The following is a 572,951-nucleotide window of genomic DNA, read 5'->3' as shown; positions in this document are numbered from 1 at the left end:
ACCCTAACAAACAAGCCATACTACCCAGGACTGAAAACAAAACAGTTTTGCGGTACAACCTGTTGGTAAAAAATGAGGTTGTTAATTTAGTGTGTGCACGTCCATCCCAGGAATATTTCTGAGCTGCCATTAGTTTATTTGCTTATGTGAAGCTCCGCTTACTTGTCATTAATAGACTGAAACGTGTTTTCAGTGGTTAGTCATTGCGAAAGGATGCAAGTTACATTTATTTTTTTCTTGCGCAAAATAGAAAGTATTTTGCAGTGTATGCGTATATCTAGATGAATTTGGATTTAGAATTTTGTATACAGGGAAAGAATTTGGTACTTCTGAGTTTCTGAATAATTCTGCAAGCTCTTTTGGTCTGCAAGCACTTTTCCTGACTTTAAATATACTTTGGTTTCTTTAGAACAAGAAATGTCATCTTTTATACATATATATGTAGGCACTACAAATATATAATTACAGTTACTCTTTTATTTAGATTTGTTTTTATATAGTGTTTAAAGGATTCTTGTGTATTCATGAAATATTTGATCAAACTTCAGGTACCTGAAAAAAATAGCACTGTTCTATCCTAGGTTGCTTTTTCCTCATCTTTTTGGCAATCTCCTTTTTACTTTGTCACTCAAGACCACGATCCCGTGACTCATGAGCTCACCTCCTCGGTACCAGATCACTCAGCCACGCAGAGGCACGGGCAGACACAGTTGCACTTCCAAGCTATCCAGAAAAACAGTCAGAGTTTATGCTGATAAGTGTTAGCAGACAGCTGGCCTCTGAACTCTGGCTGGTGCAGATATACCTGCTCTGACATCAAGCCCACCAGTACAAAACCTTTTAAAAACAAATTTGAGCTCGAAGAGAGTTTGCACCAGCTCAGCCTGTGCATGATGTTGCTGCCGCATTGTCAGTCTGGCAGCAAAGTTTTGGAGACGATGTCCTGTTTTGTTAGACTGTGGCACAAGAGTGAGCTTTCACCTTCCAAGGGAGCTGGTTTAATCACTTAGCTTTTGGCAAAAGGAGTAATGCCAGACTGCACAAGGGGCACGGGGGAGAGAGAAGTCGGACCATCCTGTTGGCAACTTAGATCAACGTAGCCGTAATATGAAACTTCACCGTCATCCATCAGTAGTTTCATTTTTAAAAAGGAATATATCTTGCATTATGAATGCTCTTCACTTCCTACCGTTCTAATCTATCCAGAAGATTGTCTGGTTGAGCACTGAAAGAACTAGCAAAGCCTACCTGACAGCACCCCAGCTACGTGTTTAGTGTAGCTCATACCAAGGTTGGCAGGAGCTGCTCTTCTTTACCGGAACGTCACTGGGAGCTGCATTTGCTTCGTCAAAATAAAATCTCAGCCTGGGATTCAAAAGTATCTTGTGAAATACATGTGCACTGTAAGACCCCACAGTACAATAAAGAAGCAATTTTGCTCATTTGATTAAACAGCTGCAATTTTGTCACCTGAGCACACAATATTTAGTGTGTATGTTAGGAACATTTTATTACCACATTCCAAGATATTTTGTTTTGTCAAATTCACCTAACGATGTAACTCTTAACGCCAAACTAATCACTTAGCTTGTCATAAGGAGAACACAGGTGATGGCACATCTCTCGGGACATCGGCAGCTGAAGCCAAATTCACCTCCATACAAGCAGAAGTAGTTTCACTGCAACATACAGATGGTACTCCACTGAGTTGTCTGCACTGTCCCCGAATCCTTAACTTCTCCAGGAAATCCTCATGCCATAAATCTAGCAGTTATCCTGCAAGGACATCTCTAGCAAATTCTTAAGTTAGCATCTTGAATGATATCATACGTTGAACGATAGTGGCCAACTCACTGTTGTTATTTTTACTAAAAGAGAGACTTTTTCTTTGTAACAGAGTATTTTAGGCTGTATTACAAGTTGGGTTGGGTTTTTTTTTTTCTGGTATGTACTGTTGTAAAATATATTCAAGACATTGCTTAGACACGGCATTTATCATAGGCTTACACTAATGTATACTGACATTACACCTTCTCTTTGTAGACCAAGCCACCCTACTAGAGCAAGTGAAACGAGTAAAAGAAATTGAAGCTATTGAAAGTGACTCCTTTGTTCCACAGACATTCAGATCAAGTAAAGAAGTCAAAAAGGTAAGTTTTCAATATCCTTTCTTGGTGCATAATCCTTTCAAAGTCAGGTGGAAGCTGCGCTATTAATACAGTTTCCACTGATGAAAGAGCATCAATGTTGACAATCTTAAATCCCACTGACTCTCCTATGTTCTTGGTGTGGTGTTCAAAGAAGAACACATTTAAATGTGTAAGAATTTCAATGAAATCAGCTGTTTTGACAGTATATTCTACCTATGCTGAGCAACTCCAATTTTTAAAAATTCTTTTAAAACCGCGAAGAATTTTTTTTAGGAAAAGCAGAAGAATTAAATCCAAAAGTAGTCAGGCATTTACACTGTAATTAAAGGTAGAGAGCACTATTTTTAATTCTGCTTAACTGAAGCCAGACTTTAAGACCATATTTACTCCCTGAAACAGACCAGCATTGTTTTCAGACAGCTTTCCAAACACTGAACGGGAGACATCCAGGTTTCCGAATTTTAGCTGCGTTCCGGCTGCCAAGTCTTCTAGGGAACTTGGATACTTTTGTCTTTGGAAGTATGCAAGCAAAGGTTTTGTTCTGTCTTTCCCCCTAACAGTGAGGTGCTTTGAATTATCATTTTGTTTCCCCAAGAACATGCATTTTCTTGCCTTTTCAGAAGTCTCTGAGAAGTTCATGCAGCTTCTTCAGAAAGTGATCCAAAACCCCAAAGCTACAGTTTTGCAAGCTCTCTCATGGCCTTTGGCAATACCTTTTTTTTTCACTTCATGTGTTTAGTCTGGACCTTAGTCCATGTCCAGTGTGTCCTGCTAAGCACGCTGAGAGGGATTTGCATGAGGATCCTTTCATGGGCACGTGTTGCAATGGGAAGAAAGCGGAGCGCTCAGTTAAGATACTGCCATGTTTGGGAGTTTGAGGATAAAATACTTAGATGTGTTTCTTTCTTTTTAGTCAGTAGAGCCTACTGAACTACAATATGAACCTGTAACTATCGGAGCAGGAACTGCTGATGCATCTGCTCCTGAAAAAGAACCACCACCTGCCAATATTCCTACTGCCATCAAATATCAAGATGATAATTCTTTAGCACATCCAAATGTAAGTGTGCCCGTATTTACTTTCCCTTTAGAACAAGACAGCCCGTTGAATGAGAGCAGGTTCATGTGACCTAACAACCATTTTGCTGCGCTGCTCATCAAATAATCCGTGGTCTGAAGACCGTTAGCTAATGGGCCACTCACTGGCTCAAAAAGGGTCACACTCCTTGCATCATCCAACAGAATAATTACAAAAGAAGAAGTTCACCAGTGATGTGGGTTTAGAGTTACAAACAAATTTTATAACAAAGTAGCATACTAATTTAATGCAGGGGAATTTAAGATCCTGTTCGTATAAAAATCCCTGTTCAAAAAAAATTCAGGAAAAATTGCTTTTGGTTTGTGTAGTGGGAAACCTGGTGGAAGACTCGGAATTTGCCCGCCTTGCCAAATCATACAGCTTTAAATACATGTCAAACTTAAGATAATTTTAAATCATTGTGGCTAAACTTATGCAAATTCCTTTGTGAGCACTTGTAAGTAGAAATAGGAGTACTTACAGTAGAGTTTTTTTAAGAATTAGGAAGTTAAAAATATCTTGCAGTAAATAAACTAATGCACGTCCTGTAAAATGAACATTGCTAACAAAGATCAAGACCCATACAATATGACAAAGTTGCTGTTTCAGGAGGAGACTGAAATTGAAATGTCTTGGCTTTCCAATTATTAAAAGTCTCTACCTTTACTAATGTATTTATATCACCTTTGTATTTTAACACCCCTACGCAGCTGGGCTTTTTCTTTGGCCACTGAAATAGTCGCCACATATTTCAACAGATTATAACAAATAAAGAGGAAGTTAATGAGTTGTGCCTGCTTTTCTTCCTCTCCTCCTTGTCTCTCAGCTGTTTATTGAGAAGGCAGAAGCAGAAGAGAAGTGGTTTCAGAGGCTGATTGCTCTTCGACAAGAAAGGCTGATGGGCAGTCCGGTGGCCTGAGCGAACTGCTGTGACCATCGCATACCAGTTCTCCACGAATGCTAAGAAATCCTACCATTAAATTGTTTTATTTTTCTTTTTTGAGGGGATTTTAATACTCAGTATGAGTTGCACAGAGAATAAATATTTCATCTGAATAAACAAGAATGTTCTATCCTCCATTTTTCTCCTGAACTTATTGCTGGGTGACTTGTATCGCTGAGCTACCTGCTGTAGATGGGAAGGCTATCAGAGCAGTGTAATTTTCATTTTTTGTACTGAATTCCTCTGGGGTGCAAAAAACCTGACAGCCCAAGGAGACTTAATTTTATATCTCCCAATCAAAAAAATATATATAACCATGTAGCAGTTTAAAGATAAATGTAAAAATAAGACTGTCAAAGTTCAGATTTACCAGCGCTCAGACAGTAGGAGCACAAGCGATACCACCCTGGGCCATTACATCTGCTGCAGCTGGAGGAGGATTCAGTGCAAATGATATCGCTGTTATCTCTTCTTCCCTCCATTCTGCGTTGCAGGAGCAGCTTTTGAATCCCGAACATCTGTGGACAGTCTCTTTGCTGAGGGGCTCTTCTAAATTGGTGTGTTCGTCCGTCTGCTCCAGCCTTAGCCTGGTTCCTCACTTCTGGTGGGCTTGAGTGGAAAGAAATGTTTTACATTTCCTCGAACACCTACCCACTACTGTTAGCACCTGGGAGCAGATGTAAGGAAAAACTTAGGTTACCCTTTTAAAGAAAATTATAAAGTTTTCAGCAGGTTTCAAGAAATATTATTTTCTGACCAATTTTAAGCACATTAAAATGTTCAATAATCTGGAAAAGACAGCTTTCTTTGAACTCTTAATGGGAAATAATATAAATATTATTATGTGTAATGCTACAGACCTTTGTCGAACAAGACTAATGGCATTCCTATTTCTGTATAGAGCGATTGTTTTCAGGCTATGAAGCTTCCATTTGTCCAGGTGTGACTTTAAAATAATGAAAGATTAGTCCTATTTGAACATATCAAATTTAGCCTGAGTATACTTAAAAAAAAAAAATCTGTCCATCATCCAACTAAATGCCAGAGATCAAGCAAATTAAACACAAAAGTATTTCTTCTGAGGTATCTAGCAAATCTGTGAGAAAACTGTTACATCAGTAGAAGACTAAACTGAGCCCTCCCACCTCTGGACATACCTCACTGGAAATTACCTGCATCAGCTTTCCCGTGTGAGTGAAAAAATTCATAAGGCTTTTTTTCAGTGTTATTTTTCCTTATTCTCAGATCTGTGGTGGAAAAAAAAATGGAGGATGATTCTGGAAATGTACTTTGATGTCTTTTTTTTTTTTTTTTTTAGATCACTGATGTAAAAGGAAAATCTATTAAATTTGCATTCTAACACATTTTTCTTTTTCTTTATGAACAGTGTTAGTTTTACTTGGTCCTGCATTAAAATGGCTATCTGTGTTTCAAGACTGCCTTGTCTGCAACAAAAAATGGGAAAAAAAATTGTTTCCCTTGTTTCATTTCAGCGTTTTCAAATGGTAAATATTTGTCATTGTTCTGTCTCCTAATCTCCTTCTGTGTTTCTTTCATACTAAATAAAAACTACTTGATCTCCATGTAAGGTACAGGTATAAATTCCTCTTTTTCACACATTATGTTGGATTATTTTGGTATTTTTATTGGATACAAACCAATTCCTTTTATGTAATTCACAACCCTATAGGATATTAAAAAATTCAGCAAACTGGTCTGTTATAAGTAAGTAAGAATTTGTGGTAGTAATAGGGCGTACCTGCTATTGCTCATCAATCAACAACTAAATTTGTCCAGCAAGTCCGTGCTGGATGAGAATTGTGAGCAGGATTCGTAAAGAAAATGGAAATAGCATTTAGATAATCTGAACTGAATAGAAATACGTACTGAAATATGCCAAACATAAGTTGAAACACAGAGCAAATCATTATAGAGTTTATTTTTATAGTTCCAGTTGCAGATTAGTGATCAGCATAACCAATAAATGATTACTCAGAACTCTGTAGTTTTCATAAAATACGTGACTTGTTTATTGCCCCGGTGCCTCTGTGGAGACAGTTCCTTGAAGAAGAGGTTTTTTCTGTTTTAGGCCCTATATGCTGTCACCCTATCTCAATTCCTACTTTGAACAGTCCTTATGCATACTTGAAGTTTATGAAGTTACTGGGTGTGGGAGATGAAGGAATTGTCAGGATGGAGTTTTTATCTAGATACCATCTGTTACAAATTAGGAAACTTGCTGTCCTTGTTGTTACAAACCTGCGATTCACGCAATACAGATTCCTGAAGATGCCTACAGCAAGTCAGTGATGCTGAAGTGTGTGTCCTGGAGGTGAGGGATCACGTGGAGCTGACTAGCAACCTTAGCAATGCCAGATGTTGTGTCTTGCGAGTGAATTTTAATCCTACTGTGGATCCCTTGTTGGGTATGGCTAGGCTGGATATTCAAAACGCCGATCATCGAGATGTGAGTGGCCTTTTGCATGATTCACTGCCAGGGCGGCTCAGTGCTTTCCGAAGCTGAGCCTTATCGAAGGGGCGCTGAATCAGTGCTCTGCCTTGCCGAGAACCTGCCGCCGCTGATTCCGCAGCTTAAGCCTTCAGCAAAAATAGATGCTGTTCCACTGTGTTTGCCCCTGTAGAGTAAAATAAAGGTTGTATAAGGCCAACCCATAGGGTTGTAAGTGTAAATGTTTAGACTGCAGCACTCTTGATTCAAGTTCTATAAACTACTTCCTTATTTTGCTTTTACTCGAATAGCATCCTGTGATATTCATTTTTCTGTCAAAGGTAGGCAGGTATTTGAGTATCAGAAATAAAATACGGAAGAAGGCAGCAACATCACAAATAAACTTCACTCTGTAACCAGCTATGCACAACTACAGAGAATTTTGACAAACTTACTGCTTAAAATTATTCTACAAGGTTGGGACACATTATAAATGCGTTGTAGTCAAATACATGTGCACTCCACCATTCCATGTGTGGGGCCTTTTTGCTTGCGGAAAAGATAGCATGTGTTGCCTAATCAGCCAGATACAAATTTAATTAACTATGTCGTAACGTGGACATGAAACCCCTATCAGTGTGTGCAAATTAATCACTGCTAACCTGGAAAAATGCACTGCTGACTCTCAATCCACGCTTCTCCTGATCCAAAAAAGAGTGACACCTTTCAACAATAATCCTACTTTCTTAGTTACTTTGCTTCTAAGGTCTTCTGATGTTCTCATATTTAGCATTTAGGAATCTTGCCTATGGAAAGTTTTTGTTGTTGCTGTTTTATTTTCCACTTTTTCTGTGCTCCTGGTGAAAGGGAATGGATTCCTAGTTAAGAAAGGGAAAGAAACAGCTGTTTGTTAGTTATCCAACTAAAACACAAGACTTTTAGCTGTGTTTTGCAGTCTGTAGAGACAGCAGTGACGTGGTTTTGTCATTCAGGACTCATGATGGGGCGTCTCTGATACAATTGGCTCTAACACAAAGTTCCTTCTAATGCCAAACTACCTTAAATCTGACTCAGGCGAATGGCGTGTAGGAGTGAAAAGATAATGCTGTAACTTGAGCCATTCAGAGTTCTGGTAGTCAGCAAAGACCTCTACCCCTAGAAATTACATTAGCAAACTCATTTCACTTAGCCTGCTGAACAGCCACCGTCAATTAAAATCAAACCAGGCTGATTTTGATCTGATAACTTTTAGGTAAAATGTTCACTAGCCTTTTCTGATTTCTTGAGTCATCCAGCATCTCCGCAACTATTTTTTATTATGACAATTGCTTGAAAAGGAGCTGTGTTTAGTTTTAAAATTATTATTATTATTGTTATTATTACTGTTCTTGTTACAACATTTTAGAACAACTTTTGCTACTAAAAGAACGGTATCTAAGAAAACACTGCCAACCAAGAGATCAAATTTTGCTGCTTCTGCTTCAGTTGCTCTGATATGCACAGGACTGGATGATCCCGAAGGCCATTTTCCCATCAGTAACCCAAAACCAACCTTCTCAATGATTACAGTTTTCCATTTGTCACGTTACAAGAAGGAAGTTATTTTTAGTGGAGATCCTTGAACTCTAGAAACCTGTTTCAGGAGAGATCAGCTTGAACCCATGACTTAATCCACATATGACTCAGGGCCGCGGCAACTCTTCAGCTTGCAGCAGTAATAAAAAGCAATGCTAGAAGTATTCTTACTCCAGAATTTAAAATATTCACCATATGTAATTTTGACTTTGTACAGCATTGCCTAATTTCTTTTTTCCTGACCGTTCCCTCCCCTCGTCTCCCTCCTTTGCTAAGGCCTAGGAAAAAAGAGTGGCAGTGGCTGGGCCGGATTACGTGACGCTGGGGAGCAAGACTTAGACACTGAGTCACTCTGGAATTGCCGCTCCAGGGTGAGATGTGACACGATATGTCTACTCTTTCTGGAAGGAAGCAGGAGTTGAAGCTGAGCCCAGAGAGGGGAGGAGGGAGCTCAGTGCTAACACCAGTGCTGAGCCGTGCTTCGTTTCCAGCCAGGCTCTCCCCCCATCGAGGTGTGCACCTCGTCAGCTGGAAATGGTTATGCCACCATTAAAACCCAGGTGAAAATGAAGATAGCTGCTTGGCTATCGTTTTGCTTCTTCAGAAATATGATATAGACTGGGGCTGCATGGTTGCAGGGATAGTAATGACACGAGAAGCCTTTCGGCCCTTGGGCAGCATTTTTGAATGCACTATTTGTAAAAGGCTGTAGTTTAAAAGGTGTCATCTCTGCTGAGCTGCCATGGTAAAAATCTCATTCCCACTAGATGTCTCTGCCGTTCCAGAGCAGTTGTCACACTGAACATCAGTGGCTGTCTAGAAAGGCCGTAGAAATGAGATGCATGTAGTCTGAATTTGCCTTTTTACTTCCTAACCAGAGCTGGAGTCAGGGCAACAAGACAGAGCAGTTTGTCTCATAGTTTCCTGTTGCCTTACAATCTACATCTTTTCAAATAAAAAATACCACTGGAAAAGGTAAGCTCCAAATATTTACTGTCTGTGTGGTGCAGTCCCCGGGGGAGTTTATAGGAAGGAAAAGTGGACTCTTCCCTTCCGTCCTCAACAAAATTGGCTGCCCAAGGGCATGCTGCCCCTCGCTCACCCGCAGAGCCATGACGGGAGGGACGGGCACCTTCCTCTGGACACTGCAGGTCTCCACATCTCTGGAGGCAGCGGCTGGATTTCCATGTTATGGTTCTGAAAAGAAGGCGTAAACAAATCTCATTAATTATTATTAATGGAAACCAAGTACGGCTAACATTTGTAAAAATGTTGAATTGCATTTTTGGGTACCTTTTCAGTGAATTTCAGAGGGGGTTTTTTGTAAATTATTGTCGTCTTATTTCAGTATTCATACAAGTTACAGAGCTGGGCGACTATGTGAATTGAATATATATATTTAAATAAAATATTAATGTAAATGTTATTACACGTCTACCTCTAGTTGCTTGCAGTAGAATGATGCTTTTATCTGACATTTACGAACAATTTATAACAAACCGCCTTTGCAAAAGACTCTGCACTGGGCCAACGTTACAGACGGAATGTAATCAGCTTTGTAACAACATTGTCAAAAGGCCACTTCCACTAAAAATACGCTTAAGCCTCTGGAAATTGCACTGCATTTTTAAGCCTTCCTGTAAAAGAACTTAACTGTAAGAAGTAAGGATACCTCATTTATGCCAATACATTTTAAATGTAAATAGTAACTGCTGATCCTTACAGAACTGACTGGGGATTGAGCACTGATTGTCTGAGTCCTCTCAAATTACCTTCAACCTTGCTTCTGACATTGCTCGGCAGTACATGGAAACGCATGGCGCAGAACTGATCAGAGCCCCCAAGTGCTCTGTTACTAGTTTTTTCCAAAATAGTTCAGGAGAAGGACCTAGTTTTAATACACTGTGCTGGTTCTCAATAGTTAGGTAAACAGAGCTAAACATTTTCCTACGCTTTTGGAAGTTAGGGGCTGCAACAAATGTAATTAAAAAGTAATTGTGTAATAAAAGCTGGGATTTTTTTTCTTTAGGTGAACAGTGAAAACTCTTCTTGACAATTAAAACTGACAATTAATTCTTGCCTTACCTGCAGAACTAGTCACACTCTGAGCTGTCTAAACTTGATGTTGCGATGACTTGTGCATTTAATATTCTTGTTTTCTACAGGACTAATTTAAATATGGCTTTAATAATGTCTGCTCAACTAGCAAGATTCATTTTTAGTTTTAGAGACAAACAGCCTAAGGGAGGCAAGACCTTTCGAATTAGTTCAATTACTTGAACAAACACAGTACTGTCCGAACTGTGGTCACAAATTTTAAGCAGTGGAGAAATCTGGCTTCACCTGGTGCAAACCACTTGAAACAGGAAAGCTTGTTTTTTAGTTTCCTATGGAAATTGGCTTTTGCAGGCGCTGGGTAAATCAAGCAGCTCTTGCTGCCTAGCTGATTTATAGCCCTGGGTGTGTGTTGCTATACATTTTGCATTTTTCTTTGTCTGATTGTACAGCTTGAGGCCATGGCCAAATTCTGAGCTCAATTTTGGCAATCTTCACCATTAACCTGATAAAGATTTTGCCCCAGGAATACATTTGCTGCATTTACTCCTGGTGCCAGCCGTTTGTTACTCTCTCTCCCTGGTTCTAAGAGAAATGCCCCCAGCGGGCAGCCCAGTAGAACAGGGTCTCTTCTCTTGGTGCACTGGTTTGTTGTAGAGGCGTCAGTCATGTCCCGCACGTAGTGCTGTAGCCAGATGCACTGCTGAAGGAAGCATCAAAGCAAGTGCCAAGTGGCTTTGCCCCAATCATCAAAAAAAAAAACAACCTCTTGGATGCCATGGTGTTGACACTAGAGTATGATTTTTTTCTCTCCCTTCCAGTGACAGAGAGAAGTTGCTAGGATTTAAGAAATAAATACATCATCTCAAGGAAGACTGTTAAAGTTCAGCATCTTCAGCGTGTATTTTTTGGTCGTTTGGCCATTGGGAATGGCAAAATGAGATAGCTGCAAATTACTGAAGTAACTCAGGAACAAAACTCCCTCTGCTCCCTAATAGTTTAACGTGCGCTGCCAAAGTTTTTATAAATCAATAGTTACTGTACATGATGGCAATGTAGCCCATTTAAACAAATATTATTTTTGGATCAAATCCTGGAATCAATGATAAACGCTCCCACTGGGGCCAGGTCTTGACTGTTTTTTGGTATGTTGTTTTTATAAGAATGAGAATATGTGTATTTATATGCCTCAGTTTTCATTCTGCTAAACAAAAACAAGAAGAGAAGATAAAGGTTGCAAAGTTAGGGCTGATTAAAAGAAGTGCTGTTTCATGTGATGAAAAATTAAACTCAAGAATTCATTGCTACAAGAAGTAATTAAAGCCAAAAACTTAGAAACTCTCAAATGGATTATTGCTTGGATAGATGATTCAAAAAGTAACATCCAAATACTTTTAGAAAGAAACAAAAGCTTATCCTGCAGGTCTTGGAAAGGCATTTGTATTACAACGATGAGACAGGCCAAGGGCAGGCTGTGTCACACAGAGCTGTTGGGCACTTCCCAGTAGTTTCTTACAAAACATCTAGCCCAGGTAACTCATAAATAAGACACTGGACACCACGCAGACTTACCAGTTAATCCAGTCTGGCAATTCCTACATTGCCTAAATTGGTATTTTGTAAACAGCTATTAAATAAGTAAACAAAATAAAATATTGATTTTTTTTTTAAAGGGAGCAGATCGCTCATGTTTCTGTGAATCTAACAGAATATACTTCACCAGTTCTTTCAGCTGCCTCAAAGAAACACAAAAAAATCTCATTCTTTTACTTCGCTAAAGCCTTACAGATGTGGAAGACTTCAAATATACTTGACACAACATGAGGATCTCTCTTGCAGTCTAAATGATATTTGTTGCCCTGACAACGGCACGCAAGCATTATTTATTAGTTCATACATTATTGATAATCCTCTAATTTGTGTGTGATGGGAGGAAGTTGGTCTGCGAGTAAGTTATAAATGGAAGGTTATCAACAACTTGTAGAAGTCGGTGACAATTCTATATATAGCTAGTCCCAGCGCATGCTCTGCTGATGCCACAAAACATGTTTCTTACCCGCTAGTGGTGCAAGTACAGGGTGAGGAGTCTCCTGCAGCCATGAGTTTCTACTGCAGTTGATGTATAACAGTCTGGTTGCTTTTTTTTTTATCAACTTCAAAGACAGAACAGTAGATTTTAAGGATATTTCCTAATTATATGCAGAGTCCAAAGAGAGTCTCAGAGTGTACACAGAAATGTTTTCCGTCACACATTCTTGGGTGGGAGAATGGAAAATCTTGGAATAACAGTAAAAGACAGAACTCTTTCCCTATAAAAAGCAGGAATTAATCTTCCTCAGTTTGCATCTTACATAAAACATGGTTCAACTTACCTACTTAACACTGACGACATACTTCTGAAGAAGTATTCTATGTTTCACCAGAGACAAGAACAAAAACACCTCTGGTCAACACCGAGAGATAGTTTTACTTCTGTCTTGTTCCATTTACTTCATAAGAGCAATTACCGCACTTTTAAACCATCTGACGTTTCATCAGTGTCAGACCCAGCATCTTCGAGCACCGATGAAGAGACTGAGAGGATGTCTCATGATCCAGATTAGATTTCAATAGAAAAGTCGCCTGATAATGAACTAAGGAGCATTTATTCTTTCTTTTTTCTTGGTGTCTTCTTTGTATATGCAAACCAGGTATTTCTTTTTAATGTTACTTTTTAATTTTGATATGTATTTATTTTTAAAACAAGGGAACCTTGTAATTTAGTTATATAATTACGTATTTTAAAAATCTAGCTAGCAATATTGTCCTTTGGTTTACAATCTTAAAATGGGTTCTGGCTCTCATTCTCACAAACCAGTTGCTGGCTGGCACTTTGCCTATTTAAACATGTATGCAGGAATGCAATTTTCACCTCCAAGTGTTAAGCATCCCTATTGGTTAAAAATAATCCCCGTAGAGAAACTGTAGCTGATGACTACCCAGATATAAAGGCAGAAATATTCCTGTATTTCTCAGCAACTGCACCAAATGTTTTCCACATATTTTAGTACATTTTACATAGCTGTGCTATTCTAAATAAGTTGATCACAATCAGGATCTTTTTTCAGCGCCACTATAATTGATTTGTACTCTGGATGGAACAGAAAATATAAGCCAAAGTGAAATAGCTGTGGAAAAGAGCCACTCAGCATGAAGAGTTAAGATGAACAGAAGTGTTAGTAGAAAATGTTTGGGGCAGGAACCTAAACACCCATCTTTGGAATCAAGAGAGAACAGAGAATTATAAATACCAACAAAACGTCAATATGGCAAAATGACCTTTTGTTCTAGATGAATATGTTCAACAAAGCTCTGAAGTCTGAATCAGATTTAAATAGTCATATCACCAAAATGAATAAGAATTAAGAAGGTAAATTAATTCCTAAGGGAAATCACTGTAGATCTCATTAGTTCAGGAACAAGATACCTTAAAACTTTTAATTAAAGATAATATTTACTGCAAATGAATAAGAGTTGGCAGGTTTCAGCAGAAACCATAATCTCATTTATGCAAAGTTTTCTTATATTAAGGCAGACATCATTAATCTCATTGGAGATGCCCTCCAGACTGACAGTGCTGTAGCACCGAGGTGATTTCTTACAGAAGTCTTTTTATCTACACAAAAGAAATCTAACTCAAGCAGACACAAACCATAAGAAGGCCTGAGCAATTAGAGATATCACTCTGTGCAAATAGAGTACTGACTTTATCGTGTTAGTGAGCCTCTCATAATGAGCTCACTTCTAACGGGGCCCATCTTCCCACTAGCAGCCGAAAAATTAACAGTAACTGGAACTCATATTGCTTAGTTATCTGCACAGTAATCCAGCTCTGAATCTCCTCTAACTTGGAAAGAAATTTCATCATTTGGAGTTGGAGTCCACATAAAATTAAATAGCAAACTCTCGATGATATGATGTACTCTGAACAGCTGTTGGAAAGCTCCATGTTTCTGTTTCATTGTTTTACAGAAGAGGTTTCTTTTTACAAGGCTGAATTCATACAAAGGCTACACAGTGCTAACTGAACTTGTAGTCTGGTTTGTATTCGTGTTCAGAAACTGTAAATAAATTCTGTAAAAAAATACTTAGTCAGGTTTTGGTAGAAGGCTGCAAACAAGTTAACCATACCGAAACAAACATTTTGAGAAGATAAAGCTCCAGGACGATAAGAATTTGCAGGATTTTGTATCTGATGCGCTAATTATGTTAAAGAAAATTCACCTTGCTGGCTTGTAGCAAGTAGTAAGTGAACATTTTAGCATACTATGTCATGGATATTAATGAACTGCTATAATAGCAAAAACCAAAGTGATCCAGGGCACCTGTCTATGAATCAAAATATAATGACAAGTGATTAATAAATGAGCACTGTATATGACCTAATCACTATGGTAAAGCTACTGCTTGTCGCGTTTCTAGTATGAATACACCCTAGCTTCAGAGGAGTTTTAGTGAGCTTTAAAATCTGCGGATTGAAAGACTAGCTACAGTGCACAGGATGGTATTACTATAACGTTTGTAATATTTTTGTGTGTGGTTTGAAACAAAGCTTGAGTTCTGTCTCTGAGCAATAAAAAAGTTCTTTGATAACATCATAACTGGCACAAGATATCGTTATAAAAAGCCCCAAAGCGGCAGAGTTCGCTTCCATGACTACTGCCTGATTTGTTTTATTTGCTAATCTTTCATCAGAAATGTACAAACAGTTCACAGACTTCACCTGGATAATCAATGGGTAACCCTTTTTCTGTCATGCTTCCCTGCCCACCAGTCAGTCAGTATAAACGTTTTCACAGTAACAACCGCTCAAACTTGGAGTGCATCTTAAGGCTGCAATATCACCACTTGCTAGGATCTAAAGAGAAGTCTACATCAGTAGACAGCAAAATCAATGCTCACCCGATTACTGATATTTTTCAAAAATATTGCAGGCTCAGTTCATTCATCTTTTATGGCGGTTTTCCACTTTGGGCCAAATACCAGCAGAGCTGCTTCTGCGGCTTGATGGATCTTAGTGGAACAAAGGATCTACTTTCATAAATACTCTGATGCTCTCTAATCCCACCTGGTTATCCGGGGCACATTTTCTGTCTTTCCCGTAAAAACTGGGATATTGAAAGAAATGTGAGGAGAGGAGGGAAGAGCCTTCACCTGCCTCTCGACAGCAGATGCAAGAGAAGAAAAAACCCCCAGGCTCACAGCTCTGAGAAACTTTGCCGTATAGACCAGGAGAATTTTTCCAAATGCACGAACATTCTTCTCCACAATTCTCCCATTTTATGAAGAATGAAGGTGACGTTCCTATACCTCTGTTTTTTTCAAACTGTCCTCCTTCAGAAGGATGTTTATATGTAGCCACGGTTCTTATACGCACCTCTGCATGTTCACACCCACTCTGCTCTTCAGCAAACCTAGATAACTCTCCCCGTGTATTTGCTCCATTCTTTTACTGAAACCTTCCTTTCACGACCATGCCCAGCAACAGGGCTCTCTGAGGGGTTTCTCCTTTACAGCTGGCCACGGGGCTGCTTCTTCCTGCCAAGAAGACAAAGAGCTCTTTTTCCCTTTCTGTTTAACTAGTAATCCTAACCATTCTCGCTCCCAAAGCCGGTACAGTTAAGCAATACAGAATGAACTGCTGGCCAGAAGGTAACTACCGTAAAGCCTCAGAAATCGAATATGCCTTCTAAGTGCTTAGCGGGTGTGGAGCGAAAGGCCATCCTCATCCACAGACGGCTGCGACGGCCACCCGCAGTCCGAGCAGCAACTGAGGCCGAATACTCTTCCTCCACCCCTTCCTCGGTTCTCCCTCATTGCTACATTTTGCTCGAACAGCTATTTATGGCTGCTTTTAGCACAGGCCGTAGATGCTTTCCACTGAGGTGCCACCGCTCAGGCAAGCTCCTGCTTCCCAGCCGCCTGGAAAGGGGACTCGGCCCGCCTCGCACGCCACGGTCGCTTTATTTTACTGCCACCTACCGGAAAAAAACCACAATTATTTTTAAAATTGCTAACCACAGGGCAAGCGGCCTGAGCACCGACCCGCAAACGCCTGACAGGAGCTGAGGTGAAGGCCGGGCCTGCTCCCCGCCGGGGCCCGCACACCCCTCCCCAAGCCGGGCCGGGCCGGATAAGGGGCCTCGCCGGGCAAAAACGGGGCTTCGGGAGAGGCAGCCCGAGGGGCGGCGTGCGGAGGGGCGGCGTGGGGCCCCACGCGTGGGGCTGCTCCCCGCGGGGAACCGCGCCGGGACCCGGCCCGAACCTTCTGGAGCGGGGCCGCTCGGCGGGCGCCGCCGGTTGCCGCGGCAACGGCGGCGCCCGCCGAGCCCCGCCCCGCCGCGTTCGTCACGGCCGCGGGCGACCAGTGGAGGCGCTGGGAGGTGTCACGTGGGGCAGCGGGCGCCGCCGTGAGGGGCCGGCGGGGCTGGTAGGGCGCTCACAGCGCCGGGGAGCCGCGGCCATGTTCGGGGGCCTGGGGCGATGCTTCGAGGAGGATCCCTTCTTCCGGTGAGGGGCCCGGCCGGGGCCCCCCCCCTGTGCCGCGGGGTGCCGGGTCAGGCCGGCGGGAGGCGGCCACTGGGGCCCCAGCGCTGGGGGGGGAGGTGTCGGGTCGGGGTCTGAGGTGGCGGGTCGGATCTGAGGTGACGGGTCTGAGGTGGCGGGTCGGGGTCTGAGGTGGCGGGTGGGGTCTGAGGTGACGGGTCTGAGGTGGCGGGTCGGGGTCTGAGGTGACGGGTCTGAGATGGCGGGTCGGGGTCTGAGGTGACGGGTCTGAGGTGGCGGGTCGGGTCTGAGGTGACGGGTCTGAGATGGCGGGTCTGAGATGGCGGGTCGGGGTCTGAGGTGACGGGTCTGAGGTGGCGGGTGGGGTCTGAGGTGGCGGGTCGGGGTCTGAGGTGGCGGGTCGGGTCTGAGGTGGCGGGTCTGAGGTGGCGGGTCGGGTCTGAGGTGGCGGGTCTGGGGTGGCGGGTCGGGGTCTGAGGTGGCCGCCTGAAGAAGCGCTTCGAGGTTCTCGTCGCCCTGGAGGACGCGTGTCAGTGCGGGGTTAACGGCCGGGGTGGTTCACAGCCGTGCTCTTCTCGTTACCTGAAACAAAACGACCGTGCGCAGCGTCCTCTAAAACTACGTAGAGGTTTAAGTTGTTGCCAGTGATCTTTTTTTATATACCAGAGTCTTGTCTCTTACTCCCCTCTTCAGCAATGCTTGTAATTTTTACTGTCTCATAGCGCAGGGAAGAACTTAATCATCATTTCATAGCGACATTGACTCAGAAGAAATCTTCACCTCCATTGGTTTGAGTTTCTTGATTTTGTTTTTTCTTCAGGTTCTTAAAAAGTGGGCAGGTGCTGGATGTTCTAGCTTTTCTGGGTTTATTTGGTGGGTTTTTGCTGTAGACCATTTCCGAGCTCCTGTTGTTGATGCATATGCTAAAGGCAACACCAGGTATTCTTGCATTAAAACTTTGCAAACCTGTGTGTGAGATCAGTAAAGGCAAACTGTCTGTCTCCTTGTACTGATTTCCAGAGTGGATGCTGATGCTTTAGCTCAGCAAACATGGTTTTTTGGTTTCTATACCATGAGCACAATGGTAGCGCTTGGGGTAGAGCATGTCTATGTACTGAACTCTGAAATTGGTTTATTTCCTGTGGGAATCTTTTTTTGCCCCTGGAACCTAAAAGTAAGTAGTGTGTCATGCAAATGCTCTCCCAGAGTGCTGGGACAGCCAAAACTGCTGAAGTATCTAGTCTGGCCCCAATTTATGTCTTTTGTCAGAAACTGTAATCTGTAGCAGGTAAGAATGGGATCAGGGAACTCAGAGGAGCCTGAATGATCTTAGTTTTTCTAAAGACATGGTACCTGCTATGTGGAGCTTCATTACAAGCAAAGATAAGGGATAATGCTGGTGAGTGGACGAGGAAGGGTAACACATGAGGCCTTGTGATGTGGGTTTGTTGACTGTATCTCCTAGTTACAGGATATTCTAGCTGAGGTTGCGTTTGTACCTCTTAAAGGAGAATCTACTGCTTAGCTGCAAAAGCACGTTCCTAGCGCTGGGACAGTTTCTAGAGCTGTGCAAGGTGGATTAGTACACTTGGTTTCTAGGAATGTGCGCACCATTGTAACAACTGATCAGTTATTTGCAGGATACACTGTGCAGAAAACTTCACTATGCAAATCCTCTGCATGAAATTAAAATAATAATGGAAATTAAGTCTTTTTCCTAGTAATTTGTAGTGTGCTTTTGAAATGCCAGTTGCTTTCCTCTTATTTACTCATTTTATTTATCCATTTTTATTGTAGCCACTGATGCAGTTTAAAATTGTAGGGGAAAAAAAGATTGCAGAAGATAGAGGAAGGGAGTGTGTGTGAAAGAGATGAGAGAGAGACTGATATTGAGATTCATTTTCCTGGCACTGTCCTTGTAAATCTCTTTTGCATATAGTTAAGGAAATGAGCTTATTACTTCAGATAAGATTAGCTTCCAAAATAGTGTAATAATAGGCTTCTGTTGCCTCACAAGGAGAGATTTTGACTGCTGAACTGGAAATAGTGCCTGGGTTACAAGAAATATCTCCATCTGTGAGCAGCTGTCCTGGGGAAGCACCAGTCAGTCAGCCAGCCAAAGTGCTGCCCAGGCCCAGCTGAGTTTCATCCCTAATAGCCTGGACAGGTGCAGAAGCTGCATCTCCTCTGCCAAGTGCAGTTGGCCTCTGTTTTTAATTCACCAGTACACAGCTTTTGTTTTATTGTTCCAGGTGTTATCGCCAGTGTGATTCTGCAACTTCAGGCTTACATAACTTCCGAAGTAAAAAGAAGTGTATATCATACAGTTTTCAAAAATAATAAACTGAATGTATTGTTCTAGGACACTGACCAAAAATGTACACTGAAATAAGAAGTAACATTGTACTTTTACTATAACACTGTGAAAGGTTTCAGCTGGAACACTGAGCCTTAAACTTTGGAGCTTAAGCCTGAATCATACAAGAACTTCCCAAGTGAGATGCATCTTAGTGAAAATCTTTGCTTGCATATGTGTTAGCAGCATCCGCCTTTTTAATGTCTCTTTCTCCATACAGTAGACATACTTGTTTAAGACTAACAGTCTCAGAGGCTGAACATTTTTGTTCCCTTTATTGATCCCTGCAAACACCTGAATGTCAGATGAAGGTCAAATTAGCTACCTAAGCAAAATTTTGTTACTGCAGAATAGTGGATGGACAAGTATATAAATTGTTTGTCTCCAGGACTTAATCTTGAAGATAACTTAACGGTGCTTAACACGTGAAGGGCACAAATTCTGTGTGCAGAACCCTTATAGAGCCCCCTTTCTTTTTCCTCATCACTTTTATGGTATAATAGTGCAAAGTGTGCAAAAATCATGTCTGTCTCATCAAAAGTATCTTTTTTCCTCCCTGAGAAAGGTCAGATTTTAAGTCAGATGTGATCAATGGTAATTAAACTAGAGTGTTCTACACCTGTTGCCATCCTATAAAATCTGTGATTTGAGCAAAGATCTTGCATCCTCTACTGGAGAGACTTTGACTTGGTTTTTATATATATATATATATATTTTTATATTTCGTAAGGGTGACATACTCCTTCTGTAGTTATGGTTTGAGTTTCAGTCATCAGAGCCATCGAGGTAGATTTAATTCCTTGGAAGCCTTGTCTTCAGACAGATTCTCTGTTGACTTTCCATTGTTTTTGCCCTACTCAGAGCATACCGAAATTGTATGCTGAGGCTTGACAACACTAGATCTTTTTATGAATGGCTCCCTAAAATGTCCCTAGGGAATTCGGAGACTTCACTTTTGTTCCTAACTCTGTCACTCCACAGTATATATCTTGCTTCCCTGTCTCTGATAATGAGAAGCTGTATTTCTGAACTGTTTCGCAGACCTTTCATTTTTTTAAAAAACAACAACAAAACCCCACAGTTTTAGATGCAGGTATGAGTGTATCAGATAGATGTAGTGGAGGGTGAATGGCCAAGAGAAGTTGCCAAAGAAACTGAAATAAGGCAAAAAGGACGCTTTCACAAGGTATGAAGCATTATTTTATGTCAGGTGAGACATATTACAGCATGTTATGCGCACTAAATTCAACCCATTTTTCTTAGCTACATGAAATCTATGGAATCTTGTTTTGCTTAAGATGTGTTGCAGATAACTTATTTTATGAGTGTCCTACTTCTTTTGAACTGGAAGGGACCAGGGAGAAATTTTGTTATGCATAAGTTACTGATGGAATACAATTCATATTTGTGTTTTGATAACCAAACCTATCTGAAGTTTGTGGTGTCAAAATAGATTTGATGGAAGTATGCATATACGGGGGTAGTGCTTGTGTGCTCCCCTCATCTTGGCTTGTGCAGTGACTTTTTCCATCTGTTCTTCATCCTGTGAGAAGTGAGGGGACACTAGCTGTGTGTGAGCTGCTTATCACATTAGGACTGAAGTTAAAGCTAGCAGTCATGTGAGTGGGGTAGATTAGGGTCTGCTTAATGACAGTGGTAAAACTACTTCTAAACTATAAAGCTCTCTTTGCACTGGAGTGAGTTAAGTCTGTGCGTAGCTTAAAGGGATATTGTTGTGTTAAAAAATCTTGTTTGAAAATTAATCCAGCGTTATGTTTGTAACCTTATTTCTTTATCACGTAAAAGGAAAAAAAAAAAATTAAATGCAACTGTGGCACAGGAGAGTACAAAGCGAAGAGATCAAAGTGGCCACGTGGTGTGGAAACTAGTTTTCATGGGACTGGAGATAAGGGGTGGGGAGAATAGAAAAGCTGTTCAGGAAACTTTCAAGAGGTGATTGGGTATGGAAGAAGTCAGAGGAACAACCTGAAGCTTTTCTTCATGGACGCATGAGATGTCACGGGAAAGGCTGCGGTGTCCTGGAGAGAATGAGGGTGTGATGTGTCTGGGGAGTGCCAGGAAATTGATAGGAAGGAAGACAAGGTGCTATTAAGTCAAAGTAAACATACCTGGGAAATGACTGTTAATGTTAATAAAGTGGCTTTCAGCGGAATAGCAAAGGGGAAAATTAGACAGGAGATGAAGGGTGGAAATGAAGCATGTTTTTTGTATGAAGTAATAATTTGTAGCCTTGGACCACAGGCAACAGTACTGATCATATATTGTGCTTCTGACAAAATCGTATTTTGCTCTTCTTTTGGCCTCAGAAATATTTAGTTCTTGTCCAAATTAGAGAATGCAAAGAATTAAGTAAGTAGTAATGGAGAGCAACTTGAGCAATGTTTTACTTGCAAGTCAAGCTTTGGGGTTACTGGTGGGATTCTGTATGTTTTTGGAAACAGAGGCTGAGTGTTTAGAAAGAGGGGAGAAAAGGGAGAAAACTAACAGGAAAGCACAAAAGCAGTAAGAATCTTTCTTCCTAAGCAGAGAAAAGGGATGCGAGAACACGGTTTGTGGAAGGGGAGGAAAGGGAAGGCAAAGATGGAATAGTGGATGACTAAAGGAGATGGAGCTGGCTTGAATTTAGATGATAGTATACGTTTTTAGAGCATGTGGGTCAAGGAGGATGAAAAGTAGAATGGGAGTGGCCAGCAAAATAAATTTGAGGGATGTGGGGGGGAAATCTAGTGGGACATGATGAGTTCAGTGAGTAGTACCATGCTAAGCTTCGGAAGATGAAAGTGAAAAAAGGAGAGAATATAAATAAATAAATAAATAATTCTTTTAATATCAGGGGTTGGAGGTAGAAGTAGGGATAAATAAAATATAGGTTAATTTTATAGTTCTTGGCAGATAGTAAACATAGGCTGGAGTGAAAGATGGCTGCAAAAGATGGAATATTTTTTGAAAAGATGAGGAAAGAGAAAAAGCAATATGGACACCCAAGAGCATAGGAGAGCTGAGACGACGAAAGAACTAAAACACCCAGCCAACTTGAGAGATGGAAAGAAAAGTGAAAGAAGTGAGAGTTTGTAAGGAACAGGAGATTGCCCAGTTGGGTCCTATTAAAATAAAGAATTTGAATAAGGAACCATATGGAACGATTTAAAAAATTGAGTTTTAAAAATTTTAGAGCCATTTTACATAGCTTGGAATAAAACCCAATGACTTTCTATGCAAAATACCTCTTTTTCAGCGATCCTTTTGCTGCACACCATGAATATATGCGGCAGATGATGAGAAGCTTTTCTGATCCTTTTGGACGAGATCCATTTCTCAGTATAACAGATGGTGGGGAGAGAACAGTAGATCGAAGAGCACGCCAGGACTCTCAGGTTGCTCTAAGAGGAAATCACAGAGTAAGTATTTTCTTAATCTCTAAGGGTTGCTACATGGAATTTACATTTACTGGTAATATAGTTGGCTTCACATTTCCATTTCTGTTAAATTTGGTCCGGTGGAAACGGAGGCCTGGCTCAGCTATTGCAACCTTGGTCAGATTGTTTCATCGCTGAGTAAAACGTGAATAATACCTCTCTTGGTTCCTTAATGGCCTATTACCTAGCACTGACAAACTTCTCTTAGGACTAATAACAAGTCTGTGTGTTACTGAACATTGAATATACAATATTTAATGAAATAAACTAAACATATTTATCAAATGTTTGGCTTAATAAATATTATGTATTAAATGTTTCTATTGCAGAAAAGCATTAAAAGTGTCCAGTGACAGAGCCTTCTCTGAACACTTACTACTTCCTTTTTATGCTAACTTTACTTAAAAAGGTACTTTGAAATATTTATGCCTTCACTCTGCACTTTAGTATCTTGTGTCTAGTTATTTATGTTAGTTTGATTTAACACAAAGCTGTGTTTCAGCCACCTAAATAGTATCTACACAGATATTTTTAATCCCTGTTTCAACTTTGCAGCTGTGAATAAAGGCTTCACATTCTGTGTTTGGTCTGATTCTTAGTGTTTCCTCTAAATATAAGACTGGGAGAATTAAAGATCAGGGAAATTGATATGAAACCTAGAATTTCTGTAAATTACCACCTGAAACCGAGAAGTTGGCCATGATCTATGCTTTACATAAAGTATCTTTTCAACTCTCTGGGCATGCAGAACAATTAACAACTTATGCTTCTGTAGCTAAACCGTATCCAATTGCTGCATTCAGAAAGGATATATGTTTGAAGTTGGTTCCTTTTGCTCCACCAGGCAAAATATTTTGCAGCTGAACGATCTCTTACTTTGATGAATCGCATTTGATTTTAAAAAACAGTTGGAAGACAAGACAAGATTACAAGGGCTTGTGGAACTCAGCCAGATTTGGTGGTGGTTGTTTAAACCTAGATATTTAGAGCTTAATAAACATAGCTGAAACACAGACTATCACCTACAAGTCAAAAGGGTAACTGTCAGATTCTTTCCTCTGTGCTCATACATTGCCAGTTAGTTTCAAATATAGATGCTGCTGAATCTAATTAGGGCGTGATCTTTCCTCTACTGAAGCAGATTCTTAGGCCTTGGTTCAGGAGGTGCCTAAAACCAGATCAGACTTCTTTTTCCTTTAGAAAAAGAATATGTCAAACCTCACCCTAATAGCTTAGGAGTTGCGTCCCTTGTTCTTGGCAGTGAGGAATAAATGTGAGGCATAGAAAACCTTTATCTGTGGTTACAGAAAGAAGTTAAAGGTACAAGAGCGCTGCGTTATTTTGATAAGCACAAAAGAATTCCACACCTGCTAAAATCTTTCCAGTGTCTTTTGATGTTCCTCATGTTTCACCTAAGAGTTGTCAGATGTCAAAGACTCAACACTGATTACTTGAGCCTTGTAATAATCTCAAACTGCTTTTACTGGTTTCCCTCCAGAAATTATTCAAACACTTAAAATAATTAGATTTTTATGTAGGAAAAGATGGATATCTTTACTACCCTGTAAAATACACTTTGTTAAAATTACCCATACTGATTACTGATACTGTAATTCTATGTTTAAGTAAACTGTAGCATGCCTAAAACCGTTTTACAAGGAACAATTTGTTGTAACAACTTAATGTGTGTCAATACAGCATTCACATTTGAAAATGCTTTTCCTTTCTCAAGCAGGTTTGCAGTGTCAGTTTTTAGCCTCTTGGAGGGAGGGGAGGGGAGGAAATTATATGAGCAGGAGGAAAGGGGTAAAACATGAGATACTGTCATTCAGTTTTGTTCAGATATCTGATTGTCCTATATATTAGCTTTTAGTATCTATTGTAAAACAAAGAGTTTATAAACTTTATGACTAACAACTTTATTTCCGAGGATATCCTTTTGCACTTGATATATATATATATATAAAAAAAAAAAGTATTATTCTTTTCTGTCACTACATATCAGACAGAACTGCAGTTTGAAAGAGTTCATAAAGGTATTCAAGAATCAGATGATTCCTTCTCTTTGCACTTAGTTATTGTAAAGTGCTTGGTGCTTCTGTCTAACCAGCCTCTCTTTAGGTAGGCTTCTATATAACTCTCCAATCTTAGTTTCCTGGAAACATCAATGTGTTTTCCAGCATCTCATTGCCCTGTCATATAGGGATATTCAATATCAGTTGGTCAAACAGGAACTGTACTTGCCAGTGTTTATAGCTACATCTATTTATACAACTGCAGAAGAATATAATTTGCTTATGGGGGATTTGTCTTCGGTTGGTTCTGTATATGATGATAGATTTACCTAGAACTTCTTTGCAGTGACCTTTGAAACTGCTGACAAGTTAGACTTCATTTTGTTTATCGCAAGGGATGTATGGATATTTTAGAGAAATATCTTTTATATTTACATTAATCTCTTGTTCACAAGCACTCTATGTACTACAAGTCAGCTGCATCACTTAATTTTTTTTACGCTCTAAAATTGTATGCCAGCCTTCTGAAATTTAATTACATAAATTTACATTAAAGGGACTATTGATTTGTTGATTTTAATCAACTTTCAGCGATGGGGTTCTGTTGCATGAGTAGAATGAAGTGTTTTCAGAGAAGTTGGTGATCTCTGAAGCACTGTGCCATGTTTTAAATAATTTTGGTACTAAGGTTGCTATGGTATACAAATGTTTCTCAACTTCTAGCTTTAAGCGCTTCTAGTACATACATATGAACATGACTTATTAAATGTGGTGACAGCTATTGCTTTCCAATATCATTAGTATAAATATATTACTTCTATATACCCAGAGACTACTTTGTATTATATTGTTGTAGCACACTATAAATTACCAAAGTCCTCTTGAGTGACTGTTTTTATTTGATCAGAGATGTTTAATATCACCTGCTGTGTATGAAAGTGCTGTATATGAAAGTTACTTCTGCTGTGTCTGGTAACAGGTATAATAACTAAAAGATGCTGATCCTTTTTTCTTCCAGGCAACAAGCTGCTCCCTCATGCCCTTTGCAGGCTTTGGTAGAGTGGTTAGTATCCCAGGAGCAATAATCCTTGTAGCTCTTGCTAGTATGTGCATACTGTCTGCATAACTAAAGCATGGACAAAGGCTAGTCTTAGTGTGCTTGCAAACTGCTTTCGTTGGTATTTAGATAGATAGAACAATGTAATTCAAGAAAGATTCCCCCCACCACCACCTTATTAAATGAAAATGCCGGGGTAGACTAAATACACTGTTATCAAGATTGGAAAAGTTACTACTTAGCAGCTGGCTTTTCTACCTGGCAATGTATCCCTTGGTGCTTGATCTCTGATGGATATGAATGAAATAATCCATGGAGAGAGACTCCAAACTGAGTGCTGCCTGTAGACGGACACTAGCGGCTTGGAGTGTGTGTGTGTGTCTGTGATACCCACAAGACCTGTAACACTGGTCACAGCTAAGACAAGCCAGCTTCTGGAGACAGAATTTTCACTGGAACTGGGCTTGCAGTGGTTTTCAGCTTCAGTTTTTTGGGGGTCTGGAATATCTTGTAAAAGATCTGTTAAAAGTACCTAAGGAAAAAGGAGTTTATTGTTACGACCCTCATGGAGCTTTTTGCTGCCTTTGGAAGGTTTTAAAGAGTCCTCAGATTGAAAACCAGTAGCTTAGAGAGTGGCTCTCACTTGCAGAACAGATAAAAATAAGCATGGGTCTTTGAATTTTCAGATCTAAAAGTATAACTTGTTTAATTATCTCTTCCAGAGGCACAAATTGGCAACTTGCTGTATGCAAAAAGTGTATTAGCTAATCAAAGGTCTTTTGCTATTAACTGCACAGGCTATGGTTTTACTCCCCTGCCACAATCTATGGCATGTAATTCCATACATACAGCTGATTACTATGTAATGTCATTGGTCAATGTCTAGATTTCTACCTGTAGAAAGCAGTTTTTTGGAGTTACTGACACCTGCAATTATTTGATACCCTAAATTGTCTATAATTATATAGTCCAGAGGTTTTGATAGCCCTTAAGGATTCACATTTCTTGCTACTCAAGAAAAAAACTGAAGATTTTCTATATTTGAATTTTACTTAGTTTTGTGCTTGAACTGCAGATTTTGTTTTTAAACTTTTAAATACATAGCCAATTCTGATGTTCCCAGTAGTTGGAGGAACATGGGATGTTCGCTATTCTAATTAGCATCCTGGTGTTTCATAGCACCTTGAGTAGTAGTGCAAAGGGCTGCTATGTGCAACCCAGCAGCCTGCCTCTTGCCAAAGCTGCTGGGTTTCACAGAGCCCCTGGGAGCTCTTTTCCTTGCTATTCTCACAGCCTCGTACCTGTGGACCAGAGCGTGGTGGTGGCATAGTAGCTTTCCTGGGAAGCTGCTAGGCATGCGCGTGTCTAGAAGCTCACCAACCACCAGCGCGTGGTGTTTGCTCTTAACTAGCTTACTCCAACCAGAGCTGCTCATGTCAGAAACCAGGCAGCCTGGTAGGGAGTTTGAATGGGTCCTGAGGAAAAGCTCCTAGTAGGAGAGGAAAGGCATGGTGAAAATCATCTTTATCATCACCACCTGCTGCACTGGAGAGGAGCCCAGAGGAGGATGCTCATTTGGGACAGCATTGCTGTCTTCCCAGATGGTCATTTAGGAGAGCTCACCCTTTCCCTACTTTCTGTCTCCCTGTCTTTCTATTTTTTTGTTTTGTTTTCTTCCAAAGGTAGCTTTCATCAGTATGGTCAGTATATGCCATCAGCTACAGATCCTATTAATAAAATTCTGTGCATGTAAACCTGTCTTAGTATCTATCCTCTGTGCAACACTGGATCTTCTGCTTTCATGTAAAAATAACAAATGAATGTTCTGTTGAATACATCTATAGCATCAAGTAATTAAGCTGCCATTAAAATACCAAGTTATGGTTCTCTGATTTTTCCATGCTGCCCTTTTACAAGTAATGTATGCTGCTTTTGCAAAGGAACAGCTCTCTCTGCTGGGATGCATTTTCAATGTGATTCCATATGCATTAAAGGATTTGCATAATAGAGATAATTTGATCTTCAATAGATTATGAGGCATGGAGGGTCATCTAGTACTTTTTACAGCAGAAGCTAGTTAGGTTAGATGGTATATGAAAATAGTTCTTGTAAATTGGCCACAGTGTGAGCTTATTTTGACATTTGAGTGTCAAATCTTTCAATTCTGTCTTTCCAGTATCTCCAACTTAATAATCAAGCTCCCCGCGATAGCTTTCAATTTTTCATTTGAAAAGATGCATTTTTGGCTTGTCTATGTCTATGAATTGCAGTCTGTGGAAACCTTTTTGATGGTCTGATTTGCATTAAATAATGCATGTAAAAGAACAGCTTCAGAACTTGAAGAGTCAGAAGACTGTGTTTTAATTTTAATGTCTTTTCTTTTAGCAGGATGCAGATTTTGGGGAACCTTTTTTTGCAATGGACAGGATGATGTCAAATATGAGAAACAGTATGCTGGAAATGCAAAGAAAATTTGTAAGTTTTTAAAAATTTGTTCTAAAATTAATTATATTGGAGAATGACAGTTGTTTAAAATATTACTTAGAAAGTCCTGCTAAGAAACAGGTTACTAGTCTCAAGTAGATAGTAAGAATTTATTCCCCCCCCCCCCCCCCCCCGACTATATCGTGGTTGTAATTCTCTATGCTGTCACTGATTATTTGCAAACAACAGTACTTTGAACATATGCTTGATTCTGTGGGGGTTAGAACTGCTGCAAGTTATCTGGTCTCTGGCTCTTGCCAGAGCTGGCACCTTAAGGGGAGGAGCAGTTTAAAGTGTTACTGTACACTTAAAACCAACAAACCCACAAACACCTAAATGCCACCCTCCATATAACTTCCCTCTGGTTTTATTTTCAGTGCTGCTTCTTTCTTCTTTCTTCACAGCCTTTGAAGATAACGCTAGTATCTATTAAGTGTTGCTGAGTATATGTATGTACTGTGTTTTACTGGCCTTTTAAAATGGCTTGTAACCACTGTTGCTCAAGTCCTATTTCACCTGAACTCTTTACACACCTTATTATATACTGTATGTGGCAAGACTGATGTTACAGGTTCATCTTCATTACTAAACTATGCCAGGGCAAAAAACTGCTGCACATGCTTTTTACTTGTTATTGTGTTTCCTGGCATGGGGAGACCTGTGGCCGGACAAGGCTAGGACAAGAGTGAGGGCATATCACAAATGCCAAGATCTCTTCCCAACAGGCCATATCTATGGTGCCAGGACTGAGGGTTAATTTGTCAGAGGGGTATTCTATTTCATAATGATAAGATAGTCTCAGAATGTAAGTAGTACCTTTTATCTGCAAGTTTTAACTTTTATTAATAAAAGAAGTCTACATTGCTTGTAGGATGACCTGTCCATCCATCCAGATGCACACACATTCAGCTCCTCCTCTGTGATGACATACTCCAAAATAGGGGATGAACCACCAAAAGTTTTCCAAGCTTCAGCTCAGACACGCACAGCTCCAGGAGGTGTAAGTAGTCCTGAGATGCAGCAAAAAGGTGGTATGTAATTATTGGAATTTTATGTTCATCTATACCAAACCACAGCTTCCTTCAGGTTCTTTTTACTGGAGACAGTTACGCTTATAATTTAGAAAAATATATGCCTGTTTAAATATTGCTCTATATTAAAGGCTTCTTAAGCTAAAGTGCTGTTTTCTTCCTTGTAATTTGTATGCTTCTAAGTATACATCTAAATAAATTGTATGCCTATCAAAGACTGGAAAAATGGAGTGCCAGAACAGCTGATTCTTCAAGATGGTTTCCAATGTCTTTCTCTTTGCTATAATTAATCCTCTTCTTGTACATTTAAAATTCTGTCTAAAATATAAGATAGCAAGAGGCAGTCTATTTATGCAAAACATGGCTTCAAATCATCCCCTTTACTCATGCACTTGTAAATGCTTACGTAACGTTTCAGATGAAGATGCCCTTTCATTGACTTCCTTGCAGCTGTTGCATCTAATTCTGCTAAGAAATTTGAATTTGAATTTGAACCCTGAAGCGAGGTTCATGAAAGACTATATGCGAGCAGTAAAGGCCGTTGAGCATGATTGGCTGTGGGATATGTTCAAGCTCAAGCAGACACTCAGTTATCAAAAAGGTTCTAATAATATACCTATGAACACAGTGTTAAGTGGTTGCCTGGGTTTCAAGCTAGTCAACATGACAACCTAGTAATTAGTTGTCCCTTCATGCTGAGAATATTGGCATCGGCTGTTACTCATTCTGTTGTCAAGGAGAATGTTGAAGACTTGTCTGCATGTAGTATATTTAGACTAGGCTTTTTTCCCCCAACAATTAATATCCAGTATGTACGTTACTTAAGGAGCTTTAGGTGTTCTTGTTTAACCCTCCTGTCTGTTGGCAGAAAGAAAATAGACTTGATCTGTGCTTTGTTGGTGTATTTTCAGCCAACACAGTAAATGAGACAACTGGAAAAGCCTGTAAAACTTAACTTTTTCAAAAGAAAGATACAAAACCTTTGGGGAAGAAAATTGGATTTTTTTTTTTTTTTTGTAACTTTTCTTAACTTCTTTTTTTGGTTGGAGGGACATTTACTGCCCTTTTTTGTATAGGTTAAGGAGACAAGAAAAGCACTTAAGGATTCTGAAAGTGGACTGGAAAAAATGGCTATTGGTCATCATATTAACGATCGTGCCCATGTCATTAAAAAGTCAAAGAACAGCAAGACTGGTGATGAAGAAATGAACCAAGAATTCATCAACCTGGATGAAAGTATGTCTTTTTGTGCAGTTTTCTAATGGGCTTTACACCGTTGTTTCACATACCAATTTTGAAGTTCCAGCTTGAGACATCTTAAAAGGGACTGTTTTTCAGACAGTCTGAAAGTCTACAAATCAAGTTTCCTTAGTTGATATAAATTAGGACAACCTAAGTTAAAGTAACCAGTTAGATGTGAAAATGTTGTGTTATAATGCAGTTGGTACTGTTTGCTTGTACAATAGCTGCTCATATTTGAAAATACTTTTAATTATACTTTATGGTTTCAAACAAACTTTTAACAGAATTTTACTATTTGCTGTTGTTTGTTTGTGGCTAATATATAAAATACATATGTAAGAGATCCGTGGTTAAAACCTGCATATACTTTTACAACACAGTGACTTTCAGGGTTTTTTATTTTTATCTTCCAAACATAAGCCTACTGGCACTAAGCTTTTAGTTGTCTCTTACAGATCCCCTGTAAAAAAACTACAGAAATAGTTTGCAGGCCATGTGGAGAATCATGGACCACAAGTTTAAAAAATACCGTTCAAAAAGCCCGATTTTTGTTACATGTTTTTTCCTGTCTCGTTTGCATTTATTAAAAAGTAAACTTCAACTGTTTTTCAGCTGATGCCCAGACCTTTGATGAAGAGTGGCAGAAAGAGATTATGAAGTTCAAGCCATCTAGAACTAGATTCACTTTAGAAGCTCCAAAATACAGAAGTATTCATCACATACCCAAGGAAGTAAGGAGGTAAAAATAGTTTCCTACCAGAATAAAGAAATACTAGCAGCAGAATGAAAATTCAATTCTGAAGCAATCTGTTCATGAACAAACAATGCTTACTGGCAATCTGAGGAGAAATTGCATGGTTTATTCCTCCTTTCCTCATGATGCTACAGTGTAAGGCAGTATTTTTGTTAGACTAAACTTCTTCAGAATTTAGGTTTTTTACTTTGAAAATTACTTAATTAATCAATAGGCTAAAACGGTGAGTGTTTTTTCTAGAGAAATATGCCAGTGCTTTTAGCTCAACTATGTACAAATGTTGTCGCTGCTCCCACAGTCATTAAACTGGGTTAGTTGCATTAAGGTACAATCCTTAATGAAGAGTAGGTTGATCTGTTTTCTTGGGTAAAAGGAAATGCACCTTCCATATAGCTGGAGATGGACACACCCCTCTTTTCAGGGTTAGATTGCAAATGAGACCTCTTCTAATCTTAAAATCAGGAAGTCTGTGTAGGAATGAGGAGTTAATCTGTAAACGCAGGAGCTCCCCTGCACAGACTGCCATCTGCGAAGCTTCAGGTTTTTTCCTCTCCTGTTTACATCGTTTCAGTGGAAGTTGTGACACCTTTATCAGTGGCATGTTTGGTAGAGAATGCTACAGAAGGGAAATACTCCTCTTCTGTAAACTACACAGTGCACTTTCCCTCCAGCACTTCTTCAGTTCTAGAGGTTTATTACAGAAGCTACTTCACCTTCAATTTCAGTTTTCAAACTAAACTGTTTCTTTCTCCTCATCGAGTGTGCAAGATAACGAAACAGTCCAACTCTATGGTGGTAACAATGGAAGTAGTTTTGGAGGGAGAGTCTCATCTGTCTTACAACTAAAATAACTATACCTCCACGTAAGCAATTAACAAAATGTATATTCCCCCACCCCCATATCGTATGGTGGTTGTGATTTTTGTTGTTCTTTGTTTCAGAGAGAAACCACTTGCGGTTGCAGGTTCCAGGGAGCCCAGAGTTTCTTTGGAGAATCTCAATGTGAAAGGAACACATGTCCCCATCAAAAGCAGCAAAAAATAAATTGCTTTCATTCTCCATTTGAATGGAGTTTCTTCAGAGAACATAATGGTGCTGCATTGCTTATGTTATAAGTATACACGTATATATGACCAATTTCTGTTCTTTGTTTTAGTAAGTATTAGCGTGGCTTGCTACTCCCATCTCTTGACAACTGAATGTTCTTTAAAACTTCAGACCCTTGGTTAAACCATCTAGTTTCAGTAAATTAAAAAAACAGCAACTTTCCAACTTTCCACTTAAAAGCACTTTAATGGATAATCACTAATTCTGTTTAAAAAAAAAAAAAAAAGCTTTCATTTGCAAGATTTTTCTGCTACAACTGCACCAGTCTCAGTTACAAGACTTCTTATTAAGCCTTGTAATGCAACTACTTTTTCCCACACTCTGTAACTTGCACAGAAAGTAAATTATCTTTTTATTTTGTGTGGCTGAAATAATTATTAATTTTCTAGGTGCTACTGCAATTAATAGAAATTAAAGAGCCATTATATATAATCTTGCTTTAAAATCATACTGTAAATTGTTACACAATCCCGAGATTCACCTTGCTTTAACATGACGAAAAGTGAGAGGAAATACTAAAATGGCAGATACTTCAAATAAATTTTAGTTTATTAGCGTTGTTATGTTCATAAGCTGTGCTTGCATCTCTTATTTTCTGTGCCTAGACTGTCAATTTTGTATGTTTTGATCCTTTGGATATTTCCTTTGGAGGTGGCCCATTATTTTTAATTCTTGAAGATTCTCTGTAGTAGCTTTTAATTATTCTGTAATAATACCACTGTGTCCTCAAACTCAGCCGTAACTATTAATCAGAAAAATATGTGGGAGAAATTGGTTGAGTAGGCAGTAGTTTAACTGGATAACAAATGATTACACCGTTCTTCTGCTCTAAAAAGCTAGAAGAGCCCTGCATACAGGAAACCATTTCCCCCCTTAGCTGAGATGAGATGTGTTTGTATTCTTTTGTGTCCTGTTTTTAGTGGATGTAGAATGATCTGAAATCCAACACTTGATCTCCCTTGGTGGTGGTGGTGTTTGGTTAAAGAGTCTGGTGTTATAGAGAAAAGCCAATTGTGTGACTGAGAACAGGAAAGGTCTTTGTTTTAGAAGCATTAAGTTTGTATGCTGTTTTGTTATGCAGAACTGATCCCCACGTCGTAGTGTAAGTGATTTCTGTAGACTATAACACTAGCATTAGCACTATAGCATATATTTCAAGGCTAAAACATAATAGCGCAGCCTTAAAAAAAAAAAAGGCACTATTTATAAAAGAAAATAGGTTTGGTAAGTTAAGATTAATACTTGTTCGGCTAAAAAGGCAATGGCCTTTAAATCACTTCTTTCTGCAGATGCCCCAGATTATTTAATTCTATGTTTATTAATGTGCAGAAGTAATCAAAAGTACTTCTGTTGAACTCTGACAAGGGAAAGACAATTGTTTCTTTGCTCGTTTAATGCAGTGGTCTCTTTCTATTACTGGAGCAAATACTAGTGGCAATAAGTTTGTGCTATTGAACCATTCTACGAGCAGCCAAGGTAAGAGATGGTTTACTTTTTAATAGGCAGGGTGTGTTCTAGAGCAGACATGTGCACGCATCCCTTCTGCCACCCCTGATACAGGGGTAGCAACCTCCGACAGAAGGACAGGCTGAAACAGCGTGATATCAGTCAAGCCTGCCAGAGGATGTCTGCCAGAACCCCGAGTCTAAAGCATGCTTTTGCTCTCCTTAAAAAGTAAGAGTACAACTCTAGGGCCTGATCTTCTGTACCCTGAAGGCAACATCCATTTTGCAATAAATGTCATTGAGAATGTAAGGCCGTGGAGGCATTTTCCAGGTATGGCACTTAAACCTCCCAGTAATAGAACACGAAAAACTTTCCTGCTGTTTAACTTCAGAAATCCTTGATTTGAGAAACACTGCTATTTAACAGAAAATAGTATTTACCTGACAACTCGGATTTTTGTCTATGCTTTACTGAGATAAAAAACCATGATACGTACATGTAATCAATGAAACAAGTACATACTATGGTTTTAAAATTATAGTGGAAAGAGGCTAATATTCACTACAGACTACTTTGTTATGCAAAACAATGTTCTAAAATGCAAAAGAAACTGTTCTATGTAGAAGCATCTGAAACTGTAATTCTTTAATAAAGTTATTTATTATTTATGGTTATTGTTTGGCTTACTCTACACTACAAAATGACTTGCGCGCTACTTATTTTGGGCTGCTTTGAAACATTCTTATATGTGACACCACTAGCACCACAATGGGGGCAAGTATGCCCCTCTGTTTCCAGAAGGAAAACATGCATTTACCACAAAAAAAAAGTTTGCTAGAAATGAATGGATGGGGGTGGGACTTGACTATGGTGATGGCCAGGCCCTTTCTCTGCTGCAGAACTGCTCTTGGAGTCTCCCCTGGAACTGTTCCTGCTGCGATCCTAGTAGTGGGGGATTTTTTTTTTTTTTTTTTTTCTCATATATTTGAGACTATAGGTACACACTATAGCTTCCCTGAGCTCTGACATGAACCTCTGTATGCCATCTCTTCTACCAGCCACGGTATGGATGCTCTTACCTGATTCTAAATGCGAGAATCTCCTCTTTCAGAAGTGGTGGTTACAAGAGAGAAGTCGTGCAGAGCAACGGCATCGACTTCGCCTCCTGGCCTAAGCCGGGCTGCTGCGTTTGTGTATCTGCAACGCCGACTTGACGGAACCTTCCTTGCCGCTGCAACCCAACATTGACAGCGTTCTAGATCGCTGCCTCCGCTCCACGCAGCATCCTACGTACCATGAGATTTTATTTTTTTTTCCCCCTTCCTTTTTCATGCAGTGCTGCCGTACAGTTGTTTTTCTGACACGGAGCCCAGCTCTGTAGCTGTTGCTAATTAGGGTGAGCACGCCTGCGAGCGGTACCCCTGCACTCGAGACCAGGCTTTTTTTTTGTAAAATCGGCTAATCCTGCTCTGCACTTACAGCATTGCTCTGATGACTGTGTCTTCAAGCGCTGCCAGCAGCAGCACAAAATCCTCACCGCTGCGTCAAGGCGGCTAATTAAAATGCTCAGGGGGCTCCGTCCCAAGAACCGCCGTCGCCCCCCCCGGCCCCGCGGCGGGCTGACCCCGGGGAGGGCGGCCCGTTCCCCCGCTCCGCATGCGCGGTGCCCCGGAAACAACGGCGGCGGCGGCGGGGCCGGCAGGAGGGAGCCATGCTGCGGGTTCTGCGGACCGGCCTGGCGCCGAGGCTCCTGCAGCAACAGCAGCAGCAACGGCGGCGGCGGCAGGTAACCGGCGGCGGCCATTTCGTGAGGGGCGGCGGGGCGGGAGAAGCGCGGGCGCCTCTGCGGAGGAGGCGCGGGGACGCGGCCTGTCAGGGCCCGGCGAAGCCCGTGTGAGGGCCGAGCTGACCGCGGGGAGGTCGGACGCAAGATGTCGGGTGTCCGGGCGGGACTCCCGTTACCGAGGCGGCGGCGGGAGGCAGGGGAGCTGAGGAGAAGGGGATGGTGGCGGGGAGAGGGCAGGCCCGCCCGAAAGCACCCCGTCAGCTGCAGGAAAACGCGCGGCCGCTCGGTCAAAGGAATCATAGAATCATAGAATCATTTCGGTTGGAAAAGACCTTCAAGATCATCAAGTCCAACCATTAACCATGCCCCCTAAACCATGCCCTGGAGTACCCTATCCACTCGCTTTTTGAATACCTCCAGGGATGGTGACTCAACCACTTCCCTGGGCAGCCCATTCCAATGTTTGACAACCCTCTCAGTAAAAAAATTTTTCCTAATATCTAACCTAAATCTCCCTTGCCTCAACTTGAGGCCATTTCCTCTTGTCCTATCTCCAGCCACCTGACAGAAGAGACCAACACCCACCTCACTACAACCCCCTTTCAGGTAGTTGTAGAGAGTGATAAGGTCTCCCCTCAGCCTCCTCTTTTCTAGACTGAACAACCCCAGATCCCTCAGCCGCTCCTCATAAGACTTGTGCTCCAGGCCCCTCACCAACTTGGTTGCCCTAAATAGGAGGGGAAAAAGAGTAGAGTGGGAACATAACGGCGGGGTTTGAAAAGCGGGACTGGCAAAGCCGGACTTAGCCTGGAGGGGTTGCCTGCGTTCTTCCGAGTGCAGCGCAAAGCTTTGGGGTGACCCTGTGGGTGCTTGGAAAAGGGTGTTTTGCTATAAATGACCCATTTGCCACAGAAAAGCTGACCCACTGGACGTTTGTCAGCACAGTGAGCCGCGTTCGATCTGCTCCTAACTAAAACGGCGATCTTCTCTTGCCTTTCAGTTTCTCCTGAACTCCTGCAGGCATTGTTCTTCAGGAGTCCTTCCCAATGAGAGGATCCGCAACATTGGGATCTCGGCCCACATCGACTCGGGGAAGACGACGTTAACGGAGCGAATCCTCTTCTATACGGGCAGGATAGCACAAATGCACGAGGTCGGGTTTTCAGAGGGTTCCAGAGAAGAGCTGCTCTTTGTGGGCTGAGCGTGCTGGGTGCCATTGAAACGTTGCTGGGACTTGTTCATCTGCATGGTGTAATGCGTGGGGTGAGGGAGCTACGCTCGGTGGGCCCAGCGCGGCTCTTCTGGTCAAGCTGGAGAAGGAATCCTAAAAATCTGCTGGTTTCCCTGATACCCCGTTAAAAATAAGTGGAGGGCAAAGGGATAGAAAGTAATCCCTGCTTCACTGCAGTGTTCTCCCTCTTTCAGAACACTTCAAATCTTATTTGAAGACTTACTGCTCCCTTACCATCTCCATGGTAAACATACATGGAAGATACATGTTTCTTTTGATGTACTCAAAGATGACTGAGAAACAGAGAACACAGGGATGTAATTTTTAGCTTCGGGTATGTTATCTTGTTAAATTCACAGTGAAGCATAATTTCCAGCAGATTTCTGATAACCTTTTTCAGGAATGATCCTCAGGAGAGCAAAATACATTAAACTTGCAGGCGCAGCTGCAAAAAAATCAAACTTGCTTGTAGTCCAAAAATTATAAGCGATTCTGCCATGTCTGCTTTTCTTCACTGCATGAAAGATGATGCTCAGTATATAAAGCATCACTCCTGCACATGCAAAATTCTTAGTAAACTCCCTTGGACTAAATTTTTTTCTTTTTATTTTCTCCTAAGGTGAAAGGTAAGGATGGAGTTGGAGCTGTCATGGATTCAATGGAGCTAGAACGACAGCGTGGAATCACAATTCAGTCTGCAGCAACATACACCATGTGGAAAGACACCAACATCAACATCATAGACACGCCAGGTAACAACAGTTCTGAACACATTACGATTGCTGTTCCTTTGTGTATACAAAGAACACGGTGTCATCTTCTTGTTTGTTAATCACTTAAGTTGAGCTAATGTGGCTCTTTCTGTATAGCTGGAGACTGATTCTGTTGGCTGTTGCTTTTTTCTGCATGTATGAGAAAACAATTTCTCATTACCTTTTGTCATCTGTGAATAACTGGGGCGTTTGTTATTCAGGACATGTGGACTTCACAATTGAAGTGGAGAGATCTTTGAGAGTTCTTGATGGAGCTATTCTGGTTCTCTGTGCTGTTGGAGGAGTTCAGTGCCAGACAATAACTGTGAACAGGCAAATGAAACGTTACAGTGTGCCATTTTTAACATTCATCAATAAACTGGACAGACTGGGCTCTAGTCCAACCAGAGCAGTACAACAATTGAGGTATTTATAATTTTAAATTATTTGTGGGATAATTCTGAACTACTCACATAGCGGGTTAATACTAAGAATATTGAAAGGCATTCTCTCATGGGGTCTGTAGTTGCAGTTTTGGAGGATAATACCTGACTTGAGGTTAAATCTTAATCTGACCTATAGCAAGTGTCCATTTTATCAAGAAAAACAAATGTTAATGTCAGCCCAGGCTTGCAGTGACCGAGAATTGGGGTTTTGATATTTATTTTGTTGATGGAACTATATTTGGAGCCACTTTGAGAACAGCGTTTTAATTTTTCCTAGGTCCTGGTAGGAAATGTGCTGTAGCTTACAGCAGGAAAATGACATAGGGTTGGACAGTTTCTAGTTTGGATACCAGAAGTCCTGCTTGTTCCTTACCTGCAGTCTTTCTGTGCCTGATTTGATGTGTGAGATACGTGCATTAATACGCATTAAGGGAGAAGCAACTCCCATAATCAAGTAATTAATCTGAAGCCAGTTTGCACCGCCTTCTTTCCCATGAAAGTTGCTCACTGTAGCTGTTGGGATATAGAGGGCTGGCAGTCACTCAGGTTAAAATGCAACTAGGCATTTTTCATCAGTATTGTTAGATTTTTTGGCACTGTCCAAAGAACAAAAGGTGGTGATTTTGTAGGAGTGGGATGTTCAAAGACCATCTGGAGCACATATATAGAAATGACTTTTTTCTTGAACTAATTTATATTTGCTCACTTTTTCAGATCCAAGTTAAAACACAATGCAGCTTTTGTTCAGATTCCAATTGGGCTGGAGGGAAACTTTAAAGGAGTTATAGATCTTATTGAAGAAAAAGCTATATATTTTGATGGTGCACTTGGGTAAGTTTTGAAACTTGCATATTTCTTAGCTGGAGCTAGTCCTCGTATGAGGAACTACCTATATTTTCTCTTCAGAGATGAAAAAGCCTGCTATTTGGAAAGTTAGGGATGTGGCTTGTGCTAGGGCTGAGGTATCACCCTTCAGCTCTCCAAGTTACAGCAAAATGATTCTGCAACGTCAGGTTTAGTGATGGGTAGCTGCAGCATGAATTGTTTGCTAACTGCAATAGTGCGGAGAGGTGGTAGCCACACTTGCCACCCTGAGAAATAAGAGACTTGCTTCATAACGGGAACTGATAGTGTATGTTTGGCGTGAGCTTACTGGGGTGAAGATAAGATGTGGGTGAGGTTGTTGAACAGGTTATCCCGCATCCTTGCAAGCTCCTACTATGAGTGGGAAGAAACCCTCTCCTGCTCAAGCATGTTGATGTTTTCATGTGATTTTTTTTTTTCCTCAATATCCATGTCAACGGTGAATTTTTCTTGGTCGCACTGGTCACAACAATGATTAGTGATTGAAAGGTTGACTCGTGGTATTCCTTTAGAGTGGTTATGTTATTTATGTATGTGTAGCCAGACTCTTCGGTATGATGAAATTCCAGCTGAATTTAGAGCTGAGGCTGCAGAAAGACGTCGGGAATTGATCGAATGTGTTGCTAACTTGGATGATCAACTTGGGGAGCTGTTTTTGGAAGAAAAGATTCCTACAGCAGCTGAGTTAAAGGTAACTTTTTATTGTGGTGGTTCTTCCTGTAGCACTGTTATCTCACTTTTTTGTGTCCCTATTCTACCCCTCCCCCCAATAAAAAATTTCTTGAAGTCTTGAAGAAATTTTGTTTGCTTGAGTTCTCTGGTATGAGTGTCACCTCCCACAGGTGGACTCCCACTTCACTCCTTGTTGAGGGCCCATTCCAAATTTGTTTTTTGATTTGCATTGGAAAGACTGAGCTTGTGTGTGCCCTTTAGGGACCAGCAAATGGCTGAAAGGTTCACCTAGTCATTTTTGTCATTCTATTGCCTTGCCCATGTTACAGCTTGATGGCTATGACTTGCTTCGTGTCCCACAGCAAGTCAGTTGTTGACATGCTGTAAGTCGTCTTTGCGCCTAGGAAATCCTGCCTTGTTTTTTATTTGCACTGATTATATTCGAAGTGAAAAGAGCAGTACACTAGAAGGGAACTGCAATGACTTTACTTGGAGACTCAGAGGAAAAGAATCCAGGTCAAAACACAGTTTTCCAAAAAAAAAGAGAATTGCCTTTCTTGAAAGAGGGGAAAAAATTGATACATGATTTATTTTATGAAATACTTCAGATATCAAATGGCAAACGTGCCAACATAAAAGGATGCTCACAGAAGTAATCAGATGGCCATGGACTGAAAATTACTTGTTTTCATGACAGTTTGGTATCACTGTTTCTTCAAGCACATATCTACATAATAAAAGGTGGTCGGGAGGCCTAGGAAGATCAGCTGCAGTTGTACAGTCTTTATCCAAGTACTGCCACTGTTCACTCCAGGGTGAGATCTGCTTGTGCAGTTCCGTGGAGGCTGGACAGCAGACTAACGTGTATTCCTTCTTTTAGACTGTTTTATGTCAGACTTGGCAATCGACACGTACCATAGCGGATTGTTACGTGGGATGGCAGTCCCTTTAAGGTTTGTAGTTGACTAATGATGCCTCTTGAGTTACTGTGGTATTAGCTTTAGTCAGGACAGGTGCAAAAGCTTGGCTATCCTGGCATAGGCATAAGAGAGCCTGCGCCACACGTGGACCTGCTTCTGCTGTGCTGTGAGCGTAAAGGTAATCTGAGGACACGTACCCTTAGAGAAGAAGTGCTAAGCTGGTTTGCATTTACCGCACAGCCCCATGGGGTAGGTGTGTAACTCAAGACAACGACATGTAGCTGTTGACACACAGCAGTCTGCGAGGCTTTGTGTCTTGGCAGACGGTAGCGTAAGGGAACCGAACTGAGGGCTGTATGGTTTGCAGGCCTGATCTCAGCATGGTTGGTTTTTGCCCTTTATGCACGCTCGATGCAAGGATTTGTGTGATGCATCTTGCTGTCGGCCACCACCTCTTGCTAGTGTTGGAAGTTAACTTGAGCAGTAATCTTCTAGTGCCTGCTGTTAATAGTTATTAATGAGTCAAAAATTGAAACTGCTACAGGAAACCAGTTGCTTAATGTGATTAAATAAAAAAGTGAGGTCTGAAGAGCCCGTTGCACTGGGAGAAGCCTTGCAGACAGACTGCTTTTTCGGAGAGAGCTGCTTTTGGAGCTAGAACAGTTTGTCTTTGAGCAGTGGTGTTGTACGGAGTCTCCCTGGGGCCTGGAGCCTGCCTGACATGGCGCTTGCTACCTCCTTTTGCTTTTCTTTGCCTGCAGCTGTGTGCTTCAGTTGGTAGCTGAAGAAGACAAGCTGAATTGAGACATATATGTTATAAGCAGGAGTTGTTAACTCTGAGTGGAGCCTGCTAGGCCAGCTGAGTTCGAATCAGATGTGATCCCTGAGGTTGCTACTTTAAACATAGCTTTGATATTTAAGTCCTATTCTAAGTATTTGGCCCATTAGCAGTGCCTGGTTGCCTCTGTGCAGTAGCCCATTCCCTGTTACGGTTTGCAGTGCTTGCTTTCCTGGAAGTTGTCCGCTCTATCTGTTGGGATATAGAGGACTGGCAGACCCTTGGAGCTGATGAGTGTTGCAAGGCCCCTTAAGGTTTATTTATTTGAATTTTCCTGACCCCTAAATTTTGCTTGCTTTTAACTTTGCTACAAACCTTCGGTTTGGAGGTGGTTTTTGGTTTTGGTTTTTTTTGGTTTTGGTTTTGGTTTTTTTTTTTTAAATTGGTTTGGCTGTATGGGTGACTTACTGGTGATTAATGTCTCTAGGAAGAATATGCAAGAATCTGTATATCCCAGCTTGGCTTGAGACAAAAGCACAAGGGTTTTTTTGAAAGTACCATGCAAATATATATCTTATTGATAACCAGGCATTTAGTTATTCCAGTAATTAAATACTATTTTACAAAGCCTGAGCTATTCCTGTTACAAAGCAGCCCTTCTCACTTTGATAAAGACAGAAATGTAATAGCAGTTTTAGAGACCTGTAAGGATCTGTCCTTCACCTGGCAGAGGGAGTGGTACTGATGTGAATACACTGTGTTGCTGTAAGAGGTGAGAGATTTTTACCAGGAAGCTATTTTTGATAGCTCCTGCTGGGAGGGAAACCTGTTACCAAGATAAATTTGTCTGTTCAGCATGCCTCTGCTTCCCACTTCTGAAAGCCAATTAATTACAGCTCTAATGGCTATAGTATTGCAGATGCAGGTTAATTTGTACTAATATGTCCCTGAAGATGGATTTTCTTTCAGTGGCCAGCAGCCAAGTTTCCACTGAAAATAATCTTTTTGTGGAAATGATGCTAAGTATCACTCCTGGATGCCACAGTCATAGCATATGATGTTTGCTGAAGATCAGCTGCTTAAACATCACCTAATTTGCTGCTATCCCTAATGCTACATTCAACTGATGTGCCCCAGGTACTCAGTGGGGCACTTAGTGACAATAATCTTTATGGGAAAATAAAATTACTTTTTTCCCCAAGGTACTTGTTGATGAGGATAAATTGCAGTCATGTTGCTTCATTTGAAAACCTGTGGCTGAATAAAAACACAGGGCATCAGTACAGCCATATTTCCAGTGCTCTGGTATATGAGAACAGACATGGGCTAGATGAGCAGAATTGTTGATGTAGGATTTTTAACTTGTGTTATTTTTGTGAAGTCATTACATCAACAAATTTAAGGAACTACTGTTCTCTCTGTTAATTATGAAGATATCTTAACCATCTGTCTTTGGGTACTCCAAATAACTCCCAGATTAGATGATGTGGTTAACTATCTTGGTCTATCAAGGAGAATTCATTTCTTTTAGTTTATGAAAGAAGACAGGAGCTGCTTTCAGTTGGAGTGAGGGCCTGGAAGTGTAGGGAGATGGCATCCTCTAGTGGCAGGGAGAGGTGGGACCAAGGTGGCAATCTCGGCTTCAGTAATTAATTGCAGGATGGGAGGGGGGCAGATAGCTTCTGTCCACCTTTATGGAAGACGGCTATGATCACTGTTACGGAAGTTGTTGGTGCTCAGTTATGCTTTGTAACGTCGTGTGATGCTTGAGTGAAAGGCACTGAATAAGCATGAGATTACTGTGCAGTTAGTTTATCTTTCTTAGTTTACCAGGACATCCTGGAAAGATTCCCAAGACAGTTGGTGCAACTTCAGCAGGTCTGTAGATGAATGTAAATAGGTTCTTCTGTTGCACTTTTAAGCCATTCTTCAAAAAATGATGATTCACTGAGCATGGCACTTAGCCAAATATCCCTTCCCTACCTAACTTCCTCTTTCAGAAGAGTTTTCCGTAAAGATATGAAGCATCTCATCTTACTTCCACCAATTTAAATGTGTATTATTTCCCAACATAACTAAATAGGGGGAACAAGACATCTAAATCAGAAATGAAGAGTCCTGACTTTACCAGCAGAGAAATCAAGAAACTTTCTGAGTATTTTGGGGTTATCATTATGTTTATCTTGGGCATTTTCATTTTTAAGTTGAATTTAAGATAAGGGGGGGAAAAAACCCTCACGCTTCTAGAATTCTGGTGAGTAAGTTTTATGTGCAGGGGGTTGTACGGGAGACTGTGTGGGAGCAGCTACTTTACTCCAGTAGAGATGACCAGCAAAGAGAGAGAGTCTAGACTGCTGCTTGGTTGGTACTGTGTCAGACTCCTGAAGTTGTTGCAGGAGGAGAATAATGCACAGATATTTTTCAGCTTGCAATCAGAAGAGCAACACTGAAGAAGTCCTTTACCCCAGTACTTGTGGGAAGTGCTTTAAAGAACAAAGGAGTACAGCCGTTGCTGGATGCCGTCCTGGAATACCTCCCCAATCCTTCAGAGGTTGAGAACTATGCTATTATTAACCAGGGGTAAGTATATTCATGAGCATATGGAGTGGTCTTGGAATTGGGTTTCAAAGCAGTGTAATATGTAGCAGGAAATATTACTAACAAAATATATGATCATTTACCATCCATATTAAATAGTGCCACCATAATTTTGCACAAACTTCCAAAACTAAGAAAGCTTATCTCTCATTTGAGGGTTACTCTTTATACTGGTATTTTTAACACACATTAAATATTAGATTTGAAAAATTACTATCTGATGAGATAATTCCTTAGAAATTAACAGCAACCCTTAAAACCATGCCTACAGTAGAGGAGAGAGCATATCTGAAATGTATAAACAACATTTTATTCTTTGGACGTGTTTGTTGATGTGCCTTCACAATTAAGAAGCATGAAACCCAACATTAGAGCCAGTAAATAGCCTTTAACATTCCAGTCATGGCTTAGGGGTGGTCCTCACACACTTAATGTGTTTGAGTTGTTCAGACAATATAATGATAGCTAAATAGAAATGATGCTAATAAATAGAGTTTATGGCTTTTTCTCCCAGTGGTTACCTGACTCTTTTGAGTCCTCACTGCTGCTGTGCCTCTCCCTGCCTCTAAGATCTGCCTACTAGGATGGACTAAAACTTCTCACATGGCTCATGAGCATTGTCAGAGCATTGTGCAATGTTTCTTTCTTCACTCTAAAACTGGACTTGCTCATGAGTTGTGTCTGAGTGTATGATTAATTGCTTTCATGGAAAAATAGTTGGATGATATGAAGGACTAGTGATATTTGTCATAGTTTCGACCTTTTGGGGATCTGCAGTTTCTCTGAGGCACTTTCTGAGCACATGGGAGCTACGTATGTGAGCATCTTTAAGTCTCAGTTACAAACCTGAAACTGAAGGCCCTTGGGACTTTCTGAGGTTCGGCTTATGTTTAGAGGAGGCTGCCATGTTTGATTCGTAACATAAACTCCCTCTCCATCCCTGTTTTTAAGGGATTCTGAGGACAAAACCAAGTTCCTATTGAACTCTGCTCGAGACGATTCCCAGCCTTTTATAGGCCTTGCTTTTAAACTGGAGGTAAGCTGTTACTGTTTTCCTTTCTGATGCAGCAAAACCAGTAGAGAAGCAGGGCATTTTCTGCAAGAGTTCGTGGTGTACGCAAGTCTTCCTTGCACTGAGTTATTGGTGGCTTGTCATTAATGCCTGGGAAGTACCTTTTGTTTGGGGGGGAAAAGCACATGTTTAAAGCTCTGTATTTTCAGTGTATCTCTTTGTGTGTGTGATGGCTTTTTTACTTGGTCGCTGTGTATATGGTAAAGCTAAACAGAAAGTTTCTAGAGAATGGATGCCCAGGACATTATCTAGCTGACTTTATTCAATTGCTTGCAAGTTTCCCACGCTACCACTATCTGACCTCTGCGGAGCAAAAGTTGTACTCGCGTTGTGTTAACCCTGAAGAAGCAAGCAAGGTTTCCAGATTTGAGAGAAAACAGAGCGAGTCCAAATAGATGGTACTGCCAAAACTTATGTAGAACAAATTTTAAAATAAGTTTATGTTTAAATTCAATTTAAATTTAACTTCTTTTAAAAAACTGGTTTCCACCATAAAATCCACAAATGTATCAAACACTGCCAATTTGGAAGTTTTAAAAGGGGTTATGTGCCTCAAATACTTCATGATTTTCTTAGTTAAAACCTGAACATTTGGGGGGTTTATGGGCTTATTTCAAATGCTTTCAGAGAAAAATCCTGGTTTCTTTTGAAGTTGAAAACAATGGAACACGAGAGAGTTGGAGAGGAAAAAGTACAAAGTCTTAACCAAACAAGTTTTTTGCTACCTAGAGAGTAGCAGTTCAGATTTCATATGGAAAGTGGCTGGCCAAATTGCTAGTTAATGTATGCCTCTGTTGGGAAAGTTTAGGAGTGGTAAAATTGGTGAAGTAAAGAAAATTGCCAGGAGATGCCAGGTTCTATTCCAGAGCCAAGTGAAAGCTGAGACTACGTTAATAAAAGTTTCATTTACGTGTCTAGTGTGTAAAATCAAAACAGAAACATTTAGTCAGTTAGTGCAAATGATGCTGTGAATAGTAGCGGTCTTGACTTCCAGAATGATTATATCTGATTTTTAATGAATTTTGATTCCAGGCTGGCCGTTTTGGGCAATTAACTTATATTCGAGTTTATCAGGGGATGCTGAAGAAATCTGATTATATATATAACACTAGGACTGGGAAGAGAGTGCGTGTGCAAAGACTTGTCCGTATGCATTCAGACAACGTGGAGGTGAGCGTGAGAGGTACAATCCACACAGATTGCCTTTTGAGCCACTTTTACTAAACAAGCTTCTCGCTTTTCAGCTATCTCTGAATGATGCAATATGTCAAATTTCTGCTTTTGTTGTTGTTAATTGATACTTGCCTGTAGCACTTACTAGAGCTCTACAAGAAACTGGAACTGATCTCTAATGTATTGTTTCCACTGAAGTGGAAGAATCTTTGCCCAAGAAGCACTATAAAATGGCTTTTATGGCCAGCTGTGGTATTATCCCCATATTCTGTACTTCTGGGAGAGGGGAAATAGGACTGGCAAAATACACAAGTTTTCTTCCATGTGATCACTGAACACAATTCTTGAACTGAAAATTGATTCTCAAGCTGCTGCAAATCCTACCCTTTCCTGTTTAAAACTCCTGAACTCTATAGCTGGGTCAGGATTGCCTAAAACATAGTGTGTTCACATCCTTAAACTAGAACAAATCAGCATCCAAGCTCAGGTCTCCTTTTTGTGCTTTCAATAAAGAGAGAGAAGATTTACAGAGCATTTTATCAAAGCTGGAATTTTCAAAGGAGCTTAACTTCAAGCTTTTAAACACAGTATTTATATATCTTCTTAAAACCAGGTGTAGTTTGTAATGTATCTTTCAGTGTTATCTAAATAGTAAACTTTTCTTTCCTAAGGATGTAAGTGAAGTTTACGCGGGAGACATATGTGCGCTGTTTGGAATTGATTGTGCTAGTGGGGACACGTTCACTGATAAAACCAGTACTGACATTTCCATGGTGAGTACACCTTTCGATCTGTATGCCTCATGCATTGGAATTCACCGGGATTTTGTTGTGAAAGTTTGTAATCATTTGTTCAATTTAAATATTTTTTTGATGTATACGCAACCACAAATATTTTTTGTGGTTATTTCTTATACCTTAAGGAGCCTGAATATATAGAAGTATGCTGTGTGCAAGAGAGATGCATACCTGTTTACTATGCTTGACATCAAATACTACTTCAGTGTTAGCAAACTGTTCTGGGCTGTTCGAAGTGGATGCTGTTACTCAGAACTATTAAGCTGTGTATTTGTAAATGTATTTAAATGCATCAGTTTTATTTTTACATATATATATATTTACAAAATCTGATAGGAAGCAGAGTCTTCTAACTAGCGTGAAACCAAATTATCTTAAATCTAGGAAACGGTGTTAGAAATACTGTGGTTGGCAGTACGGCACGCATTGCGTTACAGCCTTGTAGTAATCCTCAGGAGAGTTACATAATTTTGTTATGCTATGATAATAGATACGAGCTAGATAAGTAAAACAGTCATCCCTGTTTGTAACCGTGAGTTTTTGTGACCAAACTTTTCTGGAGAAATTACATCACCAGGTGTAGTGGAACTCGACTGCATGATCTCTTCCTTTATGGTCGTTGCAGGAATCAATTCACATCCCTGATCCTGTCATTTCAGTAGCTATGAAGCCTTCCAACAAGGTAGGAGCCTATGAATCAAGCTTTTTCTGACTGAGTTATCTTTCCTCTGCTGCTTTTATAATTTTATGCAGGTTAGCCATTAAATATGGAACCACAGACTAAAATGAGCAGTGTAATAAAATCTTCAAAGTACGTAAGAAGGTATCATTCAGATAACTCAGCATGTGATTGCGTTAGATGGTATCACTTAGCCATAAAGAAGATGCATGTCTTTGACCTGGGTAAACATGGACTTGAAGTAACTGGAGGGATAAATACAGTTATAAATGTATGGCTGTGTTTCAGAAAATAACCTCATGAGAGTAGAAGTGCTAAGCAGTTGATAGAAAAATTTGAGGCCTTTTTGTTGTGTGACTTCTGGATGTTCATGTTTTCTTGTGTGTGTGTAATTGTTTTTCAGAATGACTTTGATAAATTTTCAAAAGGCCTGAACCGCTTTACAAGGGAAGATCCCACCTTTAGAATCCATTTTGATGATGAGAGCAAAGAGACCATTGTTTCTGGAATGGGGGAACTGCACTTGGAAATCTATGCCCAGGTGATTTGGAAAGCACATTCCACGGACTCTGGTTTTGATTGTTTTCCCAACCAAGAATTCTCCTTCCTTTCTGGCTAAGACATTGCATTGCTGTACCAAAAACTATCTGCAGAGGGGCTAGCTGATGCCAGCCTTTAGGCCTGATTTTGTAATTGGGTGCCTAAGCTGATGTCACGTTTACAGGATGTTTGGAGGTGCACAATTCCACTTGCTTTAGTGTAAATCAGGGTTATCGTGTGACAACTATTTTGAGACCTTCCCCACAGAAAGCACTGTGGCATTAATGTGAACAATACTAGCTGCTTAGGGAAGAGTTTAACTTCTTAGTCAACTTTTGAAGAATCTCTCTCTCCAGTGGTTCCATTTTGAGGGTTGTAAACTCTTTAAATGACATTTCTGCCTGGAATATTTTTACCTTTTGGTTCAAATCCATAAAAAATGCTGTATTAAGCACTACGCTTTGCTTTAGCAGCCTTTGCTTATAAAAAATTTTACCGTTAGCGATTTCCTACAGGACACAGAAATATTCTATAATAAGAGATGATGCAGGCAGGAGGGAATAGTTACTTAGTGATTTATTTGTTTCTTTCAAGTCGATGTCTATACTTTATTTGAGTCTAACACAATAGATGTATCTGAATTGTTGACAGAATGAAGAAAAGATAGCTTTTGTCTTGGAAAACTTAAATTTGAGTAAAATAATTAATGCTGTTCCCTTTTCCTGTATCTAAAGCTATAGCCCCTGAACAAGGATGACTGCAGAATGACAGTGAATAATTCGTAACATTGAAAAAAAAAAAAAACCCACCAAGACCCCAAAAATCAATCCAACCCCAGACCAAAAAAATGGTTAACCCTGATTAAGTTTCTCATTTCAGAAAGATCTGTAAATAAAATAATTTCCAATGTATTGTTCCAATGGAACAACTCTGTATTTCATTCTGCTTTTTTTTCTGCAGCGAATGGAAAGAGAATACGGTTGCCCTTGCACCATGGGAAAGCCAAAAGTTGCCTTCAGGGAGAACATCTCCGCACCTGTGTCGTAAGTATTCTTTCTGGCAACAGAGGTTTTTTAATTTATTTTGATGCAGAATTTGATTACGTAGCAGAGAAAGTGCCTTTTGGATTATCAGATTAAAGCACAATGTACAGGAAAAGTTTAATTGAGGAAGGACTTTTTTTCTTCGTACCTTGATTGCATACCCACCCTCGTCAACTTATCTGCCCTCCCTTCAAATGCTTATTGTAGCATTTGAGCTTCTTCCCCTGCGGTATGAGGTGGTCCGTTATTCCGATGCATGTTTTGGCTGACGGCTGTCCTGTGTTACTTTAACGCCATGCTGTGGGTGCCAGAGAACTGTCATTTGCCAGGGAATGATCTCCTGTAGAAAGTGAGAAGGTATGTTCTTTGAACAATACTGAACGGGAATTGACTGCTGTAACACAGCCATACCTGGGCTGATTATAAGTAGGTTGATCAAGCACCAGTAACAGTGCAGGGTAAGCACTGTAACGTGCAGTCCTGTGACCTGTCCAAATATCTGAAGTTCTCCTGCAAGCTTTTTTCAGCCTGTGTTGTGCTCCATGCTGCTGCAACTACGTTTTTCTTTATCTAGGCAAGTTTTGCAGCTCAGGCATGTCTGTGTTGGATTACCCCTCTTACTGTTAGTGCTGTTGATATTTTGGCATACCTGCCCTTCACGAAACCAAGCACAATGAAGAACCTATGCTTTTGTTCTGCAGTTAGTTAGCTACTACTTCTCATGAGTTTTTCTTCATAGAAAACTTAGGAACTAAAAACACTACAGATGCCCCAAGTTACCTGAGAGTGCAGTGGGGTAGGAGGCAGTGAAGCTAGAAGTGGGAGTGAGATCTCGTGATTGTTATCAGTGGATGATTTATTACAGGAGGTTGCACAATCGAGAACTTCCCTTTCAAAATTTCTGCATTTTCCTTATGAAAACACTTGCTCAGATCGCAAAATTAGGATGGAGAATAACGTAGAATGTAAATACTGTTCTGGGAACCAAAGTTTCTGTTGCTTTCTTCTGAGAGCTACTCTGTCTACTGGTCCACCACTGCTGTCCTCTAGCATAGAAGCACTCTGCAGCTCCAGCTGGAATGCAGCTAAGCAGTCCAGGATGCTGGCAGCTGCTTCTTCTCTTTATCCCTGGCCCGTTTAGCAATAATATCTCCCAAGAGGAGAAAGCTGTGTGAATGACCAGTATATTAAACCTCTGCTGTTCCCAAGAAGGGCCCAGAAATAGCTGAAAATTACTGTCTGCTGACACAAGTTGGAGACCTGTTGTCTCCTGCCTGCATAGTGGGCAGAAGCCGATAACGCTGAGACCGACAGCGATCGTTGCCCTAATCTCACCCTGTTTGCTAACTGGCCTGCAGGCATCAGATCTGCAACCGCCCCACCATCTGCATGTCTGAGTTGGAGGTTACACAGTTGGCAGTCTTAAAACAAAAAAAGGCTTTTTAGAAATAAAGACTTTACCTGGGACACCATTTCGTGAAGTAGAATCATGTAGTCAAATTCAAGATATTCATCACTTCTTTTCTGGAAAGACAAGATGAAAAGGGTTGAATTTGGGGCTTCCCCCCACCTTGAAAGTAGTGAATCAGTTTTCTTTAGTTAGCATAAAAACTCTCTGATATATTTCGGATAAAACTGGCAGCTCGCGTATAACAAATAAAGCAGATGGAGCTTAGTCACTATAACAAAACGATACTGTTTTGTATTTCTGTGAACTCCAAAATTACATTTGAGAGACTGTGAAACTTAAAACCATGCTAATTCCTCCCTTAGAGAAGCTAGATATATCTCAACTTCAGGAACTCATTTGGGAAGGGAACACTTGATTCTATAAAGTGTCAATTTAGCCCAAATAAAATTTAGCCTAAATAAAATTGTCAGTAGGATAAGAATTGGAGGGAACTCCAGAGGCCTTACAGTGGATAACAAGTTATCAGTGATTGTGTGAGTGACAGAATACCCACTGGCCTTTGGAACATACTCTTTACATACCTATTCTTCAGGGAAGAGGATCAAAATTACTAGAGAGAGATGACAGCTGGTTTAGTTTAATAGTCTTCTGTCTGCCTTGTCCTTAAATTCATCTGGTTTGTTAAAGAGGGTTTTAAAATCTTGCTTGTGCACAGCCCTGCAGCGTCTGTGAATTGCTTTCAGATAGCCATCAGAGGGAGCAAAATGTTAACAAATCGCACTCCAAGAACGAGTTTCTGCCTTTCCTTCATACCCAGAACTTCACGGGAATTCACTGGCTGTTCTGAGTGCCAAAACATTTGGCCTCTGAAAGCCTGTTCTGAAGACTCCTGATATATTGGGTTTTCTAAACACGAAGTCCTGCTTCTTTATCCTAGCTTACACACTAAATTTCCTTGAATTTAAAGTTGACCATCCCTTTAGGAGTTATTCCTAACTCACAGGATATTTTCTCCAAATGGAACAGAGAAGAACTGGGAGAATCTATAGAGTTCTATTAATTTAAAAGCAAAATCAAAAATTTTGCTCTGTTAAAAACTTTTCTGAAAGCAAGTTGCTTTATCAGTTAAGCCTGTTCCACGCAAGAGGTCTACAAGGCTTGTTGGTGGTGGTAGCTAATGACTCAATTAATTTGAATAGCTATAGTGAGATTTGCCAGTCATTTTTATTTCTTAGCTTAGGGCAGATCCAGATCTGCTCAAGATAAACACATCACTTGTAACCACTCAGAAATAAGTGAAAATAGAAAATATTTTGTCCTGAAGTATTCCATTCCCTTTCTGTCTTGTGACGCATCTTCCTGAATTCAATTTTCTTATCATAAACTTAATTGATGCTCATCATGCTAATGTAAGTCTAAGACCTCAACTAAAAATTAATTTTAGGTTTTCTCCCCCCCCCCCCCAAATAATTAAAAATTAGTAAAAGTAAGTTTGGGAAGAACAAAATAAAAAAGCTAGTAGTGAGAGTGGAATTAGATCAATATTTTCTTTCTTGATTAGCATTTTGAGTTGAACTAGCAAATGGATGGAGACTGCAATACTGCGAACAAAAGCAATGTAGATTGTGTTTTATTGAAATTGAGGTGCAGCCCATTGCTATTTGCCTAGACATGGCTATCGCAGAGATGTCAAGCAGTATTACTGTGACTGATTGCTAGATCATGGTGTAGATCAAGAGATGAAGGACAGTATTCCAATGCATGTTATGCAGATGCAAGAATACTGTCAGCTGGGCCTGCATTACAGATGAAAGGCAGGGAAGTAATACAAAACTGTAATCAACATGATGACCTCCAGGTGGAAGAGTCCATTTTCTTAACTAAACAAGGGTAGAATACTGCTCTTGCCAGGAAGACACAGCTTCTATAAACAAAATTTATGAAGAGAAGGAGTGATCTAAATAAACGCTCAAGCCATCAGTAAAAGCCTTCATGATTTGCTAGAGGAATGGGAAAGGGGTAGGTGGAACAAAACTAAACACTGGCTTAAAAACGAACCTGACCAAGAAGTTCAGACACAGTTGAGGTTTCTTAAGAACTTAGCTTCAGCTGTACTCTAGTACATGCCACAACTGCTTAGCTCTTAAATGCTATTTTTCTTGCAAGGCATTGATGGTAACTTACCACTTGCTTCACACGTTTAATTTGGGCAAACTGGAACTTAGTGTTTTCAGTTGAGTTCTGCCACATCACATAGCCAGAGGCAACCCACGCTAGCAGGCGGATGGGCTCCATTTCTGGGGACACGTGGCCGTGGCTGTCTGGCAAACAAAATGAAAAATATACATTAAGCTAAGATTCATGGAGCTGCAGCCATTAGCAGAACCTTATCACCTAATAGTAGGGTTTGGTGCTAAAGTCACTTCCTTATGTTCCTTGCTGTGTCACAGGTCTTCCATATAATCTTGGAAGAGCTGCTATATCACCACTGTGTTTTCTTCCCAATTCTTTCTCTTAACATACATTCTGTAACGTCTTCAAGGCAGGGGTTGCCCTAAAGTAAGAGCAGACCCCGGTACTACAGCTGGGGTGTCTGATGTACTATGCGAAGGACAGCCACCAACAGTGAGCAGGATGCTCGTAAAGGGAGAGGTAACAGTAGCAGGTGGTTTTCAAGAACAGTCACGTGCAAATCACGTATCGGTTCTGGATTTCAGAAATGATGAAAGAATTTAGTAGTGTTGTGATTGACACACCACCCCGAATAAGAGAAAGTGAAGCAGCATGTCTTCAGAGTAGGGCTAATGGCCTGATCCCCCTCGCTCCTGGCTTCTATAGTAGGGGCTCCCATATGGATTGTGGACCACCACCAGCTGAGCTCAGGTTTGCTTCTGGCCGTGGAGGACATTGTCTCAAAAACCTCCTTCTCGCCCAAACCCCTTCTTTGTACCTGGTATGTTTTCTGCCACAAGCTCTTTTTCCAGGCTCTTGATTTGACTGTAGAATATGTTATCTGCTTCATCTGTGTTCTTAAGTTCTCCTTCAATTGTGAATTGCACATCTGGAGCAATGTTTTTGTTGCCCAGATGGTAAAGAACCTCAGCAGTGCAGTTAACAGTACTGTCCTGTTAGAGAGTTAATTATGTGTATTAATATTTCATTAAATACAAATATTGGTAATTTGCACTTCTAAAACGTAGTTTTTTTCTTTAGGTAGTTGCTGTTTTCCCTGAGTCTGGCCCATAGAGATTTGTGATTATTTAAGACAAGGTTAAATTCATAGTATTTCCGTGACTATACTATAAGGGCAGTTTTCTTTCTGCAGTGAAAGGGCAGTGTTTGTGATGCAGAATGTCACTTGTGCTATTCAGTTGGAGTAATGGGTTCAAGTAACTTCAATTTGAAATTGAATATTGAATGACACTGAAGTGTCCTTGTCATCCCTCAAGCATTTTCTTGTGTCATAGCGGTAGGTACCAGATGTTTGTTTGGGGCTTTTATGGTGTAAAAAATGGGGGTTCCCTTTTGGTAAAGTTAAGCCTTTTTTTTTTTTTTTTTTTTTTCTTCCTGATTTGCAGTAGAGAAAAGTCTGAAACACGATACCAAGTATTATTAACTGGTGTGTCCGCTGGCCTCAGCTAGGATCAGCAGCATAAAGCACTGGCTTTTCATTACATGTCAGTAGTGCCAATTTCTGCCCACAGAACGTATTTATTAAATAAATCTGAACTCACTTCGTCAACGATGTCTTCTAACACCAAATCCAGATGGTACTTGGGCCCAACACCATCGATGTCCTAAATAAGGAAAACACGAAGAACGTTTATTTTGTTAAATGAATCACTTTGCATTGTGGAAAAGAGTCTAGTTATAGCGAAACATGCTGCAGCAGTGCCATTCTCTGCAGGGCCCGTACGGAACTAGGGTATTGTTTTATTTCCTCCTGCTGCGTTAAGCTTGCTCATTTAATATGCAGCTGGTGTAGCGTCCGATTAGTACCTCCTCGTCCATCTCTAGTCTCGTATGCTACTTAATTGCCGTATTTGGGCTCCCTGTATGATTATGTGCGATAACGAGCTACTTGGTTAAACGCTGAGGCGAGAGCCTTAATTGGGTTCCTTGTTTTAAGTCCGTTCTGCACTTTGTTGTGACCTGTATCGTGTCATGTATTTTGGGGATATCTACAGTAATGACTTAAGCAAGCGGGTTAGTTTTGCCCTAACCCCCGTTCTAGCAGGTTCACCAGCACATCCCCCACGGGTCGGCGGTGAGAGTTTGGTCTCTCAGGAAAGGAGCATCCTCTCCTCGGGCCCGAGTCCCCCCGCGAGGTTCGGTAGGGACGGCCGCCGCCACGAAACACCCCGGGCCCGGTCCCCGCCGCCGCCGTGAGCCGGCCTCGCCCCCTCCTCGCAGCCTGCCCGCTTCGTCCCGACGAGGAGAGGCTGCGAAGCCGGCCGCCCCGCGGTTCGTGGAGCGGCTCCCCGGACCGCAGCCGGCCCCTCCTGGCCGCTGCCTTCCCCGGCCCTCACCCTCCTGCCGGCGCGGCGGACGGTCCGCAGCCGCAGGCCGCGGCCGGGGCTGCCCCGGCGGTAGCAGGCGTAGCCGGCGGCCAGCGCCGCCGCCCGGTCGGCGCGGTGGTGGCTCGGCGGCAGCTCCATGGCGGAGGGGAGGCCGGCTTCCTCCTCCCGCAGGAAGACACCGGCGCCGGGGCCGCCCTCTCCCGGCCCGGCCCGCGGGGAGCAGCCGGGACGGGGCCCGTTCTCCGCCCCAGCCCGGTGGGACGGGGCGGGGGGGGGGGGGGGCTGGTGTTCGAGGGAGACCTGGGATCCCTCCGGTTTTCGCTTCGAAAATATTTCAGCTGTTGGCCTTCGCGCGTTTTCTTCCCGGTTAAGCCCTCGTTCGGTGTCTGCGCTTCAGGTCTAAAGTGCTCTGTGGGTGGGAACTGCAGGTACGTGCAGAAAGAACAAAACCTTGTTACTCAGCTCAAGAAAAAGCAGGAGCCTAAAGGTAAGCAGGTTTTATTAGCGTCGCTTGCCACACAGAAGCAGCTGGTTTTTCGCGGTGGTTTTTTTGAGAGAGATGACTCGTCACGATCTCGCAGCTTCCCGCTGGCGAGACGAACCGCCGTGGTGCTCCCTCTTTGGGCATTAAATATCCTCAGCTGTTGTTTCAGCCGCTGTCGTGGCATTTAGCCGTTTTGGTTAAACGTAACCAAATGGAATAAAGTAAAACGCAGACTGGGAACTTTCTCCTTAGAAAACTGTGGTTCGAGCGTGGTTTGCGTAATGAGTAATGTGATATTCTGCGGGGATGTGTTTGTTCTTAGGTTTGAGTATACACACAAGAAACAGACGGGTGGAGCTGGCCAGTATGGCAAAGTTATAGGCGTTCTGGAGCCCCTGGATCCAGAGGACTACACAAAATTAGAGTTTGAAGACAGAACCGTTGGCACAAATATTCCAAAACAATTCGTGCCCGCTGTTGAAAAGGTACCAAGCGTTTTGTGTGTGTATATAATATAAGAAATACTGACTCCTGTTGTTTTCCTGCTATACCGTGCATATTTACTGTGACTGTCTTGCCCCAGGCAAGGAGGCTTTTCTCATTACTTCGGTGGGAGCAGAATCAAATTTGTGTGGCTTTGCTTAATATCTTACATTCCTAGGTTTTCCACTTAATTTAGAAGCTGCTGTTTGTTTTCTTTGGTGGTGTGCGCTTGCTCTATTTCCATAGCAGTGCCGCAGAGCAGAAGGTAGGCTGTCCTTTCTTGCAGTCAAACAAGCCTCCTTCTGTTGAATCTGCTTTTGAATGGCCCTCTTCTGCTTTTGATCGTGGCCTTGCGATTCTCATCTCTAGCCCTGAAATATGTAACTTTTGTGACTTCTCTGAGGCCGGTTATGTAGGAAACTATAATTAAGCTGGATTTCCTGCATGAATTACCAAATATTCTTTCTTTTTCATCTCCTCTGCGGACTTCTGTGTGTGTGTCTCTCTATAGCTGTACAATTTATCACGTACTACTTTTAAGTAGTACCTACCATGATCTTTGAATTCCTACAACAACGGATCAACATAAGATAATTCCTTCATTATTCCATGATGCAGCATTTAAAGGTTTTTGCCAAATCCTGGAAAAAGCATGCAGTCTTAAAAGAATCTTGGTCTTCAGTCAAGTGGTTAGAGTAGTTCTTTCCACATAGAGCATTCTTTTGGCTTTTGATCATACAGTCCCTTAACAAAGCAAAATCCTGAGTACGCTTCTTCTTCTTGTCCTTAGCTTGTTACATGATTTCTATTTTAAAAAAATATCAGTATCAAACTGAGGTGCTGAAGAATGATACTACAAAGTTTTCAGGCACTTGGGAATGAAAAGTTTTCCCCTCTGTTATGTTCTTCCATTATCTTATCAAGCAAGAGGGTCCGTTGGGTAGATACAGGATTGCTGTTAAAAATTGTGAAAGGTGGGGGGGGGGGGGTTGTTACTGTTGTTTTGGTTTTTAAGCTTAATGTCTTTTATAGGCTGCTGTTAACACAACTCTTTTTTAAGCTTCATTTTGGTCTACAAACTGCTAATTTTGAGATGTTATTTGACAGGGATTCCGAGAAGCGTGTGAAAAAGGTCTAGTGTCAGGGCACAGGATATCTGGAGTCCGGTTCGTCCTAGAGGATGGTGCACATCACATGGTGGACTCCAATGAAATCTCTTTCATCAGAGCAGGAGAAGGAGCCCTAAAGCAAGGTATGAAGCCAGTCATTTGAATGTGTAGTCCTGCTGGCTTCTTTACTGTATGAGCTAAATTTAACAACCTCCTTTCTTTAGGTTTGTTTGTTGCCTGGTGTATCCATACACACACTTAAAGTTTGGCCGGTTGTGTAGAGCAGAATATATGCGAGAGTTTATAGAAATTTTGAGGGAGGCCCAATAATTCCTTTAGTTGTATGAAGGAAATCCTGTTTTCCTAGAATACAGTAAAGAAACACCAACAGCTTCATCCTTACACAGGTATGAAAAGAACTTTTTATCAAACTGTGTGCCTCCCAGCATTACGGTCTCCGTAATAAAAGGCAGGGGAGCTGGAATTCCACGTTGTTGATTATTGTTTTCCCCCACTGATGTAAGAAACGCTTAGCATCAACCATAAAACACTTCCTTGCTATACATAGCAGTATCTTGAATTATGCCAGGCTTGCTCTTTGATGTTTGATTATTTAGTTAAGTTTTTTTCTCCAGCTATGGAAAATGCCACTGTGCGTATACTCGAACCCATTATGGCAGTGGAGGTGATGGCACCCACCGAATTCCAAGGAACAGTGATAGCTGGAATTAATCGCCGTCATGGAGTGATCACAGGACAAGACGGCACAGAGGGTTACTTTACTCTCTATGCTGAGGTTTGTGTTGTTCGCTGGTTCCTGACCTTTTCCTGCCTTGCCTTTTGACTCCATTACTGTTTTACTTATTGGCTAGTACGTGTAAACTCGTAGCCGGGTTTTTCAGTGGATAAACATAATGTTAGTTTTTCAGTGGCTAAGCGTTAATTTTCAACTCGTGGCAGTGTATTGTGCAGTACTAGTGAACCTATCATAAATCTGTCTTGCTCCGGAGAAGCCAACTGACTAACCTAAAATCATACGGTGGCAGAGAAAGGAACAGAACTGGGGTTTCTTGAGATGGGCAGACTGTGCTACCTCAGAGTGAAGGGAACCTGTGCAGCAATACAGGTGCACAGAGTTCAGAGGGAAGATCTTATTGTCAGCTGTCTTCCTTCAGCTGTTACCTGCATTAACTGTAATAATTGCAGTTAAATGCAAATGACTTGCCTTCAATGTTCCTTCTTTTATGTCCCTTCTAAAAACATAGATGTTCTCACGTTAGGTCATATAGAAGCGTACATCTAACAGTGGTGGTAGGGTAAATCATCTCAGCAAAGCCTTGGCTACTGACAAACCACACGCTGCGTCACTCCTGCGTCGTAAATTGTGTTTGGAGCTGCAGTCTTGAGATATTTCAGACATTATGATCTCTTGCTGGGTGACACAGATTACTGAATTCGGGATATTCCAGTACCTGGTACATTCAACCTCTGAGATTTTTGGGGTTTCCTGCTGAAAACGTTGTGAATATAAATTGGTTGAAATAAGGCACTTTACAAAAATGGGTAATTAGATCAGTACTGTTTACAAAGAGCACCAGACTTTACTGACTCTTTATATCATAATTGAGATTAACTGGATGGTAATCCACAGTTGATGGAAAAGATCTTGCTTTTACAAGAATAGTATGCTTGCATTTTAGGTGCCACTGAATGATATGTTTGGATATGCCACTGAGCTGAGGTCTGCCACAGAGGTAAGTACTCTTGGTTATTAATAGCGTGATCATTTTCAGTTTTTAAGCAGAATTGTCACACTGCTGAGATGGGTACCACAGGCAATCTTACGGTCTTGTGTCAAAGAGACAATGTTTAGATACTGTTTGTATGGTTTTGTATCTCACACGTACAGTACACCGTGTCTGTATACTTCATTGTAAATGGTCATTGCATGTTATTGCACAGATTAGGGTGTGGCCTGCTGCTAAATAGGATTACCCATTTAGCATCCTCACTTTGACTATTCTTTTTCCAACTCTGCAGGGAAAGGGTGAATATACAATGGAATACTGTAAATATCAACCATGTTCGCCCAGCAGTCAGGAAGAAATAATTAACAAACACCTTGAAGCAACAGGGCGACTTCCTGCAAAAAAGGGCAAAGCCAAGAGCTGACTCTTTTCCTCCTGAGTACATGGAACAGTTTTTCACAATCTTCTCTAAAAGCTCACTTGCCCAAGCCATAGAAGCAATCAAGGCTGGCTGGACAAGCGCAGGCTGCAGCGGGACTTGGACTTGTAATTTCAGCATAATATCCTTCCTTTGTGGTATTCTCAGGAACCACCAGGAAATTACAATGGAATTGTTCACATGTAAATGCTACTCATTAACAAAATATATAAATGTTAAACCACTGATGATAACTTGTCTCGAAATTTGTCGTAATCCCATTTGTATTAAAATAATTTTATTTTTTTACTTGCTACATCATTCTTTTGTAATTAGGCTAGTTAATGTTTCTCTGTTTTTGAAAGTTTAAAAATTTTGATTTCGGAGACTCCACTAACTGTTAGCTGCTGGACAGGCACGGGGGAGGAGTCGGCATCCAATACTGAGCAGTTTTCACATAGGTGCTCCAGGCACAGATCCGTTCCCTCTTGCACTTACAGCATCCAGCCCAGAGAACCAATGTCCGTTTTCCCTCCGCATCCTTCAGAAAGAACACAAGGAGCCTCCAAAGTCCTAACGAACTGAGTCGCCGTTCAGTGCAGCTCACTCGTCACCAGGTCCGTTTATCGCTGATGGTACCAGGCATTTGGAAAGAGTTGGTAATAATATACACAGAAGTCAACTCTTTCCAAAAATATGAACAACATGGATTTATTTTACGGGCTTGCTTTCTGGGCTCTTTGTTAGAAAACCAAACAAAAGATGCCTTTTCCCAGAATGTCACAATCAAGAGAGTATGTTGCTGATGATGCTTGGCTTGAGAATCGGTTGAATAGAGCTTGCTTGCTCATAGAAGAGAGATCAAACAAGGGTGTTGGTGTTAGGTGAGAAAGAGAAGATATTATCATCTTTTTTGTTTGGGGTTTTTTTTTTTTTTAATTACTACAAGAAGATCCACGCTGAATTTTCTTTGTGTGCTCTCTCTTCCCAACCTACTCAGCTTAACAGCATTTTTGCAGACTTCCAGTAAACAGAGAATGCAATTCCAGTTCAAAACCAGCTACATTCCTGGCACAGGATTGTGGTTGATGTCTACCAGACGCAGACAGAACTGTAATGTCCGGGCTGCTTTTCCTCAGCCTTCACAGAAAGACAGTGAAAATTATTTATGTTAACCTTGAAAAAAGTACAGTGTCGGGGGCGTGTAGATGCTAACTGAACACAGGCATGATGTTGTGTGCGAGTATGGCGTTGCTTTGGGCCAAATCCTTCTTGATTCCGTTACATTCGCAGCTTTGTTTTTGTGAAAATACTCAGCTGGAACTCGTTTCAAGAAAAGCCCTGCAGGTTCTCTGACGCTTGGAGATTTTCTTAAGCAAATACAGCACATTCACCAAGATTCAAAGATGTCTTATAAAAGCAGTATGAATGCAAGAAAGAAATGGGGTGGTTATTATTTTATTTATATTTTTGGCTTTTATATTATGCTTAGTAGAGGCCAGTCATGATGTGAACTCCTGGCTAACAGATTCTGCCAGATGCGTGCTGGTTCTCCACAAATGGAGCGCGGCCTTGGGTAGCACAGCGTAGGGACGGCTGAGGCGCAGCTCCAGGACTGCTGAACTTCCACGCGAGGGGGAAAATCTGCAGGTAGGGGGAAGGCTAATGGATAGTGGGGGGCAGTGGAAGAAGGACAGAAGCACTAGCAAGAGCCTTATTTGGGGCACCCTGGATTGTGTTTCTTTGTGTGTGATGGTTTTTTTTTTTTTCTTTAATCAAATTTACATAGCACTCGTAGTATATCTGATGTAGTTGAAGTCTTCCTAGCAGCAAAGGTGGAAGAGAGCTATTCCAATTCTCTTGTCTATACCTCTTACAGATGGGCTCTGCGTGGGTTTTTTTAGCGTGAAGAATTCACTGTGAACCCATCACGAGCCTCAACTCAGATGTTTACATCGATGTAACCGAGAATTTTGCTTGAGTGAAAACTATGATTTTAGGTTCTGATCCACTGACTGAAATCTTGGCCCTAAAGAAGCTGGTGGAAATTTTGCCTTTGAATTCCAACAGGTTTGCTACTTGTCCAGAAGTTACTGTGCGGTTTCTTAACTGACATTAAGTTTGTGTTGCTGATTAGTATTCAAGTTACACCCATCTGGCAAGTTGGAAGTGCCTGGTCCTCTGTTCCAGGTCTGGAGAGCAGTGGTAAAAACAAGGTAAGGAGACTAAACTTGTGATTAAGAGCATTGCTAAAGTAGAGCCCCAAAGTGCAAAATCCATACTACTTTCTTGTTTTAATTCTAAAACATATTTTCATCACCGATTTCTTTAAGAAATGTTGCCATTATAAGCTCTGATTTCATGGGTTTGATGATGGGTAATGTTTTACCAGCACAAAAGAAAACCAAGAGTATGTGAAATGCTGCTTCCCTGAATTTATTGTAATGCCTGTTATGTGCTGATACTAAAAGCTTCAGTCAGTAAAAATATATTAGACTCTAATACATTTGTGTAAAATTCCTGAATTCGGGGGGTTAACAGATCACCCAGCCTAAATACCCCCCAGTTAAAGCTTTCATGTTAAAAACCTTAATCATCATTATCAATTACAGATCAATGATAGCACAATATACCATGAGTTATAAAGAACATAACCATCCCAGAAGGCAGAGACCATCGCCTGTTTTCCTAAAGCAGGTGTACTTACTGATACGGAGTTAATTTAACCTGGCAGAAATCTTGCTAATTGGGTTAAAAACCGGCGAACTCGAGACGGTTTGGCACAATCTTGGGGAACGAAGGCGGGACAGCGGGTCTGCTGTAAACCCAAATGGAGAATTTGGTGTGAAAGGACAGGAATGTGTTCTTGCGATAGGGCTTTGTTGTATTTAGGATGGGGACGTGACATGGCAGTCATGAATGTAAGAGCTGTTTGACGCGGTATTCTAGCAGTGGGCTGTTCCCCCAGCAAACAAACCCAAATGGGGAAATTCGTCTGTTCAGAGCCCTCCTGTCTTTGCAGTTCTGTTTTCGTTCAAAGTAATAGCAAGAACTGCAAATAGACAAAGAAAACGTCCTCAGTTTCCATCTGAGAAACGCTGCTGTGCAGTGTTCTGGACTGGTGACAGATGTGGGGAGACAGCAAACCATCTTTTCCTTCTATCAATATTTTCTGAGTTGCCTTCACAAATATAAGAAACTTTCTTTTTACGTCAGCTCACGCTGCAGGGAGCAGCAGTGCATCAGCAGGACTAGGGCCACGCAGGTGCTGGTCACCGGCTTCCGTAGGGCCTTGCAGGGAGACGTTCCGCTGCCTACGCTCGTCCACGTCCTTTTAAAGGCCAGACACCAGGAGAAGATGGAAAGCTGGGGTCAAACAGCAGCATCGTGAAAGAAAACCCAACCTCGACCCTGCGTAATGGTATTTGTTTTATTGGAGATGCAAGTTACAAATCAGCACATATCTAACCCAAAAAATGAAAAAAAAAAAAAAGAGTAGACAAATATTTCTTAGTGACAGATTAATACTTTTCCCAAGATTTTTATCCAAATATATTAACTTTGTTTACAAACAAACTATGTTACTCTAAGTAACAGTAAGTTAGTGACATAAAATCAACTTGTGTATGTTTATCTGTGTATATATAATATAGTAGCAAAGTTTTTAGGTAGAACTCCAGAACATGAGTCTCGCGGTTTAAGAAATGACAGGAATTAATTTTGGAATAAAACAGACTAGTGAAAGCATTCAAATTCACTGTTGTGCAGCTGGTATAGAAAAATTATCACAACTCCAGGTCTATTAACACAAGGATTTTCTCATTTAACACATATACATAAAACTGACAATCTCTTAAAAATTTGCTCCCCTTTCATGTAAAATCCCAGCAGCTGATCCAGATTCCATTCCAGATCCATCTTCGAGCCCCTGATTCTCTGAAGCACAGAAGTATTTCACTTTCAGAGGGTGACCAGGAAGCCAAGTGAGGCGCATGTGACACGAAATAATTTCCTGGAGAACAGATTTTAAAATACACATCTTTTATGATCTTTATACTGTTCCTCTGTTGATGAAAGGAGGCGTTCTACATATAGGCTTTCTTACCTGTGTTGGAATTTCATGGAGTAGAACAGTGTAGTCAAATTCAATAAAATCATCTTTCCTTATCTGGGCATGTATCAAAGAGAAAAAAAAAAAAAGAGATCAAGAACACAAGTTACGTTGCTGAAGTTTAGAGTCTACTCTGATTGACTTGACTGCTTTTAGCTTGCTTAGGGAGCGAGATGAATAGGGCTCGAGATGGCTGTGGTCGTTGGCTGGAGTGAGACAGGTTTTGTACGTGGAGAGACAGGGAATTGGGAGCGCTTCCTGCGTAAAAGCTTTGAAGGCACTAACTACAGCATGGCTCTGCAGTCTGACTGCTCTCTGACATGAAACTAGGCTGACTCAGATGCTAATTAATTGAGATTAACCCTCAAATAAATTTGAGAATCTTACCTGACTATTAATCTCTCCTTCAGAGAAATCTCATTCTAAATAACTAGGGAGTAAAACCCGAACACTGTCTATCGATCACAGATGACTGAGGGAGACAAAGCTCTGGGAACTCCGATACGCTACAGGTGTAAGATATGTTCCCCAGAGAACGTATGCCAGGTACTAGACTGGTGCTACCTTTGAGCTTGGCTAGGAGGGCAAAGAGTACGAGGAGCGACTTAGTGTGGGGCTGATGAACTGCAGGACACTGTGTTCAAATCTCCTCATTAAACCTGCAGAAGCCAACAGATCCACTCATGCAAAGAAGGAAAGTCAAATTTTGTCCAAATGAGTAGAATTTTTCCACCAAAGCCTGGACAAAATACTTGTCCAGAGGTGGAGATACTTGTATGGTAGAAGCCCCTGGGATTTTGGGAGAATCGTGGCCATCACAGAGAGTGTGAGCTGTTGATGGCCATTTTATTCTCTGCTGCTTGGTAGGGTCTGTTAGCTTCTGTAGCACAGACGTGTCATTTCCACTTCACTTACCCACTGCTTCACAGACTTGACTTGTGCCATGAAGTAACCCAAGTTCTCTGTTGACTTTTCCCACATGATGTAACTGCTGCCAGCAACAGCCAAAGCCCACACTGGCTCCAGGGCAGGTTCAATATTGCCATAGCTGTCTGCAAGGGAGAAAGAGCAATATAAAAATGATTAATTCTGGCTGTTCAGCAGCAAAATGATAAACCACAGAGCACTTTTGTCTGACATAGCGCTATTCCTGGGAAGCGACCCTTCCCTCCGATGTGTTATAATCTTGAACAGGGAGGAGGAGGAAGCGAAACCTGCAGTCACAGTGAAAGTATGAAAGCATGACAGAACTGAAATTGCCAAGAGATGCTGTTCGCAGGGTCCCCCCCCGGAGGTGAGAAACCCAATATCCACAATAACGGAGGTCCTTACCTAGCTGGGAGGAAAAGAGGGACCGGGGTGCTCTGCTTCCAGGATGGAAAAATTCTGTTAGTCATCCCTTGTGAATTTCCACCCGCAGCCGGGGAAGGTGTGTGGGTTAAGGGAGTTGTTATTACTTGAGGACAGTTTGCATTTACTTGAATATAAAATTGCGTAAGCTTGCTTTTAAATCCAAAACACCTTCGCAATGTTGTGCTGACTACCATTGTTGTGAAACACAGGAGGTTTTTTTTCTCCCCAAGACTTGCTGGCAAGGTGGAATTGTTGATGGTTAGCTCTGTGGTTTTAGGGTGTTACCATAAATATATGTGTCTCCTTTTTAAAATGCGTGTGCGTTTGCTTGTGTTCTTACAAGTGCCCAGGCTCTTTAAGATAAAATTAAATACAGTTGATTATTTAGAGGAATATACCTGGAATATTGTTTCCCATTATTGGTTTGGTTTGGTGCCTAATTTTTTGGTAAAGTCTGTTGTCCTCTTCTTGGATATGCTTCTGGTCTTTGGTAGGCATGCACTTGATATTGACAACAGGCGGAGACTTTGTCTTCCGATACAGCACTGTAGCAAGGCAGCTCCCAGCGTTTTCCTGTAAAGGTAGAATTTAAAACTGTTCTTTAATCAAGACCTTATTTACCAGCAACACACTATTTAAAAAGCTCTTGGTATTAACAAGTGAGGTATACATATGGAGTACGTATATGTCTTTGTGAGACGCTTTGTATGAAGCTGTACAGGGGTCAAGAAAGTCTTTAGAAGAATGTAATTTTTTTTCAAAAAAAGTAAATAAGTTAAAACCACAAGGCTAAAGTGATTTAACAGAAGTTTTTAATTAAAGTGTAGCAGAAATGCACTCAGTCGTCTTGGAAATATGTTTGAGAGTTCTCAAGAAATAACTTTAATTGCTAACAGGGACTTTCATTGTATGATACTTCAGCCTTGAAACAAAAATAATCTAAGGCTTCATATTAAATTCTGAAAATAATTCGAATTTCATAAAATGTGTGTGTAATGGAAAAGCAGACGCTTACAGTAAAATTGCTGATGACAACTGTCTGACAGAATGAATGGAGAGGGGGGGCTATAATTAAAAAGAACACACAACTGTCAACTCTTTATTCTCGTTTTGGTGTGTGGACACAGCAGGAGCTACAACTGGATAATGAGGACCATACTGCGACACTGAGTTTGGACCATTGCAAAGTTTCACTCAGGTGCTGGGTTGCCTGATGTGACTCGAAACAAGACAATCGCTTCAGGCACTGAGCGAAGCAGGTACTACGGTGCTCTGACCACTTGGACCCCGGCAGAGGCAGAGGACTGATTGGATTTGATGCTCGGGTGATCCTAAGAGCAAACCGTGCCCCATGCTGCACAGGCAGGTAGAAGCATAAAGGTAAGTCTTCCCATTGTGAAAGATCCATTTATGACAGCACTTAAATGTACCCTGTTTTGGAGATGTTGAAATTCATTTAACGCACAGTGTCAGCAGAAACGCGGAGGACCATAAACTCACCCCGCTCCTGTAGTCTTCAGTAGTGAACTGCAGGTAATACTTGTGACCAGAGTCTGGGATGCTCTGGAAGAGAGAAGGATTCAGCCATCAGTGTAACTGTAGCCTTACGTACTGCAACTTGCTGAGGTGCTGCCATGAGCGCTGAGGAGGGAAAACGAGGGTGCCGTGGCTGCCTCACGGCCTTGTAGCATCAGGGAGTTGGTCAGATGAGATGTGCTGAGATGATCTTAGCAGCAAACACGAAGGGTCTTAACAACAACAATAAAAAACCCTTATATTAAGGGATGTTTTAAAGCCTTTCCCTCACAGAAATATGCAAGAAGAAAAATGCAGCTCAAAGTCCTTCACAGGACAGATTGATACTGAGTAACTTTAATAAAATTACGAATCATTGTTCAGCTTCCGAGGAGGTAATTTTTTGCACAGGTTATCAGAGTGCCCTTGAATATATAAATGAATCAAATCTTGCAGACTGATTCACAGCTGAACAGCAATGACAAAGGCTAATTTAATCTTAGGGATGCGAACCTTTCTAGTTTTTTCTGCTGTGACTGGAAAGAGACTAATTTCGCTACACAGCACGTCAGAGCAGGATTCTGATCTGTCTGCTCTATTTTGCCCTGAAAATACCAGTCATTAAGGTGCCCAATCAACTATCCGAGATTCCACTTATTAAGGAAAAATAAAAGAATACTCCTTGCTGATGGGAAGCAGCCAGTAGCACCTTTTGTAGTACAAAGCATCAGAAAAGCCTTAGAAATGTACACCTTTGAAATATGTAATTTTCTTGGATTTGTTTTTTGTTTGTTTTGGGTTTTGTTTTCCCTGTTGCTGACAGAAATGGTTCAGTTAACAAATTGTATTTTTGGTGTGGGATATCACAGACCGTCCTGGCCCCAAGCATGCTGAAACAGAAACTAGCTTTTAATGTTGGCAATAAAAAATATTAATTACCCTGAAATGGGATCAATGCCTCATTCAATAGTGTCAGAGCAGAGCCTCATTAAAAGTATTTGCATTATCTGCTCTTTACTTAATTAGTCAGTCTCTAATTTTCCTACCAACTTGTATATTCACTTTTGAAATTTCTATATTTATTTTTGAATGGGGAGTTCCACAAACAGTGTGGAAAACTTTATATATATTCAACTAATTCCTTGTAAAATGACATTATGTGTCATTTAACTGTTTGGTACATTTTCAAGCCTTTCTTTAGATTAAATCAGCCAGAAATAAATGAAAGAAAATAAGTCTTTTTGGATGCTATACTGTGATTTATTAGACAAGCTTTTTGATATACAAGCCAGGTCACTTCTGCGTCTGAAAGTTTATTCCTTTTGCATATATTACCTGGTTTATTCTTGCTTCTGTTTGCTACTGGTGTAGGATATATTGTTACACAGGCTTTCCTTTGTGCAGCATGTGTGAGGTAGTACGCAGAAAACACATTTTACTGGAGAATGCGAGCTGCCTTCTAAAGTGTACATTTAAGTCAAATTACTGTATTCCAGCAACAGCACTGATTTATTAAGTTTTTTAAATACAGTACTCTTCAGATAAAACAGGAGGGGAATTCTGGCTGTTTGCATCATTTTGAAGATTAGAACCCAAAGCAAACGTGTATTTTATGTAAACACAGGCCTTTGTGTTCCCATCATACTTTCTTCCAGGAAGCCACTAATAGCATAACGTTAGCAAAGTTTCATTCCCAGGGCAAGGCTGTCAGGCCAGCCACCTGGCTTTAGTACATACATGGAGTTATACGCTGCAGATAAGAGGACAGATTGGTTTAGTCACTTGCTCTGCTTTTATAAAATCCCCTCTTGAAGCTTTACGATGAGGCAAGTGTGGAGCTGGACCCAGGTCACACCGTGAAGGGAATGGAGGAAACGGAGAGAGGATGAGTTCAGACTTTTACATCCTCGTTCTCCCCTTCTCCTGCCCCCGTTTTGTGTATTGGCTAAAACGTTGTCCTCAAAACGACAGAGAATGTGACATGCCGAGACACTCTTAGCATAGCAAAATTGTAAAAACTAGCTTTCTGAAATGCAGGTTTACAAAAGAATCAGTAATTTGTGGTGCTGAAAGAAGGGTCTAATCTCTCATGATAATCACTGCAGCTAAGTCTAAGTTTCTAGTTATTGTAAAGCTACCCAAGAGCTGTTACTGCTATTGCTTCTAACATTCTTCATTTGATCCAAGTATGGGTATTTTTTAAGCACAGTGACCTAGGCTTATTCCTTTTCTTGTCATCAGTAGCGCAGATGAGAGAACCTGAAATAGAGTCAGTTGGACTACAACACTTCTGAAGCAGGAGAAACTTAGCTCTGATTTAACTGATGATAGTGAAGAGGGTTTCCTGCTGAACCTTTTCCTCAAGGGGCACAGTACAGCAGCCTGACGGCGCGCTCCCAGTTACAACATCAGGGTCTTAAAGTCTGTAATGGAAGCTCTTTTATAGTTAGGCTGGATCTTTTCTGTCCAGCTTATTCAGTCCCTTAAAATATGTTTGACTATTCTTCCAATGTTATTTGTTCTTGCATAGGTGTCACCTGTTCTCTCTGCTAAAGAAAAAAATCATTTTTACAGCTGTGATAACTTTGAGAATAATAATCAGATTCTGACAAAATATCTGAGCAGTTTCATTGCATTTGCTTGATATCGAGCACTAATGAAGAAAACAAAATCAATTGGGACTTCATTATTTTCATTATTCAGCCTCTGATTCTTCTCAGTAGAAGGCTATAGAAAAGCTTCATGACTAATGACTTAGTAAATACTCTCTTTAAAAAGAACACATAATTCTGCACTTAGGCAGTTTTTGAAGTAGGTATTCTCTCTTCATTTGCAACAACTCCACCACAGCAGTACTCCTCGCCTGGAAAGCTTTCAAATGGCGCTACACAGCTAAAATACATAGTCAATCTGGGTATGCGTGCCAGAGGGCTTCTTTGATCTTACCAGGGAGAGGGAGAAGGTACATCTGGCATGAAATAATTTTAACTTTTATAAAAGTATTTCTAGTTTCGAAGAAAAACATCACTGTTATTTCCACTATTATTTTCCACTATCAGCCCAAAACGCGTCACTGTAAACCATCATGTAGTGTGAGTTAAATCAGAGCTGAGGAATATTTGACATCACACAATGATGGCTGGCTGAAAGCAGCCAAAGATAAAAGTGTCCAGAAGAGAAGAAAACAAGTGAGTAATTCATTTTTCCACTGAATATCTGGGTCACGGGATTGTTTTATTTCCGGGCTCAAAATTAATGCAACTTTCATGGCAGATTTTTAGTACTGTGAAGGCCAGAATAGCAGTTTTAAGACCAGTTTCATTCCAGGTCTCAAAGGAGGTGGTTTTACAATTGGTTTACACTGCTCCAACTCCCCACTGGCACAGAAAGGGGTGATCCCTCTCTCACCCCTTGCTGCAGGTTTCCATCTCTTCTCCTGTGTATTTCCCCACCAGTAATTCTTCCCCAGGACCAGTTTTTGGTCGCTGGATCAGAGGGCGGACCTGATCACTAAGCATGGAGACGCTGGCACTGCTGAGAGCAGAGCAAGAGGTGTCCTTCGGGGGCTTGCCCAGGGGGATTTCCACCTCACAGCCCTGCCACTGTCCCTGCAAGCCAGCTCAGGTAGCCTGTGGCTTCTAGAGGTGCTGGAGACGTCCGATCCACAAGTAGCCGGGTGAGCTCTTGGGCTGCCCCAGGCAGGAGGGAAAAGCCAACAGAGATGGTTATTTTCTCGACCTCTCTGCATCTGTCTTTCCCTAGACAATTTACCTACCCTGTCACTGATTCTACCTTTCCCACCCTAACGTGGGGTCCTGACTGTCAGAAATAAGTAGAAATCTTTTAATTGACTTCTACTATTAGGACCATGGTTCTGGTATTACACTGTTTTGTGTCAAGGTGAGCTTGTGAAGAGAAATACCCATCTGTAAAATTGTATTTTGTAGTCCAATTTAAGCAAAAGTTGCAGTTTAGCTAAGAGATTATCTAGCTTTACCTTTATACCTCACCTCCTGGTTCACCTACCTACTGCTCAGTTATGACTTCCAGGACAGTTTGATATGGGAGACTGCTACATCAGTGTTTTGAAAGTTTCTCTCTTGAATTCTAGGATCTTCAGCTGGCACACACTAATGCTTCTCTTCTCAAAAATGTATTTTAAAGTGCAAGCTGTCAACAATTCTGTGAGATGCACGCTGCTGTTTCCTAGAAGATACTTAAGAAAAAACCTGCATCAATGAGAAGGGACAACAAAAAGAAAACTGCAGCCAGTGGCAAGGTAGGAATTATTATATGTTTGGCATATCTCTACTCTTCATTGCTAGGAGAGAAAAGCACTGAAGTCTTATTTTACCTGAACTTGAAAAATCCTTCACATCTAATGGAGTTACTATACTGGTGACCATCTCCAGTCCTGTTTCTAATTACCACAGTTTCACTGGCTAGTGGGCTAATAATGTTAGTTTTAAAATACAGTGCTCATGATTAAATTCCATTATAAAATTATCCTATTTTTAATAGATCCAGTAATATACTAACCAATAGGAAACAAGCCTTCTTAAAAAAAAACTAAAAGAACAAAAGCCAACCAAAGAAACACCACCACCCCCGCAAAACCCAACATTTCTGTCTCTTGCATTCACATAATATAGCACACTCCTTCCAGGAAATTCTTTTCATTTTTTTACAGTGGAGGACAGGAAAGAAGGAAGTGACCATGACTAGTACATTTCTCCTCTTGTTTTCACAGAGTGTGCAAAGAAAAAGGGGAAATAAACTGCAGAAAGTGGTTACAGCGAGCTCCTACAGCATTGAGTACTGTGAGGAAATAATGAGGCATTTCACTTCTCTATAATGAACCAATTTTTTTCTTTCCTATATGAAAAGGCAGGTGGCTCATAGTGGGTAGAAAAGATCCCTTTCCGTCCCCGCAACCAAAACTACCTTGCAAATATTCACTTACACTGGGGTTGGAAAGAGGATCTGCACCAACTCCTTCCGATATGTCTCTTTACTAGACAAGTGCATTGCTTCCAGCAGCACACCCTGCTGCCAGAGGCCACATTGTTGCTCTTAAAAGAGGCACAAGCATTTGTGTATGTAAATATATACATATGCACACTACCCAGTAAAGTGCTCAGTAGATACAGAAGGAGCACTTGTATGTTTCGAGAAAAGTATCAAATACCATAGTAAATTTCTGTCATAGGTGTCTGCAGCAATTTCATAGGAAGAATCAAATGTCACATTAGCACATCCATCCTCAGCACCTATTAAACTGTATGTTTACTGATGTGTTTGGGAATGATGATGAGACCAGTGTTACCTAACGGGCATGGTCTCAGATAAATCTATAGCAGGACATCATGTTTGCATTCCCACACAGGTTGCACGACCAATGCTATCTTTCAGCCTTCTGTTACACAAAGTAATACACAAATTCTGAGTCGTTATGCAGTAGTTTGTGTTTTGTGAAATTTAATTGGAAATTATCCTGGTCTGTTAAATATTGTGTGCAACTCAAACCAGCTTCAAATTGTTTTGGAACCAGAGTCAACTGGGATATATGTGAAAGATTGAGGCTCACGTTCAATGTTGTAAGGACTGCAATAGTACATCCCAAATGTTTTAGGCTGGCTTGGAACTTTTTTCTTGAAAGGGAAGATTTTACACTACACCATCTTATTCTCAATTTTCAGAGTGAGGGCCTGAATTGAATAAGCTGAAGGACAAATATTGTAAGATCTCCTTTTCAGATGCCAGAGCCATGAAAAGGATCCAGTGGAATCCAGTGCTGCATTTGGCACCTCAGACTGGGAATCCAAAACGACCGGCCCTTGCTTTAGGGAACTGCCCAGCCGTAGCCTGGAGAGGAAGATAGATGAGAGGACTGGTTTTAAATCCCATCCACTGCGATAGCTTAGACCCTCCTCAGCTCTCCGGGAAGGTAGTGCTTTCCTTCCAGGATCTACAGCCTTGGACAAATGTTCCCCAACAGTTTTTGCCTGTTCTCTAACTTTCAGAAACTGAGTAAGCTGCAAAAAAAAAACCCAGACCGGTGGCCGGAGGAAGAGAAAGGCTGCGTGGCACAGTGCTTGCAGGCAGTGGCCCTGCATTTCAGTGTGCAGGGCACGGGTGCCCTGGGCACCGCCTCGAGCATCCCTGACAAGCTCTGGGTGATGTGAAAGCTCTGCCCCTGTAGCTGCTCCTATCTAGGACTCCCACCCCTTTCTGTCACCTCGGTTTGACGTGGTTTTTGGAAGATAAAGGCATGTTTTCCGACGGGAGCTGCACCGCCTTTAGTTGAAGTTCTCGGTCTCCAGAGATAGAAAGCGAAGTCCTTTCCGTCCCTACTCACACAAAGTAGATGGTCGCTCCAGAAGCAATTCTGCTGCAAATGTTTCCTCACCCAACTGTTTTCTTTCCAGTACGTGCCCGCAGCGTGCCTCGGTTTCCTCTTTTCCCCTCATCTGCGCTACCCTGCTTTTGATTCCAGGACAGGGCACTCTGAGACAACCTCAACCAACTGGCTGGGCTTGGGTTTGGGGGGGGGGGGGGGGGATATTTAAATCATCAATCAATTAACGACCTGGCGAGGTGGCTCCCCGCTGAGGAGACCCCGAGCCCCCTGAGGGAAGGGGCGGCGCGGGACGGCAGCCCCCGCCGCGGGAGGCGGGAAGGCGCCCGGCCGCGGGGCCGCGCCACCCTCAGGGCGGCTCAGCTCCGCACCGCTGCCCCGCTCTTTCGTTATAATAATTATTATTAATTGTCCTCTCCCCAGCGGCGCTTCAAAACCCGCGCCTGCCCGCCTGGGGAGCTCACCGCGCTCCCCCGGAGCGCTCCCCCGGAGCCCTCCCCGCCGGCTTCCCCTACCTTCACCGTGGCTTTGCGGACCTGCCCCAGCGCCTGCAGCGCTCCGGGGGACGCCGTCTGGAAGTTGAGGTAATGCAATGCCACCCGCGCCGCCCCGGCGGCCAGGCGGCTGCTGGGATTCAGCTCCCGCTCGGCGACCGGCACCGCGGCCACCGGCAGCAGCAGCAGCGAGCTGAGGCGGAGGAGGAGGAGGAGGAGGAGGAAGGCGGCGGGTGGCGCGGAGCTGGGACCCTGCATGGTGCTGAGAGACGGTGAGTGACCGGCACGGCTCCGCACTGAGGCGGGCTGCGCTGAGGGCCGGTACTAATAGCGGGGGGGGGGCCCGGCCCGCTACCTCCCGCCCTCCCACCGCCCGCTGTCAGTGCCGGGAAAGCGCTGGGGGAAACTCCTGTCTCTTCGGCTACTCCCCTTCCCCTCATCCTTCCCCCCCCCGCCTCGCTTCAGCCCGGCCGGGGTCTTGAGGGGGGCCGGGGAGAGTCTGAGAGGGGCTGGGGGTCGTCTGAGGGGAGCCGGGGGGCCGGCAGGCCCCCCGGCTCCCCTCAGACGACCCCCAGCCCCAGGAGCCTGTGTGAGGTGAGAGACTGCCGCTCGGAGACAGATGTGCAGTTATAACAACGCCTATCAGACCAAATACAGGTAATTATGTGGAAAAAAACAGTTATCTCCTCCTCAGCGTTACGACAACGCAACGCTTCCCAAAACTAAACGAACTCCCTTAGAGAGAGACAGGCTTTCCCTAGGACGCAGCTGAAATAGTCCAAAACCTGTGCACAAGAAAGCAGAAGGAAGCGTTCCTCCCCGGAATAAATCTCACAAAGTGAAGTTTTTTGGAAGCAGTATGGTCATATCTCTTGTAGCGTGAAGAAAATGAACTGAGGCAGCAGCCCGGCAGACAGGTTCCCTTAAGGTGATTTTTTAGGATGCAAGTGGGCTTGCTGCCTTGCTACTCCTGGAAGCATCTCTTTCGGAGAGACTGAACGTGGTATAACGTAAAAGACTGCAATACTTCCTGGGTTAAAAATGCTGGGTTTTTAATGACCTACTCTGTTACCATTCGAGCAGATGGGTATTAGTATGCGCAGCTGGGAATTTATTTTTATGCTTCTCCATGTGTATTGGGGCATGCTTCTGGGCTGGGTTGTCAAAGTAGTAAATCAGAACTCTGGTTAAAGACTCAAACTGTCTCTCATGGAGCATCAAGTTGCCTTTATTACTGTAACGCTTTTTCACAGAACTTGAAATTGAGTGTTTTTGAGGCTTTCCTAAGTGAGGGAAAGAATTATTACAATAAAGGCATAATAAAATTCTTTACTACACTGTTTGCTCTGCCACCCAACTCATTTAATTGCCCTGACTTTGTTGGTGATTATGATTTTGCTTTCTGAGATATTTTCAATAAATAATAGTTTGTATCTTCACATTCTCTGGCATGCTGTTTTCTTTCTTTACATTGGGTAGCAGATGCAAATGTAGTTTCACTCTTTTTTCCTTTTGCTCCCAGAAACCCTGTGCTGTTCCTGTTTCATCCCTTCTGCAGCTTGCTCTGTTCCTTTTTTTTTTGCTTGTTAACAAATTCTTTGTTACAAATTCTGAAGTACCTCAACAGAAATGGGCTGTGTTTTGAGTGAAAATGTAAGACGGAGACAGCCATATCAGGTCAAGCCAAGAGCTTATCTAACCTGGCATCCTTTCACAGTGCCTTTGCTTTGCGAAGACTGTAAGAACAAGGCAAGAAGAGGTGATGCTTCCCAGGAATAGTCTCCCAGGTTTCCTCCACTTACGGGTCCGTGATTTCCTGAGACGGCAGAGGTATTTTCTTGGTGGTTAGTAACCTTCAGTAGATTTCTCTTCTGCAAACTAGTCCAGTTTCCCCACGAGCCCATGTCAGGCACAGGCAGGCAAGGCTCTGAACACTACTTACTTTCATCTATTTTTTTGCTGACTGTACTCCTACCCTGGTCTAATGATTGTTTTTTCTGTAATATGCTATGATTGGTTCCAGACAGAAGTAGAAACATGTTCTTTTCACATCCGTTTCTTTGACGTTATTTAGCTTTCTGTCTTCATACTCAGAGAGTCTGTGTAACCTGTGTGGCAGTTTCCTCCAGGACCTGTATTAGGAAAAAAAAAAAAAAAAAAAAAAATTCTCTGATACCAATCGTACTAGAAGACGTTAAAGTTTTAGTAAATTCAATTTCCATCAGTTCAGCATCCAAGAGAAAGTGTGCAGCTATACAGTTTGGGGTTTTTTGCCTTCAGTCTTAATTGACACTGTCAATAACTTATGCAGCAAATTAAGTTTCTTTTATCTAATTTAGGGGCCACACTTCTCATCTGAACCTGAGTTATATCCCATATAGAAAGGTTAACTTTGATTAATTTGACATCTCTCCCAGTTTTACAATGCACTGCTTTACTTAACATCATATCTGGAGTCACACAGCTGCTTATTAGAGGGTAATGGCATTTTTCATATATTTGGGGGGAGAAGTGTTTATAAAATTTTGCAGAGGGAGCAGGCTAAATTTTTCCATATTGGAACACTTGCCATGTTTGTCTCCAACATTTTCTGTTTAGCTGGAAGAAACCAAGATCCAGTCTTTTCTCATTTATCCTCGCTGTGATGGCAGCTCCAATGTTACTTTTAAATTGAAATACAAAGCATGATTCTCCTTAGCTGATGCTGGAGGTCTGAGCAGCACCAATTGTTTCCTGACGCTACCAGTTTGCTTCACGCACTTCATTTCTCACAGCAGCGCTCTGGAGGTAGGACGAGCGGCTGAGGACGTCATGGGAGCGGAGGAAGCACAGGCCATGGAAGGGCAAGCAGCGAGGTGAAGCAGGGATCGCTGGTGAGAAAAGCTTTGGTGTGGGATGCGTAACAGAGGGTGGGGAGGGAGGAGGGGAGGACTGCAAAGGACCAGCTTCTCCCACTCACGACATGAGTGTATTTGTGTGCTGCCGCTGTCCCTGTTCAAGGAATGAAGTGAGAACCACCCTGCACCGAGGTTTCACACTCACGGTTTTGATGCCTTAGGTTTTGTGGGAGTTCAGAGGCTTAAATGAGAGGTAAGAGCTTGTAAATCTGGCTCTTTGTCACTCACACTGGCAAAGCCTGCAAACCCCTGATGTCTGAGCTGTGAAGCTTTGACCCCATCCATGACTTTCTATGTACTTCCCTTCTATGTTCTCCTCCTTTTCCTGCTTTCTCGGTCAGCATCGCGGTCAGTGATATGGTTGTTTCCTTCCTCCCAAGTGCAACAAAGAGGTTGTGAGTAACCAAGACCCGAGGGTCACTATGACAAGGATGGAGAACCTGTATCACAAAGCAGGGACAATTCCATGGCAGTTTCCTAAATTGCTGCCGAGATTATGTTGCTATAATTTGCAGTTGATCAAACGTGACTCTGAATTTACAAAGCATTTTGACTTGGGAAAGTAAAAGCTCAAATGCTGAACAGGTCCAGGTCAGGGCTGGGGGGATGTTCCTAAATATGTACAAACACAGGTATTAGCTGCTTCCACAACATTTAGAAAATGTATTTACTTTAAGCCCTGATTTTATGGGGCCCTTAAAAGCTGAAAGTGCATCCTCTGACAGCCAGGCCTCAAGCTAGGCTCCGCTCATTTGCTTCGGACTTTTTGGTGACAGTACAAACGAAGCTCTACAGCATGTAACACCTGAACAAAAGGAACCAAAGTGAGTGATCTAACTTGAAGTGACATATATATTCTAGTTAGCTAGAATGCGGTGCATGTAGGTTTTGTCCTTCTATAATATCTTTTTACCTCTCATCCCAGTTAACTTGGTCCAGACTCAAAGAGGACGGTGGTAGTGTAAGTTACATGTCAATAAGCCTCTCTCACTCTTCCCTCCTCTGTTCTTCTTTAACAAACTGTACATGATGGCAAATTTTCCAATGTTAAGATTGTGCGGCAGTGTGCCTCACGCTTATGTCACAGCTGACTTGGGTTCTTTAGAAATGGAAATGAGGGTTGTTTCGGGCAGCTGGTCTAAAAAGCATTCTGAGGTTTTCGTTTTCTTACCATCTTTTTTCATACATCAAATGCTTGTTTAGAGGCCAGTTATTCCTAATTTGTTTCATATTTGAAGACTATTTCCATATCCTTTGTAAGCATTTTACAACAGACCTCACTGGCTCATAATCACTAACAGATGACTGTAATATAACACAATGAATTTGGACAAACTTCAGTATATTTTGTTTTGCAACTTTTCCAGTTCTAACTTCAGCATCTTGCTGTAGTAAAAAACAAGGTCTGTTACTTGATTTTAAGTGAATTGTTTATGGCTTTCCCCCCCCCCCCCTTAATAATTATGGCTTGATTTTATTCCCAGTAATTAATCACATGAGCTTATTTTCTGTGTAATTAGTCTCCACATTTTTTGCTGGATAAATCAAGCTTTAAATAGGTGATATAATGCATTGCTGGGCTGACCTTGCCTATGGTTAAGCATAGGCACAAAAATATGTATGTTGATTTAGTGTGGCCCATTTTTTCAGGGAAATTTGGTTTTGAAGGCTTCTGACTATTTTTAAATCTTTCTGGTTATGGGTAGGATTTCTTTTAAAAGACAAACTTATATGTTCAGTGTCAGCAGCAAAAGATGCCGTTCTTGCACACCCAGGTAACAGAATTTTCCCAATGGATCATACATATGTGGCTCAACACAGACTGTGTTTCCTGCAGGTGTTAGTGCTCAAAACGTATGCTATGTTGCATTTTTACAAAAGGACAGGCTGCGTTAAAGCCAAAATGAAGTCTCTTACATTTTGAGTCAGTGTACAGTAGACAAGTTTTCTAAAAACCCGTGTATCATACGTGTCGATTGGCCTATGGGGAAGTTTGCTGTGTAGCTGTAATAGTTCCATAGGGAACTAACAGAAAAATAAACAAGAAGAGAGAAAGCAGTTGAAGCCAATAAATACTCACTGTGACATGAATTACCTTCAAGGCCTTTGACTTAGTCTCCTGTTAAACTTATTGGATTGGTTTTGACCGGAATTGATAGAGCCAGGAAATGAAGAAAAGTGAAAGGACTTGAAAGCCATCACTTAAATGCAAGTTATTTGGGTCAGTACAGGAATACCCCTTGACATGTAAGAGACTGCGATATCTATGTCAGTCAAGAAGGTCCAGTAAGCCCTTCTGGCCAAAAAAATGCAAATTGATTGATGCTATCTGTTTCCATTATTTTGTATACTTTTATATTGCTTTTAAAATGCATGCCAATGTCCTGTAAAAGTGAAACAGTCACCAGTAAGGTTTGGAGTTCTCTCTTAACTGCTCCTGAGCTGTTGGCAAACTTTTCCAGTGAACTATCCATCAGGACTTCTGGTCTTGTTGCTTGGAGGCTCCTCCAGTTCAGAAGTGATGTTTGATGGTGTCAGTCACCTTTAATTTCCCATTGTACTCTCTTTCCCTTAGGTGGTTAAAGCCAAGTGTCATCTCATTCAATCTACTGTAGCTTTAGTTTATCAAATCAATACCTTCTACAGTGTCAAACATTTAAGTGCAGAAAAATCTTTGTGAAACAGAGAAGCAGCACAGAAATTCTCAAGGACATGAGCATTTACAGGATCCTCTTTCATTGTACTTCCCTAAATATTAACAGTGATTGCAGTATAAATGCGCTAGCATGAATTCTAATAACACAAAGCACGTGCAATTTGGATCCTCTCTCTTTAATGGTGGTATGGTATGTACCTAGGGAATTCAGTGTGAAACTGTGTCACTGGGCTGCATCTTCAACTGTTTCAAGCAACTAATGCAGTACACACCACTGATTCTTTGGGGTTTTCTTGAGAATGTATTTCATAGTAGGACTACATTTAAAGTCATCTACCTTGGAGAATAGTCACAGAGCTAAGATTTACTGCATTTACAGCTATTTTTAGCTTCTCAACCTTTATCAGGTTAAAAGACCAGTGCCACATGTGTTGCACTGCCAGCATCTCTGGAGTCTGTCTGGCAGAAAAGCAAGCTGCTCAGCCTGTCAGTATGAAAGGTTTGGAGGGTATTCCCTGGGATGGACTTTGCTTGGGGGTTGCTGGGCTTGAGAAATGAGATGGGCTTATAGCACATTTCTAAATTTAAGAAATAAATAATGGAATCAGAAATGATATTTTGCTAGAAAAGTGGAATATATATGAAATGACCTAAACCCAAGAAAAGTGAAAGGCCATATATTATAACCAGGTGGAGTAAATCATTGCAGATTATTATCACTGTTATTCTAACATTAAAAGGAGACACAGAACGTTTTGCTAACCTATTTGGATAATTTTCTTTTGATTATAGAACAGGTATGAAACAGAGAAATCTTAATTTATAGACTGGCCCCAGAAAACAAATCCCTTACAATGCCCAGTGAGATACAGTCACACAGAGCCAAGAATAAACACAAGCAATAAATAATACCTATTGATAAACTGAAATCACAATTCTGCCTTGTAAAACTGTAACAAATGGATCTTGGACACATGCTCAGGCCTGTTTAAAAATAAACAGAAATAAAAGCAGCCATTTAAAGATGAAATGGTGATGGGAATACACACCTATTTGAGTATTTTGTACCACTGATGGCTGTCATAGAGGAACTCAGCTGAAAGGTTAGGCAGAGCTGTGATGTTTGGTTAGAGTCTCTCCTTCCTTTGTACAGCTCTTACAGCCGTACTGCCTCTCCACAGATGTTTGGACAGTGCTCCAGATCTCTAAAAGATGGGGTCTAAAATGAAGCCTTTAAAGTACTGTTCATATTAAATTCCTCCTGGCATATCCAGATGGATGCTAAGTCACGACCCCTCAAACTGTTTTAATTTGTTTGAAGCTAACATTTACTCATAGCTGATAGCAATAAAAATCCCCTTGAAATACTGGTTTTATAAAGATTCAATGTATGTCACTATTAAATAACTATTGCAACAGAACAATAATTTTGAAGTGTTTAGTTGCACAATGTTTAAACAAGGCATTAAATATTTGCACAATAAGGGAATGACGGCTCAGTGTTTTAAATAAGGTGGGGACAAATAAGTGAATTCTTATGTGAAATTCCACAACGTTGTATCACAAACCATCTTTATCGCAAGGTGTCATGTTTGAAAGGATCCAGCGGAAGTAACAATTGAGAGGAAACAGGTTTTCCATGTCTTGCTCACTATACCTTCCCATTTGTCCTCTCTTTTGTGACCGCTGTTCTCTCTGTCCTTTTCAGCGACCAGGTCCAGGGGTCTGCTCTCCCCAGGAGCCGTGGATGCTGAGCTGTAAGGTCCCTGGCTCGTATAATCAAAAGCTAAAACGGGCAAAACACTGGTAGAAGCACAGCTGGGGACAGTCCTATGCTGTCACTCCTGAATAGACCATTCTGGGCAGACAGACCTAAAAGGTGATCCTCATTTTTTTTTTTTTTTCATAATTTCTGTCATCTCTCAGACAAAAGATGAAGCACTCACACAAAAAAAAAAAAAATTCCTTATTGAAGGGTTCTCTTGATTAGCTAGGGATGTTATTTAGGCTGGAAAATAGGTAGAATTTATTGTTAATTCTCTGGTAAGAAGTTTTGTTGCAGGGAGACATTTCAGAGATTAATTGATTTATGTGTGGCATTTTATCTTCACATACTGAATTTTGTACTTACTTCTTTTTTAAGATTTGCTCAAAGTTAAATACTGTAATCTGTATTTATGTTAGTAGATATCTTACCCAGTTTTCAGCTCACACCTATAAAATGGTGTGATGACAATTTGCAGGTCGCTACTTTTACTCTTCTGCAGGGTTTCCTATACCACCAGATGATACAGTCCTGAAGCAGATTGACCACCTTGACAGCAATAAAGGCAGGTTACTCTTCAGGAGCTTCTAAAACCATCTCACAGAACAAATCAAAATCCATGTTATGATTTTTTTTTCATTGCAAGGTTCATATTTGGTTATTGTAGATACTACTTATGTGACTTAAAAAATAAACTGGAACTATATTTTTACTCTGAGCATTAGATGAATATGGAATAAAATTGTTAGAGTAATTCATATATATATATTATCCCCTTTACATACTAATGAATGGTTTGTTTTCCCAGCATGTCTCTCATTGGTCAATGACAGTTTTCTTATCATTGCTCCATCTCATGATAATCTCATTTTCTCAGTTCCGATTAGGAATAATTCCTTCTTTGTCCTTTTCTGCATCACCATTTGTTCCCAGAACTTCTGAGAAAATTATCTTTTTTTCTTGATTAGTCATAGTGTTTGACAAATATGTACTTGTTGCCTCATGTAAACGTTCAAGAACTATTGTGTTTATGTCATGGTTTAACCCCAGCCGGCGACTAACATCAGCCAATTTAATTTCTCCGCATTGCATAGTTGGCCTTAATCAGCAGGATGAAAATCTCTGTTAGGTTTAAGGATTAAAGAAAATATGGACAAATAACATTGCTTAAAAAAGCGCAGACTTCAGCGTGGCCAGTGTGGTACTTTTTCATGAGTATTCTAGTCACTGAAACACTGTTTATATTGAAAAAAATCCAAGTGACAACTGAAAGCTATGATCTCAGCAGCAGCTTTGATCCCATAATAAGACAGACTAAAAGACTTTCAGCCATTTAAAGCTCAAGGAAAAAACAGTTTGTGAAGAACAGTAGAGAAGCACTAAACAGTAATTTTCAGTGACATTAATTCCAGTTGGAGAGACTACAAGGAGAAAGTTCTTCACCTTTCATTGCCATTAAATTTAAGTGCGCTTGTGTAATCTGGCGAAGCTCCACTGCCACGAGCTGAACACTGCACAACTGCACCACGCTACAACAGAGAGTGAGCTGACCACTTGTGCAGTCACCTCTCACTACATGCTGTTGTAAAAATGGGTTTTATGCGTTTGGTCAAAAATGCTGAAATGGGCATTAATGTTTAGTATTTTTCCTTTACATGAAGAGTTTCTATGAGAAATAGAGCAAGTGAAAACAGGAAATGTTTAATGTCATGTATAGTCTAAATGGTAGTTCTGGTCTGGGAAAATAAGCCTTTGGTATATTAAAATGTGCAATATATTTTATCAGATTTTTTTTTTTTTTAATCTACACCCTGGTCTTTAATTTTACACATCAGCAGATTGGTAGTCAAGATCTAAGAATTTTATGGATTTTTACTGCTATTTTACTGGTGGGGAATGTGATATTAAATTAGTTTCCCTGGAAATGATTGGCGTATTAGTATAGTTTAGGAGATGTTTATGCCTAGCTCCAGCACAAACCACAGACTTGTTTTTTGGGTTTGAGTTGGGGGTTTTTTTGCATATCTAGATCTGGACATAATGGCATTGAGCAGTCACCAGCTTTGTCCTGCAATTTGTAGAACACATTATTTTTCACCTGGTGACCAGCGTTTCCAGCACTGTGTGTGTTACCACCAGCAAAATGCACCTAACTCATTAGCTAAGCTGCTTCTGACCGGGAATACAATGTGATCTGCAAAATTATTCTGCTGTTTCACTAAATCAAACGGAAATGTCAGGGATTTGGGTTTGATACCCTCCCAAGTCTTTAAGAAAATGCAATTTATGGCAGAAACCAGATTAATATTTTATATTTTACAGATGCAAATTTGACATTTTCTGCTGGAAGATCTCTGGTTCTCCTGCTGACACTAATACATTAGCAATGAAAGCCTGGGATAGGGCAAGTTCTGATCAGAAGTTGTATGTGATGCATCAAACAAAACTCTATGCCATTCTCCTCATTTGGGGGAATTGCTTTTTAATGTCAGCCTCACTGTACTGAATCAATGTTAGCATGAAATGGGGGGTTTGGGTTACAATGTAAAACTATGTTCAGGATGGTTTTGCTAATTTTTTGTAAAGAAAAAATGCGTTCACAGTTGTAGAATTTTATTCTTCCTGATACCATTGTTATTAGGTGTTATTATTATGTGCTGAAGTATTTGTATTGACATCTCAGGTGAAATGGTTTGCTGCCAGTTTAAGAGCCTGATGCTATAATCTTCTGTTAGGTAGGACTGGGCTTCAGATCTGTAATATGTTCACCAACAAAACATACTGTCACAAGTATAGGAAGCAAAAATATATATATATTGACAGAGGTGTAACACACATCATTGAAGTATTGCTGTGAATATTGTGGTTAAGATTTCCTTCCTGAATCCCTGATAGCATCCGCCCTTTCCTTTTGGAAGAATTTTTAATTGAGGGTAGTATTCCGTTCTTGGTCTTATCCAAACAAATCTGGAAGATTTAAGGGAAATTATTGTGTAAAAGAAAAAGGGGGAGAACTTTTACTTTTTTCTCTGTAAGACATGATGATTATTGCAGAGTTTTCCACGCAGATAGCTCAAACCCATACTGACATCTTGATTTGACTTTTTTTAAATAGTCCTGGCTGACCTTGCTTCCAAAGGTGAATGTGAAAAACAATAGCATGGGAGTGAACGCTGAGCATATTTAAAGCACAATAATGGGAAATGCTGATGACCTCCCATTGCCACTGAGTCCTTTTCCTTCTCCTGGCAAAACCTATGGCTCGTCCCCACCACTGCGCTACTGGGCCCTGTTTCCATGAGCCTCTTCAATAAAGTAACTGTTATCAACATTAAAAGTATATATATACTAGTGGTAACATTTTAAGGGTACAATAAAATCTCACCACAACAGGCCCAAGATAAACTTTTTAAAATGATGCATAATTTGCTGCTTATGATAGACACAGGCTAATTTTTAATAGCAGATTTCTCTCAGTAGCATCTTCCAGTTCAATTTCTAATGAATGCTTGGTTAAGTACTATTAATGCTCATTTTGAATAAAACCATTGCTGATTGTATATTTCTTGAATTTTTCCTCTTCACATTTTTGGGAAGCAAGAGATTAGGTTCAAGAAGTCTGCTATATATTGGCTTCTATACAATAATAGATCAATTTTAATTTTAATAACTGGACTTTTTTACTGCTCTAAGTTAAAGTGTTTTCCAAAGTAACTTGATGTAGCAGAGCCATGATTTAAGTTGAGAAGTTGAATACAAGTTCCTTTATTGCTCTTGCTTCTGTATATTCTGCTATGCCATAGTCTAGAGGCTTTCTTCAGAAGGTTAAACATGTATTTTTAACTGTTGTAACTTTGCCATAATGCACAAACTGCAGACAGAGATGGAGAAGAATAAAGTACTTCCATAGCAGCTGAGTATTTTCAGCAGTCAGTGCTTGACCCTGTGCAGATTGCAATCGCAAGGTTGCATGGTTAAAGCACAGGCAAGGCAAAATGTGTTAATGGACAGAGAGGAAAAGGCCAGGGATTTTATAAAGCACTTGTAAGGGCAATGTGGTTTTGCCGAGTGATACATCACTAGAGACAGCAAAAGCAGGGAGGATGGCACTTTTAGCCCACGTTTCCCCATGGGCATAAATGCAATCCCCATTTTGTGCTCTGAACATTTGTCAGCGCAGAAGACTACAGATTTAACCTCGTAGTACTCATGCAGAGCTTTCATTCAGCCTTCTAGGTGAGGCCAGGGTAATTATGTGGTTTTGTAGTATTAAATTGGTGAAGTGTGACCTTGTTAAAAAAAAGAAGTCTCAGTTGTGCCAGTGCCTCATTGTGAACGCTGGCACTGCTCAGGGGTCTGGTTGTAGTGCCAAATTTTCGAATCTGCATGTGTTTTACTGTAACTGAGGAATTAGGAATAAAAAGGCACAAAGAAATAGGATGCATACAAAGGTAGAAGGAAACACCTCTAGCTGGGTTTCACAAGCGATCTTACAAACTAGGCACCCTTACGAACTTCTGGTGTAGACATTTTGCTGTATGCAACCTTGCAACTATAAAGAGAACCAAAATCCACTTGAATAGATTAGTTTTTGCTGAGATTTTGCAGCTGTTATGATTTAGGTATTTATTTTTAATGAATTTTTTTCTAGCCTTCTGGATTCTAATAAACTTTGTGTATTTGTAGTGAATGCAGTATTTTAGGAGCTGAACAAATTTGTTTTAGGCATAAAAACTTGTTTCTTAACAAGACACTTAAAATGGAGGGGGGGTGATATTAATGTTGCACTTATGAAGGCAGCCTATTGATCCAAAGAGGAAATGCCTGGCAATCCCAGTGAACGAGTCACAAGCACCTGCTCTTAACTCAAACAGATTTTTGGCAGGAATGACCTAACTGCTCATGGTAAGTGTGGTAGAAAACATTTTCTTATGCAAATAATGAAGGTACCTGAAAATAGAAGACCGTATCATGGCATCACTGAAATTTAAGAAAGTTTTAAATGAGCTAGAGAAGGTAAGAGAAATCTGCTGTTCTGTTAAGAAAAATATTGGATGGTGGAAGACCAACACCAAAAATCACAGACAGTGGGATGGGAATGGACCTGGGGAAGTCACGTAGCCCGTCTCTCACTGATTGACTCTCCTGAGAATAAAGTTTATTGCTTATCACAGGAAAAACCATGGTTTTGTCAGGGTAAAAGTTATAAAAACCTTAACTCATGATATAGCACCTGATCTTGGCTCACAATTTGTGTGACTGATGTGGGCTGCGTATATGTGTTTGTGCATTTTTGTAGACCTATATATACGTATATATCGGATACTACAGCTATTGTCAAGTCTGTAGGTAGCTATATCTGTTTATATTCTTTATTAGACACTGTATAATTATACCTGCCAATACAATTCCTCTCTGTTTTGTTCATGAGCTTTGTGCTGTGAGGATTTAGTGTGACAATGTCATTTTCTAAAAGCTCGCTTTCAGTCATGAGGTCATCAGAGAGCTTGAGAAGGGAACAAAATTTTAGATATGAAAACAAAGGTACGATCTAACCTATTGAGATATTTATAATCCATCTTGAATATTAGCATATTATACTTTCCACTAGTTCTGTGAAGTGTTAAGAAAATGACTTTTTTTTTCCCCTTCAGTAATTTTTGCTGTGTTTCCATCTGTCAGCAAGGTAAAGAGGGAGCATGGGTTTAGGACAGGTCTTGCTGACACTTGAAGCAATTCAGGTTTCCCCAATCAATCTGTCTGATTAAATAAAAACATAGAATTGAAAAAGATGTTGGATATTTTTATGTTTTTCTGAAGTAGGCTGCGGTGGACTTTTCTCAGACTAAAACAAAGATGACCTGTTTATGAAGCAGCTTTGCAGCTGTTGATCAGAAAAGGAATTGCAGACATTAACTCCTCGGTTTTACCCCTGTTTTTTCTTGCTCAGCTGAGAAGCGATGAGAAAAACCAGCAGACCCTCGGGTGGGAGTGCACGAGCATCTGACAAGCCTTAGGAGTGAGTTGCTGTTTGGGAGCTGGACTTCTGATGAACCGTTGTTGGGCTCTACGGCTTCTCCTAAGACAACAGCATCAACAGTAAATTGTCACTTCGGGGCCAACGTTTAGTGCTGACTCAGAGAAACTGCAGGATTGCTGCAGCAGATATTAATAGTAAGCATACAAAATAAATCTTGAAGGAGGAACATATCTTAGTTTAACAATGCCTGGTTGTTAAATCTATTTGCTGGTTACCTGGTGCACACATAAATGAGAAAAGTATTGCAACAGCACAAAGATATTCTCACAGATTCAACATATTGTGCTGCGTCAGCAAGACCATTTACTGTCGGATGCTGTTTCTTTTTCTTACAGACCCCGCTGCCCAAACTCTGACTAAGCCAGTTGCTGTGTACATCAAGATCGGAGTGGTATGGTTGTAGGCAGAAACATGGTTGTAGGCTTCAGCAAAGGGTCCCCCTTGGCCCCCAGGGAGCCAATCACGACATTTGGAGCTCGTTTATTTTTCTGACTTTCTTGAAGACATGTTTTGCGAGCAGTGATTCATCCACCAGTTCTTCCCAGTCCCGTGGGACCTGTGAAAGGATTGTTAAAATTGCTGTGTTTCTTTTCCATTTCCTGGAAGCACTCGCTGTTTGGGGCAGGTTGCTGGGCTACACGCCGCTGCTGGACACCTTCCATGGCCGCACCGGGGCCAGGGCTGGCTGCCGAAATGTTATCTCCTGGGCGTAACGGCCGTGACATTATCTCCCTGAAAATCCCAGCCGTTCAGTTTTGTAGGAAAAAGGACTTTTCCTATGGGGGACACAGGGTGTGAGGCCATCTGTGGGAAATATTCCCAGGGAATAAAGGCTGGGAATATGCTGAGGGCAGCATTGCTCTTTCAGGTGCCAGTATAAGAAACTTATAAAAAAACTTCATCCTTGCTTGTTGAGCAGAAAGTGCAGTAAAATGGCAGCCAGGGCTAGGAAAAACTGAACTAGAAGCTGAAATGATGTTGGGACAGCTAGGGATGGAGGCAGGAGGGTCCTTTATGGAAGATCCCTATGAAGAGTCACACTTGAGTGAAAGCTTATATTGAGGTGTTTTGTTTTGCTATTGTTTACATTCATGAAAAAGCAAAGTCTGGAAAGCATGGAAGCCTAAACCTGGAGGCTGTGTTTTCTGCTAAAGCCTCTTTTGCAGACTCCTTCTCGCAGGGTTATTATTAGGAATGCAGGGTTCCTCGCTTTGCTTTCTTTTTCTGTGGGACAAAGTAATTTTCAGCAGCAAGTAAGTAATGCTCACTTCACCTATGCCCAGGCTGTACACAAGTGCTGTCTGTCATGTACGTCTTGTCTAAAGTATCGCTGCTGCCCAGGGATCAGTACTCCATCCCACCCCTCACCCCAGGGGATTTTTGATGCTGCAGCTCTGCCTGGGCTGATGCGCTTCCTAGTAATTACCAAATTACCGATCTGGTAGTGGAAATAACCACCAATGTAACTTTATTTGGGGCCAATTCTTCACAAGGCTTACAGCAGATAGGGATCTCAGGGTGCTGGAAATGTTTTTCACTTTGTCACTCAAAATATTTTGGCATGTGTAATAGTTTTAATAACCATAATGGCTTTGTTTGAGCATACTAATATACCGAGAAGAATTTGATCAATGCTCAGCAAGAACAGCAGAGCTGGGCATAGTAACAGGCAGCCTTTAAAGGAAGAGAAGACTTGAAAATGTAGATTCTAGGCAAAAATTTATACAAAGATGAAGAATTATGATTAGTTTGCAGTGTGACTTCGATACATGTGAACCAACTTTGGAAAATGAGATTTTTGACTCCTGAGCGGTGCAGATTTTGAAAACCTGACTATCAAAGCTATGTTTTTGCCCAGTGTGAACGGTTGTGGCATTTGTTCACTAAATCACCTAAATCTAAACAGTACAACTTCTAAATCTTGTATTCAGACATACAGGTCTAGATCCTCAGTCACACTGAGGTGCCTTTCAGGATCCAGGACTAAATCATTGGAGAAAAATGTTATCTTTGGGAAGTATATAAATGCTACTCTGGGCTGAGGAATGACCAAGAACAATGCCACTTTTTATGACATCTAGTGACATTAAAAATGTCATTGCAAAATGTTCCTTTTTTTAAAAAAACCCATATGATCCTGCCTCCTTTGTGAGGTTAGCCCTGTGTCTGCAGCTTGAGTGCAAGAGGAGAAGGAAGCACGGACGCTTTGTGCTTGCTGGTGCCACCCCTCCTCCACAGCATGTACCACAGCAGGGTTTAGACGTGAGTGCCTTGTTCCACCCCTCTCACCTCCAATGAATCTACTGACTCTCTAATTCCCTGGAACAATCAGATTTTAAGAAGTTATAAAAGCACTAATTGTTTGTTTCTTCTCTTTTTGTAGTGATGTAAACACTCCCATGGAGCACAGAAAGCCATCCAAAATAACACAGTTGTTACCAGTGCTTGGAAAGACTCCGAGGGACACATTCCCCAAAGAAATTAAGAGTCAGTTCTTGTTCACCAGCGGGTTATATGTAAATTGGATAGGAGGGCATTTAACTGGAGATCTTGGAGCCTAAGTCTGCCCCAAAGAACTTATTGTTTAGAGTGTAACTATAAGCTGGGAGAAGTGTGATTTTTTTACAGTTTACCAAGGGAAGCAAACACTCCAGATCTTGCGCTGGGGCCAGGATGGGATGTTATTACTTGGTGTCATTCTCAAAGGCAGGATTTTTATCTGTTCCCTTCCCTGAGTTCAGTTTTCTCTTTCCATTTTACATTCTCTGTAATTTTACAAAGCAGTATGCTTGGCATTTGTTGTTAGATGTTAGATACTTGGAAGTGTCACAGCAGTTCACTGCCTTGTTGTATTTCATTTGAATGCTTTGTGGTTGCAATCTCATTGTAGATATGTCACATGAACTGACTGCTCAAGTTTCCAGAAAAAACTTTGCATTTGCTTTCCAGATAAGAGAAAAGAAGAAAACTTCCTATTTTTTTCTCTTCAATTTCTTCTGAACTAAGACTTCATCTGTTAGTTACCATGCAGACCCTGGGCTAGATCTGTGTGAGCAAAGCATTGGATGTCCAAGGGAACTCTGAACAGAGTGCTGGTGTTCACCCAAGCTCTGTGCAGGGTGCAGAGCATACAGGCAGGGCAGGAAAGGAAGCTGAAGCTGTTACTCATGGAGCATGCAGTCATTTACACGTGGAGCATCTGAGACGGAAGGAATTCCAGCAGCTCAGGATAGGTGAAGCCAGTACAAGCCCTTTCCAAGCTATCCCTCCTAGGCCAATGGGGAACACCAGGGATGTTCAGGGGACAAAGAGAAGTGCTCAGAAGTTTCTCACACAGGCGACTGCATGGTGTCAGCTCTCCTCTGAAGGTTAGCTTTCTCTTCAGTTTTGGCCTCTGCTTAAAAAAAAGCAAACAACTTATTGCAGCTTGGAAGGGTATCTGCACGCCTGAATGATGTGTAATCAAAACAGAGTCTACAGACATCCAAAGCCAGTTCAGCGTAGTGTGATTTCCCTTGCTCATCCAAGTGAGATCACGGTTTATATGTCCAGTTACGGTAATTTAAATCATAAGGTTATTGGGAATTTCATTCCTGATGGAAGGAGGAAGAGGTAAGGGCGCAGCCTTCCCATGTCACTAGGATCGGTTTCTTGTTGTGTTGCCCTACTGCTGGTGTTAAGAAGTGGATGTAATTTAGGGTTTGCCTAAGTAGAAGAAGTTAATATGTAAATAAAACAAGTTGTAAGAGAAAGGTTATACAAGCAAAGCGTAATTTCTGATAAGAACCATCTCAGAACTTCTGCTTCACCCATTTGCTTACACTCGAGGTTATTTTCAAAGAAGTCTTTGTTCTTTTTCTCCTTTCCGAAAAGAATCACCCAGAGCCCAGGAACAAATGTGCTTTGCTGCATGTAGGTCTGACTCAGGTTGCAAACCGGTGACGTGCGCAGCACGATTTTCCCTACCTGCGTGAGTCAAGGAAGGAACACCTTGCTTGGCAGGAGCATAAGGAAGGAACACCTTGCTTGGCAGGAGCATAAGGAAGGAACACCTTGCTCGGCAGGAGCATGTGCCCTCTCTGCTCGGCGCTGACCCTGGACAGTGCCCGGGCAGTTCCCCAGCTCTGGCCGCGTCTTTCCGCCAGCTGGCGTACAGGGCCCTGGGGGCTATGGCGTTTGCTTCTCCAGGCACTCACGCGTATGAACTCATGTCTCCAACATAGAACAAGAGTATTTAAAAACTTCAGGCAGAAATATATGCAATATACACATTTTACATGCCATCTATGGGCATACACATGACAATATATTCTATCTATACAAAGCATACAGTATATACAACAAAAGGATGCATGCGTGCCACTAAATCATCCTCTCCGCCTGTCCCTACATTGTAGAAAGAAGGTGAGTCCTGTAGGTCTAATAAGAAACAAAGTGTCTTAACATAAGGTAAAATTTTTCACGCTAACAAAGCTAGAATGACCCTTCATTGAAACTCTGGCCTAGGGATAATGTTAACTTTAACACGTGTTTACTCAGTATTGATTACCTCCATGTAGAGCAATCGTGATATGCCTATAGTGCCAGGAAACGTTAGTGTAATATTTCAGTTAGTCACTCATATAACTTGCATTTATTCACTTGTCATTTATGTGGAAGAACATGAACCTACTTGATTTTTTTTCTAATGCTATGAATAATATTTATGAAGTTGTTTGTACTTCAAAACCACAAGGTGGTGAACTCAGAGATATAAAAATGCAAAGAATTGTAATCTCTAAGGAATGAAGATATGAAATCAAGTGTTGAGCAAGATGCTTCCAAAGGAAACAATATATTTTTTGAATTATATTACAAGTTATTTTCTTGCTGTGCAGAATAATTTTTCATTCACTCTTTGAAGGAAAGTAAAAAAGAAAACTGTGCATTTCATCCCCCTGTCCAGCCCCTTACTTTAACAAATGCTTAGGCAGAATATCTTGTCCTCATTTTATTTTTGATTATCAGTTTGTGAGATTTTTTCCTCCCCTCTCCAGGTAGATAAAGTGCTAGTTTCCAATTCTTTGCCAATGAGGAAAGGATTATGCTCTCCCCTCCCTTTTCTTTTTTCCTTCTAAATGAGAGCTTTTTGTGATTTTTTTCCCATGGTATCACTTTCTTGGGGTCATGAAACAGCAAAGCCTCATACTCTCAGAGATAACGCTGGATATGTGGAGATGGCTCAGAATTATTGGAATGATACTGATTTTGCATTTCGTGGTCTATTTTGAAAGATCTCAATCCAGTAAGAATATTTAACATAACCATGTTAACTACAGGTATAGAATTTTTTTTTTTTTTTTAAGAAACTAATAGGTAAAACTACATCACACTTGTCTTGATTATTTGCTGCTCTCTGTGGATGATCATGTAAGATCACCGAATTTTGAGAATTCCTGCAGTGGATGAAATATCTACTTACGCTGTGCCACCTGCTAAAGGTGTTGCAGCTAGAATAAGAATTCATGTAAATGCTGGAGCAATGGAGCAAAGGGGAAGTGACCATAAATCAGGAAACTAAAAATTGATGGCAGGGTGTCTCCTGGAATAACAATTGCTGGATAAGAGTGCGTGTAAAGTGGGGCAGTAGTTATCAGGACATTGTCAGGAAAGAGCTCGTACTCTGAAGCAAGTTGTACCTAGATAAATAGGACCCCAAGTAGAAGGTTGCACAGCGGAAGAGATGTTTCAAACACACACTTGCAGGTCAAAAGTGGAAAGCAGTTCCTCAGATTTGGGGCCTAAGAAAGATGGTGAGAAACACTGCACAAAGGTGAGAGGATTCAATTGCAAGGAAAGGAGTAATCAGGTGTCTCAGCAAAGGAATTAATCACAAAGGTCAGGAAACAACGGTGCCACTGAATAAAGCTCCTTGGAAAGTTCTGCTCAACTCTGGGCTGCAGCCTAGAGAGAGAAGGAAAGAAAAACAACCCACCTTACCCATGTCTTGGAACCTCTCCAGAAAAGTTCAATAACTTGAGGGCGGAGGAAATGCCTGATGAGGAACTGCTTGATGTGCATAAAATACTCAGCCTTGGGGGGAAAAAAAAAAAAAAGTTTGACAGGAGATCTGCTTTTGGAATACAAGTAACTAAGGGAGATAAATACAGCGCTAGGTGGGGACACCATGAGGCTTTATGCTGCAGTTTGAAAGGAGAGGTTCTTGTTGGAGACTTAGAATGTATGACAGCCTGCTAGCCAAATTACTAGGTGGTAGTAATATGCATCAGTTTAAGAACAGAATGATATCTGTGCAGTGACCTATGCACATTATGTATTTACAGGGCTATTAAGGGTAGACTGCAAGGTCTGCAATGGAGTCAGTGGGAAACAATTTCTTTCTCCCATCCATTTCTGCGTTTCTACATGCTTTCATTTCAAAAGAATGAAAACTCTAGCCCTGGTGACAAAGAGCGCCTTTGCACCGCTTTCACTTGGTCTTCAGCCAGAGGGAGGGAAACAAAGCCCTTGTCAAGGGTGTGAACTTCCTTCATTCCCAGGGCAGCCGGGCCAGCGAGCGGTGGTGGTGTGTCGCACCAACCGTTGAGCGTTTTATTCAAAATCAAGGCTTCCTTCCGAAATTGCTGGGCTTAGTTATAAAATACTTCATGTCCATCCTGCTGAAAGAAACAGTAGGCTTTTAAAAATGTTTAAATGTTATGAGAATGCCTATTTTCACTGATGGAATATCCAGGAAATGCTTCGGTCATTTTGGACGCTTTATATTTGGCTCTAGACTCATACGTGTGTGCTAAGCAGCTTCTGATAATTTTTTTCCTTAGAAGGCTTGTTAGACATTATAGCTGTTTCCAAAGTGAAAAACACTTTGAACTTCTCTAGGTTATGCCTAGGAAAGCAACAAGACGAGAGAGCTGAATTAAGCTCTGGAGTACACATGCAGTGCCCTGCTCACATTTCTGCTCGCTCCTGTCTCTGCTGGAATGCACAGAGAAAGTGGGAAGCGATCTCTCAGCAATGCAATAAAACAACCAAACCTAGCAGCTGGGAAAGGGGCCAGCTTCAAAATTACACCTATGTGGACAAGCCCATGCAAAACAGCAGAAAAACTATGCAGAAATGGTGATTTCTGAGGAAAGGTGATCGATCCAGAGGCCTTTTATAGGGAGAAGTCATTATGCATGTGCGCTGTGGCCACCACGCTTAGAGTTACACCACTCTGCTATGTGTGTCCTCCCTGGAAGCCGGGCACCAGGATCCACCCGTGTTTCTGCCTGCCCCTGGGGCTCAGGCAGCGAGACAGCCCTGCGGTCAGTGCCCCTTGCTTTGGTCTGCGTGGGTACAATAACGCCCGCGGACACGCAGGCACCGAGCACCCACCTCTTTATGTAGGGTCAGTGTTGGCAACAAGAGCGAACGGGTTCCCAGGGGTCGAAATTGGGCGGTTAGGGCAACGCAGTCCAGAAAGGAAACGGCACGTGAATGTTTAGAGGTCTCCTGTGACGCATTATTTCAAGCGATAGCCTGTTCACAGGAAGATAAATACAGTTAATTAGCAGGGATTTTAGCAGTCTGCTCTGATTCTTTTTTTTTTTACATCCTGCTAGGTCAAAGTACCCAGATAGTAATACTAAAAAAAAGTCTCCTGAAAGTACTGGTTTGGCTGAGAAGCTACACATCATTAATGATGCTCTTATACTCTCACTGCAGTTGGTTTTTTTACACATTACCTGAGCAGGTTTAGCTGTTAGAGATAAAGCCTGGTATCCACTGGCCTTAGAGAACAGCTAGGGCTTCAAGGAATTTTGGGAAATACGAAGAGCAATCTTTCTTGATGACTGTACTTAGAAAAAGCAGCAATAAACCCACGACGCTCAGTGCTGTGGTCTGTTGTCTGACTCAGCTGAGAGGGGAGGAGGTGTTTGCTTTGGCAGAGTATCCTTTCGAACCTCAGGAGGTTCCTTAGGCCAAGATCTTTGGTCTCAGACAGATTTATAGTGCAAAAATGCTTCCTCAGTCTTTTTCCAGCTGTTTACAGAAATTAGACATGTCTTAAGGAGATTGTACACAAGTCCAATAATATTTGAGTGAGACAGGAAGAGTACAGGACACGGAGAGCTTTATAATAACACACTCCTTACCACATGAAGTGATTAAAAAAAATGTTTGCATGCCTATGTGTGACATCTTTCATAATAGGTTCCTAATTCATGTTGGAGGCAAAGCAGAAGATTCTTCTTTCAGAGAATGGATAATAGTCTAATGATGGTGAAGTAAATATAATCATGTTAAATGCGGTTCCTGCTTCTTTGCAAGTTTGTCATATTTTGAAGCATCTTCACTGAAGACAGTAATAACTTAGAAGAACTAAACTCTGAAAGCTAATCGTTGTTTCACATGAGTATTTACTGTCCAGAGTGTTCAGTGGACTTGATTGATCTGGGCAATGCAAAGAGGTGAGGCCACAAGCACAAGAATTTTATAGCACCTATAAAGTACTGTATACAGTTTTTGCTCAATTTTATGCTGTTAAACTAAGCATTTGGTATCATATGGCACTTTAAGTACTTTGATTTATGTTAAGACAGAAATTGCATCTGTAATAAACATTCTAAAGTATGAGTTTAGGAGCAATCTACTGTATTTATTTGTGACATAAACACTCACCTGCAATGCATTTGAGAATCATCTTGGACTTAACTCACACTGCACATTGCAGCCATTAAGCTTCAGGCACAGCAAGGTCATATCCAAGGTGAAGACGGAAGTGACTGGGAAGAAAGGGGTGGCATGGCAAATATTTTGAAATAGCAAATGGAAAAATATTCTTTTTCTCCTGTTAAATATTCTGGACACATGACTGTAATTTCTTACTCTACTGTAAAGAGTCCTATATTATACCGAACAAGATAAAGTACAAATCCAGTCTTGTTTAATATGAAATATTTAAGCACACAGCCATGAAAAGAACATGAAAAACTCACTGACATCTTTGAAAATAAATATAATAAAATTGCATGTGTTTCAGGTTTATGGAAACTCCCTCAAGGATGAATGAAAGCACAGAAACCCTTTGTTGTACTGGAACCTGCCATGGCTGTGCTCCATTGGAAGAATCCTCCCACCATTACTTTTGCTATTTTGGTATTGAATTAATTATGCTCAGTGGAACCTGCTTAAGCGTAACATAAAGTACTAATTTTTAAATGATTTAGGTAGCTTTTAAAATAGCTTAAACAGCTTAATCCTTCCATCTTTGCATATATTTATTGTGATAGTAATAGAGTGTGGGAGACTGACAATAATGTAATTGATGTTATTAGGAATGAATGACAAGGCTTCAGTGGCAGAGTGGGATGTTAACACTCACTCATTTATTTCTTAGAAAATCACAGAATAAGTGAATTCAGATGGATCTCTGGTCTCCCAACAGCAGGCAGAAGAGAGGTCAAGAAAAAGCAACACACATTATGAAATCATGAAGTTTTCAGGGTAACACAGCTCATTTGGGTAATGACGTAAATAAAAAAGACAAATCCAGGATTCTTTAGTTCAAATAATAAAATTAGAGAGAGATTACGAAATGGTATTCAACCCTTGAGGTTGTGTGTGCTGACCTAGCCTCGTCTCACTGTTTTTACAAGAAAAGCAATGAGACTTAGTCTTTTTATGTTTGTTACATATTGATGCAACAGTGGCGCACTGAATTTCTTATAGTAAGGAAGACTTGACCTGTAATGCTACAGAGATTTACATAAACTAAAATGGGACAAGAAGATGGGAAACCAGTGCTTAAAATCCTACTGCTAAGTTTGCAGAGAGTCAGGATGATATTCTTTGCCGAGTATTTATTTTTCCAGAAATCCTTTGTCATCGTACTTGGCAGAGACAATCTGCCATGGTTGTCAGAAGCTCTCAAAAATACTTTTGCAGAGTGCATTTTTTTTGTCTTTAGTATACAAAACACTGTAACAAATGTACCAGGATGAAATCCTGATCCACAAGTCAGCTTGAAAGATTGCAGAATTTTTTGTGGTAGTTAATTGATTAATTGAAGTCAACCAAACAAGACCTTTGGTGAGGATATCCCTAGAGCCTCTGAAAGCTGTTCAATTCCATTCTTCCCATTGGCATACACAGCTGAATCCAGGCCATAATATTATCATCCTACATCAGAAATTTCAGTTTCATATGTTTACTCACTATGTATTTTCACCTATTACCTTGATTATGGGGCTAGAAAGCCTTTCTGAGACTTACAAGATAAAATCTGTTTTTCTAGATCTTCCTTTAAATATCCTTGCTGATAAAAATTGATCAAAAGTTAAAGGAGACATTTTCTGTGGGATCCTTTTGTCAAAGTGCTGGTGTCATGTCACTGCTCATATGACTTACACATTAGGTTGATTTGAAACTGATATGAGAGTATTATAGTTTCAAGCATAAAATTGAAATATTACTGCTTAAGACAATGATAAAGCATTAAAACGGCATCTCTGAGTGTGTGCTGGTTACCTCTCTTTCAGCTTTAACTACCACTTCTCTATATTTACCTGTACCTTCTGAACTGACATTTAAAGATAGTTACAGGGACATCTTTTTGACGATAACACTCTACAGATTTGTTAAGTTTAACTTTGCTGGGTACAACAGCCTGGAATTGGTACTTATCATTTTAAGGAGTAGGCTGTGCAGTTCATTTCTTGTTGGTGAGGGTTATCTTCCTTGACCCACAATATAATGTCTCTGAAATTGCTGTAGTTAAGATTATGCTTGAAATGGAGCAGGAGGGTCTTGGGGAAGGAGCTGTGAGCCATAGAGAAGTCAGTTCTGTTCACTCTGGCTCTGTACATCATGGTCGGAGTGGGCTGGGGCTCCCTTCACCCTTACCAGCGATGGATCCAGCTGTGTCCTGAGGTTTCTCAGCATCTTCTTTCTGAGAATGATGGTGGGAGAGTAGTCTGGGGACTCTGTCCTTTTGCAACAGCCCTATCTGTGTCCTGGAGGGAAACTAGAGTGTGTGCGTGAACAAAAACCATTTTCTGTGGATCAGAGAGACCGAGAAAAGTACTGGGTGGTATGACAATGGTCTCCTGGAATAATTGGGCTAGTTAGCTAGGAAAAAGACAACATTTATCTTCCATACACAAGCTTTCGCTAGATATTACCTTTGCTTTCCAAAGTTATCCCTTTTATCTGTGTGTATAAACTCTCTCCCTTTAATCATGCCCCCTGTGAAACTCGAGGTGACCTGCATGGGCACCACGCATTACCTTTGAGCTCCCTCAAGCGGCGAAGAAACCCGCAGGTTTGTTGCACGGGTGCTTTTGCAAGGAAGCCTTGCAGTTTAAGACTGTGTTTTTAAGAGCAACTATAGTAAACTGACAGAGCCGCTCTAATTTCAAGAAATCTTGACGAGTTTCGGGCCGTTAAAATGTGACCCCATAATTTCATGACATAGTTCTCTTTTGGCAGATCTGTTAAAAGACACGTGGCGAGGGAAAAGCAAGCATTTTATGTGCAATGGTCTTTTTACAGCAAATGAGTAGCTTGTTCAAGGGTTTGTCCAATATGGGAAGACCTTTTTGGACCAGACATCTCAAGTAAAATGACTTTAATAGCCAAAAGGAGGATAATGGAGAAATTTTACAAACTTTCACATTTCCCTGTGTACTTATCGTAGGGTTTATTGCAGCCTACACCTTTAACTTTCTTTTTTTCTAGGTTGCAATTGCTTAGGAGAGATTTGTTCCTCTCGAATGTCTCAAGCAAACTACTAATATAAAAAATTGAAGCCTAGCCACGTGAGGAGAAAGCCCAGTGAAGCTGTGGAGGAGGCAGGGACCCGTCAGGGCCGAAATGCTGGCTGCCATTGCTCCTTGGCCCCTCCAGCTCCAGGCAGGGAGCACCTGGACTGGGCAAACCTGCCTGCAGGAAAACCAAAAGTAAAACCTCCCGGGTTTTATGTTTTAAATCGACCGGAGGCAAGAGAGGCACCCTTCCTCTGGGGAGCTCGCTCGCCGTTTGGCCACGACAGGCCTGCCTTTTGATTCAAAGAAACTAACTCAATAGCGTGATTAACTATTAAGCAGGTATTCTTTATTGGCAGCGCTGGGTGCACAGGGGATCGCTCCACCTATTGTGCACACCGTTGGGCCTAACTGTGCAGGTTAAGTACATATTCTACATACATATTCACTAGATTCCCGAGAAATGTTATACATATTAATTAGTTTTCCAGGAAACTATTAGCATATGCAAATGTCCTTTACGCAGGCGCATTGAAGGTCTCTGGTGGTCTTCCATAGTCTTCCTCACTTGACCTTCCTCAGGCGATTCTGTGCAGTATGGTCCATTACATGTTTTGATACATCAATGCTTGTTAGTGCTCTTATTATCTAAGTTTTCATTAGTGATGTAAAACCATATCGGTTAGTTTAAGCTTAATTATCTACAAGGACGAGAACAAAGGCAGGAGTTCTTATCTTTTCCGGCCCTATCTATTCAAGCAAGGCCTCTGCTTGTGCCTTCTCAACAAGATCGTAAATTCATCAAACATTTAATTAAGTTTTGTGATTGCTCATGGCTCCCTCTTGCTCATCACTCCCAAGTACCAGTCCCTGACAGGGTTAATCCTTGACAATCACAATCCTTGACAAACACCAGTCCTTGGTATGTAAAGTTACAGAGAGATAAGACTAGCTAGATCATTAATAAGCAGTTTGTTCTCTGTATCACTTTAGAATCCCTTTACGTAGAACAGGCGGCTCTAGGTGCTAAAATGTGAGGTAACGTCCCGCCAGCTGCGTGCCTACGACAGAGTTTTGTCGTTGCTGCAATGCCGGGCGCGTTTGATGCAGGCGATGCCCTCCCCAGACCACGACGTCAGTTGAGGGGTACGTTTCGGGGGGATTTTAAGGCGTTTTTTTTGCCGCTGTTACGTTCCTGTTTTAACCCGGCAAGCCTCGTTAGTTGTAGCACGTAAAGGCTCGGGATTTTACACTCCTCGTTTTAGTGACCTCCTCATTTCTCACAGAGGCGGCGGGTTTGAGGCCCGCTGTCATGGCGGCCATGGCAACGAGCCGCGGTGCATTGTGGGGCCGCCCCCCCTCCCGCCGCCAGCTCACGTGACGCCCGCGGGAGGGGAGGAGACCACGTGACGGCCGCTCACGTGACGGCGGCGGCAGCGATGGCGGAGGACGAGCGGGCGCTGCTGGGCTCCGCCGCCGCCGGCGAGGAGGAGGAGGAGGAGGATGGCGGCGGTTCTCCGCGTCCTCTCCGTGCCCTGCCCGCCGTCTGCGATCCGCGGCGTTTGCCGCACCGCCTCCTTGTCCTGGCGCTCATGTGCTTCCTGGGCTTCGGTGGGTGGTGGTGGTGGTGGTGGTGGCGGCGGGGGTAGGGCCGGGGGTGTGGGGTGCTGAGGGCAGAGCTCTGAGGCGGTCCCCTTCTCCTTGCAGGCAGCTACTTCTGCTATGATAACCCGGCGGCTCTCCAAACGCAGGTTCAACGGGTGAGTAGCTGCCGGGGGCGGGGAGTGGGGGAGTGCGGGCAGTGGCCAGGTCAGGCAGTGTTTGCTTCAGAGTAGTTCTGCTCGGGTACTTATTCCGTGTCTCTGTAATTACCTTAGGAGTACGTGACGGAAAAGGACTTAACTGCCAGGTTCAAGCAAAGGACTTGAACTTCACTCGCAGGCTTAACTGCAAGGTTCAAGCAAATGATTTATTTGAACTTCACTTACAGACTTAACACGCCACTATTGCAGGTTCTGCAGATACAATGGAGGAATGCACTATTGCGGTTTTTAAAGACAAGAGTAGTACATTATTATAACCACAAGCGATTCACAGACAACCACAAGCACACACACGTTTACAAACTTAAAGCATAAACAATATTCACTTACCCCTCCAGGTAAGGGCTTTCAATCCCAGGGAAGTTACCTCGACCGGTGTCCCAATCAAAGGCGGGGGGAAGGGTTTCCTTCACAAGCCAACTGTATAGTTGGAGAAGTGACTCCCCCATTCCAACCTGAATCGTAGAGTTTTTATCCCTTGACTTATGGAATGGCGTGTATGACTATGTCTGAGTGGATTATGATATATGCCTAAATGGATTATGTATATCTGAGTGGAGTTTCCCCTTATCTTTCCTTTGTTGGTCTGTGATTGTTTGAATACACAAGGTTGTCATTTGAAACTGAAGCTGAAACCCTCCAGGCTTTGGGTTTTTTTACCTTGCTTCCTCAGCAACTGAATAGTGGTTGGACTGAAACTCAGGGCATGCTATTTGTTAAGGGATTTCAAGGCTCAGTTCAGGTTTTGGTTCTTTGAATGGTGCAGCCACTGCCCTGTTTACTTTAGGGTTTATCAGACAACCCAGGGCTGAGCTGTCTACACAGCTCCCCGTGAGTTGTCTCTGCAGAGAGACAGGGCCTCAAGGCAACCCAAGGCTGGGTCCATTTTGTAACCCCCCATGAGTCGCCTGTGTGCACTAGACACGGTGAAACTTGTTTGTGAACTATAAGCCGGACAATCCACACGGAGTAATTACTTTTTTTTTTAATTCTCCCCTCTACATAGGATATGAAGGTGAACACAGCTCAGTTCATGGCACTCTATGCGTGGTATTCCTGGCCCAACGTGGTTCTTTGCTTCTTCGGAGGTTTTCTGATAGACAGAGTGTTTGGAATACGGTAAGTGGGATGTTAGTGTCGCTCCTGTTCAACAGGTGGTAGACTTAAAGTGCACACGAAGTATAGGCTTTATAATACAAAGTTTTTTTCAAGTTATAATAAGCTTTTTCCAATTTTTTTTTTTCATGTGATCTAGGAACTTCCACTAGTATAAATGAGCTTCTTTCCCTTTATGGCTTAAGTAAAGTGGCTTCAGAAATGCCAGTCTGTACTACCTTTTTTTTAAGGAGGCTGTCACATTTGTTACAGAGATATTTTATTGCATATCAACCTCCCCTTGTTTCCTTGCTGTAGGTCTAATACAGTTTTTTTAAAGGAAAAAAGAGTCTACCTGTATGTTAAGTGATTTTGTTTGTCTTGCAGGTTGGGGACTATAATATTTAGTATCTTTGTTTGTGTCGGGCAGGTAAGTGCAAATGAGAGGGTGAAGGATGATATGTGTCTGAAGCTTCTCTGCTGGGGTGGGGTGGGGAAAAAAGTCCAAATGGCTTCTCGTGTACTAGAAAAGTGTGTATTTCAGATGGGAGTAGGCAGGTGAAGAGAACTGAAATGGGAGAACCATGAATTTTATTGGGGTAACTGGGAACTGAGGACCTCAAAGGATGAGTGAAATAAGAATGTGAAGGAACCAAATGTTATATCCATTTGATGTGAAACTAGTATGTAGGTGTATTTTGCTAGGGTATGATGATAAAGGTGAAGCATGACTTAAGCCTCTGGAGGTGTTTTCTGAGTGCAGTTTCAGGGTGGGCCAGGTTGGATATTGTATAGCCAGCAGGATGATGTGTAAGCGATGCAGAGGGAGCAAAGGCAAAAAATTAGGAGTAGGAATTGGGTGTGAAGTATTTCTGCAGGTCTGGGAAGGGAAAAAAGCATTTTTGTTTCTGTTTTGAGATGATTCTAGTTTGTTTCATACTTCAAACACAAAATTATTATTTTTCCTTAAATGTTTATTTGGCAGGTGATCTTTGCTTTGGGAGCACTACTTAATACTTTCTGGCTGATGGACATGGGCAGATTCGTATTTGGGTAAGTCTAGAAGAGAATAGTATGTGCTGTCTGAGGTAAGGGCCTGCTTTCTGTGTCCTAGAAAACTGCTACCATGTTTACACTGAGAGATAAAATTGTTGGATTTTGAGGCACTTATAAAGGTGAGGCATGCAAGATCTTAAGTCGCAATCCTGGTCTAACTTAAAGTTAGAAAACAAAAACCAGGACTTTGCGGGTCTTACTGAATTCAGAAATAAATGAAACTACCCAAATACAGACATTCAGTAAACTGATAAAACTGTATTAGTCCTCCTTTTCTGTTAATTCTTACTTTCCTGAGTAAAAAGGATTCTTAGCAACAACAAATACAACAGAGCTCCTAGGGTGGCAAAAAATGAGAGCAAATGTCAGAAGAAATACCTCCAAGTTGTGAATGTGCCACAGCGTAAAAATGTTAGAAAATCTGACCAACTGTATTGGGGGGTGGGCGGAAGACTCCCTTAAATTCTGATTACGGGTAAGATGCCTGCTTTTTGGTTTCATTTGGGTCAGGATCTGCAGCACTTGGTTCTTTAATGCAGAAGAGAAATGAGAAGCTGCTGCCCATTGCTTTAATGTCTGTAAATGACCAAAGGCAATTATAATTGCTCCTAGACTACTTAAGATACTTTGTACTCTTCATTATTCTTAAGACCCGGCAATTCCCTTTTGAATTGTCTTTAAGACTTCTATTGCCTTGCAGGTATGCATTAGATCTACCTGTACATAGATAAATTTCTCTGAAATACTGTCATCTTGGTATTGCCAGCAATTGATGGACTGCTTCCTTGTTGCTTTGCATGCTGCAATTAATGTGTTTTCTTCTGTGCCTGCCTTCTTTTTAGAATAGGTGGAGAGTCCTTAGCGGTGGCACAAAACACGTATGCAGTCAGTTGGTTTAAAGGCAAGGAGTTAAATCTTGTGTTTGGATTACAGCTAAGCATGGCCAGAATTGTAAGTGTAAAACTGTACAGCTTTAATTCATAGACTTTAAGGTGTGTGGCTTCTCTTGGCAGAGACAGGTGGAAAACAGCATTTCTAATCCTCCCCAGTGAGTTTTAGTTAAAAATGGATGTGGAATTTAAAATGTTAAAAATCTGTAGTAAGTAGATAAAGGATACACAAGGAAATGGTTAATAAGGTTTCTTAGAACCTGTCGAACTTCTAAAGAAGTCTGGTGGTGTTATTAGTGTAGATTACTGGGTGGGACACAGTGCTGCATTCCATCAGACTTACTGATTCTTGGCATATCATAAAATGTTAGCTTAACTGAGTGTATCTTGGGGACTAAGTGCAGTCTCTGATAAATGAGTGGAGATGGCTGCTTTAGGAAACTCCCAGCCTTATCTGCTATTGTAAGATGTTTTTGTCCCTGTTGCTGGTTCTGATAAGAACTGTGTGACTGCATCTCAGCTGTGCCATTTTGGTTTGATATAATCACTTAAACTGCTGCTAGAGGTGGGTTTATGCTAATATACCAGGCTGTGAATGAAGAGTGGAGACATGCCTCTCCTGTTAGGGGTCCTCTTCAGCAGCCTGTGGTATCTTAAACCGCTGCAGGTATTTACCTCGGTAAAAGAGTTAACTGGTCACAGCTGGGTCTGGCTTGATGTTCAGGCTGTTGCTAATTAGCAGTTGCCTCATCTCAGCTGAACTGCAGTTAAACTGTCTGTTGTTAGCCTTGGGATTGCAGCCATGGATCCCTTCTCTAGGGGGAGAAGGGGAGGAAAAAAGTACTTCTTCCTGATGCCTCTCAGGTGGGAATCCTGTTTACTTTAACATGTGGTATTGAATTCAGCTCAGTTTATGAGCTAATGCAGTGTGATGTAGATTTTATGGCACTGTTAATGTCTCCGTTGAAACACTGTTAGAGTTGTATACAATTTCAGTTTGTGATGATATATTATTGTTGTGATGGTTGATTTATTACAAACACTGACCAAGCCAGCAGGGAATAATTTTATCATTGTTGCTGGTGGTTCATGTTCCCTCAGATGATGTTTAATCTTACTTGTTTGTTTTAAACACTGTTCAATAAGCAGTCTGCCTTACGTTCCTTTTGAATTCATACAATTGTGAAATACGTTATTCTTCATGTGAGTCTGTTCTGCCTAGGGGAGCACAGTGAACATGAATATCATGGGATGGATATATTCTAGAGTTCAAGATCTTCTGGGGTATACTGGTCCCAGTACTCTTGGGTTAACTCTCATGATAGGTCAGTAATATTTTGAATTGATGTCACTTGCTATTTCAGGCTTCTGAATTTGAACAGCATGCATATATGTTAATGATTTCTTACTAACTTCAAAGTAGGACAAATATATTTGAGACTTGGAAGAGAAATTCAAATACTGTTTGTATCAATGGCTAATATTCTTGTGCAGAGTGTACGATTACTGCACCTGATAAAATGCTGTGTGATTTTTGTGGTTGCCAAATTCAAGTTTTTATCTCATGGAGATGAAACATTTAACATACTTTGAGTAAAGGACAGACTTGAAAAATTTTTTGAAGGGTATCATATCAAAGCTTGCTTGTAGTTGTCTGGTGTGTAAAAATGAAATTTCAGCTGCCTTTGGATCTGTGTTCCTTTCCTTCAGAGCCACGGGTATTAAGGCCCTGGTGTTGGTAACAAGGCCCAGGCTTTGTTTCTGTTATTACGAGCTACAGCCAAGAAGCTTGGCTGTGCTGAGTGGGAGTGGTGGTAATGTTTTAAATAAAATAGATGTAGCTACATGTTTGTACTCCAGTTCAAGGCAGATGTCTCTCATGTGTCAGGCTTCAGTATTTACACCTTACTCTGAGTTGTACAGCTATTGAGCCTTACACATAAGGCAAGCTGGTGTTAAACTTAGTTTGTATTAGATATGTAAAGGTACACGACACTACTTGTGCTTAAAAGCCAAACTACTGCTTGAGTCAACAACTAAACATGTTGCATTGCCTTCTTGCAGGTGGTATAACATGTCTCTTTTCACTGACCTGTGCTTTAATCCTTGCTTATCTGGACAAGAGAGCAGAGAAGCTCCTTTGTAAAGAGCAAGGGAAAACGGGTGAGTGGTGTGGGAGCCTGAGCTTCATTCTTTCATTCTGGAGCAGACCCTTCCAGTTACTCTGTGCACTATGCAGGTTTGCATTTTAGGTAATTCAGTAGCTGCTGCCTAAAATGTTTTTCACAGTTACAGCTTTAGTCATAATTTTTAGTTCATTTTTATATCAGTAGGAAGTTTTACAGTTTTAAACACCAGTTTACAGGCAGATGTGCTGTTGTCTGCTTTATCTGTAAAGCATGTGGAGAGCCTCCCAGTTCATACCAATTTGATCTGTGTCATTGCTCCTGGTACTTCTTTTTGTTGGAATTGGTCTTATTTCCTTTAATAGGTGTGCAAAACCATGCAGCTCTTCTCCATCGATGTGAGGTGTTTTGAGTTTTCCGTGTGGGAGAGTTTAGACCAATTAAAAATAAACTAAATTTGAGAGCCAAATAAGAGCATATAACATGAGGCTTCAGACATGAATTTTGCTAGCTGATTAAATATTTCCTGGAAAAAGTGGTTTGTATTTAATTCTGTATAAGACTTTCAGAGGCTTTAGAGAACTTGCGCATGCAGCTTAATGTGGGAGAGACAATTTGTTCTTGACTTTGGCACTGTTGATTTAGCACTTGTATATTCTTAACCAACTCTCACTGTGTAAACTTTTAAATGAGAGAGTAGACAGTGGCAGAAATACATGCTTTAGTTGTGACTTGTGATCACCTTAATGTTTATTCAGTGTGAATGAATTTCAGATGTGCTTATGCTGACTGAAACAATATTGTCTCTTGCCCTATTCCAGGTGAAGTGATTAAGCTAACTGATGTGAAGGACTTCTCTTTCTCCTTGTGGCTTATATTTGTAATCTGTGTCTGTTACTATGCAGCAGTTTTTCCTTTCATTGGACTTGGAAAGTAAGTGTGTCTCGTGTACCTGTTCCCCTTGAATTTGGCTAGGGTCTTAACTAGCTGCTTACAAAGGGAGAGGTGCAGGGTAATATTTAAGAATCTCAGATGGCTACAGAACCACTGGTCTCCCAGCAAGTCTGTGCCGTGGTTTGTCTTTTCTGTGGCGTTGTTCGCTATGCTTGCGGTACAAATAAACACAACTCTTATAGTTTCCTTATCAGCTGAGCTTTGTGAGAAATACCGTTGCTTAACATAGGCTGAGTTGTCAGAACTCAAAAGCGTAATGCATGCTCCATTTCCTGATTAAAGCTTGATACAGATTTAAAGCATGGCATGAGTTTTGGTGTGGAAAGCTGTGGACAGCTGTCATGTAGAATTCCTTCCATACTTGAAGGAAGTTATTGACTGAGCGTGAGGTGGGGGCTTAAATTTAGTTACAACTTTGGATTGAAGTTCTCTTACTGTGCTGGCTTTAGTATATATCAAGTTGAAACTTGAGGCATTCATATGTAGGTTTCCCTTTTGAACCACATGACTCGATTGAATAGGTCAATCAAATGGGTTTTGAATATACTTGGGATTAGAAACAGATCTCTTGAGCTCAATGCATGTTTTATGTTGAGTGAGATGGAAAAGTCTGAGATGACTTGAAGAGACCTTGCAGTCAGCAATGTAAGAAGGACATGGACCTGCTCAAGTGGGTCCAAAGGAGGGCCACGAAGATGATGAGAGGGCTGGAGCACCTCTCCTATGAGGAGAGGCTGAGAGAGTTGGGGTTGTTCAGCCTGGAGAAGAAAAGACTCCGGGGAGACCTTACAGCAGCTTGCCAGTACCTAAAGGGGGCCTACAAGAAAGCTGGAGAGGGACTTTTTACAAGGGTGGGTAGGGATAGGACAAGGGGTCATGGCTTTAAACTGGAAGAGGGTAGATTTAGAGTAGATGGAAGGAAGAAGTTCTTCCCTGTGAGGGTGGTGAGACACTGGGACAGGTTGCCCAGAGGAGTTGTGGATGCCCCATCCCTGGCAGTGTTCCAGGCCAGGTTGGACGGGGCTTTGAGCAACCTGGTCTAGTGGAAGGTGTCCCTGCCCGTGGTGATGGGGTTGGAACTAGATGACCTTCTAATCCAAATCATTCTATGATGCCTATTTTTTGCTTGTGCATGTATTCTGAAAATTGTCACTTCGGTGTCTTACAGTATGCTCATTGCTAATGTCTCATTATTGGGTTACATGTTGGTTATGTGCTTTGGATGTTTTCCCCAAAGTGTAATTTGAATAGTCCTTAGACAAAAATGTGTAGAGTCTGATAATAAGCTCCTAAATGCATTATAACTGAGGATCTGTGATGGGATGTTTATGTCAAAGCTATATAGATATATTTAAAAGCTTCCTGTAAACTAGGTTCTTGTGTCTTTACTTTGTCTAGCTTTATTTTTCTTTCATGTCATAAAAGTATGCATTTTTCTAAATCTGCTTTTTTTTCTTTAGGGTTTTCTTTATTGAGAAATTCAGATTCTCATCTCAAGAAGCAAGTGCAATTAACAGGTATATTGTGGTTGATTTAATAAGTAAATGTGCTACTGCTGTGTTCTAGGGGTGTTTGTATCTTTGGGCTCTGACCAGGTGGGATGAGGTTTGGGATCTACTGTTGCAGGTGGTGACTTGCATTTAAGTGGCTAGATAGATTTCACATGGCTGAAGGAATAATTGGGAGGTGTGGGTATTATTATTTTTTTTAAATAAAAATGTCTTAGATGTTCACACTGAGGAATTGGAAAGAAAAAGCTCTGTCTGAGGGTATTATTTTGGTATTCAGTGATTCTCTTCTGAGTTATGGAAGAAGTTTAATAGCAACACTAAATGAACTTAATTTTCCTAGTTTGAAGATGAATTTGTGATGTGGCAAAAGAACAAAAAAATAAAAAAATAAAAACCAACAACAAAACACTTGCTGGTTTATGATTCCAAGAGCTCCAAGTATGTCACTGTTTCCTTGGATGTTGAGTGTTTTCGTGTCCTCAGACCATTTGGGAATTTTGAGTTTTGGTGTCTGTTGTTCAGGGTGGGGTTTTTTTGTGTAGTTTTGGGTATGGCCTTACAGGTAACAAGGGAATATGGTATTTTATCTGGAGACACTTGTACTGTGCAACACCTAAAGCTGTCCATGGCTCGATAGTGTTCAGTTCTCTTATTTTTATTCTTTTGTAGTATTGTGTATATCATATCGGCACCCATGTCCCCAGTCTTTGGACTCCTGGTGGATAAACTTGGGAAGAATATTATCTGGGTTTTATGTGCTGTGATAACTACACTTGCTTCTCATATTATGTTGGCTTTTACCTTCTGGAACCCCTGGATAGCAATGGTAACTAATTCTCTGAGACTTATAGCTAAATATGATAAAATAAGAAATGAAGTTGATGCTGAATTATTCTGCATAAGTTGCCACTGTCTTCTGACTGTTTAGGTAGTCCTCAAAACCTATTTTTATATCCCTGACTTTAAGAAGGATACGCTAGGTGAAACTGAGCTTAAAACTAAAGACGGTGAAAACGCAAAGAATGCACAAGACAGGCAAAACTAACATGAGCTATCTGTGGCCTAAAGATAACACTTCAAGTTTTGGTGTTTCGTGGAGGGAGGCAGTAGTTATGCATGTGTGTTTTGAGGTGGAAAAGACTGGCTGCTGCTGTCTGTAGCAGTAATTCTGTAGTTGTTTAGTGCAAAAGGGTGTTCAACTTCTCAGGAAGAATGAGATTAGTCCGGAGGGCTGTATGGAGTGACAACTCCTTGTCCCTTCAGAGAAGGACTCAATTCATCACAGTATCTGCGGTTCGGTGGTGCTCTGTTGCAGAGTTCTGCTCTCATGCTTCATGGATGCTCCTTATGCTAGCTATTACTAGATTACTTGTGCTAGGTGCTTGCTTTTCTCCTAAAACTTGTTCTTTTGGTGTAGTTCTGAAGCTTATGACTATTACTTAAACTGTCTCTAATGTGCTGTATTGGATAGTGGTAAAGCTCAATAAAGAATTTTGTTACTGATTTTCCCCTTCCTAGGGCAGATTCCCTGAGAAATTGCTTTTGAACTAAGGTTTACAGGCTTAAATACAGTGCTCACCAGTGTATCGGGGTTTAAAAATAGGGTCCTTGTTTTTCAGGTATTTTTCTAGTGAGTTGCAGCATTGATCTTTTCCTCTGGGTATTCAAGTCAGGCTCTTTACTTGGTGCTAACTAGATAGGGTTTAGTTCGTGGGTCACTCCTGGAAAAAGTTCTCTCTCCTTCTAGATGTGTGTATTTATTTAGAATGATATTGCCAAAAGTGTTACTTCAGCTGGGTGGTTTCTTCCTCTTTTGGGAGAAGAGGAAAACCAGTATGTTCATTTATTGGAACTTTACAGCAAAAATGCATCTCACCTAACATCTGTTTACTTGTTCTTATTTCACCAGTGTTTGCTAGGACTGGCCTACTCGCTGCTTGCCTGTGCCCTGTGGCCCATGGTGGCCTTTGTTGTTCCAGAACACCAGCTGGGAACTGCTTACGGCTTGTAAGTACTTAAATCTGTCTGTCTGCTGCACTACAATGACCATGTCCTGGTGCTATTAAACCACTGAATATCGAGCGGTTCTAACACGTTAATGGTTCCTAATTCCTCCAAATTCAGTCTAGCAGGAAGTCTCATGTAGTTTCAGGATGTATATGTGTGGTAGAGCATGTGGTTGTGGTAGATGCACAGAAACTTCCGCAAAAATGCGGAGTCGCAACTCTGTCACATGCTGTCACAAATGGGGAGAAGTTAAACTCATTGTTTGTTCAGTGTCACTAATGATGTTTTCTTTAAAAATAAATTTCTACACGGTAATCCTTTGTTTCTGTGTTAGTATGCAGTCTATCCAGAATCTTGGTCTGGCAATTATTGCTATAGCAGCTGGGATGATTCTGGACACAAGAGGATACTTATTTCTTGAAGTCTTCTTCAGTGCTTGTGTTTGCTGTAAGTATTACGAACATTGAAAATGGATTCTGTACATTCAGGAAGCTTTATTAGGCTTTTTTCTTAATATGTTCTGTAAAACAGTAATACCTTCTTTCTTACAGTTAGATAGGGGGTTTCAACTGGGGCAATATTGAAAGTAATTCAAACCTAGTGAAGTGTTCTGTGGTTTTCTTGAAGCAATTTAGTGTAAGTAGTTTCAGTGTTTTGAAAAAAATGAAGAGCAAGTAAAAGGGTGGGTGAATGATACTCTTAAAGGCTATGTTTGAGGGCTGTTATTAATATAACTAAAACTAGAATAACCTTTTTTGAGTTACCATGCTACTATTTGCATAGTGGAATTTTCAAAAGCAGTTAAGAGATGCTGCTGGCAAAAATCTCCCCTCAGTTGCAACTATTGTGAAAAATCTTAGTTGTTGCTTGGTTGTATGTTACAGCTGTTCTTCTGTTGTTGTAAATTTATTGTCAGCTAAAACTGTTCCTTTTTTTTAGTGTCACTAGTTGCTGTTGTCATGCTGTACTTTGTCAATCACCTCACAGGTAAGCAAGTATTTTCAGCTTCTCTTGATATTTGTTTTTATCGTAATTCTTGAAGTTATCAAGCTGAACTCTTTACAGGTGGTGTTGTACGGTCTTGTGTTGGGTGCTGTAGCTCATGGCTTTGGTACCAGGAGCATCTATTGATGAGGCCTGTCCTTGTAACATCGTCTTTGTAGATGCTGTAGTGTGTCATTCCCTGAACCTTGCTGTGATGTTAAATCTCATCAGCAGGGCAGTGGTACCTATCCCTTCAGCTGACTTGAACAAACACGTAGGATATTCTGCAGCTTTTTCTGAACTGCATATCAAACTTGACTGTATATGTATCTGCAAATATAAAAACTTAATTCTGAAGACTTTGCTTCAAATAGCAGTGTTCTTTCTCAACCGTTTTTTGAAGCAGTAACTACTGAAAGATCTGGAAGGGATATTAATTTGTTTCTTTTAAAGTTGCTTCCACTTTAGTTTTATGGGATGTTATGGTGAGTTGTAGAGAAACTTAATTGTTACTCCACATAAAACTGGATCAGGCTTGAGAGCTTAGTTTGGGTCCTGATTTTGCTTGCTTGGATGATTATGAACACATTGCTCGTTCTTTACCTCAGTTTCTACTTTTGAGAATTACTCCACTGATTTCTTTTGTCAAGATATAATACAAAAAGACAAATTTTAAAAGTTTCAAAGTGTATATTACTTCTGTTGCAGGTGGTGATCTCAACTGGTCTGCAAAGAAAAGGGAAGAACTGCAAAAAGTAGCTGCAACTGAGTAAGTATAAAGAACAATAAAGAACAGTGTCCTTATGAAATGTTTAACCTGAAGTAATTGAGTAGATTACTGTCTGAAGTCAGTCTCTTTTGTAGGTCTGCCATTTGTATTGAATGTTATTTTCTTTCTTACTTTTTACTAGTAGGAGTTCCTATTCCTGCCTCCTGTGAATGAATAATTAGAGGAATTAGCAATTAACCAGGTGTCCTTTCCTGGCACTCTTCATTGCTATTTTTCTTTATTTCAGTGGCCTTAAAAAATGTTGTATCGCTTATTTAAAAATGTGCTTGACTTATATGGTGCGTACCTGACACAGTCAGTAGCAAACGTTACCTGGGTTTAATGTCATGTAATGCATGGACCAATTTTTTTTAAGTGTCGTTAAAAGCTAGATCTGTCTTCAGAAGAAACTACACTCCAGTCCCTTTCCCTTTAGTTTCAGCTTGCTCCTCTTGCTATTTTATTTAGAAGTCTTAATTCAACTTGTCTCTGAAAACCGAGGCTTGAGTCTAAATTGCAGTGCTAATGTGAAACTCGATTTGTGGTCAGATCTGTGTCATAAATGTTATTGATTACAGTGAAAAGTTTCCATTTTCAGAAAGAAAAAGGGGGCAGGGATATTTCAATAAAGTGGAATCCACTTCTTCCTTTAAAAGGAAACGGAGCACTTGGGGTGGGCTTAGGGCAGAAATTGTTGAAATAAGCAAATTTTGACAGTTCATCCAATGAAGCAAACTTCATTCTTTGGGAGACTTGCATGTCCTGCTTCCCTCTCTACAGAAAATAAGGACAGCGATGCTCTTCAGAATAGTAACTTAAAAAATTCTCTTGGTCTTGACAAAACATTGGTGACATGTTAAGGGTCTATCACTGTGCATAGCCTAGCAGCTGGAATCAGGTACTCTTGTGCTTTAAGAGTGTTGTTTGATCAAACATGAAGGTATGTTACCTGCTATTGGGATATTCCCTGAGTTCTACGGCACTGGCTTTATCCCCTCTGCACAGTAGAAATTTTATTTGCCTTATTGTTTGCTATCCGAGAATGCTAAATGAGGGGTAAAGCTCTCAATGGATATGGAATGCTGTACAAGGGAGTCAAACACTGTGTTAGTCTTAACTTTCAAAATGCCTGCCTCGTGTTGGGGGAAGAGGAGAGAAAAAGCATTGTATGGCAAAGTCCATTAAGAGATGTCACCTTAAAGGCAAAACAAAAGACACTTCCACTCCAGCTTCTCCATTATCTACTTAACTGTCTAGAAAAATTGCTTTTTTTAAGTAGACATAATGTAAAGTCTGTCCATCAGACTGAGTTTGGGTAGCTTAGTTTGTCCTGATGATCTTGTTGAAGATGCGTCTTCTAGTAGTGTCTCAGCACCCAGAAACTGTGTTAACTTTTCCTAGTTCTAATTAGTGCTGTGAGGATTAAAAATATGTGCATTGGAGAATGTCATGTCAATGGGGATGAAGTCTTGGCTAATTTACTGATTTTTATTTTTTTAATATATTTAAAGCAAATGTTTAATTTACTTAAGGGTAGAACAAGTTTAAGAAATTTGAGGTTCTGTTCCTCCAATCTGAATTTGTTTTGGTGAGATTGTGATTGAGAACTGTTGGACAGGGCACAGTATATGCGTTTCATGACTCTAGTCATAGTTTAATCTTTGTCATGTGAAAGAGTAAGTCAATATGTAGCAAGTCACACCTTTCAAAATAACATCGGTAGAATTCAAACTGCTTGTGTGTGAACAACACAGAATTTTTCTTGTGAAATACTTTCTGTTCTGACCTAATTCAGCTCAGCGAGTCTCTTCAGATCTTGAAGTTCATTTGCCTGTTCATTTACTTTTTAATAGGTAACTACATTCCACCTGCAGATATTGTACATCTCACAGCTTATAAGTTTGTTCCAGATAAATACTTGACTATAACAAGACATCTCTTATAAATGGACTTTATGGACTTCTCTAAAACGGGACTGTGTAACTGTCCATATGATGATACTTAAGTTAGTCTTGAAAAAACCAAAACGCTTGTCAACAAGGTCTAGCCAGGTGACTTGTGGGGTTCAACATGGTTTTGTTTCTTGTGTAAAAAGCCCACAAATTGGGACATCAGTCTTGAGGAAAGCTCAGGGAAACTAAAACCTCACCAGACGTGGTGAGCTGGCTAGCTTAGTTGTAATGAGAATCATCCTCGAGCTGAAAGGTCACGGCCAGTTTTTAATACAAATGCAACAAAACCCCCCAAACCTTGTACCCAGGAGCAAAGGAATTCTGTGTCCAAATAGAGTTGCATTTCAATCTGCCTGGCCCATGTGGGATGTGTGTAACACTTCCAGTACTTACTGTGAAAGATGGCTTTGTATTAGTGTATGCTGTGGGATATAGTGCCTTAGAACAATTATTTTCAGTAATTTTTATTACAATGTTTTTTTCAGAAAAGAAATTTGAATAGCAAATATCATCCAGAAGTGGGGGAGCATTTGATGATCAGCATGTCAACTCGAAGAATTATAGTGGTGTTTAGTTTGGTCACTCTGCACAGTAGTTCTTTGGAAAAGAAACTAACAAGCTGGGGTTTTTACAGTAAATGGCTAAATTTTATGCTTTGTAACTGGTTTGAACTAATGGCAAATCATCTCTTAATTTGAACAGAATGGGTTTTTATAGCATTTTGCACTGTGTTTAGGCTCTGTCATTGGAGAGGGTACTCTGCAACCTGAGACAAACATGTTCAGCGTAAGATAAAGACTAGTTAGTACAGAGTGTCTTTTATGTGCAGTGCTACCATCTTGGTGGGGGTGGAGGTTTCTTAACATAATGGCACTTTATGTTCTGTAATAAGGCTCATTGCCTTACAGAGCTTAGAAACGGGTCACTGTTACTGCCTTTGTCACTGTCTTAATGCAAACCACTGTCTTAAGCTAAGTGTATTTAGAGCTTGCTTTGGTTCTGTTTCTCTTTTAAGACTTATATGAAAAAAGAGCGACAATGCTCTGGTTAAATATTGACTGTCTTGTAGGAGACTGCTATTAATTCTGAAGACTGCTGAGCAGTCTTTTATTTGCTTTTTTGACAACTGATTCCTTTTGTATTGTAATCTTTATTTTAAGGAGTGAAAGCTTGTTTAATAAAGAGATAGTAAAAATTGTTACAAAAGCTCACTGAACGTGTTGTTATCTGTGAAAACCAAAAGGTTTATCTTTCTATCGAAGTCTTGCAATCTAAATAAAAGGAAACTGCAGAAAACAGCCTCTCTCTTTCTTTACACTGAATTAGAGTAATCCGTACACATCTCTTAGTCTCTTTTAATCTGATATCCAGTATTCATCTATAAACATTACAAGCATTTTCTAGTTATTAAAAATAAAACTGCATACACAAGATAAAGTTGCTTGGGTTTGCACTCCTCAGTGCAAATGTCTTAAACCAATTTTCTTTTCCAGAGCGGAAGAACAAGAGAGACTCAGACGTCAAAATGAAGATGACTTGGCTAAATTACGGCCAAAGGCTGATGAATTTAGTTTAAGGAATAAGTACCTCTCCAAACTAGGCGCTCAGGTATTAGTAACAAAGTAGGGGGTTTAATAACTAAGAATAGAACAATGAGATGTTTATTTTAAGAACTTGGGCTTATTGTTTCAAATAGCCAGCAAATCAACCTCTGATTTAAAATGCTAAATATATGCTTGTTCTCAGAAATGAAGACTCACCAATGGTAGTTAAAAATCTAATGAAGAAAATGAGAATGAATCAATGGCTGGTGAACCAAGTAAGTTGAGGAGCAGGCTTATTATGATGCATGATTTTTTAAAATTATTTTTTTTGCAGCTACCAGATAATTACTCTTCCTATTTATCGACAATGGCACACAGAAGCGTCTTGAAATAGCATCTTGCACCACTTGCAAAAGCAGAAATACAGTGAAGTTCCTGGTAGACAAAACTTTGTTTCCAGTCCTGACAACTACCGCAGCAAAAGCAGAATGATGCACCATACTTTTCTGCAAGTGTAGATACTATTTTTAAAGTACTTGGCTTAAGCTCCCCCTCTACACTGTGGGTAAATAACACAGATACTGATGAAGAACCGTCTGGCTGTTTATTTGAACCCATGAGCTATGTACTACGCCCTCCTGTCTAAACTACTCCGTGAGTAGCTCGAGTCAATAGCTAAGACTTGATCTTTTCTCACTACACAATGATGTTTGAAATGGGAAAACTTTGTTTCAGTAATAAAATTGCTGTGAAATGAGCCTTGATGTCGGTATGGGTTATATAGCCTCTGAAGTTGGACAACTCTGTTTCCATGTTGGAAGTGGTCTGTTTCATTTTTCTTATAGAAAAAACGTGAGAAAAGAGTACCTTTCTATTTTGATCCAAGTAAGTATTTCAGGGGAAACTAAACTATACAATTTCAGTGTTAGCTCAAAAAGTGCTAGCCCTGGAACTTGATACTAAATCACAGGCTTAGCAATAAACCTCATGTAAGTCCTGATTAATGAGAAAATTTGTGTATTTTTAAGATGTTGTGACTAAAAATGATGAAGAGAGTTAAATGCAGGAACTGAAGTTTGGTGTTCAGTGGAAAAATGTTCAATTTCATAATGAAACTTAACACTTTCCTGTAATTTCAGTGAAAGGCCTGTTGCTGAATAGCTGGTTACTAGCAACTCCTGCAGAGTGCGTTGTTCTTTGTGTTGCGTTAATGATAGAGGCTTGCTTACATAATTGGACAAACTATTCCTAAACTAAGCTAATCTTACTTTAAAAGGCAAGAGCATCTGGCTTTCTGGAGCACTAGGTGCACCAAACAAAAAGCTGCTATGGAGGTAGAGGATAAGGTGCACGGGGTGAGTGAGCTTTCCTTGGCTGACTTCAGGGAGTCCTTGTGTGCCACGAAAGGGTTCAGAGCCTTTGCTGAATTGCTTGACTGCAGAGAAAGTAGTTTGTTTTAATAAAAATGTTGTTATATTATACCTGTAATAATTTTTTTTGCCTGCAGTAATTTAAGCAGACCTTCTGGAACTCATGGTCTTAAGGATTTTTTAAAGCTACTTTTCAGTGGAGATTTCTTTCTTGTTCCTGAAGCACTAAGGTCATCTTCCTGAAAGACTAAGCCGGGACTATTTTTGTTGATAGTTCTGTAGTCTGGAGAACAATCTGGGAAGATAAAGTATCAGGTTGTGAACTCTGCTGAGCTTACTGCTGAAGGGGAGTAGTACACTGACCTGTGATCATTTTTATTGGTGCTCTCTGTGCTCCCTTTGAGAACCAAATGCTCTCAGCTCTGACACTGGTTGATGCAAGTTGGTTTATGTTTCCTTGTTGACTTGTGAATTCTGGGTCTTTTTAATAAAAGCTTTAAATGGATCCTGGCACCTGTATTTTTCTTACCTGACTGTTTAGTGATGTGTTGTTGCCCTTCGTGGTTGTTGAGACTTACATATGTATTTTTTTTAAACAAGCATGACTTCTGCTTTCCCTTGAGAAATATGTAGAGTTTCTGGGGAAGTGTATCTTTGAGGATCCAAAGGCAAAGTTTCCCCCAGTTCTCCCCCCCCGATGGGTTGATGCTTTTTTTTTTTTCTTTCTTGGGGAGGGAGGGAATTAGATTATTGTTCTTCTGTTGCTCTTCATTTCCAACTACCTGCTTCTCCTCTAATTCTGATGTGTTATAGTTGTAGGTAACTACTGCTGTTACCCATAGGTCGGCATTTCGCGTGTGACATGACAGACAGTAACTGTGAAGTTAACGTCTTCTTGAAACTTTATTTTCGGTTCCTAAACTCTCTGTACCCTTGAGCATCTTGCTAAAGTACGGTGGTGGACTTCTGCAAATGGTGTAACCTCACGTGTCAGCTCAACTCCAAACACCCTAGCTTTTCCTTTCCGAGGGTTTTCAGCCCAGCGATTTTTACCTTGTTTTTTCATTTGTGGATATGGAGCATGGGAGCCATCTGGTTTTTGTTCCCCTATCCCCCATTCCTTTGTCTTTCTATTGCCAGCCCTTTTGCTTCCAGCCCTGTGTTAGAAAGTCTCCTGCTGTGTTTGCCCTTCAGACCTTCAATGCATACTTCATCGGCTGGGGTTGATCATCAAGAGGAAAACGGGAAAAGGGATTTTTTAATTCTGAAATGCAATTTATTTTTGATAGAGGAAATCTGGTTGTGATCATTGTGGGAGGAATAAGGCCAGCAGCTACAGCACCCAGCGGGCTGCCTGCCTTGGCCAGGGAGGGACTGTTTGAGCATGGGCTGCTGGAGTGTTATTTGGCAATGTCTGCACGAGTCCTGTTTGCAACGAATTTGGAATGGCTTGAGCTGAAAGCTGCTTATCTTTATAAGACTGCCTTTTTTTTCCCCTGCAAAGCTTCCCTTAACGGCTTCTACCCCCACCAGCTTAAGAAGCTGTTGGTACAGTATGGCTTTCCTGACTTTTTTATTGTTAAATACGGAGTTTATGGGTTGGGCTCTGCTTCTGGACTGCAGTGGTCTGACTAAATTCTGCTAGCAGATATGCACGCTTGTCTGGAGATGTTTATAGAGGAGTTAGCAAATACGGTAGTAAACAGTAGTTCAACGGAGTATTTTATTAAAATTATCTAGGGAAATTTCAGAGGGAGGTGTAACTTACAAAGGATATAAATGGTGTTACCCATCTCTCTGCTATTACTTCTGCTGCTCACGTGGGGTACCCCCAAGGCACAGGGGACTCGCAGAGCTGCTCTGGCTTTTGGGTGGTTCTGTTCCTTTCCGTTGGGGGTGTATGTGTTTTGTTTTGTTTCTTTTTTTTTGCTTCTCCTTTGACATGTCTTTTCTTCAGGGGCTATCGCTGGGTGTTCCAATAGGCTTTCTCATTCTTATTTAAAAAATTGGTTAATATTCCATTGCTTATCTTACCACTGTAGATGCTGTGCTCTCTTACTGATTCTTCTGTTGTGCAGATCGTCAAGCAGAGAGGCAAAGCAGAGCTGTTCAAATGAGCTGCGTCCCTGAATAATGTGAAAATCTTTATTCCTGATATGTTCACGCTGTGTTCTGTTGGATGGGACAGATGTGCATTGGCGTGAATGGGAAGCCAGAAAGCCCTAGATTTAAGTACGCAGAGTGTACTGTTTCATGCAGACCTCTTCAAAAGGAAATGTTTAAAGCATAGAAATACTCTGTAAATATTTAAACTTTCCATGCATATGAATCATGAAATATCTCTTTCAGACATTCAGTAATGGAGTAGCTGCGTGAGTGACACTGCGGTGCTTCAGATCTCGCGGTGTTCTCCAAGTACGCAAATGTTTTTGCACATTTGAGATTTTTTCATAAATACTGGTCACTAAGAACAACAAAAGCATTTGTGCCATAAAGATAGTACTTATGACCAAGCTTCTTCTCATCCAGGACCTTGGGATTTTTATAACAGCAACGGTAGTGAACTCTCCTTCATCCTGAACTTCCCAAGAAGCCTGTTTTTGAGGTGGCCCCAGAGCAAGACAGCAGGAATGGTTTTGTTTGTCATTACCCACGAGGAACTGTGCTGAAACCAGCTTGCGTGGCCTTCTAAACAGCTGTCAGAAGTGGTGGGTTTCAGTTGTTACCAACCTCGGCTGAATTTGAATCAACAGATTGGAAATTCAAGCTGCTCTGTCTTATCGCCAAGCCTCCATCTGCTGAATGTTAGAGAAAGAAATAGAAGCAGCCTTGGCTGACTGGGTGGCTTAATCTGGATTCCCTGGTTGAGTTTGCCCATGTTACTGTGGTTACACCAACCGTGCTCGGGTGGGGAGAAAGCAAATGCACTTCTGTCCAGAGTTCGATGCAGGTGATCTGGAACACCTGAAGTAACGGGTTTGGATTTTGCTTTATTTAAATAAGGAAAAAAATCTTGATAAAATAAGACAAAGTAGTTCTGTTTAGTCTGGGCTCTGGCTTGTGTCAGCATATGTAAAATTGGATAGCTGAAGCAGTTACCATGTCCTGGCCATCTGGTCTGCCCTTCTGAGAGAAGCTGCCACTGCTGTTGCAGAGGTGACTTGAAAAACATTACTTTTTTTTTTTTTTTCTAATTTTGGGTTCTTTTTTGCCGAGTTCCTTAAAGTTGAGTATTACGAAAAGGTTATGAACAAACAGGACCCAGTTTCTTGGCTTTTACTAAGCTTGCTTTCTGCTACCATGTCTCTGCTGCTTCTTGGGCATATACTGTGAGTGCTTTTCTGCTGTTTTTTGATTCTGATGCTTGTGTGGATGTGGTCAGGCAGTGTCCCAGCTCGATCATTTGTTGTCAGCCTCTGAGACAATTCCTCTTACTCTTGTAATGTTTTCTAGGTCCCCTGTGGCTGGCAGCTCCTGTTGTCTTACCTTGCTTCCTCTCTGAATAATTGCTGCTCCCAGCTGGCTTGAAGGAAGGGGTGCGACTCAAATATTGTGGGCAGCAATGGGTCTACAGTTGCCTGTAGCTCAAATACGGGTTTGGAAGCAATTAGCACTTTCTAAGAGCAACAACTCAAATTATATTTCTGTTACGGTACTTGCCGAGGTCCTTATCAGGTCCTTGCACGTTAAGTTTTGTACAGATAGTCAAAGCTTGCTCCTATCTCATTGTGCCCATGGCATTTAAACAACATGTAATGGGGTTTGACATTGTGGGAGGGAAGAAATCGGAAGTTCCCCATTCCTCCGAGCACCGGCTTGGCTGTTTTATTGAGCTGCCTTTGCAGAGAGAACAGGTTTCCGAGCCAGACCGTTACTGCAGTGACAGCGAATGTGCCGTAGATGAGACCACAGGAACAGCGTGTTCACATTTCTAATTGCCTTATGTTAGGTAAACCCCCGCTTCTTGGCTAGTGAACTCCCCAAAACCTTTGGCTCCTGCTGGCGTTATGATCTGCAGGACACCCAAGCATCATCTGATGATGCTGTGGAGAATAATTCTGTTACCTTTTCTGAAATGCACTATATGTAAGGTAAAAGCCTCTCTTCATAGTGCATTTATTCACACAATAAATTCACGCTATTCGCACAATAGTCTTGGCAAGCAACAGAAGGGGTTGCTACCCTTTAGCGAAGGTGCTGATGTGATGGACCCTGCCAAGGAAATAGTAGCTAGGTGGTAATCATCCTTGAAGTAGCTTTTTGAAATATGCTCATAGCATTTTAAAAATCTGTTACCTAACTAATGGCTGGAGATGACTGCTTACCTCTGCTCTGGTGTCTTCCTCAGTTATTCACTATCATTTTTCTTTACAGCCCTCTTTACAACTAGAAGCAGTAGATGTGCCTTTTGGAAAGGGTGTTTTTCAGCTTTATTTAGTCACAGCTGGCCCAGGTAATGATGACAACTTGCCTCTTGGTCCTTATAAAAATACCTCCTGTGTTCTTCACCCAAATTTGACCTCACTACAGTTTGCCCTCACTCTGGGGGAATCGTAATTATACTTTTTTTTTTTTTTTTATTGTGCAGGTGAGTTTTATGGCTCTTCTCCAAGCCTCACACCCAGCGAAGTGGAACAAATCTGCAGCGCTACGCGAGGGCAGCAGGGATGTGCTTCCTCAGCAAGGGGCAAGTCTTGTTGGGGCGTCCGTCCCCTCTGCGTTCGTGGCAGGCCTGGCAAGAGGACCTGCCTTGGGCAGTCTCAGCTCCAAAGCCAGCCTGGCTCTGTTAGTTTGACCAGAAAGAAAGTAGAGGAGGGGGTTGATGCAGCTGTTGAGGCTCACCAGTGGCCTCCAGATCTTGTAAAGCAAACTCCAGCGCTGTAGGAGTTGGCAGTCGGCTACCCGGTACACGCGGATGAAGAGGTAAATGCTGCGGGTGACGTGGAATGGCAGTAAACAGACCGCAAAAAGCCCACAGACGAGGAGAATGGTTCGGATCGACTTGGCTCGGGCAGCGCTCCCGGCGGGGTTGGTGTCTCCAGCGTGTCGCATGAGGCTTCTGATCATCAGACAATAGCAGGCTAAAATGACGAGGAAAGGAAAGACGAAACCAGACGCGGTTAGAGCCACGCCGTAGGGGAAATAGCTGCTGAGGTTCTCGGGGCTCGTCATGTCGTAGCAGACGGTGCGGTTATTGATAACGCCGGTGCGGGCGTAGATCAAGGTGGGCAGGAGCTGGAGGAACACCAGTGCCCAGGACATAGCTGTGCCGGCAGCGGCCAGGCGCCGGGTCCGGTAGGGTAGGGATCGGATGGGATAGCAGATGCCTAGAAAGCGATGGATGCTGATGCAAGTCAGCAGCAGGATGCTGCCGTACAGGTTGGCGTAAAACAAGAAGCGTACCAGTTTGCAGAGCAGCTCTCCGAAAGGCCACGTGTCCCGCAGGACGTAGTTGACGACGAGCAAGGGCAAGGAGAAGAGGTAGAGCAGGTCGGCCATGGCCAGGTTCACCAGGTAGATGGTGGTGCAGGTCCAGTCCTTGGCGCGGCAGCAGCTGAGCCGCAGCATGGCTCCGTTGAGGAGCAGCCCCAGCACGAAGACGGAGCTGTACGTAAGGGGTAACAAGATGTATTTATAGCTTTCCACGAGAGGGCACAGAGCCTTCCCGGAGGTGCTGTTCTCGGTTCCCTTCGGCCCCTCCATTGCTGGGTGCAGCTTTAGGCACCATGCGCCGCTTTTCTGTTGCTTTAAAGCTCTCCCCGCCAGGAATAGAAACACGAACACCCGACAGTCATTCGTTACTGTTGGCCCTTGGCTCTCGCCACCTCAAAGAAACGTGTAGAATCCTAATTAAAGCACACCAAATCCTCTGAAGAGACGAAACCGCGATGGAAATGGTGCGTCACTGTTACCTCTTGAATTCCACCAAAGCAGCGACTGCTGCAAACGCTTGCTGGTGTGCCCTTGGGCACCGGCACTGTATTGCAAGGGCAGTTAAATGAAGTTTATTGCAAATGCGGGCTCTGCCACGGGCTGGAATTCCTCTGAGCTTCAGTTACTTTAGGGGGGCAGTTGAGGGAAGGGCTGAAGCGAGCACACGTTTTGCAAGAGGCAGTGCCTGGAACTGCGGCTAGTTTGGCATTGCACGCAGGTTGGTTGGGAAGAGGTGAATTTACAGCTTGTCCATAGCAGCAACAAGAAAAACAAACTTGATGGATAGCCGCAGGCGGCCTCGCTCGCCGGGGTGGAGGCAGAGCCAGGCTGGGGAGGGGTTTGCTCAAAATGTATGTTCGCTGCAATCCGAGAAAATATGGATGTCATTTCCCTTTTCCCAAAGGAGTGGAGAAGGGATGTTTTTCTGCTTTCTGGTGTCCTCTTAGGTCCATTTAGAAAATATTAATATAAATTGTATAGACTAAATCTTTTTTTTTTTTAAGTTTGTACCCAATATATTTTCTGAATCTCCCAGAAAAGCAAGGGAACCAGGAGGGGTTCATTAGCAGGCATCCTGTTCTAAAGCGGGCAAGGATCAAACTAAACCGAGAAATGACTGAATGCCTTTTTGTTCTTCATTTAGGGGAAAGCTTGGTAACTTCTGCGTGTGGTCACCTCAGCTAGAACTGTTGAAGAGTCTTCTCCTGGCAGGAACGATGACGTGCGTGTTCTGGTGAGCCTCCCTGATTTTTATCTACCTGGGATGCTCGTTTCGCACTCTCACGTCAGGCCTTATTTGGGTTTGTCTCCTGTTGTAAATCAACAACGTGACCCCCTCAGAGCATCTCTGTCTGAGCTGCGGCTCCTGGGTTCTTACATTGCTCCCGAGACCTTCCCTTGCCGCGGTCCTGCGGTGAATCGGGCGGTGGAGGGTCCTGGCTCTTCTCTGCCCAGCTTCTGCCTGGTCATCGACCTTACTGCAAAACCCCTCCAGGCACACGCTGGCCCCTGAGTATGGAAAAGGGTTTTAACCCACACTAGGTAGTGATGCAAATAACTTCCTTAACTTAAATATCTTAAAATCAGTACCGTACCGCTTGGCTTTTGAATTATTGTACCAATTTCTTCATAATCTGCTTTACGCAGCTTGAGCAGCAAACCTTCACTCAGGTGTGTCTTTAATATTTTGATCCTCTGAAAAACTGTTTTGTGTGATAAGTATGCGATGTTGGCGGTATTACCCGGGAATGAGTGCCCGGGGTGTCTGGGGGCTGCTCACCCTCTGAAGGTAGGGGACATGGGTCTGGGATGGTGGAGGAGATCAGGAGGGAAGAGGCGAGACGTGAGGTTTATCCCAAGAAATGCTCCTGTTTTCTGGGTTATCTGTCACTAGAGGTCAGCACTGCAACGTTAATAGACAAGAAATGTTTTCTGTATTAGGACGAAAAGTCTTATTTCAAGGCTGCAACTCCTGTCATTCATTTCTGTCACTTATTTACATGACTTTGGAGGTTGGTTTCCAAAGACAAATATTAATACCAACAGTCTTCAGCAGGAAGAGGTCGCTTTTATTTCTTCTCATGCAACTAAAACGGGGTAGGGTAATAAAACTTGCCTTTTTTTAAAGCTGAATCACAGAATGGTTGAGGTTGGAAGGGACCTCTGGAGATTACCTAGTCCTCCTCGAGCGATTGTAAAAGTGTGCGGCTAACTTTCTGAAATACTGGCCCATCTGTGTCCCCTGCCAGCTGCCCGAGGCTGCCGTGGTTTGGCTGCTCCGACGCTGCTACGACTGCCTTCGCTCCGATTTTTGGAAAAAGCACCTGTTCCCCACAGCTCTGTTGGATAATCTGGTGGAGATGCCGGTTAACTCCGATCCAGCCCAGGGCAGAATTAACCGAAGCTGTTGCCATCCCACCTGATAGGAATGCAGCGATGGCTGCGGCCGCTGTCTCGTCTCTTTGGTGGACGTGCAGCAAACCTGGTTCACGGGACGGGACGGGTCCCACCGCAGCCCCCTCCCCAAACCGGAGCTGTCGACTGGCAGCGTTGGCATCCTCAGCAAAAATCTTTTTGACCCCCAATCGGATGAGTTTTGTGAAGCCTGAAGTTGCATAAAATGATGTAGGTTTAAATTCTAGCTGGAGCGATCCCTGTTGTCATCCATTACGTATACGAAGCGAAGGTATTTAAAACAACCCTCAGAAAAATCCAACCCTCTGGATTGGATGGAAAAGGAAGGATTGGTCAAAAAAGTCCTCGAATTTTGCAGTCTAAGACGTAAACTGTGTGCTCCATAGAGAAGTATTATGTGTGCTCAGTGGTTCCTTATATAGCTCTGTGTGTGTTCAGGCACAGGGTGTGCTGCTGACCCCTTTCACAATCAGGCCTTGGTGTTCCCATCACAAAACCCTCTTGTTTTCCGTAACTTCACTTCTGTCAAGAGCTCATTCTGTTAGTACAGTTTTGGAGGGTTGCAGCAGGACAGAGAAGCTTCTGCTGCATGGAGTTGTGGTCCAACCAGGTAGTTGCATCTCCCAAACCCCTCAGTTCTCTTAAATTGAATTTGTTTTCAAGCTGGGTGAATTCTTGGTCTTCTCCATTTCCTTGGGAGTGATTCAGTCCACGTCGTGCAGGCTGCTGGCCTGGGAATAGTTTGTGTTGGAGACCGGCCCGTTCTTCAGTGTGTTACTGAGCGGTTTTGTCTGATCTGGGTGGAAAGGTGCCACTGGTTTCGGCTAGGTCCTGTAGCTGGACCTGACCTTTGGAGGAAAACCTATGTATCTGTGGATTTAGGGCTGAAACCTCTTTGTTCTGCAAGCAAAAGGTGGGGCCTTCCATCAAACAGAAGGGAGGAAATAGTTCCTGTTCAGTTTCCTCTGAACAAGCAATTTCTGCTTTTTCTGGTATTTTTATATAGCATCTGTGGATCTGTGAACATCAGGCTATTCCTCAAATTATTAAAATCTGTGTTACTATAGTATCTTAATTGACTTGTTTACAAAGCTCTGTCTGTAGATATAAAACAGCTGTTAATGTCAGTAATTCAGAAATAGTGGAGTTGGTGTCCTGAATTTCTCTTGTCAGCTGCAATGATGATTGAACATAACTGGCCACTTCAAATTAAGGTAAGTGAAGTAACTGCCTTATGGCAGCTGGGGTGAAATGGCTCACTTATGGCTGTTGCAAATGGATGAAAAAATCTCAGATGTCACTTACTTATGGGAAATTGGTTAACCTACTTAATATTAGAAGACTTTAGGGCTTTTTTTTAAGTTCCACTTTATTCATAGAGCCAGTGAATGTCTACAGGTGATAATTACATTTTTTTTAAATATTATTTTATAGTTTTAGATACGTATATTTTGGTGTTTATTTTATAGCGTAGCAGGGAACAAATCAGCTTAGATCTGTTGGTGAAGATGAGGTCTGTTGGGGAACTGTCTCTTAAAATGCCTTCACGGTGTCTCCCCATTGGCATCTTCCACGCTGGATGGTTTTGCATGGGTGTTGGGCAGTCTCTTGCAGTCAGTATTTCTGGGTAAATCAACCTGCTAACCCGTGTTTAAAACCATCTTGCTTTAATGTGAGCAGGCTGACTTGGGGTGACCCTCGTTTATTGTCCTGCATTTCAGACCTACCTTGAATATGAGGTTAAGTGTAAAACTTCACTTGTGACGCTTAGGCTATCAGAAACTATATTGCTAATAAGAAGAGCTCCCAAAAGCAGATTTTTCCAGTCTTTGTGTATAAAATTCACTTAAAATAGTTTTTAGTGAGACTAGAGGTGATATCCCAGTGTATGAAATCTGTCAGAAATGATTGATACACATATGAGGAGCTGAGTGAAAATTGAAGGGAAGACGTGGCATTGCCAGGCTTCATTTAAATACAAGAGCTATGCATTTAGATTGATTTATTTTTATGCCAATAGATTCTGACATAAATATAGTGATATATAATGTATTGACTATAATGTCAACATTATTTTAAAGCTGACTCGAGGAAAAATATCTCATTGTTAGTGCTGAAATATAATGCTTTGTTCTGCTGAAGGGGAAAGCGTATGATCAAATAACCTCTTTCTTAAGACCTCTTTTTGTAATGGCTTTTAAAATGAGTGAGTAACAGCAGAGGTGACCTGTCTCAGGGCGCTCTGTGTCCTGAAATTGTTTAGGGACTTTCAGGGCAATAGCAGACTGAGCAGGAGAAGCACGTCCTATGGTGCTGAGGCTGTGGCTGTGCCTTTGCACGCTGTTTTGAAGTATCCTAAACTTGCATCCACACTACACAGTAGGCTGGCCCTTAGGCTGGCCCTTAGTTTTTAATGATAATCACAGTTTTATAGCATGCACTCTGCATGTTGTACTATATTAAACTAATGGGTTACAAGTCTGTTGGCAATGTGCTATTGCCCTGAGCCCATGCTAAGATGTCAAGTGACCTTATTTGAATTTTGCTTTGAGGTCTTTTAATTTTTTTTTGACTTGTTTTGGAGCTAACCTTGCTAGAGGTGGAGGAACTACTAGATGTTTGAGGGTGAAAGAATAGCTATTCGTTGACTGAACAGTCCAGTGCAAATGGGATTCACTCTTTTTCTTTACTGCCTCTTCTCTTTACCTTCTGTTCTGAATTTTCCAGGTCAAATCTCTGGATGTTCAGTGAAACAACAGGACCAGGTTAACTGGTGTTGGCTGTAGCCATTGGAAGTCAGTGGAAACTGCAGGCCCAGGAGGAATCTTCCAGCCCGCTTGTGACTTACATCCACTTCTTCCAAATCCTTCTGTATTTGCTTTATTTGCTTTGTTTAAAGAAAAACCCAACCAATACAAAACAAACCCACAAGCAAAAAAAACAAAACAAAACCCAAACAACAAAAAAAACCCCTGAAAAGTTTCTTTTCCATTAAAAACATTTTGCAGCATTCAGCTGATGGATGCCTTTGCATTCATTCAGTGTAGGTTTGAGAGCTTGGCTGTGCAAAGAGTGGCGATGCTGGCACAAGGGTGGCTGCTGCACGCTGGGCTTGTGGTGTGGTCCTGCTGTAGCCCATGAACCGTAATGGCAGGTTAACTGAAGGCTTTTCTTCTATCGAGTATATTGTACCTGCAGGGCACCTAGATACATATATTTTGGTGTTTATTTTATAGTGTAGGTGCCTTAGGTGCCCTGTGGGTGCAGATGTGCCGAGCACCTGCAGCTCAAGGAGGGGTCGGTAGAAGCTCCACCTGATTATCACCTCTGCAAATCACCGCTAGGTAACTTCATCCCAGCCCCCACAACTCACGTCTTGGTTTTGGGTTGGTCACTTCCATAACGTGATACCTATACGTTTTGGTGCATCAGGTACTGTGACGTTTCTATTCACATATGAATGATTTTAAAAGTGTCAGATGGAGAGTGCTATACATAGGTGCAAGTTTTTCCCTTTGCATGAAATTATTTTTTTTTTCTTTCTCATTTTCTCCTGCGATTTTTACTTCCACTTTGTACAGGCTGCTGATATAAAAGGTTTATTCATGAGGTTAACCTAATTACTGTCTTCAGAAACAAAGCCTGTTTCTACAGTGAATATCCTTTTGATATCCATCATCTGAATATTGCCTAATAAAGTTAGCAAATGGCCTCCAAATGAACCAAAATGATTCAGTATCTCATCTAGCAATGAATGTATTGTGGTTTTACCGATACTGACAGAAATGTTTAAAATTCTCAATGCATTGCTCTTGCTGGTGGATTAATATGCATTTTTCTGTCTTGAGATGAAAAACACCGTCTGGATTTAATGCAACACTTACAAAATTGCTGATGTGAGTCTCTGTTAAAGCTATTTTATATACACACTGGAGAGTTTACCGGAGACAACTGGAAAGTTCACTTTGAGTAGCTCCCATACTTGTAATCAGTAACTAAAATGTATTCATGGAGCTGCAAGACTAAAAGGCATGAATTTAAGTGCCTTCATGTATTTTCCTTGCTTGGAACAAAGGTGATACATTTTTCATGTAAGCAAAGCTCCTTGGAGTAGAATATGCTCTGGGGAGATAATTAAGAAAGATCAATATATACTGATTGATTGAGTTTTGACCTGAGCATATGCTCGCTGTCCACATATGGTGATGGCCAGGCTTTAGAGTGTGCGGCTGGTGGCTGGGTCCCTGGGCTGGCTTAGCTGCTGCTGGAGTCATCTCGTAAGATCTCAACGTTGGGTTGACGTGGGGAATGGTTAGTATTTGGTCAGACTTTTCTGGCTTTCTTGTGAGTGTTGGTTTAAGAACCTGACATAAAAGGCGGTTTCAGCCCTTTCTGGTACTTGTCTCAAGACAAATATTGCTTGGTCTCCTCTTTCATTTGTCTTTTTTGGGGGTGGGGGGAGAAACAGAAGTGGTAAGTGAAGACAAAAATGACCTTTTTTCCCTCTAAAGATCATCATTCTATTAAGTGAATTCCTGGACAACAAAATTTAGATTTAGCTTGCCTTCTCTGAAGCAGAAACCCAGCTAATCCTGTTAAAAAGAGTGTAACCAGCAGATTTCAATGTTCTCGCTGCTGCCTACCTGCTTGATTCTTGCAGGTATTCGTGAAGAAGACTGAGGCAGTCTTTATGTTCTTAATTTTCCGTCTTTACTTGGACTGCAACTTTTATAAATAATTGAACTTAATTGTAATATATCTTTATTGGAAAGTATTAATTTACAGGGGAACATTTCAGAAAGCATACTGATGAACTGCCTTGTTCCACTGAGTGCAAAAATCCAGCATTAAGCGATGATGATGTTCAACGCGTCCAAAGGAAAAATCATTATTTCAGTTACTTCTTAAATAGCTCTCTGGATTGGAAAGAGTATCTGAATTAATGGTAGTTTGGCATCATTATATATTAATGGGCTCCATCTGATTTATTTTTTCTGGCAGTTATCCACTTGCACGATGTATTACGCCTGACCGTTCCATTTCCCCTGCTATTGAGTGGTAGATGGTGGATTAGTACTTCGAGCCTACGAGAGAGGCTGCATGGGAACATAATGGGATCTCGCATCATTTTTAATGGTGAGTTATGGACTGTCACGCAGAATATCTGGACACACTTAATAACTTTCTGATGACAACTGTAACAGACATAAAGGTACGTGTTGTCACTGAGCTGCTAGAGAGGCAGGCTCCTGCTCGCCAGATGCTGTTACGCTGCACTGAGTTGCCTTTGTAGATATTTTTGTAATTACAAACTTTTTCCTAGCTCCAGTAGTGCTTAAATAAAAAATTGATCCCATGGAATTATATTGCTGAATATTAAAGTCGGTATTTATTTGCAAGAGTCACTTTGGGGTGCCTAATTTGTCCGCAAGAGCAAGGTTTTCTGCTCAGGCTGCAAAATGGTGCAATAAAAATCAGTGATTGATGTTTATTATCAGATTAAATGGTTTAGCTGTGGGGATCAAAGTTATAAATTACAGCCCTCCCCAAGCTGTGATTGGCCACCAGAGATCTTTCTAAGTGCCAGCGTTTTTTAATGAGATCGTATATTTTCAAGCCTCTAACAGTATCAACTTTTGTAGTTTATTGAAACTGTGCTTAAAATAACAGCTTACCGGGTGTCAGAAATATTGGATATGTTTTGTATTTGCTTGGCCAAACATCCCAGAGGGAAAAAGCATGCGTTAAAAGCAGAGATTTTGACTCCCAAGCAAAGTCTGAGGACTTAAGGAGCGTGAGGGATGCCATCCTCTGGCTCTACACTGATGTAATTTTTGCTGCTTCTGGTTTTTGGTCATTTCACTATAAACGTGGGGCCTCAACGTGCAGCAAAGGCAAATGCTCTTGGGCTCTCCCTCGGGCTGCCTCCCTGGCACGCTGCAAAGAGGAACCATAACCTGGTTATTCATGAAAATTAAATGTTTCCATTCCCCAGTGTCACGGAGTGACTACAACGTTAGCGTAGTATTGGTTGGATCAAAGTTTAATGGTCAGCTTTTCCCCCAGTGGGAGATTGGCCCTGGTGACACCAGCATTTCCCCCACTGCTCATCAAAGTAGAGGAAATGGAGATTTCTCTAAATGGCAGAAAAATGCAAATACCCTCATATTATTTGCTTATAGCTGACAGGGCATGCCCTAAATATCAAACACATAATATTCAAATAATAGACATTTGATGAAAGGAATACTGAAATAATTTTGTTAGATTGCTCTTAAGCTCTGTGTCTGCAAACTAGCTAAAATTTAGTCTGCCATTAGAGAAGACTAAATTATATTTTGTTACTTGCTATGGGAGACTTGTAATTGGGGTAAAATCTTAACTGTGAAAGCATTAATCTCAAGTACAGTATTGTAGCATCAAATGCACGACATTGTCTTCCTGTCCCCAGGACATTCTTTGTTAGAAAATCATTTGTTTTACTCAAAGGAGGTCTTTTTTCTTTTTATATTAAAAAGTTGGGTCTTTTTTTCCTTGTGGCTGTGTTTACTCTCAGGAGATTCTGATTAAGAAGCTCAGTTCAAAAGAGTTTGCACTGTACAGTCATTTTTGGGGGGAGGGAAAAATCATTAGGCGTGCTGTGGGTATTGCAGCTGCTCAGCTGGGGGGGAGTTTCAAAGCAGGCTCTCTTCTTCCATTCCTCCCGCATCAGCACATCGGATGCTCTTCCCTGGGCGTCAGGATAAACAAGGGGCTTTTTCAAAGGTGAGAAAACACTATTTCAAGTGATGTACAAGTATCGCTTGATTTGCAGCCGGTCGTGCAGGTGTTATTTCCCTCATTTCCCTGATGTGGGAAGGACTTGCCCAAAGCCCACCTCAGGCACGGGGGAACCCCGTTTCTGCACCCTGCTTGGTGTGTGCTCGCTTTAGCATCGCTGGAAGGACATCACAGAATGAAGAAACGCTCGCTTTAATTACAACAGGTTCATACGTGGCGTGCTTTGGTCCGGTGTCGAGTCAAATTGGTCTGTTTTGTATTTCTCATTATTTTTAAAGGCTGAAATGAGCAAAAGCAATCTGTGACTACTACAGCGGAGGCAAAACCCGATGTGTAGCAGAGATCTGTGCTCAGCACTTGCGCGCTGGCATGGGGCTGTCAAGAATGCTGGCCCTCCCTTGGTGCAAGTAGCAGCCCTTGCTGCTGTAATTGCACCTTTACCTTGCAAGCCCTGGTGGAAAATAATTAAATTTCATAGAAGCCTGTCTCGTTTTGAGCCCCTGAGGGTATCAATTAAATGTAATAATGGTAACTGCAGCTTTTAAGCAAATATGTAGGGGTTTTTTTTAAAGAAATGAGGTGAAGTCTTTTGCACAGCATGGAGCTGAAGACTTTATTTTCACGTTCCCACCCCCTCGCTGTAAGTACCACTCCTGTAACGTCTCAGGAGGAGCCGTTTATGCCCGAGAAACAGAGTCAGGAAGATCTTGAGGGGGTTTTTTTGGTGGCCAAAGGCAGGTCCTGGAGGTACCAAGCAGTGCCCGTTGTTTTACATTGCTTAGCTGGGATATGCCGTACGTGGTCACCTTACACTGCCCAAGCCAGCTATTGCAAATTCATCATCGAGCATCTTTAGGAGTAAGCCACCATAGATTTTTTTCCTAGTGTCTTGCCACAAATGAATGCACCCCCCACCCCATGCTCAGACGTGATCCAGGGATTTCTATACCTTGGGATATATCCGCTTTAAAAATAAATTAGCGTGGACTACACGCCTGATCTGGAGGTTGGCCCCTTCGGAGAAGGGGATGCTTGTCACTGGGCTGCAGCTCCGTTAGCAGCAGCACGAGCTGCTTTATGGAAGCATTCGAGAAGCAGCATACACCTTCTGCAAGGTTGCATCAGAGGGAAATAAACCACCAAAATTATCCTAATAAATTATAATAATTGTGCCTGGCAGCATGCGGTAATTTAAAATAGATTAATCTAACAAGCCTTAAATATGAATAAATAATAAACATCTTCATGCATTGGGAATCTTATTCTGCTTAATTCTGAATGAATATTAATTACTCCTCATAAACTCAATGCAAAAATCGATCCGTGTGGAGAAGGCATGAGGTATTAAGTATACCAAATTGGACAGAGCCCAGATGAATATTCTCATTGTCAATTAAAGTCCGATTACACTGCTGCTCGGCTCTGTCACCGGCTGCCTGGTGATGCAAAGCAGGCTTTACAACGGGATCTGTCCTGTCGCGGCTTATATTCGATTTTGTACCCCTTGTTTCCTGACAGGGTTGGATGGCTGGCTGACCGCTGAGTGGGATGGGTCAGGAATATTCTAGTGTCCCTGTGAGAAAGAAGGAAACCAGAGGTGATGCTTGGCCATGGTGGCTGGTGCCGGCAGCCGGCATCCCCTCCCCGTGCCACGGCACGTCCGCCTGCGTGCAAATCCGTGGAGCTGAGAATCGGGAGTCTCGCCTCCTGACTTCTGCAGGGATAAATACCGGAGAAAAATTTTCTCGCCTGCCAAAATGACCCCTCGGGCCATGGTGACCCACTGGGTAGGGCGAGCCGCTGTCACAGGCGGTGGCGGGATGCTCTGGTGCCTGTTGCGCCGCACCTCGTGTGTGCGGAGAGAGGGGATTTCAACCGGAGCGAAACCTGAAGACCTGCTCGGTGTTGAGTGGGAACATATGGAAGATGGATGAGAGGGAACATCTGCACCATCTGCTGTAGGGGAGCTCTATCCTTCATCCTCGCACCTCGCCGCGTTGCTGTTGCGTTTGGATGATATCCTTCATTCCCTCCCATTATTGCCGTTCTCCTAAGGCAAAGTCTTTCCTCGGTAAAGTGCTTTGCTTAGCAGTGGGCTGCGTTGGGAGCTCCAGAATGGAAATTTCCTCCGCCGCCTTTATCCGTGCATGGCTTGGGCAAATATATTTTGCCCGTACGCTTTGCCTGCGCAAGCGGGCATCAGGATCTTGTTTTTGGTGAACGTATGCTGCGTGCCAGAGTGTAAAATGAGCTGGAAAGGATAATCGGGGTGTTTGGAGATGCAGCGTCGCGCTGGGGCTGAGGCGGGGAGCCGGCGGGGGATGCTGGCTGTGGCGCGGGGCTTGGTACGGCAGGAGTGATGCTGCTGCGGGGAATGGCTGGGTAAAACTGGGTTTGTGCGCGGGAGGGGAGAGCCCAAGGCAGGCACGTCGCAACCAGCGCGCTCCTGGGGATGCAGGGGATGGTGTTTTGCATCTTGGTTTAAATCGTAAAGCCTGGCAGAATTAAATGAAGGTCACCGGCTGTAAAAAGTGACGGGGGCGTTTTAAGATGCATCGTAAAATAAGCTGTAGCCTAGAAAAAGCTTACAATGGTATCTGCTGTGGGCTTTGGCCTCCATTTTTAAGCTGCCTTGATCTTTTTACACGGAAGCGATTTGCTGCTGTTGTACCACGCCTGAGATCTGCAGATACTGTACTTAAAAGTGTTTGGAGGCTGCTGGTATCCTCGGGGTTTAAAGATAAGGGCGAAGGGGAAGGGGAAAGGAGAAATATATCCTTGTGTCTTCCTGAGGCAGTCCAGGGGCTTCTTTCAGGTGTAGGTTGAGCAGCCGCTCGTGGACTGAAGCGTGCAAGTGAAGGGCATCCAGGAGGGCACGCGGATAGGGAACGGATGAAGAGCACCGGGAGGATGACGTTCGCCTCCCTGGGGTCTGTTCCTCTGCAGGTTTTTCTGGGACCTGGGAGTCCAGAATGCCGCTGGTTTGGTCCAATACCCGAAATTACGTGGCTGTCCGACGCTGCGGGGAGAGGGAGCGACACCACGTATGTGTGGTGGCGTTCAGGATAAAAACATATTGGCTGGGAATTGCGCAGAAATCTTTATGCTTTTCCTCTGCCCGTGTTGTCGCTCTTCAGTAAGTAGAAAGGTCTTCGCCATTTACTGCACATAAGAAGAGTTATGAGCTAATTAAAAAAGCCGATCAGCCCCCAAATCTAAATAGTTCCCATTTCCCCAGAAACCAGCAATTAGCAGATGTCTGTCTTGCTTTCACCTACAGCTTAAATACCAAAGAAATATCTTCCCTACTTGCAGCAAAATTCGAGAAGCGTTAGCAATCAGCTTTCCATGCTGCCTCGAATGTTAGAGATGGATGGACAAATACAGCAATATTTTCTCTAGTTTATGAACCAGATCTGCGCGTGCATCTTTTCTGAATACCTAATAAAAGTTTTCAGAGACTCTTTACATGAGAAAAGAATTTTTAAATGGAAATGTGAGACCCGAACTTCAGCATGAAGTGAGAACCACCATAATATCAGCAGGCCAGGAATTAGACTTGAAATAAGATTAGAATAACAGATATTTTGAAGAACTTGAAAATATAGTGATTGCTTTAATGTTTGTATGAATTTGATGGCTTTTTGTATTTCTACTTATGGACATTTTCTGAATTTCCTGACAGGTCTTACTGAGATGACAGATTCTTTGGGTTAGTGCCTTTTGTGAGGGCTGTGAAGAGCCTAGGAAAATGCCCTTTTGGTACACAAATGGGCTTGCTAAGTAAAAGCGCTGCATAAAAGACGACAAAAGGAGCAGATGATCTATGGGCCAGTTTTCCTTCTGCTTAGAGCATGCAATGGTTTCGTTTACCATTCATCAGCCTAAGGACAGATTCTAGCAGTGACAGGTACGCATTTTTGCCAAACCTGACTTTTTTCCATTTCATTTAATACATTTCCCCAACCGGCAGATATTGCATTTGCGGGGAAGGAGGAAAAAAATCAGTTGCAACATCTGCGGAGTCCAGGCACGGACAAAGGTTCATTGAGCTTTGGACCGAGACCAGCAGATGCTGTCTCTGCAGATCTTCTCCCCAGGGGAAGGTTTCCCAGCCCCTGCCCTGGGAAGCGGATAGATGGGGATTCGGGAGAGGAGCAGGCGATGGCTTACAGAGCATCCTGAAAGGCACTCGCCTGGGATAGTTAATCGATATCTAATATCGCCATGGCGTTTCCTTGGCGAACCCAAGTATGCTTTAACATCCAGAACACCTGTGGGCGGTGGAATTGCCAGCTGGTTGCTGCTTTCCAGCTGGTTCATTTTTATTGCTCTGGTTGCAATGTTTTGTGCATCTTTTGAAGCACCCGTGGCACAGGAGGCAACGATGGTGCCAGCCCTCGCACCCTTGCAGCAGCTCCGCAGCAGCCGTGTGCTCCCAAAAGCCGCCGTTGATGATAGCCGGCGATGAAAAAACAAGGAAGAAGTGGGGAGAGTACACCAAAAGGGGGGTTGTAAGACTGGAAGCTTATAGGTTTACAAGTGTCTTTAGAGGATGCTTCATTGTAGCTTAAAGCATTAATTAAACGTATGGGGTTTTTTTAAGATGGGGAGTGCTGGAGCGAGGACTGAGTTGCAGCAGCTCATGTGGACGTCACAGCATCTGCACTGCTTGGGGACGTGAAGCAAACCAGCCGAAGCATGTACAAAACACAGTGGATTTTAAACATAATTGTAGCGTAGCTTGTTTTCATCCAGGGTTTTCTGGAAACACCTTAAATCTGACAGGTCCAATTAAAAAAAAAAAATTTTCTTGTCTTCCATGCTAACGTGGAGACCACTGGCCATTTTTTACGGTGCAGGGACACGGCTTGATGTCACGGGGACAGAAAGCACTTGTGGGTTTGGTTTTTTTTGTTGTTTTTTTTTTTTTCCCCACCCAGTGCCTGGTGGTGTGAGTGATGGCTGCCCGCTGCCTTGGCCCCTGCGTGAGTCGAACTGCTGCGGCTGAGCCACGCTTGCTGCAGTGCGATGGGCTGAGCTCTTGGGCTTTTTCCTGGGAGAAAGCTGTCGAGCACAGTCTGCAGCGGGTGAACCTGGCATTTACAGGGCATCGTCCTGAAAGCTGCGTGTAGCCTGTGCTATGGTACCGGGAAGAATTTAAGTAGCAGCAATATGGTCTAGCTGGGGACTTTTAAAAGCATTTTTATATAGATCCATTACCAAGGACTTCAAAGAGATTGCGCTTCGGTCTTTGCTGCAAAGGGAACAAAGTGTTATGAGTTTGACCTGTCTGGAGAAGCTGTTCCTTTGCCTTGCTGCTAGGCAAGATTTAAATCCTGCTGCCGTATTGCATTGATCCCGAATAATTGCTTTAATAGCAGTCCCAGTGTAAACAGTGAGTAGGTTTCTGTCACTCACATAATGAAATTACATATATTTTTGCTGTGAAAGAATTTATCCCGCAGCTCAGTGTTGTTTCCCCAGGATGAGGAAGCTCCTTGCTCTGAGCCCGGGCAGTACAAACCTGCATCTCCCAGGAAAAATGAATTAGGGGGAAAGATTGGGAGAGGGCAGAGGTTTGGGGAAATAAATTCTTTAAGGTATCAGAGCAGTTACTTCTGTTAGACAAAAAAATAACAGGTTATTGCTTGTATTGTAGGCTGTAACTCCAACAAAATGTTTCATGGTTTCTCTTTGTCTAGGCTCCTTTAGTAACACCCAGCGTGATTTCCCCTTTTACTGAGTAGCTGTTCTCCAGCTTAGGGTGATGCTCTTTAGTTGATCCTATGTAAATTGTATGGGTTTTGATTAGAAAAAGTCAGCAGCATCTTTCTCTTCCCCGCCCATCCCAGTCTATTTTGTGACCAAATACAGACCGCTTCTTGCTCCTCCCATGACAATCTTCTATTTATTTACATTGGCTTACATTTCTCAATTTCCAGCAGTGGGTGAGAAGCTAACAGAATTTGTGAGGTGGGAAAAGAATAGTTTATGAACCAAAGGTCCAAGTTCAAGAATAACCAGCACATCATCCCAGCTCTGCAACGTGAGCCTTTGCTCTACCAGAGCTTTGGGACCTTAGTTTCATTTTTCTTTCTTTATATTTTTAAATACACACAAAGCACTTGAACGGCCTGGCACACAGCCCGGGCTTCAGCCCTGTCTTTGTGCAAGTGTATCGCTCCCAGTGAGAAACAAATTTGTGACACCTGCAAGTTTGTCCGAGAGTTTTGTGGAGATATTTACCATTTGGCAGGAAGCAAGTGAAGAAGATTCTAGCACAAAAGTAAGGCTCATAAACAGCCCAAAAGGGAAACCATTACAAAACCACAGCAGTCACAGCGTCTCCGCATGTAAGGAATGCCTTTTACTTGAAAGAGTGATTTGCAATATAGCATTAACTGGCAAAATGTGTACACTTGGGTCATAAATTCTCAGTAATGTGCAGCTCTAAACAGTTAGCAAAATTCACCACATCTTTATAAAGTGTGGAAAGTATACTTAAAGTATATATATGTATTTTCTACAGCGCAGTAGTTTCATATGGTTCGATCTACTGCATACAGGCAATTTGCATGTGATTTAGTGCAATATTTATGCCAGGCATTTCATGTTGGTCTAAGTAAATGAAGTAGTGCTGGCAATCCTTTTCATTATTAATACCGTTAGAAGTAATGATTTTGTATGCTGAGTTGCAGGTTTTCAGCGTGCAGATCCCTAGTTAATGTAATGTATTTGACCTTCATGCTTAGCAGGGTGAGCTCTGATAGTCTATCTGTTGTGTAATTGCCTTTTGATTATTATTCACCAACCCCAGTATTGTTTAATGGGCAGATTAGTATCTTGCTTGTGAGCTTTGGTTCATAACCACGGCTCTACTAAACATTGTGCTATTTTGTCCTTAGTGAAATCACCATAGTAACATTGCAGGGAAAATAGTGTGCCTTATATTTTTATCCTATGCTGAAATATCAGGGCTGGCTAATATTTTTTTTTTTTTTTTTACTTTTGTCTGTCTCTCATCTTTAACACTTGTGGAGGCCGGAGGAAGTTGTACCTTTGGCTTCAAGATGATTGCAGTTTCTCCCGTGGATGTGGATACAGCTGGTCTGTGCAAGACCCCGCGATGCTCATGGAGCACAGGAGCCTGTTGTGCAGCCGCTCCCTGTACCACGCCGCTCTTGATCCCTGGGGCTGTCTGCTACAAGCAAGATGAAAGATAGTCCTCGCTTCAAACAACTGGTAATCGAACGGCACAAACCCAAACCCTGTTTTGTGCACAGGCAATTGAGAAACTTAAGAGTAAAGTTATTTCAGGGTATGGCGTAGAGCACTGGGGTTGCGTTGCGCCGTCCTGGGGTTTGCTTCCTGCAGAAGGTCTCTGGTCTTTGGGTCCTGTGTCTTTCTCGTTAATTAATCTCCGTATTCGAGAAGCACTTGTCTGTTTAGATGGGTGTTGTTGAAGGTAAACTTAACTTCCCCCATTCTTTCAAGAAGACAGAGGGATTTAGTTCCCCAGCAGATCTGTGCATTTTGGGGGGAATATGACCATGATTTTGTTGGCAACGGTTGCTGAACCCTGTTACATTCAGGTTCAAAAGCGTAAGCGGCACAAACTACGCTCTTGCACATGGTGACCGAGAGCATCCTCGACCCGGGGAGGAGCGGGGTCCGGGATCAGTCGGCCCGTCCCGGTGCTGCGACGGCTGGTGCCCGTGGGTGCTGCGTGCCTTTTCCCCGTCACCCAGCTGCGGGGCTTCGGCGTGGGTTTCCCTGCTCGTTAAACCACGCTCCGCCGTGTTGTGTGAAACGAGAGAAAGCTTTTGTTCAATAATACATTGATAAGTTAAACTCTGTGATTTTGAAGATAATAATTGGGTTGCCAGTATGTGTTTAAACAAGGGATAAATTATATGTGGTTTTTGGCATGCAATTTCACCCCTACTGGTCCAGAAACTCATTACAAAGGTAGGAGTGATTGCTAGCTAAGATTTCCAGCTTCCATTCTCTTTCCAATAAGACTTTATACTATTGCATTATAATCTTCGGCTGATATCAGCATGTATCATGCCCTAACTGCCACGGGTGATAAAACGTTTGACAGTTTTCCGCATCCCCGTTAAATAAAACCCAGTAACGGTAAATCATCCGGAGCAACGTCCCTTGGCTGGGTACAGAGCACATTGTTTTTCAGCCTGAACCTCGCCGAGATGCGAGAGGTGATAATGTGTGTTTCCCAGCCCTGTGCAGCATTGCCCCCTTCATCAGAAACAGCGGGGATCGTTTTGGAAGCCCTTATGGTTGCTGTTATGGCTCCTAAGCGAGGGGGATCCTCCTGCAGTGATTTTTCCAGGGAAGTCCTGCTGTGTGGGCAACCAACCCAGCGTGGCCAAGCTGCGGTGGGAGGCTCCTCTGCAAACCTTAATTCCTTCCCTACCCCCCCGGCAAATAGAAATCATCTGCTCTACTTGAGTTATTTTGCTTTGATAAGGAGAAGAATACATCAAATGTGTTCCTTGGACTATGGCTGAATAGTGGGTCAAAAATGTAATGGTATTTTTGTTTCTGATCTGAAAAAAAAAGAATTACTCTCTGGGGTGTATGCTGAGAGGTCTCATACATACAGCTTCCACAAACAGAGCAGAGCTTTGGCAGGGGTTAGAAATCCCTCTTTGGCGTGATGATTTGTGACCGTGTTGCTGTGTTATTGGGTTGTCAACTTGAAAGAAAAAATACCCCTCTGCTTTCATTTATTATGCTTGGAAAAAGGGCCCCCGTTGCTCTCCTTGCTCTTGTCTTGATTCATCACGATGTGTAACCCCGAAGCACACGGGGAAGGCTGGCTGTATGCTGGGTTCTCCGCTCCCCTCCTAAATACTTCTGTAAGTTGTGGTTACGCTTACGGCAAAATGGAAGGCGAAACCTGGCCTCTTCCAGCTGCTCGCGTGCCATTTTTGAGGTATTTATGGGAGAAAATGGAACCCGTATCTTTGAGGAAGAAGGCTAGGATATCGGCTGGGGTATTCCTTGTAGAAATTCAGAGAGGGGAAAAAAACCGGGCCACTCTGGGCTACCTTTGGCTTGAATTTTTCCTGTCCCATGCAGAAAAACGCTATTGGAAGACATGGGCCCAAAATCATTAACAAAACCATCTGCAGACCGTACGTTGGCACAGATGGGCGTTTTGCTTCAGTTCTTGATTAATTGAAGACAAAAATATGTGTTTCCTTGCTCATTATGAAGAGAAACTGTTCTGCGGAGAGCAGTAAAGCTTGTTTTGGTGCTTGAAACAAAAACTTTTCCTCCTGGGGCAGCTTGCTTGGTGATGTGACCAAGGTCAAGACCGCAAACGTGGGATGGGGCCGGAGCAGGGCTGGATGCCACAACTTGGGGAAACGGGAGATGCAGGTCCTGTCAAAGCAAATATCTGTGCGAGGAGTTTGTAGTTTGGGTTGAAATAGTTTGATATATAGATAAATAATAGAAAAACACTCAATTCATAATTGCTTAACATCAGGATGTTTATGCATCTTTGCTGTTCCAAAAATACTATCACGTATTACTCCTTCTTATTGCCTTTCTTTCACTTACTATTCTTATTATTGCCTTTAGGTGTTTTGGGTTTTGGGAAATGCATTTGTAATAGGCTGCTTCAGCAAACAGGTGTCAATTTACAAAAGCTCCATTATATGCCTATATATAGTGTAGTAAAATATATATAGTAAAGTATACATACTTTTCATTAGTTCCTCTTTTAAGCCCGGGTCCTTTGGATTGCTTGCACAACTCAACATTAGTGAAATCTATCCAGGCAACACGCTGAAAGAGATTCCCTTAGCATAATGTATTCAAAATGGGGTTTAAACATCCTGCAGAAAAAAATGTACCGTGTGCGATTTCATTCCCAGGTCACGTTAAGTGCAATTACATTTATGTGGCTCTGAATCAGTTCCTTTAAATATCTGGGCTATATATTTAACTTCCCAATGAAATGGCTTATGCTGTAAATACTGAGGGCATCCAGGGTGATTAAATATTAAAAATGACATTTAAAGAAAGCCCCAGTTGCTGTGTGAGCTGAGCTTTCCCGGCTTTTGGCAAAGTGCAAGCTGACAGCCAAGCTTTGCGTCTGGCCACCGATGCTTGTTTCCTGTGGAAAAAGTGGGAAATCCCTCAGGAAATCCCACCCGGGGGTTATGGGTGGGTGTCAGAGCCCTCCGGGTCCCCAGGCAATGGGTCCTGAGCTTTAACGGCTTCTCGCTTCTCCCTTGCTCAGCCGGCACCTGGCCAAAAACTTCCAGCATCACAGAGAAGGAATAAAAAAAATCCCAGGTCTTGAGGGCAGTCCTGGTGATGGGAATGGCTTTGGGGAGCTCCAAGAGGGGGAGAATGACCCTATTTTACGGTCAACTTGCAAGGGTTTTCTCCTGCCCACGAGCCTTGACGTGGGCATGCCATCAGGCAGTAGATGTTCTGTGTGAGTTTCCAAAGAGCGAACCAGAACCAAACCACCCCAAACCCTTTCCCCTGACACGTGTGCTAGCTCCTCGGAGGGGAAGGTGTCTGGCTGTCCCAAGTCTCCTCTATCAAAAGGTTATCGCATCGCGGAGGGCACCGATGGAGGCACCGCTCTAGCGTGAGAGTTGCTGTAACAAGTCAGGCAGTGGGATCACTATGTTATAAAGCACTTGGTAAATTCAGTCTTATTTCGCATAGCATCTCTCCAACAACTGGCATGAAAGTTCTGAAGAAAATATATATAGAACAATTACAACGGTCGGTTCAAACGCTGCAGAAAATGAAGCAGATTTAAGGAGAATCCTTAAAACAGCCTACTTGCTTCAGGTATCACAAGGTAATTCATTCCCCTACAAGGAGCATAGTAATAAAGACTAAAGCTCTCCTGCCCAGGGTTTGACTTCTAGAGGTCAGGACTTTCCCGAGGAGAGAAGTTGCAGAGTAATAACTCAGGGAGAAGGCACCTTACCCGAATACAAAGTGTTTCTATATGTAATAAAAATCCAGTACATGTGCAGCCCTTGGCTCCATTGTAATCAGAATTAAATAGCCTGACAGATACTGTTGATTTTTCAAAATTACATTTGTACCGTACTATTAAATTCCACCGGTGACCTCAATGCGAAGAGGAGGATGAGGAGGGAGGGTGGGTCTGTGCGCGGGTGGTACCCAGACGAGGGGGTCTCATGCAGGGGCAGCTACAGGCGGTGGGGAGGGAGGGGGTTATGGTCCAGCTCAGCTTCATCTCTGACGTGGCCATACGGTTACATCCCAAATCCAGCCTGGGCTTCCTTGGAGATCCGTGCCTGGCAGAGATGTGGGCAGAGGCACCAACCAGGAAAGCACTTTTCTGCGCCATCCGGTGACACCATAACTTTCTTAATTACCCTCTCTGACAAGGCTTACTGTTTGTCAGTCTTGAAATAAAGTAGTATTAAAAGTCAGAAATTTACAGGATCTGCGTGCCTGTGGGAAGGCTGTAATTTCAGGCCAGTGATTTAAAGGGATATAAATCAGGAGGGGAAAAATAAATAGAGTAGCTGTCAACTTTAAGATTGCAGGTGATGTGCGTTTTACTGGGTTGGGGTTTTTTTTTTGAAGAGCATACAGCCATCGTTTGCTTTAAGTGGAAATGATACAAATGGGTTGCACACTGATCTCTGTCCGAGTGGGAATGAGCTCCTGACCACATCTCATTCGTTATCCTGCAAAACCCAAAGGGTGTCTGGGAGGCTCGTCAGTCTGAAGATAAGTTGCTGCCTCTGCCATCTCTCATGGCTCCGAGGTACTTGTAGTTCACTTTGTTCAGCAAGATAAACCTGTTGTAAGTGAAGCGAAGGAGGCAGTGCATAAAAAGACCCAAGATATCTTTGCACACTGGTCCTGTAACTGTTGTGTTCACCAAAGCAGAGTGTGTGGAGAGGACAGAGAAATCTGTGGCTTCCAAACCCGCCCCCCAACTCCAACTAAAAAAAACCCCAAACATACAAATGACAGCCTTCACGCTATCACAGAAGCCATGTACTGAATCTGAAAATACCCAACACAGCTAAAATGCTGAAATAAATTTTACAAACCATGGGAGAGAATAAAAATGTTGATTTCCTTCCAAGTAGGTGGTGAAATTCAATACAACTGTGCTCATATTAGTGACTTCAGTGACATACGGTGAATGCATGCTAATTTTAACTTTCCATCTGGAAACATCACTAGTTAAATGGTGAAGTGTCCTCCTCGTACTTTATTTCAATAGGAAGGTACTTGAGGCTTTTGGAAACTTCAGATTTGAAAAGACATTTGCAGACTGGCTGAAAAACCACTTACTAAACCGGTATTAATGTGCACATTAGACTTATGGGTTTACCTCTGGAGCCAGAGGTCTGCAAAGCCAGGTGCGGAGGAACGCTCCTCTGCATGTCTGCTGAACCACGTGTATTATTTGTGACAAGCTGGTATGTCCCCAGCGGTCAAGAAACACGAGTGCGTGTCCTCTTCGATGGATTCCCATCAAGGACGGTCATGAAGGACTTTTGTCAAGTCAACAAATGTTTTTTCAAAACCCCTGACATGTTTTGTCTCAGCAGGTGAGTTGCCACTGAAGTTTATCCACCAATGGTCTTGGGAGAGACTTTTGTAATAAAAGTCAGTATCTCAGATTAGTGAGAGGTTTTGTTTAGGTTCCTGTTGGGTGCCGGATTGCTTTCCAGCTGAGAGCAGATATTCAGTTTTGGCCTGGATCTTGCACTAGAATATAGGGCTGCCTACAGTTCCTGGTGTTTTCTTTCATTTATTTTTTTTTCCCCCAGTATTTTTGTAAATTCATTTAGCCACTCATGAATACTGTGAACAAAATTTTTCATATGTTTTTATGCCAAATGATCTTTAGATCTGCAAGAGAACTGTGGGCTTTTTATGTTATTGCCGAGGTTGCACTGAACCCTACTCAATTTGCATCTCCACTAACACTTCCCGAAGCCAGAGATAATATTTCAAAAGCCTGCTCTGAAGTTAACCCTTTCTTTTGGTTGCTCTAGCAGATCAGCCAGGTCTGCATACAACCCCAAGCTGGGAACCATGGTAATGCAAGATAAATTAAAGATGATTAACCACTTTCCTGCTTCCCAGGGTGAAGAGCAAGTTGGGACACCACAGCTATCTAATTGGTCCCAGGGTATATAGGAAATTTGTAATATAAAGGTGCTTGAACCCACGTACGAGGCAAGCGTCCTATAATTGTCTCTTTGGCAGGCTGTGGATAAATCTATTGCTCGGCCATCAATGGGATAATGGACTTGCTTGTTCCCTGCCCTCCTCAGAGAGCAGGAGTCAATGTGTGTGTTACTGTGACCACAAAAGCAGTGGAAAATAGTCATTCTTCATGCCTCCCTCCATTGCACCTATGATGGTTTGAAGGTGGAAGCAGTCTACTGCACGTCCTCCAAACTGGTAATAATGTGCAGTTGAGCTGATGGACTGACTGTGGGTGTGGGAAGCCCCAGTGCATAACCTGCTTCTAACGAGAAAGCATCAGCAGAAGAATCATTAATTTGCTGGTATCGAGAGGCTCTGCCGTGTCTGTTGGCAGCAGCAATGTGGTGCATGTGGTTCCCCCTGCGCAAGGACTGGAAGTTGATGGAGGCTTGTCATATCTGTGCTTTTAGGAAGACTGTAATGGAAAAGGGAACAGATGTTGTGACTAATTGTATTTTTTTGTTCATTTAAGCTTCTCGTCTCAAATGTCAAAGTATTAAAATCTCAGTCCAGCAAGTTACAGTAAGAGAATCGAGCTTGTAAGCAAAATTTTTGCCTTGGCTGCTGCTACGTGTATTTCTCCGCAACTGATTTTTCTTTCTTATGGAACTTGAATTCTACTTCTTAACTCTGCTAGAAGAATATCCAAATAGAACATGCCCTTGAACTAACAGGCACCGTCACGTCCCCCCCAAAGCACGTAAGTAGATTACAACGTACTGCAAGCTTGCAGCGGGGGGTCAGGCTCAGGTGAGGGGCTTACTTTTGAGTTTTCCTGAGCAACAAATGAGCTGAGTGCACTTGTATCCAAATCTCCCCCCCCCCCCAAGATCCCCTCTGCACCATGTCCGCACAGCTCATCAAACAGATTATCTGAGCCTGCTTACTGAGCTGCTGGGTCCTTTCTGCAGTTGGCTGGAGACGTCAGTTTGCAGTTTGTCCCAGAGAGGCAGGAGGGATGGTACCAGCCCGCTTCTCTTGCACCCACCGCTCCGTTTTCCCCATCACTGTTAGCGAGGGGACAGCCGACTGCTGCTTTTTGGGGATAACTTTCTTCTATTTGCACGTGTTGATTTGAAAACTTGGTAAAAAGTTATGCTAACAAGTTTGAACTTTCTAGGATTGCAGTACAAGAAAAACCCGTTGGTTATGAATACGCAGGGAAGGGATGTGAAACATTCAAGGCGAATTCCACAAGAAGCCCCCGAAACCTTGGAGCTGGGGAACACGGTGGAGCCCGTGAGTCCTCCCCTCCCGACTGGAAAGCACCTGCAAGCTGTTTTTTATTTATTTGCCCTTTCTTTCTGAGGTACGTGTGGTTTTCTGCTCTCTTTGGCCCCCCGCTCCCCTCTGAAGCAGCCCATAAAGTGCCACACGTGAGCCAGCCTCGTGCCCGGCTCTGCTGGCTGCAAAGGGCACTGACGTGTCTCATTGCAAACTACTGGTGTGGCCTAATTAGCCACAACCTAATAAAGCGTTATTTTGGCACGCTGGGAAGCAAGCATCTTTTTTGTGCGGTGAGAAACGTTTATAATAGAAAACCTGTTCTTTTGCTCGGTCTGCGCGCTTGGTAGATGTAAATCCGATAGTCAGTTTTAACAGGGTCTTACCTGATGGCAGACATTCTTCTGCTATTCACTCCCCTTCCACTCCTTGGTAACATTAAAGAGGCGGCTAAATAACATCCACCTCTCCCCAAATCTGTGGATATCGCCTCTGCCCCAGTGCCACCCACCCTATCAGCCCGCCTGGCTCCTGCCTGTCTCTTGCCTGTAGGCAAGGGCTGTTGATTAACTTGCTGCCGTTAACTAAGGACATGCAGGATGGAAACTGCTAGCTTTATTTTAATAAATGCATTTGAGTAAGTGCTTTTGGTAACACTAAGATTTTTTTTTTTTCTTATAAGGGTCTGTGATACTGCAGAATCTCCTGGGGTTGTTAATACAGTTAAAAAACAAATCTGAGCTGGGTAATAGTATTTAAAATAATCCAAACACTGCTATTTTACATGGGAAGTTGCCTCTGGCTTTGTTCCAGTATAAATCTACCTGGCTATTAAATCTGCCATGACTGATGCGGTCCTTATTTTTCAAGGATGCATTAAGGGAACTGTGATTGAAAGATGACATAAAAATTATGTGGTGTTACTGCTGAGATATCTCTGATTATAGCTGCCTTTTACATCTTCTGTAAATTCCTATGTTTGCTGTGTTATTTCTCTGCAAGGGTTTGTAAGTATTAAATTAATTTGGCGGCATGAGGTTCTAAGAAACAGAAGATATTCGCGTGCCAAGACAAGCTGTAAACACAACCTTATCTGAACTTCATCTCTTCCTCAGAAGCCTTGTTCCTGCGGTGGGTGAGTAGCTCAAGGATAGGACCTAATTCAGGATGCAGTTGTGGGACTGTTGACTGATTGCAAGAGCAGGTGCTACAGCAGGAATGGATTTGCTTTAGTTAAAGTTAATTTTTCCTTCCGTGGTTTCCCTGAAAATCTAGGGTTTATCCATAGGGCATTGCAGAATATATGCCTGTGTGTGTATATGCACACGTGCCGTGTTTGTTGGCCACTTCTATGGGGTCTGTCTTTCCTCTGATGGTTAGGACGTGGAACAGCACCAGGAGGATTTTAGTTTCTTTAAGATGCAAATGATGATGGTCACTTGGGTGTTTACAAACGGCTTTCTGACTAACTCCAGGACTGTTTCAGAAGGGCGACGTCAAGGAAGAAGTGAAGGTCAGAACTGTGTAATTGAAAAATAAGGTGAACACAGCATCTGGTTTGCTTTCTGCTGCAGCATGGGACTTCACCTCTACCTTGCTAAATAGCTCTTAAGAGAGATTATCATTAAAATCTGGCAGTGACTCAACTGGAGTACATCTGTGCGGTGTGAAATCAAATCTTTGAGTGCAGAACACTTCGATCAGCTGACTGCCTGGTTCATGAGTTCAAAAAAAGGAGGACCCCCCCCCCCCCCCAAAAAAAAAGGAAATCTATAGAAACAATATTAAATAAGCCCCATTTTCAGTGCAAAGCTGAAATGATGGTCCCTGCAGCAATTCCTCCTTTGGTGAGTGACCAGGAAGGAGCAGCGGCTGCGTCCCCAGCGCTGCCTCCTGCCACGGCTCCTGTTCCCCCCCTCACCCCTGGGAACCAGCTCAGGAAGGGCAGAGTTGTTGTAATCCAGTTTTTCCCATTGCTAGTGCATGTAGAAATACACCCCTGCTCTAGAAAGCGCTTCCCAGGGTTGTGCCTCTTCCCAGGGCTGGATGCCCACAGCGACGAGAGCGGGGCTCTGGCTGGCGCGGGATGACCGAACCCCAACGATTAACAAATGAATACAGCAAACAGGATACTTTTAATGAGATATAGGACATAGAAACAATGGATTATTAACTAGTCTGTGTTTGAATAACATGCATTTTATTGCCTTTGCGTGTTTTATTTAGCAGAAATTCTTCTTACAATTAGGAAATTAACTGATGTATTGACTGTGACTATGAATTCTTACATTGCTGGATCCAGCATCCGTACTTAATTCAATGAATTATTATTCTGAATGAAGAATTATTGTCTGATGAAGAACATAAGTGATTTTTTTTTGCTCATCATAATGCCAGAATTTGGGTATTTGTACTGGATATGTGTTCCTTTTAAAATGTCAAAGCTGCCAGCTTCTGAATTGTGTGCCTACAGGAACGGGAACGTCCTTGGTGTGAAAGGCTTCGTAGAGCGATGCTTGGTATGGTTGTGCCTCGTCGGGTTAGGCACCAAAATCACACCTTGGGGTTCTTCTGGCCTGTCAGAGCTAATCGGCAAGTGCAAATGGAAAACAGTGACTGCTGGCAAAGAGCTATCCATTATAATCCGTGCAGTGATCTCTTCTTGGGGTCTATCTCGTGTCATTGCCTTTCTCCTATTCTTCACGTTCAGTGATAAAATGGAGGAAAAGAAGGAAAAGCAGTAAATGGTTGAACAGAAAACAGTGGAATACAATTTTTCTGTATACACATTTACAAAATAGTTAAATGAAAAAATCCTCTTTTTAGATACTGCAGATTTTATTTCTGTAATATTTTTTCCAGTCATCTCAATTCAAGTGTATTAAATACAGTCCAAGTAGTTACAGTTTTTCTGCATAATAACAGTCTGAAGAAGCTAATATGCATGCAACTATTTTTTCCAGCAGAAATAAACCTGAATTTTGTGGATACTAAAAGTTATGAACTTGATGCATGCAATGAGGCAGAATGCTATCTTTTTTTAGGTACTTACTCATTTAGTAGTTGAAAACAAGAAATGACGGGTGAACAGTACTGTTTTTGAATAAATTATTCCATTTCCCTCACTAATTCTTGACCTACTGCAAAATTTCTTGTTACAAGGATTAGGTCATTAATTATATAAAAAAAAAAAAAAAAATCCTATTACATGTCCTGTCTTTAAAGAAGCAACTTGTGGAAACGTAGAAGCTTGGAAGTAATGGTTTTAATTTTCAGCACAGCTTTAATGCTTCACAAAAGGCTTGCTTTTTGTCACCTTAAGGCAGACCATGCCCTTTGCTTTAGAGGAGTGCAGCCAACTGTGGCCTCTAGTTAAAGTTAGGAGTTGCTGCTGTTAAACAGCTCTTTTAACGTGGTCCCTGCTTTGCACAGATGTGTTACTGGTATCTTCTTTATCCTGGTGGTTAGGAAAGATGCAGGTGCCTGGGTTGGCGAGAGGCACGACCGCGGTTTCTGCGGGTTGTGCCGGGGGTGCTGGGCTCCTGGGAAGTCACTCGAAAAGCCGGCGGTTCACCCAAAGCATCGGCTTCAGCAAGACCGTGCTCGTGCACGTGGGAAAGGCTCGTGGGCGTGCAAGGAACGATCCGGTGTGTGGTTGAAGCGTGCCGGCTGTGCTCTTTGCACCAAGCAATGCCCCTCCGTGTGCTCAGCCCCGTCTCTGAACCCAACGCTCGTTGAGGTGAGAAGCAGACCACGGTTCGCCTGCCATCAATAGTAAAAAAGACGTGTTTGAAGAGGTGTCTCGGTGCAACGAAGCCATAAATGTCACACGGGCTGCAGTGCTGGTTGACGTGATGCTCTTCTGAAGAACCGTACGTGTATTTTGGAATCCGTTTCAGGAGTTCTATCGCTCTGCAAACACAGTCTCTGGCATTTTCTCCTTCCCTAGTAAGGACATAAGTTTCCTTTTGAGGCTCCCTAGGACTCCGAAAGCTTTAACGTGCATTAAAAATGCACGCTTTTTAGATTCCTGCTTCATCACCTTGTCAGCTGCTATTGAGCTGCCATGGGGAAGGGGAGGGATGGTTTTGCTGCGTGTCAAGCAGTCGGCTAAAAATGCCTCGGCTCTACGGGGGGTGCTCTGAATGAAGGCTTTGCAGTGCAGCGCTAATCGCTTCGGGGGAAAGATTGAATACTCTTCAGCTGGGAGGGAAAATTATAAATACAGATATCAGAGCAAACACATTTTTGATGACAGAGGCTTTAAGACCCCTGAGAGGCGGGAGATCCAAGTCATGATAGGTGCACCTCATCTCTAAAGTTAATTGAAGGGCAAATGAGAGGGAAGGCTAATGTCTGTGGAGTCCTTGGCGTGACATATTGTTGCTGAATTCCTGGGAAACGTGTAACACTGTCTTAATAGCGAGCTTCCAAAAAAGCCGAAAGGATTATATTCGGGGAGAAAGAAGAGATAAGAATGATTAGGTGGCTGTGAAGCCCGGTGGAGGGGTAATTGCTCACTGTAGTTGATGAGGAAGACCAAAAGAACTTGACATGAATGCTTGACTTAAAACAGTTGGAGGAATTATGAAGAGACTTCAGAAAAAGTAATTAATAAAGGAAAAAATTCTGTCTGTTTTGTAGCTGGAAGAAGTCGCTTAGACATTTAGCTGCTCCAAAGACCTTCTACTCTTTATCCTATAGAAAGGTCATTCATCATCCCTCCAGTTATTCGTGAGAATTTGGTGTAGCACGCTCTGGCTGCTTGCTCTTTGGCAGAGGAGCAAGCCATGCTTCATGGTGCATCAGCTTATGGAAGACCATATCAAACTACCTGTAAACTACTAAATTATTGTTTATACCCTAATACTTAATGGACCAAAATTGTAGAATTGGGTAGTTTTGAAGGTTGAAAAACAGTGGTATAAAAAAGATGGGGGAGAGAAAGTTCAGGAAGAGACGTACAGGGGAGTAAAACCTCTCATTGACATTTTCAAGCTGTGGAACTGCCCCATGAGAATAGCATATGCTAAATTAAAGGCTAGAGGCTGACATGCTTGCTTATGTAGAGTAAGCACTTTGATCCTGTTAATTTTAGTGTACTGATGCATGCTCATGGTATTTTACTCCTTGAGATACTTAAAATCCCTGGTTTCAGTGAATCATTTGAGGAGTAATCCTGCTTAACATGAGGAGAGGTATCAGAAAACAGTAAGGCTGTTTATGTAAATTCAGGTGGTCTCAAAGTATTGGGTTTCTGTCCTTTACCAGTGACTTCAGCGTTACTTATAACTCTGAAGAGGTTTAAGCATTCATTTTCACTTGGGCAAAATTTATCATTGACTCCCTTATAAGAAAAATGGATGTTAGTTCAGAAGCTTGTAAGGTAACAGTTTAACACTAGCTGTCCAAACGTTGTAAAAGCCCTGCGACTGGTACGGAGTGTGTGACAGGCAGGAAGATTTAAGGATTTTCCTTATGACCGGAGGGACGCAGACCTGATCTGAAATAAAGGCTGCGTGTAAAGGACTTTTAGAAAGCATACAAGGCAATTGAAAAGCAAAGATGAGTGATGATTTGTGTGACGTCCCTTGTGCAGGTATGATTTAGTTGCAGCCAGAGATGCACTGAGGTGGGAAATGATGCCGTCCTTCCCTTTCAAGTCAGGAGCCAAACTAGCACGAGGGTCCCGCGAGCCCCCTTCCAGCATGTCACAGAGCAAGTGTGCTGCTCCACAGGGACGGGAAGGTTTTGCCCAAAAGGAAAAACATGCCATCACCAAGGCTAATAAAAACATCAATTCAGTGTCATATAGGTTAGCCCAGGCACCTTCCTTCAGCATGCCTGCAGCTTTTGAAGTCTTAATTTATGTTACAAGTCCCAAATAGCTAAGATGGGCGCATGGGCAAGAATGCAAAGATGTTCTCATCAGCAGCATTGTTTAACAACCTCATTTATAAGATACTTTGAGATGGTCCAGTGGGATAGCCCATGTGCATGTACCTGAGGACAGGCAGCCCAAGCTGCCCCCCAAAACTCAGCAAGACTGTTCCACAACGCTCCCCTGCCCCAAACAAACACAGTCCCTCCCAATAACTGTGTTTTATTCGGACGTTGCCAAGGAATTGGCCAAAAAATCCAAGTGTTTTTGAGAGACTCTGATAATTGTAGGTGGCTAAATATGTTAAAAGTGCATTTAGCTACTGCCCTGTGTCAGAGGTATTCCTTTTCCTTTACTGGGTGTTGCATTGTAACTCGGGGGGACTCTGATCATGTCATGACTTGTGCGTGAAGAGTTCCTAGTCTCAGGGGGACTCTTCAGAAGGAAATATTTCTTTTTAAGGGGGAGATTGAAAGTATTTTTTGGATATTACACATTGAACACTCAATGTGTAATGCACATTACACTCGCCAATGCAAAGACTATTGGTAATTTTTCAAAAAGAAAATTGTAGTCTCTTTGCTGCTTCTCTGCTTGGGTATTTCCTAATTTTATTCATTTTCTGGATTGTCAGTTCAGCGTTTGAGAGTTTTACAACCTCTAAAAGTCTCCTGCAGAGCAGGGGTGCAGCATTTAATCACTGTAGCACTCCCCTTTCCCCAAAAGTGTTCAGATCCTGCCACTGAAGCATTACTTGGGAGCTTCCCTCGGTGCCATCAGCTTTTCCCCCAAATGAAGCCAATTACGAAGATCTTCCAGTGCTCGTTGTCTTTTTCTGGGAAGGTCTTGTTTGAAGGTAGATCTCTTTAGGCATTTCTCCTCTGCGATGTAGAACTTGCTGCCTTTGAACTCTTTGTCTTCGCCGTGTCTTCCTGACCGATGGCACATCTGCACCTCCGTAGGTTTGGACCACCGTGGACTGCACTGGTATTTCTGTGTGCTGAGGAGCAGATGTGGCACCAGAGCAGCACCCAGCCTTCTGCCGTCGTCTCCTCCCAGCTCTGAACAGAGTGTTTCCTAAACAGTTTTCTAACAGCAATGAGTGAGAAAGTCAGTGAGATGTGCCCTGCATCCCATATATGTGTATGCATGTATATACACACAGGAATCAAGATAAAGACCTTGTACGTATGCATATGTGTGTATATGCCTATATGTGTCTCTATATACACAAATATAAAACAGAAGTCATCCTAGAAAATGACTTGTGTTCCCTCTTGGCAGAGATTCTGTTCCCTCTTTTTCTCTGTTCAGTCTTTTTTTCCACAGCAGCCACCATGCTGTAAGTGCTTTCAAAGATGAGCGTTGTGCTTTGGGTTGGATGGGAGGGTAATGAGGGACTTGTGTAGGACTCCTTCTGGAGGTGAAAATCAAAGGAATATGCAGCTTTTTATTTCTCCAGGAAAGAATTTATGCACATTGTTCGGAAGACAAAGGCAGATCAGTAGATTGGCTACGATGGTGGTATTTGAGATCATAGCTTGACTTTGGGTGCTTATTTTCATTTTTTTTTAATGTTATAACAGAAGCACTGCTTGTCTGCAGTGCTGATGCAGAGAGGGGGTCATGGCTACATCTGCATCCGCTCCCTTCTCCTGCAGATAAAGCACAAGATAACTAATAAAAAGCTGTATCACCCACTTTTCAGAGCTCCAGCACACACCTCCTCAAAGAGTCTGTAGAGCTTAATAATTTATTGCATGTTTTTACAGATATCACCTGCATTTCCTCTGCTGCGGCAGAATGGACGAGCTGGTGCTCAGCCCCCGAGTGATGGGGGCTTTGGGCACCCAACAGCGGCCGCTTCCCAAACTGCCATCCCAAGACTTGGAGGGGAGACGGTGCTTTGGGTGAAGAGCTGCCGTAGCTGTCCTGGCCCACCTCAATGTGCACGGGGCACTGTGCGACCCTGCCTTCCTCCGTCCCTTTGGATCTAATTCCCGCACAGCAGCAAGACCCAGGGCTGCATTACAAGCATTTAAAATGGAGAAAAATTTTGTCACATGCATGTGTATTTTTAGCGGGGCTACGAGTTCATTTTGGGGGGTCAAAATGAGTTTCCTACCCAATGTTTCAGCGCTGTGCCTGACTCAGGCTGGCCTGGGAGCCCCGACTGGCATTTGCAGTTACAGCATCCTCAGCTGACAGCAGGAGACCATTTGCATGTTTTGCTCTCATTCCTTGTATCTTCGTGTCTGGAAAGCAGATCATTTTCTGGGAAATGGTAAGTGGCACTAAGAACAGAATAAGGAGGCTGGGGGCAGGTCGTCTCTGTTCGCAGGAAAAAGTTAATAAATGATGTGACAGGATGGAGTAGTATGAACATAAGTCTGTTTTGATCTTCACTGCTGGCTTACAAATCATATGAATTTAAACAAATTTGATTATACCTCAATCTATCAGCGATACATGCTGCTGTTACAGGTCTTTTGTACTTCTGTTTATAAAGCCCTATGTAACATACAACAGTCAAACTGTCATCAGTCAGCCAGAGTTTTATTGTTCAAACCACAGTTCATCACGTATCTTATTTTTTCCTAGACACTTCTAGGTTGGTATATGAATCTTTATCGTTCACTAATGAGAGTTGTGGGGATTTGCAAAAGTGAGATCTAGTTCACCTTGGTATTGATGAAATGTCAGTAGCAATAAATACAGCACTTGCTTTGCAGTGGAGGAGAGGTCGTTTCCTTAATGAGTTAAGATATAAAGGTAATAAAGAAGCTATCACAATTTTCTTTGATACATGAATTAACCTGTTATTTAATATTGCTTCTGTACATTATCATCCATGGCAATTTCTGTTCGGAAGCATCCACAAGCATTTTAATGCAACCCGATCCCCAACTAACTCTTTCTATGGAATGAAGTGTCTATTTTTAAAATAGTCTTTCATTTAAATTGTATCAATATCTGGTATAACTACACATTGTCCCTTATTTGGTATATAATCTTCAGTCTGTTGTCTGTGGTGCTTGAATCATGTAGTAAATTTTGAAAACAATTAAGTACTGCCATAGCTGTTAGACGATGTTGGTCTTCCGTGCTTGACTTTGGAGAGACTTTGTCGCATTGTCTGTGGCTCTCATCCAAACCCTTACAACAGATGATTTCATCTATAATTTTGTGTGGGATTGTTCAACAACACAGGCACAGCAGGCTAGTCTGATGGTGAAATGATAAAACAGTCCTCAGAATGAAAATAATAATAATAAAAAAATACTCCAGGACTCTATAAAGAAGAAGTGGTTGTACAGAGAAAGGGCAGATTCTTCACTGTAAATATTGGAGCCGGTAGAAAGTCGAGAATATAGCGGATAATATGCCAATTGTTGATTTTAAACAGGGCTTTAACTACTTGGCGCGCCGTGCTGGTTGCTGCTCGGTGCCTGTGGGGGGTGGAGGTTGAAGGAGATGCTGAGGAGCGCGGCTGGGAGCAGGTCCCTGGCATGCCAGGGGCAGGGGGCCAAGCCAGACAGCCCCAGAGGTTCCCATCTGCTCAGAAATTAACTTTCAGGGTAGCCACAGGGGAGCGTGAAGTCACAAGTTAGCGTTTTAGAATAAGCTGGTAGTTTGGAAGCTGAGCTGGCTGCATAGTCCATGCCATGCGGCAATAACGTGCGATGTCTGCAGCAGAGCCACGCTCGCGTTTTGGACTACTGCCGTTAAGTGCTGACAGACATTTATTACCATTTAAAATAGCAACAGGATGAATTACGAGTTTATCTGGGGGTTCATTATTATACACTGCCGTGGATGGAGAAGTACCTTGGTGCAGTGCAGCAGCAGGACTGCACAACAGCTTTTGTCCCAGGACGTTTCATGGTACGTTATGAGGCACAACCCAGCTGTCCTGGTTCTGGCTGGAGTAAAGTTAATTTTCTTCCTAGTAGCTGGTATAGTGCTGTGGTTTGGATTTAGGATGAGAATACTGTTGATAACACGCTGATGTTTTAGTTGTTGCTAAGCAGTGTTCAGACTAAGTCAAGGGCTTTTCAGCTTCTCGCGCTGCCCTGCCAGGGGAGGCTGGGGGTGCACAAGAAGCTGGGAGGGGACGCAGCAAGGACAGCTGACCCGGACGAGTACTCCATCCCATAGTACGTCATGCCCAGTATATAAACTGGGGGGAGTTGGCCGGAGGACACCGTGGCTCAGGCATTGGCTGGGCATCGGTCAGCAGGTGGTAAGCAATTGTATTGTGCATCACTTGTTTTGTATATTCTATTATTATTATTTATTTATTTTTTATTATTTTCCCTTCCTTTTCTGTCCTATTAAACTGTCTTTATCTCAACCCACTAGTTTTACTTTTTTTTTTTTTTCTGGTTCTCTTCCCCCATCCCACTGCAGGGGGGAGTGAGTGAGCGGCTGCGTGGTGCTTAACTGTCGGCTAGAGTTAAACCACGACACCAACACATGTCCTCCCCAGCGTGTGACTTACTGAAATTCATTTGACAAAGGGATAAAAGGAACAATTTCAGTTAAGGTGGACAGGAAAGACAATTAGAGAGACTGGATCTGAACTCCCAGTAATTTGCGGGTGTGCATTAATTTCTACGTTTAGCGCTGCGCCGTATCCTACTTCGTTTTCCCCATCACGCCAAGGAGCAAGTGTCGAGCGCGATTCTCTGCCTGCCCGATGCTGGGCAGCGAAGGCACCGTGTCTCAGCCCGGGGGGTGCGAGGGCAGCAGCATCGAGCCTTCCCCGAGAACTTGCTTGCTGGGGGACCCTTGGCACGGCCGCCGGTCGTACTGCGTGCGGGGCTAGCGTCCGGCTGAGCTCTGCCGAGGTGGTACGTCTTCATAAAACGCGGTGGGTTTCAGCAGCGCGGCGTCGGACCGCGCAGGAGCGCGTGCGTTTTGCAGCCCGCTGCTCTGCTTGGTGGAAGCTGCTTAGCGGCAGGTTGCAACTTGGGATTTGAATTTTAATTCACAAACTCAAAAGTGGCTCGGAGGGATGTCCTAATGTGAGATTATTACATGTTGTTGAACATCGAGCGAGACTTGAGTTAGAAAAGATGTTACAACAGCTCAAAAAATGGTTTATCAGTATTTTTCTAAATTAGAGAAGAAATTGCAAATTTTCCCCAGGTGACATTTAATTTACATACGAAATAATAAATTCAAAGTTTACTCATCTATTATTCCATAAACCAAGGTGCAATGCGTTGCTCACGTTTGGCTATGCTCTAATTGTATTAACGAACTTGTTGCCAGCGTAATGTAAACACATTCATGGGCGGTCAGAAACCTTCCTGCCCCACATGGAGCTGCAGCCCTGGGGCAGGAGACTTTGCTTGGAAGGGGAATTCAAAGTGAGACATTTGTGGCTAAAAGATTGAACCCCTATATAGAGGTGCTATGTTATCTATAGGTTTATAAGTAAATCAAAATACCCTATTTTCGCCCAGCTGAAATGATGGTTTTGGGTATTTTTTTAGCCCTTCATGTAGTATGTAGTAGCAGATTGCCTCTAGGAAAAACTATCAGTGTTGTGATGTGGAAGCAGTCTCTCACATTATTCCAGACTGATCTATATGGATTAATGTATTGATTTTAGCCCTAGATAACGGGAGAGTTTCTTGCAGAGGTGATGAGTATGAAGAGACATACAGAAGCTGGTAATGCAGAGGTCTTATGTTCAGTTTGTTAAAACTCATTATGGTCTTTCTTGCATAATCTGCTATTATGCAATTTCATTAAAAAGAAAAGTTGAGTATATTTAAGGGTGGTTCCTATAATTACCGAATTTCTTTGAAAACTCAATTAAGCAGCCATCTGGCCTAGGAATTTTATTGACCTGTCACTGGCTAATTATGTTGAAAATTTAATCTTTTATGATTATCATTAGTAACTGCCCAGTGCTTTGAAAAAACCTTTTTGTCTCCAAGTGTTGCCATCTTTAAATTTCAGAAAGTAATGAGGGGAATGTTTTTATAGCACTAGAGGAAATGTTCTCTTGAGAGTGAAATCCAATATATTATAAATACAATTGAAACGCACAGCAGTCAGGAAATGTGAAAGCTTGTTTTTAGAGCCCTAATTCAGAAAACACATGGAAGAGCTTGAATATGCATGTCCTTTCCCATAAAAATATCTTGAGATCATAGGATTTGGGGTCGGGGCTTTCTGTGCTCGGGCAGGTGGGGACGTCCCGTGTCCTTCCGTGTGCTTCACCTCTCGGTGTCCCTTCTTCACACAGAGCGTGTCCAAGGTTGTGCAGGTGTCTGCAGGCTAGAAATGAAGCCAAACCTGCAGACCAGTATTTTGGGGAAGAATACTGTTGGACAGTGGTTGTCATCTTGGTTTTGTTTCATGCCTGCACGCTGCTGGTACTTCCCCGTAGCTGCCAGCCCCCGGCCCGCTGAGCGGCACCGGCTATGTAAGCATCGGCAGATCAGCTCGAAGAAGCCTTGCTTGGGAATAATGAATCTACATGCCAAGTATGAATGGAAATTCATGGTATTCTGAATTTTAGGTGGTGGCTAGGAGATGCCCAGCCTCCCTATTCTGCCGGAGCAGCAGCTGGGGATGCTGGAGGGACGTGCCACCACCCTTCTCCCACTCCCTGACCTGGGTTATGTCTGTGTGAGCTTCAAACACCCCTTTGGGTTGTAGCCCAAACACGTGTATGAAATCCTGCCCAAGGGGGGGTGAAACCCCACTCGTGTCCCGGAGCTGGAGAACCCAGGCGTGAATCTCCCTGCCCACCCCACGCATCCCACCTAGGCAGCGTTGCTGGGTCAGTACAGAGGATTTTGGCTTCAGGCAGGCTGAGTCACGAGGAGATGGCGTTTCCTTGCTGGGACATCCTCCAGAAAGCTCCATTCTCCCTTTTGCTCCTTTGGCTCTGATGATTTTCCATCCTGCCCTTGTATCCTGCAAAGAGTTCCTCCATCATCTTGCTTTTAATTATGGATAGTATGCCAATGGTCTTGAGTGTAAACCAATTAAAACAAATTACATTCCAGTGGGCATTAGGGCATATCGCTTTCGTTTCCCTGAAGCATCTCACAACACTTGCCAGCGGGCAACAGCTCCTTCCTCCCTGAGGATTTTCTCTGCCTGTCTTGCACAGAGAGCTTCCCATGGCATCGTTTTAAATGGGATATTTCCACTATTGGTTATTTCTTAGCACACGCCTTCTCCCTGCTGCCATCATTTCGGAGGCATATCGATATGAGGCAGCTGATAACCATCACTGCAGACCCCGGGACGAGCTGGGCGAAGGGGAGGGTTTTACATCAGGTCCTCCACAAACAGGTGGATTGCAGCAAATTATTATGTACTGTAAGGATTCGAGGAAAAAACTTTTCCATCCCACTTACCCTTATCAGGACAGACACTTCTTCTGTATAAGCAATAATCTGTCAAAGGAAGGTACTGTGCTAATCTAGTGTCATTTGGTAAACCTGTGTTGCCTTATGTCCTATTTTCCGGCCTTTCTTGCTTTTTAAAATCTCTTTTGAAGTCTCACATATGTTTGAGATCAGACTAACAGGTCCCAGTTTCTTTCCCTTCATGGCTTAGATACAAATGATGCATTTGGAATTCTTTAATGAAATGTGTAAAACCTCAGTTTACCAGATAACAGTATGAAGTGCTGAGTTCTGGGCTTGTTTTAGGATATACTGGATTAAAAAAATGTTTACCTAGTAATGACTTATTATCCACTGGAGTCCTTTAATATGAATAGCTATTACCAAAGAAGTACTATTTTATCTGGGTTTACAGTTAGCCTTCCTCCATTGGCTCCTTAGTGCAGCTAATTTAGCAAAATTGCATTTAAATGAGTCCCTGATGAGAGACCCAGAGTTCACGTTTTTCTTTTAATAGACATGTTAGTCTTCCTGCATGCTAAAATTCCATAAATGGCTCTTTACTCTTCACATGTGAGACAGCTATTATATATCAGCCGGTGCATTGTATTCCCAGCCTCACCTTGGGGAATTACCGAGTAGTCATGGCGCTTCTTTGAGCTGAAAGACAGGCTTTTTAAATTGGATAATTTATATTTATATAGTGGTTGATGCCCTTTATCAGAGAAGTCTTGGAAAAAAGCTGCTTTCAACAAAGTTAATTTCAAAAAATAAGTTCATTCAATATAAATAAGATTCTGTTTTTCTTCAGGCTGAAGCCTTTGAAAGTTAAATTGTTTTAATTTTGGGCTTGCTGTTGGCAGCCTGCTACATAGTCCTGTGAAATCCCCCAGCTGATGTGTGAAATACTTTAGCTGGTGAAAACATTGGGATGATGCAGCGATTCTCTCCTCCTCAACCTCAGTTTGACTTCTGTGAAAGTACCTTTCTGGCTAGAGATGAAAAAACACGTGAGCGTAGTGTGCAAACGTGTCCTTTCTCTTCAGGCAGGGTACCTGTAGGTAGAAAAGCCAGCTAGAATAAAAGGAATGAAGCCACAAAGTCCTCCGTAGGGTTTTGCACTGTTTCGTGTGGAAGAGGAGCATCAGCTCTGCAGGCGTGCTGGGCTGCGGCAGCTCCGCTGCTGGTTTAGTAGCAAAAGATGTAAGTCCAGTGGAATTATTCCTCTTGTTCCTGCCTGACCAGTGGGAATCTGCAGCTGCTTTTTGGTGCTGGGAGGAAAAAAACCCTGCTTTTCTCTACCCATGGCAGTTTAAGCTGGATTCTGTGCTTTGCAGGGTGCAATATTTTCTGTGAGTTTAGTGCAATGGTCACAGCGTGAACCCAGAGTCGGTCCCTGAACCAGACCCATGTGTGCGGCAAGAACCAGCCTTTACTGCAATATTCTTAACTCTCTGCTCTTAGGATGAGCAAGGAGAACAGGTTTTGGTCCTAATTACTCAGGTGCAGGCCCTGCGTTGTACTCAGGTGCAGCTGTCTGCAGAAACACGTGGAGGAATTTGCCTTTTATACGTGAAGAAAAAAATAGTAGGGCAGTTGCCATCCTGTTTGTAAGAGAAGAGGGGCTTCGCATCCTCACAGGACTTGCTTTTTTCAGATGGTCCTTGGCAGAGACAAAATGATCTAAAAGTAGCAGATTTTTTTTTTTATTTTCTATCTGAAGTAGATTACATTGAATTTAGTAAAAAAAAAAAAAAATCATGTTAATGAAGTGTCATTTTCTTACTTGTGGCTACAACATCTGTGCTATTGATTTTGCAAGCCTGTCTGCAAAGTTCTCGTTTAAGGCAAGACTCTCTCTATTCTGTAACTTTTGCAACTTGAGGGGTTTTTCTTGCCCCCAAAGCTGTGTTTCTGATGCACGTGAGAAGGGTCACTAGGGGACGATGGACGAGAGATGCTGGTAAGAAATGGTGTTGTGGGATGCTTGGGGCTGGGCAGGAGACAAGCCTGTCCCTCTTCCTCACACCACGGACGTGCTTCCCACAAAATCTGAGCCTTGAAATGGGAGTCTCGCATCAGCACATCAGTTGTGGGAAGCGGCACCCGAGTCCTTCATTATTTGAAAAATGCACGTGAAGGCACAGTGTGGGTACAAATGGTACGTTTCTGTTTAAATTAATTTTATTCCTGACATGAATGCTGTATTTCATATAGGTCAGTAGTGTCAGGTCCCCCTGTACCTCAGTGTCACCTGAGCAATCTCCCAAGGAGAAAATGGTTAAATTGTCCATGTAACGTCAAAACCTGTCGGGCAGCCGGTAGAACTGCAGCAAATGTTTTGGCTGCTGTTCCTTGGCCAGAAAAAAGGGAGGTGTGGATCAAGGGAAGTATTTTATGAATTCCTATGAATTTTGGTTAAATGCTTCTGGTTGGGAAAAATTCTACGCAAAAAATTTCATTTTGATATTTCAAAGGAAAACATTGGTTTATTTTATTTTTCCTATTCCAAATTGTTTTATTTCTAGTGTAACCATCCTATATGTTAAGTACTGGTATTGATCACAGAGTTCTTGTGAACCATGTTAAATTGGCTTTGGCAGATGCTGATGTCTATATAAAAAAAAAAAAAAAGAAAATACAGCAACATCCTGCTGCAAAGAGGGACGTTGTTGGCATTGCCTTTCCTGCCCAGTGGATTTCTGTGACAGCCTCCAGTGCTCCTTTACGGTTTAGTTACATGTTGCCACCAGGACAATTTGTTTGCAAAGCTGGTGCCTGCTGCTACGCCGGCGTTGAGATCTTTGCTGGACCGCGGAGCTGCCGCCGATTCCTGCAGTGCACGGGGGCCCGTTTGCAGGGTACGAGCTCTGCTACTTGCCGTGTGCTCCAGGGAATGCAGATAAATCTCCCCCTGCTCCTTATTTTTGGGGAGTTTCCCATGTGTCTTGAATACCATGCTGGCAGCGGAGCTCCTTGTCGTGGTGTGCCTTTTGGAGGAGGCTCCCCGTCGATGCCATCCAGGCTCCTGCAGCAGCGCATCAGTCGGGTCCAGGCGCAATTAGTGATAATCCAAGGTTTTACTTTGTTTAGACTGATGCAATCTTTTAAATTTTATAAATCAGAAGAGACCATTTATCTTATTCCCCAGGCACCACTAATGATTAATTAAAAACCGTAATTAACTGGAGCAAAACCATGAGAAATTGCAAGGCAGCAGAAAAGCAGCTCCCAGCCCCCTGGAAGAGCATCTCCCCTGCACTTGCACCCTGAGGGCTGGCCTGAGAAGGGGGCTGACATAGGCAACGTAATGACTTTTTTTACTGTTTGCTCTCCAACAGAAAGGTTTAGTATTTAAATGAGATGATTAATTTTTCTAGGTGAATTTTGGCTCAAAATTCAGAAAGGATGATGGACTTCAGTTGGTATTACTAAAGCAATAGAGCCAATGAGCAGACCTGCCCTAAACAGCAATGGACACCTACATATGTATACAGTGATGTATATGCTCAGTTATTCCAGGGCTTTGTCTCTCAACAGCAGCCAAACCCCCAAAGCTTTTTATTAATGCAATGCTAGCATTTACCCACACATAAGATGTCATGGTCCCTTGCAAAGCTTTGGTGTTTCAGCTGGCTGTAATCCCAGTACTCCTGAAGGTATAGGCTGGAAGGGGCGTTTTAAAGAACTGAAATCATGTTGGTAGGAAACAGGACGGTATTTTGAATTTTTTCCATTCATTCCTACTGCAGACTGACATGCGATGTCTGGATTCCATCTAAGCTCTATAGGAGTCAGTCGGGATTGCGCTTTCAACAAGCAAGGGCATCTCGCCGAGCAGCCTATGGAAAGACAAATGTCATACTTTCCAAGTGCTTCCACTTGGCTTGCACAGTGCAAGGACATTCAAAATAAACATTTCTGAGATAAATGAGTTTCTAAAATATATCATTCACTCAAAGTACTGTTGATCGTTGCTCTGGGAAGCCTCTTGAATGAAAAAAATACGCACTGTGAAGCTTTAAATAGAGCAGCGTTCACAATAAAATCAGAAAGGGGAAGTATAGCTGAAATAGGTCTTGGGCAGGCTAGTTAATTACAAATGACAGCTAATAAAAGGGATAGGAATGACAGCACTGAGTTTAAGGAGAAATTAATGTGAATCTGCATTATTTCTGCTTTTTTCCTAGGCAGGCTGGGCTTTGCACCATACAGCTCTGCTCTGGGATTGTGAGCGGGAGTTGTGCTACAAATTTGTTGGTTTTAGAACGGAGAAGTTGAAAATGTACCATTATTTCAAAAAATGTGGAGACTACAGTTGGACCAATAAATACATAGCAGACGGAACCAGGAACAGTATCGGGGGAAATGACTTCTAAATTAGCCATGGTATTAGAAGAATAATTAAGCAGTATTTACTTACAATTATATCCAATAACTTTTTTATGCTGTGATTAATTAAATTCTAAGATTTCCTCATAGTGTCTGCATATATTAAACATGGAAATTAATTTTCTCCAACAACTCATTAAGGTCCTGAAATGCTGTGGATTCCACTTTAATCAGTTATTCTTTATTTTGCATTGTAAATCTTTACATGCACATCAATCAGTCTGAGCTCCCAAACAGAGCCAGTGAGGAGCTGCAAATTATGGCTGAAGCCACTTACCTCTGCTTTTATACAGTAAATTCTAGCTCCGTGTCTTTGGAGAAAATAAAACCAGTTCCCACTTAAGCCATTAAATTTTTTTTTTATCATTGGGTTTTAGTAATCTACCAGGTAGGAATGAAGGGGGAATTTCACACCACCAAAATGCAGGCACCAAAGTTACCTGCTGATGTAGATGTAATTGTTTAATCATAAAATCTTATTCAGATACACAAATGCTTCCATCTCATGCATGAAATAGGTAAATTCTCTGTTTGCATCCAGACAGGGACATCTGAAGCAAGATCTAAGGTCTGAAAGCGGTGAGTCCTGGGGCAGCTGGGGTTGGGGCTCTGCAGCCTGGGCACATCGCATCCTATCAGAAAAGGTGGGTTTTTGTATGTACTGCTTGGTCCCCTCCATCCCCTTCCCCTGACAAAATGGGAGATGATACCGGCCTCTTCGTGGATGCTAGGAAATTGCATTTTCTAGGCTTAAAATGAAACCAGGCTTTTTGAAAGGAGTTAGAGATTCGTACAGATACCCCCGTGTGATAACGCCGCAGCGAACAGCATCCAGGATTCGTTTTCTGTTGGATAAATATGTCTGGAAGCGACTGAGTGCGGGCAGGATGAGACAACTTCTGCTTAGTACAATATTTGAATTAGACAGTTCAATAATTGCATTCTTAAATATATTAAAGTCTGTTTCTTGAAATTTGGCAAAGGCTGTTAGAGCCGTCCAGTAGCTTTTGTTTGGCTGTAGTATCTAGGAGTTGAAATCCCAAACAGATACAGTACTAAGAGATTGCTGAAAATTTCCAGCAAGTGTTTCCACGCTAATTAGCTCCCCAGAGGTATGAGATTTGAGCAGAGGGAGCCAGCTTTGCTCTTCTTTTCCATTGGCATTCAGGGAGTGTAGAGCTTAAAATCTCAAGCCATAGCTGATTGCCATAAATGATTAATATGCTATTTATAGGATACAATTTCTTCAGTATACAGTAAGCGCATTTTAGCCAGCCTTTCAAGGCTCTTAAAACCAGATTACAGTGAAAGACTGCTGCTTAGGTCCAGTGCTGGTCAAAAGCCTGAAACAATTCAACACATAGCCTCACAGGCTTGCGAAGATGTATTGACACAGCATATATGGCACGTGTCCTGTCTGATGATGTCAAGGACAGACCTTACAAATCCTTTTTCTATGATAGGTGACAGATTGCCCTGGCTGTGGCTCAGGAGGAGTTGCCTGTACTGCAGATACACCCTGGAGAAGAGGCGTGAGATGCGCCCGGATCTTGCCCCGAGAGCCGGGGATGTCGAGGAGCATCCTGCTCCAGCTGGACCACCTTGCTCCAGCCCTGCCCGGGCAGCGAGGGCCAAAACACCACGGCTTGTAAACGCAGCACAAACGCAGTTCACTTCAGCAGATGGGAACTGCTTCTTTGGAAAAAGCTGGTTAAACCATATTGTCCCCAGTTAAATTATGTGTATATACATGTATGGCTGGATATATATTTAGCGCTAGCTCTCTAGACCACATTGCGTATCTCTTATCTGACTAATTAGTTGGGTGAGAAAAATACTCCTTTAGCTTTGTTGATTTAATTCCTGGGTTAAAGGCTATTTACAAGAGGGTTCACAAGCAGTTTTGGGTGAGACACAGGAATGCAGGAGCTCCTGGGCTTTGGCTGACTGGCTGCCTTAAAATCTGCTAGCTGGGCAGAGCGCCCTCATTATTTAAAGAAGCAAATAGGAATTAAGCAGATTGGATACCAGCAACTTGCACAGACCCTCGCTTTCACAGCTATAGCTGTTTGCATCCTTCCTGCTCTACCAGGCACCGAGCAGGAACCAGCTCTTCTCCCTTTCCATCTGCTGTCCCAAGGCCATCCATCAAATTCTTGCCGTGGTCGTGCTGCTGGGCCGTCAGCTCTTGGGAGCGTGGGAAAGGGCAACCGTGGCTCCTGGGGAGAGCAGAGAGGGTTTTCCTGCGTGGAGAGGTGAGGAAGAGGGGCTGAAGTACAGGAGACCAAGTAACTTCATGGACAACTGGGTTTTGGAGGCCTGAAGAAGGACCAAGGGTTGATTTTCTCCTCTTGGCACCAGACTTGGGAATGAACCGAGGAATGTACTGCCCGATGCAGGAACCGTCAATCTTTCCAGCTTTATTTTGTGCTCAAAAATCAGGGTTTCTGGCTGAGAGCAGACACGTGTGTACCTTTTGTGTGGCATGGTGGGAGGCAATCGTGCAGCCTGCTGGGGAGTCTTTCACGGTGCCTTGCTGTGGCTTGCAAACTTTCTTGAAAAAGACTTAGAGAGGTAATGTTTGAGCTGGATTTTCTCTCTCTTTTTTTTTTTTTTTTTTTTTTTAACTCGGGCTGTAATGTGGCAAGCTTAACTCTTGCAAGGCATCATCTGCAGCATCTGGACAATGTCTTACCCCCATGGTGACTGCAGGGCAGAGAAAATCCATCAGCTTTCTCGGTGATTCTGTTCATTCCTCCTTTAAACAAACCGGGTGTGAAAAAAAAAATCATAATCTTTGCAGCGGCTGTCAAACAGCAGTGCCCAGGCTTCATTTGCAGGAATAGGTGAATGTTTATTTCCTAATTCACACAGTTGATTGTGAAATCAAAAATGCTCTTAAGACCTAGATTTGCTGTAGATAGAAAGGAGAACTATTGCTGCCCTGCATGGACGGTGGTCACCTTACCTGCGAGGGGCTCAGAGTGTACAAAAGCCCCTGGGACCCCCAGGCAGGGCTGGAGGGAGGGCACAGGGAGGGGAGGCAGTTCGTCCTGCATCTGATATGTTCATAGAAGATAGATCCTCCTTGCCTGAGCTATAATTAGCTGACTTTGAATTATATTAAACCGCAGTTAATTTTAATTTCTGATAAAAATTGGATAATAAAAATCGGATCTTTTTCTAATGGTGCCTTATTATCTTACAGATAGAGTAATTCAGCTTATTAATTATTCCAAGATACCCAGGGCTTCCTTTCTTTAAGTAGAAAATCCACGTTTCTTTTCTTCCATAATCTTGTCTAGGACAGATTAGTAAAAGTTGCCACCATAGGTCTTGTGTAACTGTATTTTGCTGCAAAGTCTGACTGGGGATCCCTCTCTCTGATCTTGCGGCCATGGGGTGTGCAAGGTCTGCCAGGAGGATGTGGGTGCTGCAATGGGGTCACGAGGACAGGGGACCCTTTGGTCCCCAACCCGGGGACAGGGAGGACCCATCAGTCCCACTGGTCCCAGCCTCAGGGCGCTGCCAATGCACCCACTTCAGGTCCTACACCTGGAGGAAGAAGCAAGAAGCATCATCAGCTGTATAAAATTTTGGGGCTGATGTCCAGGCAAAAACTCGCTTCCACGACGAGCCACCCAGTTTTATCACGGCGGGGCAGAGGAAAGTCCTTTTCCCTCTCTGCATGTGGATTTGTGCACGGCCTGGCTCATCTGCGGTAGGCAGATGGTTGCAAGATTGCTGTTTACTTTGCTATTTCTTTCTTCTTCTGAATTGTTTTTATTTTAGTATGCGAAAAAGTGATTATGAACAAAATCTGGTTAAACCCAAACCCTTCTAACAGAGTGTGTAAAACTGAGCTGACTGTAGCGCAGCAGGCATGGGGGCAAGCGCGGGTGGGTCAGGGCAGCTGCAGCTCTGCCAAAAACCTTGTTTCTCTCTTTTCTGCATAGGCAAATGATAGAAATGACATCTGGGATCTTGATAAAGCACTTGGCTCAAAGAGCAGCTTTCTAGTGATCTTGTTATTTGAGTGAAAAATTAAATTTTTCTCTAACCAATATTATCCAGATTAGATAAGCACCTTCTTATGGATGTAACTTGTGTTTTTATAAAAAATGAGCATGCCTGGAAATCAAAATGTAAACCAAAGACTGAATTTGGAAATGCTGTCACTGGTGCTAAGGAAGCTGGGGGAGGGGGGCTGTACAACATCCCCGGGGTGTCCTGGGGAAAGGGGTCCGGTGCTCCCCTCCACAGCGCTCCCCCGAGCCCCTGGTACCCGCCAACCATAACTTTTTGGCCCTGGAACTGGGTTTTGACAGCATGGGAGAAGTGCAAATGACTCATTTTCAGTTGTTATTTATATAAATTATACTATATAAATTTATATAATGATATTGCTCTCTGCAAAACTGCTCAAAGAAGGGAGAAAGGTTTTCAGTCAATCATCTGCTATTATAAATTGAAAGGAACTTTGTGAAGCCTCTAAAGGCAGAAATCCAATGCTCTGAGAAAAAAACCTCGGGCGCACAGAAAAGATGTGTAACAGAGACCTGAAAGCTGTTTCAGGCCAAGGTGTTTTGAGTTTTGTCTTTGCTGTGAGAAAAATAATTGTGTGTCAAGCTAAATGAAGAAGTGTTGGAGCTGGAAGTTATGGCTGTGCTGGTGTGGTTGTTGGGAGACACTGGTTAAGAGAAGTGATGTGCACAGCAGGCTGTCAGACAGCAAATAGAAAAACAGCGAAAAAAACCCCAACCTCAAATGACATTAGCTCCGAGCAAAACATGCTTCATCAGCTCGGCAACTTTCATTACTTATTGGTAATGATCTCCCTTCAGTCACAGGGAGACAGAGGACAAATTAAAAAAAAAAAAAAATCTACTGAGCATGTTATACATTTCAGACTTTCAGTGCAATATGTAATTTAGACAGAATCCAGCTCAGGAAAATCCGTTGTATAGCTAATATTCACATGCTGGCTCTCTGCTACCACTCTTTCCTCTGCCCAGCCCCTCAGAGCCCATAACTCTAACAGGTTACGACAGCCTCAGCATCTTCCCAGTCAAAAGAGTGCGTGTTTCTTTTCATATGCCAAAATATTTGACAGAAATGGGTATTCTAAATGCACAAATGTAGCAATAGGGAATGTTGCTGAGGTCAGGATACTTTCCAAGTATTTACTCGCGTTCATCGCGAGGCGATGCTGGGTCTTCATGGCTGGATCTCGGATGTCAGGGACCGCACATGGAAAAGTCTTGTGGTGCAAAGCAGTAACTTCGTGAGTTAGTTTTGCAAAATCCAGAGCTGTTTGCGCTGGGACAGCTTTTGTCCCTGGCTCTCCCCCAGGTGTGGAGCTGTCATTTCGGGGGGGATGCTTTAAAATTGATGGACTCTTGCACAAAACCCAAGAATATTTTCCCATGGTGTAATTACTCCACAGGTTAAATCCTGCAAGCAGCAGGAGTTTCTTTTTAATCTCAATCCTTAGAAAGGACCATTGATCATCTGGTCTGACCTTTTCTTCATCACAGCTGTTAAGCCTCACCCAGGTGCCTCTGTATTGAGCCCACAGACATGAGTTAGACCAAACTGTTACAATCCTTGAAAAACTCACTGTGCCACAGGAGCATGAGGCGCCGGTAGAGGCAGGGAACTGGTGGAATAAGATACATGATCCTACCTTTCCCGGGTCTCCCAGGTTTCACTTCCTCCGTGCAATCAGAGAGTTCATCCCTTTTTATAGCCCTGATGCGTTTTCTTAATTTTTGGCGAGGTTGCTTGCTAGATGGTGAAACTGGCTGCTTCAGTCTTTAGGTCCTTTCCTCCCGTGGCAGCAAGAAGGGTTGGGGGGAGCTGCTGGTGCTACAGGGGGAAAATCAGGGAGAGTGTGAGTGAGCAAGTGCAGCTCTTGCTTATGGTTAGGGTGGGAAAATTAAAATAAGATGCAGGAAGTGTGATGCAAGTCAATGCTGCCAGTGAAAATACTTCTCAGGTGATTCTAAATGAAGATGCATGGAAAAGCAAACTCACCACAAAAAATATTCCAGCAAAAGATGGGTTAAATTCAGGGAATTCCAAATTGAAAAAAAGAATCTGGGGAGAAATTTAGGGAAATGTGGAGAAGAAAGTGGGTGTAAATGAGAGCATGGAGGAATTGTTAGAAGGTCAGCATGGATTCATGTTAAAAAACACAAACCCAAGCAGGTGTGAAAAGCCAGATGCTCTGCCCGGCCATCCCCATCTCAGGGGCCTGTTCCCAGGGTGGGTGCTTGCTGGTACCTTTCTCTTTGTTATTGATTTATTAATAAATATGGGAGCAGGGCTTTGCTGCTGCTTTGCGTGCAAGTCAAAGCAGGCTTGCTCTAAATTCAAGCACTGCAAGCTCAGTCTGGCCTTGGGAATTCAAACTTTGTTCTGCTTCCTACTTGCTGCCAGCAAGAAGATCCCTGGCCGAGAAGCCGGCGGGTGCCTGTGCTGGTGGACGAGGCAGGCGAGGAGACAGCTCGCCCCGCTACAGCATCCCGGGCTCTGCCCTGAACCCATCCGTCCTGGAGACGAAGCGCGGTTTTGAACCAGTTTTCAGCCATCCCAACGATGCGCCGTCTGCCTCCGCAGCAATCTTCAGTTTCCTACATGCGTGTTGTCAGCCAGCGGTTTGCTTGGTAATTTCAGTCCAACTTGGAGGCAGAAAAAGCCATCAGCCCCGTGATCAAAGTGGAGTTTGCCAACAGGTTTAGACAAAGCGTCCAGTATCAACCTGAACACAATGGTACATGCAGTCTCTAAATCACTGCTTTTGCCTTCAACAGTAATAGTGCCTGGGCCAATTTCTTCATGTCCTGAAATGCCTGACCTTCCCTACTTTGTTAGAGATACCCCCTTTAGCTTGTACTAATGGTGCTGTTCAAAGACAGGTTATCTACCACTATAAATGCCCGTATTCCCTGGTAAGAAATGCAAATCTGCAATGCAAACCAGAGAGTAAGTTTTGGCCAGAGTTTTCAGCTTATATTTTGGGAGCTGTGTTGTGGTGGGTTGGTCGCTCAGCCACCACCAGGAAACCTCCTCCTTCCGAACCCACCCGTGGCATCGGCTTGCCTTCAGTCTGTGTGTCCGTGGGGAAGAAATGATCTGAGATCCGGAGCAGAAGACCCAGCCAGCCCCAGGATCTGCAGCCTGCAGCGGGGCTGGAGGGTGACCATGGACCCCCCCCCCCCAGCCAGGAATGCATTTGCTCGGAGCTCCCATCCAGCTGCAGCATGCCACCGTCTTTGGAGGCAAAGGGAAGTGCGTACGAGAGAAGAGAAATGGGATTATTTGGAAAACGCCTTTGTGCTTATCCGGCTGGCAGATGGATGTGGCCGGTGATTACCAAACGCAGCCGCGTTCCCAGCGCGGGGGCGGTGGGGACAGCCCGGGCTCCGGTGGCCATACGGTGCCTTGCTGCAGTTGACATCGACACAGCTGGGCACAGCTGGCGCCTCTTGGCTGCTCCATCTGCACGGCTGGAACTGAAAACTGGAGATAAACCAAATGTTGTAGCGTCACTGACATTAAGGATGTTTCTGCTTCTATATATCCAAAAATAGGCGGCAAATATTTTGCTCTCTGTCATGGAGCTCTTCTGCCTTCCTTGGCATCGCCTTCTGTGTCACTAATGAATTCTTGTTTGTTTGTTACTGTTTGATTTTCTTCCCACAGAGGACTGATTTATTAATAGGAAGAAAACAAGCAATAAAGAATCCCTCCAGTTATTTAGCTTAGCTTGACTTCTTACTCTTCTTTGTTAGCTAAATTAAAAGCAATCCAAATCTACAGGAACCTTACTTCTAATTTGGAGAGCTGTAATTATTAGGAGCTATATTTACCAAGACACTGTCTGAACTTGTAACCAGATTTTAAATGAGTGCATTATCAGGGTAGGGAATAAAAGAAGCTGAATTCAGTTACGCAGTTTAACCCACACTGTGTGGAGCCTCTTTTTCCCTTTTCATGCCAAGAAAGTGTTTATTTACAAGTTTTTCATGAGTTGACATTCACTTTGCATACACGGCTGCAAAATATCTAAACACAGCAGACTGCACATCCTTGAGATGTGCTGGAGCCAGGGTTCATTGCAAAACACCCAAATTAACCATATTGACTATTAGCATTTAAAACCACCAATTTTTGCATTTTACACAAATTCAGATTTAAACGCTTTCTTAGTGATCATGGTTGCTCATGCCTTATGGACTCTTTTGACCTATGAAATATTTGCAGCTAGCAATATTTCTTGCTTATTATTTCAACTACAGACTTGTATATTTTCCTTCCGTTGGCTGAAAAGGCATAAATGTTTGGACAAGTTTAGTCTCAGTGTGCTGACACTTTTGCCACATGCTTGAAAACATCTGAATTATCTCTGTAAAATACATTTTAGCTTCCTGGCAATACTAGAGGAAACCTAAACAAATTTGTTTATGTGCCTAAAGAGCATTATAAAAGCCTGTGAATCCACTTTGATACATAACAGGAATTTGAGTTGCCACTGTACCTCTGTGCTGGGTTTAATAAAATTCACAGCAAATAGCTGATGGAATGAGCCATTGAAGTTTGTGCTGGCACCTTGGCTTATATATATGTATGTATGTTTGTGCATCTGTATATATACCTACCATGCTATTTAATTTTTGATCCAGCATTGTTTCTAGTTGAGCCTTGTAAAATGAGCTGAGCTGCACCCTGCACATCTTTGCAGAACGATTAGAGCAGGATCCAAATCCGCCTGTAAATTCAAGTTTCCCTTCATTTCCATCGCTATACGTCTCTGAATGACAGCAAATTCATTCCTGCGCTGGAGACTTGCCAGAAGTTTCTCATCTTGCTGTCTGTGGGCTGCTCGCTCCCGCTCTGGCTCTTTTTTTTTTTTTCTTTGAGGTTTTTCTGATGCCTATAGAGTGAGCTCAACTCAAAGGTTTGCAGCTTCGCTCTCGTCTGCTATTCTGTAGGAGCCAGCCTGGGCGCCGGTACAGTCAGGAGTAGTGTGTGAACGTCGGATTTCTGCCTTGTTTCCCTGCAGGTGACTCAGAAACTTCACAATGCGGCTGGTAATGTATTTCATTTTCTAAATACATACTTAAGCGTTCCTCTTGTGCAGCTTTGTCAGCTTTTGGATAGACTGGCTTTCTTAGAACTAATTAAATGAAGATATGTCGGGGGGGTGGCGGATGCCTACTGGGACATGGATGCTGTTTGTTTTACTCGCCAGCCAGAGATGTACAAGCAGATTTCCTCAAGGAATCTTAAATCAAGCAGCACTTTTTCCTTTAGATAAGGAGGCTTGAACAAATACAGATTAGCAGATGCAATTCCTAATGTCCACAGACAGAGCTGCAGTAAGTTTATTAGGGAAACCAAAATTTAAGGCTGTGTTACATTGTAGGCTCAGAAAGGAGAGAATCGCCTTCGTGTGCTAACAATTTAAAACAGCGTTTGCTAAAGATGCCTGAGGATTCGGAGGGCTCTGCTGAGCAGTGGTCATGCTGCTGTGGCAGAATTTCTCTAGGTTTAACTGCCCTTTTCTTTTTGCTCTGCAATTATTGGAAAAAAATGTGGCTACGGTTCATGGGGTAACCCTACAGGGCTTTTCAGCTTCGGTATTCAGCAGGCATTTCAGCTCTTCTAAATACAAGCCCTTGAATAGTAAGCAGATCAATGTAGGGCTCCCGTAGCCAAGAGTTCAGCTGTTTGTCAACATGTAAAATCTCACAGCTTTTGTCGGGTGCAGCACAGGCAGCTTGCTAGATTCCTATGAAGTCATCCAGGAAACGCTGTGGGGACCAATCCTGGCTCTGACAATGGTCGAAGGACTGAAGTAGTTATTCTCAGATGGATTTTTTTTTTTTTTTTTTTTGCATTCCTAACATAGTAGTTGTAATAGGCAGAGATTTAGTTTGGAGGGGCTAGTTGTATGTATTTAGCATCAAAGCTCTTTTAAGAGCAAATTCTGTCTGTCTTCCTTTAGCGATACTTCCCTCAAGACTAGCTTACACAGTGTGTTATCTTTACACCTGATGCTAAACTGTACATCAGCTCAGTACAGGGCAGAAATAGCCCATGAGGCTTTTTCATTTTCTTCTGCTTACAAACAGACCACTTAAATGTTGTATGCATCGTTACAAAGCTATCCATCAGAAGGCAATGCATTGAAATGCCTATATGTAAACACCACGGGGTAAAAAATAAAACTAGGTGCTATTAACTCTGAAGAGATAGAGCAGACTAACATGCTTCTGAGACAACACTTGGGAGTTAAAGCTAATTGTGAGTGGTAGCTCAGGCATCTCCTGGTAAGGTTTCTGACGCAGCAGGTGAGGATACATCCTGCACAGGCAATTCCTCACCGCGTGGCATCCGCTGCTTCTTTTAATTCAGTGGGAAAGGAGGAGGAGGTTTAACATGTTGGTATTGATATTTCTGACATGGCATAGAAGATATGGCTCTTCATTCTAGTGTGGGTGGATGTAAATAAGCAAATATTGAATTATCATTTCTCCAAAGCTAAAATTAATCTGAGCTTTTACGTTTTCCAGGACAACTTGTCAGACAATGTAAACTAATTTGCTAAATTGCACGGGGAAAAAAGAATGCATTAGGAATATCTAATTTACATAGAGCTGAATATATTTTGATTCCCTTTATTGCCTGTTTCAAGTTTTTCAGCTTTCCAATAGGCTAGATAAGCTCTATAGGTAGTCTTATAAATAAAAGAAATACATAAAGAATTTACCTTAGTAGTAAGATGCTGGGATTCACTTAATGTTCACAATGCAGCACTGTAAAGCTTCGTGCGTTATGTCAAATACTTTTCTCACCTGCTTTCACTACGCATTTCAAAGTACAGATACTATAGGAGACCTTCACTTGCTTTAAATCTCTGGCCTCCTAAAACTCTAATTTTATGTTACACAAGGGTCCTGCAGGTTCATAGTCTTGCAGTTTGTGGACTCATGTAATCTCAATAAAACCAAGGAGACTATTTATACACCCAAGGGCTAGATCATCTGTTTTGCGTTTAAAAGCTTGTATAGACCTGAAATACAGAAATGAGATCAAATGCAAGTAAAACTACTTACAGTAATTTCCCTGGATGCCAAAGAAAACACAGTAATAAATGACATATTGTTTGTAAGTATGTTCTCTGAAGGTGAAGTCTTAGTGTTTCAGAATACCTGTAACTATTACACAGACTTATAGCTGTATGTAAGCTTCACAGTAAACCCAATATTTAACACTTTGTACATCTGAAAAGCCTGCACTGTAGCACCCCAGAGCATTAGAAAGGCAGTAATTCAGGTGGATAGGAGAAGTGTAGCCTCCAGATGTTGTCCCAGGTGGCTCTGCTGTCCGCTGGGCAATGGGGGCTGTTACCTGAGTTCAAATACACTCCTCTACGACAGGTTGGATGAGTAAATACGGTGTGCAAAATCACTAGAGGTAACATGAAAATTTCTCATGAAATAATGATGTCATCAGGAGTTTAATTGGAGTTTGGTCATGAGACAGATGAAGTCAGCTCTGCTCTCCCTGGATTCAGCAGAAGCTAGATGTGGAGACATTTTCATCTAGCAAGGTCAGATCCTTCGAAGAGTATATAATGTGATTTTGAGAAAAAACAGTGCTTGGGAAAATATCTACTAGGCAAGAGCAATGATCAGGTCTCTTCTTCAACATCTCTACAAGAACGAGAAAGTCAACTGAACTTAGACAATACTTCATTTAAAGGTACATCAAAAAAGTGAAGGTAGACGTAGCCTAAAATTGTCCTCAGGAGAACTGTGAAGGATGATAAATGGGTGTTGGTAGAACCAGGCTAATGTGGTTTGTACGTAGACACTGAAATGGGCGATTAAATTGGGCTAAATGATCCAGCCTGAGCTGTTGGGAGACAAAGTGGAAAGAAGCTCCCAGCCCATACAACTGGGTGCATTTCCCAGGCAGTCTGCACGATGGATGTAGAAACACCTTGAAGCAAGAGGCTTCAAAGCGGAGGCAGCTACCTTTGGAGACAGGATTTGACCCCCAGCATCGGCTGTAATGATGCACCTCAGCTGCGGTCAGTCCTCCTGCCGGCCACGACGGCTCAGAGGAGCTGGTTCTTGGGAAGATGCTAAAAGTGAAACACATATAATTTGGCTAAATAGGAAAGGATCGGGAACATAAAGCACTTACCAGTCTGAAACTCTGCAGTTTTGAAGGAAGGGAATTGCAAGGAATTATTTATTGTGGTAGGAAGAGATGTAATGAATAAGATGATAAAGGCATAGTTATGCTGAAAATAGGAATATTTTCCTGTTGTAGGGTCTTTTTTATAGTATGCAAAATAACCTCTACAGGAAGCCAAATGAAATTTTACTACTTCAGCACTGAAAAAGAGCTGTGACAAGCTCCGTGCCCAAATGAATACGGCACATATTGGATCAGGCAACTGGATTCATTTTTTTAAAATCTCTATTACCATTCTGTGGCAAAAGAAATTTGTAGTAAAACTTGAAGTTATTTTCAGAATTCAATGAGCTGTTTAAATAGGACTATTAAATTATAAGTGTTTAAAACACCCATAAAATGTAGGTGTTCAACAGGACTATTAAATGCAAAGCACAGCTGAGGTGCATTTCAACATCAGCAACGCCGTTCAACCTTTCTGGCAAGAAATTAGAACAATAAAACCAGGAGAACATGGTAAACTTCTCTAGTAATTCTTGCCCAGGACTGAGAATATTGTATCTGATGCTCTGTGCCAGCCAGCTGGATGCGGAGATTGGTGCAATCAACCCACCATGCCCAATTTTAACTGACATATCTGAAAACAGCTAAGCTACTTCAATGCAAAGACATTTGCAGGAAAGTGCTCCTGAGCCCTTTGCCTCTCTGAGGGGTGGTAGCACAGTTGCCAGTCACTTTATAGAATTACCCGAAAGTACTTGTAAAAACACTTTGTAGCATCGGTACAATTTGCAGCGGCACGAATCTACCGCTCCCACCAGCAAGAGATTTTGCTGAACTTTGCCCAAAGCTCCCCTTTGCACCCAGGCAAACAACACAGGAGGAAGAAGAAATTAAATGTGTTGGCGGTCCCCAGACACATATTGCTCCCAGGAGGTTTAGTTTTTGCAGCAATTCAGAGGTTTTATGAAACACGCTCATCTTAGCACATCAGGCTAAAACCCAGAGAGGCTTCTGCTGCAGGGGTTTCTGTTGTAATTACTCTTATTGCTGCACCTGAAATACCTGTAATTAGCCACAGCCTGGCTGGCTGAGGGTGTAGGAAGCTGATTAGTGAGGTGCCAGCATCTCCACCCCAGTGGGGGTGGGAGCCAGCACTGCTCCCTTCCCTGCCTGGTCCCTCGGTAAGGGCCAGTGCCTCCTGGAGTAGGGAGAGGGCAGGTTTGCCTTTCCATTGCCAGATGTTAGAGCTGTCCTTTGCCTTCTGTTTTGCTGTTGTACTGGAGTGGTGGTGGAGAAAAACAGGTAAGAGAGTGTTATTCGTCTTCGCTTCTTGGAAGGGCTGGGGATGCGAGTGCTGCAACCGGTTGCAGCAAGGGGATCTCCTGTGGTTATTTATTTTTCATGTGTGCACCTTAAAAGAAGAAATCTTAAAGCATGTCATGGGGAGAAAATGTGTAACTTGGCTTATAGAAATATCCTGCAAACTCTGGAAAGAGTTGGCTGCTTTTCTCAGGTACTCCCTGCCTGCGTGAGTCCCAGATGGGTCTGGTGTGCTACTGTGTCCATCCTGTGGCTCTCTGGAAAGCAGGATTTCTCCCCAGGCTGTGGTGAGGTGGGAATGGGAAAGTCTGTTGTGATGCTGTTGGGCAGAACCTGCTTTTCTGAGCAAGTAGGTTACGACCATGTTTGTCTAGGCAAAGCTTCTGTGAGTCCCTGTACTGGATTTTGTGACTGTGACCTAAAGCTGAATTACCTCCACAGACCTTACAGCTAGTGCATATTCTCTGATTAGGTGTCAGTAGGATGTACCTGACCTGGCCTTGGTTGCATTACTGCTTCCAAATTTAATGACTGCGTTTGATCAAATTTTTATACGAGGGAACGGACATTACCTTGTAATGTTGTTCACGTGGTATGGTTGTCTGCCTGAAGAACACAATGTAATATTTTCTTTGGGGATAGATATTTGCTAAACTCCAGATTTGAGAGGAAGCAGCCTCCCCGATCACAAACTGGAAAAAAAGTTAATAATAAAAAAGATGCCCTTTGCTCTTAACTGTACCAAACACACAGAAGCTATTCTCTTAGTGTCTGCTAATGCTAGGAATGCTGCTCTGGTCCGTGCTCTCCGTCCGCTATGGCCTCACAAAGGGATGCTGCTAGGGCCTCCCGGGCATAGATGGGACGGAGGAAGGTCCCACCACAGGTCCTCCCTGGTGGAGCAAGACCCACCAGGGATGGGCTGTGATCAGATCTGGAAGGGACCAGTGGTTTAGCGAGGGAAGGGGTAGAAAGCTCCTGCCTCTTTTTCTAGAAGCTACGTAGCATTTTGGTACCTGGAGACATCGCGATAACTGTTGGGTACTGTTATAGTGAAAGATCCATGGTACTGCTGTTGCCAAACAGTGGGTGAAATCAGAAATCTCATATTTTTACAGAATGCAGTGTTACAGATGGGTGAGATAGAGTGCAGGTATGAACCATCATCTATAATCCTGACAAGTCTTTTAATGTGGGCAGGGCTGGGGCTAGAAAGTTCATGGTGGTGAAAGGTGGCCATACCCATGCATGGGTAGGTTTTGGCTGCACCAGACCCTCCTGCTGAGGGACTCAGGTGGTGGCAGCATCGTGGTGTCCTTCATGTCCTTGTTATACCAACTAGCGGAGTTCTGCTCCAAGCCGTGGTCATCCCGCTTTGCATATCTAGCGTGCCAGCAGTATCTCTCATCTTATGTCTTGTGGTGTTGTCTGCTGTTTGCTCTCTCAGTGCCAAAGATGGCTCCCGAGTTCAGGAGCTTGGCTAGTGTTTCCAGCAGCATCAGCTGGTGTAATGAAAGATATTAGCTCTGCCCACAAACCTGCTCTCTCCTACAAGAGAGAAAACAAACAAACTGGGAAGTTGAAACAGGTGATTTTTGTTCCCTCTGCAGTTTCAGGGCAAAATACTTTTCATTTCCCATACTAAAGATACGTTGGGCAGCGCTGTGCCTTGTGGAAGAGTTGCAGGGGTTACCTGCAGCTAATTTAATTGCAGAGAAACGAACACTGTTCGCAAGTTGCTCCACAGTAACATTTGAGTGAGATGTGTTATGTTATGGTATGGCACTGTAAAGCTTGATATTAATTTTTAATAATCTTTGGATACCCTTTGGAGGGATGCCCGCCATAGAATATTAGTCCCTGCCCTTCAAAGCTCCAGCTTTCCTGCTGGATAAATTGTACGGTAGCAAATATCTATTTCCAGGGGCTCACAATCAACTTCTTGTTCGAAAGTAAGTGGCAGTGTGTCTTCTGTCCAGAGGCATGTCTGGTTGCAACTGCTCAGGACAGAAGCTTTTTATTATAGAAAATATAAGTTGTTCCTAGTCTGATAGGAGTGTTTTGAGAAGTTCCTAAGGAAAAAGTAAATCAATCTGCAAAAACTGAAAGAGACCTTCCCCTTCCCTCCTCCAAAGAAAACCATACAGACTGCTTTGTAGGGTTTTCTGTACTAGCTTGTTTTAAGGAACAGAAACATCTTTACGCAATGCTAGAATACATCAGAAAATGCAGTTTCCTACACTTTACAACTCTACTCACTCTGAGAATGATCAGAAATGAGGAAAATCCTTTTGGAGTGACTTTTTCCCCCCCTTCCACAAGTTCCACCACACCTTCATCCATGTTAGTGAGTCCTAACTCTGGTGTGTTAATTTAGTGCATCTTGCTTATTCTTGATAAGCATGAAACAAATTAGGGCATGTTAACATCTACTGTAGTCCTGCCTCAGATTGCCTCTTGGCAGATATCCTCGCATCAATTTCTGCAGCACCGGAGGTAGCTGAGCTCGATCTTTCTTTTGCCATCCTGGGCGTAATCCCAGAAACATTAGGTTTGGAAATCTTTCAGCAGAAATGGCTGGTGATTATGCTAGCTGCCTGCCAACATGTCCCTCGCCAGCAAGCGGCAGGAATAACGGCCACACCTCAACAAATGGCCTAACGAGCTGAATTCACATCCGTTTGGAAACAGGTTATTCATGAATGCAAGACAAACCCAACAGCTCTTGTATTTCCCTTTAGACCCTTCTTAATATTCTATTTTCTTGCTCTTGGTAGACCAGTTTTGAATAAGCAACTACTTCTGTGTTGATACTTGAGTACCAGTCAGACACTGGTGTTGCAGGAGGAGCTCAAGGGCTGAGGACAGCTGGCCTTTGCTATTTCCCCAGCTGACCCATCTCTGCCAACAGCCCATCTTGCATAATGTAAGATATTGCAGGCTTTCATATTTCAACCAGGAAATAAATTACTCTTATGAAAGCACAAGGAAAAAAATATCTTGAATGCAAACTCAAGGGATATGGAGATTAACAGGGCATCACAACCTGAAGTAGAACAGTGAAAGGCAACCAAGGATGTTCTTGGTAGGCTATTCCCATCACTGACCTGTTGGTACCCACTGCTGACAAGAGCAGGGCATGGTGGACGTGCCCCTGTTACCAGCTGTAGGACTTTTCCTTTTTGTTTTCACATCCTTCTCCAGGATGAAGCTGCAGCTGCAAAGGTCGCCAGACGTCAGATGCTGCAAGTCAGTGTTGTTATCCTTGGAAGAAAATTACATCACTTAAGCTAATTACCAAATGGCATTTCTCCTCTGAAAAATTACATACCTGGGCTCTCTAGGAACACAGAGTGCACAGCTTTGAAAGCAAAGTCATTCCTAAGCCTTTTTGAGAGATGTGATTTAGTTAACCTACTTCCTAAAGCACAATTAAGTGCAGCTGAATAATGGCTGTAGAGGAGTGACCTTTCCTCAAAAAAAAAATCTAGTCCTTGTGCATTCGGTATTTTGCCAAGAAGGTTTGCACACCAGCTAGCATGCAGTTAGTGCTCAAAGAATTACCAAAGTCATTCCCTGGGAGGGTGAGCTCCTCTCCTCTCCTGATTTCATCTTGGCTGCAGAAGGGTTAGCAGGCATGAGCTGCTGGCCAAAGCATCCTCCCTTCAATTTATCAGCTCCATGGAAAGCAATGGGATTAAAGTCTTTGGGGCACAGTTCAAAGATGTGGGGAAGCAGAGGTGTTTGGGAGCATTGCCTGGTCTGTAGGTACCTGTCGGAGGGGGTGAGAGGCAGAACAGCTTCTAGGTTTTGTGGGTTGTGTTTATTCTGTCACTTTTTTTTTTTTTTTTTTTTTCCCTCCTGTAAGAGGATGGGTGAATGGATCAATCCCCGTCCCTATGTTCCCAGCAGTTCGTATCTTACTCTGGATAAATTCTTGCATAAGCCTGGATGTTAACAGCAGTGGTACAACCCAGCAAAGTTTTGGTAGTGTTTCTGAGTACTTTCATGATATTTTAAAGCCGGATGCAAAATTCTTAATTTATACCTTTCTTTCCTGTGACACTTCCTGTTAGAACATTCTTTAGTAATAAAAATAAAACTCTCATCAGCACAAGTGAAAAAGTTTGGAAATGTTGTAGTCAAAAATGGGACCTCAGCTCCTACTTCTCAAGCCAGCAGGTTGTCTCTGAGTCTGTGGTGTGAATCCCAAAGGCAGGTTTTAGTGTAGCTTTATGCCATCAAAAAAAGTACAGAAAGAGTAAAACCTGAAGAGGGAAGATTGGCTAAAATTGCACTGTGCAGATTTGCAGAGCTTTTTGCATCAGCTCTGCTGGCAGGGTCGGATGAGATATTGTTGATGCATCAGTATTAAGAAGAGCTTGCTGTTTGTTTTCCAGCTCCACATTTTGCAGAAATATTCTTGCTTCACATTTTTAATGAAAAAATATATTTCTGGCCTTCTGTGTTTGCTGAGGATAGCTTACAAATGTGAAGCTCAAAGGCTCAAAACCCCAAAGGCATATAAAGCACCAATATTTACAGCTCTTTAGAGTAACTCTTTTTTTAATTGAGTTTCATGACATTTGGTGGTTTGGTTTATGGATTTTGAATGATAATATACTGGTTTTGAAGTATCTTTTGAAGTAATTACTAACACTGTATCAGATTTCATAAGTTAATTACAAATGGTATAAACTGCCATGTGAAAAACATTATTTTAAAAAAAATATAGAATTATATTTTATGAATCCTGTTTTGAAAGATTTCCTCCCATCTCATAAATTACTTGGAAATTATTTAAGGAAAGAAGAAATAGAAAGTAAAATGGAAGCTTTTGATGTTAGTTTTTCTCTATTTTTATCTTTCTCCTCACTTTTTTTCTCCTCCCCATTCCAAGTCTTCCATGCAGTGACTGAGGACAGCATTCCTTGTCCTGCGTATAAAATGTAATAGACAGTGGGCTTATTTTTAACTATTGCTATGTTGTCTAACCATCTAGATTTACCAGCCGTTATGTGCGTTATACTGGCAACGTGCAGTCTCAAGGAGAGCAAAAAAACCCCAAACTTTCTGTTCTTATTTTCCTATTGTTATTTTTTAAAAAAACCCTGTCTTTTACTGAAGCCGCGGGCTCGTGGCGCTGTGCTGGCCATCGTGCCGAAGTGCCCCGCTGCAGCGGTGGCGGCAGGAGCCTGGATCCCGAGCGGTGGTGGCCGGGGCAGTTGACATCCTCTTAAGTTAAATCATCCGCTTCACAGTCCAGAGGCTTAGGTGGGCTTACATCCTTCTGTGGTAACCTATACATCATGGTATCCTTTCTCCCTGTACGTCTAGACCTGTCTTGCCCCTGGCGTACTGCTGAGCTGTGGCTTCTCCTGACAAGGAGCTCTTAAAGTCAGGGCCCATTGTGTAAAAGCATTTCTTCTGGTCATATTTGCATTTGCTGCTTATTTTCCAATGAATGCCATTGTCCAGTCCTGAAAGTTACTGAGCTCTAGTCCATGTAATGTGCTGGAGGGCTTATGGGGACTGCTCCTGTCCATCCCCTTTCTGGTGGGAGAAGCTCCAAGGCTTTCTTTGGGGATGAGAAGCTTTCTCCATAGCCTGGCCAGTCTAGTGACTTGTCTACAGGCTGTTCTTTCTCGGTGAAGGAACCTGGGTCTAATATCCCAGCTGCGGGAATGTTGCCATTAGGTCTGCATGTAAATCTAATTATATCCTCCAGTATCCATTGCATTTCACTTGTTAATGGCAAGTTTAATCTGCCCTCAAGTTCACCAAACTTCAGCATTCTTTATGGTCTTTCTTAGGTTTGACTGAATGCTAGTATCATCTGCAATCTTGCACCCTTGCTGCTCGTCTGTTTTTCTATATCAATAATAAAAGCAATACTTTGGAGCTCTGCGAAGCTCTTTTCAAGCTGTGAAAGTTTTGCTCATGTTATTCCTGAATGCTGCCCATATAAATCCTGATACTCAAGCAGGGAATTCATTTACAAGCTAGGTATAGCTCAGCTACCCCTCAATTACTGCCTTTTTGTCCCTCTTTCAGAATATTATTTACATTTATTAAAAAACAATTAAACAGTATTTGTTTAAGTTTATTTAAAAAAAACAATGTAAACCAGCTGCTTTCAGAAATACATAGATGCTTCGGATGAGTTTCCTATTAATATTTTGAACAGCTTCAATTAACCTGTTTTTAAAGTATTTAAAGTGTTTTATGTGCTCATAACTGAAAAAATGAGCAGTTCTTTAAGCAAGCTTTTGTTTAAGACAATATCTGCAGCTTGTGCATTTCCTGTAGAAATACACAATTGCAGGGTGAGAGTAATTTCTAGGTGATTCTGCATTTGTGCTCCACGGCAAATAGTCTTGATTCCGGTAAAAGGTTACTGGATTTTAGGTATATCTTAAAAAATTTACTTTCCTTTAGCAAAAGCTCGTTGCAGAAAGGTAATTTGGTACCAGCAGCGCTGCTAGGTGGGCAACTTTTGATTTATATGGAAATAAAAGTGGCAGAGCAATACTATTTCCTACCTTAGGAAGCATCTCCCCTGCCGTTCTGTCATTCTGAACGAGGCCACTCTTGCTGGTTCTCACTGCGTAAACTGAAATGCTCAAACCCCTTAATGTTGCTGGCCCTATGGTATCTGCATCTGTACGGAACTTAAATGCCTCGCTTGCTAGAGCTGATGCAGGGGTTTGCTTCATGTGGGAAACACGTGCTGTCCTTGCTGTCTGACCCATACATTGCTTATCTGAATTTCATGTACAGGCATGTGAAACACAATGTATGTAGAACACCACCATCTTTTCACCGTGCGAGAGGGAGCAGGGAGAAAAATAATCCTCAAAACTCAAATGAGCAACAGAAACCCAAAGGCTGGTTCTCTCTATTCTCATTGGAAGTAATGTTCTCATTAACAGTAATGCTGATTTTTCTGTTAACCTTACCAGGAACAGGCTGAGGCAAATGCTGAGAGCATTTAAAATTCCCTTCTGTATATTTAAAATAATACTAAGAATGATCTTAGCATCACAAAAAACTGTATTTTTTGGTCTTCGGATTTCAGATTTACTATGCAAATTGTCACAAATCACACAGCAGCTGAGTTGTCTTCTCACTTTCTAAGAGACATATATCAGCACTGGGCCAGCCTGGCATGTCCTACCTGTTTTCATACCACCAAGAAGAGGTAGAAGGTGCTTTGTATAGCTAGGCTTGTCTCTCAAATATGAAAGTTTTACTGGTTTTGTAGATCGGGCGGGATTTTGCCCTTTAAGTTCTGCAGGTGATTTTTCAAATGCAATCCAAATATGTAGTTAAAAAGAATCATCTTCTGTGTTACTTTGTTTGCATGCTAGCCTGGTGTGGTTTTGTATCTTCCCTTGGTGCGACGGACAGGAAAACCTGGCTGGGTGAGCAATGGATCTTCCCTGCGGCTCATCCCTCTGGAGTCAGTGGGCACATTTTGGAGCCCTCCCTCGGGATGGGGAAGGCTTTCAGGCAGCCCATCGTGTGTCCATTACTTCTGCTGTCTCCCCACCTCGTTCACCGCTTTTGCTTGGGAGAGAGCAACGTGACTTTCTTCCAGTCATTTTGTCTGTTTATTTTTGTTCTATTGCCTTGGATGAAAATTGCTGGTCAGGGCAAATACTGTCTTCAAGACTCTGTTTCGATGAGACAGTGCGGGTGGCTGCCTTCTGGGTGCTACTGTAGAGATTGCTTTTTTGTGTTTGGTTGGGGTTTTTTTTCTTTTTTAATGTTTGATTTTTAAATCCACAACAAAAGATCCTTGAGGCTATAACTTCCTATTCTACTAGGAACCTAGAGAGTGTAGCATTCAGGTTTTCAAAGTTAGTACTTAGCTAGGTGCCTAAATTTTAGGGTAATATTTAAACAGTCTATCTTCTTGTTTTTCTCCCTCCCCAAAACATGCCGAGCTACTAGCCCTTCTCTCTCCTCCTTTCTATGGGAAATACAGCAGGCAACCCAATGAAGCCAGAAGTGACTGATGGGGCATATTCCATTGAACAGCAATGCTGTTGTGGTGGTTATTGATCTGAAACGTGGGCAGCAGCGTGATCGCTTCCAAATCGTGATGGAAAATGTCCACTCACAAAGGAACAGAGGCAAAAGCTGGCTGGAAACCCCAGTGGGTTTTAGGCTCAGCAGAGAGCCACGGGGTGTACGTGTGTGTGTAAGCCCCTCTTTCTTTCTTTCTTTCTTTCTTTCTTTTTTTTTTTTTTTAAATGCATTTCAGCAACTTGTTAGATTTCTGTTGAACTTCTCATCCTGCTGGTCTCACAAAAATGGGATCTGCTTAAACATAAAAGCCCAAACTGGGTAAAATTAAACCAGAGCACTGAAACTGAAATGTATGTCCCAGACAAAATGATTGATCTTAAATTACCCATTTAAAAACATCACTGCTAATTGAAAATGATTCTCAGTGGAGACCTTGGTTAAATGCAGTATCACAAGAAGCTTGTGGACACAAAAGGCAACTAATTTTAAAGCGATTGTGACTTTGGGCAAACTTACTTTTTCATGAAGTCTGAAAGCAAGGTAACATCATCTCTTCCTTAGTACAAAGAGCACCAGCAAATTAATGTCACTGAAGCAGAGAATTTAATGTCTGTTCTGCAAATTAAAAGCTACTTTCTCCTTAGGTTTATGATTTGAAGTAACGTTCCCGAGTGAAGTGTTGTAATTAAAAGTAAAACAGAGGCCTGAGGATGATAGATGTGACCCGTGGCATTCGCATGCTGAGAAGTCTTTGTAATTTTTTCCCAGCAGAAGGTAGATAGGAGATTCATCATCAGGACAACAAACATATTCAAGCAGGGGTGGGGGAAGCAATTGCACAGAGACCTGTCACTACGAGAAGCCTATGAATATTCTTGCACAAATTTTAATTTAAAATATTGGTTTAATTGTCTGTTGGGGAACTTGATGTTCACTTCATAAGCAAAGCAATGAGTTCGGTGATGGATGTGCCCCATCAGACTGGGAGGTGTTCTCTGTGTGAAGATGAAGTGGCCCAAGACACTGAGTACTAGTGGTGCCTGTCACAACCCTAAAAATAACAGCATTAAGTAATTTAGCATCTTACATTTATAATTGAGTACGACTTATCCAGTGATCTCTGACAGTGTAAATTATATCGTGCTAGGGGAGCTCAAACCAGGGGACAAGATTAATGGTCATATAATGGGAAGAGAAGTCTGAAAACACTTTCTTTATACAGAAATTAAGAGGCATTAATTTAGGCATAAAAGGCATAAATGTTTGAAGACATTGGCTTGCTAGGAGTGATAACATGTATAATAACAGCACTTTTCAAGTTTATTACTGTTTTCAGTATCACAGATGGCTGCAAATTGTAGGGCTCTCTTCTATTGTGTCTTTCCCCTCTGCCAAATTAACAAAAGAATGTTAAATCTTGGCTAGCCTTAATACGGTGCATATGTTAACGATGGAAATTGCTTCATTGTGCTGCTAAATTGATGGAAGCAAGACAAGATGTGGGGGAATGTGTGTGTTGTAGTTGGTGCTGGGTATTATTTTGGGATTCAGACTTATGTTCTGCACATAGTGGGGCTCTCTGGAAGATGAACACATTTGCATTTCACGTTTGCCAGCACACTTCTGTTTTGAGTGCTTTCATGTTTCAGTTGCTACTGGGTGTATTTCGGGACAGAAACTTATGTTCGATATAAACTGGAGCTCTCTAGAAGGTGAATAACTTCATATTTGGCAGCAGGTTTCTGTTTTGAGTGATTGCGTCCCAACTGGCCACGCAGACACACATTTCTGAGCAATGTGTTGCTTTGCATTATAAAGAGGTGATTGCCCTGATCTCAGCCTGGCTTCTGGTGACTGGAGAGGAAGACTATGAACAAGTCCTGAAGATAAAGCAGGGCTATAGCATGCAAGAAGTTGTAGCTGGCTGAGCCCTATGTCACTTGTTGCAGATTTTGGGAAGTATGTAGGCGAGACATGGGGCTGCAGATAGATGAAGAGCATTATCCTAGCTAGTGGATTTGAATGATACGGGAAGATCTTGTCCTCTGAGCTTGTCTCAATGACAGCATTTGTGTGGGGGTCACTGTTACGGGTTTGCGTGGCGCGGGTTTTTTTGGCAGCGGGGAAGGGTCCGCAGGGCCGGCTCCTGCTCGAAGCTGCTCGAAGCTGCCCCGGCTCCAGGCCGGACCCGCCGCTGGCCCAGGCCGAGCCCCTCAGGGCCGGCGGTAACACCTGCGGGAGAACAGACCGAAGAAGGGGAACCCCCAGCGAGGAGGGGACTGGAACGGGAGAGGAACCCCTCTGCAGGGACCGAGGGCCGTGAGGAAGGAGGGGATGCCCCCGCGGCCCGTGGGGAGGCGGCAGGCTGTCCCCCCCCAGCCCACGGAGGGGAGCGGAGCGGAGGCCCCCCAAGATGGCCGCGGCTCTGTGGTAAAGCCCGCGCTGGAGCAGTCCGTGACCCAAGACCGGCCCGCGGGAAGGACCCACGCCGGAGAAGTCGGCGAAGGGCTGTCTCCCGCGGGAGGGACCCCGCGGCGGAGCAGGGCCGAGCGAGGAGGAGTCCTCCTCCCCCTGAGGAGGAAGGAGCGGCAGAGACGAGGGGTGAGGAACCGACCCCAGCCCCCGTCCCCTGCTCCCCTGCGCCGCCGGCGGGAGGAGGCGGCGAGAAGCGGGAGCGGCGCTGAGGCGGGACGGAGGGAGGGCTGGGGGGGGAAGGTGTTCTCAGGTTGGGTTTCGCTTCCCGTTATGCTTGCTGTGGTGGGACTGGTAGCGAACGAAGTCGGTTTCGTTTCTTCCCCAAGCTGAGCCCGTCTCTTGCCCGTGACCGTAAGCGGGGCGTGATCCCTCCCAGCCCTGATCTCGACCCACGAGCTTTTCTTTATATTTTCTCCTCATCCCGCCGGGCCGGGCCGTGAGGGGGGACATGACCGAGCGGCTGCCTGGTGCTTTGTCACCGGCTGGGCTGAAGCCACGACAGTCACTCAGGTCGTGTTTCAGGGATCCTGGTGTGATCTTTGTTCTTCTGGATGCTCAGCTAATGACCTTGGGGTCTGAGCAGTCACAGTTGCATCTGAAATCTGTAAGTACATCCAAGTATTCTCCAGTTCTCCCTCCCTGCTCCCCGCTCCAGACTGTGTACCCAAAATGAAGGAAAAGCTTTGTTCTTGGTCTCTCTGTGCCTCTGATTCACTCTATAAAATGGAAATTGCTTCCATTTCTTCTCCAGACTGGATAATGAAGTGCCCTGGTGATATTGTGATGAGCACATAGGAGAGACCAGAAAGAAAAGTAGCGATGCAGACTGAGGTTTGAAATGTATGTGCAAAGATGTTGGTTCCCTCACCAAACAAAGAGGAGAAAGCAAGCCATATAGAATAGAATATTATTTATAGAATAAAACATCTTTCTTGTGTAGTTAGAAAAAGTACCAGGAATGTGTGAAGGGGCTGAGTGTTTAGGTTAGGCTACTTTAATTCTGGCAACTTAAATGCTGACATTTAGTGTGACATCATTTTTTGTGCTATACGTGTAAGTTCTAGGACCTTTTCGCTCATCCCAGCTTTCTAGGCAGGCATGAGAGAGCTATCTCTGCGAGTCCTAATCTACTCTGGACCTCGTTGGCAGGGGTCACAGGGCCAAGAAAGCATTGCACCTGACAGATTTTGGTGGTCAGCATAACTTTCTATCCTCGCTCTTTCAACTGTGCGCTCTTAGTAGTTTCTCTATCAATTTGCAAAGAGGATGAGAAATTCTTATATACCCATATACAGAAAGAATTTTTGTAGGGACTACCATGTAACATGGAAGTCTTCCCATGTAAAACCAGTAGAAAACTGGATATTTGTATTTTCTTATGAATAGACCTGCCTCTGTGCTGGAAAATGCTTCCTACTCTTACCTACCCATGGTTTAAGGAAAGCAGACCAATGTGAGAGCATAGTCACTTTGCTCTGCACTGGTTTAATATCGCTTCGCTATGGCTCAAGTTGGTCTTACTGAAAGTCTTAAATTGTGTGTTTAGTGCGTTCGTTCTGCTCATTTTAGGCTTGGTGGGAATAATTGCATTGCCTTTGTCCAAAGTTTCTTGGAGAGTCAGCAACTGGGCTTTCTTGGAGCCGGTCCTCTTTATTGTTCAACAAAACATAGCTCTTTTTATTTATTCTGCTTTTAAGCCATTCTGTAAGGCATTGTGTGGCAAAGAGGCATGGGGAGGGATGGGAAGACTTGAGGATTTACTTGTCATACAGGCTTGCTGATCACATTTTCATATCTGTGCCCACATGTGTATGTACAGGTGCATTGCACAAGTCTGAACAAATGCATTGGTCTTGGTACAGATCCCCTTTTAAACCCTACCTGGAATGGGAGTGTGATGATATCCTGAAGATCCTGAGGTTTTCCTTAGTGTTTATTTTGAGCTGTAGTAATAGGGTTTGCCAAATAAAGACCAATGCACTAATCAAAACTTGATATAAATAGCTTTCAATGACAAAATATTTTCAGGGAGGTATATAAGATTTTCTTGGAAGTTAACAAATTGAGCTAAAAATTAAAGCTGTTTTCTTTTAAATATTAAAGAATTGAACACATATTTTGTGTAGAGATGGTAAGGAAGAAGAAAATCACTGATACTGTATTCATTTCAGCCTGCTTGGAACACAACCTATTTTGTATTTTTCCTTGTGAGAAAATCCAAACGCGTAACCAGAAGCTCTCCTTGACCTTCTGGCACCGGAGTAGCTGTCCAGCTAAGTCTGCTAATGGAGTTTGCTTTAATGCAGTGATGTTGCTGTTTGGAGCACATTCAGTTATGAGTTATGGCTGCGAAGAAATCTTTTTCTGATTCAGCTCTTCCACCTGCGGAGCTGCCCTGTGCAATCGCTGAGCCCGCAGCCCAGCGTGGCTCTCCAGGGCCACCTGCGATCCATCACCGACAGGCACTGCTGAGACCTCAGTGTGAGCAGCATAGGGAGCTGAAAGAAAAAACCTATGGTGTGTTGTGATATAATTTATGCTAGTAAGCAGATTTAAATTATGTAAATTACTGTCTGCACTGAATCTGCCATCTGGAAAAAGTTATGCATACAAAAATCCGTTGGGGCAATGTGAGGGACAGAGTATCATTGAAAAGGGAGAAGAGTTGATGGAATAAAACCAACCTGCTCTGGGAAAATTTATTCACCTGCTACAGTCCAGTGGTAAAGCTATTCTTCTGTAATAGCCAGTTTAATTTAGTAGGACTGAAACAATTGTTTAAAGCTCCTTTGGAGTTTGAAGACTTCCTTGTTATCAGGACCAGTGAAAATGCAGGTTGGGATGCAGAGAAGGAGCAGGAGGGAAAGCTGGTATATCCAGAGCCACAGGTGTGCAGGGGCCAGTCCGCAATGTAAGGGTAGATGCAGAGGAGATGAGATCTGGCTTGAAAATTTTGGGGCAGAGGATAGGTTCTGCAGTCATCTGACATGTAATGTTTCTTGCAGTAAATGAGAATTAGAGGGGTAAAAGGCTACAGCATTTACTGCCTCTCTGGCATGTTAGCTATCCTAGTGTCTCTTAGATCAGACCAGACTTGTTCAGTTTCTTCGCTCCCAAAGCAAGAGCTCCCGGGAGCTGGAGGAGCGTGCATCTTGGAGTTGCATCACCTAATGATGTATGTTTTCTGGGCAATACGTCTCTTTATGAGCAGGTGTTGCCTTACCCTCTGCTCTCAAGAGGTCCCAAGGTAAGACTTCTGCAGAGCATGTTACAGAAATCAGTGTTGACAGTGGGATAAGGACTTGGACTGCCTAGAAAGGCAGAGTTTTGTTCTTCAGCTGCTCACAAATAGTAAAGCCTCTTGGCTTTTCAACAAACCCACTTACATGTTTCAACTCAGCTACTTTTGTGTGCCTTCGGTTTAAGGAAGCAGCAGGCTCTCAGTGACGTGTCATTCATTACAAGAGCAGCACAGTACGTGTATTAGTAATATTCTGTAAAGCAGAGCAGTAATTACAGAATGCTTTGTCAAATTTTATTATCTGTTACTACAAAGTATTGTGTGCAGTATTACAGGAACTTATAGAGAAACCTTACTGACTGCACGCCTATTAACTCAGTAGGCATGGCGTTTAATTTAAAAAAATAACAGTTGGAGACTGTCAATGATGCTCCCATAAAAAGTACACCAGCTTCTGCTGCAATGCAGAAGGGAAACAAATGGTTCCCATTTAGACTTGGCATACTGTAACCCTACAGAGCTGACTTACCATGATAAACTACTGTCATTGAGTTGTATTGCCACAAGCCATTACTATAGCCTATTTAAAAAGCATAACACGATCTCATGTATTTCTAATTATTTGTGAGATGAAGGGATAAACGCTTCACAGTGCTATTTTTTGCTTACCATTCTCATAACTTGCAAAGCAGCTCTGAGTGCCTTGCCTCTTTCCATTACTGTTTATTAAACCGCTCTTTAATGAAATGGGTCAGCAATATTGTGAGACACTGAGCTTTTACCTTGGACTGAAAAGTCTGTATTAACAGCTTTAGAGAGGGGGTTGCTGGACAGTGGAGGAGCAGCATTGTTTTCTGAGACAATAATGCTGGTTAAATTGAAGATTACAGAGCTCTGAAGAGGAGAGCCTCTGCAGCTCGGTGTTTTTGCAGGCTTGTTTTTCCCAGCATACACTCACTTCTTTGAGGATTAGGTTGTGCATTGTTGAGCTAATGGACTGGCAAAGTTGGTCTTTCTTTTGAGACAAGCTATGTGTGGCAAGCTTTGAAGAGAATATCAGTAAAGTCTGTTGTGGCAGGGATAATGAGGGAGGAAACACATCACCCCCGTGCTGCATGCTGCGAGTCACTCCCACCCTCTCAAAGAGCCTGGGCAAAGCGTTGCTGGTCAGTGGGAGTCATGCAGGAAAGAGCTAAAGGGATAAATTGGTGCTTGCGGTGGAGTCCGAAGTCTGTGCAGTAATTCAAGCTTAGATTCCCCAGTTCATCACCTTTGATCCTTTAAAAAGACCAGTAGCAGTGCACTCCACTGCTAATTAGTTACCACCATAGCTCATGTTCTTACAGTGTGGTGTTTCCTACTGGATCCTGTTGTAGGGCTGCTCTTCTCAACCAGGGCTCTTGCGTGCAGCACAGGGCATGCATATTCTGTTTGCCACTTCCTCCACCATTACTGGGTTTTGTGTTTTGGTTTGTTTTTTTTTTTTTAAAAAAAAAGCGCCACCCAACTTTCTTTGCAGAGAAGAATTTGTAGTCCTTGCAGACAGACAGTGCCAGAAGAAAGATGACTATGCCTGTGCTTGATGCCACTAGGCTCCTTTAGGAAACTTCACCTGGGAGAAATTGCTGCAGCACATCCCCTTTGCAGGGTGCACGCACCCTCTGCTTTCTGCACTGCCTCCCCACAGGGCACTGGGTCAGGCTCACCTGGACAGCCCTTAGATCTCGGCTGCCAGAAAGAGATGAATGCAAGTAGAAAATGAGGCCAGAATAATGACAGCTGTAAGGATAATCAGTGACCAGAGCCATTTGCCTAGGGGTGTGGTGGGTCCTCTCTTTCTTGAAGTCCCCCCATTAAGGTTTGGGGGTCTGGTTCCTGTCTTTGGGCAGCCAGGGGTTATGTTCTTCAGTGCTGGAATGAATAGGGGAAATTCTGTGTGCTGTGTCAAACGGCAAATGGGACTAAGTAATCAAAACTGCTTTCTGTCCTTAAAAGTCCATTATATGAAATTGCTATGAGTGGATGGCTTGGTGCTTTGGTGAAAGAAAGAGCAGCCTGTTCTTCTAGCTGGGCCAGTCTCTAGGTTCTAGCCAGGTGATGGTCTCAAATGTGCTTTGAATACATTTTCAAACCTTATAATATTTAAATAGAGGAATCTGGTGGGATAAGAGTAGAAAAGCTTGTTCTACCCGTGAGAAGAATCAGGCCCAGAACAAAGCTCCTCCATCTGCACTGTAGACAGGGCTGTCACTTCAAGGTGTCTCACAAAGCCCACGCTACTGATAGTCAGGTTTTGAAAATGTGCAACAACCTAATGTGTGATGGCAAGAAAAGTAATGACTCTACAGTAGATACAATAAGTATTGATTAAATGTATTGTGCTGCTTCTCTGTCTGGTGAAATTAGAAAGGGAAAACATAAGATTTAAATAGAAATCCATTTACTTTCTCAATAGCTTTTACTGCCTCTGTGCTAAATTTAGTGATAATTAAGTTCTCTGTGCTTGTAACAATGTGCTTCCTTCTCCCAGTAGCTCTTTCCCAGTGGTCAATCTTTCTGCAGAAGCACAAGTGTTTCCCAGTATCAAGTAGCATTGTAATAAGCAATAATTCATCTTATCCTGTAGTGTGGGGACTAGTCTGAAACAAATGATCTGAGTTAAACCTTTCTCTTTGTTAGAGGGTTTGGATTTCTTGAGTAGGCAAGAAAACCTCCTTGAAAGATATCTTCCTTTTCTTCTAGGCACTCAACAGGAAAAACTTCTGGGTATAGCATTTATAATAGAGATTCAAATGTTCGTATAGCTCCTCCCTTGTATTCTGTTATGAAAGCAATAAATTATAAAGAATCCATACCAATTTGGACAGGAACCTCGACTGGTGAGAGCCAGGTTTCCTTTTGGTATTTTGTTCTTAAAACAGTATTTCAACACTAACCAAATTTTAGAAAAATACTTTGTCCCAGTTGTGGTTGGCTTTTTTTTTTTTTTTTTTTTTTCCCCCCAGTACAGAGATGAGCTTGGCTGTGCTTGTAGAGGAGCACAGCAATTCTTATTCACCCCTTAAGAAACCACGAGTCCCTTTGTAAGGGAGCATCATAAGAGCACTTTGGCCTTTTGGTTGTTCCTGGCTGCTCGGGAGATGCTTCTGGGCTGGAGGCATCTCCCCAGTCCCTTCTCCAGCGGGTGAAGGTAGTGGTGAGGCTTGGGTCTCAGCTGAAGTTTCTTGGGTTGGGATGGCAGTGCTTTGGGGTCACAGTGCTTTTGCATTTTTTGTTGGCTTCCTCTGCCTATAAAAATGGACTGCCCAGCAAGGGAGTGCTCAGTGAACCAGAGAAAACCCTTGCCTATCAGAGCCACTTCTAGGCTTAAGTCCTAAGCTTAGGGCTTATGTTTTGTGGTGGCTTGTAATGCTATACAAAAAGAGTCTGATAGAGAACTATGTGCTTAAAATTAACCCAGCCTATACCTCCCTTTCACACCAGAGCGCCCAGCATGGGAAGTGGAGGAGATGGTTTTCCTTTGCATGGCCAGTACCTGCTAGTATGCCCAAAACTGTCCCAGCAGCGAAACAATCTTTGCAATCTTTCAAATGATGAACATTGGCTGGGTCTGAGAGATTACATAGCATTATTGATCTGACCTTTCCTTCCCATGGCCAAAGTTTATCCACTTGTAAAGAGTTCTCTGTAGAAGTAGTGATTTGACCTTTACTGCTTTCAGCAATCCATGATAAATGGAGCAGATGAACACCCAGTGCCAACATTTGCTTTTTTTTTTAAACCTGAATCTCCAGATTTTGACAGATATATCCTGGTAATACTGCAGTTTCCAGAGATATAACCATAGCATTAAGGCAGCATCTTCAACTTAACATTTATATAACATTTCACTGTAGCTTCCACCCTCGCCCTACCATACGCATACACACAAACTGAATCTGTAGGGATGTGACTCTTTGTGACCGTTTGACCTTTTCTTCAGCTTTTCAGTCAATAAAGTTCACTCCTGTGACCTTATTGTAGCTTGGCAGAGGTTCTGTGTTATGATAGTGGTATTTCTTACATTCTTGTAGTATTAAACTTGGCAAAAATGGGATGTTTCACTTGCAGGCTCAGCTGTGAAAGATCTTTGGTGTAATGGGCTAACTTTAAAAATTGAAGGCACTATAAAAGCACCTTGAAAAGAAGAGAGATAATCAGGCAGGTTCTTTCATGTGTGAACCTAAGGGCTCTATCTTGCTTTTTGATGACAGAAAATTTCAAACTTCTGGTGAATTGAGTTTTTGTCCTTTCTGCCACTTAGATGGAGGAAAGATGCAGGCATTTAAAAGAAAGGTTTTTTGCTGTGCTCTTTCTGGCATTTCATGCTTGTGAGTTCAGTCATATTCAGTTTTGGTCTTGGGAACCCAATGTAGAGGCTACCGTGTCCTTTGTGGCAGAGACCTGTGCAGTGATACCAGACAGTGAGGAAAGGGGTTTTCTTGTCACTAAATATTTGGATTTTCTTTTACTTGGAATAATTATGCAGCATTTTTCTTTAGTTTGGCGACAGTGTGGATATGGAGCTCCAGAACAAGATTTGCGTTAGTATTTTCTAATACAGCTAAGTAAGAGCCAGCACTAGTGATGCTACCCCTGGGGGGTTTCAGTGAGTGAAGAGTGGTGTGGCTTTGGTTTTGTTTGTTTGTTGTTTTTTTTTTTTTCTGAAGCCATCCAAAAACTCAAATTACCGTTGTCACAGTGTGCAAGCCGCAGCTGTATTGCATCTTGCACAGAAAATGAAATGACGGTCTCAGCTGTGTAGGCTACCTCAAAGCAAGGCCACATAAATGTCCCCCGGACTATCTGGCTTTGCACACTGTATCAAAGACTTCAGTCTCTCTGCTCATTGACCAGCCAGGCTTCTCTTGGAGCACAAATTAATAGGCTCATTAGTGGACACAGAGACTATGTGTTCTGCCTGCCTGATTTACTAATGATCCTCAGGTGTCTTTCTGCTGATCCCCATCACGTAGTGAAAGAGGTGGCAAGTATTTACAAGAATATATTAAACTGGAGGCATGTTTTTTGTCTTTGCCCTGGCTATTGCTCAGAGAGTACATCCACCATAGTCTCCTGCTTGCTGTCAGGGAAAACGTTGCTCGGGGTGGTGGTGTAGCTTGGGAAAGGAGGAGGAAGGTCTTGATGGCCACCAGCATCTCCAGCAGGTCCATCAAGGGCAGTTTTATTCCCAGACCAGCTCCCATGTCAATGCTCAGGATATTAATGGGACCTAGGGATTAGGTCCAAATCCACATCCTTAAAATGGTGACAAACCTGAGTGTTAAAATGAATAGGCTGGTTTTACCTTTCCTGACTGATGCCATCTGGGGCTGCTTAGTATGTGTAGTTCTTTTGTTTATGAACGCTGTGGTTTGATTCCAGCCCTCCCCCCCTTCTTTTTTTTTTATCTGATCTTGTGATGTTTGGGAGATGGGGCCTTAATTTCCTGTCCTGTTGGATCTGGTTTTTTTAAAGCTTCCTAAGAATGTATGCTTTCAGGAAACTGGGAGTATGAAAAGGCCCTGTCTGCACATTTAATCTGCAATGATGCAGTCGCAAATCTCAAATGAGGAGGGCAGAATTAACAAAATTAACAAACCAAATCAAGCCAATATGTATAATGCGGTCATTATAGACTGACCACATCTGACTGAATTAGCTGAAGATACTGCAGTTCATGAAGTCACCTTCAGACTTCACAGCAAGAAGATTCAGTGGACCAAGACAGGATGCTGCAGAAAGCCAGCAGGTCTGAAGGACAGGCTTTTTGCTCCGTGATTGCAGAATCAAACTTCCCTGGTATGTCTCAGCCGGGATTGTTTGCTATTAGGTTCTCAGCCAAGCAGCAGCAAGTGCAGTTTTATCTCTTAGGGAAAGCTGTAACCTGTTTAAAATCTTCAAGTAGTTATAGTGTTGTCAGACTGGGGACTCCCACAAAGTCAGTTTTTTTTTCCATTACTTTCTACTGTCATCTCAAATATATATCTATCTATCTATCTATATATCTGAGTGGCCCCATAGCAGGTTTCACTTACCCAATGTTGTAGAAGTATAAGTGTTGAGGCTGGGAGTTGTGTGTCTGCTTGGGTAGAAAAGCTTTGAGGAAGAAGAGCTTTTCAAGTTTTTCAGGAGCAGCCACAGAAATTACGAGCAACAAAAATTTTATGAGATGTTGAACAAGCTTTCCTGCCAGCTCTGGGTCAGCTCAGTGAAGCTAGATAAAACTGTTGCAAGCTGAGGAGCAGGGTTAGGGGGACCTAGAGACTTTTGAAGAAAAGATCAATTTTAGTCTGCCTCCAACATTTGTGATTAACTTATCCTGACTCTTGTTCTTTAGAGCGGCAAGTCTACAAAATCAGAACAAAATTGCTCTGGAGACAATCCTATTTCCACTGTCCATTAAACATCAGTACACATATATTTTCTTATTACTTGAAAGCACATTAACAATTAAAGGTTGATGCAAACGTTTAATGCATGTGGCTAAGGCTTAGGGATCTGCACCGCAGGGAGCAATCTGCTTTGCACTAATGCCATGACTAGTGTGGCTTTAAAAGAGATGATGTTCTGAGGCTTCTTCAAGCCCTGTCGATCCACAGTACATCTAGCCCTGTCATTTCAAAGTCTCCATGAATCCTGCCCAAACAAACAAACAAAAGCATTGATGGAAAAGTCTGCAAGGAAGGGAGGCAGTGGGAGGAAGCCCCGCAGCAGACCAGGGTGCGTGGTGGATGGGGAAGGCTGGGGGCGTCTGGAGCCCCATGCCAGCTCAGGGCTTCCGAGAAAGGATTCAGTGCCTTATCAGCCCTAGTGAGTCTGTCTTCCTTTCTTTTTTTAGACTTGAAGCTCTGAGGTGAAATGGAAAAAAGTCTTAGCACAATATGCAACAGAAAGCCAAGTGACTTTTTTTTTTTTCTTTTCTTTTTAATCAAGCAAAGCAAAACCAACAACCCCCCTGTGGCTCTATCTGATTGACATTGTCTAAAACCATAAATATCTACAGCTCCATCACCTGAAGCTTTTCAGTGGGTGCTTTTCAGGCCCCAGGCTGCATTTCAGCACTGCAGGAGTGCTAAGCCTTACACTAGCCAAACAGGGGCTTACAGACTTGCTTTGTCCTGGGGGTTTTTTTCCCCTCCCTCCTGTTGCTCTCACCTTGAATGAGGTCTGTATGGGTGGATTTACTTGAAGATCACAGAAGAAACAATTTATTTTTTTTTCCCTACTCCTGGTACTGGTTCATCCGCTAAGCATGCTGATTTATGCAAGATGTGTTGAAATTTTCACTTGGATTTTCTTCGTACTACGCACCTATCTAGCTAGAAAAATAATTGCAATACGAATAGTAGTGTTTCCCGACCCACTTTTTTCTCTCTTGACATTATTTCCAAATGTGTGTGTTGACAAATAAATGGTAAATTGTCTGTTTTAATAAGTAAAATGTTCTATTATAGCATCTTGCAATTTGATATGGCATAAACACGTGCATAAGCATGAATAGCATGCCATGACTTAGCAATACAGGACCTTAGATTATTTAAACCTTGATACCCTTGTCCAGGGTGACATATAGGAATGCACAAAAGAAGATATCTGTAGGAAAGAAAAAAGAAGTCTGGATATTTCCATGTGACCTGTGAATTTGTTTATCTGAGCCCAAAGGATGACTGCATCTGCAGCCCTTTTGGGGCATGATTTATCCTCCAACATGACCATGGAGTTGAGCCTTGAGTCCATGCCTAACCTCAGCCTGTCCCCATCATGCCCAAGGTCTTTCTCTCCATACGGCCCCCTGCCCCAGGTCTTCTGCAGACCCGCGGTGCCTCTTGCCAGTCCTTCTCCAGCTGAGCCATGCAGAGACCTCTGCAGTCAGGTGGTCACAGGGAGCTTAGGCTCCATTTCTCTGGGGATATTCAGAATATTACAGTATTATTACACAACTTTTCTCACTAACTACTGTAGTAAAGCAGAGTGTTAGAAAGAACGTGAAGCAAAATTTCATTGTTGGTCTAATAGATCAGGATAAAAGATCAAGACCAAATGAAGAATCACACTGCAAGATACCAAATGCTTCTGACGGCACTTCAACTTCTGCCTCAAGCAAGCTGCAAGATTAAGCTCAAAGTTTGTTTTCAAATATTTGTTCGTACTTTCTTTCTTTCAGGGCTAATCTGTAGGTGCAAACCTGTTTCCTGATGGTAGAACTATAGGAAAAATGCAAATCCTTAGACAGCCTTTTAAGTTTCTAGAACGGTTTATTGCCACATGAAAAAGAATAATTCATGTGTAGGGGGTGGGAAAGAAAAAAGATAATTCAGACCTGAACAAAGAAATTTTTGTGAGCTTTTTGGCTTGTATGTATAGATGTGTGTGCATGTATACATATATGCAGAGTACATATACATGCACAGATGAGGTATAAATAACTGTTGGGCTTGGACATAAAATCCAAGAATTGAGAGACAATTACAGGATGTTTCTTATCGGACCCTTTCCCTCCGTGAGGGGAGAAAAATAACCCTGCAGTACTGTGTGATAATACCAGTAGGAATTTTACTGTGATAGTGGATCAACCAGACTGATACAGATCTGGTGATAAATGACAGGCTGCATTTTCCCATCACACTTAAACTGGTCTTGAATCTTGACTTATGACACTGGGATCTAGCATGTAGTTTTCTTTTCCATTTGCTTTACACAGCTTCATCTTCTGACTGTACAGAATTTCCATTTTCATAAGCAAAATCAAATTCACTCCACTCTTAAACAGGGAAGGTTGTGGGGGTTTTTTTGCTTTTTTTTTTTTTTACCAGGCTTGAAGTGGAATATAGAAAACTGGAATATGTTTACTATTTAAGGTCTGGATGATTAAAAAATACTTTTTTGCCAGGTGTTTGAAGTCTACATTTCTGTTAATATTAAAACATTTCTCTTAAACAAATGCTGAGTGGAACAGATACCTCTGCTCAGGTCGATGAATAATGAAGCAAGATATCCTTTCTGCCTTTGGAGTTCTGAATTAGAATAAGCATGATTAGCTAGTTGTAAACCTGCCATTAGAAAATATCAAGGTATAAAATGGCACGAGGTGACAAACCAGATATTCTTCTTTGCTTTGAACCACATTCATAAAAATGTAGATGTCTTACTAGAATCTAATTTCTCTGCAAGCCTGTCCTGAGAAATGGACTTCTATTTCCAGATTAGGTCAGTAAATACACCTAATTACCACTTTGAAGTTTCATCTTTGGATGATACAGTGGCAGGAAGCTTTGAAAATTAAATTGCTCTTATTTGAAGATTTATTTACTGCCAAATCACCTGTCAATGTGCTACCTATTTTATCTGAAATTTTTATGTCCTTCCAAGACTTTCTGAAAAAAGGGGTGACGAGGGCAGTGACCAAGTTTCCTGAGGGTGCTACATTATTTGGGTTAGTGAAGGTGGTTGGTTGTGAAGAGTGGCTAAAGGAGCCTGTGACCGGGTGTTACATTTGCAGATGAAGTTCACTAGGGAGAATGTAAATTGATGCATATGTGGGGGAAAATCTGTACTTCACATATAAAATGATGGGCTCTGAGCTGATCGTTACCGCAAGGCAATGAGACATCAGCACTGTAATAGATATCTTGATGAAAATGTCAACTCAATGCTTGGGAGCGGTAAGAAAAGGAAATACAATCCTGGTCGTTATTAGGAAAATAACAGAGGAGAACGTCATGACGTTATCCTGATGTTACTGTATGCAGTGTTGCCCCTGCATCCCAACAGGACAGAGCAGAGCTGGAAACACTCTTAAGGAAGGCAGCAAACCAAATCAGTTGTAGATGAGCCTCTGTACATGGATAAATAAACAAGGGCTCTTCAGTCTGCAAAAGAAAGAACTGAGGCTGGGCACAGTAGATGATTTATAATAATGATTGCAATGGCAAGGATAAGCAGGATCAATTTTCGCTGCCTCTTCCACTAAAAGACCCAAGGCACACCCCATCGACATCCCATTGAGCTAGCAGGTACCCAGTTGAAAAGGAGTACTGGGCAATGTCTCTTCCTTTGGTGTGTACTTATCCAAATGATTGCAAGGGGTAACTGGCCACCCTCCATTTTGATAAAACCGGCCTCGAGCAGCTTCTGGTGGTGGTTCACAACCATGCGAACAGGCCAGCCTTGCAGCCACTTAGCTGGGACATTTTTTTAACTGTATTTTCTGTTCTGATATCTGTTTGTTCCTCAGGCATCTCATTTAGGGAAAAGAAACCAGTAAAAGTCAGAAATAAAGTTATTAAACCATAATGTATGCAGCTATAATTATGTTTAAAATGTGAAAGTGAGTACATTAATCTTTCTTCAAATTAATAAAGAATAGTTTTCAACCAAAGGTATTGTATGCATGCCAATCACTTTTTTTTTAAGGACAATTTCACAGAAATTAAAAAAATGGAGGCAGTTGGTTCCATAACCGGAGCATGACTCCTTCTCTAGGCAGGGAGTAAGGCTCAAATTTTTAGAGGTGAGACACTTTGGGTCCATGTGAAAGTGTTAATCTAAATAAGTGAAATCGCTCAATAGAGCATTCTAAGAACAAGAATGAGCTTTTCCTGTTGGCAATTACAACTGTAAATATAAAGAATGAAATTGTTTAGATGACTTGTTCAGTATCAGTTTGCTCAGCATTAAGAGTTATTAACAAGGAAGCATAGATAAGGCAGCTCTGGTAATCCAAATGATAAATTATTAAAATTCCCATTAAAAACATGGAGCTAATATTTGGAGTTATACTAGTGTGCTGGGGAAACTCCATTAGTAAAACCTCCTTCATTGCAGTGATGCTGTCTCAGGCATCCGTTAAGTAACGGAAAGTCAACCAAACTCTTGAAGCCAAGGTCCTTCAAGTTCACAAGCCATGGTACAAGTAACCGTCAGCTCTGGCGCTTGTCCCAGTTAGTGAATTTAACTCTTGGGAGGTATGCAGCTGCTTGTGACTATTTTTGTTTAATTCCCCCTGAAGTGTAGACATTCCTCCAGCAAAAGCCTAAAGGAAGAAGCTGGGCAAGTAGCTGGGCTGACTTCTGGGAAAGGCAGCAATGCCTAGAAAAGAAGAGCTGAAATGACGGTGAACTGTTGCTGTGGACACATAGAGGGTGTGAACCTGTGCAGGAACTTCTGGGCCTGTGGAAACCTTTCTTTTTAACAGACCAGTTTGTATGAAAACCCAGAAATTCCTATTGTGCATCATGTGCATCTGAACGAGAACACATCCCATAAGGTTGTTTTATCAACCTCATAAATATTCACCATGACAACCCAGTTTCTAGAGTTACAAGAAACTGTGAATTCATTTTGGGAATTAGTGTTGATTATAATAATTCCAATATGGGGCCCAAATATGTAAATAATTTCTACAGGATTATGATGCTAAAGCTATTTGTCACTTGTTCTCACAAAGTACCAGTTATGCCACCTAACAGAAGTGAAGGGTTTCTGCCAGCATTGCCTGAGTGTCACTTCTAGCAGGATAAATTGCTATTGTAATTAATAGAAATTTTACTTGCAAAGGTCTGATCCAAGAACCACAAAGCAATTAAGTTGGGGAATCTTCCTTTTTCGATAGTATTAAAGAGACCAGAGCTTGATAACTAATCTCTCTAAGGGTGAAGTTCTATTAAGAAGTTACCTGCATTTGGGACTCTTGTCCATGAAAACACTCTTTCCCCATTAATTTTCATTAAGCTATTGTATCCACACAGGTCCAGAATGAAAGCAAGCCATGTGCAGCCAAAATGATGCTTGAAACTATTTAAATCCATATTTTTTTCAGTTTGCAATGATGGCTGCTAGAGTTCATGAATTACGTCTGTCTTCTGAATGCATCTGCTTCCTGGTGGAGAAATCTAAATTAGCACAGAACTTGATTTGTATAAAGATATTTCTAGTTAGATGGAAGTTCACCTTCCTCATTATGGTGCAAAAAAAAAAAAAAAAAAAAAGAGGGGGAGGAAAAATTATTTTCAAATCTGCTCTGAAGATCTTTGCAGTGTCTTGGCCATAAACGTTCTCAGGTTTGTTTTTGTTGTATGAGAGAAATCCTTTTTTTCCTTTAAAAGTGTTTTGGAACTTGACTAGTGTCAAAGAGGACAGAGATGGGCTGCGTCTGAAAGTGCTGCTAGTTTCCACCTGGAAGGATGCTTGTGGGCTCATGGCCAAATTGCCCTGACTTTGCTGGATATGCAAGCCCATCACTTTGTGTTTGGCCAGGGAGTTCAGAAGTTGTAGGGATATGAGGTGGACCGATACGCAGGTGCTCAAACATAGACAATGAGGTATGGGTTTTTTTAGAGAACATCACTGAAATAATGAAAACAACTTTGCTCCTCCAAGAGCTTGTATGTTGATAATTAGCCCAGTGCAAAACCTTCTTTGACAAGTTTGAAGCCTCCAACCTGTGGACAAGCACAAATGGGTGGAAGCGCTGATGCTGTCATTACAGCGGGAGAGGGACGGAGATTTGCGGTATTGGCAAGGATCTGCCCAGTTCACTGCTCCAGGAGGACAGCACAGTGCTGCAGAGAAGGACCCCATTACTGTGGGGTTGATGGAAATCCCAGGTCCTCTGCAACAACTGCTTTTCTCATCCCACCAGGATTAAGGACCTGGAAGAGGCGCTAGCGCTTCCGCTAAAATGAATGATTGCTCAGCAGTTGCTTTTCATACGTAATTTTAAACACACTATCTACAAACTTGGGCTTGAAAAAGAGTGGGTAAATTTTTTTTTTTTCCTTTCCTCTCTCTTTTCACTTTATGAAGGGTTCAGAGGAGAATTCACAATTTGTCATAAAAAGCATAACGTGAAATTCAGGATTTAATTCTGGGCAGAGCCCTCCCGGCCTCCTGGGAGAGCATGCGTGAGCAGCCCTAGTTTTTAACACACCAAGGAGGGCCTTGGAGTCCCAGGGACAGGCATAACTTAATCACTGTGACTCTCTGTGTAAAGTGAAGCAGAAATCATTGGTTTAAACTCACACTTGGATATTGTTTCTGATGATAATTTAAATTTGTTGTATTTTTGAAAGGTGTAGGTCAAAGAAGGAAACTTGTTTTTAATGAATGACTCAATAAAAATGGGCTTCTGCTTTCCACCATGAAGAAAACTTTAATTCGGAATTGCAGTGTGTTTTGCAGGGCTATTTATATTAATACTTGCTATGCAGCAAAACTGACTCAGATAAATAGACAAAATTAGAATGTCATCTTTTCTCCTAAGTATCCTTAATGCAAGGGCCAATTCTTTCACCTTGGGGGAGGGAGTGAATCTCGGCTCCAATAAACCTCCTCGTCTGATGCAAGCAGCACGGAGCAGTCTCCTCCCAGGTACCTATGCCTTCAGGTGGCAGAGGCTGTTGCAATGGCTTAGACAGTCTTCACTGCTCTTCATCTCTCCAAATCCAGCCTAGCTAACACAGCCAGAGGAAGGAACATGCTGTATTTCTTCTTTTGAAAAGCAGCAGTGATATTGTTTACCTTGAGGATCTGCCCACAGTAACTGGATTAAGATGGAGCTTGTACACTTGTCAGGGACAATTCCTAGAAATAATGGAATTAAAAGCTCAGAAAAATGTTTTCAATCAATATTCTTATATGTCATGTTCAAATTAAATGCTAGAAATGCTGTTTGACATAACTTTCTCTGTTGTGCTTTGGGATTTTTCTCTTTTTTCTTTGTCGTCATCCTAATTCCTTAGGAGAAGCTATCTTGCAAAGAGCTATAAATATTTGGGTAGAGAAAGACTGGCATTATAAACAAGTTCAAGTTTCTATTTGCAATTTTTTCTTTTTAATTTGCTGATATCGTTAATTGATCTGCAGCCCTCTGTAGCAGTTACGCAGCCTACAGCACTGATTTCTTGCATCCAAAGTAATTAGGAATGTGCGTGGGAATGTTTTGGATTCCTTCTATAACCTAAGGTGACCTTTGAGCTATGGGATTTGCACCATGCTCATGGTTACTCGCTTTCCTTGGCAGACTATATGGGGTTTTTTTTAACATTTTCTGTGCTTGACTCTGTTATTGTGTTAATAACTTGCTATGTAGCAAATAGCAAAGCTGAAGACTGACCATGAAGGATGTGTTCCTCGGTATCCAAAAGTGTTTTGGAGCAGATGCATTGTCTCTTCATGCTCCCTTTCTGTGCCGAGTGGAGCGGTTGGGTTGGCAGCCGCCGATGGGTTCAATGAAGAAAGCTCTGTGGGTTGGGTGGGAAGTGTCTGAGCAACAGAGGAGGTGGTGACTGAACACAATGAACCTCAGCACCCACAAAATGGGCTGTCTCTAGTTGATGTCTAGCCAAATAACCTAGGATAGGGTGAATATATTGTGAGTAGATAACATATTGTGGAAAAATTTCTTAGGGAGAGTATGTTTGGCTTTCCCCTCGAGGATCTGGGGTTGACAGCAAGCGCAACTCAATGGGCTGAATAAACCTGGTTGGTAACCCAAGCCGTGGTGGTGTGGGGATGTGGATGGAGGAGGGCGAGCAACCCAAGCCCCTTGTCACACTGATAGCTGAACCTGAACCCGAGCAGGGCCAAACCCATAGCTAGCTGCAAGACATCAGTCCCACTGCTCTTGTGTAGAGAGTAGACACAGTCCTCACTTTCTAAGGAGAGAGATCTTAAAGAAGAAAGAAATAACAAACATTTTAAAAAAAAATGTAATGGATAAGTGTTTCTGAATACGCAAATAGCATTGATGTGCATTGCCTAGGAAACCCACAGCAGTTTATCCAGCAGGTTCTTGCTACGTGTGCTGTGGTGGCACTTAGTGCTTAGGTTTTTTTCTCTATGTAGTTAAATCCATCAACGGATATTAAAACGGAGATGACCCCCTATCTTTGAAACCTAGCATCAAAGTGGAATGACTTTGTCTTAAATTGGAGGTGAAACTCCCACTGGCTGGAGTTCCCTTGGGGTGGTGGAGGAGGTTATGGGTGTTGGTGAGGGCTGGGGAGCCACAGCTGAATTCATGGAAGGGTCGTGGAAAGAATCATTGACTTCATCCATAAACAAAGTGTTGTTGAAAAATATCAAAAGTCATATCTGCAATTTAGAAATCCAGCATATGCCACAATGTTTCAGCAACAGATCTGGGCAGTGGAGTCATATTTTTATAGAGGTTGCATAAAAGTAGCCATAGCAATGCTAATTTGTGTGTTGTCTAGGGAGCAAACACAGATCGTCAGAACAAGACTAATCTCCCTCTGTGTTTTTTCTAATAAAAAAGAAGAACACTAAATAATTAACATAAACAAATGAAAACTAATTTGCCAATTTTTAATTTTTACCCAATTGCATGATCCATGTTAATGAATAATTTACAAGTCAGAAATGAATATAAAATTAAAATATTTCTCTGGGGTCTGCTGTACATGTTATCTGAACATCCTATCTGACTGTTTGTTTATATATATATATATATATAAAAAGGAGTAAAAAATAACCCCAGAGAAAACAGCATTCAGCATGAACCAGGCTGTAATAAAAAGAGCTGCAGACTCCAGAGGTTTTACCATTTCCTTATAGACCTGGGATCATTTGTCTGAGCCTGTTCTTGAATTATTCATATAAACTGTAGCTCTTTGCTTTCAGAGATTGAATGCGACCAGCTTCTATCGTATGGTTTCACATGCTGCTTTTTTGTTTGCATTTAAGTTTTTTATAGGGTGCCCTTTATTCAAAGGCTCTGCTGGATGCTGCAGGATTCTATCAGCCACACATTAAACATTAAGAACCTGTATTGTGGTTAATACTGAGGGTTTCACACAGCAAATAAGGCAGCTGGTGGGAGGGTGAGCCAAGAAAACAAGGGAATGTAATAACTGAAGAACTAATAAACATTGGAAACAATGCTGTGGTTCTGCTTTGACTTCAGAGTGCTGCCACCAAGGAAAAAATATTTATTATTTTAGCTCCAAATGTACGTGTTGATTTTAAAAATCTTCTGCATCCCAATGCCCCAGACCTACGTAAGACTAACAGGACATTAGATTGACACCAGTGCCTCTATATTAGCATTTTAGTTTGGATCAGGAGATTGTCTTTGAAACAAATTTCCCAATTGCCCTCCCTTACTGTACTTGGACTCAGAACATCTTGTACTGAACAAACTGTATTTGTCATAGCTGGAGCTAAGCTGAGAGCCACTCATGGGTGTTTGCCCATAGGTCCATGTTGTTTATATCCCTAATTGCTTATCAGACCATTGGTTTTGCCGTGCAGATCTGCTCCTGTTCCCTCCCACTACTTGTTAATGTAGACATTGCCATGGATCCAACCAGGGCATCACACCACCCCCCTTCAACTTCCCCACGAGAAACTTGTGACGCTACAGGGAAGTACGGTGGTTTAACTTTCCTACCCCTGCCCATGGCTAATCCAGTCTGAAGATGGCAAAGAGGGAAGGGAACATCTTCCTGGCCCTATTGGAGCTCCTTAGATCCTGAAATACAGGTGTTGATTGTTTTCTTTATGATTAGAAGGACATATTTTGGGTGTAGCTGTCTGGGCTGCATGACTACACAGGGCTTTAAGTTTTGCTTCTAGGCCACATCTTAGTTGGAGGACTTTCTTCTAGTTTTTCTAAATAAAACTGCAGATGTCAGTGCCCGAATATCTTGGTAGCAATATTGTGATCAAAACCAAGGCAGCTCTATGGGATCTTATTTTTGAGGAGGGAAAGAATTTCCTTTGGCTATCTGTTTTTCTTCTCAGTAGGTCAAGGGCAGAATTTTCTAAATATTACTTTAACTTCCTTTTAACCATCAAATAGCAGCATCTTTATGTAAAGCATTATGACCTTATTGTCATGAGACGAGCAGCATTCAAAACTGGCAACCAGCTTGAGCTACCCCTCTGTGTTTCACTTGCCTAGTGTCAGGCATATAGAAAACTGTCCTGTTTCTCAATATCTCTGCCAGTTGTTGAGATTAGAATGAAGATCTAAACCAAGGAATAATAACAAAGAATGGAGAGTTACCTAAGAGATTACAGAAGATTAAATGGAAAAGAGAAAACTCTTGCCTATAGTTTGATTCGCGTGGTTTACAGCCAGTGATTCAACATGATTCTTCCTGCAGATAAAGAATATATTTGGGACAAATTCTCTATGGTCCAGATTAATTAGTACTTTGCATTACAGTAGCAGCCCTCCAGTATCTGGACTTCAGCAAATAGCTCAGTAACTGCAAACAAGCTCCAATAGGGATGTCCTTGGCTCAGTACTTCGGAGTGATATTAGAAAATGTGACAGAGCCCTGCTGTGTATCCTCATAGTTGTAATGTGATATGGAGATGCTACGTCAAAGGCTACTGCTTCTCATGGTGAAGGCTGAAGCTTGGTACACGTAACACTGAGAAAGACTTCTAGCGCATGCTGAAGTTCATCCTAATCCTGGACTGCAAATTAACATGTTTTTCCAAGTTCTATTTAACACAAAAAACCTAAGCAGATGCTCAAGTACCAGCTGGAACAGAAGGGAGTTTTTTGAACTGGGACTTTTGTGGCAATTAGGTGTTCAAATCCAAGCCAGGTAAGCTAAACTTGCCTTGAAAACCCTCCCAGCATACCCTCTTCTGGGGCTTGCCCAGGGCATGGTGGTCCCGTATCTTTCCAAGAACCATTGACCTTCCTGGGAGCTCTTTTTGCAGTTGGTTTTGTATTTGACATGTCAAGGCCCATGAAAAATGTCCCCTGCTCCTCAATCCAGTGGTCTGTATTACACGTTTGCACTTCCTCCAGCCCCCCTTGTCACCTCTTGGCCCCCTGGTACCAAGGCAGGCTGCTCCCCACCCCGTAAGCTGAAGTGCTGCTGGTGAACAACCCTCTGAAGGTACCTGGAGACCTGAGAAGTGAATCTCTCTCACGCATCTCTGAGCCTTCAAACAGACTGTTCTCCGGGGACTTGTAGCTTGTTATTCTGCATTTGGTATTAGGGGGTTTTGGAGCATGATAAAGGCAGCAAGTCTAGCCTTTACTCAGCAAATCACATTCTGGTCAAGGCTGGGACGTGTAGCTGACTTGCAATGGATAGGAAAATATATATGAATTCCTTTCTGAACCTCAAATGCTTAACTGGTCACCATGTATTAGACCCAAATACAGCAAATCACTGAACATGGCTGAAGTAACATAAACTGTTAATTTTTATACTAACATTATAATGCGAAGATTTTGAAAGTGAGCTATTCAAGTGTTTAATATTCTTTGTTAGAAATGCAGTAATAGCATCAATAACCAGCTCTTAAACAGCTCGTAAAGGCTAGTATAGTAGCAGTCTTTAAACAGTAATGTCCAGTTACAAAAGTTACAAGGAAATTTTTTCCTCTGTGGTCTGGAAATGGGCGTTTTCTGATGCTTTTCAAAGAATCATAGGCCTGTTCAGAAAAACATCTGTGCATGGTTGCAAGTGCTCTAGTATTTTATGTGTTCAACTGCAGTGAAATCTTTCGAGTAAGAAAAACCCTGCCAATGTTATCTCCCTTTTGATAAGCTCAAGTTGTGAGAAGCAGAGCGAAACATTTGCTGGGCAAGAGGAGAAGAGAGCTATTCTAACCTGCAAATGAGTTTCATTGGGTTTTCCCTGCTGATGGCTATCAGGTTAGAAGCATAACTTCTGGAAAAGCACTTGCAGCTCGTTGTAGCCAGCTATTTCATTGCTGCTAATCAGATTTGTAAAGTGCCATCCTGATGTTTATCTGCTCCAGGTGAAAAGCATTGCTGCAGCACACAGGATGCAGTTGCTAAGCAACCGCCTTCAATTAAAACATCTTCTTGGATATCTGCAGCATATGAGAAATTAGATTTAACTCCTCGGGAGCTCAAACAAGAGCAACCTCTGAACCTAGCACATACTGCCATAGCTCCCTCCTCCTTGACACCAGCGGTTGCTGTCACTTCACCTATAATATGAAGCTTGGGAGTGCTGTTTTATTTCCCTCCAGGTTAGCGATGTGACTCCTGCACGTGCTTGTCATTAAATATTTTTGGAGTTGCAGGCATCTTGTTAATGTCAGACAACTCTGAGGAGGGAGAGAGGCTTGAACCAACCTCTGACCTCAGGAGTTTTGGACATCTGGCCTGGGAAGCATAGAAATTCAAAAGGCTCAACCTTAGCCTCAAAACAGAGCTCAGATCTAAGTGCTGGAAGAGTGCTCGTTTAAAATAAGCTCTGATAGATGAACTTTTCTAAAGGGATTTAAGCCTAGATTTTGCAAGGAGTTTGCCACCTCTGCCCACCACCACCACCTGCCTCTGCTCCATCTACCTTGGTCCAGGTGGTAACAGCTAGTCCTTTCCTCTTGCTCCAAAGGACTCCAGCATGAACAGATTTTCATGCTCTGACTCTGTGAGGCACACCTTCATGTAAAAGCTTGCAAACACAACCTTTGCTTCCTCAGACTTCCACAGACTCCTCAGGTTTCCTCCTAAAACCAACAGAAAGATGTTTATTGGGAAGCACTATCATTTTCAGTGTGCTTTTTTTAAAGCCTCCCTGCAGCTGGAGTAGAAATATCAGGGGGTTTCTTTTACAAATTAGAAATATTTGCTACCCTATTTTGTGACGTCCTAAATTCCCTGGCTGGTTTATTGCTTGTGAAAGATAAAAAAACAAATGCGGAGCACTTAGGAAGGTGAAGTGCTGCCGAAGGCTGAGGAGGGACTGCAAACACAAGAATGAGAGGCCTTTTACGTTGGGAAGTTCAGTAATGTTAAACTCTGAAAATCCCATTTTCTAATCTCCAAAGCACTCAAATGCTTAAATTCTGCTGAAAACTAATAGGATCTGAGCGCTTTTTCTTGTATCCTATGAAAAAATCACACCTGAGCTGTTTCTGTCCTAAGATCCCAGGCAAGACCACAGCTCTGTTGTGGGCGATGTATCACAGTATTTGTGCATTTGGAGCACATTTTGTTTAGGGCCTGCATAGCTTTTGACGTAGCCCAGACAAAGCCAGAGTATTCTGCTGCTTTTTTGAAACAATCTCCTAATCACTTTCCTGGATGAAAGTGAGCGTCCTGAAGGGAGTATTAGAAGCTTGGAAGTATTGGAAGAAGTAGATAGTATTGGAAGCTTCTACATGCTGGATTTTAGAAGTTGATACTAAGAAGCATAAATACAGAAAAGCAGCAAACATCTGTTCCATTATATTTTTACAAGGTCCAGTGCCTTCACTCTTTCCGCTCTGTTGAAACACCCAATGCTTAACATCCTCCAGCACCTCAAATTACCTAACAGAAATAACTTGAATACTGAATAGCAGCAGAAATTTAGCATAAGCTGTGAAGTAACTAAATCCTAGCTTTTTAAATGAAAGAACTTTGTATACCTTTTGTGCTCTTTTAGTACTTGGGTTTTTTTCTTGATATTCACAAGAGAAAAGGGTCCGTGTGGTTGCTCAGCTGCTGAACAGAGTATCCCACAATTTGCAATTATATGTAATTTTTATGCAGAAAATTAGATAGGTGGGTTTTGGTGGGTATACTTGCTCTGAAACCTGCTATGTTCTATGATTTTTTTTTTTTTTCTCCAGGATTCATATAGCTATAGCTAATGTGCTAAAATCACAACTGAATAGTTTTGTAATTTGCCTCTGAGACTAATCTGTGGCCATCTTTTTAATGGGATTGTAAATTATATGTGCTTTACAAAGGGACTACAGTAGACTGAACAATTGTGTTAATGACTCTTATCAAGAGATTAACTAGGAAGGCAGGGTGTAGAAGATTAGATTATTTCACCTGTGAGATTGCCAGGGGAGCGTCTTTATGACTTGTCTAATTAGCTCAGTACCATTTTATAGTGGTACCCAGCAGTGCTACAAAAGTTAGAGGAATTTCTGCTGTGATCCCCCTCTTAAGTTGCACTGTGGCTGTTTCCAATTGCATTGGGGTGAAATGCTGGGGCATAAACAATCTCTTTTTGAAGGAGCTCTGTGTATATGAAGCCTCATAGATGTGGTGACCATTCTGCCAACACAGGGTCCCTGCCTTGATAAATTTGCTATCCGGTTTGCATACAGCAAGCTGGAGACTGAAGAGAAGAAAAAAAGAAAAAAAAATTCTGCTAAATTAAACTGATGAGCTTTGTGAGAGGTCATTAGTTGGAGCTGTTGGGTCGTGCAAGAACGGTAGCTGATCAGGAGCCCATGTTGGCTCCCTGGCTTACAGCTGGGTGGTAATGGCAAGGTGGTAATCATACATGGACGTAGGATGCTCTTATGTCAATCCTAAAATGCTATCAGTGTTGGGATCCAAGCGAGGACCATGGTGTTTGCTTTACCCTAGGTAGCCCTTTTGCTAATCTCCCTACTGATCTAATTGGCCTGTGCATACCTCTTAGCATAATTACACCTGTCCTTAAAATGACTATGATGCAGATTTACTTCTTGAGAGTGCTGAGGAAGCTTTATGGAAGTTAGATCTGCACAGAAAAATGAAAGTCTTTTGTTACTGCCAAACTTCTGGGGTGTAACGTCTGGAGTGGATGATGAGGGACATTGGCTAGGCTGGATGCAGGGTGCTGTCCTGCAGGAGGATTTGGCCTCGGAGTACTATTTCTCTGTTTCTGCAGCTGTAATGATCTTTATGGCTAAGCAGTTGCTGGCTGCTAAATATAAAACATTTTCCACTTGTATTAGAAAATATTGTGTTGTATGATCAAGAGATGGTAGGGATGGAAAGGAAAGTAGCACAGGGATGGAGACTGACATAACTTGTGCTTACTGTCTCTAGCAAGCACAGCTCAGCTGGCACATTAATAAGTGGATTGCTGGTTTCTTGGTGTGCTTGCATAGTTATAAGCATCAGAATGAGTGACTAGTTTCATTATTATCAGCGTGGAAAAGCTGTTTCTCATTTTGAAGACAAACACAAGAGTGTTTGGTGGAAATTGCAATATACATAAAGATTAAGACCCTAATCAAAATTGCTCAGTCTCAAGTTCATCATAACAGAGAACATAGTGTTTCTGTGAATGCACATATTTTTCCATGAACCTAAAATCTCTAGATGTGGCTGCTCTTCTTCAGAGTCCTCGACCAGCGATTTCACGTGGCTGCTGACTCTGCTGGCACCTCTCACTCGTGTGCCTTGCAGGAGAGGGACCATGTTGGTGGCAACGTCTCAAACCACCAAAAATGGGAGCAAAGCATGGTGGCCTGTGCATCTGGGCTGGCTGGGAACTGGTGGCACCCTGTGGGAGCCAGAGTTGCTCCTTGATGCTGTGGCTGAGGATGAAGCCGCTGTATAAACAGCAGCTACGCGGTGTGGAAAGGCTTGATGAGCCAGGCCATGCTGGGTCCATCTTCCTTGGCAGGCTCCTCCATGCATGACTGTCCACACTCATCGTGGCTCAGAGATGCTTAATGCTTCTGCCTTACCTCTGTTGTCACTGCCCTGGCACAGGGACGCCTGTCCTGCCCAGGGATGGGTATTCCCATGCGTGCAGTGTTGGAAGGCAAAGCGTCCTGGCAGTAAACCCTGTAGGTGCATTGTCCAAGCAAAGGCAGACGCTGTGAATTTGATGGCTTGGGGACCATTTTGTAAGCACTGCTACAGTGCAATATAATAGATATTTGTGCATCCTTTCTGAAAAGCAACTTCTTTGGTTATGGACAAAATACATACTGCTTAGCCTAAATGGGACTTTCAGAAATGCAAGAAGTGTAGAAAAGTGTTTCTGTAATAGATGTGTGATTATTTTTTTTTTTTTACAGTAACCTTCTGATTCTTAAACTAGTTCATTAGTCTTCTCTTTTGTGAAAATTAGTAGACAGTACCACATGCCGAAAAGCTGAAAATTGGATTAATATATTTCTTTTCAGTTTTAAAACAGTCATCTGTTGTTGTCATTAGAAGTAATAGGCTCATGAGCTATAAAAAGAGCTGCTTCCTTTTTCTGGGGGAAAAAAGTTCCACTGGGAGTTCAGAAGATGGATCTGTCATGTCAGATTTTCCCCCTGCCTTCCTCTTCCTGGCATGCTGAAATTCACACTGGCTTGGTTGCAATCTCATCATATTTCTCTCAAAATTAAGGTGGACTTAACTGTAATTTGCAATGAAAACCTTAGAGGGAGATGGAAGATGTGGGTTTCTTCCAGTAGAGTGGGTTGGGTGCAGATTTGTGTTCTTTGTAAAGTAACCGTTAGACCAAAACACTGGTGTCTTTTTAGCAGGCATAATTCTGCAGCCCTTCAGAGGAAGGGTGAAGTAATGGTAAAGATGAAGAAACTTGGATTGTTGGTGACACTTAAGGGTGGACATGTCTCTTCTCCATAAAAAACATTCCCCTACCATTCCCCATGTGGTTTGGCCAATGCTGTTCTCTCCAAGGCGCAGCTTTTGTGCCATGAAGTAAAACACAACGCTAGGGTTGCCATTTCCTTTCATTTCTTGAAGATTAAAGTACCATTCCACATAAACCAATACTGGGTTGGAATGCTTCATTTCTTCTGAAACATATTGATATTAGGCTTTAGCTGCCATCTCTGCAGCACAGTGTTCTAGATGGTCAGCCCTGCTAGGCTTTGGCCCTGTTGCCTCCATGGCTCTTCCAGCACTGGACATGCCCCACTGGGATTTTGGGGCTGCCTTTTGCTATCCGGGGCTTGCAGGGAAGGCTGGTTGCTTGAACTGTGTGTGGTGGCATTTGGCATGTCAAAATTGTTGGGTTTTGTTCCAAATGGAAAGTTGCTTTTGAAAAAAATCATCATTTCCTGCAGCATGCTGGTTGCTGTCTTGACCAGCTCTAGCTCTGGTGTAGTCTGTTGCTGTAGTAAAGGCGATGTATAACGGACAGCATGGAACACACTCTGCTTTGGTGAAGCTGTGGCGATCTGTATTGGTTTTACACTGTCACATCAGGTCCCATACAAATGGCATTAAAATCCTAGATATGGTTATAGCATCTCTTCATCCCGTAAGTGACTCATTTAGTGCCTGCTGCCACTTGCAGGGTAGCTGTCATATCTGACTCCAAACATTTCTGGATTTCATTGAGAAATTGTCTTTCTTGCCGTGGCCTTGAATCCCAGTGTGTGTGTATATATATATATATTTTCTTTTTTTTTTTCGCCTTGCACTATAGCCTATGAAACGCTTTCTTGCTGAGTCTCCTATAGCACTTGTGTTGTTCCAGACCTTTCCCTTGGTGTTCAGACTGGCTGTAGTTTCAGAAGCACTTTGGCAGCAGAGAAGCCAAGATGTCAAGAGGCTTCATTCTCTCTAGTTGCTTCCCTTGACAAAAGTTAAAAGCTTGTGTATTTTGAGGCAGAAGCAGTGCTGTTGAAAGCCCTGACTGCAGTGGCAGCATCAGAAAGAAGAGGCTTTTTAAAAGGAATCTAACTTGGCTTTTTAATGGTATTCATCTTTGTGCAAGGTTTCCAGAGCTGCTGTAACTATGAAATAATGTTCTGTAGCCATGGTGCGATAGATTACTCTTCCTGAGGGCAGAGCTGAAGAAAGGAAAAGAAAACAATTTATTGATATCACGGAAAGTGGAGAAGAGCTCAACAGGTCATCCTGTGAGTGCTTCCGTCCCCTGGGAGATATCACCAGCATTGCTGCATTTCCCTTCTGGCCGTTTACACCCACTTATGAGAGGAATTAATTTATCAGCTGTCCTGGGCATCCTTCTGTAACCAGGATCGTAGCAAAGGGATCAGGCACGAGCTCAGTTCTAATATATGAAGGCAAAGACTTTCTGCTTTTGTTCCCTGTGCTGGTCTGACACTTAGTCAATGAAGTTTTGTATGGAGTCCTATTTTGATTAAATGATGAGTGCGAAGAGAGCAATGTAATGATTTACAATATTGGGAAGAAAAACAATTAGATATTATGTCCACAGGGTATAAAAAGGGAGGAAGGGCTTTACATGAAGAAAATGAAAATGATTCATCTATTAGGTGATGAAAGAGTCCTGCGAAATAGGAGGCAAACGCATCCCCTGGGAATTTTAAACAGTAATGAGTAGAACTCTGAGAAATGATGCAGCGAGGAGTTTACCTTTGGCAGAACAGTAAACTCGCCAGTCTAATACAGCTTTTCCTTGTCTGCCTTGTTAGGTTTTCAGTGAAAGGACCGAGGGATGTACCTACAACCCAACATTGGGTTCCAGCTTCTGAAACCCAAGCCAGCCCCGCGTGGGTGGTGGGGCTGTGCTGCTGCTGGCTTGGCAGGCAGGAGTGGGGGGGGACCTCAGCTACCAGTTGTTGTGTTGGGTCACACTGGGTGCTGAATGGCACAGGGTGCAAAAGGCAGAAAGCAATCTAGAAACTATCAGAACTTGTGTTGCTGGAGAACTTGTGTTGCAATTTTTTTTTTTTTTTTTTTTTTTTCCCCCTCTGTGGGACAGTGTTACAGGAAAGCCCGATTCAAATGATCCTGAACTTGTAGCCCTAGCTCCACCCTGAACTCCCGTGGAAAATCTCAGAAGTCAATCTGAAAGCAGTTCAAATCAGCATAGACATTTCAGGTACTTGGACGAGAAGTCCCTTAGCCAGAAGGGACTTAGTGCTAGCATTGTAGGTGATGCTCCACTGCTGTATGTGTGGGGACATTATAGATATGCACCACATGTGAAGGATGGGGAAAAAACCCGATGGTACAACAGAAGAAAACACCTTACGTGGCAAGGTTTTGGTAGCAGGGGGGCTGGAGGGGTGGCTTGTGCGAGAAGCTGCTAGAAGCTTCCCCCATGTCCGACGGAGCCGATGCCAGCTGGCTCCAAGATGGACCTGCCGCTGGCCAAGGCCGAGCCTGTCAGTGACGGTGGGTAGTGCCTCTGGGATAACATATTTAGGAAGGGGGGAAAAAACCTGCACAGCAGCAATTGCAGCCGGAGAGAGGAGTGAGACCCCCAGCCCTGCAGATCCCCAGGTCAGTGCAGAAGGAGGGGAGGAGATGCTCCAGGCGCCGGAGCAGAGATTCCCCTGCAGCCCGTGGGGAAGACCCCGGTGAGGCAGGCTGTCTCCCTGCAGCCCAGGGAGGTCCACGGGGGAGCAGATCTCCACCTGCAGCCCAGGGAGGAGCCCACGCCGGAGCAGGGGGATGCCCAAAGGAGGCTGGGACCCCGTGGGAAGCCCATGCCGGAGCAGGCTCCCGGCAGGACCTGCGGCCCCGTGGAGAGAGGAGCCCACACTGGAGCAGGTTTGCTGGCAGGACTTGTGACCCCGTGGGGGACCCACGCTGGAGCAGTCTGTGCCTGAAGGACTGCAGTCCGGGAGAGGGACTCACGCTGGAGCAGTTTGTGAAGAACTGCAGCCCGTGGGAAGGATCCACATTGGAGAAGTTCATGAAGGACTGTCTCCCATGGGAGGGACCCCACGCTGGAGCAGGGGAAGAGTGAGGAGTCCTGCCCCTGAGGAGGAAGGAGCAGCAGAGACAATGTGTGATGAACTGACCCCAATCCCCATTCCCCGTCCCCCTGCGCTGCTGGGGGGGTAGGTAGAGAATCCGGGAGTGAAGCTGTGGCTGGGAAGAAGGGAAGGATGGGGGAAAGGTGTTTTAAGATTTGGTTTTATTTCTCATTATCCTACTCGGATTTGACTGGCAATAAATTAAGTTAATTTTCCCCAAGTCGAGTCTGTTTTGCCCATGATGGTAATTGGTGAGTGATCTCTCTGTGTCCTTATCTTGACCCACAAGCCTTTCGTTATATTTTCTCTCCCCTGCCCAGCTGAGGAGGGGAGTGATAGAGTGGCTTTGGTGGGCACCTGGCCTCCAGCCAGGGTCAACCCCCCACAACAGATTTCTAAACACAGCAAGCCGAGCAAGTAAGAAGCCACAAAAGACTTGTCAACCAAGTCACGTTGTAAGGAGGACCTAAGGGGACCTTTGGAAAATTAGACCATACTCTGTAAAGATATTAGCTAGTAAACTTACAGGAGACTTGTTTTTGAAAAAATTCCCTGAGAGTTGGCTTGTGCTGGAGAACAGTGGAAAGCAATGTGGTCCTTCTTGTCTGAGAATAACCTAAATTGTAGCAATTGGGCTCTACGAGCATAACTTTGATTTTCAATAAACTAAGAAAATGCATATTGAGTGAAGTATCTCTTAAGTATCCAGAATAATGGAAGCATGAGCAATAAACTGTGGGAGTTAATTGCCTAATGGCTACTGTTCCCATATGTGCTCCATTTATCAGCTAGATCCTCAGAAACCTTGCTGCAGCATCAGCGCACACTCAGTTGTGCTGAACAGCCGTGATGCTTAGTGCTCATCCCAGTGGCACTCTAATTAGCGGTAGTCTCTTTCCAGCCTGAAATGTTTCAGTGATGCCTGCCCTTTGTTTCCTACTCTTGGCCTCATTTTCTGTTCAGTGTGACCCACTTTTTCCTTGAGCAGCCCTCAGGTTTTGGTTGACACCTTCTTTGGCTTGTTTGGAAAGACGAGTGCGTGGATGGAGCCTGCACACACCCTGTGCTCACCAGGAGCAACGTTTGTAGCAGAGGGACTGTGGTCCCCCTGCAGTGAAGGTCAGCCATGGAAGGGAAATATAAGCAGTTATTTGGTGGAAGAGTCTGAAATTGTTTGCTATTAATTAGTGATTCATAACCACGTTCTATCTTAACTAATCAAGATCAGAGCCCTGATGCACAAGCAAAAAATAAGTGCTGTTCCCTTCCTTGACGATATTATGACCTAAATGGACAAGGTGCCCACAAGAAAGGAGGTGGAAAGAGCTAAGGTGCCATCGGAGGTCAGTGGCAGGCTAGGATACAGGATCCGACATGAATGTCTGTGCTGTGTCTCCCTGCAGTAACTAACTCATTTCAGCGAGGCTAATTCATATTTTGTTTCTAAATCTGAATGTGAAACTTGTTTAAGTAGGTTTTGGTAACTCTATTGATGGCACAATTTTTTAAAGTGATCTGGCAAATTGTTCTGACAGCTGTGGATCGCAGAGCCCCTGTAGCTGTGTTAATCTTGTGCAGTTAATGTACTTTTCTTGAAAGTTCATAGCTGAAGTGTTCGAGGTCCCTGTTGGGTTGCCAGAGCAAATAAAATAAGACCTTTCCCTTCCCACCCCCAATATACAAAACCCACTATCATCTGACGTGTCTTTTTGTTCCAAAATATTAAGCAGTTGTCACTATCAGACATTTAATTACCAACTTTACGGAATACTCGGTGTATTTGTGGTGTAGCATTATCTTTTACGTTCCAGCCCCTGACATGGGATGCAGAATGCTCTACACATCCCTGAAATGGGAATTAATGCAGATGGTCTTGTGTCCACCCAAACTGGTGCTCCTTGTGCCTCTGATGTACCCCCATAGTGGGCGCACAGCTGCCACTAAAGATGCTGCTTTGGGGAAAACCCCGCTGTTTTGTACCAAGAGGGAACAGGAACTTTAGGGGGCTGCTTGTGTAATCCAGAGAGTTTCCCACGGGAGCAGCCCCTCCATGCCGGCATGAATGGGTGCCCAAAATAGTAGCAAGTAAAAGCCTTCACTGCAAAGGATCCTGATCTTTCTATCCTCTTTAGACTCATTGTATCCTGCTAAGAGGCTTAATTAACACACTGCTTGACAGGCCTTGTCAGACTGAAACACAGACTCTACATCATTTAATACAGGGGCCACGGTCTTCCCTGGGAAAAGAGGGCAAAATGAAAATGAATAAAATGAAAAAAGAAAAAATGTAAAGTATAAAATGAATAAAACCCAAGATGCTTCATGGACACAAAAAGAGTGTGGGGGCAAATTCTTTGTTAAATGGGAAACAAAGTCTTAAAAATAGGGGTAGCAGCAGACATGGGTGTAAGCAGCTCAGAACAGCATTGGCAATGGACTGTTTTCAGTAACCAAAAGCAGCTGGGGTGTTTGAAAAGCAGCTGAGGCTGCTGCTTCTGTGCTGGAATACAAATGGCACATGGCTCAGAGCTGGTGCTAAAGGTGGTTTAGCACTGCATGTGCTGTCTCCAGACCGGCACGATGGACTGGGAAAGGGGAACAGCAGCAGAGAGAGCTTCATTATCTTGTATCTGCCTGTGATGACCACAAGATTGGAAAATGGCAGGAGGTGAGGATGTTAAAGCCTATAAATTGGCTTCCTAATAGGTGATAGAAAGAGGCATCAGGTGGCTTTGATCAGAGGATGGATCCTGCATGGCTTCTGGTCTTAATGACAGCAGGCATTGCAGCATTTCTGGCTTCAGACTGCCGTCAGCTGTGCTTGCCCTAGCTGTGCCATTGCTTCAGAGGTTGTGCTGGAAAAGGAACGATTGGTTTTGCACACGCCTATGTCAGTGCTATGAAGAAGAACTCATACATTTGTCTTTAAATACAGCAGCTGTGGAACGATACGACAGACTAACGTGTTCGCTGGCAAGAGTGGCTGTGAAAGCTCCAGTGATCTTTATTGGCATTTCCAAATTAAAGCTCTCAGCACTAACTCCCTCCCTGCATAGCACCGGCAGGCTGGTGAGACGTAGTTTGCCTTCAAGGCAGCGGTTGGGCTGTGCTCTGCTCTGCCACATCTCACCCAGGTGCTGCCAGGCAGTGCTGATGCTCCAGCCCCTTTCCAGCATCCTCCCTGTGCTCACCAGCACCCTGTAGCCCAACACGATGGGCACATCCTGCTCCAACAGGAAAGCAACCGTGCCGCTCCAGTGTAGGGTTTCTCCGGTCGCCGTGGGCTTTCTGTGTCAGGAGGATCTCAAACTGGCACTGTGGTGTTTCATCAAGTGACTTGCAAGCAAGGAGAGGAAGAAATGCACGTAAGTGGAAGTTTTCCTGCATCGTAGAAAATCACCATTCAACAAAATTTCAAATAAAATTTGGAAGAACATCAATGAAACGGAGAACTACCCAAAGCTGACATGTTTGAGTAACTGCTATACTCACTCTTAATTATAAAATGGAACCCCCCCTTTTTTACTGCTATTTTTAGGCTGCGGTTCTACTGGAATCGAAGCTTTCTCTTCCAATCTCCATCTCTCTGACCTCTCAGGAAGCACTGTTGTATATTCATTTGGCAGTAAGTGACAGAACTCTTAGGCAGAGATACTCAAACAACAGCACGCATGTCCAAAAAGGATTTTGAAAATTAATTTTTAATATGTGGCCTCTGCCCTGGTTTTTCTGTGCTAAACCCATGGGTATAAATAGCTCCACTGACCTGAATGGATACTTTTGGGTATAGCAACAAAAAAGAATCATTGCCTGCTAGTGGAGGCAAATATTCATCTAGGTATGATTTAACATCTGCAGATTTCTTTCCTTATAATTTGCACTAATAACTGGTTTTTTTAAAACAGACTTCTTCGAAAGGAATTTAAGGACTAGTGCATTTAGGTTGTTTTAGATTTCTGCTCCTCTGCGTCTAAGCCTGCCTCGATGACCCCTTATCTGCTGGCTGCCATCATCTCTACTGCTGGTCAAATAAGAGGTGACATTTCAGTGCAAGCCCAAACAAGAACCAAAGTCTACAGCAACCTCTGGGTCCCTCCATTAAAAAAAGACCCTGAAAACTGCTGAAGGCAGCTGGGTGAGGTTGCTAAATCATTGCACTGGACATGCACACACGGAGCCTGGGCTGCCTTGGGCTGCGTGGAGCCAAACACAGCTGATTTGCAGGGAAAAAGGCAGAGGGACTCAGAACCTTTTTGCTCTAACTAAATGCTGACAGCAAAGCCAAGCCAGGCTTTTATAATTTGTGGACTGTGCTGGGAACCAGCTCAGTGCAGCTTAAGAGGGCTTTTTTACACAGGCTTCTCCCCAGCAAGAGTCTATAGACTCTATAGAGCCCCTTGGTCTTTTCTGCCCCATAAGGTTACAGGCTTTCCTGGCCATAATTAAGTCATTGCAATAGCCTAGTATCCTTAAAGTACAGGAAGACTGGAAAATAATTCATAAGCAGAATATACACATTAAAGACTAGAAGGCAACATTTTAGTTTGCTCTTAACACTGGTCTTGCACTTCAAGCTTTTATTGCTTTTTCTTCCTTAGGTATCTATATGTGTCTCTAGCTGCCCAATAGCTGTTAATGTCTGTATTCAACTGAAGTAGGAAAACAAAAACTGCAGTAAATTTTACAATATGTTTACATTATAACCAGGTTTATAGGGGCATCATAATTCATCATGTATTCCAACAGAAGTATGGATCTCTTCCAATTTAATTTTCTGAAGTTCGAGTTTGCAGCTGGGTCACTCCTGGTGTAATGTGGGAGATGCATCTCCTAAGGCTGTGGGTTGAAAGAGCAGCATCCCGGCTGTCACTGCCACCCATCAGATACCACGCCAGGGGCTGAGGGCAAAGCATCCGAATCACTTTCTGTGGGCGCAGCAGCATAGCTAGCTTCATAAATTTTGTTGCAAGGAGCAATAATCAATACTTCATGGTTAATGACGCAAAACTGAAATTAGTATAGATTTTATGTCTCCTTCTCTTCCCAATTATGCAAACATTGCTATGCCCCTTCTGTAGTTGCCTTATATTACGGCTTTTATAAAGACTGTCCGGTGACGTTTAATTGAAAGATTGAATAGTCAAAAATGTCACAACCAATTTTGGCTTTTACTTTTTTTTGTTCAGTCTTCACCCTGAGGTTAATAGAAAATGATGTCAAACACAAGAAATGATTTATGTAAGTCATGCAGGTTTTGTCACCCAGAGCTATATATAAAGTCAATTGCAAATTGTTTTCTCATTCTAAATTACTGTACGTAGCTCTGGGGTACACTGAAAAAATGACCAGCGGAAAAATATGGGAGAAGAAAAGGTTATCTTCTGAACTGAACTGTGCTTCGAAGAAAACAATTTTGAAAGTTGCTTGTTTTTAATATGCTAGAAGAGGCTGTTCCTCAGATCAGGAAAAAAAAAACAAAACCCAAAAAACAGGAAGGCAAAAATAAAAAGAAGTTTCACAACTGGATCACTTCCAATGGCTGATGAGTGGTAGGCAGCAGCCAGGCCTCCTGAATCACGCGCAGTGCATTATCAGCTGCAGTGTGTCCACAAAATGGTGCTACAATTAGAGACCCAGAGGGACAAAGACTGGGGAAACATCTAACTTGTCATCTTGACAAATCTCATTTATGCATAAAATATATTTCACAGTAATAGTCCTTCCAAGGCTGGGAGGAAATGAAAGCTGTATTAGGAGTAAATCAGCTACCAACTGTGATCTTGTTTCATGTCAAACAGGGTACAGTCTTGTACAGGATTAAAAAGTGCTGCGTAAAACTTCTCTGTTTCACAAAATTAGCTTTAATTGGGAAAGCAGAAGGTAGAGTCGGCTGATCTGTTGTGCTCCTGGAGACTGCAGTAGTCTTATTGGAAACAAAAATCTTTGATTCATCCCCGGGTCAGATATACAAGACAAAAATATCCTTGTTTTGCCTTTTGAATGTTCTTAGTCTTCCTGGGAATCCTGTATCTGTATGCAAGGCAGGTGTGAAGTAAATTACCCTCCTTCCTTACTCTCAGTAGCTTTTGCTTTTAGATTTGATTCCTGACTTAATGAGCTAAAAGAAGTCATGAGTTAACATCTTTGTGTTTTGCATAGACTTCTCATCTACCAGTGTTGCTTAATTATTGAACAGTTGATGTATAAATACAAACCTGAAAGCACATCCCCACATCTGGGGTGGTGATGCTCTTTGCGTTGCATCATAGGGATGTGCTCTGGAGGGTTCAGTGTTTGGTTGTCAGCCGAGCTTTTAAGGTGACTGGGCACGTGTGCTCTGCGTGTTATTGTCCCAGCGATGCCAGGGCACTCTGTCGTATTGTGCCCTGTGAGGGGATGGAAAGTTCAGCCCAGGAACTGCAACCCCTGGAGCACACACTTCTTTGCAACCAGGTTCTCCTCCACCCCTCAACTTCCACCCCTTCTGAACAATGGAGTCAGATACAATTTAGTTTTTTAAGCCAAATCTCTGTGCTGAATGTCATGGGTAGATTTTTCCCAGGACATTATCATGGATACAGGGAACCCCAGCTATGCATCTGCAGTTAAATTTGTGACATCTCTGCTATTGAAACAGGATCTGATGCAAATACCCTGGTAAAGGCATTGGGCTGTAAATCTCAGCCAGTGACTCTCTTAATTATGTGACTGAATACTGTTTGATTGCAGAACAATGAGAAGTGCCTGAAAGTAGGAGCTCATGCTCACTTGTCTCTTACGAAGACCATCTCCTCTCGAATCAAAGCAGCCACGCACCTAAGACATGAACAAATACTTTCCTCTTTTGCTCTGCCTGTTATTTTTGTAGGTCTGATATTTTCTTCCAAACTTGTGCTGGACGTGTTGATAAATATATTGGTTTCTCTGTAGTTATTTTGGACATCTAAATTTGAAAGCAGTCCTGTAGACATTTACCTGAGGGACTGTTTTGTTTAGTGGTTGGTTCACAATGTTTTGAGGTTGAGTAGGAATTTCCAATGTCAGCCAAGGGCTTCCCATAAGCACATTGAAATGTTTTTTCTTTCCCTGTAGGAAGAACTCAAAAGGCTCCAACACACCTTGGAACAGGTCAATGATGGCAAAGACTTGCTTCAAAGGTAAACGTGCGGTTTCCACAGTATCTCACACATGATAAAGTGAAATGGCTTTTATAAGGCAACAAGCCCTTTCTGAGGGACAGTCTCTTTGTTATAGACTATGTTTTTCACTTGGTAATATACGAAATATTCAAGATTTTGCATCTCTCCCATAAACGATTCTTATTTTTAGTTACAGGAGGATAATTTCTGAAAACTGCTGCTGATTGAATGATGTAATTAAGTGTCCAGTAAAGTCTCAAAATAACTCCACAGGTTGGGGTCTAATCTTACAAATTTTCATGCGAAGACCTTTCATTCATGTTGCTAGTCCCATCCAAAGCAGTGTCCCAAGATGTTTGATTTTTATCTTCTAGCATTTTAAAATTGCTTTCTCAAAGCGATCGGTTTGCAGCACCAATTCCTTGGCCATCATTTATTACAAAGAATTTTTTCTTCATATTCCTGTATGGCTTTTGCTGATGTAATTCATTTGCTGCCAGCATTACCATTGTTACTTTCCATTTTACTCTCCAGCTTTTCAAACATAGCCCCAGGGATGAAAGTTAATTTAGCAAGAATATCTATTATATTTGCCAGTGGGTTTTTTTATTTGCAGAGGCTTCTTTGCTGGGTGTGCCTGTCTCTGGAGCTGTGGCATCTGGAAGGTTTAGTGCAAGGACTCAGGCAGGCTCCGATCTGGAAACTGGATCCAAATTCATACTTTTTGTCAACAATCAAATGGGGCTGGACACAGGGACCCAGATGCCTTCCTCCAAAGACAGCAACACTTTATAATAAGCAGCTCTTGTATGTTCTTGTCAAAATTTCGGAATTAATTCACAGTGATTGCAAAAATGTCATGCTGAGATGCATTAAGCCCATTTTCTTTTCTTTTCCATAGCCACCAGCTTGCCATGGATGAAGAAAATAATATCGAAAAATATCATATCAACTTACAGCCCTTGGAATCAAAAGTGAAAATGTAAGTAACAAAGAATGTTTTTTCTGCCTTTAAATGCAGCTGAGTTTGTCTGATTCCTGAACCGCACAACCCAGACTATATCCATCATGGATTTCTGTGTAACTTTAAGTACAAAAAAAGCCTCAATTTAGCAAGTTAACTAAGCTCTTCTCTACCTTTAAGCATGTGAACATTCTCTTTGAACTGAATTTCAAATGTTAAAATTCAACGTTGCACTAATTTTGTCATTTCCTCTGTGAAACTAAAGAATATTTGAGAATCTGCTAGAGTTTTTGTATGTACAGAGAATGTTCTAGAGGGGGGGAAGTCCAGCACAGAGCAAGAAGTCTCATCAGTGGTATTTATCACAGCTAACATGAAGCCCGGTTAAAGCTCCCCAGGCACCTCACGGGACTTCTCTGCAAGGAGCAATCTTGGGTTTGCGTGGGGGTGGAGATGGAAGTATGAGGGGACCAGGGTTGCTGGGCTGGGGGGTGCAGCACAGCTATATGGCACTAAGCAAGCTGGGTTTTATTGGAAAGCAAGGCAGTTGCTAGCACTCAGCCAAGGCACATGCATGACACCTAGCTGCACCACCTGGAAGGAAGAGATAAGCATCACTACGTTCTGGTAATGAACTCCCCAACTTCCAAATGCAATAATTTGAGCCTTTGTAATACCTTTCCCACATGTTGTATAGTTTACCATGGGGTCTGTTATCCTAAAAGGCTTGACCGTGCTGTATCAGGACATGTGGTAATACTGGGGATATAACTTAAAATTTACCCACATGTCTATCAGAGCAGAGGGCTCCTCTTTGTGCCTCTTCCAGCGCTGTTCCTCCAGCCCTGGTGCAGGCACTACCTCCATCCAGCAGGCATGACCTCTGCGCTAACATGGTGCCCCTGGACTTCCCAGCAGAGAGCGAAAGTTTAACATGGCTCCACTTGCATCAAAAAAAGGTGAACATCTTTATGTCGAAGCCCCCAATTACTTCATGGCAAAATCTTGTGATGTCAGGCACAGCTTTACACAGAGTTGTATGTGTTGCTACATTACATACTGAATTTCGCTTTCAGTTGAAAAGCTACAGCTAACTCACTATACAGGACGTTAAAACATTAATGCTATATTAAAATATTAAAAGGACATAAGTTTCAAATTAAAATCCAGCCAGCGTCTTTTAGTCATGCAAATGTAAGCCAGATGAAAGAATAAATTTTCAGAGAGCTTTCTACAAGGGTAGTTATGACTTAACCTCAGTATATTCTCAAGCTTTAAAATAGAAAATACATGTAAATATAAATATGTAAATACTACTTGTCCATATTATGCTGTGGAGCTTGAAACTGAAACAATGCAAAGTGTAAATGCTTGAGGTGTGATGATGTGGGGATTTTTTAAAGCAAAATGCATTTACTGAAAGCTGCTCCATTGGCACTGGCATTTGGGAGCTTTGGTAGCTCTTTCTGTCCATTTTAAAGCTGTTGTATGAAAACAACATAGGCCTTAACCAACCTGACTGCCTCTGAAGTGCACCTATCCTGGTGAGGCTGTCTGATGCTGTTTTGTTTCTAATCTGGTATTCTTCTAAAAACAAAGTACATATATTTCATTTCCTCAAACTTGAGATGTTCAAAATGCCACGGGTGTTGGGACCGTTGTTCCCTGACCAGGAAAAATTACATGCCAGGAGGCGTTTCCCACTGTCTGAAGTTCCCAGCACTGTAGGCAGTCAATGAGAAGATGTAGGTGTCCTGGTGTTGAGCTTTGTCCTCCTTCTGCGAAGCCAAGAAGGTGGAAGTGCCAGTGTGTAATGAAATGCCTTTTCAGCGGTGTCTGGGTGCTAAATGCTTTTCTGACTTATGGAGATGGGAGCAGAAATGACATCTTGACTGTTAAAAAGGCAATGTAAAAAAAAAGAAGTATTCCTAGGACAAAGTAAATCGATGCTGACGGCTTTGGACCCTGTGGTTTGAACCGTAAAGCACATGGTTCCTTCAGGAAGGAGCATTGCCCTGGGGTGCTGGCACCGTGGGTGGGAGCAGGGCCAGGCAGGCTTTGAGCATGGGACCCCTCCCAGGGACCACCCCAGCAGCAAGGCTGGGTGCCGAGTGTGCCAAACCCTTCTGGACCAGGCAGGGTGGAGGAGTGCCGGCTCCTACCTGCTCCCCGCACAACTGCCACAGAACTTTGCACCACTGAGAACAACTTAAGCGAAGGTCAGGGTACTCTACCTGATTAACAGGCACACTGAAGGTTTTACTGGCTTGATACCCCAGTGAATAAAATCCCAATTGCTTAAAAATCCTAAAAGGAGTTCTTCCTAGCTCATTGCACTGCAGCAACGCTGCTGAGTCTCAGGTGAGAATTTAGGTCTGCTTTTCTATGGATTTCACAGATCATGCTGCGTGCAAACACCCACATACTTTGTGTTAATGCCGTTGCTATTGTAAACACAGTTTTAATTCCCAGCATCTCTCCCTGGTCTCCCTAGCACCTTCAGAAAGGCACAGGCAGTCCGGCACTGCCACCTGGTGAGAGCCACCCTGGCCTCCAGCTCCCCAGCCACCGGCCAGCACAGAAAATGGAATTTCTTTACAGAATTTCACATGAGATTTTAGAAATCTGGTCAAAGCTTACAGTTTCAAAGCAGAGCTCCTACTGCAATCCCCATGTGTTGCTTTGGAGGAGGTTTTAAGTCCCCAGCTACCCAAGATGGAGGAGATTTTAAAGGATACTGGTCTGTCTCTGAACTTCTACCTGTATCTGCATTATAATCTGAAAGCTGGTATAAATATAACATGTTGAAGGCTATTCATTCTTTTAAACAGATAAATGCATATTTTTATTTTGTTTGCAAGATGTAAGAGAATTGCTGAGTTATGTACAGTCTCAAATTTAAATGACTTCTGTAGGTTTAGGGATTTGAAATAAAGAATTGCTTCTACTTAACAGATACCACAAGTTATACTAGTAGTGGCTAATATAAGATCTACAGAGGGTAGTTACGAGTGATCATTATCCAAATCGGAAAACAAAGTACACAAAAAAAGAGAAAAAGGCCAAAACCCACCTTTTCAGCCAAGAATATCTATTTTAAATCCTTTTTGTTGCTGCATTTCCCCCCCAACCCTGTGCCTTGGTGTTTACCTCAGTATCCAGCGAGCATGGCGTGAGTACCTGCAGCGCCAGGACCTGCCACACCACGAGCAGCTGGACAAGCGCAGTCCCTCCCCACCATCCCTCTCCTCGGACAAGATGAGCAGGTCCATCAGCATGAACACCTTTTCCGACAGCAGCACACCGGTGAGTACAGTGTTGGGGCCTGTTTTCCTATTTGTTGCCTTTCGTTGGGTTCCTTTCTAGGACTTTGGATAAATGAAAGCTAAATTATGGGCAAATCATGAAAGGGGGACTTTTAGGGGAGTACTGGTGTCTCAAATGAACCTGCAAGCAGGTGCGCCTCTTGTAGGTACAGTTGAATGTGTGACTGTGCATGTTAGACCTGGATCTCAGCCGATACTAGCAGTGCTCTTGATGGAAAAAAGGCGTTTCCAAATGATGGTGTGTTCTTCTGCAGGAAGCAGGGATCTTCACATGTTTTTAGCACTTTGTGTTCTCCAAAAAAACAAATTGTCGTCCTTTTCCTACAAATAAATGTGGTTTGTAGGTTTTGGTTTTTTTTTTTTTCCTAAAGGTGACTTAGAGAAGTTGATCTAGGGATTAAAAATTAAATTTGATTTTGGAATAAATATTCATGCCGCCTTGCAGACCGGGTGACTAGTGGCTGGAGGCTGTACTTCTCTTTTTAAGGTGACTCTAAACTAGAAACCCAAATATAGAGCCCATTTTTTGAAGACAAGTGGTTTTGTGGCTGTCTCTGGAGCGGGATCTTTTAGGTCAATAAATCAGCAGATAGATATAGAGCCTATAAATATTGCTTTCAGCTTTGTGACAGAGCAAACTGTAGACTAGAGTGCATGAAATAATTCAATAGTTTTAAAAAAATACAGGAGATAGAAATTGCCACAGTGTGTGTTGGACTAGCTAAATAAAAGCAGGATGTGTCACCCTGTTTGACTGAGGTGTGCAGGGTAGGTGTGAACAGGTCATTTGGACCCTTGCTAGGAGTGCGTATTGGTCAGCTATAGGAAGCTCTGCTGCCAGTTGCCGGACAGCATTTGGTGGCTTCTGAGTTCACTACAAAAATCTAGAAATCATTGCTAGTGGGGTTCTTAAAGCAGATGATGGAGCTCCTGTGCAAGGAAGAGATGTTCGTTAGTTTAATTCTGCCTTCAGTTGCAAAGTCGGAGCAATGCCACCTAATGTAAAGCACAAGGCAGGCTCGCAGATCCAACAGAGCTTTTCTGTGCTAAGAACTCTGGTCTTGGATTTACGGGGACAATTTGGCTCTTTCCTCCATTGAACCAGGTTCAAACCGAAGCTAGGTGAGCTGTTTCCAGCAGCTATTATTTTTGTGACACCGTGGTTAGTCAGGCTGCATTAGATTTGACAGCATTTAATAAAACATTACTGAGAGTGCACTGTTTTATTTTTAGATGCCTTGTGTTCATAGCCAGAGACCAGGGATGATAAACTAGGTTACAATAGTGGGTTATACACTAACGCCTCGTATTAAAGGAGTGAGGTTCCTCTAATGAGAGAGATAAATTTGTATCTGCCGCTGGCACTTGTTGGAGCCCGCTGGCCATGTGGAGCACTGAGCCAGCCGCTCGGCCACCACAAGAGGCCCCTCGTACCCTGCGTGGGGAGGTTCTGTCAGGAACCTCGTTTGGAAAATGATGCATTTTTCAGTGCTTTCAGGTCTTTCAGGGTAAAATGAGTACTTCTGGGAGCTGTACATTTGTGGGAAAATGAAGCTTGGATACTAGAATTGCTGCTTAATTTGCCTTAATGCAACACCCACTGATCTCAGTTCTGCACCCTATTTGTTTAATGCAAAGGAAGATGGGAGTATTTTCTTACACTTTTCTAGTGCCAAGCCTGTCAATAACCTTTGAAAAACGAGGGAACATTTCTGAAGGCAAAGGAACCCATATCTATTTAGTGTGACCTTGATTATCGCAATGCCTGAGGCTGTGAGGGTCCCCCATTTTTATGTGCAGGATGGTCCTCCATTCTGGGATGAGGCACCGTGACTCCAGGCAAATGCCGTTGTACTTTTCAAGGTCCTCACAAAGTATTTAAAAGCCAACATACTGATTTAAGATGTTTTTTCTGTCTGCATCAGAGAGTTCTGTGGAGCATCATGAAAGTAGGGAGCAGATGAAGGAGGTGAGGAGAAGCCTTTAGTGTGGGAGCAGAGCAGGTGCCCTAAGAGGAAGGTGGTTGAAGGTGTGAGATCTGGTGGGGAGACACTATATGGGTAAGGTCTGAGAACAGCTACTGCCACAAAGCAAATAGGCAGCAACGCTCTTTGGGGTGGTTTTGTTTCCTGATTACTTCTGATGAAGTAAAACAGTGCTGGCCCTGTGTGGATCATGGTCTCAGCTTCTGCAGTGCGTGGTTGAGCACACAGGTGTGTGCCCAGAAATGCCACTGGCACGTGTGCCTCTCAGAGCTGGGCTGGATCATCCTTGCTAGTCCTTGGACACATACGCTAAGGATAGACTCTGATCTAATGCAGTAGTGGATATGTTTCTGTCTGATACACATGTGCTTTCCTAATGGCAAATGTTGCATATTTTTTGGTTTGGAATTGATACTGTCAGGTTCAGGGCAGGGCAGGGATAAGGCCAGAACAGACCAGGGACAATTAACCTTGAACTGAATGGAAGAGTAATTGATTGTCTTAACCAAATAATAACTTGGCCAGAATTAAATGCAGCATTTGGACTGAGCCACGTTTTCTGCTCAAGTATAAGGCAAACTTAAGGAAGGTGAAAAAAAACATCTGAGCAGAGAAACTGCTGCTGGACCCATCTGTAATTTTACACTCTCTTGAAGTTTTGTGTTTACAAGACCCAAGCTGGAAGCAGGGGAGCGGAGTTGGGGAATAACCAAGCAGTCAAACACATCCATTTGCCAAGTCCTCAATTTGGCCTACATTCCAGAATAAGACCTTTGAAAAATGGGGCAAATTCATTATAATGCCATTCCTTTTGCATTAGCAAAAGGTGCCCTAAGAAATACGCCTGTGCCTAGTCTTTGCGTAAAAATGTGCTGAGCTGAGCAGTACGGAGTCCCTCAAATTTCTCTTGCTGTCTGGCAATCTTCCTCTGAAAAATTTGGAGGAGAAGGAAAATCAGACTGAAATTTGGACTCTTAGGAGGTTTTCCCATTTCTTTTTCAAAGAAGTAGAAAGCAACTAGCATGTCAAAATATGTTAGCAATAAGCATTGATGCAGATGGGAGAGAGAAATTTATGAAGTATTTTGAGAAACCACTGTCACAACACAGCCACTTAATTCAGCTGAAATCTAATCCTGGTTTTCAATTCCCTTTCTCAGTGCAAGCCTTCCATTGTTCAGCTTTGCTGGATTTACACACTCCTGGGGGCAAAAAAGTAGTTGGCTACTTGAATCATGAAAGACAGAAAGGATCTCATGCCCAAAAAATAGATGAGAGCCTGTGGGCTAACAAATGCGTGTCACTGCAGCGGGATGGGTATTGAAACTGTGTATACCAAATATCTGTTTATACCAGTACATGGGACCAGCAGTTGTGGTGAGGTAGAATTTTGAAACTCTGATTTGGAGGAATAATACCTAAACCCAAGGTTTATTCAGACTGTTGGGCACAACAGAGAGTGTCAGCATGTGCAGTCTGCAGCTGGAGATTTAAGAATGACGTTTGGTCTTTTGTAGTTGAAAGATAAGGTCTTTGAGCTCATTTCCACTGCTACTACAAACATCCTGAGGCATTTGTAAGGGAAGACGGGGAATTACTAGGGCTGAGAGAAGTCAGAGTTTCAAAAGCATTTTTCCTCTCTTGCCCTCAAAACTTTTCCATTCTTAAAAAAAAAAAAAGACAAAACATGCAAACAGGAAGTAGAAAAAGTAATTAAACCCATAGGAAACTGAAATCCAGTGAAAAATCTGTACACCCAAAGTAAAAAATGCCCAGAATCAAAGGTGGGGCCTTTTGTCAGTGCATGCACAGCTTGTGTGCAAGGTGGGAGGGCAGGGCACCAGCACGAGCGCTAACCCCCAGAGGAGTTAGCAGTGATGGCCTGAGCCCTGACTATAGCTGTGCATTCCCAATATGCAGGCACTTACTCATACGTAATCATTAAAACTTTGTGAATTTATCAAATATGATATTTCCTTGTTGTCCCAGCCAAGAAAATAAGTACAGAAACACAAAGCAACAATTTTAGAGTAACTTTAGAGAAGTGAGGAGAAGGGGAGGTACCAGGAACAGTTCTTACTCTGCTCGACAGCAGCAGGGATGCTTTCTGGTCAGCCATACCACAACATTCATGGTTAGCAGTTTTCATATGACTTTTTAAAAGCCATTTGGTTCCCATGAGATGGCGATAGCTAGGCAAATGGGCTTTGCCTCTGGCCAGTGTGAGATGCCAGCCATGTAATCAATCGGTTCATCATGGTTCATTGATAGAGGATGATGTAAGCTCTCCTTGACTTGCTGAAGATCATGTATGTCTTTTATGTATTTGGCTTCGAAAAGCTGTAGCTTAGCCCTGCTGGCTGTGGTTACCATATTTCAGTTCAGAGAGACAACCTAATTGTGTGATTCTAAGACTCAGAAGTGTGATAAATCATTAATTATGATACCTTTGAATCAAATGTTTGAACTTGTTTTGCATCAGCTAGCTGCCTTCATGACTGCAGAAAACTGTTGCTCTCAAAATGAAATACTGATGAGAAACTTGTCAAATAGAAAAGGAACTACTAGATAAGGAGGAAAAAAACCCCCACAATTGAAACAATTCCTTGTTTTTGCTGCTGCCTCCAGGTCTTGATAATTTCCAGCAGCTCTCCTGTCTGAAGTTTTGTCTTAATTTTATGGCAGAGGAACAGTGTCTTCTGGAATGTGGACACTGAATCCTTGTGAGTATTAAAGGGAAAAGACTCTTCAGGCTTTGTTTATATGCTTCTTGCCCTTGAAGCCTGAGCATCTCATCTCAATAGCATTTCATTACAGTTGTGCATGTCCTTTCGTTAGCTGGCTTGAAGGTACCAGGTGGTAAACAAGGCCGCAATTAATTTTTTTTTTCACTGGCACCACCTTTGTCTTCCTACTTCTGGCTTAAGGGTTGTGCAGAATGGCAACTGAGGAAAATGGATAATTTAAAACAAACTCATAATGATTGATCACAAGTAACTTGCATGGTTCTAGGTAGTTGGAAATCGGTTGCTCTGTTATTAAAGTTTTAAAATAAACATATTTGCAGATAATACAGTTTAGGAAAAACAGAAAGATTATTAAGCCCTTTCTGGGATGCAGTAACTGAAATAGCAAGATGAATGATTACTGTTCTGGAAAATTACTTGGGGAGTAACATATGCATCTCTTGGAAAAGTTTACTAGTTTTTAGGCATACTTTTATGCTTAATAAAGTACACTCAACTTGAGCTGAATATTTGTCACTGAAAATATTCTTCTTTGAGATTCATGTCCAATCAACACATATTTCTGTTAAAACAGCCATGACTGAGACACAAGGCACAAAATAAAATAGGGCACAATGAAAAGCAATAAAAATTCCCTATTAGATATGTAGAAGGAAGGAATAAAGCAGTGTAGTAAGCAATCAGAAATTCACAACCAGAAAAAAACGATACTATCCCCAAAGTATTATATACATTGTAGAGCTGATGAAGTCCAGAATTTCATTTTTCAGTATTTTGAAGGTAAACTTAAGAGGATAATGATCTGTGAACATTTGCAATGAGACTTCATCTCATGTTTTAAATAAACAGATTTTCTTTTAAAATGTTGGGCCAAACTGTCTACTCTACATATTAGTGATGTCCCACCTGAAACAAAAACAGATCCCCTTTTCTTTTCATTTGGCTTGCTTCTTTTTCGTACACTGGCCAGTCCTAGAAGGACTTTCACAAAGGTTGCCACTATCCAGGTCTTAAGACACGTATGTGTGCTCAGTGAAAGCACTGTTAGTTCCCTAGGCTCCTGCCAGAGTGCTTACTACCCTTTTAATCCAAGAACCTTTCAGGTAGATCAAATTATCAGGTAATGGGTCATGCTTTATGTTTACAAATAGATAAATCATTCTTGACATTGGGGGAAAAAAAGTGGTGAGGCTATCTCAAAGTGTTTGTGCTATAGTTCCCTTGGGCCTGCCTCCCAGTAGAAAACTGATATAATGGGTGGAATGACAGAGAAAGGACATAGCTTGAGTGATGAGATAGGAAACAGACTTTTCTTGTTCGGCTACTGCTTTGTAGGCTAGCAAAGAAAGGATTTGCCAAGTGCATGTGTGTAGTACAGGCAGTTTCCTAGCTGTTGGAAAAGATCGGTTGTCAATCACTTATCAGATTATTGTTTTAGGAGCACACAAGCAGTATCCGTACCATCTTTAGTTGCTTTTTTCCCCCCTTTTGCATGTTTATTTTTAATCAAAAAATGAGAGGCAAGACATATACTAGATTTGAAAAGAATCTTCTTCCTTATAAATACTTTATTTCTTTTTATTGTGTAGAAAGGTGGCGAAATTTACCTTCCTATGTTGCATGTGGCTGAGTTTCTGCCTTTTTCTCCAGAAATAATCAACTGTGTCTGTAGTTGCTAAGAAAAAAAAAATGATGCTGGATATGTCCCACTAGCATGTGGTTGTGGGTATGACCTGTTTTCATGATGACATCATTGTGTCTCTTTAAATAGTTCAGTCGCAAAGACATAATCTGTGAAAGCCATAGAAAACCTGATAATCCTCAACAGACAAGCAAAAGCTGGTGCGAGACATACCTGCATCCAGAGTTCTTATAGAATTGCAGCGGTATCTTGATTTTTGTTCTCTTTTCACTTTAATCTGCAACATTGGCATGGAAACAAAATTAATTTGTTCCTCTCTGGGCAGAAGTGTCTTCCGCTGTGCAATGATTTGAAATTACATGTCTAGGAGGACGTGTTTCCCCCAGCAGCCAGCTCCCACCCTGCTATAGCTTCCGAGGAGAGAAGCCGGGCCGCCCTCCCCCCTCGCCTCCCCGTTGCGCTCCCCGCGGCCCTTCAGCACCGCGGACAGCGGCGGCGCGGTCAGTTCAGCACCGCGGACAGCGGCGCGCCCCGCCCGCGGCCCCGCGCCTCCCGCCAGCCGGGCTGAGCCCTCGGTGCCTTGTAGTGCGGTTCTCCCTCTAAGCGTTTCACTCCTGCCCAGGTATACCGACAAAGCACGTGGTTTTTCTGCTCACAGTGTTCATGCTGGTGTTCACGAGGATGGCGATAACTGATTCTGTAGAATGATCTTTTTTTTTTACTTCAGCGGAGTGCTTGAATAGGCTGCTTTCTACTAAGAAATACTCTTGTTAGAGCTATAAACATGTGAAATATGCTTTTCCAAATGTGACCATATGGTTATCTTTCTATCCTTTCTCCATTGATCGGTGTCGCGGAAAGTAATTTCCAAGGTATTCCTCCCTCTCCCCAGGCCAGATTAGCTGCAAATGCGACATAAACCAAATCCACATTAAAGACCGGATTCCTACTTTGTCTCACAAGGATGCTATTGACAATAAAAGAAATGTTACTTCCAGCTAATTACAGTGTCAAGTACCTGATATTTGTTCTCTAATGTTCAGGACAAGAGCAATGAGCACAAACTGAAAGACAGGAGGTTCTCTCTGAACATTAGGAAATACTGTTTTCACTGTGAAGGTGACCAACTACTGGCACAGGTTGCCCAGAGAGACTGTGGAGTCTTCACCCTTGGACATATTCAAAAGCCATCCGGACATGGTCCTGGGCAAACTGCTCTAGGTGGCCCTCTGTGAGCAGGGGGTTGGACCAGGTGACCTCCAGAGGTGCCTTCCAACCTCAGCCATTCTGTGATTCTGTAAAGTAGTAAGTAGGATTTGGAGTGAAATAGTTGGACATGAAGCACAGTATTGAATCAAAGATAATACAGCAACTGCAAAGAAACATTTGCAGCTCGTTCTGTTCATAATTAAGCCTCTTATCTGGCTGGATTTCTTATCTTGTATCTTGGGGAATTTGAACTACAATAGAAAAACATTTCTACTTAGCAAGAATTAGCATATAATTTACTAAATTCACTATTGGGGAAGGAGGGATTCTTTGTAAAGCAGCAAAATAAAAAGATGCAAAGTGTTTGATTTCTTTATAAAAGTATGTGGGGTTTTTATATATACTTTAATAGTTGTGCATATACAGCTTTGCTAGCTTCCACCACTTATCCTGTGTGTATATAATTTTCTATACTACAAATTTGAAATAGTAGCCTTTTTATGCAGATTTACTACTAAAATCCATAACTACTTACTGTGGGCAGAATTTGACTATTTTTCATTAAATCATAAAATTTACAATGTGCAAGTACTCATAATGTGTGGGTGGGTATCTCTCCAGAAAATCAACAGTTCAGAACATTTTCTTCGTAACTTGCAAACTTCTGTAGATGGAACAAAGAAAAAAAATAGCCACGCTGTTACCACATGCTGCTCACTGAAAATTATTTAACTCTTTGATAACCATTAGTTTCCTTTTTAGCTATTACCAGCCTTTTAATAGATGTTATTTTTAAACACTGTCTTGTTTGGATGAAATATATGCCATTGTTTTAGTACTGGTTACCTCTGATGATCTGGGACTGCAGTGTAACCTGAGAGTTCAGAAATGTGGAGTTTTCTAAAAAAGAGTTTTGGGCAATGTCACGTGTTTTCCTATTTAATTTGCTCTACTAGAAGTTGTCACCCTTATGGCTTGGGAAAAAAATGTCCTGAATGCTTTCTAACATTATATATTTATAAATCTTGTCACCTTTAGCTAAAGCAATCTTGGCTTTGTATACTGCAATGCAGTGCTATTTAGAAGCAAGGAAAAGGTCTAGGGTAAAACCTAGACTCTATCATGGCAGGTTTAAAATATCTCTTGACTTAATGTAGACAGAGCCCAGCCCTCCAGGGCCTGTATCTGGGTGCTGGGCATTGGGAATTTTTGCATTATTATCAAAGTTTCGTTTTTTAAAAAAAATGTAAAATTTAACATACAAGATTGAAGAGATTCTTTCAGTCCATTAATTCATCCTTTTTTGTCACACTGATAGAAAGTAATACATCATCCTGCCTGACACAATTTTCAATAAGATATTTCCAAAAGAAACCTGCCTTCAATCAAAATACTGCCTTCAAGATTTGAAAGAAAGGACTTGTGATACTGATATCTCCTCCCTAAACGTTCTGATGGGGCTTGGACCCTCTGGCTTGTAGGCAGATTATCCCAATTTGTAGTGATTTGTATGAGTGTTCATTTCACTCATTTTGGAGACTAAAAAAAATTCTGTGTATTACAGCCATGAGAATTTCATGTTTCTTGCTATACACTGTCTCAAAGGATTTCACAACATACTGTAGTTAAAACACTGGTATAAAAAGGGGAAGTGGTAGAAGGCAAAGCCAGATGCCATCAAGAGTGTTTTCCTGCCCAAACCCTTGTGCCAGATGGTACACAAACCGAAGGGAATGTTTGCTCTTCTTGTATCTTCAGCGCTCCAGTTATCCAGTAAAACTGTGGCTGTGGTATTCTGTACCTTAGTGCCATCCTGAACTGTAATTGCTGCTCTGACACAGGACTTGTGACGTAATGACACAAAATATGGAGATTTTTAGTTCTTACTAGATGACATCAGTGCCCGCCCCTGAGCTTGGTTTCCCTTGGACACTCCGAAGCTCAGCTCCAATAACTGACTGAAGTCGGTGCACCTAGGAAGGAGGCCACGTTAATCAAACCTGGTCTTTGGGACATTTCTCTGCACTGGTGGAAAGAAACTCCTTTTCCTTCACAGCACTTGTGCATTACCCCACCCCCCATTTTTTCCTCCCTTTCTATTATTTCCTACCTCCCCTTCTGCTTGCTACATCCCTGCAGCAACCCCCTGCTCACACCCTCTCCCTGTGTGAAACTGCAAGTATGTCTTAGAGTACAGCGTAGGTACAGTAGATAGTCCTGCCTCTGCAAGTTATCCCTCTTGGTTGAAATGACAACCTTCATCTAATGCTTTCCCCCTTATTCTGTTGGGTTTGGGTTTGTTTGGGTTTTTTTCCTGTAGAGTCTTTTCTGTTCTGTTCCTCAGTTCCATCTGCTTCAGCACAACACACCAATCCTGCCCTTAGGTCCTGCTTAAAATAAGTAAGAGAGTACACTGTAATGCATTAAAAAAAAATACATTGACAAAAATAGGGTTCCACACTTGGGTAACCAAAAATAGGTCCAACTTTCCAAACAGAATTCCTACCTTGTCTGAGACTGAGCACAGGACAGCTCTGGTGGGAGGGATGTGTTTGAGAAAAATAGTATTCTTCTGAGAAGTAGAATAGAAATTGTAAGCATGATTTTGTAATGATTAGTAATACTAAGTCCTGTTGCTTTGCCCTTGCTCAAGCTAAATATTACTTCCTTTGGTTTTCTCTATGGCTTGTTTGTTACTGAGAGTAAATATTAAACTATTAGCAGGAATTGTTCAAACATGCACCAGTAATCCTGTGTAGCTTTAAACAGACATGGATTAAGGTAGTACACAGTACGAGCTGGGACTGTAAAATAGATTTTTACCTCTGGCAGTAAGCAGGCAGTATTAGCAGGAGGGTGGTAGTTTGTTTAGGTGGAACTTCCACCAGCTAATATAATTTGTGATGATTAGCAGAATGAGCTCCAGTGCCAAACAGAAAGCGTAACTTGATTCACTGCTTATGAATCTGTGACTCAATATTACAAAGCATCTCAGAGACATTAATTGTGATAAATGTGCTACTGTTCTTAATGCTAATAACATGTTACATATTTGCAAACCAAACCTCTCTCTAGCAAAATACCCATGCCTGTGCCAGAAAATCTTATAATTTTGTTCTGGAAGGTCAAATGAAGAATTGTTATTATTATTTCCAATTGTCTGGATTGGATTAGTAGAGCCCTCATAGCAAAATGAATCCAAAACTAAGAGGTTTATGAAATAAGAGCAGATTTACAATGGTAGGAAGATGGGAAGGAAATATCCAGTTGGGAAAAGACAGAGGGTTGAACTACCTCTGCCACCAAAAGCTCAATTTGCTCTGCTGTACTTCCTCCCCTGTGTAGTACCTTCAAAGCTGCATTCATTTTACGCAGTGATGTAGTAAGATTTGGATCTGAAAGTGGAACAAAATCTATTTGCAGCTTTTGTGTGTGTATACGTCCCCACACCTACAAGTGATACCTGTGCTTATACTGACTTTCCTCGGGTGTGTTTTACACCTGCAGGAGCGACGAGAAGAAGCCGAGGTGAAGGGGACACCAAATTATTTCAGGCAGTGCAATCCTAACAAGCAGTCTTTTGTATTTACAACGCTACACCTAAAGCTAAGTGGAGCATTGGTAGCATTGGTATGGGGAATGCTCGCTCTTTTCTATAAGCCTGGCTTCATGAATCTGTGAACAGCAAAGGCGAGAAGGAGCTGTCTGATAAATATTTACAATGTGATTTCTATATAATGTGAAAATGCAAATCTTTGCATTTGCTCTTGAATAATGTAGATGGAAACATAATTAAAGATGAGGAAGACAAATCCAGCATTGGGATGCAAAGGGCTTAATTAGAAATCAAATATTTGATGATTTTGTGAGAAACATTAATGCTGGTGTGGGCAATAAGATAACATTTGAAATTAAGTGAACGTGGAAACAAATGTTATTTTCAGTCCCTTTAATTTGCTTCAGATAATTTCAGCTCTAAATGTAAGCAGAGAATACGCAATGCTTCTGGCCTAATATGACATTTATCTTTTGAATGGGGATTTTATGTAGAAATAGTTCTTGCGGTGAGTTTGTGTATGTACCCGTACATACACGTAATAATCCGGAATGACTATGTATGTTTAACTCTCTTACAAGTAGTGTCCCACGGGGCTTTTAAATGCTGGGATACAAAAGGGCCATCTCAATTCCTTTCTGCTGGTGGTAGCAGAACGCCAATAGATTTCATTTTCTTTGTGTTGTGTACATTGAATGTTGACTATCAATGTGATTAGTCAATTTGATACATTGCAGTTTAGTAGCAGCAAAATCAATTAAAAAATTCTCTCAGTTGATGACAAAATGTCTAACAAGACATTTCTGAACTATGCTTCTGTGGGAATATTCAACGGGGTTGTGCTACCTGAGACAATTGAAAACAATTTTGTTGTACTTCTGGAACGGGGTCTGGCTTTGGTGCAATGGCTCACAACAGGATTACTCTGTCTGGTACTGATGATAGGTCTTAAAAATAGTAGGTTTCTTTTAGAACTTCACGTGTTCCACTTCAGAAAATTAGGCTGAATACTTCACAAATGTTTTCTAAGACAATTTTATTTACAACATCTCATTTATTCCTACAGCATGGGAATTCCGCACCCTGCCTTTTACAAAGCCAGGCCCCCAAAATGAAAATAATAGTAATGAAGACTTTTAATGGTTAATTAAGCAGGTAGGTGCAGAGCATAATCAGACCATTACAGAAAGTTCTTGGAGGGTTTCTCGCCAGCCCTGTGGCAACATCTTGAAAATCCAGAATTTCATTGGTGTGAGGAGCATCCCCGAAAATCACATTAAAATATTTTATAAGATGTTCTATACATCTGTTCTTTTATTTCTCAATGTTTTTCTTCTCATGTAGAACAGGGCTAGGCTGGAGGGGGGCTGCATTGCTCAGCAGTTATTTGCCAGCAAGTGCATGTGCTGGCAGCGGGGGTAGCATGCCATGAGCGCTGATAAATGCTGTATGCTCTGTGACCAGTGAGCCTTGATGATGGTATTTGCAACTTCCTTGGGGAGTGATCCCTCTCCAGTTGAAAATGTCTGGTTTTTTTTCTTTAGGCCTGAAAAAAACAGGTCTTTTCCTGCTGTTTAGGGTATGCAGCTAAAATATACTAAAATATGTAGAGTTACTAATGAGACTCTCTGGGATCCCAGCTTTGTACCCTGGGTGTCGGTGACAGTTTGAGAGCTGAGCAAGGATGGAGAATACAGGAAAGCACACCAGTCCCGGTTCCTAGGATGTGTTGGGGAAGAACAGGCATTGGCAAATCCAAAATATAGGGACCTGTTGCTGTCATCCCTCCCCCACATGTGGGGACAGTGCTGCAGAAGACAGAGGTCAGATAAGCAAATTTGCAGAGGCATAGATTTGAGCAGTGCAGAAAATGAGAATGGGTTTTGAATGGGAAAGAGAGGAAAATCTAAAAGCTGAGCAGAGGTTCTCTGCGGTTTGCTCTGACCTGGCAGCATCTTGCAGGTAACGTGTCCATTTATCCCTACCACCCCCCTGGCCACAACTGCTTTTCTCATGTCATGCACAGCTCTGAGACAGGATCTGCTGTGGTATTGCTCCAGTGCTAGGCAGAAATTACTACAGAGAAGATAAGATTGCAGAATGGTTTTTCATTCCAGCAACTGCTGTGGCTGTTTAATTTTTCCATCTATCAATTGTGTGGGAAGAGTACATGGTGGTACGCCTCCAACTCTACATTATTTGAGACTGGGAGTTTTCCAACCACAGGTTTTCCCTGAGGCAATTAAGTTCACTCACTGGAATTAATTATATTCTGATGTTACCAAAAAGAGGGGAAAAATGTAAGAAATCTAAGTAACAGACAATACAGTCATGATTAGAAGGACCAGAAGGAATTAAATATATAAAATGCATGTCATAGAAACTTATTAGTATGTAGCAAAACCCCTATTGAAATAGCCAGAGCCAGATCCATTAAATTATATTAGTGGTTATATCAACACTGAAATGTGGCAGCATTGCTTTGATGGTGTCTGTTACAGAACAGTGTATCTTTCCAAATACATTCAGTTTATATCTTCTCAAAGTAGAAAGTATTTATTTCTGCTCATAAAATAAATTTTTAGATTAAATATACTGGGAAAAGTATATTTTTACCTGAATAAATACTAACTATTTTAGCTGTTTCTCTCACTGCTATGAATTTAAGCAACCAAATAGCAAACATTGTCCTGGTCTTTGGGAGATTCTAAATCTATTTCAACAACTACATTTTCTGAGCCAGCTCTGCTGCTTACGCATAAGAAATGACTTCTTAGGGTCAGCTAAAGTTCATTAGTAAGATGTATTTGACATTTTAGGGGGGAGAACGTGCTGAACAGTTCTGCCAAAGGAATACATTTAAGGCAAAAGCCCTTATTTTCTTAGGCAATTTCTCTCAAAGTAGTGAATTATTTCACATTGGGAAAAAAAGCCATTACAATTTTAGTGAAGAGCCCAAACTGGAGCAGCAGAGAAGTGCCTCTTTGTTAGTGATTTATTTCCCATCTGCTCCGCGCATGGCAGAGGAGAGCCCAGACCACACGGGCAGTGCTTTTTGAGAGGTGGTTTTGGCAGCTCTGCCCACTGCCCAGCAGCTCAGCACCCCTCCAGCACCTCTCCTCAACACACCAAATAAACACCGCGCCGAGCAGCAGAACGAGGAAGCTATGTGATCAGCTGTCCCCAGCACAGCGTAACGAAACCCAAATTGACTTGCTATGAACAGCATTTTAGAAGCCTTGAGTACTCTTGAAAAGGTCTTAATTTTAACATTAAGATGATACATGAACTTTCCATACAGGAATTATCAAATCTCAGTCATAACTTGAATTTGTTAAGTGTAAATTACTATTTGGTTGGTTGACCTCTTAATGTTATCTATCCATTTTTCCTTTGGTCAAATTCCAAGAACAAATTACTTTATAAAATCAGCTTGATCCAGACTGTCTGTCAGTTTTTCTATTAAAAATGATCATATATTATTTCTCTGTGCCACTAATGTGCAGGAGAGAATAGTTTCCAAAATGAGTTCTTCCACAACTGGGTGCTAATGGTGATAGTTTTGTGAGTGGATCCTTCTCTGAGGTAATAATTTTTTTACTCAAATGGATTAAGACACAATTTTCTGATGTATTTGGTCATTGTTGTGTTTGATAAGTGATACTGTGGATATTGGATATGGAATTATCGCCTAATTATCTACATTTGGAAACACTTGTCATGGATACATTGTCACAGATGATGTGGGTTTAAATAGCATAGATTTAAGCACACCATGCCCTCTGTACTGTGGATATACCATGTATATGAAGCAGCTTCCCAATGTGGAAAGTGGGGGCGGCAGCCCCAGGTACGTGGGGTCCGTGAGGGATGTGACAGCTCCTAGGGAATCGGCTGTGTGGAGGGGAAAGCAGAGGGGAGAATTCTCCATCTTGAAATAAGGGAAGGAAATTAACTTTATGTAGCTGAAGAAGTATTGTTCCCAATGATCTCATTTGTTTGGACCAAGGAAGCTCGTATGTGTCTTTCTAGTCATGGATTCTTGGATTGATTTAAGATAATCAGTGTTACAGCCTTGAATTCATAGGATTTCTTTAAAAGTATGAGTGAGGTGGCAGCCAGTAACATTGCACCATCCAGAGACAGCACTTTCATTTTTTTATTTATGAATAGAACTCACTACTGTTTTAGTAAGATGTTGGGGCTTTTTTTGATTAGTTGCATTGATGTGACTGTTCCAGGACTTCAATAAAAAAGAACAGCACAGGACATAAACCCAACCTTTTCTTGTGGTTGAAATCTTTTGGAGCATGTCTTAGTAACTTTTACTCTAATGGATGGAGATTCATATGTTATATTTATTCAGGTCTTCATATTTTCTCCAAGCCTTGTCTCTGATAACAGTATTTTTCAGCAAAGCCACCCTGCTAAAGTCGTGCAAGGCCTTCAAAGAGATCTAAGGATAGCAATGGACCTTTAGTTTTTATTCTGTATTATGAATTACCTCCGTGTTTTGTTTGATTGTATCACTTGGTTGTCTACTGCATATGAAACCCATTTGGTCAGCGCTTAGAGCCGAGGGAATATTGCTGCTTTTCCCTGGGTAAAAGTCTTTGAAAATATTTGCACATCTAGAGTGGGGTTGGGCCCTCCAAACAACCTGATTTCTTGGGCTCTCTCTATATTATATATGTATATTTTATTCTATATTATATTCAGTTTTGTCTAATCCATGACTGCAACAGGAACAGGTTCTGATTGGGTTCTTTTTTTCCTCCACAGGGGTAATTGCTCTTCTTTTACAACTTTATTTGTCCTTGGGATTTTTTGTGTTGCCACTAATTGCTTTTGACCATTTTCCTCTTACACTTTTCCTATGGCGAGGCCAACAAACAGATGTTTACTGAGCATGAAGTGGGAGCAGCTTATACTAGGGGGAAAAAAATCCCTTCTTTTCCATTTCTGTGACTCTTTCTCCCTTGCCTCTAAAGTAACAGACATTATGAGCCTCCTCCACTTGATATCCCCAAACTTCCACTGTCTTACCCAAGTAACAGTAAATTTTGAAGGGGTTTCCCATTCCTTTTTTCTCATCTCATGCTCCTTTATACAATAATATTTTGTTTATCATTGCCAGGCTACCTAAAATCATACTCGAACTGATGGCACAAACCCCTCTGGTTTTCTCCCTGAGGAGCTGAGCTGTGGCCAGAGCTTTGCCAACGCACCAGTCATGTCCTTATCCCACCTGACTGTGGTTTAAACTTTTCTTCAGTGGTGGCTTCTGACATTTTAGACTTTATTTTGCCCATTCTGGATGGTTTTGTCCTTTTTAACATCTTACTCTCTCACTTGCATCAGATCCCATTTGCAGAGAGCTCTCCTGCCTGCCGAGCTAGCCGTGCCGGCTCCCAGCCCACGTGCTCGTGAGCCAGCCTTACTTAGGGCATGCCTGGATTGCTCTAATTGCCCCTTCTTAGGAGGCATTTGATTAAACATTTTTCTTCCTGTTGGACAGGGCAATTGTTGGGGGGAGCAAAAATGGTGGGGGTGTCAGCAGTTAACATTAGGAAATACATGAGTACAGGGTATCAAAAGAGCCATAGGTGAACTGTAGAATATTGCTGTAGTACATTATATTTGACATTTTACTGCTGTGTCTAATAATGCATTCTTCCCATCGTGTGCAACAGTCATGTTGCTTCATTATTTTAAAATTTAGAAGCTTTTGTTTTTCAAACTAAAACCCATGTTTCCAGTTCCTCATTATGGTGCTGGTTTAATTGCATTACTCCTCTCATTGTGAGACTGAATATGGCCATTCAGCTTGAAAAATGCTGCTAGAATAATGTAAATGGCCAAGCTTTGGTCTTTCCAAGGTATTTAAAATTCTATTGCTGTTCCCATAAGCCACAGACAGTGGATTATTTTTCATGGACAGACAGTACATCCTTCTCTTGGGGGTTTTATGGACAGACTGTATAAAATGATAACACAATGAATGGGGCACCTGCCATACTCTATCAGCTGCCTAAATCAGCTATTTCAGACAGAAATTCAATACAGTAGAATATGTTTCAAATAGATTTTCAGGTACAAGGTATAACAAGGAATTTCAAGAGTATTCTTGATACATTTGCACCAAGATGGCTTTAAAGACATTTATGTTGCTTCAATAAAGGTGTAGTTAAGATGCTTTCAAACCATCTTCAAAATAATAAAATTACTTTGGTACTCTGAGGAGCTAAGAAGAATATCATATTATTATTATTATATTTGATTATGATAGTGTCCAGAAGTCTTAGATATCATACTGCCTATTAGATAAAATTTTACCGTTTTAGCGAGGAGCAAAAGGAGCATCTTGTTCTAAAGAGCAGTTCAGGGATGGAAAGGAAAAGGTTTTGCATGCAGGAATAAAATCCTTCCCTGTAATTTTATTTTTATGCAAAGTAAGTGCAATCATGAAATATAAATAGATTAGCATGTCATAATATTTTACACGCTAAATTCATGGTATTTACGATCACCACAGTGCTGTTTACCCTAACCTGTAAACACTTTCTGCAAGCATTCCTGAGCTGCCCAGAGTGCTTGTGATTTATATTGTCTCTTGTGTTTAATTTTGCAAACTTGGAATGAAAACCCAAAGATTAAATCTTGAAGCCAAATTTCAGAAACAGACTTCCTACCTCAAAGGAAATTGAAATGCAACATGGCGGTGCTATGGAGAATTCAGGAGTTTTAGTCTGGAGCTGTATTTGTTGGCATGCAAAGCAATTAAAATTATGACCATGGCTTCTCTACCAAAGACTGGCAAAATGCTGTGAACAGCAACACTGGAAATCCTGGCATGGCTTCTTGCCCACTTGGTGCCTGTTTTGATGTTTCTCTTCCTGCTGGTAAGAAATTTTCTAGATTCTTCTTCTGAAATAAATTTAAAATTAAATTCATGGGGTGGAGTTACATCAGTTGTTGTTGGGCAGCTCTGGACATCTATCTGCCCCTTCCCATTTCTGAATCTCTGCCAAAAAAAAGAACCCACTTGATGGAGACATAAATCTTCTATAAGACAGCATGGTAAGAATCAGTGAGGCTTAGAAGAGCTTAGATTTTGCATGTACAAATCCCAGTTTGTGTTTTCCTTTTCTCTATTTCCATCCAATACATTTAATCCTGATATACTTAGTTGTTAAGTATATCTGCAAGAACTCCTTCATTCTTTTCTAATGAAACAGGTCCTTTGCTGATCCTTAGCCCAAATGAAAGGGAATTGGACAACTGGTACTTTGTGCATGAATTGTGGCCTTTCAGGAGAGACTCTTGCTCCCTCCTGGAGAAGGCTTTGTGAGGGCACTGAGCTCCTGCAAATGTGAGCTTGAATCACCACATTATTAGACATCCCCAAACCCAACCTGATGCTGTAAATATATCCCAAAGTTTCTTAACTCACTTTCCAGGAGGAGGTTTAATGATCCAGAAAATTAAGAATGTTCACATTTTGTCAATGAAGAGATATTTTAATTTTAAATGTTCATACTTAATTTCCCTCAGGGCCTTTAGTATAAGCATGGACCTTTGCTCCCAAACACTGCATGTGGTATAGAAGTCCTTTCAACTGTCCTTGTCTTTGGGATTATATTTCTGCCATGCCCCTGTTTTAGACCTGACTCTCTTAAACAGAAAAGCATTATTTCATGCATTAGAGGGCGTGCACAACATGAGATTCTGTATAATCATGCCAAAGAAATTAGAGGCTGTTACTGAATCCCTCTCGCTATGAAAAAAAGAATGCCAGTGCCTCTGGCTTTCAATGAATATATTTTCTAGCATCACTGAAGGGCATTATTTGGGTCTTCTACAGCATCACTGTCGTTTGTCTTAAGCCTTTGCCGTACAGAGTAACTCTTGTGTGCTTGAATGGTTGATGCCAACAATGTAAAAGGTCTCGAGAATTTGTGGAATCTCTTTCTGGACACATGAGCCTCACTCTAAATAATGTTTTATTACATCAACATGAGCATAAAGCTATATTAAAAGAGAGGTAGGGTTGTAGAAAGCACTCGCTTAAAACATGCCTCAGTGAATCATGTCTGGGCAGGTTTATTTCAGCCTGTGCATCTTGGTTTATTCTCAAACTGTGGCTCTTCAAAGAGGGATTTTTTTTTTAATATAATTTTTTTGTGCAAGTCTAGACTCTATATACGGTTGAGTTAAAAGTAATTTTTATCATGTTTTTCTTCTTTTTTTCCCTTTAATTAGGACTAAAAAGGAACTTGAGTCTAAGTTTGGTATTATAGCTGGTGGTTTACCCTGTGTAAGGTGTAGTTTAGCATGTCGCCTAGTCACTGAGCAGCAAAATCAGCAGGGACAAGCTGTATTTCTAATTCCCCCAGTGGTTTTGCTGCAGTGCTGTTGACTGCGTATTCTGGATTGAATACTGTCTAAAAGTGAACCCTTATAGTGTTGGCTCTTTTGTTCCTCCTTTGTGTTTAAAACATAGGCTGTCCTCTGCAGTCCCAGCCTGCCATGCTATGCTGAGTTCAGGCACTTGGTGTTAACTAGGGCACCCATGAAGGAGCTGGGGAGGGTGTCGCAGGGTGTTGTTTGTTTACTTGGTTAAATAACAGCTTGTGCCTGAGAGAAGTTTAATCGCTGTTGAACTTCATTTAAAGCATGAAAAGTGCATGAGTTTTTGAGAATGAACCTTGCTGTAAATGGTTGGGAAATGTAGCTATATTTTAACAGAAGTATTTTTGTAACTGAGAAGTAATTTATAATCGCATGAGCAAGATGTTTGCCTATTCCATATAACCTGCATGGACATGTGCAAAACACAAACATACTTTTTTTTGCATTTTCTTCCTCCTTTTCTTAGAAGGTTGACACATAATCATGGAAGGGATTAGATAAATGTGCATGTTTAAAGAAAGAAAATATGCTTTGCATTAAACTTCCTCATTTCTGTGACTGAAACACACATGACCTTTTTGCTGAAATAAGCTCTGAACAGAACTGCTGTGAATACCATTCCCAGACAGTGAAGTGAAAAGAAAAAAAATAGCATGCCTAAGTTATTTACCTTGTTTTAACGTGGGTTTCAATCTCCACTATTACAAACATCATACCCATATCACTACTGGGCTAAAGAGTTATTACAGAGTATAAAATGGTGGTATCTTCTACAAATTATTTTAACAGACGATGGTGGCAAACAGAGCTATACAATCTTCTCCATGTGAAATGTTGGATCAAGAGTTTTAATACTTAAATGCCTGGAGCACCCTCTCCTTTCAGGAATACATCTTTACAAACTGATTTATCATGTGTGGAAGAGGGTTTCACAGATGTATCCAAATCTATGGGAAGGCCATGGTGACAAACGGGCATCTAACACACTCTGCTCTCCTCGCCCACTCTCCCTATCAGCCTCACTGTAGCCCAGATGCAGAATTTAGCTCAGTGTCTAACTATAATTCCCAGCTTGACCAAAGATCCGATCCTAACTTAGTCCCACCTATTTTTCTTTTTTATTTTACTGTATGTTTTGCTGCAGCTGCATGATAACTTTCTTCTCTGCTGCCCAAGATCTGGAAGAACGCTGGAAATACAGTATTTAAAGTCTAATTCTGTGACATAGGGTAATGCCAGGTTAAATGTTAACTTGCAAAGATGTACCTATGAAAAGTCAGGACTAATTCAACAGATTAAATACCAGGGGGGAAAATGATGCTGTGCACCAACTTACTTCAATAATTTGGCAAGCCTAAGCTGCAAATGGAGGTAGACCTGAGCACACAAACAGCAGTGAACAGGAGCACCTTGTTGAGCCTCTCTTCAGTGATTTCTTATTGGTTTAAAACCCAATAATCTTACAAATTTAAAAATCTACCTAGACATTTAAGTGAAAGACAGGGTAGGGAGTGTTCTGAAACTGTTCTGAAATAGTTGGAAAAGAGGGAATTAGTTTGTTTGCAATAGCAGGGTTCCTTGGCATATACGATTGTGAAGAAGTTATCTGTTTGGAAATAATGTAAAGAGTTTATGTTTCATAATTTTTCTTTATTGCGGAAATATTTTATGCAAATATTCAGGGTAGGAAGATGTTGCCAGATGGAAATGCAATAGTTGTGGAATTTTTCTTGGCACTTTTGACAGAATATATAATACTGAATGGCTTTATGCTAATGCTTTGCACTGGAATTCATATTTTATAGCTACTTTGAAATGCAAATTAAAAAAGGTTTTGAAACTGAAAACCTTGCCCTCTAAGAAATACAGTAGTATGTAAAGAGGTATTTAGCTATGTTAGCTCCCAAGTATTGCCATGGCTGGTGTGTAAGAGGATGATCTTTACGCTATGAAATGTGAGCTGGAAATCTTAAAATGCCGCCTGGCCTGCAGGGACTTTCTGCTTTGCCGGGCAAGTGCCATTGAATCGGGCTTTTGAGAAAAGTCATTTCTTTCCAATGGGGCTGGTGAAATATTAAGGCTCCAAGGGTTGTTGTAAATACCATGGAATTAATGTGTCAGGTAGTTAACAATGCCCTGATCATAAAACTGCCTCCATGAGTCTACTCACAGCGACCCAGCGGGTAGGACTGGGGTCTCAGATACCAGCTAACCTTTCATATAATATCGCAGCAGCAAATATCAAGATATCAGAGAATCTAATTTCCTATCAGTTATGTCTCCTGTGAGTTACTGCTAAGGTAAAGTTTTATTGATAGTCATAGAAAGAAATAACAACTGCAGGAAAGATAAAAGGCAACAACATTTTACCCACTCACAGCTCAGTCCCGTTTCTGCATCTCTCTGTTCTCCCTCTCCACTCATAAAATACTAATGTGGCTAGATCTGGTTTAGGATTATTTACACCTTAATGTAAAAACTTCTTAAATTAGCAGGAGTTTATGCAGTGACTGCAGTGAGGTTCCATATAACCTAATGATCCTTAATCCTGCCCAGTTCTCAGGTCCAGATTGACCAGAGGAGCAAAGGGATTTGTAGCCTCCCCAGCAGTCACGGAATCCTGGCCCCTTGCCGCAGCAGCACCACCAGTTCTGGCACTAGAATAAACTTAAATCCCCAGTATTTGAAAAAAAAAATTATTATAATCCAAAAAGTGGTAATCTACACATGGCACCCAGCAGAGCAGAGGGAAAGTCTGAAGGGTGCTGAAGGTCATCCAAGACTTGGGGGTTTTTGGACTGGCGTTCAGCCACTGCAATAAATTGCAATTCATAATCTGCTAATGTAGTGCCAAATCATGGTTGCATTCTCAGTTTAATTTATAAAACATGTATTTCACTGATGTGTAAGGGGTATTTTACATGCTGGAAATATTAATGTTCATTGCATGCATGATTTGCTGTTTTCAGTATGGTGTAGTCAATTCATTCACCATCAATGAGCATGCCAAATTAAGAGCTGACAGAAATGAAAGTACGTAAAAGTGAAAGGAGACATTTAATATTAACCCATATTGTAGCGCAGATTTTCCAATTAGGTCTCGAAAATCGTTTTGCGGGAGCTGAAGTTGTGAACTCCACAGGCCAGACGTAGTATTTGTACAAATTGCTTCGACATAGAAACATGAAGTAGGACAAAATATGTTCTATATTTGTTTTTTCTTAGGAGTCTTAACAGTAGTAAAAGCTGGAGTTGTATTTAAGTTGTTTCCTTGAAAATATTTTTTTTTTATGGAAGATAATGTATTCTCTGCCAATTTGCAGGTGAGGAGAGGATAGGGAGCTGGTTTAGGGACTCGATAGCTACCTGCAGCCACAGTACTCGTGGAGTACTCGCAGCATCTCTGGTTGTTGAATTAGTAGTGGTTCTTTTCCACAATCATAGTCTTAGAACAAAGCCAGATTTCCCATTAGTTCTTAAATAGCTCAGATATCAATGGAAGAAAAGACCCACCTGGTCATTTCATGGGGTCATTTCAACACATTTTTCATATCAAAAGCGTTATTTTACACATCTGATCAACCTCAGCTAATCAGGAACAACTCATGCTGCATCCAACACATTTGAGGTAAATTAGGGATCACCATCTGGCAGAAAGATTCCCTTAAAATTGTTCTCCCTTTTTAATTGAAATATGCTTTAATTAAAAACAGACGTGTCAAGAAGTGTTGTGCATCAATTATTTTAGTGACAACGAGTTCCAATTTTGGAGGGTCATATGCACCAGGAAAGGATCTCTGCCTTTTCTCTTGGGTAATATTGTGCCAGCTCAGGACAAGCATGGAAATAGCATCTTGCTCTTCATTAGCATAATATGTAATATAATCAGTGACCGTTTACCAGAACCCAAACTAAACAGAACTTTAGGGATATTATTAGTAAGAAATTGTTCTTTTATGTTTTGCAATCTTGATCTCAAGATTGCATGAGGTTAAAAGAGATGGGGACAGATTCCCAGTATTCAAACTGGCTTTTAAAGGGTGTAACTGCGTGGGGGAAAAAATGTGCTTTGGACACAAATTATGCACAAAATTATTAGGATTGTGCGATACTCATAGCAACCAAATGCATGAGGTTTTTTACACATTTCATTAATCATCCACATGCACAGTGGCTGCTGCTGCCCACACAAATAATAACTGTACATGTAAATTAGGCAGGGAGATAAATGTGTGCTCTGATGTGCACAATCTTCAGAAAATCTATTCTCTCAGATCTGAAGCTTTGCAACAAACTGGCCTTCTCAGGCTGGCACAGGATGTTGTAGGGAACATCAGCTGTAGGGAAAGCACTTAAGTGTGCGCATGAGTTTTTACATACAGTAGGAATATGCCCGCTCACTTATGTGTAAATAATTCTTCAACAAGCCATAAAAGACTCATTTCATCTCATCCAAATTTTAATGGACGTGTGTTTTTTGACTGACGTTCCAAGAGGGTCTAGGACATACCAAGGCTCATGTAATATTGTCCTCTGAGCTTTGGTAAAGGCAGCCAGACTTGAGCCGTACAAGTACACTTCCAAACGTGCCATCGTTCATCTTTATCTTAGTTGGCCAGTTGCTCACTTCCCAAGTTTGCTGGACTGTGGCCATCACAGTGTTAATTAATGATGTACATACAGCTCAAAAGACAGGCCAAGACTGATGGGGAAGGGATGCTGCCCACTTGCTTTAAACAGTTACCAGCTTATTTTAACAGTTCATTTTGAGAAAGACTAAAATATCCTTAGTTGTGCAGTAACAACTTTATTTATTGTTGGTGGTACCAGAGTCATGAAATAAAATGACCCAGATAGCATAGCTTTGAAGCAGATTTTTAACAGCTGGCAGATGGGATTTATTAATTCATAAAACGCTGATTTATAGCATTTGGGGGAAAAAAAGTCAGAAAATATGAAAATCTAATTTGTCCATTGAGTATCCTGGTGCAAACAACAGATCTACTGGTGAGAGAGAGAGGAATCAGGGTTGTTAAAAGCAAAGCTATTACAGTTTAATGTTTATCACCGTAGCTGGCAAGGTTTGAATGTGGAGTTATATGTATTCAAATGACCCTCAAATCTCAGACACCTTTCCTGTTCTTCCTCTTGTGCGAATAGGATTTCTTGTTCCCATTTCAGGAGGGAAAAGCTAATAAAGAAATTGAGCAAGAATAATTTTAGAAATATTCTTTATTTGAAGATACTTTCTATTTAATAACTTTGGACCTTCAAACTACCAAGATATTAAAACACTAATGAGAAATTTATTCAACTTCCTTCATAACTTCTGTTTTGAAGGCATTTTATCAGTGTTAATAAAAAAAAAAATTTAAAAAAAAATTCTGACCCTGGAATAGAAAGTTCCATGTGGCCTTTCATAGTGAATATTTTGCAAGACAGAAATGAAGACTTAGCTTTCCTAATATATGGCTCTCTTTACTTGTCCCTGTCCTGGAGCTTAGAAGTACACCCAGCCACACCAGTTTAATCCAAGCTGCTGACTTCAAAAATAATAGCACTGACCAATACCGAGGTAAGGCTAGTTAGGGTTGGAGCTTAGACTCTAAGAAAGCCCTACATCCAGTGCTAATTTCATGGTAGCTTTGTGGCTGATGCTAACTGATCATTTCTAAGTTGGCCAAATGCTGTTTTTTCATAAAAATATTGGGCCCCTTTTTTCTCTCTTTTGTAAAGTTCTGAAATACAGGGCATGAATCAGTGGCATTATACACCAATAAAATCTGTCTGGAGTTGAGCAGGCTGACAAGATGACTCAGACAGCAAGAAATAGTTGTATCAGAACGGAGTGAGCAAAAAGCATCCGTCTTGTCATTATTGCTCAAGGAAGTGATATTATGTGTCATCAGATTGCGCTTTCTGAAGAACTCTGAAATTCTTTTGCCAGGTGCAGGCTTTGGAAACTCAGAAACTGCGTTTGGAGCCCATTTCTCATCCAATACCCGCCTTTCTTTTCCCTGCCTCCCTTAGGGCTCACCTTGTGCTAATTAAAAAAAATCGAAGTACGTAGGAGAAGCAGAGATTGATGGTTGCATGGACTTCAGGGAGGCTGGGATTTTAACCTACTTGAATACGTTTGTTATATGAAGATTTTAACCTTTTCTTTAGCTTCTGTTCACAAAATATTTCACTATTTTCCTTGTGATTGATTATTTCAAAGTTGAAAAGTTTTGTCTTTAGTACATAAGCACTGAAGTCATAGTACACCAAAAAAAGGAAAACATTTGCCTGCGATGTTCTTTCAGTAGGCTGAAATGTGTTCTGTAAATTGCTTGGAAAATTGCAAATCATGAAAACCTTTATAGAAGTGAAATTAATGGAAATAGTGTACAAGCAGAAGAGGTTTGAGTAATTCAGATAATAAAAATCTCTCCTTATAGGCCAGAGAGCTGCAGTCAGGAGCATCCAGCATCCGTCTGCTGTCCCACCCCTTGCCCTCGCTCCTGCCCACCGGCTCCCACACAGCCCTGGCAGAGGGATGCTGTGGGGTCCGGATCTCTAAATGAGCTCCCAGAGATGCTCTCCAGCCAGCATCTCCCTGGCTCTGTAATTCGGTGATCCTTCAGAGGAACCTGACCTTTCCCAATGACTAATAGCTAAACTTCCAACACTTAAGTAGCTAAATTAAATGATGTGAAAGCCTCGCTCGGTGCAGCTTGGTGATTAGAACAAAGAAACCAGAATTGGAAATCGTTGCTTATTAAATATTTCCTATGCGCAGAAATCTAAAAAAGCCAAATTTTGAAAACCGGCTAGTTTAGGGGATCAGCAGACTGGTGTGGAGATTGAGAAGGTGCAGTGAACCTCTCTTGATCCTAGCCAAGAAGCCTAGAAAAATGTTTCCACAGTGATACTAAAATCTTAATAACCTGTCAAACGTGCTGCTCAGAAGACATTTGGAATGAAAAATAGCTCCAAGATTTCCAGCTGAACAATGCAGAGTTCATTATACATCCATCAAAAGCCAAAGTGAAAGTTAATTTACCTCAAGTCATGCTGCTGATGAAAGCCAGAGCCTACTTTTTAATTTTAGAGGAGAAAACTGGTAGTTTCAGCCGTGGCTTTCCAACTGCCCACGTTTGCAAGGAGCATAGTAGTGAAATCTGAGCATGGAAAGATAAATCTAACTGTGAGTGGCCAAGTACTGGAAGGTGCTATTATATCTAAAGTAAGTGTTACCTAAACACAGACACTGGGGAAAAAAAAAAAAAATAAAAACAGAGCCCTGTGGACTACAAGCGTGAACTGCTTAATCAACCTGACAGAGGTAACTTGAGAATTACACCACTCAGGTAATATTTTTTGGACAACCTGATTCAGAAAAATTTATCTTAGAAAATACAGTACACCACACAGAAGAGAAACCAACCACACAGAAGTCTGCAGTAATAAGGTGGTTTTGTAGCACATGGATAAACCTCGCAGCATCTTCCCACCAGCACGAGCCCCACGGGGAGGGTGGCCAAATTTCACCTTACCTATAAACTGATGAGGCAGCCCCAGGAGTTGCTGCTGGCGTTCAGGAGAGCCTGGGCACCCCCGTTGTTTGTGCTTTTGGGTGTCCTTCAAGCTATCAGACGTATAGGAGTTCTCAAGGAATTTGTCTCTGAAAATAGGAACTCCATGCCTTTTCCTAGCGTTAAGCTCGCACGGATGCTCCCTCAAGCTTTGCATTTTTCCCCATCATCATGGTGTTTGACTTGTAAGCTGTCACTTTATTTGGGGGGAAGCTGATGCGGTCACAGAAATATTCTTGATTTTCTTTGGGAGTGACGTGCTTGTTTATAACAGGGACTTTTTAGCAGGCCTGCTGTTGAAGAAAAGATAAATTTTCGATCCAATTTGAAGATGGGTTTAGCAAGAAAACTAATGCTACATGTAGCCACAGCCCTTTGGTTATCCCATTAAGAGGAGCAGCAGATCTCTGAGTGCTTTGGTGCAATAAGTCACAACAATAACTTTTCTGAAGGAAACCTTTAACGGGGTGGTACAGACAAATTGATGACTTACCTTTTCTGTAATTAAAAGCTGCTATCTCTAAAGTCTTTGGCAGAGAACAAATTAGGCAGGAACCTAGAATAGGAAAGAGTCATTACTCTTAAAACAGGAGGCTACATTTCTCAAGTGCAGAAGCTGTTAATTAGGATTTGGAAGCTAATTTAACAAAATGGGGGAAGCTTAAATTAAGGTGTTTCAACTAGAGATGAAATGAGGAAATCGGAACTCCTGAGAACGTACAAAAAGCATATCATCCCTGAGGCTGTGCTTTTTCGGGAACACCCAGTTCCCAGGGGTTTCCTCCAGAAGGACATGGGGATGGTCGCCCTAAGGGCACGGCTTGGTGTGAGGCCGCCTGGAGCCTCCCTGTGCCCACGGGGGCACCCAAAGGAAAAGGGTAAATACCCAGAGCAGGGTTTCCTCCTTTATTTCCACCTTTTTCTCACCAGCTTCTGAGTTTCTTCTCCCGAGACCGTTGCTCTTTATTTGTACACACGGCACACAGAGATAGTTAAACGTAAGATCAAATCTCTTATTACGATTCTTGTAGGAAAGGTGCAAATTAAGGGCTTGTGCCACGCATTGCATGTGAATGACAGATAGATCCTGTCTTTGGCTTTTTTTTTTTTAATAATAAAGATATTGCAGTAAGTAGCTGATTTAGTTCCAGTGCACACAGTATTAGGTACAGTACACGCTATATTCCAGAAGATAAACTACAGCTAGTGATGACTCATCCCTACTGCTGCAATAATTATAGTTCAGCCAGGAAAGAGGTAACAGAATTAATTCAAGAATGTTTAGCCTGAAGGCATCTGACTGTTTAGAAAACGTGTAAAATGTGTTTTCTTTGGGTAACTTTTTAGAAAGAAGGCTTTGTGTAGCTTGACTAATCTGAGAGGAATGACATAAAAAAAACAACCCCTACAACCAAACCCAAGTTCCCAGAGTGCCCCAAACACCCCCCAAGATAGCCCAAGGGAGTGGGGCACCATCCAGCTATACTTCGCTGTGTATTTTGTTGTGTGCTGGAGGCAAAGGAGGATGAGGCTGACCCCACTTGTACCACATGGTCTATGAGCATTTCCCAACTACCCAGCCCAAACCCAACTATTTTTGCTGGTTTTTAAGGGGATTTGCCATCCTTTGACCACAAGTGTGAGCAGCAGCCTGGGGTGGGCTCTGCCTGCGTGCCACTGATACAATTAAGTATCTAATAGATACAATCGAGTGTCTAATATCTACAAAAGTCTTATCTCTATGCTGTGTATTTTTGTGCTAGATACTTCCCATTTCCTACATAAATTGGTTTTTTTAAAGAAAAGTCACAAGCGCAAATAACCCCCGTGTTGTTGTCAGCTTTTCTGTGTCTCTGCACAGTGACTGGGACACCAGTATCCTTACTGGGGTCTCACTGCACCAAAAACATAGCACAGGGGAAAGATCTTGTCCCTTCCTTTGTGGAAGGGATGGCAGCAAGCTGGTCCCCTTCCACGCAGGCAGGTACCAGCTTTCCTGCCTGCAGGGATGGGAAAGAACCTCGCTCTTCTTTTCTCCACTGGCCAAATCCTTTCATCTCCAGTCTTCCCTCGGAAGTCTCCATGCCTTGTATTTGAAGTCATTTTATTTGAAGTAAAATTTTGAGATATTTTCAACCTGACACCTTCCTAATTTAAGTCAGGGCCCTACACTGGAAGAAAGGTGAAGCCTCCATCAATTCTCCTGACAGAAGGTAATTCTTTGTCATCACAAACTCATCCTTAGGTCTCTTTTATGGCTGATGAAGAAGATCTGATCATTCCAATTCATTGATTTGTTTCCAGCCTATCTGTGACTTTGATTTGATCGTTCTAGCTTTCCGTCTGAGTAAAACTGCAATGCATTAGCCAGATAATAAATTTGCTTAAATGTAGATTTATTTATTTAACCTTCTTAAAATGATATCCAAGGAAAAGTCCCCAGAATTGATTTATTCTGCCATGAATCATCAACTCTGAGCTTGCTGATAACCCTAGGGAGGAAAAGTGCAAGTCACTGAGCTCTGCTCCCGCGGGAGCCCCTGCGAGATGACGTCGCGCTGGCGGCAGTGGTGACACCAACGCATCCACCGAGCTGCAGGGTCGGCCTCGTGGGCCCCAGGGACTCATCAGGTTGTGCGGGAAGAGTTGCACTTACCGTCCTGTCCCTCCTTCCAGCAGCCTGGGCTGAGCAAGGTGGGGGTCTTGTACGGGGAGCACGTACAATACTAAGGTTTGGTTTACCTTAGTGGGGTTTTTGGGGGATTGGGATTTTTTTGTTGGTTTTTTTTATTTTTAATTTTTGCTCTTCTGTCATGTTCCCTGCTGCTTTATTCTACCCTGCAGTAGATTCCCTGGGAATGTTACATATGCATAAGGAAAACCAGAAAGGAGGCTTAAATCTGCAAAGCTATGTGAAGTGCATTTTAGTTTTACCTTTCACGCAATCAATCATGCCTTTAAGTGTGGAAATTGTTATAGACCAGCCTGAGATAGACAGTGTAATTTTTTTTTTCTGCTTTAAATGTCTCTCAGTTATACAGTATTTTATGAAAAAGCAATGTCTTACTAGTCAACATAAGGAATGTGGAGACATACTTTAAGGACTTTATTTTAACCGTTATGCATTTAAATTGTTCCATTAGAGTGGACATGCTCTCTCCTCTGCCAATAAAGATCAGTCTTAAGAGAGCAATGTAGGCTTTCCAAGGAATTATTTTTGTTACTTCAAAGTTTAATCGGCTACTCATTTCACGAAAACAATGATTTTATACAAATGAAGCAGCCTTCAGTTTAACCTTTGTGGCCATATATTTATTTTCTACGATTGCCATGTGATGTTATTATCTATTATTACAGATTTACTGAATAAATGAGTTAGCAGCAACCTGATCAGGCCCTCAAGGCAATGTATGGATCCAGACTTCTTGATTACCTGCCTTTCATTGCTCTCTACCAGCCAGCAACAGTTACAAGGACACAAGTAGCTATTCTGAGCATTGAAAAATAGAGGTGGGGTACACAACATTTTCCTGTAATGGCTTTTGTCAATATATGATAACAACAAGAGATGAAATAGGAAAAGGCAGGGCATTTAATGCCTGTTGTATTCAGTCCTGCTTCCATTTCTAAAGGATTTAAGGGAAATTTAAAGTTAAGTTGAAATATTAAAAACCTCTTACAATAAGTTATATGATCCTAAATAATTTTAATACCTGAAAAATATCTCTATGAAAGTCTAAAGCAAGACGCATTACAAGAGGTAATACTTGCAGGACTCTGGAGTACGGCTGATGCCAGAGACTGACCGTATTCACCATGTTCTCCAGAGGACCTAAAATCTTCCAGGTTGCTTATTAAATGACAGCTGGGAAATAGCTATGGAGTCTCTTTGAATTCATCATTGCAACACTTATTTCTATAAAAGAGAACAGGAGAGAAAAACAGTTGATATTTCCAATTACCACTTATTAAGACATGAAAACAGATTAAAGCAGTTGCTGACAGAATCCAGTATTTAAAAAAAAAAAATCACACCTGCATAAATAGCATTTGCTTAATAATGGCAAGAGACTGGCAGAACAGTTCAAGTCAGTTGAATAAATCATATATAACAGCCCAGGATGCTGGAGCCCCTCTCAGACTTTGATGATCCTACTGTGTTGCCTTTATGTTGTTCACAATGATTGGTGTGAAAGTGATATACAAAGCCTGGCGAGACCTTCAAAAGAAATTGCTAATGTAAAACTCCATAGAAGAACTTCTACGTAAAGGAGGAGATTAAAGTAAGATTTAGTAAAATAAGGGCAAATACATATTTTTTTATTGTTAAAACTTGTCCAACCCAGTGCCATATATAACATCGTGGCAGCTTCAAGACACACAGAGGACACACGCACCTGCATGCACAGGCATGTATACACAGGCTCACACACCTCCTGCTCTCCCTAATAATTTCTTCTAGCCCTCAGTTTTCAGAGAAATTTTAAAGTCCTTTAAAAATCTCAGTGCACGTGAAGGAGTTTGTGCTGTATCAGCCAGCAGGTGTTTTTAAAAATAGGTGTCTGAGCCTGTCCATGCCCTGATAGATGCAAATTTCTGTGGCGCCGAGGGAGATAGTACCCAATTCATTAGACTTTGGGGCCCTAGCAACTCAGGGAATGCTAATTACTGTGCATCCAGAAAATGATCTAATTGTAAGTCCCATTTCAAAGCTCATTTCCCCTCCGTGCCTGGTAGCGTTAGTTTTCAGATGAGTATTTCGTTAAGCTCGCTGCACTTTGTGCTCGAGACAGCCTGTCTTAAAGCCAAGTGAAGGTGAACTTGCGTGCTGCTGGTTTATGGCACTTCCCAGGAGGTCTGCTCCAGATTCAACAGACTTTTTTTGGAGAGCTGCTGGTTGTAGAAGTGGAAACAAAGCAGGATTTCCCGGGTAAGGTGGAGGGTGTGGGTGGAGGTCCTCCATCAGGCAGTGGAGGAGAGGGCTGGCTATTCCCCGGCCTCCACTGGTGCTCACCTCGCTGAAGTCATTTAGAGTATTTTGACCAACCGGTCAAGACCAACAAGACCATGGCTGGTTAGTTCTGGCTGGCATTAGGTGAAAGGCTGTCCCAGCAAGGGTGTCCTGCTCTCTTCTGCTTGTCTCCCTCTGTATCAAATATAACACTCATCTTCCCTGTATTCCTCTCTGCAGCCTATTAGCATTTTATTACTTTCTACCTAAGAAGCTATTAGGAAAATATATTTCTTCTTAAGTATCTATATCTCTTGACTTGTAGTTCTAATTACAAATAACAATTTGATGGAGCAACTTAAAATGATCATCCTGGTGAGTGAATTGCAAGGTTCAAACAGCCAAGAGCTCTTTCTTACCACCTGCAGCAATTTCAGGAAAAGAAAGCATAGAATTGCATTAAGTGATCATTTCTATCACTGGAAAACACATGGTGGCATCCTCTGCATTCTCCCAATAAACATCCTCATGGCAAATAGGGCAAATTTCACTGTGGACACTTTCCCCATTATTTAACCTTGTCCAACGTCAGCCCAAGGGACTGAATGATTTTTTCTTTTTTTTTTTAGAAAGGAGTGCTCTTTTGAGATGCAGTGCAAGGAGATGTGCTGACCTTTGAATAAGAAGGATTAAGGCAGGACAGCTTTAATTATTGGTTGGCTGGTTAAGCTGGAAAATAAGATGTGGTCGTCTTTGTCAGAGATGGTACAGATAAGAAGCTGCAAATTTGATCACATAGCAATAATTTGGGATGACTAGAAAACAAAAATCCATCACCAAAAACTGTCTAGTTTTGAAAATGTTGCTATTGTTTTGTGCCAGCACAGAAATGGGACCATTCAAAACCTCCCACGTGTGGGAAAAGAAGAGGGTGAGAGACTGAGATCCATCAGAAAGCTGGAGCAGCCCGGGGCTGGGGACACGTGCACAGGGTACACGATGCAAAGACATCGTTGCAGTATTTGCTATGGTGTGTTTTGACCAGAAATTTCCTCTTGGGCTTGATAAAATTCCTCAGTAACAGTTTATAGAGAGATGCTTTGGTTCAACATAGCAACATTTTAAAAAAGACAGCGAAAACTTCCTTGCTCACCTTGACTCAGATGTCTCCTCTTCTAGCAGGAGGAGATATCTTACAGCAGCCACTGCCTTTTTGGCTCTGGCGGGACGTGTCCAGCCAGCCAGGTGAAGCAGAGGTAAAGCAGATGACTCCTGTTTGCATGATAAGGGGCTCCTAAGTGTGTTCCCTAAGTGATATAACATGACAGCCAGGAAAATCAGGGAACCGAGTGTCACATTCATTTAAAGAAACTGCATAATGTTTTTAGAGAGGTTAGCCAATATTAGCACTGTGTTAAGTGCTGACATAGCTTAAGATGTGTCCCCCAAAACCAGGGCATTTACTGCATTTCAGTGCTATCAAATTTTTTCAACATTTGGACCAATGAATGCTTGCAGAATTCCACAAATAATTCTGGGCAGAGCCGGTAAACAAGAGACAAGCATTTAGTCAATGCTGTTTATACAGTATTTTGCCAAGGATGGAGCAGAATTTGGAGCTGTCTCTGCCAACCTGCTCCTCAAGCAGAAATGAGTGCTGGGGAGCAGCACAGAGCTGAAACGGGACGAGTTCTGCTGCTTCTCCTTGTCAAGGATAGAAACAACATCTTCCAGGGAGCCCAAAGGACTGTACAAGCAGACATGGAGCATGATCAATGTTTCTTTCCAAATGGTAAAAAATAAAAACAAAGAAGAGATTGAAAAAAAAGAAAAAGAAAAAAAAAGAGAGAAAAGAAGACATATATGAAGAGTTATGACATTTCCATTGCCATCTACCTTTAGTTTTCAGACTAATTTGTTTTCAAGGGTTATGAGTTTCACTTAGATGGAGGATATGTATTAAATCAACCTGATGGTTTTGCCAGGATCTTTATTTAAAACCTTACCCCTTAAATTATACAGCAGTTATCTGACAGAAAGATGATTGAATTAATGAGGGATTATTACAATATTCTTGATTTGAAAAATTAGAAAATAACACCTCCCTCTGCCCCCAGGAGATCTGGCTGTTTCATTAACAATTAATAGAAAAAATTGACACTGAGAGCACTGCAAATCATGCTTACCATGAATAAAATAAAGTAGAGAATGTTGGACTCAAATATATTTAAAGAATTTTTTAAAAGGTTCTATGTCCACCCACTATTTTGTCAGACAGTAGGTGGAGAAATGGAAACCAGCAAAGTAAATTGTTCTTCCCCTGCCACCCCGGTGATAAAAAAGCCATTACCATGAAGACCACTTATCTTTCTGAGCAGATACGGTATTGTTTGTTGAGTTTCTTTTCACATAAGTTTCCCAGGTAAGGCTGTGGCACTCAGGGATGTCCTCAGATACACCGCTATCTGGTTTTATTTATCACTTAAATGATAGCAATCATTTTACTGAAGCCATTCAGCGCAGACCTGAAACTGGTTTCCTCTACTGAAAGCTCAAATAATAAGGTGACACCAGAGCATCACACTTACCCACCTTACTTCTCCTTATTTTAATGACAGGGTACCATACTCAGAAAATCTCTGCTGTAAAATGACCATTAAATTGCCAGTTTGTGTGCCAGTCCTGCCTGCTGCGGGCAGCTGGGAGGATGCTGCCCACCGGAGATGGTGTGCTTTGACCTGCCAGGACTGAAAAATAGATATTATGTGGTGTTTGGCCAGATCCTCTCGCATTTTGCATTTGCCCCAGTGGCTTGCATGACTCTGATAGTAAAGTCTGATGGAGCGCTAGGAGCTTCCCTGAGGAGGACAGTTATTTTCAGTGAGGCAACTAAGGCTTGGTTTTGGTAGCATTAGGAAAAACAAAGGGGAAAACAAATAATCCTGTGGATGCGAAAAAGATGAGAAGTAAAGAAAGTTGCTGATGAGGTCCATCGTTGTTTTGGAGATGTTACCTGTTGTTTCTGGGCCACATAATGTGATCTAGCAGTGAACCCGAACATCTTATTCGATGCTTTAGTGCAAGGAACATGTGTAAGCTGTAAGCATGAGCTCCGGGGAGCACAGTTACCAGTCCCTAAGCCCAGACCTGTCCTGGCAACGTGGTCCAACACAGCTAGGTGAGGGATGCTGGGGGGTTCATTTAATTTGATTTTACATGGTATCAGTGAATTGCTTTCCTTTTTCTCTTCTTAATACTTCATCTATTCTGCCATGCTAATGATTTCTAGTATCTGTCAAAGGAGTATTTATTAGCACAGATGTGCTGGCCATATGCAGCTGCACTAAAACACCTGGGTGAGGGCTGTGGCTGCAGTTCTTCACTAAGAAAAATAACTTGATGTGTGGAAAGTGGTGCCGAGAGAAGATTTTGATGGAGCATAGCCTTCCTGGGAAATTTTAAATGGCATTGGGCCATCTTCACATTACTTCTTTTTAGTTGCTCAAGTGCAGTGAGAGGTACTTTGACTAGAGCACACAAGCATAAGCATCACAAATTGTAAAGACAGTGAATCTTCCTTATCCTTGCCATAAGCAAGTTTGCAGTGGCTGTTGTAACAGCAAAAGGCGACAGTACCATCAGGTCTCCAAATGTACCTCTGTTCTGACAGAGAAGACGCAAAAGGGTCTGAAATTTAATTTCCTCTTGGTTCCTGTGGTGGGACAGTGCTCGGCAGAGTTTCTGCAGAGAGGACGTGGAAATTGGACAGTGTTACCAAACGCCTCCAAAGCCCAAGTCATGTCAGTTGAATATTTGTGAAGTAGCTCAAAATCTGTGAATGAAGTGTTCCATAGTTTCAGCAAATAGTGTCACTTATTTATTTTCAAGACTTCCACCTAAGCTCTTAAGAGAGCTTAATTTTAAAAAAATGAAAGTTTAAAAACATTTTCAAGCCACAACTTTTATGTTTACGCCATACTATTAAATTACTATGGCCCATGACAATGTTTTCGGTCAACACTTTTAATAGTTGACCATAAAAATGGCAGTCGAGAATTTTTCCAGGGAATTCTTCATGCAGTCAGCTCATGCGGATGCTCGGATGTATCAATACCATTCCCTTGAGATGTTCCCCCCAACCTAAACAAGAGCGGGAGGCACTTCAAGTACAATATTAACTCTCCTTAAGGGAATAAGCTATAAATTAACACACTCTGCACATACGCACACCGTTAATGAGCCGTGTACCATGCTTGGAATAAAAAAGGCTCCTGATTAATATAAAATATTTATTATATTGAGCTTCCAGGCGCACACAGGTGGGGAGGCAGCGCAGAGCTGGTGGCAGGTAGGACCCATTCGCAAGCATCTCCCGGGCTGGAGGAAGAGGAGGAAGGAGGAGGTGGATGAAGAGCTGATGCATTCACCCCACAGTGCTACTCCTCTCTGCCACATCCACGCAACTGCACGTTGGTCTGTCAGTATTTACTCTGCCATTTTATGTTTGACTGAGCTGGCGGGTCAATTAAAAAGTTATAGACTGCTTTACTGTAATTTGCATTAATTAAAATTAGACTGCTCCATTCCTATGGTATTAATCATTAAAAAAGCAAATCGATACCATATTTTCACTTCAGCTTGATGGCTGGTAGGCTTAACTTTTCAGAGCTATTTCTCAGAGGTTTTCTTTCCCACAGAGTCCCTTCAAAACTAGAAATACCACTTTTTTTTAGAGCTGCTGCCTTCCTGTTGATCTTTTTAGCAGCCTCAGAGAGGCAATACGTGCGTTCCTGCCAGCCTTCCCCGGGGAAGGACTGCATGTCAAAACAGCACACAGCCACTTCGAAACTGCTCCTTTCTTTACTCCTCAAAACTCTCCTATTTCAAATTAAATTAAGCAGCTGCTGAGTTTCCAAGCTGCTGCATCGCGGAGCCGCAGGACCCGGAGACCCTGCCTGGGAGCTGACAGCTGAGTTTTGCCAGGTTTTTTACTTTACTGGTTGCAATGCCTTCAGAAAACTTCCTTTTGAGTACATATTTAATGGGATTTTTTTTTTCCTGGAAAAGATTAATTCATTTAAGGTTTGCAGCAAATATTTCTAGCTGCTTGGATGAAGCATTACCCTTGAGGGTAAAGGCAGCGGATGGAGATGCTGGCTGGATTCTTGGGGTGCAGGGCTGGCAAGGGAGAAACTCTATTTTGCCTATTTATACAGCCGAGGAGCGAATACCAGATCTTTCTGAAATGTTGAAGAAAGACTGTTCAGATCATCAGATGCACGTGTCCTGGTGAGGGTGCAATGGGGTGTGCAAGGCACGGAGGGAGAGGAGATGCCGTCCCCCAGCTGCGATCCCCCCCCCCCGGGGCTGGTTTGCGCTACTCAAGAGCTGGTCTCTTACACGATATGTGTAGCTTTTAATCAGGAGACGTGTAATTGCATTTAATTAAGACCACTGCCTTCAGTAATAGAAAGCATGAAAATAGTAAATAGAGAAGTCAAGTGCAGATTGAACCTTGAGCTATTAAGTGGTGAAATGATTTAGCAGAGCACCAGCTTTAATAGGGAAGCCTGTTGGATTTATAAAGCATTTAAAGGCAATTGTTTTCTGTCAGGGTAGCGGTGGGGGTTTAATGAGCTGCTCCTCAGCTGGAGCAGAGACATCTCCACCTGGTTAGTGGTGTCGGTGATGGAGGTGCTGATTGGGGCTGTGATGCTAAAAGTGCTGCAGCAGGAGCCTGCAGGCTTGATGAGAAGTGCTCCTTGTGAGGGGCTGTGATTCCGCAGCTCGGGGGGAGAGCCTACCTCCAAAGGCTGGGCTGGCTGGGGAAGGTTGCTGGCTTCACCCTGTGGAAGAAGAGCGTGTCTCTGGAAATCTCAGGTATGGCTTTATGTTTCTGTGTGTGGATTAACCTTCCATTCAGAGCTGTGTTTTCTGTGCCTGATGAGGAGGAATCGAGGCAAAGGGAGGAAGGTCTGTGCCTCTAGCAGAGGGTGAAAGCTGCTGGCAGTGCAGCAGCTGAGGAAATCCCCCAGCCTCTGGGAACGGGAGCGAACCTGGGAAAATAAATACTGACTGATCCAGGAGGTGCTGCTAGCAGTGGATGCACCGGTTTGCGCGCCGTCCTTGCCAAACCTTGTCCTTGCTCGGAGATGGGATGCTAGGGAAGGAAGGGGGTTGTGGGGGAGGAGGACATGACTATCTGTAGCCCCTATGGAGCTCCCCTTGTGAAGAAGCTCCAGAAAAGGCTTTAGAAAGAAATACCACCTTGCTTGCACCCTTCCCTGACGGTGGCTGTGGGACTCGCTTTCCCCGTCAGGCTCCTGGCAGGAGAGATGAGCCGTGACCGTCGGCCAGGGCACCCATAGGACCCCCCTGCTCGGGGCTGCAGCTTTGCCGTGCGGTGGTGTGTAGGCAAGATCCTGCCTGTCCAGCCTTGCCTAAAGCACTTAGTTGAAACAGTTTGCGACTTCACAGGCTGCAAATCTTGTGAGAGATGAAATGCGAAAGCGCCTTTGAAATCTGTACTTGTAACGCAAATGCAATGGAGCTGAACTGTACAATTGCCTTCCAGCCCCAGTGTGAGCGCACGTGTGCTCTTTGGGGATCTGATGCACTGGGGGTACAGGAAAAAAATGGTAACTCTAATGAGTGTTTCTGTTTTCATGTGTACAACGCTCTGATGTTAAGCAAATACTCTCCCAGTAACAATTTGGGAGCTTGCTTTCTGAGGAAGCCCTGCGTTCCCTCCAGTGCAGCAGAGCATATCTGTATTGTTCTTTTTTAGAGGATCTCTCTAAAAGGCTTTAAAACTTCAAGTGTAACAGCACAAGTCCTGACTTCATGCAACTTAGGGGTAAAAGAAAAAAGAAGTAGTGACGAGCGGCAAACCTGTCTTTAACCTAAAAGATGAAGTCCTTGGGGAAGAGATTATACTGGGGCAATGGGAATTGATAACACAGGGATTATATTTGTGCATCCAAGAGGCAAAAAGCAACTGTTATACCAAATTCCCCATTTGTCTATACTCTGAAAATGCCTTTTCTCACAGTGACAACTGGAAACTAAAGCAGACCAAGCTTTGGTATTTTAGTGAAGTCCCGGGCAATGTGAGCCTGCATGTTGCTCTCCCGAGTAGCTTGTCTTTCTGATAGGCATAATGAAGACAATTAAGCCTGTTTTCTCCTTTTTTGTTGTTGCTCACAGTATGACGAGAGCATTTGAACGGTTCCTGCAAACAAGCTCTTCAATCATAGTTATTGTTCCTTGACATTCTTTACAACATCTTAAATCTCGCAGCTGCGTAGTGATGTGGCTGCCCTGTGTGTTGAGTCTCCGGCGTGCATCAGGGGCTTTATAAAGCCTTTATTAGAGCTCAGTGAGTTAATTACTGCCATTAGAGGTTATGGCTCAGGAACTGCTAATCAAAAAATGGTAATGAAACGCATGTTCACTTTTGCCCTTTTTACCATTCTTGACTCCTTATTGTGGGGGAACAGCACGGTGTGTATCTCTTTGCTGTTTCCAGGTTTTTTGGAAAGAGATGAGGCTTTGCCTACAAATAATTATTGCCATTTTAAGAGGCACAGGAGCTAGGGAACCAAATCTGTACAACCCCTCAGACTGCCTGAGAAGGGATCCTCTAGGAAGAGAAGGGTGCAAGTCAGCAATACTTTGAAATATAAATCGCTGTATTTTAGAAGTGAGACAAGGACCCATAGTCATGTCTGGGCCTGACATGCAAATGAGAACATTAACTCTTCATTCCCCAAAGTTCAGCTGCAGAGAAAATGGTGCTTGCATATTCACTGCCACAGACAACTGCAACTTTTCACTGGGAAATAGGCTGTCCTTTGTAAAACAGCGGGTTGTGCTCCGAACTGGTGTGACTGCGTGCTGGGGATTTAAAAGAGGCAAATGCTGTAATGCAGTGGATGGAGGTGGGTGGTGATGCATGGGGAAAGATGGGGCAGAGAAAGGCAGATGTGGGGTTTGGGGACTAAAGATGGAGATCTGCGGTCAGACTTTCCCATTTGACCTAGCACTGTGTCCCACCAGGCTGAACACTGTCCCTGTGCCTTCCGTGGAGGTCCATGGGACTCTGCCCCACGACCCGCGGTGGCTAAGCTGGTGGCTAAGCACCTTGGTGGGCAAAGGGGTCAATCTGCATGCAGCTCTTCAGCAGGTTCCTCTGCAACTGTTAAAAGACTTCAGAAAAACTAACCGCAGGAATTTTTCTTTAACCTATTGTCAATATTTGGCCTTGAGTAGAACTGCCAGGAGCTCATCTGTAGTTTTTTTTGCCTGAGTTTATCGTGGTTCAAGCTCATGTTCCTCTGTACCAACCAGTTCTCCCAGGGATGTAAATGAAAACTTCAGGTAACCTGAAAACCTTGTCATTGGCTCTGACATGCTCCTATACATTTTCTAACGCGTTAAGTTGTTAAGCCTTTTACTGTGTATACCTTGAAGATGTATTTTAACAAAGATTGTAAATCTCTGGAGCAGATCAATGTTATTTTGAAATCTGGTGTCTTTGATGTATCGCTGTGTGATGGTGTGGATGTTCCTTACAATACTAATGCACAGGTGTATCTAGGCTGGGTGTTGCTCTTACTGAAGTCAAAGAAAAATGAACCATTGGTTTCAGCTGCAGAAAGATACAGTCTCTAAAAAAAGAAGATACTTTGGGGGGAAATCTTATTTCTGTGTTACAGTAGTTGTCTAATATTTTATATATAGGAAAGAAACCTTGAATAGTTATTTACCCATACATGGCAATGGTGGGCAGGAACGCGGAGGTTAATTCAGTGAAAGCTAATCACCAGTGTCCAAACCTGAAGAATCAACACATGCTGTGCAAACTAACCCTTGTACCCCATCCTGGCCCCCTCCTTCAGAGAGCCAACATCCTGAGCGCACCAGGCCATTAAAACTGGAGATAAGCGTATATGCTCTTACCTATGGATCATCAATTTTAGACCACAACAGATGTTATTTAAGAGACTTTTCAGTGACAACATATGTAGATGTGACTGCACAATATTGCAGGAAATGTCTGCTGTGTAGTAAAGAAGTACCAGCAATATAGCTAGTGGGGGAAATAATGTAAAAGTTTTACTAGTAAAATACTATAAGAATTTATAAGCCCAAATATAGTTTGTAGATCAGTGTTTAAACAATGGTTGTTACGTACGTGCTGAACAAGATGTACAGCATCGTGCAGCTTCAGATGGTACAGAGATAAAATAAGCAATGCTAACCAGGCTGCTGCTGCTCTTAAAAGATCTTTACTGTTCATTAAATTATCTGATGCTGTCATCTAATGTTTTGGGATCAATGATGTTCTGGACTGCATTTGTGCTGCTATTAGTTTTCGTTACTGTATTTCCTGTGAGTGAAATTTATACTTGTGCTAAGTTAACACCATTCTGCATGCTGCTGCGCCTGCTGTCTGGGGGCTTGGATCAATCGAATGAGAGAAGCCTTTGTTAGCTCATTGATTTTCATTTATCCAAGCCCATCTGTTTACTCTGTGTCTAGGTATGGGACTAGTGCATGTTCAAGGTGTCCATGGTATAGGCTTGCTACTGTGACCAGGTATTAGCAATGTGTACATGATGGAAAATAGAAGCCACCAATAGAGGGGTTTTTTTTTTAAAAAAAAAAAAAAAAAGTAAAAATAGTAAAAAATTAAGAACTTGTGCGTTCAGTTTGGAGTTCTTAATGCTGTGGGTTTCTCTGATTCTGCTGGCATCAAAGCTGTGCACTCTGCAGCCCTGGTCTCCACCAACTTGCTCAGCATGTCAACTCACTGACCTGAAATGCAGACAATAACCCAAATGCAAAGTAGTTATTGTTGCTTTAAAAAAAAAAACAAACAAAAAACAAAACACAAACAACATTATCAAAGCAAAGTATTGCTTCTGCTGGATTGCATCTGTCCTTAGGCAGAAGCGCTTTGAGATCAGAACTGGCCCTCTGTCATAGAGCAAAGTGATTTTTTTGGGTGCTGGTGCAATATCCTTCAGGAAACGTAGGACAGCTGCTCCAGCACAAGGCTTTGGACTTTTGGGGGGGGGATGATATGCATAGTCCAGGAGCTCCCTGGTATGCAGGCAGTTGCTCTCCCATCTCATTTGAGAGCTGCTTTACAGGGGAGCAGGGATGAAGCTGAACCTGGGGTTTGGGGTCATGAAGAGCTGTCTGTACGTGGCCTGGGTAAGTGGGAAACCTCCAGTTGGCTGTGTGCTTTGTGTGTCTGATAAGGACCACTTGCACTTTGTCTCCCTATAAAACCAAGACCAAAATCCTCTCACGTGAGGTGGTGTTGTCATAATTATCTGGTTCAGCTTTTGTATCAGGGGGAAAAAAAAAAAAAAGTATTTGGTAAACGTGGCTTGGTTGTTTGTTTGGGGTTGGGTTTTTATTATTATTATTATTATTATTGAAAAGCAAGTAGTACATATCTCGGGTCATAATATTAACTCAGATTCAGTGTAAGCCTCTGGCATCCCTGCAAGGCAAGAAATGGCACACCATGAAAACAGGTCCTCCTGAAAGCGGAGGGAGAGCTTGGTGACATCGCTGTGAAGCGATCAAACCCCGAGAGCTAGTTGTGGCCTTCTGACATTTTGTAACTGCTCAGTATTTATTTGCAGTATCTGTTCCACTAAAGTCTGTTGCTAATGTTGAGTTGATTGGGTTAGGGACCTTAGAGAGGAACCAGATTGTGTTAGGCTGTCTGGGGAAGCTGAACGGGTCTGTACCAGTGTGGTACAGACTTTTTCTAATGCACCACGCTGCTTTTTCCTCCAATGTATTGAATTTCATTTGACTTTCAGGGGCACCAACCTGGGTTTCCTAGGTCTAAATTACTCTTTATATTCAAACCACTGTGGGAGACCACAGCCCCTGTGTAGTGCTGGGCAAGCTCTCCCTCTCCAAACAGACTTTGCTGATGCTAGGAGAGAGTTAGTAGCCATACATGCAAAGAGCTTACCATGCAAAATGTCCTGGAGCAAGTAAGTGGAGGCCAGACAGTATAAATTCTCCATCAGACATTGTCATTAGTAACTTCTGACCATCTCTCCAGGGTGCGGAGATCCCGTGGGATCGTGCTTGGGCAGGCAATTATGTTGCTCCTGCCCTTCATCTTTGGGTCAGGATGAAGTAGCATTCAGCAAATGCCAGACCCTGGCAAGCCAGTTGAAAAAGCCAGGAGAGCAGCAGGCAGTGAGGTCTGACCTGTTTTGGGGTGATCCTTGGTAGGGACAACCCTGCTTAGGCTGAACCTGTGGCTCAGTTGAGGGTCACCCCTTGAATCTGGAGGAAGGCACCCAAGTGCATCATGCCCAAAATATCCATTGGGAATGGAAAGGCGGGGGCAGGAGAGGAAGTTATAAAAAGCACCTTGGTTAAATCATTGAGATAACCACTTATTGGGTAGTTTTAACAAAGAAACGTAACATGTAATGTGGGCAGCAGGGAGTATGTAAGCTATAAACTTCATGAAATGCTTCGCTGCCAGGTCTGTGTCTGTCTGTCTGCCAGAGAGTGGTGGTGAACCACTGGCATCCAACCTGGCACTGCGAGCTCGGCTGGCATCACCAGGAATGGGCAAAGTGCTATCCAAAATACACTTGGCAGAAGACACTGGAAAAATTCGCCTGTCCTCCTCTGTGCTCTTATTGTGAAGTGTACTTGCAGAGAAATGTGATTCGGGTATTACATTTCCCTGCAATAAATGGATATAGAAAGGCAGAAATTGAATAAAAGAAGTCTTAGTCACGCTGAGCTACAACTGCTCTTTCTACATAGTCATTTTGGTTTGGGGCTTTTCCTGGATTCTCTGGAAAATCTTATCAACTTGTATATGTGTATTATGGTATCAGGTCTAGATAACATATTTTGTATCTTTTGATGGTTGTAGCATTCCAGTTCTTTAACTCTGTCTATCCTCAATATTAGCTCACCTACTTCCCCCCCCCCCCCAGAATGTGGGAATGTTGGCTACCTCACAGGGGATAAAGCTTGCTCACTGTCATTCTTCAGAGCCTTCAAGGTTCAGGAGAAGTATGCATGAGAAAGTGTTGCATTGAATGCCAGCAAGTACCTGTGCTGCCCAGAACTGGTAACTCAAGCCAGAGCTGAAATCTCTCTATAGCTGTTCAATCCTATTAAGGGTAGGCTTAGCTTATTTTTGTTGTTCTTTATTACTAATACCTCTAGAGGAAAAATAATGATCACAGCAATTTTTTCTTATACCTGAGTCGCACTGAGATTTTATTAGGGTAAAGCCCTGTCCCCATACCTTTCATGGGGCCACGTAACACAGGCAGTCCTCTGCAAAGCTCTTAGTGACGGACTGCCAGGCAAAGGATAAACATTGCCACAAGATCTGATCTTAGCACCTGGTTGGTTTTGTTGGGTTTTTTTTTAATTTATTTTTAAATAGAGCAGGTCTTGCTAAAGTAATTAGCCTGCCTGTGATAGCTCTGCTGCTGTTCCTGGTTCTCCCACAATGCTAGGGCTCATCTTGAATAAAAAAAAGCAATTTGGGGCTCAACTGTGCGTCTCAAGGGTCCCTTTTTGTACACACTTATTACACTAGCTCAACAATTATGAATTTGGGCAGTGTTTTAATTGCATTCACTTCTCTGTAAGCAGAAGTGTAGAATAAGCCATACTACTGATGAGTTTTACAGTTTGATTAAACTGTGAAAATGCAACATTTTTATTTTATCATGCTGCACGTATATTTACATACATTTATATGGACCTTGCAGTGGGATTTCAGTAAAAACCCAATATGTGAATAGCTTTTAAGGCTTTATATTTGGGATCCAAGTGGTTTGAAGGGGGGGGGGGTATAGAAATGTAGCTAAAAATCAGGAGAGTCATAAGATTGTAATTATTGATTGTCCACCAAGGAATATATGCTATAATTCATACCATGGGATGCACTGAGGCCAGCTGTGTGCCACGGGATGTAGCCTGCTCCCTGCATCTCACTCCTGGATGGTGCCAGGATCGATTCAAGCCTTTGAGGATCTGGGGCTCTGGCTGGGAGGAGGTGTAGCTCCCTGGGATGAGAAGCCCCAGGCTGACGCATTAGGTGTTTGCAGAACCCAAAGCAATTAAGGAATCTACTTGAAAAGCACACTTTCAACTATTATCCTCTTTCTTTTAAAACATAGTTGTGGCTGTAGTACGCGATGCTCTGCTATGGGGAGCAGCAAGGTGGTGGAGCAATAACCCCCAGCTTCAAGGGGCCCTGGGATGTCACACAACAGTTTCAACAGAGTTTTTAATATCTCTGAAAAATGAAGTCCCAACGAAGCATTTTTGCAGCAGGGGAAGGGCATGCTACAAGTTTACTTATTTACCATTCAGGTGGGGATGGCTGTGGTCTCTTCTGCATGCCCAGAAATACCTGCTCACCTGCATTAACAGAATTATACCTACAGAGAAGGGTAAAAATGTCTCTACATGTTGAAATTACTCACACCCCACTGATGGATATGCCTCCGAGGAAATAAGCAGTGGTTCCAGAAGTTCAACTCCTGTTTTAAATTAGAGCTACATAAGCAAATCAAGCAATTAGCTTTGCCTGCAGCTTCTCTGATGCTGGCATTTTCTCACTTGCATCTTAAAATTTTGCTCAGATAATTATTCCAAAGTAACAGGGAAAGCAAACCAGAGGCAATTAGTTTGCTCTCGGGTGTATTGTGGGGAATAGCATATGGAGAGGACAAAATGCTGTCGTAGGACTGGGAACAAGAAATCAGGAAGGATGGCCGGTTCAGTGGTGCCTCCAAAAGCAGTGGATCACCTCAAAAAGCAGTGAATTTTGCAAGCTGAAAGGACTGAAGTCTTGATGGCCTGTTTAGTATTTCTCCTAAAACCAAAACACACACAAAACCACGCTGCCTGGATAACACGGGTAAAATGCTACAGTAATTTGTATGGACATATTTTCCCTGGCTTTGCCAGAAATATTCCAGAAAATCTGGCTGGTTTTGTTTATTGAAGCAGTCTTTTTGCAATTACACCTTACACCATTGGTTTTAGCAGGGCCTCTACTGAAGAGAGGTTTGGTTTGGTTTTGTTTTTTTTTTTTTTTCCTGGTGTGTTCCCTGTTTCTCAGCTTTTCTAATGCTGTGGGTGTGCTAACAGCCCTCTCCCCACCACGGCGGGTGTCGTGGTGCCCTGTCCCTGCTGGCACTGGGGATGGCCCCACCGGGATCCCCCTGTTCCCAGGGGAAATGAGGGGGGACATCCCTGTCCCTCACCTCCCCTGCAAAGCCAGCAGAGGGGGGGGCAGACCGTTGGTCCCCACGTATGGCACAGGGTTGGGGACAGCCTGTAGATTTGGCACGTGTTTATTTTGCACAACTGATTTCTGCCTTGGAAATTGGCTCGATGGCAGCTGTGGTACACGGTTACCTCCCTGAGCAACACCTTATGCCTGGTTCTGCTTTCTGCCGTGACGAGAAATCCCAGCTGGGGTGGCCTCAAAGCTTTCCCTTGGCCTCAAAGCTTTCCCTTGGCCCCAGGGTGTTTCAGCTGGACCCACCATCATTCCCATCCCACTCCTGTATGTTACAGCAGCTACGCAAGAACATGCTGCAGTAAGCATGGACCTCACCGTCCATACCCAAGCACAGTACTACAGCCTGCAATTAATAGTTATCCAAGATTCATGAATAAAACTGTAGGTTTGCTTTGTCAGTGCTGCTGAGTGATGTTACCTTAAAAATGCAAATTAATGCATCTGCTGACTCTACTTTTTACAGTTCAGTTGAGCTCACTGATCACCTGAGTTCACCAGCAAACTAAATATATCTGTCTGACTAAACCTAAGAATAGATTGTTGTAGCATTAGGACAGAAGGGAATATGCATTTACAGTAGGTATTTCTTTTGTATCTTAGAACGTGATAATTTTATTATACTAGATAATAATCTCCTTGATTAGACTTACATCATCTAAAATCAGTTTTTTCTTTCTGATTAAGTATCCCGATAAATACAAGATAGGTTGTAGAATAAATTAGTTTTAGGATCAGAATTTTATTGCCTTTAAATATTCAGTACTCCTCCAGGCTCCAGCGGAGCATATTTTGCCTGTACAAAGTCTATGCCTGTATGAAGTCACTATGTATTTAAATGTTATTTTTGTTGTTAACTGATTATTGTGAAGCAGGGTTTTTTAAAGTTGCTCTGTTTTAATCACTGGGGGGGGGGGGGGAAAGAGCTGTGTTCCCAAAATTATGTAAGAGGATTTAATGATAAAACATGCATCAGTAGTGGAAAAATTGCATGGCTATATGCTGCTTAGATAACTTACGGGTTTTGTTATGTTAATAACCTAGAAACTCCATAAAGAATTTTCCTTTGCAGCATGGATCTTGCCCGAGCATCTGTAGCCAGGTCCTGCTCAACAGGGATATAGGTTATTACCAGCCTAAATGGCCTTTTCATGACTTGAATGCTTTTTCATGTACTCATTAGCTGCAAGCTAGAAATAATATGAGTCTCAGAGGCTCTTGCTTTGCTGGCATGCTGTTCTTCTCCAGGCGCTGCCCAGAGCTTACCCGGGAGACTGGACGTGGGTGGAAGGGAGCAGCGGTGATGGTTCCCGCAGGAGACATCAACTGTCTCCTTCGCTCAATGAGAAAGTGAGAACTGTGGTGCAGTAAAGACACCGCCCGCACTCCATTAACGTATAGCCAAGACAGTCTTACGGATGCATTAGTTTTCCTTTCGAAGGTGGTTGTGTGCGCCGCTCGGGCAGACAGCTTGAAGTTCATCCTGCTCTCCGCTGGCCACCACTGTCCTGGCACTGGCCATGGCTCCCCACTGCCTGGGACCTGTGAATTCCCCAAAACTGGAGGTGTTGCTGACAAGCAACCCAAGGGACACACGATGTAGGGGTCACGTAGGACTGAGCAGATGCCGTTTGTAATTCTCTTCCCTTCCAAGAGCTCTTCAGTGCAGCTCTTTGAGAAAGGCAATGATAGTTGGCTCTCTCGCAGTTTTTTTTTTTTCCCTGCTTCCCAAGCAGGTGACTGAGCAGATTAAAGGAAGGACATGAAGCAGGAGGACTACCCAAAGAGCTCCACACAAAGCTTTTGCCTTTCTGAAGCTGGCCCCAGTAGTTCATGGAGAACTGGACCCAAAATCTTCTTGGCTGGCTGGGGAGACCAGCAGAAAGTCTTCCTCTGTACCCATTCCTCTGAAGACTTAACACCTTTTTTTATACCCCTTGGTCCTTGCCTTGTGCTCCACACGCATTCACAACTGCTGTGCAATAGGGGATGGTCTGAACCCACAAGCTCTGAGCTCCCAGAGCTACGACAAAAACCAGTGTGCAAATTGGGTCACTGGCGCCCTGAAAAATGGGTCCCAAGGACTTGAATTAGCTACTGGCAACAAAAAATCATGTCATGGTAACGTCTTCCTGCCGGGAGTTTTGCTAGCAGGGAAAACAAGAGTTTCCGAAAGCCTAATGCAATCAGGCTTTTTTCTTTTTTCTTCATCCTATGGTTGCTGCAAATAAGGGAGGAAAAAATAAAGATGATATCCTCCATGTTCAGACAAAAGGAATCCATTAATTTTGAGTTGCACCAGTCCAAGGAAAGGGCAAAATGACACTGTGGAAGATGTAATTGAGAAAATGAACTCTGGTCTTAGCAGAACTACCTGTGGTGTCTCTTTAACAGCCACGCGACTAGAGCTGTTGGCTCTTCTCAAAACTTGAGCAAAAATAAATGGCTCCAAGAATTTCTTGCTAACAGACCTAATTACACTGACCCACCTCATAGCTGCAGTAAGAATAAATGTCATAAAGAAGGTGAATTCGGACTGTTTTCCTTGTAGGTATGGCCTAAAATTGATTCTTCCCCCCCCCCCCCGCAGTTTTACTACCTGTTAATTATCTTATGAGAAAAATGGTTTCCTACTCACTGAAGTTAGAGTTTTAATTAAACATTCTTCTGGTCCTAGTTAATAGGATATACACCTCACATGAGGGGATTAATGCAATACTTTATAGTGATCTACATACAAAAAGTTTAAGTATTGTATATATGAGGCTTTCTCTTATACTCTACAATTTACTTAAAAAAACCTGAGGTATGGTTTTTGGTTGTTTGCTGTTCCTTTCTTTTTTCAATTAAGTTGCAAGCTCTAGGCATGCTTCATAATGTACATTTTTAAGGAAAGATAGACTATTAAGCCCAATATATCTTCTTTGCAATTTGCCTATGGAAGGGATAGTGTGAAAGCCATTAGGACAGAAAGGATTTAGCATATGGAGATAGCCGCGCATCATGGTGGGATCCTGCCCAGTGGCTGCAGGGATACGGCTTTATGAAAGGAAATAGGACGTGCACTGCTTTCTAAAATGGAGGTGGCTTTCTAAAATACACACTAAGAATTAATATATAGGAAAAAGCATAGATAACGAGGAAGTTTGGCAGGAAGGCATTCTGTTCTCTCCTCGCATCTCTATTGACTCATGTGGTAAGGAAAGGAAAATATAGTTTAAATGACCGATTATATTTAAATGCATTTATAAATAGCCAATCGTCCTGGTTTCAGCTGGGATAGAGTTAATTTTCTTTCTAGTAGCTGGTATAGTGTTGTGTCTTGGGTTCAGTATGAGAATAACATTGATAACACACTGAGGTTTTCAGTTGTTGCTAAGCAGTGTTTATACCAAGTCAAGGAGTTTTCAGCTTCTGATGCCCAGCCAGCAAGAAGGCTGGAGGGGCACAAGAAGCTGGGAGGGGACACAGCCAGGACAGCTGACCCAAACTGGCCAAAGGGGTATTCCATACCCTGTGATGTCATGCCCAGTATATAAAGTGGGGGGAGTTGGGCTTGGGGGGGATCACTGCTTGGGAACTAACTGGGCATCAGTTGGCAAGTGGTGAGCAATTGCATTGTGCATCACTTGATTTGTATATCCCAATTCTTTTATTATTATTATTGTCATTATTATTATTATTTTCTTCCTTTTCTGTCCTATTAAACTGTTCTTATCTCAACGCACAAGTTTTACCTTTTTCCTTCTGATTCTCTCCCCCATCCCAGTGGGTGTGGGGGGAAGTGAGTGGCTGCGTGGTGCTTAGTTGCCAGCGGGGTTTAAACCATGACACCAACTTAAAAATCTGTGTCTTTCAAATTTCATTTCATATTTTCAGTGATTTCAGACAACAAAGCAGAGTTATAAACCCAATGGCCAACATACTGCTGTTTCCCTCTTGACCCCCATGGAAACATGGCAAGATAATGTTCTGTAGGAGTTGTACAGTCACGCTGAAACCTAATTGTTTTAGATTATGTTTTGCTCGGCAGATGAATCAAAACCAAAGTAGGGTGGGAGCTGTCATCTGAAGAAACGTCTTGGTCCATAAAGATAAAAGCTGAAATGGAGAGAGTGTGAGCAGGCTGCATGTGAGGAAAGTGGCTCCTGTATAATCACAAGCTGAGTGATGAGGCATCCACCTTGGTATTAGTAGGGAGAGAGAGGAGAAGGACATGGGTTTTGGTTTGGGTGGGTTTTAACTAATTCAGTCATTACTGCCACAGTCATCCCTGGCACCCTGTTGCTTACAACTGATGGCAAAGACTGTGCAATATTCTCTGCCATCAAGTACTGCTGTGACAACCTTTAATTTAAATGGGTTTTGCAGCTTCCCAAAGACTGCAGAGAGAGACACCTCGGAAGATACCATTTCCAAATTCTATCTTGAAAAAGCAAAGATATAATGCTTATTTCCATGTGCTCCATAAGCTGTGTTGACTGGGGAGCATCACAGCAGGCTTCTGGGCAGTCCCAGGCATCTCCCCAGCAAAAACCCTGATGATTTGCTTCATCCATTACTGAGAGGAGCATGAAAAAGATATGCTGGCTCATGTCCACGTTTCAAATGCAAAAGATAAATCTTTGAAGGCCTTTCATGTATGTATGTTTGTTTTTTCATCTGTGTGTGTGTTCAGCAATAGAAATCCATGTCTATTTGCTGCTCTGAACGGATTTTAGCTTGATCACCAGGGAAGAAGGTTATAATGGGCTCAATTTGCATTTAAGGGTAGAAAGTGAATTGTGCTCGTTAAAACTCCAGCTGGTGGTTTCCTTGGTCCACATCCATCTCATGGTCACCCTTGCAGCGGACGGGAGCGTTTCCGTACCACAGTTGTGGTTGGGCTGGGCAGCCCCGGCATGGCATCCCAGGGGATGCTGCCCTTGCAGGCAGGCTCCTTTCCCATCCCGCTCCCGTCCCAGCAGGTAAATAACTCTGAGGTAGTGAACACCAGCGTGCAGAAGGATGTTTGGATGCTGTGGCTAGAGTAGATGCTTACTAATCAACACTAACTTTACCCCTGCGCCAGTGGGCTTTATGGGAGTGACACGGGTTAGTATGGAGCTGCAATAGGGTATGTTGGTAACTGTTCTCAGGCAAGCTAGGCTTTTGAGTAAAAGCAAGCAGCACACACCAGTGCCATGGGATGCTGGAGGTAAAGTGGCCATGAGATGGGATGGGGACAGGAGGCAGGTGACTGCCCTTCTGCTGTGGAGCCTTATCCATGCTCTGAAAATTTGGGAAGAGGACCTGGCAAATGCCACCTGCAGTGGGACAGGGAGGTACAGCCAGAATGAAGCTTCTCCTCCTTACCAGCGGGTAAATTCAGAGGAGACTTAAATGGAATTAGCAGTTATCAGCTCTAAATATCAAAGCTTAATAGCAGAAACTGTATGTGGTATTACAGCAATTCACGCTGCATTCAAGTGATGCAGAGTACAAAACCCAAATAAGGTACCTCTTGAGATAATTTATTAAACATTATCATTTTAGTGACCTACTCACATGCTGCTGTGGATCAAGGGAGATTATTCATGTTGCTGTGCAAACAAATTAGGGTTTCCTCTTTGGAAGAAAACACATGAAAGCATAACACATAGCCTACATATAATCAGAAGTATTAGTACTGAAAGCTCTCTTTGATTTTAGAAAAGGGGAAAATAATCTGTCATATCAGAACAACCGCTTTACCAAGATGAATTCAGGCCAAGCCCAGGTTTTGTCGGGAATGAAAGATCAGGATTTTTTCGGTTGTGTAATCCCTGAGATGGGTGACCACAGCCAGGTATGGGCAGAGCTGCCGACGGCTCGCCTGGCGCTGCTGTGGATGGGTGTGTGTTGACCACAGCTTCTCACAACTCTGGGTTTGTTCCACCTCCCATTAAGTTGCTCCTTTTATCAGCTCTTGCTCAATAGCGTAGAAAATAGACCTGTTTGGAAGCTGTACCTGGGAGTTACTGCAGCACATGCCGATGCTGTTTCATCTGTGGAAGCCACAATTTATTGCACTGAATATGCAGCATTGACAAAGAAGCAACGATGCATTTAACAACTCCACACTTGATTATATTGGGAATTACTGTGGGAATGTAGAGAACGGCACTGTCTGCTGCCGCTTTCCTGTGTGTACTCTTGGGGTCTTGTTGTATGAACGTTATCAGTGGAGCAACCTCTGTCCCTAGATAGTAATATAGTTCTGGTCTAGACAAATTAGTCTCCCAGTATTAGTTTAAAACATCAGATTTTTATCCTGGTTAGAGAATTAAGGTGTTTGCATTATCCATTTGATATGCTTTCTGCTTACCAAAAGGGAGGTGGCTCCGAACAATTTCTGTCCTGGGACTTGCTCGCGTGCCCGGATGGACCTGTTTGCCCTATTTTATAGCTGTGCTATCAAAACAAAAATAAAAATAAAAACAAACAAAAAATCAGCAATTAAACGCAAACACAAATGGAGGTAAATCCTTAGTTGAAGCTTATGCATTTGAACAAATGCTGGTGGAAACTGTTTCTCAAGATTCCCTGGGTTCTGGTCATTTGAAAAGTGCCCATCAGATTGTAGAAACAGCTCCTAATAAAACTCCTCTCCTCTCTGTCCGTTTGGGTTAATATTCCCAAAGGCAGTGATAACAATTAGAGTAGCAGAGCAGATTCCAGGAGCCAGAATCCTGTCCCTTACTTAACTCAGACTGAGTGCTGGTTTATTCCCTAAACGTCCCGCAGGTTGGGCAGTCCCCACAAGCCCCGTGCTGTGGGACTGAAGGCATCCCCGGCTGGGTGCCCTCTGGGCCCAAATATTGTTACCCCCGTCTTTCCCCGAGCCCCTTGGACTTCCCTGTCTGGGATGGGCCTTTCCCAAGGTTTGTTCCTGCCTCACGCGCGCACCAAGCAGGGCTCAAGTTGATGCAATCAGTGTAGGTTTAAGGAAGGAGCCATCTACACAAAGATGACTGGAGTGTAATTTTTTTTACTTGAAAGAGTCTGTATTATGTATTTCAGCTTTCTTGTGTTGCCTGTTAATTGGGGGCAACCCATTTCAGCCCTCTCCGCTCCGCACTGCCCAAGTATCGAGCCACAGGCTCCTGCCGTAACGGCGCTGGGAAGAGCAGCACCCTTGCTGTAAGGAGTACTGCCTCGTTACAGCTGCATGGTTAATTGCAAATAGAGCAATGCTCCAGTGGGACCATATGGGTGTCCCTTTATCTCCCATCCACCGTGCCCAACCGTGAGCTGGTGGCACAACCGCCGTGACCCTGCAAGCTGTGGTTTATCACATGAGCTGCTGTCTTACTCACACCTGCGATGCAGGTGAATGAGTGTTTAAAAAAAAAAAAAAAAAAAAGAAAAAAGGGGGAAATATATCTTGTGTAAACATTTGCATTTTAATTTTCTTTTAATTTTGTGAGGCCCGTTATGTGTTTATCAAGGCATGTAACAGCTTTGTGTTAACAACGCAACAATGCACCATTAAACGTGTGCCAGCTGTTCCTACCCTGGTTCCCGCTACCGACAGCCCTCAATGGTTGCTGTCAAGGGGAAAAAAAATACACGCTTTGCTTTAATAACTAACACTAACACTGCAAAACAAGAAGCAATAACAGAAAGGCCCTGACGTGTTTCTTTGATAAAATACTGCCTGGGAACTCATTAGCTGAGCATGCAGAGAGTGCAGAGGAACATGGACCCTGAGCGGGACAGGTGGCAATTTGGAAATGAAGGTTAATCCCAGGGATTAAATTGTTGATTTTATTTCTGATGACAAGTCTGTTGATGCCTTACGAATCCCAGCTGCGAAGGAAATACTTTAAATTACAGTGAATGCTTTCTGCAAAAAATGTTTAGCAAACCTGATCAAACCTGTGCTAGGTACCAGTGTGTTCCTGTGGGAATACCACCCACGAGCTGGGAGAGACCGTGGAGCAGCTGGAGGGAGGAGATGTGGCACGCTGTGTACTCCAGGATTGCCTGGGGTGGGAGCCCAGGTCTTGACTGCAGTAGTTGGCTCCAAGGTGGCTTCAAGACCATTTCTGTAAGAAGTCATTTCTGTAAGGGTCCCAGCTCCTCCCGGGGCTCCCTTCTGTCAGGTGCTGAATGTTTGCCTCTTCCACTTGGGCTGTCCCGTATGGTTCAAGACTCTTCCCGTATGGTTCAAGAGCTAAGCGGGGCTTGAACTCTTGCGAGAAGCTGACAGAGGAGATTTTGTTGGAGGGTATATTAGGGAGCCTTAGCTCTGTTTGATGCCAGTCTCTGCTGACAGGAAGGCTCAAACCCATTTATTTGGGGTGCCGTCAAGCAACCAGATGATGCTAAATTAACAGGTAGGAAAAAATTACCTTGATGTCATGGTCCCTTAAGGAATTAATTAGCTAGTGTATCACTGACAAGACAGAGTATCACGAGCTGCCGTGAGTCATACGCACTGATTTTTGTTGCAATTTTGGCACTGCAATGACTTAGCTGGCTGAGGTACCCCAGCATGGTGGGGAGCGGAGCGGGGAGTCTGCCGAGTCCTGGCCCTGCCAACAGTGCTGCTGGCTGCTGAACCCAGAGGCTTTGTGAAACCAGCTCCGACGCATTTATAACATTTTCTTACATGCTGCCAGTGCAAAGCATCATAATAAGAGGTTCATACAGTCATTTTTTTTCTATATTATGAAAAAGAATTCAGTGTCAATGATTTGGTACTTCATGAATGACAGCCAATTTGCACTTGCCGAAAACACAAGAATATATCATATTTACTCTAATATACAATAATGGTATGTTTTGGGTATAGCTCATACACTAGCACCTGCTTTTTGTAGGGACAGACACTAAGAAATCACTGGAGGGCAAGGTAAAATTTTGCATTTTGTCTGTGGTTAGGTTCAACAAATGAGCAAAGGGTTAAATTTATACTCAGAGGGACAAATTATAATAGGTATAGTTTGAGTTTCATCACTTTCTGATATTAATACATATATATTGTTCTGCAATTCAAGGTTATCGTGTGAAGTTAGAAACTTTGCTGTGAAATCTATTACAGAAGATTACTCTGGATCATTTTGTCTAACGGATGGGAAATGGCTGGTTTGACCCTGAGGCTGGCGTTTCTTTCTTTTAGGTTTAGCTGTGTGAGAACAGGCTGTCTGCCTGTGGTTGACCACCGAAGGAACCCAGGTGACTGGCTTAGACCAATTATTAAGGATATTGTATTAAGGATAATAGTAAGAACATCATCATTACTAGCTGGTAGGCAAAGTCAGTTTAGGAATTTAGTGTTGTATTTTATTTCTCTATAGTTTTCTCTCATTTTGGCGAATACCCTAGGTTTCTTATCTTTTTCTTGCCAAGTCACCTCAGGGCTTCAAATGCTTGTCAGGGCTCCTAAGTCTGTACAGAAGCTGGTGAGAAGACTTGTTGCCTTCCCCAGCTCATAGTTTGTGTTGTAGCTGTGGCAAAGGTGGAGAGGAAAACGCAAATTAAAAAGGGATGGCAGATAGGGACGGCTACAGTACAGCAATAATATCGTGTATTTGTTCAGCTGGAGGCACACGCGCATCCTGATGGTGCTGCCAACGTGCTGCAATGGTAGGATGATGAGGGCTACATGCACACATGCCTTGCTCTTGCTTTTCAAGCCCACAGCCCATCAGCTGCCAGCCCAGTTTTCAGTGCTGCACCAGTTACACTTCTCCCAGCAATGTTGGGCAGCATAATGTTGAAAATAGCATCCATGGGTGGCAGCCAACCGGTATCAGGGTTCCCGGTGCTGCCAACGCCAGAGCCGATGAACCAGCACCACTGGTGGTTTTTCGTGATGTGTCCGTTGGCCATGAGGAGCTCCCATCCCTCGGTGCATTGGCTCGGAGAGGCTCCATGTGGATGGACCACCGGCATAGGAAACATCATTCCCAAGGCATCAACCCAGGCTTTTACAGTAGTGATTCTCTGCCTTGTTTTCTTGTAACCCAATTGTGAGATTTTCTTACTGAAGCAGCATTTGGTCCAGACACTTTTGCTACTCATGTGCTCACCCAACACACATAATTTAGTAGTTGGTATTTGTTTGTCATGGAGTAAATAAAAGATCTGCAAAATTGTATAATGTAATCTCTAAAAACTTTTTAATTAAGCTTAAACCTCTTATAAAATAGACACCGCATTAACCATAGCCAGGGTAAAAGTTGGCATTGCTGGAAGTAATTACGTGGCGCTGTTGGGCTTGTGCAACACTTGCTCTAAAACTCCAGTCACCTTTCCCTTAAATTCCCCATTGATTTAAAGAACGTCCTTTATTACCTGACAAGCTTCCTCATTCTCTGCATTTATTTTGATTTTGTAGAGCTTTCAGCCATGCCTTTATTGCTGCTGAGGAGTAAAATATCTGTTATAGCCAGAGCCATAAATCTCCCCTCTACCCGGGGACTATATCCTCATGACTATAGATCACTTTAGTTATTGCCAAAAAGTGCCGTCATATCACACTGCAAATTAGGGGGCCGAAAGACAGGGCTTTGCTGATTATGCCGATTATGTGTGTCTGAGGAAAATCCTTTACTTCCCAAACTCAGTTTAGACAGTTGGACAAAGTTCAGGGAGAAAATCAGAAATTGATGGTCGATGGTGGCTCTTTCCTTGGTTTTATCTGAAGATAAATCCTGGGAGGGGAAGGGTGGCCGCCAACGCATCCCCTCAGGCGTGGGAGCAGGTTGGGACCTGTGCCATCCCGTGGGCTTTTGTCCCTCAGCGCAGGGGGTTTGGTGCCCTGCCCTGACAAACAGCTTGCTGAGACCCCATGCATGGAGGGGGCCGGGCATTATTCCTCCTCCAAACGATGGGCAAATAATGCCCAAGGCTAATTCACACCCGTTTAATCACTGAAAAAAAGAAAAAGTACCTTACAGGTGTCCTTGGTGTAATGGTACCCACCAGCAGCAGCACTGGGGATGCCCCATCCTCATCCGGAGCCCGGCTGCATCCTGGGGACCCGCTTGGCACCCTGCTGTGCTCCTGTATCCCCTCCGAAACAGCGAGAGCCGGGAGCTCTTCATAATACTTCTCTCCGGGATGGTATAGACCCAAAAGCCCGGAGCAGGGAATACCTCCTGCTCGTGCCTGAGACACTGCGAAAGGCACATCTCGCCTGTCCCCTTTCGCGCAAGGAATAGCTTAATTAATGATGGCTTTTAACAGGGCTGATTTTTAGACAGCTTGTTGATATAAGTGGAGATCAAAGTACACTTTTAATGTGAAAACTGTAGTGAAACATATATCTCTTGTAATGCTGGAAGTGCAGGAGAGAAAAAGCAGCCGTGCTGCTGGTGGGCAGAGCTTTGCTGGGCTCTCCCGGGCTCCCCACCTTCCCTCCCCTCTCCTCGTGACTACAGTTACACAGCCCCATCCTTTGAGCCCTTCTTTTCTCTCTGGAACATTAGTAAAGTAAAGAAATATGAATAAATTAAATGCAATATTAATTATTTACCGATCTGAAGCATCTCTTCCTGCTTTTTCAGAATCTAGCATCCCCTTCTGCAGCACAGCTCTATTTTATTTTTTAAATTATCTAACATTTCTTTCAATTTTTAATTCTTCCCCACTATTTAATAATTAATGGACTAACTTTCTCTTTAATATCTTTTTCCAAGCAGTGCTGCAGGGCTTAGAGAGAGGCCTCAGAGACAGGAGGGGTGGGTGAGGCAGTAGCCCGGAATCCCACAGCTCTTGGTCTGATCCTGCCCCTGTACCCTCAGCTGCCCTGTAAAAAAAGTAAAATTTTGTTGGTTTGTGGTGTTTTGGTTTTTTTTTTTTTTACCCTGTTGGTGCGGTGTTTCTGGTCACTCTGCTACCGCATGGACCTTTCCCAGGCCCTTTTTCTGCTGGTCCAATTTCTTCCCTTTATCTTTTCTTATTTTATTTTTTGGGCTTCTCTCTCCTACCGTTTACCTACTGTACTCCTGCCAACCCACACTGATTTTTTCTATCTTTTCTTTTTTAGGTTTTTAAGACTCTTTCACCCCATTTTTTACTGTTGATTCTACTCTTTCAGTATGGTTTTCACTCTTGCTTTGCTCGGTGATGCTTCCCATTAGCTGGCTGTGCTGGAGATACTTTGCAGCCAGTATATTTTCATGATATTTCCGTATTTTCAACAGCAGATGGACCTAGAATGCCAAATTCTGGATTTGTTTTCTTTTCTTCAGTGTAGCTTATTGTTGTTTGATCGGGGTGTATTTTGATCCTTGAAAATGAAAAATTCTCTCTTGAATGACATTTCCCCCACCTTTTTTTAAAACCTTTAAGGAATTTCTTGCCCTGTATCTCTTTCCAGAAGGAATCCCCTGAGGCTTTAGCTCATCCCTCAGCAACTGCAATGGCAAAAGATAATGTAGAGCAAATATCTTTTAATATAACATTTTTTTTCCTGAAGGAGGCTTGCAGGTAGTGGTTTGTACGGTTCTCAGATGCTCAGCTAATGTCATATTTTACATATACCTACATGAAAGACTCGAAGCAGGGCACCAAGGACACCTCTCCTGGGATCCCCTCTCTCCGAGTGTCAGCCTGAATTTCCTGTAAGGGAGTAGAATATCCCAACATCTGTGGTTGCAACTTTAAAAGCTTCCTTTTAGTCCATTAAGAAAGAGAATCTGAGCATTCAAAATAGGCTTACCATTATCAAAGAGAATATTTCCCCCTGACGGGGGTAAGCTTTCCAAGCTTTGTTAAGGAAGAAGCAGATCATGACAACTCAAAATGTAAAAAGGCAGCAGGCAGCGCAGTGTTAGGTTCGGAAGCGAATTAATCTGTGAAAGCTTTAGTAGTGGGTTGGCTTGGAAAAGGGGAGATCCTTTCCTGCCCCCTACGTCTGCCATCTGTGGATCCTATAGAGATGGGGAGAGAGATTGATGTACAAACTCTGCACAGTATTGGTGCTTTTACATTAATCCCTGTTTCTAAACTTTCTGTAATTTGCTCATTGCTAGAAATATTTCCAATTTTTTCTCAGATGATTTATAGTGCCAGAGGCAGAGTGGTGCGGAGGATGACCTGCAGGAGGGGGGTGAGCAGCACCTGGGCTGCAGCTGACTGACCACCAGCCAACTATGTGGGTTTGGGGGCTTTTTGTTGCCTTTCTTCAGTTTAGGTTTTCATTTTTTGCTCAGCCAGTTTGTAGCATAATAGAGAAGTATCTTGGTGTCAACACTGTGTGAACACAAATAATTCAAACCCCATACGGGCTGTGGAAAAAGAGAAAGCCATGATCCTAGAAAGCTCCTTAGAAATTTTGACTGCAATGTATTAAAAGGGCAATTTTGCCTTTGAGAACCAATTTTCCCCTTTGTTTTTATAGCTCGTGCACCGCGCTACGCTGCCGGAGCATAGCTGGTGGCAGCAAAGAGGGTAGGGGCCTGCTGGGAGGTCTCGCAGGGGAGCACCAGCCCCATCCGTGCTCTGGGAGCCCTCAGGGCTCCTGAAAAACGTAACCCGTGAAGGCAGTCCCCGCCATAATGCAAACATTTAAACTGACTGTGGTAAATCCTGTGCAAGCCCCAGCGCTCTGTAATACCTGCACAATTGAGTGGGCTGTACACTTTAGCCATATTAGAAGTATACTTTATTCATAAATTCAAATTATAGCCATTTACATACCAGATAACACGTAATTGCTCTTTAATACTTTTACATCCTAATACTGTTACAAAGGACAAAGAATTATTAGGATCTTTCTCCAATGATCTCTTTTGATGAAGAAAATATTAGCTGGGAGTTCTTGGCATTAATTCTGAATGGCTGATATTGATGGCTTACTGTAAGCTCAGCTTCAGCTGGCAAAGAAGATATTTCAAAGCCCAAAGCAATACAAAGATGTGAAAATGAAGTGACACATACATTTTGAAACCAGCTTGAGAACAGCTCGGGGAAATAAAACATGGCTTTATAAGTTAAATCTCCCAAGGCCTGGAAACGCTTAACCCCAGCCCATTTGTATTCAAGCATCCCTGGATGCTGTCGGCACTTCACTTGCAATCAGATAGGCAGGGGGGGTTTTGCTAGTAGAGGATTACATTAGTTTGGGATTGGTCTTTATTACTGTTTTAGTAGAAAGCCTGACTTCCTCTTTTTAACTAAACAGAAGTAGCAATTTAGTCTGAGTGCTTGGAGCATCCCTCCTCTCACGGGAGGCGATGCTGCTGCCCTGCGCGTCAGGCGTGGTTACCGTGCCGTAGTCTCCTGCCCGCTGGCAGAGGTTGAAACGGAGATGACGTGAAAATAAATGGGATGAGTATAATTCAGGGCCTGGGTTCCCCGCCGCAGCACCAGCACCGCTGTCTGACCCGTGCCTTCCCCTCCTCCTGCTACCACAGGCTGTCGTCTCCTGACGCTTGGTCCGCTCCACACCGTCCCTCCCGGCTGCTCTAAAGATGCGATACAGGCAGCAGCATGGCACCCAGCAACCCTGAAGCACAAAGATTTTGACCTAAAATGTTGACTCTTGCCCAGCAAGGCTTTCGGAGCCTCCCCGTTTGCTGCAGACGGCCAGGCAGGTGCGGAGGTGTAAGGAACCGCGGGAGTGTATCCTTGCTATATAGGTTACACCCTATGAAATGTATTTCCATGTCTATATTCACATACGTATCTTCACTTCTTGGCCTCAGCAATGAGTAGTGCTGATCTGTGGCACAAATTTTAAAGCGAGCAATTAAGCTGGTTCAACAACACCAAGTAGAGGGGCTTATGGGTTTCATTCACTCCAGTTGCACTTTCCACCCAAGTCCCTGCAGGGCTGATGTTTTACCAGGAGCTACTCTGGCTTCTCTGATGTGATTCATTGATATGGCATGGTGAAGAAAGACCAAAAACTCCACTGCCTCCTGCATAGACTGACTAAAATACTGAGTTTTTGGTGCTCCAGCCTGGATGGTGTCCTCCCAGCCCAGGGGTGGGCTTGGGGCCCCTCCAGTCTGCAGCTCTGGTCCGGGGTCTGCCACACCATCGCTTCGGCTCTTTCACTTTCTTGGAAGAAGAAACGCTCTTTCATAGAATTGTATTTCTTTCTGAGAAGACATTTAAAATCAAATCTCTGATTAATCGCAGCCTGCTATGTCAAGGTTTGAATAGATTCCTAAAATGTTTTATGCTTCAGGAATTAGACTGATCTCTTTGAGTGTAACCTCGGGGAAGGCAATTTGAAAGAGGGGTTATGAAGCGATACCCATCTTTCAGAGGTGACTGCTGTCTATCAACCTCCTGGAGTTTAATTAAAATGAATGATTGAGCTGTTATTGCCTGAATAGTCATGCTGACGCTGTACTCTTCTGGAATTGCTTTATCCCAGTCTCTGTTGTTTCATGGACTGGGGGCCAGTGGATGGGGACAAGCACTGAAGGGCACTCGCTGGTACCAGGGGACCATGCCCAGTACTGGCCAGCCAAGGCAGCCCCAGCAGAGGAGGAGGAGGAGGAGGCAGAGGCAGCAGCACGAGAGGCTTTGCAGGCTGAGCAGCCCACTTCAAACAACACGCAATTCTGCATGCATAGCAACTGGCACCGTCTATCAGGTTAATGAACCACAGAGAGGATTTATAAAGGAGCCATTACTCTATCAGGTCAAAGCATTTTTTTTTTAAATGCCTTTAATATTAGTTTTCATACCAAGCCATTATCGCCAGCTAATAACTTGAGCAAATAATTGATCTGTCCTTTGAGGAGCTTTTCTCCAGACATCTTGGGATGCTGTGTTAAACTGAAGCTAGAAACCTCAAACAGGGTCCACCACCACAGGAAAAACCATCTTATGAAAACAGGCGAAGGAAATGCGGCAGAGGGTGGGAGCGATGGGTACCCCAGAGCAGCACGGCCTTGGACAGAGAGGGCGTGTGGATGGAGGCACTGCCCAGCGCTGCGGTGATGCTTATGCCTTTTCCTATTGGGAGCAGTGTCTGGTTTGTGCAGTTTCACGTCTGCTTAAATCCAGATGTGCAGAGGTAGAGCAGACTGCATATTGCCTGGTATCCCTGTTGTTTGTTCTGCGTGGACGTCTGCTCTGGAGAGCACTTCTTTCGGAGAGGAGCTGGGGTGCTAGCTCCTTCCCAGCCAGCCCTTCCCAGCAGGTTTTTGGTTGGAAACATGCTGTTCCTCTCCCTTCTTGTTCCTTCTGCTGGTTCCTGCATGCAGGCTACAGAGCACGATGGATGGGCTTCTCTGCAAACGCCTCAGTTTGTCACAGTCCATGTTGCTGTTGAAATTCCTGGGAATGGGAGCTGCTCCCACCCAGAGTTACAGGAACGGGCTAGTTAGACCTGGGCAGTCCCAAGCGCATCGCAGCTATGCCTGACACCTGTTGGCATAACCTCATCTTAAAAGTGCAAACCTGTCCCTAAAGGATCTGACCCTAAAGCTACCTATGTCTCTTTGAATACAGCGGGTTTTATTTTAGATCAGGCCTGTTAAGTAAACCTCTTTTTCAAATATACACCAAGGGAATAAACTAAGCACCATTATAGTGGCATATTTAAAAGGCTGCCACGCTAAAACCAACAGGCTACTCTGAACCACAGTCAAGCAGAAATAAATGGAAGCATATAAACAGAGCTTGCAATAAATGTTAATGCATTTTAATCTGCTCTACTACCTACCTGCCAATTAAATTTCACAATACACTTGTAATAATGAAATAAAACATGGCAATAAAAGTATACAGCAGAGTTAACCCTCAGATGTCTGACAGACGGAGGTGTGGGAAGAACATGCCTTCCACCACTGACCTGGAAAAAGTTTAACAGGGTTGAGCCCATGACTGTCCAAGGAGACAGCTGTGCTGAGCTAAACATTCTGAGCAAATTACATATTTTTAATTACAAAATTATTATTACTGGATTCTAAAAGCCTAAAATGGATGAAAAAAATCCGCCAACTTTGAAAACTCTGGGGAGCTGCATAATGGCTGGTGCTAATTATATAGTTACAACACGAGCTGAGCGAGCAGACTGAGAAAGCAAAATCTTAAGTAAATAAAAATGACAGTGGGATTTAATTAAAACAGCAGGAACTGCGTGAAACCTGTGAACTTTATGTAGCTGCTCGTTCTTGCCAACACCACGTGTGACAGAGAGAGAGGCTGGGAAGGCAGCAATAGCGAGAGATGAGGGGTTTTTTTGTCTGTCTTCTGTCCCCCCTTCCCTTAAACAGGAGCAGCAAAGGCTGAGAAGCGATTTCAGATGGTGCTTGGTGGGCAGAACAGCAGGGTCTGCTCTGCCTTACGGGGCCCGAAGAGGCTCGGTTTGGCGAGGCTGCTGGTGGGAGCCCTGGAGCAGGCGCTGCCGCACAGAGCTGCTGGTACCCGGGTCCTCGGCAGCAGAATGGGAGCAGGTGATGCTGTGGAGATGCCGTGGGTTCAGCCACCTGCCTTTAACTTGGTTGCGCTGCGGGAAGGGGAAAACAGACAGTCTCCCCTCATGCGGGTGGGGACAACGGCAGTTCAAATGGTTTCTAGCAAAAATCATGACTCGTTTCTGGGTAACAGTAGTGCAAATTGGGCCAAATTTTAATTCTCTAACAGAAGGTTTCTGTAGCTCTGGGGATAACGCCATAAAATGCCCCTGGGGTAAATGCAATCCCAGCAGACAGACTTCCTTGTAGTTATTGTCCCCTCGATACGCAAGCAACGTCCCCTGCGATGAGCCTGGGCCACGCTGCCCTTCTGCAGCTCGGGGGATGCCACGTGTACTGGTCCCCATGGCAAAGGAGCCCAAAACGTGGGTGCCCCCTCGCAGCCCTCCCCTCGGCCAGGCCAGCGCCGCCGGCTCAGCAGTTTTAAAGGTGACTTGATGAAATATGTATGCAGATTACTTCAGGACAAGTCCTCCGAGCTATCAATTTATGCCAGGTCGACTTAGCGCAGCCCTTTGATTCAAGAAAACTGAAATACGATGCAGGTTTCCTTCAGCGGTCATCCCCTGAACGATGACGTGGGGTTTGGGTTTCTGTGGCCAGAGATGCCCACGCTCACGCGGTGGTAGGTGTGGGTGCACAAGGTCCTGGGCCCACCGTGCCTGGTTCTGGTGATGGCTTGGCAGCCCACGCCTTTCTGCTGCCTCCTGCCATCCTTTTTTTCACCCTTGTGCACATGAGAGGTGAGGGATGGATGGCACGGGAGATGTAAAGGCTCTGTGGAGCAGATGGGCTGCGTGCGGCTCTGTGTGCTTCAAGCCAACCTCAGGACACCCATCTCCTCTTTGGTGAAGAGCAGCAAGCACAGAGATAGCGAGAGGCAGTAACCACCCAAATGCCATGTTGTAGAGATGAGCAGCGTCTTGCAGAGGCCAGGCCAAACGTATTGCCCAGGTGTCTTCTAGTTGACAGCCAGACCTTTTGGGTTTGCCTTTCTCTGAAGCCTTGGTGGTGGGTGAGGGTGAGGACCACGGCATCAGGTGCTGGGACCACAGGGTGAGGGGAGATGGAGGAGTTTTGGTTTGTGTTTGAGCTGGCAAGAAGAAGGAAGGGAAAGAGAAAGAACTGCTAGTCTGAGGCCTGAGGATGAGTATTTCCCGGGTGAGGTGGCGAGGACCGTGGCAGGGAGAGGGGACTGTGGCGGGGTGAAGCAGCACCTCTCTGGGCGCAGGGCACAGCATCCCGCCGTCTGACCCACCCTGCCGGCTTTAACACAGGAGCCTTGGGGTGAAAAGATTGCATTAGCATGGCAGAAGCGAACAGGCATTATCTCACAGTGGCCTCTAGCTCTCTGAAGAGATTTCTACCTCTCCCATGCCCTGTTCCCCATGTCCCTTCACCTCTCCAGGCCCAGGCACGTGCCGGTGCTCAGGCAAAGGATGCTGTTGACTTTTCCCCAATGCATCTTGCCCGAGTTGCAGCTCTCCCAGCCCTAAAATATCTCCACGCCTGAACATTTTGCTGATGGGGAATTGTGTTGGTACAGCACTGCCTCACTCCCGGGAAGCGGCATCAGCCGTGAACGCGGCGCTTCCCAGCCAGGCGTAATCAGTGCATTCACAGCCTTTCTTTGGGTTACTTTCATCCTCTTCTGCTATTCCAAATTTTGCACAGGCTCCTCATTACCCTGGCGGTTAATAGCAGCTTCAAATGCAAATCCAACAACACAAGGGTGAAATTGTGGTACATAAAGGAGCCAGGCTCCTGTGCCTGCCTCAAGTGCCTCATCCCAGGGCTGCAGAGGCAGGAGCAGCCCCGGCAAAGCACACACACAGCCCTGCAGCTGCCAGCAAAAGGCAGACGTCGAAAGTCTCTCCATGCGGGAGCTGCATTTCAGAGAGGCACTGAAGCCGAAACTCAGGCTTCCTTGCTTGCTTTGTTAGAAAACTTAACAAGAGTATAGAAATGTTTACCTGTTTTTTTAATTTTTTATTATTTTTTTTTTTAGCTCTTGCCCAAAGCAGGCTTATAACTGAGGGGCTCCCGAGCACAGCAGCATTTGGGTTTCCAGGCCCTGCTACACGGAACCTGGCAGACATGGGAGCTCCCCCAGCATCTGAGGGGGAAGCGAGGGGTCTGGGGGGCTTCATGCTGCTGAATCCATGCAATTCTTACCTGAATTATTTTTTTTTTTTTTAATTCATTACCTTGAGCGTCTCCTTACCCCCCAATGTACAAGACATCCTCCTAACCCTCGGCTGCTCCGCTCCACAGAACCGCACGGCTGCAGAAGGGAACGGCTGCTGCCACTCTCCAGCGTGGCAGCTCCCTGACCATGCTTGATAGCTTCTTCAGGACTCGGGCTATGAAAATAATTTGTGGTCTCCCACAAGGCAGTTGTATGTTATTTGCATTATGAGATTAGCTCAGGAGCCCGCAGCATCCCAGGGGAGGAGAATGCAGTATTTTGGACCCAACAAAGAGTGCCGCACCCAGCACCAGGCTGGGAGGGATGCAGGGTGTTCTTCCTTTCTGATGGAGGTCACACAACCCTGGGGGGAGAAGCGTACCAGAGCTGGGCCAGACTTTTGTACAGCCTCTTCCCCCAGCTACAGCTCTGCTGCCTGCAACTCACACCCAGCCCATCACTCCCTCCTTGCTTTAGGCACCGCGATAGGCTCGCGGGCAGCACGGGCTTCGTGGTCTGTGCAGGCAGCGAGGAAGGTAATGTCCTCGTAGCCGATTCAGAGCAATTATTTTGGGGAACGGGAACACTTGCTGAGATGTATTCAAAGGATGGGCATTGGAAGAGGATGACAGCACCAGCATCAAGAAAAACTTCTTAGCTGCAGAGGTGTAGTATTTGTTTGTGCTCCACTCTCTTAAGGAATTAGCAGAAACCTATTAGACAAGGTCCTAATCCCATATTGGTGTCTCCGGTTTGTGCCCTGATCATGCCTCTCCCCACCACCGTAGCAGCTGCCAGCCCAGGGAGGGACCTTGCTACTGTTTTACATGTAGGTCACTGTGATTTGTTGGGAGCATTCGGTGAAAGGCATTAAGGTGCATGCTAGCAAATACTGAAATATGTAATATCTTATAGAGCCAGTGCCAGAGAGACAGAAATGAGCCAGCACAACTACCATTTGAATTTAGATGGAGGGTTAAAGTTTAAAACACTTCAGCAGGGGGAGCAAGCTTTGTGGTTTGTATGTGCCCAACATGCACATCCCACCTTTAATCGCTTCAGTAAAATCAGAGCGCAGGTCCCAGCCATGCTGGTTAGAAATTACCTTTTGGTTCACAATCAGTGATTTCAAAAATCCCACTAAACTCTGAGAAATGGTTTCCCAGAGTTTTGGACTCCAGAGCTGGCTCCTGCTCGAGCCAAGCACAGCCCATCCTAAAGTGCAGCTTCACACTTTCAGCCATAGTAGAAATCAGTGTAAATACTTACAATATTCACTTCTTTGCAAAAAAAAAAAAAAAAACAAACCCACAATAATTTAGCTGTTGGGAAATGTGCAGTAATTTGCCATATAATTATGGGCTGGAGCAGGCAGCCAACACTTGCGTAGCTTAAGTAAAATGTGAAATGCTGGTATTGGCACGGTGAAGACCAGTCCCAGCTAGAGGTCAGGCACGGTGCTGCAGGGAGGATGGATGCTCGCCCAGCCCCAGCCACCCACCTGGCTCCCACCACACCGCTGCCTTTGGCTGCACAAAATCAGCTGTTGGTTGGTTGGTAAGACATGGTTGCAATAAATTGGGAGTGTAGAAAAGGTCCACAAACCCGTCTGTGGAGCAGGAGGCTGCAAGGGTGCAAGTGTCCGTCTGTCCTGGGCACCGCGATGCTGAATAGTTCGGGTTCCCGCCTCATTTCTGTTATAAAACCAGTTTGGGTTCCTATGTAAAATCCATAAACGAGGGAATTTAGTTGCAATGGGTGGATTATATCTGTTCCTATTTCAGCTAGGTTGGAGCTGCAGCAGCCCATGCATCTCGAGCTGGGGGTGCCTGGGCCCGGGGTTGGGGCAGCAGCCAGGTGCCCTTCACCCTTCTCCTTTCATGTACACAGCCCAGACTTAGCAATAAGCCCACCTCAAGTACAGAAAATAATTTAAGGTATAATGAAAGCAATGAGTTCAGGCTGCAATTTTATTGGCAGGAGTTCCCCGCTGCTGAAATGTCATTTGGCTCTTCAGATAACAGGACAGAAATTTCACCTCTTCCAGCCTTGAGTCGAGCAGTGGGAGCTGAGAGAAGCATTAGCCTCCCAGCGACCAGCTAATTGCTCCATCCGACTTCCAATTAATGAGTGTTGTCCGTGGGAGAGAGCGGATGCATCGGACCTGAGGGGAGCGGGGGGCTCGGCCGCTGTGGCGAAGCATCAGGCACCCATGGTCCCGGCTGGGCTCCCGGCGGAAGGGGTGAGGATCCTCCGGGCAGTTTCATTCATTTCCAGACTCCAGGGCAGGTCTGGGATCGCCACAAACTGCATCGCGGGGCAAAGCTCCAGGGACAGATCCTGGTGTGAGCTGGAGGGATGCACCCGCCCGGCAGCACCGCAGGGAGAAGAGCCTGGCCTGGCCACCATCGTCAAGAATGCCACGATTTACCATCAGCTTTACTTAAAAAGGATGAAAACAAGCTCTTTTATAGAGTTCACAGCATGGTTACCTTCCTTGGTTTTTTTTCTCATGATGCTGGAAGCCTACCCTGCCTTCCGTCACCAGACAGGCTTGCAAGCTGGGAAATACTGCCAAAAGCGTGAGCTCCAAACATGGTTTGCACTGCTTTAGCTAGAACCAGCCGGCGCTATCCCTGTTCCCAGAGCTGTTCAAGTGGTATTTCCCACCAGGAAGGGCGTGCATTAGCATTAGGATGGAGACATTTTTTTTATTTAGTAAATCAGATGAATGCTAATTAATATAGCCACGATTGCATTATTTGGAAAGCGGCAAGTCGTGTAGGAGAAAAGATAAAAGTCCAAAAGGATAAAAAGTCATGACATATTAATGATTGAAAATGTATGCTGGAGCTGGCAGAACAGAAAGTATTATGAATAATTCAAATGAGACAGGATTTCCCTTGCAAGGTCGAGGCATGTAAAAGGGAAAGCTTTGGGAAAGAGCAGCATCATATTCTCCCGGCATTGCGGAGAGATCTCCATCCATCCAGAGCATTAAGATGAGTTAAAGCATCATCTAGTCGTTCGGAGAGGAGATTATACTGGAAGCAATTGGCACCGCAGCTCCTTCGGTGGGACATGACAGCTGCTGGCAAGAGTTAAGCTGGAATCTTTGATGCCAAATGAATTAGAAGTCTATTTTTCAACTCAACTGGCAAGTCCCGGAGGAATGGCCACCGGCGGGCAGGGGAAGGAGGGAGCAGAGCTATAGGCAGCCGGAGCGGGGCTCTGCCTGGCCCGACAAGTGCCTGGGATCTCTCACAAAATGGCTTGAAAAAGGAGCCCGAGGTGGAAGATGAATGTGAGTACACTGCAAATCGGATGCTTTCACACTGGCCGGTCTCTATTTTTTTTTTTTTTCAGTCACCTCTGTAGAAACACAGTTTGGGAGACAGACCCTTTAACTAATGCCCAGTCTGAATGCCTGAGAGCGTGACTGCCCATCTGCCTCGCCACCTTACAGATATTGTTGCAAACTGTAATGCCGTAGGAAAATCGGGACTTGAGCCCTTTCGGTATAATGTGGGTACATGTGAAAAAAAATCCCGTACCTTGTCTGAACAAGCTCAGACACAGCAGGATTTCTATAGGCACTGGGGAGAAAGCTAAAGGATAGTAAAGAACTTCAGTGTTTCTGATTTCGGAGCCGCAGCTCTGCCTGAGCCCATCTCTTAATGCTTTTCAGTAGCTTGCAAAGATGTTAGGGGACATGCAGCAAAATGTATTAGCTAGTGCTTTGCATAATCAAATGTATTGCAACTCCCAGTCTGCCATTCAGCAGCCTGAAATGTTCATGGGTGCGTCTTATATTAATCTGCAATAGCAACAGCTACAACGGCTACTGAATCCTTGAGAGAGATCCTGATTCATCCTAAGTCAATATTTTTAACCTTACTTGATTTACTTGATGAATTTTACGTGGACTGTTTTTTTCTTAAAGTGTATAACAAGGGCAGTTGACAGGTTTCTTGGTGTGACCTTAAGCTAGCTTGTGTGTCTGGCAGCCAAGACTGTTTAAAGGAAGTTATTCCAGCACAATTTTTAAGCTGTGGTTATTTGTGGGTGTAAATGAGACCCTGCAAGCATCTAATTGCCTCACAGGAGCCTTTTGGGACCTGGATACGTCCTTGCAACACGTTCTGCTTGGACAGGCAAAAATCTGCCTGCAGTTCCCAAGTGCGAGGGGCTGCAGATAATACAGTGATTTTTGGTGTTTGACTGTGTTTGTGACTCAGCATCTTGAAACAAGCAGCTGCCCCAGTGGTAGGCGTGCAGAGAGGAGCGGGAGGCAGGCGGGAGCCCACGGTTGGGGTCCGTGGGGGTCCCCGGAGGCTGGCGGGGGGTGCAGCCCCTCCACAGCACAGCCCCAGCTCTGGGGGTCCCTCCCTGCGTCTCTTATGGGGGGCTCTGGCTTCAGATGCTGCTCTGGACCAGGGGAAACTCCCATTTTCCCACCATGGGAGGGAAGGAGCCGCTCGGTGCATACGCTGCATCTCACGGCTGTGCTCCATCCGCACTGTATCGATGGCATGGGGATGGCAGCAGAGAAGCGAGCCCTGCCTGGGAGAGGGGGTGTCCAGCCCAGGTTTGGGGGGTGCTGGGCAGGCAGCATCCCACCTGCTTTCCTTTGGGTTTGTTTTAAAGAGGTTTTGACAAGGTGTGCATTTGTCTCCTTTCAGCAGGGTATTAAAGCTCGGGGCTCTTAAAAAGAAAAATAAGTAAATTGGGATTTTAGTGTCGCAGAGGAGCCACAGCTTCAGAGCGGCTGAGGTCCTGTGGGAAAACCCTGCATATCGGTACTGCTCACCACTCTGCCAAGAGCCATAGGAGTGATATTTAATTCATTTTAATGACTCAGACAAGACCTGTTCACATAACCACAGTCTCAGTAACGGATGGACCATTTTGAGCAAAATTCATGATTGGAAAACATGGCTCCAATCTCGCTCGCAGTGAAAATGATTCTGCCTGTGCCGTGCACCGCTGGCCTCTGCCCGGCGTGGGGAAGCCAGCGGGAGCCCGCAGCATGGCCAGCCCTCCACGACCAGGGAAAATTAGAATAACTCGTGCGGGGAGGAGAGGAAACAGCCCTTTGAGACAGAGCCATGCCAGAGCTGTGCACGACAGAGAAGCGATGCTGTACTTACCTACTGCCTGGAAAAATCACGTGTACCCTCAGGAAGCAGCCTGCATGTCAATCCTCTCCATGTGTGATCCCTGAAAAGCTGCGTGCACACAACCTGCAGAAACACGGGGGTTCCTGGGCTGTATTTGGGCAAAAGCCCGAGGGGTAGAGGCTGCAAAACCGAGCTCTGGCCCTGTGTCTCTGCAAACCTGACGCGTATTCTGGGGAAATGACATTTCTCGGGCTCCTGACAGTATGACTTGTCCCTGCTTCTGCTTTGTCCCCTTTTCCAGAGATAAGGGCATAGAGAAACCAACATTTGTCAAGCATTTTCTAGAGCAGGAGAGCTGCAGAAGGAGCCAGCTGTTGCTCCTCAGCTGTGGTTAGCATCCCTGGGGGGGGGTGCTGGAGGGCTCCCAGGGCAGACCATCGATGCCACTGCCGAGGATATCATGCCTAGGGTGAAGAGGGAGAAGATGCCATGCTCCCTCCGCCCAAGCCGAGAGCCAGCTCTGGTGCCAGCCCCAGGGGAGCGGGTCCCCCCAGCTCCGCGTGGCTCCAGCCCCGAGGGAGCCGTGTCCGGGGCAGGAGGAGGGCGATGTTCCTCCATCCACCCCAGGTCTGGCTGGAGCCGTTAATAACCGCGGCAAAAATGAAAAGGACCTGGCTGTAAAAGTCGTTCCTAATTGGATCTGTAGGCAGCTATTGCTGTCCACCTCTGTCTCTGACCTCCTTAAATGGGATCCCGAGGAGCACTGAGCATACAACCACGCTAATAAGCTTGTACTCTTGAAATGGGAAGAGCCCGGGGTCGTGTGCTGTCTGTCTGTCTGTCCTGCCTCAGCCTTGAAGGGGTTTTTCCTCCCAACCCCGCAAGAGTTACTTTAATTTTCTCCAGCCCCCAGCATCCAAGAGCTGCACACTTATTAATTCCCGTTCAACTAATAGCTCCCCTAATCTCATTCTGAGACTAATCTCTTTCCAATTGTGTTGCAACGTAAGAATTACACGCTTTTTGTTTCGACGAATGCGATAAGGGGAGGAAGCTGCCTGCGCAAGGAGCTGCAGGCAGACTGCCCCAGGCAAGCACGCCTGCCCACCCTCCTGCATTGGTCTGGTTTTTCTCCCAAAGCCTCCAGGCATGGGAAATATGGGAAAAGCAGCTTCTGGAAAGAAGTGCTTTCTTCGGCCATCCTCGCAGGGCATCCATGTCGTCACAGCTGGGCAGCCTGAAGCGATCCTCTTCACTGTAGCAAACCCTGGGCTGTCAGAATTGCGCTTTCTTGAGTGCCAGCAATATTCCCATTTACCTCTGCCCACAGAGCTGCAAAATACCCAAAGCAGAAGAGGGAAAAATCTCCTCCTATGGCGTGTAACAATCTTGAGCTCTCTTAAAAACCATTTGAGACAAAGCAGACTATTTTTAAGCATTGTGCCCCTTTAGAGACAGACAAAATTTTTTCTGGCAGTCCAATGGAAAGCACTGGTTTGTGCCTACAGAAGCAATTCCCTATTTAACATAGCTGGCCTCTTTTATCTTAAGTACATTCATCACTTACGGGTTTTCACTGTTAAATGGAAAAGCTATCAAGTGTGCTAAAACTTATGAGTTATTCAAGAACGATAAGAGCGCCTGGGGCACAGGGCAGGGTGAGACCAGCTGGGTGGCAGCCGGGCTGGGTGCGATGGGTCCCTCTCCCTGGCTGGGCTGGAGGGAGGGAGTGAAGGATACTACGGCTCCAGTCCCATCTCTGTGCCTGTTTGGGGGAGGCTTCTTACTTTTTCCCAGAAGGAAAATAATTGAAAACTATGGAATTCTGTGTTTAAAAGAAGCAAACAAGATTTTCCTTTGAGAGCAGTGCAACTTCAACACCCCAGAAATCGCATTCACACAAATTGAAGTACTCTGCAACCCTCTGTTTGAAAGAATAACTGTAGATTAAATGTCAACTTGGAAAAGTGACAAGGGTTAGCTTCCAATTTAAAAATCCGGTCAACATAGAAGCAACGCTTGGGCTGTATTTTGTGGAGGGTTTGACGCCATGGATGGGAAACGGATTCAGTTTGGGGGGCAAAGCGAAAGCTAAGCTCCAGTCACACCGCCAGCTCTTGGGGCAGAGGCAACACCCCGGGGCCATTTCCAGACCCGCTGGCCCCAGGTAAAAGCAGCTTTGGGCTTTGAGGAGTGTGTCCCAGGCCCTGGTTTATGGGGGTGCCTGTGGTGAGCCCCAGCATGAGCAGAGGCACTGGGGACCAGTCCACACCATGCTGGGGTGGCTGGAGGGGTCCGTCCTCTGTCGTGGGGATGGTGCTGATTCACTGCCACTTTCAAGGCATTAATTTTTTTTTCCCTGCGAGTTATTTTAGGACATCTCCTTTCTCCCAGCCCAAGCAGCCATGCACTAAGCATGCTCAATTCTCCCTCCCTCCCGTAATTAATAACAAAACCTCCGGCGAGGCTTAGCCACTGGTGTTAATTGGAGCGCAGCGCGGGCGACAGCAGCCGGCGCCAGCCCCACTAAGAGGATTATTCACTTTCTGTTTCACCGACTTCCAGTTCCAGTGGGAAAACCAGTGGCACGAGGCCATTGCTGGAGCCCAGGCTGCAGTACAGGCCATGGGGACATAAACATCCATGGCAGTGATGTGCGACGCTGCCCTACCTTTTATATAGTCTGGGTTGGTCCTGGGAGTTAACTTCAGGTTTTTTCTTCCCTATAACAGAGGATCAGACTTTACCCTGCTGAAAGGTACTTCTGTGCCTTAGCTCTGCTACCCGGCTTTCTTGCAGAGAAATGCAAACGTTGGTCCCACGCTTTCTTGCAGCACTGTCAGAAATACCCAACCCACCCACTTTGCAGTTTAGGAATAGCTGGAGATGGCGTTTCTGCCTTGCAAGGGTCCTGTAAAATAAACAGATAAAGCTCTCAAGAGCTGGATTAAATCTACCACTTCTTCTGAACTCTTGCGCTTGGTATGTTGCTTATTAAGGCATTTAAATAGATACAGTTGGTTTATTCAAGATATTATCCTGCAATGACTGTAGGGAACTGAATCTGCCTCTGGGAGCCAGCCTCTCTTTATTAGACACAGCATAACCCCAATGCCAATTGCTGAGCCAAAATACCAGCACCTGTCTCTCGGTTTTCAGTCTACACCTTGAAGTCTTGCTGGGAATAGGACTAGGGGGAGATGCCTTCAGCAATAACATCTCTCTCCATCATACTGACAGTTTTTTTCTTCACTGCATCACAGGGCTCGGATCGGGGAATACCGAGAGCTTATGTCAGTGATAATCCTCTTCGTGGCTGCAGGCAGGAGACCTTCTCTTGCCCCATGGACTCAGATAAAGTTAAAGGACTGTATTACCTGTCACCGTTACCTTATGCAGAAGGCAGCATGCCATTGAGTGTACATAGCACGTGTTGGCCACGGCGGTGTCCCCTGAATATCTTCTTGCAGCCTCCGGCTCCCTGTCCCCAGTACTGGCAAGGATCTTCTTTCCCATCCCAGAGCTCACACTAACGGCCCACGACCTGCCAGACCTATAGCCTAAAGACCTCGAAATTATCCCTGTGCACCAATAATCCAGCCTTTTAATATGTACCACGTTGTTCCCTCTGTGATAACATAGATCAGTCTTGTTCCGTCCTGCTGCGTCGTGCCAGTGTGTCACTGGTGAATAAGCAGCCAGGAGCTGGCAATGACATTGCTTTATGCCTGAAGCTTTGCCTAAGTGGGTTACAGCCTGAGACTAGCTAGCAATACCTCTGTTTAAATAGTGCATGTATCAGAAATAGATCTTTTCTCTAGAGTAATAGGTCATGGCAATTTGCTTTCTATTTTTTGCTGTCCTACCCCAGCATTTGTGTGCCGAGTTCAGCAGCATCCCTCTGACCTGCTGCTCTATAATGAGAGCTTTCAGAAGCAGAGCTTTTCGATTTTTGGTGTTCCATGGGAGAAAAAAAATAAAAGCATGTTTCTCTGTCCCTGCAAATGGTGGAGGCCTTTCTGCTGTGGAAATGGCTTTGGCCTGATGCCACACACAAGGGGAGAGGTCGAGCAGATGCTCTGTCCAGGCAGGGTGGCTGTGTCACAGGCCTGGGACCCTCCAAAACCCCCCAGCCTCTAGCCCTGCCTGTGAGAGCTTACCATTCCTTAGCCTTATTTAAACCCCCTTCGGCAAGAGTTTCTGTATCTATCCTCCGCGATGGAAAATGGCTTTACAGGACCAGAGGGAGTGGGGACTGTTGGTACCCACGTCCTCTCTGCTGTCGCCAGTGCTGGTGACTTCCCTGCACGCTTTCCTACGCCCCGTAGCTGCTCATAGGCAATGCTTTCACCCTATAAAATGGGCAGAGGTTTGTTTCAGTTGTTAAATTCAGCCTCAAAGCCATCCTGCACTTCACCTGGCTTTTACCCAAGTGCCCACCCAGTAACCCCTTGGTGGGACAGAGGCATCTTCCCTCCCACCAGCACCAGTAAAGATTACCCCTGAGCTTTCCCCAGGGGAGGGGACAGGCTCCTGAAAAGCAGGAGTTGCTTAGGCTGGCAAGCACAGACAGGATCCTGGGAAGGAGCAAAACAAGCAAGGCTCTTGCCTACGAGGGGACGGATGCTCACACTGGCTGTAGGACAAGGCTGCTCTCATTAACGATATGCTGCAGTAATTGTTTACTTACTTCATCGCTTCAATTTCCAGCACACAGATATTAAATAAGACTCCTTAGAGGAGAGGAAAATAAATTCTCTCGGAGAATTATGTTCCAGGAGATTCTATAGAGAAAACCATAAATTCATCAGATGTGTTTTGTAAAAACAATTAAAAATAATTTAACTTGACACCAATAGCGTTAAACGAGATTAAGAAAAGCTGAAAAAATGGGCTCACCATTTAATAAGATAATTATATTTGGTACCTATCCTTTTCACCTTTTCTGGCTGGGATTGCAGAATATTCCTCCCATCACCTGCACCCCATGCATGCTCCCACTTCCATCTTTTCTTAGGGAATAAGGCTCCCGGGGCAAACCCATTGCCCGTCTGTGCTGGGGATTTGCTGCCAGCCACGTCGCAGGTGCATTGCGTCAACAGCCATCCTCACCAGTCATCCCAGCTCCAGGGAAGCCTGTCCGGTTGGCATCACGCCATAAATTAGAGACGATATTAATCAAATTGCAGAACAAGACCCGTGGCTCTCGCAGCAGCTCCCATCTCTGGCGCTGGGTCGCACAGGCGTGGCACCCACCCCGGCCTGTCCCTCCACGTTTTCTTGGGTGCCATAAGCCCTAGGGCTCTGCCCATCGCTTGGGGCTGGGGAGATGCCATCCCCACCGGCAGGAACCGATGGCCAAGGGAAGAAGAAAGGTCGCAATCTCTGCAGCGCATGCAGCAAGGTCACTAGGTGGTATATGTCCCCTCGCTCCCTCGTTGCGATTTTGGGGCTGGAAAAGCCAGGAAACAGGTCTGTTTGCCGGAGCAAAGCTGCGCTCGGAGGCCCCAGCCCAGCACTCAAAGGCAACCAGCTGAAAAGAGCAGTGAGTGATGGAACCAAGGCAAGACAAAGCACGTACAGTTGCTTTCAGGCTAATATGTAGATTTATGCAGAAAACAAATATAAAGAGCTGCATCTGTTGCAAGCGAAGTATAATTCATCATCAGGGAAGAGGGCTTGTTTCCTCGCAGCTACATTTGCTGTAGTTACATATTTTATTTTCCCTGGTTTTGCGTGTCCTGTGGGGGTTTGGAGGGTTTTTGAAGTTACGTTTCTTACTTTGAATACCGATGAGTACCAAAATACTTCCCAGTGATGGGTGACCAGATTCCTAATGTGGTACATTAGAAATCTATGGCCATTGGCTCTTCGGTATGTTTTGCAAAACCAAGTGGGTAAAAAGCCAGCAATCAGGCTTTGAATGAGTGCAGAGCTGTGAGGTGTGATAACAGATAAGGCTTTCCTGGCCTTTCCGTATCTGCAATCTGTTTAGTCTTCTGCAACCCAAGGGATGACGGAGGGAAAGCTTCCTAACGGAAATTTGCCCTCTAACAGGCGGCTGTTATGCATGCACATATATTTTGCAAAGCAATTCTCCTTTGGTGCTTGAAAGGAAGCTGTGACCGTGCAGCTGCGGGTTCTGACACCCTTTGCTGCCTCTTTGGGCTCCCGCGTTCCCCCTGCTGCTATGGGGCTGCCCCATGGGCGCAGCACCCCGAGCCAGGTTTCAGGGATAATGGCAGGGAGATGCTGGGGGAGGCTGCTGGCTCTGCCCCAGACCACAAAAAATGGGTCGGTGGTCTCAGCAATACCTTGCAAAGGCAGCTCTCATCAGCCAAAGCAGAAAGAAGAGCAAAGGCGGGGGGCTGGGGGGGGTGGTATCCCCATGTCACCCAGCACTGTGCTGCCTTTAGTGAAATAAACGATAGGAAAAGCTGTGGAGGAGAAGGCAGTGCAGGGAGTTCGGTCTCGTCCCTGAAATTTAGACGAAAATAAACCCAACAAACTAAGAACAGTTCATCCTTAGTCTGTTTATTGAGCTGTTATGTTAATATTGCATTGCTGTGAACGGCTGTATTAAGCATATCATAAATCATTAGAGGAAAGCAAAGCAGCAGTATGTACTCCTGTAAACCTGAACTGCATCTAAATGCATATGGCCTCGTAAAGATGCAGGGACAAAGAAATAACAAAAGATAATTGCCCTTGACTGGACACTGGCAATCAGCAACAGTTGTAGGCTCAAAATGAACTGGTAATTGAGCAGATTGATGGAACCCAATCCCACCCTTTGAAGGACACCTGCAGCAATATCTCTTTCAACAGTAATTGCACCTTCCCCTCTCCCAGCACATAGGTTCCCTCCACGTCCCAGACTCTGGCTGCTTTAGGCTGGGCCTATTTATGTGTAACCTGAATCCACCCCCAAGCTGAACTGAACAGAAGAGAGTGGTGAAAGGATGGTAAAACTTCTTGGTAAACATTACGCTTGGGAAGAGATTGCATGACTGTGTAAGGAATATCCTAGCTTTATTTTTCCAAAGCATTTCCTGTGACTCTCGTTTCATAGGTTTGGGCAAGAAATGATTCACTATCAGATATTTACGGTCCCAGAAAAAAATTCTCAGCCCTAAATCAGGCAGTGGGCTGGATCGCCCGGAGTGCAGCAGAAAGTTGGGAGAAATTCCTGAACATTGGTTCTTGCTCTAAATGTTACCAGCTTCAGCTCAGCCAGCCAGGACGAAATCTGCTGCAATACTGATGGAGCTGAGCACTGTCCTCCCTGGTTTTGTTAATAGTTACCTTCAAACCCCAGCTACAGTAACTAGAGACCCCCAAGGCAGATATCGCTCACCTCGTTGAAGCTTAATTAAGGGGCCGATTCCTCCCCTGGCTCCCGCTGCCCTCATCCTGCGCCTTGGACCCGCTGCCCTCACCCCACACCTCTGCAGGGCAGCAGCTGTTATGCCCAAAGGTTCGTGAGCAGGAGGGGTTTCTGTGCAGAAACACTGCACAACCTTCTCTGCACACGTTGAAATTTGTGAGTTAATGTGTTTAGACTAACCAACATAAATATTAAGATGCAGACTCGTGCATTTGAAATATTTCAGCTATTTCCGTACTTGCATTCTTTACCCACGTGCCTGCGAAACCAGTTTATAAAAGGGCTTTTTTTTTTTTCCACAGCCTTGATGATTACACCAAATTCCAGAGGCCTTTTGACAGATAAGGAGGATCCCTATTGACCTTGCTTTTTGTTTACCCTAAGCGTTTTACTGGCCCTCCTGTGCCTCTAGACGGGAACTGGCACAGGGAAAGCAGCCCCTGCAGGATGGATAACAGAAGGAAAGAGGAATTCACAACCTCCCCGAGTGTCGGTGAACCCCAGCAATGTGTCCTGGTTGGAAAAATATGGGATAGCAGACGTATTTCTGGCTTGGTTGAGAGGAGGAGGAGGGATGATAATCAGGTTTCCTAAGGTACCAAGCACATCTGCATCAACCCATCTCAGCTTCCCAGTCCCGGTCCCCAAGATGCCACGTGTGCCCCCCGAGGGCAGTGGGACAGTGGGGTGCGTTGGGTGGTGCCGTGCTGGAGGCGATGGGCATGGCCAGGGCAAGGTGGAGGAGATGGACATCCACACCAGGAGGAGTCGAAGGAGAAGGGATAAGCAGAACTCTTCATCAGGAGATAACCATCATCCGAGCAGTCCTTGGGGAATGCTGGCACAGGACTGGTAATAACTTAATTGTAACCCGTTTACTCCTTGAAGGGTACTTTTTGGTAATGTCCTTTAGTGCACCTTTGTTAAAGCAATGAGGCAGTATTCACTTCCTACTGATGTCAGCATAATTTCAGTTTAAATATATTCAGGTGGTAATCCCTACCTTGCCGAAGCAGTGATAAACCCTCTGGTGTGTGTATCAGCACATTTCACAGTGTTTGGGAATAAAATTAGTTATCCTGACTGGCCGCTTTGGTCTCCTGAATGACAGATGTCAAGAGATTTCAGCCCTTTTCTGTTCTACCCTATTAAAATGGTCAAGAAAAAAATTTAATTTAAGGGGATTTTTTCCTTCCTTGTTTTCTCCTTCATAAGCCACCGAGAAGCAGAAAGCCGTGGTGAGTGCCTCTGAAAACAGAGGTGTGCCCTTTCTTCTTCCTTCCCTACCGTTATCTTTTTGAGTGTTCCCCAGATGTCAGAATGTGAATTTGTCATTGAGTTTGGTCAGAGATGCATATAAAAAGAGTTAAATAAGATATGTAAGAAAGGTTGTTTAAAAAGCTCGCCCCTTTCCTTCCACTTGGTTCATTCATCCTCCACCCTGTAGCAAATTATTTAGAAGAAAACCAGTTTGGGCAGGACCATCTTTTTTATTCTCCAATTTGTACAAAGGATAGGAGACAAAGCGGTCTTTGCAGGGGTGTTAGGACACCAGCAACAGCCATTTTTGCAGCCCTTGTATTGCCGCAGCGGTATCGACACGGCCATTGTGCTGTGACCCCGGTGGTGTGGGGAAGACCTGCGGGAGGTCTGGGCTTCTCCGAGCCTCGGCGAGGGAGCTGGGGAAGCCCTGGCAGGGCACGAGCCATCCCAGCAGCTGCTCTTGCTGTAAAAATTGAATCCCAGTATGGGGAACTGGGGCCTGCCAGAGCCAAAAAAGATGAACACGACCTAAGAGGGGATTAGTTTTGAGATGCTGCCGTTATCCCTCTCCTCCACCTCCGTTACCTCCTCTGCCAGCAGAAGAGCTTTAATGAGAGCGTAATCGCACAGACTCTTGCTGCCTCGTGCGATTTCCCTTCCCCCTTATCCTCCCTCTAAATTAAGCAAAGGATTAATTTGCTAAATTTAAATAGTTAAACCTGCAAATCCAAATGGCAACGTACAAAAACAATTCCCGTAAAGGTTTTGCTTGCAGCCACCAAGCTGCCCTGTGCTGTGCCCTCCAGCGATGCCAAGGGAGGCTGCAGCTGCCCCGGGAGGGATGCTGCCGGCCAGACCCCGTGTCTGCACCCCGCTGGGCTGCAGGCAAGTGTCCCACCCTGTTAATTTTCAAACGAAATGGCGTTATTTTGTGCGTTTCAGGGGCGGTGAGTGTTTGGTTTGTTGCTGGAGTCTCAGTTGCAGGGATGCACAGGGCTGGCTGGGAAATGTGGAGCAATGCAGCATCCTTGTGCTTCTAACTCCCAAAGCCAAACCGTTGGGATTGTGACCTGTGATAGGGATAATCTGAGTGCGCAGGGACTGCAAGATGTTATTTGTGATTTTTAGAGAGGAGATGACCCTTTATGTATGAATAAGCGGTAGTAAATCAGTACAAAAAAAAAGTTGAAATACCAGATGCAATGCAAGTTTATACCGAATGTGGTGAGTCCGCAGCACGCAAGGGCATTTGGCTGCTCGAGCTTTTAAAAGTTTGTGAAGGAGTTGAGGACCACACTGTACAGGGCTGGAGCTGGAGCTGCAGCAGCGGTCTGGATGTGCACCCACTCTTCCAAAATATTTATCCTTCTGAAGGGATCGCAGAATTTCTGATCTGATCTGTGGACCATTTTCAAGCATTTTTATCACAAGGCTCTTCTCCTGCTACTCTCAAGCCAAAGCAATCTAGTTTTCTTCCTTTTCTGGTTTTATTTACTGGGTGGGGATGTACACTACCAGCCCCAGAGGTCACACAGCACTTAAACGGGGCTCAAACGCTCCCTGAAACCAAAGTGCTGAGCAAAATCCCATCCCAGTGCCCTGGGGTGGGGAGAGCGCTGGAGCCTCTTCTCCTTCACTTGGGACAAGATGGTGCAAGAAGCCCCGGTTAGGTTTGATCACGGCTGCTCCCAGAACAGCAGAAATCCTATGAGGTGGGAAAATCTTACAGGTGAGACCTTGTGCTCAGTATAAGAAAAGTTAGAGCAGGTAAAAAATAAACCAAAGCATCAGTGCCCGGCTGCATGGGTGAGCAGGAGACGGCAGAGGCGCGGGTACCGCCTGCGGCAGGCGGCACCGAGGACAGCTGAGGGAGGGAATAGCACCTCTTGCACGGGTATATTTATAAACGCATTATAGTCATCACTTCTGTATGAGTGATACATTCCTTTTCCCAGCAGCATTCGAGCTTAAATTTGACCTTTTTTTCATTCCCCTGCCTACTCTGATGGCTGCGGAAATTATTTTAGAGGCACCAATCTGCCAGCTCGGTTGTATCTGGGACTCTCAGCGTCACCTGGGAAAATAGCTAAGTAACACCAACTGCAGCTGAACGCGATGAGGACAATACTCCAACGTCCCCACGTTGTGGCTCCATCCTCCCGCAGTCGTCCCTGGCCCCTCCGGTAGCTGGTGGTGGGACCTTGGCGTGGCTTGTCCTGCTCTCTCCCACGCACTGCAAGACGTGTGTGGGAGGTTGGCACGGCTCGGCACGGCTTGGCCAGGCAGCAGGCCAGGGCTGCCTTGCACAGGAGTTAGTTAAATCTCTCCAACAGAGCTTAGAAAGCGTGAGCGGTTCCTCCCAGCGCTAGCTGGGGGCTAGGCTGGCTGCGGGGAATTAATCAAGCAAAGGGTACTAATAGGAAACAGCAACAGATGTCATGCGTGTGTTGCTCCTATATATATAATTTGGCCTTAAAACATGAATTCATGAGTTCCTGTTTGCTTTCGTAATGTTGGAAGGTGTCTGTCACCATGGTATCTGTGTGCTGCAGGCAGGACAGAACCAGGCTCTCCTCCACACCAAAAAAAGCAGGTTTGTTTTTTTTTTTTCCTTGGAAATGGCATAATGCCCATCCTGAGCTGTGGGGAGAAGCTGGGGGGTGTGCAAGGGATGGTGCTGCTGAGGGTTGTCCCAGATGGAGGCAGCTTGTGGGCTCTCTTCCCTCCTCCTCCTCCTCCTCCTCCCCCAGATGGTGCCGGAGCAGGGCCGTGGCACGTTGGGGACAGCTGTGGTTCCTGGGACGGCGAATATTTACCAGGGCGGATATTTTAAAGATGCCTCAGAATTAAGGCAGTGACGTGAATGAAGCCAGGGACCCTTCTGGCTCCTGCAGGCTTGGGAAGAAGAAACCACAGCTATTGCACTTGGCTTACGCCTTATGCAAAAGCTGGCAGATGCATTATTTGTAATGAAAGATTAGAATACCTCCACAGCGAGTTCAGCAAGGACAGACCCACGAAATGTGTGGCAGAAAACTTTTCTAGAAGAGGAATGGGTAAAAAAAAGCTCCTGAATAAAAATGGCCGGTTTAGGGGCCAGGGAATATATCGGCCATCCGGTTTTTGGAGGCCTACGCTCACTTGTGTGTGTGTGTTGGGGTCCAGTGCAGACTCCAGGCAAATGCTGACAGCCTTTCTCCTGCCCACAGGGTGACAAAACCCAGAAATACTTACAGAGGACTTGTACCGGGAAAAGGAAATGTGCATTGATCTCAGTGCAGTCCTTTTCCTGTTTAGGGGTGGTAGGAAGCATAAATTCTTTGTGTTTGGAGGAAACTATGCTTTCCTGTACTATCTTGGGGCAGGTAGGTCAGCATCATTTCCCCGACAAGTCCCCACCTGCATAATGACAGCGGTCAGCTCCGCGTGGAAGTCGATTTAAGAGAAATCCCTCCGGAAACCCCAGCCAGACTTTTAGGGTTTCCTTGGACCAATTATGGGTCTAGTTTGGGGCTCTCAGTGTGCTCCTGGCTGCCCAGGTATGAGCTGCAAACCTGTTTGCTATGAGGAACACAATCCAGTTTCAACTCAAAGTACCCGCAGGACGCGGTTTTGTCCTCTCCCCTTAAAACACAGCCCAAACTGAACTAGCCCACCTGGAGATCCTCTGGCTGGGGCTCCTCGAGGAGAAGAGAGACTAAATCAACGAGCCTGGCAGGAAAGACAGACTTCCAAAGCTGGGAAAAATCAAAACTTTTTAAAAAGTTACAATCCAAAAGCATTTGGTTAAAAAATAGCAGATCGAATGTCAGCATCCGCTGCAGACTGTGCTTCAGTCCATCACTGGCTGCTGCCTTGAGTAATTATCTGAGGACTGACTGATGCCAGGAACTCCCCAGTGTGCCGGGGCAGATGGTCTACATGGTCTTCTGTCTTAATACCTGCATCGGACAGCTTAGGGTTTGGGAGCTCAGGGTGGAGGTGAGGGTGCTGAATGGTAGGTGAGATGAAGACCCAGCTGGCAGAGGTGTTCTCGTACTTCTGGATTTAGATGATGTCTGTGAAGGCCAGGAGAAGGAGGCAGCTTAAGGGTGATTGTGACTTTGCTGTCTCCTTACCTTCCTCCTTCCCTGACCCAAAAGCTTCTGCAATTTGGCATGAGAGAGAGAGAGAGCACAAGAAACGCATTTTCGAATGGGGTTAGAGTGGTGCCAAAATGGTAAAATGAAATAAATTTAATAGCTTATGATAATAAGCAAATTGGCTTTTAAAACGGCCTTGCATTCATCCAATGAAAGTAGTAAGTATCTTATTTTTACGATATATTTCTGTTTCAGAATAAACTTAACAAGCCTTGTTTGTATTAAAACCTCCTTTGCACTGAATAAAATAACTGTAAAGCGCGTTCTTTCATCTACAAGGGCTTGTGTTCACACTCTTCACCCTTTAAAATTCATATGAATTTCAAGTTTTTCATTGCGTTGGAGAAGCAACCTATTTGATGTAGGCTTGTAAAAGAGATAAATTACATATGTGTTTTGAATAACAATAGCTGGTTTCTTCTTGTGAAGGGTCGAGTGGAAATAGACTCTCCGTATATAATTAGAAACGTAGAGGGCTTACTACAAGACTAAAAATGATTGTATTTGCACGGAAAAGAGAGTTTAAAAAAAAAAAAGAGAAACTTAGAAAATCATCAAACACATGTATTCTTGTTAACCTCGTGAGAGAACACCATCGTTTGAAGACAGGGCGGCAGGCAGGTATTTGCGAGGTCTGGCAGTATGGAAAAGCAGTGCCGGGGAGTCAACTGAGTCAACTGTGTGGGTTGAACGATGGTCACAGTGGCTGAAAGAGTCTTATTCCACCCAGAACAGGCAAATTTGCGATGGGAGGTGGCTGCCACCCGCATCGCGCCCCTCCGGGCACCGCGGACTGGTGCTGCCCTGGGAAATTCAATGGGCTACGCGGGCGGGGGAGCGCTCTCATCTTCCACGAGATGTTATCAATGCACTCGTCGCATTGAAGAAAAGAAATCTTCCTAATCAATCAGGCACACCATGAGATCCTATAAATAAAGCTTTCCACAGGCTGCCACTGCCAGACTGGAACCAATGAGGCAGCTCCTCCGCTTTGCTCAGCAGATATTCGCTTCTTAGGGTGGTGGCGATGTTAAAATAGACTCAAATAAAGAATTACTCCCTGCAAAGTATGTCGAATGCCATCCCCCTCCTAACCTTACAGGTGTGCGACTGGTAAAAACTTTTGCCAATATAATCCATTTCCAGGATTGAGGCTTAACTCTTGCACCCTCCTGTCATTTGCTGGAATTATTTTGAAAACTGCGTTTTGCACAGTTACTAATTTTATGAGTCACAACCACAAGTGCTGGCAGCCTGGGGAGGCAAGCAGGGACCGAGCGGGGAGGAGGGCTGCAGCCTTGAACACGGCTGCCCTGGGTTAACATGAGTGTAACTTGAGTTAATCTGTGCCGGTAACCTGGAGAGCACCCGGCAGAGACACTTAACCAGAGAGGTTAATATCATCTTGGCCAAATAAGCCGTATTACTGTTTGCCATGGATCGTTGTCCCATTTTATCCCTCCCAAGCTGTGGCTAGGAGCCAGGGTCTCCTAGCCCACGGGGCACGCTTAGATGGGAGAAAAGCGGGTGTCTCCGCGACCCCTAAAACATTTCAGCCCAAGTCTGTGCCCTGGCTCCCGACAAGTTACGCCGATCTCTTTTCTGTCTGCCTCACGGTGTCGGTTTTTCAGTACCCTGCGTGAGTTCCTGGGACTGAAAGCGTGACCCTCCGCGGCACTCTGCTGCCAAAGAGACAAACGTTGGATAAGATTTGTAAGTCGGCAGAGTAGGCATGTCCTCCCCCCGCTCCTCCGGTGCAGGTCTCTAATCTCCTCCGGATGAACAGCTGCATAGCAACGACTTCAAAAATCCCGGGAGTTAACCAGCTGCAGATGTTTCCCTCCTTCCCCTTCTCCCTTTACCCCCTTTGGAAGAACTGACAAACCCAGGCTGGACTGCCTGCGTGCAGGCAGGGCACCGGCAGCGCCGGAGCAGGGAACCGCAGAGGACGGATTCCCCCGGCGCCTCCACGCCAGACCCGAACACGCTCGCCGCCTGTGCCACGTACGCGCTCCGGCGTGCATTGGTGCTTGGCATCACCCTCGCCATCCGACGCAACGGGACATTTTTAAACCCCACGCAACCTTACGGATGTGTTTCGTACATGGCTTTCCCGATTTCTGCCAAAAAAGTAAACTCTCGACCCAATTAAATGTTTGAATTTAATTATAATTACAACTAGTCGCTGGCTCTCCCTCTGGGTTGGGTCTGTAGGTACCCGCCACCCAAAGCTCAGAGGCCAGCCGGGTGCTGCCGCGTCTCCCAAATACCGCGTTGAAGGCGCTCTTCTGTGTGATTAATGCTCTCCATTTCGGCCACGCAACCTTAAAAGGTCTTCTTGAAATGAATTTGGGGATGAGAACATTTGCATGTTAAACTTGGCTTCAGTGACCCAGAATACATAAATTAGGTGAGTTTTTTTAGCAGAGTTATTTATAGGCTACTCTTAACTAGTTACTTTACTACCAAAAAAAAAAAAAAAAGGAAAGAAATGGGGGAGTGTGACAAGTGGTAATTTGTAACGTGCGCCTGTACACGTCCCTCGGGGTGCGCGGCAGAGGATCCCACTCGCCTGGTAATTAACGACGAAGCCCCCCCCCCCCCCCCCGCAAACCCGGGCATCCTAAACCTGACGCAAAAGGCTCCACACACCACCCACCCCCTTTCCCCAACCCCCCCTTTTTTTTTTTTTGCCCCGTAAGACCTGTGTTTGTGCAGCAAAACCAGCCTTTCCCCCACCTCCTGAAGGGCGGAGGCCCGGCCCTGCCTGCAGGCGACGGGGCGGAGGGGCCGGGCGGCACCGCGGCGGCTGCCCCGGCTCCGGCTCCTCCGGCCCCGGCTCCCCCCGCGGCTGCAGCGAGAAGCGCCGCCCCCCCCCCCCGCCCGGCTCCCCGGCCCGCTCCCGCCCGCGGGGGGGCGCTGCGACCGCGGGGCCGCCGCCTCCCTCCAGCCCTCCCGCCCTCCCGGCCGGGGCCGCCCCGCGGCAGCGGCGGCTCCGGTGCGCGGGGGGGGGGGGCGGCGGCGGCGGCGGCGGCGGCCCGCCCCGGGCTGGCGGTTCCCCCCGCCCCGGGCCGGCGGTTCCCCCCGCCCCGGGCCGGCGGTTCCCCCCGTGTGCCCGGCGGGTAGGGCCGGTGCCGGTTTTGTCTGACGCGGAGCCTCTCGCTTCTCTCCGGCAGGACTCCCGGGAGGATGGGATGGATTTAGGGAGCGACGCCGGCAGCAGCCGCTCCAGCTCGGAGTCCAACTCCAGCAAAGCCACGCCGTGCTCGGAGGGCAAGTCCTCGCCGTCCCCCAGCAGCCTGGACCTGGCGGCGCTGGAGGACTCGGAGGAGGAGGAGGAGGAGGACGGGGGCTACCTGCCCTCCCCGCCGGCGCGCCGGGAGCCGCCGCGCTGCCCCGCCGGCGATGCCCGCTGCCGCGCCGCGCCCGCCCGCCGGAGCGGCTCGCCCGCCGCCGCCGCCGCCCTCCGCCCGCGGCCGCACCAGCGTCCGCCGCCGCTGCCCCCGCAGGAGCGGCGGCGCGGCGGGGCGGCGGGACCGGGCGGGCGGCGGGCGCGGCGGGGCGGCGGAGCGCAACCCCCGCGGGAACCGCAGCCGCCGGCCATGGACTGGGCGGCCCTGGAGAGGCACCTGGCGGGGCTGCAGTGCCGGGAGCAGGAGCGCGGCCAGCGGGCCGACCCCGCCTCGGTGAGTCGGGCCGGGAGGGCGGAGGAGGAGCGGGCGGGCGCGGCTCGCCCCGGGGCGGTGACTCGCCGCCCGGCTCCGCGGCCGTGGCGGGGCTCCGCCGGGGGAGCCGGGCTTGGCGGGGAGGGCAGGGGAAAGGGGATGTCCTCCCCCGGGACGGGCGGCCGGTGGCGTTGGGGCGGCGCGGGGTCGCGCTTCGGGGCGGGAGTACCCCCCTCCCCGGGGCGGCGGCGGTGCCTCCGGGGAAGCGGGAGGCCGGAGGAAGGTAACTTTGCCGGGGCATCTTCGGGCAGCGGCTCCGGGGAAGGGGCGGCTGCCCCGCTGCCGGCCCGGCCCCGCGGCTCCGGGGATGGGGCAGCGGCCGGTGCCGGTGGCCGGCGGGAGCGAGGTGTCTCCGGCACCGCTGGGCCGTCCTCCGAGGTGGTTTTCCCTCGGAGAGGCTGAGGAATCGCAGCCTTCCTGCTGGCTGGGGGCAGCGGCTGCCCAGCGGTGTACGTTGTTCCCCTTTGGTAAGGGACGATGATGGTGAGAACCTGGTGTCAGCCAAGATGAAACCCCCAGACGTGTTTTTACAGAAAACCCTGTAAATCGCTGCGCGATCGCGTTATCTACAGAGTGTTTTAGAAATTGTACGCAACTTCTGACACGCAAGCCGCAGCGACGGTTAGATGAACAAGCACTGCACACGCGCCCTTGGCACCGTGCCGGCTGAGACTCTTCCATAATGTATGAATTAAAAGGAATCTACAAAATCTCCTGAAACCGCTGCAGGAGCCCTCGGATGTGATGACACACGTGATGAGAGATGTGTGCCTCACCACCCACGCCCTGCGGCCTCGCCGCTGGCGTGCCTGATTTTATTTATTTATTTATTTATTTATTTATTTTTTAAAAGGCATTCCATCCCCTTACTTCCCGTGAAGTCATCTGGCTCAGGGAGGTGGGGATTTCCCCCTAAATCCTTGAATTACAACTAATTGGTGAGAAATCTGGGTGGGGGCTGGATATGATAAATAGCCTGATAGAGGAGTGGGACAGCTGCTGTGCAGGTTGCTTTTTCCAAAGCCTGAACATTGTAGCCTCGGTGCCCTGAGGAGCTGACAGGTAACATCATCCTTAATTATAGTCATTTGTGCAGAAACTGGGCTTTTAAAAAAAAAAAAAAAAGACTCATTTTTGTGGTTTGGGAGCTTATTTCTACAGCATTATCTGATAAACTCCTGCTGCCCGAGCTGCTGGCAGCATCTGCTTTTCTGGAAACTCTTTGCCTCTGGCTATGCGCTTAACCAGGTGAGGTGTCACCTAAGGAATTTTGCCTGTTCACCTCTGTAAGGATTTTCCTCCGCCGTCCTTCCGTTCCCTCCTGCGAGCACAAAGGCACTAGAAGGCATTGACGGCTGCCTCACGTCCTGACTTGTCCTGCCGAGAGTCGGGGTTTGCAGCTTGTGCCGTGCAGCCCGAGCGCTCCTCGGCAGCACGCGGAGCCGGTCTGAACCGCGATGGGCACCCAGGTTTGGGCACTGAGGAGCCCAGCGCCTGGAGAGCATCACCCATGGGTAGGGCTGAGCTGCCAGTCCCCTTAGACTCAGAAGCAACTAGAGTTTTCTGCTCTGCAGTCGTGAGTTTTCCAGCGTGTGTGGCCCCGGAGAGACTTTTTCCTCAACCTTCCACCCAGCCAGCGGTCCTGGAAGCACCTGAACAGGGCGGCTTTCAGTTTGCTTTCCCAGCCTTGTCTTCGCTCCTGCGATGCTGGGACTCCCCTTCCCCTGGTGCACAGAGAGGAGGAAGAGGAGGAGATTTTCCAGCTCTGCTCCTTCCATTTCCCACCTGGGGCAAAGGGAGAGGGCTGTCGGCAGCAGCCCAGACCCTGCTGGGAAGGGGCATTTCACCTCCTGACCAGCTCGGAGGAGGTGTTTGATGCCCCCCATGGCACCACTGTCCCCTCCCGCACGGATTGGGCTGGGTCTCTAGCACCCAGACCTATGCCCCACAAGCTGCGGGGACTCAATACCTTCAAGGCTAACTAAAATCACATTGAAGAGCAATCTCTCTCTTTTTTTTTTTTTTTTCTCCTGCCTTTGACATTTTCCTGCGGTTCAGTATCTTGCTATTTATAACAAAACCTTGCCTTGCCCTGCTGGAAGCCCAAGTGTTTGTAAACATGAAAATCATGAAGTGAAACCAGCCAGGAAGCAACTACAGAGAAGATGGACTAGCTTGCTCCAACTGCTAGCAGAATATATTAGAAAAAGGGAAATTTCTGTATTATAGGCTTTGGCTGGTGTAGTCTAAAATGATCTCGTCACCAGGGATGAGATGTGAAAGCAGCTGCTGCTTTGAGTTGAAGTGTTTCTTGGGCTGGTTTATGTTACTAGGAATCCAGCGTAGATGTTCTAGTAAGGAAAATAAAATCCTGAGCAACTCGTGTGAAGTTAGAGGAATAGAGAGTTCTTTCCACCCTCGGTACCTATATTTAATTGCTTTTTATCATGCTCCAAGAGCAGGCGGGGCAGAGGCCACCGTGCTGGGACAGGAGTGACCCCTCACGGCTCCGTCTGGCCTCAGCTTTGCTGCCCGGTTGGTGCTGTGCTCCTCACCATCGGGTCAGACGTGGTGCTGGGTGCTGGGAGAGGAACCCTGCCCGCTCCAGCCCTGCCTCCTGTCCCTGGCCGGCAGCACCCAAAGCTGATTTCGGGAGTTTCTGGTGATCCGTGAGCCTGCAGTGACCTGTGCTGAATCCTTGCTGCGGGGTGTTGGTGGGGCTGGAGTCGCAGGAGAAGGAAATTTGAACTTCTAGGGAAATGCTAACATGGTTTTAGGAGGTTTTCTAGGCAAGGAGGATCTGGGCTGAAATGCAAGGAGTAGTCGGGAGGGCTGCAGCTGGACTAAATAAAATGTTTAAGCTGAAGAGGGACCTTCAGTCACATCTGCACATGCAGAGATCTGCCCCAGGTTGCTGGGAAGGTTAGAGGAAGTGAATATTAATTATGTGGGAATGGCTGCTGTTAAGCTTCCAGATGCAATTACACAACACAAACGAGATGTGAGGGCCAAGGCTGGTTCCTCAGGTTGCAGATGGGGTAATGGTGGCTGAGAAGCTCCTACCAGGAGCATTCGGGAAGAGGCTGGCGACTCCTGCTTGGCATCGGCAGCCCTTTTAAATGGTGGTGGTGAGAGAACCACAGGACCAGCTGGGTTGGATGGTGCTGGGCTGTGGGTCTGTCCGTCCTGGCCATGGCATGTCCACGGGAAGGTTGTTCTCAAGACCTGGGTCCCTGACGCCGCATCGGTCTGGTGGCTCTGGGAGGGTTCACATGGGCCAGGTACCGTGGGAAGATGATGTCTAGAAATGGAGGATGTTTCCTTCTTTCTCCCCAAATGAGGGTGAGATGGCTGTTTCTGGAGCTGCAGTTGGGCAGACAAGCTGCCTGCAAGCCTGCTTTTTGACATGCACGAGCCCAATGGGTTGCGTTAGATGGCTCTTGAGTCCGCTGGACATCTACCTAAGAGAAGAAATGACATCTTCTCTGAAGGCAGTTGATGCGTAGAAGGTTCATTAAAAAAGATGCTTGGACCAGTCTCATCACCCAGCTGCGTGAAGCCTGCCCCTCCCATTTTTTTCTCTTTGCTCAACTCCTGGCTGTATCTGAAGCGGCAACAAATGTGCCGTGAGATGATTTATGGCGCTTAGGAGCTGTTGAGGTGCTCGGGAAGCAACGGCGCTCTGCTTGCCGTTTCACTAATGGCTCTAATAAAATCCAAATCAGCGTTAATGGTTTTAATATTCTTTCCATTGCATCTCCGAGGAGGGTAATTATAATCGATAGGATGTATTTTCTGAAAATAATATCTGCAAATTCCATAGTCAATTAAAAAAACACTTGCAGGAGAGGAAGCGGCTCAGCCAGCCGACTTACCCTCGCAAAGACTTGGGCGCTTGTGACAGTCTGTAGATGGATGGCCCTACCGAATGAATTTTGCTGTCCACAAAGTAGGCTTATTGCAGGCAGTGGTGATAAAAGCTCATCCCTGCAGCCTCCGGGACTTCTGCAGAAGCCTTCTGTATGGGTAAGAGTGTGCTGGAGTCTGTATTTCCCCTTTTCATCACTAAAATATTCCTACATACGCTGTCAAGAGAGATAGATGTCCGTTATCTGGTACCTTTGGCAGTACATATAACAGATCGCACATCGGCCCTGTCTGCCCAGACGCACAACTTTTAGCCTCAGGCCTGTGGGCCTGTGCATTTACAGTGTGTGAGGAAGTTAAATTTGTTTCCTTCTGACTCACTTGGTCCTCGAGGCTGTCCTGAGTTAGTGGAGGTGGGCACGGTGGTCCTGCTTCGCTCAGAGCTGCGTTTGATCGGTGACCGGCTGCCCGCGGAGGTCTGCGGACCTCTTTGGGGGGGACCCTGAAAGGCAGCGAAGAAGAGCCAGAGCCGGTGGTGGCAGTCCTAAATTCACTACGCGTAGGTTGGGAAAGTTTCAAGTCTGCATTTGAAAACGGTTGGAAACCTCTGCAAAAGGCTTTAAGGGCTAACACGGGAGATACCAAAAGCTAGGAGGATGGAAGTTGTCATGGACGATGTAAATATGTGTTTCTTCTGCCTGTGCCTTCTCTCGTGGCTGCTGAAAATTTGAAATGTTTCAAAGTGTATATTACAGTACGGGATGAAATCTTTAAATAATTTAGTAATTGGCCGTGGAGAGGGGTCTGGTTTTGATGGAGCTGTAGGGCAGCTCTGAAGAGAGAGCTGGCTCAGAGCAGCCATCGTGGAAGGAATGTGTAGACCGGGCTGGCAAGAGGGAGCAGAGGAATGGAGCGAGCAAGGATGCTTCTGTGCCTGACGGGCGCTTGTGAAAGCCCTACGAGAGTATCGGTGTAGCAGGGCTGTCGGGAACGTGGGCCAGGATCAAGTGCAGAGCCTTGGTGTTGCACGTTGCAAAGCTTTGGTCTACCTCGGTGTGTTGTCCCCAGCATGTAGGGAGCAAATATTTGCTTGACGAGGTTGGCAGTAAGTTTGTTCTCACTTAAAACAAGTAATAATTGCTTGTTTGAGCTTCCTTGAAGTGTTAGGTTCTTCGTCCCTAGATGATGTTCGATGTTGGCTTGGCTTGCAAGTGTTGGGAGCGGGGAGTAACAGCCAGGGGTTTAATGCGTGAAAGCAATTTTCCCCAGGCAAGAACTGTCGGTGCTTTAACTTCTGACACACTGATTTTCAAAATCAAACTTCTGGCTTGCAGGAAATTGCATTTCTGTTATTCCTACAGCGTAGAGGCCCAGCAAGACCTCCTCTCTCCACCTGGCAGCTCTTTCACCTATTCGATTTGACTATTTAACTCCTCACTGGGCACCTGAAGAAAGTCAGAGTCGTGATGAGAGAGGTTCTTCGGGGCAGTTCATTTGTTTTAAGGCCTAGCTGACATGATAAACAAACCTTTTAGCTGTGGAAAATACTGTAATTTCCATCAAACCAGGGGTTTGTGTTTGCTTTGTGCCAGCGTCCCCCCAGTTTCCCTGAGGGTGGGACCTGCGGGGATGTATAGCAGTGGGCGATGCATTGCTGTCGTGTTCTGTTGCGGAGGAATCAAAGCAGCACTGTACTTTGGCCACTTTCCACCCAGCTCAAAGGTTAGATGAGGCTGGCAAGATATTAATGATTCTGCCAAAGTGCGCAATGTCATTAAGCTAAGAAAACATCTATAGGTACTGTAAAGTGCTTGTTGCTTGAAGAGCGTTGGTAATTACATAGATTGGAAAGATGTATGTTTGCTGCTTCTGAAACCGGGCCAGGCAAAATACCCGCGATTAATAATCTTGAGCAAAAACTTTATCTCCATTGCTGCTGCAGAACCTTTCATTAAAGAAAGTGCTAAATATGTGGGGTGACAGCATACGGATTCTTTTTTGATGAATGATTCTCCTTGATCTGAGTATTACTATTATGTGAATTCCTCTGTGTGATGGATCCCAGTGAGCTGGCAGTGCTTCCCAGTCGACTGGTAAGTGAATGGCTCGTATGGGATGTGGAAATCGCTGAAAAAAGCTGAGAAAGTTGGCTTGTTCTAATGCTAATTGCATTGCAGGCAGCAGTAAATCTCCCTTTAATGTACTTGCGTGCAATACTAAAGGGTGCTATTTGTGATGCTGGCTATATAAGGCCAATGAGTGTATTTTTGGTGTTCGGTATCGTAAGTAGCAAACGCTAAGGATTTCGAAAGAGGGAAGTGAGCCTTTACGCAAGTAAAAATTTTTATTGTCTCAGAACATCATTTTGTTGGTGTAACCTTGAAGTCGAGGGATTCTGCGGTCTGGAGCCCTGTACCCCTCCCCTGCTGCGCCCTCACTAATACTTTCAAATTCCCACTTAAACCTAAGTGAGTATCTCGGGTTGAAGTCACAGTGGGCAGCAGGAACACTTATTTGACAGGATAATAATTATGTACTTATGCATCTGTTTCTTGCATATTGGTTGTGCTAAATGCAAGGGTAGTGGTTTTTAATTCTAAGAATCGACCCGTGCTGTGTAAAACCTGTTATTTTTACTGCTGAAGGACAGCAGTTACTGCGGTTGCACTCTGCCTGGCCGTGGCATGGGATGGGGAGTCTGTAACACCTGGCACTATGGAAAATAATGCTATATGGGGAGAGAGAAATTCTAGGCAGAGGGTATTTAAAAACCGTATGAAGAGAAACTGCAACTCAAACCACATTGCAGATCTACTGAGGAGCACTCGAAAGCCAAGCTAGCTCCATCCCAGCAGCGATTGCCGGAGCTGCTGCTGACAAAGCCTTTCAGGAACAAGTATTAAACTCACCAGGCCCTCAAACTCTCGCGAGCACGTAGCAAAAGGTAATAAAATAAATGTAGCGAGCAGAAAGCGATAGGCTTGAAGTCTAATCAGGCGGAGATTGCTGGAGGAGCTGGAACGGCAAGCGGTGATTTGCTAAGCGCGGAGCAGCCCCTCCTGCCTCGCCGGCATCGGCCCCCACGCAGCGGGCAGGCAGGCAGGCAAGTGGTCCTGGGTCTGCCGTGGAGAAGGCTCTGCCCTTTTCGTGATCCTGCGTCTGTAGGGCAGCACCGTCCTCGACTCCAAAGCTAATGGTCACGGTTGTTGCACGGGGACCTCGGGCATGTCTGCTGAAACTCCTTATTTAAATATTTTAAATAATACCCCAAATACCCCCAAAACCTTACCAAGTGTGTTCCTATTAACAGCAGAATTGGCTTAGCAGTGATACGGACAGCAAGAATTGTTGTGATTTATTTCCTTATTTCTCGCTGCCTGGATTTAAGGCGGCTTTGCATTAACTGGCTGCTGGTTGGAAAATCAAGTGCAATAGTTGGTTATTTTTAAAAGTTTGTGTAGAAACTGGAAAGAAAGAACTGGGTTCTGGCTGCATTCAGGGCATCATTTCTCCTACTCCTAACAGAAAAAAAAAAAAATCAGTAAAATTAATGTCAGTAGTGTAAAACTTGGTCCTCGTCTCCTGCAGAGGCAGGTGTGCTTGGAGCACCTGAGCCAAGCAATGCTCCTGCTATAACCTGGTATTTTAAACAGCATTTAGAGAGAGATTTTCCAGGCGTACTGCTTCATGGTGTGCTTTAAATAACTCCTCGATATTGTTCATGTAGCATCAACAGGAGTTGCTGCAGAGCGGAGATGCTGCCTGAAGCTTGTGCACCCCGGAGCCCAATCCTGCTCCCGGCGCGTTTCTGACACTGCCGCATCTCCTCCCGTAGGGAAAACGGCCGTCCTGTTCTCCGGCATAACTTTTGTTATCGGGGGAAGGAGCACCTCGGCTCGCAGTGCCTGTAGGACAGGGAGCGATGGGAGCGAGCGTGGCTGCAAACACACAAAACCCAAAGTAGGTTTGCAAGGGCTACTTGAGATGTGCTCTCTCATCTTAAGAAAGCAAAGGGTAAAGAGAAAGCCAAAGTGAGCTTCCCGGCGCTGTGTGATCTAGTTTGTGAATGCTTATATGTGAAGTAAACCATTGACCAATATTTTGGCTAAGCTGCCTTTGAGAAGGTAAAATAAGCTTTCTGAATTCCAAACCGGGTTGTGTTTGGACACCGTACGACTTCCCCTACTGAAATAAAACGTTTCCTTTCTTGTGTCAGGAGACTTGTGTTTGGTAACTATTTTAACAAATAAGCTTATACACTTAACTGTGCAAGTTACTGTACTTACAGCATGGCTAGGATGTGGTCATACAGCCCAAAGGAGGTTTACAGGGACCACCATTTCATATCTGGTGGGAAAGATGGACTTTTGTGATGCTTTTTGAGGGGAAAGCCTGTTGTGAGGGTGTATAAAATTCCCGTGTTAGGCTATGAAAATTAGGAATAATCACTACTGGAAGGAAATCTGATTTCCCAGTTTCTCCCAATGTCTCAGTATAGGTATTTATGTTCTAAACCAAATAGCTGTTTAAAATAATCACATCATCTGATCAGTTTAGTGTTTTCCAAGGCTGGCCACCTTGGCCCGCGAGTTACTGTGGCTCAGGGCTGCTCCCCCAGAAAGGCATTTCCCAGCCGAGCATCGCAGGTACAGGGCAGAATAATACTGCCGAGGAGCAGCTGCGACTCCTCCAGCAGTGGGGTTTGCTCCGTTTTTGGCTGTTAAATCTGCAAATAATTCCACTTTTGTGTGAGAAGTTTCCTTAGCTATAACTAAAAAGATTCGAAAATATTTCTTCCAGCTCACACGCTAACCTGGATCTGAACTCAATCCTGCTTCTGTAAGCAAAGCGCTGATGGCTTCGGTGGAAAACGAGTTTCCCTCTTGCAATTATCTGCAGTTGTTGCCGTAGACGTGAGCTGCTACATAATCGCTCTTCTCTTCAAGGATTTCCAGCTTTTTCAAGTGCTTGTATCGTTTTGGGGCGCTTTGTCTTTCCCTGTCGCGCCTATGGAGTCATTTGCGTCACAGAAGTGGTAGATCTTATTTATATCACCAATCTGGGTTTCCTGCTCAGTGATCTATAGATCTCCTTTAAATGAGAAAATCGTACTAAGGCCATTTATTTCAGCTCATCTGTGCTTTGTTAAAATGAAATCCAAGCGTTCGGCTGGGTTGGAGGAAATAGCTGCAATTCAGAGGGGTTGGGGAGGAAAGGGAAGTGCCGGGCTGAGATTTAAATCCTCTCTCAGCTGGTAGATGGCAACGCTAAAAAAAGAGAACTATATTAAAGTGCTTAATTCTTTATGCATACAAAAGCTGCTAGTACGTACAGGCCGTAGGGAATTGAAATGCTTTTAGTGAGTTATTAAAAATTTAATCTAAACTTTTTATTTAATGTAATTCCTATATTGAATTTATTAAAGAGGGACTTGGGGAAATACCAGATTTTTGTACCTGAGTCATGTGTGGCCATCCTCTTCTCTGTTTCCCTTGCCTGGTAGGAGTTTGATCATAAACTGTTCTTACTAGTTTAAAGAGAAAATTAATCTGTGAATCATTTTTCCTTACTGAATTCTCTATGCTGTGCATTTGCATTAATGCATAACATCCCATAGCTTAGCATATATCCTGGCACAATCTAGCTGGCCTTTTCTTTCGTCTTCTGCTTTCTCATCTATTATTTCTCAGCTTGGAAATTGTAAAGCCAGCTTCTAGCTGTGCCTTGCAAAGATGAAAGAGGCCTTTTCTTAGGAGGAAGACTCCCAGCTTGTTCCTTCTGGAGGCTGACCTGGGAAGCCTTGGAAGCAGCGGGGAAACATCCTGTAACCTTGAAAAAACATCTCCAGGACCTTTTCCAGTAGTCTGCTTGTGCGGAGGGCAAAGTAGGTGAAAATCAGGGCATGCGCCTGCAAACCAGACCTCTGTACAGCCTTGTCCCCCTCTTCTTGTTGACGTCTTTTAAAACATGTCCTCCAATGACCAAAATGGCTAATATTTCCATACCTTAAGAGTATTTAAATTGCACAAAGAAGTTGCTCAGGAGCTTATCCAGTCCTCCTCCCTGCACAAAGGCTGGATGAACTATACCTGTTGTTTCCCAAGAATATCAGTCCAGGCTGTCCATAAGATATGTGGATGAGGGTTTCCCTTGTTTTACAGATAGTACCATCTCTCCCTATATGCCATATTGCCATATACATATAGACATATATCTCGCTTGATGTAAAGATGCAAGATGAGTTTTTGTGGTGCTGGTCCTGGGCTGTTCCCCATCCCAGCCCTCTGCACGGCTGGGTCCGACACCAAGCGGAAAGCTGCGTTATCCCTGGGGAGCTGCGCTGCCGTTTCAGGATCACTCTGAATTCCCATCTTCTCCAGCGCTTCGTTTGCAGGCCCTCCTACCTTATCTGTGCATTTTCGTACTCGTGAAATGATTTGGATGTAGAATTAGCTGAAGGTTAATATCACTGAGATTGCTGGTACTAATAATAGATGCTGGAGAGCTTCTGCAGCATCCAAAAACTCTTCTAAGGGCTTCAGCGGCCGGGCAGGGCTGAGCCTTTAGGAAGCCACGCGCTAACAAGGCTGGAGCTTGCAGCCAGTGTTGTCTGTGGAATGTAACACACTGCTTAAGGCATGCCTGTTTACTCTTATTTTTATGTTTTGCACTGGACCAAACAAAACTGGAATCAAGGCTGGAGTAGTTTGATGTCTGGATCCAACCCTGCAGATGTCCCTGCCTGGATCCCCAAGGGACAGCATTTCATCCTGGAGATAGAGCCAGCTTGCTTGATGTAGTAACTGTAGCTTTATTAGAATTTTTTTTGCTTGTTGAAGCAATGTATTTGGAGGAAAACCAGTAAACATGTAACATAGCACATGTCTGGCGGAGAAATAACAGCTTCTGGTAAAATAAACTTTCCACAGTGAAGGCCACCAGAAGTATCTCCGTGCCTTGGACGTGCTGCTGCTGTTTCAGGCATGGCGATGAGTATTCCTTGGAGCAATACCCACTGCAGCAAAGCAAAGCGCTCCTCTGCTCCCCAAAGCAGCACCCTGAGACCCGGGGCAATTTATTTTGTAACCTTAAGCTGTAATTGCTTCGCTGTAGCAGCTAGCATTCTCATCGCCTTCTCTTTTTCCTCCCACGGCCCAGGTATTTGGTATCCCTCATTCCCTTCAAGCTGTGCCGTGATGGGCTTCGGGCCAGACCTAGGCTCTGCTCCCCAGACGGGGTGTTGATGCGAGCTCCCGCACAGCCCGTGCCACCCCCGACGACTTCCTACAGCCCGTGCGTGACATGCAGAAACAATGGCCCCAAGCAAACAAAATGCCAAATAATTGCATTTGTTATAAAGAGCTTTGCTTTGCTCTCTCCGGGTTGGTGCATCAGTGGCTCTGAGCAAACGGTGACCCATCAGGTGCCAAAGCCAACTTCTCTGGAGCAGTCAGTCGCCACGAAGAGCGAGGACAGACCACGCAGCTTTCTCTGACCCCGAGCTGTAGCTCTTTGGACCAAAAGATATTTTACATACACTTAATCAAGAACTGATTGGGAAGGTGCAGGGGCGCGGGGAGGCCGTGGAGATGTGCGGGCTGCTTTCTGCAGAGGTGCTCCTCGGCGTGGAGGTGCCCGTGAAGGGGTAACCGTGATTCCTTGGTTTACAAACCAGGGCTCCTGCCTGGCTGTTGCTCTACTTTCATGTTAAAATGCCATTTATTATCCTTCTGCTCTGGGCTCGCAGCTGCAGAAAGCAAACACCTTCTCTGAGCGTTTTCTTTCTGTGAGCAGCTTTTCTGCAGCTCCTTTTGCACTGATAGGTTGGTAAAATCCAAAAATATAAACTGATTTCTCTGTAGAGGGAGTCTGAGGCCCAGAAACAGCTTCTGCTTAATGGCATATCAAGAGGTTGTGCTGATACCCGATTGCTGGGGAGTTCCTGAAGCTTTGCAAAAACATTACTGGGCTTGTTTGCAAAAGGTAGGGCTTAGTCCTAGAGCCACCTCAGCCTGCCCCGGCGGTGCAGGGGTGTAATGGTGGATTTAATGTCCCCGGCGTTAAATGCAGAAGTCCAATATACCATTAAATGCAGAGGCCGTGGGAGGGCACAGGATGGGGTGAGTACTCTGATTCCCCCGGCCAGCTGCAGGGGCTGAAATGGGGCCAAGGCAGGGGTTTTATCTGCAGTGCTGCTCTCTTTTCTTCTTTATGTTTGACTTCTCGTTTGTCTTCAGGAGTGTTGAAGTACTGAAGCCTTACTTCGCTGCTTAATTATCATTATTCCGTCTAAACTTGAAAATTAGATTGGAGTAGCGCGCGGAGGCCGAACGCATTGCGTGTGCATTAGTTCTGCTGGAAAAGGGGCTAGGAGAGCCAAATGCTGGTTTGGATGAATGTGATGCTTAGAAAAGCTCGGAAGACGGCCCCTATCATGCAAACAAATGGTAATTCTCTGCGGTTTGGCCTCGGGAACAAGGAGCCACTGTGTGCAAATGCAGCCCTGCTGTGCAGGGATGACGTACTGCTCCCCGCTCCCAGGTATTTTGAGCGCTCCCAGGGATTTTCACATCGGAGGGGCCGGAAAGCTGCAGGCAGTCGCTTTGCTGAGCTGGGGTGTCCAGGTGGCCAAGCCACGCAAAGGCACGTCTTCGGGTGAGGTGGTCCTGGGACGTGCCCTCAGCACCCACCAGCCTCCAGCAGAGGCTGGGCAGCACGGGTGCAGGGCTGGTACCCGTCTGCTGGGCTGAGGGACTGGACGGTGTCACTCGTGTCCCCTCGGCAAGGGGATGGCCCTGCTTGTTTTGGTGCTGGCTGGGCGGAGCGTGGCCGAACTGGTGTGATGCTGTAATTGCAATTAGCTCCAGGGGAGAAGATGGTGGGGGGGGAATGGGGCTGGGGTGGCCGAGTGCTGCTGGAGCAGCCTTGGAGGGGGTTCCCACCAGGCTAAGCTGTGTTTGATTATTGATCCCTCCGTTGTCCTTCATCCCGGGATAAAACACTGCGTGTTGCACCTCGCCCTTTCAGCTCATCCGAATTAATCCTCCTGCCGCTGCTGGGCCCTCCTGTCACCAGTGACTCAATCATCACTCAGCTCAAAGGTTCAATTTTGACACAAAGATGGTGTAAGTAAAAAAAAAAAAAAAACCAACCTATAACAAACCCTGCACATGCCTCTGTCAATATTGGTCCAATTCCAGCAGACACCCTAAAATGAATCACCCGTGATCTTTATTCTCTTTAAAGAGTCACAGAAAACAATACACTGTATTATTAGTAGAAGCTGGAGGCTGCCAGAGCAAGTCTGCTCAGAGGAAAACAGTGCCTGAGGCAGAACAGGAGAGGGGAAAAATCTGATTTAAGAGACAAGAGTCGTTGTCTTGCTCTTATATGGTTCTGCTCTGCCACCAGGCAGCAGCCCCACGCGCGCAGCTCCCTCGCTCCATGACTAATAAGGCTCAGCTGGGATCCACCCTTGCTTATCCTGTTATTTTTAGCTTTTTCCAGCCTCCTGCTCAGTGTGCCTGCCCTACTGAGGGGGTATAACTTCACATCTTACTTTAAATAATGGTTTTGCAGCCTGGCAGACTCCCGTGGAGGGCTGTGGTGTCAGGAACGGGCAGGGATGGAGTTTGTTATCACTGATGTATTGTTTTTGGAGCTTGTAATTGATATCCATTGCAAAATGTGCCACGTCCATTAAGTGTAATCAGCTTTCTGACCTACAGGCTGCTGCAGCACAAGAGGATTATTATTTTTTTCCTTTTCAAGTGACAGTGAGGTTGGGAGTCAAACTCAGAAAATCATCTTTACATCCATCTTCTTAAAGGCTGAAAATGTAAAACAAACTTAAAGCAAGAGCCAGGTTTTGCTCACATGAACCTGGGTTTGCTCCCACACCGTAATTGCATCCTTCCAAAAAACCCTGATCTTGACAGTGTAGGGGTTTGAACCTCTTATTCTTAATGATTAAGAGGTTCAGGCTTATTGATTTTTGGAGAGTGGTGTGCATAGTGCAAGTAGACCCCCCCAAAAAAGGAGTAGATTTCTGCCAGGCTGTGTTAGTAAGCTTGGAGTTATGGACATCAGACTTAAGAGCAGTGTGAAAAATCCCCTTCTGCCTATTTTTATCCCAACCATGACTCAGAGGGAGGTTTGTCTCCGTAAACTCACGCTTTTATTGTGGAAGCATGTAAAGGACACTGCCGCTACCTGTTTGTATTAGTATATTCATATTTATGGTATTTGGCTCTGTTTGAAAAAGAAACTTTTAATTTCAGAGTGAGTTTGTAGTACGGTTTGTTTACTTCCTCAGCCTGCAAGTCCCCATTCTGTGCTTTTACCATCCATTTTGCAATTAAAATGAGTTGCAATATAAAGCCAGCCCATAAATAAGCCCTCTCAGCCGCTCCCTGCCGGAAAGCACAAGGGGAATGGAAAGGGATAGACGGGCTCGAGGTGACCGGTGGCAGGATAATCCCGTCCCCATCCACAGATGTTGCCCTCTGACTCCCATGGGGTCAGTGACTTAATTTAGAATTGATAACTCAGTGCTTAATTTTTGTTATTGGATGAACATAGGTGCAGCCTGCCGCTATGCACCATGCTGAAGGCAAATTAATCGCCCGTATTTAAATGCAGGTTATACTGCTGTCTGTCTGCCTGCATAGCCGGACTGGAGTTTCTGGGACTTTGCCACAATTAAAAGGGCTTAATATTTCATCCAGAAATTGCTTTTGGCCCCAGACCAGTAGCTTAATGGTTGCTAAGTGTTGAGCGTGGGACGTGGGATTTCTGTATGTGCTTCCAACTCATCAACATTTCCATGTAACTCTTGCTGTCCCCAGTCTGAGGAAGCCGAAGGCCACCCTGTCCTTCATCCTCTCAGGGAAAATCTCTCTCTTCTCCCTCTTTTCATGCCGTTTTTTCCCTCTTCTTTGTTGGAAAATACATTAATTCCTCTCCCTGCCTGCTGTTAAAATGTGAGGGTGTGTAATGGGGGCCCAGTGCAACTTTATTTTTTTCAAATATAACAAATTTATATTTGAAAAATGAAAATGAAAACAATAAAGGGGGGAAGAGGGATAGGAAAGCCTGCCTGCAAGCTGCAGGCAGCAAGCCCGAATGTGCCGTAGAGCGAGGGGAATTTGAAAAGGCGTAACTGGGTTATTAACTCCCTTAAAAACTTCTACCAAATTTGTTATCAAAGAGATCTGACGAAGATGTTACTCGGAGCTCACGCATGAGAAGAAATAGCTTTAATGATTTTCAGTTATTCTGTATCAGTACTTATACAGCTGCAGCTTCGGGAATCTTTTATGTTCCTCCCGCAGGTGCCAGCATCCCCCCATCCAGGCACGGCTCGGAGCAGAAAATGGGCTTTTGAGCCGAAGTCGGGGGGTACGGGCTGTCGTGGCCGTGCCGGGCGCGGGTGCCGGTGCCGGGCGCGGGTGCCGGTGCCTGGCTGCTCCTGGCGAAGGCAGGAGGATGATGAGGTCGGGCGCAGCTGGTCCGGGCAGCGCTGGCAGGGGCACGTCTTGGTCCATCGGCCGGCTGGGGATGCTGCTGGGGGTCAGTTATCCCTGGTTCCGCTGCGGGGAGAGCCGGTGGGCGAGGTTTGATTTTGGTTTGGTTGAGGCAATGTAAAAATAATAGGCTGTGGCTGAGCGACGCGTGGGTTTATTCTAGCTACGCCAACCCCTTTGCTTTCACTGAACGTCGGGTCTCCTGCGCTGCGCCGTCTGCGTGTACAGGCCAAAAATGCTGAAAATTGTTTGTAGCTGATGGGATTTGCTACAAATCCTCTCCCAAATGGGACAGAAATAGTGCTGCGGAGCGAGGTGGATTGTAACATTTTTTAATTTATTGATGCTAATACAAAAAACTTACAAGTTTACCTTGTCCTGCTGAAAAGCTTGTATTCTCCATAGCATTTTGCATACCATGAATACTGCATTTTCAAAAGACTGGCCTGTTCTTAAGAAAATAAACAAAATTGCAAGGAGGCAGCTGTAGCTTTTCTGTTGCTATCTCCCCATGCTCCTTACGAGCTGGTCGGTGAAATGGTTCTCCATTCATTAGCAGTAAATGCTTGGTGGGCTATCACATCTGCTCATCATCAGAGTGCTTGTAAATACTCTGTTAAGCACGTGTGATCCAGCTTATAAATTGTACAATTGAAAATTAAGCCTGTGAACTGTATCAGTGAGTCTTTCTAGATGGGTTTCATGGAAAAGTCTGATTGTTTACCATATATTTTGTCACTTTTATATCACCAGAAAGTTATAAATACTTGGGTGACTTAAATTACTCACCCCAATTCCCTGTTTGACATCCTGTGCATCGGAGGTATCAGAATGTGAAATTACTGTAACCTTCTGTTCCATGTTTTGAGGGAAGAGAAAGTCGTGGTTTGCTTATGTAATGGCAAGGATGCTGTCTGTGGGACGTGTAGAAAACTGACATTTTTGGACGAATCTCTTACCGCTAAAAATGGAGCATGAGACTGTTAAAAATGCAAGATGTGCACTTCTGCATCAAAATAAAAATGCAACAGGTACCCTTCCTGGTGCTCCTTCATTCCCCAGTCATGTAGGTATTCCAAAATAATAGTAACTCACTATAGAGTGGGGGTTTTCCCCTGCATTTCCCTGATAATGTCAAATTTGGTCCTCTGAAGACTAAGAGGAGTTTTATTCTAACATTTCAGTGCACAAGTACTTATCCCTAAAAATTGATCAGTTGGTACCCCTGTGCTTCAGGAGAGGTTTGTAAAGCTGCTGCTTGTAAAGGACTCCAGAAACCTCCGTGGAAGTAGAAGGGGCATGGAGGAGGGAAGGGCACTGTTTGGATTCTTAAAGCGTCAGAGGTTTATCTCCTCGTAGAGAAGCGTAACACATCCAAAACGATGGAAAACACCTCAGCATCATCTTCCTTAAATAAAAAAGTAATAGTCTAAAGCATTATATATGAATGTAATCCAAACAAATACTCCCCTTTCCAAGCAGATGTCTAGTATTAACTGATTAAAAAATAATCTTTTTCAGTTTTTTTCTTGCTAGATTTAAACCCTGGAAAAGCTTTAGCTTGGCTTAAAGAAGAGCTAAATCCATCACTCCCAGTAAGTCATCAGCAAATAAAGCTGAAATCCCATGATGCTGGATATAATTCCCGGTTCCCTGCAAGCTCGCTGTGCTTGGGCAAGCCCATGGGCTCGGGTCAGCGGGAGCATCCCAGAGAGGCCGGTGGGGCTCGCTCGGGGCGGGCTCCCTGCCTCTTCCTCTGCTAGTGATGCAGTGTTCAACTCCTCCCTCGTTTTCACCTGCCACATGATCCAGCTGCATATTTATTTTGAGATTTGAAGAAAAAGTGTGTTAATTTAGACTAGCTTTTTGTATCAACCAAATGGATTGGCCGATACCAACCTGAAAAATAAACTTTCCCAGCGCTCAACCTGATAAGGCCCCTCAAGGAATGACTGCAGGCAGGAAAAAGTTTCTGGTGTTTTCATCGGAGATGAGGAAACCCATCGCTAGCCTCCCTTGTCGATCGAAGGCTGCTCCTACCCTTTGCTTTCCCCTTGCATAGCTCTTGGGCTGAAGGGCTGTGTAAGTCCTTGCAGCTGGTGGGGTTCAGGCACGCAGCGCGGGACACGTGTGTGTAAAAATAAATGTGTGGGACAGTGAGAAATGACAAACACATAAGGAAAAGGGCTGTTCGTGGCTTTCATGTGAGTAATTCGTCCAGGCTCCTTCCCTTCCCTCCCACGGCGGCGAGAACGTTCCCCGCTCGGCTGCCCTCCGCTCCCAGGCAGTGCGAACGGGAGGGTTTGCCTTTACTGCACAGCTTTATTTTTTTTTTAAGGAGTGTTTTCCCTGAGTAGGAATGACGATGGGAGAGTTGATAACCTCCGTGTATTACCCCCTTTCCCCTGTTAATGATTTCCTTGGTCCTGGGACAGAGGTGTAGCAGCCAGGGAGAGCACAAAAGGGCTGCGATGGGGGCAGGCAGGGCCAGCCTGCCTGGAGGAACGGTGCTGCCTGCGTTTGCCACCTTGTGCTGCAGATACAGCTGCTAGAGAGGGCCAGGGTTTGGGATGTGCTGGGGGACCCAGCCAGGGGGCTTTCTGTAAGTTTAAAAAAAGAAAAAACAAAAAAAAACACAAAAAAACCCACAAAAAAACCCCAACTAAAAGATATGCGGAGAATCAGAAATTATATATTTTCCCCCAGAACTGGGGATACCAGGTGTTTTCCTCTTCTGTAGATGGATAATAAATGAAATCCTGTTGTTTCACTACGAGAATTGTAGTGTATCTGGTAAAGCTGCATCTTCTTTCTCTGCGGGGCAGCTGCCCTGGTGGTGCGTCCGTGGGGAGTAAGTGGAGGGATACTGCTGCCTGTGCCGTGGGATTGAATTTCTTGTGTCGTCACCCCTAAAGCCCTGCAAGCATCCAGGGCATCAGGACTGGTCTGTTCCCGGTGGCCCAACTTAACGGCAGCACAGGTCCAGGCTTAGGGACTGCTCAGCCAAGATTGACCCTGCCCCTGAGCAGCATCTTCCCCAGCCCTCTGGAGAAGACCTGGAGCGGGGGTTTTGAAGGGAAGTGTTGCATGCTAGTGTCCCCAGCTTGGTGTCAGACCCCCTGGAGATGTTCTCCAGGGCTTTCTGAACCACGCGTTTCTAGTTCAGAGCTGGTTTTGGGGCAAGCTTCAGGAAAACTTGTCGAGGTCGTCTCATAAGTGGCATAAGACACCCTAAGTTAGAGGGTGCCTCAATAGGAAAAGCAAAAGGAGGCAGTGCAAATACCTCCTGGGTTTCTCTTCGCAGCTGAGAGGGGCTCTTGGGGGTCCCCGGGGGTTTCCTGGGGCTTCCCGCTGGCTTGTGCCTCTGCAGAGGGCAGCAGCGCTTCTTCAGTGCCTTCATCCAGGAGCATCATTTCCCATTGACCCACCTGGACGACTGCCAGCAGCCTTTCACTCAATTTAATCACTCATTGCTTTAATTATTACCTGCCTGCCCGCCTCATTTCTGAACGGGTAATCGCAAATGGATGTAGAACAGAGGAGCAAATCCAGAGGTTGAGGACGATGCCTGGCCCTTTCCACCCGCATCGCAGGCTGGCGCGGGGCTCCCTGCCCCGGAGGGAAGAACCTTGCTGCAAACGGGTGGCTTTTCTGCAGCAGGTGACATGCTAAGCCAAATGTAGCGCTGTCCCTCGGGTCATTTTGCAAAAGGAATAAGATGATAAATAGGTTGGGGGGGGTTTGCCCTGTGCCACAGCAGACCTGGGTGCAGGGAGGTTGGTGCAGTCCCCGCCAGGGATCTGCTGCACGCGGAGCGGCTCTGAGTCACTGCCGTTATAGATAGACCCGCACGTGGGAAGTGGGGGGTAATTTCAGGAGTTTTCCTTGTGATGCACATAATAAATGGCATTAGAGATTACGTAATACGTGGAGCTGCTTTTAGCTTGTCACAGATACTTTTCCAAAGCAAGCCCGAGATTTATGCAGTATATTGAAAAGTGGGGATTTTTTATTTTGACGTTTGGAAATAGCTGCCTAGTTGAATGGGATTCTTTGCAGATCTGGTAAAAAATAGGCACGACTTCATCCTCTCTTAAAAACTTACGCAGAATTTTTTTTTTTTTTCTTTTTAAATGAAAGCTCTGGTTTTCTTAAAGCTCTACTCCTATAGGGGAGAGGGCATCGGGGAGGAGGGTCTGGGTGTTCGTCTCCATCCATGCGGCCCAGCTGCACGGGACTCGAGGGACTCTCCATCCGCCCACGGCTGCTCCGGCCTGTTTGGGCGGGTGAGAAGCTGGGAAAGCTGGGGCACAGCGATGGTCCTACAAAGGCCTTTTTTTCTAGAGGCACATCTGGCGTAGGGAATCAAATCTGAGACGCCCTGTGAGCAAGTGTTTCTGGTTTTCAGAGTCATGTGCATTTCTGAACTTAGCCACAGCGGGCGGCGACTAGGAGCAGAATAAAGCCCTATTTGCCTAACGAAGGAAGGTGAGGCATGGAGTTCCTTTTAGTTGCAAGCCAAAACGCTGTCGCCTGCCTGGGTAAGAGCACCCAGTGCACGGTGCAAGCCCAGCCTGTAGCACTGCCATCGCTCTCTGGGCATCCTGGTGCCCCTCGGATGGGCCGTGTCCAGCCAGAAATAGGGCCTGAATGTGAGACCGGCTGTGTCCTCGCCCCCAGCTGTGGCCAGGGCCAGCCTAGCCCCAAAATCTTGCAAATGAGGCTGTTGGGGTATGTGTTACCCCCTGGAGAATGAGTGGTGAAGTTGAACTGAGCTGCCAGAACCCAGCGCTCGGCAGATCGCAAAGGCAGAGAATTATAAACAATCTGCTTGTCCCACCGCTCCGTCCAGTCTCCCCTATTAAGGACTTTTAAAAGAGAAAGCAAAATCAGGGTTCGGTTCCCTCCATGCGTCAGGCCTCCAGCCTGAGCGTGCAAACAGGGAAGAAAGTTTGATAATCTCACAACGTTATTTTGGAGTAGCAGCGGAGTATTCCGCAAACGGCAGTGAATTCCCGCTGGGTGCGCAGCGACGGCGGCAGGGGGGCAGCCCACCCGGCCATCATCCTGCAGAAAGCGTCCTGGCTGGATATTTGCTTCATCTTCACAGGCCTTTTGTGGGGAGAAATGTGTTCGGAGACGGGCCTTGCTTCCATCCGACCCCAAGCGTGGCCGAAATCGGGTCTCCTCTGCGGTCGAAGCCCAGCCCCGGTGGGTGCCGTAACGGAGGGCCCCCCGCTCACCCTCTCTGCAGGGTGGATGTATAATTAGCTGGAAATGTAGAGCAGAGCCTTTTTCCAGCAAAAAACCTGCGCTATTCTGCGGCGGAGGGTAAAAGAAAGGTATCCGCTCCTTCTTCATTTAACGCCTCGGTGTCTCGCAGCGTTTCGGGGAGCCGATGCCGGCAGCTGCGCTCCTTGGAGCCGCCATCCATCCATCCATCCCCCCCCCATACTCCCCCCCCCGCAGCACGGTGCTGCCGCAGACGGGGAGGGGGGGAGAGGACGGGGGGGGGGGGGGGGCTGGAACTGCGGCTGCCGCTGCCTGCCGCAGCATCGCCCCGGGGCTGGGGGGGGGGGGGGGGGACACACACGACACGGGACTTCCCACCCATAGCGCAGTGTCTGGGGAGGAGGAGGGGGGTCCTACGCCGTGCCCCCCCCTCCGCTCTTTGTGCCGGCGGGGGCGGGACCGGCCGCCCCCCCCCCCCCCTCGCCGTGCTCCGCCGGGGCTGCCGCTGCGCAGGCGGAGCAGCGCGGCAGCATCCATCTTACCGGCGGGGCGGCTGGCCCGGGCTCCCATCTTCCTCCTCCTCTTTCCCATCCTCCTCCCCATCCTCCTCCTCCTCCTCCTCCTCCGGGGCCGGAGACCCCGCGGGGTTGGGGGGGGGGGCGGCGCGGCGGCTGCGGAGCGCTGCCGGCTGGGCGGCAGCGGCGGATGATGCACGGAGATGGTCCACCAGGAAAACTGCTCCTACCAGGTAAGGGGCGAAAGCGGCCTGGCCCCCCCCTCATTACCCCGGGGGGGGGGGGGCTCCGGGCAGCCCGGCTCCGCCTGCCCGGCTTGCTGGGTTCGTGCCCCCCCCCCCCCGGGGGGCTGGCGAGGCAGCGGAGGTGGGGAGAAGCCCCCGAAAAGTGTGTCCGCCCGGGGGGGCTTTTGTACTCGCCATGCGATGCTCGCAGGCGCCGGGGATGCGCTCGCCCGGGGGGGGGGGGGGGCGGCTTTGGCACCCCGCTCCTGCCTGCCCCCCGCTCGCCGTCCGCCTACCTGGATGGAACTGCTCCCCGTGAGCCAGCCAGCGGCGGGTTTTGCGCTTTGGGGGTCACCGTAGGGGAGCGATGTAAATTTTAGGAGAGAATAAATGGGAGGATTTTTTTTCTCTGCGCTTTCTAGATTTATCGAAGCGTGAGGGCTGACCCGCAAGATAATTATTTTCAGACGCGGTCTCATCGTGGTTCGTGGTGTTCTGCTAAATAAGCCGCGCAAGAACCGGCGGTGGGTTGGGGAGTCAGCTTTTCCCTCTCCGAGCATCCATCAGGGCCGCCCCCGTCCCCGGGGGGGCCCTGGGGCCTGGCAGCAGCACTGACAGCCGTGTCAGGATTCTCTTAGCGGGGCGAGTGAGAGCTTGGGGTGGGTTGTTATTGTGGCTTCATTTCCCTCTAAAGAGAGGGTGGGTGCCGTTGGGTGCACCTGCACGGGAAACGGCACGTTTAAGGGCTCGATGGTACAGGTGGATTATTAAATGTACAAACGCCTGTCCGTCCGCTACGGCGATGCTGAGAAATGCGTTTGCGTAGGTGCGGTGGAGTGTGTTTTGCAAAATACCCAACAGGCGTTCCCAGCGGCGGAGCTGGACCCTCGGGAGACGGGGCCTTGCCCAGGACAGCGGCTCTTCCTTGTTTTCCCCCACCGCCGCGCTTAATTCAAACTTCAACCTGTGTTTTAAGACAAAAGATCTCCTATTGCAAAATATATCAGGAAGAGAAAGGATACCAACGCGTACGTATGTGCAAAGAGAGAGAAGAGTTGAAAAGATTTTTCGCTGAATGCTTTCAATCTAGCAAATGCTTCTGGAAATGAATTTCCATTTTTAGCTCCTTTGCAAGAAAAAAAAATCCTGGTTTTTCTCCAGCCTCTGTTTTAGGGGATCTGATTTTTCTGCAGCTCCGAGCCTGTTGCTTTCTACTGCCTTAATAAATGGTGCCATTGTTTCTGCGCAGCGGATGTTTTCCCAGCGTACTCGTAGGAACGCAAGGGTTAAAGGTTGCGCATTGTTTCCCGGGTGGAAGCTGGTCCGTGGCGGTGGGCGAGCGATGCCGAGCTGTGGCTGCGGCGCAGGCCTGGCCGGCATCCCTGCATGTTAATGCGCTGGGCTTGCTGCGATGGCAGCGCTGCTGCCTTTTATCTGCTTTCATCTACTTGCTTGTTTATGAATTGGTTCCTCTCCTCCAAACCAAGAAATATTAGAGTGAAAACAGCCAGAAAGCATGCACATCGTAGAACGAAGTCCAGAGAAGTGGTTTTTCAAATGAAATCTGTTTCAAAACCTTCCTACGACACCGCAAAGATTAGGAGCAACCCCAGCCCCCTCCCAAACCCATTAACCTAAAGGCCAAGTTTTAATTCTTTTGTGGCCGGCAATCCCGGGTGTCGGATCAGACTGGAAGCCAGCAATGATAGGATTTTGGCGGCTGCCCGGAGTGCCCCGGGGGGAGGAGGGTGACAGCGTGTAACTCTGCTCTTCTCCCTCCTCGCACCCCTTTTTTTGAAGCTACTAAATAAACTAAAAATAAACCAAATGGAGGAACAAGCCAACGCACGGGGAAAACTTGAAAACGTGTTTGTTTTGGAGAAATTCAGCAGAAAAGCTCTGACATGACCACGTCAGGGCTGGGACATAAGCTCCGCGGCAGGGAGGGTGCTGGGGACGGGGCGCAGCGCAGGCGGGTGCTGAGGAAGAGGAGGGTATTTCTGTCGTATGCCGTGCCTTGCCTTGAAAGTCCCGTTTCACACCATAAATGAGCTGTCCCTGCTGCTCTCTGAAATGCAGGTGGCCGTAGGTCCTCCGCGGGTTTTGGATGTGGCTAAGTCGGGTTCATCGCTTTGAATTTAGGCCAGGTTCTCCATGGTCAGGAGGTCCCAGCATCTGACGTCTTTCCCGTGGCCGAATCCTGGAGTCACGCAGGCTGCTGCCGCTTTTCGTGCCGTGTATTTTTCTCTTAGTTATTTCTCTTTTCCTATTTTATACTGATTTATTTTCCTATGCCAAACATTTTATTTAGGGCTCCACATTTCCCCTACAGTTTGACAAGAAAAATGTCAGCTCATGCACACTGGGTAATGCTTTGTGAGGTCCTGAGCTCGCACAGAATGAAAGGCCAGCGTGCAAATCCAGGCCTTAACACAGAAATAAAGGTTTTATTCCAACGTGCGTATTAGCAGTGCTTTACTGAAAGCCTTAGCCAGTGTTTCAGTTTGTTTTGTAAATGCCTATTTTCAGCGTTGCCCGACAGGTCCACCTTTGCGTGGAGCAAAACAGGACTCTCGGGGCTGTTGCCAGCTTCGTCTGCGTTTCTTTGCCACCGCCGTACGAGTGGGTAATATGTCTAGATTTACGTCATCTCCTTGGGTTGATTTCTAATGTGCTTTTAAAAGCAGAGGAACCCCCCCAGCACCCAGTGCCCCTGCCTCAGGCAGGAGTCTCCAAACAGGCAGTTGCCCGTGGGAACCGGGTTTGGCTCCGTGCGCTGGCATCAGTCACGGTCTGAGCTATCTGCTGGCGGGAGAGTCGCTCTGGAGATGTTACCGGGCTTTACACATGCAAAGAAAATTAAAAAGAAAAAAAATCCAATGTGAAAAACGAGATTTTTATTTGCTTAGAAGTAATCTCTTAGGCGGGTCGGGGCGTGCGGCGCATCCTGCTTGGGACCTGGTCCGGGTGCGTGCATCGGGCTTGACTCTCTGCGGCTCTCGTGATGCCAGGTTTGTGCGTGTTTCTTGAGAGGGGTCTGTTAGAAAGACCCCTGTAGCAGGGAGGTGCTGGTGTTAATTTTGGCGCGGGGAGGTTGCTGGTGTCCCTGCAGGTCAGGCTGCCTGCCCCGGGGATGGAGCAGGCAAGGCTGGCCGGCACCCACCGCTCCCAGGGTCTCACCGAGCACCAAACCATAAAAGTCGGGCCGTGAAAGTCACAAGCTTAAAATATGAAATGCTCATTAAATTTTTTTTTTTTAATTAGGTTTATTTTGTTTGGTATCTTTAGGGTTTTGTAGGCTTTTGTGGCGTGTAGAAATACCAGACTGTCATCAGCTTTTTCATTAAAGTGAATACAAATTCTCATGGCAGAATATAACCCCAAAAGACAGGCCTTGGAGAAAACCTCAAACGCCACAAACCCCACCGCAGAGCGCTGGCAGAGCTGGAGAGCTGCTGGCCTGGCCTCTCGCCCGTGGCTGCCGCGCTGGAGGGGATGCTACATCGTGGTACAGCAGAGGAACCTCAAGTTCGTGTGGCCGAGCGCACTGACCCTGCATCCCAAACCAATTACAATAAAATAAAATAAAGCCTGCATTATAGAGAGCTGGGGCTGAAGGCCTTCTTGTTTAGACAGAGATGGAAAAAAAAAGCTCTGTGAAGTAGGTGGAAAGCACTTGGCGTGCTAAAGCTCAGGGAAGCATCATCAGAGAGAGGGAAGGCATGGTCCACCTCATCCCGAAATTTGCAGGGACTGGTTGTAAGTGCCTTGTACCGGCTGCTCTGTGCTGGAAGGATGCTGTGCTGTGAAGGGACTCTTCAGAAGAGATTTATTCCGACCTTTACAATAAAAGGAACGTTTTGTGAAATAGTTCTGGCAACTTGAGATTTCTATGAATCTGGAAGTCACCTCGATACCCTGGCCTGAGCGCCCCGTGGCCGTGAACACTGGTTTGACAGGGAGGGTGCTTGGAGTGCTTTCATTGAACTTCGCTGGGAATTTAGAGTTTTTATCTACTAACTTGGTAGCCGGCGGTGTGTGGGAGCTGATCCCCAACAGAAAGCTGGGGAGAGGTGGTTTCCTCCCCCCGTGGAGTATGCCCCAACAGCACTGAGGGGCTTTTTCGTTGACTCAGGCAAGCGTTACGTATGCACAGTAGAGTTAAATTTAGCTGCTTGCTTTTCCATAAGCAATCAGTGCGTGTTTCAAGCACATAAAACTTGATGTGTCCTATTTCCTCGCCTTGCTTAAGGACGACTTGAGTGCAGCCGTCCCCGGCCCGTGTGTTCCCCGCGGCGCTGGGTCCATGGCCGTGTGCTCCTGCAGTAGGGACACCCCAGCTGACCTGCTCCAGATACGCCTGTTCTGAATTTTCCCTTCACGCTATAAAAAGAAAAGCAGGCTGAGGTGGCCGTGGCCGCCTCTCCCCCGTGCCGGCAGAGCCGCAGCGGCCGTAGCCATGGAGGCCAGTTTCCTACTGATGCGACCTGACGTGCGAGGAGTCCTTGGCTAGCGATGCCAACGTGGAGCGTATGCGACAGCGTAGCCTCCGTCATTGCTTTTTTTTTGTTTGTTTAAACCCTCTACGTACAATAGATGGCGGGGGGGGGCTGTTTCAAGCGGAGGCCGGTTGCCAGAGGGACAGTCGTAGGTGTTGGTCGGGCAGTCCGGTGCAGGCAGCGGTGCTGCCCATCTGCCCGCGGTGGCCTTTTGCATCAGGTGGGGAAGGGGCTGAACACCAAAGGGTTTGGTCCCTGCGCCGAGACAACCACAAAATTCATTTCCCTTGTGGTTTTGGTAGCCGGAGTTTAAGCTGGCCTTTTCTTTGCTGGTGGGGAGATGCTCCTCCCAGGAATGCAGGGTTAGGTCTGGTCCTGGCCATCAAGGAGGGCACCCAAATATGCCTCCAGCAATGGTTACAGGGGCTCCCAGCCGTGCCTCTTGCCAGCTTGGTTTTTCTCCTGTTGCCTTGAATGAGGCGGCTGCTGGAAGCGGGGTTTTCACTGGAGACTGAGACCAGCTCTGTGGGACCCGCTCAGGGGATGCCCCTCCGCCAGCCCGCTCCTGGAGCATCCCGGCTCGGAGGGCAGGGCAGAGGTGAGCTGGCCTGAAACCTGGAATGGGGGATAAAATATTTTTAAAAATGCACGGGGACATCCCCCTCCGATGGACGAGGGCAGGGTGATGGGGGGACTTGTCCTGAATTGGGGCGGCGGGGAGGGAAGCACGTGGCAAATCGCAGGCTCAGCCCCCAGCCCGGTGCTCCTGGCCACCACATCCTTCCTGTCGGGCTATGGGATTTGTGGGTTTTTTCAGATTTATTGTGTCAGGATCCATCCCCACGGCCAGGAGAGGAAGTTAATTTAGCAACAGCAGGAAAGGACACAATGAGTCAGTGGTAGAGGGAAACTAAAAATAATGAAATATCCAGAGAACAACTTTGTTTCATTTGGGAATTATAGTTACAAAGCAGCATCCTGGGACAAGAATGGAATTAAACAATCCTGTTTATAATTACTGTTTTTGCCTGAAACTTCAGAGTAGAGTAATGCCATGATGCATAATTTGTATGTTTTCAGAGACATTAATCTGACTAGAATATGCATTTTAGGTGAAATGATGTCAGCATGACTTGGATACATCATTTAAACATGTAAGCTTTGTAGGGCTATTAAAATTACTTATCTAGCAGGCAGCATAGTTGTGTTGCACCAGAAATGAGTGCTTTTGCTGCTGGTGTGCCACGTTTTGAGGATCACTGAGAAATTGTGGCATAAATTCCAATCTTTCTAAGGATTCCCTATAGAAATGCCTGCCCCGAGCGTGTGATCTCTGCCTCACCCGCAGCTGATCCAGAGGAAACGTTGCACACCGTGATGGGTGCGACGCAGATGGGATCTCGGCAAGGACTGAGCAGGATTTGTGTGGGGTCGGGGAGCAGCGGCCGTGCCTGGGAAGCCTGGATCTCCGGGCAGGACTGCTGGAGGCACAAGCTGGAGCTGTAAGCGGTGCAGGTTTGGGGGCTGCCGAGCCCACGGAGCCCCCCGTGGGAGCCGGAGCTGGGGTGCTCAGCCACCCCTGAGCAGGGACCAGGCAGTGCGGGGGTCCCCAGGCTCTGCAAGCCCACAAGACGGGTGGCAGGTTAAGGCTGGACGCCTTTTTGAGCTCCTGGTTAATTCCTGGAAACTTTTTTTTTTGCACCTTAAAAAGCTGGTTTAGCCAAGAAATAGCTCCCTGGGGTCCTTCCAGTGAAAACAAAACTTTTTCTCGTGGTTGACATTGCTGTGACTGCCCATCCTCCAGGACCGCTCCGGCTCTGCCCGGGTTCGCTGCCCCGGCCGCGGGCAGCTCCTCCAGCCGCCGGGATTTCGTTAAGATAACTTCCACGGTGAAAACCCCGGGAGAAAGCCCCCTCTAGCCGTGACTACGCCACCGGGCTTGGATTTTGACATCAGACACCGGGTTTTTTCCTGCCCTTGTGTAGCTGGCGAGGGCTCGGGGCTATTTTTATCCGCCGCTGGCAGTGGCTGGAGGAGGACGCGACTTCCCTGGCCCGTGCAGCCTTCGCCTCCCTCTCATCAGCTGGCCGAGGCTCCGACGCTGCCGTTGACTTTATTAGGGAAAAGCAAGGTGCTCCAGAGCGGCCGGGAGGCGAGAGGGGCCGGGGAGGCATCCCGGACGGTGGACGGTGGGCTGCCGCAGGTCTTGGCTCTGGGGGCCAGCGTATGATCCCATGGTGCCGACTGAAGAGCGGAGGAAGGATTGAGATGCCCCAGCGGGAACGTTGCACCCGCCACGTGAGGACCCGGGAGCGAAGGAGATGAGTCAGGAGGGTGATGGCATGGGTGACGTCATCAGGAAAGCAGCCGTGCCGGCCGGGGAGGGGAGTTATAAAAAGGTAAGGGACAAAAAAGGAGCCTTTTGTCTGCCGACAGTCGCCTTCTTGGCAGGAGGGGGACCCGCCGAATCGCTGCCCAAGACCCTCCCAGGGCGCTGGGTTTGGGGTGCCGGAGCAGGGAAGCGCTCGGCGGTGTTTAATGCACAGGCACAGGGCAGCAAACCTTCCTCCCTCTGCATTTCCATATCACTTTACAATAAAGAAAATGTAAAGAGATGTTTCCAAACGTGTTGTCATCCCTCAAGACCCCTGGGTTTTAAGGCAATTTGCCATGTGGCTTGAGATACGCAAGTTTGACTTGGGTTTGCGTTTACTAGCAAATCTGCCATGAAAAAAAAGGAGATAAAAACAAATGTTCTGTGGTTACAATTTCTGTTTGTAAATCCAAGAATAGCCCCTGTACTTTACAGAGATAAAATAAGGTGCTGCCTATGGGTCTGCAACTTTAAATATAGTAATTGTCCATGGCTGGTAATGACAGACCCTGGCAAAAATAGCCTTGGTGGCCTGGCTGTGTCCCGGCACTGTGCACCCTGTCTGGCACTGATGGATGGATGCTCCGGGCATCCAGCCTCCGCCGGCCTCGCTGCTTTTTAACCCCTCGCATTGCAGTGGCACTGCCTGGTTGGGACGGGGTTCTGCCAAAGTGTTGCTGGCACCCGTTAATCTGTAATTCACTGTGTAATTAGACTCTTCCCTCTCCAAACAGGCAGAGCCTTAGCAAAGCACGCCTGGTATTCGGTCCAGGTTTGGTACCGATCGGTACAACTCCAGAAGTGCCGTCCCCAGCCGTTATTAGGAGCTGGCTGCTCTACCCAAGGTGGGGGGTCTCAGAGCACGACGAGGAGCCTGGCAAATCACTGCTACACCTCAACGCCAAATAAATCTTCCATGTGCAACTTTGTGTGCTATTTCGGGTGATATCTGTCATGAGTAAAGGCTGCTAGTACAGGTGCCTGCATGCTAAATAGTGTGGAGTGTACATGGTGAAAAGAATAGTCTGGCTACTACTTCATAAATGACATAAATCATACAGTATGGACTTTGCTCGGTTTCCCAGAAAACTGCAGAAATCTTGTGCCCGCTGTGGTGGGGGTCCACTCTCCATTCTGCATCGGGTCAGTCAGGGACGGCCCCCGGCATCAGCGGTACCTCCGTGTGCCCCCAGGGATGGGGTCGTATGGGAAGAAGGCATATATTGGATAAATTTCAGGCTCTCGACCAAAAATGGGGGGTTTTTGGTGTCGAGGTGCCGCAGCATGTCGGGGACGGGCTGGGTGCCGGCACGTGTCAGAGGCGGGTGGTGAAGAGCACAAACGGTTCTGTATAATCTGCAAACACCAGCGAGGTGATTGCAATAGATTTATAACCAGCAATAATTACAGCGGGTGACGGGGCTGCGGAAATGGTGTGCTGAGTCCGCTGTGGGGAAAGGCTGAACCTCTCCTGGCAATTTGCCTTTGCTGAAACGGTTGTGTAAAGCATTTTACATGTAGGCAGTCACGGCCATAATCTGACATAGTGTTTTTATTCGTGTACTTAAACAAAGGTAGCTACTGACCTTCCGAATTGGAAGGTCAATGGTAAGAAGGAAAACATCCGCCCAAAACTGTTTTGCCTTAAAAATAAAAAGCAGCCTTTTGTTTAAAATAATTGGCTGGACCAGACTTCAGCTCTACACCAGACCCCTCTTTCAGAAATACATATGTTTTTTGATTCAGTGTCAAAATACACGTTTGAATAACATGGGTTTATGTTCGTCTTGCTAGTACCTTTGCATTTTGAGTTTTTGATCCATTATTTTTTATATACCAAGTAAGTATATTTGATAGCCAAAAAGCCACTTGCAATTTTCCTTCTCAATTTATAGTTTTCAATACCCGGCTCAGGATGTATATAGCAGCTGTTGGGTAATTTATCTAAAGCCTGAGGTCCAGTTCCCTTAGGTATATTCTATTCCTTAGTAACTGTTCCCTATTTTATAATAACAAATAGGACTCTTGATTTCTTTATGGTCATTAGCCTGTGTCTGGTTTATAAAATGGGATATTCTGAGCTCAGTCCTGGGAGCAGTGTTATTTAGTATCCTCAGTAATGACCTGGTGGAGAAAACAAATTGCACATTGATTAAATGTACAGATGGCAAACTGGGAGCAGTTGCGTCTCGGTGGGAAATGGAGCAAAATTAAAAAAGATGTGGAGAGACAGCCCCATCTGAAAGGGGTAAATATGTGAAAGCGTGCCTGTGTTTATGAGTATTTTAATGCAAAGACGACTAGTTTTCAGCACACACTAGAGTAGGTAGGTATGCTGCTGAGGGAGGGAGCGGTCTCAGCTGGCGTGGAGGCTGGGATGTGCTGTCCCGGCTGGGCAGGAGGAGGTGGAGATGTGCTTTGGGCTCCTGATTTCATAAAATGGTTTGGGTTGGAAGGGACCTTAAAGATAAACCTAGTCCCAACCCCCCTGCCGTGGACAGGGACACCTTCCACCAGACCAGGTTGCTCAAAGCCCCGTCCAACCTGGCCTGGAACACTGCCAGGGATGGGGCATCCACAACTCCTCCGGGCAACCTGTCCCAGTGCCTCACCACCCTCACAGGGAAAAACTTCTTCCTTATGTCCAATCTAAATTTACCCTCTTTCAGTTTTAAACTGTTGCTCCTTGTCCTGTCACTACAGGCCCTTGTAAAAAGCATCTCTCCATCTTCCTTATAAGCCCCCTCTATATAACCACTATAAAGTCTCCCCGGAGCCTTGTCTTCTCCAGGCTGAACAACCCCAACTCTCTCAGCCTGTCCTCACAGGAGAGGTGCTCCAGCCCTCTCATCATCTTCGTGGCCCCCCTCTGGACCTGCTCCAACAGGTCCATGGCCTTCTGACGTTGAAGGCCCCAGAGCTGGATGCAGGACTGCAGGTGGGGTCTCACGAGAGCGGAGTAGAGGGGCAGAATCCCCTCCCTCGACCTGCTGGTCACGCTTGTTTTAATGCAGCCCAGAATGCGATTGGCTTTCTGGGCTGCGAGCGCACATTGCTGGCTCATACTCAGTTTTTCATCCATTAATACCCCAAGTCCTTCTCCTCAAGGCTGCTCTCAATCCACTCATCCCCCAGCCTGTATTTGTGCTTGGGTTTGCCCCGACCCACGTGCAGGACCTTGCACTTGGCCTTGTTGAACTTCATGAGGTTCACACGGGCCCACCTCTCAAGCCTGTCCAGGTCCCTCTGGATGGCATCCCTTCCCTCCCGCGTGTCGACCGCACCACGCAGCTTGGTGTTGTCAGCAAACTTGCTGAGGGTGCGCTCAATCCCACCGTCCATGTCAGCAACAAAGATGTTAAACAGTGCCGGTCCCAGTACCGACCCCTGAGGAACGCCACTCGTCACTGGTCCCTACTTGGATATCAAGCTGTTGACCACAACTCTTTGAGTGCGACCATCTAGCCAATTCCTTATCCACCAAGTGGTCCACCCATCAAATCCATGTCTTTCCAATTTAGAGGCAAGGATGTCGTGCGGGACAGTGTCAAATGCTTTGCACAAGTCCGGGTAGATGAAGTCTGTCGCTCTCCCCTTCTTCACCAGTGCTGTAACCCCATTGTAGAAGGCCACCAGATTTGTCAGGCACAGTTCGCCCTTGGTGAAGCTATGTTGGCTGTCACCGATCACCTCCTTATTTTCCGTCTGCCTTAGCATAGTTTCCAGGAGGATCTGCTCCATGATCTTTGCTGGGCACAGAGGTGAGACTGACTGGCCTGTAGTTCCCCGGGTCTTCCTTTTTTCCCTTTTTAAAAACAAGGGTTATGTTTCCCCTTTTCCAGTCAGTGGGAACTTCCCTGGACTGCCACGACTTCTCAAATATGAGGGATAGTGGTTTAGCCACTTCATCCGCCAGTTCCCTCAGGACCCGCAGATGCATCTCATCAGGTCCCATGGACTTGTGCACCTTCAGGTTCCTTAGATGGTCTTGAACCTGATCTTTTTGTACTGTGGGTGGTTCTTCATTCTCCCAGTCCCTGCCTTCGCCTTCTGCAACTTGGGCAGCGTGGCTGGAGCACTTGCCAGTAAAGACCGAGGCACAAAAGTCATTGAGTACGTCAGCCTTCTCCATGTCCCAGGTAACCAGGTCTCCCGTTTCCTTCCAGAGAGGGCCCACATTTTCCCTAGTCTTCCTTTTATCACCAATGTACCTATAGAAACTTTTCTTACTGCCCTTGATGTCCCTGGCCAGATTTAATTCTATCAGGGCTTTGGCTTTCCTAACCTGGATCCCTGGCTGCTCGGACAATTTCTCTATATTCCTCCCAGGGTACCTGTCCTTGCTTCCACCCTCTGTAGGCTTCCTTTTTCTGTCTGAGTTTGTCCAGGAGCTCCTTGTTCATCCACGCATTTCTGTCGGAACACAAGGAAAATCAGAAGTAGATGGGAAGATGTGGGAGAGGATCATCCCAGTTGGAAAAACGGGGAGGGTGGGTATCCGTGACTTTGTGAAATATTGTTGTGCTGAGGGATGCAGCTGGCACTCACAGGGGAGACACCCACGTGCATCGTGAGATGGGCAGCACGAGGAAATGGCACAGGCAACCCTGTCTCTGCTTTCAGTCCATTAAAAAATATTTCTCATTCATTTTTACTTATTTTTTTCACTGTGCTGCCTTCACCAGCTGGCTGGCTATTTTTTCTTCTAAATCTAACTGCCTCTGTGCGATCGAGGCATCGATTACTGAAACCTGAAAAAAACAAAGCAGAAAAACATAGCTGCGCAGTCTGGGTAGAACCTCGGAAACTGGGAGCTGAACCCAAAAACTTGATACCACTTGATGCCATGGGTGTTATTTTTAATACTTTCAATGAAAGGAGTTAGGTTACAAATGAAGTATGTATTTTGGTAAGGGATTGACAATATAATGGGCAGTGTGATAATGTAATGTACGTAGTCAGCACTGGAGTTGGAATTAAATTATTAGCTATTTTAAGTTAATAATTTGCATTTCACTTCCTTGTATCAAAAAAAGGTGCTTTATTTTTAGCGAGACAGGTGAAATATGGGAAGCACAGTTATATTAATTAACACCGTGGAAGCAGCCCATGCTTGCCTGCTATGTTTTCTTTTGTTGTGTGTTCTTGATCGGGTATTATGTGTTATTTTAAAATGAAATGTCTGAGGGCTTCAAAATGTTCCTTCTATCAATAACTTGCCACCTTGTATGAATTTATTGTCAGCGTTGGCACATAATCTGTTAGTGACAGACACCAGGATAGTACTGGTACTAATTTTGAATCTAGATCTGTGATTTTCATTTATTGCACATTGATTACACAGTCATCTCCATAATCATTGATGGGTGATTAATTTCAAATCACTTTGTAGTTTGCCGTTATTCAAAAAAACATATATGCAAAACCACATTTTTAAAACTGTGCACAATTTGATAGCAATGGTTAAAAATATATCTCTAAGGACACTGGCAGAAGGAGGAGTGTGTGGTTTTGGAGGCTGCTTAGGGAAGTGGAAGATGCTAATGGTGCAAGCGTGGCCTCGGTGGCTGTATATGGATATAGGTACAGATAGCGGTATATGCATTAGGTATCTATCAGATGTGTGTGTATATATAGGTACACATCTATCAGTATGTGGAGAGAGAGAGATGCAGATGGGCTTCTCTGTTGGGATGGGCTATGTGGTCCACCCAACGATGGCAGACAGCTCGGGGGATGCTGGGCATCATCAGCGTGGTGGTGGGGCTGGTGGGACAACTCTCCTGCCTGCACACCGGTGTGACCGGCAGCTTCATCCTTTCTTGTCGCCCTTCCCTTTCAGGCCCAGAAGAATGAGCGGGAGTCCATCAGGCAGAAGTTGGCTCTGGGCAGTTTCTTCGACGATGGCCCGGGACTTTACACCAGCTGCAGCAAGAGCGGCAAGCCGAGCCTCTCCTCCCGGTAAGCCAGGCGGCCTCGCGGCCCAAAACCTCTTTGGAGGCTGAAAAGCGTGAGATGCCTCCAGTGGGACGTCCTGAGAGCTGCCCTTCAGAGGATCCCTCAGTTTTTGCTTGCAACCATATTCTTGAATTTTCCTTGTTTTAGAACAACGTCTTATGCTCCAAACGCAATAGTTGTATGTTACGTGAATAATTGTAAATAATATGCTAAAATATTAGTTTAAAACTGTGTAGAAGAGGTATTTGGATGCTCAGGGGACAAAGCAAATGAGTTTCCTGAGGTAGGTTTCCTTCAGGTTTTCATTTAGGATCTCTGTCCTGAACTGAGAATTGCCTTTGGATTTGGGTAGACCAAGAACGGTGGTGGAAGTATCGTGAATGCACAACTGGAGTTATGGTCAGGAAAATAGTTGATTAATTATTTTTTTCCCCAAGTTCTTTATGTTGAGTTGCAAAATACTGAGGATTTTAATGTCTGAATGCCTGGTTTAATGCCAGGCGTGCATGTCCGAAGCAGGGCAGGGCTTGAGGATGGTCCCATGGTCCCACCAGTCCTGGGTCAGGCAGCGTGGTGATGGTTGGTGAAAAACCACGAGTTTGTGAAAGCTTATCTTCCTTCGGTGGCTCAGGAGGTAGCAGCCCATTGGAAACAGATCTGATGCTGATAGCTAGTCCTGGTGACAGCACGGCAGTGGAGAGCAATTAATCTCAGACACAGAAAGCAGCAGAGAATGGAAAAAATGACCTTTAACGTGGCTCCCTGCCTCCCCACCATGTCCACGTGCTCTGCGCAGGCTCTGGTCGCTGGACACGGCTCCGTCCCTGGAGCTGGCACATCGCGTAGCATGGGTACCTCACTTATTCTGATTTTTAAAATCTCTACATCAAATCAACTCCAGAAAGGCTTGTTTATATTCAGCTGCTGGGGAGTAACCCATGGCACTTGGAAAGCATTGAACGCGTCCCACATTGGGAGTGAAGATCTACCTGTTGCCATGGTGTGGGAGAAGAAAAAAGTCTTAGAGAGGCATAAAGCCAGGAGGAATACTGTTATTACACCAGAGAGGTACAATTGTGAAATTAAACTGAACTGCAAGTCATTTGAAAGGGAAAACAGTTTTGCTCTGTGTAGTTACATCTAAACCAGGAGCCGCTATCTTGTAATTATAGCGCGGGTCTAATTAACGCTGCATGGCAGGGTTTGGCAGCTGTGCCATCAGAAATTACCAGCTGTACCTGAACGCTTTGGCGTTTCGTTAATATTTATAGTCCAGGCAAAGCATTAGTATTGCACGCCGCCTGTTACAGGACCTACAGGAACCTTTGCAGGACCGTTGCTCTTGTGCTTGCATATGAAATAAAACAGAATACATTGCTGGGTTTCGGGCGTTGGGGTCATGCTCTCGAAAGGCGTATGATGCAATTTTAAGCCGAGCCAAGGGTGCATCCTGCACCCCAGCGTGGGTACCCTCGTCTGTCCACCATGGCTTAAAATCTTGTGCAGAATTATAGAATGGAATCACAGAATGGTTTGGGTTGGAAGGGACCCAAGGTCATCTAGTCCGACCCCGCTGCCATGAGCAGGGACATCTTCCACTGGCTCAGGTTGCTCAGAGCCCCGTCCAATCCGACCTGGAATGCTTCCAGGGATGGGGCATCGACCACCAATCTGGGAAACCTGGGCCAGGGTTTCACCACTCTCATTGCAAAAAATTTCAATTATTAATGCTATCTATTCTACTAAAATAAATGCAAAATAAGAGTTTGCTGTCTGTAAGTACCAATATAAGCCCCCCGCATTGGGAATGGAGGATAACAGGCAGCAGAGCATGGGGGGAGGTTTGCCCCATCTTCAGCAGGCAGCGATGGAGTATGATGCACTGAGAAGGCTGATAGAGTTGACCCCAGAAATCTCTGGTTTCTGGGGTTAATTTTTAATGAGTTTGGAAGATGTGCAAAGCCTGAGCAGTTTTTGTAGGCGGCAAATGGACCTGACCCTGGTGTCAGGTGGATGAATTGTCCTGGAGAGCCCGGGCTGCGTGGGCTGGGCTGGTGGCTGTGGAGCTGCTCCACAGCGTGAGCATCAGCGGGGGCTTTCACAGACACCCTCTTCTCCAAAAAATCCATTCCCTTGTTTGCTCTTCGAGGCTGATCTGAGCAGAGGGAGCCGTGGGGTCCACAAACAGGCTTATTACCCTTCTGAATAAATAGTTTAAACCATTAACACATTATTTTATGTAATATAATAATATTATATATATGTTATATATAACATTTTATATATTAATATATTTACTATATTTTATATATACTTTATATATAGTATTTTATATATACTTTATATATAGTATTTTATTTAATGTAATAATACAGACACCCGTGATGACAAAAGCTCTGCAGCGTCTCGGTAATTCTGAAGTTCATCAATAGATGGTGGTAGAAGTATTGTTTTTACCGTGCCGCTGAGTTTCCAGTCCCACGTTGAACTGCTGCTCAGAAATGACAGCGCTGGGCAGCAGCAGGAGCTTGCCCGTGCTCTGCCGCCGTGGGCTGGTGGTCCTGGCTCTGCTTTTGGGTGGGCGATGACCATCTTCTTGGAAAAAAAGTGAAAATGGTTATATTTTCCTGAGGCCCGTACAAAATCAGGACAACGGCATCCTTTCAAAAGGCGAACGACTTGCTGCTGACGACGCTGCGGCATCTTGCCCACGTAACCCATCGGCGCGGTGGGGAAAGCCGGGGGTTGCCGGCAGCCGTGCCGGTGCGAGGGGGCTGCCGCGTCACCTCTCCCTTTCCCCCCACAGATTACAGAGTGGGATGAACCTGCAGATTTGCTTCGTGAACGACAGCGGCAGCGACAAGGACAGCGATGCTGATGACAGCAAGACAGAAACCAGCCTGGACACGCCGTTGTCGCCCATGGTAGGTCTGGGAACCCATCCCACAGAGGCTCTGGAGCATGGAAACCGTAGGGTATCCATAATGGAAGCTGAGAAAGAGCTGATCCTATTAGAATAGCAATGCTAAACCCCAGAGCAGCATCTTCAGCCATCAATAAAAGAAAAGCGAGATGCTGAGGGGCAGATAGCAAATTGCCCCTGGCTAGCACATTGCTGCTGTAGAGCAGATGCCTTCATGTGAAGGTGTTCCTTCTCCTTCCTTCCTCCCTTTCTTTTTGGCTCTGATAATTATCAGGGCAGTAATGGGTATGAAGTGGTATTAGGTCCCACCAGCTTTCTTCTCCTCTCCTCTCCTCTCCTCTCCTCTCCTCTCCTCTCCTCTCCTCTCCTCTCCTCTCCTCTCCTCTCCTCTCCAAATATAACACCACAGCCCCAGATGTTTTCCTCCAGCTTAACCAGTCTGTCCCTTCAACACCTATTGATCTGGTTGGCTCCTCTTTCCATCTAAAGTGCTCAAGTTGCTATTAGTAGTCAAGGGGGCCTATCTGGGAATTACTCTGATTTTTAAAGATAATCTTGTGGATTAAAATAAAAAAAAAATCTGCGCTCCTCATCGTTTCTGTAGAAATGATACCACTTGTAAGTGCACAAAAATACGTTAAGGCAACAGCAACCACCTTTGCTGTGGCACGGTTGGGGTGACGGTTCTGTAACGGCTGCGTGTCTGCTTCCCTAGAGCAAGCAGAGCTCGTCCTACTCCGACAGAGACACGACGGAGGAAGAGTCAGAGTCCCTCGACGACATGGATTTCCTCACCAGGCAAAAGAAACTCCAAGCTGAAGCCAAAATGGCCTTGGCTATGGCGAAGCCCATGGCCAAAATGCAGGTTGAGGTGGAAAAGCAGAACAGGAAGAAATCGCCGGTAGCGGATCTTGTAAGTGGGGGCCGTGGGACGGTGCGTGGGGGTAACGCCAGCCCTTTTGCTGTTTGCTTTTGCTTGTCGAGCCATGCACACCAGCTGGCAGCTCTTGCTTGTGGTGCTTGTAGACATGCAGCAGTGGAGATAGGGGCCGGCTGCCAGGACTTGAAGGGTCAACATGGATCCTTTTATTGGGGTGTTACGGGAGCGGGAGGGATGCCGGGAATGAGATGATGAAGTGTGAAGGTTGTTACTGCCTTGAGGCCGGCATGATGCTGCTCATCCTCTAAGTCGTAGTCTGCTCATCCCACCCCATCCCGGAGCACTCCTGCCTTGGTACAACACTGCTCGCCATAGCCCTCGCCTCCCCTTACATCAGTATATTGCTGATGTTGGTAGATTTGAAGACTTGGGTCAAACGTTGTGTAGATGTTTCGGCTCAATGTGGTAGTCCCGGTGGAGTCGTTGATGCATGCTTGTGAGAGGGGGATGCAAGCAATGTAAACTGCTGCTGTTCAGAAATACAAATAGTTGGAAGAAAACAGCAAAAAATCGAAAATTTCTTTTCAGCTGCCACATATGCCTCATATAAGCGAATGCCTGATGAAGAGAAGTTTAAAACCCACTGATCTAAGAGACATGACTATCGGGCAGCTACAAGTGATAGTCAATGATCTCCACTCACAGATAGAAAGTAAGTGATACTTGTTTAATTATTCTTTGGTATGTCCCGTTTAATTAAGAACAGTTCTCCAGGATACACATAGAAATGTTGGTAAATGTAGGATAATACGAGTATATGGAAGAGGCACACAGCAGTAGTTGGAGATGGAGTTCTCTCCAGATTTGGCTCCTTTGGCTTTTTTCTTTCCTTTTTTCAGTTTCTCCTAAAGCACTCGCTTGGCTCCGTAAGAGAGGAGGGTTGTAGCATTGTGCCAGCACCTAACGCCCCACTTGAAACTCAAAACCTGGTCGGGTAAAAATAGTTTTGGGAAGTCTGCCTGTCCTGGAAGCACCTGCCATTCGTGGCTTTATGGCTATGTCTTCACGTGACGCTATGCCATGGCATCAAAACTATCCATAAGTGGAGAAAGTCTCCAGTTTAGCAAACGTCCCGGGGTAGATCCACTCTTGCAGCGCTTCAATGCATTTCATGGGTCCTTGCATTTGCCCACAGGGACAGTGCCCCACCACCTCATCGTTCTTTGCTGTCTCCAAAAGATCCAGGGGTTTTTTTCCCCCAGGGAATTGCCATCTTCCTATTAATGAATTAATTAACAATTTGGGGAGTAGACTTCTCTGGTGGCTGTAGGTCAAAAAAAAAAGGTTGGTTGGGAGCTACTGTGCTGCTCCTTCCCTACTCGACGTTGGTTAATTGGCATCCCTTCTGGAAGCAGCCCTGCTGAGGATGCAGAACTGCACCGTTGAGTCATGATTTATTTTTTGCTGCAAAGGCAAAAAAAATATGCTAATTAATTAGCGTCACTTTAGAAAGCACCCAAGTATGGGAACATGAGGTCATTTACACTGAGCTTGCTTCCCAAACTGAAGGGGCGTTAAACCAGTAGAGCTGTAGTTAAGCAGTCTAAACACCAGCTCTGGCAGTGAGTGACGGCCAGGTACAGCCTTCAGGGGAGCCCGTGCCAGCAGGTTCATTTTTCACATGGTCCTTTTTGTTTTCTTTTTTTTTCCCTGTTCTTTGACACAGCCCCGAGCAAGAATCCAATGTCACAAACATCCCTCTTGAGCAGAGGGGCCAGCTTGGACAGTAACCCCAAACCAGGATGGGTGGGCAGCGTGTTCTCCGTTGCCGCAGGGAATTAAAAAGCTAAACCTGAGGCTGCCTGGGCGAGCAGCTCGGCCGCTTTCCGCAGCCTGTTTCTTGCTCAGGGTTATTGGCCCCAAGTGAGCGCAAGCTGAACCAGTGGAACTCCAAGCCCTGAGAAATTCATCTTTATTTTTGCTGCTGCATTAAGCTATTTCAAGAGAGGAACTGCTTGCATGCAGTGGCAAGGGGGCTTACAGTTTATCCCAGAAAATACGCATCCTTTGGGGAGGTCCGTCTTGGTTCTCTGCACCAGCTTTTGTGTCACGAGGTGGGGAAGGATGACGTACGGGTCCCAAACCGGGGTTCCCTGGGACATCACAGACTCACCCCCTTTCTCCCCGGCGCCAGGCTTGAACGAGGAGCTGGTGCAGCTGCTGCTCATTCGGGACGAGCTGCACACGGAGCAGGACGCCATGCTGGTGGACATCGAGGACCTGACCAGGTGAAGGAGGCTCCTCGGGTTATTTCTCTCTCCTCGCAGGTCCCAGCCTACCGCGTGTAGTGGTTTTCTTTTAGCAGAATTTCGGTACGAAAGCTTTTGCCATCAAAGGTAAGGGCAGAGCAGGATGCTGCTCTCTCCTCCAAAACAAGAAATCAAGGCACTCAGGTTCTGGAGACTGTCAGCAGCTTTCAAGAGCTCCCCAAACGCAGGTGTTGGTGCATGCTCTTGAACTGGTGTTCCCCTTTCCGAAGCCTGAAAAGAGCCTGGGAAGGGATGATGCTGCAAACCCCCAGTGCATCCAAGGAAAATCCAAGCAGCTCCCGGTGTCACCCCACTCCTCTCGCTGGGGTAAGCGAGAACCGGTCTGCCTCCACCGTTAGGAGGACTTGACAACGGGAAAATTTCTGAGTCTCTTAAATATTAACGTTCAATAGCCGATAAAATGGAAAGCCCTGCAGAATATAGCCAGGTTTCCTGAAGGACTCCATCTCCCGGGCGGCAAGGCTTAAGAGGCATTTTCCTTTGAGATAGCTAGTGATGCGCTGCAGAAACTTTAAGAAGCATTGAAAGCTTTGGGAAAAAAGCAGCTGAAAAAGAAGGTGCACTGGGTATTGTCAGCACACTGCGACTACGGTTTCACGGCTGAAGCTTTAAGCTTGCAAAAAATACGGCCTATATTTGTTTCTATTTTAAAACATCGTGGTGCTGCATAGCAGCTGGTTGAGATTTGACGGTGCTCTGCCTGGAAAAAGTTTCCGCCAGCTGGGGTGGCCAGTTCTCGTGCTGCCCAGGGGCTGGTGGCCCCAGGGACGAGCAGACAGGTTGTCACTTCGGAGTCTTGCGAGACACCGTCACTGCTTCCCTTAATGAAGAGCAAGCGATGAAAGGGGGGGGATTTGGGATGGGGGCTGGAGCTGGGTCAGTAGGCAAATGCCAATGCCACCTCGCATCTGTTTCTCCTGTGCTTTGGGAAACGCTTTGCTTTCTAGATGCAAGTAATGGCAGTTTAGTAAATGAAATTTATTTGGAAGCTGGTCAGGATGGTGGGGGCTTTGGGGGGGGCGGGGGGCACCGGCGCTCCCCATCCCGGTGTTGTCCGGGGGCGAACGTGCCGGCCATCCCTGCAGGAGGGGAAGAAACGATCCCAGCTGACCCAAAACCGCTCCGGAGAAGGGTTTCCCTCCCCGTCCCCTCCCGCTGGGAAGGAGCCCGGGCACAGACCGCACGTAACCTCGCTCGGTGCTTGTTTTTTTCCTCGGGAAAATGTGATTTTTGGTTTGCTGCCAGAGCGGCGCGGATGCTGGCTTGGAGCGCAGCCCCGTGTGTGGTTCGGGTTTCCACCTCCCCTCGGCACAGCGAATAACGCAGCTTCTTTCCTCTCCCCCGCCCCAGACACGCCGAAAGTCAGCAGAAGCACATGGCAGAGAAGATGCCGGCAAAATGAACCCCGGAGCGCCGGGAGCAGAGCTGGAGCGAGACTTCATTTTGCTTCTGTGTGTGTCCAAGCGCTGATGTCCACAGTGGCGCACGAGAAAACCAGTGTTAGTCATTGACCATGTCTGAAGCTTTATGTCCGGTGATTGGCCTCTGCTTCTTAATTTATTTTAATTTTTTTACTCGTGCCACTAAATATCAGGCATTTTAATAATATTATTACAAAAAAATGTACAGTACTTATAACATTATAAATCATGGGTGAGAAGAGAGGGTAGTTTAACTTTATTTTTGTTTGTTTAGAGATTTTCAGTTGAACGATATTTTACCATTGACTACTTTTTTATTCTTCACTGTAGTTTTAAAATAAAGAAACTGTACTTGACGGTGCTATACAAGTCAAAAAAATACATGCCTGCCTCGTAGTGAAGTTGTAGCTTTCAGTAATATGTATATTTTAATCAGTTTTCAACATTTTGTGAATGTTGACTACCTGACATTCATTTTTAGATGTGCTATTAACATTCGGTTGGATTCAGAGAGTTACCTTGAAAGTTTTATGTATAAATATGTAAAATAAAAATTAAAAAAATTGTTTCATATGATACGTCTTTTTGTTGCCTAGTGGTTGACTTTGGTGATGCACCAGTAATGTATTCCTCGAACTAAATGTGCAATTCCTAGTTTGTCATCACCAGAAAGAGCCTTTTCTTTTTGCCGATCACATGAAATTATGGAGAGACGACAGGATTTTTGTAGAGTTATTTATTTGTAAGTTCATAATGTATGTATGACACGGACTTAAGAGATTCTTCTATAATAACATTCACTGGGCCCTAATAGTGTGACTATTGTTAGAATCAGCAGGCACATACCGTAGATGGGGTTTTTTTTTATATTTTATTGTCCGGGCTAAATATTTAAATGACTCACCAATGTCAGAAATAAAAAAATGTCTATGTTAAAAATCTAAGCAGCATATTAAATGTATTATATATGGTAATTACTCACCTCTCTGCCTTTGGGCTGCGCTCCCCCTTAGTAGCTGTGTTCATCAGCTGAGTGCTGGATGTGTCCTCCTCCGCGCGTACAGGAGGAGGGACACTGGGAGACTAATAAGTCTGTCTCCGTCCCTCATTTATTTGATTTAATGCTGAAGGAGCTCGGCCATCCCCTTCCTAAGGCTGCCTGGCCGTAGCCAGCAGCAAACACGCATGTCACGCACACCAGCTTTTTACCTTTTAATTCTTTTTTCCTTTGGGGCAAATTCATCTTAGCGAAGGGTCTGGCTAATGACTTATTCAGGGTGTTTTCAGAAAAGCATGAGCTGCATTAAAATTTCATCCCCCGCCAAGAATGTATTTTATAAAATGACGGGGTTTTTTCCCCTCTTTTTGCAGAAAGTGCAGGTTAGGGAAGCGCCAGCCCTCGGCGGGGTTTGGTGGGGCTGGGCAAGGGGGGGTTGGTTTAACTTAGGGTTGTTTTTCCTTTCCCAGGAGTTGCTCCAGGGGGTTTCCAGCGGACAGTCCCGTGTCCCATGTCCCTGCCGGGCAGTGTCCCCTGAGCAGGGAGCTGTGCCTGCCCCCGGCTTTTGCAGAAAGATGTTGGGATGGGTTAGGCTGGAGAGCCTTTGCCTGCAGACCGGGGATGACATAAACTCCTCTTATTTTGCTTTTTTTTTTTTTTTAATCTATGCAGAAAAATATATATATATTGGGGGTCTTAGTTTCGCTGTAGCTCTTGGTTGGCTTGATGCTGTTGCGTGCACGTGGGGAGACCTGCTGGGTTTTATATTTCTGCTCGGTGAAATGCCGTGTTTGCAGTGCTCCGAGGCTAAAAGCATCCCCACGGAGCCGGTGCCTCCATCAGAAGCGGCCGGCTGCTCGGGTATCGGTGAGGAGGTGCCTGCCACTGGATTTAAAGCATGAACAGCAAAAGCCCCAAATACAAAAAGTTTGCTCTCAGCTTGAAAAAAAAAAAAAAAAAAAAAGAAAAGAAAAAAAAAAGGCAAGAAAACCCCCGGGGTCCTTCCGGGGAACCCCGCGCCCTCGCCAGCCGCCCCCGGCATCATCCCTGGCATCGTCCCCGCCGGGGTCCAGCTTGTGGGGCACCGGGGTGTGAGGCAGCCTGGGCAGGCTGGAGTTTCGTTCCCTTGCTAAGTGCCTTTAACTTGCTGAAGAGAACTAGTTATTCCAGTCACCTACCGTTGGTTTTCCCCCTTACAGTTTTAGGGGATTGTTTTTTGGTTTTTTTTTTTAAAGAAAAAAAAAAAAAAGTGTTTCTGGGTAACTGCATCTCCTTGGCTCTGTGTCCCGTGTACCGAGGTGTCGTGCTGGTGTGTATGATGGCAATGCTGTGGAATTAATGGATTAAATGACATTTTTAAAAGAGAAAGGTGTTGTGTGGTTTCTGAGCTGCCGCTGCTGCCCTGTCACGGGCAATATGTCCTTTGTCACCTACTCCTTTCTGGGTATCGATCCCACTTTTTGAGTGTCCTGTATCCTCCTGGGTGGGTTTTCGGCTCCTCCTCCCCTTGTCCCCACCAGCGAACATAAACCATCTCGCACGGGATGCCAGACTTCTGCAGGCTGCCCGCAGCTCGCTGTGCGCAACGGGAAAAAGTACCTCCTGAGACTAGAAGTCACCGAAAATACCTGATGCAGTCAGCAAAAACACCTACCCGCCCTGCATGCGCACGGGGCGATGGGGCTGGGGGTCCCACAAGCTCTCCCCAACACCCAGCCTGCTGCCCTCCAGCCACGCTTGGCTGTAGCTAATTCTGTATATCCATGGGGAATACCTGCTCCTCACAGTGTGGGATTTTTGGGAGCCCCATCCTTGGGGAGAATTTGGGATTTTTGTTCTGCCTTGCTTATTTTTTTCTTTTTTTTTTTCTTTTTGATGTTTTTCTTCCATTAATGGGGCATTTACATGGTTCCACTTGGGACTCCCAGTATCAGTATTGTAACCCTGGAGCCGAATTCCCCGAAAGAGACTCAGAGGGCTCTCAGTCAGAAGGTTGCTTTCGGGGGGCGGTGAGCTCACAGGGCCAGTAATAAGCAGCTTCTGTTATGACAGTGGCCGCTGCTCCACCTCAGGGACCAGAATTCGGCATCTGACCATCGGGTGCCTGAAGCAGCCCCCATACCCAGTGCCCCTCACCCGGGGGAGGGGGGGGGGGGGGAAATAGTGTTCATTTGGAGAAAACATTCAAATGACTAAAAAGCTGAAGGAAAACACAGCAGCGTGTTGGATGGGCTGAGGCAGGCAAATGTCCACCAGCGTTAGCTGCTGCCTGCAGTGATGCTGCCTCCAGGGATCACTGGGCCCCCAGCAAACACATATATAATTCATAGCATGGGGAAAAAAAAAAATAAAGGCTGCAGAGCTGTGATAAATGGCTGCAAATGCCATGGGGTGCTGCCAGGGTCACCACCCACGGCAGATCCTCACCCAACGGAGAGCCGGGCACTGCCGTGCCTTACCGGCCATTGGGGCAAGGGACAGGCGCAGAGCTTTGAGCAGCTTGGAAACACTTTTGGAGCTTGTTTTTTGGCTGATGGAACTTTTTTTTTTTTTTTTTTGCATGCTGCCTGAATAGCTGGGCAGGAAAGGACCTGCTCTTCCGTGTGCCACGTCCTGGCCCCATCATGCTTCCCTCTGACAGCCCTTTCTTCTGCCAGTCCTGGCCATCCAGGGGAAATTCGGCTTCCTTTTCCTCGCCTGCCTCCAGCTGGTCTCACAACATAGTGTTTCTTAATTTTTTTAAGTCTGTCTCTTGGTCCTAAACTCACCTGTGCTTGAAAAGCATGAAATGTTGCATTAAAAAAAAATCATTCTGATATCTGAGATAACATCCCGCTGACGTTAAAGCAGCCCTTGGGAAAAGACATGCTGCATGAGCCAGGCGCTTCCTCTCAAAAAAACCTTGCTGCTTGGGTTCTCCTTTTATTTTTTTTTCCTCCCTTTTTTTTGTGACCCCATCCAGCAGCTCTCTGCCACAGAGAAGCAGTGCTCACCATGCACGGGACGTGCTGCACGGCATCTCGCTGGGCATGCGGGTACCACCACGGACTGTGAGCGTGTAAAACCACGGCGGAGCGTACACACGGCCTTTTACTTTTCTTATTTCATCCTCCAAAGGAGCAGCACTAAGGAACTTAAGAGAATTAAGTCATGTGCGGATTCAGAGGAGAAGGGTTGGGCTGGTGGGACACAACCCTGTGCGTCCTGCCTGCGAGGTCCCTGCTCCCAGCCCGCTCCAGAACATTCCCCGCTGCTTTGCACACCCTCCAGGGAAGGCGTTTAGCACGAAGGAGCTCATTTTTACCTCTTTAAATCAAATCCATCCTTGCGCAGCCCCGAGGGAGGCTCAGCCTTGCAGAGGGCATCCCCAAGGAAAAGCCAGGGGGGGGGGGAGGTTACAGTCTGCACTCGCTTCTCTGCAGAAGCCCACGCCTGCTCTCGGGGAGTTTCTCTTCCTTCTTATTGTAAAGCAAAAAGTGAAACCCATGTGTGCGGGACCCTTCGTCCTCTTCCCGCTGCCGCAGCGGTGACTGGGGACATCCTGCACACCACTAGGTGCTTTGCCAGCAAGGACCAAAAGTCTTGCGCTAAAGCAGCTTTCCTTGGTCACACTCAGCAGGATTAGACCTTCCTGCTTCACTTATATCAACCACCAGCTCTTTCTTAGCGGTAATATATTATTTAAAATTTTTCAAGTCTCTCAACTGGGGGGAAAAAAGGATCTATGCAAAATAAATGATCCCAGTTCTCAGTAGTGCAAAAGGCTCTGACCCATCACAGCCTCTTCTAGTCCATGACTTTAGTATTTGATGCCAAATTGGGATGCTGGCTCTATTGCTGATGGAGCGGTTGCCATGAAAGACTGGCAGCAGAGCCTGGCCACCGCCGTATCCACCTACCCCTCGGCTCCCTAACGACAGCACGTTTGGGGAAGAAACATGCCTTCAGAAGAAAAGTGAAATAGCTACAGCAGCATGAAAAAAGGGAATTGCAGGGTTTCGTGTGGATCTCCTGAGCTGACAGCCTGCGGGCAGCAGCCATTTCCAGGCAGCCAGCTCAGCACTCCTCCGCTGCCCGTCAGAGCTGGGGGAGGAGGAATTTTCCCAGGTATTGGTCTCAGCCCACCGTGGAGGTAAGGCTGACTCTCCCGGGCAGACACTAGTTGGGAAAACTCCCATCGGCAGCTCAGGGAGTTTTGCCGGAGTAACCGGCACCCACGGCTGCAGGAGACTGACCCCCCCCCAAAGCAAGACTAAGAGCTGGCAAGGGGCTCTGCGGAGCTCTGCGGCTCCAAAACCACCCGGAGATTTATTCTGGGGAGCGGGGAAGGGATCCTCATCACTGTGTCAGACCACTCGTCCTGCACCTTCCCACTGCCTTGGAACGTGAGGTTCGGGGAGAAAAGGGACCCCAGTCCCCACGTCGGTGCGCAGATCAAGAGCCTGCAGCAGATGTTTTGGGTTGGAAGATGTGACTAGAGGTCGTGCACTCATATTTGGGCTGCCTTTGAGTTCAACATCACGCCAGCAGCCTAGCACAGCCCACTTGGAAATGGTTTGGGTCTCCTGCAAAGGCCTCGCAGGGCCAGCAGCTGGATGTAGCCATGAGCAAAACGAAGCCTCGGGGCTCTCGGTGCCTTTGCCAAGGGAAGGAGAGCACCTGGAAGAGCCACAGGCCCCGTCCGCACGGCGAACACAGGGTTTCTTCTTCCCCAGGTTTGAATTTGCTTCTTGTAGTGAACACCCAGCTCCAGCTTGGGGAAATAAGATTGACTTTGTCGCAGTTCACAGCGCCCAACGCGCGTGCTTTCAAGTGACCCCATTTAATTTTCTGTACTCTGTATAAAATCCAATATACCAATTTTTTTCTTAATCAAAACCACGAGCGGATACCTGGGGACAGCTGAAGACTCATTTATAGCACTACCAAACATTTTCTCCTCTCTGTACTGTACCTCCTCCGTGCTAGTTGACGAGCAGGGGCTGCCCTGGTGCTGGGACGTGCGGAGCAGTCGATGCTGCCTTGGCCTGGGAGGAGAATACCCGACCTGACCGTACCAGCTCTTCTGCTCCTTGCCCAGCTTTGCAGCAGGCGTTTGCCACCGCTCCTCTCTGTCCAAGCCCCCTTCTCCCCGGGAGCTGCTGTACCCCCTAAACCTCAGCTGTGACCCCGTCCCCAGCACAGCAATTCCCCTCTGCAGGACGTCTTTCGGGTGACGTCCCGGCCCAGCCCCGCACTTACGCACTCCGCAAGTTTCTTTACGAGCAGCAGCTTCCCCTTCCAGCAGAGGAAGACCCAGCAGCCAGCCGGCACGGACCGAGCGGCGAGCCCGGTTGCGGCTGGGTGATTGACCCCCCCCGCATTGCCCTGGAGGTCCTTCTGGCTCCACAAATAAATCTGTGACCCGCAGCTTCTTTGGGTTACCTGCAAAGTCTTTGCTCCCCGCCAGTTAGGGCTTCGTAGCTCGTATTGCCTAGCCAGCTGTGCACAGGAGGTGCCATACACGTGCCGGACTACAGTGAGAGATAACAGAGGTTCAAATACCCGCAAGATGACCTCAAGGGAAGAATCTGTCCTGGTTTTGGCTGGGATAGAGTTAATTTTCTTTCTAGTAGCTGGTGTAGTGTTGTGTCTTGGGTTCAGTATGAGAATAACATTGATAACACACTGAGGTTTTCAGTTGTTGCTAAGCAGTGTTTATACCAAGTCAAGGAGTTTTCAGCTTCTGATGCCCAGCCAGCAAGAAGGCTGGAGGGGCACAAGAAGCTGGGAGGGGACACAGCCAGGACAGCTGACCCAAACTGGCCAAAGGGGTATTCCATACCGTGTGACGTCATGCCCAGTATATAAAGTGGGGGGGAGTGGGGCTAGGGGGATCGCCACTCGGGGACTAACTGGGTATCAGTCAGTGAGTGGTGAGCAACTGCATTGTGCATCACTTGGTTTGTATATTCCAATCCTTTTATTATTATTATTGTCATTCTATTATTGTTATTATTATCATTATTAGCTTCTTCCTTTCTGTTCTATTAAACTGTTCTTATCTCAACCCACGAGTTTTACCTTTTTCCTTCCGATTCTCTCCCCCATCCCACTGGGTGGGGGCGGGGGGGGAAGTGAGTGAGCGGCTGCGTGGTGCTTAGCTGCTGGCTGGGGTTAAACCACGACGACACCTAAGGAAAAAAATAAAATCCAACATGTATGAGCATAGCTCACAGCTCTCCACATCACTCTTTCTAATTTCGGAGGGCTGCTCCTCCCAGGTGTTGGGTACCACGACCGCTGCTCCTCCCGGCTGTTGGAGGAGACGGCTCTGGGTGCTACCTTACCTCCGCACCCTCGTTAACGGGGCCCGTGATGAACGAAGCCTCCCCGCTGTCGAGGTGAAGCCAAACACAACCAGGGGAACCTCCCGGGGCAGCAGCTCTCCCTTGACTTGCGGTGAAGCAGCAGATCCTCAGCAAAGGGCTGTCGGTGTCCCCGTATCACACCCAGACGCTCGTCCTCGGGCTCTGCAGTGGAGCCGGTGCCACCGCACTCTCCCGAGCCCGTGGAAATGAGGGATTATTTTGCCTAACAGGACCACACAGCCTGCCCGGCCCCACGGCTGTCACTGGGGCTTGGGTTTTTTGGTTTTTTTTTTTTTTTTTTTTTGCTTCCTTTGCACTGGGCAAAATGCAGCTCTCCACACTTACTGGCAGGAGTAGGCCAACACACGCAGGTTCCCGGCACCTGGCGGGGAGTCTGCTCCTCTGAGCAATCACACAGCCGTTGGGAAAAGAACTGGAAATAGCCCACATGTAATTATACAGCTTCAAAGAGTTTAAATGTGATGTTTCATTCACGCTCTAATCAAACCAAATCCAGAAATTTCTATTATTTTGATTATTTTAAAATTAAACCAAAATTTGTTACACCTACATTAAAAATAATTTCAAACTAAAACCTGTCAGGTTTTTGTTCTGTGACCAATATTTTCCTTCCCACTGACCACTTCCAGTTAGCAGAGCTATAGCCACAGCCCAGCCTCACCCACAGCACAGACACCGGCGTCTGGTGTCCGAGCGTGCAAAGGCAGACACTGGGCTGGGACGGTCGGCTTTCCTTTGCCGATGCCGATGCCGAAGCACGCAGCCAGCTGTGAAATGAGTTGTTAACCCACCTGCAGAGCCCCTCACCCGTATTTAGTGGAAGGCAGCTAAAGAAAACCAGCACTTGGGCCCCGAAGGGCTTCAGTCACCCAGCCTAAGGAGCTTGCCCTCCTACAGCTGCTGATTATCCAGGCGAAGGCAAGCCCCATCCCCAGCCCAGCCTTGTCCTCTCCTGGCTGTGCCAGCCCACAGGATGGAGAGCAGCATTACGATCCCCCCCCCAGAAGTGACTTCACATCGAGAAAAACCGAGCTAATATGGATTTGTAATGGGTTTCATTCAGAGCAACCTGGAACGCTAAATAAAAATATTTTTTTAAAGACCTTGAGTTGAAACACAAGCTGTGATTGTGCTGTGTGTTCCTGTTATCATTCAGTAAGGTGTTTTTCTTGTGGCTTGGTCTAACCTGGAGACTGTGGCTCTGCCACAAGCACAGACCTGCATCCAGCTGGCCCCCTGAACCCACAGCGGATTAAAAAGAGAGAGATGCACATCCCAGCTGGCGGCGGTTAAAGAAAGATTTCACACAGCATTTGTTAGGATTCAAACCTGTTTAATGCTTCCCAGTCTTGCCATATGGGCACGGCCAAGCTCTGCTTCCCTGTGCAGCGGGAGAGCTGCCACCCAATGCCCCTGAACTGGATTCACGTGCTTTTAAAATCCTTCCTCCTTTCATTTCTGAGGATGAGGCAATCTGTAATTTGAAATTAGAGAAGCTGCTGCAAATATCTTTAATGTTCTCATTCGGGATGATTTTAAGAGCCGAAGGCTGCTTTGCCTGCGAGGTGGTCGCCTTCCCCCCCCAGATTCAGCAAATGGAGCAAGCAAGTTAGTTAGTCCACGTGCTTCCATAATCTTTCTTCAGGAATTACTGCTCACACAGAGCTTCATTTATCCCGAAAACCTACAAGCATACATGAGCTGGGTGCTCTCTCTTCCTTAAGTAACTGGACAAAAAGCCTCTATTTTCCCGTACCTGTTACCAGCTGGGCCTGCCCTTATTTGACCTGCTGGGAATTAATCTCTGGGAACGGCTAATATATGAATAATCTTTGGCCTAATGAGGATAATACATACATATTCAATGTATTTGTGGTACGGAAAATTGGAAGTTAAACGGCACTTGCTCGCACATGTAACCCGTACTTTACTCACACTCTACTCCCACGTGTAATCCTTACTCCTGCAAGGACGTTGGCTGCTCCGGTCCCTCCTAATGACCATTGCAGGGTCTGAGCCATCCCTGCCCGTCCCTCCAGCACACGCTGCCCATGTCTGGCAGACAAAATACCGCCCTGTGATGCCAAAAGTGCTGGGTTTCGCTCATGAAGAGACATTATTTTCTTCTAATAATTGCTTTAGTGGAAAGGACCGCACCCTTTCCCACCAAGACCGAGGGGTTGTGATCTCCTTTCGGTCAGGGCTTCATTTCACCGAGACTGCATTATCATTTTTTTATGCTCACCAAGGTAAAAAAAAAAAAAAAATTAAACGTGTCCCCGTATAGAAACTATCTGCCAGGAGAGTGCTCAGCCCGGAGGAGGAGCGGCGTGGGGAGCCAGCGATGCGCTCCCTCCCACCCGTACAGCACATCGCAGCGTGCTTCGCCCCGGTGCGAAATCCTGGGCAGAACATTCCCCGGGGCGGGCCGGGTGTTCGAATAACTCCTACCAAATGTGTGTTCTTGGGATTGGAGCTGGGTTCCTTCTCTCACCAGGGAATGCTGTAAGCGTGAGTCATGCCAGCAGCTCTCCGGGTATCCCCAGGCCCTCGAGACTCTGACCTGTGTGTGTTGGTAAGTATTCTCGGGTATTAAATCATCAGCTGGCTCAGCGCCTGAAAGCACAGACACTTTCCCCGTCCTCCTTCTTCACGGTGGGGTGAAGGGTTAAATCCATCATTAATGTGATTCAGACAATCACTTTGCATCAAAGAAATGCAAAAAAAAAAAAACAAAACCCCAACGCGCTGATGCATCTCCTGGTCAACCAATATCAACGCTCCTTTTTTTCCGCGGGTGCAAGACCGCTGCCAGGTGAAACGGCGAATACAAAAACCAGCAAGAAGAGAGCACGACCACATCACCCCTTTCTCCCATCACAGCTGTCCTCCTGCCTGCCCGTCGGGTCAGCGCCCCAGCATCCGAACCCGCGAGAGCCTTTGCCCCCGCAGACGGGACATAAAAGGGTGGGATGAAAGAACAGAAAAAAAAGCACCCGGAGATGAGAAACGCTGCAGTGGGTGGAAACAGAAAGCAAGAGCGAAAGAGGGACCGTCAAAAGCGTTGGCAGCGCTGCGCTCCGCAGAGGCCAGCGCTCCCTTCCCACATGCGAAACCACAGGCACCGCGCCGCTAGCCCCAGCCGCGTTACTCACCCCGGTGTTTTCAGGGTTTAGGGGAGCAGAGACGACAAGGAGACAAAGGAGGATCCCACGGGAGTCCTGAGGTCCCAGGGTGGTGGGCAGGAGAGGCACCACCGCTCGGTGCTGTGATGGAGGGACCGGGGGACCGACGTGGTGCCCCAGCCCGCGGCGCCCATCCCTCCCTGCCCCTCTGCGCTGCGGCACCTTCCAGCCCCGTGAAAGTCCTCGCAGGAGCTTTTTATTTCTATTCGTGTCATAAAACTTTAAAACAAAACCCACAGGGTTGGTGGAGAGTTTTACCCACATCACCAAGGTTGTTTCTGTGGGTGCGGGTTCCTGGAGCCTGCCCACACCTTTTATTTTCTGTAAAGCATGGTGAGAGAAGTACGGCGATCCCTTAGAGTGACAATGCTGAGATTGCTGTCAATGTTCCTTTAACAGAAAGCTTTGCAGTTAACCTTGCAGTAAACGCAGCCAGTTGATGATGAGGAAAAAAAATCAGCTCCTACATCCAATTGAAAAAGCTGCCGAAAAAAGTTTGGGCTAAAATAAAAGTGTAACTCCTGGCTTATCTCAGGCATAGCTTGATTCAGTAAAAACCTTTCTTTCCCCCCCATGTTCAAGGATGCTCTTCAAACAATCCTCCCATTTCAGTGTGAGAAGTTACCTGCCCAAAACATAACCATTCAAAATACCTGTGTGCTTTTTAGGGACCCACAGCACCTCTCCAGCGGTCACGGCCAGCTCCATCCCTTTTCCCTGAAAAAGGCCGTACCCTGGCATGTGGATTTGAGCTTTGGAGTGGAGCCTGCAAATAACACCCGCTGAATTTGGGGGTCCCCAGTCGGGCTGGCCACCTAAGGACACGAAGCTGCCAGGCTGTCACCTGAAAGCCAACGGCCAGAAACTCGCGGTGAAGAGGGGAGATGCTGCGGTACCCAGCAGGGTCACGGGGAAAAACCGCACGGACTCCGGCGATGGCTGGAAGAGAGGAGAGCCAAGGGGTGCAGGTCATTAACACCCAGGATCTTACGGGTTTCAGTGCGCTGGCTGCGGGTTCAGGAAAGCCACTCTGACTCAGAAATAACATTTAATTATGTGACTTTAGCTTTCAAATCAATGAAACTTCAGCACATGCTTAGGGTTACGTATTTCAGGGGATTCCTCAGTGAATAAGCGCCGACAGCCAAAAAAACACCAGGCAAGTTTCAAGTCTTTGCTTTCCCATTTGATGGAGTCATTGGCTCCCAACTTAAATCAGAAGAAATGTTTCTGTCAGTGAGGCTATTTTGGTGAGATGTCTGACCCCGGATCTGCCGAAAAAATTATCCAGGAGCAAAAAAAAAAAAAAAAAAAGATCCACGATCAACCCTCCATATCTGAGAGAGGTAAATAGTATAAAAATTAGTTTTATTTACTGAAGCATCCAGAAATCTTATTCCACGCAACCGTTTGCTGTTCTTCTTATGTAGCAACTATCTACAATTAACTGTCAGCCTAGCTGTGATATAATCATACTGCAGCTTTAGTTTATCTATGTGTATAATTATTGCGTAATTATATATATATAAAATTATTGCATAATTATATATAATTATGGGGAATAGGGCTCTCCCACAAATAACCCATCTCTTCCCGTTGAAGATATGTTACAAGTCGCTACGTGACCTTCACAATGGGTTTGGGAGCTGGCCTGCTAATGAAGAAAATTCATGTAATTTTACATGTTACAGGAGAAACAGCAGCACACAACTAGAGACCCGGTTAGGAAATATCCCTAACCACCATTTCACCACAGCACACAGCTGGCGATGGAGGAGACGGCGCGTGATATTCACGGCTCTTCATACGTAGCTTACTCTAAAAGCAAGGTGGTCTTCATTTAGCTTGGGCTTGGAGAGCAACCATGAAGACAAAAATTAGATTTCTATTCGTAAGAGGGGAGAGAAGGCGAGCCAAGACTGAAACAAGGGTTAGCACTGCAGCACCTTGCGTCAGCACGCATTTCCAGGAAACTCCCAGTTTTTTAGAAGAGCGTGGCTGGAGAAGATCCTATTTCTCATCACTCGCATATACAGTCCTCAAAACTAAACTGAACTGGGGGTTTTGGTTTTTTCTAATTGGGTTTTTTTATTATTATCGTTTTTCCTTTCTTTTTCAAATAGGATTTTTAGGTATTGTTTTGGTTGAGTGCAGCATAGCCAAGAACACAATTTCACCCGGTTTTGACTACAATAATGTTACAGTTTTACAGCTAGACCCAGAACGGTTCTTATTTTTCGCTGGAGGTTAACTTCAGAGAGAGCAAGAGCAATTTATGGTTGAAATAAAGCCAGCGGAATTACATTTTCTCATGTAAAATCATACAACTTCCAACAGTTTTAATAGACTATGGTAAGCAATTACTGCACTGTATGTCTAAATGCGTACACGATACATCCCTATCTCTGTTGCTTTAATAACAAATGCATCGCTCCAGGCGTATAATCCTTCGTTTGCCTGATGAGATGGGTACCTGAGATCAAGACACCATATGCAGTAAAAAGGGCCCGGATCTTTCAATTTCAGAAGAACTTGCTTTTCACTTTTGGATGCTGCTGACATCATAGAAAATATTATTACATCTATCCCCCCCAAAATAATAGTAATACTAGATGTCAGGCTATATATAACCACTGGTCAAATATAGGCTGCTTTGGGATGAAGGAGGCAGACAGATGGATGAGGCTAGGAATGAAAAACAGATATAACATCTGCCCAAAATAAACGTATCCTCAAGACTTTATTACCTCATTGCTAGGACCTAGGAGTTAATAACTTTTATACATCACTTTTTGGGACAAATCTCAATAAAAAGTGCCTTACACAAGAGTGCCCTCGCGTTCAGTCCACGGCCAAAACGCAAGCGCAGTCAGGCAGAGAATACAGATATGGTACAAATCGGGCAAAAGGAGCAGAAACTGGCCAGGCTCAACTCACCACCCAACCAAACCAGAACAACCACCATGTTAACATCGTGTTCAGCGTCTGCCCCGGCGACTCTCACCACAATACCTGTGGGATTACTGCTCTGGGGGGATTTGGGTCTGCAGAGTGCGATTGCAAGTGCTGGAGCTTCAACAGGTCTCTGGCTTTATCTGGATCCTGCAATAGGTGTACAAGGATCTTCAGCAGCCCGGCAATGGCAAGGACTTCAATTTCAGATGTTATCAGGAAAATAAAATGAGTGGTGACAATGGTATCATCCGAGCATGGTTCTTTATAGATAATTGAGAAAACCCTTCTTAATTGTAAAACAGCAAATGAAGCAACATTCAATTATTTCTTCTTCTGCCAGGAAAAAAAATCACTCACCAGTATTAGGATATATTCCATTTTATCAGCAAATCAAACCCACCCAGTGTTTCAGTAATCCATTACCTAACTGTTGGGCTGAGGGAGCACTGACCAAGAAAGCATTTCTGCTTTGGAAACACTTGTGCAACAACAGGAGACTCCTTGCAAATTATCTGTGAGCCATATACGGTGAGAGACAGAAATTACATGAAGAAAGCAAACTATAGCTCAAGGTTTTGCATAAAAGGGAATCGGAAGCGTCCTGCTCCCGTGGCTGTCCTGCTTGCGTAGCCTGTATTTTTCAGCTGGGGGCTGCTGGGGGTCCCTTTGGAGGTGAAGTCCTCCGGGAAGATGCTCTTTGCCAGCCCAGCAGCACACACTGGACATCCTCTAGCCCCAGTTCCCCCACACACACACACTGTCTCGGGTCACAAAGAAATCCCTCCGGGAGCTGGGACGCAGCAGCGGGAAGGAAAATCCTCTCTCCTGGCCCACGGGACGGTTGAGAAGAGGCACCTCCGCGCGCAGCCGCCCCTGAGATCATCGTTCTGTGCACAGTGCCCGTTCAATAGCAGCTGCATTCAGAGACCTCTGAAGGTATTTGAGATAAGTATTCCTCCTTTCGGCCAAAGAACCCTAACTAATACTCCCAGTACATGGCTAAGTGCAGCACAGGAAGGCCACGAAGGAGAAACTGGTGTCCAAATTGTGCGTCAGTGCCCCGCCTGAAGAGGAACCTCATGCCCTGCCGCTGAGGGCAATGCTGTGACTGAGCATTGGGCAAAGAAACCTGGAAAGCCAAACTGATGCCTTTTCAAGAACACGCATGCAAGCGTATTCGGAAGGTCTCTTTCACTTCTGTGTCAGAAAAAAAAAGAGTCTCCTACACAAGATTAAAACCACAGCCTAATGACTAGTGCAGAAATGGAAAACACACAGTGAAAATGGAAAATTATGCAGTGCTGGTATTCTAGCAAAGTAAGCCTTTGGACACGCCACAGCCTTCTTATGGGAAACAAGATGTCAATTAAAATAAAAAGAACCTGAAAATGCAATATAAAACTTTTGATTCATCCTGCTCCCTTCCAAGTCGATAGCAAAACTCCCATTGACTTCACGGCAGACCTGATGGATAGAAAAGTTTCCTACGGCATTTTGGCCAGGCTAAGTACGGCCACGTGGACTAATATTGGAATATTGGGCCATCATACCGAGTATATCGGCGAAAGGCAAGTTTCCAGGCGGGTTTTAGCGAGTATTCATTAACGACATCACGCCGTGACGGTTTTTAATAGTAAAGAACGGAAATGGAAAAGCGTATCCGTGTGTCCTACGCATCCTTTAAGCCATCCCAGTTAGTCCCAAAGCTCGCAGCGAGGGGAACAGCCCCAACTAAACGCCTTTCCAGCCTCCACCGCATCTGCCCCGCAGCATCCCCAGCCGGCCTCCGCCGCCGGTACCGACCCCCGGACCCCCACCACCCCCCCCCCCCCCCCGCCGTACCGGGATTCCCGGCAACCCCGGCAGCTCTCGGGATGAGTGCTGACCGCCCCCCGGCCCCCCTCCGCTGCCCCGGCTCACCGACTCGCCGCTGTGAAAGGAAAAGAGAAGAGGGGGAACTCCCGCTCCCGCCCCCCCCCCCCCCCCGATAAAAAGCCGGCGAGGTCCCGCCGGCAACCCGGCACCGCTTCTCCCCTCCCTTACCCCGCACCACCACCACCACCAGCATCGCCACCGGCACCACCAGCATCACCAGCATCACCACCGCCGGCATGCAGCGGCGCGGCCGTACGGGCAGCGGCGGGCAGGCAGCGCCGCGTAGCGCTGCCGCCCGGCTCTGCAGGCAACGGGCAGGGAACCGGGCAGCGCTGCCGCTGCTGCTGCCCGTTCTCTGCCTGACCTTCGTCTTGCCCACCCCCGGCCGGGCTCTGCCGCCGCCCCCCCCAGCTCCTCACCGCCTCGCCGAGGGGTTGAACCGCTCCCGGGAGTTGCTGGAAGCCGCCAACGCTTCCCTCCATCGGCTGAAGGTTCTGCCGGGGGCCCCGGGGGGGTTAAACGGGGACGGGGGATGCGGGTTGGGGAGGGCAGTGATGGGGGGGGTGGCGGTACCCAGGTGGGCAGCGATGGGTTGGTGAGGGCACCCAGGCGGGCGGTGATGGGGCGGCGATGGCACCGAGGCGGGCGGCGATGGGTTGGCAGTGGTACCCAGGTGGGCAGCGATGGGTTGGCGGTGGTACCCAGGTGGGCAGCGATGGGTTGGTGGTGGTACCCAGGTGGGCAGCGATGGGTTGGCGGTGGTACCCAGGTGGGCAGCGATGGGTTGGTGAGGGTACCCAGGTGGGCAGCGATGGGTTGGTGGTGGTACCCAGGTGGGCAGCGATGGGTTGGCAGTGGTACCCAGGTGGGCAGCGATGGGTTGGTGGTGGTACCCAGGTGGGCAGCGATGGGTTGGTGGTGGTACCCAGGTGGGCAGCGATGGGGCAGTGATGGCACCCGGGCAGGAGGTGATGGTACCCAGGCAGGCAGTGATGGGGCAGTGATGGCACCAAGGCGGGCAGTGATGGACTGGGGAGGGCACCCAGGTGGGCAGCGATGGGGCAGTGATGGCACCCAGGCAGGCAGTGATGGGTTGGTGGTGGTACCCAGGCAGGCAGCGAGGGGTTGGTGGTGGTACCCAGGCAGGCAGAGATGGGTTGGTGAGGGCACGAGGCGGGCAGTGATGGGGCAGTGATGGCACCCAGGCAGGCAGTGATGGGGTGGTGGTGGTACCCAGGCAGGCAGTGATGGGGTGGTGGTGGTACCCAGGAGGCAGTGATGGGTTGGTGAGGGCACCCAGGGGGGTGGATGCTCTCTGCAGACTCCCTTTAAGACTCTACACCTGGCCTTTGCTTTCATGCCTCCCCTGAGCAGCCCTTTAGGATGGGGATTTGCTCAGGTGTCTTTCTCAGCCCTTATTCACCGCAACCCCACAGGAGCACACGCACCATTAGCGGCGCCAGTAATTTCAGGAGCGCTCTCATTTTTGAACACTTTCTCTAAGGCGACTGCAGAACTGGCTCAGGAAATAACTTGCTCACGACTTTGTCGTAGTGTTCACATGTTGCTGCTGGTGTCGTCGGTTCGGTGCTCTAGCATCTTTCCGCACTAAAGCCCCCTGGCAGTAGTGCCAAGGGGATTTTTTTTGCTAAAATTCCCTGCTATTGTTGCAAGATTCATCTTGGAGAACCACAAAAACCCCCACCACTAAATAGGTGCATTGTTCCCACACTTGCAGTGGGTCAGTGAGCACCGTTAAATGTCTATGCAGATGGTATTAGTTATTTTTCACTTTCTAAGAGATACTTTACATTTAAAACTATAGCGACATAAAGTTCTCAATAGATTCGATGTCTGAGAGAATAGTTCAAAGTAAAACGGAGGCAGTGCGATTCACGACAACATATAAAACAAATCTGTGCAAAGCCTGAGCTTATTCCCCCTAAACACAACTGCCCCATGCATTTCAGTCTCTTAGTCCGTTTGCTAGCTTTTGTATTTAACCACGGTCCTCACACAGCCTCATTCCCAGGATTCAGCTAAGCTCAGACAGCTGTGACACATCACTTATAATTGTGTGTATTTACATATATGTACACACAGTACCGTGAAGCTGAGTCAATGACCCTTTTTTATTCCCTTTTTAACACAGGAGCTTGGCACCCTGGGATTTGAGTGTACCCTTGAAGAGGTTGATCTTGAAGATATCACTAAGAATCAAACCAACACGATAAAAGCTTGCACATCTGAGGATCCAGGGGTAAAAAAAAATTACTGAGTTTCAGCATCATATTTTCGTGGAACAGCCATATAATTCACACTTCCACAAAATCACCATGTCTCATTTCTTCTTTAATTTGCAGACTGGAAACTGTCCAGCACTGGAAAGATCTACTTTTGATACGGTAAATTGCAAGTTTCCCCAAAGAACCCCTTCTTTTGCTCCTCGTATGTTTAAAGCGTTTTAACAACAGATTCCCACATTTCCTAATAATTCTGACTTTTGCAGACTAAATGCCTGCAGGGCATCTATGAGGATCTGAATGCCTACAGGGCAGAGCTGAAGAACTTCAATGATCAAAAGGTGCTGGCAAAGATTGATGAAATGATGAAAGTAAGTATTTCTGCCTCCTTCCTTTCTACTATTTCTGTCTTAAACCAGAGTTTTTAATTCAGTGCGCTCCATTCTGTAGTCAGTCAAATAGCGACCTTTCTTTAACCTGGTAATTTAAAAGATTGTCTGCTACTGTTTTTTCCTAGAGAAGACTTGATTCTTATGAATTATGTCTCTCACTTCATATTGTTGCCTTGCCGATGTGGTCAATACATCAGGACTCGGACGTATGGCTCCTTAGCAGCCCTCCTTATTTCACGCTGCTCCGCTCTCACAAGGAGATGGGGTACAGGATTTTCTGCCAGTTCCTCAAAGAACTCAAAAATAGAGTAAAAGATAGAGTAAAAGGGACCTGGCTCTATTTCTCTTCCAAATACTGAAATATAATATACCTGCTATACTGGATATGACATAGGATGTACTGAACTTTGATAAATATTCTTACTGACTAGAGGAAATAGATGTTAAAAGCTTGTTGGTTTGTCTAACAAAAGCTACTTAAAAAAAAAAGTTAATTGCCTTTGTACTGACACAGCATCTCCCGATAGCCCGGAGATTCTGGCCACGGGCAGATGAGCCCAGTCTAACGGGTCCCTAGGCAAAGCCGGCCATAGGCTGTTTATTAAAAAAGCATCTTTATTCCTGGGCAGAAAGAGCCTTTGTGCATGAATGGCCATTCTTGTCTCAAGGGAAGTACAGCTGCGCATCCTAAGTCTATTAATTATACCATTAAATATTTCAAATCTCTCATTTACATACATTATTTCTAAGCCTTGCCATTTATCACTCAGGGGGTGAAAAAATCTAGAGAGATTTACATTTCAGCCACTTTCTGGTGATAGTTTTTAACAGCCCTACCTCTTCCCAGGCCCTGAAGACCAGCAGCGGGAGCGTGCCGCAGCCGTCGGCAGGCGCGGGGCTGACGTCCTTCAAGGAGAGGATGAGGCTCTGCAGCATCCTTCACGCCTTCCGAATCCGCACGGTCACCATCAACAGGATGATGAATTACCTGACCTCGGCAGAGAGCTCGCTGTAAGCGCCCAGCCCGCCAGCACTTTGGGTATAAATTTGACCTAAGAATGTTTTGGAGAAAAAAGAGTAGGGTCAATACCCTGCCAGGTGGTTGGGGGCTTTTTAAGGAGTCTAGCGCATAATTATTTCCCAGAGTTTCTTAGAAATCAGGTTTTAGCGAGCTGTTTTCAGTGCTTTTGAAGCTATCACGTTCAACTTCTAGATTTCTAGGAAATAAGCTACGTTGTAGCACCAAAATGTTCTCAAACCACCAAACACTCAACTGTAATTTGTCTTCACTGTTTTATTTATTCAGCTGTAATTTTCAGAAATTGAAACATATTTATAATAATCAATTTATTTATGACGATATTCCTTATTTATTCTATTTATTGCCTAATAAAATTAAAGTTTGCATAAAAAATGTGGTGACTTTTTTTTCTTCCTTGAGATATAGCATGAATCAATATGATAATATTATATCGATCATACTTTTAAAATACTTGCTGGCATGTAAAGGCATACCATAGTAACATTCAGCACTGGTATCTTATTTTAAAATCCCTACTCCCACAGACCACCCCCAGCATAGACCGAGTTGTAAGGCAAGCACAACCTCATGCCTCGGTGCCCTGCTGACCTTATGCAACTGTAATATTTTAATTCCTTCTGCTTGCGAGAACTGGAACAAAGCCAAACTGAAGACCACAGAAATATAATTTTTTAAAAATTTTGAATTTGGTTTAAAGAACATGAAGGTTGAAGACCTTGTAATCTCTTTTCGCCATCTGCTACGCTATCCCGTTACCCTCATTATTACAAACAAGCGTCTTCTTTCCGGCTTAGATTTACTGATTTCTGCTTCTGACCAGAGGGTCCTATTAGAGCTTTGGGTTTTATCGGGTATTTTAAAGATGCCCCTGATGGCAATGTCCCGCCGCTTGTCCCAGACTGAAGAGCCAAGGGCAGCTCTGCCTGGGGCTGGAGAGCCCCACACGAGCCACCCTGCCTCCCACAGCTTTTTTTTCCCCTAAACACCCCATCAGCAGAAAAGCCCGTGAGGTCCTGGGCACCGACACAGCCCTTTTCCTCGGCCACCCCCTGGGATGTTCGTTAACGTGGAGCATCAAGGCTTGGAAAGACGGCCCACAACATACAACAACCTGGCAACATTTCACCCAATAGCTAAAATAAAGAAATAATCAAAAAAATCATACATAAATAGTGTAAATGTTTCCTTTTTAATCCTTATTTTTTAAAAGTATGCTTCTTCTTTCATAAACATACGCAGAGGAAGATGATCAGAAGAATCCCGTGTCTTTAAAAACTAGACAATCTCCCTTATGGGGTCGCCGCTCTCTTCTGCAAATAACATTCTTTCCAAACCTTTTCCAATTCTGTAGTACGTGCGTTGCCGATGGAGTAACAGCCTTCACAGAGATTTTCGCTTTTCCCATTTTAGTTTAAGCACCTAATTCTATTCAAGTTAAAATTAATCAAGTAAAAAAAAAGTATAAAAAGTTTATAATACAGAAAAAAAATATACAACATTAAAAAATATCTCATGAAAATCGAGACGGGCTATACAGAAAAGTGAAGAAGGAATTCCCAGGAAAATTCAAAGCTGCCTGAAGTCAATAGTGGTGCTCCCAAGAAAGAAAACAGAACCACAGCTTAACAAGGACTGAATGTACGTGAGTATATACAGTAATTATGTATATATACAGTGATTACGCAAAGGAATTTAGCTGCAAGTTTAGGATTATTCTTCCCTGATCTTGGGCATCTGTCAGAAATACAAGGTACCTCATGATTTTGGCAGTTCAATATTTTTTTTAAGGGGACGAAAGTCACTGCGTAACTTTTCTCCCTGTCTTTCCCTGATGTAAATAAAAACGTTTCCACATAAGGATCATACACCTGAACAAGGTAAACTGGTTTCTTCCAGTGTTCATGTCTTTTAGGACTGGCTCAAATGAGACAAAGCCGGATGGCAGTGTTGGGTTTCCCCGAACGTGATGCCCGGCACTCCCGGCCGCGGTGCCGGGATCCACCGCACGAGTCATTGCTCCCGAAAGCCTTAGGTGTGCTTATATCTGCGCAAAATTTCATTTACATTTCTTGCGAAGAGCCTGCCTAAACTTCCCGCTGAGCGATGATGCCTTGCGTCTTCTTTCCCGAATCTCGGCGAGATGCCGGGAAGCGGCCGGAGAAGCGTGACGGCTGGCTGGGGAAGCTCCCACCGCGCTCCTTCTAGCTGCCGCTTCACCAGCTCAGCACCGAGCCGAGAAACCTGAGGAGAGGAACCCGCACAAACACATACGGATTATCTCATCTCTGGAAGTTACTGCAATATTCAAGTGGAATAATAAATGTATTAAAATCCTAGGAGACAGCGCAAGGCTACGGCACGGATAGGTTTGGGAGGATCAGATGAGCGAGGGAGCACGAGCAGCTCTCCCACCCTTTGCAGCCAGGTTGCTTTTAGGGAGAACGAAGAAAGAATAAAGTTTTGCCTGTTCCAGAAAAAAATATATTTAGTTTTTGAGAAAGGTTCCCCTTGGCTGGCTGAGTTCTCAGCTCAGTGAACAACTTTGGTCTGCAGAAGATGGACCGAACGTAAGGAGCCCCACAGAAATGAGCGGGACCACGCGTGGGCAGTGAGGAAATACATACACACACACGCGCGGGTCTGCAGGACCGAACCGCAAAGTCATCCGTCAGGGGAAGGTGTTAATTAACCCTTCCAAAAATACACAAGAGTAAAGGCCCAAACATCTCTTCTTTGGACTCCCTGAGAAAATGAAGAATTGGCTTGGGTATGTAACACTGATTTGTTTGAGCGTGACGGCCAGGTCACGCTGAGAGTACTCTCAACCCGGTCAGTGCAAAAATATTCATTTTCTAAGTTTCTGAAGGGAAGTATAAAAATGCCACAAGAAAGAAAGTCATTGCTAATATCAGAAGGGAGACAATTTTGACCTACGTAGTAAAACATGTACTAGGTATTTGGTAAACCCTCTGATGCGAATTCTTAAAATACACCTGAAACACACTGATGTAATTAAATAAATGTAACGGGAAGGCGATACCTTGTAGGGCTTGCAGTATCTCATGGGACGCTTTTTCACGGAGACTTCTGTACAAAGCTTCTGCAGTTCCGTTGCCTTGTTCTCTGTCTCTCCACTTGCTTAACACCAGAAATTTTTGCATATTAACTTCTTCCTCCATTGCCTGAATCTGCTCAATGTCTTTCATCTCCATCTGAAGACACTCAATAGCAATTTCTCTCCACTGCCTACCAAACAGCTTTGCTATCACCATCAGCTGTTGATCAGTTAAGATTTTTGTTTCAATTCCATCTGAAAAGACATAGAACAGATTTAACACTGCCCTTCTCATTAAACTTGTAACTAAATTACACTATTAGTTCTGTGCGTGGCCAGGGGACGTACGATGAAGGTGATCTTATTATTCAGATTATCCAGCAAGCTCAGAGCCAAGCGCTGCAGAAAAGCACCTGAAGGACTAAGAAGCCTAGCTCATGAAGATGACAACACCGATTGCCTGCTGGCTGCTGCTGTAAAGGGATTTTTTTCCCCATTTATAAGCAGCTGTTCATCCAGCAGAAGAACCTCCCTTGGTACATTACGTTACCAAGCACCCAGAAATTTTGAGACATGTAATGTTAAGGCCACACTAAGCACTCGCTACCTCCCGGCACGTTCAGAAGTCTGTTGTTGTCGAAGCCTACGGCTGCTCCAGAAAGGTGATGTTTGTTTTTCCTTTAATTACAATGGCTCTGAAGTCTCAGCCCGCGCTGTTACACAGACTAAACCTGAGGTTCTGAGGGATGGAAGCTCTCCCTCTGGTGGCTACACGCACCCATAAACAAACACCTACATGGCTACTTCTGCTGATTTTTTTGTCATTGGCTTATTGAACTAACATTATTTCTTCTCTATTTTTTCCAACGAACTATTAGTAAATGAGAAGTTTCCCGGTGGGAGCTCCCAGACACCGAGTACCTCTGACCATCAGGACATCACATGTCAACAATAAGTGGCAGCTCTTTTTTTTTATTATTATTTTTTTTCCAGAAAAACTTAGCCTGTTATGGCTCAGGAGATATCCCAAATGCAAAATCTGAGACACGTAGCGGAAATCTCTTTCAAAAACAGCCGCTATTTCCCAGTCCTAGAAGACAATATCATTTTAGCTGCCCCTTATAAAGCAAATTTCCTAGCTGTTTTTCCCCATTTACTTACCCAGTGAATGACAAACAGCGTACTAAAGCATACCAATGTAGGTACAAATTCCGCACCTACAAAAGCAGTGCTTTCTCCTCCCCTATTTCCTGCTCAGATTTGTGCAAGTCTTTAAAAGACTGAGCTCAGGTTCAATTCATGGGCTACCAAAAAAAAAAACCCAACTCAAACCTGTTATTTTAAACGACACAGAAATGTTCTACCTGCAGTATTGCCAGTCTTTTGCTTTTTGCTGCAGAGCTCGTCTTCTTCCAAAATGCTGAGGGCTGGTTTCCGTTTTTTGACATCTAAGAAGCAAGCGAGAGGTGATGTTACTTCTTTCGTGTCACCTGAGCTACAACAGCAAGCCAGGTACCCAGGGAATAAGCAACCCCGACTTATCTTCAGATTGACTTACTACTGACTGTGCTTCTTTTCTGCTCGTTTTTGTTCTGATCGTAATGTATCCAGTCACCTGGGAAACAGTTTTCAGAGGAAACAAAAGGTGAGGGAGGAATTCCCATTGCTATGCCCTACATCCAACAATTCTCAGGCACAAAACCAAGCTGTTGGGTGGATTCCGGCTGCTGAGCTAAGATTTCATATAATGAGATGATTTTTCCCCTTGCATCCGATGTGCTGCAGCACGCCATCTATAATATGCAATAGAGATTGCATATTATTCCCAGTAAGTAAAACTAAAGCGGAGCATCCTCCCGCACACCCCGCAGCCGTCGCCCGTTTGCTCACGAGGGATTACGCGAGTTACCGCAACATCCACTACACGACCTCCCGGAGCTCTTCTCTTTGTGTTTTATCAATTCCGGCTCCAAACCTCGCGATTTTAACGGCAGGAATTTAGGTGCATCTAAGGGCGGAATTATACCCCAACTCCTGCATCTCTTCCGCAGGACCGAACTAGCCGTGGGAAGACCAAAGACTCACTCTCCCTTAGTCTTGCTTTCCATACGGTCGCATCGGACTCCAGCTCAACCAAAGACAAGGTGAAGTCGTCGGGTTTCTCCAAATAGACTTCGATGTAACTTTTTAGTTTCAAGAGAGATCCATCAACAAATTCAATTTCCTATACAATGTAAATATGTTAAAAATAAATATTTATCCAACGCGTAAGCTAAAGAGGAGGTATTTGGCTGTTGGCACAGATCTGAGCCCAACTCCAATCTCCCTAGGGTGTTGCTGTTGACTTCAGCATCAGGATTTCATCCCAAAATTTTAGGGCTCTAAGAGGCAAATGCTTTCTGCAGCAATGGCAAATGAATGTGAAAAATGCCCTTAATGCCAGGGCAGGAACGTACAGGAAAAGCCATTTTGTGTCATGTTTCTAATTAAGCGGCCATGCACGAAAAGAGGGTTGTGTAAGGGACTTACCTCTGGAGTTATTTCAGCTTCTGGCTCGCAAATTAATCTATACCTCTTCCCTTTCTGAAGTAATTTTTGGCATACAGGGGGCTTGTCAATTTTAATAAACTTCTTATTTGAATGTTTTACAGCTCTTGAGATGTCCTAAAATTTAAAAATACAATTTAAATTTAAAAATACAGTTTAAAGGTTATTCACCTCAGTAAAGGAATTAACATTTAAAACCTGTGCTAATGCGGCTCCTTGGGCTCTTCTCTGTCCCCAGCTCTATGAAATGTCTGTGACCTGTCCCACACGGCAAACTTTACAGAAAGCCGTGCACTAAACACCATCCTCAAAAAACATCAAATAAACTTCTTCAGCTATTGTGCTACCTGGGTGAAATCAGACAGAAGAGTTTGCGACCCGAATAAAAGGAAGGTTATTCGTTGCTGTCCTCTCCTACTGTTTGCCTACGCATTGTAGCGGGGAATGGGTGCGAGGACAAGAAGCCCTTTCAGGTATAAATCCTGAGCTCCGTGGATTTTGGTGGCGAACAGGTTTCTGATGTATTTCTTTTCTGAAGTATCGTACCCTAACTTGGCAGACCTTTTCGGCATGGAAGTCTCATTATACATGTACATCACTATTGCCTGCAAAGAGTAGGGCGAGAGAAGAGCATCTCTTCACCATACCCATTTTTCGTGTAGCACCCCCATAAGCAGCCCTGCCGGTATATTTCTACATCGTGCCACCCTAGACCCCCGACACGAGCCATACCTTTATAAAGGAGTCGTTGTTTGTAGCCACGTAGACCCGAAAGGATAAGGAGGGATGCTCGTCGACGACTTTGTAGAGGATGACGGCACCGTGGTACTGCACCGGCTCCTGGCTCTGGATGAGCGGTCCCACCGGCGAGAGCGAGCTCACCAGCCACTTGACGTGCGAGGCCGAGTAGTCGGCGGAGGGCTCGATGGCTGCGCCCTCGCCTTTGACGTGCAAAACCTTGAAGGCCATGCCAGCACCATGATCTGCGGGGACGCGGGGCTGTCTCAGCACCTCCTGCGCCGGGGAGCCGGCAGCCCCCCCCCCCCAACCCCGCACCCGCCGGGCCGGTGGCCGGCACTCACCGCCGAGGCAGAGGGAGTGGGGAAACTGGATGGAGGTGAGAGCCGGGGTCGAGTCGCAGCGCACGTCGAAGAGGGGGCCGCCCACGATCCACGGCTTTTCCACGAGGTTGGCGTATTTGCTCCAGGATAAGAGGGAATATGTGATTTTGACGGCCCCCGTTACCTCAAAAATCAAGCCCGTGAGGCTGCACTGGTAAGTCCCCTCTGCGTCCAGCTGCACCCTGCCGTGGGCAAGAGTCACCCGGTTAGTTTATTTTCCACCGCCTAGTAAATACCGTTAACAATGTGGTTTGCAAGGGATAACAGAGAAACTCCCTTCCCAACAAGCGCAAGGCACTTTATCTGAATAGCACAGAAGCCACAACAACTTTTTCTCTCCAGTCTCTATGTTTAAACAATCACTGGAGCGTTAAAAACTGGCCAGGAGGACCCAGCCAGTGCACGCAAAATAGCTGTCATGAACGTTTTGCATAACGTTTCCTGCAAACGAGGCAGCTGCTTTCACACAAAGGGCTCAGCCCAGCTCCCATCGGCGTCGGAGCCAACACCGTACGCTGACAGCGTCGACATCGTACACAGACAACAGCAACATCACACACGGGCATCACCAACATCACACACTGATGACAACTTCCAAGACAGAGAGAGGGCGAACAAGGCTGGCATCCAAAGAAAAATGCAAGGTCAGTGCAAATGGGGAGGATGAGTATTCCTGTGAAGCAGGGCAAGACCCCTCACGTGTGTCCAGACTAAAACAAGCACGTAAAAATGTGCCTGATGTTAATCACTGCAGCAAGACGAGGCAGGCAGGAAGCCATCCTAAGAGGTTTTTTTGGACCAGGATCTGGACGCAGCAGGGGCAGCTGCTCTAAGTTGTTTATTTTTAAGGATTTGGGGGCATCTTCTGGCATAACTCCAAATGTATCTGTGCAGCAAATTAGTCTTTTTCCCCGCTTGAACCGAAGAGAGAAGTATCTTGATGAGAACAATGTAAATGGATACCCATTATATTAAAAAAATCCATACACGTATTGTCCTCCAGAAAGCATCCTAGGGGTCACTTCCTCCTTCTGGTCCTATAAATAGATTTTTAAAAAAAAAACATATTTAAAAAGGTGATGAGAGAGCAGAATTACGTTCTGCAAATTGTCTCATGAAAAATACGTGCATCTTTTTTTTTTTTAATAAACATACATTTTCATTTCTGCAGTGCTCACAGGGTGGCAGGCACTTCACTCCTAGTGAGAAAACAGGAAGATCATCAGCTCATGAAAAGCAAAGTAATTAAGCACTCAGAAAAAAAACCCCAGCCCTCAAGAGATCCGTTACTACCTGATTCATTGCAGCACGCTAGCGATTCCTTCTCCTCCTGTTCTTCATCTACAAAAAAGAAGTTGCAGCAAACACCTCAGCCTCCAGCGGGTTTCTGCTCCCATATCCAGCAAGGACAACCCACCAATTTAATTTGCTTCCATTCATAAAAACCTAAGGAGAATATTCCTAAGACTAAATTCTTGCAGGCACACTTGCACACCTGTGTGTGCAGGCTTTGCACAGCGTGGGGATGAAGCTGAACCTCAGGATACAATTTTTGTCAAAAGCTTGTAACTTGCCCAAACTACTGGAAATTTCCACGGGGGTTAAAAACCCAGATTCATCCCCGGGACGAGTCTCACTGTGCCAAGTACAAAGTTCAACCACCCGGCATAGAAGCTGGCAACGGCGCTTCCCCGCAAGCAGGTTAACCACGCTGCTTGCAGTGGATTTGTCCCTAAAATGATTGAAAAGTGCCTGAATCCTCCTTATTAACCCCCCAACGCAACAGAAAGCAAGCAGAGCCGATGCATCGGGCAAAAGCTTTTAGCCCCAAGGGTGGATTTTGCAGAAGCCGAGCGGCAGAGCCGCTCGCTCCCGCTCCCCGTCCCACCGACACCCCTCCCTGCAAGCTGGGACTCCAGCCGGGCTGTCCCAAAGTCATCCCGGGACATCAACGCCCTCCTGGGCAGGCAGACGTGGGAGAGGCGGAAAACGTATTGCTGCAGCGAACAGCCTGGAAAACATCAGGCAAACACCACCCAGCGCGTTGGCTCCCTTCCCGCGGCCGGGCTATTTCAGTCCCCGAGCTGCAGCGGGGTTCGCAGCGACCCAGGGCGACCCGTGGCAGGCAGAAGCTCGGCTCAGCTCCGTCCGGCATCTCCCCGCACCCACAGCCCTGCGCCGGGCTCCATTTGCGGAGAAAGGCGGCACGGGCGCACCGCGCACGCACCCCGTGCAAACCCCCTTCCCGGGTACGCTCTCCAGCAAGTCGTTTTACCGAAAGACGCGGAGGGGGACGGCTGGACCAGCTCCTAAATCGCTCTCCTGCCATCGTGTATCGCTACCCTCGTGCATCCCTTACCCGTGGTGGCTTCCTTACGCCTTGCGAGACAGATATAAGGAACAAAATAAAAGCACGCTCACCCGACCTCCTTCCGTCCAGCTCTTCCGCATCTGATGAGAAAAGGCTTTGTAATTATTTAACTAAAGACTATCAATCTTACATGAAACCAGAATAAACTGCTGGTGGTGTAACCCGCGTAAGCGCAAACCCGCAGGCTTTTCATCAACAGCAAACGCTTCCTTTAATTCTTTTCCTGTCCATCCTGTTTTGCCACTTTTGCTGCCAACTCTCAAGCAGATTTATAGCCTCTTGGTGTTTGGACAACTAGTGTGGTGTAAAAACATCTGCGTGTATTGTGTCTATGAGGCTAAAGCAACATTAGCTGCTGCTCCTCTATTATTGCTCTGCTCAAAACTGAGCGGCTGGGAAATCATTTGCTCACAAAAACATCATTCTCCTTTTCAGCACGCGATCGCTGAATTAACAGTCTTATGCAATAACGCTGCAACTGCTCCCACGAAAAGCAGCTGGTTTAAACTGAACGTAAATTTTCAGAAGAGGAAATACAAAAATCGCAACGCGATGCTCACCTGACTCCTCTTCCAAGCTACTGCTGGAGCTGTTTTCGGAACTGTCCTCTCCTTAACAAAATTACACCCCGTTAGTCACAGGCAGAATGAAATCAAGCAATGCCACCAGTAAGTAAAAGGATACATCTAGAAGCTTAAACACACCAGATTGGTCAGCAAGCTAGATAATACAGGAGCAGAAAAAGGTACTGAGGCACCCTTAGGCAGAGAGGAGCATCAGAGCATCAAATCCCAGCACCAGGGGAGACTCAGGGGTCACCCAGGCCCTGCTGAAGGGTACGGGTGACGTTCGAGATGCTTAATTTTAATGTTTTCTACAACCTGGGACTATTTTGGAGCTTCACCTGCGGCACGTCCCAGTTCACCCAGTTAAATTACGGTTTTCCGTGGCATGCACGTGAGGTGGGAGAAGCATCGGTGGGAGCCGGCGTGTCCCACCAGTGACGTGACTCACGGGGATGCGCCATACGTGGCTTCAATAAATTATTCTGTCAAACCTAAGTTGAAGAGAAACCAGTATTGCAAAGCAAGTGACTTGAGTTGCAGCAGCGTCTACCGGGGTTCTATCACGTTGCGGGGACACGGCGGGTGCAAGGCCGGCCACGCCATCCCTCGCGTGGGGAAAACCCTCAGCCACGTGTGTGCTCACCCGCTGGGTGCTCCTCGGCCGAGCCCTCTCCCTCCGTGCCACCGGCCGCCACCTCTGCAAGAGAAAAGCGGTCGGGGGATACAAGCTTGAAAGAGATTCAACTCTTCTCTTGGCGGTTTTGTGCTATGGAGGTCAGAGGAAGGGAATAAATAGCAAAGGAATATGAATTTTAAAAATCAGTATACAAAACCCAAAACTCTTATCCGTTAAGCTAAGGCGTTACACTCCGCTTTTTAAAGCCCGCGGTTATAAAATAGGCATTTCCATTCCAAAGGACGGGCATTTCTCGTAACAAACCCATCTGAAGCGCTGTATTTCACAAAACTACGGTACCTTTTTCATCTGAAGAGAGGGACTCAGCTCCGCTGGAAGACAAAATGAGAAATACATCAGCAGATCCATCAGTCCTTTGCCGCGTCTCCACACAAGCGGGCATTTACCCACCTCCCTGCCCGCTGGCATCGCTCCCTGGCTTTGGCCAGGCAATCCGAGGCTATAAGGTAACTTAGGATGGGGGATTGGTGATTAAAAATTAGTTTTCTCTAACATCACCCCTGGCCCTGGCTCTCGCCCTTGCCATGCCGGGGACGCCTGGCTCTGCTGCACGTGTTTCCCACCGGCACAAGCCCTCGGCCCCGGCCCCTTTTGCAAAGCGCCCGGACTTTGTGTGCCAGGCACCCGTGGGTTTTGGTGGCAATCCAACCGATCTTCTTCAGCAAGGCACGAAGCTCAGATAAACACGGTGGCTCAGACGCGGCAGATGACTCCAACAGAGCCCATCACCCCTTTGTGGCCCGTGGCAAATTCAGACCAACCTTCAGTCTCCATTCGCTCTTGAAAAGGGGAAACGTACTGGTTTTATCATTTGCGGATAAAGATCAGGTCTGGAAACCTTTCTGTGAAGCTCCACAAAGTCCTTCCTGCGGCCCCACCGAATAACCACCGTAAAAGCCGCTGCCGAGGAAAGGAATTGCCCTGGGCGCAGTTACCATAAAGCGGCAGGTGACATCCAGCTCTCCTTCGCTTCGGTGGCACGAGCAAATATCTCAGCCCCTCGCCCTGCCAGCGGGCAGCTGGAACAGCAGCCGCACGCCACGCGGGCAGGGAAAGAGCATCTATCCCCTCGCTTTTTGGAGGCAGGCGAGGGATTCCGGCGCCGGCCCGGCGATGCCGAGGGATGCCGGCGATGGCGAAGCCACGCTGCGGCAGTTGCTCTTCGGCAGCTCAGCTCAGGAGGCCGGTTTTGCCCATCCTGGGCTGCCGCCGTGCATCCGCAGCCCATCTGCTCCGGGCCCCTGTGTTTGAGCACTGGGGCAGCTCAAACACGAAATTAAAAAAATGAAAAATGAATAGGTGGTCGTGGTAAAGGCAGGAGATTAAATCTCCTAACGTATGGGTGAGGCACCAGGGGAAGCGATGCGAGCAAGGGGGGTCCTGGGCGAAGCACGGCAGAGTAGGCGACTGCACGGGGATGCTCCCACGCAGCCCGGAGCTGTGAGAGTTTGTCGGTCAAGGGCAGGGAAAACGGTGCTGTGGCCAGTTAGACACGGAGGAGAAACTGGGCAAGGGTTTCACCGCAGGCACGAATGGGGAATTACACAACGGGGTTTGTGCTTCCAAACTGTATCTTAAAAAAAAAAGTAAATAATGACATAGTATCTGCAAGGTTTGGACAAAGCCTGGATATACCCCAGAGACGGTGCCTGAGCCAAGTGCTGTTTGTGCAACCCTTCTTCCACCAAGCGCCGGCTTGCTAAATAAGGTTTATCCCCCTTCACGGTTGCAATTCCCCCCTCCTAAGCTAAAAAACACACTCCGGGGGAGAGAAGCAGAAAGAAAAAAAACAAAAAACCAAACAAACAAAAAACCCAACCAACCTCAGCCCTGTTTAGTATAAGAAATGCTTGCCCGCAATTAATTACAATCAGGAAGAAAGCCATTGCCAGCTTGACCCTCCTGCCCTGCAAAACCCGCACGTCGCGATGTTGTTTCCGAGCCCCCCCCCGGAGCAAAACCAAAGCGGGCTGACCCTGCTGGCGAGCGCGGCTTTAAAGACAAAAAAGATCCAAGCAGGCTCGTTTCTAAAGGGCCCCCGAGCTACCGCCTAGTCGTGGCGATACCCGCCGTGCAACCGGGGCGGAGCGGGGAGGGCCCGGGGGGGGGAGCCCGGGGCGGAGCGGGGGCGGCGGAGCGGGAACGCCGCTGGCTCGCCCAGCGCTTTTGTCTGCCGGAGGAGAGGATGAGGAGGGGGGCCGGGTGGTGCTGGGGGGGGAGAGGAGGAGGAGGAGGAGGAGGAGGAGGAGGAAGGGGGGGGGGGGGGCTTGGGGAGCCCCCGCTGCAGGTGCAAGGCTGGGCCCTGTGCCCCAAAACCGCTGGGGATGGGATGGGGGGGGGGGACACACGCCCCTTCGGGCTGTGACCCCTTTCGCTGGGGTCCGGCAGGGTGGGGGAGATGGGGGGGGGGACTGGAGGGAATGGGGAGGGGGGGAGGATGGAGGAGAAAGGAGGATGCTGGGGGATGGGGCGGGGGGATGGGGCCGATGCTGGGGAGGGGCTGGGGGGGTGCAGGGGGGCATCGGGAGGATGCTGGGGGGGGTAATAGGGGCGGGGGTGGGCAGGGGATGCCGGGGAGGGGGGGGGGGGGGCAGGGATGCTGGAGAGGCGGGGGAGCCGGGGAGGCCCCCGGGCAGGCGGGAAACGCGGCGGCGGGGCGGTACATGGCGGCGGGGAGGGGGGGGGACCCCCGATCCCATCCGGCCCCCCCCGTCCCCCCGTCCCCGCTCACCTGTCGGTCTCCTGCCCGCGGCGGGACATCGCGGCGGGAGGCGGGAGGCGGGAGCGGCGCGGCGGGACCTGGCGGGGAAGCTCCCGCCTCCCCGGGAGGGGTGGGGGCGGTCCCGGCGGAGGCCACGCCCACGACACACCCCTTAGCCACGCCCATCGGTGCGAGTGTGCCGCGTTCCCGCCGCTCGTGTATGCACAAGTGGGGACGTGGGCTGTACGCGTCCCGATGTCTGGCTGGTATAAGGCACACACGCCCCAGGTACTACGGAGGTGCTACGGTATGTCAGATACGTCCTGCAGAGAGGTGTGTGTACGCACACTCGTGCGCCTGGTGCACACGCACAGCGCACTCACGTACGAGGTACGTGCTGCACAGCTGCATACCTATATATGCACATATATCACACATACACACACGCTCTCTCAGTATAGATACAGATATATATAGCATACCTTCATAAATATATATATACTCTCCATATACCGGACATACTAGGTATTACATATTAGAAAAGACTAGAGGTATGGTATACACATACTAGATACAGAGTGTCTATAGGTATATGTCATTATATACAGTAAAAACACCTCACCTCTGCACACACGGGGCGTCTGGGTACAGCCCTCACACCCGCCGGCGGTGGCAGGGACAGGGGGTCCACGCTGCCGGGGGACGGGCAGGTTGTGCCCCGACTCGGGCACACCGGCCCCATAGGTTGGCACCGCCATCGGCTTCCCGGCTGGTGCCGTACGGGAACCCAGGGAACGCAAGGGCGGGAACGCGCTGCCTTTGACGCTGCCGCCGGTACCGTTCCCATTTCCCTTTTGCTAACCCTGCGGGCAGGCAGGGTGCGAGGACTGCCAGCGCCCAGGGACGCCTTGGCATCACCCGCCCTCCTCTGCCGGTGGGAAACGCCGTGGGCAGCTCCGCGCGCTGCCGGCGAGTTCGGGAAGGGAAAATGCCAGATGCAGCCCTCGCGGTTGGCATGTCAGGATCTGCCTCTGCGGTGCTGGCAGAGCTGCCTATTAAAAAAATAAAATGAAATAGAATTAAAAAAAAAAACAACAGCCTAAACCTGCAGCAGCACATAAGTCTTTGGGGTTTTTTTTTTGAAAAAAAGGGAATATAGGCTTCTCCACCAGAAGCATTTTGGTAATAAAGTGCTCCTGGAGCATCTAAGGTGACCCTAGCATCGGAGCAAACCTCACCAAACGGCACGCACCTCTGCAGGGCAGTGAAAGATCCCTGCGAGAGCCTGCCGAGCCCAGCAGCCAGGGCTGCATGGGGATTTCCAGGCCTCCAGGTGGGCTCTAGACAAGGAAACCCTTGCACGCTCTTGCACGCCCTTGCACGCCCTTGCACACCCTTGCACACTCTTGCACACCCTCGCTCCCCAGCCCTGCCCCGCTGCCTCCCAGCCGAGCACACCAGGCTGGAAACATCCAAAGTCCTCTCGGCTTGCGCCCGGACGAGCGAAGCCCTTTGGAAAGAAGGTGTTTTCGACGTGTTTGTTTTAAAGCTATTTGTCTTATGCCAAAAGCTCATCCGGCCCCGGCCCAGATCTCAGCATTGCCCTCCTCCCCTCGTGCCAACCCCAAAGCGGCTCCTGGGCACAGGGGGGGTGTGGGGTCACCCTTTGGGTGTCTGCCCAGGGCACACACCAGAAAAAAAGATAAGCTCTATAAACAAGCATGAGTATATAAGTAAACATAGTCTCAAAATGCTGTTCCAGGTGCCCTTGAAGTGCTCAGCTCCCATGTCCTCCCACAGTGGGTATGGATGAGCTGGATGTGGCATCGGGAGCCCCGCCGGCGCTGGCCCTCTCCCCTGTGCATCCAGCCACGGTCCCCAGTTGCCACCGCATCCTGCCAGCCCCATGCTGCCAAACAATTCCAGAAAATCCATATTCCCAGGAAAACACATGCGCAGAGCTCATGGGAACAAGCTATACGGCTTAGGCTGCAGAGGGTGTTTGTAAAACGGTGATCGAAACCCAACCAAATGAAAAACCATTTGATGTGAGATACTGGAAAAGCGACATAAAGGGTTAGTTTAGGCAGAGATGAAAATGCCAGCGAAGTCGCCGAAGGAAATCCCCTTGCAAGCAACACCCTGCTACCGGGCCAGGCACTGGCAAGTCCAGCCTGGAACAAACTAAAGGAGGTGGAAAAAGTTCATGGAACAAAGACACAAGTCTGAAAGTGAAAATAAATGCCCACAATAGGACACAATGGAGAGTAAATCAGAAAAAAAAGCAAGGCAGAAGAGAAATGGAAGATGGCTATGTGATGCAGAGGGCTTGGGCCGGTGGTTTTGTTTTGCCCGGCCCCATCCCTTGACAGCCACTCAGAGCTTGCCAAGGGTGGCTGTCCTGAACCATTATTTTCCTGACTTTTTCCAAACATCCTCACACTGAAATGAAAAGATATATTCATGCAATAAACATCCTGATAACTATGCCAACACAAAGTATTCATAAATTATCCCGGGGCCGGCCCAACCCAGCGCACATTGTTTGTAGAGTCACACAGCAGCTGTATCGCTTGGTCCAAAATACTCAAATTAAGTCTTTTCCTTCGAGAGCCTGATTCACCACTAGCACATACTGGTCCAGTTTTGCATCAGCAACCCTTTGCCAGTTTAAACTGGAGTCATGCAGTGGTGAAGCAAGGCTTGAATTCAGTTTCCCGAAGCATAAATCATCTTTCTTTCAAGGACAGGGACAGAACCGATAGCAATTTAGGGGTAGCTTTAATGGCACTTGCTAAGGTAGTCCTTCCCACGGAAAGAGAAAGTTGGACTGTTAATTGCACCCCGGGACAAGTCCGCGCCGGCAGCACTGGGGGTTTTCCTGCCTCTCCTCTCCGAGACGAGGCACGTGAGTTGCCCATCGCCGAGGTCTGCCGGGGGAAACCGCCACGGGCGGCTGACCAAGCCTCCGTGGAGGATTCGGGACGCAGAGTCTGAGATGCCTTCGGCTTTTTCCGAGGGTGCCAGACACTCGTCACCTAAAAACCAGGCTCTGTTTGAACTGTTCAGGCAGGGCACCGCGACCGCAGCCATCCAGAGCCATCATTTTCACCCTCCTACGACTCCTCCCCGATTGTAGATACATCCCCCAGACCCCGTGTGGGTCCCAGCCGTCAGGCAGGGAATGAGCAACGCCGCTTCCACAAGAGACTACCCGATTTTACAAGTGGGGACAAATCATATAAACACAGTACCTGTACCAAATATGAGGAGAGTAGCAGTTTGTCTGAGTGAGACGAGGCTCCCCTGACAGATTTGACCAGGGTTTTCAGAAGCAGGTTTTTCAGCACAGAAGTTGATAATGACACTATTATTATTATTACTACTACTACTTAGAACAGTCTACACATATGCTTTTTGGGTAGTATTCGAGCAACTAATGTATTTGCCAGAATACTTACAGAAAACAAGAAAGAGACATAAAGAAAACTGATGTAAATGCTCCTGAATAGTCCACTTTGTGGTCCCAGATATTTTTCTGCCCAAGCCTGCCATGACAACACTAAGTCACAAGGCTGCAGGATTTTCAGTGCTCAGTGGACTCATATTTTTGAAGAAAAGCTCGATCAGCGACCAGTTGTACTTGCTGTTTTCGGTTGGCCATGCACCATCCCAGTACAACAGTGCATGTGTTCCAGCCATGTATGGGATCATTAAAGTGTATGCAAAGCGAGAGAATTTGTTTGAAAGTATTCAAAGAATAGCTATTCACATATTCATACAGGAATTTGTGAGAGTACCCTGTGCCAAACTTAAAATGTGGGCTGTAATTGTTAGCTTAGGACAGTACATTATACTGTACAGTTAAATCCCCTTTGTCAGGAAATTGAGATCTTTTCATTCAAATGACAAACGAGTCACATACTTTGCATGCGATCCCTTTGCAGTTAGCTTAAGCGTGGAATTAGCCATGTTCAAATTGCAGGGGCAGCATCCCATCAGTCTTCCAAAGCCCGGCACTTTTCCTTATTCATACATGTCCCTCATGCCCCTGCTCACCAGCTCACCTTGGAACCCCATCGCCAGCTTCGCCTGAGCACAGGCCAGGTCGTTATTCATTATTATGAAATTAGATTTTTTCCTCTCCAGCTCTTGCTCGAGCCTCAAGTTAAGCACACTCTTCCTGCAGCTGCAGGACCGTTCCGTACTGATAGCAGCAGAATTAGGTCCTCCCCCTGAAAGTAAGGGATCAATTTTAATACTGTAAATTTCCGATTGCTACGGCTTCCTCCTCGGAACCATTAGATATCGCAGCAACACATCTTGATTCAAGGTGAAACCATCCCCTAAATATTTTCCTATAGCTTGCTGCTATTACATTTGCTTATCTGACAGCGAGAGTCGCCTTTCCATAGGCGATAGGCTCAGGGGTTGGTGCATGGCTCCAGCAGTTAGCAGCTGGGGGGGGGGGGTGACGAGGGGGAACGGAGCCCACCAGTGCCAGGATCAGGCCCAGCGGTCCCGGGCGATGGACGGGGGGGCCTTGGACCCACCGTTGAAGAAAGGCCGTGGCGTTGCCGTTCCCTGCGGCAGCTTTGGCAGCCCACAGCGGTGGGAGCCAGGCAGCCGGCCCGTGCCCCAAACAGGGTGCTGCGCCTGCACCCCCTGTGCCCCCCCCCCATCCCGGGCCTGCGAAAGAGCGTAAAAAAAATTAATTGTGCTCGCAGGATCCCCAGACTGTCGTACCCCAGACCCTTCCACCGACTCCTGTCCATCTCAGAGGTGCCTGGCCAGCCCCCCCGTACCTGCTGCGGAGGGACAGAGATGCCAAAAGCAGCCCCAGGAAAGGGGGAGCTGAGGAAGGGGAGGAAGAGGAGGGAGCTTTGCCTGGTCATTAGGGCAACAGGATTAATTAGCGGAGGTGCCGCGGGCTGGTGGGTTTGAGATGGGTGCTCCCCAGGGCTGGCTGCCGCTGGTCCCCAAACCCCTTTACTGGGCACTCGCCCCCCAACCTCTTTACTGGGGACTTGTCCCCAAACCAGCATCCTTCTGGCCGCCGTTAAAGCGATCCTTACCGGCACCAACCGAAACCTTCCTGCAGATGGCACCAGCTCCCCGGGCCCGGACCCGCCGCCCCGCGGGGGTTCCGCGCCCGCCCGGCCGCTCCGCACCCGCGCAGCTCCGCGCCCGCCTCTGCCGTCGGCTGGTTTAGGGGTCACGAACGCTCGTCGGCAAAAATTATAGCTCGTTGGGGGGCGGGGGGGGGGGGGAAGGAGGAAGGGGAAAGGGCCCATTTCCTAAAAAAAAAAAAAAATAAATAAATTAAAAATTAAATTCCTGTTTCATTGCGGGGCGGTAGCGTTACGGAGGAGTCAGTGCCCGGCTGCCGCTAAATGGGGGGTGCGGGGTGGGCTGGTTAATCACGTCCTAAAGGTACGAGTGGGCTCAGATACAGTTTTTATTCAACTCCCAATGCTTCATTTTTCTATTACAGTAGATTCTCTGGCCAGATCTTATACAGTGTGCATAAAACATCCAGCCCCATATATGCCCCAGCATTTGATAAATCAATCTCACACTCGCTTTTTTGACAGCTGGACCTTTGGGAACCTTTTTTTTTTTAATTGAAAATATTTACATTAAAAAGCACAATTCCTGGTGACCTGGCTCCAAAAGCGCCGCGGTGCTGTGTCCCTCCAGCACTGCCGGTGTGGGCTCTGATCTCCGCGCTGTCTCCCAGTGAAGCAGATGCTAACCCACTTGGAAATAAATCCAGATGCATTAAGAGGCTTTTTTGCTACTTTTGGGGGTGTGTGTGTGGGGGGGGTGTCTTAAAAAAAGTCAGGGACTGGCTGCTCCTTGCAGTAAGAGACCAAGTAAGGAGAGAGGAGGACTCTGAGCTGGGAAAGAAGAGGAAGGAAACCAGAGGGAATTGCTGGATGCAGCCAAAAGGACAGAGAAAAACTCTGGCTGCGGCCGGCAGCAGAGGGGAAGGGCGGCGGAAAGGCAGGTCAGCTGAGCACACGCGGGAAATGAAAATGAAAAGAGGAAAAATGGAGTTTTAGCCTCAGACATGTGTTAGCCTGTTCACTAAAATATATATTGCAGGGCACCACACGGTTTGAGGAGGTGGTGGTCAGAAAATCAGTGTTTCCCCTCGAAATGACATCCAGGGACCCCCAGGAGAGGTGACACGTCACAGCCATGACAAATATTAGCTGGATTTTAGCTCAAAAAATACAACCATAATCACCGGGGACGGATCCCAACGCCTCCATCTGCATCCTGCTTTATTTCTGATTTCATAATTGTGTACAGGCCTTTGTATAATATACAGGCATTAGCTGGTTTTAATTTCCACTAACTTTTCTGCAGACAGGCTTTTGTCTGGAAGCTATAAATGAAAGCATCACACATATATCACTACTTGTGATGTTGTGTTGTCACTTAGAGAAGTAATTACAAACAGCCATCTTCTTCTTCGAGGTGAAAAGGCCAGAAATACGTTGCTTGACTTCCTGCTACACAGAAATGGGTGAACATCTGTGTCTTGTCATTATACCACCTGTATTTACTCCATTCTGCTCCACGCCGTGTCCTCATCCTGGATTCCCAAGAGATGACAGAAATTGCGGGAGGCCTCGTAACATCTGCACTGAAGCACTTGCTGAGATGCGGTGCACGGCACGGGGAGGGAGGAGGATGCTCTGGGCCCAGAGTCTCACATTTTGAATCTCTTTTTTTTTTACCATATTAACTTGCAAAATGACAGGCGCACACTGCACATGAACCGTGTGCTTTGAGCTTTCCATTCGCTTCGAGAAAAACTATTTGGGGGTGGTGCGTGACCATCTCCATATCCCAAATCATACTCCAGCACTCCTGAGTACTCTGTTCTCCCCTACCATCAAAGCACCCTGCAGCTTGTTTTGTTAAAATGAAATCAATGCCATTTAATTGTCAAAAATGTTTTAAACCACTGGTATTTCAGAAAGTTACCCAGCGTGATCGGAATTAAGAGCTTTCCATGTGCCATCGCGTGAGCAATTGACAATTTGGGTCTCAGTGCTGCAAAGCTGCTGACACAGGAGGAACCCAAAACGAGTGGCTTTGCTGAGCGAGAACCAAACCTACAAAGCCGGGCCAGAAAAACCCCTTCCTCCACACCAAAATAATTAGAGCCATTCCAGCCTGCATTGAGACCATCAAACACACTTTGTGCTAAACTCTATTACTCACCGAAAATCTTGTTTCTTACATCTATTTTTGTCCATTTATGAAAAAATAAATCTGTCGTGCTATCTGGGCATGAAGTGGTGTGGGGCCACACTCGCTGCCTGTGCCCCCTCCCGCTCCCTGGGCCTGTTTTCCACCCCAAACCCTTGTCAGGGAAACCTGGGATACAAAGAATTCACCTGCCTGCATTTTCTTAAACCATAACCCAAACCAGAAACAGCCCAGGAAACCCTTGGAGATGTCCTGAGCAGGTCCCGTACCAACAGGGCTTCAGCTTACCAGCTGCCGGGCACACCAATAGTTTGAGCTGCCTTGGAAATGTTTGCGCAGATGGGAGCTGGGGTTACCAGTGCCATTCAGCATGTCCAAACTGGTGAGGCACCCATTAGCATCGTCAGGCAAGACACCACTGGAAAGGGTTATGAATTTAGCAGCGTACCAGTCAGATAACAAATCGATAGCAGAGTCATTAAATAATGGCTCTAAAAAGGCAATGAGTTAATTATAGAGCAAACAGACGGCGGCAACCCCACCAACAGCAGAGGGTACGACTAGTAAATCCCATCATGCGGGGGGTGACAAGGTGCCCCCCGGCCCACTGGTCCAGGCAGGTAGAGGGTAGGTTGGCACTGGGAATGGTAAAAATCAGCCAAGACCTTTATCTGTAGCAGCCCAACTGCTGGCAGGACTAATACATTTGTGTTGATTGATTATTCTGGAAGCGATGAAAGAAGCAAAAGCAATTTAACTAATTCAGTCCTTGGAGAATTAGCCAGCAATGTAATCTCTCCGGTATCAGTTGGCTCTGGTGTCTCTTCCCGGCGGCGCCGGTACCCACGGATCTGGGCTCCGCCAAGAGCCACTTTGGATGCTTTGGGGTTTTTTTTGCATTTTTTTGGTTTTGGTTGATTTCTGTGGAACCGGAGGTCGCCCAGCCCCACTCCGCATCCATGCCTGAGCTCAGCATCCTGCCCGCTGCCCCTTTCCCTGTCCCCCCCCAGCCTCGGTAGGGCTGAGCTTCGCAGCACGGCGTGGCGGGGTTTTCTTCTCTCGACAGCAAAACCCTCATACATTTTCCATATTTTTACCCTGACTTTCAGCATTCAAAGGTCAGCTCCCCCAGATGCAACCGAACTAATAAATCCAGCCTGCGCAGAAAGCCGGGGCTGGCTCGGCGGTGGGGAGGATGCGGCAAATCTGCTATTTCGGCTTGACGGGACCCACACACCTCATTTCCCAACACGGAATATTTGCCCTTTTAACACCCAGACCCACCAGTATGTGGGCTGCCGAAAAGGGACCCACCGAAGCCCAGCTGCGTGGTGGCCGGCAAGACCCCCCCCCAGGCCCAAAGAGCGGACCCAGAGGGGGGGGACCATGCCGGGGCCTTTCCAGTTTGCCGCGCCGCCTCCGAGGCCGGCGTAGTTATTTACGGCGTGTAAATGCCACGGTTAAAAATAGCAGGGTCAAACCTCCCCTGCCCCTTCATCCTCCCTCCGTGGCTGCCGCCTCCACGCTGGCCCCCCCCCAACCTCAGCATCCTCATCCCTCCCTCGTACGCTTTTCCAAAGCGAAGCGCACGGGGCTGCTTGGTGGGATGCTTCCCCACCGAGCGCGCAGCCCCTCGTCTGCCCCGGCACGGCTATCACCCCCCTCCCAACAAAACAGCTGGCAGGTTTTTCTCCCTTTTTTTTTTTGATTTTTTTAACAAGCTACTGACCTGCTGCTCAGGCGATGCCCTGACCGGCCTCGTTGGATTTACCCCCAGCAAAATCCCTCCGGCTGCAGCGTGTCACCGGTGCACGGGGAGCTCCGGGGAATTTGGGCCGTTGCTGACAAAACTGGGGTGAGAAATGTTTAGTTTAGTAAAAGTAAAGCATCTTCAGACAGAAGGGAAGAGCGAGAGGGGAACGGGAGAGGGTTTTCAGCAAGACGGTGCATCGTCCCACTCTCAGTGACACCCACGTCCTCCGTGGCGGTGGGTTGCACGAAAACTGGGGTCACCCGAAATTCCTGGGTGGGATGGCAGAAAAGCAGCCGGGTTGCAGCCAAGGTGACCCCGCTCGGGCTGCAGGAGCTGCCGGAGGGGAGGAACGTCCCGGAGCATCCCCAGGGGCGAGCACCCCCGGCTGCACCCCCGTTGCGAGCAGACAGACATTATTTCACCTCCTGATGCTCGGGGTGAGCTTGGGATGCGCGAAGGCAGCCGGCGAGGGCCCAGCCAGCTGGGAACAGCTCCTTCGTGTGCCTTCTGACTCATGCGATTCGTGGGGGTGGCAGAAAAACCGCTCCGAGAGAAAAAGAAATGGGAAAGAATCCGTTGCTATATTTAACCACAAATAATAGGAAGAGGCTGAGATTTTGGGCTAGGTTGTAAATAACAGTGAGATGAAATCATCTCAGAAATTCATGACTGGATCATGGCAGCCTCTTGAGAAATGGCATGACTAACGAGGACCGTGGCTTGGAAAAATGTTGCCCCCTGTAAAAAAAAAAAATTCAAAAAATAGTTTTTTGGTTATTCCAGACCACTGCAGCGATCCTTCCAACTGTGACAAATTGTCCTTTATTGCCTTTTGGTTGTTACTGCATTTTAATACATTTCAGCATTTCTGTGTTCAGCTGCTCATACATCCATCCGCCGCACGCTGGCCATCCAGCCTCCTCCCTGCCTGCAGCCACCGGCCGCTCTGCCAGGGGTCTCGCTGTCATCGCAGGGGTTCAAATTAAATGTGGGCTAAAGGATGGTGTTGGATCAAGGGTATAACCCTGGAATAATTTTTAGAAATTAATATAATTTGATTCAGAAGAAAAACAGCCATTGGAGCAAATCACCCTTATTATATGAGCATTATAGGAAGAGATGTTCATTATTTGTAACACTAAAAGCCTCAGCCAAAACTCACTGCGTGAATGGGAGCCTTTCCACAGAGTCAAAGGTTTCAAGCCCTTATTGCAAGGAATTATTGCAAGGGGAGAACTAGTGCGATCCAATCTTCCTAATGCTTCTTTTTAGTAGAAGGAATAAAATAGAATACGTGAACTGCAACACGCCATCTGGAAAGCCTGACAACACATTTGATATCGATATCATTGGCCTGCGACATTTCCACCTTTTATTTATTTGAAGAAAATACGTTTCATTTCTGGAGGACATCCAAACTTGTTAACAGAAGAACTGACCTAGCTCAGGAAGGAATCAGAGTCATGCAGGAGTGTTTCGGCCTCTCTCCCTCACTTTCTCTTGTTTTTTAATAGTCTAACAGCAAATATTTGCTGGCAGTAGGGATTTCTGAGCTGTGAGGTAATGGGTTTTTTTTTACATATGCAGAGTCATCTTCTTGTTTCTTAAGCCCTATTGCAGTTAAAGATGTGCTTGAAAAATGTGAAGCAATAGATCTCAGCTTCGTAAGTTTAATTCAAGCAATGTAGAGCTTTCCCTGAGCAGTGCTCCCAGCTCGCTGCCGATGGGCTTTCTGAAGACCTTCTTCAGCAGTTTTTACAAAAACGTTAAAACCCACGTATTCTTTATTTCAGCAGACCGTTGCAAAGACGGCCGCGGATATTATGATACCATTGAAGCTGCGAGGGCTGAGCTTGTTTCTATCTACAATCCAGATCGTCACCCAAAGCTGCGCTTTCCTCCATCAATCCGTGGGATTATTCCTGCTACCAAATACTGCTCACCACGTGTGAGGCTTTCAGAGCCTTGCCCAAAAAGAGAAACCTCAGCTTCATTATGTTCTTTCCAATTAGTTTTCCCATATTTGGGGGAAAACATGTAAGAGAAAAGGAAATGCAGATGTGAAGCATCATTGTACAAAGAGCATTTCAGGTAGCAGGGTCCCGTGAAGGCGAGTTCAGAGTTCCACAAATGCTAATGGTTGTGGGGACAATTACGCGCACTATAAAATAATTATTTTGCCAGGTCAGCTCTTTGGCACCATTTGAAAGATCTGAAAGTCAAGTATTTAATGATCCGCTACTCCAAATGGATCGATGTATTTCTGCAAGGGGTCATTTGCAGGATCGATAATTGTGCATCCCCTGCAAAACTGGAGAAAATCAACTTCTAAAGCTCCTTCCCAGAAACCGCTCGGCGGCCCTGGAGTTTGCCCGAGACTCCAGGCAGCCGCAAAGTGGGTTTCTCACAGCTTGGAAAAAGAGCAGATTTCAGGAGGGGGGAGGCACGATGTGGCCGCTAACGATGATTTATTCATGCTCAGGACTCCCGGTGCTGCCCCAGTGCTCTGTTGTGCTTGGGGGGCAGAAGAAAACTCCTCGCAGGCCTGGGAACAGCGCTGGCCATCAGCCCAGACCACCCCAGGCTGCCACGAAGCTCCTGACCAGCATCCAGAGGAGGAGGAGGAGGAGGAGGAGGAGGAAGCGTGAAATAGGAGACCCGTTTGGGTGGGCGAGATCTTCCCATCATCACTGGTGTTTGGACTGGCTGCATGGGGAGAAATGGTTCCCCTTTACTCATATTCTGTGTCAACACTGAAAAATGAAAATAAATAAATAAAATATTTTTTTTATATATATATATATATATATAAAATACATATATATAAAAATAAAAGAAAATTCATGCGGGAGTTCTCACAACCAAACTTATGCTGGCCTTTTTTGCTGGGAAACTAATACCTGTGACAACATGCCCTGGTTTTTCAGCTCCCCACCTGCGGGTAGTTTCCCAGAAAACTGTTTCTCTTTCTTCCCCCATTGTCAGTGAGGTTTTTCCCCTGGCCGTGACCCTTCCCAGCTCCGGATGAGTGCTTGCGGCTGCATCCCGGCCGTGGCATGGCGGTGGCAGGGGGACAGTGATGGGGATGGGAGGATCAAGATGCGGGGGGGGTGAGGAGCCGTGGAGGTGCTGTGCCACGGTGCCTGTGCCTGGTCTGTAAGTCTCGCTCCCAAGTGCGGTAACCAGGGTCTTACTTGGTGTTTTGAGATCTAAAGAGGCCACCGTTGCAAACAGTTAAACGATAGAGGCATCTGTGGATGTGCAATTAAAAGAATGTATGTTACAGCATCCTGATGATTTTCAAGACTACTTCTGACAAACATCTGGGCCATCCCATCTGTAATTTCATGTCTCTTTCATCAGTGAGAAAGGTTACAGCGATACAGAAAGCATCTTGAACTGCCTAAGAGCGATGCTGCTGCTAATAGAAACAATGCCTTGCTTTACTATTGCACTCCCGTCCCTGTCAAAAACACTTGCAGGATGATGCAGAAGCCTGGCATTCAAAGAGTCAGTCGCCTGGAAAAAAAGGCAACTAATTTTTGATCTAACCAGAAGAAACCTCTCAGAGCACGCTGGGACTGCTCCGGCACACAGGGACGCTTGCCGCTCTTCAGTAGCTGATGGCATTGATTTGCCAGAAGCTTTCAGTGCTATGGATCAAACGAAAGTTCAAACTGTTGAATTTGAGCTTTCATATAGATGTAATTAACTGATTGTAGGCTCATTAAAGAGAATTACAAGGCGAGCGATGAGGTTTGAACCCCAGACTCTCCTGACTGCTTTGACGTGCCAAGCCTGAGCATCACCTCCAAAACGCACATCCCCGCTCCGCAGGCAGAGAGCTGCCCCCGTGCCGCCGGCTGCACCCGGGGGACCCCGTCCCGTCTCCACGTCACCAGCACAGCCCGGCCCACAGCATCTCTTCCCCCAGATGTGGCGAATCACCACATCTGGCCCCCACGCTCAGCGCATCTCACGGGAGCCTCTGCCGCCTCCGTCCTCACCTCGAGTGAGTCAGGAAAAAAAATCTTTGCATTCCCCGGCCGGACCACCGCCTGCGGGTGAGCCGGACTGCAGGTGGGTGTTTATCGCCCTGTTTCGAGGTCTGGCATGTGGAGGAGGAGAGGTGAGGGCTGCTCCCCCAGGGAGCTGAGCGGGGGGGGGGTTGCTGCATCCCAGTTTTCACTGTCCCAGTGCTGCCGCCTCCCCAGCCAGGCCAGCTCAGTGGTCCAGCTCCCTGCCCAGTGACGGGGCCACTCGGGGTCCCAGGGAGCAGGTGAGCAGCCCCTACACCGTGCTGGCCCTCAGCAGAGCAGCCACGCTTCCAAAAATCACCTATCCCTCATCCCCGTTAGTACCCGCAGCCACCTACGACTTCATCGCTCACATCGGTGCCACCAATTGCTGCTGGTTGAACCGATTACCCCTGCCCGCTCACCATACCCACACCAGAACCCGCAGCCGGGCAGAAGACACTCTCCATACATTTCCAAAAGCCCAACCAGCAGCTGACCCAGCTCCACCGATGCATCACCCCGAATCCCCCCCAAACCCGCAGAGGATGCAGCATCTACACCCGTAGCTGCCCCAGGATGGCTGCAGGCATCCCCACGCAGCCGCCGCGCCACCGGGGACGAGTCCCCTGGCCCTGACCCCACGCCGGGAGCTGGTATTTCTGCATTTTCCCAAGCCAGGCGTGGGGCTGTGGGAGCTGGGGCTGCTGGAGTGAGTGTAGCTGCATACCAGGATTTTAATTCTTATTTCTTCTTGCTATTACGGCATCCTGTTCCCTCCAGCCACGGTTTTCCTCATCAGATGGGGCGCAGAGCCGATCCTCAGTCCCTTCTGCAGGCTGAGCACCGAAGCCCGGCCCACGGCGCATGCTGGAGAACCAGCCAAAACGTTAGCTTTAACGAGCTATCAACAGGCTTTAATATTTCATAGCGCTCTGATTGCGGAGTTACAGCTTATCAGAAATGTTGTTAAAATGCGGCGCTTTATTAATGGATAGGTAGGCTTTGCTGGGCGCCCTGCTGTTTACTCACTGTTGTATTTGCCTTGAAAAAACCACACTGGTTATTATCAAGAGTCTGAAGTAAATGCAGCCCCAGGCACGGCAGGGAGCTGCTGCTGGTGCTCAGGATCCCCGATCCTGCCGGCCACGGGCTGGGACATGTCCCGGAGGCAGAGGGTCAGGGTCTCCGCGGCCACCCCCTCGTGTGGGGTGGCAAAGTCGGTGTTGCTCGGGCAGGTCGGTTCTAAAGCAGCTGGGGCCGGGGCTGTGCCCCCCTCCTGCCTCGGCTCCATGCCTGAAGCCCACCTTTCCCGCAGTTCCCAGCTCCAGCATCCTTCTGCAGGGAGAAATGCCTATAAAGTGAGGAAATGTATGCAGAATAAACCCCTGAAGATACAGAAAGAAGCCGTGGTTTCTCATTGCTTGCCAGAAGCTCAGCACCATCGACCCCCTCCTTCCTTTCAGATTATTTTTATGCAAACTTTGCCCAATGCTGTATCGCTGCTGAGAATCTTTTCTTCCCATCTTTGTTCCTGAGCACCATAAAATCTGTGATAGATACACTAGGCATGAATTACCCAAATGTAGGGATGACAGCAGAAGTATCACTTACAGATGTCAGCAACGAAATCGTCGCAGGTCGAGTAAACAGGACAAAGGAAACGAATACATCACACGATGGTCACGTAGGTGGGTTAGCTGCTGCATATCAGATTTGGCATGATCACCTAAAAGGAAACCAAGCAGAAAAGTACTGGTCATTTTTTGCCATGTTTCATATTAGTAAGTTTTTCCGTGACTAGATGAGACCTCCGTCTCCTCTCCCACTTGCCAGAGAAGTTTTGCAATTGAGCTGAGGGTAATCGGCAAAGAACACAGCCGAGGGTCTGCAATTATGGGAGCCGAATAAAGTGGTGGATTGGGTCTCCAGAAGTGCAGGCAATGGTCACAGCCAGGTGACATGGCGAACCCCTGGTCTCGCCAACAGGCAAAAAGCTGTGAAACCTTAATGGTAGGAATAAAAACCAACGGAAAGAATGAATGAAGAGCTTACTCTCTTCTGTGCCTTGCACAGGTGCCAGGGAGCCAGCCTGTCACTGCCCAGCTCCGATGCTGCAGTTGTCCTTTTTAAGTGGCAAAATCAGCGGTAGCCTCTGCACCTTGCATTTCCCCTCCCACAGGTTGCTCAGGGCTCAGGTATCACTTACCATCATGTTCTTGGGTGCCACTCCTCATCCCTGCGTCCTCGGGTACCACTCATCCCAGCATCCTTGGGTACTGCTCATCCCCGCATCTTCAGTTTCATCCTACATCCTTCAGTATTGCTCATCCCTGCGTCCTTGGGTGCCACTCATCCCTGCATCCTTGGGTGCCACTCATCCCTGCATCCTTGGGTGCTGCTCATCCCTGTGTCCTCGGGTACCACTCAACCCTGCATCCTGGGATACCGCTCATCCCCGCATCTTCAGGTTCATCCCATGTGCTCGGGTATTGCTCATCCCACATCCTTGGGTACCACGCATCCCTGCATCCTTGGGTACCACTCATCCCCATGTCCTCAAGCACAGACGATCCCTAGCCAGGGATCCTGTCCCCACTCGGGGAAGATACATTTCAGCTCGGTGGTAAGTTTTGGGGCACATTTAGCGTGCAGCTCGGGTGGCAGGGACGCCCCGTCGGTCACCCTGCTGGGAGAGGCCGGGGTAGGATGTGGGGCTGCCGGGCCGCCCAGGCACGGAGGCTGAACCTGGCCCGCTGCCCGGTCCCGCACCGCCGCTGTCCCATTAGCCCGTGAACCGCCGCCAAATGGCCTCATTAATTTTTCATCAAGGATAAAACCCGGCCCGGCGCGGATAAAACCCGGCTCTGCCGGCGGGAGGGGCGCGGGGTGCCAGCCCGCACCCACGGCCACGGGAAAAGCCACCGGCTCCGCGGAAGGTGCGCTCCGGGTCCGGAGACGGGTTGCGCGGAGGATGGCGGGCGGCCGGGGACCGGCTCCGTGCGGCCGGGATGGCTGCGGCGGGCTGGGGACCAGGACCGGTCCCGGGTCTGGGGTCGGGACCGGGAGGGCGGTGGGTCATTCCTGGCTTCCGCGGGCACGGTGGCTGGCACGGAGACTGGCGGCCTTGCTGGTTCTCCTGGCTCTGGTGGCCGCCGGCTGCGTCCTCCGTCGCCGAGCCTGCCCCGCGTCCCGCCGCCGACCCCTGCCCGCCCGCCGACGACCCCTGCCCGCTCCCGGTGCCGCCGCTCCGCCGCTGGAGGCCGGGGGTCCCGCCGCCGAGCCAGGACTGGAGCTGCCGCCGCTGCCCCGCTACGAGGAGGTGAAGCATCTGCCCAGTTACGAGGAGGCTCAGGGCTGTCCCTGCCGTCCCCCCCCCGGGGACGGGCAAGGGGACAGGGGGGTCTGCGGCTGAACCCCTCTCCCGCTGCGCACCCGCGGATGGGGCGCCGGGGGGGGGGGGAGATGGGCCGCCGGACAGGATGCCGGGGACCCCGGGGAGACGGGATGGCGGCCGTCCCCGGAGGGATGGGCAGCGGTCCCCAGGAGGGATGCGAGGCCAGACACGGAGGTCTTTCGGAGGGACAGAGCCACATTGCCTGGAGGGACATTGGGGACCCCCGGAGGAGAGGCTGTCCCCTGGGAATGTTGTCCACCGGGGTCCGCGGCGGGATGGCTCGCTGGACACCGGGCTCTGCAGAAGGGACGTGCAAGGTTCCCAGAGGGAATGTCGCTGTGCCTGGGAAGCAGATGGCTGGTGTTTCCAGTGGGACAGCCTGCGGGACGCTGGGGCTCCCCCGAGGGACACGCCGCAGTCCTGGAGGGACCTGCAGCCTGGGGAGCTCCTGGTTAAGAAGAGGGATAAGTCATCCGGGAGGAAGCTGACGTGGGGACGTCACCTCTGATAGAACGACATCACCGCCAGTACAACGCCATGCTCTTTGTGGGGTGATGGAAAGAGCCGGTTGCGGTTCAGCGCAGCATCTCCAGCTCTCCCCGCCTGGGCACGTGCCGTGGGCTCGGGAACGCCGGGTTTGCTCATCCGTGGAAGCAGCTGGAGAGCGTGGGCAGGGTCTGCACGGACACGGCTGCACGAAGCCGGCCTGACGGGGCGATCCTCGCACCTCCCGCACCCACGGGTGGCAGGGGTAGGTGCAAGCGTGGGGGAAAGCAAGATCAGGCTTTCCTCTTCGGCATCACGCAGCCGTTGTACATAAGCCTTGCCTTTGCCAGCAAGGTGACCTGAGTAAAACAACCTCCAATGCTTGCTAATAAAATATTAGCACCTTCTGGTACCATGTTTTTTATTTCACTGAGGTGACCTGGGATCACTTTTGCTCTAAGGGAAATCAATGGCCCAATCCAGCACAGGCCACACCAGACCTCGGTGCCAACCGCTGCCAGGTCTCCTGCCCACAAACCCTCCGAAAAACCAGTTACCTCGGTCTATGGGTCCCAGCTAAAGGGCTCCCAACGACAGCGAGCATGAGATACCCCTCCTCCCCTCGCAGGCAAGGTTGGTAAATAATCTTAGGTGTAAGAGAGCCATTCCTCATGCTACAGAACCGGGGCTTTGGATATATGTCAAAGACAGATATGGACATAGGTATCGATACGGGCATCTGAATTTTGAAATATTTCTTGCTGTGGCTTCTAAACATTTCTATATCACAGCTAAAAATGCTAAGACAGAAAGGTGTTCCCAGGTGCTGCATGAAATCCTCCTATCTAGTTGAAGTGGCAATCCTATTTTTACTGGAATTGAGATTAGGCCTTTTTTATACACTGCAGGGGACAGAGACAGCCGGAGGAGGAGGAGGACCTGAGATGGTTGTAACTCAGAGAAACCAGACCTGATCCTGCCACGCTTTCTCACCTGGAGCTTCTTGGGTTACGCTGACACGGGTCCTGGTGCAAAGACAGATTACGGCACTGGGAATAATGCCGAGTCTTCCTAACAAACAGGGAAAACGCCAAGGAACCCAAGCCTGCCTTTTTGTTTCTCCATCCCAACCAGGAGGGGTTATAAAACCTTCACTCCCACAAAGTGCCTGCAGTGCCAACGTTGAAGGAACAGCAGAATTGGTGGGGAAAGATCGATTCCTTTAGAATTTGCTTGACTTTTTCAGTGAAAACACTGATTTCCCCTGCTGTACAGAGTCTATTGTGAGTCAAAGTCCACTGATAAGGGGGGTTTCAGAATTTGTGGGTACTGCCAGCCTTCTGCATCCGCGGTGCCAAGGCAGGAGCAGTTTTGCACGCAACAAGGGCAGCATGTTCTTGAACAAAATATGATGCGTAACAGTAATTCTGTATCTTAAATAGCAACACAGAAATTAAGTACTCAACCTAATGCTGTGTAACTCGGTCGCCAGCCCCACACCTCCAGGGGAAGTTTGGAAGCTCCTGCCCATGGCAGTTTATTCTGAGTGAGCCCAATGAATTTAGTGCCTCAAAATCCCAGGGCATCGCTTTTGGAAGCGCCAGCGAGGCAGAGAAAATGCTCTGTTTCAAAATGTGCAATTTTAAATCTCAAAAGCCAGTGGACTGACTATATTACTTTTAAAAGACAAACATTTTTCTCACCCAGAGTTTAACGTATTAACTAATTTCTGCTGTCTGAGTGCTAACATCGACTAATACAACTTTTTAAATGTCCCTCCCAATAGGAAATAATAGTGCATTTTTTAGTGTTCTCCTTTAATATTGCATTATTACTGTATTTTGTATTTGCCCTCCCTCCTTTCCCCAGCAAGGAGCAAGTGTTTGTGCAGGGACCAGGGAGAAGTAAAAACTCATTTACACACAGAAGGGACAAGGAAAACCCAGGGGCTGAGAGGGCCCATCTCTCCATGGCTCACCTCTGATAGTTCAACTCTTAACCGGTCTGAACACGGAAAGCTTGGAAAAAAGCGTGTGTTTTCTGTGGGAAATCCACTGCCAGACTATACTTTGGGCAGATTCAGCTAAGAAAGGAACTCTGAGGAGTAAAACATAATTTTGAATAGGTAGATCAATAGCTTTTCCTCAACCTCCTTTTGCTCTGCCAAAATACTTGGATCTGGGAGAACATCCTTACAAAGAAAATATTATGTTTAAAATATGGCCCAGCTTGGTGCTATACCCTTACCAGGAGATGGCCAATGCAGTTGCTAAGAAGTCCAGTTGTTAATGAAGAATGTCTTAAATAAAAAGAAAAAGAAACCATTATCATACTTGACCCATGGCACAGCAGTCCCTGTGGTCATGCCCAAGTGACAGGACACCAAAGGCTGAGCGAGACTCACCCCTATAGTAAATTACTCAAGGTCAAGCTTGAAGGAATTTATTTCACAGAGAGGTTTGAATTGCCTGTGCTAGCGTCTGTCTGCAGAAGGTAGTCTGTCAAGGTGCAGGATGCTTTTCACTAGAAAACTTTACATGAACAAGGCAAATAACAAACTCCAAGGAAGGGCAGAAGTCGTCTCCATCCTCACTGACATCTCAGTTGAAGGAGTATCTAACTTAGTCCTAGATTGCCAACTGATCACTGCTTCATATACGATTACCACGAGCTTCACCTGAGCTCTCCCCCGAGACTGGAACTGGTTTGTGCCCAAAGACCTCATAAAATATCTTTTTTTTTTTCCTAGCTTCACTTGGGGTGGAACCAAGGATCTTTTACAGTCCATGGAGATGTAGATACAAGCCTTCTCTTCTACCTTTTTTGAAGGCATATCTGTTTAATCTCAAAGAAAACCTGAATGCTTATTTAGAACAGAGATTAGAATATTTCCAAACTGCAGGTTTCCAACTACCATAGCTATTTCTTTACATAAAGCAAAAAAATTCTTCCAGACCCTTCACAAAAGACACAGAAGTAATTAAACACCATATTCTTTGTACATCCATTTAATCCAATTGTTCCAGGCATATTCCCTAGTTCTGTGCAGAGAAAGAACGTATCCCTCTATTTCCCTGAAGATATCAGACCATCGTATTTTCATATGAAGCACTTGGTTCCCATTAGAAACATTTGCAGTAGGGTGAAGGCACGTGAATTAAAACTAACAGTTTGCATTTCAGTATTTGAAATTTTATAGCATGGGGCAACCATTGACCGAATTGGATCAATAAAAATATACTTTGGAAATAGAGACTCTCACATATGATCAATTCACAAAAACTTTTCTTCTCCCCAGCTTTTCCCCATACCCTACAGAGTAAAATATCAGTGCAGAGGATACATTAGTATGTCAAATTTTATGGGAAGGCAAAGCGATGATCCCAGGAGAAGATGATAGCCAGGCAATTGTGATAACTGGTGAACAGGTAATTGCCGTGCTCACTTTATATTAACATAATGCTCAGTGCACAATCATCCGCATATTCCATCGATTGCATAAAACCACAAGTAATGCTATAGCCATTGCAATTCAAATCATATATATATATATATATATATTCAGATGAACAATTATAACACATTCAGATCAACAATTATAACACAACTGTATTTATGGAGTCATGAAATGTCAGCTGAGTTTGGAGCCACTGAATAAATATGACATGAGATATCTCTGATCTCACAAAAATAAAGAAATTCAAGTCTCGAAATTTCTATGTTGAATATCAATCCTGAAATATAAATAACAATAAATTGCCTTTTTTTCCCCAATCTTCCCCCTATCTCTAGGTAATATCATCAAGAATTGCATTTGTTTTAGAAAGCTTCTAGCTTTTCCATTATTGGTTATTTATAACTTCAACTATTCTGAAGTGAATAAGGCAACTGAAAACAATACAACTTTAACAAGCCAAATTGGCTTCCCAGGACACCATGCTGTAATGTACATGAAATTTGCCCCTTTTGAGAGCAGCAGTGAACAGCTAAGTCCTGCTTGGGCTCTCTCGTGCTCACCAAGCAGATCTTCACATCTGCTTCTGCAGTGATTTTCATCACTTGCATACACTCAGCTTTAAGTTTTCTGAGCAGACTAGTGAAAACCTGGTCCTGCAGGCACGCTCGCAGCTCTTGGTGTGCACTTTTGCAACCAGGTGCAGTCAGCTGCAGGGTTGGTACTGGATAGGAAATCTGAAAATCCAGAACGCTACAAGCTTCCAGTCCAAAGGAAAAAGAGTAGGAAAACAGGGGGGAAAGGTTTAGTCTCCTACGCACAGTGAGTTACCTCTGTGAGTCCAGCTGGATTATCCACGGTCCATGAAGGGCAGCACATGCATACGCCTTTGCCAGGTCTTGGCCACAGTGATCAGGGTTTTAACAGCCATTATTGCCTATTTTCTCCATTTTTTCCTTCCATGGTTGTTATAACTCTTTCCGAAGTATTTTCTACCTTGCCTTTGTTTCTAGATATATCATAATTGACCCCAGATTCTTCTTTTTAATTGATCATACTAATTTACAAAATAAAATAGAACTTATGCTCTCTTGTTGTTATTAAATGACAGTTGGCCTTGGGGTTTTTTACTGTAAATTCTTATTTCTATGGACAAGCAAGATACAAGTGCAACTGGCTGACCTAATCCCCATAGTCATCAATATAAACCAGCCAATAATTGAAACAGAGTAAAATCATGCCACTTACCAATTTTGCACTTACACAGAACCTCCTATGTTCTATTTTGAACAGAAATGAATATGCAGATTGGTTAATTTATATGGAAACCCATGGATTAACATCTGGAATGAAAGAAGGATGAGTCATAAGAGCTTTGGAAAAAACAATGAACAACCGAGCTCTTCACTGACCATTCATTGCAGATGTGTCTACCCCCAAAAAACCCTAATTCCTGAAAGAGTAATCATTTGCAATGGTTTATTTGTCTAATGAGGCTTGCATGCTCCAATCACTTAGTGAAAGCTCAAAGAGAAGACATCTCCTAGTTTATTTACATTTTTAAGCAGCAGTGTCAGCGTTCTCCATCATGTGCATGCTTTTCTTCTTACTAGGCTGAGGGTAGCTCCATCACCAGGCAGATCACTCCGATTTCCAAGCAGTTTTCCCATTTTTCCACACCTCAATATTTTATTAAAGGTTTCAAGCAGGCAAAGAAGCAGCAGATACCAGTCCCTTACAAATGAGAATTAGCTCTTCAACAGCTCTTTTTAGGCCTGAAGACAGCACAGATTATGTGGGAGAATCTTTAATGGCATATTTGTGAGTTGGTTGTATCATGGTTAAGCTGACTGATTAATCCTGTAGGCTTCAAAAACTTGTAGCTGCAGGAAGGGCATCATTCTGGGAAAATATGAGATTAATATCTTGCCAAAATGATGACTTCTATTTTATAAATGACGTAAATTCCCAGTTAATTTTTTCTTAAAAGTTAAACTGTAAAGGAATTTATCATTTCAGTGAAGGGGCCCAAACCAAACACAGTGGGCTTACATCACTTTTCAGGCAGATTTGCTGGATATGCCTGAAAAATCATGTCAAGGCTGGCACCAGGCCAGTGAGATACAGCTCTCAAATTGCTTTACTGCTTGAAAAGCAGTGTATTTCACAGCTTTGAGGCATTTGCCATTCCTAAGACTCACTCTGTCAGTGTAACACCAACGTTTTGGTTCTTACTTTGCTTCTTTTGGAATCAGAAGTACCGACACATCATAATTCAACGGATAGCACTTCTTTTTTCTCCCCCTTTTACCATCAGTATTTCCATTCACTATTCAATAGAATCTAGGTATTTTCTGAAGAAATAGCAAAGACTAAGTCTCAGAGGATCACAGGATGGTTTTGGTTATCTACAACAGTGAGTTTTACCTTTTAACAGAACGCAGGTTGATAGGTTTGGATGAAATCCCACTGCAGCTCAAGGCAGACCCCGGGAAGTTTCCTCCCCAGCTGTGCTCGCTGCACACACAGCTCTCGCTGAACTCCTGGCTGTGAAACCTCCATCAAATTCGGTCTGGGCAGTTTCTGTTAAAATTCAATGTGAGCTGCACAGCTCCATCTTGTAGTCTGTGCTGCAGACCAATTCCTTGGCATTTCAATTGCCTTCACCAACTATCCCAGTTTCTAGCAGGGATGAGGATGGTCTCCTTCCAGCTGTCTGCATCAGCGGGAAGGGCTCAGCTAAGGAGGCGGCTCGGTTCCCTTGCCGGCTTGCGTGGGCCTGCTGGATCACCATGGTCAAGTGACTTCATCTGTCAATAAGGGAATAACAATACTGGCCGTCTTCATCAAGTGCCATGACATGTATTAATGTTTATTGGTTTGGGGTTTGAAAACCTTTAAAGTTGTAATTCACCAGCCCTTCCGCTGTCTGACCGCATTATGTACATTAACTTCCTAGAATCCGAAAACCGGCTCTGCAACATCGCTAAATACATTACTCCCATCTGCAGATGGAAGAAGCGAGGCAGAAAGAGGGCACGACAAAGCCACAAACAAGAGTCGAAGCCCCGAGTTCCTAACTCCCAGACACACTCGAACACCACCTCTTACCCCCTGTTACCTCTCGTCTCCCTCAAAGATGCTACTACGACACAGCTTCTGGCCTCTAGTACAAATGGGATATACCCACGGTTCTCCCCTGCGCAGAATCTCCTAGAGATGAACGTTTGTTTTTCTGCAGTAAGAAGTGGTTCTATGTACGCTGTGAAATTAAATTTTCATGTCAGATGATTCAAAGCTTCATCCTGTTCCAGTTCCAAAGGATAAAATCCGACAGACAAATATGGATCTCACAGTCTTATTGTCTTAAATACCAGAACACAAAAAGTATTTTTCCTTTTCCTCTGAACTATTAAAAATATGCAAACCATAAAATATTTAAGCTAGAAGTAAAAATGAAGAAAGTTTCTTTAACCATTTGCATTACCGGGAATAGTTGCATCGAAAATGATAGCTTAAACATGGTGTAAAGCAAGATTAAAGCAGTACATCCAAATTTCTTTTTTTTTTTCCAAATCCAAGAGGATGTTCCTAAAACGCTCTTTTCACTGCGCTTCATTGCAACCACCATTAGCACCCATCAGTAACTTCTCTTAGAAACGTATGGTGGCTGCTGTGCACCATAAATAGAAAACTGTCCACACAGAACAGACTGCAACCTCTGTCTGTCACCAAACAGATGATGGACAACGCATGAAGACTGGGATGTAAAAACATCTGTCCTCCAGCGCAGGGTAGGGTACTGACTGACATTAACAGATTATTTAGGTTTGTCCCCCATTACACTGCTAGAATGGGGAAAAAAAATTCTGCATATTTTTATGTCATTTCCAAGCCCACGTGCAAGGAGAGCCAAGTGCAATGTTTGTAATGTTTGAAAGTTTAAAAGACAGAAGTGCTACCTAATGCACACAACATTTTTTCAGTACATTGCTTTCCTAATTCAGTTATGGCTTTTAAACACTCAGCTTAGCTTTTACTTCTACCTCACTTAAAGACACATTTTTCACATATCCATTTGAATCTCCCTTCTTACAACCAGAGAGAATCTACTGTGGTCAAGGTCAAATGAAGTATATGAACTACAACACCCATCTGGCTATGGCAAAATAGGGGTTATATTTGAATAACTGACACATCACAACAGCAACTAAACCAATTAAATTTCAATCCTGTTAATCCCTACTTCTTAAATAGGTTTACGATGTTTTAAATTAAACAGTCAATAGTTAAAGAGAGCTCTATCTGTTTTAAAAATAGGTATTCTTAAATCATTGAAGAATCAGTATTCTTGCACTGGACAATAATGCAACCAGTAATTGATTAGCTGTTTCATTTACAGCTCTAGGTAGTTTTAAATCAGGGTTTGGACAAGGAGGTAATACGACACAAACACAACCAGTAAGGTGAAAGTACTTTTGATCTTACTTTGCACTTGCTAATATGCCAATCTTACCTGAACACATCAGAAAGGGCCTACTGAAGCAGATATGCAAGGTTTGCTGCAGCTTGTTATAAACATACTTGAAACATCTGTATCCTCCTGGTATTTCTTTTTACTTAATAGATGTCATTAAGTGAACTATTGAAAACAACTGAAAACAGGTACAGACAAATGCAATGCAGAAGTTTAAAACCCCCAGACAAACCAGCACAAAATTATCTTGGACTGGACAAAGGGCACTTTTCTGGGAATTGCAATTGTGCTACGTAAAAACCCTGCAACAATCCCAGGTAAGCCATATAAGGATGTTTTCTTCTGAGAGTATTCTGAAATTTAGATTTCATACCCAAGGTCAGAATTGTACCAGGTTATCTGCATGTTGGAACAGAACAACAGTGCTTTTCCCAAATACTTGTTTTGCTTTGTTTTCTATTCTTTGTTTTTCTGTTTAATGCAAACATGCTCAGCACAGCATGTAGCTCAGGACTGGATGTGCATGGAAAAAACCAGATCTGATCAGCGATAAATACCCTAAGGTCTTCATTGTGCTTTGGCCTAGGAACTAAACAACCTTTCCCATCACCTACAAATACAACACTTCTCATTAATACTGAGACACGGAGAGCCAGCCTGAAGTACTGCAGTACCACTTTCTGCGAGTGACATCGACACCAACCTGAAGGGCAGTCAGTCTAAGACAGTACCTTTGCAAGCGTGGCATCCATTCCACTGTTTTCTCTCACCTTTGCAATGGTGAATTGTTGCACGCACCAAGCTTTTTTAAGCAGCTGAGTGAATTTGCTGCCTCTGCTGTACTTCCAACCGGCCCAAGAATAAAAGAGCACGATCGAGCTGAGACCCTGCACTCTGCATCACCACTAGACTGGTCTTCAAAAATTGCTTACATTGCATTACAAATCTGAGCCAGGTTTCATAAATTTAACATTAAACACTTGCCATTAGTGATATTTTGGGCTCAATTCTGGAACTAGTAAGTGCTTTCTCCAAGTCAATGGAAGGGGAAGGTGTTCACTTTGCCACATGTCAGTCCACCAGAGTACTGCGGAGCTTCAAATGAGCTACAACAAAAACGTTGTTTTATTTAGCAGTCAAGTTAATCAATGGAGATCACCTAATGCATTATCTGTTAGACACATTAAAAAAAACCAAAACCCTTTATTTTTTTTTATTAAGATATTTATGAACTATGTAAAAAAGTGCCATATAATGATTTACAAAACAGAAGAAATTTGCCAGATATATAGATATTTAACATTTTAATGGTAACATTTGAAAGATGCATATTATACAATGTCAATTATGAATAACCTGCTCACGTATTTATAATGCAAAGGGCTTCTGCAAAGAACAACTAACATATGCAGCCACTTTCGCATGGAAAACAAAGAAAAATATATCTTGATGAAACAACACAAATGTAAAAACAGTATTTTCAAGTCAAGTGCTTTGGGCAGAAAAAAATAAGTGTATTTTAAATTAATATGATATTTTAACCTTAAGGAAGCTCTGAATATCGTTGTCAATTATATGTGTTAGATTCTACAAAACCAACCAACAACACCTTTTGTTACTTCATGCAACATTCAAAGCACATTCCATAGTATTTTAAACAACTTACATTATCTCAGAAAACACCCTTTATTGCTAAATAGTTTGCTACAGTGACAAACCTGTGTCGCTGAAGTAATCTGAAATCATCTATTAAAGAACTTGCTAGTACATACGTACAGGCAGAAATATGTATTACCGTAACTAAGTGAAATATTCTTTTGTACTTTATAGGTGCAAGCTCCTTTTTAAATTTTCAACACTTAAAAGCCTGGTCAATTTGTTTTAGGGCAATTTAAATAAGTCTTTTCAGAGGTCCCTGAGGTTGCAGAAATAACCAGACTACTTAACTAGGTACCTAAACAGGGAAATCAGTACTTAATTAGAGGCAACCAAGGTTAAATAATTTTAATGGCAATGAAAATTTAAGCACCGCTAATGGAAAGACAGTTAATTTCCCTTTTTTCTCATACATGTATTATGGACTACAATGTAGCTACTCACTGGAGGTAGGGCATCAGAACATAACCCCAGCTCAAAATGAGACTACAGTAAATAAATAATTCTGCCTGTCATCCAACAGTTAACAAGAACTACAGCAATTCTCACTCCTGTTCCCCACAAAATATTTGCTGTGGCTTTTTTTATTCAAGTTTGTCAAAATACACCACTATAAAATATTCAAGAAGCACTTATTAAGGTGACCAAAAGGACAGTTATTGCTGTACAGTTACACTAGCTCTCACTGTGGGACTGGCTGCTGCTCGTTCTCTTTCTTTAGCAATTTCCATCTCTATTTTGGCTTTGATTTTATTCCAATCAACTTCCAGCTGTAAGAACAGAAAAGCGAGTATGCAGAGGTCAACTAACATTATATACAGAGGTCAAACAGATAGCTATTCACTAACAGGACAATTTGAAGTTACAATTATGAAGCGACCATATCAATCATTATATAGCTCTTCATGTATAAGTGACAACTTATACTAATGGAATGTATGAAGGCACAGTTGAGTTCTAACAAACTGAGCTTTCCACCTTTAAAATAAAACAAGCTTGATCTATTTTAACAAATACTAATACATCTCATTGTGTCTGGCAAAACCCCAATAAAACACGAAAATAACTTGGATCAACTTGCAACTAATTTAAATGTAATGACATCTGTGTCCTATTACTGAGACTATAGCCCTTTATCAATAATACATGCAGTGATGTCTTTTGATTGCACCTAAAGTCCACCAAGTAAACTGATAGCATATAACACTAGTTATCGGATATAACAGAAATCAGATTTCTGCTTGAAATTTGTCTTCTACATCAATAAATGTTTTAGCTTTATCTTGGCATTTCTCCAGCTGCAGAGAATCATCATCTTCTGGCTGTACTCTATTTCAGTGAAACTTCAGACAATAGATATAGTACAGTATCCATGGTACAGTGGGGTACAACAGTTGTTTGTCTTTCCAAGAATGCTTGACAAGAAAAAAAATAGATCACGGTGCATTTGATGACTATAAAAACATGTCCAAAAACTGGGCAAAAATGTAATTGTGAACTTCAGTTTCACTGCTGAAGAATTAAGATTGTCGAAGATGGGATGGGAAAAAAATCTCAACTGCTGCACAGGGAATTTTCAGAGTAGCTGTTACTCTGTTAACTAAGTCATGAAATAACAAGGAAGATTCTCTATGAGGGAAGATGTAACTGCAATACCCACATTCTCATGTGAAAAGGTTAATACCTCAATTCAGTATGCATTTACTGGGTCCAGGTGCTTTGTATCTGATGACTGAAATCTTTATGGAGCTTTAAGAAAGAATGTGTTTGCTTTAACAGATGTCACACAGATGCTAAACATGCCGTATATATGGCTAATTCTGCCATCCAGCCCAGAGAGCTACTTGCCAGTGAAGCCAACAACCCTTGCCAGTGACACCTAGTAACTGCCAAGATATGGATTCTCAGAATACATATTAGGTTCATAATACTTTATATATAAAGACAAGAGATATAACAACTAAGCACATTGTTTAGATTCTGTATCTGATTGCAGATCAGTGCTCTCAGCTGCAGTACAGAAGAGGTAGAAACTCCTTCCTTATGCGTGAAGGAGCTTTAGGTGGCAAGAGGGAAACTGAGACCCCCTTTTTTTCCCTGAGAAGGAATAGCAGCACAAAATGTCGCTTTTCTCTTCGATGCCCTGAACGTTTCCTTCTAACTGTGCTATATGAGTCTGACAGGCTGAATTAAGAATTTAGTTACCAGTGTAGCCAACAGCTTAAAATCCACTTCATTAAGTAGGTCCTCTCCTAGTTTCAGAGCCAGCAGAAAAGACCTCCAGAACATGGATGGGGAAAAGGACTTCTTTACTCCTGAAATCTTCTGCAGTCTGAGACCCAAGTTTCAAGACTGAATGTAAGGTGAAACAGGCTCCACTCGCATCACTCTGCTCACACCTTGTCACTGACAAGGTGTTATTGCTTGGGAACCCTTCCAGAAACTACAGCTTTCTTGGTGACTTAAAGACAAGACAGTATTATCTAAAAAGTCTATTTCAGAAGCATCAAGGGATTAACATGATTTTTGCTTAATAATGGATTTAAAGTATGTAGAAGACATACTTCCAGCATAGCAGCCAAAATTGCTGCATGGTAAGAGTGCTTGGAATCTGTTCTGTTATTTTTCTGTACTTTCTAGGTAAAGTACTGCAGAATGGTTCATTGCAGGGCTAGATACTGTGCAGACTTTTATTCTTGTTTAGGATATGAAACAGCCTTAGAAGTGCTAAAAGCTAATGACTTACATTAGAAATTGAGCTTTATTGAAAGTATAATGGGCACTATCCAATTAAAGGACCTGAGCTAACAACTCGGATATATTTCCTGATCCATCAGCTACAGTGGATGAAAGGATCCGACACAGTCAAAGTACATGTCTCTTTTCATAGTTTCACTCTCAGAATGCTTAGGAACAGCGAGGGGAAGAGCAGGAAGGACATAAGGGCTGCTCAATGAAAGTGCTGTCTAAGGTGCACACGTGGGTGCCTCTCATAAAGGAAATGTGCAGAAGTACTCCAGTGGCACCTAAGATACTTCTAGCTTATGAACTGTAAGACCTGTCCTCTGTCTTTAGGACCTGTGAAATGCTAATAAATTGAAATGACCTACTGATGATGGAGAGGGTTTCTGGAGGTTTGATGAAATTGTATATTTAGCTATTTATCATATTTGGCAGAACGGTTCGTAGTTCACTCTTAATATATGTCTGGATACCTTCAGGCTCTGTTATTGTTGCTATCCATAAAATTACATAAAAACGTTGAAGACTTTTAAGAGGTACACATTCAACCATACTAAGGTCTAGTTCCCTGTTTATAGAAAGCAACTGTGCCTTCATTTGTGTAATCCTTGCCAGATACTAAATATATACATTCCATACCTGTGCCTTCAAATAAAACACAGGCACAACTATTACTAGCCAAGTAGCCACACATCAAGCTATGAACTTGTACTCAGATGTAAAATCTTAAGATTTGTGTCCACATTTGAACTGAAGAAGGAAAATGTAAAAGCAATTTCCCCCCACCCTCCCAACCTGGCTACAAAGAGCAGGCTGGACAAAAGCTGTAGGAATAATTTTGAGTAATACTTACACCTTCGGCATATTGCAAAAATCTTTTGTTTGTTTCTTTTTTACCAAAGTCCTCTAGGAACTTTTGTCGATAAGCCAGGACTGTGTCAACATGTGTCTTGTGCTTTACTGCTAGTTCTAGGGCCCTGGAATAAAACAGAAATGGGCTTGTCAGGCTATGTAAATGCTCTGGCACAACTACAATCACCATGGTTTTGCAAAACAATATGCTGAAAAGCGTTTGGGCTGCAGGCAAAGATTCCTAATCTATAGTGCCGAGCAGTTTTACATTAGTATCAGTCACAGGAGGTTAAAAGTAGCCAGTGAAGGAGACTGTCTGCTTTTATGATGCATGCTATAAAAAATATCCAACAATTATTTCTGTTGACAACCTCATCACATCATTGGAGTTTGACAATGGGAGTCTTTTTATTTCAAGGAAATAAACCAGAATGGTTAGAGTTTAGCACTCTGAATATAAAGGGGCAAAAGTAACAATTTTAAACAATTTTATTACAGTCAGGAATCGCTTCTGAATAGCGTCATAATATACATTTATGGTGTATGCTACACAGCATTTACAAATATTCTATAGGTGGGAAAGATTAGTAATTGGATTAGTATAATTGAGTACTCTCACGTCTGTTTTCTTCTCAATGGCATAAGGAATACTTATGTTTGATAGACACAGTTTTTAGATGATACATATTAGGCAACATAATAAAAAACACAGATATGTGGGGGAAAAACAACTTTTTACCCAGTGATAGAAATAGAATAGCAGAGAAGTTAGAAGTAAATGGCCCCTGTTAGATTCTGTTAGAAAACGTGGGGTTTTGTTTAAAGGAGAAATTCCTACTTTGTTTTCCCAGGCCTAATTCATATTTCATCCACCTACACAGTGCTGGGAGTCTGAATAACCACGTGTCTATTTTTAGCAACAAGACATTTCAAACCAGCCTTAATTCTTTGAGGGTCACATACAGTTTGAGGTATTGCTAAGGACTTTTCTGTGTTAACAATAATGAAAAAGCAAAGTGTTATTTAAAAATGCTTCCAAGCATGTTTTGGACTTTTATCACAGAATACTTGTACCTTCTAAATATGACAGAAAAAAAGTTACTTCTTTGGTTATTGTCAGGATATGATTTACTTCATCTTTTTACAGCTCTGGGCAATTACAGATAGGAAATTAGTCAGCTAAGTATCTGCAATAAAACAAGTGATCTAAATAACTTACAGGTTACCTCAGCAAGACTGCTTATAAGCATATTGTCTTTGAAGAAATACTACCTATCCCAATTGTAAAGATTAATGTTGACTTGAATTGCTTGATAAATAAGGCCTGTTTGAAGAAGCAGGGTTTCAGCTTCTTGGGTGTTTCCACTGAACAGCAGTATATGAGCCATCCTTGACTCTTTTGATGGAAGATCTTTGATGGAATTGATATACTGAACTTTGTCAATCTGTTAACGAGATGTACAATAATTAAATTAAGGGAAATTAATAAAATTAGCTTTGCAACAATTTAACTGGAAATAAACAACACCATTCTTTTACCTCACCAATTGATGCATAGGCAATTTCTGCTGTAGCCATGTCTTTGTTGGCAACCGCCATAGCAGCTAAACATGCCCACATAGTTTGATCCTGAAATTTAAGGATTTTAAGAAATTTAATTTAATAAGAAATAAATTAATAAGAAATAAATAAATAAGAAATTTAATTTAATTTTAAAAAATGCAACTCCTAAAACTTCAAATATTTATTATCATGCTAAAAATGACTTCTCAAAGGAAGTATAAAAGTCCTGAAAACAATGTATTATTATTGTACAAACACAACATTTCTCTCATGGTCTAAGTCTCTTATTAGAAAGTCACTACTTAATTATTTCTCCTTCATTATAAAAACATTGATGTTGTGATCACCTGAGACTGACAGTGGGGCTGAATGAATCACTAGTTTTCAGCATCTCAGACAGTAATGAACTCTTGCCATAGTATCACTTTACGACCTCATCATCAGTGTCCCTGTCATTACTTGTGGAACTATGCTGGAAACCAAAGCGCTGATTGTGGTTAAAAACCAGTACTTTAACCTGGCTCATCTCAACCTGGCTTCACAAATAACTGTACGGGAACCATGATGCTGACACAATAACTGCACATTTATCATAAACGTACTACGAATACAGAGAGAAAGGAAAAAAAATTATTTTGTAGACGATGAGCCTGGTGAAAAGCAAGAAAGAGCTTCAAAAGTTCTGTCTGTCTCCTTTGTGATATTTTCAGTCCAATTTATGTTTAGAATTAAGAATTAGAAAAAACTTAGTAGTAATGATAATATTACACCCTTGTTTTCTATTTTCATGACTTTTGCATTGTATTTTTTTTTTTTTTTTTTTACAAAACCTTAAGGAAACCCCACTAACTCAGAAAAACACTTAGAGAGATCCTGACGTTTTGTTATCTTCCCTTTTCAAGTCTGACAACATTATGACAAAGATACACTACTAAAACACATTAGTTAACATAGTTTAGGCCACCACATCTGAAAACTCTAGTTCAGACAGGAAAAATATAATTTTGAATGCACTTGTTAGTCCACATGCACTCTAGGAATTAGGTGGGGTTTAATAATTTTGTTAAATATGTTCAATAACAAATTTGAAAATAAACACTTTGTAATGTGGATAGGTTTTTAGAGGCAGCATAGCATTACTATTGATTTACATCAGAATAAACAGCTACACCGAGTATGCTCTAAACACGTTACCATGCCCTGTCTTACAATCGCTTTTATATTAAACAAAACTGGTAAGACCCACTAAAGCCAATGAAATACAGTAATTTAGCCTAATGCTATGGTTTCACTATCACCATCTCCACACCTGCCCACGTGTTCCTACTCTTTACCATGATTCAGGACAAGATTAACCTTCCTGCTGGTACCCCATAATTTTGGAGAATTAAAATTGTTCAGAGAATCAAATGCATATAAAATCTTTGTCATGTTCTCTTCCCAATTCCCTATTATTTAGAAAATTAGGTGATAAAATGCTGAAAGCTTAGCCTGAAATTATGCAAGAGACCAAGTTTCTAGGAGTTTTTCACCAATAGGCCTTGCTGTTCCCTCTTGCCTCAGAAAGATGGTCCATTTTCTTATTACTGATTAGAAATACTTTGAACTGTCTGCCTAGGTTGCCAAAATCAACAAAATAGCCCTGGATCCCCATGTTTAGGGATCATGAAAGATAAACAAAGCACTCAACCCAAAGCCAGCTGTGATGGCTCTCTGTTTACGTTGGTGTAAGGGTATTCCAGGTCACTCCTCAGCCCAAACACCACAAATTGTGAAATAGAAAGGATATTCACACCATCTAGTTTAGGCCGGTTTAGATTACCTTCTATCAAGGACAAAAACTTTCTTTTGTAATCAATGGAAAGGAGAAGTCTTCAAAGACTGAGACCTAGGTACCTAACTTAGATGCTTAAAACCAGGTGATGCGAATACTCTTCAGACTGAAAATCAAGATTCTGTTACAGTTTTTCTTGAGAGAAAGGTCTTCCTCACTTGTTGACAGATAGGTACTAATGAGGAAAAGCTTATAAAAAAAGGACAGTGAAATAACATGATACCTATCTTGGCATTTCATAAAAAAAGCACCGAAAATGTTAAACATTTTTCTTTTTAAGTATGATTAAACTCATTGAATTGCTCTACCTGTAAGAATGAAGAGGATGAAAGAAAAGTTTGACAAAAAAAATCCTTGAATTAGAAAACCTTCATATTAATCAGAAAGAAACAGTATTATGAATATTACCACCTGATACAGATGTTTTATTTTTGAAGATGACACATTTAGATTACTCAAAAAAGTTAACATAATTCTGTATTTGAAATCCCAGTTCCCACTGCCAAATACTGGAATAAAAGCCTGGTATTAAAGGGGTAACAATCAAAACAAAAATCATTATACAACCCAACTTATCTGGATGTATTATTGATTTAATAATGCAAATACAAAAATATTTGAAATACACATTCGAGGTCATGATAATCATATGAAAGTGCTAAACTCTTCTCTAGGAGTAAATGGGGGAAAGAAAGAAGGGTTTGGGGGGATTTTTGTTTGTCTGTTTTAAAGACTGCCAGACTCACCTCATCTGTTGCTGTTGCCTAAATACATACAAAAGAAAGCAAAGGAAAAAAAAACAAAAACAAGTGAAATAAAATATGAAAAAATACCAGGCAACTGTATGTGGCGATACAGATAATTTTTAATTGGTTATATTAAGGCCTAGTCCTAAAAACTTAAGCTTATTACTAACTTCTGTGAGAACCAGTGTTCAATCCATCTGGACTTTGGTGTGAATAAAACTAAGAATTTTTATTATGTATAATGAAAATTATGAAATTACTTATACATTTATTATGTAATTATGAAAAATGTGTTATTTTTCATGACCACCCCAAAAATAATCACCAACAAAGCAGAATAGAAATGACATGTAGCATCTGATATGCAATTATTATTATTAAAGTAATACTTGAAAACATAAATTCTACGTTCCCAGTAACTAGCATTTACCTTGACAAAGCGACACAATCTGACAGCATCTTCCCATTTAGAACTACTAACATATTCATGAAGAATCGCAGGGTAAGGTGAAATACTAAGGTGAATAAGTGAACCATCTGCTCTTCTAATTGTTATTTGATTTCCTACAAAATGTACAATCTGGGGATTTTTGCTAAATTCACTGGGTAGAGAAAGAAAAGTAAGTTAATATTCACTTCTTTCTTACTGAAAAGAACATTAAGAATTTAAAGAAACCTTTGTTTCAAAATTACAACATGATTATACTTCATTTTCAGAGCATATAAAAATCTAAGCATCTAGTTATTCTACAGTGATATCCAACAGGTAGTTGTAATGTTCTCTAAAAATAAAATTATAGTTATGCACATTCACTGGCGGTAAGGCAAATGCAGACTGGGTATCTGTGCAAAAATTTTCAAATACATTTTTCAGTAAAAAATATTTGGGCTCCCATAACTCTTAGAATGAAATAATGAATTCAGGTATTCTTTGTGAAGAATTTCATATCACAAAGCATACAGGCTGAAGTAAACACGTAAAGTAAACATGCTAAGCTAGAAATAATATTATCTGTAACCCAATATCTTGATACTTTTAATTTCCAACAGATACTTTAAAGAGATCTTTTTGTTTGTTTGTTTTTTTGCAAACAACTAAGGCAATATTTCAAGAGATATGATTAAAATTTTGCTTTTGCATCAAGATGCTATTCTACTTTTAAACGGTGCATCATCATTTCAACTCTGAACTTTATGATATACCTTATTAAACACTTTTTCTTAATTTCCTAATCAAGAAGTAGTAACATGAAAAGGATTTTAAAAGTTGCAACCCTGGCTTCTACTTCAACTGCGAAAATTAACATAATTCTTTAAGGAATGAGTAAACTAGTTAAAATACATATAAATACTATTTTGATCAAAAAGAATATATTACCTTGCATCTTTTTCATACAGAGTTTTTGGCAAAAGATCTTTATCCACATAGACTGTGTTGGGGTAGTACCACACTGTAAAACGGGTATCTTGAATTCCACAAAGAATGTTAGACGTGTCATTCCAAGCCAAAGTTTGAACCATCGTCCCTTAATTTAAAGATAACAGAATAATATGCATTTCCACAAGAAGCTTCAAAACAATGGTACACTTCTCAAACTGTAGTAAAAGGGTAATTATTAGTCATTCTTAGTTCCTTTTACAAGGACTGGTTTTAGCCCCCTAGTTTGTAAGGTCACATCTTACAAACTTTCAGCCAAATTCAGTTCTCTCTTTCTGAAAGTAAGTTATGGTCAGAATAACGTTTTTTGGACTTAGTTTTGAGACTAGACATCAAAATTAACACAATGGTCAGACTGCACCTTTGTACTTACTGCATCACGTGCCTGTGTACAGCATTTAAACTTTTAGTTAAAAATATTACGAACCTAAGAGTTTGAATTTGCAAGAAAAAGGTCTGAAAGATTCTGTATCGAATAATTCTGAGGAATACATCCTTCTCCAATATCCTCTTACCTGCTTGCTCCAGAATACAGTAACAAGTGCATAAATGTTAACAACTGCTTTACATGTAACTGATAGAAAAGTTAACAGAATTTAGATAAAATGTACTAAAATTGTTTCTACCCCTATCTTATGAAAGCCACAGGACTATTTCTAATGTTTTTTTCAAGCCCAATTTCAATTAAAAAGCAAAATTTTGTCTCTTGTACTAGATAAGAGTCTATTTGCCTGCTAGCGTGTAGTTAAACATTATTTTGAATTTTTCTTACCTATTTTGACAATCTTCTGTTCTTTTCCAAACCGTTTAACTGAAGTAATGTAAAGATCTCTGTTCTTATCAATAAAAGCTATTTTTCTTTCACTTGTAAGTCCTTTCTGGTCCAAAGCAATCTCCACAATTTCCGTCTGAAAAGGAAAAAGAAAAGATCTGATTTTTATTTTGGAGATTCATATCACAGAATGCATGTGATATTCAAACAAATGAATGCTTTCCTAAAAACAAGGCATAGAACTCATGAAAAACTGGATTGTGAAGACACTTTACGTGCATCCTCTCTGTTGAATGAAGCATTATATAAATTAATTTCATGCAGATTAAAACAAAACTGCAACAGAGAAGAGTTAGCAGTTTAGGAATTTACCACAAAACTACAGAAATACAAGTGGCAGTCCCAAAGCAAAAGCTGCCTAAAAGATGAATGTTTATTCCTCTCTCCAAAGAATCTGCCTAATTTTGCTTTTGTTGTATACCAGAAGAGTGAAGAAAAGTAAAATGCAGTTCAGGCAATCATTTTTGAAGTAAAAACATTAAAAGCTCAGACTGAAGACAAACAACTTTTCACTGATGTTTTTTTCTTCAATGTTAATGACAGGTCGGCACTAATAAAAGGTGCTTCGGAGTACATGCAAAAGAAACTCAGTTGATCAGTTTTACTGTATAACAAAACTATTTACCTGTAGTTTCAAACTCTTATGTGCATGGGAAACACATGCCAGTAACTGAACACAACCTACAGTATATCCCCTTTGTACACCAACACTGCATAAAGAATCTGATTTTTGTTATTTCTTAAGAGTCAGAGTTGTCAAGCTCCTTTCTATTAAGATTGTAAACCTTTAATAGGTCATTAGACCCATTATTGAGGAAACCCATTATTGATTTGTAATTCCAAAGTATAATAAAAAAGAGACATTATATCCTTCACCTTACCTTATGGGATAGAGGCTTTCCATCACCCAATGGCTTTCCAGATAAAGCTTCAAATATGTAGATAACTGAAGAAATAAAAATAATTATATGGTTTGTTAGTTAAAAGCAACAGTTCTTCATAGACTTTTCAAGCAGTTCCATTCATTTTCAGAGCATAATTTACTGCAAGTGGATACTTGTGACTGTGTGTTAGATTTACCAGTGACTTTCACGTTCTGGTGAAAAAAGAATCTTGTGGGGAAAAAAAATCAGTGGGGAAAGTGTAACTGTCATAGGCTGCTGAGCTTAGGAATAGTCTCATTTTGCAATTGGAGTGATCTGTGAAAATTCTCAAATACCATTATTTTCAGAGCATTGATAGCCATAGAAACATGATATTATGGACTGATACAGAATGAAGAAAACTAATGTTTTACTTCCTATCACAGGTCAAATGGTTATTTGCCAAAATGACACCGAGTTCCATCTGATGCAAGTTTGTACCCTGCATTCTGAATAAATTAACATTACCAAGATAGATTGGTAATCTAACTGATAGATTTACTGAATCTTAACCCACAATTTTGATGAATATGAAAATTTAGGAAGGGATACCAATGACTGATATATTTTCCTAAAGGAATTAGTATCAGATACATAGAAAGCTGTCCTTTGAATTATTGGGTAAAACATTCTTCAGAAGCATTTTCTATTTTGTTAATAAGCTGCTCTATTTAAAATTCTTAATACAGTGGTCCCTAGGCATATTTTCTTCCAGGACGGTGTAGGGTTTCTGCTTGTCATGATGATACAGTTAATGACAATACATTAATAACAGGCTTCCTGAAAAAGTATCTGCTTTACCCAGATATACTTGAAGTTTATAAATAATTCTTGATATCTTTACCAAAAGTCCATCTGTTCCACTTTCTCCCTGTCTCACCCTCAAAAGGAAAAGAAAACAAAAAACCCCTCCAAAACCCCCCCACCTACATCATCTGTATTTCTGGGATATCCAGTGAAGACTCAAATTTGCAACTTGCCTAAAAATAAAGTTTCTTTCTTTCTTTCTGTCTGTCTCTATATATACTTGTGTGCGTGAGTGTGTGACACGCACAGATCCATGTGTGTTCAAAAACTATTCATACATAGTTTATATATAGTCTGTGAATATACACGTGAATTCAGACAGCTGTAGGTAGAGTATTCAAACCTAGAGAAAACAGTAATATTATAAGAAACCCCAGCTGTAATTTAAAGCACATGATTCTGCGTTCATGGAAAACACAGATGTGACAGAAACATTTCAGATGTTCAGTAACACATCCCACCTGCAGTTTCAACACATTACCTGTAAGTATACAATATAAGATGAACATACACGTTCATTCCAAAGGATGGCGATGTTAACATGTTAATCCTGCTGTGCATTTCTTTCACTAGGACACAGGATGTTGGTTTGAGGTCAATGGTTATACAGACAGAATTTAAAAAAACAAAAACCAACCTGTAAGAGCAGGTGTTCAGAAAGCATTGGTTGAGTTTGCAGAGGAGGAAAAGAAAGGGTTTTGCACAAGTGCTGCTCTTGGCAGCTGGCTACATATACAAAAGAAAACTAGTAGTTCCTGAGAAGTGCTATTTTTCTCACATTTATGCATGAAATTTATTTTGATCTAGCTATACAAGCCAATTTTACTGTTACTATACTAGTTATAGGAAGTGAGATTAAGAGAGTTTTAAAGAAAACCACTGTACCCAATTGACAGGTAAAATTGGTTAACTTTTCATTAATCTACAATGCTTACTAAGGTATTTCAGAAAATAAGTTTGGGGTTGGTTTTTTGGGGGGGAGGGGGGGTTTGGTCCCACCCCCCATCTGGAAAAACTCTGTATCACCTTACAATCATTTAGAACCTAAAATATACTTTTTTATATGCATAAATCAAAAATATAAACAAAAGGCATTCTCTCACTTTGAACTTTCCGAGAAAAAGAACAGCTACTGTATGTCTTTTAACACACGTGTTCTATTATCACGGAATAACTGCTCCTACGGTCAGCAGTTCCCTTTTGAGAATAGGCTCACCTACCTCTTCCAGCTTCATTAGAGATTGAGAAAGGACTGTAAGTGCAGAGGTACCAATCTTTTTTCTACATTACTGAAAGAGGAATAATATCCAAGTAACAAAGCACAGCAAGTTGTATCTCTGTTTCAGAGTAAATTAGCTTGTAGAGGCTCCATGCTATGACGTGTAAACTGCTTCCCGTATCAAACTCAGCTATCTTAGATATTTATATAATGCAGTGCATTATGAAAAACAGACCTGCCCTCAAAATAGGGCAAAGAAAAAAAACACTTCTGCTGGGGTGAGTCAAGAAGAATAAACAGGCCTAGATAAGCCACGGTTTCCTGTGCCAAGAATCTGTTTTCCCATGTGCTGGCATATTATAAGGCTTTTTACCACTACTAGTGGGGCTCATATGTAAAAAAGAAAAAAACCCCCCACCCCTACTCATTGCCCTGATGGAAGGTCCTATTAAAAGGATCATTCCGAGAGCTTATCTTGAAAACACAGCCAGAAACCCAGCCTCTCTAAATGACAGTTTTGATGAAGATTAGCCTATGTGCAGAACCGGCTGACAAGATTTTCAGGACACTAATAGAATGGTTGGGAGATGGAGATGCTCTTCAGCCCATTCGGGAAGATGGGCAGGAGAATGGGGCAAGAGAGTGAGTTTACCATCAAAATCTTAAATATGCATAGAGACAGCAGTCAATATTTATGGATTAATTTTCTACATAACCTCAATTTATTTAAAATACTTCTATTGTTTTTATTCCAACTGCATCAAGGTATCAATATGGCAATAAAGTCTCTGTGTTATACATATTAAGTAATATAAAAACAAACATACATACACTTGTGTAATATAAATACAGACACACATACCGAGTAAAAGAGGAAAGATCAGAAATAAAATACAACTTTTCACTTATCCTTTTTTTTTTTCAAACTACTGCTTCCTTCTGAATAATTTACACTGAAATATATTTTTGCTGATTAAAATCCATTTTAATTATTACACAGCTATTTTAGATATTTTTAATGTCTTGGTGCTTGAGAATAATATTTTCTGAAGTAAATTTCCTTAAAAATGAAACACACATTACAGTTATATTACTACTCTTAAAAATAATTATTCAAAATGAAAGAAAGTATTTGTTCTCACACAAAAGATAAGGATGTACAAGAAAAAAAAATATATGTAAGTTGTACGGAGTAGCAAAACCACTTTGTAACAAGGAAGTGAGAAAAACCTCACCTAATTCTTCTGCTTGGGGAGGGATATTTTAAGGGATCATTACAAAGGTTTTCTTCATTCACCAAGTAATTTAAGTTGCAGGTTGTATGCTGAGAAAACTACCAAGCAATCAGTACTAAAGGGCTAACTCCCTGCCAGGATCTTCTTTTGCCTTTGGTACTTCACACTGAAAGGTTTTCTTCTACAGCAAAAAGAACATAAATATGGTGTTTCTTTGATGCAACGAATTCTAAAATTCTGAAACTGTTTAAAATGTAATCATTAAGTCTAGGATAACAGAGTTACAGATAATAGATTGAGTTAGTGTCAGTTGGAACCACGAGCAGGAAGTTTTCGCTGTTTCAGTCTGCAATAACAGCACCTCCTGTGCACAGTTGTTCCCACTGGTAATCCCCTTACTGGCCATATCGCAGGAGAAATACAGCTACAGATAGCACTGCAGCCCTCTATTGTAATATTTGTATGGCCTATAAATGGCACAGCTGTGAAGTCAAAAGTCATAGTGCCATGGGTTTTCCAGCAATGGAAGTGTCTGTCTCCAGCAGACACTTAAAATTTAAATTGTTGCACAGGCAAACTTACACATTTGCATCAAGAGACAGAACAAAGGAAAAAAGTTGACTGACAAAAAGATATTCCTGTACCACTCATTAATGCAAAAATTTACCTGAAGCTCATTTGGCCATGTTGTGTTTTAGAACTATAGTGCTTTTGATGCCAAACCACAAAATTTAAGAGCATAAAAATCTTCAGGAACACAACACTCAGACAGAACATCACAGCCTCGTAACTATGGTCAGATCAGCTGCACATAAACTTACATGCTGTAAAGATACAACCCCCCAAAAAGCTAAAGCAAAGAACATCCGAGAACTAAAATTAATCACAGCTAATGTACTGGTAGCTTCTAAGAGCAGCAATCAAGCAGAAAAAGTTGCTGAGGTACTTCTTTAGAAAATCACATGTCAGAGAGTGAAAACCTACTGTTCAAGTATTTACTGCAAATATTCCATGGTTCTCTGATGCATTACACACAGCTGGAAATTCAGAGACATATATCATTCTCTTTATGTTTTTTAATCAAAGTTAAGCAAACCCCATAATTTTAATTAATTTGCATAATACATATTACCTTTAATTTATATTATAGATAAATTGTTTATGCTTCATGCTTTCTTTTTTACTATAACTATGCTATGTAAAGATAAATGCGAAGATGCTGAAAACCTCATAATGAATTATTAGCAAACATGGAATTATTAGAACGGAGAACTTACCCTTTTCATCAGCTTTGTCTTTTACTGCTAGAGTATCATTACTCAGAGATACTGTCTGGGCATTTAAAATGTCTGTTCTCATTCCTGGAAATTTTGGAGAGGAAATTAATCTTCCTTCATATGAATATAAATAAAGTCCTCCACCATCTACAAGAAGAAAATGTCTACAAAAAGAAAACAAACCCCACAACAAAAAAGTAAATCACTAAGTAATACAGAAAAGCATGATAACAGTTTCAACAGTTCGAAGGTAATTGCCTTATATCCTGCAATTGTTTTCAGTTAAACTACATAATTTCTAAGCCTTACATTTCAAAGTTGATATTCTGAAAGTTCTATATGGAAGATTTCAGTTTTAATGTGAATGTTTATATTTTTCCATGAGAAATACTTATTATCTGGAATCACTATGATTTTATCTGTTATAGATGTTACAAGATTTAAATCTTACAACTCCTGATGACACAGCCCACAGCTGCAGATGGTACTCCCCACACATCACCCCATGAGACAATGCTGTGTGTACATACGAGAGAAACAGCTTTAATGTTTACAGCTAGCTTTGAAATAGTATTACCTGTATCATTTTCTTCAGTACGACTAGATTAGAACGTAAAGCAAATAGAAGACACTTTTAATGAACTGATCACCATCTATTATGGTGTAGGGCTTCAGTGAAAAATAACTTATTTACAGGAACACACTGCAAACTTTTATACAGAACATAAATAGCTCTACATAACAATAACTGTTTGGTAAGTACAGTATCTATAGCTCATAGACACAAAACACATCCATAAAAAGCCAGTTGTTAGACCCTCAGCTATTTTAAGTGCTACCAATCACTGGCACCAAATGAATCACTGCCTGTTTGCACATACATCTGTCGAGGTAGAGTGGTTTTACCAAAACCTTAGGTTCATTCCTGTGGATCACCTACACTGCCAAAGATCTGTGCCACGTTTTCAAAATTTACTTTTAAATCAGCAGCACAAAACTCCAAATTTAAAAACTGATCTTCAAAATCCTGTCCACTTGCTTACCCATTCTCTACTGCAGTGTCTTTGTAGACTAGGACATAAGTGTTTTTAATCTGGGGCACTCAAAATTCCAGTGAGCATTGTGCTGCACTTTGCTGAAATAGTTGTCCAACAATATCTGTCCACAAGAATTAGGACTACAATCAAAACTCAAGATTTTTTACTTCTGCTCCTATTCTTAGTCCTTTGAAAGACTTTCTACAAAAGCACACATAAAGATCTCTTTGACAAATGATTTTCAGGAAATACAGATTCAAGGTTTTTTTAAACTGAGAAAAAATAGTAATTTCTTGCAAATATAAATACAAATATGTGAGAAAAATTAAACTATTTCTTTTTATTTGGCATACCTGGCAATGTTTTTAATAAAAATTGGAGATCAAAGATAATTTATGTAATATATAATCCAGTTCAAAAACGCAATATAACATGTCAAAAACCCCGGATGTTAGCATAATGTCAGAAGATGTACTTTCTTCCATAAATAAGAGTATAAACACACATAATGTATAAAAAGGTTCATTACCACCATCACAGACCTATGGCAAATATACCAGCTAAGCCTTTACATGCTACTTAACAATACTGTATACTTTTTGTCTATTTCTAATATTTCAGTATGTGCTTTTGTTAGATAACAAAGTGTTAGGAAATGTGTGTTCATATCTAATAGGGAGCATTACAAGAACTTAGCTACCTTTCCGCTTGTAGAATCAAACTAACTGTTCCTTCCTTCAGGTCAAAGATCAGTGGTGTATTCCAGTTCTTTGTACTGAAAGAAAAAGTTCATCATGTGTTAAAACCGCTAATCTTCACATATCATTGCAAATACGAAGCTGAATTCACTAAGGAAAGCATACACATTTTAATCATCTAACATTCCTAAAAAGGGAGGTTTTCAAAAGGAAAACAGCATTTAGGAAGCCAAGTAACACTGATAACCATGAAGTATGATCCAATAACACTTCTGCCTTCGTTTTTGCATCCCTTTGCACTAGTAACAGCTGACCTAGGAGTCTTAGTAAACAGCAAAATCATATTTATGAGACAAACACATTTTTAAAATATTTCTGAATTGTGGTTCAACTTTTTTACAGTGATCTGGAGGCAGGATAGAGTCCCTCTCTTGTGTGCCTTATTACAGGCTGCATTATTGTTCAGCATTAGTCATCTCACTGAACAGATAAGTGCCTCTAGGAGTAAACTTTAAATTCCAGCATATGAAACAGAGTATCATGTTCTTAAAACATGATGCAGGATTGAATCATTTCTATTCTATTCCAAAATAATGGCATGCCAGAAGCAGTATCCAAAAAGGAGTCCCTACATGGAGGCACAAATACCCTTGCATCCATTCCTGCTGTCTCTACATGAAAAGAAAGCCTGCCAAATTTTTGTAGCAAAATGAGCAGGCAGTCATGGCACCAGCAAGAAGCTGAAAGAAAGGATGACAGGGAGAGGGCAAATATACTCCAATACATTTTGTTGTAGCTGATGCTAGGTTCCATAGAATATTTGAATTAAAAAAAAAAAAAATAACCACTGTACTTCAAATAAACTTTCTGCTACTCTCTTACAAGTGTTAGATAAATTTGAGAAAGCTTCATGAATTTGTATTACTTACGAAAACACATAACACTGAAGAGAAGTTGAAACAACCAAATGCCCGTAGTTCAAAGAGGCTTTAATAACTCTGTCACGGAATTCCAACAAATCTACTGCATCATTAATAACATTGTGCACCTAATCAAAAGAAAATTTTGGTTGAATAAAACAACAATAACTGAAATGAAAACTAACTAGTGAAATATATTCTTATTATAAGTACATGCTGATACTATTATGCCATTAGCAGAACGTATTCACGTGGGAACAGACGCTTTCACAGCACTGGTGAAAACTTAAACTCAAAGGTTCTATAAACTCTGCATAAACAATGAATAATTACTGAAGAGCTGGACGGTGTTCCTGAAAAGAAAGGAGCAATTAATGGATACTTGGTATACATAAGGTATAAGCGCAATATTATACATGAGGTTGAGAAAAGTATCTGAGATCAAGGATGTTTGAAAGCTCCCATTTTAAGACTCAGTGTTCAGTTGCTGATTATTTAAACATTTGAAATCTAATACTTTAGCAATCCCACCATGATTCCATCAAAACAATTCAGCAATATCCAAGATTTGGATAAAGATATGTTATCTAGATGTTGAATAGCTCTAGCATATATTTTAATGCTACCACACTCTGAAGTAAGAGAAATTTAGGAGATGACCTTGCTGCGCAGGCTGTGCCTTTGCCATTTCTACGAAAATTTTCTCAAATGACAATGTTTCAAGAAAATCACAGTTTGCCTGTAATCAACACAGATTTTTGAGCTCAAAGATTTTAGGTGGCTAAAATCTAAGGCGATACCTTATGACAGGGGTTTTCTTGTTTGGGGTTTTTTTTGTTGGGGTTTTTTTGGCTTTTTTTTTTTAAGATGTCACCATTCTGAGGATGGTAACTTCTGTTTGATTTTCTCCATTATGCAACCAATTGCAAAACAAGGACTGAACTCAATTATTATGAAAGCCTAGAAACCATTTCCAAAGACATATTAATTGCTATGTCCACCACAGTGATATGTCCATAATTAACTTAGCTATTGTAGTACTCAGAAAAAAAGAATGCATCTAGAACTTTTTTGTAGGCGATATTTTCCTCCATAAATATATAGGAATAAAATAAAATCACTATAAAATAATAAAATAAAAAATTAGTCCCGAATCAGGGTTAGCTATACTTCCTCAGTTGTTTGCATATTCAAACACCCTGGAGATTATTCGCAGAGCCCATCTGTTACGAGTCGATGTCTGGGAATGAAAGAAGAAATATGAATTTTTACCTGCTAATTTGTCTTCTGTGTTCCCAGACACTGACTCATGTTATCCCACCCACCAGACCAAATTGTAATACAGCATTTCTGTTGTTACAACTTTTCCCAATTACATATTTAACATTGAAAGAATCAAGACCAAAAAATATTTAAGGGCCTAATTAAGAATTTAGGAACTTGACTTCGATATTGAAAATATTGGCCTGGTGTCCAATACCAAATGTGTAATTTGGAAAATCTGTAAGAATGGAAATCTTATATTATCCCAGTGTTCAGAGGGTGAATGTTGTGAGTCAGTGTCTGGGAACACAGAGGACAAATTAGAAGGTAAAAATTCATATTTTTGTATTAATTCCCAGATATTTGGTAACCTAAATGTGGATTCAGGCCAAGATTTTTCAAAAGAAGGATCCTAAACTTAAGCTCCAGAAACCACATGTAGGGGCCTGTTTCATTTCCAGCAGTGCTGAGACTTGGCAGCTCCCACCGAGGTCAATGCCTATTGCTCAGTACTCAGCTGGAAGCACCATGCAGGTACCTGATGTATGTTACATGATATATGACAAATTTCTGTAGCTTTGGAAGATCTGAATCTAGGCTGTAATACAATATGTGGTGCAGAAAAGCACATTAATACTCTTTATAGTTATAGTCAGCAACAAATTTATCTGGAAATGCCCTAAGACAGCAACATTCGTCATAGCTTCATTAACAGGGATACAGTAAACCTTACTAAAGCATTAGCTATCACAAAGTGTATCAGTGCCTCCAACAACTCATGAATGCAGATAAGGTAAAGAAAGCTCCTCTATATTATCTACATTTAGTTATGGAGCGTCACCTTTGCTGACAATTACTGTAATACTATTTAATATGATGCTTTGGTTTTGGCCAATGTATTTGTATTGTTTTCTGCAGAAACATTTTCATTACACTTGAAATCATCTCTCTCTTGTAAGCGGCCTCTCACAGCTAATTCCACATGCTCTTCAAGCGAGCTTTGCATTTTTCTGGAGAGTAAAGTACTTCTGGGTTATGTAATTCTGGTCCATCTGGTGGTATAGTCTGGTTTACATGGATCTGATCTTCTGTACAACTGATAATTATTTACAACATTTGCTAACTCTGGCCATTTTATGATCTTAAACATTTTCAGTCATATATACACAGAAAAAAAAAGGATAATGTTTTGTCGAGGTTTAAAAATTCCCATTTTGTATTAAAAAAAGCCCTAGAAAGCTAGTAATCACAATGCACAGCTCTGAACTGTGAAGATTACCTCCATGGTTCTCCTCTTAATTAACGTTATTTCAAAGTTCTTCCACTCCCAGCGTTGCTCCACGACGTGGGCAAAAATGACATGTCCATTTCCACATGCTCCGGCTAGTTGAGTGCCATCAATAGACCAAGCAATATTAAATATGCTGCCAGTGTTTGGCTTCTCTAAAGCATAAGACCACTTGCAGAGAGAGAGAAAAGAATTCTTTATTTTTTTTGGTACTTTTTGGAAATGATTTATTGTAATAAATAGATTTGCAGGGTTATAATTTTTTAAGAAACATCATTGAACTAACTTTTTATTACAGCTTGAATAAGCAAACCAAAGACACTAAATGTCTTAAGTCAGATTCTTGAAAAACAGGGATACAACAAGGAAAACCATCAGGTACGGCAGAAATGAAAAAATCTCACAATGCCTGAAGTACATTAGGTAAAAGTTATCTAGTCACAGTACATTTAAGGTGTACTTAGTCATTCATAAATCTAGGCAATCACTACATAAAAATTAAGTGAATGTGCTTGGAAACAATTATACTGGTTACGTGGGTGCAACGGGCTATGGTCTTAAGTGTGATGCATTCAGTTCATGCTGCAGTGACAATAGTTCCTGAATATAGAAACAGCAAGGCCTGGGAAAAATCAGTCAGTATAAACAAGGCACTCCTATCCCGGGATAGAGAATTGCAAAGTTCTTGTGTTGCTTTTCCCTGTGCTTCCAGCATAAGGGACATCAGTGGATTGCGAAAAGCTCCGAAAGCAATGCCTGTATACTGTTCTCCTCGTAACACAAAAAAGAAGCTTGATACCTTGCCTACCTTTTTCTCTAGTCTCTGTTGTTACTGTACAGGGGAAGGATGTATTAAAAATTTCCAGTTGCTATGCTTGCAGTAACAACAAAAAATCTGCACTTAGTGCAATCAAAGTGACATCTAGTCTGACTTTGGAGAGAACCAGAAACAATAGCTCTGTGTGTTACGTTCATTTTAGACTAATTAAGAAATGCTCACAGAGGAGCATCACAGTTTAATGTCATGGAGGCACAAGTCAAATGTTTCATGTTTCAGAATCTTCTTATCAAAATAAGCAGTATACCTGCTTTCCTATGCAGCTACAAATTAAAATAATAGACAAAATGGCATCATTGTACGTTTTCCTGCTAACTGGATTTTGCAAGGTGGAAAGGCTCACTTGGACCTAACAAATGCATTTCTGTGGTATTGCTGCCAACATCTTCCTTCATCTTCCACTACTAGTTTACATCATCTATGTCTATTAAAATATAGTTAGCAGTAAGGTTTGTTGGTTTTTAAATGGAGGCCCCAAATTACTGGGACAGCAGGAAGCTGTGAAAGCAGCAGTGACTGGAAGCTTGCAGTGCAGTACGGATCAGAGACCAGGAGACACGCTGCTCTGCCCAAGCCACCAGCCAGCCTCGGGCAAACGACACCAGAGATTATACAGCAGTTCGTGACCTGTAGGCTGGCTGCCAGAAGATGCTGTTAATAAAAAAATAAGGGCGTAAGCTGCATTTATCATTTTAATTCCTTGCCTGCGCCTGCACAGGACACATTGCCCCCCATGCTGCCCACGCGGCTCCACGGAATCGCCTGTTCCAGTGCAATGGGGATGCACAGGCAGCGCATGCGCTTTAATGAAACAGCACATGATTTCTTATCCTTTAACACCCCCCATATTTTCATTTTCTCTGTTAGCATTGCAAAGAATAAAATTATAAATCCCCCTAGCACAAAGAACAAAGAAGGGCTATTAAAACTAGCATTTGCTTTTTTCCTTCTGATCCATAGCATGAACGTAGTTCCAAGAGAAGCTTACATTTAGTACTAAACCTAATTTTGTTCCTTTTCAATATTTAGATTTCCTTCAGTGAAGAACTTTATTCTTAAATTCCCCCAGCCTTACGTAGGAGGCTCCTCTAAAGTTTAGCTGGATCCTTATTGATACATTCTTGTCAAAAACCAAAAGAATTTTCAGACCAAGACACTTGTTTTCTATTCCTTGCATCTCAGAAATACAGTTCATACAAACCATCCTGAATCTCTGAACAAGCATTTCCCTGAAAGAGGATGACAAAAAATGAAACAACCTTTTTATGGACTTTTAGGAAGACATTAAACCAGGTTTTAAAACAAGAAACAAATCTCAACTATTGCCTCTTCATAACTGTGTAATAGAATGTTTTAAAAAAGCAACTGAAGAACTACCTGAATATCCAAACAATTTGAAATCTTAAGAATCAAACCAGTAAGAAAAAACATGTGATAGAAGTTAAATGTAGACATTGGATTCTCATGACTTTTGGATACATGATATTATACCAAAGGGGAGACAGTTGGAAGAAAATACTCACCTAATGTTTCTAACACATTTCATATTCTGATTTCTTTTGCAGTACACATAAAACCCAAGAAATACGAAGTCCTTCACACAAAGTCTTCATATGATTTATACGAAATGAAATCACAAAAAGTACAGTAAAATAAAGGTGTCAGACTTAAATGTTCAATAGCAAGGAAACACAATGGGATGAAATTCAACCTCCCAGTTGTGCTAATGATTTGCAGAATACTATGTAAGATGACCTACTGAGTTAAGGCTCTTTTACTGCCTACATGCATAAGGGTGAGCGAAAGACAATGTCAGCACTGACTGAATTTCCAATTTCAAGCACTCAATTTTAAGGCTTCAGCTTCCATGCCTCTTGGCTGACAGACACGCCATTCACTGCCTATACGATCCGCAGTTGGGGAAGGCAATTGCAATTTTGGGGGTAAAGTCCGTAACCTACTCTTCTGTCTCAACAGGATGAATTCTGTATGAAACACTCCATAGTAATTATGAGGACAATATTTAACTATATCCGAAATCCTTATATGGCAAATGAGTAAGCTCTTGAGGTTGTAGGACAAATGACTGTAACAAGCACACTCAGAGAATGCTCTAAATGCCCTATATCTGAGACATATTTTTCACAGCTGGCCAGATGTGATCTATCTGACAACAGTTTGAAGTAGTACTATTTCAAAACTGAATATTGGGATCCTCCCAACAGACAAATCTGTTTCTAAGGTCATTTCCCTTAGATCAAGAATCTACCCATCAGTCAGAATGAATAATAAAGGGGCATCAAGCCATCAACTAAGAACCAGTTAAAGGAGCTTGAAGAATGTGGCTTTGGTGCTACTTTTTTATGCACAGCAGATACACTGCAGCTCTGAGAGGATACATTTCCAAAACTACTTTTTTTTTTTAATCCAGAGGTCTTTTTTTTCAGGTAGTTGAAATACTCAGTAAAATATTTCCAGAGTACAACATAATTTTTTCAACAAAATATGTAAAGCAATTACAAAGTTTTATTTTCCAGTTATTTCTGAAAGCTCTCGGTATAATTCAGACCACTCCAATGATTCATACTCCCTGCAGATGTCTGGTACATTTATCATGTACACAAAATGTTATAATAAAAATAATTTAGCTCTCCATTTGTAAGACAGGAACAATTTTTAAAAACCAAAATACACCGAGTTAAAAAAAAAAAGGGTATGAATACAATTATATGAATGACTGTATGAACATTGTTCTAACATTAGCTGCAATATTACACTTTGGTATTACTGTTTGGCTTATACTTTTCCTGTGTCATAATTAATTTTTCTTTGAATTCAATGAACTCTCTCAAGAACAAAAACAGTAGTTATAAAAGTTTCATTATATTAAATAAATACATAAAAGCAATACCTTAAGCTTCCCTTTTCTGATTGCACAATGTAGTAAAAAAGATGAAGTACTATAGTCATTGAATACTGTCTGACTTCCATAAATGGAAACTGAGTAGGCTTTTGAGATGTCGGCGAAATTATTTCGATGAGCAGATTCAGAGAACTCTGTGTCCCAGGAGCAAGGACAGCCTTTCACATGGATAACATTGATGCTCCAAGACTCAATATGAAGGATCTAGTTAGTTATTATTTCTGGACTGAACGCAATAAATTAAGAATGGTTGTCCACAGAATACCACAGCATAAACATTTTGGAAAAAACATAGAGAATAAAGAATATTTTCTTATATTTTAAATGATAAGAGTAATACTGATGTCAGCTGTGCAAAAGACACTTAGTTGTTCCTGGCTCGTCTCTGTTTCTGCTCCGTTTACCAGTATATGTGGAGTTTTGAACAGGGAATGCTGACATAAGCTGAACTAAAGCTGATACTGCTGAGCCTCCCCATGATGTCAAAATCTACATAGCGTACCTAATCCACTGACTTTAATAATAGTCTTTGCCTATTATTTTGCCTTTGTTTATGAAAAGAAAATGTGCAGTCTCGCCCACAATCCATTCCAGGAATCAGAGCACAGAATGGAATAACACTAAATACATGTTCTTGTCCTTTTATGCCCCAATTGATATAAACCAAGACAAGTGTGCTAGAATCAGCCTCCAATCCAAGTCTGACAAAGAAAGTTTCAGGACCTCTGAAACTGAGGACCTCTATTTATTTTTTTTTTTTTTTATTTTTTAAGTGAAGGCTCAGTTCTCCTTGTGTCCCACAGGGCATTTCACATTAGTGCAGAGGTAGCTGACACCTGAAAATATATTATAGTCTGAATGTCCATTAAAAGCTGGCAATCAGCTCTCACTACTTCTGAGTGATGAACGAATACTTTGGTGCAAACTGCCCAGAAGCTTCCCATCAGAAAATGACTATTAATTTTCTGATCAAATGGAAAGCACATTGGATCTTACAAGATTATAAAAATCAATTATGCAAAGCAAATCTATACTCAGGTGCATTAGAAACACCTGAATATGCACACATATATGGAATTAGCTCGTGGGAAATATATATGTATATATGTCTATATACACCCCCCCCCGATATTTTACTGGGTATAAAATAAAATGATATTTTACAATATAAGACTTATTAGGCTTTCAATTCCTACCACATGGGAATCCACAAAAGATTCTACAAACCAGAGATAACATGCATAACTGGAGGTAAGGAAGTCCATATGTGAACATAGGGCAATTTACCTGAACAGGAAAAACTATCCTTGATACAACTATTGAAGTACAGAACTATGAAGGATTCCTGTTCCCTTCTTAAACTTTTGTTGGACTTGACCCCAGTAATTAATGTGAATTATCAAGAACTAAGCTATGACCTCCAGGTGAGGTATTAAGCTGTGTATTAGAAGAACAAAGACAAATAAATATCTAAAATTCTCTTGAAATCCAAGCACATTCTCACAATTATTAGACCCAAGAACTAAAAATGGGATGACAAACTGTCCCATATAAATTCTTAACCTTAGAAAATGAACATTGATGTAGTTCTTTAAATAGATTATTACTTCCATAGATGATCCACATGTTTTCGTTTTCTTCCAGAAGTTACATTAGCCAATTCTAATAAATTAAAATATGTGAACTTGGAAAGAACTGGTCAACAACGTAACTCCATGGGAAACCTATCTATAATATTTTTTCTTTTATTGAGCTACAAAGAATTCAGGATCATGACTGTTAATAAAGGTAGATGAAATAGAGACAGCACAGAAAAAAACCTTGTTTTTGTTACACTGCCAAATGCATAACTCTGTGAAACAAGACTAAAACTAAATGTAATGGGATCAAAGCTCACTGTAACTCTATAGAAAACAGATTTGCTTGGGTTTTCATAGTGCTCTAGGACAATTCATCACTATCAGAATAATATGAAAACATATGCACTGTCTATATGCACTTTCAAAATCTTGCTATCTCTTTTTATATTCGTCCAATATCTCATGTTAATTTAAAGGATTAATCTAAAGGATAAATTATGTTAATTTTATAATAGTCAAACAATTTATTGTCCTGAATGAAAATCATGGCTTTAATGCTAAACACTTAAATTATTTTCAAAGCTTCTCTGTAGATACCTGCTACATTGTAGTTTTAAAATTCTTAGATGCTTTTTTCCCCTCATTTGTCAATAGTTCAAAAAATAAGGAAAAAAGGACAAACACTGCTAACTATTTAACATAGTTAATTTAATAGTCAATTAGGCCAATCCCAGACATTAAATTAATGTAATCAATGTTCATTAAGTTCAAGTCTGTATCTTTTTGAGAAGAAAGCTGAATAGAAACATGTTATCACAGAACTCAGTATTTTTTAGCCATAGCACCACACTCACACTTGTTTTAAATGGGGTGGCGTGTGAAGAGTAGTTGTTACACTTGCAGAATGTTTTTCTTTATTTTCTATAGATATTAGGCAATATTCCCTAAATTTTATTAAGTCTTCCAAATGTTTTTTATAGAATTTCTACCAAAATTAGACGTTCCATTCAACAAGCCATGGAATATAAAAAGCTGTATATAACAGAATCAGTCAAATATGCAACTACCAGTCTAGTAAAATGGCCACAATTCATTCTGTAATAAAACAGAAAGTTTGTAGCATGTACATAACCTTTTAAAAACATGAAGAGATTTATGCAGAGAATTGCTTTCATTACAAAGCATTTGCTAAGCATAGTGACGAAATCAAGATAAAAGTATTTCAAAGGGCAAGATTTAGCACTCAAACAAACATCAATTTATTTATGAAAACAGACTGTAAACATCACCAGAAAAAATGTTCAACAAGAGCACAATTAATTTGGAAAACAACAACCACCAAAAATCAAATCAAACTGATCGATTGCCATTAAGGGTAAATAAATCACTAATGGAAGAAAATCTAAAAGGCCTCCCCAAAACAAATGCATAAATGCATTCAGCGTTATCAAAATATAAATTTGATGTTCACATTTGCTAACTTTTGTTGGTGATTTTAAAAGGATTAATTTGACCACAGTGTTTCACTTTAAGTTTTTTTTTAATCAATTATCCGTCTACACTCGCTAAGGCACTGGGAAAGCAACCTGTCTTTGGAGCAGATGGGTATGGTCCATTTTCCAAGATACTTATGTGGGAGTGGAGTGGGGAAGGAGGAAATCAGTGAATTTCAGTCATTCTTACCATCTCTTACTGTGTAAATATTTTGACCTGATCAGTAATGTCAAGGGAAGCATGCAGAGCCACAGGAAATAGCTTACATAAATGAACTTTTTAAGCACTGCCCTCCATCCAAGTGATTAGATTCTGAAAAGCTGTGAACACCAGGAAGGCTAAAGGCTATCCATCAATACATCCAGCTTTAGATTTCAATATATATACACTTTAAAATTAATCTTAGCACTCTCTACAGATTTAATGATCATGGACACTAAAGCAGGCAACAAATTCCAACATGAAATATATTTTGTTTAGTATTCTGTAGGATAGCCATCATCATTTCCTTTAGATACATAATGCTATGGGAGCAAAAGTGATTTCTAAATGAAGAAATAAAACTTCTAAAAGTTACTATTGTATTTGTAGTTTTCTTTTTTAACATGAAGCTGCTAGAACAAAGTATCCAGGTAGAAAGAAAAGAATAGGAAAAAAGAACATACGCTAACAGAATTTAATTTAATTATGTCCCCAAACTGAACACATATGCTAGAGAAGAGTTAATGATATATATATATCGCCTGATGGCTCCCTGAGGAGCAATTTGCCAATACAGCTCCATTACATCAGACATAATAAAAATGTCTACGTTGACCAGTAAAAGCCAGGTCTGGTTCTCTTCAAACTCCATCACTCTGGTGGTATGTGAATCATTCTTCCTTTTCCCTCAATACCAGCAAAGCCACTTCTTTAGTAACTATTTACATTCTATGTCAGGAAAGAAACTTGCATGAAAAATCATGACTTTTGAAAACAATAAATTATCATTGCTAGCTGCTAAACAGACAAAAGCATCTGGCACTAGCTACTGTACATGTCTTTGTTTCTTTGAGTTGAGTAATAAACCAGGTAAAAGAACCCTTAATTTTATGAAAAAATAAACCTATCTGCATTAAAATTTCAAAGTCCACAAGCCTCTTCAATATTAAAAGCTGATTAAAAAAATTACTGGTTTTCGGCTAGCAGGAGCTGGAACCATACTTACAGTAAATTATATTACATAATAACTAGCAAGAAAAACAGTAAGGCCCTGGGGACCAGAAACAAAAGCTACATGCTACAAAACAGCATACATGACAGCAGAAAAAGAAATCTAGTACTTGTCTTCTTTTTCCGCTGCACCAGTCTTTGCCACATTTAAGCATAAATCTATATTGATTGCAAAATTCAATTTAAATTGTTGGCCTCACACACACAAGAGCATATGCATTTCAGTTTACCACTTGCTGATATAGCTCAGTAATCCCAGTACTCAGAAAGAAGATGGGAAGCGGTTGTGGAAGAAGAGGGTATGGTTTAAAGCGCTGTTTTGAGAAGAAAATACTAATGGCTAGTCTGATTGTTTAAACCAATGTATGTTACATAATGTACTCCAACACAGATGTAATTATACTTATATAAATCGCTTTATACAAATATACCTTAATTGGCTTCATCGAGTGAAATATGGTAAATGTATACAAACACTTCTACAACAGCATATTTATATAGGGAGATAGAAAAGTGATAGTCAGGGTACATTACTGCTGTAATTACATTTTAAGTGGAGTTAAGTGGCATACTAAAATATAGCAAAACCTTCCTATCCACCTTGCCTAGGAACAAAAGCTTTGAGGAAATCCTAATGGACCTTCTGAGGGAAGCAGCAAGTGTATCAGCAGATCTGTGCACCGAACTGGTAAAAATAATAACAAAATCCCACCCTCAATGCCTATTAACCCATCCAGAAGAATGCCAGGGAGAGGAAAAGATGTCCCCACTGGTGATGTAGCCACTTAACGGCAATCTGAGTGTCCCACCCTCTAACAGCCGAGGCATGACTGCACAATCTTTATGACTGTATGTATAGAGACAATTTATCCATTTTCTTCCGCAAAGAGAAATAGTATCCAATTTTGGACAAAACAAAGGCAGACAAATCTAACAGGAAGATATATCTTCTTTTAAAAGAGTAATTTCAACAATGGAAAACATTAGATGATGGAAATGGCAATCTGCTCTCCAGATTTATACCAAAGAGACAGATAATATCTTCTTTACTTCATTACCTTTTATAACTACTTCAGTATCTTTTTTACCTATGTGAGTGGTATCCCAATCCTTTGCACAAGTTCATACCATAGACTCCAACTCTACTCACTACTTTACTCTCTTAACTTTCTAGCGTGTTTGTTACACACAGGTAATAAAAAATCTCCTTAACATAAAAATCTTAAAAATTTAAATATCAAAATAAACCAACTTTTTTTAAAATCGGAAAATTAATACTTTCCAAAAGAAAATTGCATATGAGTACTTGCGTTTTCCTTCAAGATAATTATCAGTAGCAATAGGAATTTTTCAAAGCAGGTAAGAGGAAAAGGCAAAGAAAATAGAAGCAATCCCTACTTCAAACTTAATGCCCAGCTTACACTTCTGTCAGCAAAGATCAGTGAAACCAGAATCAGTATAAAAAGTGACATATGACAACTCAGAGATCTTATCCTGCATGCTTCTTGTCACATAATTTTTTACAGGCTCTTCTTCACGAATACAAAATTATTCGAAACACATAGTCCAAGTTCATGGTAAGAACCATGCTCTACTGAAGATGCCCAAAAACACGACAGCAAACACCATTTTCCCAATCTGAGCAAAAGAGCAACAAATGCAACAAAAAAAAGAGGCAGCAAATGGGACAATAAAAATCCCAAATCAGCAAGGTTCAATGCAACACGACTCTGAACAAAAAGTTGCAGAACCACAGGAAATCCAGAGAGACAATCAGGTCAATCTGTGCTCTGGGCTAACTAATTTAGAATACCAATTAAGGTAGATGAAACTGCATTAAATTAATTTTAATTGGGGACCAAGTTGGAAAAAACCCCCTAGGTAAACAACAACAAACTGGGAGTAAAGCTTCAAGTGGAAAGAAAAAAAAAAAAAAGGAAAACAAAAGGAAGGTATCTCTTTTAGGAGCCTTTCTTCTCTCACAACAGTTAAGAAGTAATAGAGATGCTCAGATGAGAGGATTAAAGTATGTCTTTAGCTTGAAAAACTGTGCCTTGTCTAGCCATCAGAAATAGAAGCATGAATGTTAGCTCCTCTTTTACTGCTGCTTTAGCCTTATCATTTCTAATGCCTGACAATTGCATTTTGTGATCTCCTCATGAGATGTGCTTGTCAACTCTTAGTATTTTTTAAGAAAAAAACTAAATACTGAAAGCACAGGATATTGTTCTTCCACCTCTTCTTTTAAGATAGGTTATTGTTATACAGTCTTTGCTTTTTACGGTTAATAACTATGTGATATGATTGCCTTACAAGAGATTCTTGTAAACTCTCCGTGTTTTTAAGGCAAAAAGCTAAAAAATGCACCGGAAAATTTAATGTCCTGAAAGGCAAAATATTATAAAAAAATTTTATCCAACCCAAAACATATTAGAAGTGCAGCTAAGCAGATCAAGAAGGCAATATCTTAGTCAGATGCACCCAGCAGAAAGGTGCTGGAAGACATGACTAGTTTTTGCTAATAAAAATACCCGCCTGTACACGTATATCCTCAGGAATATTTACTGTATTTTCAATAAATTTGTACAGTTCCACATCTGGTATTTCTCAGAGTTGTTACTTACCCCAGTTTTATCGCATAGACGCAAAGTATGAAAAGACCCCACAGCAAATAATTCTCCATCCACAGCCCAGGCAACAGACGTTATAGGATATTCATGGGGCTGCGAGCTGTACAGTAGACGGCCGTAACTGTCCCAAACCTTAATAAAAAAATATATATCTATATGAACAGAGATTGGGCGTACCCTTACTTATTCTAGCGCTATCGTTTTCCCTCATTGTCACAGAAGTTGCGGAAATATACTAAGTTATTTCAGTGCCTTTTTGTGTAACTAGAAAAATCACAGATATTATACTTCACTTTTCATTGAAGGTTGTTCCTAATCAATTTTGGTTTGTTTAATGCAATAGACTTTGCTTTGCTGCTATGGCAAATGCTACATTATTCTGTATAAAATATTTTGAACTAATGCGTTTTGTTTCCTGCAAATTGCTGTAAGTCTGTAAAATAACCACAAGGTTTATTCTATTTGCACTCATTTCCCAACAATGCGAGGCTCCTCTGCAAATTTCCAGACCAAAGAGATTTTCTCACTGATTGAAGCCAACAAAATACCAGGAAGCCAATTCACAGAGTCAAGTCATTTGATTTTAACACTTTGAGAATTATTTTTTTTTAAATTTCTCAATTGTGTACATTTTTATCACAGCCATTATACACTTAGAAAATGATAGAACCAAATATGATACAATTAAAAATAAGCTCCTACTTAAGGGAAGAAACACAATATGTGCTTTCCATTTTGGATACAGAATATTCTAACCAAAAGATTTCTTAAGGGATTCAGTAATGCTCCTGTAATAGAAAACAGGAGCTTTATCTCCTCTCATTTTATGTCATTAGCTTTTTCAGTATGTCATAGCTTATACTATTTCAAGTAATCATGTCTATATTTCTACATATTTTCCTTTCAGAGTTTGTTTCACTTGCATTTTACCTATTTTTAATCTGCTGTATTTAAAAAAAAAAAAACAAACCACCAACACATTTCAAATTTTATGCTACTAGACAGAGTGAGATGTATTTACCAATAATACAACTTAGGGTAACAAGTCTTTCTTGAAAACTAAAGACTTCTCATTTAATTTTGAGCTTCTAAGTATTGTTAAAATTAGAAAATGTCAGAATGCTGAATATCTTTTTCAGTTATTTCGTTTCCCCTAAAAAGTTAACCAGCACTCACTTTATATTTACAATCTTCACCTGCAGAAAGAATGAGATCATTAACTGAGTTCCAGTCAGTTTTTAAAATAAGTCCATCATGGGCTTTCCACTGAAATGGAAAAAAAAAAAATTAAACATAGATGCAACAAGTCTGACAACTTCTATTTTTAATATTTATCACTCATCATTTACTAGCATTCATACACTCCAGTGTAGATCAGGCTTTCCAACAGTACAAATGCACAGACGTCATCTCTTCTGCAGAAAATTAAATTAAATACAGCCTGAAAAAGGCAGAATGAGAGCATAACAATCTGCACTAAAAGCGTGTTCTGAATGATTGCTTCTCTATCTTTCCACCTTTTCGTAACAAATGAAAAGGGAAAGGTTTCTGTGTCTTTTTGCTTTTTCGTTTACAAAAAGGGAAATGCTTAATCACATGCCTGAAGAATATCCACAGCAGAAACTGTCAAAAAGTTTTTAGTTTAGAGAAATGAAAAATCTCCCTATTCTCAAAAAAACTAAGGGGGGGGGCGGGGAGTGAGCGGTACACATGTTGCATGGAAAATTTTAGCACAAACATTTACATTTAGCAAAACTCCAGATAACTGAAAAAAGTTTTCACATAGAAGTGTGAGACAACCTTAATGTATTAATGATACCTGCAAAACTTTAGCGTTTGGCTGAAGAGGTTTAATAATCAGCTGCTTCCCTGAAGTGTAGAGAACTTTTCCAGAATCAGGTCCCCAGGCTACTGAGTATACTGGTGTTCCTGTAGACAGAAACAAAGAAATAAAGCATTTCTGGTACTTATTGGATCAAATTATGCAGAAACTGCTATAGCCACTTCAAACTGGTTACTTAAAATCACACATCGAAAATTCAGGAGTGGGAGAAAGCCAAACTAGGGGCAACCATTTGTCCTCCACACTTGTCTGACCGCACTTATGGCCACGTTTACTGGTTCACTTCACGTTTTAGACAGCCGCAGGAACAGCAGGAAGAGACAGACGCAACCCAGAAGGACAACTCGGAAGACTTTAGCTCATGCTGCATACCCTTCCAACACTTCTCAAGGAAATAAAAATACATAGAGTGAAGTCCTGGCAAATCCACTTGAGTAAATCGTCAAACACCTACCACTTTCAATGGGGCTACTCTAAATTTAACTCTGAACAAATCAAGTCTAAGCAAAACAAATAATGAATTGACGGCTTGTCCAATACTACATGTGGGTTACTGAAAATGTGGATGACTTTACTACTGTTATAGGTATCTCCTTTTCTCATATTGTACCTATCCATTTTTTCAATACATCACTTAAGACCTACTGATTTTATTGCAAGGTCTGTCCCAGCAGACTCTGACTACATTTACTACTTGCTTCTTCATTTCACGGTCTGTCTAAAACCACCTCTGGAAGAATTAAAATCACCAAATTTCTTCTGCTATTCTAAGATTTCTTCTTCAGTCAAATCATCTTTATAACTGGACAATTTTGTTTCTTCAGCTTCACTGAACCTCCCAATTTTTTTTGTTTCCCTACTCTTAAAATAAAAATCTGACCAATTTATTCCAAGATATAGTTGAGCAAAATAACATGACATTGTCCTTCTCACCTCTGGGTCACCTCTCATCTTTAAGGTGCTTCTCTCACACCCTGATGTACTGATCCCCTGGCTCATGGTTAACGGGAATACTGCAAAGATTTGTGTTGCCGTTTCCATTTGTACCATTTTCTCTATTATATCAAAGCCCTTCATGGTCAGTTGTATTGGGTTTGGCTGAGATGAAGTTAATTTTCCCCATAGCAGCCCTCATAGTGCTGTGCTTTGTACTGATAGCTAGAAAGGTGTTGATAACACACCAGTTTTTGGCTACTGCTGAGCAGTGCTGGCACAGCATCAAGGCTGTCTCTCCAACATTCCCCCCTTCACCAGTAGGCTGGGTGTGGGCAAGATCTTGGGAGGGGATGTAGCCAGGACAGCTGACCCCAACTGACCAAAGGGATATTCCATACTATATGATGTCTGCTCAGCAATAAAAGCTAAGAGAAAGGAGGAGGGGCAGGGGGCATTCGTTATTATAAGATTTGTCTTCTGGAGCAACCGCTATGCATACTGAAGCCCTACTTCCCGGGAAGTGGCTGGACATTACCTGCTAATGGGAAATAGAGAATAAATCTTTTGTTTACCTTTGCTTCCGCATGCAGCCTTTGCTTTTGCTTTATTAAACTGCCTTTATCTTGACCCAAAAGGTTTTTTTCCATCTTATTTTCTACCTGCCCTGTCCTGCTGAGGAGGGAAGCAATAGAGCGGCTTGGTGGGCACCTGGCGTCCAGCCAGGGTCAACCCACCACACCAGTTTACTTTTAAGGTCTATCTGCATTATGGCATCTTTCATTCAGTATTAAAATGTTAACTGCTCCCAACTGATCAGTCCACAAAGTCAGCCTTCAATGCCCAGCTGTCAAATCTTCCCATCTTCTCTCTTGCTACCTGTTTAGTCTGTTAGACAATTCCTACAAATACCTACAAAACCATTTCATGTTTACCTTGAAATCCCCGCACACTTCTTTGCCAGAATACCTACAATATGATTAAATCCAATGCTGAGACCACTAACTGTGATGCTGACCAATACCTAATTTAAAATCAACATATATTTGTATCAAAAGTAAGCCCAGCAAGTCAGGTAGATGGTCCCCCATGCCACCACCTATCATTTTAGTACTGTGTTTTTAATATTGCATCTTTCTCAAACCTCATTATCTATTGCCATTTACCATGCTATTAACTTGTAGAACTTTTTATAAGGGAACAGTTTTACACAACTCCAGAAAATTAACAGTAATAGCTGCATTTTGTATTTACTTAATCTTTTATACTCTAATGCAGTTTTATTCACAATTGTCACTTAAAAGATACAGAAAATCAACATGACAACAGTCATCCTAATACTTATCAACAGACAACAGAAAATAGCTCTTTTCACCTACAATAGTGAGACTGAACACAAATGTGGTTAGAAAAAGTTTTGTATTGCACCTGAATTATTCTTTGTAAGATGTTTAGGCTCCATAATTAAGCCTCTAACAAAACACATATTTTTGTTTTGCTGCACATACAAAAAACCAAACATCCCATATTCAAGCAACTTACAAAGCAAATGACAACAAATACAACCAGAAAGAGTGGCCCGCAGACTTCACAGATTTTTCCCAATTAACTGAAAACATTTTTTTGCAGATTGAAAACGCCGGTATGATATATCTAGAATAAAGCTGACTGTTCTGTTTTAAAATCATGTTATGTTGCAGTTTTCAAATGACCTTTTTTGAAAATAGAAGAAAGTAAAAAATTACATGGAAAAAGCATCCAGGAAAAAAAAATCAGACTTGCCAACTATGCAAATATTTTCCATAGTACTTGACAGGATTAGTCTTCCCTGAAGAAGAAGAATCAAAGTATTAAGCTACTTGATTCCTTGCAAATAAAACTAAGAAAGTTAAGTAAAGAGCATGTCTAAACATTTATTTCTATCACAGCAAAAGCCCTGTAGCAATGGACAGCAAGTTTCAGCACGGCCTCAACATTACAGTGCGTATAAAACTGCAAGAAGGGAGACTACGTAATAAGTCCCTGTCAGACTATTCTCTTTACTTTTTGTAGAACTTGCTTCCGTATCTTCTGAAATGGGAAAGAGAAGGCTTATTTCAGGCTTCTGTTTTTCTCTAACAGCCTTAATATTCTCACTGGCAGAAATGAGGCCTTTGAAGACACGATTCACTTGTCTAAACACAAGCACCTAAGCAATGCGACGCACCTAGGGTGCTCCAAGATACCCATGTAGACCTTACAGATACAACACAGGACCTGAACGAGATCCATCTCCTGGAATAGATTTGGAGGCTAGGCAGAATAGCCCAATGAACCTCAAATGGCACTAATGGCACACTTACATTAAAAAACCAGAACTTTTGGGGTACAGTTCAGTTTGAGAAATGAGAAACCTCAGAAAGAGCAATTAATTGTTTCAGCCTAAATGTTGGTATTTGACAATTCCATAATTTTAGGAGCGGAAAATGGAAAGAAATTCTCCTAAATTCTCAGATATGTGCACTTCTTAGGGAGTCATGCATATTTCAGCTGATAACTAAGTATCACATTGAGCAAATGAAATTAAATTGAGCAAATAAACGATTTTTTGTACATCTATCATTTATGGTGGTAAAAAAACCCCCAAAGGCTTAAGAAATGCTCTTACAGGGTAAAATTTTCAAAGACACTTTTGGCATATTAAGTTCCATTTCAAAAAATGACCCATGAATATCTTTTTACGGGAATATTTTGGTGATATTTAGATACTTAAGTGATTGAACTGCTATATCAACTGTCCTAACATCATCTAATATCTTACCACTTAAGCCTTTGAATTTTCTCCCTGAACAAAAAACTTATTTTATTACGGCCATATCAATACAGCACACTAAACTTGGATTTGAGCTTCCAAATAGTCAAACCCTAAACTGAGACCTGGTGTCATTGCTCCTGTATATTTTTGTACTTTGTGTATTTTCTTTTAGGAAGGCATTTATTTTATGTTACTTAGAAATACAGAATGATGTAATTTTTTTTTTTTTTAACTCGTCAACCATTACAGGAGACAACTCATAGAAACATACAACATATATTAAGTAAATCTGGCACTAGCTGTTTTCCTACTGGCAGCAATTTATGTTGAAAATGACATAAATTCTGTCACCAGCTGTACAGAAATTCTAAATAAACTAATTTTTGTCCTGCTCTAATGCTGATTTAACAATCAGAAGACTTTTATATTTAAACCAAATGTTTAACTTTTTTATGATGGCTGACTACTTAACCACAATTTCCAGGGCTTAACAGCAGGAGCTAAGTTAACTCATTTCCTTCTGCACTTAACAAGAACTTGGTTGGGAAAAGACTGCCAACACACTGCATTGCTGTGGAAGGAAAAATTCAGCAGAACAGACAAACTGCAGTGAATTGCATTGGTGACAAACAGTTTCAGGAAAAAATACTCTCTGAGAAAAGAAGTGAGAAAAGCAGAAAAGGTGGACTGAGAGAAGATCTGAAGAAAGAACGTCAGCATTAAGCACACAGGGTGGGCTTTTCACATCTCAGTGCTCTACTAGCAGATGTTAATCCCCAATGAATCATTCCTGTGGCCAATGCATACAGCACAGAAAGAGCTAGGTTGAGTGCAGGAGTGATAGAGCAGTCACTCTGACACTTTCAGCCACAACAGATACTTTGGTAATTACAACAGTAAGTCTGTGTGAGACTTTTTACTTTCACGGGGGTAGAAACATTCATTCGGACAATTTCATGTCTCTCTGTGGCAGCACAAAAAATAGGAGCTGCATTTGGAATACAGTTGTCCCTTAAAAAAGTAAGTTCCACTTCACAATAAACATGTTGTAATTAAACTGTTTACATTGGAATTGTTGTGACTTTGCTTCCATTAACCAAAAAGGCAACCTATAAGCCAATTATTTGTATTACTCCTTGGTGCTTACTCAGTGTACTAGTCACTGGAAGCCTATCAGAAAGTCAGCAGGGCCAAAAGATAAGCATTCAAGAAAGATATGGTCCTAGGAGTACTAGACAACAAATTCAAGGTGAAAGAAAGGTGACAGAAATCACCTGAAGAATTAGAAATCCATCTGAGGTAAAGTGGTAGAATGTGTGACACAGAAACAATATGTCTGTGGATAATGATGTTTAAATGATAAATAAGTATCATATTATTTTATAATGGAATGCCACGGCTTCACCAAGAGTCAAAAAGCACATGGAGAACATTGACTTGGTCTGCACAATGTATGTGTACTTTCATAAAGGTTATGGTGATGTCCTTGATCAAATGCTCTTAAAGAAAGTAAGTTTTCATGGCACAAGAAATAAAGTCATCCTGTGGATTTAAAATATGACTTTCCCACAAGGAATTACTCCTGCCTTTACTGCAATTAGGAACACCAGAATAATTAACCAGGATCAAAGTAGGTGCTCTAGCAATGAAATACTTAGGGTGGATCCATGGGGCTTGTTTGCTTGCCCTGAAGCTTCTCAGATCTTGGAGTAAGAGTAAAGTTATCAGCAAAGCTGTCAGCTTCACTGGTGGGATAAGCTAAAGAAATGGCACTGCAGAATAATCTTGATTGTAGTGAGGAAGGCACACCTGCATTCTACTTAATTTTCAGCTTGACCAATACCTTTGACTCCGTAGAGGACTTCGAGGGTTAGAGAGCCAGTGATTTATGAACTGCAGCAGCAGCAATTTTAGCCGCACTTTTCAAGAGAGGTTATGCAACTGTGGGCTCAGCATGGGTCCTACTAACCAGATGTTTGGTTTGCAAAGGACTCAGTTAGTGCAGGTGGCACCAATGACACTACAGACTTCACCTCAAACAATCTTAGTATCAGAGTCTACAAAGCACCATAAAAATTTGTGCTGGTAGAGCCATCTTCTCTTTCACATGTGGACCATCAATACTTTATACATCCTGCTCTTCATAATTCTGTGGCTCTCTCCACAGGAACACAGACACTTTGCGCACAGCGTTATGCTGCAATGTATACAACACAGAATACATAGAGAAATCCCGCTTTAACCAGAATCCTGTGGGTTACCAACATATACCAAAGAGATCCATGAAAAAAAAAGCAAAAGAGATCAGTGCACCATGTCAGCTGGAAGCCCAAAGGATTGCAAAGAAGGCATTTTTTTAAAAAGCTTTCAGTTTAAGGAAAAGAAGGAAAAAAAGGAAGAATATTAAGATAATCTAAGGATGAAGAAGTGAGAGCAGGCTCAAAGAACAACGCAGCCATAACAGCAATACTACAGCTAGAGGCTGAATGCAGTAGAAGCTATGGGGTCACACTATCTTTATTCCATGCATCGGCATGATGGAAGGACATGCAGCCAGTGCGCTCCAAGTAAGTACTGAAAAAGCTAAAAAAGGGAAAAATTTATGTTCGTGGTTTTGTAGTGAATAAAAAGCCAAAGATAAAATAGGCATGTGGACCATCATCCAAAGATAAGAGCCTGAAAATTTATTTCTAATACAAAGAGTGGAATGAGTAGAAAGAATGTTAGCAACGGGAATCCTTTCATTTCTCAAGGAGATGATAAAGGAAGTACAAAATTAACTCAAACATGATATACCTCTCTTAAACAACTAATAATTTCTGCAGAATCCTATCCTGATCCCAGGTATGTCAGTAGCTTACAGAGGGGTCTGTGGGAATCTGATACTATAAATTTAAGTTTAAAGGGTTTGTGAGCCTCACAGGATCTTATTTCAAAACACAAATACAAGATGACAGTTATTCCATGGGGACTCAACTGTACTTTTATACGGTACCAGAAACTGTAAGAAATCAATGAAAATTCAGCTTGCATATTTCAAACTAGAACATCTCTTACTTTATAAGCTTCATCAAACCTCAAATAAGCACAATGAAGTATAAAAAACCCCTGAAACATATCAACTGAGAAATAGTGAAGAGTGTGTGCTTCAACCTTTTTTTTTTTTTTCCAAAAATTACAGTTCAGTTGGCTTATCTTTTTACATTGTAAGCATGAAAAAACATTACATCTGAATATGAACTTCCTTAACAGAATTGAAATACATTTTACATTCACTGCTGTGGTTAAAATGCCTTCAACAGGTTGAAAGAATTTAGATAATTTGTTTTAGAAAGAGATAAAGGTCTGACATTTAACCCAACCCCAGGTGCATGTGGTTTCTTAAGAAATGTCAAAAGGTCACATGATCTCAATGTATGAAGTCTGAAAAACAAAATCTAGCTCAGTATCTTCACTGAAATAGTACAAAAGGGTTAGAAATTATGATTATAAAAAATAGCTTTTTAAAAATATCAAACATTTGTATAAATACATATTTGCAGTTTATACTGTTGCACTTTACAGTAATGTGATTTTGAATTAACTTAAACAACTGGAATGGTCTAGTATGCATAAAACTGTAGTTACAAAGCCAAGATCAAGTTTAGGACTCCATGGCCCCAGTTCAACAAAGAACTTAAGCACAGGGATTGTTTCACTTCAGTAGGACTGTTTCTATATATTAAATTAGTTACTGAGTTAAATAGATAGATGAACCAAAAGTTGTTAAGAGTTTTAAAGTTCAGAGGAACTAACCTACATGCACCTTGCATCTTTCAAGCATTCTTGCAATGCTTTTAGATTATTATTTTTTTCAGTTTCACCAGAAGAGTCTGTGACTTGATATTAAAAACTGGATTTTTTTCTTGTTTAATTCTTTAGCCTTTCCAGAATCCTTAGGATGAAACTGAAACTATTGTCTAAAAATGTTGCAATAATACTTTTAATTTGAAGAATTTTTTTTTTTTTAAGATAATCATGTTATTAAAAATCCAGTTCCCCCTGTATTCAACTATGATTTACATTTAATTTTAGTTAAGTTTATCCAGGCCTTAAGATCCTTAAACAAACCATTACTGCCAGATTTAGGGTCTGTTATTTAAATATATTTCATAATACCCCAAATTAAAAAGTTCTAATGGAACTTTAAGGAAATTAACTTACCTTGCTGAGCTAAAGTGGACCTCAGCATTCCACTTTTAGACCAGATTTTCACTTGGCCGTCTTCACCAACTGTAAAGTTATCACAGAAATCATCAACTTAAATGCAGTAATAAGTCTAACAAACATGGCACTTGTATTTACCTAGGAAACACTAGAGTTAAAATAAGTCCAGGTCTTCTTAGAGGTAAATATTGTTTATGTAGTTTTCCTAACATGCAAAGAGGTAGTATATTAAGGAAAAAATATTTAAGACTGTTCTTCTGCTATTATCAACAAGTCTCTTCCTCTCCTGAAAATCCCTGTAGTCTCCTTATCTGAAGCTGCTGCTGGGAAGTGAAAGTCCATCACTATTAAAGTATCCCAAGTTCTGTATTCTCTATTCAGCATTGCTAGTACTTTTCATCTATTTACAGTTCAATGGCCTGGAGGCTGATTAAATGAGTCTCTTAGGAGTCCGAAGAGAGTAAGAACAGATTTTATGTATTAAACTGGAGGCTTCACAGTTGATAAATGGTGAAACTGAAGATAACTGAAGGCTCTGTTTGGAAGGCTTAAATTTTATAACATAACTGCGTGTTACCAAGAAACTCAGTTTACTTATTAAAGATTAAGTTCTTATACACAGTACAGCATAGTTAGGTATGCATTAAGAACAGATTTCCTAGTGTGCTATCATATTTAAAACATACAGCTCTGGGCCTTCATTTAGGCCTCCTAGATTCAATTAATGAGGAAAAAGGTACACCTAGACGCTTAATGTCATTCTTCTATTCAAAGGTAATTTACTTACCAGATTTCAGCTTTTTATATCTGGCCAATGTAGCTTTTAAGTGTTTAAAAAGTGTAAAAAAATTTAAAAATCTTATTTGTGCACATTTGATACTGTTGAAATACAGCCATAAAGAATATTCTAACTGATACAGTATCATCAATGATTCACTCTTCCTCCAAGTATAGTTGCAGTATAAGAGTAGACCTTCTCAGAGTATGCTGTTTGGCTATGGTGATGAATTCCTATATTCCCCATAAGTGTCATGTAGTCTTTCCAAAAAAAAAAAAAACCAAAAAAACCAAAACCAAACCAACGAGATTGAAAAGACCACTTTAACTTTTTCTTTGGAGAAGTTCCTGAGGCAAATCTGTCTTTAAAAAGAACAGTATTTCTGTCCCTCTGGGATTTCAGAGGTACATGCCAGAGTTCCTTGAAGCAGCATTTTAGAGTCAGAGTCTGGAAACGAGCAGATCCAAAATTATCTTCAGTACTTCTGGACTGAGTTGGAATTTGTCCAAAGAAATCAGCTGTGGTAGATCAACGGGAGGCTGTAGAAAATTCTGACACCAACAGAAATCCCATAAAGGAGAAGTCTATCACAGGAAATTTAATTAGCTTCCCCTTAACTTCAGGATAGAAGTTTTTGACAAAAATGCCAAAAGCAACTAATTACCAAAAGATTTAGGACAAAAAGACATGTAGAGATGCAGACACTGGGAGATCACTCTCCCAGCCTCAATAAAGAAAAAAAAGAGTTAGACTGCAGCAGGATCTATACCACTCCTAATAATTGAGAAGCACAGGAACATTCAAGATGCTCATGAGGCCTCAGTAAACTGTGCTGGCTAAAAAAACCCAAATGTCATGTGCAGGGTTATAAATGTATCAACTTAGCAGCCTTTTTTTGTAACAGATAAGGGGAAAAAAAAATCAAATATTCTCCTTTATGAAGTACAGAATATCCACAAAAACATCTAAGCACTCTGTCTGATATTAAAAACATTCACTTTCAAGTAAATAGGATAACATATAATAAATAGGATCACTGAAAAGAGATAAAGGCTTTTACTAAATCTTCTACTAAGATAGACAACATTCCTCTAAAACAGCATTAATCAAATAGTGCAAAATTAGCTTCTATTAAACAAGGCGATAATAAACCCAGTGATAATGAAGACTAAAAAAAAGTAACTTACTGTAGCTAACTTCATTTATATTGCTGGTTTTTGTGTTTCCATTTCCCCTTCTCACAAGAATTTCAAGCTAGACCAGTGTGTGAACACTTAACAGACTCAGTTTTATTCATTCAAATTCAGCGTAACTACAATATGAACAATGAAATTTGGGATTACCTCTTTTAAACATATGTCAAGGATTAAATTATTCTACACATTTTATTGAAAGCACTTAGTTTTCATAAATTTAGTTTAATACTATACCTTTTGTACCCTTACATTTCTTTATGACATGTCAATTTTGTAGATTAAAAAACCAAAAGGCTTTATTTTGAAAGAGCTCTTCTGTTAGTTTTCAAAACACTTCATTACTTTAAGAATGCTTACCTGTAACCAGGGCTGTTCCTTCGTAATTCCACCTTCCTGCAAGTACAGCTCCACAGTGTGCTTCTACACTTTTCTCTACTCTTCCTAACTTTGAGATCAAGTGGAACTTCCCTAAACAAAAGTTCAAGATACAAATAGTGTATCTAATTTTGTGAATTGGTATTTATGCCTGTAATGGTGTTACCTTCTGTTAAAAATACACACAAGACAAGAAGCCACCACCAACAACAAAAGAACAAAACATACAATTATCTTGTTCACAGCTATGATTAGCCCAAACAAATGAGCTCTTGCAGAAGAACTACTTGTAAACTAGCTACAATGTTGCATTTTTTTTGTTCTTTTTGTTATGCATAATCTTTTTTTTGCCTATACATTTTTCTTATGTCCCTCTAAAGTTTGCATGTTTCTCTAGGGACACAACTGCCTGATGTTATTTCATTGCCTGAAAGCTAACAAACAGAGGCATATACACTGCAACCCAGGAGAGTCCTTGTGGTGGGGTTTTTTGGTGTTTTTTTTTTTTTTTTTTAAAGATCTGAAAAATCACTCAACACCAAAAGGATAATGGAAAAGCTAGGAACAATCTGACCATCAGTGAGTGCGTTGCTCTGAGGAAGTATTACGGTTTGCATTATGGAGCTGTTATGGAAATTCACAGAAGCCAAAAACAAAGCTATTAATGATTTCAACAGAAGCATGAGGAAGTCTCTCTTTCCAAATGAGGGATGTTGCTTAAATCCAGGAAGATCAAATTTAAACTGGACCAAAGAGCAGACAAAGGAGGACTTGGAAACATGTGGCAGAACAAATGCATGGCTTAGAATAGTTCAGTGATTCAAATTAACTACTTTAAAACCAAAACTCTCTTAAAATTGTTTTATCTAATCTGCCAGACAGTGAGCCACTCTAAGCATTTTCCAGAGTGACCAGAATTCGTTGAGATAACAGCACACAGATATCTCACACTAAGTGTGTGCAAATGCTCCATCACTTAAGACAGAATAATTTTTCCTTTAATAACATCCTGCTTGGGAATATGAATTATAAAACAGGCCATACCTGGTGAGCCAGAACCAGAAACTAAATACCTGACTACTTCAGTAAAGGACCACATTATCAAGACCAATATGTGTATGCAGGTGATAACACAGTTAACTATGAACTGCATAGAAGGTAAAAACACATGACGCCACCACCTTAAATGCACATTCAGATCACAGTAGCCAAGATGGCAAAATTTAGGTGGCCCGCACTACTAGAAGCTTGAAACAACTTTATTGTGTTCTTGTTTCCCCTGTTTTATTTTGCACTTCAGCTAAAAAAAAAAAAACACAAAGGAAAAAAAACCAACCAAACAAAACCCAAAACAACAAAAAACCCCAACAACAAAAACCAAAGCCAGACTAGAACCAAAGAAAAAGCATTCCGGTAGATGTGTCAATAAAGAACCATGAAACATACATCAGGGCTCTCCACAGTATTATTCAAATTAATACAATCACACTTTGTCTTCATTTTGCTTTTAAGTACATAAACAAAAAGGCACAATAATCCAGCCAAACCTCTGCCAATGCAAGATTTCCAAGCAAAAGATTTTTAACACTGATGAAAAAGAATGGTTTGTATAAATAAGTTTATTTGAACAGACCATTTTAAGTATCATACATAACTATACATTTCTGCTTTTCTTTATCACTTATATTCATATCTACCAGAGTACTCTGAAAAGCTAGTTAATCCCATTTTTTTCTGAATTCACAGAACTAATATTATTACTAAGACCACTTTTTCCTCATTCAGTTAATTTTTAGTTTCCTAAAATTTTCAGTACTGGTATTCTACATTTAATGCATTTTGTTATTTTATAATCAGGAAATATATTTTATATAATTAAAGCATCAATTATTTTATAGAACATCTCTCAGGTCTGAGATTCTAATTTTTTGCGTATAAGCAATAACTGGATTCACAGGAATTCAATGGCTAAATACGATTTTCTCCAATTAAATTGTCAAAATGGCCTTTTCTGATTTTAAAATAATACATCAAAACCCATGTTTTATTTTCTGATCACCTGTCTTTTTCGATGCATAGCATACTTGTTCAATCTGTAGCCAAGACCTTTTTCACTGCAGAATACTTAAACCTAATCTGATTATAGGACTATGAATATTCTCATGCCATCACCTACAGTATTCATCATTAAGTGGCTGAGCTCTTCATAGCCATTATGAACATATTTCACTAATTTCCCTTGGGGGGAAAAAAAAAAAAAAGAAAAAAGAGCTTTGCAAATTGGGAGCTGACATAAACAGAGATTTAACTCAAAGGCCTTCATCGACTTTCAGTATCCAATCTGAAACATTCAGAATTACTTTTTTAAGGATACAAAGAATTCTATGGCATTTTATATATTGAAACAACAGCTTCCACTGACCTAGGTAGAATCCATCACACCTCAATACTTCTGTAAGCAAATACTTCAACACATAAGAGAAAAAATAAATTAAAATGAAAGAACAGAGAGTTGGCAAGCAACTGAATACTTTGGTTAGGTCACATTATCAGGAAAACAATGAGCCATGTCACAGAGTACAGGATAAAATCCTGTTATACAGGGAAACATTCAACTCATTTACCAATCTTTTGCATCCTTTCCCCCTCCACAAGCTCTTACTTCTTTCACAGTGCATCTTTCAAATAATGAAATATAGCAAATTGTAGCCTAGCAGGAAAGAATACAGTTTCATACAAAAGCAGGTCCACCTTAGGCACTAAGATAGAATTCATCTGGAAAAAATGTGATCATGCATTTAAAAACTGTATCATAATACTTATGCAGAACAGGGCCAAATCAAGTTTTCATGGATATCATCTTTACTTCTGCAACTTCTTTACTTTTCCAACATATGAATTTAAACTGATGACAGTCAAATGATGTGACTCATTAGATACTGCTTTTCTCATTGCATTCACACATAGAGGTTGCTCCAAAAGCAATGTTTCGATGGATTTCTCTGCCTTCTGTTCTTCAACTTAACATTGAGGTAGTAGAGGCTTTCAAATTAGAACTTACTGCCTTATACACAATTAAGAAAGGGAAAATTCTAGCTGTATGCCTGGAGTAGATATAAGTGATTCAACTTAATCTTACTTTACATCTCAGATTTGTAAAATACTGTTCCTTTATTTTTATTACATACTGAAGCCAGAAGCTGTCCTCAATCTTAAAGTGACTCTCCAGTTTTGGAGGAATTTCAAGCGGGAGATTAGCAGCCTATTCAAATACAGAGTATAAAACATGTATGTTTTGTTCATTACTTTTCATAGACTCTTAAATGCTGACCTAATGTAAAATTAACAATAACATAAAAAGTTGAAAAAATAGTCTCTTCACTTATGATTTGTGCTTAATAAGCAGCTTAAAGCTGAACGTATTCTTTTATTTTTGTAAAAAAGCAGCAACAAGACCAATGTAAGTAGGAAGTAAAAGAACAATATCCCACAAGAGATGCAACTCAGAAGAAAACCCAAGAGGATTAAATTTACATTTCCTCTAATTTCACAAACATCTGGAGTTAAACCAGGAATTAATGCAACCCTGTAAAGACATTATACTCCATTTCCATTGGATTCAGCAAATTTCCAGGAATCCTTATCACAGAGATGAATTAGCTGTTGCAGGAAAATTGCAGGCTTGACACATAAGGCATGCCATGTAAGTAATAGTTAAACAGAATTTAAAATGTAACATTTTTAGAAAATAGCAATTAAGCAACAAAACTTGTTCATGCACTTTTACAATTCAATAATTCACTTGCACATGCAAAAAAAAAAAAAAAATCTTTACAAGATAAGTCCCCTCCATTGAAAGTGCTAATTTACACTAGGAGATAAAGACTTGAAAATTTTCTACACTTAAGTTTTCATCTCAATTTATTCTTTCACAAATTACATTAACACTGTTTTGTATTTCAATTTCACTGAAAAAAAAAAACCAAACCAAACCAAACTGGTTTTTGGCAAATATATCTCACGAACAGTTTTCCAGAAATTGAAAGTCCAGGATAAATTTGCCAATCAATGCTAAGAGCTTATCCTTTACTCCTAACAACAGTTAACTAGGTAAAAAATCCCTACAAGAAAGAAGATAAAGTACTAACTGTGATCTGTGAACTAATTATGGCAAAAGTAACTCATTCCATAAGTAACAGCAAACCAAATCAGCTTTTGTTCCTGGACTCCCTACTGCCTAAGAAGGGACCCTAGCTGAATGTTTCCCTTCAGTGAGGGCAAGCGTAACAACTCCTCGCCACCTGGACTGTCTGTAGCCCATGTTGCAGCTGTGCCCTCAGTGAGGATGTTCACTAATTCGGCATTTTTCCATCACATAGCTGCCTCTCCATAAAACACACCAAGGAGCTCCAAAGTTACTGATTACCTGCCAGACAATCCCCTTACAACACTGGTCATGGAAGTCTCATTTTCTTAGGGAACAGAACTTTAAGAAAAAAAAAAAGTTTCTTCATCCAGTTCTGTATACATTTAGCATTCTATAAACATGTAAACAAATTGGGATTTACTCTGTTCACTTAAACAGAAATTACATCCTATCCTCCTTCTGCAGTATCACGTTATCTTCCTACTGCAGAGTATCTACTGCTCTGTAACAACCATGAAGTGTTTAGTTTCAATAGCAATTCATCCAGCAAAGCTCAGTTTTACTTTGCACTGTGCTATGCTAGCAGAACAGTAGCATTCAAATTAATGACAGGAATAGTAATAAAGGCCCCAGATGTCCAGAAGGAATGCAAGGACTGAATACAAACAATACAAAATTATCTAATGACCAAGGATGTGTCATCTTGGGAAACGGGGGCAAGTTACTGGATTGCAAACTTTGATCAGACAATACCTATCCAGGCTACAACATCATAAAGATGATAAGCTTTAGGGATGTGCTGAGAAGTGGACATTTTGAAGTGCCTACACACTTGTAAAAAGAAAAAAAAAAAAAAAAAAAAAGAAAAAAAACCCCAAAACCCCCACTGCAATAAAGTTGGCAAAGATAGCCAAAACAGTTTATGCTGCATGGAAGCAAGAAACAGCTGCATTAAAAGAAAGAGAAAGTTGATCAGGCTGATCTCCAGAAGCTGAACAATGACAGAACTGATAGACTCTCAAGTGCCTATGAATTCTAATAGAGATACAACTACATGATCATTTACATGTTTCACAGAATTTTTTTTCTCATTCAGTAACTTCTTTTTTTTTTTTTTACTGTTATGGAAGGGACAGCAATTTTCCTGACCTTCCTGTCACTATGTCTTGTAGCTGAAATCTTTAGAAAGTACTTCAACCTTACCTAGAATCCTAGGATGATAACTTTACATTAGACAAAAAAACTTTGGTAAAAGTTATAAGCAAATGAGGATAAAAGTCTTATTGAGTAAAATGCAGATCAACATTAAGGGACTAGTTTAGATTTTGTTGGTCACACACACAACTAAAATCTTGAGCAGCAAGAAGAATCATCTGCTAAACTGCAAAAACTCTTCACTTCAAACCCCTGCCATTGACTTATATCACTTAAAGTAATCCAACTTCTAGTAGCTAATTGCAAAGGTCCTAATGCATCCTGGAAAAGATTTTTGGGCCTACCTATACATGGTGCCATTCATGAATCTTTATTCCTAAACTGTAGCTCTCTGTTGCAGTTTCACTTAATCCACTTACAGGAGAAGGGCAAGCATTCATACCTACTAGACATTACACTTAAGAACTGATACCTTATGTAAATTTACACTGGGTTCACATATAGACTAAAGTACTTCCGGATGTGCAGCTCCTGTGACATGCTAATTTTTTAACATTTCTGGGGAAAAAAAAAAAAAAAAATCAACTTTCAACCTCTCTAAACATATCTATGAATACAATTTATTTTTTCTTGCATATCTTAATGATATAAAAAACAGAAAAATGAGAGAGAAAAATTGCATAGCAGAGTTTTAAAAGTCATCTTTTTCATTAAGGTAGTAGTAGCCCTTATCTATTTCTTCAATCAACTGTCAAAGCATTATTCAAGCAGAACATGAAATACTACCATACTATTTTAATAACACTGGAAAACTGACTGAATAAATTAACAGAAGATCTGACTCACTACAGTTGCTCTTTTGCTCACTATTTACACATACAATTTAGAACTTTAAAGAAACAGGACATTAGAAATACAAATGTGAAAACTGAGAAAGAAAAAGGAGAAAAAAGCAAGGAATTAAGAGCACCAGCTGACCTACGAAAATCCCTCCATCCCATGTTTATCACTGAAAGAAAAAGAATAGAAATCCCACAGAAATCAGCTCAGTTAATATTGATCATTGACTGATGTTCTGAAGAACATACTTGTTTAGGCATACCCCACAAAGCATAATACTATAATGCATGCTAATATTAATTGATAAAAATGAATCTTCCTTTCAGCTTTCACAAAAACCTCTATTTCCACCTTAAGAGCTCTACAAGCAATACTTCAATAAACCCAGCTGCCTAAAATTCATAGTAAATTTCAGCACCAAGTATTGCAAAAATTACTACTCCACTTGGTCAATCTTCTCTTGTTGTCTTCCCTCCCCACGTATATCTAGGAAGTTATAGGGAGCCAACCTTCAGACACTGGCCAAAAGATGTCCTGCTTTTGTTCCCCAAGTTCAGTGCATTTATTCCTTAGGAAGTCCTGAACATCTTGAAGAAATTTTGGCCTTCAGTCTGTGAACTGAACTCTCAGCTCTCCTAATTTTTAAGTGCAACTATTGCCAAAAGTCAGAGAAATCACCAAAATGTCATGTAAGGAATGAATTTCCTCTACCTTCTTCAAATACATATTACCTCTCTCCATCCGTACAGAAAGCCATGCTGGATGCAGCAGCTCCAGACTGCTAATGCCCAGCAACAAACCTTCTGTTCCCAATCAAGCTCACTGTGAAGCTAGCCAAAAGCTTACAATAAGTTCCCCTCACCAAAGAAAACATACTAGACCCACAAATTCAAGGTTCTGGCCAAAACATGGGCAGAAGTTAGCTGGAAATTCTCCACCAGTCCCATTAAAACTATCAATAGGTCCCTGTGAAAGCTATCAACAGGGTCATGGGCAGATGGCCATTATTATCCTGATGGAAACTCTCTACAACAATTGACCATGATCCGTTCTGCCTGAAAAAGCTGGCAGAGATTTAGAGCAGCGTTGAGAAACTCCCACCCCTACCATTTGTGTAGAAATACAGCTTTACCACCGAGATCTTTGACCACCGACAAAAGAATATAAACTAAGTTTATTATGTTGATGCAATCTGCTTTTTTGTGGCGCGTAATTACTAGTACCAGCAGAATAATTTAATTGACTTACTCTGAAACCTTCAACAGCATTATCAACCAAGTAAAACACAAAGGTATAAAAAGTTAGGATCGGCGTAAGGACTGTCCAGCTTTTGCAAGTCATACAGCTCTTCCAAGTCACCTGTATGCCAAGATCTTGGATGTAACATATGAAAGTATCGGAAATCATTCACAAACTAACAGACCAAGCCCATCAGCAAGTTCTTGCTAGTGGATTGTCAGTTAGGCAGCCCAGTCTACATCAAGGACTTGTTTCTTAGCAGAGCTTTTATTCCAACACAATTTTTATAACAAGGTCAATGTAAAACAGCAGATTTCATAAAGGTTCAACCGCTTTTTAAAATTGGTAGGTTCGAGAAGTAACACTCTCATCTGAACTACAGTGTTTCCACATGGTAGGTTCTTTGAAACACAAATAAAAGGGGGGAGGGGGTTTAAGGAAATTTATTTTTACCATTATTTTCCATATTTTATTCAAACAAAGAATTAGATCAAGAAGAAGAGATTCCAAATGTTTTTCCTTAAAGAAAAGGGACGAGGGGAAAAAACAAAAGGGGAAAACTTGCACAGAAAATTCCTGATGGCATGGAACATAATCCCCATTACAGTACTAAGGAGACAAACTCTGACCTGAACAGTATGGACTGCTTTGTAATAAATGTAAAATAATAATGAAACCAGTTACCTAAGATTTCTTCACTGAACTGGGGATATGAGTATATCTGCTTTCATGCAGGAAGAAAAATTTGACTGTGTGCAAGTCAGGCAAAATCAATTCCTCGTCTCTTTGGGGAGGAGGAAAAAAACCCTCAAGCAATCATCAAACCTTCTTGCTCCCACCTCCCTTCCACAAAAGAGAATCCATACACCGGAATACAGCAGCTACTATATTGGATCATACAGTCTAGTATTAGTACACTAGTATACTGGACAAATAGCAGCATACAGGATATACATATGTGTGTATACATCTGCCAGTATAATGGCCATATATATTAGTCAACATATACTATACAACAGCCAGAACTAGATACTTCTGAGGGATATTCAAGACTCCATAGAAGCCAGACACAAGACATGCTCTTGTAACATGTCCAAGAAATGGACTACATTGATATTAAACATCACGGTTAAGCAATTTCTGTAACTTGGTCATCAGTTTTCATTACTACAAGTGATCTGGTATCTATGAAGGCACGCAGAACAGACATATTTAAAGCTACTGGTTTATGAAATTGAAAAAAAAACATGGTAGAAATTGACCTTACATAAAAAATTACATATCTGCTGTCAGAGGTATGTTTGATAATGTTGTATGGGAGAAAATTACAGTAATACAATGCATTAAATTTGAAGCAATTATTAGTTTTACACCTGTGCAACTGGTGTATAGGCATTTGAAGTTGCTTTATTGCAGACTATTTAACTGCAATTAATTTCTCATGTATTTAAGTGACGTAAGCACAAAGTGGTATGAAATTACAAATATTTTAAATTGACTTACCATCAGAACTTGTTAGAACAAAGCTCTCAGCTTGGGACTGCTTCTTCCCACTTATACTTCTGGGAAACCAGTGAAGATCTATGGGATAAACATCATCTGGAAGTTTCACTACTCGAGTAGTCTCACTAGTTAAAAGGTTCCACTTCATAATTTGGTGATCATCGCTGCAGGAATATAGCTCGTCAGCTGTAGTCCAGCCCACACAGCTAACTAATTCTTTATGTTTAATTAAATTAAGGAAGTCAGAAAATTTTAATTATTGAAAATAAGCTTACAAAATATCTCATCTAGGCCATACAAAACTGAAGGAACAGTACAGGAAGATTATTTTGATAAGATTACATGGTATGTTTTATATAAAGAAAATATGATTCTTCATTCTTTTTTTGCTCTTTTGTGTCAAGAAAAGAGCTGGTAGAAATTCAGCAAAAAATAAACTGTATCATGTAAAAATATAATTCTTGTGATGATGCATACCTATTAAAACTGAAGCTGAAATGAGCCTATTGAGCTGAAATGTTGGGTTACACCGCTAGAAGGGTCTTAGTGCACAAACATTCAAATGTATTGGTTTATTAACACCACATCATATATAAATTGTTGACATACCTAAGTTATTAGTAGGAAAATTGCAATTTTGTTTACATCTCCTACATGCATGTCTTATTACAAGCACGTAGATATATCACTACTCCTATTTACCATCTGGGAAAGCTTTTAACATCACTACAAAATTTTCTAGCAAAACATTGATAGCTTATGAAAGGAAGGTATTACGCTAAGATTGTTCAGCATCTCTTAAAACATTGCCCTTAAAGGCTGCACTGAATGGCATGGTAAATAAAAGAAAAAAAAAAAGCCACCTGCAATTTACAAATATTTTACTATGATATTTATGATAAAAAAAAAAACAACCTTTCTGGAAAAGAAGCTATTCAGAATTAACAAGCTTTTCTATGGTTTATTCTGAGACAAAGGATATGTTTTGGTTCCTTTGAAAGTGAAGTCTTCAGTCTCATTTCAGTTATGCAGATGGAGCATTAAAAAAAGATACGTAGGTGTAACTGTAATAAAACAAAAAACCCACACATATAAGTAGCCAAAATTAAAAAGGAAGACACTAACACCAAAATAAAGAGTTTTGAAACAAGTAATATTACATTAGTACTGTGGTAAAATAAGCACCAAAACAGACCTGAGTTTTAAGGGAATTCAGTTTGTACAGTACCCAACTCCACATTTATCTGATCGCTTTGTATAAACACACTGGACAATTTAAAGAACAAGCGATACTAGGAACACATTGCTGAAACATTATACATTGAAACGCTGAAGTTCCCTCGTGCTGACATATAGCCATGAAGGTAGCAAGCGAAAACCTGGAATCGCAAACTTTTCAAGGAATTTCATTCTTAGCAAGAGCACTGTGAGAAAACTTAGAGGAAAAAGCCATACTATGGAAGTAATCCTGCCATGACAAAATGATACAATATCCTAGTCTTTCATCCACCCCTATTTGTAATGTTCATGATACTTTACTGTAACACAGTAATTCCATAAGCAGTTCAGTGGGGCCCCACTCTCTTGTCCCCTTCCCTCTTTTAACAGCAAAAGCCTTTGCCTGTCTGTGCCTGGACAGGGTAGAGGCACCGATCCAGGTTAAAACTTTTCTGTCTCCCAGGATGAAAAGAAGTGACAGCAAGAGGGTGAGAGCAGAAGGTATACTCTGAGGGGAGCGTGATGATGCACAATGCGGCCTTCTAATCTTCTGGAATTTTTTTCACTATAAAAACAACTGTGTGTCAAACAGTTACTATGCAGAATTTAAGAAGCATTAAAAGGATAGTAGTCCTAAAACATAATTTTCTGTGCCCCAATAAAATAAGTTATTTTCAACCCTACTTTAGGTTAATTGATAAACACATGATAGTTATTTTTGTTTTTAAATAACTGTATCTCTCATACTGCAATGTCTAATTTCCTTATCCTACACTTACCCCAAAACTGCATAGGGAGTCTCATCATCAAGGCATTTAAAAGGGGCCTAAGTTTGTACTAAACTTTCAAAGTAACCTTTTAATCATGTCCTTGACTTCTGTGTGGTGGCAATGCCATCGTTCAGCACCTGCATACACCCATTCAGCATAGCCCAGCAATATTTTCTGCTGATCAGTTGCAGGGCTAGTCTCTGTGCCACAAATTCTAAAACTAAATGCCCAAACATAGAGCCTAAGATTTGTATGCAGCAAAGAAATAGCACGGAGTAAAACAGCATTAAATTTATTCTCTACTTTAATGTAAGCATCTCTCCTGCTTAACAGAATGCCTCACATGTATTTGGATGCTTGGATCTTATCTGCTTCTATTTTCTGTGCATGCCACACCTTGCTAAACCCACCTTTTCAGTTGCTGCTTGCTAGTTTTTCAAGTGTTTATTTCTCACTTGAGAGTTTCAGCGGGCATGTCGCTATTGTCAGCTTCCAGCTTGCACTCCCTCCTTGCTCCCACTACACGGAGTTCTCTTATCTTCCTTTCAAAAACAAGACCAGAACTTTATTATAGTTTTTGAAGACGGCTTAAACACTCTTTATGTGCACCTAAAACGCAGAACGCTCACGCTCATGTCGCACAGCTCACCTGCCGCCATCAACAGGTACATCCATCACTACCCAACCTCGCACACGGGCTACATACAACTCCGCCACGAGTCCAACAGCAGGTTAGCTGAAAGCATTTACTAGGAGCTTTAAAAAAAGATGGGGCCATAACGAGGAGTTATTCTGGCAGGGTGCGTTCGGCTCGCCTTCTCCCAGCCTCACACTCCCGCTCGGCCCCCCAGCCTTACACCGCAGCCCCACGCCTCCTCGCCCCGTCTTCCCCTCAACTCCTTCCCCTCCGGAGCTGCCGAACCGGGAGATGAGGATCAGAGACGGCGGCGAGAGGATTGAGCAAGAGCCGGGGGGCGAAGGGAAAGACAAGACGGCAGGATGGAAAGAAAGGGCGTAGATGGCGGTGGCGGGGCAGGAGCTCGCTCCTCACAGCACGGCTGTACGCGGGGCGGCTTTGGTTCCCCGCTGTGAGGGAACGGCGGCTCTTCCCGCTCCGGCTGCGTCCCCTCCCCAAACCCGAGGGACAGCCTCAGGCCCCACACAGCCGGCGAAGCCCGCTCTCCGGCCGTGCCGGCATTCCCTTTTCCCCCCTTCAACGTCTCCAGCTCCCCAAGCGGCAGATTATCCAGCCACCCCCCACACACACACCGGCCGCGAAAAAAGCGTCCTCCCTCCGCCGCCCTTTCTCCAGTGCCCGTTTCCCCCAGGGTCGCCCGGACTCCCCCGCCCTTACCTCGCCGCCCGGCTGTCTCCCGGAGCTCTCCCTCCTCCCACGCCGAGCCCGGGGGTCACGGCTCCCGCGACCCTCTCGCCCACCGCGGCGGTGAGTCAGACCCCGACGGCGAAGGGAGGAGAATCGCCGCCACCGCCGCCGCCTACCCCAGCCCGCCTTTACCTGCGCCGGCAGCGGGAAGGAGAGCGCAAGAACAGCGGGGACCGCTGCCTCAGCGGCCGGCTCCCAAGCCCCGGCGGCTTCCGCGCTAATCCCGCCTTCCTCCCCGTCCTCCGCGGCGCCACGGGAGCGGCAAGGACCAAGGCGGCGGCGGCTGCTGCTGCCCGCTCCCCCCGCGGCCAAGCGGCTCCGTCTCTATGGCTACTTCCCGCGAGACTTCTTCTTCTTCTTCTTCTCCTTCTTCCTCCTCGTCCCACCGCCACCTCACGGGCCCTCCCCGACCAGGTGACACGGCCCAGAGTGGCGTCACCGCGCCGCCCGTTAATTAATACCGCTTTAAAACCGCCGCGTCCCCACAATTTTTATTTTTTTTTTAATTTTTTTTTTTTTTTTTAAATAACAGCGCCCGTTCACGCCGCCGCCCCGGCCCCACCACCTCGCCGCCCGTTGCCGAGCAACCAAGCGCCGCCCACTGACCTACTTCTAAAATTAAAATAAATCCTTTCCACGCGGGGCGGGCGGGCACGGCCGTGGGGCCGCCGTCACCTTCAACCGCGAGTCTCTTACACCTCCCCATACCCCCCCTTCCCTCTCCAAAAAAAACCGCTCCTCGCAGCCAGGGGATTTATTTTACTTCTTTTTATCCCGCCCAGCCCGTCCGCGCAGTAACGGAAAACAAGATGGCGCGGGAGCGGGGCTTCTTCTTTTTTTTTTTTTTTTTTTTTTTCCTCCTTTCAAACCCGCGGGAGGCCGGCCCCCTCCCTTCCCAGCATGCCCCGCGCTTTTCTAACGAATTTCGGTTCGAGTTCGCCGTTTGGGCGCCATTTTCGAGTGTGGAAGCTGCCGAGCCGCCGCGGTGAGCCGGAGCCGCTCCGCGCTGCCTCAGCCCGCAGCCTCGCTCGGGCCGGCCGCCGCCAGTCCTCGAAGGTACCAGCTTCCGCGGGCAGCGCCGGGTAGTTCGGCGGGCAGGGTTTCGGGTAGAGGCGCCGGCAATTCGCCTGAGGGCAGGTGGAGTCGGGGGGCTTCCCCCGCTGTGAGAGGAACGGCGGAGACGTCCTCGGGGCGCTTCCCCGGGCAGGGGGTGCTGAGGGGGAGGGCAGGGAGGGCGGCGGGCTCTGCCCCGCGCCTTATTTTTTTCTCTTTCCTCCTCGCCCTGAGGGAGAGAAGGACGGCGGCAGCCCCTCTCTCTCCGGGCCCGGGCGGTCGGGCGGGGGCTGTCCCGCCGAGGGCCCCTTCCCGAGGGGTTCGGGTTGCCCGGCGGCCGCTCGGTCTCCGCGCCGGTGGGGCACGGCGCCCGGCGTGTCCGTCCTGGCTGGTGTCGGCAGATGGGTTTGAGGAGGGGAAGGGGGGGGGGGGGTGGATAAGAGAGGATCTTCTGCAGCCCGAAGGAGAAAGACCAAGGTTTCCCGCTGTGCACTTAGGGAGCTCTGGGGACCGTGAATCGGAGACCCACCTAGGACGGGGAAGTACGGGAATACTCTTCGGTAGCATAGAGGCCCGATTTTAATCTGCTTACAGAGCAGGGACCCTTCTGTAACTAGCTCTGCCTGCTCCTTTAATGCTTGAAGTATGAGAGAGAAATCCTAAGAAAGTCCGTAACGACTTGGAAAGACCGTGACAAGGGTGCAGTTGGACTCCTTAGATTAACGGATGGATCAAAAAAAAAACCAAACCAAACCAAAATTTTTCGCTGACATGGGTTGTCGCTATCAAATTTAATCGGCAGTTAATAAGGAAGCCTTTCTGTCCGTCTCTGACTCTCTTTTTCGCCATCCCCGCAACAAAAACGGCACTTGGCAGGAGATCGTGGAGAGATGCTTTTAACAAACACCTTTGAGCTGACTCGGGGGAGGGGCTGGGCACGAATTTGTTAAATTTGTTAGAGAGTATGTGGCAGCTGATTTATCGCGATTTAAAAGCTGAGGTCAAGTAGTTATGCTTGTTCATTCTGTTGAAGTATCTGGGGGGGAAGGGTTGGTAAGGTAAATAGGTCTATATTGCACAATTCCGTTGGAGTGGAGCAGTTTTGGAAAAAAAAATAAATAAATCTGGTACTTTGAGAGACTGTAATTGTCTGAGACAGCCATTGCGGAACACTTCTTAACAGGGGCATAGACACAAATTGCCTTAAAATGAGTTCTTTCTCTCATTTCCCCCCCTCCCCCATTGTCCCAAATGAAGGACTCTCATGAGAGTGTGGGTTGGGGGTAGGTCTGAAAACGTCAAATGATTGGCACCAATTGTAAGATGACTTTCTAACCACGTCAGTTTTTTATCTTGTGAGAAGTAAACTTTCTCATGTCTGTTTTTCTGCGAACTAACTTCGCCACTTGCTGCAATTTAAACTCTTTGGAGAGAGTTTTGCTCCTCCAGTCCTCTTTCTTCTCATCGGTTGCTTTCTATTTATACTTTTTGGGAGCTGTGCTCAAGTGCCAGCTGATGGACTTTTGTAATGTTTCGCTCTTGATCAGTTAACTTCAACATCACAACTAGATTAAGGTATTTTGTTTAGTTTTCTCTGTTAAATGTTGAATGCTGGCATTAGTGGTTGTGTTACATTTTGCGAGTGTTGATTTAAACTGTTTAAGAGTCAAGTCTTTGCTATAATTATGCAGATTGTCTTGTTTATCTATCTATATATAAAAAATACATAGTCAGCATGGACTGTTGAAAGTAAAATGCATGTCAGGTCTGAAATGTGTATATAAAGAGTGCTTCCAGAAGAGCATAGACATATGGCTACTCAGTTTGTTATTGCAAATGTGTCTTTAACTCTTTTGCCCCCAGCATCACGGTTGCTTTCTCTGAGCATAGTAACTGCATTGAACATGGCTGTATGAGTTTTCAGTAGGTAGATTCATGCTGTTTCTACAGATTAGGGTCAGGCTGTTGTTTTGGGGGGCTGATATATCTTAAAGTATATCATTATGAGGCTAATCTTGTGGTTTTGTTTAAAATTTGGATTTTTGTCTTCAAAGTACCTCTAGTCTTTAGTTTCTAAATTAGTCGAACATCTGGGCAAACATGTAGGTATATTCCGTAGGGGATTGTAGTTCAATGCCTAGATCACGGGGTTTTCTTGTTTATGTTAGCAAAGGAGATAGATCCCTTCAGTAGTTTGATTGCTTGGAATGGAAGGGGAACAGCCAACAGAGATTGTGCCAAGCAAGCGCACCAAAACCTCTACAGCAGCCCATCGGAAAGGCAGAGAGCCCTTAGAGGAGTCCACCAGTGACATGGAAGTGGAAAACGAAGTCGACAGACAGCTTGGCGAAGTACCTTCCCAAGGTAGGTCTGAATATTGTGGTTCTGATGGTGTGTAAACTTGATGATAGTGCCTGTTTAGCAACAAAGTTCAGTTGAATTCATCAACTACTCTGGATAGGATTTTCTCTTTTCCCTTTTAGAAAGGAATATTGAAAGCCTTGACTCCTGGCAAGTTTAAACTGCTTTTAAAATGGTAAAGAGGGCTTGCAAAGAGTTAAAGTGTTTGGACCAGTGATTTAGTACAAGTGCAAAAGCAATTTGTAGACTTACTCCTAATAAAGCCTATTTCATATTCCTGATCTGTAACATTGTACTTAAGATTGTGGTACAACAGCAGGATTTTTCAAATGTATATGCAGCCAATGGTATGGGATTTCTTGGAATGGAATAAATGTCAAGTTTATTTACTTAACTCTTAAAATGATTTGACTTTCTTTTTCATGAAGCAGTGTATTTTCTTGAGTTTCTTGAGTTTTTGCTGAAAACGTCTGGAAAAACAGCAGTGTGTGTCTTTTTAGGTAGCCAGATATGCAATTATTAAAGCAAGGTGTTTGACAAATAGATTAATATGTCAAAATCGGTGGCATAAACGACTGTCTATTTGAAGAAAAATTTGCTAGTGACTGTTGAAAAGCTGCTTTGCTTACAACTAGCTGATATCCAGGGGGCCAGTTTGTTTTCGTAACAAACTTCCTGTCTTTGCAGAGTAGTTGTGCTGTCATTACAGCTTTCAGAGCATTGTGCAGCGATCCCCAAATCTTGCAGAGTGACTTGTGAGCACGCTTGAAATGTGGCTTTGCACTTATTAATTAGAAAGACTTTGCCTGTTTCAGATTTGTAGGCTTATTGTGACGGTTGTAGCTATTGTAATTGCAGAGTGCCTATTAAAGTATGTTAGAATAAGAATTACATAATGAAAGAACAAACCCACTAGTGAATCGATGGGACATCTTAAGTGTCTCTTTTTAAAGATTCAGTTCATGGAAAGAAGAATTTTAATTCCACTTAGTTCGTTGTAATAATTATAGGCAAAAGTATAGGTTTGGTTCATATAGAAATGATGTTTGCTTTTCCAGTTGAACATTTTAAAAGGTGTCTAGTCATTGAGAGCTTATAGCCTTTTTTTTTTCTGTTTATTTTGGATGTTTTTTAGCAGTCTCAGATGAGATGCTTGATAATCGAAGTTTAGAAGAGATTTTGGGTAGCATCTCTCCTCCCCCACCTCCAGCAATGACCAATGAAGCTGGTGCTCCTCGTCTCATGATAACTCATATTGTAAACCAGAACTTCAAATCCTATGCAGGGGAGCAAACTTTGGGACCTTTTCATAAGGTATCTTTTCTTTTACCTTAAGCATTTTTTAAAAGAAGGTAAGACTTCGCTGTGTTAGTATTCCTTCCGGTATTTTTATGTAAGCTTACCTCAAAATAACTGAAAAATATTTTAAGTTTTAGAATTACTTAATGTAGTGATACTCTAAATTTTCATTATTGGACAGTAGAGAAAACAGTTAAGTGCAACTTTCTGATACTGTAAAATTTTAATTTGTCAGTAAACCTTAAAAAAGCACACTTTTCTCTTTATTTCGTTTACTGGAGAACTTTTAGGGGTGTGTTTGAAGAATGAGAATATTTTTTAGTGCCCACAAGAGACTTACGTGGCTAATCATGAAACTTTCCTTGCGAACATGCTTGCTAAATGCAGTATCGCTTTGAGTTAACAAGTTAAAATTTAGAAAACTGAGCTGAGGTGTGGGGGTTTTTTTTATTTAATAAGTTGTACTGCTTTACCTTTGGCAGTAAAAACTAAGCTATCGAATAGTCTGCAGTTTCATGCACTAGGAATAATTGTGTTTTAAACTGCTCACAAATGAGATGGGTGATGTACACTGACCAGGATTTATTTCCCTTTGAATATCACTTTTTTCCTTCTATTATGCAGCGTTTTTCATGTATTATTGGGCCAAATGGCAGTGGAAAATCCAATGTCATTGATTCAATGCTTTTTGTGTTTGGGTATCGAGCACAAAAAATCAGATCCAAAAAACTCTCTGTGCTGATCCATAATTCTGACGAACATACAGACATCCAGAGTTGTTCTGTGGAAATCCACTTCCAAAAGATCATTGACAAGGTATGTATGCTTCTATTCGGAACAGTGGAGACTTTTTTTCTGTAAGGATTTGAAAACTTTTAATATTTGGTTATTTTAGTCTGAGCTGGTGAAAACTTCATAGCATGATTAGTTTACCTTTCAGATGTAAAACATCAATTCAAAGTTAATTAGCTTAAAAAATTCCTCTATTGAATAGTGCAGTTCTTAAAATGTTAGTAGGGATTCTTTTTTTTATTTTCTGCAAGACTAATACCTGGTACATATCAGTTTTAAAACTATTTAGAAATACGTAATAATCATTTTAAGAAGAAGTCGTTTCAGAGTTGTCATCTTTTACCTCAAGTAAATAAGACTTATTTCTGAAATTAATAGGACCCTAAGAGTTTATAAGTCTATGTTTGGACATGTTATATATTCTTTAATTTATAATATGAGCGTATATATTAAGAAAGAAAACCTATTTAAGAAAAACTTTTCAAACCCATTAGAAACTATTTGAGGTTATCTAAATTTAGAAAAATATATAATGAATCTGAAACTTTCTTATTTACACTTTATATACTGTAAACATGCCTGCAATTTTAAAACAGATTTTTCATCAAAAATTCTGGACCTCACATCCTACCACTAAATATTTTTGAATCTGATATTTTGTTTGAATGAAATAGAAAGTGTTGGCAATTTAAAAAAAAATATTTATTTTGCTTGCCACTTCATGTATTGATAAAAACTTCTGGACATTTTTGTTTACAATTACAGTGCAAGGAATTTATTTCTCTTATTTAAATTTAATTTTTGTGCACACATTCTAGCTGAAATATCAACTGTTGAGTTTGGGGTCGCTCAAAATAGTGGGAAATGTACATTGAAGTTTCAAAATTTGTGTTGGTGAAGTGGCAATATATACAGCCTTTGAAGGAACTATTTTAAAAGAGAGAATTTTTTTTCTTTGACTTCATATACATACACACATACCTTTTGCTTGTATTTATAATAACCAGATTCAAAAATTAAGGGTTTTTTTTTCCACTTAGCTCTTAGTTGTTAATACAAAGTCAACTTTATGATCTAAAAAGCTTCTGCATATACTAGATACCAATTTGATTATGCTCTTGGGGGTTAATCTGGGAAAGTGGTAGGCCAGTTTAAGTCTTTACAAGAAGCATGCATCAATTTTAACTTTTTAAAGTATAGTACTAGCTTTGTTTTAGTTTCTGCTTTGTAGGTAAGTTTAAGATATCTTTTGAAGCTGATGATGTCATATTTGTCACATCTTTAATGTTTTCCTTTTTTATCTTCTACAGTTTCTTTTTAGAACTACTCAGCTAAAAGTAACTCCTTTTCCTAGCACCATAAAAGAGGAGTTTAAAATGCAAACAGTATTTATGTCATTCAAGACTTCCTAATCTAAAATTTAAAGGGTGGAATAGCACAGCCACTTTAAATTTGAAGTAGGCCTTTTCCTTTGTGATTTGAAGCAGTGATAAAGAGAATAAATTAAGTATTTTCAAAGCAATAGCTTGTATTAGAGATGGGAAAGGCATAATATGAAGGCCATTCAGTTTAAACAATTTGGGCTACTTTTTGTCCAGTTCTCTAGGGTTTTGGGGGGGGGGGGGTGTTTCCTCTCTTTTTTTTGAGATATGCAGCTTTAAGACAGTTACCACTTCTACTAGACCCTAGAGTGCAGCTGGCTTAAAACCTGAACATGATAAAACTGCTGTGCTTAATTGTGAAATATGAGGTAAACCTGTGATATAGTAATTGTTTTTCTGGCTTTGTTTTTCCTCAAAACAGGAAGGAGATGACTATGAAGTGGTTCCTAACAGCAATTTTTGTGTATCTAGAACTGCTTATAGAGATAATTCTTCTGTCTACCACATCAATGGAAAGAAAAAGACATTCAAAGATGTTGGTATTCTTCTTCGAAGCCATGGAATTGATCTGGACCATAACAGGTTCTTAATTTTACAGGTTGGTGTATGAATAAAAACAATTTTAAGTAAAGCTATATTTCCAGTTATAGTTATAAAAAGTACTCTCTAGGTTTTAAGTCTTGTATTTGAGGCCTTAAAGTACTCTAGCAGCACATCATGGTTTGCATGCTCTAATAAAGATGCGAATCATTATTTGCTGCTTTAGAAATTTAAGGAAGAGAAACAGTTGAAGATACTAATATAAATTTTTCTATTAACAAATTTGTGTTCCTGACGTGGATGAATAGAAGAGTTGTCATACTTGTTCCGCCCTAGCAGCACGTAAATATTGGTGTAGTAAAATAAACCTTAAACCCCAATATTATTGTGCTGCTTAAGCGTGGCAGAGATTCAGCAACTTGTTTATACTTTAGATAAAAGTGCATCAATATTAACTTAAATCTTAAAGATTCTACTGTTAAGTTAACTTATCTGTGCTCTCATATATAGACATGGTTTTACTGAAGAAGTATGTATATAAAAACTAACTGTGCATAAAAATTGAGTGCAAGAAAAAACACATGAAGTGTAGTTTTTGTTTACACTTGTTTAACAACTGTAGAGGATTCAAAGAATGGCAGGTTCATAGCTGATTCAAGCTATGGTTTTAAAAGCTACAGTTTACAAGTCATGCTGTAAAAATAATCATAGAATTTGTCAATATAATACCATTTATATTTACATTTGACCTTAAAATTACAAGGCTTGCTGGCATCTGTTTGCTGTTTAAAAGACAGGCTGAAGAGAGCCACACTTAATTTTTTCCCAGTTTTGAAATAATAATGCAGAATTTTGCTATGTGCTGAACAATTACTTAAAATGTAAATTGAATTAAAGTACTTGGTGGAAGTATTTAAATATTAATTCAATTGAGTAACTATATCTGCAATTACCTGTAACTATTTCACTACTGTTACTAACAGGTCCCAAAACTACTCTGAAGGATCATGGCCTAGAAAATTAGTGAACAGTGGGAGCCGCCCAAGGTCTGAAATTTTTCAATAGAGTTAGTTTATTTTAGGCCTGTTTCTGTCAAAGGAGCTTCCAGTTCCCCTCTAAGAAAAAAAAAAAAATTCTAGATAGGTCGCTGTGCTTGCTTCACTTCCTCAAGCCTTTTCATGCAGTCCTTTTTTACAGTTACACCCACAAAAAGAGGATATATCTGTTTTGAAGTCTCCATGCCAATTAATTATTCCCTCCAACACTTTATTCCTGTATTTTCTGTTTCAAGATGGAGTGAGAAGTACCTCCAACAAAGCAATTGTAGTAAATACACTCTTTTTTTTCTATACTGTTGTTCTGAAGTATCATTTTAGCAAAATTTCTGAAAGGGAGAGAATGCAGAGTCAAAGATTAAGCTAGGTAGAAATTATAGTGCATAGATATCTGGAGTTTACTGTTAGAGGGCATGGCCCTTTACCAGTGGGAGAAGGGGAAGGGAACATTTGGGAGGGAATATTGCTAAGCTTTTTTATTTTATTTTTTTCCCCCACATGTGATTTGTTTTCTTCTCCCATTAATTGTTTCCCAGGAAGTTAATCAATGAGAACATACCTTTTCCTAAAAGCTTTCCACCTGTACAGTGGGAAATAAGGGTGGGGTATAACTGTTCCCACCGTTATTTTTTTCTTTCATTCCACTAGACTCTTTGTGGGTAATGGATTATAATGAACAGCAGAGGAGACTACTAAGGTTTTCTGTGTTTCTTTACTAAGGCAAGGTCCTTTCTCTTTGACCGTGAAGTTTTGCGCCTTTTTAAAGTGAAACCTACTGATTTGGTGATTTAAAGTTGAGTACTTTCCAGTTGGGAAATGTAGCAATCCTAAAAATTATAGTTAGAAGTAAATGAGACCATGTCAGAAGGCTAAGACTGTGAACTACTATTACAAGGATTGCCCTTTTTCCCCCTAATGTTTTTCACATTAAGTTATTTAAAATTGGGGAGATAAGTAACAGTTTTATTTAGCTTTTCTTCTGTTATAGCTAAACTAAAATAGGCTACCCTAAGTTTAACCTGGTATCAAGTACTTTCTCATTTGAAATAAGTTATAAGTCTCTTTGATTTTGACTATGTCAATAGGGTGTAATTAAAATATTTCACTTGTACTATAGATTTTGGGCAAAAATGTTAATTAAGGATTATCAAATGCTGGTTTTCGTGTGTAACAGAATATTCACTAGTTAGTAGTAAAGAAAAAGTTGTAAGAGAACATGTCCTACATGTAGTAACAAAACCTTTGGATACCTGATTATATCTTGCTAGCATATTTAGCATTACTCAATGGAGAATATTTGCTTTTTAGAAGACTGCTTTATTTTTTTGGTTTCTTCTCCCTACTTCACCCCCTATTTTGCAGTCTTTTTCTGACATAGCAGATTTCGGTGCCTTGTAGGATAAAATTTGAAAGCTTAGGCCAGACTGGATTTTGTAAAAGTTGGGCAGGGCATGACACAGGTACTTCTGTTGATGCCATACTGAAAATACTAAAATCAAACTACTGATGACTTTTGTGAGTAACATTACAAAGAACACCTGTGGAAAAACAGAATATGTAAGACTAATTGAGTAGTTCTAGAAGTATTACAAATTCTGTGCCTGAACTAGCTAATTGAAAAAAATCTTGTTTAAAAACGGTTCTGGCTACAGTGGGATATTGCCAACACTTAACAGGAGGAGTTTGTCACTTTTGTGATCCTTAAGTTCTAACGCTGCATATTTCATGTTTTTAATAAATTGCTATATGCTTTCAGTACTTCAGGAATAGACAACTGTTCAGTGCATTTTTAATGAGCTTGCCACAGCCTGAAACTGCAACAGGAAAACACGCATCTTGTCACTTAAAAAAAAAAAAAGTATGCTAAGCACTGTGGTAAAATCTAGCATCTTGCTGCTATTTTTCTGTCTTCCACACCTAATGCCCCAGCTTCAGTAACTTGTATATCTGTAAAGAACAACAAATAAAATTACTTAGCTTTTCTCGAAAGGCTTACTTGGAATGTCAGTGTACATATGCAGAAAACTTGTGTGGGTTCTGTGCTCTGACTGGGCTGGGCAAAACTCGGAAAGTATGTATGTCTGCAGTTGCTCAATAGTGACTCCTGAACAGGTTAACCTTGAGGCCAGAAAAAAAATCTCAGCCTCTTTATCCTGGCTGGTTTGCCTCTAAAGAATTATTAAATAAATGGGGATCATTTGAAGGAATGTCAGTTTTGGACATTGCAGGGTAGGCATGTCTGGGGAGCAAAGCAAACTGGCTCTGGACAGCAACTGTTAACGCCTGCTGAAATTGGCTTTTGCAGTCTTTCAAGGTAAGAGAAGTACAGTTGATACGAACCTTTTAAAAGGAAAGTGGAGTTTCATAGGTAACTCCCATTCAGTGACTTTGGAAATGAATATTGTAGAAATGGTAATAAACAGCACAAGATTTCGAATTAATTTTGTACTAAAAGACAGTGTCATGGGAGGAGACTTCTATCAGTTGGTTTCAATTTACTTTAGAAGCTACTTTCAAACAAACTCAAACTGTTTAAATTTTGTACTAATTACGGTAGTATTTCACTTAAATGTATTTGATGCACTTAAATATTCTCATGTGATCTTAAGCAAGTATAAACAACTACAGTAATTTTGTATGTATGTATTTTTGTAACTGATTGGAACGGCATTTTGTATGTACTAAGTCTTATCCTATGGCAAGATGATGTTGCCAGAAAGGAAGTTTAGTCAAGTTTTTCACCTGCTGCTTCTGCTTTGTGGAAATAATGTAGGAGTCGCTCTTTCAGTGTATTGGAGAGGAAATGAGGGAGACCAGATTTTCTTCTTACTTTGAGATAAGCCAGAAGTTCCCAATTGTTGAGGTCTGCTTTCCTAATGAGGCAAACCCACATTTGAGCTAAAGCACTGAGTGGAGCACAAGCTGAAAAGCTCTACTGGGATTATAAATGGAGATCTATGCTGCCAACATTGGTGGTGAAGAGGGGTTTGTTCTAGAAAGGTCAAGGACAGCTGAGCTGAAGTGGTAGGAAGAATTAAAGCAAGTGTGATAATATAATTAAGTGAAAACCAGATTCTTTGAATAAAATATTATGTAAAAATAGAAGCCTCACACTGATTCATAGCATACAGAATCAATTTCACTGACTGTTTAAATATTACGCTTTATGCTGAAGGGAATACAGAGCAGCATAAGACATGCTAATATGTCTATGTGCAGTTTCAAAATGAACTCTGCTACATTATCAGAAAACTTAGGTTGGCAATTCATATGTTTTTTATATTGCAAATTGCAACATAACATTGTAACCAATGTTGTATTAAGCTTTCTTCAGAAAAATAGGGAAACATGGGAAGTGGAGAAAAGCACTTTTCTAGGGGCAGTGTGTAATTGAGTGATCAATTAAATAGTTGGAACATACCAATAATCTTAAGTCAAACATTGTAGGTTGAGTTTCACAATAACTTACTTAGATGCCAAAGTGACTCTAGATTTGCACTCAATTTGTATTCTTGTATTAAATACAAGAATGTCCTTAAGAAAGCTTCTAAAATTAGACAGATGTGCAAACAGCTTGACAAAGGCTACTTTTAAATTATTTCCAGAATGCAGAATGGTAGTTTTGTGCAAACAACTGAATGTTGTATAACAGGCTAATTCTAAGTTTTTTCCTCATCTTCAGACAGTAGTGGCCTTGTAGTTTTGTGTATGTGCATTTATTACTTATTTGACTTTCTTGATTTCCCACCTAGCTTATAACACTTTTCTTGGAAGGCAGAGCATGAAGTTGAGTATTTGATAATTTCTCCCCTCCTGTGTGTTTGCCATCTGGTAAAATTGAAGGGTAGAAATGAGATATGACTGGAAGCATTAAGTAATAGCAGCAATAACATGGAATTGGGGGAAGGAAAAAAAAAACCAAACAAACCTGTTGTGGTTTACAACGAGAGCTGTATTACAGTCACGTTGCCAGGAGAACAATAAGATTACAGGAATATTGGTTATCTATGTATGTACCTTCCAAGACCCATGTATGTAGAATTAGAATTCATAGTCAAAACTTTACATGAAGAGTGGAGTATGGGCATACTGTCAAAATAAAGTCAAACTGAAATTACCATTCTGGAAAATTGAAGATACATGAATTTAGCACTTATTTTTGCCATTCCTTACTGTACTCCTACTTAAAAAGTACGAGCTATCATTCTGATGAAGTAAAAAAAGCCAAGTGTGAGTCCAATATAAGAAAAATTAAAAAAATGGGAGAGCGGTTGAAAACAGTGCAAGTAGCATACAGGGAAATGGAAAGACTCACCTTGCGTTGCTGCCTAGTGGCTTACATAAGATAAAAATGCAGTTTGGGTGCCTTTTTATTATCCAGAAACTGATCACACAAAATACCCAGGGAAAAAAAAATTGTGAGGTAACTAGTGTCAGATCCAGAAACTAAGAATTATACAACTTCTAAGCTAGCACTTACCAAGTGATACGACAAGTTAATATTCATTACTACTTTTCCCCTAATTTTACTCCCCACTGACTTTTTCAGCAGTTACAAGTTCTGTGAAACGTGTAGAATTGGAGCTGCGTGAGAGCCTAAATCTTATTAGTAGTAATTTAGTGTTAGTGCTAGTTCTAATGTCAATGTTTGGAAGTGGGTTAGAATAGCAGACCAAGGAAGGAAAAACAGTAATTGGAATTTCCCAAAATTGGTCTTGGATTTTCTATCTTTTAAATCTTTGTAGAAAAACAGCTTTTGTAATTAATGTTCTATGTGTTCTAATGTGCTTTCTCCTTCAAGCAAATCCATAGTGCCACCGATTTCATTCTACTGGCTGCATAAGCCATTGTTCTTCCTTACACTGATGATGCTAAGAAGTTGTGCGCAATGTATTTTCAACTCCTGTGGTTGGCTGATGAAATACTTGCAAAATCTCTTGTCCACATTCCCTTTGCTTTGGGAGAAATGCTTCAGCATTTGAAAGAGATTGAAATATAGCTATGTTCTATACAAAAGTTCTAAATTTTACTATTATTTTATTAAGAGAAGTTTGCCTTCTGCCAGGTCAGTTCTGCCTAGCCTTCCATATTAAAAAGTTAAGAATTGGAATTGGGTGATAATTTGGATTGATCAAGATTGATTTTTCTTCAGTAGGACAAACGATAACAGATTTTGCCTACGGCTACTATAATCATCTACAAAACGTTTGAGTTAGAGGTGGCAGTTATAACTGCAAGTACTGTTTTCTCAGCATTTTGGATATGCTGGCTACAACTCGGCTGTTTGCTTCAGTTCAGTGCTTAAAGGATGAGTTCTGTTGATCACCTGTTGCATATAAAGAAAACCCTATTGTTTCAAAGTTCAGTTTCCTAATAACTCAAATAGCCCTTTTTTGGGAACAAATGTTCATGCTTAAACCATTTTAATCTAAAATTCAATGTGTTTACACTAAATCTTTTTTTATACATGCATATATAATAATACTGTCACAAACATCACAAGACTGTTAATCTTGTGATGCCTAACAAAATTAAATGAAATTATGTTCTGACCACTGTCTACATTTGCATATCTCTTAAATGATAGGCAATTATGTAATACTGTAAAGGTGCAAACTAGTTTATTTAATCAGTTTAGTAAGCAAATTGAATATACCTATTGATAGTATTAAGAAGTTAAAAGATGATTGTAATTGTGCTGTAACAGGTGTTACGCTCGGGATTACAGTATAGCCTGCTGATACCCATCCATCACAAGATTTTGGACTCATTAACAAAACTTTCTTTTATGGGTGTTTAAAAAGCCTTGAAAGCTAGTATGTTATCAAAAGTATGCTATCGTTACAGTGACACAAAATACTGTTCTGAATTTTAAAAAGCCATGAATGCCTTAAAAATACCAAACTTTATAGCCACAGTCATCATATCTAAAATTTTGTGGTGTTTAATATAATCCTGAAACAATATTACCTCTTTTGACCATAACTCTAGTCCACAGCTTTCTCTCCAAATACTGTAATACTTCTGTTACAAGGCAGGAATTAGAAATTGGACAGATTGTAGTAGCTAGACTTATTTTACTTTTCATTACTCCAAATGCTGGTAGCGGAAGAATTCTGAAATGAAGCTATCATCTTGTATTGATGCAGAGCCACAGCTGCGTAGATCTGACATCTAGGCATGAGGGGGTAAATCCGAATTTTGAAACTTCAGGAAACTTCTTATGAGAGGGAAATATCCAGGCTCTTACAGGAGATGCTCCCTATTTGCAATAGGCTTCCTTTGTACAACTTGAAGAAGTAAGAAGGCTTTCCTCCTGCCCAGCACCTCAAAGGTGGAGAAAATGTAACCAAAAAGAAAAGCTTGTATAAAGGATTTGTGTAATTTACCAGAATTGACAAAATATGTGATTTTTAAGCCTGGATTCAATTGGTAAAACACACTGAAGTGTGCCACAAAGGGTTCAGAAGATTTCTTGTGTTCTACTTGCAACAGTTGAAGTGGGGAAACTAAGACAAATGGGATGTCCTGCTGTCTAAGGGAATGCCTAAGTTTCTCAGCCATGTGTAAAAACACAGAAGGCTTTTTTCCAATGTATAGTATTGCATCTCCTAGGCAGTATTTTCTCTAAAACTATTCCTCGTGAGCAAAACTGAATGTAAATTTCAATTCACTTAGATGTTACATTACTGCACTTTTGAATTTGACTAGTGTTAAAGAGCTCCACTGCCAAAAACCCCTCCAAAAACTAAAACACAACAACTGCAATAGAAAATTCCCCTCAAAAAAACACCCAAACTACCCAGTACTCCACCCCCAGTGTGCAATATGTTTCCATCTACTGGATTCCAAGCTACAAAATTCCTTTGTTACAATATATGTTTTAATGTGCCCATGCTTTAGTGTGCTTCAAAAGTGTTCTTGATCTGTGGGTTTTAACACTTAAAAGTTAGTCCAATTTGTTAGGTTGTATAGGATCATGCTAATCTATCCCAAGGTTTTCAGCAGTTTATTTCAAAGCTTCAGTAGTGTAAAGCTTCAGGTTAAGATACCAGAAATTAAGTGACAACCCAAAATCCTGGAAAACTGTTTTTACCTACTTGCTGCTGTAACTATTCTGTGGAATGCTAACGAAGTAGATCTGCAAATGTTGTATTAACAGTTTAGTTGACAAAACTCATTGTGTTGCAAGACATTGTCTTTGAAAGCTATTTTTCCCGAATTTTCAAGGATGAGAAGAGGAGGCAGTAATTGGTAAGCAAACATCTTTCTCTGTAGTTATCCAAAACCAACTAGTCATAATGCAGGGAAGTTTTCGCAACCAAAGAAAAAAGTATTGTTTCTTTTTTCATGAAGAGTTTTAAGGTTGCTGTCAGTAATCTTTCAATGTCAAAGGCTTTTTGCTAGCCCTGTCTCATTTCATACCAGAATTTTAAAATGGAATCTGACGGCTGTATTCTGAAACTCCATAATTCCAGTTCCAGCATTATCACAGACTGAACTACTACTGTGCACAGCACAAATTACCAGTGACTACAGTTTATCACCATTTGAGGCTGGATAATGTCAGTATTGGGATTAGTGCATTATGCCATTCTGACTTCTTAGCTTTGGAATTAGTGCTTCAATCTACAGACCTTACTCTTAATGTAAAGGAAGGTTGCTGGAACATAATGCTACTGTCTGCCAAGAGCAACAAACAGGAGTTATCTGCAGAAGTGAAAAGTAGTATCCTGTTTCAAGACTAGTGGTAAGAGCTGCAGAAAGGCAGCTTAATGAGTAGGTCAAAACTTCCCTTTATCAAGCAGTTTGATAACCTTGTTTAAAATTGAAATCTTTATATGCCAGAAAACATTGGATGAACTTGGATTAAAAGCTTTCTGTTCTGAGAGGATCAGCTGTTTTAAGAAATGAATGTGTAATTTTAGAGAAAATAGTAGTAGCTCTAAGAAATGAGGTAATAGAGAGTTTAGGGATTTTATTGTCCCACCTTTTGAGGGCTACATGGGAGGTGAAATTGTTGCCTTTCACAAATTTGCTCTAGGAAGTTATATACACCAATGGAGTATGGCTCTTTAAGCTGCTTCCATTGTTAGAGGTGTGCTGTCCTAACGAGAATTTTAGTCTAACAGGAACACAGAAGAGTGTGCATGCAACATAGAGACTGAAATTTCATGAATTCTGTCTATAATGTCTTACATTAAATGTGCAGCGTTCCTAAAATGCTCCTAGGATGCAAGTATAACTTCTACTGAAATGCACGTAACTCAAAACAGTTAGACCCTTGACTTGGCAGCCTCATAACATTAAAATAGTGATAGAACATGCGGATGATGTTGCTATTTCTGTCAGTTCATCAGACATCTTTATGGGCATCCACCCATGGCGTCCTCCTGGGCCTGAACGCTGCAGGCACAAGTCCAGGCACTCCTGTTTAGCGTATTTTGCGCTGCTGCTTCACTCTGTGCTTATGCTGCTCCTCTCGTCGTCTTCTCAACTGAGTCGTTGATTTCAAATAGTTAATTTTATTCTGGTTTTTGAAGGCATTTACAATTTACTTGCTTTAAAATTTTTGCTCTTGTGCACGATTGAAATTTATATTTAGAAAGTATTTTAAACATCATGGCACTGGAATACTTCACCTCCTCAAGAGTTTGACTATGCAAAGGAAGGCAGGATCTCCAGCTTCCAAGTTCCTTGAAGTTATTCCTCATACTTTTCACTAGAGGAAATGGCTTTCAAATGAGAATGGCTCTTGCCCCCCCCCCCCTTTTTTTTTTTAATAACTTGTAGCCTGCTGTCAAGCAAGGTTTCTCATTATTTGCCACAGTGTTCAGTTAACTTTATTGTTTAGAAATTTCTTCACAGATAAACTTGTGTTCTCTATTAAAATGTACCAATAATTGTTTTCTGGTAACTAAGCTGAGGCATTCCGTAGAAACTGTTACTTAGAAGTATGTTCATTATACGGTGTTTGAGTTGACTACCTCTGTTACTAGTGATGTCCAGCATCCCAGTGCTAACTTCAGTCCGATATAGAAGACTTCGCACACAATGCAGAAACTGAAATTGGGTTTGGAATTCCATTTAGAGTTCTTGCACTGGATCTAGAGCCTTCCCAAAATACTCAGTGGACATTTGATGCTTTTTTCATACAGCCATTACTTAACTTTTGTGGATGTTTCATTCTGTTAGATGTATGCCAGTGTCACCAATGTCTTAGTGTTGACATCCATTTTGTCTTCTCAACTAAATAGAGGATTTTTTTTTTTTCCACATTCCTCCCTTTCCTCTCATGACTTCATGCCTGTGAACTAGAGGAAGATAACAGGCAAATAATTAAAGAGATTTCCTGGTGGTCCATTCTGAGACTTTTTAAATTTAGGTGTGACGACTGTGTTAAGCATGCCCAAGCATGTTTTCTTTTCAACAAATGTCTGCCTGCTGCCGCCTTAGTTTCACTTTCAAAAATGCTGTCCGTATTTCGAAAGATCTTTTACTAGATAAATAAGCAAGGTTGTAATTTTTTTTTTTTTACTTAATTCAAATAACAGGTCAAGTAATAAGGACAGCTAAAAAGTTAGGAAACAGTTAAATTGACTATCAAGTTTTAACAGAATGCAGAGTTGTAAAATGTGGTTTTTCCCTGTTAATCATTGTCATGGCTATTTGCATGAAGAGCAGGTACAACTTTTTCATTCTTCTTTAGAAATTGAAATAGCTGGAAACATTTTTGTTTCTTAATATGTTAGCTATAGAGGTGAGCTAAACAGATTTCTTATATATTCATTAAAAATATGAATATTAAATAGTAATAAATAATATTTAATACTGTTATTCAGTTATTATTTATAGTTCTTAAATGTTTTCATTTTTACCCTTGGTAAGAAAAGAATCAAAGAATTTAAGTAGGTAGTCCATCTACATCTCTTCTCATAAGATGAAGAATATGTAATTCTAAAATTGTTTGCCTGTGGTGAAATAGAGGAATTGCATATAAAATTGGTAATAGCCAGCCTGACAAGTTCAATTCACATGCATTATCTTCTCAACTGTACTCAACTCACTTCAACTTTTTAAAATGTTATTGTATGTATGGCCTAAACTGAAGTCACCAGTAATTCTTGGTCGTACGGTGATGTATTTATTTACCATGTAGACAACCAAACCTCTGATTTCTTAATTTATGAGGTTATAGAATTAAATACAATTGGATTAAATTTCATTAGTTATTTACTGTATCATTAAACATTGTAGTTATATTCCATTACGTTAGTGAGCTATGGAGCACCCTCACAACTACATTAGCATCTTTCTTAGATGGTTGTGACTTAAAGATGGTTAATTATACTTAGTCAGATCATAAAAAAAGTTGACATAAATTTCTTGCTTGTCTGTAATTCCTGTGCTTGTGTTAAATCCAGGGTAGTTTTCTGGTTTACAGCAGCACCTAGTTTGAGGGATATACATGCAGTGTAGAAAATTCTTAGACTTGATGTTCAGCACCTGAATTAAATATCTTTTCTGTGATTGTTTTTTCTTGGATGTAAACAGAGGAAATGCTTTAATGCAAGAAGAAACAAAATAGAGACTTGTGACAATTCCACAGAGATTTAGGAGGTTACAGAGTTTCCTACCCATGAGCAGTGTCTCACTGACAGGTGGTTTTTGGTAGAGAAATCATACTTTTGTGGCAAGGGGACAAATGTGTAATTGGAATTGTATATACTACACTGCAGTTATTAGCCAAACTAATTGTTTGGCTTTTTGAGATGCATAAGAATAAAAATAAGAGTTGGGTGGTTTTGGGGTGGTGTTTTTGTTTTTTTTGTGGTGGTTGGGGTGTTTTTTTGTCAAACCTGCTGACAGTTTTTTTGAACAGTAATTAGCAGAAAAGAAAAGCTTAGATGCATTTAACTTCTAGAATTTTAAGTTTAAAAAAAAATCTGCCACTGTGTTTTACTCTAACAAAGGAATTATGTGCAAGAAAGACTTATCTTAACAAATACTAGTTCTTATTTTGCAAAATTTGCAAAACTTGGGCTTTTTTCCCTTCTCAGCCAACTGGTATTTACTAATTGGAAGAAAAGCATAAGGCCACTAGGTGTCATTGTGTACTGAGTATGTGGAATGAAATCACTGTGGCAAAAAATTCTAGTAACTTCCTTAGCTGACATTCAGGACCACCTTATCCTCGAGTTTCTTAGCTGCTTACAGGTCTGATTTACAATGCTTGCCTAGAAATCCTGCCCATCGTTGACTTCTGTGACTGTCCTTTCTGGTTCTCCAGCAGTCTCGTTAATCACCCCTCCTTCTGTATGTTCTTGAGAAGCTCTTCCTCATCGGTACTTTTGTAGAGACTTGGCTGTCAGCTTAAGCTCAACAAGCAGCCAACAATGACAACTAAATTCTTAACTATATTTGCACTCTGCAGATATAGACTTAGGCTTTTTTTACATACATAGCTTGGATACTGGAATATAAATTTTGTTTTATTTTATTTTTTATCAGTAAAATAAACAGTCCTTGTCACTGTCTCAGTTCAATCTTTCCTAATTCTTACTTAAAAACAAACAAACAAACAAAAAAACACAACAAAACAACCCCTCCCCAATTATTGTTACTATTCAGCTTAATAATTTAAAGTTAATGCTGTACATAAAGGAAAATTAAATGAAGAAAGCCTAATACTTAAAGAATGTTTTTCTTTTTCCAACAAGGAAGTCTTAGTTGTATGAATTACAAGTCCAGTACATCCATCAGACATCATTTTATGGACCTTCTGTTTCCTAAAGAGAACCCTTCAGGGACTTCAATCCTGATTAAGCTACCTTAAGACTATTGGGTGCTACATGACCTAGAGGGCATGCTTTATTCTCTTCTTCTTTTTTTAGGTTGGGGAAATACATTTTGAATCTTTAGAGAAATGAAGAAATGTTTAGACCTGAATGTTGGCTTCAGAAGAGATGCTGGGTTTTCATGCACATCACCACCATGCACTCCTTGGAGGAAATTTCTATTCATTTTGATCTTTGTTTTCCCAAATATATTGCTACTCTGAATAGTCAGTTTTGATTACTGCATTATTTTGTTCTTTTTTTTAATAATGCTAGAATATGGTCACATACCTGCATTCCAGAGATGTTTGTATTTTTTCAGAATACTAACTCCTTCCCCCAGGAAAAAAAAAAAAAAAAAAGAAAAGAAAACATCAAACTTTTCTTTTCCAAGGGGGAAGTTGAACAAATTGCATTGATGAAACCGAAAGGCCAGACTGAACATGATGAAGGCATGCTTGAATATTTAGAAGACTTAATAGGATCAGCACGACTAAAAGATCCTATCCAAACTCTGTGTCGCAGAGTAGAGATTTTAAATGAACAGAGAGGACAAAAGGTGAGTCTCAAAGTTTTTTTTTAATTATAAATAAAAAAATACAAGCTTGCAGTGTTTCATTATTGGATTTTTTAGAAAAAAAGTTAACATAAAACTTGGTTAAAATTTGGCACTCCTCTATAAGAGAAGTACAGAGAAATTTTGAGTTACCTTTATTGCATCTGCTGTTTCTCTCAATTATAAAAGAAATGGGCAGTCAACATCAGTTGCCCTTCTTTAAACACTTAGAATGCTGTTGGCTTTTGATTCCCAAAGGTTTGAATGCTTGAGTTGTAACACAGGATTTTACCTGCTGAACTCTTTGATCATATCTGCATGCATTAAATGGTTCTCAGCCTGAATAGAGAAATAGATTATTGTTATCTGAATACATCCAGATAGGGCTTTTTATCTGCCTGACTCCTATTGCTAAATAGCGAATAGGAGAAGTAGCAGGGAAACCTTTGATATGCTAAGAAAAGGAGAGAGGGAGGCAGAGCACTGGTGAGGTGGTGTGCACACAGCTGTGTGAGGCAGCATAAAAATACAAAACATTAGTTGTGGCTTGAGCTATGTAGATCTATTGCAGAACTTGCTTTCATAACATTTTGTTTATGCATTTAGTTCTAAAAGTACTAAATAATATCAAAGTTCTTTTTACTTGATGTGTCCTTGGTAAATCCTAGTATGTTGCAGACTTTTTTTAAAGGCTGGGAAGGAAAACAAAAGATGTGTAGTTGCAGGAATTAACTTTAAAGGGGCTAGTCAAAAGGTTGAAATATAGAAAATAACGTACACAGTCTATAGGTAACTCCTCTTTATTTCTCAGCTATGTTTTCCTTGATTTGCCTGAGCTGTTCCTAGCATCTGTAGGATCCCTTTTTAGTTTTAAATTACTGTTTGAATTGCCCTAAAAGTACAGTCTCTGCTGTGGAAATGGTGATCTGTTATTTCAGAAAGCTTGTAGTGCTGAATTGCCTTGCAGAGTTAATTGTTGAAGACCATCTCTCTAGAGGACGTGTGTGCTACAAAGGGTCTGCGGTTTTTCTCCTCATGGTTTGTTCTTCTGTAGTACTAGCAGTAAAGTCAGCTCTGACTCTGTCTTGTCTAGTTAAATAGAGTTAAGATGGTGGAAAAAGAAAAGGATGCCTTGGAAGCCGACAGGAATAAAGCCATTGAATTTCTTTCTTTGGAAAACAAAATGTTTAAAGAAAAGAATCGTATCTGTCAATACTATATGTAAGTACTTCTCTAAAGTTTTGATTTGGCTTTAATGTGGTGTTCTAACTCTGCTTCCATATCTCTAATTAGAAATACTTCGCATTTCTTAACATCCGTATTGGTCCTTCAAAATTAGCTGAATAGCATTTGGAAAATAGAGACCATTTTCATAAAAATCTTAAAAAAAAAAAAACAAAACACAAAACCAAAAAACTGCTTGCCAGCTTTTTACAAAGTAAAGTAGTCCAGCAAATTAATCTCGTACAGCTTTATACTGAAATTGAGAAAGTAGATCACTTAAAGACTATTTTTCATCTGAAGTGTCTAAGTTGTTAGATTTCCTTGCTGTTTTGTACCAAATTGGCAAGGTTACTCAATAACGGATATTAGGATTTAATACTTTTCATAATCACTTTATTACACTTAAGATCGGAAATACATATTCATTATGAATGTTAGCTTTATGGAAAAAAAGTGGAGTTTTCAGTTTGGTGGGTTGTTTTTTTTTAGGTATGACCTAAAGAAACGAGTAAATGATATGGAAATGCAGAAAGAAAAAATTAATGAAGAAACAAAAGATGTTAATGAGAAGAGTAGTAAACTTGCAGATGAAATGGAAACAAAGAATAAAGCTTTAAAGGAACTCGAAAAGTAAGTACTTTAAGGATAGACTTGTAAGCTAAGAGTACTGTGGTTTTACATGCTCTGCATAGGTGGTGTTGGAGTTAGCAGGATTTTCAGAAAAGGCTGTGGTAGTTGTATTGCGGGGGGGGGAACACCTGTGAAAGCAGAAATTTACAGTGGTTGCATGGGAAGATGATTGCAGGGAGCATAGCTGGGTTTTTCAGTAGTTCTTCCACCAAAAACTTAGATTATCTGATGAGCAGAGTCACTCATGGTGTTTCTAAACATTCCCTGGCATGGATTAAATGATCTTTTGCACAAAAATAAATTTTAAAAAATTCTCATTGGTTTGATTTGGTTCTGCAGGTTGCTTTTCTTGGAGAAATCTGGGTAATACTCACAATTACAGTAAGAAAAGGTCTGATTTTTGGTGGATTGTAAAGGACACACGTACTTTTTTTTTTTTTTTTTTTATCGACTACAAAAAATAATTGGGATATTGTTTCAGGTTTTTAGATAGACAACCATAACGCTTAGGTATGGGGATGTTAGGTGTTTTTCTCTGGTTTCCTTATGAATCTTTTAGGCATAAATTGTGTTTCCCTAAAATTGATTTGTCTGGGTGCTGATCTCCTATCCAACTGCAATATTAACCTTCTCATCTTCCAAGATCATAGTAAGTTATTTGTGAGAGATGTGAATTATGCATTCTATTAAAGAAAAAAAACAAAATTTCTGAAAGCGTGTTTAATATTGTTTTGTTACTTGATCTTTTTCTTATGAAACAACACTTCCCTGGGGAAAATACTGTGAATATAGTTAAGTATTGGATGTTGTTTTTCACAAAAACTGAGTAGTATTGGTTTAAACACTATGTGCTTACTTGTTAAGCCAAGCTCTACTGACATTATTTTTATAGGGTATGTAATAGATGATTGTTTCTTTTTTCCCTTTCAGGAAACTGAATAAAATTACAAAGTTCATAGAGGAAAATAAAGAAAAATTTACTGAGTTGGATTTGCAGGATGTTAAAGTAAGGGAAAATCTAAAACATGCCAAAAGCAAAGCTAAAAAACTGGAGAAGCAACTTCAAAAGGACAAAGAAAAGGTAGTGTGAACTGCAACTTGATTTACTTAAAGTGTAGTTGGTTGCTCTAGATGAGAACATCTTTGCGCAAAGGACGCCAAGTGTACTTTGTGCCACAAAGAAGATGGAAAAATATGTTTTAAATTTTTTTTTTAATCTGTTATTTTATGTCATTTAAATCAGCTAGGGATTTTGTTTGCAAATAACTTACTGAAGTAATACATTATTCTCCCTTAAACTATTGCTCGTTGCACATCTTTACTATGGGAGACCGTGGCCAGCAGTACCAGACTGTTTTCTGTCTGAACGCAAAGTCAAAAGATTTCCTGTTGCTTCTCAGCTCTGTTGGGGAGGTCTCATGGCTTGAAAAGCATCTTTTTATCATGTTTGTGGAGATTACAGGAATACTGCGTGTTCTTGCAGTTACTACCTTTTTAAACACTTTTTTTTTCCTGTTTCCCTAGTTAATTTAATGGATATATTTTACCAAGTTGGTTGTTGCCAGCTGTTACAGATCATAAATCACTCTCTGCATTGAGAGTGGCCTTCTGAAAGTAGGTATTTAAGAATTAAGCCTCATTGTGATTCAAAGACTTGAGTTCTTATGTGTAAAGCTATGTTCTTTTACTGCTGTGGCTTGCTTCTCTCTGGATGGGCTCTAGAACTGAACAAGCCTTGCAAATAAAATCCAAGCCTCCTGCTAGAGCCACGGTGTGTGTTGCCCTACAAAAACACGAGAGCTTCGTTAGGGCTTATGCTTCCTTTGACTTCCATGTAGCGCTTGAAAGGCAGGGTTTAAAGATAAGGCAAAACTATTCTGTTTCAGTGGGAGAGGCAGTTAAAAGTCTTTTCCTTGCGTAGGTAGAAGAATTGAAAAATGTACCTTCCGATAGTGAAAAAGCTATCAGCAAAGCAACATCTGAGAAAGAGCTTCTTGAAAAGACAAAAGAGAAAGAAGAAGAAAAACTCAAGCAGGTTATGGATGGCCTTAAGGAAGAAACACAAGGACTTCAGGAAGAAAAAGAGGTTTGAACTGTTTTGACTTAGTACACTTACTGTATTAACTGGTGTATAGCTTTGACACTTACGAATGAAACGATCACAAGATAGTTGTAAAATGCTATTTTATATGATAAATACACAGTTTCATGTGTTACTTCAGTGGAGCCTAACTGGGAAATTCATTCTGAATTTATAATCAGAGCTAAATCATTTTCATTAAGTTGGCTGCTTTTTATAGTGATCATGTGTCATCAAGCATATAATTAATATGTGTATTAAATAATTTTACACTTCCATTATTTGAACACACTTTAATTTTCTCCCATTGAAATTTTTAAGCCAATATGTTGCTTAAATAAACAGATTTTGAAATGCTATGTTGCGAGCCTTTCGCGCAGCTGTAATCTGTCTTTGAATTAATAGACAACTACTATAACACTTGGTTGTTGTTGATGTTGGCTGTTCAAACACTAAACACCCAGAGGCTGGAAATTTATCCTGTAAATTTGGGGGATTATTTTCTGTACTTGAAAGCATGGTTTCTCCATCTGAGTTGCGAAAATGATACAAAGCTTGTATGGAAATGTTCTATAATATTTCCTTAATGTTCTTTATAATTATGAAAAATGTCTTATTTCATTTCCATACAGAATATGTTAATAAATTAAGAAATACTTATTCTTCTAGATAAGATAATTGTTTCCTGCTGACAGGAGAGCTAGTAAAAGAATATGCCCGTTTCTTCTTTTTCTTTCATACAGTGTGATTGCTGTAATAAATCCCACAGTTGTCTGTTTTCAGCTGTAACATTGTCCATTTTTGCAGAGCAAAGAGAAAGAGCTTATGGAGTTTAGTAAAGCAGTGAATGAAGCACGTTCAAAGATGGATGTAGCCCAGTCAGAGCTTGATATCTATCTCAGCCGTCATAATACTGCTGTGTCTCAGTTAAATCAGGCAAAGGAGGCTCTGATGACTACTTCAGAAACTCTTAAGGAAAGGAAAGCTGCTATCAAAGATATACATATAAAATTACCCCAAGCTGAACAGGAATTGAAGGAGGTGAGACTTGACTTCCATATAGAAGTTCTTTGAGTTACAACACTATGTTGCAACACACAAACCAAAGTTCCACTCTTCTTTTTATCAATAATTGTGGTGAAAATAAACAAAAAACTGTCTCCAATAAAATAACATTTAAAAACTATATTCTAATACTCAGTTAACCGGTGAAGTAAGTATTTGATTTCAAACTTACTTTGGGTTAAGCGAATGTTAACATTAAGCACTGAAATTAAATCCTACATATCCCTGCAAGGGAATCAGTTTAAATATCGTAATGAGACATGTTAAAATAAATAAGTGGCTATGTTTCTGAGCCTTCTTTGAATTTCTCTTGCTCCTCTCATTCCCCAAAATAAAAAAAATGCCACTACCTTGTCCTAAGCCTGACTCATGAATTCATATGCTGTTGTATTTTTATCAAAGTGTACTAAATTCTAGCTGAAGTGTATCCACATACCAGCCATTCTTCTGATAAATGTTTGCTACTTCTGCTTTTCGGTGGCTGGTTTCATTGCCTATGCAATCATGAATCTAAGATTCCCTGGATACAGTGGTTTTTGTGAGGCTGAGATAATGTCTTTCTTTTAACCGTTAGAAAGAGAATGAGCTTGAGAAGCTGGGAAGAGAAGAATCGTGTGCTAAGAATCTTGTTCGAAAACTGCGTCAAAAAGTAGAAGAAGCCAAAAGTTCTTTAGCACTAAGTCGCAGTCGAGGAAAAGTGCTTGAGGCTCTGCTTCAGCAGAAGAAATCTGGAAATATTCGTGGAATATATGGAAGACTGGTAAATTTTAAAAGGCTATTCTACTTTTAGTCTTAAACTTCATAGGAACAGCATGGTGTTTCTGTAATTGAGTGAAAGATAGCATTCCTCAGTTCTCTGGTGCTTTGAGTTTGGACAACAGAGTTGCAAATCCTGTGGACTTGCTATAAATTAAGAAGATTGTTGAGGTTCCACTACTCAGCACTGAGTAAAGGCAATGGCTATGAGAAAGCTTTGTATTTTTGGTAGTCTGATCTTTAAGCTAAATCACGTTGCTGCAGTCTCTATGGCAATATGCTCAAGCCAGGAATACTACCAATGTCTTGTAAACCTGTCCGTGCTTTGGTCCTGCCTGTGCTTCTGTGTTGAGCTATGACTGACGGCTGTAGCGATTCTGATTCCTTTGAATGTTAGGAACATCTATGCTGGAGAAGTATTGTGGAGTAGTGCTTTTTACCTTCTGGTGCCACAGAAGGTAGAATCAATTGTTAACCACACGCTTGGCAGAACTGCCATGGAACTTAAAAAAACATCTTACAGTTTGTATGTAATGTAATGTGGAACTGTACACGCTTTTTTTTTTTTTTGCTTCAAAATTTATAAAATTTGGTGATCTCTCTGCTGTTTGTTTCCTCTCGTTTTACTTGCATACCTGTCAAATCAAAAAGAGCAATGTTGGTGTTTCAGAGAAGACCAAGGAAAGCTATGTCATAGCAAAACGTTGAGTGCTATCAGTTCTTTCCAAGCAGTGTTGATCTAAAGTTCTGAAAATTTGCAGCTGAGGTAGAGTTCTTCATTCCTTTTTTTTTTTACTAGCACTGGACAATACACATGTATCATTGTAGATGTAGAAGTGCTATTTTTGTATTCTGCAATTTTCTTTTTTCCTTCCACCTGCTCGTCCAAGGAGAAGTATCTCTGCTTCAGAAAAATCAGTTTATTTAGTATATGTATATTTAAAAAATGTGCATATAGATTTATAAAAAAGATAAAGTTCAAACAGCAGCAGACCACTGCCTAGTACAGCTGGCATGTATTTTGTCTCATGCTCTGTTAGCACTTGCCACAGGGAGGAGTGTGAGGTTAATCTGTTCTTGTGTAACTCACAGTTGGCTATGCATGCTGTTTTTACCTGTAGATACACAATAATTTTTCAAAGATGATGAACACCCCTGTACCCGTTTTTCAGATCAGTACAGGACAGCACGCAGAAGTGTAGGACTTACCGGGTCCTACCCAGCTGACCAACGGTAGAACCATACACAGAACACATTAAATAATTTTGTTAGGCCAGACTGCCTCACTAAAATGCTGGCATATAAAATTTAACATTTGTCTACAGAAAATATATCAATGCTACCGTGTTGCTCTACCAGAAGCACCCCTTTAGAAGCTCTGAGTATATGAATTTCTACTATGGCAACAAGTACATTAGAAATACATAAATAGCAGTGTGCTGGAGAAGACAGGTGTGGTATTATTTTATAAGTTCTAATTAAGGTTTAAGTTCTTTCGCAGAAAATTCTTTTATAATTTGTTTTCATCTCATTTCACTTTGTGTAAATTTTTTGTCATTTATTTTGTAATACCAAGACAAAACATTGATGCCAAACTAATTGGTGTACTTCTGCCTCCCCCCCGACCCTCAATTATTAGGGAGACCTGGGAGCTATCAGTGAAAAGTATGATGTTGCTATTTCATCGTCTTGTGGTGCCTTAGACAACATTGTTGTCGATACAATTGATACTGCACAGGAATGTGTGAATTTCTTAAAGGCAAGAGGAATTGGAGTTGCCACATTTATAGCCCTGGACAAAGTAAGTACTAGCACTTCAGCAAAACAAATTGTTGATTTACCCTAATGTGCACAGTATTAATACTGTATATAATGTATTAATATGCATGTGTATAAATAAGCATTATATATTAATATGTTATGCTGTATATGTATTAATACTGGTAAAGCTAAAATATAAACCATTTTAATAGGCTGTTGGTACCTTAGAATATTCTACTAGCAAATGATAACGTTTACTTACAGAGAATTACAAGGCTTTTTAGATACCTGTATGTGTACAACAGATGTTTGGCGTGTCTTTTCTGTTTTTATAGTTAGATTTTTTTTTTAGCAAATTAGAAAATTTAATAATCCAAGTAATCTAGTAACTGTATAAACCATGAAAACCATGAAAGAGAACAATGAGTTATCAGTGAGTTTTTAATTATACTGGAAGTAATGATCCCCAAGGAAGGAAGCTTTACTGTTAATTACACTACGATTAATAATGTTAATTGCTTTAAAGCCTTAACATACCCTAAAATAATGAAATGACCTCATAATTTATTCTAAGGAATCTCTCATTCATTTATTTACTTTTTTGATGTAGATGGCTGTATGGGAAAAAAAAACGCAAAAAATCCCAACTCCTGAAAATGTTCCTCGGTTGTTTGATCTGGTGAAAGTAGAAGACGAGAAGGTTCGCCTGGGTTTTTACTTCGCATTACGTGATACTCTAGTAGCTAATAACTTGGAAGAAGCTACCAGAATAGCATTCCGAAAAGAGAAAAGATGGAGAGTGGTAACACTGCAAGGACAAATCATTGAACAGTCAGGTATTTAAGTGCAAACTTGCAATTATATTTTAAGCACTTTATAGATGATACCTAAGCACAATAAGCTCACTAACTTCTTTCCATCTTTTTTTACTTTAGGAACAATGACTGGTGGGGGGGGTAAAGTAATGAAGGGCAGAATGGGTTCCTCCGTCATAATGGATGTTTCAGAAGAAGAGGTTAGTACATAATCTTAATTAAAAGTGGAATTTTGTCAAAGTTCTTTGTTTTGGTAGTTCATACACATGTGCTATGTCCTTTTAAATTGGCATGAGTAGTTAACAGTCTGTGATGCAAGATACATTAACAATGATTTGAAGTTCACAAGGTTAGCATAAGTTATATTGCTCTTAAGCACATATGTTCACAGCCCAGCTATCATATGCCTATTATTTAATTTTTAGTCTCATAGTGCTTCCTTTGATAGCTTGGATAAACTGATTGAAGGTAGGGATGAGAACATGGAAGATACTGATCATGAGGAACCACTGAGCTGCAGAGCAGTACACACAAACCTCACCAGCAAGAAAAGACAAGTTTGGTCCTTCATTTACGTCCTTGTAAGCTTTGTCAGGGAGTGGCAGAGCTTTCCTTCCAATTTGTATTTCAAGAATGTTTTGGAATATCAAGATACAGCTTGCTTTTTCCTTCTGAATTCTTTTAGGTTTTAGTCTGTAGCTTTATTTAGTGTGGATATAGCCTGTGTCCTTTTTGGCTAGTATCTGCTGATGAACTTTAACTGAGATCAAACATCAAAGTGTTGATACCTCTTCAAGAAGACAAGCTCCCCTGTGTAACTCCTGATGTCAGTCCTCTCGCTGCAGGAGAACGAACTTTTGCTCTTTAGGAATGAGAGCTGTAATCCAACACAAGGGTTGAATATTTGCTTACCACTAAGGACACAGGAACAGTAGTTAGTATTTTTTAGGTGAAAATACTTTCAAATTGGAGAACTTCAAAATCAAACTCAACTTTAAGGTTCTCTCTATCTCATTTCTCTGCTGGAGGAGATAACCATGTCACCGCCTTTGCTGTCATTGCTGAGGTTTCTGCACTTTTTTGTTTTATCTCTGAGAGGTTAAAATAGATATATATTCTTCTCTCATCTGTCTCCTGTATTTTCATCTTCACTCAGCTTGGAAAATAGGATTGCATTGGCCAAGAAAAGATAAAATTCTGCAAACCCTGGAGAGTTTGACATACAACTCTTTTTTTTTTCTTTTTTTTTCTTTCTTTTCTTCTGTCAAGCCTATTCAGATAATGCTGTACTTGTAGAGCACTAATGAACCAACCTCATGGACAAAGGGTTATTGCCCTAGCCTTGTAAAGGGTCAATAAATATATAAGGCAGCTCATATTTCGATCTTGCTAATTAACAGACTTTGCTATTTCCTGTCTTCACGCTTTAGATTTATTCACTGGTCTCTCCAAGAGAGAGGCTTATCTACTGTTTTCTGTTTGGCCCGTGAGAGATACTGTGGCACTCAATAACGATCAATAGCTGTAACTTAATTTCTCCATTTTCAAGAGTTTTGTACCTGTCTAGCATAGTGGACAACTCCAGGTAGACCAAGTATATTCATATCTTTGCCTGTTAGTTCTCTATATGTAAAAACAGAAAATAGGCTGAGATCTGAAGTGTATCCTTATTCCTTCTGCTCTTTAAGGTGAATTGCAAGACTTGGTCACTTGACCGGTTACTATTTGCAAAAGCTTGTTTTCCTCACACCAGATTACCACAGAAACCAACAAGCATCAAATCTTAACTATAGTAAAAATTGCTTCTAGCTTCTGCTTGTGTGTTTTTTGGGTTCTGCCTTCACTGTTCCAGCTTAAGCCTTTCAAGCTTAATCTAGTTTTATTTCCTTAAAACAATTCTCCATTACAAGCTATTTTGACAGGTATTCTTCAGCTTACCTTTTCTTATGCTTGCTTCTCTCTTATTTTCCACTGCTATAATTGATCTTCTCAGCAGTCAGCCTCCATATTCTGTCCAGCTACGACAAATTTTCAAGTTTTTACTGCACTTGCCTCTTGTGATTTTAAGAGATCATAGATTGTCAAGCACATGCATGAGATGTTGCTTTGTTTTGTAGTGGTGACACTAGGCAAATGATCATATCGTATTTTTATGTAGGTCAATAAAATGGAATCTCAGCTGCAGAAGGATTCTAAAAGAGCAGTACAGTATGAAGAAGAGAAATCACAACTTGAAGAAGCCATAAGAAATCTGTGCCAAGATATTCAGAAAATGAGAAATACTTTAGAAAAGTATACAGCAAGTATCCAGGTGAACAAGTTTATTATTGAGACAATACCTGGCTTCTCCGTCAATGTGCAGGGGGATAGCTTCTCAGTCTCAGCTTAACATAGTCCTTGTTAGTGTCAAGGATCTTTTTAAAGTACAGGATTCTAACACAGTTCTGGTTTTTGTAGAGTTTATCTGAACAAGAAATTCATCTAAAAACCCAAGTTAAGGAACTTGAAGCTAATGTAATTGCTGCTGCTCCGGACAAAAACAAACAGAAGGAACTGGAAAAAATCCTTAATAGTTACAAAAAAGGTACATTTTGTGGAGAGGGGATTATAGATTAAAATTGTAGTCATGTTCTTTTACTAATACAAGAATGAATGGCTATGGCTTCGTTCTTTCAGATTACCAGTGCAGTACCATATCTTGGTTTGGAACCTCTTTTCTCCTAAGTGGGGGATAAAAGGTGCTTCCAGAGATTCGAGAGTGAAACCCCTTTTTTTACAATTGCTCAAGTTCATGTTTCAGTCAAACTAAACGTCAATTTTAGTATTTATTTGGTTAGATTTTTATGGCTGTATTACATACAGATTCATAGGGAAACTTAGTTTAATTAGGGGTAAGAATTGTTAATGTGGAGGTAATGATATTAAAGTTCAGTAAAGGCTTTTGCCATGCTGTAACTGGACTATTACATGAGTCTATAAAATGAATACCCTGTATTCTGTTGTGGGCACACCGTACCCCCGTTCTTTTTGTGAAAGATGTTTACTCTGAGAACTTGAATTTGTTTCCCTGAAGAAATTGGTAGCTTAGTAAAGTAAACCTTGACTGCTTCTTTGTATTTCTTGCTCAGGGAATGATATGAGCACAGTGAAACATATTTCCCTTCCCCCACAATTCTGCTTTCATAGCATTTTAGGGAAGAGAATATGTACTACTATGGATTTCCTCTATGCTTCTTTTGAATAGAGTACGAATGCTTTACTTCCTCAATCACGCTAAGGTTTGATGTTTATAAATATTCTTCTCTAACATTTGTACCAAATAATGGAGAGACACAAACCTGTGTTCTCCTGGAGAGATGACTGCCTTCCACCTTTCAAGTCTCTGCTTTACCCCTTCTGTCCCCAAAAGGAAATTATAGATCTGTAGCAAACTTAGTGTGGGATTTTATTTGTTTGTTTTGCCCTTAGAATACTAAGGTGCTATGTTGTTTAATTTTTGAAAGCTGTTCAACTTAAGATGGTTTTGTTGAGTTTTGAGTATAATCTAAATAAGGAAACTTATCTCCCTTGAAGGTAGAGTGGGCTATCTTACTATTCAGCATGTGTAGTAACTATGCAGTAATACCAGCCACTGAGCAACAGTTAGTGGCCAGTTCTTACAATTTAACTTTGGAGCATTTTCCCATTAAATAAATGCAAAGAATGAGCTTGGAATAGCTTCCTATGTACCATCTCATGTATTTCAGTACTCCATATACATTAAGTAATCCAATTAAATTTTTTGGTGGTTTACACCAAAAAAGCTTTGGCAGTATAACAGTGTCAGAAAGATGTGGTATTTTTTTCTTTTTGCCACAGTAAAAAAAACCCAGCGTTTTTCACAGGAGAAAGAAATAGTACACTTCTCAATATATTAATAGAGCAGAGCTTTTTATCACTTAAATCTTGATCTATTGCAGCAGTCCAGTGTTCCTAGGGACAGCATGATGACCTTAACTTGATTTTGGTTTTCGACAGATTATGAATGTGTTGCTGAGAAAGCTGGTAAAATAGAAAATGAAGTTAAACGATTACATAAGCTCATAATTGATATCAATAATCATAAACTTAAAGCACAACAAGACAAACTTGATAAGATCAACAAAGAAATAGATGAATGTACTTCAGCTATTACTAAAGCCCAAGTGGCAGTCAAGACTGCAGACAGGTACAGTAGATGTCAATGTGCTCAATGGTAAAGCTTTAGGCTGTAATTGTATATTGCTGCGATTTGTGTTTGATTACAGTTGGACCTTTCCGGGGTTGCGGGGGGGATTTGTCCAGCTCGAGAAGATGGTTTTCACCTCTTTATGGCTAGAGGAAAACTGGAGGGAGAAGGTCACAACCTTCTTCTCTAAACTGATTTACCTCAAACTGATACTGGTTCTTAATTAAGAACCATAATCTTTGTTAGTGTGCTTCACAGGCAAAGGATCAGAGACCTAGAAAGCTTAGTGAAAACTGACCAAGGAGAGTCACGTCAGCCTTCAAAGAGCTGTATCTGTGGGCATGAGTGCCTGCAGGATATTTGCTTGTTTTAAGTAGTCTCCATAGCTAAAAATCCCATGATCCTAAAATCTGAATGTTCAGTTGCATGTATAAAACTTAGGAGGTAGGTAAGGGGAGGTAAAGGGAAATACAATTTTGTAGTTTCTACTAGACAGTTTAGAAGTCATGTTTAATCGGTATTTTTCTATTAATATTTGCCTATCACTAAAATGCAGCATTTCAGGATAAAGATTCAAAATAGCACTTAATTGTCATGCAGTGGAGCAGTTCAGATCTGAAGGGACTAATTTTATTATGAGGCATGTCAGGAAATAAAATGCAATGTATTTTTTCTGTTACCTTAACAATACATAATGAATACTTAGAACAAATGTCAAAACTGTCCCTCAAAGAACATATTAAATCATTTAATGAGGCCTGTCTGCTATATGTTTAAGGAAGACAACTTTGTTTTCCTTGGGTATCTCGGAAGTGTGAGAGTTCATGCGTAAATAAGCACTTCCCTATTTGGTTGTCAGTAGCTACTGAACAATCTTTATAAGTAAGATTGTGTTTCTAGATTATCTTAAGTCATATTTGCACTCACATGAGGTATACAAACATCTCTAACTGTTCAGAAACCTGAAAAAATCTGAAGAGTCTGTTCTTCGCACGGAGAAGGAAATTAAAAATAATGAGAAAGAAATTAAAGACTTAACAGAAGAGCTGACTAAGCTAGAAGACAAAGCTGCTGAGATTATAAATGACTGCAGGCAAGCTGAAGTAAGTGTCATGTTAATTTAGTGTATCTCTTCATGGAGGATGCAGTCTGTGAAATACATTTTAGATAACAGTTGTTGCGCCAGAGTTGTTCTAATGGCTGATGTCTGTTAGCCTTCATCCTTAGGCTTTCCAGGCAGGCCTAGCAAGGCATTGCGTTAGCTGATAGTATCTTTTTTTCTCATTTTTCTCAGTTATTCTACTACTCATCCTCCAAAAATTCACACAGGGATAAAATGGCAAAGAATGTTCTTTTCTGTATCCTGCATTATATTGTCTGCATTCATACAAAATTAATAATTTTGTTTAATCATTAATCAAAGTTGACCTTTAAATACAGGTGCTGAGTGCGGGTGGAAATAGGCTAAAACGGTCCTAGTGAGCAGTCTGGCCTCTGGGTAAAATCAGGATGATGAGTTACATCCTTATTATATCCTAGTTATATCCTTCTATTCTGCAGCTGCTGAGTGACATTCCATGACGGTCTGGGAATGGGAATGTTTGGGTTTTTTTTTTAATACTTACCTGGAAATATATCTTGACCCAATTTTCTGAAGCTAAGAAAAAACTTAAACCAAGTTTCCCCAAAGAAATTACTGGTCATAAAACTTGCTTAAAAACAGATTTTTTTTTTTTTTTTTTTTTTCCCCCAGTTATGTGGGACTTCAGTTTTCCATCTAGATTTATGTGCAGGAGAGAGTGAAAACAACCACGATGGCTGAAATTCTTCCAAATAAAGCTGTTTCTTTGAGACTTTCTCTAAAACTGCCTTTTAGCTAAAAACATCTGAGTGTAGGACTCATTTAATCCAGATCTGGAATGAATGTAAACTGCAGCATATTTGCAGTAATTCCAGAATTCAGGGACCTGGTTATTTTAAATACAAGAATAGGTATTTGTTTACATCAGTACTTAGGATTGTGGAGGGGAAGCTCTGTGAATAATACAGTGAAAACAAATCTGTAACCTGAGAAAGTGGTAACATTTTTTGTAGGCAACTGATTAATGTACTTTTCTGGTCGTTTCTGTTTAGGAAGTGTTGCCAGGAGTTCAGGAGGAGCATCGCAGTTTACTGCAGGAGGTTAAAACTATTCAAGATGATGAACATGCGCTTCAAAAGGAAGCTCTTAATATTAAGCTGAAAATTGAACAAATTGATAGTCATATTTCTGTACACCAGTCAAAGATTAAATACTGGCAAAAAGAGGTAAGGAAATTGTTTAGTTCCTAAAACTTGAACTGTAAGATCTCAAAAGATTAATATGTTAACATGTAGTTAGAAAACAGATAATTTGGGAGAAAATTCATATTCGGTTCACAGTTTATTGGTGTTTATGCTATAAAAAACAAATCTGAAAAAATATGACCTTTCAGTCTTTTTTTACTTTGTTTTGCATACAAGGTTATGGATGAGTTCTGTATTACATGGCTTCTAGCTTTTCGAGTTTTTTTTATTTATGAAAGAATGGTATGATAACTATAACTGACATAACGCTATCTACAAGTAATTAAGAGCAATGAGGGAAAAATAAGTAGGCCATAAATGGCAACCAGGAGACTTTTTGTGCCTGGGTATGCTCTCTGTACATACTAAAAAAAAAATGTTATAAAAGGGTAGACACTCTCATAGGTAAGAGAAGGAAGGAGGAGTAAGACATTGGTAACTAAAACACAAGTTATGTGTAACTGTTTTGCTGTGTCCACTAAGCTGCTCTTTATAAAATGGCAAGACCTTTCCCTTGAAAGCATTTCACCCAAAAGTTGTAGTACATTTGGTACATCAAATTGCCTTTCCCCAGTTAGAGATAATTGGGCCAATAGGAAGTCCGTGGGGCCAGGAAGAAACTGCTTCTCGGAGACTGGTGCTTGAACCAGCTCATCGAATAAATTAGAGCCAGTGGGAGCAAGGAGTTGCTAACTCTAGGTGCTGCAACAGCTCGCTTCTCAGTCTGGGAGTTGTATCTGAGCGGGGCTGCTGGCACAAACACACAGACAGCTTTACACAGACCTTATTTCTTGCCGTCATGTCCCTTCTAACTGCTCTAGTTCTGTTGAACAAGCTAGTGCTAAGCATTGTCTGACACTTGGTGTGTTCGTTTCAAAAGTGTCTCGGATCAGCTTCCGGGAAGGGCTTTTAATTCTTCTGGAACCAATTCCACACAGAATCCTGACTTTTTCTGGCCCGTAGGTTAGTTGAGTGCAGAGTCAACAAGAGGCAGTGCTGGGGGTTGGTCTTGGTTTGGTTTTCCTGATTTATGGAAACAGCAAAAATCAGGTGTGTGCCCAGGGAGGCATGCTCAGAGAAAAGGCCAGTTAGGTACCTGGAGTTCATAAACTTACATTACCATTTTATTGTATGTCCCTTCTATTTCACATTTAAATCCTTAATAGAGGTAGGGATCTAGACCAGCAGATGTCTTGCAGGACAGGGTGCCCTTTATACCCTTGTTAATACAAGGATAACGGGGGCAGCTACGCAGCAAGCAAAGCCGCTGACAGAAAATTCTCAATCCTGAACACACAAAGTAGTTGTTTAAGTTCTATGGCATCAGTAGAGGCGATTTCCTCGTTATCTGCTACTGCTGCTATTACAGAAAAATAGCTCCTTTGTAAGAATGATGTATATAATTTTCAGGAACAGAATAATAGGATAAAAGGACACTTTTCGTTTTCACATCTTAACTTTTAAAGGGAGTTACGTGAAGAATCTTTGAATGTTTTGAGATTGGAAGCTTCACTATGTACTAATACAGCAAATGTTTATTATAGAAACATGTTCATGTGATAACTAATGTGATCTTTAAAGATTTCTAGTAACTGGTTTTGAATTTTAGATATCAAAATTATCACTGCGCCCCATAGAAGATAAACCACCTGAAGAATTTCCAGTACTAAGTCAAGAAGAGCTTGAGGCTATCAAGGATCCAGATGTAATCACTAATCAAATAGCTCTCCTGGAAGCCCAGTGTCATAAAATGAAACCCAACCTTGGTGCTATTGCAGAATATAAGAAGAAGGTAAGCTTAATTACTATTGTGATAGTAGTAGGATTCATCTTTTTGATACTGTATTGCCTGTCAGTGCAATAGTACGGTACACCCCTCATCTCGGGTAAGTGCTGTGTATACAGCTTTATTGTTTTCCCGTACTTGAATCTGTACAGAACTGATGTCAGTGCTTCTGAAGTACGGCAGTAACCTTCCAGTCGCGCATTTTTCTTCAGGTGACTGCTCAAATGGATCCTGCACTTGAAATGCCTGCAAAAATGCACTCTTTATCTAGGTGACACAAGAAAATATCTCATCTATAGGCATACCAGGAAAAGGTGGTCCTGTTCTTCTTCAGTTCCCTTCTGTTGGAAACTGAAATGGAACCCTTGAATTTTCTCTTTCTCCTCTGCAGGCTGTGCTGTTGCTAGCATCCCGAAGAGGTGTTAGCTTGTACTTAGCCAAGTGTGAAAGTTGTATCTAGCAGCTTACATCTGCCTTTTTATATTTGACACCATAGATGGCAGGTGAAGACAACTTTCTCCTGTGAAAGTTTGTTTATTTACAGTCAACTAGTCTTGACAGTCTACACAGATATACAACAATACTTGGATTTTTTTTTCTCCTCAGAACACTCGTTTCAGTAATATTGGCCTATTCAACAAATTTTTCTTCATTTTAACATGGGTTTTCCAGTATAGAGAGATCAGCAGCATGGAGTATAGAGATAAGAAAAAAGAGATGGTTTAGTTTTGTTCTTTTGTTTCAAGGCTGTTAGCCATTCTGGGAAAAATGAGTTTTCAAGTGGTAGGGAAAAGGGTTTAAAATCTAAATTAAGGAGACAGCTTCTTTAACTGTAGTTTTGTGGCTTTTTTTTTCTACAGGAAGAGCTATACCTGAAACGTGTGGCTGAATTGGATGACATTACCACTGAAAGAGACAAATTCAGACAAGCTTTCGAAGATCTTAGGAAACAAAGGCTAAATGAATTTATGGCAGGATTTAATGTAATAACAAACAAACTGAAGGAAAACTACCAGATGCTTACTTTGGGAGGAGATGCTGAATTAGAACTTGTGGACAGCCTGGATCCCTTCTCTGAAGGAATCATGTTTAGGTTTGTCAAAATACTTTGTATTATTGCTGTAATGCTTAATTGTTGTGTTCCTTTTTTCAGCCTGCTTTTTAAGTAAATTTTAATGGATCAGCAGCTAACCCAGACAGAGAGTCCTCCTTCTTGGCAAGTATTGGCAAGATACTGGCAGAAGCCACAACTTTTTAGCATTGGGTAACGAAGAGGTTCATTTCTCCTGGAGAAATAAGTAACTAACAGCAGTTACAAAGCTTTGACTTTGAAGTAATTTCTCAGGGTTTCTTAATTCCCAAATCATTTCATTCTGCCTGGGGAATCGTGTCAATCACATTGGTAACTGGAGATTGTTCTGTCATAAATGCTCCTAAGAGTATATTCATTACTTAAGAGGAGTAGAATAGCACTTTTTGAAAGATAATTAAATAGCAGTTCTTAAGTGTTATAGTTCCTACAGAGAACAGCCAAGTGTTACAGGAGCTTTTCAGGCAGACATCAGCTGGCCAGGTAACTGTGCATGTACCCAGGGCGTTATTCCATGGTGAAGAGAAATAATCCTGTTCGCTACCTCTCAGCTGTGGAGGACCAAGAGTATCAAGCAGCTCATCCATGGTTTTAGTCGAGCTTCTTTATGTGTCTGTGTCTTCCAAGAACTCCCTCCTGCCTTGTAACTTGCTTTTTACCATGACACACTTACTTTCATCATGAACAGAAGTAAGTTACAAACTCTGTCATTTGTTTCAGTGTTCGGCCTCCGAAGAAAAGTTGGAAGAAGATATTTAACTTATCTGGAGGAGAGAAGACTCTGAGTTCACTGGCTCTAGTTTTTGCTCTTCACCATTACAAGCCAACGCCACTTTATTTTATGGATGAGATTGATGCAGCACTTGACTTCAAAAATGTATCTATTGTAGCATTTTACATATATGTAAGTATTTAATGGTAACTCCTGTAGTACAATTCTTCTAAGGTTATTTTCTTCTCTGCCAGAAAAGACAAAGTGGTAACACAATTATGGCCAGATTTAAAAATCTGGAGTGGTAGGAGTATTAAGTGGAAACTATGTACTAAGCAGATTTCCAGAAAGGTGCTTAGAATGTTGCTTTCTGCATATTTTTTTCTAAGCTGCTAAGTTTGATGCTTTCCTGAAATGAGGCAACTAATAGAGGATTTACAAGGGTTTTTTTCTCTGAAAATCCTGTTTCAAAAGCTGTCTAAAGAGCCTTAGAGTTTGCCAAAGGTGCCACATTTCCACGTATCCTTGCTGCTACTGCTTCCTCTTTAAAATATAGATACTTTCCCCAGAATAATCAGCTATAATCTGCTGAGAATACAGTAATTTATTTAGCTTTTACTAATGTGTTCATGTATCCAAGCTCATGATTTCGTTCTCAGGAGCAGGCAAGGTTCCTGGGTTTTATACTTCCAGCTCATTCCATGAGCTCTTTCCCAGAGGTTTCTTTAGTCTGTGTCTTTATTTTAGTGGGTTTTTTTCTTTCGTGCCTTTAAAAATTCTGTCATCACCATATTTAAGTCAAGCAAACATTTACATTGCTACAGTACTGGTGGCTAATTTAAACTTAGAATTTTCAAAATTATCCAAAGTATAACCACCAGTTTTGGGAACACCCTAGAAGTGCCAAAGATTATGATTAGCTACTTAAAATTAGGGAGACACTTTGAAGAAACCTGATATATTCCTAACATGGAATTCATGTTAAAACTGTGGTGAATTGCAACTCTGGAAAAAAATTATATATGTTTATGTTTAATCAAGTTCAGTTGAATGGGTCATGTAAAAGGTAAAAGGAGGAAACTGGTGCTGAAGTAAATGGCAGTGCTTTGTGCTGCTAGCCAAGGTGGGAGCGTGTTGTGGACAGCAGGAGCTCTGAGGCCTCATCACCCATGGGTTTGTTAAATGACAGAACTACTTCTAGTGATGTATTCCTTAGTTCCTAAAACCTGAGCATAGAGATCATACAAGAACAGAGCTTTTTCAAATACTGTGGGCTAACACAAATAACTTCTCTTTCAGGAGCAAACAAAAAATGCACAGTTTATCATCATCTCCCTCCGAAACAACATGTTTGAGATCGCAGACAGATTAATTGGAATTTATAAGACTCACAATACCACGAAAAGTGTGGCAACAAACCCCAAAGTTATTGCATCCAAAGGACTGGCTGAACTTGGCACTCAACAGTGTAGTATAGCTCAAAACAGAGTGGAATAAACTTTTCCCCTCTTTGCTTTTATCTAATTTACTTTTGTATTTGAGATTTTATTCTTTCAGTTTTGTGTTGCTTTGAGCTTGTTAATAAAACCCACCCTCAATAAATTCCATTTTTTACCTTATACAGTCTATATAGATCTTAATTATATGAACTCAAATTATGTATCTAGCTGCACCATAACATTCCATGGGTAGGCTTTATGTCAGTGCTTGGGTTTTGCATTTGGTTTTAAATGCCTGGTTTTTACTGTATGTAAAAATTGCTTTTAAATGTCATCAGCATGTCCTGTAATATTTTATTATATGAGTTCCAGTAAGTGAAGTCAGTATACAAAATAATCTACATGTATATTGCAAGGATGCTGTGTGTAATGCTGCACAGTCAGGGAACTGGATGCTTATAGCCATTTTGTAATGAATTGGTACAGTTTAGGAAGCTGCTTCTCCGTTATTTTCCTCTCCCCTCCTGTAGGGACAACTCCTCCCTCTCTCTCAGACTGTGGCCATGCTGTACACACAGGGTTTATTAACACAGGAATTACCATCTGCTCGCTTCTACTGTCATTTCACAAAGGGCTAAGCTGTTCCCATGGAAGAGGTGAGGTGCAGTACATCTCCACCCTGTTCCATTGCTCACCTACCTCTCACAGGCAGTTCTCCCTTTCCACCAGCATCTTGTCCATGCTTCAGTGTACACCTTGTGCTTTGAACCTGATTTTTTTTAATAGTTGAAGAACTGAAATTGTGTGGTTTTACTCCAAAAGTCAGGCTGCTGTCTGGCACACTTGTACTGATCCCCGAGCTAGATGTGCCTCTGTCTCTTGGTGGTGTGCTTCCTGGAGGAAAAAAAGCTCCGTCCCTGCTGTGCTGCTGTTCAGTAAGGCAGCCAGCAGCAGAAAAGCTGAGAGAACAGCCCTCGACTGCCAGCTCGTTATACACTTAGTCCTTGTTTCTATTTCCATCTCTTGCTCTTTTCATACCAGGCACAATCATCAACATGGAGCTGATCTGGAACACAGACCAGGGCTGTGCTGTAATAATTTGCTATAAAGTGGGGAGAGATGCTTTCACTGTAATGTTAAACATTAAGATTCTATCAAATATTGACAAGTGAAAATTAAGGTACATGGAATAAAGTGGTATGTATGCACACTGCCTAAATTATTACTTGTCAGGAAGAGATCTTCGTGTTACATTTGGGCAGTTTTCAGAAACCACAGCTCAGCAACAGTCAAACATCACTACTCGCCATCAGAAAAATCAGTAAAACAGGCCTGTGGTGGGCAACATGAAAGACCACAAAATCCACCCCACCCCACCTCGTGATATGCCCTGTCAGAGAATCTTCCTACAGGTCATGCTGCGCAAAAAAAAAAAAAAAAAATCCAAACCAAAACCAGGCAGTTGAAAGAAAATGCAGCAGCTAGACAGAACAGCCGCCACCATCCTGCCTCAGCGAGACTCACCGCTCCCTCTCCTCTCACCAGTTCTGCCGCATCTGCCAGCGCTGTTTAAGAATCAGAGGGAAGGGTCGGTGCAGTAAGGAAATCAAGGTGTCAGCCAATCCTACTGTAAGAATATATTTTATTTGTATGCAAATTTATTAAAATATATAGTGCATTATAAGTACAAGTACTAAATGGTTCAATCAGCAGTAAAGGCATATTTTATAAATCCCTGTTGTCTTAAAATTGCATATAAAGTAAGTTTTTAAAATACAGGAAGGTAAGTCAAAAAAGCCACAGCTAGTAGACAGACACTTAGCACCAGGTTTTGAGAGACTTGCATGCCAAAGTGACAGCCTTCTAGCAGGGCTTAAGACAAAAATTCCCCATTTTATTGGGAAATTAATACAACAGCATTTACACAGTCCCCGGATACACCTAAACACCATTTCAAAACTTGATCAGTGGAATTAATGGGATTTGCCTTTGTAACTCTAAAAGATTACGGAGAACTTATGTACAAATTACAGAAACCACTCCTACCACACAGGCAAAGGCCCGCTCCTCTGAGGCACTGCCGGCTCCTACCTCAGTCGATCAAACCCACCAAGCTGCGGAGAAGGGAGCTGTGCAGTAGCTGTTTGGCCAGACTCAGTGTTTTATCAATACAGCAACATTACGATATCAATATTGTTACTAGGATCCTTATTTCAGCTTAAGGAATGTATTGGCATCGCATCTGAGGCCTGACCTTGCTCTCAGCTCTCTTGGACGTCTGGCAGCAACCGGTATTTTGCAGGACCCCCACTAGTACCTGCAGGCAGCAGCAGGCAAGTTTTGGGCTGCACAGGGGTTTCAAATACCAAGTAGTTAAAGGCTAGCCTCAGAATCCCATCACTATTTAAACAACATCTACTATTTAAAAATATACAACAGCCAAGGAATGCTGCTATGCTAGAATATCCTATTATTTTTATCAAGTCAAATACAATTAGACTCAGCGAATACTCTTTTTTTAGTGAGAACTGTAAGCACAGCTGCGCTCTGCTGTTGTAACTGCAACACCCCAGGGCTGTCCCAGTACTTACTGCACTCGGCCTGTTGATAACCGAAGGCCAAAAAGGGCTTTCCAAAGGGGATGTCGCATCTCATCAGAAGCAGTGAACAGCGTTTGTGATCATCTGACTGCAGAATAAAATGCTATCGTGTTTCCTCAACGTCAAGGTAGAGATCTCTGTTATTTGTGCTGAAAAGTTGAATATAAATTTACGTGCGTTGTCAAGTTGTCTTAAGAGCTCTTGACAACATTTGAAATCCTTATACCACTGACTTCAGTGGGAGTTTTGCTACTTACTACAGTATGTATCTATTTTCACTACATGTTAAAACGATTTAGCAAAAACTTAAGGGTCATTTTAGTAAGCAGTTAGAGCTCCCTGCCAGACTAAACAAACACCTGGTTTGTGCGCAGCTGGCACTAAAAGCCCATGTGCAGTACCTCACCACAGCTCCTACCAATACCGCTCTGTAAAGTGGAGAGAACCATTTGAAAGACACAAAGTTATTATAAAAAGGTTAAAAAAAAAACAAAAACAAAATAAAAGAAGATTATATCATGCTATCCACTAGTAACAAGGAACAAACAAAATGAAACCCAGGGCCACAACTGTACGCTTTAAAGACCACAGGTGTTACCAGTTAAAACACATTCAGAGAGGTCAGTACAACACAAAATAGGAGTTTTATACGCACCAGAGCTAGTGACTGATCCATCCAGGACTAGCCAGTTTGCAGCCCAAGGTGTTTTTTAACCTTTAATGTTGTAGTGATTTTATTAAAAAAAAAACAAACCAATTTAAAATGATGTTATTAAAAAAACCAACCCCAATAGTAGATGCTTAAGGAGTTTTTACAACCAGAACTCCAGATGACAATTTGTAAGCTGATTACTGCTTGCTTAGGCAGACGTTGTTTCTGACTAGCTGCCAGTTTAAACAAACACCTACCAACCTACCGTATTGTGTGAGCAGAAGAGAAAGCCTTTTTTTGTCGCAAACCTTCTCAGTTAACTAAGAGTTAGCTAAGAGGGAATCTATGCAACACAGAAAAAGGAAGGATATAGAAATAGAAAGGAAAAGTGTAGAGCTTTAACAATCCAGCTTTTAAGTAGAAATTAAAAAAAAATCCTGTGGATTCCTACACTAACGTTTAATCTAATCATTGAAAATGTCAAAGAGAAACAATTCTCCCTAAAAACTCCGTCAGTAAATTAGATGTATGGCACAGCACATTCACTATATTCTGCAAATGGGTGCAGAAATCTTGATAAATATGCAGCAAGAATTCCGAGATATAAGCAGGAGCAGCTTCGATTACAACTGACAACACCGGTTTGTGAAATGAAAACACAGTTACCACTATTACTATAGAAAGAAGCAGGACTGCTAAAGGATTTACAGCCTGGCGGAGTTCTTTAGATTCTCTTCCTTCCTTCCCGCTGCCTTTGTTGCGTAACTTCCTTTTTGGAATCAGTTTTATTTTTGGAGTGAGGATCTTGTTGATCTGACCAATTTCAGTTTTAGACCACACATCCTTCAACAGGTGCCCAATCCGCGGATAAATCTCCACAGGTTTAACATCTGGTAGTTGCTTCTGTTTCAAAACTTTTATACGCTGATGCATATCATCCACCTTCTCAAGAAAAATAAGCGGCGACTCTTCTTTTTGAATAGATGTATTCAGTGACATTAATTCAAGCTGTTCTTCCCTTATTTTTTTCAACTTCTCAATGAGAGGCTCATATTCTTCCAAAATGTGTGTGTTAATTTCATCCAGTGCAGTCAGCAGAGCTTGTTTTTTGTGCTCCAAGGTATCGCTGAGTTTCTTAAAATACTGCACTACTACTTTTTTATCATCCTGAACAATGCTTTCACACTGGGACTTCTGTTCCTTCAGCTTTTCAATAAGCAAACATACATCGGTCCAGTGTTTATCAGTTAGCTGCTCGAGAAGTTTTCTAGAAGTCTGCTTTTCTTTTATGTAGGCACTATGAAGATCATCTATTGGATGACCATTGTGTTTTCCTATTGTAAGGCAATGGCCACACACCAATTTTCTATCCAAAAGACAGTAAACGTTCAGCGGTTGCCTATAGTGTTCACTGCAGGTTGCAACATCAGAGTGGTCTTCCTGTTGGTATTTCTCAATAATAGCTTTCAATGCAAAGTTGATAGGCAACGATTCAGTGCCAGCAGCAGGAATTTCAACAATACTCCTACAGTTAGGACACTTCAGAGGAACTCTCAGGGGTCTCCAAATGGAAAAGTTGCTCGACAGCTGAATAACACCTTCCAGACAGTTCCTACAAAACGTATGGGAACAGGGCAGAACGCGTGGATCTTCAAATATGCTATAGCAAATGGAACACGTTAATTCTTCCTCAAAGTGATGCATGTCCTACAAAAGAAAAAGAAAAATAAAAAATGTTTTAATCTCTTTTTACCATCAACTCATTTAAAATCATTTTATTAATCTAAGCACCTCAACATTATATTTAATGACCAGTAACCTAACCTACATCGGCAGTTTATTGCTGGGGGGGGGACAAAGAAAAGAATGAAAGTGAGCAACAGTTCAAAGATTTCAGCAAATTATGATCTGCACTTATGATCTAAGTGACTAGATAGTGTTCACCCATATACAACTTCTGCCTTAAAAAGCTAGGAAAAGCAGCAATCTGCTACTAGGTATTTTTTACAGTGGGAAACAGTAGAAGAGAACGATAAAAGTTAGAACTAAAGTTTCTAAATGACCTAAGAATTATGAACATTTTCTCCCACTACGAGTAACGTTTTCAATATGAGAACAGAACAGTAAATACAAAACTTTTTTTTCTCCCCTAGCTTTTTTCAAATGTCCCTTTTGTAATATAAATAGTCATTAGAGTATTAAGCAGTCAAATTTACTAAAAGCTATCTCTAGGTTCTGGCACAAACGAGAGTCTAACTCAATGGCCCTTAAATACAATACCACTAACAGTAATTAGACTGGTGGTGTTATTCCTGGGTTACTTTAAGCACAAAGCTAAAAAACTAACTTTCGTTTTCCATCCTTTGTAATGTTGCCTTGTTTTTCTTTGCTAGCTTAGTGAAATCACACTGTAAAGTCACAAATAACAATAACTCTAATGCCAGCTTTCATAATAAATCCTAATTCTGTTTTTCATTCTGTTAAAAAAAGGGGGAAATTAGTATGAACTTTCCTTATCTCTGTGTCACATTTTCCTGTCCCCTTCATCAGTTCTAGTCAACTCTGTAGACTTTGCTACACCGCAAAAAGAAATTGTCCAAGCATTTAGTGCCAAGGACTCTCAATTTAGGGTCTAACTCTAAATTTGAAAACAATAACATGCAGCTGGGCTAAGGCAGCTGCCTGAAGTGCTACTGAACCTTTGTTCGATTCAGTCAGGAAGATAACTACCTGTGAGATGTATTTAAGGAGGCTTATTTTATTCAGACATGCCCTCTTAATCTTTTTAATGCAGTAACATATTTTTGCACCCATCTATCAGCATTTCTCATTGAGACCGAGATTAACAAAGTTTGATTGATTTTAAGTGAATCTACTTAAAAGGAATTGAATTGTTAATTATACTCTTCTTTGAAAATAAAACCTTAAATTGCACTTGGAATCATGAAAACCACTAAGGATTAAATTCGTCCCTAGCTAATAAACAATTTACAATAAATGAATAAATTAAGCAGCATTGTTCCTGCAAAAGGCACAGAGCCAACCTGATGGAAGTCAGAAGCTAAATACTCAGATCCCGGTTCCTTGAGAGTTAAATCAGCTCTGAACAAAGAAACTTATTCTGGTTGTACAGAAATAAGCATGGCTTATCTCACTTTATTGAGGTAGGCTGGTACACCCAAAAGTGAAAGTGTTCAACTCTGCAAGTCTGATCAGACTCCTTTGCTTTGTAAAAACAGACTGAATAATAATAATAATAAAAAATAATCTAATGGCCATTGTTACCCAAACCATCCAGTTCAATTCAAGGAGGTATTTGTATATTGTTGACTAAGTCAACTTTATATTGAAAACAGATTTTGATTAATTCCGTTTAAAAAAAAAAAATCTATCCAACAGACTTCAGGTCATTTTTTCAGCAAATTAATACAAAATGTTGGTTTACTTATTTGAACTCCAGTTTTTAAAGAGACCTTGACAACAGTTGGAAGAAAATCTATTAGAGAGAGACATAATTCTTAAGAACTACCGTTTAAAAGAAGAATGTTGAAGTGTGTTAGCATTTATAACTAACTAGTGTATCCTTCTAGTTAAAGAGAATTAACATCGAGTACTACAGACATTTAGCAAAAGACATTCACAACACTTTGACACTAAATCTACTTCTGTACTGCACTGCTCTTACTACAGACAATGAGATATTTCTCTCTTTACCAGGGAGCCACAGACCTTTATTTTCCAGCTTTTCCGATCAGCCACTGTGGCAACCCTAGGTTCTTTAGGTCTGTACGTTAATAATTTCACATTTTTACGTGATGTTACAGACACCGAAACTAAAGAAATGTGTCAATAACAAAGAGAAGCTGAACAACAAACCTACTCCACTGTCTAGATAAATTATTTTTTGAAATTTAATTCCCACAGGAAATAGATTTAAAGGTTTTCTTTTTTATATATATATATATATATATAAAAAGTTATTATGAATCTCGGGAATGTCACTTCCACTTAAAGGAAAAAAAATCCGTTAAGTTTGTGCTTATAGTTAGAAAAGAAAGAAACCTTAGTAGGTACTCTCATTTGTTGTTTTCTCTTATATATACAGATTAATTTAGTTTAAAAAAAAAAATTGTTTCAGATCACTATTTTTTCCAAAATCTAGGGCTGTAGTTCTCTTCAAAGGAACTGTTACAGAAGGGAAATTTTCTTTATAAAGAACACACATCTAGCTTATCTGAGCTACGTAAAACGCAAGATAAAATTAATCTTCAAAAAATTGCTTTAACGACAAAGTAGTTGCTTGCTACCATAAAAAACAAAGGAGCAACTTTACAAAATTCTTCTTAGCTCTATTACGAATCACCTCAAACTCTGCAGGAGTAACCCCCCCAAGCAGGCAGTGCCCCCCGCCCAGCAATCCGAGGCGCCTTGCCCCAGGCCTGCGCAGCTTAAAGCCGGGACCAGCCAGCCAGCCTGGAGGCCTGCGCTCGCTTCAGGGCCGTTTCATAACCCTCGCAAGCCGCTAGCCAGAGGGACTGAAATTCCCATTTCCACAGAAAAATACCGTTCTGTTTCCCAGGCAACTGAGAAATTTAAAGAGTGACAGCAATTGCCTGCTAGGGAGCAGCTCGGGAAAGCCAGGCCGGCAGTGCTGGGGCAGGAGCTTTTGCTTTCAGCTCCGGGCAGCAGCAGAGGGTGCATGGGGCACCCTGCTCCAGCCCCCCAGGCACCTCCAGAAGAAATGGCACTTGATTTTTTATTTACTATTCATCAATTTCAAAACAGTATTTGGAATGCTAACGTTGAAGTTTGCTATAGGCATCCTATGTTTCTTCGATTTGTTCTAGACAACTACTCCAGAGTTGTACCAGGGAAGCAAAAGGTAGAAATCCTGAAATTCAGTTTCATCCTGCACTGGCAGCAGCACAGAGGAAATAGTCTACACGTGAACAAGAGTGGAATAAATCAGTAGATGGCTATCGGAAACAGAGAGACTGGGAACACCAACAAAAAAAGAAACAGAAGACCCAACACCACAGTTAAGCAAAGAAAAAGGAAAAAAAAGTTTTCCAGGAGAAAAAACAAAAAGTAGCAGGAAGCTGGTAAATGCTTTCCTGCGCAGATACTTTTCCTCAAGTGTTCCAAACAACTGTGGTAGTAAATACATCTGTGTGTGTATACATACAGATTTATCAGAAGAGTCACTCAGTATAAGCAATTGCAAACTAGAAGATATTTTAAATATTCAAAAGTGTAATTGTGCCAGTAACACGGTGAGTTTCAGAAATCTTCCAGTAATAGAAGGCCTACTAAGTGGCTGTTATTTTATCTTCTTCTAATTAGCGATACTATAGACGAGGTGAAAACATGTAATATACAGCATACCTGTATCACAGTTTATCTGCCAAAGCTTTCAGTTAAGCAGATCAAAGTAATTTAGCGTATTCCTTGATAATGCTGCATTCCTCACCTAGCGATCAGGACACTGCTCATCCAGCTAATTATGCAAGACATTTAGAAACATATCTGGAACTAACAGCTTTATAGCGAAAGCCAGCTGTAACGAGCCGATACACTCCACTCTACGCTGGAGTATTTTAAAAAGGTGAATCTGGCATTCGATAACAGCTGCGACAGCCTACACCAAGGGTTACAAGGGGCACTTAAGGCAGACCCTCCCTAGGAGTCAGCGCTGCCAGGCTCCCTGCTCCTCCTCCACGTCACTATCAGGAATGAAAACAACATCTGCTCTCTCCTGAAGGACACTGTAACGCTCGACTTGGCTTTCAATACCGTACTGCACTTAAACTAAATCCACATCTGAAATGCTCTCTCCCCATCCCATAGCGGTCCATGAAGTCCTCCTGTAGCAGTAGCATAGAAACTCAAGTTTGTTGTGCAAAAATAAGAGATTAACTGACATTGCGGGCAGTGTTTTCCATTTGTAAATCACATTTGTGGGAAAGGGTGACAGAACTTTTTAAAAAAAAAAAAAAAAAACCAGAAGGCTGAGGTACAGCTCCAGGATTTGTTGGTGCATCAAAAGGAATGCAGCCTGCTACACAGCTACCAGGTTTGCTGGTTGTAACAACAGGCCAGGCAGCAGAAATCAGAAGCAAGAGCTAGACCTTACACCTTTCCATTCCAGCCCGTTTCAGCTGTACTGCTTTACTCTGTGCCACAAATATTCCACGCCCAAGTCACAGCAATTCTCAACCAGGAATGTTCTACCCCTAGTCCCTATTCCTACCACAACTACTACACCACTAACTCACATTTTTACACTGGTTTTTTTTAATGACCTGAAAGGCGATGAATGCAGCCAGGAAGTCTGTCTAGTTTCCCCATCAAGCTGACGTGAGAGCTCCCTTCTGTATATCCCTCCAGCGGCTCCTTGTCTGCTACTCTGATCTTATGCAAGTTCCCACGTTTGAAAAACCCAAATATACTACTCTATCCTTTCCATACTTGTATTCTGCTGCTGAGACTGGCTCTCCCCCCCTTATCACTTGAACTCTGTCAAAGCTTTTGGTCCTGAGCATTCATCTGTCATTCACCTCTTAGTACTAGGCTGCAGAGCAAGAGGGAAGGTAACGCCTTTACCTGTCACCTGCAGAGCTCCTGCCTGCTGCAGACCCTCTGCCAGCTCCCACAGGCAACTAGTAACGCCGGGAACCGTACCTGTATTTAGCAGCTAGAAAAAAAGGATCAACGCTAACACCAGAAACTTGCTAAGGTTACGAAGACAGGGACGCGCTTAAAGACGACGAAAGCAGCGGTCAGGTACGTGACACCGGAGGACGAGAGATGTCTCCGGGGGGTGGCAGCGGGTCCCCGCGGGTCAGGCTGCCGGCAGCCCCAGCCCTACCCAGCCGCCAAGGCTGACTGGAAGAGGGAAGCGAAGGCTGTCATTCCGGACACGGCTCCGCTCGCAGGGCGGTTTTACTCAGAAGGCCGCGCACCGGAGAGGCCGTTGCGAGCTCCGACGCCAGGGTCAAGCCCTCAGAACAACAACCTCCCGGCGCGGAGCGCTGGGGGTACAACCGGAGCCCCGGGGGCACCCGGGCTGCCCCGCTCCCCGGCGAGCCACCCAAACCCCGTAACCCACCTGGGCGCTCCCTCCTCGGCCGCACACCGCTCCTCGCGGCCGCGCTGCCGCCGGGGCACCGGCAGAGAACCGCTACCCTCCGCCTTCCTTCCCTCACAGGGAGCCGGCGGGCTCCGCACGGCGAGGCCGCCGCCGCCTTCAAACCGCCGGGCCCGCGCCCCGCCGCTCTCCACAGCGCCGCCGGGCCGCGCATGCGCGGGAAGGGGGGCACGCCACACCCTCCCCCCCCCCCCCCCAACGGCCGCGCCGTTCGAAAGTAAACGGGCGGGCGACCGTTAACGGCCGGGGCGGGGCCCGGAGCTCGGCTCCCGGCACGGCGAGCTTCATTAAAGGAGGTGATTAAAGGGAGGGGAGGAGGGACACGGGTGGAAAAGGGGCCGATCAGGAATGACACACCTGATTGCCGCCATCATCGGTAAGGAAATGAGAGGCGTGAATGGAATTAAAGTGGAAACGCCTCGGTCCAGAGCGGCCGCGTTTTCTTTTCTCCTCTTTTGTGCGGTCTTGCCAAACTGGTTCTTCTTCGGCGTCTGAGGAGAAATTCACCCTGAAGCTGGAGAGCAAGAGACATGAGAACTTCTGACAGCTGCTGCAGGGGGATCTGCCAACTACTGATCACAAAGAAAAATAAATAAATGTAAGTGGTAACGTTCAATTTAAGCACGTTCACCTACTTTGGCTACTGAACACAGTTAAGGTATTTTAAGTGCAGCAAAACCGCTGCTGCCATACGTTAAAATTGGGCAATTATAATGAAGAATATAAAGCTTGCTGAGCAAAACCCAAGACTGTGGTAGAACGTGAATGGATTTGGACTATCGTTACTGACAGCGTTTTACTGACAGCTGTGACACTGGTAAACCTCAAGATTTTATCAGTTAAAGTACCCAATGTTGCATAGACTTTGCTCATACTCCAGATTATTCTGTATTTATTTAGTTCATCCAACTACATTAAACTAAAACTGTAAAGTTATTCTCAGATGTTACATTTACAGTGAATCTGAAAGAGAAATGAAATTCATTTAGTGTTGTAATGTAAATCATAATACATCATCATTCACAAGTTTCCTAAACATCTGTCTTAGAACTGGTATTTAGAGGACCTTATACAAATACCTGGGAAACATCTGAAATTATGTTTCAAATAATAAAAACACCTCATGCTCTAACAAATTAACCATCACAGTTTAGCTGACAAGCACAGTTTACAATACCACATCAGACTGTAATTGGTCTTTTTTATGTGAAGCTTATGATAATACTAGCCTTACATTTGTATCTTTTGATGTCAGTTACACCACTTTAGTTTTGAATATTTAACAATTTTAATTTTGTCTGCTATCAGGTTGGAAGGTTTTCAACTTTTCAAACTTAAGAAGTTGAAATAGTGCCTTCAATTACTGTAGTTCCACTTAGGTTGCAGCATCTGTACTGCCACAAGTGCAACTTGCTCAAAACAAACGAGTTTTCTAAAAAAACCATACATTTTTCAACTCTCATTGTTTCTGATTTTTGTTAGGAAAAATCTGTTGGCTGTTGATTACTTTCATTACCTGAGTCTAATTACAGTTTCTAGTACAAGTTCCTTATGATCATGGCTCTGCATATGCTGGCTTTCAACATAGTCCCCATGGAGGGTAGGTTGATAAAATTGTTCTTATTTGTGCTACCAAAATGGGCAGGGGAGGAGGAAGGATTAAAAACATACCTGATTTTTTTCTCTCACTGATGGGGGCAGGCAGGGGGGAGGGACACGAACGACATAGAAAAATATTTTAGTGACACTTACCTATTTGGATGATTTTTATTAAGCATGTCATAGGATTTGACATATAACTGGTAGCTCTAGTAGTTGGGAGAACATTTGTTTCTAAACAGGCCTGATGGAGGGCCTGGGATTACGGGATTCCCAGACATATAGTTTTGTTTTTGTCTCAGGGCACAGCAGCACATGCCCTCCCCCAGCAGGGCTAATTGCTTCTCTCCCTTTTTGAGCACAACACTTGTGGATGCATTAACCCAGGAAGGGCTGCCTGGTCCACCACCCTGTCTGGCTGAGGCAAGGCTGCCCACGGGCCTTGGAGAAGGGAGTCTGGTGTTGGGAGCCGGGAGCCAACCCACTCTTCCCTGCCCGACTCCAGCACAGCTCCATGGAAGCAGGAAAGAGCTCCAAGCGCCTGCACTGCCTTATGGCAACAGGGCAGCCTGGAGGCAGCTGTAGCCCAGTACTTATCCCTCAGGATGACGTGCACGGCTGCAGCCTACCCTAGCTGGCTCATGGTAATCCAAGGTGCATCGACCAACTTCACGCCAGGGATGGCCTGGGACCTTCATCACAGGGACACCCCTTCTCACCGCCCGCTCCTGGGCCATGCAGGACTCGTCCTCGTGGACTCAGTAGCTCCCGGCTAGCCCTCCTCAGCAGCTGCAGGGCCTGGCTGCTCGACTTCCTAGGGCTGAAGCAGGGCAGAACAGCCACCTTCCTCCTGCACGGCTCAGCTGCCCTGTTTGCTGCCAGGGCAGCGGCCACAAGCTCCAGGCTCTGGGCCCTGAGAAGGCACAACCTCCACGCTGTGCAGCAGCTTCAGCCCTTGGGCCTTTCCTCAGCCTTTGGCTCAAGGCTCTTCTTCGGCATCCTTACTTGCACCCTTGCAACTGGCCGGAGCTGCACTGCCTTAGCACAGCTCAAACCTGCTGTGGCCATTTGCCTGGCCAGGACCAAGCAGCAGGAGACAAACCCCTGCCCCACAGATGAGCAAAGATGGCACTAGCAACTTGCATGGCTTTCCTTCCTCACTGCAAGGAAAGACTGGACTACTCGAGGCGACATGTGTCTCCTTCCTCCAGCGGGGAGCTGAACCCCAGAGAGAGGAACATCTGCCCTACAAGCAAGAAGCAGCTGAACCCCAAGCAGAGGAAGGTGTGGACTTCATCCACAAGGAAACTGACGTCCAAATAGAGGAAGGTCCTTCTTCCAAACAAGCAGATACAAGCTCAAATGTCACAGAGTCTCCTTATCATACAGAAGACAGCTGACTCCAAAATGGCAGAGGAATATTCCTTCAAAACAGGAAAGACAACATGAAAAAGAAGTTTCCCATGAATAAAGGAAAAGACCGACACAGGGAAGAGCTCTTCCCAAATACACTGACTACATTCATTGCCTCAAAAGGCCTGCTCAGGCAACTCTCCAGACACCACACAGCAAGAGATTTATCCAGAAAATCTTATGAATTAGAAAGTTTCAGTAGAATTCTTATATTGCCATAAAAGGGACTCAAAATGTTGAAGAACAAATCCTTCCTTAAAAAACATGGTTTGGAGAAACATTAGGTCCTTCCTGACTTGAGAACAGGACTTAAATGTGTTAAAAGAGTTCTTCTATAAAAGAAGGTAATAGCCTTTCCGGAAGAGATGCAGTAGCAAAGTGAGAAAAAAAAGTGTAAGTCCGAATACTTGCTTAATTCTAGAATTATCTCTAATTTAATTCTAAAATTTATTCCAAAATAATAGATACGGGGTTTTAAATAACCAATTTCAGTTTAGGTTTGTCTTACGTTTGTGGAACCTAAAACAGTTAATAAAGATTAAAACAGCATGGACTCTGGCTTTATTTCCATGCTGGGGCAATTCTGCATATTGGTAGTGTTACAGTAGGATTAAGAGAGCATTTGATAGATTTGTTTTGCAAATACATAGTCCAAACATGATGTATTACTTTCCCAAGCTGTGTTGCTTCATTGTATATTCCATTTGACTATTCCGTATGTCCCACAGGAGAAGTTTTGCTAACAGCATTTGTCTAGTTCATTCACATGCCCAAACTATTCCCAGGAATAGATCAAAGACGATAGTACAAGATCGCAGGTGCAAGGTGTATTTTTTTTTCTTGTTATGCTTGGAAGGAGATAAAATATGAGCAATCCAGAGCTAACGCTAGTTATTATTTTCCTACTTTGCTACATAAATAATCAGTATATCTTACATTGTTAGTTTTACAGAGTTTGGAGTAAACTGGGGAAATTCCCCCTTTAATTTCTACAGCCTTACAGTTTCACCTTTTCAAGCCAGAGGACTGTCTTAATTGAAGTCACCAGGTTTTAAAAGTTGCTTGCTCCATCAAAACCATTCATTAAATCATGACCTTACCCTTAATTACAGGTGGACAGATTCCTGCCAATTGTGCTTACCCTGCCTGCTGATGGTACTGGACACCAGAGTCCTACATACCCTGGTTTCTGCAGATTGCTCGGTTTGTGGATTACCTTCCTTATCCCCTGCCTCCACTTCTAACCCAGCTAGCAGTTTCATGACTTAGGCCAGCCTGCATCCATCACAAAGGTGGCCTCATCCATCTCCCTTGTGCTCAAGCAGCCACACAGGCTCAAAGAACTATCTGAAAACTAACACAGAAAATAACTTGTTTTTCAGAGAACGGATCCATTGGCCAGAAGATTATGCCACGCAATGGATCATTATACCAGATGGGTCATTACTAAACCACCTGCCGTGGGTATGTCAAGATGATGAGAGCACATTTCATAAAATGTCAAGAGGTGAACAGAACGTGTGCAGAGTCACTGACAGATCAGTAACCCACTTTCTATTACAGAGACATCATCTCAAACATTTTATTTACTATTTGAACAAGAAAAAATAATATTAAGCCAGATACATCAGTCTTCACATCCAGTTTATTCTGCCCTTGTGCCCAATTTGTAGAAGAGGCTGCAACCACGTGTAATGCTAACAATGGTACATCAACTGCATCACAGTGGCAAGTCTTTGCAAATGGAATTTTGGGAATAAGTTATCTTCTAGCAGAATTCTGCATCTGGCAGAAATTGCAATGGACAAGACAATGGGCCAGTGTTCAATCTGCACAGCTGACAGTCTGCAATGTACTAATGCCAGAGCCATTTTGAAAACATTAGCTTAAGAGACAGCCCCTTCTAACTGCATTTATAGGGTCTGGTCCAATAATAACCTGCTAAAAGATGTTTCTGCCATTTAAGTCAGGTGAAATTCAAAAGTCCTAACAAGGCCTATGTTTTGAAGATGCATAGATAGTGCAAAGTAGGCATCCCACAAGTCTACTAACATAAAAAAGACATAGCAACATAGATATCATTCGTATCTCAGTACAAATCAAGTAATCTGGAACGCACTTCAGAGGTTCACCCCATTAAAAAAAAAATCTGCATTTCTGTATTTATACAATTCTAGAAAGCTTAGAAAGCTATCACGTGGCAAAACACAAACTTGCAGCAGCTAAAAAATGAAAATGCTGTATAGTCAAGATAAACGTGCAAGCACGTGAAGGTTTGTAACTGAAGATACTATTAGAACAAGTGATACAGTTAGCGAACATACAGCATTTTAGGTGAGGAAAGCCTTCTTCAGGCCAACCTGCAAACTAAGGCTTTGGTTCCACCACAAAAGTCTAATCCCTGGCTGCACACTTCTTGTTCATTATAAATACCTTGTCAAAGGTAGTAGAAAAATGAGTATGAACTCTGTAGTGTGAGTGAAGGAGTTAAAATCTGTGACACATTCCAAACAGCTTAAATGAGAAAGAGGTAACTTGGGCCTATAGTTAAGGAAAAAAAAATTGCAAGCTTGTAAGAACGGAAGTAACACAGCAGGACAGAGTAAGATTTTACTGTCACAATATTGCTCAGGCAAGAGTTCTACCCATGATAGCTGTGCACAGAGCTTCACCGGTTGCACAGACAGCCACTTAAGAAAAAACTCCGAGGCCAACAAAGCACTCAGGTTTTTGCTTTAATTTCAATGTCAAACCAGTTACTATAGTTATTGGTTCCTCTTCTCATTTTAATATATTCGAGATAACCATGTTTTTCAGACTACGAGTCTGTAGCTGTCCATGGTATCGGACTACTCTCCTCCCTCCCCCACCCCACGCTCATGAAGGTCTAAATCAATTTCATGTTTCTTGAAAGATGCTTCTCCAGCTCATCAATACTCTAATTTTTGTGGTGGTGCATGGGAATGTATTGATGCTTTACTCCAGGATCTATACTAAGTACACTGCAACAACAGAGAAGACCTTCTAGTAAACCACTGTGCCTGAAGTGTCCAAACGGCACAAGCACTCAAACACTGAGTAGTTTTGTTCCTGGGCTACATGCACTACATAATGCAGAATTTAAAAAAAAAAAAAAAAAAAAAAATTGTTATAATCCTTTCCCCTCTACTACCCCCCTCAACACACCAGGAACATCTTAAGGAAAAAGCTACAGAAGCAGAAACAAGGGAGCTTTTGAGAGTAATTTCCAATATAAATAACTGATGTTCAGAGTACGACTGTATGTTGGTTTATACCTAGTTTATTTTTATGTACTTAAAAGAATTCAGAATTCAAGATGAAGCAACATTTAATCTGAAAAACTGCCATTCTAGGAATTACATGATCTGGTGTGGCTGATATGAAGTCTGGTCTACTGACCATCTGCCTTTCCATCAAACTACAAAACTTCTGTAATGCACTTGCCAATAGCTGGCATTTAAAGTTTCCCACACTTGTCGTTTTCTAGTAATAGTAGCTTTCAATTTTGTTTCATAGAAATTTAAAAGTGTATCAAAAGTATTTACATATGACAGTTTTAATGACAGCTTGAAGAAAACTGTCTTCCCCACCTTTGGAGCACCAGCAGAATAAATACAGGACCCCCATTTCAAGGGATTTACAAGCAAAAATAGCAATTCCTTTATGGAAATTAACTTTCCAATCACGTTTCTGTAGGTATTGAAGCAGTATTAACTTTTTCAATGAATTTTGTATGCCTTCGGAGTTTCACTCTGGCAGTAGCTAAAACTTACTATTAGGAAGAGTTTGTAAACTTTACACATTTTCTGCTACTAAGTTTCCTTTCATAAAGTCTATTTGATCCAGATGCAGGACTTCTGTAATTGTTTCCAGCCTTGTGACCAGCATTCCTGCCAGTAATTTGGTGACATGCAGAGTTGAGGAAACATTTATAGTTAAAAGTGGCAAAGAGTCTACAAGTATTAATATGCAGCCATTCTTAGTTATAAATTACCAAATTACTTCTGCTGCTTTATGCAACATACTGTACGATAGGAGGAGTTGTTAACAAATACATGCAGATTTCTTCACTTTCAAGCAGAAAGTAAGCCACCCCCTTTTCTTCCTGGCACATCCACTGTTTTCCTTAGGCTTTTAAAATTGTGTAAGAGCAAAGGCCTGGTTACGCAGAAGTCATCAGGTTCTCTTGCTCAGGGCTGGCTAAGTTGCCTTAGCCAGCATTTAATTTTACTTGAAACCCTTTTAAGTTGCTTGGTATCTTAACACACGACCCAGAAATTATTATTTTTTTTTAAACAGTCAGACTAGCCTATTCCACTACCAAAACAGCACAAGTAGACAACTTACTGGGAATGCTTGTGATCTGCCAGAAGATACCATTCTGTGAAGAAAGATGAAAGGTATGTCTCCGTTCGAGGCTCCATGCATCCAGCAAATGGCTCTCCTATGCTGAAAGGCCTCACACAACCAGGGGCTATTCCACTTCCAGTAGTGGGAGAGAAAGAAACAGGGTCAACTTCTCTCAAGCTATCCCTTTTGATTCAGCATACTATTCTCTCCATAGACCTACTGGCTCCTAGCTAAATCAGCTAGTCCAACCTTAAGATCCTAAAATTCCAATTTGGTCCAACAATGCTGTTCCTTGGAATAAAAATCCTACCTGGAACAGCCTGTACTATGGATTAACTTTTGTCCTATTAGTATTTTAAAGGTCTTTTTCTGCTACCCTAAGTTCAGCTGAAAAGCTAATTTTCTACCTCAAAATCCTGCAAGAGTAGATTAACATGTAACCTCACCTCAGTGTCTTCAGTTATTTTTATTAGAATTGAAGCACAGTGACCAACGAGTTACCATCTGCGTGGTTACAATCTAAATATCACAGAACAGTGTTCTGCTACTGAACAGCTTGAGACATACACTCGATGTCACAGCTTTCATGTTAAAAGGGAAACATCTGAGTTGCTTCTGTTGATGACCTCATTCCACTGCTCAATGAAGTCAGAGGCTGAAATTTATCCATCTTCACATGTAGGCAGAAAATTGGTCTGCGACTTCCATTGCATGCAAGGTTATACCTGTAAGTAACTCTGCCTTCTTACTTTTTGAAGATTTAGTAATCTGATCAGTATTCCTAAAGTAAATCTTTAAGTTATTGTTTGTATCCCAAGCCTCCCAAACAACTCCCCTTTCCCCAACAATGTAATTAATTACATTACCTCACACTGCAACTTTTGGGAAGAAAGGCATTGGACAAACTGGCTTCGGTTTTGCTCCTGCAGAACTCGGAGTACTGCCACCCTGTGGATGCTGAAATGTTTAAACTTTCTGTATTTTGGTAAGCTAACAGAATCACGACAGGATCTGCTGTGAAGCAGGTGAAGAGAATTTTCCACTTAAAAAAAACCCTACCAAACCCCCAAACCAACAAAGCACCACCACTGACCATCTAAGAAAGTACAGGCTGCACCTAGCGCAGCACTGGATTAAGGTAATTCTCTGTAAGTATATCACATCAGGGAAGTGCCAAGAAGAGGCATTTACTGGCAGTAAATGCAGACCTTGCCACAGTGTTTTGGGTTTTTGGTCTTTTTTTTGTTTTGCAACCATAAAAGTTGCTACAAACATCTGTTCTCCTCTTACCCCTAACAAGAAAGGATTCTCACAATAAAGCAATTTTCTACAGTACATCCTTCACATATCACAAAGATATTCTAGCGTGAAGTTAGTAGGAAGTATAATTTTACTTACGGCATTGCACCTTCCTTAAAAACACCAGTTTACACGTTTTACCTCCTCTCAGGGTTCCCTACGTTTTACATGAAAACAGCCCTAATTTATTTAGTGAATACATACTATGTAATTAGGTAAGTTAGTTAACTATTTTGGTATAAATATTAAGAAATATTTACCTCGAGCCTACATAACATACCACACAACACACTGACATTGGGCAGGTTAAAAAAAAACACTCCGACAAAAGAGATTCAGAAATGTCAATGTAACTAACTTCAAACCATCTTCTGCACCTTTTGATGAAAACTGGAGTGTATATACAAAGACACACCAAATACAACACTGTTGCAAGTTTTAATGTTTATTTCCCCAAGACAGCCTAGCCTGCACTCTACTTGGATAAATTTCACAAGCTAGTTTCCGCTGCTTCTAGTTTTAAACTTTAACCATGTTTCTGATGACAAGGAATGCTGCAAAAATACTCTAGTCCAACAAAGAGTTATGATCACAAAATAATCTTTATCCATTCTACAGTGTTTCAGAATTACCAGTTGATTTTAAAACACAAGGTAGATATAGATGCTAATGGTGGCTAATCTGGTATGTTTTATTATAGCAAACTGTTGTTCATGCAACACTTGTGCTCAAAGGGGAAGGCACAGCATTTCCTACAATGAGCCACCTTATAAAGAGTTCATTTTGTACAAATTTGTAATGTCACCTTTAATTTAGTGTGCAGAACCTCAAAACTGAGGCATTACTCCAATTATAAAAACACTTGCATCCTTTTTGTGCAAGTTTTAAAAATACAAAGTTTTCTCTCTAAAGTGGCTCAAAATAGATTGTTCATGGCTGCCTACATCTAAGATAAAAAGAGTCTAAAACAATTGGATTAGGCATATTAAAGGTGTTCAAACCATGACTTGATTTGTACATCTATTCACACCTCTTTTTCGGTCTTTATTCGGCAGTACATATGCACCAAATTTCATTTTTAGAAGTTTCCATATCATTTTCATAGAAAACAAAGTTTGAAAACAAGTAACATTGAAACACAGCACGGTATTCTACCACAACGGAAACATTTGGTTACAGGACTCAACAAAATCTAAAAATTAACTATGCTGTAGATTACCACATGCAAAGGTCTTCATGTTATCTTTGAAAATGAAAAGGATGAGATTTTATTACCACATTTTACTGCTTTCTACTATTATGGCAACTTGTGTACTGCAACACAGTCTATTTGAAGGGAAATGTATGATTTTTTCATGCAAAAATCTACAAATTAGTTTTGATGATATGGAAAGCTTTTCATAACATCAAACATTCATCTGGTGCAAATGCACAGGGAAGCCTTCCTGAAATTCTGACTTTACAAACAACTAATAAGCCATACAGGAAAGAAAAATAACTAAAAGAAAAATAAGAGGGGGAAAAAAAAAAAAACCCAACCAAAAAAGAAACACAGGCTGCAGGAGTAAACCAGAGTCTGCTGCTAAACCGGTCTTTGTTTTTGTGTCCAGTGTAAGTTAACACTTATGAACTCATTTTGATGATTTACTAGGTTTATTATCAGCCCCCTGAAGGCAAATCAAGCTTGCATGCGTTCACATACAGCATCACAACCATACTCTCGTACACACGCCACTCCAGGACTAGGAGCCTGCTTCAGGACTGAAGAGCCCCGTATTTGAAACATGAGCCTGGCTCCACAGCATCGAGTCCAGACATTCATTCAATGTTGTCCATTCACACGGTGCTTCATAGCAAGGCCTGGGCTCATTCTCCTTGGACTTATATGGGCATCCTATTCTCTTATGCTTACAAGGCTTGATGATGATAGTACTGCATTTCCCCCCAATTGCTCTAGTAAGTCATTGTTCCTTCTCAGGCACTGAAGATCTTTGACCTGTAGCCCTTTTTCTTTGAACAATCTAAATAAGCATTCAGTGTGAAGTTTTTCATTACATTTTGCCACTCATTCTCACTCGCACCCACTCGCCATCTTGACTTCATTTGGGCTTTTCTGTGATTCCAAATGAAATCTTCACATTTTCTTTCCCGATTTAATGCAGCAGCGGATCCCATGAGCCAAGATTGATGGATCAAACCTTTTTTTTATTCAGTGCTGCATTGTACCTAACTTCCAAAATACCACTCTAAAACTGGAACCCTTCTGCTGGTACATTGGCAGATGAATTGAAACCAAATGTTCCGCCTTGTATTGCTTCTGGAACAAGGCTAGGATCTTCATCAATCTGTAACAGAACGAGAACATCATGAGTAGGAACAGAAAGACTAAAAAGGAGCTGGACAATCCTAAAGAGCATCTACCTCTTCACCTAATCTACTTCCTCGCATCAAGTCTCACCATTCTTCTCCCGAATTCAGTAAGAGTGTTATAATGACAAAGTAATTTAGGCCAAAATCGTTTAGCTTGTATTTAGTACGTAGGCTACATGGCACCCAATAGTCTCTCTCATTTATGCAGTTCTCACTCCTGGAAAGCATTCTGTCAGTCATGCATCATCCTTATTGCCAGCTTATAAACTGTCACAGTTCTTAAGAGAAGACCAATACCATTAAATCATGTAAGGATTAAGCCAAAACTGCAGTTTCTGTTTTAATAGGTAGTATACAGGTTACCACATTGACACTAGATTAAATTCCAAGTCCTGGTGTATATGCAAAGTCTGAGTTACTAAACAAGACTTATGTCTTATTGTTCATATAAAAGTTAAACTCTAGCACAAAATAAACTTCAGTGCAGACAGTAGGGCATGAATGCAACTGAGCTCTACCATTTTTGCAGTAATCTGCTCCCAAAGGTTCTCCAGCCAAATAGAAAACCCTCTCACTTTGTGACACACACTGACATGATTGCATTTCCTTTACATGCAATTAATGTTTATGATTTAAAGTGCATACAAATCTACAGCCTTCCTTTGATTTACGTTACATGTTTAATCTGAGAACAACATTCTTGATCAGCACATCTTACCTCTGAAATTACTAAAATATTCAAAATAGGTTTTTTTTTTTAAGAAGCAGAATCTCAGATTCAGTACTCAGGTCAGCAGGGAGCTTATCAAATCTAAAATGTCAAGCTTAGTCAGAAGCTGACAGTTAAAAGAACTATTCAAAGCCTAGTATTTTATTCCCTAGAGGCGAGTCTTAAATTAGCCATCAGACCTTTAGATACTTCATCATGGAGAATGACAAGAAATGCAACAGGTTCAAAAAAGGGCTCATTCTTCAGTGAAGAACAAAACAAATGTCACAGAGCAGGCTTTAGAGCTGTTGCCTTTATCTTGAACCATATTTATAAATATCAACGGACAATTACAAAAGCAGATTGCAGAGCTATTACACACTTACATCATCTGAAGAGAAGAACTGATCAATGATCTCATAAGCCAGTTTGTAGATGTCTTCATTTTCGTGATTTTGTAGCTGTTCAATTTTCTCCAGGCCTGCAATAAATATACAAGAAATGTAATAAACTACTAAGTTCAGGCAAAACAACCTCTCTCTCCTTAAGGCCTCATCGAACAAAGTAATTAAAACCAAATCTAGGAATAGAGTGACTATGAATAAGATGCTGTTAACATCACTTGACATACTGAAAGCATAAAAGCTTCTTAGAGATTTGAGGAAACATAGAGATTGAGGAATACATACACCATGACCAAAAAAAAAAAGTCAATTCCAGCAATGATAGCACTTCCCTGGTTAAACTAATCTATGGAAATATGGTGAGGGCCAAGCACTAGGACATACTCCCTTTTCACAAAAACCTCTTTTCAGCACCTGCTCTGATAGCCCCAAGCTATGACATTCCAAATCCACATACTGTTGGTGGCACACATGCCATCACTTACTGACCTACAGCTTGATTATATAGCAAGTAGCTCCAGTACAATATTGGAAGACATGAGTAGAGCATGCAGGCATATAAATATATTTGAAGTTCTGACAAGCAAAGCTTTAGGCATGAACACCTCTTTTCTCAACCTCCCTCACCATCACCAATCAATTAAGCTTTCCCTGCTTCCCTCAAGATTTTGTATTTTAAAGACTATTCAACTCTATGTTAACAAAATGCCAGTTTTTTTACCTGTGCCCAAATTTAATATCACTGTTATTTTATCCTTGAAGAATTTCAGTCAATTTAAATAGCAACAAATATAGAAAAAGTCTGAAAGCTATTAGGAAATTAAAGCTATCATATTTCTGCAACTGTTGCGTGTAGAATTTGCTCCCCCTCCACATTTCACCTGGACATGACTTGTGCATGATTAAGGTAAGCATATCATCCCTACATTAACAGAAACTAATTTGTCAAGTACACCAGACTGTTACAAAATTGGCACCTAATAAACTTTATTGCCATTATCCAAGCTCCTCCACATTTTACTTGATCATGAACTTAATCAGTTAGGAAAAGCCAAGTATATTCACCTGATAGGCATAAAAAGGTCACTTCAAAAAAAGGTTAGCTTAAAGCATCTATGCCAACACACAATAAAGCCAACAGCATACACATGTGGTTAAGAAGCCAAACCATCAATTTCTGAAAAAACAGTAGCAAAATATTAAGCATCATACCTCCACACTCTTCTATAAGATTGGCTATGGTTTCCGCTTCATCTTCAGCCATTTTTAATATATTACTTAGTCCATCCAGAACCACTTGCACAACTTGCGCATCTTTTACTGTCAGCAAATTGCAAAAGGGAGGAATTACATTTTGTTGAATTAAGTATGCCACCTAAGGGGAAAAAAAGCAAACAGTTAAATCAGGAGTGTGACAAAAGCACACACACAAACAAGTTTAATGAAGTCAAAGTACTCAGAGTTACCCAACAGAGTATTCTGTACCAGTCACTTTCAGAAATGCTTCTTTTAAAGCATTAAAAGGTAACATTTATGTATTATGTTACAAATATATTTCAAGACTAGAACACACAAGTAGTAGATACTGTGAATTTTTCAGTATTGGACAAGGAGTTTCAACCTCATCTTTGAGGAATTACACCACCACCCCAAGCCTACGCCCAATCTAATATTCTGGGCTTACAAGAAACTAGTCTATTTCTACTCAATGGCTACTATCCTTATAATTATCACACTCTTATCCGTAGGGAAATAGAAGTAGAAAGATAGAGAGATGTTGAATGACCAAGAATCTCATCAGAGCCTGAACACAGTCATTCATAGCTACTAGGCCATCCTAACAGAAGAGTTTCCATCCAAATCCCCACTGACACTCCTAATTTCAGGTCATTCCACAAACAACAACGGAAGTTTACTCTTAAATCCCTTGTGGAAAAGGGAAGAGTTACTGAACAGGAGAGGAATACATTCATAATCCTGGCACAGAAGTAGTCTAAACAAATCAGCTGATGTACTCTCAAATGCACCCATGTTAGTTAACAGACCTTTTCTTAAGGTTTTACTCACTTGGTCTTTTCTTCCGCTGATCGTCAAGTTGCTTATTGCCCAAGCAGCTTCTTTCTGAGTACCAAAGTCACCCTAAAAATGCAACCATAAATAGAAATAATCATTCCAGTTTTTATGTTAAGTAGTATTCCAGTAAAAGCTTGTATTTGTTACAGTCCATTCTGCATGGTATCACTGTATCAGTTTTTACTAAGTAGGGAAAGTAACTAACAAATCCTGTAGATGTTTGAATCTACTCACAGATTGTTCATCCCTTCCCTGCAACCATGTTTTTAAAAATCGATCTACCAGAGGAAGGGAAATTTGTTTGCAAAGTAAGTAAAAACTGTAGTACTCCACTCTCTCACATTCCTTATCAACAGCTGTCATATATTACAGTGTGAGATAAGGAGTAAGTGTCAATTTTGATAAACCACTGTACATACTGTAACTGTGTCTGCCTCCAAAGTTAGTCAACTCAAGTCTGCTTACTAAATTTAGAGAGAAAGGTCTCCAATTCTCTTCTCAGCGATCAATACATTGGCAGTTAACGGAATATTTGTGAACAGCTATATGTTACTTAGGGGAAAAGACAAGTATTTCTTCAGTCTCAAGCCCAGCCTCTACACTGAAGCAAGATACTGCATCTTTGTCACAGCTGAACACATCATAAGGTTGGTATTTCTGGCCTCCTTCCACACTTCAGGGAAGAAAAATCAAGTAATGAATAAAGCAAAAAGTAGAAAATGTTTGAAAGATAGAAACGTTGTACTGTTCCCATTTAAAAACATGCTTTTAGGCGCCCTTCTTTCTCACGAGGCAGATCCTTGGGAGCACAACGTGTTTTGGAAAATAATGTTTTAAAAGACACTAATGCCCAACAACTGAAAAGGAATACAGGTATTTGAAGTCCCAAATGATGGCCCATTAGCATTCAACCTCTAGTATTCAACAAGCAATGACAGACTTTTTGAAAAAGCGTGAGAAAAGCATTAAGAAGCATTTCCGAGCAACTACTTTATTATTTAATAAAAAAAGGTAATAAAAGCATTTATCTCAACAACCTTCATCTATTACTGAAAAGAAGCATACATCCATACAGCGTGTTGCTTTTCTATGGGAAAAACTCTGAATACACAAAAGCTACAATTATTTTCTATGGCCACCTATTTTGTGTTGATGCGGTTTTACTTGTTTAAAAAAATAGATGGTACAACCCCAGCCCATCATCTAGTTTCACAGATCATTACCTGGATTACTCTCAGACTACATAAATGCAGTAACACGAACAGGTTAATAAATGTCACTGTTGAGCACTTCCTTATGTTTCCAGATAATGCAGGGATAAAATGATGAAGACCTTAAGCTTTCACAAAACACTGGGAACTAACTCAATGCTGTTCCCATCCAGACCTCTTCACACCACAAATGAGAGTAAAGAAATCTATCCCCATTGTTTACAAAGTGAGAAAAAGAATTTAAATGATATTTAAAAGGGCCTGAGATCCCCTGATCTGCTTCCCTTCCCCAATACATCTGGCACTCATCATCTCACAGCACTTCACAAAAGAATATCAGCAGTAATGTATTTTATCTTGCAACATACAAAAAATACTCAAGGGTATAGTTTACCTTTGCCCCCCACGTTTACAGTATGATGTAAAACATGAAGCAAGGAATTCAATGTCACTTTCCCCAATTAAGGAAACAAACTGTTAAATCCTTGTTATCTAACCTTATCTAGAAGATGTATTATCATTGGAACAAGGTTTGCATCTATTACTGCCTGAACTTGCTGCTGATTTCCTGCAGTGATGTTAGATAGGAACCACACAGCTTCCTGCAAAATAAAAGGATGTGAGAAATTACTAATTCAGATTCTATATCATATTTTATTTCCACTCCAGCAAGATTTTATACATGCACATTTTTAGATCTGCAATTCATACACTAGCCAATCTTAAATGCAATCAAATGTTGTATCAGTTTGATTGTATGTAGCTGAATTCCTAGTAAGTAGACTAGACATACAACAGGCAAAGCAGCAGACAGTCTCACCTCAAAAGACTCCACAAGACTCTCCAGTCTTTCCTTGTTACCAAGTTACAACCAAATATTCCAAATCCACACAGATTAAAAGGAAAAATTATTTGGAGACAATAAAAAGTCACAAGGCTACAAATGAGCACTCATAGTTGATTCTGTTACTGAGAACGAATGCTATAGCATTTTTCAGCTGATGGCCAGGTGAGTTCCAAAATGCATTACAGCATCATGTTTTCCAGACATGAGTGGTAGAAGACAGTATGTTCTTTACCTGCTCCACAATGATTCTCCTCTTAGTGTCAATCATCAAGAAAATGCAACACCTATAACTTAAATGCTTGCTTTTCAAGAATACTGTGAAGTTCTATGACCCTTTCTGATCGTTCTGTCCATAAGCCCAGGACTCTCTCCTTCCAGCAATAACCAACAGCAGGTGCCTAGGAAAGTGTGTAAGAAGAGAGCTTTTCCCCAGTAGACCCACCCCCCAGTCCTGAACAGTTGAAATTTGGAACTAAGCCAAAGACTGTATCTGGATTTTTATCTTAAAGAAAAGGATTGAGAGCTTCCCCTCACACACCTTTTTTTAAGGAGGAATTAGTCAAGAAATAACACAGTTTCACATAAATTTTTAAGTACATTCAGAGTATCACCTTGTTTTAATCCTACAGTTGATAAATTTCTCCCTTCCTAGAAAGCCTCCATCACTCCTTCTCAATTCCCCTCTCCTCTCTACTTATCTGGCATGACAACTTTTTGGTCAGGAATCCTCACATTTCATTCGACTGAGTCTCTTGGATCAGAACACAGGATCACTTTCATTAATGAACCTGTTAGAGATTTAAGATGCCTAGGCTTATCTTGGTGGGCTTGTTTTGGGCTTTAATCATTGGCAATGTTGTAAAGTGGCACCCCAGAACTCAACAACATGCCTCAGATGCACTCCGGAATCAGCACTGCACTATCAGTGCCCCCGCTTTAAGCCTTTTCTATACATGCACAGACCACACATTCCCCACACCCCACCCCCAGTTTAACTTGGTTTAAATTCCATTTATCACACACACTCCATTCAAACAGACATCCAATTATCTCTATTTCATCACTTCCAAGAGAGTCAGTTTAATTAAAGTGACATTTCACATATCATAACTTTAAAGTCAACAGCCAGAATTACAAGATAAAGCTTTAATTTCACAAAAACTCAAGTAGAAGAACCAGGAAACAACATTCTTGTCAAGTAAAAGTTTACAGCTCCTTAGAGATTTTTCTACAGATGCTAACTTCAAGAAAACATTCAGCACCCTTCCTGCTGTTGCCATAAACTGGCATAAGTAGTCAATTACTCAAATCTCTACCATACTACCTTACGTGGAACCCAAAACAGCTAAGCCAAATATAAAAAAAAGTTATCAATCGGGTGCAATCTCTGCAGTTACTTACCTTATTAATTTTTTCTTTGGGATGTGTCAGAAGTGCTGGAAAATGTGAAAGAGCTTCACAATTCAGAACTACCTGTGTCTGTTCATCAGTACCAGTGACAATGTTTCCTACAGCTCTCAGTGCAGCAGTCTGAAACAAAACACTTTGCTTAAAGAGTTCTTTTAATCAAAGACTTTTTCTAGTTGAGCACATACATTCAGATAGTAACAGTTAAAAAAGCAAAAGGTTTTATGCAAATGCTGTACCACACAGGAAAAAGTATTCTTTAAGCTTCAACATGAAGTATGGCTTTAAACTGAAAGAGGGCAGATTAAGATTGGACATAAGGAAGAAATGTTTTGACATAAGGAAGAAATGTTTTACGATGAGGGTGGTGAGACACTGGAACAGGTTGCCCAGAGAGGTTGCCCAGGATGCCCCATCCCTCGAAGTGTTCCAGGCCAGGCTGGACGGGGCTTTGAGCAACCTGGTCTGGTGGAAGGTGTCCCTGCCCATGGCAAGGGGGTTGGAACTAAGGGATCTTTAAGGTCCCTTCCAACAAAAACCATTCTATGACTCTATGACAAATGAACTTTCTCTAGTATTACGTTTTGAGCAACACTTCCTTAAATTCATCCAAACTTACTTGCACTTTAACTTCTTGATGACTGAGAAGAGGAACCAAATGAGGGACTATTCCGGAGTCTATCACCATCTGGATCTGTTCATTGCCAGCATCCGTTAGATATGAGAGTGCCCAGACTGTATCTACCAATATCTAACAGTAAAAACATTTATTTGTAATTAGTACAAAAGTACCACAAGTCTTATTAAAAAAAAATATAAATTAAAATATAAAATTCTCATTGTGAAGCCAGAATTGACGCAATACAGCAAAAACCTACTTTGTTTTACAAACTTCATACATTCCACTCTACCAAAGTCTGAAATACAACTGCTGTTCAACCTGGTCTAGAATTCCCATTTCCAAAGAATACACAGAGATTAAAAAAAACAGCTAAACTGCTAACTACAGCTTAAATTCTGAAGGATAACTATATCCTAGTAAAAGCAATTCAATTACATCTGCTCTTTTCATGAAGTACTGGTGGACAATGTGAGATATGAAAGACTCACCCCTGCAAGAAAGATAAAGCCTTAGCGAATATTAAACGATGGGCATCTGACACCCTCAAACCAATGAACTGTATATTACATGGCACCAAGGTTTTTCTCTTGGCACTCCCCCACAAAATTTAAGAAAAGCTTTGAAGTTTTTTAACATCTGGTGCAGCTGATGCACCATCAGTTGAACTGAATTTCTTCTCTGTGTGTGCATACATGTGTGTATTCACACACAGAAAAGCCAATTTGAATAGCAGTAAATCTGAACATTTCAAGTGACAGCTTACAAAAAAAAATTGAGTGAGCATTGTTTCAGCTGACAACTCTTGACTGATTCACAAATACAGCCATTTCAAGAAATTCAAATAAACTTAATTTCACTTACTTATATAGAAGAAATTAAACAGTATAATTATTATGCAGAATTTAGTTAATATATTTAAACATATTTTGGTAAAGCACTGTTGCCTTCAACTTAGACAACCAAGCTACAACTTCCCTAGGAAGCAAAGAATTAATCTTAAACAATTTTGACTTATGTTTAGGCAAAAAGCTGATCTATTTCAGTAAAGTCTCACTCATTTACTTCACTATTAAAATAACCTAATGTTCATATTTAACATCTCAGAAGTTACATCTAAAGCTAACATTTTACATATACAGCAGACACTATTTTTTCTTTCATTTACACTGATATTCATTACAACCTCATACTTAAGTGCTAGTCAAAAAAAATCCTGTATTTATCTGTAAATGAATGTTCACAGAAATAAAACTGAAACTGTACTTTGTTTTTAACTGTAAGGAAAGTACACGCAAATAAGCACTTAGAAAGATACAGAGAAATACCAGGCAAAAATTGTAACTGATACTTAAAAAGTTGAAGACATCAAAATAAGTTTGCCATAATGAAAGTGAACATCACAGCTCTTTTTTTTAAAGAAAAAGGTTAATTATGACAAGCTTTGTACTTCAGCTAGAAAACCATACCAGAACACAAAACTGTCTCTAAGTGGTGTTACTTACATTTACATCTGTGTGGTGAATTAAAACACAGAGCGCTGGAAGGATCTAAGGAGGAAAAGAAGCATGTAACAGTTATTTTTAAGGCAGACAGATACTTCTCTTCAGTTTAGTTACACTGAACAGTAATTCAGTCACCTCCTGAATGGTTTCCATCGGCGGAGGAGGATCTTTGTGACGGCACAAGTTGACCATGACCCAAGTAACATTTCTTAAGAAAGTTATGGGAATAGATGGGCTGATGAAGGACAGCAGTGGTTTCACTACTCCAAGACTAATAACGTAATCTCTACACTGGGGTCCATCACCTGTTTGAGACAGCAAAGAATTATGAAGACAAAAATGCCATTCACAAAAAGTCTGATTTCTGCATACCTAAAACTTCAGTTATTTAAAATGCATACAAAGGCAAAGAACATGGGCCTTTGGAAGACGTATATAAATTTATTTAGAGATACGTATCTATATAGATACATCTATCAGAGACACTTACATAAAGCTTTAGTAGGACCTGTGGCTGCCTGCCTAATTGCTTCTTTTTGAACTACTCATTAAAAACAGCTACATTCTTAACATAAAAGTGTTCCATGATTTATAGCATATGTACAGGCTGAGGTGGTGGTGGGCAAGCGGAAACAGGTGGTAGGCAATGCCAAACCACCGAGAATAGTTGATAGCCCAATGTATTCCTGAAGATCCCTTCACAAAGTTTATAATCAATATTAAAACATCTCAAGAGTAGTTGAAAATTGCCTGAAAACAGATATTGTCATCTTCATATCCGAAAGATAAACACACTTTTGCCACTGCCCACGTATCACTAGTTGCCTTGAAAGCAACATCTGAATTGTACCGCACACATATCACTAACAGCTTCAGGCAGTTACAGTACTATGGATTTTGTTGGTTTGCTCCTTAAGAAGGACTAAGCATTTCTAAAGTATCAGATTGTAGAAATCTCAGTATGTCAGGACCAAAATTAGTCCTCAAGCACTACAAACATAGTCAGGGCTGTAAACCACAAAGCTAATGCTTGCACAAGAAGAGGAAAAAATCAAATGAAAGCTCAGATGATCACAACTTATCTAGAATTCAACAAAATGTATGCAAGCTCAGGGAAAATTTCAGAACTCAATGCAAAACAGTTTGTTTGTTTGTTTTTTTAACAATCTGCATGTCTGTTTGCCAGTAATTCCTTTTCCTGTACCTGGAAAGAAAGTGTGTGGGTGTGTGGGTTTGGGTGCACACTGTCAATACACAGCAGAAAGAACAGGAATAAGGGAATAAGAACAGGGTAACTGCCAGTCTAACAGCTGCCTTTTGTCTCATAGTTGAACATCTCCAAGTTCTAACACACAAAATCCTACCTAGTTTATTCATTCAATAACAAAAGAAACTTAGAAGTTTATAGTGGCAGGAGTAACACAAACCTATGATATTTCCTAAAGCCCACACAGCTTGCTCACAAACATTTTGATGAGGTGAATGCAGCAGTCTCAGAAAAAGTGGCACAGCATCTGAAAGATACAAACAAAACGCCATGCAATTGTTAAGAAATGTATCTCCCAAAAGACAAAATAGTTCACATAATTAGCTCTTAAATAAAGTTTCAGCACTGCATGAAAAATTTTTCTCCTGGTTAAGTATTGGTCAAAACTTTTACTAACTTCCCAGATGACACTGAAATAAAACACACTGAGACAATTCTTCCTTCATTGCACTTTCTTACAGAGCCCGCACTTCAGTATATTATGAAAGCAACTCTTAAAATAACCTGACATTTAATTTGCTTCTAAGTCTCACAAGTTTACTGAAGCTTGTCAGGACTCCAAATTTAGCTATACTTATTGAATTTAGAAATTCCATGCTAAGTTATCTATCAGAACCAACTGCAGAGTAGTAACTGTTTAAGACCAACCTCACACATTCAAATCGGCCAACGCAAGAATCAGTAGGTACACATCTACATTATTGACTGGTAACATAGTAAGAGGGAAGTACAGGGGTTTAATTTGTTTCAATCTGACTTACAGTACCCTATATCCCCCACCACATCTTTACTAGTGGTGAAGTCTGTGCCGGTTGCTGGTCCTAGCACATGCAGAAAGCTAACTACGGAGGGATGTTCTGTATACATTGCTAGTGCAGAGGTCCAGACAACTGGGAGAATGCTCCCAGTGTTTAGAACTAAAGCTAAGCCAACATTTCAAACACATTCTCCATGCACCATATTTAGATAACTGATCCTTAATTTTTTTATCCCCAGCTCCAAGGTGCTTGCTTAAATGATTTGCTAATGACAGTTTAGTCTGTAAGAAACACTAATTTACTTTAGATCACATATTTCAAGAGAGGCTAGTATTTTTAGTTCAACTCTTTCTCAATGCAAAAAATTTTTTGCTACAGAAATAGAAAATCACAATAGATTTCTCACTTCCTACTAAATAAAGGTATTTCACAATGCCTGTAGGCAAGCAGAAAAAACATCCTCAGCAAGCATATTAATAAAGTACTTTTGGAAAGATTACAACAGACCACCTTTTTCATTGAAATAAATCATTACAAGAAATAAACCACACTTTCATATGTTATAGCTATTAAATTGGCTAATATAGTGCATACATGCAGACCTAGCTAAATCAGAGATTATCACTGAAAATAAGTAATTACTGTATTTGGCACTCATCTTTAATCCATCGATAAACTGGGTTTAAATAAAAAGAAGTGTTCTAGATCAGAGGTGTGGGACAGAGTATATATTAATTAGATTTCCAAAAGAAAACTCAGGATGCAACTGGGAAAGGAAGGAGGAGGAGGATGGGAAAAAGGAAAGTTAAAAGTATTAGCAAAGATACATACTATAATGGTCAAATCCAAGCTATATCAAAGTTAACGGGCTCTTAACACAGAGTTTGTAAAAGCAAAGGGCAACTGATTTTGCAACCAAAGCAATCTCAAAGCATACATTCAATTAAAAAAAAAATCCTTTAAGCTGAAGTCACCTGCCTTAAATTCCTTCACATCTGCTGTGGAGAATTAACCTATTTTTCCAGTTAAAGATTTCTGAAACACACCCAGCCATTTAACAGAGCAGATGGTGCTAAGAACTTTCTTAGGAATACATATTTTATCAAAATATAAAGCCAGTAATATACAGTTTGAGAGAAGCCTGTAACTGCTTAGCACTAACAACAAAAAATAAACAATCTTCTTTGATCACTGAAGTGAAAAATTCAGTCATGGAACATACGTAACAAACATTGACATTTCAACACTTAAAACACCACCACACATCTTAGAAACTGTACTTACTACATTGAATAGAAGTTCCAAGTAGTTCTAAAAAGTCAATATATGATGGTTGTGGTGGGAGAATACACGCAAAAAGATCAAGCCTAATTCTGTGTATTTTCATTGTCGGAAGCACAGCATGTTTAATGGTATCAGCAGCATGCACTGCAATACAGCACTAATTCCAACCATTAAAGCTACTGCTATCTCACGTAATGTAAGTTTTGTGGATTTTGTCCTTAAACTTTAGACAAAAACTTGTATTACTGTATGTTTGATTATTCCGTGGGTCTCAAGAAGCACTGCTGTTTTATTCACTCAATTCAAAAAGCCTGCAGACACTTTCTACTTAGTTCTGCTTTACCAACAGAAGTACTACTTCGACTTAGGACATGTTTAGAGTACAGAAGAAAGTTTGCTTTGCTTGGTAACTCAGATTCCAACGTCCAACAACAATTCCTTTCCATGCTCCAGATTCCTAAAAATATGAAGGACAGTGGTTTTTCTTCAAATTGATTTTGGAGGAGAGTTTGATGTCAGTCACCCTCTGGACTTGGTCCACATCTTTTCCTCCCTCCTCACAATCAGATAGGAAATTCCTCCATGGGAGTTTTTTAGGGTTTGGGGTTTTTTTTTGGTTGGTTGGTTTTGTTTCAAGTTTTCTGTTGGTTTCTTTGGGGTGTTTTGGGGGTTTGGTTTGGGTTTTTTTTTTTTTAAGTTTGAAAACTGAAAACCAGCAGGTATCAACTCTGCTAAAATAGTGCGAGTTTCCAGAAGAGACTACTCACCATGAGGAAACCCAACTGAATTTAAAATCTGAGAAAATGAAGAACAAAAGCAGGTGTGCACTTCAACTGATGCTGCTTGCCAGAGAAGAGGTAGAACATCTGGCAGGTGACTTCATGGGCAGGTCCTTCAGCGACGTGCCTGTGATTGACAACTCAATTTCAACCATCCTGGCTATCGCGTGAAAGGACCAACCCTAACATATGGATTGGTGAACATGCTTGAGGTAGAGAGGAACAGGACTGCAGATGCTCTTTACAGTATCATTCAGATGATCTTATTTTTGTGGAAGCTACAGTGCGTGCTTTATCAATGATCAAATACTGTTGGACTTACTAGATTGAACTACGGCCTGTGTTTGTTCAGAGGTTCCAGAGGCAATGTTTGTCAAAGCCCATGCAGCTTCAAACTGTAAAGAAGGACTGCAAAGTAAGAAAAAAAAAAAATTATTGTAACACGAGTTTTCAAATCAGATGCCATAGGCACATTAGCTAAAGACCAAGAATTCTTGCAACAATTAAAACATTTTGAGTTTTACAAATACTCACTTGTCATCTCTTTCAAGACAGTGCACTAAAATAGGTAATATTCCTGATTTTATTAGATCGTCAATTGGTGGATTGCGATCACTGGAAAGCAGCTTTCTGTTTAGGAAAAGGAGAAAACACAAGACTTAACAGACCAATCACAGAATGAGAAGTCATGACCGGAAAGGATCTCTGGAGGTTGTTTAGTCCAACCTCCTGCTCAAAGCAGGATTATTGCTGACACAGATCAGGTCAGTAACAGCTTCCTGTAGCTGAGTTTCAGAAACCTCCAAGCACAGAGATCCAACAACCTCCCTGGACAAACTGTTCCAGTGCTGCACCACCTTCTGGGCTGGAAAGTTTCTCCCCAGTGTCTCATACTCTGAGACCAAGCAGGATTTGTCTTCTCCACTTTAACTGAAAATAACTAATCCCCAAAATTGAAATTACTGAACTACTGAAAGAGTGAAGCATTGCCTGTTTCAGTTGCCATGTTTTCTCTGACTACTTTTTAAGTTTATTACCAGTCAGTAAAACAAAAATCACCAGTTACTCAGGTACACCTCCTGCAGCTTCTTGCTCCTCTACCCAACAAGGGAGATAAACAGATCCTGGCTGTTTTAACAGGAAAGGCAGAAACTTGTTTCTTCTTTACTAAGGATATATAATGTCAGAGAGCAAGGATTCACAAAGTACTACTACAAAGAACAGAAGCGTACAAATTTGTTTCAATTTTTAATCCCTTTAGCTTCACCTTTCTGCAACGAAGGAATTAAGGAGAACAAAGGAAGCTTCTTGGAGGGGACAACTTGGGCTGCCACACCAAACTTGCACTAGCAATGGGAAGAGAGATTACATACAGTCATCTCTTCATATACCAGCCTATTCGCAAACACGTGAAAGGCTTGACAGAACACAGTAACTAGAAATCAACTTTCCACTGCTGCTTTATCCTGAAAGATATCACTGGTGTGTTAAAGGGGGCAACATGGGGAAAGAGGAGATGAAGAAAACCCAGAACTGCAAAACAAAATACCTCAGAAAACTAAGCAACTGCAACAGGGAGGATCTGAACACAGATCATGTGAAGACTCTTGCAATAATCAGATGTGCATTTTCAACTTACAATTAAGTAAAGGAGATGCCTTTTAGAAGTTAAGACAATTTACTTCTACAAGCTTATAAAAATTAAGGAACAAAAGCATACTTACAGAATCTTAATACTGGTTTTTGTTCTTTTGTTCAGTGACAAAACAATCATAGTGCCTATTCACAAACCACCTGCTCAAACAGGTAGAGAACTCTGCTACAAGAATCAAATAAAACTTAAGGCTTTGGGGGATTGAGGGTTTTTTATTTGGTTTGAGTTTTGCTGCTTCTTAAACAATTCTAATCAGTTTTCTGTTCCTCATATTCCAGTCTTATGTTTTGGGGGTTAGACTTGAGCACAATTTTTCCCTCCTGTTCCAGCTTCAGACCAAAGGATGGCACAGATTCAACCAAGACTGAAAAAGCATTTGTTTTCATCTCTAAAATATACTTTAATACCCTTCCAATAATGTAAACTGCACTGCTTTAATTTTAAATTAGTTTTCTATTTAAAAAAATAGTTACAATAGTAAGAAATCCATATGAACATTCCCATTTAATTTTAGGTCAGGCTTAATTCAGTGTACTTTAGTCTAACCTGGTTCAGATCAGCTGCAGTAAATAGGGTGTTCTACATGACGCTACCCTGAGCTGATGAAACTTTTTAATGAAGACAAGTTGCCCAGTGGAAATCAGCACAGAAATTGTTCTTTCCCTTATCAGTTTCAAATACATTAATTCCCAAAAGTCAAAGTAACTTCCAATTCACCTGACTTCTCTTGATATGGAAGTCTTCCCTTGCACTTGAATCAACTCCCTGGACCACAGAGAGTAAACAAATAGAAAATTGTAGCTTTCTGCTACAAGAAAAAAAAATGCCCAGTAGCTGATGAAACAGCAGTTAAATACTAAATTTATGCAAGCAAAGTTCGTAAGGATTTTTCTCAAACTAGGATCACTTCTTGAATACAACTACGCAGAATTCCTCTTAAAGGAAAAAGTGGCTTTAGTGGCCTAATCCATGACAAAACTAGAAAAAGGATTATGCCAGTTCTTTCTGCACTTAAAGCTAAAGACTTTATAGTCCTGCTAATTATATATTTTACTCTACTTGTCAGAAGCATCAAGTATTGCACTAAGATAAATCCTAGTATTTATTTGTACATAATGAAAATCCTGACTACTTCCAAGACCTAGGTATTTTGATCTTTTTTTGTAAAGTTCTATTTATCAAGTTTTCTTTTTTTAAGATCAGTAAATGACATACTTTTTCTAGTTAAGCTAGAACACATTTTCTGAATTTAAGAGCATGATAAAGTAAGACTAAAAATAGTGTATTTGAAAAAAGCGTGTTCTTACCTTGCAGCCTGCACAGCACTTAACTGTATACCCTGGTTGTCACTTGAAGCATTCTAAAATGAAAAAGAATTTAGACTTTTCACATGTTTGTTCACCATGACACGAAGAATGTTCAAACAATTAAGTTTGGTTTTTTTACCTGTACTATTGCCTCCAAAGAAGTGTTTTGCTAGAAAACAGACACAAAAGCAGTTAGAAATTATAAATGTCCTTCCAGTACATAAAAAAAAGATACGCTCAAGAGTTAATTCTTACCACTCTAAAGTCACCATCTATATCAGAATCTTCACAGATATCTTCATGGGGAACATTTCTTCTCTTTAGAAGATGCTCATCTCTTTTGTTCTTAAAGAGAAAAATGATGTAATACCTTTAAAACTTTGATTTAGGGGGTGTGAGGGGTGTTAAGAAGGGAATAGAAGCTTCTGTTTTAAACAAGTATCATAAACATGCTTTCATTGATACTGTCAAAATTTCCAACATTTAAGTTGGAAACGGTTGCAGAGAAGCACATTTTGGAAATCACTGCTTCCTAGAAAAATCCTCCATCCAACTTTATTTACAGCAGTAACTACTGTTGATGGAAGTTTTGTGTGCACACATCCATCAACACTGACATTACAACCTATTTGTCATTATTTGTAACAAGACAAGGCAATTCCCAGAGGCTAGTTTTCTGTTCATCCCAGAAGTAAAATAATTGAAGTTATGATTACTTTTCTCAAGAACTGGTTTTCCAGCCATTCTAAACAGCGTTATCTTCACACATATACTCTTCCACTCTTACTTGTGTGTTGAACTACGCTGTTTTGAGAAAGAAAATAACCTTCTCCTATAGATTAGGAGGAACACCTGATTCTCAAAGGAAAAAACATAAGTTCATTATAAGTTTTTAAAATTAAAAAACCTAGCTGGAGAAGCAAGAATTCCCTTCAATAGATTACAAATAAAATTATGTTCTTCAGGGCAAAAATCATGGAACTTCTAGTACCAGGTATGGTAACTTTTAGAACTTCCTTCTAAACCAAAGTACCTTCACAGAATCAGTCAAGACAAATAGATAGTTTAACAATAGTCTTTCTTGGTGGACTACAGAAGAGCACACAAACTCTTAAATTTTACCGAAATACCAACATAGCCAAATCCCATTTGGTAAGAAGAAAGCTAGGTCATCTCACCTTTCTCAACTCCACAACAACTTCATTTCTTTGTCTTCTCATAGTCTGAAAAGAATCAAGATCAAAGTACGTTATGTTCTGAATCTAGACCAAGTAATTTAAAAAGTTCTCGCACTACTATTTTTAAGTTCATACACTTTAAACAGTAATTGTACACACAGGATTTAATTTTCATTATAAAAGTAGAAATCCAACAAGAAGTGGAGATAATTATTATTTCTGCCTACACTATTTCAGAGTAAACCAGAGTCTCCTAGGTATTCATGTTGAAGAAAAGAGGTTATAGGGAATCAGGGAATAAACAAGTGTCACTTAAAGGGCAACGCTGAAAGGAGTTGTGCATAAAACAGCACCACCAAAAGCATTACAAACACCATGGCAAACTAACAGCATACTGAGTTTGCCCAACATTTATAACATTTTCTTCATTCAAGGGTTTTTAACATACACGCATAGAGAGAGCACAAGTCAAAAACCCCAAGACAGCCAAAACTGCCACTTTTATGAAAAGGCCTATCAGTAAACTTGAAAACTGTAAAATCAAAGTGAAGCACAACTGCCTATCTACACACCTAATTAAGAACTCGCATCTCTTACTTCCTCAGAGTAGCAGGGGAATCAGGCGATTCCTCAGGCAGAGACACTTGGCTGCCTGAGCTACACTACCCAGACCGGCCGATTAGCCAGAAACCAGGAAGGAGCACAACCCATTACTAAGAGGTAACTGTCACCATACAGCTACACTGAAAAACAGAGGCTGAAGTCCGGACTGCCCATTAGCATTACATAATTTGAACCCAGGAAAGTGTAGGCTAGGATTCGCCAGCGAAGACACATCCCACCTGAATGATGAATGGCAACTCTGAAGAACAGAGCTGAAGGCAAGAAGCACTCAATAGTCATTTATCTGTGCTCAAAGTGCTGTTGCCTTCTCAGAGAAGCTGATACACTACTGGATACCACCCACCGTTTAGAGGCTTCGGAAAGATGCTGCAACTTTACAACTGACTTATCTACTACAGGCTCTTGCTCTCTGCTTGTAATGTAGTGCTCAGTGTAGTTTCTCCAAAGTCTACTAACCCAGCATTTTCAAGAAGAAAATAAAATTAGGAAAATCTCTGATAATAAGGTTGCAGAATTGTACCAAGCCCCTGATGATCTCACAAGACTGTTAACGCCTTCCCAATCCACAACTGTTACTGCAACCTAACAAAATAAGCATACCTATCAAAAAGCTGTACTGCAAGGATTATTCCTGCCAGACTTCAACAATGACATTACTGCTCACAGAAAAGCTGTTGCAAACCAAGAGCAAGACCCAATGTACATTTTCAAGGAGTAGAAGACTGAATTGCTAGAACACCAACTATAAAGGGACATTAAGCTGTAAAGGATATTAAAAAGTAATAGTTACAATTACTAGTGAGCCCAAAAAGAAATGTATTCAGACTCAGGTGGTAACACACCTTCAGGCCAAGCACATATGCGTGCATGTGTGTGTATGACAGATATAGGGAGAAGTGAGTGGGACCAAAACAAATACTCCAAGAAAAAAAGCCTCAGACGTGTCATTTAGAAGTTTCTTTACTTGAAAAAAAAACATACATGCAGTTGATCAGGCTTAAAAAAAATCCTGAAAGTCCATCACCCCTCTGCTGTAACAAGAAGGATGTTCTCCCTCCAGACATAAGCTGACAGGCCCTTGGTTTTAATTCCTGCCTGCTTCTGAAGAGGACCTGCATACCTTGGACTCACAAAAGCCTACACATGAAAGACAAGCAACCAATGAAGTCACTCTTAAGAACAATTTACCAAAATAGGGCTCCACTAAAATAATTTTCTGTGTAAACAGTAGTCAGTTGACAAACTAGTTATTACTGGTCAACCTGTCACTGTTCTTCCTCCTAGGAAGAGAAAATACACAACAAATAAGAACTGAAGTTAGCTCTGTCAAGGAGTTTCACAGCATCATCACCTCAGCCTAGAAATGGAAGATATTTTGGAGAAACTAAAATGACAAGCAGACTCAAGATTAACTTGTCTTGTCTTTTGGAAAACAGCTCAAAGGGCAGAAACCTAGGTATCATAGTTTCTTGGCAAGTGGCATTGTAAAGCTAGATTCTCCCTTCTGTATAACATTTGACTTGATCATTAGACTTCTCTGAATCAGTTCTCAGCTTGCACTAACACAACTGTGAGCAGGAAACCAATCTCAACTTAAAAGTTTCTAGAAATAGAATTCAGAATGATCATTGGAAAGTGCTCCAATTTAAAAACACACATCACTTCAGCATGAATTCATGTGGCTCTTTCAGTCACTGGATCCTGTTCTTCATTTGCTACGCTGAAAAATCAAATGATCAAATCTATTTCTGTCAGCCTATGATTGCTACCCCTCCATCCTCCTTTCTGCAATTATATTTAGCTTAAGTTTTATCATAAGGGCTATTTTCTGACCATTAGTCATTACTGAACCCTTCAAGCTTATCATTAAAATCTTGTGTTAGCTGATGCCTGAAGGATCCTGATACATTCTCGTGTTTTTCACAACAATGCCAGAAACAGAAGAAGTGTTCTATGCTCCACACTCAGCAACAGCTCAGATCTACTAGCCCTTTCCAAGTACACTAGCATGTACCTGGAGCTTGTGCTCAGCTAATGTGTCCCGATCCCTCTTACACTTCTTTCTCTGAACCACTGCTTCTCAAACTCAGACCGTGTCATGCACATAGCCTGGCCTTTACTGTTTTGTGGGGTGGGGTTTTTTGGGGGTTTTTTTTTGGTTTTTTTTTGCTATTATAAAATATTTCACAAGTAGCTCTGTTTATGCACCTACAACAGGAAGGTCTGACAGCATGCAACTAATGGTAGTACTTTACCTATTCCTCTCATTCTAGTGAATGGTATCCGAAGGCACACTGTTTCTGTTGTGGAACTGCAAAGGCAACAGTTGCTTTAAAGCAGAGCTGCTTGAGCCACCTTTCCTTCCTAGGAAGTTGCTACACCACACTAGCACTAGTCTGGTCTACGATTCAAAACACAAACAAACCAAACAAACCAAAAAAAAGACAAAGGGGGGGGTGTACGTGCGGAAACACACACCACGATTTAACCCCAAAACCCTTCGTGAACTGGGTGGCATTTTCAATTATTTTCTTTTTAAAACCCCACTTACTACAGCCTTGTGCACAAACTGCTTACTCACTAGACTAGCTACTGAGAAAGCACCCAGTTTGCAGACCACAGTTGGAGAAGACTAGTCTACAACCCAGAACATCCAGTGCAGCGACCACAGCAATGACTAAGAAACTTCGTCTTGTCTTTCACAGGTATAAAAGGCACTGAACTACAAAACAAGGAAATAACCCTTCAGAGATACATGCACGTTCATATTTGGATTTGGTAAAAACCCATACTCTTCACATTCAGTTTAATCAAGTGATTTAGGCCCTCCTCTAACAGTTATTTCCCTCCTATACTAACCATAGCTCATTTGCAAACTGGAACAATAAAGTCTCCTCTCAACATCACTGATAAAAATGCCATGGGATTTTAAAGCCAACACAATCTCTACAAGATACCACCAGAAAATGCATCTCAGCAACTGTTCCCCCTTCAGAATTACAATGGGACTCTCAGTTACAAATAAATAAATAAAAATCAATATGACATTGCACATGCTGTCATTCTAGTTTTTTCCCTGAAGAAGTTGTGCGTGCCAAATAAAATGCCTTATACAAACAAATATCTAGGTACATTTTTTAAATGACAAAATGCATAAGCTTCACCACAGAACTACAAGTCAGCTTAAAGGAACCTATTTTTAACTAACTCGGTGGGTGAAATTCCTGCTCTCCTTCAGTTGCTCCATATTTGAATCCCAAGCAAACTATTTTGTGTGGGATACACAAAAAGGTTGAAAAGCTTCTAATTACCTGCGATATCCAGTATATCTCATAACACTACCGATGCTTCAATCCCCTGAAGCTTCCTTGGTGTTCTCAAATATCATTAGTATTACAAGTCCAGTGAACTCTATTGGCAACTCTTAAAATCTTGACACTGCTGATCTTAAAACATCTAGATTCAATGGCTGCTCCAAAATTAGTTTTGAAGTACCCTGCATTACAATATTATCATCATTTCACATCATGTGTCTGTCAATTACAGAACAGAAATATTTATTTGACACTTATCCTGTGCTGGCACTATTAAAGCAATCCTTAATCTCTCGCCCAGCAACACAGGCAAGTCAAGGAAGAAAAGGCCAGCAGAAACTCATCAGTTTCTTCCAGTATTTCTGAAGAAATAATATGCATGAAATATTTTTTATTTCATTTCAAAAAAACCTAAACGTCAGCCAAATTTGAACACTGCAGCAGGCAACAATCACCAACAGAAAATGAAATGTTGAATCACCTGGTAAACAAAACAAAGCAAACAAAAAACCCACCCCAAACCTTCTCTTCAAACCTTCCCAGAAGCAAGGCTATACTCAAGACCTCTAACATGCAGTACTAAACAGCAACTACTCAAAACCAAACTGTTCATAAAACTACACCTACTGCAGACACAATGAACAATTTGCACTTATCCTGGCCTTTGTATACTAAAGATCTAATATTTGATTCCAAGGTCTACGGTACTACAATTAAAAACAAACGTTGGAAAGAAAATTGGGTATCATCGCAGCCATACCCACAATTAAACAGAAAAAACAGCTCATCCTTTCTTATTCAAGAAAAAAAAAAGCCCAAGGAAAACCTGTTCCTCATTGAAGACACAAGATGAAACAAAGTTACCTTAACTAGCTTTCCTAGTAGATGAGCATTTGCGTAATTTTGTATAAGAGGCCAAATAAGCTCTTGTTTAACTAAGATTTTGGTTTTGGATGTTAAAAAAAAAAAGTGACCACTACTGCAGTTCTGTAAGGCTAGCTCCTTTTTGTGCTGTAACAATACTAATTCCACCCCCCCAGCTCTAACAACTCTTAAATCTTGGAAGACCTTAACAGAATGCTGCACATACTGGACTAGAAATCTAAAACACTAACTAGAGATAATGCCTTAGTATTAGCTACAAATTATTGCTCTCACAGCACAAACTCTTCTGGTATTAGTTTATTGTATTGAGTATTTTCTTTGAGCAGTACTATAAATAAGAAAAAAGGATGAGGAAGTATTTTGTATTTCTGGTCACAATGAATCCCTCTATTCCCAGTGTCACCACCAATCTGTCATCTTAAAACACATGGCAGCAATTGTTTACAACATAACATGTCCATGCATGCATGTTTACCCAATGCTTAAGCATATGAAGGAATTTTGCTAAGCATCTTATGTAAAACAGGTGTGTGTGTTTTGTTTTTTCTCTTTTTCCTTTTTCAAGGCCAGGTTTTGTATTTTTAGAAGCACACTGATGTGGACTGGAAAATGAAAGTTCAACTCATTAAGTATCCAAAAAGCTAAACATACGCTTAGCACTTTAGGGAGACAAAACGCAGGAAATTCCCTGTCTTTTGTAAGATATACAATATCCTTCTGTGAAGACGCAAGACCTGGAAGGTAAGTACAATGTGACAGCAACTGCTAGCAATATAACTGTCAATAGACTGATCTGACCAACACATATCATTTTTAAAAAGTTTGTAATTTGCAACATGGCAACCCCTTCATAGCCTCTAGAAGTATCTATTGATTTGGGATTCGCCAAACCTAGAATGAGTGCTTATTTGTTTGCTGATGGCAAATGGAGGTAAACTGTCATGGAAAAGAAAAAAGATCACAGTTTTGTGAAAGAAACCAACGGCTAAATGCACAATTTCAGCTGAGATAAAAAGGGGGAGGAGTGAAGGAGGCAGGAGGAGGGGAAGAGATAAAGATCAAATGTTGGCTTCCTATGTGAAGTAAACAGACATCTTTCTGCTAAAAGCAGCACAGGAACACAGGTGTTATGAACTAACTGAATACTCATTAGCAACTGTTGCTACCATAGGATACTCAGCTATAAGTGGACATTACCAACATCTCTCACACTAATGAAAATGTGATGTGTAAGCAGTTAATAAGCAAGAATGATAGCCATAAGCCTCAGCTATTGTATAAAAAATAGCCATCCACGGTAGTTATTTTAGGTACCAAGCATATGTTCCAGGATTTGTTGGATAGATGTCAATATCTAAAATTTAACATGGCCTAACAGTGTTTTTTTCACTGTGTAGAAGGCCATTTAAATGTATCAGCAAGTTCAAAAAAAACTGAAGAGGTTACCTGCTTCCTGATACACACACGTGTTCTTTTTACTTGCATGTGTTCATCTTGCACCTTCCCTGCTTTAGCTGACTTACCTTAAAACTCAGTACGCAGGCACCAAAAGAGAGAAAACGCAGATGAATTCCAACCTGTATTTTCCCATTAATTTCATTTCCTACTATGAAAGCAAACATTTTACTGTGCGCCTTCCTAAAGATGCCTTTCTTGCATGGTTGTCTTTTCGATAACAAAACAATTTATAGAAAAACAAATTAACATCCAAGGCAAGTAGTTACTAAAAAAGCTAACAACCCTATTAGCAAACAGAGCAATCATTGCAGTAATTATTCCCACTTCCAACATTTTTGGCATCACCAAACTTTGTACATAACCAAATAATAAACTGTTTTATCAATATACTTGGGCAAGTTAAAAATCAAGGTGTTATTGACTTCTGAATTACCCAAATGGGAAACTTGGTAGATGTTTTAATGAACGACAGCAACATAAACGCATCTTTTACTTCTGAAAAAGAAATACTGAACAATTGTCTTCACGTGAAGGACTAGACTTGCTGTGCTCCTCACAGGGATACATATTGAGGCTAGCGAAAAGCAGAAATGAGAATGCCAAAACCCATTTCTTGATGAGAATCCTACACTGACAATATTACGATGCACAGGTTTAGCCAATCGACATTCCTGGCCAAGCGTTCATGGGTGAGGATTGATACCTAATTTTAAAATTTGAATATTTACTAAGGAAACCCTAAGTTCATTATCTCTTCTGCTGCGTTGAGGAAGCACCTTCACAGCTCAAATAACATATGTGGCAATCCAGCCACCAAAAAGTTTACAGGCTCTATACTACGAGCCACAACTGTTTCCACACTCAACTAACAGTAAAATAGTAATATTTGCCCTGTTTTGGTTTTTTTAAAAAAAAAAAAGTGAGTTTTTTGATAATAATCTTTACCGTAAGGGGTAGGCAACAATCAATTCCTTTACCGACTTGAGTATCTTACAGAGACACGCAGCACACCACCCAACTGGGCCCTAATCCCTGACTCAGGCTTTTAGGGGCTGCTCAGCGCAAAGAGCGATTATTAAGTGCTACCGAGACCTTAAGGGAAGCGCCATACGAAACCGGGACCGCTGTCGCAGGCGGCAAAAACACCCAGGCCAACAACCCCTCTACCCCAGCGAACGCCTCGCACCGAACTACGCCAAATAAGCGCCCTCAACGCCAGGCCGGCCCCGCGGGGGAGGGGAGTGGGGGGGGGGGTGAAGCCGCCGCCTCGCCCCCTTCCTCCTCCTCCTCCTCCTCTTCCTCCCCCGGGGGCCGGGCAGGCGGCGGCGGCCGTTGCCCCCCTCAGCCGCGGCGCTCCCGCCTCCGCGCGGCGCCCAACGGCCCGGCCGCGCCCGGCCTCCCCTTCTCCTTCTTCCTTTCCCTTCCTTCCCTTCCCTCGCCTGGGCGGCGGGGAGCGACGCTCCCGCCTCTCGGCGGGGCGGGCAGCGCAGGCCGCGGCCCCGCCGCGGGCCCCCTCGCCGGCGGATTAGGAAAAGACGCCACACGGGCGGCGGTTCCCCCCCCCCACCCCCCTCCCGCCCGCCCGCCGCCATGACCGGCCGGCCCCTCCCGCAAGGCGCCGCGGCGGTTACCTCCAGGTCGCGGCCTTTGTTCTTGAAGTTCTTCAGCCGCTGGTTGTCCAGTTTCTCGCTGTCGGCCATGGCGGGGAGAAGGGGAAAGGGGGACGGGGGAAGGGGGGGGGGGGGGGGGGAAACGGGACGGGGCGCCGGCTCCTCCGCCTCGCTCCCGGGCCTGTGCCCCTGCCCGAGCCCGCCGGGATCCCCCTTCCCGGCGCCGCTGACGGCCGCCGAGCCCCGCTCACGCCTTCAAGGCCCGCTGCGCTGAGGCCTGCGTCGGCGAAGCGAGGAAAAGGGAAGGCGAGGAGACGCCGCTGCCGCTGTCCGGCCTAGCCCGGGGCGGCGCTGCCCGTTGCCGCCGCCGCCCCCACGGCTGCTCGGCCGCCGAACGTGCCGGTAGCGAGGAACGGCGCGAGCAGGGGGAGGGGAGGGGAAAAGAGGGGCAAGCCTCGCTTTGGGCCGGCCGGCCTCGCCCGCCGATTGGTCGCGGTGCCCCAGCCCGGGGGCCAATAAGGCAGAAGGGAGGTGGGGGGGGAGGGAGCTGCGCGGGGACGTGACGCGAGCTGGTGACGGCGCGCGCGCGCGCGGCTGGGTGGGGGGAGGGGGGCCCTTCGAGGTGTTTCGGCCGGTCCCCTCAGCCGCCGCCGCCATTTTGGGTGGCGGGTTTTTTTTTTTTCCGGGCCGGGAAGAGGAGGAGGAGGAGGAGCGGCCGTGCCAGCCTGATGCCCGCCGATTTCTCAGGCGAAAGCCGACAACGACCTATCCTTCGCCCCACTCGACTTTGCGTTCGCTCCCCTCGGGGGACCGGAGGCATCGCCTCGCCCCGCGCCGCTTTAATGCCAGTTTAAAAAAAAAAAAACCAACAAAATAAAGGGTTTTTTTTTTGTTTTTAAATAAAACCGTTCCACTTGTGGCCGCAGGAAAGGGGTGCCCGGCTCCCCGAGCTACCTGAGGGGAGAGGAGAGGGGCGGCGGCGTGGCAGTGCACCGGTGCTCAGCAGTGTCATGCCTGTGAAGTTTTCACAAAAGTACTTGGTAAAGACTCAGCAAAAGGAGCCAGTGCAGCTGTCGTGTTTGGCACGGTCCAGATTTTAATCCAAACCGCTTTCCTTTACTAGACTTTGGCCCTAAGCACAGCTGATCCTGGAAAGAAAATGGAAGAAGGGCACAGGATACAGCAGCAGGTATTTTGGCAGCCTATGTGGAGACAAGGAGTAAACTCTCCTCAAGAATTAACATCTATACGCAGATGTGTCTGCAGGACTCCACCGTATTGGGCAATGTGTTCATTTATGCTGCACAGCAGCTGTGGACCAAGTTCGCAAGCAAGGCTTGGTGAGAATATTTCTGATAGGGATGGTCAGCACTAGGAGCAACATTATTTTTCAGTTAAGATCAGATTTTGTGGATCTTTCTAGTTTCTTAGCATCATGAAAAGAGGCCGTATTGGCTTATTTGGGCCCAAAATACATTGCTGTCATCTTTTGGACTCTGCAATCTCAGATTTTTTACAGGCCAACGTCCTACCAGTTTGATGATGGCACTCAGCTTTAATGGCGGTGGATTTTGGCCAGTAATAACTGCTGTAACTCATTGTCAGGTGATGTAGGTGGACACTGTTACCAAACTAATTACGAGCTTTCACCACATAGGCTTCTCACGTTTGAGTATAGTCATCAGTGTTACCTATGTTTGTAAACTCCCTTCTGGGACTTAAAGCTTCCTTCCAGGGTGTTTTATAACAAGCAACGTTACCTATGTGTTACGCAAACTGTGGTGAGCTGCAAAAAGTCATTCCTGAATTTGCATTAACATACCAGCAAAGGGAATGATGCCATGAAAATTGCATAGATGTGCTTCGTTTGAATATAGACCGAGACATTTTGTTTACACCAAATACTGTGGCTATCAGAGTATGTCCCTGTCTTCATTCAAGTAAATCCTAACTATAAAAAATTATTTATCGGAAACTCGCATCTGATAAGCTATTGCCTCTTGACTGTGACTCTTCAGAAATACAAAAGGTATCTCCTATAGCTTGTCTGTCATGCAGGTGATCAGACTGCAGAAGGTTTCTGGAAAGGTAGAAAGATCAACAATTGCCAGGAAAACAAAGTGGTTTGTTTACAAAATATCCAGTGTTTTTTCTTCTCAGAGCTCACTTGGTAATGCCTGTGACGTTTGGGACTCAGCTTTAACTTGTGAGGAAAATACGCTCAGAGTAATACCTGTTCCTTCCAGTCTTCCAGAATATTAGAAAAAAAAGCTGCTATCCAAACTGTTTAAGCTAACCTGGTTAATTTTTATTGAAATGAGGTAAAGAGTATTGAGAGAAATAGATAGATACACTTTCAGAGCAGAGAGGATGGTAAATTTTTTCCTACTTCTATAACTCGATCCAGAAAATAGTACCTCTGCACATAACTAGAAGCACTCACTGGAATGTATACTTGCCTGATCCTGCATGTAGTTTGTACTCACTGTTAATGATTGGAAAACTAAGTCAGGGGTTGTGAGGATTCCTCTCTGTTAAGTCCTGCATGTTGGTAGAGCTCATTTCATCAGCAGCCTTATGATTTTCCATGATACTTGTTGAGAAAAGTCAAATCTAAGATGGGAGATGGCAGTCTCCCAAGTGTGTAAACTAAGTCGCTCAGAGACTTATGACTATCGGAAAAGAGAACTTGATTTAGTTCTTTGTGAAAACACAAGGATGGTGATCTTTCGGACTATGAGCTACTGTGTGTTTTATCTCCGGGAGATTTCTCAGAGGATGAGGCTTCTTTCTAGATAGAAAGGGTTCTCATCAAGACTGAAAGTGACAGAAGTCTGAGTCACCACAGCCACATCTGTTGCGTAAATGTAGTGGCAATGTCACAGCAATATGAGTAGGGTAAATTAGTCAGGGTTAATTAGTCCTGATGGTATTCCGTATAGGCATAGCTACTTGCCTACCAATATGTAAGGCATTTTGTTCAAAGCTGGTGTGGGTACAGCAAACCTTTCACATTGCAGTCTGGATATACAAAAAAGACATTTTCTTGACATGGCTATTTACATTTTAAAAAATAATGCAGTTTGTCCATTTGACAATGGTTTAGAAGACTACATAGAGAAAAAGAAAAAAGAGCATCTCTTTAGCTAGTGCTCTTATTTATTTTGGTTGGTATCACAGCACAGCTGCCTTAAGAAAACAGGATATTATAAAAGTACAACCATTCCAACACCATACACATTTCAAAATTAATGTATTTCAAATTGATGCTGTCATTTCAGAAGGAAGCCTTTCGTAAAGAAACAAGAAAAATATTAAAATATGCAAAAAGTAGAAATGTGTGAAGTCTGGGAGACAAGAAATTCTATAATTTAATTTTAAATCAGTTGAATAGAATTGACAGGTAGTTTCTCATTGCTTACTGTTTAAGGAAATGATCAGCAGGTAAAATATTTTGCGTTACCAAATTGGAAATATCTTATGTTTGCTATGGCTTTTGTCACATTGAGTTTATTTTATAACCCTGTATTTACGTCTGAATGGTTTGAATTAACTGAAGTAAAAATCCCTACTTTTGATTTAATTTTCAGGCATATTTCAACACTGCTTCCTTTTGTGATTAAAGATTGTGTTGTATGTTTCACAGGGACCTGCAAAATCCTTCGTATTTTTTATTCTCTGTCATCTTAGAAATTGCCTTAGCTGAACACACCTATTGTCATCACGTAGTTGATATGACGGAAATAGTATTATACTGGCAACCATGCTCTAATTGTTTTTGCTGAACCGCAGCTTTTTATATAATAAGGGTATGAAATCCAGAAAGAGATATCTAAAAATAACAAAAGTTTAACTAATAAGTATTACAAAAGATGTGAAAATTCAGGACGCAGCACTATGAATCTGTTATTCCAACTGGCTCATCTAGTTGTACATTTAAAGTTCAGCTCCTTCTGAGGAAATTATGCACTGATTGGAGGAAATATGAGAATTTTAACAAGTAAAATTGCCTTGCAATTTTATCTGAAAGTATGAAGTATTGAAAAGTTACTATTACATAATGGCATAAGTCATTGGTCTCAAAATTAAATATATTTTACAGATCTATCAATAATGTGCTGGTTAGTTGTAGTGTCACTTCCTTTGAGGAATAATTTTAGTGTTCCCGAGAAACATTTTTGCAGAATGAATTCCAAAATTTTGTGGCCCCCAAAAGGTTTCTTTGTGAATCAGTCTCTTAAAGCACAACTGAGGTTCTGTCTCAGCAGAACGCAGTTATTAATAATGAAATTGGACTCTAGTACATTGGTACTAGCATGTTACATTCCTGACCATGTCTTGAGATTATAACTAGTCAGGCTATGAAGGTAAAAAATACACGGTGTCTAAGACCCACCCCAGAAGTTTATGAAAGGAAGGAAAAACCGTTTTGCTCCATCACTGCTCGTTTCATAGCTACCTTTCCCATGTCTTTGCTCACCCAAACATACGCATGCTCATCCCACCTCTACCACCTCCCACTGTCGCCATGCTTAGCACTGACTGATTACGTAGCATGTGGTTTGGGAAAGATGGGATCGGAAAGCCAGCGCATTCTCTAGCGACCAGAACTGACTCAATGCCCTAACTAGTAACAATGACCTTTTAATGAAGTCATCCCTGTGTTGACCTTCCCTCTGTGTTCTTGGCAAAAGATTGACAGAGGCAAGGGACTGAGCCATAATCATGTTATTTTATGAGTAACCATTTGAAAATAACGGAGAATCACCTCGAAGAATCTTCCTTCAAATCCAGACCTGTCTTAAAATCACATTGGTGCATCATCAGATCCAACATACCATTCTGGCATGCATAGTTTTCTTACTGTGTACCTTCATGTGAAATACAAGAACATGCTTCGCTCTTACTAAATTATGTACGTTTGGAGGAAGACTATCCTTCAATGGTCTTTGTATTTTTGGTCTGGTATCATCTGAAGAATAATTTATAGTGTGACTTCAGTGAAGACATAATCAGAGATTAATCAAGTGCATTTTGTTTAACTGTAGTCTAATTAATCTGTTTAGCTCTCAGAGGAACAATTACTGTGTTATTTTTGTATTGGTTTGATTTTACCTCAGATCTGCAGTGCAAATCTCCCAGCACTCAGAAGGCCAATTTTGAAGAATAGACCAGTTCCCTTCTGAATTCTTGATCTCGTGGCATTGGGCTGTCTTAAAACAAACAAACAAACAAACAAACAAACGGATATTTTGATTCTAAATTAGTTTCTCCCAGGAGGATATGTGTTGGCTAAATGTAGGTGCCTACAACTTAATAAATTATGTATATAATGCAAATTCTCTTGGTATGATAATGTTCAAACTTCATGTGATACTATATTACAAAGCTCTGTATCTTTTTATATTTTTGCATATTTCTCAGATTGGAAAATAATAGTAATGCAAATATAAAGATGTGAATTAGGTTCTGCTCACCTTCCGATCCTTCAAGCAATAACAGGAAAGATACCGAGAGCTGCCTTAACCTCTCATTAAGGAGTGGTTCTAAATTATTTGCTCCTGGCACCTGAACATAAAGTTAGAGTAGCTTGAGGTTGGTTATAATTTGTGTAGGATTTGAGCTGTCTGGCGATGTATAGGCGCTATAAAGGAGATACCATTTGGCAAGGAGGGATTTTTCTCCACTATAGAAGTTTCCAGTTGATGCAAGGAGCCAATTTTGTCACTTTTCAAAGTTTCTGACTTTGCGTGGGTATTGTGCTCAGTCATATGAAAATTCTGGCTTGCCAAGCAGCTACATCATAGAGAGGCCATTCTGATTTCAGAGATCATTTGGACCTCTGAAAAAAGAAAAAAAAAAAAAAAAGAAAAAAGGCAGAATATGTATGTTTGAAATGGCTTTCAGCTACTGTTGTCCCTTCCATATATGTATACACAGCCAGATGGATTTATGTTACAAATAGTTTATATTTACAAACAGGTAACATGTTTATAATTTGTGAACTTTGCACTTGATTATGCAGTTAGAAAATGTGTAATTATCAAGTTATCTTGAAAGTCTCTTTCAAGTAATAAACTGATCTGAAATCTTTTACTAATATTTTTTGCCCTAAACATACATTTAGGTAAAATGAGTTACTGCAGATGGCTTTTCATAGCAAGTAAACCTATCTCCCTAGTATAAGAAACAAAATATTATGTAAAGCTGAGAAGATTTGTGTTGCACATAGAAAAATTCTCATTAATCCTGGGGTTTATAAAAATCGAATAGCTAGTATTAACAAAAAAGTAGACCACTAGACTGCTGGTAGGTTGTTTTATGATAATCTTTCATCTGGTATGCAAACACAGCTATTTGTTTTCATTTTACACAGAGCGTCTCCAAGTCTGGAATCCAACTGTTACTTGCTGGACATTGAAACAGCCATATCAAATAATACCTAAACTTAAACTGGGGTCAGCTGTGAATATTGCACCAGGTGAAAAAGACATAAAAAGCTATCACACAAATAATAAATATACAAAATTGAGCTTCACAGAATAGGGACTTTATTTTAAAGGGGACATTATTACAAAAAGTAACCTATGTAAGATTGAGCAGGACCAATCCAAGTAAAGCACCATGGTTTTCTCAGGCTCCATTAAGCAACTCCAGTTTTTTTGCATCGTTTTCACTTTTCCCTGGAGTGCTCTGCTGTAGCTCCTTAGCATGAAAAGCCTTTTCTAGAAAGAGCTAGAGATGTTGACAGAGTTTTTCTGCTGAAGGAGCGGGCAGGTGGAGGCATAACGATCCCAGAGGCAAGTCAGCACAGAACCCTTAGCAGGAGCCAGTGCAAACCCCACACCACGCAGCAAGAGGTCGTGAGCAGCAGATGCCACGCTTGCAGTTCAGACTTCCCCCGCTGAAGTAACAACCACAAGCTCCTTTCAGGGGAGATAACTCAAAGACATACTTTTGCAAAAGACAGCACATTTTTTAAGGTTAGATTTAGGAGAAAATTTGATTTCTACTCTTTGAACGCTATTTTTGCATTTAGTCTTCTCTTATGTCACTGTGATAGAATAATTTTTTCAGATGTGCCATTAAGCAGCTACTACCTCTAGGATGTCGCCTTTTAGTACAGTGCTTGATTTTGCCTGAGCCTCTGTATTCTCTTCTGCTGTTTTCTTACTGTACCCATTTGAACTACTTGAGCCAGACTGTAATTTTTTCTCTCTCAGAAAATGTTCAGACAAAGTTGAAATTCCTTCCTGAGCAATTGCTTTGTTAGCTGATTCTTAATTAGTTGCTCAAATATGCTTTGCCCCAGTTGTATGCCATTTTGTAATAAAAGGCTGTACACTGAGTATCTGCAGCATCTACAACAAATCCTGCTACCACTGCTGACATTTCCTTTACTCTTTCTGTTGTCTAGAGGCATGTGAAAACAGCAGTATGATGGACCATGCATTGACGATACATCTGGCGTGGATGCACATCATCTGTTTTCAGCTAGAAAGACATATTAATACTGAATGAATTATTAACTCTTAAATTATATCCAGCCTTCTGCCCTGCTTCCCTCCTCACTTAAAAAAAAAAAGATATGCAATCATTTCAGCTAATTTTTCAACTTGTTTTTCAAATTGTTACCCTAACCTATTGGTTTAAAGTTGTTTTTTGATGAAAGTTGGCTGAAGTTCTTTGGATGACAGTAGGAAAAAAAAGATTTGGAACACAAACGCTTAAACAGCTCTCCTACCTTTTGGCTACATTCACTTTCTCACTCAGGGGCCATTCTGTTGTGCAGTGGGACGCTTCTGTTGTATTTAAAAGCTGTAGAGTTCCTGTGCATGTGTCCCCTTCATTTTTCTGTGTCAATTTAGAACTACTGATTACACTGTATTTTAGCTTTTTGTATTTAGGAAAACAAAAAAAGTATTTATACTTAGAAAAAAATGCTCTTTAGTTGGAGTGGTACTTAAAAACTCACTTTCTAGCATCACAGTTTCTCAGAGTAATGATCTGCACAGAACTGAAAAAGAAAATCAGCCTAAAATATCCTAAAATGTCCAAAACATAGTAGGATTCAATGCCTTTCCATTTATAACACTTTAATCATGTTGTACAAGACACTAAAATTACTGAGAGATGTTCTTGATCTTGGTTTCAGTGCCGGCCCATATCAGATGTTAATGAAGCCAAAGGCCTGTTGATGTCACTAGGCCAATTTAGTTTTAGTGCTCTCACTCATTTAACACTGTCCCTTGCCGGGCTTGCTTTCCTGTGCTTACTTACAGCCTGAGTATTACAGATACCTTGAGGATCTCCTCCCACGAGGCCTGTTTGAATTTGAAACACCACATAATGAGCACTTTTTTCTAGTTAAAGGCTCTAGGTATTTTTCATTTTTTTGGAAGCTACTGTGTGATTAGTTATAAGATAATGCACAATATTCTGTTTCTTCAAAAGGAGAGACTGCAAAACAGATCCCCAGATGGTGCAAATTAAAAGTAGTTCCTCTGGCTTCAGTGGCCGTTTGCTGATTCACATCAGCTGAACATCTGCTCCTGCTATTAGAAAATAAACTTAGGGCTCCCACATGACTGCAAACACTAAGCAGGAGGCAGTCCTGTTAAAATTTATGATCACAGGTTCAAAGCTATCTCTGAAATAGTACATGAGCCTACTTCTGATGTCAGTTACTCTGTTTTAATATAACTTTTTATTTAATGCAAGCTTTGATCTGGGGATTGCTTTTAATTTACATTGGTGATGTTTTCTACACTTCAGCCTCTATATGTTCAGTTTTTAATGCACTAGGTCAGACCTTTTGCAGGCAAATTTGTAGATCGTGAAATGACCATTGCCAAAAATGTTTCTTGGTACCGGAGCTGGAGTTGATCACAAAATCCGTCAGCTGCAAATAGCCTAAGAGCAGGAATAAATCATGAATCAGCAGATTGTGGAGCTGCGCTTTCCTGCCTTTGTCATAGCTGCTCTACCTTTCAAACAGAACAATTTCCTAATAAAGGCAAGGGAAGAAAATTTCATTTGAGATAAAAAGTGAGGAAATGGTTAGTAAAATGAGCTGTGTCAGTGTTCCCTGAAAGATTCAGGGATATATTGTTTCCATGCTAAAAAAAAATGACTTCTTAAGAAGTCTCTAGAACAAAGTTATCCTCTGGTAGCACTGCTGATGGTAAGACAGTGACAGAAAACTTTTCTGTTGCAGCTGCTTGTTTTAGGTGAGTTCCATAATGTTTCTAGAAGGAAAGGAAAACTTAGTATCTGCTGGCAGGCCTGGGAACTCCAATATTCTGGATTCTGTTCCACTTGACTGTCTGCAGAAGGGGAAGTCATTTGCCCTCATATCCTTAGTTCCTCCGGTTTTCAAGTGGAAGGATGATCCTCAGAGCTGTATTTTAAAAACTAATATATACAATATTCTTAGATAATTAAATGCTAGTATGAAGTGTTAGGTAATATGTGTTTCACATTGTATATAGAAACACTAATAGGGTCACAAAGCTAGAGACATTTACGGGAGCATCTGAAATTTGAGCTATCTATCTTATTTCTGGCTGTTAACACTGCCAGTAAGCAGAATTTAGCATATAAAATGGCATCAAATCCAAGATGCATCTTTTATGCAACAAAAATGTAAATGTCCAGATGCAGATTGCTATTGTCAATGCTGTGTTTCAGGCTAATTTTGCAAGGAAACTAGAATACATAACTGAATAAGGAATTTCGAAAGGCTGAAGGCTTGATATTGAGTAGAGACGTGAAAATACCCTAAGTATGCATATCTCTTTGTTACACTGTAATAAAGAAAATGAGTACTTTTGAGCAGCAGCACTAACGAGGCCCATTCTCATAAGGATTTCTGAGTGAGCTCGCCTTGATTTTCTGATGTCTGATAAAGGGCAATATTTCTGTTTCAGCTTTTCTTTTGAGGGGAAATAATGGCCACATAATTTTCCTGAAATATATAGTGTTTTAGTAGCGTCAGGAACTCTATGCCTCTGTCAGATGACCTAGATCAACCCTTTCTTTTAATGTTCATTACTTCTTTTTATATTAAAATCTCCTTTTAGTTATGAACTGGTGTTCAGGGCTCTTATAAATCACTACCAACTTAATGTGAAAAAAAAAAAATTAACTTCAATGGCAATTCCAGTTTAGGAACACGTAATTATAATTGAATAAACTATGGAGTAACTTTTGTCCTTTTTGCGTTGTGATAGTCTGAGCCCGTGAGACAGATATGATGGGATTTTGTAGTGTTCCTGCAGGAGAATAACGCTGCCGGCAAGGAGAAGGGAGCGGGGCAGGGGTGAAACTGTTGAGGAGTGAAGTCAGACTGGGAGAACGGCAGTCTGGCTATCCTGGATGCTGTAATGACCGACAGAGTATTTTTTGAAGTCTAATACATTTGAGTAGATGTGAGTAACACTCACCCTCAACCTAGGAAATAGAAAACTGATATAAAGCTGGCTTGCATTCCCATCTGTTGCACAGAAGATGTTGAGACAGACCTACCTGCCTAAAGATTTACTCTTGAGACATAGCTGATAGTGTACATTTCACTCTAATGGTAAAAATTGCTTTTTGGTAAAAACAAAAAGCAAAAGGACAGAGAGAAAGAGGGAGAAGGAAAAACTCTCCCTGTGGCCAGTCAGGAAGAGAAGCAAGGGGGTCCCCGGACACGCTGCCCTCCCTGGGCTCCTCTCCAGTGCAGCGCACGGTCCCCCATAGTAAGCTTTCCATAATAATGAGCTAGTTTTCATTTGGATCCACTCAACCTGCTATTGATTGTTCCTGCTTATGATGCTGTTAGTGCTGACTGGAGCACACTTTAATCAAGAGCATGTGTCGCACACTAACGGGTTGTTAAGCTTTGGACATCTATATTACTGGGTTATGCTTACTGAATGTTGAAATTACTATTGTCTGCTTGTTTTTTTCCCCTAGTGTAAACCAAAGGCTACAACCAAGAGGTAGGAAAAGGAGGGAAAGAACGGGTGATTCCCACGCTGGTGGCAATTGCTTCCCTTGAGAACCTACCATAACAGCTGTTCACAACTTGTAGGTGCACCACCATGAGCGTGACGGCGCAAGGATTCTCTCGCTGGGGAGGTAAGTTTGGCTACTGTCAGAGGGGGAGCAGGTCAGGATGAGTGCCGTTACAGAATTAATCCTTAAGTTACTAACGTGAAATACTACCCCAGACCACTGACTTAACAGTCAAGTATTATACAAATATTATACCAAGTTTTTTCCAGAGTTATGTTCAATTCTCATTAACTTCAGAAGATGTCTCAAATAAATGTCAGGCTTGTTGTTTTGTTAACCATGGCTCATTATTCATCTTAGGCTACCCATGATATGAAAATCACTATTCCTTCTATAGAGCAAATTGCAGAAGGGATTCCCATGAGATATAAACAGAGTTTTTAATCCTCTCAGCATTTATATGCTGTAAATAAATCAGAACCCTGTGAAGGAAGTATGAAAAACTTAATACAATTTGTTGTATATTTGAATTACATTGCTAACATACTTAATGGGGTTTTAATTACAGTTAGTGAGGCTGGTAATACTAAGACCTCCAAAGCAGAAGAAAAAAACATACAGAGGGAAGTCTTGTGGTACCGATGTAAATAGTTGCATACGGAGGGTCTCCCTGTTGCAGAGGCAGTTCTGGCAGCTTGGCACTGTTGTTCCTCCTCTTTTCCTCTCTGGTGGTACAGTAAACCCAGTGGGTTGGAAATGCTGCGAAAGGAGGAGGTGATCCAAAAAAGAAAAAGTTGAGGTCAGAGGCTGTACTGCTGTGGTACCTTCTTCACAGTGAGGTATTTCTTCAGTGTGTGATACTGTTTGTATTTATTAGCTAAACAATTTTAGCAGAGGAGCTACAAGTACTCATTTAACTATCCCTCATCTAGAAAATTTTTGTCTTTTTTAAAATCAAAAACTGAAGTACAAATGAACAGAATAATAAGAATTAAGCTTTCATCAGAGAAATCTGTCAAATATTTTTTTCAAAATAATTTATCTTTAGAGAACTCTTCTGATAGTTTTTTAAAAATATTTAATTCCATAGAGGTTCAAGTTGAATTGGAATATTTACTTTTTAAGTGACTCCAAACAGTGGGGTGTTTTGACCAGATAAATACAACATTAAAGTAAAAGCATTTCTTTTTTTTGACACACTTCTTTGAAGAAACAGCAGTTTGGACATCGCTCACTGTTATAAAATTTCTGTTCCACTGTCCTGGTTTCGGCTGGGATAGAGTTAATTTTTTTTTCTAGTAGCTGGTATAGTGTTATGTCTTGGATTCAGTATGAGAAGAATGTTGATAACACACTGATGTTTTCAGTTGTTGCTGAGTAATGTTTATACTAAGCCAAATATTTTTCAGCTTCTGATGCCCAGCCAGCAAGAAGGCTGGAGGGGCACAAGAAGCTGGGAGGGGACACAGCCAGGACAGCTGACCCAAACTGGCCAAAGGGGTATTCCATACCCTGTGATGTCATGCCCAGTATATAAACCCAGGGGGAGTTGGCCTGGGGGGATTGCTGCTCGGGAACTGACTGGGCATTGGTCAGCAAGTGGTGAGCAATTGTGCATCACTTGGTTTGTGTATTCCAATCCTTTTATTATTATTGTCATTTTATTATTGTTATTGTTATTAGTTTCTTCCTTTCTGTTCTATTAAACTGTTCTTACCTCAACCCACGAGTTTTACCTTTTTCTTTCCGATTCTCTCCCCCATCCCACTGGGTGGGGGGCAGTGAGGGAGCGGCTGCATGGTGTTTAGTTGCTGGCTGGGGTTAAACCACAACATCCACAAAATGCCGTACTTTTGAAACATGGATCTTAATATGGAATGAAAACAAATGTGGATTTTTACCTAAAGTACAGAAATTTTAATTTAACAAATTGTTACTATCAGGTTTTTGAATACTTAATACCTGAAAATAAGTCCCATCAATGCTGTAATTACCTGGTTTTTGTTTGAAAAAGTGATGTACAAGATTTTTAGCTGTGTGGTTTAAACCTTTCAGAATAGAGAGTTCTCAAGCTCATGTTGTCACCATTTGAATTTACAATCAGATAGTTTCATTTTTATTAACTGCAGTATGTCTTATACACCACAAGATGTCTCAGTGCGGAAATGCTAAATTTTATACTAGTGTTTTTGTAATATTACTCAATTGAGGTAAAGATTTTCTAGTATTTGGCTTGGGTTTTCCTTAATATCTGACAGGGGCTTTTTAGTAGCACATGAGGAAGAAAAGTATATACAAATTTACCCATTAGCACAGGCAATAAATTATTATTTTAAATGGTCAATGAACCAAATGACTCATTGGAAAATCTTAATCTTCAAAAAGGAAAGGCTCAATGTACAGCCCTTAGGAAGCATGTGGTAGCTAAGAAATATGAATGTCTTCCTATGTAGGTTAAATGGAAGAGCTATTTGAAACTACTCTATTTAATTTCCACAACATTTGATTTTAATAAGACGTTATATATTTTTAATTATTCATATTCAGGATTAATATTGGTTAGAGTTACTATAAGAGCCAGTTATTTGCATAATATTTGCTCTAAGGTTACATTATCTTTGGGGCCTAATGTTACTAAAATCTATAAAATAGTTGCCTTTAGTATGTAATATATGTTCAGAGAGAATACACGTGAAGTTACATATGTGAGCACAAGTAGGAATGCTTGCCTACATTAAATGTTTATTTTAAAATAAGAGAAGGCTTCTTAACATACTATTATCACAAGAAGGGAATTGTTGTGGTTTAACCCCAGCCAGCAACTAAGCACCACACAGCCGCTCTATCACTCCCCTCCTCAGCTGGACAGGGGAGAGAAAATAAAACAAAAGGCTCATGGGTCGAGATAAGGACAGGGAGAGAT

At 42.7% G+C, this 572,951-nt stretch overlaps 14 protein-coding genes, 5 long non-coding RNA genes and 1 other non-coding gene across 57 annotated transcripts in view; 10 read left to right on the top strand and 10 right to left on the bottom strand.

Annotated features, from left to right (window-relative positions):
* The window catches only part of RSRC1 (arginine and serine rich coiled-coil 1), a 176,537-nt gene extending 170,778 nt beyond the window's left edge, over positions 1–5,759 (top strand). For all 4 annotated transcript variants that reach the window (XM_052804052.1, XM_052804054.1, XM_052804051.1 and 1 more), the window contains 3 exons: positions 2,044–2,150; positions 3,064–3,210; positions 4,055–5,759. In XM_052804052.1, the coding sequence (XP_052660012.1) occupies positions 2,044–2,150; positions 3,064–3,210; positions 4,055–4,147 (347 nt within the window). In that variant the 3' untranslated portion in view covers positions 4,148–5,759. The remainder of the gene's footprint in view (positions 1–2,043; positions 2,151–3,063; positions 3,211–4,054) is intronic.
* A 315-nt stretch (positions 5,760–6,074) lies between these two features.
* LOC128149184 (uncharacterized) lies at positions 6,075–16,558 on the bottom strand. Of its 3 annotated transcripts, none has more exons than XR_008237556.1 (5): positions 16,272–16,558; positions 15,667–15,827; positions 9,298–9,392; positions 7,283–7,498; positions 6,075–6,807 (listed from the first exon to the last, which is right to left on the bottom strand). It is a non-coding gene; the product is annotated as an uncharacterized LOC128149184 (long non-coding RNA). The 3 variants fall into 3 exon arrangements; XR_008237558.1 differs by having other exon boundaries at positions 16,335–16,558; XR_008237557.1 differs by having other exon boundaries at positions 16,308–16,557.
* A 105-nt stretch (positions 16,559–16,663) lies between these two features.
* Positions 16,664–34,393, top strand: MLF1 (myeloid leukemia factor 1). Of its 10 annotated transcripts, none has more exons than XM_052804057.1 (8): positions 16,664–16,799; positions 22,409–22,571; positions 25,623–25,667; positions 28,047–28,136; positions 29,017–29,145; positions 30,253–30,412; positions 31,031–31,157; positions 32,114–34,393. In XM_052804057.1, the coding sequence occupies exons 1-8, from the start codon at positions 16,753–16,755 to the stop codon at positions 32,214–32,216; spliced, it is 864 nt and encodes a 287-aa protein (XP_052660017.1). In that variant the 5' UTR covers positions 16,664–16,752; the 3' UTR covers positions 32,217–34,393. The 10 variants fall into 10 exon arrangements, with proteins under 10 accessions (XP_052660017.1, XP_052660022.1, XP_052660021.1 ...); XM_052804065.1 differs by lacking the exon at positions 16,664–16,799 and adding an exon at positions 17,716–17,735; XM_052804056.1 differs by lacking the exon at positions 16,664–16,799 and adding an exon at positions 21,076–21,255 and having other exon boundaries at positions 28,050–28,136.
* Positions 34,394–35,387: 994 nt separating this feature from the next.
* On the top strand, positions 35,388–59,558 carry GFM1 (G elongation factor mitochondrial 1). 2 transcript variants are annotated; one of them, XM_052804049.1, is made up of 18 exons: positions 35,388–35,511; positions 36,512–36,664; positions 37,362–37,494; positions 37,716–37,920; positions 38,655–38,771; positions 39,345–39,495; positions 43,600–43,754; positions 44,724–44,808; positions 45,877–46,014; positions 46,689–46,790; positions 47,440–47,496; positions 47,897–48,034; positions 48,994–49,076; positions 55,814–55,976; positions 57,082–57,226; positions 57,719–57,879; positions 58,784–58,837; positions 59,124–59,558. In XM_052804049.1, exons 1-18 carry the CDS (start codon positions 35,437–35,439, stop codon positions 59,253–59,255), a joined length of 2,247 nt encoding a protein of 748 aa, XP_052660009.1. In that variant the 5' UTR covers positions 35,388–35,436; the 3' UTR covers positions 59,256–59,558. The 2 variants fall into 2 exon arrangements, with proteins under 2 accessions (XP_052660009.1, XP_052660010.1); XM_052804050.1 differs by having other exon boundaries at positions 35,414–35,503; positions 36,510–36,664.
* Positions 48,592–55,216, bottom strand: LXN (latexin). The gene is made up of 6 exons (XM_052804067.1): positions 55,017–55,216; positions 54,222–54,284; positions 53,438–53,612; positions 52,672–52,808; positions 50,538–50,600; positions 48,592–49,416 (listed from the first exon to the last, which is right to left on the bottom strand). The coding sequence occupies exons 1-6, from the start codon at positions 55,143–55,145 to the stop codon at positions 49,321–49,323; spliced, it is 663 nt and encodes a 220-aa protein (XP_052660027.1). The 5' UTR covers positions 55,146–55,216; the 3' UTR covers positions 48,592–49,320.
* Positions 59,559–61,196: 1,638 nt separating the features above from the next.
* LOC128149185 (uncharacterized) lies at positions 61,197–71,023 on the top strand. The gene is made up of 4 exons (XR_008237559.1): positions 61,197–61,465; positions 62,466–62,670; positions 65,841–66,093; positions 69,288–71,023. It is a non-coding gene; the product is annotated as an uncharacterized LOC128149185 (long non-coding RNA).
* Positions 62,821–73,377, bottom strand: LOC128149182 (ovocalyxin-32-like). Its single transcript, XM_052804066.1, has 6 exons — positions 73,102–73,377; positions 66,214–66,276; positions 65,112–65,286; positions 64,276–64,412; positions 63,355–63,417; positions 62,821–63,261 (listed from the first exon to the last, which is right to left on the bottom strand). The coding sequence occupies exons 1-6, from the start codon at positions 73,336–73,338 to the stop codon at positions 63,103–63,105; spliced, it is 834 nt and encodes a 277-aa protein (XP_052660026.1). The 5' UTR covers positions 73,339–73,377; the 3' UTR covers positions 62,821–63,102.
* Positions 73,224–90,284, top strand: LOC128149186 (uncharacterized). The gene is made up of 4 exons (XR_008237560.1): positions 73,224–73,352; positions 75,858–75,953; positions 86,349–86,572; positions 88,822–90,284. It is a non-coding gene; the product is annotated as an uncharacterized LOC128149186 (long non-coding RNA).
* Positions 90,285–99,599: 9,315 nt separating this feature from the next.
* MFSD1 (major facilitator superfamily domain containing 1) lies at positions 99,600–116,771 on the top strand. 6 transcript variants are annotated; one of them, XR_008237628.1, is made up of 18 exons: positions 99,600–99,796; positions 99,893–99,945; positions 101,015–101,127; positions 101,491–101,533; positions 102,089–102,156; positions 103,002–103,110; positions 104,272–104,374; positions 105,114–105,212; positions 105,997–106,108; positions 107,590–107,646; positions 108,310–108,466; positions 109,550–109,647; positions 109,982–110,094; positions 110,587–110,634; positions 111,340–111,400; positions 114,846–114,960; positions 115,231–115,550; positions 116,404–116,771. XR_008237628.1 is itself a non-coding variant. In XM_052804546.1 (17 exons), exons 1-17 carry the CDS (start codon positions 99,625–99,627, stop codon positions 115,288–115,290), a joined length of 1,581 nt encoding a protein of 526 aa, XP_052660506.1. In that variant the 5' UTR covers positions 99,600–99,624; the 3' UTR covers positions 115,291–116,771. The 6 variants fall into 6 exon arrangements, 4 of the variants coding, with proteins under 4 accessions (XP_052660506.1, XP_052660507.1, XP_052660509.1 ...); XR_008237629.1 differs by lacking the exon at positions 115,231–115,550 and adding an exon at positions 115,099–115,171; XM_052804546.1 differs by having other exon boundaries at positions 115,231–116,771.
* A 4,086-nt stretch (positions 116,772–120,857) lies between these two features.
* On the bottom strand, positions 120,858–122,837 carry LOC128149395 (P2Y purinoceptor 3-like). The gene has a single exon (XM_052804556.1). The coding sequence runs from the start codon at positions 121,967–121,969 to the stop codon at positions 120,944–120,946; it is 1,026 nt and encodes a 341-aa protein (XP_052660516.1). The 5' UTR covers positions 121,970–122,837; the 3' UTR covers positions 120,858–120,943.
* Positions 122,838–122,845: 8 nt separating this feature from the next.
* On the top strand, positions 122,846–358,175 carry SCHIP1 (schwannomin interacting protein 1). Of its 5 annotated transcripts, XM_052804552.1 has the most exons (12): positions 122,846–122,933; positions 129,116–129,250; positions 223,869–223,933; positions 224,817–224,897; positions 228,035–228,185; positions 315,306–315,815; positions 349,933–350,051; positions 352,855–352,972; positions 353,687–353,884; positions 354,440–354,563; positions 356,046–356,139; positions 357,532–358,175. In XM_052804552.1, the coding sequence occupies exons 2-12, from the start codon at positions 129,248–129,250 to the stop codon at positions 357,581–357,583; spliced, it is 1,515 nt and encodes a 504-aa protein (XP_052660512.1). In that variant the 5' UTR covers positions 122,846–122,933; positions 129,116–129,247; the 3' UTR covers positions 357,584–358,175. The 5 variants fall into 5 exon arrangements, with proteins under 5 accessions (XP_052660512.1, XP_052660511.1, XP_052660513.1 ...); XM_052804551.1 differs by lacking the exons at positions 122,846–122,933; positions 129,116–129,250 and adding an exon at positions 172,036–172,137; XM_052804553.1 differs by lacking the exons at positions 122,846–122,933; positions 129,116–129,250; positions 223,869–223,933; positions 224,817–224,897; positions 228,035–228,185 and adding an exon at positions 297,203–297,521.
* On the top strand, positions 316,307–318,247 carry LOC128149396 (uncharacterized). The gene is made up of 2 exons (XR_008237630.1): positions 316,307–316,916; positions 317,016–318,247. It is a non-coding gene; the product is annotated as an uncharacterized LOC128149396 (long non-coding RNA).
* A 15,046-nt stretch (positions 358,176–373,221) lies between the features above and the next one.
* On the top strand, positions 373,222–376,666 carry IL12A (interleukin 12A). The gene is made up of 5 exons (XM_052805146.1): positions 373,222–373,476; positions 375,138–375,245; positions 375,349–375,390; positions 375,495–375,599; positions 376,468–376,666. The coding sequence occupies exons 1-5, from the start codon at positions 373,222–373,224 to the stop codon at positions 376,633–376,635; spliced, it is 678 nt and encodes a 225-aa protein (XP_052661106.1). The 3' UTR covers positions 376,636–376,666.
* Positions 376,667–377,828: 1,162 nt separating this feature from the next.
* On the bottom strand, positions 377,829–389,791 carry LOC128149364 (caspase recruitment domain-containing protein 8-like). Of its 3 annotated transcripts, none has more exons than XM_052804487.1 (15): positions 387,299–387,888; positions 386,966–387,019; positions 386,317–386,367; positions 385,807–385,836; positions 384,679–384,726; positions 384,541–384,584; positions 384,373–384,422; positions 383,347–383,567; positions 382,997–383,247; positions 382,247–382,381; positions 381,803–381,941; positions 381,276–381,332; positions 381,082–381,165; positions 379,703–379,972; positions 377,829–378,903 (listed from the first exon to the last, which is right to left on the bottom strand). In XM_052804487.1, exons 1-15 carry the CDS (start codon positions 387,399–387,401, stop codon positions 378,884–378,886), a joined length of 1,557 nt encoding a protein of 518 aa, XP_052660447.1. In that variant the 5' UTR covers positions 387,402–387,888; the 3' UTR covers positions 377,829–378,883. The 3 variants fall into 3 exon arrangements, with proteins under 3 accessions (XP_052660447.1, XP_052660446.1, XP_052660445.1); XM_052804486.1 differs by lacking the exon at positions 377,829–378,903 and adding an exon at positions 389,751–389,791 and having other exon boundaries at positions 378,935–379,972; positions 387,299–387,330; XM_052804485.1 differs by lacking the exon at positions 377,829–378,903 and having other exon boundaries at positions 378,935–379,972; positions 387,299–387,889.
* Positions 389,792–394,801: 5,010 nt separating this feature from the next.
* LOC128149167 (uncharacterized) lies at positions 394,802–404,981 on the bottom strand. The gene is made up of 3 exons (XR_008237554.1): positions 404,926–404,981; positions 404,331–404,445; positions 394,802–395,017 (listed from the first exon to the last, which is right to left on the bottom strand). It is a non-coding gene; the product is annotated as an uncharacterized LOC128149167 (long non-coding RNA).
* A 10,836-nt stretch (positions 404,982–415,817) lies between these two features.
* IFT80 (intraflagellar transport 80) lies at positions 415,818–472,603 on the bottom strand. 6 transcript variants are annotated; one of them, XM_052802999.1, is made up of 23 exons: positions 472,051–472,603; positions 471,184–471,290; positions 470,945–471,076; positions 469,533–469,610; positions 468,547–468,772; positions 459,645–459,755; positions 457,311–457,379; positions 449,357–449,466; positions 448,714–448,803; positions 447,532–447,669; positions 436,852–437,031; positions 434,319–434,437; positions 433,392–433,466; positions 431,655–431,818; positions 427,075–427,139; positions 426,134–426,269; positions 425,302–425,449; positions 424,354–424,525; positions 423,924–423,941; positions 421,320–421,409; positions 421,053–421,225; positions 419,782–419,905; positions 415,818–416,956 (listed from the first exon to the last, which is right to left on the bottom strand). In XM_052802999.1, the coding sequence occupies exons 4-23, from the start codon at positions 469,563–469,565 to the stop codon at positions 416,843–416,845; spliced, it is 2,355 nt and encodes a 784-aa protein (XP_052658959.1). In that variant the 5' UTR covers positions 469,566–469,610; positions 470,945–471,076; positions 471,184–471,290; positions 472,051–472,603; the 3' UTR covers positions 415,818–416,842. The 6 variants fall into 6 exon arrangements, with proteins under 6 accessions (XP_052658959.1, XP_052658958.1, XP_052658956.1 ...); XM_052802998.1 differs by lacking the exon at positions 471,184–471,290 and adding an exon at positions 470,086–470,329; XM_052802996.1 differs by lacking the exon at positions 471,184–471,290.
* A 238-nt stretch (positions 472,604–472,841) lies between these two features.
* On the top strand, positions 472,842–512,863 carry SMC4 (structural maintenance of chromosomes 4). Of its 4 annotated transcripts, none has more exons than XM_052802995.1 (24): positions 472,842–472,974; positions 475,140–475,335; positions 476,471–476,646; positions 477,256–477,447; positions 479,227–479,403; positions 492,632–492,796; positions 493,887–494,014; positions 494,507–494,647; positions 495,578–495,728; positions 496,569–496,733; positions 497,535–497,768; positions 498,367–498,552; positions 500,188–500,349; positions 500,920–501,145; positions 501,245–501,324; positions 503,283–503,435; positions 503,582–503,708; positions 505,142–505,331; positions 506,290–506,434; positions 507,465–507,638; positions 509,266–509,448; positions 510,303–510,535; positions 511,253–511,436; positions 512,544–512,863. In XM_052802995.1, exons 2-24 carry the CDS (start codon positions 475,179–475,181, stop codon positions 512,739–512,741), a joined length of 3,927 nt encoding a protein of 1,308 aa, XP_052658955.1. In that variant the 5' UTR covers positions 472,842–472,974; positions 475,140–475,178; the 3' UTR covers positions 512,742–512,863. The 4 variants fall into 4 exon arrangements, with proteins under 4 accessions (XP_052658955.1, XP_052658951.1, XP_052658953.1 ...); XM_052802991.1 differs by having other exon boundaries at positions 476,468–476,646; XM_052802993.1 differs by having other exon boundaries at positions 472,845–472,974; positions 475,145–475,335; positions 476,468–476,646.
* A 1,445-nt stretch (positions 512,864–514,308) lies between these two features.
* Positions 514,309–523,188, bottom strand: TRIM59 (tripartite motif containing 59). 3 transcript variants are annotated; one of them, XM_052803005.1, is made up of 2 exons: positions 523,044–523,188; positions 514,309–517,642 (listed from the first exon to the last, which is right to left on the bottom strand). In XM_052803005.1, the coding sequence occupies exon 2, from the start codon at positions 517,637–517,639 to the stop codon at positions 516,416–516,418; it is 1,224 nt and encodes a 407-aa protein (XP_052658965.1). In that variant the 5' UTR covers positions 517,640–517,642; positions 523,044–523,188; the 3' UTR covers positions 514,309–516,415. The 3 variants fall into 3 exon arrangements, with proteins under 3 accessions (XP_052658965.1, XP_052658966.1, XP_052658967.1); XM_052803006.1 differs by lacking the exon at positions 523,044–523,188 and adding an exon at positions 522,539–522,908; XM_052803007.1 differs by lacking the exon at positions 523,044–523,188 and adding an exon at positions 521,321–522,073.
* Positions 523,189–532,193: 9,005 nt separating this feature from the next.
* Positions 532,194–559,242, bottom strand: KPNA4 (karyopherin subunit alpha 4). 2 transcript variants are annotated; one of them, XM_052803003.1, is made up of 17 exons: positions 559,049–559,242; positions 551,137–551,181; positions 550,214–550,303; positions 550,098–550,127; positions 549,959–550,011; positions 547,532–547,627; positions 547,320–547,405; positions 544,337–544,423; positions 543,045–543,214; positions 542,910–542,954; positions 541,405–541,536; positions 540,780–540,908; positions 539,029–539,133; positions 537,315–537,386; positions 536,460–536,622; positions 535,230–535,324; positions 532,194–534,109 (listed from the first exon to the last, which is right to left on the bottom strand). In XM_052803003.1, the coding sequence occupies exons 1-17, from the start codon at positions 559,115–559,117 to the stop codon at positions 534,011–534,013; spliced, it is 1,566 nt and encodes a 521-aa protein (XP_052658963.1). In that variant the 5' UTR covers positions 559,118–559,242; the 3' UTR covers positions 532,194–534,010. The 2 variants fall into 2 exon arrangements, with proteins under 2 accessions (XP_052658963.1, XP_052658962.1); XM_052803002.1 differs by lacking the exon at positions 559,049–559,242 and adding an exon at positions 557,483–557,596.
* On the bottom strand, positions 540,131–540,447 carry LOC128149750 (small Cajal body-specific RNA 7). The gene has a single exon (XR_008237815.1). It is a non-coding gene; the product is annotated as a small Cajal body-specific RNA 7 (non-coding RNA).
* Positions 559,243–572,951: the final 13,709 nt, after the last annotated feature.

This window comes from Harpia harpyja, chromosome 12 (genome assembly GCF_026419915.1).
Source record: "Harpia harpyja isolate bHarHar1 chromosome 12, bHarHar1 primary haplotype, whole genome shotgun sequence".
Taxonomy (NCBI): domain Eukaryota; kingdom Metazoa; phylum Chordata; class Aves; order Accipitriformes; family Accipitridae; genus Harpia; species Harpia harpyja.
Note: the sequence above shows the minus strand (reverse complement) of the source record. Positions and strands in the feature narration are given on the sequence as shown.

What these genes read in the sequence shown, in the direction of transcription:
- MLF1 (XM_052804055.1), top strand. Translation starts at nt 21,167, where the DNA reads ATGTCACGGGAAAGGCTGCGGTGTCCTGGAGAGAATGAGGGTGTGATG. An exon ending in CACGCACAGCTCCAGGAGGT is followed by an intron (nt 29,146 to 30,252) that starts GTAAGTAGTCCT and finishes TTTTTTGTATAG; the next exon opens with GTTAAGGAGACAAGAAAAGC. An exon ending in ATACCCAAGGAAGTAAGGAG is followed by an intron (nt 31,158 to 32,113) that starts GTAAAAATAGTT and finishes TCTTTGTTTCAG; the next exon opens with AGAGAAACCACTTGCGGTTG.
- GFM1 (XM_052804049.1), top strand. Translation starts at nt 35,437, where the DNA reads ATGCTGCGGGTTCTGCGGACCGGCCTGGCGCCGAGGCTCCTGCAGCAA. An exon ending in TATGCTATTATTAACCAGGG is followed by an intron (nt 43,755 to 44,723) that starts GTAAGTATATTC and finishes CCTGTTTTTAAG; the next exon opens with GGATTCTGAGGACAAAACCA. An exon ending in CTATGAAGCCTTCCAACAAG is followed by an intron (nt 47,497 to 47,896) that starts GTAGGAGCCTAT and finishes ATTGTTTTTCAG; the next exon opens with AATGACTTTGATAAATTTTC.
- LXN (XM_052804067.1), bottom strand. Translation starts at nt 55,145, where the DNA reads ATGGAGCTGCCGCCGAGCCACCACCGCGCCGACCGGGCGGCGGCGCTG. An exon ending in TCCGCCGCGCCGGCAGGAGG is followed by an intron (nt 54,285 to 55,016) that starts GTGAGGGCCGGG and finishes TTCCTTATTTAG; the next exon opens with GACATCGATGGTGTTGGGCC. An exon ending in TAGAAGACATCGTTGACGAA is followed by an intron (nt 53,613 to 54,221) that starts GTGAGTTCAGAT and finishes ACTCTCTAACAG; the next exon opens with GACAGTACTGTTAACTGCAC.
- LOC128149182 (XM_052804066.1), bottom strand. Translation starts at nt 73,338, where the DNA reads ATGCAGGGTCCCAGCTCCGCGCCACCCGCCGCCTTCCTCCTCCTCCTC. An exon ending in AATGGGAAACAATATTCCAG is followed by an intron (nt 64,413 to 65,111) that starts GTATATTCCTCT and finishes TCTCCCTTGCAG; the next exon opens with ACAGCTATGGCAATATTGAA. An exon ending in TCCATGAAATTCCAACACAG is followed by an intron (nt 63,262 to 63,354) that starts GTAAGAAAGCCT and finishes TCTGTTCTCCAG; the next exon opens with GAAATTATTTCGTGTCACAT.
- MFSD1 (XM_052804546.1), top strand. Translation starts at nt 99,625, where the DNA reads ATGGCGGAGGACGAGCGGGCGCTGCTGGGCTCCGCCGCCGCCGGCGAG. An exon ending in TCTTTGTTTGTGTCGGGCAG is followed by an intron (nt 101,534 to 102,088) that starts GTAAGTGCAAAT and finishes TTTATTTGGCAG; the next exon opens with GTGATCTTTGCTTTGGGAGC. An exon ending in CAAAAAGTAGCTGCAACTGA is followed by an intron (nt 111,401 to 114,845) that starts GTAAGTATAAAG and finishes TTTCTTTTCCAG; the next exon opens with AGCGGAAGAACAAGAGAGAC.
- LOC128149395 (XM_052804556.1), bottom strand. Translation starts at nt 121,969, where the DNA reads ATGGAGGGGCCGAAGGGAACCGAGAACAGCACCTCCGGGAAGGCTCTG.
- SCHIP1 (XM_052804551.1), top strand. An exon ending in AAGCCGAGCCTCTCCTCCCG is followed by an intron (nt 350,052 to 352,854) that starts GTAAGCCAGGCG and finishes TTCCCCCCACAG; the next exon opens with ATTACAGAGTGGGATGAACC. An exon ending in ACACGCCGTTGTCGCCCATG is followed by an intron (nt 352,973 to 353,686) that starts GTAGGTCTGGGA and finishes CTGCTTCCCTAG; the next exon opens with AGCAAGCAGAGCTCGTCCTA.
- IL12A (XM_052805146.1), top strand. Translation starts at nt 373,222, where the DNA reads ATGCAGCGGCGCGGCCGTACGGGCAGCGGCGGGCAGGCAGCGCCGCGT. An exon ending in CTTCCCTCCATCGGCTGAAG is followed by an intron (nt 373,477 to 375,137) that starts GTTCTGCCGGGG and finishes TTTTTAACACAG; the next exon opens with GAGCTTGGCACCCTGGGATT. An exon ending in AAAGATCTACTTTTGATACG is followed by an intron (nt 375,391 to 375,494) that starts GTAAATTGCAAG and finishes TGACTTTTGCAG; the next exon opens with ACTAAATGCCTGCAGGGCAT.
- LOC128149364 (XM_052804485.1), bottom strand. Translation starts at nt 387,401, where the DNA reads ATGCCCGCTTGTGTGGAGACGCGGCAAAGGACTGATGGATCTGCTGAT. An exon ending in GCTGGACGGAAGGAGGTCGG is followed by an intron (nt 384,727 to 385,806) that starts GTGAGCGTGCTT and finishes TCTTTTTTGTAG; the next exon opens with ATGAAGAACAGGAGGAGAAG. An exon ending in GAAAAGAAGCACAGTCAGTA is followed by an intron (nt 381,166 to 381,275) that starts GTAAGTCAATCT and finishes CTTGCTTCTTAG; the next exon opens with ATGTCAAAAAACGGAAACCA.
- IFT80 (XM_052802999.1), bottom strand. Translation starts at nt 469,565, where the DNA reads ATGAGACTGAAGACTTCACTTTCAAAGGAACCA. An exon ending in GTCCACTTTAGCTCAGCAAG is followed by an intron (nt 449,467 to 457,310) that starts GTAAGTTAATTT and finishes TTCTGTCTACAG; the next exon opens with GAACACCAGTATACTCAGTA. An exon ending in CAAACGCTAAAGTTTTGCAG is followed by an intron (nt 448,804 to 449,356) that starts GTATCATTAATA and finishes TTTCCATTTCAG; the next exon opens with TGGAAAGCCCATGATGGACT.
- SMC4 (XM_052802991.1), top strand. Translation starts at nt 475,179, where the DNA reads ATGGAAGGGGAACAGCCAACAGAGATTGTGCCAAGCAAGCGCACCAAA. An exon ending in CTTTGGGACCTTTTCATAAG is followed by an intron (nt 476,647 to 477,255) that starts GTATCTTTTCTT and finishes TCTATTATGCAG; the next exon opens with CGTTTTTCATGTATTATTGG. An exon ending in GACTTCAGGAAGAAAAAGAG is followed by an intron (nt 496,734 to 497,534) that starts GTTTGAACTGTT and finishes CCATTTTTGCAG; the next exon opens with AGCAAAGAGAAAGAGCTTAT.
- TRIM59 (XM_052803005.1), bottom strand. Translation starts at nt 517,639, where the DNA reads ATGCATCACTTTGAGGAAGAATTAACGTGTTCCATTTGCTATAGCATA.
- KPNA4 (XM_052803002.1), bottom strand. Translation starts at nt 557,581, where the DNA reads ATGTTTGCTTTCATAGTAGGAAATGAAATTAATGGGAAAATACAGGTT. An exon ending in ACAGGCCGTAGTTCAATCTA is followed by an intron (nt 544,424 to 547,319) that starts GTAAGTCCAACA and finishes TGTATCTTTCAG; the next exon opens with ATGCTGTGCCACTTTTTCTG. An exon ending in ATCAAGAAGTTAAAGTGCAA is followed by an intron (nt 540,909 to 541,404) that starts GTAAGTTTGGAT and finishes GTTTTGTTTCAG; the next exon opens with ACTGCTGCACTGAGAGCTGT.